General features: G+C 43.3%; 2 protein-coding genes and 1 non-coding gene across 5 annotated transcripts; 2 read left to right on the top strand and 1 right to left on the bottom strand.

Moving 5' to 3' along the window:
• The first annotated feature begins 37,772 nt into the window (after nt 1-37,772).
• NR3C1 (nuclear receptor subfamily 3 group C member 1) lies at nt 37,773-118,790 on the top strand. Its single transcript, XM_056854033.1, has 8 exons — nt 37,773-38,947; nt 75,223-75,386; nt 82,023-82,139; nt 86,274-86,552; nt 93,163-93,307; nt 115,070-115,200; nt 115,625-115,782; nt 118,395-118,790. Exons 1-8 carry the CDS (start codon nt 37,773-37,775, stop codon nt 118,545-118,547), a joined length of 2,322 nt encoding a protein of 773 aa, XP_056710011.1. The 3' UTR covers nt 118,548-118,790.
• Nucleotides 118,791-180,926: 62,136 nt separating this feature from the next.
• Nucleotides 180,927-538,079, bottom strand: ARHGAP26 (Rho GTPase activating protein 26). 3 transcript variants are annotated; one of them, XM_056851135.1, is made up of 23 exons: nt 537,917-538,079; nt 444,220-444,315; nt 440,972-441,033; nt 436,957-437,028; nt 434,386-434,487; nt 431,421-431,531; nt 421,751-421,855; nt 419,975-420,104; nt 419,638-419,738; nt 413,964-414,058; nt 394,106-394,184; nt 352,330-352,366; nt 338,632-338,697; nt 337,006-337,080; nt 315,107-315,191; nt 310,886-310,944; nt 307,611-307,716; nt 267,151-267,310; nt 260,578-260,716; nt 253,540-253,693; nt 200,556-200,666; nt 191,925-192,016; nt 180,927-181,277 (listed from the first exon to the last, which is right to left on the bottom strand). In XM_056851135.1, exons 1-23 carry the CDS (start codon nt 538,068-538,070, stop codon nt 181,189-181,191), a joined length of 2,280 nt encoding a protein of 759 aa, XP_056707113.1. In that variant the 5' UTR covers nt 538,071-538,079; the 3' UTR covers nt 180,927-181,188. The 3 variants fall into 3 exon arrangements, with proteins under 3 accessions (XP_056707113.1, XP_056707121.1, XP_056707130.1); XM_056851143.1 differs by lacking the exon at nt 200,556-200,666; XM_056851152.1 differs by lacking the exons at nt 180,927-181,277; nt 191,925-192,016; nt 200,556-200,666 and adding an exon at nt 227,569-227,690.
• LOC130493594 (5S ribosomal RNA) lies at nt 235,821-235,939 on the top strand. Its single transcript, XR_008933978.1, has one exon. It is a non-coding gene; the product is annotated as a 5S ribosomal RNA (ribosomal RNA).
• Nucleotides 538,080-576,716: the final 38,637 nt, after the last annotated feature.

Below are 576,716 nucleotides of genomic sequence, written 5' to 3'. Positions count from 1 at the left end.
ATTACAACTGATGTCCAGCCGATAGAGATCAGTTCGCCTGGAGAAAATTGCCCCTTTGGCCATTGAACTCTATGGCACTGAAGAATGATGAAGAGGGACCTGGCAACCGTAGGTTATACTCCCCTTGGAAAGCCAGGTTCACAGCTTGAGAGTGCTACTCAACACAGCAGTCACCCTAGAAAACTAGGTGGCTGTGGTAGACCAGAGTGTTTTTCGCCAGCTTCAGCTAGTGCATCAGCTGCGTCTGTTCCTGGTTCATTCAGATCTAGCCACAGTGATCCATGCCTTAGTTACTTCTAGATTGGACTACTGCAATGTGCTGTACTTGGGGCTACCCTTGAAGAGTGTTCAGAAGCTGCAGCTAGTGCAGAATGCTGCGCCTAGACTGCTGCTCAGGGCTAGCTACTGGGAGCCTGTGACCCCAATATTACAGCAACTAGACTGGCTACCAGTCTACTCCCAAGCCCCATTCAAGGTGTTGATTTTGTCCTTTAACTCCTACATGACTTGGGACCAGCATATCTGAAGGACCTTCTTTTCCCATATGTTCCTGCCTGGGAATTAAGATTACAGGGAGAGGCCCTCCTGACTGTCCCATCTATCAAAGAAGCCCATTTGGTGGGTACCGGAGAGATTAAAGAAGCATTTTCAGTGGCAGCCCCACAATTATGAAACAACCTCCCCAGGGAGGTGCGCCTGGCCCCCTCACTTTCAATTTTTAGGAGGCAGTTGAAGACAGTTTTATTTAGGGCTGCATTTGATTGCATCCACTTCCAGAAACAGATCGTGGTGATCTTATTTTTAACCGGTTGAGCATTACACAACACCAAGGTTAACATGAGTTTATATCATTGAGGTCTCCACCACCCACGTAGCTCAGCATGAGGTGGAGATTGTACAGGGAACGAACACCATCTCAGAGCCTGTCTGTGGCCTTCTGCACCCGCTGCAACCTCTGATAAGTTCCCACATAGAGTGCAGAGTAGCAATCAATGCTTGAAGCTAGGAAAGTTTGGATGAGCACAGTGAGAACTCCCTGCTCTCAAATGGGCCACAGAAAGCACAAATAATAAAAGATCCAACCACCTCTGCTACCTGCTTATCCAGGAGGAAGGTTAAAGGAGCTGCTTTCTGGCATTGACTTTAGGGCTTTTTCGCATGTCCCCCGCCCCCGGTTGCTTTGAGACCACTTTTATCCCGATGTTTTTTTGGAAGACGATTATGAGTCGGCTTTTTCCTCAAGCATAATGTTTCTGTCAGTTTTCTTTGTCCCGCCCATTCCCACCCACTTCCAGCCCACTGTTCCATGATTGGACTGTCGTGGCCTAACTGACCCCTCTCCTCCCCACACCCTGAAGACAAGTGATTTCTTTTTTTTAAAAAAGGCATATCACAGAAGCCTTGTAACAATAGGCTTAGAGGGTTCTCTGAATTCCTAGCTTTCTGTTTTTTGTTTTTTGTTTTTTAAAGTAAGTCTCTAGCATCTTCCCTCATAGAGATATAAGGCAAAAGGCATATCTCTGTAAGGAAAAGGCCTAGAGACTTACCTTTTTTTTAAAAAATGAAAGCTGGGAATTCAGAGAATCTCTTAAGCGTACTGTTACAAAGCTCCAGCGATATATTGATATTTTAATTTAATTTTCTAAAAAGGGGGTGCTGTAAAGCTACCGATGACATGCATTATGACAACAGTGCCCTCCCTTGAAAATCCTCATTATTGAACTCATGTGCAGAAGAAAATAAACTGACTCCACAACTGTGAAAATGCACAGGGAGGACAGAGGTGCTGAACAACCGTGCCCAAACCGATTCCAATGCTTGTGGATCGGCTCCCAAGAAAATCAGGAGTAACGTGAGAGTGTGGAAAGGCCCATACTCTGGTTGTGAATCAGTTTGTTGTTGTTTTCATAGTCTGGCAATGACACTAATGTTTATCAGGCAAATGCTCTTTGTGTCGCATGCTAATGCCTTAGCCAAATTGTTTTGATTAAACCTTCTGCTCTCCATACTTAACCTTGGTGACATAATCTAGAATGGAAAGCATTATCTTTTTAACTCATACGTCTTATTATTTTTAATGGCTGAGCTGCCTTTAAATCTGATTATACCTTTCCATTTCATTTAAATGTCATTTCAATGCAGGGCCAGAAAGCAGAGGGGCCAGTTCAGTAATTTGGATGATAACATTACTTTGCTGCCATAATTCAATGTGCGCATTGATTATGTTTCTGCACCGCTAACCAGTCGTTATTGTTGTTTATACTCTCACACATGGGGGTTGGCCGAAGCTCATGCCAAGTGGTTTTTAAAAGCCCCGTGGATGGTAGTGCAAGACTTTCTGCTGATTTCCCATGCCACGGAATTGGAACCTCATTTGTCTTCCTAGCTCAGCAAAATATATCATTTACTCCATCGACAAAATCCTTTTATTTTTACCATTAATGCGATGCGGTATAAGCTGCTGGCAACAGAAGAAGGCGCCACATGCTGTCATTTGTCACCTCATGTCACTCTGCTTTGCTTTACAGTAGACACTCCCCTTCACCCCATGGGTGTTATTCATTAGGTTTGTTATATTTATCTTTCACTCTTCCTCAAATGAGTTCAAGTTTCCTCCCTTTTCTTTTTTTCTCACAACAATCCTGTGAGGTAGGTTAGGGTAAGCGATAACAACTGGCTCAGAAAGCTTTGATGTTGAGTAGGAATTTTAACCTGGGTCTCCCCAATTGAACTCAACCTTCTAACCCGGCAGTTCTCAAACTTCACCAATCCAGGAACCCTCATCTTGATTTTAAAAATTCCACAGCTCTGCCATTAGACATCATAAGATGTAAGCCTTCCCCTCTCGCCTCACCTGCCGCACATCAGACAGCGACAATATCAAAGTGTACAGTAGGTATGTTTGCCAACCTCCAGGTGGCACCTGGAGATCTCTCAGAATTACAATTGATCTCCAGACTACAAAGATCAGTTCCCCTGAAGGAAATGGTTGCAACGGGCATTATACTTCACTGAAGTCCCTCCCCTCTCCAAACACCACCTTTCCCAGTCTCCACCTCCAAACCTCTAGGAAATTCCCAAGCAGGGGATGGCCACCCTAACAGTAAGACACGCACAGCTTCCCATGGAGGCCTCCATTCTCCACTGCCCTTAAAGTAATACAGTGAGAATGACACAGCTGCTACACTTGAAAAGCAAGTTTAGGGGGGAAATGTTTGCATTGTCTGTATGTGGTTTACAAGGACTGATCTCAGAATGCAATGATTCGATAAAGAAATAACTCAAAAGGCTCTGACCTGAGTTCAAATCAGTCTCCCCACTTGATTAGAATCATAGAATCATAGAGTTGGAAGGGACCACCAGGGCCATCAAGTCCAACCCCCTGCACAATGCAGGAAATTCACAACTACCTCCCCCCTCCACACCCCTAGTGACCAGAAGATGGCCAAGATGCCCTCCCTCTCATCAACTGCCTTAGGTCATAGAATCAGCATTGCTGACAGATGGCCATCTAGCCTCTGATTAAAAACCTCCCGGGAAGGAGAGCTCACCACCTCCCGAGGAAGCCTGTTCCACTGAGGAACCGCTCTGTTAGAAAATTCTTCCTAATTAGATGGGACTGTGTGAATGCTGAGAAGAGCAACAAGGCATGGCAACTCAGTGGCGGGGAGGATTCCTCTTCAGCACAGGCAGATGCAGAGTCTCTGGTCTTCTCATTCTGTCTCAGCTGTGAGGTCCTGTGACATCCTGCCATGTTCTTGCAACTGAGAGGGATCCCTGCTGCTGCCACCTGCCGTTAAAGATTGCTCCCAGGTCTTGAATAGTTGAAGACCACTCACTGGCTTAAATGGGAGGATAAACACCTGAGAATCCTCTCCCCCTTTAGGCCCTGGGACAGGCTGAAGGAAAGCAAGCAACAATGCAGTCTTCACTACCAAATGATGAGCACCAGGAAGGCCATTGTTTGTCGCTCAACACCAAAAACAATTCACCACTACCCATTTACCTCTCAAGGTGCCACTGGCATAGCTGCAAGTGTCCAAATACAACATCCTCTCCCCTAGGGTTGTTAGGTCCCTCTTCGCCACTGGAGGGAGGTATTTGGGGCAGAGCCTGAAGAGGGCTGGGTTTGGGGAGGGGAGGGACTTTAATGCCAATTGCCAAAAGGGCCATTTTTTTCAGGTGAACTGATCTCTATCTGGAGATCTGTTGTAATAGCAGGAAATCTCCAGATAGTACCTGGAGGTTGGCAACCCTACTCTCCCCTCTCACCTAGTTCCCCCTCTCCCAAAGCCACATGCAGTTTCAGGATGGAGAAGTCTGTGCAAACAGAAATTGTTTCAGGACCTACTGGATATAATGAGATGAAGTAAGCAAAACAAAACTAAAAAGAGAAGTGAAAATTAGAAAAGCGGGAACACACGCTAAGAGTCTTTCTTCTTCTTCAGCCATGTGTGTTATAGACATGAATACCATTAACACACGTGGCTTAGAAATTCAGCTCCCTGGCTATCAAAGAACATTCCTCTGTGCTCTGCAGTCCACGCCGTCATCCTGTTAGTTTCTGTTTTGTTTCCAAGTCTCATTCAAGGTCATGAGGTTAATCTATAAAGCCCTCTATAGTATAGACACAGTTACCTTAGGATACCTCTCCTGCTATGCTTCTTAGCAGGCATTAAGAGCAGGAGGAATGCTCTTGCTAAGAGTCCAAAGATTCTATCTCTGGGGAATCGACCACAGCTTGTTCTCTTTTCTCATGACAAACGCACATCATTGTCACTCCTCGTATGCCGTGTCCATCAGGCTGCTGTTCTGTTGACCTTCAAATAACAGTGCAGCTGCTATCTTGTAGGCAGGCTGTATATTAAGTTTACTTTACTGAGGGTTTTTTTTATTTTTTACTGGCCTGCTGTGTAGCCTGGCACACTAATGCTGAAGTTTCCCCCCACTCTACCCGTTTATCTTCATGGCTGTATAAGCTTCATCTGTTTAATTTCAATATGTGGGGACACATAGGAACAGGGCAGTAAAAAAAAAATGCCACCCTGCTTGTCATCTGTGTATGTCATTATGGCTTTCCTGTTCATATAACTTATTCTATTTATGGTGTTACTAGGGTTGCCAATCTCCAGGTGGCACCTGGAGATCTCCCATGATTCAATTGATCTCCAGATGACCAAGATCAATCCCCCTGGAGAAAATGGCTGCTTGGAGGGTGGACTCTATGGCATTATATCTTGCTGAGGTCCCTCCCCTCTCCTAGCCCTGCCCTCCCCAGGCCCCACCCCTAAACTCACCAGGTATTTCCCAACCCAGAATTGGCAGCCCTAGGTGTTACTGTGTTTCTATTGCGTAGCTATGGCTTGTGAGCATGAGGAATGTTTTTATAAATCTAAATTATTACTGAGGTCAGTAGATGGGTCTTTTGCCTCAAACCCGGGAAGCAAATAACCTCTGTGATGACCGCATAATAGGAGAGCTGGCTTCAGACCCAGCACTGTTCTCCTGGGGTGTTGGCTTGGCTGTTCTGCCTGTATCCGTAACAACTGGGGAGGGAAGCAAGGGCCAAACTTCAAAGCTCACCACCAGGATTCTGCTGAGAACACTCTCCCTTCAATGAGAGATTCATGCTCCAGCCCTGCCATGTAACACTCAGATCCTTGGTGAATATTTCTAGCAAGTGCAGAATGGGAGACTCTGGATGTGACATTTTACATACAGGTGGTTTAAAATGTGGTTGCCAGGTGACATCACCCATGGAGGGGGTTTGTTTTTCTGCCTCCCCCCATTCTGCTGCAGCCCAAAATGCCGGAGGCGAGAAAGTCATTCTCCACTGTTAGAAATACTCCCTTTTCACCAAGCCATTGTGTGCATAATATGGCCATAGCAGCCCTTGGAATGCTTCCTCCTAAATACTAGATTACATACAGCTGTTTATGTCTTTGTCCTCATCCATCTGATCCTCACCTCGTTATTACCCTAAACCCCTGTCTCCTGATCCCACTTGATCTCTTTGCTATAATTCTCTCCTCCCCCCCCCTTTTTTTTTTAATTGTACAAATTGTATTCTTCAGCCTCATGGCTCCTGGTCTAACACCTCCGCTTGCTTTGGTAGTCATTTGTCCCCTGAGCATGTTTTTATTTTCACTCTGGCTTTCACTGTCAGCCCAATGTGGTTCTTGATGCGGACTGTGAACAGTCACACAGTATTGCCTGGAAGTGTTCTCCTTTTCAGGGCCGCCAGAATAGAATGCCAGGACCACTGCAACTTCTTTGATGGCCCTATCCAACTTGTATAAATGTTTCTTTGTATTTCAAATTGCAAAGGTACGTTCTGGAAGATTCCTGCTTTCGACAGCTAATCGACATCTCCTTCAGTGTTTTAATTAGGAGCTAGAGGTTGAAGGAACGTTGCTCTTAGAGCTAAAGGTTTTAACGAGCAACAGTGAGTCTTTGCAAGCTATACTTAGTAAGTAGCTGGGATTATCTATTCTACCATCCCCAGGTCTCTAATTTTCTCCTTCTCCCATCTGTCTATACTACTAAAGAGCTGTCTTAAAGTGATGCCTTGGTAAGAAACTCTCAGTGAATGGCTGACTGTTTTCCTTTGCCGTTTGCCTCAAACCTCGTGCCTCATTATATGGTTACAAGGCGGGAGTGTTCTGCCTTGTCAAGGAAACATAAAATGTCCATTTGTGGCAGAACATTCAAATCCAAAATCCCCATGTTTTCTTAAGGCCTCTGCATAGAAATTAGAATTCGTGTTCTACTTCCCCCCCCCCAACTCTTCCTTTCCTTTCTGAGGAGGGAGGGGGGAGCCCACAGGAAGCTTTTAATTTTGTGTTGCTCGTTATTAATATCATTAAATCTCTCATAGGTTTAAAGACCTTGGAGCCATCTTATGAAATCTAATTAATAAAGACAAGCCAAAACCACAGTAAAAGTAGCTGTTTCCTGTTTTATTCTTTAAGGTACTAGCGCAGACTTTCCAGTGATGCTGGGATAGTCTCCATGATAGGCTGGCTAGTGCCTGTGGTAACAGCAGAGACAACAGCCTTGCCCTACAATGGCCTCCTTAGGATCAAAAGAACACTGTGGCACAGGTATGCCTTGCCTGGGCACTAGGGCTGCCAACCTCCAGGTAGTAGCTGGAGATCTCCCACTATTACAACTGAATCTCCAGCCGATAGAGATCAGTTCCCCTGGAGAAAATGGCCGCTTTGGCAATTGGACTCTATGGCATTGAAGTCCCTCCCCTCCCCAAACCCCTCCCTCCTCAGGCTCCACCCCAAAAACCTCCCACCAATTGTGAAGGGGGACCTGGCAACCCTACTTGGAATTCTATCCCTCCCAACTTAGAAGTTTATGATTTGCATGATTATGGACAGACTTAGCTGTTGGGCCATGAGATGTCCGTGAGCCCAAGAGTGTTGAGAGCCAGCTACACTTCCAGATTGGGGGGGAATCACTGCGGCTTGAAGCTGCCGGGGGGGAGGGAAACCGCCCCCCACCACCACCACCCCACCACCTGGCAAGCGGCACCCCTTGTGTAAGAGGGGATGCTGAACGGGACGCCGGTGAGCTCCCCGTCCTAGGAGCGGTCGTTGCTGCAGAAGCAGCGACGATCGCTCGGACGGGTGAGCCGAAGAGCGGGCGCCATTATTGTCTTAAGCAGCTGGGAAGAGTGGCAGGGAGACCCTGATCTTCACATAGCAAGTTTTTTTCTACATTTCATTTATAACTAAAAATTTACACGACTGAGGTGTCTGACAGTGATTTGTTTATAAAGGGAAAGCACTCTGGACTTTATCTAAAACTCACTAACAGCTCTAAATTGAAACTTGGCTTTTTGCCAGCTGTGGCACCCTTAAAATTCAGTCTTGCCAGCTCAGCCAACCATTTTAAAGAGCTCAAATAAGATTTCTGTGGTGAAGAAAAACTGGAAAATGACAGCAGACTGAAGAAACTGATGTGCTAAAGTGCTCTCTCAGGTCTGGACTATGAACTAAGTTTGATTTCCAGCTCTTTATGTGATTTTTAAACTGATGATTTAAACAACAAGTGCCACCACACACACCCCCTCTGGATTACAAACTGCAGCCAATCTAGGCTTTTTGGAATGGGAGACAAAGACAAAAAAGATACAGAAAAACATCCTAAAGGACTCCTTAAAGATACTAAGCAGCTCCAAATTCAGCAAACTTCACTACCCCAGAGAAGAGCCTCTGCATCTAATATAACTGTTCCATTAACTACTTCACCAGTCCAAACAGGGATATCTGTGGCTGTAAAGATGACACCTAAACCAAAACCTGAAGTCACCCTGAACTCTTTACATGAACTGGTGACTAAAACATTTCAGGAGGTGGAATCAGTAAAGCAGGAGGTGGAATCAGTAAAAAAAGAACTTACTCAAAATACAGTGGCTATTGGACAAAATACGGCCGCCATTTCTGCTCTGAAAGATTCCATTTCATCTTGTTCCTTTGATATTGGAACCTAAGATTTTATACAAAGATAAAGATGGGAGGATCCTGTTGATAGAAATTGTAAGTGGTTTTCAAAAGATATTGTTGGTGGGTATCTATGCACCTAATACAAACCAAAAATGTTTTATAATAATTTGGCATCGATATTAGCTGAATATGCTAAAGAAAAAAATGATTTGGATGGGAGATTTTAATGGAGTGATGGAACCCAGGTTGGACAGATCTGAAAAAAGGGTAACTATGAGGGTAAATTACCCGGTATTTTTAGCCATCTTATAGACCAGTGGGAAATGTTTGATATATGTTTGATATATGGAGATTGGTAAATGGTAATAAAAAGGGATATACATATTATTCATCTAGACATTTTACCCATTCAAGAATAGACACGTAATGGCTTTCTAAAGGAATTATAAACTTGACAGAAAATCCGGAAATTTTACCTAAGTTATTATCTGACCACAATGCTGTTTCAATTAGAATTAAGATAGGGGACAAGAGAAATAAACCATGGTCTATAAATGAATTTTTATTAAAAAAAATAAAAAAAATGTAGATAAGATAAAAATAGATATACAAAATTATTTTTCTGAGACTGAAGATAAAGGAATTTCAGATGAAGTAGTATGGGATGCCGGTAAAGCAGTAGTTAGAGGACTTTTGATACAACAAAATTCAAGATGGTTTAAAGAGAGGGAGGCACAAAAGAAGAAGATAATAGAAGAAATTAAACTGAGAGAAAGACAGCTAAGAAAATCACTAGATAAATCACTCAAACAAGAACAGATAGACAGGTTTAAAAAGTTACAATGTGCTTTTCCGCGGCTCTGGGAGGGCATGTTTGGAGGTAGAGATCCCAAAATTTCAGCGTAGCTTGAGGGGACCCTTCTTGAAAGAACCCCCAAGTTTTGTAAAGATTGGGTCAGGGGTCCCGCAACTCCGGGGGGGGGGCATTTTTGGAGGTAGTGGTCCCAAACATGCCCCCCCAGAGCCGCAGAAAGGCACGAATGTGTTTTTAATGCCTTTATTCCTATTGGCGATTTGGAGGGACCCCTTCCGGGCCCCATATCTCGAGACCCCCTGACCCAATCTTTACAAAACTTGGGGGTTCTTGCAAGAAGGGTCCCCTCAAGCTACGCTGAAATTTTGGGACCTCTACCTCCAAAAATGTCCCCCCCCCCCGGAGACGCGGAAATGGGCAAATGTGTTTTTAATGGCTTTAAACGGCCAGATTTTTTCCTGAATTTTGAATTGCATGCCGAATTCCACGGATCCGAATCGGGGGAGTTCAGACTTCGGCATTTCCCAAATCAAAACTGGCTGAATTTTGCCAGATCTGAATTTTAGAAAAAAAAAATTCAACAGCCCTAATCCACAGTGAACTCATTCAAGTCACCACTGTTGTGTTGTCTGCTATGCTAGCAGCCACAGCCTGCTGGGGTAGAGCGGGTTATAAGAATGAAAAATAAACAAAGTTGAAAGTGTGCATTGCTCAGGCATTTAGGAACAGGGCTGCTGAGAGCCATCATAGGCCTCAGAAAAGATTCCCACTCGGTCCCAGATCCAAACCAAACATCATATGAAAACAAATCTCATCATCACTTGACTGGCTCCACTGATCTCAGAGTGTTCAGGTGCCTTTCTTTTAGTCTCCCCTCTCAAGAGACCCGTTTAAAAGTGAAGCACAGCTGGACAGACTCCCCCAAACAAACTGGGTGTGTAAGATCAGCACATGAGCAACCAACTAACAAATTTCAGATCTTCTGCAACTAAGTAGTCCTGCTGTTTCTGCTGCTTCTCCTCCCCACCAAGAAAAACTGTCTGCTGCTGATTCTTTGGTGGGGGGAACCATATCTCCCAAACATCTAATTTCTTTCCCAGAATCCTCGTGGCTTGAAATAATGGGTGAAACTAGCTTAGTGCCATAGGTGCCTGGTGCCCATTTGTGACTAATGTGGTTTCTGCTAGATATGCCTTATCTTGTCCACCTGTGTGCTAAAATTCCATTCCCCTCCTCCCTTCCTCAGTCTCGTTTCCAGAATTATGGCATCCACCTGCCCTCTTTCTTTAAATCTCATCTCAATTCATTGCCACCCCCCATTATTGCTTCCCTTTCCTGCTAGCTCTCTAACTGCCACATCCATCACCCAAAGAGAAGTCAATTAACCCAATGACTTGCCCTCACCAAAACCTGGTTCATCCCTTTCTATTACTGAAACAGCCAGGCAAGTGGAAGGCGCCTCAGTCTCTCTCCCTCTCCTGCTCAGCTGTAGAATAGCTGGCAACGGATGGGAGAGGCTTGGCAGCAGTTGAAAGAGGCAGGCCAGCAGAAAATGGCCTTGCATTGTCTTCTTTTCCTTAGGCCTATTTCCATTAAAGAGTGCGACTCAATGGCTATTTTACTGACATATGGTTTCAGTGACTTCGATTCATCCCTTTTTTAAATTAACCACAGAAACACAATGAAGTAATTTTGGATCAACTGAATGAAGATTAGCATATATGCTGGGGATGCTCCTTCTCATTCCAGGATATGGGCTTTGGGACATGGCTAGCTTATTTCTGCAGATAGTCTAGCAAATATTTATGGTTTGGTTATGCTGAGAAATTGGGGTGGGTTGATGGTTAGAACCTAGTAGATACGTGCAGCTGGATTGGTGCTTTGAACAGCATTACTGTAATTGTAGCGAGGTAGGGTTGCCAGCTTGGGAAATACCTGGAGATTTTTGGGGCAGAGCCTGAGGAAGGCAGGGTTTGGGGAGGGGTATGACTTCAATGCCATAGAGTCCAATTGCCGAAGCAGCCATTTTCTACAGGTGAACAGATCTCTATCGGCTGGAGATTAGTTGTAATAGCAGGAGATCTCTAGCTAGTACCTGGAGGTTGGCAACATTCTATTGAAGGCAGGGTGTTTCTTTGCTCCCACCAGTACAAGAAAAAGCAAAATGGTATCAGCAAATATTTATTTCTCACTTTTCCTCTTTGGCTTCTTTCCTTCCCTTGGTTGAGTGGTTCATGTTGCACAGTGTCAGTGTCCATGTGTGGGCTCTGGGAATAGCTGCATCTTGATATGTATTATTACTATAGGCTTGATATGACAAGTACCTGAGTGTGCTAATTATTTTCCTTAATAAACGATCTCTAATTTCACCTTATCAAAGGTCTCAGTTCTTTTTCAAAACCTGCAGTAGAAGCTTGTCAGTTTGTCAATATTCCTTTATCACTTGTGTATGCCACTGGCCACATTCTCAGAACCAGGTGTAAAACCTAAGTTGGCAGTTCCTTTTGCCTAGGAGCGAGAAGCAGTGTAGCAAAGGTAGGCTCTTTATACTCAGGCTACTTTAGTGTAAATTCTGGGCCAAGTTGGAAAATGGGCCTTGTTCATATGGACATGTGTGTAATTATGTGTTTTCCCAATCGCACACGGTAACAACGTATACAAATGTACTTGAGAGTGTAGTGCGATTGCAGCACGGAACCAGAGTGATTTGGTGATCCAAGATATTTTTCATTTTGCCCAGCCCTCTTCATTCCATGATGGCCAATATTCACACACATACCTACATTAGGGTTGCCAGGTGGCTTGGAATGGTGGGCAATTGCCCGCCAATCCATCTGCTGGCTGACAGCAAGGATCACATAAGCTACACGATCCTGTCACTTCTGGTATACTTCGGGAAAGCTGCAGCATGGCGGGACAATTTACCTCTCAAACAGGGGGTTGAGTGCTACAGTGCTTCCGGAAGTAAGCTGGAAGTGACGAGATTGCCATTGCTCATGGCTACGCGTGAACGATCTGTGCCTCCAAAATGGAGGAGAGGGGGAAACTGGCAACCCTAACCGACCTACACCATGTTCAGAAGGATGATTTCCCCATACGCTTCCTTATCCATAGTACCTAGGAAATCCAGTCTAGCATTTGCCTGCTGAGACCTCTGTCCTCCCCATTTGCCAGTGCTTATTTAGGCAGCCCTTCATCTCCAATTGGATATTATGGCAAAGAACCCACTCATTAAGATGTCTGGGGTCACTGCAGACCAATGATATTTATGCAGAAACTGTTTACAATAATTTGGGAAAATAACAAATTTAGATATTTCTGCTGCTGCTCTAAGCCTCAGAAAACATTCCCCAATATTTCTTTTTTTTCCCATTACCTAACCTATTGTATTGTAACAGAAGAGGTGAAATGTTATTTTATGTGCACATTAACCATTCTGCTTCACACAACACATAGGGTTGCCAGGTCCCCCCTCTCTTCCGGCGGAAGGTTTTTGGGGTGGAGGTGAGGCAAAGATAGTGTGTACGTGCAGCCGCACCGATGTGATCGCATCACTTCTGGTTTACACCCAGAAGTGCCGCATCACAAGGGGCCTTTTCACTCAAACTGGTAAAAGGCTCCTTGCGATGTGGCACTTCCGGGTGTAAACCAGAAGTGACGTGCCATGGCGAGCAGGCTCGCGTACATGCATTGCCTGCTGACCCTTAGCTGGTCGGCAGGCACCCAGGTGGATTGGCGGGGGTTTGCCTGCCACCACCTGGCACTTGGCAACCCTAACAATACAGGATAAACAATGCCGCATGATTTTTATTTACTGAAAAACATCTTTTGGAGTGAGGGTGGTATGAATGGCCTAGGTACACAACCACATTGTTGCAGCTGAAAAGACCACAACTTTAATGGTTACAGATGTTACAGATTTGATGCTTCATAGGGCAGCAGATGCAGGCATCAGCCAACCCACCTGCCATCCAATGGACACACCACACCCCAGCCTGCCTGTTGCAGGATGCTGTGGGATGCCAGGAAGTGGGATTCCACATGGGCACAAGCCACTGCATGACATCCCCAGCCACATGAGTGTGAGGGTATCCTGCCAGCCCCCAAGCTAGGTGTGTCGATGCAAGCCCTCACACCAAGATCCCTTAAGGGGATCTCCAAAGTTGAAGGAAATGGGTATGCAAGCAGTGTTCCCCCAATCAATGGATTCACCAGTATGCAGTTGTGACAAAGCAAAAGGTTAATGAGATACTGTAACAGAGAAACAACAACCAAAATGAACCCTTATGCACAACAGAACTGAGGGAGGCCAGGAGGGAAGTTGAGGGCCGCTTGCGGGCTGACACAGCAAGGGCTTCCTAAAATTCCAGCCAGGAGAACCAGAGAGAAGACTCCTTTCTCCAGGTCCATCCACTGGAGCCCTGCCCCTGGCCAGACCAGGCCAGCACCTGATTGGCTGGTCCGGGAGGGGAAAAGTCGAGGGACTGCGACAAAGTTGAGGCCCTCAGGAGGCCCCCTGCCACACCACTAGCAGCATGTGGCAGCCCTCCACACCTTGCTTCCCTTCCCCATGGCACACAAATGGGCCCACAGTTAGATCTGGGGCCCCTGATTTCTCTCAAATGCTGAACACTTGAAACAACCAAAACAATTCTGTAACTAAGGCTGTATACAGATAATTTCTACTGAGGATTTTCTCCCTAACTGCTAATTGTGGCTCGAGCCCTGAACCTGGGCTACTAAGAACAGAACCACTCACAGTGATGGTATTAAGAGGACACCATTTCGAGTGCCATCCAAAGCAGTTACAGCCTTCAAAGCCTATGGATTTAGAGAGGTGTAAGTAGGATTGAGCCCTGACCTGGATGGCTCAGGCTAGGCCGTTCTCATTAGATATCAGAAGCTAACCAGGGTTGGCCCTGGTTAGTACTTGGATAGAAGACCACCAAGGAAGTCCAGAGTTGCTATGCAGAGGCAAGCAATGACAAACCACCTCTGTTAGTCTCTTGCCTTGCAAAGCCTTTGAGGTCGCCATGTCAGCTGTTACTTGACCGCACTTTCCACCACCACCAACTAGGACTGCACTGTTAACATCCCTGATTGCAACTTATTTCTCTAGTCCTACAAAGACGAATAGGAAAGGTGAAACTGTGTACACTAGATTACAACCTAGCCCATTTCACTTTTTAAAGAAATTGTATGCATCTTGGTCAAATAACAGTTTTTTAAAAGTAAGGAAATGTTCTTGAAATTGCCATATAAAATATAATATAATAAATACTATATAATGTTAGTGTTTGTAGCCTAGCACACATGCTCTTTGGACATATGACCTTCTTAAACAGAGTTCACAGTCACAACACTGGCTCAAGAAATCTAATGTGAAGAAGCTACCTTCTCCCTGCAGTTTCTCACTCTATTCTTAACTGGAGAGATACCAGTTCATATTTGGACACTGCCTGAAACGAAATGCCTTAGGAAACAGTACTCTTGGTCAAGGCTTGAATAAGGTATAGGATCCAAGTTGGAATTAATTTCATGAGGTTTATTAACGGGAGTTATACAAACTATCAATGTGGGAAAATCAACAGTTCTGGATGGCTGAGTGATTCCAAACACCAAAAGAGTGTGAGCAAGTTACCCCACTCAGACAGAAGTAAAAGGACATCACTTACCACAACTTTCAGCATGTGGATCTACATAAAATTAGAATCAGAATCTATATATATTCTAAAAGTAACTTGTGACTCACAAAAATTATCAAAAGGAACAGAGAAAACCTTATGAACCATTCTATTATACCATTTTTGGTAGTGTTCAGAAATCCCTGATAAATATTTATCCCAATATAATATATTTTGTTCAAATCTGCCAGAGAAGTGAGAGTGGGAAGGCATATATAAAGGAAAACTCTCTAGACTGAGGCTTTCCCCAAAGCTTTCTATAAAAGCTTTAAATGAAGGATGGGTAGATAAAGGATCTATATTAGACTCCTTTTTATAGTGATTTCTGTTTACATGAAAAATGTACTAATTTTCAGTTCCCATCTGTTTGATGCTTACACACTTTTTAGCAAAATGAATCATATTGGCTGGTTTTGCCATCTGAAAATGTAATTTTATTTCTCCTGGATAAATGGTGTAATGACACACTAGCTGCCTTCTCCCATATTCAAAATTCTCTACGTTTCTGTATGGCAGCATGTTTTTCTGCATTGGGATAATGTCTATTGTTTGTTTGTTTATTTAACAAAATTTACATCTCACCTTTCTACCCTTACAAGGACCACAAAGGCCAAGAAATAAGTAAAGATGTGTCATGCCTTCAGTAAGAACATACATATATCTTTTAAAGAAATAACAGATATACTCGTGACCAATTTCTGTCTCTCATACACTTTGCAAACATGGTAAATAACACCCAGAGCCCTGCTGTTCTACACACATTCAGGAAATGAAAGGGGAAAGCCCTGCTCATGCAGAAATCTTGTGGGTATCAAATCCTCTCTATGTATCAAGGCTAAAGTGTACATGATGTTGAATACTCAAGGCATGTCTGCAGAAGGGTGGTTTCTTCCTTTCCCCTAAGCTGATTACATGTATTTGATCTCTGTAATCATACCTCATGCACAGTCTCCCCACAGACCAGCACAAGGTGAGTATGCGCAGGACTGAAGCAAGTGGCTCAGCCGGCACGGGAGAAAGGCCCGCAGAATTTCAACCCTAAGACAATCTTTCCTGCACTGCTAGTTTGGCACTGAATTTGCAATACCCAAGTCTGTTTCAAATACATCTTTTTTGGCCCGATCCTGGAACCTGCTGCATAAGTTCAGTTGCTTATAAAACTGGCTCCCAGTCATGTACATAAAGGCTTCCTTTACATTCAGCAGTGCAACAGAAGAGCGTTGTGCCACTTATTGTTTTACTGTTGTGGCTGAAGTATAAGGCTAGGTTGTTTCCCGCATTGTTTTAAGATTATGTAAAACTTGTAAGTGAATTTAAAAACATACCAATTTAGCATTCCACTTTATAAACTGCTAGTTTTCTTACGTCTCTAATTTATGACACACTGCTTGTTTATTTCAAGCCCCCTCCCCTTTCGTATTTATATAAGTAGGCCTGGCATCAAAGCAACCAAAGCAAGCTAGGTTGTTATATCATAATCTTTTCTAAAGTTTTTCTTGCCTCTCAGGGTAACACATAGATCGACAATAATTCGGATTTTTATTGTGACTCAATCACAATTGCCTTTACGTTCCATTTCTCCCTTTGCAACAACGCTCTCATAAAACACTCCAAACTTTTGCCAAGAAGCAATTAAAAAGTAAAATGTAATGTCACATTTTGTGTAATGTTTTATGGCATGAATGAAGGATGTGGCAGGGATTAGAAGGTTTAAGTGAGTCAAGGGTTGAAGGAGAGGTCTCAGGAATGTGCACAAGGGACAGAGTAGTATACAAAGTCCATATCTGCAGTGCACTGACTGGACACGATCTAGTTCTGCAGATAAGGTTTGTTGTGAACCCAGGTATCTACAGAAGTATCTGGCTGAACAGAGAAATAACAGGAAGCAGCAGGTAGTAGTGTATGAACGCTACTATTAGCACATATGTCCTTGTCCCCTCAATAGCTCCTCAAAGCTCTAATCCTGAAATACAGCAGATTAAGCTTTCATGTACATGACTTCTAATTTGTACTGATGGGCTGTGTAGAAATCCAGCAAATGATCTGTGGCTTTTGTAAACCTGTAGTCAAAACTCTGACCCTGCTTTTAGCATGAAAATCCTCGGAACTCCATTTGGACACAGAGCCTGGAGAAGACAGCTTTTCCACAAAATTGGTATGACAGAGCTAGAGTTGTCCATAATGTATATGGTTTTCCCCCACCATATGTGTGTGTGTGTGTGTGTAAAGTGCCATCAAGTCGCAGCCGACTTATGGCAACCCCTTTTGGGGTTTTCATGGCAAGAGACTAACAGAGGTGGTTTGCCAGTGCCTTCCTCTGCACAGCAACCCTGGTCTTCCTTGGTGGTCTCCCATCCAAATACTAACCAGGGCTGACCCTGCTTAGCTTCTGAGATCTGACAAGATCAGGCTAGCCTAGGCCATCCAGGTCAGGGCTTTCCCCACCATACCCAATAGTTAAAACAGACTTTTGTAGTGTTTCAACAATCTGTTTGAAGAGAGATGATGATAGAACAAGAACAATGAGTTTCTCCACCATAGTCAATAGTGGCTGAATTGTACCACTCTCTCTCTCTGTGTACTGTCTTTTCCAAGAGTCATCATGTTCACTGTTTTAAATTGGTGGCGTCGCATATTGGTACTGCAGCAGAAAGGTTTTTCAGTCTCCTAAAACTGTGAACGATTAAAATAATGCCAAGAAAGAATGCAAATTCAGATCAATTTTTAAATTATTTTTTTAAAGATAGTTGCACCTGAGTGTGCTCATTAGTATAAAATGTTAATAATATAGGATCTGCAGCAAATACATAAACACAGAAAATTGTATATGCTGTATATGTGCTGTTCTCGGTGTTAATCTGCAATACCTTATGCATGGTTTGGTACATGAGTATAGTTGCCTATGCCAAAATATGATTGGGAATGGCACTGTAAGAGACAGAACTATGGGGCTTTCTCCCCTTCCACCTTCCTAAATACTCAAAGATTATGTTGATCCATACTCAGACCACTTTTTTACATAATTTTGGAGCAGACAAGGAGAATTCATGGGAACATGTCTGCCAGTTGAATAAGAACTGGGTTGAGATTTTTCTTTCCCTATTACAGGCATTTAAGCTTGGGCATGATCAGAGGTGCAAGAATCAAATGGTTCATGGCCCTTGAGGCCTTAAGTAAGCTGGCCCAATGGATCCAGGACCAGCCCAAGAATTAAAGTTGTTCCATTGATTCTTAATGTTGTACTTTGCTTGCATAGATTTTATTTCATATGATATTACTATGTTTCTTTATAAGCTGCTTTGAGTCCCCAGTGGAGAGAAAGGAGAAAAAATATATAAATAATCTAAGTTATCTTTTGCCCAACAGCATTTGTTACGGCTTACTTCAGATTTATTATTAATAAGCATAGTACAATTGCTGGATAATTTGATCATTGATCGGTGTAAATGCACTCAGATATAATTGTCTAGACCCCAGCATGGCTATTGCATGGAAATGTAACAGGATGCCCTTCAATACCCCTTCCACAAAAATCAGTACAAATCTGAGAATATGTACGGCAGAAATCCTTGAGACCTCCTCTAGGTGAGAGACCGAAGCATGATGTAGTGATTGCATTAAGACTGCCTGATCTCACCATGAGATATGTTCAGGGTTTTAGAGTTTTCGTTTCAAAGTAGGTTACCACTAGCAAAAGAGAAGGCTATTTTCTGCATAGCTTGAATGATTTTGCTCTGGTTTGCCCACATCCATCAAGCTCTGCTCTTAAGCCACCAGACACAACCAGATGCTGTCTGCCTGCTCCCAACGGTGACGCCCCTTACCACATGCTGCCCAGTTCCGCCTCCCTATCCCACTGTGCTCCCCCTCCTGAGGTCCTGACCCTCAGAGACCTAGCATTCCTCGACAGCACCCAAATGAGACTCTCTAACTATTTTTTTTTGGGGGGGGGGAGGGACAAGTAACCCAAACTGAGCCGAAACGACATGGTGCACAAACCTTTCATTAGTGTAGTCTGCACAAAAGGAACTCAACATAGCTTTATGGATCAGTTGAAAGCCCAGGCAAACATAAAATGTATCCTGGGGAAAACAGGAAAACGTGGGAAGTACATGAGTAATTATTAGGTATCAGAAAGAAATTGACCACGGTTTATCTTCAATACTATTTTATTTTCTACTCTTTCCCCCCCTCATGTTAGTGTTGTCTAATATGTTCAAAAATATATCCGATTACTTTTTTATAGAGCAAAAATAGAATAGAAACCAATATTCTGAACCAGTTGTAGCAAGTATAATCTCAGTATTACGTGTGTATATTATTGAGACAATATCGTTTATTGCAAACGGATGCAAATCTTCCCCCTTTCCCCTTCTTTCCCTTCTGTATTCCTTAAAATATAATAAAAACTTTTTTTTAAAAAGAAAGAAAGAAATGGCAACCATTTGCTTGCTTGCTTGCTTGCTTTGCTTACCCAGCACCACTCCTAAAACAAGCTTTAAGCTGTCAGTCTCAGCCAGATAACTGGAGGAGGAATTGCATAACTGCAGTGATGATGGCAGAAAAGGGTAGAGATCAGTGGAGGTACTTGTCCCTTCACTTCCAACATAGATACTCATGAGAGGCACTCTAGAAGACGTGTACGTGACTCCTGAAGCTTCCTCTCGTCTTCCCTCTCAAAAATAAACACACACCACCCATCACTACGCACTTCCCCCCCCCCCTCGTTAACTCGAAGAGCAGAAATGGCAGAGGGTATAATCTACGGTGGTTTGGGGAGGTTCATCTGTTTCCCACAGCAGAAATTACTTTCTACACATTTCCCACTGGCTGATTTTTATCTGGAATCTACTGCATTTTGTCACGCTCACACATCACGGCTTTCAATTGCCTCTCATTATGACCTGCGTCTTATGTTTGGTTTACGATTAGGTGTGTGTGTATGTTGCAGTTACACCTATGAAATTATTCACTGTGTTATCTTTGCACTGGGAATGTGCCTGAGCATCATGCTAGATTCTCCCACACTTTCTTCTCTCCAAAGAATGGGAGAAAAGTGAATGTAGTATGACCAACTCTGTAATACGGCCTCCAAGGCAAAGGCATTACGTTTTCAGGGTGTGGAGGATTGCCAGAGGATCTGGCACATTGCAAGCTCTTCTTTGTTTCTCATTCTGCCTTGCTCCATCCATCAGAGTGCAATCCTAAGTGGCATTACACCCTTCAAAACCCATGATCTGAATGGGCTTCGAAGTGTGTAACTCTGCTTAGGATTGCACTGCTAGTTCCTTGCATAAACCTATAAACTTACACAAAAGCAGGGTGCAGGACCTTGAATATGACCTTACATGAAATGAAGGGAGCATTTTCACATCAAGGATGCCTGAATGGTGCTGTTGTTTTTAAACTGCTTCATAACTAGTAAGGGTCCCCCCCCCTTTTCAATCAAATCTTGATGCACAAAAGACAAAAGTTTCTCCATTACTGCATGTTGTTGCCGGATGTTTCCACAACTCTTGCAAACATGGAAGTTATTTGTTACTTGCAAACATGACTTCATCCATAGACTAGTTCAGAAGTCTCCTCCTCTGTAATTAAACCAATTAACTCTTCTCCACTATCCTTATAAAGCATTTCTATTGTCTTCTAGTCCCAGAGTATTTCAACAATTTGTTATATAGTGCTGGCTTCTCAAAGGAGCTCTTTAATGGAGCTTAAAAGTATTGAACATAATCTCTGAGCCACTGGAGATCTCTTGAATTTTCTACAAAAGAAGAACAGAAAACTTGCAGTCTTTTGGAAATACAAATCTAGCAGTTCATTACCACTTTTGCTTCGGTGGTAATTGCCATGGCAGTCTTAACAGGCAAAACCATGCTGCACCACAGTCACTATATACCAGCATTCAAAGGTGTACGTCGACGGCTGTGAAAAGGGATACCTATATATGGATGCCACCAAAACCATCAAAACGTATCCTTCAAGTTGGAGACCAAGCCCTACAAGGAAAGGCTGAGGGACTCGGGATGTTCAGTCTGGAAAAGAAGAGGTTAAGGAGAGACATGATTGCTCTTTTTAAGTATTGGAAAGGCTAACACTTAGAGGAGGAAAAGGAGCTATTCCTGTTGGCAGCCAAGTATAGGACTCGCAATAATGGGTATAAATTATGGACAGAAAAGTACCAGCTGCATATTAGGATTGTTTTTTTTTCAGTAAGAGTAGTGGAATTAATCGCCTAGGGAGGTGGTGAGCTCCCCCTCACTAGAAGTCTTCAAGCAGCAGCTGAATGAGCATTTGTCGGGGATGCAGTAGGCTGATCTTGCATTGAGCAGGGGGTTGGACTAGATGGCCTGCATGACCCCTTCCAACTCTATCATACTATGATTTTAAGATTCTATAAGATGTGTTCTTTAAAAATCTATAAGGGCATATACGTAACAATGATGGCAACTGCTGACTAGTAATTTCTAGAAAATTGTGAACTATGTAAATTGGGCCATGCTATCAAAGAACCAACTTGTTACAGAAAAAAATATAGTAAAATATTTTATTGTTTCATTAATATATTTTAAGCTTCCTTTGTCATTTCTTGTTGTAAGCTGACACTGCACAGGCTTGATGTGGAATTTGTGGAATTTGCAGAGGTAGAAAATTAAGGCAGTTTCGACACCATAGAAGATTTATACATGTAAGTGAGGGACTTGTACGATATCTGATGTAGAGTGCAATCCTGAAGAGGCTTCCCAGCCACCACGGGGGAAAAGGTGGGGTTTTTCAAACTAAAATACTGAAAAAGGGGGAAATGCCCTATTGAATAAAGCAAGGCTGCACCACGAAAAAAGGTGGTGCAGCCCCACCACAACTCAAGGGGGTGTTCCTTGGCAAATAGGGTTAGGAAGCTACCCAAAGGCAGCTCTGCCTCTGGGAACACCCACACACATGCTGGTGCATGGCTCCAGCACCCCCCAATGCCAGTGCATGTTTGCCCCCACACTGGCATAGATGCCACCTTATTCTGTGATAAGGTGGCCCCTACGCTGGCGCAGGATCACACCAGCTCCTAAGGAGCTTTGCCCCCCCCCTTCAGGAATGGGCTGGTAGTCTTGCAGGATCTGAAAGATCTGCTACAAAAGAAGCTTCTATAGTAATTCAGTATATTGAGGCAGAGAAAGGTAAAATACTGAAAATCTGATAATTGAGCAGCTATCTTCAATGCAGGTATTCAATTGACTTATTATAAGGATTTTTATCCCTTATATTATTATTATTCTGCTTTCAGTAGGAAAACTGAAGCAGAAAATAATTAGAATATATATTTAACACATACAGTTTTACACATGACTGTTACGTTAATGGTCAGATCACTAAACAGCTGACCTAAATATTGTCGAAGGCTTTCACGGTCAGAGTTCATTGGTTCTTGTAGGTTATCTGGGCTGTGTAACCGTGGTCTTGGAATTTTCTTTCCTGACGTTTCGCCAGCAACTGTGGCAGGCATCTTCAGAGTAGTAACACTGAAGGACAGTGTCAAGAACCTACAAGAACCAGCTGACCTAAACATAACCAATATGGCTCAAACTCAACTTTCCAAAGTATTAAAAAGCCCTGCAATAAAACCTCTGTCTTATCACAAACTGACAATTGAACAGGATTGGCAACTGAAAATAGCCTGCCTCAAATAATGGTAGAGCAAACCAATGCATGGTGGGGTATGCAGATAAGGCATTGGCCATATTAATACAACTGGTGCTCAGGCATATATCAGATGTGGTCCTTTAGATTTGTTGGTTATGAAGAACTTTATAGGTAAGCACCAGAATCTTGAAAACAGCCAGTGAATATGTAAAACAGGCGCTATTAAAACAACTAGCACCTGAGCAGGGCAGATGTAGTTTGCACTAATTTATGTTTCTGTATCCTCTTCAAGGGCAGCCCCATACAGACCATGTTACAGTATCCAATCTACTGGACAGATCAAGTGAGGATAAATAAGGGGATTGCTTCTGAGCCAGATGTGACTGAAAGAAGGCACTTATTGAAACTGTGTCAATCTGCTTAGCCACCAGCAAGCTCTCCCACAGTCTTCTCATGATCAACGAGTGATAAGCTCCCCCAGCCAAGGCTGGACATGTTCCTCTCCTCCCTCCATTCTTCAGGAGCCTCCATCTTGCCTGGATTAAGTTTTAGATTGTTCCTGCACAGTCTTTTGACCTCACCTTCCAGACACTAATTCAAAAGACCTTTCAGGAGAGGGATGCTGATTGCATGAGCAATGTTCCATTTGTACACTTACTATCCCATACTTCCAACTCTTGTTTTGTTTTTTGTTTTTTAGCTAGTGTATTATTTGTATACATCCTGCATATCTTTTTTGCAGTGGATAATTAAAGTGACCGTCAGGTTTTACAGGCATGCAGAAATAACCATTGGATTTATTGAGTATAATATATACAGTAATTAAAGTAATGCCTCATATGGATTAGCTTCTGTGTAAGAGCATACAAGCTTTTGAGGTATAAAGGAAACTTATCGATTTGATCACATATTCATATAGCAATCAGATATTTGTTCATTAAGAAGAATCATTTTATGGGAAAGGTGTTTGTTCATTTCACAATTTACAGCTTTCCCGTCAACTACAAAAGGGGACCAATTAAAATGGGGGGCCCTTCCAAAAAAAACCTGAAGGGCAGAATATTATTGTGCATACTTACAAAACATGAATAATGAAATATAAAAGGAAATAGTTCAATTACTTAATGACTATTATAACATTACAAAAGTATCATATGGTATATTAAAAAAAACTTTACCAAGTTCAACTATATAATACTAATTTGTTGTAAATCAGAGTCAATGAATCATGATTGTGGTTACAGAAGAGTCAGTCTCAGCACACAACAGAGGCTAACTAAACTGTTGACACAAACAAATTACCGGTAACTCTTTAACTGTCTTGACAGAAATGGAACTCACATCGTATTCCCAACATAATTAATCCTAAATAGGATTGTCATAACTATTGTTGTCCAAAGCAATGCCCAGAACAACATGATATTAACAAGATGTCTGTCTTTTGCGGACTTTGGGATTATACATTGAAACTGGAATTACACACTGGAAAAGTTCAAAAATACAAAGGCTGCATGACTGAAGATGTTTTATCACTGAGTTGTTTCATCCTAAATTCTCCAGTCACTGTTACAGGCATTCATTCTGCTACAGGGATGCAACAACCATTTTTAACTAGCAACAAAAACAGATCACTCACAATTGTTCCAGGAATTTATTGTACTTTTTTTGCACATTCTCATTCTAAACAAAGTTATAGTTTTGTAAAATTGGGTTTGTCCAACTAACATTAAAAAACTAAGTATGAAACATGGGCCTGATTCTGACATAACTTGTAGATGGTGGGAACATTACTTCTACGTCCAGAGGACTGGAAGGTAGCAGGTTAAGAGCGGATTGATGAGGAAAGGAGTAGAAAATAAGCAAATCTAGTTTATTTTCTTTCTTCCCTGCTGCTTTTTCTCTCTTGCCACACAATGGCTGACTGGGCACTGATCATCTAGCAACTCAGTCGACCAAATGCCAATCTCACCCCAAGACAAGAAATAGTTCTGAGCATGGGTCAGAATTGCCGGATAAGTACAGAGATCACCCCATCAGATGCCATCAGTTGAGCAGCAGGGAAGAGGAGATAGGGCGGGAAAGGAACGAGAATGTGCTAATTCAGCTTAGTGCTTTCCTCCCTGCCTGTTCTCTCTTTTACTCATCAGCACTTACCTGTTTGACAGATTTCAGGTCTTTCTGTATGGATCCATCACACTCTTATCAACATACAGAAAGGCTGAACCATAGCCTATGACTCAGAGAAGATTCTTCCAGAGCACCAGCAACGTTATCATCTTGGGAAAAAAAATACTTTCTTTTACCTACTATAACTCTTAAGCATGGCAAGATCCTCTAGGGGAAATAAGGGGTAACTTAAGGAAGCTATTGTTTATTTAAGAAAGGTGTACATCGTAAGCAGATATCATTTTCTGAAGATTAAAATAACAAAACTTGAATAAATAAGGGGAAAGAATATTTACTTCATATTTATTTATCTCAAACATTTGTACCCTGCCTATTCCAAAAGGGGCCAAAAGCAGAAGACAACATCATGAATCAAACAAAAATCCACACATAATTAAAACAAAAATCCCAACCCACAAACCATCAAAACAAAATCCTCAAAAAAGGTCAATACTTTCCAATTTTCAGTAAATTCTCAATACATTGGTAAATAACAGTTACCCTCAGCATCAGCAAAACACCTTTTCAAAGGCCCTTCTAAAGGGGAACAATGGCAGACCTGCAGTGTGGCCTCAGGCAGGCTATTCCAGAGGACTGAGGGAACACAAGAAAAGGCTTTGATTTCTGGTGGAAGCCAAATGAACAGAATGTGCAGATGGAGCAAAAAAAAGCTAGCCACACAGATGAAAACATGCAGATTTGTTTCAGGAGGGGCACCTTCAGATAAGAGTCCCCTAGATCATGATGGGCTTTAATGGTAATAACCAGCATCTTGAAATTAATCTAGAAGCAAATTAGCTGTTATGTTAGCACGTGTGCTAAAGCCAGTCAGTAGCTAAATAGCCACATTCTGTACCAAATTAAGACTTCCAGTTGTTCAAGGGCCGCTTCATGTATGGTAGAGTACAGTAGTCCAGCTCTGAGGTTATAGCAGCATGGATCAGCTGAGTCTTAAAGAAAAGATACACTGTTAATCAGTGTTGGGAAAAGGCACTCCGTGCCACAGCTCAAATCTGGTTCTCAATGAGTGACAAATGGTCTATGAGTACCTGTCACATTCCAGGCACCCTAACACTAGGGGAGAAGTGGTGTAGCGGGCTTGGCACCTTCTGGGCATGCCAAAGTTGAGGATAAAAGGGAGGAGCAGATAGGAGGAATGAAAAGCAATACTAGTCCCCTATGGCTTCATCTGGGGTAAAGGTCTCCTTGGGAGAAAAGACCTAAGGAGCACAAGGAGGCAGAAACTGGTAGGGGGCAGAGGAAGGGGGAATCAAAGGCTGGAGGAAGAAGCAGCTGGCTACTGCCAGCAGGAAGCTTGGAAGGGGAATAGCCAGTCAGGCTTGGGATCTCAATGGTCTGGAGAGAACCAAGTGTCTGGGGAATTAGGTAACATTCCTGGCCAAGATGGCAGCAAATAGCACCTTCCCCCAGATCTGAGCTGGCTAGCTACCTCATGACTTAATCCTGCAGGAAGGGTGAAGCAGCCAGGGCAGGAGCTAGAAGGACATGTAGAAAGATCCCAGCTGAGAAAGCAGGCCTAGATCCTGAGAGAAGGCTGGTGAAGGCAGTGATTAGGGAACTGTCTAACTGATAGGTAACTGTTAATCATTGGGACTGACTCTTATGAGTAATCAAAGCAATTAATGTGAACTATTTCTGCATTTCTTGGTGTGAAGATGTGATATCATAGGGTCCTGACAGCACCACAACACTCTGAACTGATTAGGCAGGGAGAATCTAACCCCATCTAAAACAGGGAGAACACGTCCCTAGTACATGAGCTCTAAAAAAGTCATCGCTCTCTTGTCTGGATTCAATTTTACCCCATTCCCCTACCCTACCCCAATTCTCTTGGCTACCATGTCCAGAAAGTTATTCAGGACAGGCCTGGAGCAGTGGTTGGCAAACCGCGGCTCCCGAGCTGCATGCGGCTCTTTGGCCCCTTGAATGCGGCTCTCCCTAGGGCCTGGGTGGCCGTGGTTCCTGGCCCAGCCCAACCGCCGGCGGGAACCCGCCAGCCAGCTAGGAAGACAGCTCCCCGCCTCCCCCCCATCCGTCAGCTCAGCGCTCCTCCACATCCCCGTGCCCAGCCAGGCAGAGGCGCTGCGCTCCCGCCAGGCTCCAGTGTGCCCCAAGCGGGAGGAGCCAGCAGGCGAGTGGGAGGGGGCACCCCCCTCCCCCGGCCTCCCCTTCTCTCTCTCTCTCTCTCCCCGGTGGGGAGGGATCAGAGGCGGCGGGGAGAGGCGGCGGCCGGCCGCTCAGGCTACTGCTGCAAGGGGGAGAGAGGCAGGCTCTGCCTCGCACTGGGCTGGAGCGGGCTGCACGCCCAATGCGCTCCCGCCACAGCCGCCTCACCCAGCTGGCCCGGGAAGGAGGGGAGGGCAGCGGCAGTGGGGCACGGGAGAATCCCTCCCGGAGGCTGACTCCGTCGGCTGGGGGTGGGGGTCAGGCACGATGGACTTTGATGGACCAAGGGTTTGATTCAGTATAAGACAGCTTCATGTGAGTGCAATTGGGGGGGGGGGAATCTCTCCTCTCATTGGACCTTTCAAGCCGACTGCCTGCCAGTGCCCAGCGCCGGGAGGGCGGGGGGGGGGGCGGAGAGGAGCCCCCTTCCTGGGGGGGTGGCGGGGGGCTCCAAGGTTTGGGCAGCCAGCCTTGGTTGCCGTTTTATTTGGGGGGGGGGCTTGGGAACCGGGAGGGGGGAAGTCTGCACTTGCACCATTTGGGGCTGTGGGTCAGTGGTGGAGCATCTGCTTGGCATGCAGAAGGTCCCAGGTTCAATCCCCGGCATCTCCAGTTAAAGGGACAAGCAAGTAGGACTGTGGCTCTCAAAAGAAATCTCAATCGTTGTACTGTTGAGATTTGGCTCTGTTGACTAATGAGTTTGCCGACCATTGAGCTAGAGAAATGTTATTAATATATTTATATGCTTCTAACAATATGTAGACACAACAGTATAAAGAGAGATTTCAGCTAGGCATTGAAGTTATGAAAGTTTTGGATAATTGTCATGAGGTCACGGGTTTTCCATTTGTTTCATCGTCCCATCTGGCAATAGGATACCTCATTCTTTGAGGAAGGCTGGCTCTAGCTGCAGCCCATGAATTTTTCCCATGGAAGCATATATGAGCCACAGCAGGCAGTTCTGTAGTCTTCTGCCTATGGATATTTCCACTGGGGATTTTGCATTCCAGCATAAACATTTATATATATTATTTTTCCATTAGCAGGTCTCTGTGGAGAACAAACATTACATCAGAATTGGTCCACACTCATACATCATCATAATAATTTATTCCACAACATGTATTCCAAAGCTAAGGAAGAATATTCTCTGTAACACTGTTTCACACCAACATTGCTTTAAAAATGATAAGGAAAAACGTTATGTTGAACATTCCTTTGTCAGTTTATTGAAAATGGCCAAGAAGGAAGGATCCTGAAAAACCTCTAGAGAACCCTGTTCAGAAGCACCAGGAAAGAGGGAGTTTGGTGCTTGTGACCCCTCTGGATGTTTCTCTGCCTGCTCCCCAGCTCCCTATCATCAGAGGACCCAGCTGGCTTTGCTCCAGCTTAAAAATAATGCCACCAACAGGTACTGTCAGGCCGAAGGCCAACCCAGAAGTGAGGGGTGAGACTAGAAGGCCTGGGGCAGGGGTGGAAGATAAACCTTGCACAGAATGATGGCCCAGCATTGGTCCCCCCAGAGGAGGAGGAGGATGTTGAATGAGAGGTAGGAAGGAAAAAGTTGCTGGTGGTGAAAAAGTGGAGGCTGGCCATGCAGAACCAGGGACTTAGGCAGGCAAGATACGCTGGATGAGAAGAGGACTCACATGACAATCCAAAGGATTCAGGGTCACAACCAGGGTGGGGTGCAGTTTCAAGGGGCAGAGTCCATGTGCCCAGCAAGATAGCCAACAGAAAACATCTATGTCAGGTGCCATGCACCCTACATGATAATAAGGCCAGCACAGATAAATCTACCACAGTCCAGATTTCTGTTCTGATACAAGGGACATTTATTTATTTCCTTATATTTATAGCCTGCCCTCATTTGCAGCAAGCCCGGCTCAGACCATCAGAGGTCTCCTCGCGCGTTTTCACACATTTTGCCCGTGTTTTCTGGATTTGTGTTTAGCCAGCATCCAGAAAACGCACAGAAATTTGCAAGGAGAGTAATGCCGGAAAATGCAAGCATAATCAAAGCAAAGCCCTGAAGTAGTCGGCGGGGTGACCGCGAGGAAACAGCCATGAATCAATGGCAGTGGACAAAGCAAGAGGCATATGCCTCAAGCAGATAGGACATGGTCTGGAAAACACTTTATCCATTTTGCAAAGGGATGACACTGAGGTTGAGATGCTGTAATTCAAAAGATAATTCCACAGCAGTCAACTCAAAACACATGTAGAACAAACTTCTCTTGAAAGTGAACCATACTACAAGATAATAATTCAACCCATGGCAGACTATTCAAATCTTTACAGAGCAGTGGATTGCTCAAAAAACGAGGCGAACAGCACAGAGAACTCAAAATCCGTGTACTCATTCATGCTGATAAAATCTTTCTCCCTCCCCTTCATTCTTTAATTGACTTGATTCTGTTAGCTACTTCTGGTGGACGGCTACCCTTTTTGCAACCCACTGGGGAAGAAGAGAGGGAAAAGAGACTAGGCCAGTCAACATCTGCAGCAGCCAATCACCACTTGCTCTGAGTACACATAATAATTCTGCTCTAGCAGAAGCTAAGCAGGGTCAGACCTGGTTAGTATTTGGATGGGAGACCACCAAGGAATACCAGTTGCTGTGCAGAGGAAGGCACTGGCAAACCACCTCTGTTAGTCTCTTGCCATGAAAACCCCAAAAAAGGGGTCGCCATAAGTCAGCTGCGACTTGACGGCACTTTACACACACACACAGCTACTGCTACCTGCCAGAAGACTGAAGGGGGAGAAGGAGGAAAGATGGGGTACTGCATCCTAGTCAGCAGGCATCTGTTGAAGGAAGCCAAAGTAGGAGGCTATAGTTAATACGAAACAGTCTTTGAGAAGAGAATATAGACCACAAAACTATGCATACAACATGGTCTGGGGGAGGGCTCTGAATTAATTTTTGTCTAAGTTAGCCTCATAGCTCATACCAACCCTGCTTCCTTTTCAAACCTACTTACAAATTCTTTCCATTCCTAATCACTACAGGTGAGAGAGAGACTGAAAGGATATTCCAGTAAATACCATGTGGGAGGGAAAGGAGGAATCATCTTTAAGCAGATACTAACTGCCATCAATCAGTACTTTGCTCATGTCAAGCAGAAAGTGCTCTTGGCTGTTGCCCACCTTACAGAAAACTGAGCAATCCAAATTGGAGGAAGTGGCAAATTCTTCTATTGGTAAAAACAGTAGGAGGTGTCAGAGAGACAGTCGTGATAAAAAAGAGAGGTTTTTTTCATGTCCTCGGTATGATTGCCAGACAATTAAAAAAAATACTGGCAGTCATTTAGGGTTGTTTTTCTGAATTGCTGCCTGTGAAGTAAATAAATATGGTCAATCAGACCTTAGAGAAATTTGTCGGCGCCATAACTGGAAATAATTTTGGATACACTGTACCAAGCATAAATCCCGCACAAGCACCATTGGAACAAAAGGCTGTTGTACTGAAAATTAGCATGTTCCATCCCACAATTCCCTTATATGAAAAAATACTCAAGCAGTAAAATCCTAAACAGGCCATTGCATAGGACTACACAATTGTCAGCACAGAAAAGTGATTGATGCCATAAAAACAACCCCAAACCTCACCCTAATATGACACTGTAGAAATGTAATAAAATAAATACGTATTTTTCAGTATCGTTTTCTTAACTGGCTTTGAGCTGACCCCCCCCCCCAAATTAAAAGCAAATATTGTATTTGAAGAAAATGCCAACTGCTGCTCTCTCCTTATTGTTTGTAGCTCTCTGGATGAATTCCAGCTCTGTTATTGGCACCCCTTTCCTACTACTGTGAGAACATCCAATCCTCACTTAAAACTATCAAGGGTGAGCATATCAGAAAAGCCTAACCTACAGGCAAATAATTAGATTATTTTCATGTGTGGAGGCTTTTCACATGCTTTTTTCATTTTTGTTTTAATTATACCATATAGGCTCTGGGGATGAACTTTAAAAAAGAAAAATGGCACCAGGAGGATGAGGAGGGACTTTTTAACTTTAGCTACTCTCAGCAAGGATGAGTTGGGAAGAAAGGGTTGGAAATAAAAGGCAAGAGTGCACAGATACCGTAAGGTGTGTTGAGAGAGCCCGGAGAGAGCTACTGGGTAGAGAAGAAAGGACAGCGGGAAGGATTTACTGGGTATCTGTGAAACCAAGGTTAAAGTTAAACTTGTAACAAAATTGCTTTTCTCCTGTTACAGTGACACACCCTGTGGGTTAATTTTTTATGTGGTTCTGAGTAGGATTTGGGTTTATGTGGTTCTGAGTAGGATTTGAGTTTATCTACCCATTGAGTAGATAAACAATACTGATTTGTAGATTTAGGAAAAGGGAGTTCATTGCAGCAACCACGCTGGCCAAAAGGCAGAATGTCATATATGAGATACTGTACTGAATTTATTATTACTATTAAATCCAATTGTATCTCACTATTCCTATGGGGTCATAGAATTGGAAGGGACCACCAGGGTCATCTAGTCCAACCTCCTGCACAATGCAGGAAATTCACAACTACCTCCCCACTACACCCCAAGTGACCCCTACTCATGCCCAGTAGATCACCAACCTTTTCTTTAATGAAAGCTACTGTTGAGTAATGATAAATATCCCAAGTTACTCTCTCTTCCCCAATATGTTACCAAGTTTTATTCTGTCCTAGAAACAAAACATGGACTAGGAATAACACCAGAATGAAATATCAGCTAAGCAGCCCCCCAAAAAGCCTAGGGCAATGGTTCTTCTCCTTTCATACTTTATGTTCCACCAATCATTCGATCACAGAACCTGAATCCCACCATTACAAAAACAAAGAGCCCTCTTTTCCCAAAAAGGATATTTATAAGTTCACAGGCATTTGGTTATTATATGTCTCATGTAGGGTTCCATTTTAAGGACATTAATAATGGAAGTACAATTGTTGGGAGAAAATTAAATTGCTATGGCTTCAATAGATAATCCCTGGCAGGTAAGGTCAGCAGAAAGACTCTTGCTGGTGAGTAACAAGAATGGGGATTAGGAGAGATACCCATGTGCCCAAGGTTACTACTAGCACTCAAAAAGATTACAGGTTGATAAACCATGGCATCAGGGTTGGCAGGTGACAGCACATCACCCTTGCAGGTGGACAGAGACTGAGGGAGGGTGAATTCTTAGCTACTGTTATGAAAACCCTGCATTCCACCTAGATTATTTCTGCGTCCCTCTGGTGTCACATGTACAGTTGGTTGAGAACCACTGTTCTAGAGGATGCATCAGCTACTCTGCGGCAGCTGGCAAGCTACTGGTAGCTCATGAACCACCTGTTAGAGACTCCTGCTCTAAGGATCCCAGGGTGGGCATGTCCCCCCACCCAGTTTGTTCTTAAGTAATAACTTCTATTTTACTGTTTTTTTCTTGCTGCTTTTTCTCTAGAACTCACTGCCTCTCCCTATCAGCACCTCTTTTTCCTTATAACTGATTAAACACACTTGAAAACATAGCTCTTCTCTGGAACTTTTTGACTTCTCCTTCTATGCTTTTCCACACTCCCATTATATTTTCAGGCAGTCAGGACTTGATCTTTTTAACATATTGTTTTTGTAGAGCACCTGATTGGGAGGTTAAAAATCCCCAAGTGATAAAAAGGAATGCTTGTCGCTTTAAGGCTAAGCAATGGATTCTCTCAGTGGCTGTTGCTAGCCAACCACAGGTTGCAGACTTGGTTCAGTCAATAAAAGGCTGGGGAGGAGCCAGGGCCCTATCCAGGCGTATTTTGGCCTTTGAGAGAGGACTCATGGTGCCAGGCCTAGGCTAGGATTGCCAGTTCCAGACTGGGAAATTCCTGGAGTCTGAGGACTGGGTTTGGGGAGTAAATAAATGAAGTAAATAAGTCATAAACATAGCTGAAGTTGGGCGATAGATAAGGCTGGTGAATGGCTGAAAATGAGATAATGAAGAAAGGGAAGGGGAGAAGATATGGTGGTTGCCAGGAGGAGGGAAAGAGAAAATAGTGTGAGAAGGGGGGTTACAAGGGAAAGTGAGGTGTCATTCCACAAGTCCCTGAGGGTTCCCTACCATAGAAGTGGGCCTGGCCCAGTGGCCGGCACTACACAACAGGCCAATTTTTCCTAGGTAGAGGCTGGGAGGGGAGGGAAAGCTCAAGACTGGAGGGGCAGATGAAGGTAGATTGGCTGTTGAGTGGGAAGGAGATAGGGTTGCCAACTCCAGGGTGGCACCTGAGGAGGGTGGGGTTGGATCTCAAAGTGGTATAATGCCATAGACTCCACCTTCCAAAGCAGCCATTTCCTCTAGGGGAATTAAGGTTGCTAACCTTCAAATGGGGGCTAGAGAGTAGGGAATTATAATTTCTCTCTAAATGGAAGGTACCAGTTCCCCTGGAGAAAATGGATACTTTGAAGGGTGGACTCTACTGCATTATACCCTGCTGAGGTCGCTCCCATCCCCAAACGTCGTCCTCCCAAAGTTCCACCCCAACATCTCCAGGAATTTCCTGAGCTGGAGTAAGCAGGAAAAGGGGAGAGGCTTTGGGGGCTTTTAGCCAACAGAACGAGGAAACAGTGGTTGAGGGGAAAATAAGATGCCTCCGGGTTCCCACTTGTACTGCCTAATATCGTCACAAAATTATCATATAGTGAGCTGAAAACATTGCCGTAACCAGAACTTGGCCATTTATGCATGGGAGGTTTTGCCTAGGATTTGCCACTCTCTAGATGCACATTTTCCCCATCCGAATTCTCAAAACTCTGCATGGGGGCTTATTGTTGAGTTTGGAGAATGTGGATGGGGGGAAAGTGCATCTGGAGAGCGGCAAATCCGAGGCAAAACCTCCCGTGCATCACTCGGACTCGCGGGGAAAATGGCATTTGGCTTCCGCACCATTGTACGGCGCAGATCATTTTCTGCTTACCCCTGCAGCCTGAACCTCTTCACATGTCGGAAACAAGTTCTGCTGAACTGAGTGCAATGAACACATGAAGCTGCCTGCTACTGAATCAGACCCTTGGTCCATCAGAGTCAGTATCGTCTACTCAGACCGGCAGCAGCTCTCCATGGTCTCAGGCAGGGGTCTTTCACATCAACTACTTGCCTGGCCTCTTTAACTGGAGACGCCGGGGATTGAACCTGGGACCTTCTGCATGCCAAGCAGAGGCTCTACCACTGAGCCACAATCTCACTGCCTGGCTGCTATCCACTCAACGCACACTCACTCGGAAGTTAAACAAAAAACCCAAAACAAAAACAACCACCCTCGAACTGTCCCATTAAACACGGTTGTGATCGCCGACCGCACCCCGAACGTTTTTTCCCTCTCTTTGCCGAACGTAGTCGAAAAGGGCCAGAGTCCAGGAGCACCTTCAAGACTCACAAAAAATATATTTTCTGGCAGGGCAGGAGCTTTCGGGAGCCGCAGCTCACTTCTCCGGATACCAAACGTGAAAGAGGAGTCGAGCAAAGAAAGAAAACGACAGGAATAGGAACCACGAAGAAGAAGAAGAAGAAGGTGGAGAAGCAGGGACCCGAGAGGGAAGAAGGGTGGGCCACGCGGCGGAGAGAAGAGGCTGCGGAGGAGGAGCGGGAGGCCCCGGTTTGGGGCTGCAGTTGCCGCTCTCAGTCAACAGGTTGCACCCTTCCCCCTCGGCAGCCCAGCAATGCGCGCCCCCGCGGGCGGGCTGGCTGGCTTCCCCCGGACCGCGCGCGCTCTGCTATGCCGCGAGCGGCCAGGCGAGCGCGCCGCCGCCGCCCCCCCCCCTCCGATGCGCGTCTCTGCTATCGACTCTCTTTCCATGTCTGGTGGGGAGGGGGGAGGGGGGAGGAGGCTGCTGCTAGCCGTCCTCCATTTTGTGGCTGGGGCAAAGCCGTGGAGCAGAGCGCAGACGGAGCGGCTGGCTGTCGGGAGGAGGAGGAGGGGGGGAAGGAAGGAAGGAAGGAGGAAAAGGGGGAGGGCGGGACGCCCGGAGGGTCTGAGGGAGGGGGGTGGGGGCTAATTCGCTTTAATCGACTGGGGAGGGGGAGAGCGTGTGTTGGGGGGGCGCGCGGAGGAGGAGGAGCAGGTGAGGGGCTGGTGGCCGTTGCGTGTGGAGGAGGAGGGGGAGGGGCTCGCCTCCCTTTCTCCTCCGCAAAGGGGCGGCTGCGTCAGCCCCCACCCCACGCCCAATCCCCGTCGCCCCTCCACTCGCCTTCCTCCCCGTCCCCGTCCCCCCCTTGCCAAGTTGTTTATTCGCCCTCGCTTCAGCCATGGAAGTTGGCGGCTGAGAGGAGTCCCCAGCGCCGCCGCCCCCCCCCCACACTCGATAAGGTAAAAAAGGGGGGCTCCTTTTTTTAATGTCTGGTTGGGGGGGGGAGGGGGGCGATTTCCAGTTGTGTCGAAGGGAGGCGCGTAGCCGAGGAGGGCGGTGTGTACTTGCTCAGAGGTCACCCTCCCCAACAACCCCCCCCTCATTTCTAGTCATAAGCCTCTGCTGTCTTCCTCTCTCTCTTCTCTCCCCCCCCCTCCTACCAAAAGTCTTGAGGCCGGATAAAGGAGGGGGGGGGAATCGCGTCTCTTATTTTGTCGGGCGGTCCGATTGATAGCTCGTCGGCGTTCAATGCGGCCGTGGGAGAAGAGGCGTGTGTTGGGGGGGGGGGGGTTAACGGATGTCTTGTTTCGCGGCCGTTTTGGGTCCGGTTTAATTCCTCTAAAGTCATGTCTGACAGAGCCTGGTGTCGGAATTCCCCCCCCCCTCCCAACGGGGCCATTTAATAGCATAGAGTTCTCTCTCTCTCTCCCTCTCCTTCTGCCTCGCCCGCCCCCCCCTTCCCGTGGAGAAAACGACATCTTCGGTTTTATTTGCTTTTAATAAAATATGTGTTTGTTTCTAGACGGTCGGATTTTTTTAAAAAAAAAATTGAAAGGGAAAAAAAGAGGCCAGGTTTGCTCTTTTCTCCCTCCCTCTTTTCTTTGTCCTTCTTTCTCTCACGCCTTAATAATAATTTGGCGGGCCCGAGGGATTGGAAACAATCAAGGGAGCTCAAAACCCAGCACTTAAAGAGGAGGGGGGGGGTTGTAGCAAAGGGTTGGTGTTATTTTGCAGAAGTGGGCGTGCCAGCAGAATGCTCAACAGGTCCCGACACATTTCTTCCTTAAAAAGCACACACGCACCAAATCTAGTTTTGGTAAGAGGGGGCGCATTTCAGCTCCCAAAGATCCTGCTTAAATATCTTGGGGGGGGGGTTGAAATCTCGTGTGACAGGTTTCCCTCCCCTTGGCGTTGTCTGTCATTTAATGGAGTGTGTGAAAGTGAGACAAACTTGTCACAGGTAGGCAGATCGCGATGGGTAGCCGTGTTAGTGTGTCTGTAGCGGTAGAAAAGAGCGAGAGTCCGGTAGCTCCTTGACTAGCAACATTTCTAGCAAGGTACGAGCTTTCCGTGAGTCGCAGCTCATTTCTTCAGATGCAGGTATCTGAAGACATTTTTTTGTCAGTCTTTAAGGTGCTACTGGACTCTTTCTGTTTTCTATTGTCAAGTGTAGTAACTCCAGGTCTTTTCGGTACTTTACCTTTGTTCTTAGGAACAGGGCTTTCAATGGCGTGATGGTGCTATGGCGAAACAAAAAATTAAATTTTCACACAACTTCTAAAGAAGAAGGTGTTGCAGAATCAAATCGCTTGTTTTGGTTTTGCGTGGTGTTTTTATTGTTTGGTTTGAAGGGAGCTCTCAGAGAAGCCTAGTGTCAATTCACAAAGGACCGTTTTATATTTTGAGGAAATCTAATATGCTCGCAAAAGGAGAGGTGAACATAAAATAAACCAAATAAAAATTCAGAATGTTGGTTTACTTTTCCTTTCAACTTGTGAACTATTAAGGATTATCCTTTTTAAGGGACATCTGGTCAAATGTGTCCAATCAATTACTAATGGGGTTTGAAAATTTTCTTCAGAATAGTTCAGTAGTTTTTGGATTCATTAATATATTTGGTTTTCTCCAAACAGTGCCTTACATAATATAACTAATGTATTTTATAGCGTATGTTAAATACAAATATCTAATTTTTTTATTATTCTTTAAATGGCACTTCTGGAGATTATAAGATGTAAAATAGTAATTTTAAGTATTTTTCAGTAAGTGTGCTGAATCAGAAACCAGTTTTTAATGCTATTCCATCCTTTGAAACTTTCTTTGGACCAGAGTAAAATATGACTCATTAAGTTGGACAAGCTCAGAACCTGATATTTTTCTCCCCTCCCCCACCCCAGTGTAATAAGTAGAAGTGGAAAGGAGAGAGAAGTTTGGGAAGTTAGCATGTATAGCAGTTAACGAGGTGTTACGTTGGAGAACCTTTTTTCCTGGCGGAAGTGTCATTGGCCCCTGTTGAAAAAGCATGTGGAAGTTGTTCTTGTATTTTATTCTTTCATTGGTAGTTGATGAATCTAAAATGTGTAGAAAAAAAGTTGAAATTAAATTAAGAAATATTGCTTATCTGTGGTTTAAAATAGAGATAATGTCTATGTACGGCTTTCATTTTTTGGTCCGTAGGCGTATATGTATGTAGTTCAGTGACAAAGATGAAGTAAGATATTCCGAATGAGTAGTTTTCTTCTTGATTAATGATATGAGGCTAAATACAATTTTCTCAAATTGTAAATTGAGAAAGTGGCTTAAAAATTAGTCCGAAACCCTTGGGGTGGATTAGAGACTTTATTTTAAACAGAGTGACATTGGAAAATAATGTCTGTCTTTTAATTAAGCCATGTACTGCCTCTATTTGGCTCGTAAAGTTTTGGGCTAATGGTGAATATTTCTCTTCTTTTATAACTAGTGTTAAGACAATGGAGTCCAAAGAATCACTAAAGTCCACAGTGGAGGAAGCAGGGAAAAGTGTTCATTTCCGTGACAAAGGAGGACTTGTGATGGACTTTCCTGCATCCTTTAGGGGTGGAGCTCCTGTCAAGACTCCTGCATCTGCAGCTCCCCTGCCTGCCTCCTCTCAGTCTGACTCCAAGCAGCAACCTGCTCTGTGTGATTTGTCAAAGGGATTAGGAAGCAATGCGCCACAGCCAGATCTCTCCAAAGCAGTGTCTCTGTCAATGGGAATATATATGGGCGAGACTGATACAAAAGTGATGGGAAACGAACTTGGATTTCCGCAGCAGGGCCAAATCAGCCTCTCTTCTGGAGAGACAGATTTCAGGCTCCTTGAAGAAAGCATTGCAAGCTTGAATAAGACCGCTAGCCTGGCTGAAGGCTCAAAGGGTACGGCATCTCTCGACGTGCCCCTAGAGCCAGGGTTCCCAAGCATGGCTAGTCATGATCGCACTTTAGAGCAAGGCGCTTTAGTGCAAGGCCAAGTTGGCAGTAATGGTGGCAACTTGAAGCTCTTTTCTGAAGACCAAAGCACTTTTGATATTCTGCAGGATTTTGATTTACCACCAGTATCTCCTGGAAAAGAAACAAATGGGAGTCCTTGGAGAATGGACCCCTTGCTGGATGAAGGCAGCTTGCTTTCACCTCTGGGTGCAGATGAGGGTTTTCTCCTGGAAGAAAAGGATATTGAGGACTGCAAGCCTCCTGTTTTACCAGACACTAAGCCTACAATCAATGAGCGTGGGGATATTTTGCCCACCCACACGGTGCAGATGCCACAAGTGAAGACCGAAAAAGAAGATTTTATTGAACTGTGCACCCCTGGGGTTATAAAGCAAGAGAAAATCGGTCCGGTTTATTGCCAGGCTAGCTTCTCTGGTTCTAACATTCTTGGAAATAAAACATCTGCCATTTCTGTTCATGGCGTCAGCACTTCTGGAGGACAAATGTACCATTATGACTTGAATACGGCATCCGTCTCTCAACAGCAGGATCAGAAACCAGTTTTTAATGCCATTCCATCTCATCCTGCTAGTTCAGAAAATTGGAATAGGTGCCAAGGGTCTGGGGATGATGCTCTTGCTGCAATAGGAGTTTTGAATTTTTCTGGAAGATCTGTCTTCTCTAATGGCTATTCAAGGTAAGAGATCTTTTGGTTTACATTTATTACAAGTATAGATAGTACAATAATATACTTTTTGTTCCTTAAATTGTAATCAGGTTCTAATTAGTAAGCTGTCATTTTGGATATGTTAAGACAGTGCAAGTGGAAGAATTACAGTTGATTAAATTATTTAATATGTTGCCAAGCTTTAAAAAAATGTGAGATAAGAAAAAATAAAGTGGAACGCAAGACCTATTGCATCTCATTCAGGTTAATCTTTAACTACATTCTGATTGGTTGAACAAGTTGGCTTTTCTCAAAGTTGTGTATATTTAACACAAGGTTTGGTGGGTCATCGTAAACCTTTTGAATTATAACAGTTTTGTTTGTTTTGATGGTATGCTAGCCTGACAGTAAACACTAATAGTTTTAGTAGTAATTTTTATCTACAGTATTTTTTATCTACAGTATAAAAGACAGAGGAGCCGTATGAGCCAATCTAAATTTTGATTTTAAAGTTGCGAAGTGAATCCTAGTAAAACATTGTGCTGATCAAAGAAACGTTGATCAGCGGTGTTTATTCATGCTGACTGCTAAAAATATTTGGGTTGGAAATTCCTAAAATATTTTTTCCAATCTGGTATAACTCTCATAAGCTGTCAATAATATTCTATGAGACATGCATTTTGTGGAAATTTAACAATATGAATTAGCTTTTAGAAAATGCTAATGCTTTTCAAACAGAGGACATAGCTTTGCATGTCTAAAATTTGCTTTTGAAATGCTTAATATAAAGCTGCTAATTCCTTTTGTAACCTTGTAATTTCTTTTTGACGGTTACATTCATATTTAAGCTAAAAGTAGTTTTATTTTGGATTGTTGTAGGAAAGTAGTTGTCACACATGGTGTTTGTTTCAATCGAAGTCCATAGTCATAACACTTTTATTATGGTGTTATGGTAGGCTGGAGCCAAACAGAGACGGTAGATCATCTAGCTTAGATAAAAATCAAATGGGACTATTTTCTTGAGTTTTGTGAATTGAAATATATGTCTAAAACCTCTCAGGTTATGTATATAAATTCTGTTATTTCTTTGTACTGCGCAGAACTACTTTATTTTCAAAATACAACCGAAGATGTTTATGTTGAGAATTTTTATTGAAAACTGTGGGTGTTATTAAAACCGGTTACATATTAGTAAATTAGGGTTTTGCTAATTGTATGTGATTGGTAGAGGGGAGAAATAAATATTGAAAGCCACCAGCAGAGTTTTGATGAATACATGGCCTTCTAAATAGTGGGAAGTAAGATTAATATCTTTCTTAAGATTTCTCTACAGAGAAGTTACAGCTAGAATATAGTTTTATAAGGCTTGAATTTTTAGTTGGGTACCAACATTGCTTGATCTACAAGGACAAATTTTAGTTGGTAGGTCTGCAAGTTTATGATGATCTCTGGTGTATTACTGTAATAGGAAAACAAATATTAACTGATGTATTTCCCTTCTGACAGTTAAATTAGTGAATGTAGCTGTTTATTAAAGTGGTAGTTATCCTGTAGTTCAGCATGGTGCCTAATCTGCCACCAAACTACTGTTTGTGATGGTGGTTTTGATAACTGTAGTTAGATGTGATGTCTGAATTGTCAGATCATAGCCATACCTGTTTCCAGAACCAGCCCCATTATAGAAACAGGAGTGTTGAGTAGATAGAAAATAAAAGTAGACTAGCAGTTTTAAACCATAGTTTGCCTATATATTTTTGGAAACAAAGTATTCTGATCTGAAATAATTATTAGTGTGATCTATGGTTTGATGTGATTGTCAGAACGCAGTATTCCTGTATTGTACATTTGAACTTATTTATTTGATTTTTAGGCTGCGCTTTCCTGGCCAAAGCCAGGCTCAGAGCAACTTACAACCTGATAAAAACACTCTAAAATCAGTCCAGTTTTGTACATACAGCAATAAAATCATAAAACTCAGATGCCCACTTCATAGCAGCATATAATAATACATAATACAAGCAGCAAAAATATTGACTTAATATTTGTGGGGAGATAGCAGAGGTGGGGAGAAGAGGAGGCCAGCTAGAAGGAAAACCGACTCTGCCCTCAACCCTGTGCCTGGTGGAACAGCTCAGTTTTACAGGCCCTGAGAAACTGTTTTAAGTCCCACAGGGCTTGAACCTCACTGGGTAAAGCATTCCACCAGGCTGGGGGCAAGGCCGAAAAGGCCCTGGCCGAGGACGGGCAGATACTTTTTGGGCCAGGGATCGCCAGGAGATTTTCACCAGATGAGCAAAGTGCTCTTTGGGGGTGTATATTGGGAGAGGCAATTCTGCAGGTACGATGGTCCCAGACCATTTAGGGCTTTGAAGGTCAATACCAGAACCTTAAACCTGATCTGGTGCTCAATCTGGAGCCAGGGCAAGTGGCGGAGCACTGGTTGAATATGTGCCTTCCAAGAGGTCCTCGTAAGGACCCTTGCTACTGCATTCTGGACCAGGTAAAGTTTCCAGAGCAGTCTTAAGGGCAGCCCTGCGTAGAGCAAGTTACAGTAGTCCAATCTGGAGGTGACCATTGCGTGGATCACTGTAGCTAGGTCAGGATGGGGGAGGTAGGGCACCAGCAGTCTAATCTGGCAGAGATGGTAGAACACCTCCCTGGTGATATTGGTGACCTGTGCCTCCATGGTAAGAGAAGCATCCATAGTCACCCCCAGGCTCTTGACGGATGCAGCTGCTGTTACTTGCATCCCATCAAGAGCCGGGAGCTGGCTGCTCACACTTCCATCACTCCGGTGGAGCTACAGGATTCGATGAATTTAGCCTTAGCCAGGTTCTGTTTCAACCACCCAACCATGGCCTCGAAGGACCTGGCCAGATTTTCCAGGGCAGTATCCGGGTCGTCACCCATCAACAGATACTAATGACACTCCAGCCTGAAATTCTGGACAAGCTGGGTGAGGGGGCGCATGTAGATGTCAAAAAACATCGGAGAGTGAATCACCCACCGAGGGACCCTACATGCCAATAGGTACCATGGTGACATTGTCTCCTCTTGCGCTATCCTCTGTAACTGATCCTGGAGAAAGGAGACCAGCCACTTCAAAGCTGTCCCATGTATCCCAGTGTTGGGGAGGCAGTGCACCAGTAGGTCGTGGTCAACCACATCAAATGGTGCTGTTAGATCTAACAAAATCAGCAGTGCTGATCTGCCTTGGTGACCAGCACTCTCTCCGTCCCATGGTCAGGGTGGAAACCAGACTGGAATGGGTCCAGAACCAATGTGTCCTCCAGAAAGGCTTGTACCTGTTCCACTGCCGCTCTTTCAGCTATACCGAGGAAAGGTAGATTTGACACCGGGCAGTAGTTGGCTGGATCATTAGGATCCGGTGATGTTTTCTTTAAGAGCAGCCTTACCACTGCCTCCTTCAAGCTCTCTGGGAAAGACTATGAATTTAGGGATAAATTGATATATTCCCCAGGAGGTCCCGGATCCTAGTACCCCTGGCTTTCACCAGCCATGATGGGCATGGCTTGAGGAGACATGTGGTAGGCTTCACAGCTGTCAGGAGCCTGTCGACATCAATCTGGGAGAGTTGGCTGAAATGGTCCAATACAGGACCAGAAGATGGCCAAGTTGGCCTCCAGTTCCCAAACTGTATCAAAGTTGGCTGGGAGGTCCTGGCAGAGTGGCAGGATTTAACCTGCAAAAAAGCTCAAAAAAGCCTCGCAGCTGTTGGTTGAACCACTAGATTTTTGGGACATCAGAGAACTAATCAGCCAAAACACTTGTGCCAGGCATGAGCTAGCAGACATGATGGAGGGTGCATAAAATTCCTTTTCAGCAGACATCACCGCCATCTCATAGGATTTCATAAACATCCTATAATGTTCTTGTGGCCTTATCACGAGTTTGCCACCAAACTTGCTCTAGTTGTCTCAGCTCTCGTTGTACCATGGTGCTAGTTTGGAGCAGGGGCAAAGAGAATGTCAGAGAGCAATCTCGCTGATGGTTTCAGATAACCAGTGGTACCAGTTATCCACCAGCTTATCCAGTGAGTCACCGGGGGGCATCAGATCCCGCAGATCATTCTGAAAACCAATTGGATCCATTAGTCTCTGCGAGCAAGCATAAACCAGCTCACTGCCTATGCAGGAAGGAGGCGGGACATTAATCTGGCTTTCAGGGCAAAGTGGTCTCACCACAGCACTCTTGTCAATAGAGCCCAGGCTCACATCCACCCCTATGCCAAAAATCTGATTCACTGTGTAGTCTGCTTGATCTAGGAGCTCTTTCCATGTACCTAGAACTAATATAAGAACCTCCCCGGGGGGGGGCAGCTATACCTCGGCAGGGGACAGCACAGCACAGCAACAGCACAACTCCTAAGTGGTTTGCCGTGCCATGGCTCCAGGATGGCAGAACAAAAAGCCAGTCCACAGACTTGGGACAGTGGCGCAACAGTGCCAGCGTGGAGTGGGCAGGGTAGGGGCCCTAACAGACAGATCGGCCACCATCCATCCGGGGGTGGAGGAACAGGGGAGAAAGTGTTTCTCAGCCATTGTGGGCATGGATATTCCTTGACTGTATTTCAGGAATATTTAAGCAGTCATAGCAGATGCTGGAAAGGCTCCCACACACACACCCCTGTATTTTGAGCATGGTTGCAGTGATGGTAGTGCATGCTCAGTCGCTGTGGAAAATCGAAGGGCTTCCATGCTTTCTGAATCTATTGCGCATCAGCAAATTTGCAAATATTAAATATGGCATGTTCTAAGGTTAAAAAACTCGTTTACAGTTGGTCAAGAACCTTTGTAATAAGAGATTATTCTGTTTAAAAACCTAATTGGGCTGTATTAAACCATCCATAGGCATTGTGGAGTGGGACTGGGTAGGGGTTGTGGCATAGTAGTAGAGAATCAGCTTGGGATTCAGAATGTCCCAGTTTAGATGCTTGGCACCTGCAGTTAAAAGGACCTCTGCGTGAGACCCTGGAGAGCCCCTGCCAGTCTAAGTTGACAATGCTGACATTGATGGACCAATGGTCTGATGCAGTATAAGGCAGCTTCATTAATGTCTCATACTATGCATGGGCAAAGCCCAGTGCTGTTGCCATCTGAATGCAGGCTGAACAAAGTGCCCCAGGCATTGGCTTTAGAAGGGCTCCATGATGCCCAAATTATGAAGAGTGCGTCACAGTCCAGCCTCCCAAGCACCAGTAACTCTTTTCCCCAGGAAGCAGCTCTGCATGACCCAACCAATGGCAGCAGCATCCAGTGTGAAGCATCTGTGGGTCTAATTTGCTGAGCTCTTTCCAGCTGACCTGAGCCCTAGCTGCTGTGATTTCAGAGGAGAAATTTCTGACTACTAGCTGAGGCCTAATCATAGTGATCACTGTAGAAGCCATAGCATCTCAGCTGGCTTCAGTGGACACATGGACAGCCAAAAAGACAAACAAGTGGAGTCTACATAAATCAAGAATGAACTCTCCCAAATGTAGAAGATATTAAAAATCAAGTTTCTGTTGGATCCGAAGTACGGGTTATTAAATATTTTGCTAAGCAACATATCAAGAACATATAACAAACTATTTAAGTATATGGTGACGGCGGCAAGAGTGATATATGCGGCAAAATGGAAAGAAGAGTAATACCCAGATTTAGATGAAAGGATTACTGAATTAACAGAGTATGCAACTATGGCAAAATTGACATCTTTTATACATAATAGGTCAGTTTCAGAATTTTGAAAAAAATGAATTTTAAAAAACATAGCTAGAAATGTGGAATAGAACTTAAGTTGAGATAGGAGAAAGATTCAGTTTAAATACGTTTAATAAGAAAGTAATAAATGTGTTAACACATATGGAAGAATATTTGGAGGACAAAGAGTAATATAATTCGAAAAAGTTGGCAGTTGAATTGTTATTTTGAACAGCAAGCTTCATATGTTATATTGTGTATATGATTTATTGTGCTTGAGTTTGTGGTGTCTTGTTAAAAAAATTATTTTTTTAAGTCTGAACACTCCATAGAAGCTAAAGTGACTTAATTGGAGCTTGAAAGATGGCATGTAAAAAATTGGATTGCAAAGATTCAATTTTAGAGGAAAGTGCAGGAAACCAAATTGGAGCTCTGTAAAGTAGGTAAGATTGGATGCCTCCAGAACTTTTCAAAACATAATGTGAGTGGTGGGCTCCAATTTTACCAACCTGTTTACCGTGATAGACTCAATTGGTAAAATTCCTGGAAAATGGCGAGAAGCGTTTGTTCCGATATACAAGAAAGGTTCACCTCACTCCCTGGCCAACTATAGACCAATCAGCTTGCTATCAATACCAGGAAAGCTGTAAGCAGCCCATCTACAATTGAAACTTTGTCGTTGGAGCTACAACCTGTCAATACCAGGTCCAGAACAAATTGGCTTTAAAAAAGGTTCATCTACATTACATCATGCATACGTGCTCTCTTTTCTTGCCAATGAATATACTTCATATCCTAAGGGGAAATCGTTTACTGCTTTTATGGATCTCAAAGCGGCCTTTGATAACATAATAAATGTAAGAAGATATGAAGAAATAGGTGCAGTAAGTTTTAGAATGATGGAAAGTACAAGTAGGTACCCACAAGACACTTAAGTGTGTGTGGGGAATTCCCTTCTTCCTGTTCACTCAACAAGCCAGCCACTTACTGGCCAGCCCTCAAGCATACAGCGCTGCTGCTGCTCTCTCACCTGGCTCATGTGGTGGGAGGCACCTCCTTCTCCCCTGCCCACCCACCTGCAGAGCCAGCACCTACAATCAAGGGGGTAAGCAGCAACAGCTTCCTTCCTTGTCGTCGTCCCCCACCTGCAATGTTGCCACCTTGGCGTTGTGAGGGGCCAGCTCCTGATCTCATTCCCACACCCAGAAAGGAGTGGCAGCTGTGGTGGTGGGGCTGTTGTCAAAGGAGGATGATTCCAGAGCCTCCTGCTCCTCATTCTCCATCTGCCTACCTGCCTGTGTGGGTGAGGCAGTGGCATCAGGCCCTAGCATAAGCAATGGACTCTCTAGCAGCTCCATTCAGTTGAGTCTTCTAGCGTCTGCTCTCCCATCTCTCTGAGGGGTTATGTTTGCACAAGCAGTGTTCCTCTGATTTCTGATGGATTTAAACCCCTCTTTTCCACTAAGTGTGGAAACCTGTATTAGTATTCTGCAAACCTGGTGGGTTTCCCAGGGTTACAGAAGAATACCCCCTATCTGAACCAGGCCTCAATCTTTGGGTCTAAAAATCCACATGGAGCTGTGTAGTGCATTATATATAGGAGATTCAAAGTAGTGATCAGGCTTGTTCATCTGCTTCATTATTAGAAACATGTAAGCTAGGACCTGCAAGACTCACTGGGTGGGAAATTTCATCTGCTACTCTGCTGGCCTGCCTCTACTTTTGCTCCTTTTCTCTTCCCCCCTCCCCCACCACTTGCCCTCTTCTCTTCCCAGAGCATGTGTGGTGATTAGGGTGATAGACTAGCACCTGGGAGACAAAGGTTCAAATCCCCATGAAGGTTGGTGGGTGACCTTGACCATTCATTGTGACTAACCTACCTTTTTTGTTGTTGTGATGCTACAATTGAACAGGCATATAACAATGCACACCATTGAACTTCTTGGAGAAGAGCACGACAAAAAAAATCCTGCTTATTAATTTTATTAACATATTGGTTGAGATGTGATTCCAGTCAAAAATGTATGCCTGTCTCTTTTACTGCCCTTTAGTTTGTGACAGATTTATTTATATAGTGAATTTGGTCTAAATTGCCCTGGCTTGGGTTGAAGAGAAGATTTTCAAATCATTTGTATAAAAATATTGTGCTAGCTTTTAAAAATTACAGTAGGAAAAGTTTTATTTTTATTTTATGTTGGGTTCCCACACTAAGCCAGGTTTAAATTTTACTTAGAGCTAGGCTCATTTTAATTTTCCATTGGTGATGATCATAAAATCCTGTTTACAAGCAGTTTTTCATAAAGGCAACTGTCATATCGCAATTAAAATGTGTAAATCTTTTACATTAAAGGTGACTGCCACCATTTAACAGTCTGTGGAGAGAGACATATTTCCTCCTTTTTTACCTCTTAGAAATTATGGTGCTACTTGAAAAACGACAATAGCTGTTTTTGTACAGTTAAGAAATGCATTAGTCTCAATTTTTAATGCCATAGAATATTACAAATTTTCAGTCTTTAATCTTGTCTTGTATTACAGATACCTCTTATGTTAAAGTTCTGAGAATTTACAATATGGTAATCTGTAAAGGGCTTAATCAACATTCATTAGAAGTGTCAAAACTCTAAGCAGTGACCGTCATCCTTTGTAGATTAGGACCTACTCTGGGTCTCTTTTTTCCCTTTCTCAACTCTTTTACTTTGTTGCTTGTTTCAAGGTTGGACTTCATTAATTTTATTTTGGTTCATTAACTACTTGAGGAACATAATATTTTTGGATTTTAGTTAGTATCTTGTGTATTGAGTTGTTGAGAAGCAGTCTAACTTCTGAAAGTTATTATTTGTCATGTTATATTCAAGTTTGTCTGACTCCCTCCCCCAGTAGTTATGATACTCACCCCATCTTGGATCGTTGCAATCCAGTTGTCAAATTGTGACTCATGACTTACCAGTTGAAAATTGAAGCTCTGTGTGGATTACACAATTTTTTAAATATGTGATAATAATACGATAGATACTCCAGCATTATACATCTCATCTTAAGAAAAAGATAGCACCTCTGGTAAACTGCTGTCTTCTATCTCCTGGATGTATTATTTGTTTAAAAGGAGAGATAGAGAAATAAAAAAATTGAGGGCGGGGGCTAAAATGAGAAGAAAAAATACAAATTCCAGAAATCTGTTTGGGTATTATAAGATCTGGTGCTACTGTGCATCTTATTTATATATTAATAGAAGAGTCTCAAAGCAGTTCACCGTTGCCTCCCCCTCCCCACAACAAGAATCTTGTGAGGTAGGTGGGCTGAGAGAATTCTGAGAGAACTGTGACTAGCCCAAGGTCACCCAGCAGGCTGCATGTGGAGGTTCTCCAGGTTAGAGTCCACTGCTGTTAACCTCTACAGCACACTTGATAATAACTAGTTGTTCCTCTAAAAACTTAATAAGAAGTTGTATGGACAAATGAGAGGAAGTCAGAGCACAGCTTTCTCAATAGTTTTTCCAATATGCGGAATTTGCTTCTAATGTCTTTTCTGCTGCTTACTGGTATTGTCGGTGTGGTAAGAAATTTAGATAAGTTCATTGTGGAACAGATACATTTATTGTGGGACAGATGGTTTTTCTTGAAAATATAATCTGTTAAATCTGGGAATGTCCCTGGGTCTAGAAGATGTGCTGGCTTTCTCTGTAATTTAGATTTATTCCACTCACCATACCTCTGTGAAAAATTTAACTGTTACTAGTGTGCCAGAGAATAACTGGAAATCATATGTATTTATCAGGATTATAGAAGATATAATCTAAAACCAGATCAGTGGTCTACCTTTTTGTTGCTTTATTACATTATTGGGGTTCGCATATGTTTTGTATTTGCTTTCAGAAGGGTTAAGTCATCAGTTACTTTGAAAGGCAAAATTATAAGAGACAGTGATGCTCTTAAAGTAAATTGCAACCCTGGTTGAACAGTGAAGCAAAAGATTTTGTTTTGGAGTTGCTTGCTGTAAAGAATATTATAATAAAGCATACCTTTAATTTTGAGGGCAGTGCTTAGTAAATATTAAGCTTTAAGCAAATTAAAACTTTGAACCCAATCCTGAGGGGGGGCAAACCATGGTGGCCGGTACTGCGCAGCTGAGAAGCGTCCTCAGAGGCTTCCCTGCCGCAGCGGACAGGAAAAAAGGATTTTTCCAAAATAACAGGAAAAAAGGCTTTCCCCTCCAGCCCCGAGTGCAGGTCTTGGGTGCTGGCGGTACCTTCCGTCGGCGTTATCCTGGTGCAAATCCCTCTGTCGGCATCCCGGGAGGCATTCCAGGGGGTGGAGGTGCCTTTAGGCAGCTTCCAAACCCCTATCACCCCGGGATGCTTTCCGGGATGCCGGCGGTCCTGCGCCAGTTCAGGCTCGCTTTCCCGTTTTTATTCTGGAAAAAAGGCTTTTTCCCCTCCGTAGTGGCCTGGAAGCCTCTGAGGGGGCTTCTCAGCTGTGCCGTCCCAGCTGCCCCAGTTTGCCCGCCCCTCCAGGAATGGGCTCCCAGGCTGTCTTGGGTAGATTTCACACCAGCATGGCTCTCCCCATTAGTGTTCTCTAGTATGATGTGAGCCCAATCATACTCCTTTGTACTATTTAATTCAGTTGGGGAATATAAGCAAACTAAAGTGTACAAAACATACTTCTTATCATACTTAAATCATACTTCTTAAATTCTGTTTAATATCTACTATTTTTACAAAACAAGTACTACCTGGTTGCAAAACTTAAAACCCACTTTGTGATGGAAATCTCAAATGATTCTTCACATAGCTACTGCTATTGGTGTCCAGTGGTAGTTGTGCTATTTAAATTGCTAGAAACCTTAAAACAGAAGAAACATCCACAGCATACACATGTGGCTTTCTCATTTTCTTACCTCAAGCTATATGACTGCCATAGAAATCTTTCCTTCCACATTCTTAGGAACTTCCTACAGATCTCAAACAATTGTTTGCAAATGCCATTCCTGACTGGACTACTACTCAAAGAGAGCTAATCCCTTCCTTTTGCCAGTGGTTTGTGTTCTGCACAGCAGTTAGCATTCCTGAATAAAATTATAGTGAAGTAAACTAAGACCATGGGGAAGGCACTGGCAAATCACCCCGTAAACAAAGTTTGCCTAGTAAACATTGGGATGTGATGTCACCCCAAGGGTCAGGAATGACCTGGTGCTTGCACAGGGGACCTTTACCTTTAAATAAGGCTAAGGTATTCAATAAATGATACCAGGTATGACAGGTATAAAAGCAATGTAAGCAACTGTATGTTTACATAGTTGATGACAATTTCTTGTACCTCTTTTCAAAATATCAGAAGACAATAAATTTCTGACGTATAAGACAAGTGCTCCTACAGCACTTATTTCACATATAGTCCACTGGTATGGAGCCTTCAGGAGAGAAAAAAATAGGATTGTACTAGTAGTGTGCTGTGCAATATAAACTTTCAAAAGATTTAAAGATGTTTTTAGATAGCTGGTTTGAGGAGAGTGTGAATCCACTGCTTTAACACTAGCTTTATTCCTCTTCCACAAAGTGCGCTTTCACTTGCGCCAGTACTTAAATCCAGAGACTGGAGTGGTTAATGGGCAAGACAGATTTCCACAAAACTGTGCAATGCCCCTGGTTTGCAGAAAAATCTAAACAAAAATACATTGGGGGGGCATTTAAAACCCCCAAAAATGAAACATTGAGAGCATGTAGCTTTAAGCATCAGATTCCCTCAGTGGCTGTTGCTAGGCAACCACGGGCTCCAAGCTTGGCTGTGTTAGTAAAAGGAAGGGGGAGGGGCCCTTTCCAGGCCTATTTTGGCCTTTGAGGGACGACTAATTGGGGCCAGGCCTGGCTAGGGTTGCCAGCTCCAGGTTGGGAAATTCCTGGAGATTTTGTGGTGGAGTCTGAGGAGGGCCGGTTTGGGGAAGGGAGAGGTCTCAGCCAGATATAAAGGCCACAGAGTCTATCCTCCAAAGCAGTCATTTTCTCTATACGTGACAAATATCTGTCACCTAGAGTCTAGTAATTCTGAGAGATCTCCAGGACCCACCTGGAGTGCGGCAGGCCTAGGCCTGGAATCAACCTCTGGATGACTTGATACCATCTGACTTGCATGACTCAACTAGGCATGGCTGATTGCTACTGTTCAACATCAGCCACCCTATGAAAGCCAGTGTGGTATAAGACGTTAGAGCTTCAGAGCAGGGTCTGGGAGGCCCAGGTTCAAATCCCTATCGTGCTGTGGAAGCTCACTGGGTCATTTTGGACCAGTCACGTGCTTTCAGCCTAATCTACCTCACAGGGTGGTTATGAGGCTAAAAAGGAGAGGAGAATCAATAAGTTGCTAATAAATATAGCTGAAGATGGGAAGCAGATAAAAGGTAGGTTGGTGAGTGGCTGAGAAAGAAAGAATGAGGCAGGGAAAGGTCAGAGAATATGGGGGGTTGCCAGGAGGAAAGAAAGGAAATAGTGTAGGAGGGGATACTGAGGAAAGTGATGTGCCCTCCCACAAGTCCTTGAGGGTTCTTACCATGCAAGTGGGCCTGGCTCAGCAGCTGGCATTACACAACTGGGCCATAGTTTTCCTAGGTCGAGGCTGCTGGAAGAATTGGTTTTTATGCCTTAATTTTCACTACTTTTAACGAGGCTTAAAGCAGCTTACAATCGCCTCCCCTTCCCCTCCTCACAACAGACACCTTGTGAGGCTGAGAGAGTTTGGAGAGAACTGTGACTAGCCCAAGGTCACCCAGCAGGCTTCATGTGGAGGAGTGGGGAAACAAACCCGGTTCTCCAGATGAGAGTCCACCCCTATTAACCACTGCACCACACAGGAACTGAAGACAAGAGGGTCAGATAAAGGTAAACAGGCTGTTGGGTGGGAAGGAAAGAAGGTAGCAGGAAAAGGGGTGAGGCTGTGAGAGCTGCCAGAGAGAAAAAAAGGAAATAGTTTGTGTGTGGGGGGGGGGGTAAGATCCCACCTGCAAGTCCTTGCAGGTTCCCACTTGTATGTCTTTGATTTTTGACAAGTGCTGAAAAATATTTAACAATTCTGTCTGTTTTGAAGGGAAGTGTTTCAGATTATGACAGACTCTCTGTAAATAATTGATGGAATCCAAAGAGAGCCCCTTCATCAAGCAAAATTCCTTTGCTGTTGCAGAAAGGAGTGTGTATCTTTGATTTCCACCAAACCCTTGCTATCACAAATGCAGCACCCTAAACATTGAACACTGTTCCAGAGAGGCCCATTCAGGTGTGGCTGGGTGGGGGGGCAGTCAAATGTTTGCACCAGGAAGAAGGTGGCTGGAAAGCAAAACTCTACTTTTTGTTGCAAGCTAATGCTACTGTCATAACTAAATATGATAAGAATTGGGGTTTTTAGATATGATGTTCCATACACATATATCGAGGGTATCGTTTATTACAGATGAATTTGGTTTGGATACTTATGCATGTATACTGGTGCAAACACAGGTGTATAACCAGTGATGTAGGGGTGGAAAGTCTTTGCAGAAATTTTTCTGGTGCTAGATTTTTCTGTGGAAAACTTTCTGTCTGACATGTAATATAGTCGATATATCTATACTTATCTGGGTTTGTTCTGCAAATTGATTATGTTATGTGGGCTAAATCTAGGTTATGAAGCACTGACAAACAGCAGTGCTTGTCCATGGTCCAGGCTTATATGCGGTGTATTTGCCTTTTGTTAACATTATGTAAATTTGCTAACAGTATTTAAACTTTTAATGATGTGTTTAAATTTGAATCAAAATTATCCAAGTCAAGTTTTCTTGAAAAGCCGACATTACTGCAGTTTAAAGTGCTAATCGATTCCATCTTATGTATATGCAAGCATACTAAATACAAACTGTGCTAATGGAGGTTCAACATTATCCTATGAAGTCCAGCAAAATTTATAGTTAATCACCTTCAAATTTTTGGAATTTAAGTTTGTCCTGACTAAATCACACTCCATTACATTCAGAAGCTCTTCCTTGAAGCTATCTTTTGTGGGGATAGTGCCCCATGTTTGGGTTTTATTGAGTGTGTACTTAATTACTGCATTATGCTATCCTTAAAACTAAGGATAAGTTCATGTTATAGCAGGAGATATTTTTAAAAGGTAGCAAGTATATGTAGGTATTACATATTAGCATTGATTATTAATGCTACAAGTATAAAAAGAAATCGAGTAAAGTTTTTAAAGCTGTGTTTTGCTTGAATTATACCTGGTGTTTTAAGTAACTGTTTTGCAAATTCAAAATGGTTTCCTCAAATTTATATGAATCCCAAGTGGGAATCCCAACCTGATCCGATACTCCAGCTAGAGGCAGTGCATTTGTTTTAGCACTGGTGTTATATGATCTCACAGCAAGTACCCCATAAGGATTTTGCACCAGTTGGCGCTTCCAGATCAGTCACGAGGGCATCCCTACATAGGCCTATATGACCTCTCATCCATCTCTGTCTCATTGCAGATACCAGAGGTACACATACTTGGATATGTATTATCAATTCAAAGCACTACTTTTCAGACTGGACAACATTCCATAGGTATTTCCCAAGACCATGTTAGCCCTGATGGCTTTGTTTCACTTTTGGGGAGTACTCATCCCCATGACCTTGATGATCTACTAGTGTAAACACCATCCAAGGCATATGGGAACATAACCTCCATGTTGAAATGACTGAGGTAACACTGGTTCACAATCAGCATTTGGAAAAGCATTTGGAATCCATTTCTGTGTATCCTTTATCTAGGAGAAGTGATTGATTTAACTCGGGACAGGTTTCGCTCTGTATGGAAAAGGCTCAGAAAAGTCTGTCAAGCAGGTTGTGAGATCAAAGTAGACTACTGTAAATTTCCTTGCTAAATTTCTTTCCATTTACTTATATCCTGCTTTTCTCCAGAGATGCCCCAAGTTGCTCACAAGAACAATAATACATAAACTAGTGCACAGCAAATGGGGAAAAGTACAGCTCAGGTTGGTCCTGGGTTCCTTGGCTGGCTTGATTGAAGTCACAAGCTGGGAGCCACAGGTCTAAGAGTCAAAAGACAAGGGGCCCTTTGACTCTTGCCCTTCGGCACCCAAGGCCTCTGGCCAGGCCCAAGCTTTATACAGTACCTAAAACAGGAAGGAGAAAAGCAATTTTCAGCAGAGATGGTACATGGCTACCAAAGATGTTCCTCTTCTTACTCTTTCCCCCCTTCCTGTATTATTTCTGTACAGTGCGCATGATTCCATGCAAATCCTCTCCAACCATTTCTTCTTTCTGCATTAGTGTGATAAGAAGTAATTCAGTCTGAGGGTTAACGTCATGCATTCTCTGGTAGATCTATAAGGGATAACCAACATGAAATGACTCAAGTCCAGATAACTATAGATAGTATCTTGACCAGTTGGAGGGGGCACTTGTCAAGGGAAACTTACTTTGGACATCTGGCGGGGGGGAAGCTGAGAAACAGTTCTCTGAATTCTGAGTCCCACCTACCTCATAAGGTGCCTGTTTTTTGGAGGGGAAAGTAATGCAGTTGTAAGCCACTTTGAGCCTCCTTGAGGTAGAGAAAAGTGGGATATAAAACCCTTTTCTTCTAATGAGCAGTGCTGTAGGAATGGGATTGCAGAAATCTGAACAAAGCATAAGTATTAAACATTAGATGTTAGAGAAAGTAAATTTGATGCTCATCTTGCCTTTTTGCAGGGTGGCACATTCAGAAGGCCCTGTTCAGATGAGCAAAGTTGTCATAGTGAAGATAGGAGGAGAGGAGATCTTGCAAATATGAGGGCCCAGAGCATTGAAGGACTTTGCATGTGACGGTCAATACTGTATTTTCTGGCGTATAAGACTACTTTTTAACCCAGGAAAATCTTCTCAAAAGTCGGGGGTCGTCTTATACGCCGGGTGTCGTCTTATACGCCGGATGCTGAATTCCGAGCCAGACTGGAGAATCTGCCTGGGGAGCTGCCTCCGCTCTGTCCATGTCCGCCGGAGGAGGGAGGGGAGGCGAGCTCACTGAGGGTGCTCACTGCCCGGCTCGGAGTCGGAGCCAGGCGCGCCGGGGTGCATGGAGGGAAGTGCTCGGCTGCGCTCCAGCGGCAGCGCAAGGCAGGCAGGTGGCTGGCTGGCCGGGGTGGCCACTCTCTTCTCCCGGCACAGGGTGTTTTGGCTGCCGCCTAGCCCACCCAACATGCCCCCTTTCCTCCCCGGCCTCCGCTTCAGCTTCTGTTTTTATGGGCTTCCCTCCCCTCCAAACCCTCCTTTAGCCCCGCCCTCCGCGGGCCGTCGGCTCAGTCTTCCCCTTGCCTTTAGCCTCGCCCTTCTCGAGGGCCCTTACTCTCGCCCCCGTCCCCCTCTTCTTCCCCGCTCCCTTCTCCCCTCGCCGACTCCTCCCGAGAGCCACGTCCCGCCACTTCGGGCTCCCACCCTCCCGCCGGAGCCCGGGGCTGAGCCTTGGCTACAGCCGGCGTCTCTGGCTGCGGGGTTCCCGCTGCCCGGGGAGGCTCCCTTCCCGCCTCGCCTCCAGGATTTGCTCCGGCTGGGCCTGGTCGGCACACACTCTTCCATGCCGGGAGGTCGGCCCCCGGCCTCCTCCTGTTCCTCCCGCCAGCCCCGCCTCCCGGCACACTGCCAGCTCGTCCGACTGCCCCCGCCCCCTCTTTCTCCCGCCCCGGTAAGTGGTGTTGTTTCCCCGGGGGTTAAGCCGCCCCAGGAGGACCGGGGGTGGCCGCGGGGTTGGGGCGCAGTCCCGAGGGCCGGACCCAGGCCGCGGACTCGGGACAATCCCAAACTCTATATTTTAACTGTAAAAATGGGGGGGGTCGTCTTATACGCCCAGTCGTCTTGTACGCCGGAAAATACGGTACTTTGAATTGAACCAATGCAAGGCCTCCTTTTTATTTTATTGGGGGATTCAACCCCAAAAACTTCCGTTGATATCAGAATATAACCAATATAACCTTCCATTTAAGGTTTGTAAATATTCCCGTAGAGAGAGCAGGTGGTGGTTTTTTTGTGTAGTTTGAATGGAATTGCTATATAGAAAGCTTAAAAACCTAACCTTATGTAGTCATTGCTGTTTCGTTCAGTGAAACAGGAAGAAGAGCATGTAACCAAACAATTAGAGTTCATAATGCAAGCAGCACTTTGTCCTTTGAATTGATTTGTGATGATAATTTCATATGCTTACTTCTCCAAACTTAAATTATCTCTGTCGATTGAGAAGCTTGGTAGGAGCAAAATCTGGGCACAATATTAAAACTATAACTGCAAATGAGAGCTTTTATCTTGCATTTATGTTTGTTCAGATGAACTACGTTCTTGCTTTGTTTGGAATGTCAGTGCATTAGTGGGTATATTATTAGGAATGTGACCTACAGCACTTGGCTACATAAGACCAGCAGACAAGTGTGTTGCTAGTAGAGAAAGAAAATAGAGAGTATGGAAGAAACTGAACTGCTGCTGCAGAATTGTGCAACGATAGCTGGCTTACTACATGCCTGTTTTACACAGTGTATGTGCAAAAAGCCTTGCAGCTCCATTGCAGTTGCTTCTGTTTGCAAAACATTGGTTTAATAATAAAGTTTGACACATTATTCTTCCTTGGTTTCTTCATGGTACAATCAACAAACGTACTTGTAACTAGGAGTTTTTTGTGTGTGTTTAATTCCATCAGTTGGCAATTACAATTTTTGAAATTACAATTTGATATCAGAATTAATTACATGACTTTTAATGCTCAAACTTACACTCTCCTTTTTAATATGTTTGGACCTTGTGTTTGATAGACTCTGACAAATCATTAACCAAGAAAATGGTGTTTGGTAACTTTGACTTACCTAGATAAATTGATCTCTGAACTTTTAGAGGACTCTTATCTTAGCCTACTAGAAGTAAATACTGCACAGTCCTTTTTTTGTAGACATACTATTTTTAACAATAAAATATTGAAAGCTTTTAAAATGTGTACTGTCTCTGGATTATGGTATTGTGTTAAACTTGGGGGGCAATTCAAAGAAGACATTATAGAACCTATTCCCCCTTGTGTAGGTAGGTATGAGTGCAGGCTGTTCCACAGACCATAAAGTGCTTCTCCCCTAATTCTTTAGATTGTGCATAAATAAAGGCTGTAAGGTCACGAGGTTGGGCAGAGAGAACAGCACCAAGGGAACAGGTGCTGATTCTAGCCCTTTAAATAAGCGGGTATACTTAGTATAGAATTATGTGCAATTTTTTGGATCACTTAGTGGATACTTTTGGCATGAGAAGGGTCTCTAACCTCTGTTACCTCACCCCAAAATCAATGTAAATAATTGATTTAAATCAGATTTCCATTTTTAAATTTGTATTGCCTGCAAAAGTCATGCATTATAGCTAGTTGATATAACATATTAGTTTGCAACTAAACAAGGCATTATGAAACCTAATAAAATCTAAAAAATTTGGCTGTTTAGCCCGCAATGCCTTTTCCTCTACAGAATATAATGCAGAGGCAGCAGATGTATTTTTGTTTGTCTGTTTTTGTGTGTATGCAAGATGACATACTTGTGGTATAAACCTGCAGTTCTTTGCATTCTTATTTGGAATTCTGAGCAAAGTAGGACCTGGTTCCAAGTTGGCATGCATATGATAGGGCTCTAACAGGTGTCAGAAAATTTACAGATGGAAGAAGTGGTAGTTAGCATGTGAACTGCTATAGATGAAAAATAAATGTCTGTGTTATGAGGTTGGTAGTCATAAATACTCAGGATCATCATCTAAAGATTGGGAGTAAAGTGTCATCAGTATGCAGATGACACTTATTTTTATTTCTCCTCTGTTAATAGGCCTGCCTTTCCCCCAGAAATCTGAGCCACCCATAGCAATGAATGTCCTGAACAGGTTCTCTTGGAGTCAGCAATGGGTTAGACATGGGCTAACAAGTTAACACTTAATCCATATGAAATGGAAGAACTGTTGATAGATAGGTGATCTGTCAGACTATGAACATGAAAATCTCTCCCTTAGACCACTTTCACAGCTTGGGGTATACATCCAGCATTGTGGATGGATGCATGTAGGTCAATGCACCAGTTGTGTGTTGTCTTTAAATTTGAAAAGTGTTCAGAATTAGAAATCATTTTAATGTTGTAGTTGGTGTGTTAATTGAGATGCAATGTGGCAGTCATATTTCCCTAATGTGTAAAGATTTTATTGGCTTCCAGTTTGTTTCTGGACACAACTGAAAGTGCTGATTTTGACCTATAAAGGCAGACAAGTTCATCTGGCCTCTTTCTTACCCTAAGCTACCAGGAAATATTTGCCCTGTTTTACTTGTGCTTTCAACAACATACAATTGATTGTTGGTATTGGAAATCTGCTTCCTCACTTATGGTATTTTATGAGAGGCTGCATTTTGATTCAGCTGAGCTGAGCTGGGGACTACAGGCAGGGGTGAGTTTAAACTTTGCCTTTTTTTAAAACGCTGGGAAGCCTAATTAAACTGAGAATTTAATTGTGGTTTGCTGGGAGTGCTTGTGATTGTTGTGCCAGGGTGGTGATTAAGGTTGATTGCTGCCTGAAAGCTTGATTGTTCCCTTGTTAAGTGGGGTTATTGTGATTGGAGCTTGTGTCTGAGAGGTGGGGGCTGTGTGCATTTAAATTCCAAGGCTCCTGCTCGCCAGAGGCGCGAGCACAAGGGCTCTTGTCCTGTGGCTCTTAGCCTGTGGATCGTGACTGGGGATCTGTAGGTGAGTATAAAATCTTTTTATCTTGGCAGAGTAACTCTCTCCATCCTGTTGGAGTACCGAGCAACTTGAATATCTATGTGAATTAGCAGCAGATAGCTGCAGGGCAAGGAACTTCGGCACTCAGTTCTTATTTGGTATAGGAAGAGTGCAAGAGAGTAAAGGGCAGGGTTACAACACCAAAGAATAATATAATAATTAATTAATTAATAAAATACCAGTTATGAAGGTAGAAAGCCAGCAGAGGTCGGGGGGCTATCCAGTGTGCTGCATGGAGTGTCACATGTATGATTATCTGCCTGCTGGACAGAAGTCGTGGGTGTACGCTCGGTGCAGGGAGCTCCTGGCTCTCAGGAAGCGAGTTCACTTCCTCGAGGCCAAGGTAGCTCAACTGGAGGAGCTGAGGCAGGCAGAGAGAGAGGTGACTAAGGACTCCGGGGATGAAATAGTCACATCCCAATCCCAAGGTGACGGCAACCTGCCAGTCACGGATGATGGAGGCCTTGGGGAAGGAGGCCATCTCACTGAGGGAGGGGAATGTGGTACCTTAGAAGGGACCTCTTCCTTGGTGGATGAACAGATATCCTCTCGTACCGAGGATATGCCTCAGAGGGGAGGGGGGCTTCTTGTAGTGGGGGATTCAATCCTTAGGAATGTAGATAGCTGGGTTTCTGGTGGGTGCATGGACCGCATGGTGACTTGCCTGCCTGGTGCGAAGGTTGCGGACATTACCCGTCATATAGGTAGTCTGGTAGGTAGTGCTGGGGAGGAGCCAGTGGTTGTGGTGCATGTTGGCACCAACGTCATGGGGAAATGTAGTCCGGAGGTCTTGGAATCCAAATTTAGGTTGCTAGGCAGGAGACTAAAAGCCAGGACCTCCAAGGTAGCTTTCTCAGAAATGCCACCTGTTCCACGTGCAGGACCAGCTAGGCAGGCACAGTTGGTGAGTCTCAATGCGTGGATGAGACGGTGGTGCAGGGAAGAGGGCTTTAGATTTGTAAGGAACTGGGCAACATTTTGGGACAAGCCCGGCCTATACAAAAGGGATGGACTCCACTTGAACCAGGATGGAACCAGACTGCTGGCTCGTAATATAAAAAAGGTGGCAGAGCAGCTTTTAAACTGAACCTGGGGGGAAAGCTGACAGGAGCTGAGAAGCATCCGGTTCGGGCAAACTCAGTGCACATGGACAAAGGGAAAATTGCTTCAGATTGCCCACATGGGAATTACTTGGACATGAAAGGGAATGGGGAAAAATGATGGATAGCCACTTAAAGATGCCCAAAGGCATATGCCAGGCAAGTCGAAAGAGAGAAACAGTGTGGAGGTGTTTCTATGCTAATGCAAGAAGCCTCCAAGCAAAAATGGGGGAATTAGAGTGCATGGTTTTAAGCGAAAACATAGATATAGTGAGCATTACAGAAACCCGGTGGAGGGGAGAGAACCAGTGGAATACAGTCATCCCTGGTCACAGACTGTAAAGAAATGACAGGGAAGGGCGTATTGGCGGGGGTGTTGCTATGTATATCAAGGAAGGCATAGTGTCTGATAAGCTAGAGACCATAAAAAGGGCAGACCCGTCCACAGAATCCTTACGGGTGACGATTCCGGGCCCCAAAGGAGATTTAGTACTGGGGACGTTCTATCGGCCCCCTGACCAAATGGCTCAGGGTGATCTTGAGATGGAGAATGAAATGAGGGAAGCATGTAAAGGTAATGAAGTAGTAATAATGGGATTCAACTTCCTTCATATTGATTGGATAAATGTATGCTCCAGTCAAGCCAAAGAGATAAAATTTTTAGACATCCTAAATGACTGTGTCCTCGAACAGTTGGTCATAGACCCAACCAGAGGGGAGGCGATCCTGGATTTAATACTCTGCGGTGCTGCCAGTGATTTAGTGCGGGATGTGGATGTAGTTGAGCCAGTTGGCAAAAGTGATCACAATGGCATCAAATTTAATTTATATGTAAGTGGGAAAGTGACTGGGTAATCTCACACAATTACCTTAGACTTTAAAAGAGGGAACTTCTCTAAAATGAGAAAACTGGTAAAGAGGAAGTTGAAAGGAACAGTTAGGAGGGTTAAATCTCTTGAAAAGGCTTGGGGGTTACTCAAGTCCACATTACTAGAGGCTCAGCTAGCTTGTATACCACAGGTCAGGAAAGGTAGTAATAAGTCCCAGAGGTCACCACCATGGCTAACAGGTAAGGTGAAGGAAGCAATTAGAGAAAAAAAGTCTTCCTTCAGAGACTGGAAGGTTTGCCCAAACGAGGTGAACAGAAGCAAACACAAACTTGCACAAAGGAAATGCAAGCAGATAATTAGAGATGCAAAAAAAGATTTTGAGGGGCATATTGCTAAACACATCAAAACAATAAGAAATTCTTTAAGTATATTAGGAGTAGGAAACCAGCTAGGGAAGCGGTTGGATGACAATGGGAGTAAAGGAACTCTAAGGGAGGATAAAGCGATTGCTGAAAAACTAAATGAATTCTTCTCATCTGTCTTCACTGTTGAAGATACAGGGCAGATTCCTTCTCCTGAACAGAGATTTTGGAGAGGGGAAAATGAGGAACTGAGGCAAATAGTGGTAACAAGGCAGGAAGTCCTAGAATGTCTATAGACAAACTGCAAACTAACAAGTCACAGGGACCAGACGGTATTCATCCTCGAGTTCTTAAAGAACTCAAATGGGAAATTGTTGAACTTCTAACAAAGATATGTAATATGTCCCTTCAATCAGCCTCTGTACCAGAGGACTGGAGAATGGCCAATGTAACACCCATTTATAAAAAAAGGTTCCAGGGGGGACCCAGGAAATTACAGGCCAGTTAGCTTAACGTCTGTTCCTGGTAAATTAGTGGAAGGCATTATTAAAGATAGAATTGTCAAGCATATAGAAGGGCAAGGTCTGCTGGGCAAAACCCAACATGGCTTCTGTAAGGATAGGTCTTGTCTCACTAACCTATTAGAGTTTTTTGAAAGCGTCAATAAGCATGTGGACAGGAATGAGCCTGTGGATATTGTGTATTTGGATTTCCAAAAAGCTTTTGACAAAGTCCCCCACCAAAGACTGCTAAGCAAACTTCATAGTCATGGGATAAGAGGACAAGTCCTCTTATGGATTGAGAGCTGGCTGAAAAATAGGAAGCAGAGAGTAGGAATCAATGGTCAGTTCTCACAATAGCGGGATGTGAGCAGTGGGGTGCCTCAGGGATCTGTGTTGGGACCGGTGCTTTTCAACCTGTTCATCAACGACCTGGAGTTGGGGTTAAACAGTGAAGTAGCCAAGTTTGCAGATGACACCAAATTATTTAGGGTGGTTAAAACAAAATCGGACTGTGAAGAGCTCCAGAAGGATCTCTGCATGATGGAAGAACAGGCATTAAAATGGCAAATTAGATTCAGTGTGAGTAAGTGTAAAGTGATGCATATTGGGACAGAAAATCCCAACTTCACATATACACTGATGGGATCTGTGCTGGCAGCAACAGAACAAGAAAGGGATCTTGGGGTGGTAGTGGATAGCTCAATGAAGATGTCAACCCAGTGTGCGGCTGCTGTAAAAAAGGCAAATTCCATGCTGGCTATAATTAGACGAGGAATAGAGAATAAAACTGCTGATATCATACTGCCCTTGTACAACTCTATGGTGAGACCACACTTGGAATACTGTGTACAGTTCTGGTCACCACACCTAAAAAAGGATATTACAGAGCTTGAGAAGGTGCAGAAAAGAGCAACCAAAATGATTAGGGGACTAGAGCAACTGTCCTATGGGGAGCGGTTAAGATGCTTAGGGCTGTTTAGCTTGGAAAGAAGGCGGCTGAGGGGAGACATGATAGAGGTCTATAAAATTATGCATGTTTTGGAGAGAGTGGACAGGGAGAAGTTTTTCTCCCTCTCCCATAATACTAGAACACGGGGTCATCTGCTAAAGCTGGAGGGTGAGAGATTCAAAACAGATAAAAGGAAGTATTTTTTCACACAATGCACAGTTAAATTGTGGAACTCCCTGCCCCAGGATGTGGTGATGGCTGCCAGCTTGGAGGGCTTTAAGAGGGGAGTGGACATATTCATGGAGGAGAGGGGTATTCATGGCTGTTAGTTAGAATGGATATTAGTCATGCTGCATACCTATTCTCTCTAGTATCAGAGGAGCATGCCTATTATTTTGGGTGCGGTGGAACACAGGCAGGATGGTGCTGCTGCACTCATCTTGTTAGTGGCTTCCTAGAGGCACCTGGTTGGCCACTGTGTGAACAGACTGCTGGACTTGATGGGCCTTGGTCTGATCCAGCAGGGCCTTATGTTCCTTTTATTTTATTGTTGTAATGTTAGTATTATTTCATTTAACTTTAAATCAAATTAATAAGTCACCTTGGAAGCTTTTTTTTTTTAATCAGAAAGTCAGGGTAAAAATATTTCAGATAATTTGAGAGCTAAGCACATTGCAAAGCTCAGGTATTTGGAAGTGTACTGCAAGATCGCTCATACAGTAGTTTCAGGATGACAGTCTGATGCCTGTGACATGATAGTCCTTTGGTCCAGCTAGCTTATAATAATATATAATAGACTATAGTTATAGATGTCCTTTCTAAACTAGATTATTTTAATAAATGCTTACTGCAATTGAAATTTTGAAAATAAAAAAAGTTTTTTGTATTTTTTTTAAATCTGATTTTAATTCAGCTTAATTTTTTGGCTTCTTTAAAAGCTTGTGTTAGCACATGTTGACCTGAAGATAAATGCATCTGTCCTCAGTTATGAATGTAAGTGGTTATTTTCATCCCTGATTCAAATATTCACAGCCCATTCCTGAGCTGAAATTATCAAAGTCCTTAGGAGGCCAGGAAGGGGCTGCGCGGATGTCCGGGCCCCCTGCGCTGGCGCCCATGCCACTTACACCACCCAGGGTGGCACGGACGCTGACCAGGCATGCATGCCATCCTCCCGGCGCTGCTGTGGCAGCGCTGCCCAGGGATGCCAGCACAGCCTTGTGTCACCATCCGGGCCACCGTCCTCCCAGGGGCATTCCGATGCCTGGCCAGGGGAGGAGCTGGCTTTAGGCGGCCTCCTAAGCCCTTTCGGCCTGGGGATGCCCCCTTTGCCCTTATCTGGAGATACGCCACCTTTTCAAGTGGCATATCCCTGTGCAACCGAATGGAGCAGTTGCACCAATTTTTCAGGTAAGGGCAAGGTTTTGGGTTCAGTGGGAGAAGGGACTTCCTATGGAGGCAGCACAGCTGCGCTGCCTCCAGCCACTGGTGCAGCGCTCCCCCTCAGAAATGTGCTGTCAGTCGCCCAGTTGCCTTGCTCAAGTATAATTCATCTCTGTGCTGTGGCATTGTGAAGTCTGCTCTTGAAAATTAGCATTAATTAAATAGCAAGCGTCTTGTGGTACCTTAAATTTAACAAATTGATTGTGTAAGCTCTTGACCCATCGAACCAGAAATCACCACAGAGACAATCAGATTCCAAGCAGATGGCTTTACTGGTCAAATAGGCAATACAGTGCATTGAGGATAAGATGACAGCTATGGGTTGTCTTGCCCGTTATTTGGAAATATAAGGCAGAGAAACGGCGGGAGATTACAAAGCATAAACAGAGCATTATTTCCCAGGAGTGGCGTTCCCAGGCTTTGGTATGTGTAGCCGTCCTTGAAGTCTGGACGGTTCAGCAGAGAAACGAAAGGCATCTAAACCGAGATAACAGCCTGACATCCTGCTCCCCTTAAGGCCCCCTCCCATCCGGCAAGGGGGCTGGTCTGTCTGGGTAGGTATTGTGAAAGGCGTTGACGAGTTTGGGGGCGGAGACATCCCGTGCGCGAACCCATTCGTCATAGGCAGGGGGGAAGTGTTTCCAGCGGATCAGGTATTGCAAGGCCCCGTGGTGTATGCGGGAATCGAGGATTTTGGAGACTTCGAAATGTTCCTCCCCCCCCCACCATTATGGGCTGTTCAGGAGGCGGCTCCGGGTGCCATTGTGGGGAAGCAACATGGGGCTTTAGAAGGCTGATATGGAAAATGGGGTGTACACGCCTCAGAGTTTTGGGGAGAGGCAGTTCCACTGTGACAGGATTTATGAGGCGGATGATGGGAAATGGGCCAATGTATTTAGCATTGAGCTTATGGCACGGACGGGTGGAGCGCAAGTTCTTGGTGGAAAGGTATACCAAGTTACCCACTTGCAGGTCCCTACCGGGGGAACGATGCTTGTCGGCCTGCGCCTTGTACTTGCGCTTGGCTCGGTCTAGGTTGCTAACCAGCCAGGGCCATGTTGTACAAAGGGTGTGTGCCCAAGAGGCAATGTCGGCATCCCCCTCCCCCTCTAATCCTTCTATTGGGGTGATAGGACCGAAGTCCTGTCCATACACCGCATAAAACGGGCTGAAACCTGTGGACTGATGTACAGCATTATTGTAGGCATATTCTGCAAAAGGCAACAGTTCCACCCAGTCATCTTGGTGGTAATTGACATAACAACGCAAATAGCATTCAAGTACAGCATTGACACGTTCGGTTTGACCATCCGTTTGGGGATGGTATGCACTAGACAACCCCTGCTCCACCCCCACCAATTTGAGAAAAGCTTTCCAAAACTTAGCAACGAAACTACTTCCGCGGTCGCAGATTATCTTGCGCGGAAACGAATGTAGTCTAAAGACATGTGACACAAAGAGGCGGGCCAATTTCTGAGCGGAGGGGATCCCCGCACATGGAACCAAATGTATTTGCTTAGAAAATAAGTCAGTGATAACCCATAATACAGTTTTTCCCCCGCTGAGAGGGAGATCCGTCATAAAATCCATAGCAATCACTTCCCAGGGTTTGCTGGGTATTTCAAGTGGTTGCAGTAGTCCTGGGGGCTTGCCTTGAGATCGTTTGACTGTGGCGCAAACAGGACAGCTGCGAATAAAAGAGTCAATGTCAGAACGCATTCCCCCCCACCAAAATTGTCTGCGCAACAGGTGAAGGGTTTTTAGGAACCCAAAGTGTCCAGCTGTTTTTACTCCATGAGCCAAGTGTAAGACGTCTTTTCGGAGCTCTTTGGGCACATATAATTTCGAGTCTTTGTACCAAGAGCCTCCTTGTTCGATTACACCAGGAGGCAGGGTTTGATCAGAGCATTCCATAAGGCATTGTTCCCGAAGGGAATTTAAGAAAGATTCGGAGACGGGAACCCCACCTTGTTTACGGTGGTAGTAGGAGCAGTTATGGGGGTTGACGAGGGGGAAGCGCTTACGTGCGGTGGTGCGCAGACTGCAGGCGGCTGGGCGGCCGGTTGGGTTGGAGGAGCTGGAGCGCCGGCCATCGTGTGTTTCCGTTGTGGGGGCAGCTGGGCGGCCGGTAGGGCTGGAGGAGCTTGCGCGCCGGCTACTGTGTGCTTCCGCTGGGGCAGCGTCTGGGATCGAGTTTGTACAGCCAGTACGGGCAGGGCTTCTTATTGCGCGGGCGTAAATAAAGAGTCTGTTGGCCGATCGAGTTTCGCCGGGTATTGAGGCAACCGGGAGAGAGCATCTGCGAGAACGTTTTGTTATCCTGGGACATGCTTCAGGACAAAACGAAACTGAGCAAAGAATTCCGCCCAACGCTGTTGTTTCGCGGATAACTTATGGGTTCCTGTGAGGGCGGCTAGATTCTTGTGATCGGTCCAAACTTCGAAGGGGACTTTAGACCCTTCCAGGAATTGTCGCCATAGAGTAAGTGCATGGTGAACGGCTGAGGCTTCTTTCTCCCAAATGGGCCAGTTCAATTGGGAGTGCGCAAATTTCTTTGAGAAGTAAGCGCAGGGGTGAAGGAGACCATCTGGTCCTCTTTGGAGCAGGGCCCCTCCCATAGCTACGTCGGAGGCATCGACTTGTACAATGAACATTCGATTTGGGTCTGGGTGCCGTAGCACAGGTTCCGACGTGAAAAGGCGTTTGAGGGCTACAAAGGCGGTCTGGCATTGATCAGTCCACAGTATCTTAGCGGAGGGTAATGTAGCAGAGCTTCCTTTACCCTTGGTTTTCAGAAGGTCGGTGATGGGCAGCGCTATTTGGGCGAAGTTAGGGATAAATCCGCGGTAGAAATTAGCAAAGCCCAGAAATTGTTGTACTTGCTTGCGGTTGGAGGGAGGAGTCCAGTCGAGGACGGATTGGACCTTGGCCGGGTCCATGCTAAGGCCATAGTGGGAGATTATATATCCCAAGAAAGTTATTTTGCTCTGGTGAAAGTCGCATTTAGCCAGCTTTGCAAAGAGTTGGTGATTGCGCAGGCGGTGCAGAACTTCTCGGACCAAAGTGACGTGCTCGTCCATGGTTTTTGAATAAATAAGAATGTCATCCAAATAAACTACCACCCCGCGGTACAGTAAATCATGGAGGATTTCGTTGATGAGTTGCATGAAGACCCCCGGGGCACCTTTTAACCCGAAGGGCATCACAAGGAATTCAAACATTCCAAAACAGCTAGAGAAGGCAGTGAGGGGTTCGTCCCCCTCGCGGATACGGACGCGGTAGTAGGCTTCTACTAGGTCCAATTTGGAGAATATACGTCCCTCTTGTAGTTGTCCCAAAATATCTGAAATTAGCGGTATAGGATAGGCGTTGGCTTGAGTAACTGCATTGAGTTTTCGGAAGTCAATGCAGAGGCGTAGGTCGCCCTCCTTTTTTCGGACGAAAAACGCGGGGGCTGAGTTGGGAGCATTCGATGGGCGAATGAACCCTCTGGCAATGTTTTTGTCCAAAAAGTCCCGTAGTACAGTGCACTCGGAAGTGCTCATAGGGTAAATCTTACTCTTGGTTAATGTGCAGTCCTTTACCACCTCAATTGCACAGTCAGTGGCCCGGTGGGGGGGTAAGGCATCACATTCTTTAATGTTAAAGACATCCGCAAAGTCCTGGTATACATCAGGTAGGGACGGCAGTGATGGGACATCGGAGATTAATGCCGGAGCGGGTGGAGACAGCACCGCAACTTGCTGTCGGTGCTGGTCGCATTTGGGGTTGGCAAAGGAGATCGTGTTCGTCTCCCAGTCTGTACTGGGACTATGACCTTTAATCCAGTTAATTCCCAGGACCACTTCAAATCGGATAGGGGCTATGGTAAAGTCTATTTTCTCCCAGTGGGAGCCAATTCCCATCGCCACCCCTATAGTGCGGGAACAGCCTGACAGATTGCTGCGTAGAATCACAGCCCTATGGGCTATGTCCCACAAAAGCTAATGCCGCATATAAATGGGTTTAATGAGCTACAATACCTCTTTTGTTATTTTGACTGCAGCAGAATAACATTTTCTGTCCCTCCGAAATTATTTGAACACAGTGTTTCAAGGTTTGGAAACAAATTAGAAGAATACACTTGTATAGCATACAAGCACATGGTGCAGGCTACTAAACAAAAATGTTGTGTTCTCGCTCTGGATAGGAGGGCATCTTCATCATGAGTTATTTCCATTCACATGATCAGGGAGGCAGGAACAAAAATAGATTGACACTTCCTGTCCCTCGGGGGAAATGACCCCTCCTCCATTATTGCCATTCTGTTTCCTGCCTTGATAGAGTGAGCAGTGTTTTTTCTTGCAGCTCTCTGCTGCCTTAGATCCTTAGGAAAAATATTTATTGGAAGAACTAGTTATCTTTGTCTTGTTTAATACCTACCCTCCCCCCCTTCCTATTCATTTACCCCAGTGTTTTTTGTGGGCTCCTCGCTTCAAGCTTAGGCTAGGCGCATTTTTCCTGCCAAACAAAATGGCGGCGGTCTGAAAAGATGAGTAAATGAGGACCTAGACCCAGGCTTACTGGTCGCAACCGTCCAAAGCCAGGAAGAGCCCTCTTGCAGCCTCGGCGGCGGCAAGACGCAGAACAAGGAGTCGGGGGTTGGGGAGAGAAAAAAGACTGCGGCACCCGATTCTGACACAGGCGCCAAAAAGAAGAAGAACGCAGCTGCGAGCGGCCCCAAAGCCCCAGGGCAAAAGCGGCGCAGAGAGGCTCCTAGCCTAACACAAATACACATCGGCGTGGCTCCTAGCCACACATCCTTAGCGCCACGAGCAACGGCTTCCACAATTGTGGATCCGCTCGTCTCTTATCCCGCCACACTGAATGTCCCTGCCGCCTCAAGCGTTCCTGCCGCCTATGCAGCTGCCAATCAGCTGGGGACTACAAGCACACCGGCTCAGACCGCCGCGTTGCCCGAACAGAGAGACTTCTACCGGTACAGTACTTGCTGCGGCGGTTTCCCAGGCGGAGGGAGGAGCTCATTGAGTTGGTCAGAAGCACCTTTGCGGAGGGCCTCCAAGCAGTTCAAGTCCCTTCCCCAGCTCAATCGCTCCATAGCTATCCCAGAGCACAACAGCAGGCGCAGGAGCCTAGAGGAAAAAATAGCCTCAACCCAGACAGTGTCCAAACAGGCACTAGGCAACGATGGCCAACTAAGGCGGCACAAAAGGCCACTTTCTCCAGAGGCTGCCAGTCTAGCCCATCCCTCAGCTCCTCTGACAACGACGCGGGGGAGGGTGTTTCTAGAGAGGAAACGCAGACAAGGTTGTTTGCCTAGGAGGAATTTCAGCCCCTCCTTATTAACGCCTTAGTGGCTCTGGATCTGACAGAGGAGTCTGACCCCTCTGCAGAAATCAAATTAAAGGGGACAAAAGAATTTTTCCATAGACATTCCTCCACTCCCAAAACCACACCAGTCCCAGATTATTTTACTATGCTTACGAAGGCTGAATGGGAAAGGCCTCAGGCCACAAAACAATTCCCAGCTGTGGCCAAGAAATTCTATTCCCTGGCCAACTCCACTAGTCAGCTCCTACAGTTACCCTGGTGGAGGCTCCAGTCACAGCCCTTCACTCCAATGATCTGGTTTCCAGGGATGGTCATGGTTCTATCAGAGATCCACTTGATAGAAAGGCAGAGCTGGCTATTAAGAGGGCTCACTTTGGCACTCATGTCCCGAGCCGCCATCATTTGGACACGTAAGCTAAATCAGCTTATCCTAGAGGAAAATCGCAAAGTCTTAGAGGGAGTGTCCAGGGAGTTAAAAGCTGTCACCTTCCTGGCGGACTCCACTCTAGATGTAATGTCCTACTCGGCTAGAGTTCTGGCTACCCAAATGGCTGCCGGGAGAGCTCTATGGGTGCGTCCCTGGCAAGTCAACCCACGATCTAAGGCCGATCTTATGAGTTTCCCTTATCAAGGAGAGAAACTATTCAGAGGCCCCCTGGAGCCCATTTTAGTGGAAACCAGAGATAAAAAGAAGGCCTTGCCTAAGATTTTTCGAAAGGAGAATAGGGGATACTCAACCCCGTCCTTTCGTTCATTTCATACCGTATAACGCTTCCATAATGACCAAAAACGGGGATCCTGGTCATCAAACCGTGGGTCCTTTCATAGGGGAGGGCGCTTCTCTCATCCAAGATACAACGCAGACAGACCAGGCAATAACAACAATCCCCGCCCTTCCAAACAATGACGGTGTCACGCTTCCAGTAGGCGGGAGATTGAACCAGTTTGTCCCCCAATGGGCGGCTGCCAATGCGGACAACTAGGTGTATCAGATGATCAACCTAGGTTATCAAATCGAATTTCTCCGCCCTCCTCGAGACCACTTCATTGCAGCTTCCCGCCCTCTTCACAAAGAAAAGGTCCTCCTTCAACACCTACTGGACATTCACGCCATAGAACCAGTCAACTCATCAGAGCTTTACTTAGGCGTATACTCCATGTTTTTCACAGTCCCCAAGAGGAACGGGGATTGGCGGGCCATCCTGGATCTCAAATTCATCAACAGGTTCATTCCCCAGAAGAGGTTCAGGATGGAAACGCTTCAGTCCATCACGGAGGCCCTCAGACAGAATGCCTTCCTCATGTCGGTGGACCTCACTGAGGCCTACTTGCACGTCCCAGTTCATCCCGACCACTGCAGGTTCCTCAGGTTCATCTGCCAGGGACGTCATTTTCAGTTCCGAGTGCTGCCCTTCAGCCTCTCCTCGGCCCCCAGGGTATTCACCAAGGTACTACTGACCTTGGTGGCCTTGGCATGCAAGCAAAGCATCCAGATACATCTGTATCTGGACAACATCCTTATCTGCACCCGAGAGAAAGGAGCCTGGAGCTTACACAGCTTGTACTCCAGCTGTTGGAAAGTCGCGGCTTCATAATCAACTATGCAAAGAGCCATTTGGTTCCTTCTCAACTCCTCCTACATCTGGGAGTCCGGATAGACACATCCTCAAACTCCCTCTTCCTACCGGCAGCCAAGGTAACCTCCTTGGCCAAGCGGATTTGCGCTTCTCACAAAGCTCATCTGATAGAACTAGCCAAGCTGCAGAGTCTGATGATCTCCTGTATTCCGGCTGTTCCTTGGGCCAGGTTCCACGCCCGACCACTTCAGTGGCTACTCCGTCCCCACCAGCAGGACATCCTGGTAAGGAAGAGCAAACGAGTAGTCATCTCCAAAGACGCACTGTGGTGGTCCATACAAAGCAATCTAACAAGAGGGTTGACATACCCTGCATGACCCTCTGGTCCAGCTGTTCTCAGTCGCGAGCCTGGCGGGCTGGGGAGCAACCTTTCAGGCACAGACAGCCCAGGGTCTCTGGGGCTCCTCCGAAAAGAGGATGAACATCAACGCCCTGGAAATCAGGGCCATCTACAAGGCCCTCCTCCTCTTCGAGCCCCAATCCTGAACAGACACCTATTGATTCAGACGGACAACGTGGCAGCGAAAGCCCACATCAACAAACAGGGTGGCTCCCGTTCATCCATCCTTCACAGGAAGGCCACGTTGATACTTACCTGGGCAGAGAAAAATCTGGCCTCCATTTCAGCGGAGCACATTCAGGGGATCCTAAATGTGCAAGCAGATTGGCTGAGTCACCAACACCTAGATAAAGCGGAGTGGAAACTCGATCCAGATGTTTTCCGTCAGATGACACAGGTCCTCGGCTCCACGGAGGTGGACCTCTTTGCCTCGTCAGGAAACCAGCAAGTCAAAAGGTTCTTCTCCCATTACATTCAACACAATGCAGAGAAGACAGATGCACTCCTGGCCCCTTGGCCACCGGGATTACTATATGCCTTCCCACCTCTTCCGCTACTCCCGAGGGTGATTCAACGCATTCGGCTCCAAAAAGCCACAGTCCTGCTGATAGCTCCAGATTGGCCCAGGAGGCCATGGTACTCGGCCCTCCTTCAGATGTCTGTCCGGGACCCCTGGAAATTACCAAAAAGACAAGCTCTTCTGCTCCAGGGGCCTATTTGCCACCCGGACTGGTACAGACTAGCCATATGGTCATTGAGAGGGGAAGGCTACTAGCCTTGGGCTACTAATCAGACGTCGCTGAGGCCATCATAGCTTCACGAAGACCATCCACTCACCGCATCTATGATGCTACTTGGAGTGTCTTCCATTCTTGGTGCCACAACGATCAGCTAAACCCTCTCAAGCCACGCGTCCGGGACCTCTTGGCCTTTCTGCAGGAAGGCAGAAAGCTGGGTCTCAAGGTCTCCACCTTGCGCAGGTAGCTAGCGGCCATTGCAGCCCTCGTGCCATGAGTGTCAGGGTACCCCCTGGTCAAACACCCGCATGTCAAAGCTTTCTTGAGAGGGGTAACGGCCACCTCTCCACCTACTGTCCACAGGTTCCCTTCTTGGAAACTTCAGACGGTCCTGAAGGCACTTAGTAAATCCCCCTTTGAGCCTTTGTGGGTAGTGGACCTAAAGTGGCTCAGGATGAAGGTCCTCTTCCTGACTGCCATCGCTTCGGCGTGCAGAGTGTCTGAACTAGGCGCTCTCTCAATCTGACCGGACTTGTGTGTTTTTTACAGGGGCAAAGTTGTTCTTAGGACGGACTCTATGTTTATCCCTAAGATAAATTCTTCTTTCCATGGATAACAGGAGATCGTCCTCTCTACTTTCTCTCCCAACCCCAGCTCAGACTGGGAGTTGAGGTGGCGTACATTGGATCTCAAAAGAGCCATCCGCATCTACATAAGACGCACTCAGCCTTTGCGCTTGTCAGACTCCCTATTCATCACCCTGACAATGCCCAATAAAGGAAAACCCATGTCCAGAGCAGCGATCAGTTACATCATCAAGCGCTGCATAGCTCAGGCCTACAAATCAAGCAACTTCCCGGTCCCCCTGGGGATCACAGCCCATTCGGTCAGAAGTGCAGCCACTTCTGCTGCATGTAATCGTTGTGTGTCAGTGGAAGAAATCTGCAAGGCGACTACGTGGCCTTCCGTGTCCACTTTCGTACACCACTATAAGATTGACCTCTTTTCAGCCGCAGACACTGAATTCGGTCGCAAAGTGCTGCAGAGTGTGGAAGAGGAATAATTTAGCCCACCCAGGTATGGGACGGAGCTCTTGTAAGTCCCGTGATGAAGATGCCCTCCTATCCAGAGCGAAAACGAGCCTTAGACTACTTACCGTGAAGGCTCCTTCTGCTCTGGAATATGGAGGGCATCTTCCCTCTTCCTACGCGCTTGCAGCTTCAAATTATTCCACTCTGAATGCACCAAAACGACCTGCTCGGTCTGCAGCCGTCAATTTCCTTCAGACTGAGAAATCCTAGAGAGGCGGAGCCATGTTTTCTCCCTACAGTTGATTTGCTCCTTAGCCCTGATACTCTGTGTTTCGTTAACAAGTTATTACATGTTTAAAAGAGTTTGTGTTATTAGCTAGTTCCTAGGCTTGTTTCTTGTCGTTCTTCCAAAAGAGGCCATGCTAAAGTGGTTTTTACGTGTTGAAAGTTACAGTACTCTTCCTGTTCTTCCTAATTGATGAGCTTGGAAATCGAATGGCGATAATGGAGAAGGAGGGGTCATTTTCCCCGAGGGATAGGAAATGTCAATCTATTTTTGTTCCTGCCTCCCTGATCATGTGAACGGAAATAACCCATGATGAAGATACCCTCCGTATTCCAGAGCAGAAGGAGCCTTCACGGTAAGTAGTCCAAAGCTCGTTCCCCTTGCCAGTAATGCCACCAAGGCAGCAATGCTAGTCAGTTGCAGCACAAATAAACAGGAATGGTGCTTTAAACACCAACAGGTTTTCTATTCTAGCACAGATTTTCATGCTATAGCATACCATAATCCGCTGTTAATTTAGCATTCAGTCAAGCTAGTTGTAGAGTTCGTATTGCAGTTCTTATCAGTGATAAAGAATAGCTGTCCTTACTTGTCTTGGCACACTGGGGCAAATTATTCAAGCTCTGCAAGCAAGGAAGGGAAAGAACAAGCAATTACTTTTAGCCCTGTAAAGCTGAATGATAAGACCTAGACTGCTTTCCACCTTGGACTGCAGTTATTTCTCACTGGCACACATTGGGCCCCTACACCTTCTTGAGAGTGAATGACCAAAGAGTTCTAAATGCAACTTCGTTTGCATTGAAGGACTGCTAATGCACTCCCAAATATAAGAATAAAGAGTAAAACTTCCTTGAACACAGAACAAGCGTGGGTCAATTAACAGGTTTATTAACACACAATATTGTCCCAAAGTTTAAAAAACATTTTTAAGGATAAAAATAGCTTACATACTTTGGTTGGGATTGCCACTCCAGCTTGTTACACCTGATATTAGCCAGTTCATTTTCACTTCCTCACTTCCCCAGAATGGAGAGAAACTTGGAAGTTTTCTTCTAAATTTAATGTTTGGTACTCCAGCCGTTTTTAGTTTCTCTGTGCTATAGGATCCTCCCTGCAACAAAAATAATTCTGGGCTAGCCCCAATATTCCAATGCATTTTAAAAGTGACAGAAAAGAATAGTTCTTAACGAGTCATACTTGAAAAGCTCTCTACAGACAGAGCTTTCATTTTCTGTCAAGGAAAATTGTGCAATACACACAGATGTTGACTATTTTATTAAACAATTATACCTTTGCACACAGTACAATAGGCAAAGAGAGCATGGCTTTCCATATATTTAATAATGAAATGTATTGCTTTCATATGTGCAAGTTTACTAGGATCTAAGAAATTAGCAAGCAAATGGTGTGTTTTGATGTATGATGACAGTACTATATTTACCATTCAAAAATACAGGTGGAATTCATGGGATTGAGGGTACACTTCCAAATTAAATATCTCAATTTAAGGAATGGTGTGGTGGTCAGTTTCTAATCTTGCAGTAATCTACAAGTAATCTTGTAGTTTTATTTTAAAAACTATCTCCGATCAACTCATTGGTGAGACCTCAATTCAGTCAGCCTAAACGTCTAGTTTTACTGTGCAAGTTCATATGTTAAATGGCAATTAGCAGTGATTGCCTCTGACAATTTTATATTCTAATATCCCTCAGCAGCCAGCTCTGTTCCAGTTGCTGTTGGGCCAAGATTATGTAATGTTTCTTCTCCAAGAAAGTATTGTGGTTTTATTCCTGTGAAAGTACCATGTGTGTAAATTCAAGCATTTAAATATTCTGTTGATCTTAATAGCCTCAAGACAATACTTGTAAAAAGAGGATCTAGGCATATTTCCAATTAACTTCCTAATGCCATTTATTCAGATAAAAATAACATAAACACAGCTAAACTGCTTGTATCGCAGTATTTGTCCAATTTTTATGTTGTCTTCTAGTCAAGGAGGAAATAGCAAAACTATATTTTTAAAATATAATTGTTGTAATAGTTGCATACTTTTAAAAAATGTAGGTGCACTTTCTTCAGTGTGAATGTCCCTGAGCGCACACAATGCTGAAATTTGTATAAAATGCAATGACTGATAAGGCTTTAAAACTTGTGAAGTGCTTGGCTATCACAAAAACTCATTAGCAGAACAAAGCCCTTTGAAAGCAAGAGTAAGATTTTTTTTTTGAGTGCTTGTATTCTGTACTCTAACTGCTGTGTGCTTTGCTTACTTCCTTAGTCCTGGAATGAGATCTGATGTGAGCACTTCACCATCTACCTCCTCAACAGCTACGGGACCACCTCCCAAACTTTGCCTTGTTTGCTCAGATGAGGCTTCTGGATGTCATTATGGTGTCCTGACTTGTGGCAGCTGCAAAGTATTCTTCAAAAGAGCTGTGGAAGGTATGGCATAATCTAATTAAAACGTGGAAGATGGCTACAATGAATGTATGAACTGTATGTTTTCTTTTGAACCTCTTCTTGGAATCCAGATGCTTTCATTCTCTGAAGATTAAAGCATATTCATATTAAGGATGATTCACACTTTATTTTTAATGAAGGAACACATGCAGTTAATCTCTTTCTATCATCCACCTGTGTTTGCCTGGTGCATACTAACTTTTGGCAGCTAACACAGGTAATGGCAGCATTTGCCAATCCCTATGCTTGCCCTATGCTCTCAAACAGATCCTGAAGCATCAGCAAACAGACTTGCCTACTTTCAACAGCTTGGGACAAACAAGCAATACGGTTTCCCCATGTATCTGATCAAGGAAGAGTAATCACGGCCATATTTGCATGCATTGATACCCATAATGGGGAATCTGTTTAGGATAGTGGATTGAAGAATGCTACAGGGGAGCTGTCAAGCTACCATCTTGTGTGATGGTTATCAAAAGTAAAGTACATTGGGTAAAGTGCTCTGTTTTTCTTCCTTAGCTATGCTGATTTCTGTTTTTTGCTTGGTTGATCTTTTACATTATTGTGTTAAACTTACAGTTCTTTTGCTTTTGTATTCAGGAAACTCCACTTCCTCTTTGTGGAAGCTTTCTCAGTGACTTAGGGCTGTATGTTGAAAGTATGCAATGCAGTGACTAAGCAGAATCATTTGGAGGCTTCTGTGCATTAAGCGGTTTTCTGGACTGCTGGTTAGTTGCCAGTGTCCACATACTGTAGCTGGGCTAGTAGCCAATCATTGGGCAATATCCTACGACTGTGTGGAAGGTATAGCTATCTTACATTTCTCTTCATTGCTGTTGGCTCTTTCTGACTCATGGAGAGCCCACATGGAGGAACAGCTGCACAGTTTGCGGGGGGGGGGGGCTGAAGTGAGGAGGGACAACGTTGAAATTGCTCCTCTGTCCTGTTCCCCCTTAGCAGAGCTGCACATGCGGGGGGTGGGGGGAAATTTACATTCCCTTGTTTCTCTTTGTTCCATTCTACCAGTCCTCACATCTGTTCCCATCTATGAATTCTGCTATCTCAGAAGTGATCTTTCCAGGAGTCAGTGGAAGCTGTAGTGATGGAGGGAAATGTGGCAAAACTCAGTATGCCTTTGGTACATGAATGGTAGGATACTGCCCATTATTTTCTACTATAAACCTCAGTGTTACCTTTAACAATGAGATAATTTCTAGACTAAGCAGACCGTATTCTAAATGTGCTAATAAAAGGAAAACAGTGTCTTCATTTTTGCACTGTTGTCATTTCAGATAAATTTACTTCAACAAATACAAAACGTTTACAGGGTTAAAGTACTGTAGAACATATATGTTTTCTGGTGAAGAACATTTATGTCACAAAAATATGAAGAAATTTGGAGCAATCCATAACATCTTTGCAATGGGGGTTGTTTTTGTTGTTTGTGTGTATGTGTGTGTGTTTGCTGTCAAGTCACAACTGACTTATGGGGGCCCTGTAGGGTTTTCAAGGCAAGAGACATTCTGAGGTGTTTTGCCATTGCCTGCCTCTATCCACTTCACGACCCTGGTAGTCCTTGAAGGTTGCCTATCCAAATTCTAACCAGGGCTGACCCTGCTTGGATCTTGTCAACATTTACCACAGGGTAGGAGTTCCATCTACATAATCAATTTTACTCTTTCCCCAGTTCAGCCCAAAAATGCTGCTCCTGGGATACTCCTAAGAACAGCATTGGGGAGAAGGTAATCAGCAAAAATTGCCCCTTCTGCATATGCAGATCTGTTAAAAGGTTCTTTACAATGCTTATGTTCCTGCCCAAAAAAAGCTTATTACAGCAGTGAAGAGGAATGACAAGTTCATCAGTTTGGTAGCAAGGATTTATAGACTAGATTACAATTGTATGAATACAGTTGTTCCAGATAAGGGGAGGGCTGTAACTTACTGGTGGACTGCATGCTTTACATGCAAAAGGTTCCCAGGGTCAGACACCAGCATCTCCAGATAAATGGACCTCTGGTAATAGGACAGGGAACCATCCGTAGTTAAGATTCCTGAGAGCCTATATCACATTTTCTAGTTAAGGCTCAGCTCCGAAAACTCTTTTTTTTTTTTTTAATTTATAAACAGATACCTTTTGCAGTTTGCTTTTCAAGGGATAATGAATATGTGATCTAGGAAAAGGCTGTAATAAGCAACAATAACTGGGCAGAGGAGAAATATATGTGCAGAAAATACTATAGCAAAGTATCATGGAAAAGCAGGGGAAGGTTCTGTGGCTCAGTGGTAGAGCATCTGCTTGGCATGCAGAAGGTCCCAGGTTCAATCCCCGGCATCTCCAGGCAAGTAGGTGATGTGAAGGACCTCTGCCTGAGACCCTGGAGAGCCACTGCCAGTCTGAGTAGACTATACTGACCTTGATGGTACAAGGGTCTGATTCAGTATAAGGCAGCTTCATGTGTTCATGTGTTCAGATTACCCTATGCAATCTAATTTTTCAAAGCCACGTGCTGTATGTTCACTGTTTTGCATTGTCTGTGCACTGTCTTCCTTCTTGCCAAAAAGTCAGCAGCAGCAGTTTTTCACTCTGATAGATAAAAATCCCTGTGATTCAGATGACACTCTACTATGAGTCTAATTATGCAAATTTAAGCCAATTAATTTAAGTGATCAACACATAAGCAGTGCAAGAGCGCTGTTTTCAACCCCAGTTTTCATTTAGGTCTGGAATGACCTGCAGCAAGAGTGAGAACGTCATAAAGACATGTTAACAGCATGTGGGCTTTCTAGAGGTACCTGGTGGCCTCTGTGTGATCAGACTGCTGGACTTGATGGACCTTGGTCTGATCCAGCATGGCCTTTCTTATGTTCTTATGGAACTGGGTTGAACAGCATATGCAGGAGACACAGAGAAGGGGGCCAAAAACCCTGAATTTATGCAGGAGCAGCAGCCCTCCCTCCCTGACAACATAAATCTATATATGTTTACTCATAAGCAAGCTCCACTGAGTTCCATGGGGCTTACACTCAGATACTGAATTGTGCGTATTGACTCCAATGAAACTCAGTGGGGCTGACTTCTAGTTAAACGTACATAGGATTGCACCACAGATTTTCTGTAAGCACAGAGGTTTAGTAGCAGTGGATAATTTTCAGTTGGGCTAATACTTTGAAATTATTAATTATCATGAAGATTCACATGGAAGGGAAATTCCATTTCCCTCTCACTGCTGGCTGTAGGTCTGGTCCTCTCCACTGTCAGATTAGGTTCCCCCTCCCTCACTGACTGCTTGGCTTGCCTCCCTGACCTTACAGCTTTCTGCAGCTGACTGCCACCTGTTCATCTTCATAATCCTGACTGCTGCCAATGTTTGTATGCCATAGAAACCAAAAATGCTACCTGAACTCCAGCAATCTTTTTTGTGACATCTGCACTTGAGCAAATATCACTTTGCGAGGGGTTATTCCAGTAATTGACTTTTTTGGGGGGCTCCAGGAGCCAGCCCCAAAATTTAGTTTTGTAGTTTAATGACTGCTACCACAAACTCTAATCCTTCACACAATTTTACTACAGCTGTAACAAAAGTATTTCACCATATGAGTAAATATAGTGGTAAGCCTGGTTGTTATCACCATAGCAAAAGCCAGTGTCAAACCCTGGTGTAGTAGTTCAAATGTTTCCTCAATATCAAATAATAATTTCATTATTGCTTTCAGAAGCTCAACTTTAACTGAATGTTGGAGCCAGTATAAAAAGCAACTGCTTAAGCAGTGAATTCATCCACCAACGTGGAATGGCCTAAGGTTATGTTTCCATACAGACAAGCAATGATAAGAACTGCGTGCATGTTAATTTTTATGTCATTTTAGCATTACACCCTAATGGGAAATGATAAATAAGCCACTGAGAATTGCTGAGAGACACTTCTGAATAATTATTACTAAAAATGCTAGGTGCCACAAAGAAATTTTTAGGCATCAAGGCAACCTGGTATCAGATTTGTCAAGTCCTGGTTTACTCACTAGTTTGTGGGTACTTTTAAGCAAGTGTGTGTAGGATTGTAGGTTAAGGCTGCAGTCTTGAAGGGCCTCCCAAATTGGCTTAGGAGCCAGTATGAACCTGCACCAACATGTGCCCACTTATCCCAGGATAAGGGGCACTTCTGCTGGCACAGGGGTCATTCACACTGGAAGTAGGAGCCCGTGCTGGCATGGGGGGACTTTCCAAGGGGCGGAGCTGACGTTAGTTAACTTCATAACCCCATTTCGCCCTGGGAACACCCCCTTGAGCGGCAGCGTTACTACACCACCTTTTTTGGGTGGCGTAGCCTCACTGTCTGCTATGGGGGCATTTTCCCTTTTTTATTTTTGTAACAGCTTTTATTATCTATATAGCGGCTGGAAAGCTTCTGAGGAAGCGGCACAGCTGCACCACTCCCGGACACCGTGGATCTACCCCCCCCTTCAGGAATGGGCTGCCCATATCTAAAGTTAGATTTCACTTATTAAATGTTGATGGTATATAATTATTGCCTGGAATATTAAAATAGTAGAGTGATTGGTTCTTGTGGGTTATCCGGGCTGTGTAACCGTGGTCTTGGTATTTTTACCAAGACCACGGTTACACAGCCCGGATAACCCACAAGAACCAATGAACTCTGACCGTGAAAGCCTTCGACAATATATAGTAGAGTGACTTGCATATGTAGCTTATTTTATATTTGATTGTTTTTCAGAATAAAGGAGAAAGTGTATCATGGTAAAACTGCTATGTAATTCACCATGGAAAACTGTCTGTCTCTGAGAAGTGTAGTAGAAATTACTTTGTTTCCAAGCCCTGCTGGCACTTGGATCCCTAGTATAATAAAAATTCCAAAGGATTTAGTTTGTCCACTTCATAGCCTCCAAAAACCAAGAAATTTCCTCCCTGTTCTTTTAAAGTGGTAAAACAGCATTTTCAAAACAAAAATTTTCAGACTGGCTTTACTGGCAGCTTTCTCTGAAGTTGCTAGCTTCTTGTAACTGGAAAAATGCAGAGAATGCATAGAACTGGATCTTTCTAGGATTGTGGATCTTTCTCCCCTCTATTCTTTTCTGACACTGGGAAAGTTGATTCCTGGGGTTGTGAGACCTACATGGACTAAATGCTGTGTGGTTCAGGGGGCTGCACTGAGGAGGAAGGGAGACAGATCTTCCTTATCTTCTTTATCTGTCAGCACAGCTCTGCTGTTAGAAGAGGGAAGGAGGGCTATGTTGCCCCCTTTCACCTCTTCAGGGCAGTACCCCTATCCACATAGAGGATCCAGCAACCCAGGAATTGACTTTGGTGGGGAGAGAGACACAAGGTAAAGATGTGTGTCACCACCCAAAATGTTGTTCCAAGAAAAAATATTGCAATGAGCATGAATATGAATTATTCTGTAGTTACTTTTAATGTGTTTTCACTTTTTATTTCTCTGTTGGACAGTTGAAGGTCCAGGTATATCGATGTAAACGTCTAAATGATAATTTTCCTCCATAGCCTATTCTGATAGTTTGACTGATTTTTGTTATCAACAGACGAAAGCCATTGACAGAAATCTGTGGGGAATTAGGTGATGGGTAAATTCTCTTTTACCCCTTTTATGCCACAATAAAGGCTGTTAGGCTTTAAGGTGGCATAATCCTATTTGCGTTTGCTGGAGCAAAAGAATACGCTGCTACCATTGGGGAATTTACCACTCTAAATTACGTCTAAATTTTTCCTCATATTTAGCCTTCATAGAATCATGTGCCTGAAGTTCTAGTCCAACTTCTATACTGATGGAAACCTCTTTGCAATGTACTTGTAAGCAATAAAACATGAGTAGCAATAAGCTTTTGAATTCCTGTAAACCTTTATTTGAGTGAAGGCCACTCTAAGCCTTTGCTTGATAGCAGTTCTGGGGAAGACATTCTAGTTTATTGCCTCCTCTCTCTCATATCAAGTGGATTGGTCCATGTTGTTAAGACATAATTTTGATCCCAGATTATATCACGCAACTGAAGCTCAAGCCAGTTTGGTGTAGTAGTTCGAATGTTCGCCTAGTACTTGGGACATCTGGCTTTAAACCCCCACTTTGCCCATGAAACTAACTGGGTGACCATGACCCAGTTGCGTTTTCTCAGCCCAAGTTTCCCAAAAGGGTAGCTGTAAGACTAAAATGTTGGTTGCGGGAATTGCACCTCACCCCAAGCTTCTTGCTGAAAGAGCCAGAATAAAAATGTGATAGCATAAGATAATTCTGTCTCAACTTGTCATCACTCTACTTGCAGTTCTTCTACTTTGACTTTCTTCCTTCGTGAACTTGGAATGCTTTCACCATTTCACCAGGACTGTCCAGTGGTTAATATGCTGTTGATACTTCATTTGGCATCATAATTATGCCATTTAAGAGAGAGTATTTTATTGGCTAATATGGAAAAATTGTGTGCTTATATTTTTAGTTGGAGAGTATAGCAAACTTCATTCCCTCTTTCCCATGGAAAGGGTACTAAAATCTAAATATATTTAGCCGCTCTGAGCCCGACCTTCGAGTTGGGGAGAGCGAGGTAGAAATGTAATAAATAAATAAATTTGTTGGTTTTTGTTTTCAAATATAGGGCAGCACAATTATCTCTGTGCTGGAAGAAATGACTGTATTATTGACAAAATTCGGAGGAAGAACTGCCCAGCTTGCCGCTACCGGAAATGTCTTCAAGCTGGCATGAACCTAGAAGGTAAATTGCAGTTCTTTAGTGAATTGTTTTGTGTCTGAATGGCAGAGAAACTTCATTTTGCATTTTTATGACATAGACCGTTTACACAGTGCATCAACATATTTTGTATGGGTGTGTGTGTGTGTGTGTGTGTGTGTGTGTGTATTCACCAGTGTTTTTCTTGGCAGAAGCTGCATATTTATTCATGCAAGTTTTTCAAGTCTTTTTTTGCACTCCCATGAAAAGTGCATTTTTAACTGTAGTCTTCCTGTAAAATATTATTCTCATGCAAATCTTTTCTTTCCTTATCCCTCCCCCCTCTTTGAGCACCACATGCTTACTATTTGGGTGTAGTTTCTAGATACTCTGTTGGGGAAATGCTTAGATATTGAAGCAGTTTGAATATTGAAGCAGTTTGAATACAAATTTATTTTTATTTTATTAATTTCATTTATTAACTTTATTTAAGGCAGATTACAGATTATAAAAATAATTCAGTGTGACAGCAAAAATGAGGAATTTGAGACCAAGGCGAACAGAAAATTGTGCAAGGCATGACAAACCATAATGCAGAAAGTGGGTTACAGAGGTATGCAAACCCCATACAGCTGGGTTTACATCATCTACAACAGTTATCAGATTTGACCTGTTGTGTAGGCTCTGAGAACCAAAAAAGAGAGCAGAAAGGCTGCAGCCATTGGGAGGTAGGGTTGCCAGGTCACTCTTCTCCACCAGCGGGAGATTTTTGGTGTGGAGCCTGAGGAGGGTGGGGTTTGGGCAGGGGAGAGACTTCAATGCCATAGAGTCCAATTGCCAAAACGGCCATTTTCTCCTGGTAAACTAATCTCTATAGGCTGGAGATCAGCTGTAATAGCAGGAGATCTCCAGCTAGTACCTGGATGTTGGCACCCCTATTGGGAGGAGACAGCTGGTGGGCAGCTTTGGCAAGTGCAGGATCTACAATTGCTGTGACCTTGCTTCCCAGGGTTTGTAATGAGGCGGTGCCTTTCCCTCCACTTTTTCATTAAATGAGCTATTCATGTCACAGCATAGCCACTTCCTCCTGTAGCACAGGCATCTGCATAGACACCCAGGCAATTGCTCCCTTCTTTGACTGTTTGGTGCCTTAGCCACTCAGCCAGCCCAGTGACTAAGAATGCATGCTAGAGGAGGAGTGCATGTGTTTGCAAAGCAGGAGCTGCTCTCTTCTTGCAGGTGCCATTGCTCTGAGATGCTGCATACACTGCTCCTGGCCAGTGGGTAATAGCAGCCTACCTCCAGCTCCTTTCTCCTGTAGGATTGTTGCTGGTGGAGGAGAGCAACGATGGAGCAGTTGCTGCTGCTGCTGGAGTGAGTGAATGAGTGAGAAGGGCAGAGCTTCACCAGCTGCACGGATGAATGTGTTTAATCGCTGACTACTGTGCACTTCCTGGAGTTTCCTTGTGAACCCTTCTGAATCTGAAGAAGTGAGCTGTGTCTCACGAAAGCTCATACCTTGACAGAAATTTTTGTTGGTCTTTAAGGTGTTACCAGTCTCTTGCTCTTTTCTACTGCTACAGACGGACTAACACAGCTAGCGCACTTTTGAAATGTGAAAAGTGCTGTTATCCAGCAGGAGAATCTCTTTACCACTAAATAAAGAGGTGGAAGGAGCTGAAAATTTGCTGCAAACATTTTAGGCGATAGGCTAAATAGTTGGCTATGCGACCATTTTAGGCAATAGGCTAAATAGTTGGCTATTGAAATAGTTGGCTGCTTGTGCTGTTGTAGAGCAGTGTCAATGAGCCATATGTTTTGTGTTTGCTATTATTTGAACGCTAAAGAATTTTCTCTACTCTGTTACATTCCCCCCCCCCCCGAGCCAAACACTATAATGGTGACAGACCCCGCATAATTAGCAAATACAATCTAGCATCTCTAGCAGTCATAAAAAGGTTTTGGTTTAGTATGGTCTGATGTGTCCTGCTACTTCACAGATACTTTACTGCAATTCTATCACCGGATTTTAAAGCCCAATTTGTAACTTGATAAATGTGCTTTCTTTTTATAAACCTTTTACTGCAATTTGACCACTGTGGTTGTTAAGATCTGCTGTCTAAGGAGAAACGGGGAGCTGAGTAATGAATGAATGGGAACATTAACAATTCAGAATTTGTGTGAAAATAATTCTGAGAACCCCTGGCCCATCGATCAGATATTATGTTTATGTGAAAGTGTTTTTTTAAAGGTATACTAACAAGGAATGTTTTAAACGTTAAAATGTTTTCCTTTTATTATTTCCTATAATTAAAGAATACTCGAAATAATCTGAAGTGACCATAATTAACTATTAGAAAAGAGCAAGAGTCCAGTAGCACCTTAAAGACTAACAAAAATATTTTCTGGCAGGGTATGAGCTTTCGTGAGCCACAGCTCACTTCTTCAGATACAGCTAGAATGTGAATCCATCTGTCTTTAAGTAGTTACATAATTAACTATGTAAGTACAGTATAAAGTGCGGAGTAGAAGTGAAATGTTAGGATAATTTTAATGGCAGTGACTAGCAAAATGTCCTGCCAAAAGGTACAGTGAAATGATCTGAAGAAATGAAATAAATTAAAAATGACCAAACTGTTTTCAGTCTTCTGCAATTCCATATTCAGTGTTCTGCAAGTCCATATTCCATGCATTCCTCAACCTTAATGAGGTGAATTGCTCTGTGCTGCTTTGTGCTCCCTCGATTGTAATTCTCATAGTATTATCTGACAGGATTGAGGTCCTTTTCACCACCAATTATTTTGAATTAGAAACCTAGATTGTATTTTCTCCATGGCGGTGCTGTACTCCTTGAATTTTCTCCATGGTGGCGTTGTACTCCTAGACAGCCAAAGGGCATACTTTGTGAAATATAGATTATTTTTCTTTGCAGCTGGTGTAATGCTCAGTGAAACTCCAAGGTTTTCTATTTCTGTGACTGACTTTGGAGTCTGTTTGACCCTCACATGTATGAGTAACATACATTTTTTGTTCAAGCCAGGAAGCTTAATTGTTTTTTTAACTGTTTCCCTTATCAGTTCATTAATTGAATGCCACAAGTAAAAAGATAATGATTTAAAAGCATGAATTTTCATACTGCTTCCTCTCTTCCACCCGAACTATTAATGGTGTAGATTCACCTCTGGAGTATGTGTGATCACCAAACTCACAGTTCCTCTGAAGGATATTGTACATCTGATGTGCTTTCCGCTATGGCAGGTGCTGCCAAAGTACTAAAGCAGTTGAAATGGATGGTACCTTAATGTCATCATATCCCTCCTATTGTCGAGTATGAACTGTCACGGACAATGAAGTCCTAAACAGTTTGACCTTTCTAAGTCCATTGACTTCAGAGGACTTAGAAAGATAGAACTGTTTTTAGGATTATACTGTTAGGCAGTAAAGAGTTTTAGAAAATAATACAAATCTATTCCATTTCTTGCCACTATTATCTTGAACTGCAATTCCATAGCTAGTTTTCCTTCTTGCCCTCTTTTTATTCTAATTGCAAAGCAGAGAGTCAAATTAAAGTTTGCCTTTGTATATTGAAAGAATATTGTCAGGATATGATTCATGAAAGTTAAAAGATTTTCAGGTAACATAGTTACTGTGGAAGTATTTTTTAGAAATAATATTTAGTGAAGCAGCATTTCAAGCAGTTCATCTGGCATATGTATTCCATAGTTTAATTACAACGACAGGCAGTTGCCAAGGAAAAAATTCATCTTTGGCCCAGCTGTTCTAGTAACAAAATTTTCCTGGGTATGGTGATTCATGTTTAGAAATGCACAATGCATGCACACGTATGCACAATTCCATAGTGTATATTTTATTTTGTTGACTCATTGCCGAATAATGTTGTCTTTTGTTTCTCTTGTCATGATTTAGTACTGTGGGAAGGCAAGTTTGAAACTATTTAATTTTAGGCCCTTTACAGGGTTAAGATTTGTATTAATGCTCATATACACTGTTGTCCTTTGTTTCTCTTAGTGTTTAATCCAGAGCTTCAGCTTTTGCTCATACAAATAACACTAAGAAGTCAGTTAGAAGCCAGTAGCCAAAGTGAAGAGAGGTAGTATTTATCGTATTAACTGCATTTTTCTAGTTTTTGTTGACTGACTTTTTTAAATACTTCCCTAGCTCGAAAGACTAAGAAGAAAATAAAAGGAATTCAACAGTCCAACATTACTGCCGGGAGGGATACTGCTGAAAGTTCTGTAAACAAGGCTGTAGTTCCTGTCTCCCTACCACAACTTACTCCTACTCTGGTTTCCCTACTGGAAGTCATTGAGCCAGAAGTGATGTTTTCCGGCTATGACAGCACAATACCAGACACAACATGGCGTATAATGTCAACTCTCAATATGCTAGGAGGAAGGCAGGTGGTAGCGGCAGTGAAGTGGGCAAAGGCAATACCAGGTAATTATGTTTCTGTAATATATGTATAATGGTCACATTGTAGTTAGTATATGTTTGTTAGGCATCAACTGTATTCCTCCTCAGTATATGCTGTCATTGTAATGGAGCGGCCGTAAATTACCTGAATGTTACTAAAGAATTCACAGAGAACCATACTGTGTTGTGGTGGTATGTTCTGCCTGAAGGATTAAAAATAGGCACACAAAAAAAAGAATTATTCCTTCTTCTTAGAACTGCTACTAGATGAAAAAATGCTTATTATCTGGTTCTCTTTCATTGTTCCTGCAGTATCTTTCAATTTTGGCCAGCAGCTTTCATAGAATTTTCTTTAAAAAGTTTAAGGCTGGCTAATTATTACTTTATGAAATGTAATTTCTCAGATATAGCCATTGCAGCTGTTTGATGCAGCCTGTGAAGCTTAGCATTGGAAAAAATTATAGATGAGGAAATGAGGCAGTGAAGGGTGAAAGTTTCAACAGAAACACAAAGAAGCATAAGAAGATCTTTGCTTCCTTTCCTGAATCCTGGCTATAGCATAGTCCATGACACAGGATTTGCCCCACTACTACTAATCAGCATAATTGCTTACTTTTTTTTTCACAGTGCGTGTTGCCCTGTTAGCATCTGCTCACTTCCATGGGGTGCTCTCCTGGCTTCACCATAGCAGAGGTTTGCTGTTGCCAATTTCCACATTAATCGTTAATAAGCATAAATGGGTTGTTCTCGGCTCAGAGGGACAAAGGGCATCTTCAGAATGGGTGTTTCCTTTTCCTCTTTGCTCTGGAGGCAGGATTTAATATTTAAATTTTCCTTGACTACTGAGGGTAAACACCCCCTGAAGCCAGTTCTATTTCCTGCCTTATCGGGAGAGCAGCCTCTAAGCAGCTCTCAGCTCAAGGAGAACAAATCTTTACTCTTATTACCTTATCTATTCTTTCCTATACTTAAATTTCACATCTATACTACTTATTGCTATATCTTCTATACTATTTCTATCTTAGATAGGCCAAAAAAAAAAATCTTCCCGCCAAAACAAGATGGCGGATCGGCAAGAAGACGATTATATCGCTTCAGCCGATTTGGACCCTAGCCTACTAACAGCTATGCCGGGTCCTTCCGAACCCTCCACCAGTCAACCTGTTGACTCGGGGGTTAAAAATAAAAATAAAATCGGCTCAAGCGGCGGAGGCAGCGGCAAGCGCAAAAGGGTCGTCTCGACCAGCGGCAAGCGCGCTAAACGCCTCATAGACGCCACCCGACTCACAGGCGCTCCGAAAAGAAGCGGACGAGTTCCCGCAGTTGCTAGCGCCACGGAGACTACAGCGGCTCTTGCCGCTCCTCCGGTGCAACAACTTCGAGGGGAGAATCAGCAGGCTGGCGGCTCGCCTTTGCCTTCTAACGCTTCGTCCTATGGCGGCTCGCTTTAGTGCAAGGACGTGAAGCGGCTGCGGAGACACCGGCTACCGGTAGGATTCCTCCCCCTCTGTTTCAAGATGGCGGGCTAGCCTTCCTCAGAGCGGAGCTATCAGCTCTTATTAAAGACGCCTTCACAGAAGGCTTGAGAGCAGCCCAACCCCCTCCTCCTCCAATCTATCCCCAGCCCTCCTCAGCCATGGAAGCCCAGACATTGCAGGACTATACGTCCTTGGGTTCCCGTCCAAAACAAACAAGTGCTGACAGTACTTACCTCGGGGACAGCAAGTGGCCTACTAAGGCAGCCCTAAAAGATACTTCAGCTCAGCAGGTTATGCAAGGGGAGGAGGGAGATGACTCCATGTCTGAAAGGGAGGAGGGCGAGTTCAGTTCGGATGGGGAAGACATAATTGAACAACCAAAACAGTCTAGAGTGTTTAACGCTGAGGAATTTCCTCTGCTATTGTCTAAAACCCTGGCAGCCCTTGATCTTTCAGATGACACTGACACAGCAAACACTCAAAGAAAAAAGGGGATGAAAGAATTCTTTCACATGCATGACATTCCAGACAAGGTGATACCTGTACCTGATTATTTCCTATCCCTCATTAAGTCAGAATGGGAGAAACCAATGGCTTCAAAACAGTTCCCTGTAACATCAAAAAAGTTTTATAATGTAGATCAGGCCACCTCAGAAATGCTCAAAGTGCCCCCGGTGGAAGCACCGGTCACTACACTACATACTTCAGACACAGTCACTGAAGAGGGGCAGGCATTGATCAGAGATCCTGCTGATAGAAAGGCAGAGTTGGCATGCAAAAAATCACATGAGGCTTCCGCCCTGGCAATTAAGGCCTCGGTTACATCTGCTCTGGTGTCAAGAGCAGCAATTATCTGGGCCAGAAAATTGACTCAAATTATTCCTCAGGAGGAAAAACAGGCTTGTGAAGGTGTCTCTAGAATTCTAAGAGCTGTCTCCTTCCTGGCAGACTCTACCTTAGACACCATGGCTTACGCTGCCAGAGCCTTAGCTACCTCAGCCGCAGCTAGAAGAGCCTTATGGCTTCGCCCTTGGTCGGTGGAGCACCGGTCAAAGTCAGTCCTCATGGGCTATCCATATCAAGGAAAACGCCTATTTGGAGACAAAGTAGATACCATCCTAGTGGAGACTAAAGATAAAAAGCAAGCCTTACCCAAGTCTCTTCACAAAGATTTTAAAAGCTCCTCCAATTCTACCAATTTTCGATCTTACCATACTCTCCAAAAATTCAGGCCTGACCAACGCAGAAATCAATGGGGTCAAAACAATCAGTGGAGACAGAATCGTACTTCCTTTCGGAGGGGAGGTAGATTCAATAGGAATTCAAAATTCTCCTCCTTTCAAAGTGACAAGGGGAATAAACCTGGACAACAGTCCAAACAGTGACGCCGACCTGCTGCCTGTGGGGGGCAGGCTCAGTCACTTTCAACCACAGTGGTCGACCCCTCATGTAGACCTGTGGGTTCAAAACATAATACTTCAGGGATATCAAATAGAGTTCTCTCACATACCTGCAGACACACTACAGATATCCCCAACATCCAAGAACAAACAAAAAATACAAAGAACTTCAGAAGCGATACAACATTTAGTAGACATCAAAGCGATCGAGATAGTGCCTCCTTCGGAACGCTCATTGGGAATCTATTCAGTATTCTTCACCGTTCCCAAAACAGATGGGGGATGGCGGGCCATCCTAGATCTGAAGTTTCTGAACAGATTCATCCCACTGAGACGCTTCCGAATGGAGACACTGAGGTCAGTTTCAGAGGCATTGAGACCAATGGACTTTCTAACATCCATAGACCTCACCGAAGCGTACCTATATATCCTCATTTATCCACAACATCGACACTTTCTGAGGTTCCTCTACCAAGGAATGCACTACCAATTCAGAGCCCTCCCCTTCGGGTTAACATCTGCCCCAAGGGTATTCACCAAAGTACTGGTTACTCTGGTAGCAGAATTAAGCAAGGAGGGCATACGCATTCATCCCTACTTAGACGACATTCTGGTACGTGCAGATTCCATACAACAAAGTCTACAACACACAAAACAAGTAATAGAAAAATTGACAAGCCACGGCTTCCTAATCAATCACAAGAAGAGCAAGTTAACTCCTTCACAACGACTAAAACACTTAGGCGTTCTCATAGACACACAGCAAAACAAACTCTTCCTGACGGAGGACAAGATCATCCTCATATCCTCCCTAGCCAAAGCTGCATACAATTCCAGGGTGTCCAAACTCATGGCTCTCGCCAAATTACAAGGACACATGGTAGCTTGCATCCCCACCATACAATGGGCTCGCCTCCACTCGAGGCCTCTACAATGGTTACTCAGACCCTATCAAAGGGACATTCAAATGAAACGAGACACAAACATTCTCCTTCCCAAGGAAGTCAAACACAGTCTCCAGTGGTGGTCACAAAGAAACAACCTTTCAAAGGGCCTCTGATTCATTTACCCGATACCAGAGCAAATTTACACGAACACATGCACGACTGGGTGGGGAGCAACCTTTCACGAGCACATAGCCCAAGGCAATTGGAACCCCCAGGAACAAAAATTACACATAAACATGTTAGAAATCAGAGCGATATACAAAGCTCTACAAAGCTTCACACCACTGATCCAAGGAAAAGACATACTGATAAGAACGGACAATATGGCCGCAAAGGCACATTTGAACAAGCAGGGGGGCTCATGGTCATCAGCCCTACACAAGGAAGCACTGAAAATACTGAATTGGGCAGAAACCAACCTAACCTCACTCCAGGCGGAACACATTCAGGGAGTCACGAATGTTCAAGCAGATTGGCTGAGCAGGGAGACAATAAACGAGGCAGATGGTCCCTTCACCCGGACATATTTCAGAACATCACACAACGGTTCGGGACACCTCAAATAGATCTATTTGCCTCAAAATCGAACCACCAACTGCCCCGGTATTACTCCAGATTTGCACAACAGGGGGCGGAACAGACGGATGCACTAACGGCTCCATGGCCCAAGGGAATGCTATACGCTTTCCCTCCACTCCCTCTCATACAAAGAGTGCTGAGGAGAATAAAAACATCAAACGCACACGTCTTATTCGTAGCCCCTTACTGGCCCAGAAGGCCATGGTTTCCAAGCTTAATTCAAATGTCTCACAACAACCTCTGGAGACTTCCAGACAGACAGGACCTTCTGATACAGGGCCCAGTATGCCATCCCAATCCAGGATGGTACAAAATGACCATATGGGTATTGAACGGAGGAGACTTTGCAACTTAGGTTACAGAGAGGACATAATTAATACCATCTAGGCTGCACGCAAACCTTCAACTCAAAGAATCTACAATTCTACATGGAAGGCCTTCACTAGGTGGTGCAGACGCAAAAGCTTTAACCCACTCAAACCTAGAACACTTGGCATCTTGTCTTTCTTACAGGAAGGTCAACAGATGGGCTTAGCCACCTCTACACTACACAGACAATTAGCTTCCATAGCCACCATCGTTCCAAGAGTGGCAGGTTATAAAATATCCAAACATCCTCACGTTAAATTATTCTTTAGAGGTTTAAACATCATCAATCCTCCAACAAGACACGGGTTCCCTACTTGGAGCCTGCACACAGTCTTGACAGCCCTCACAAAAAACCCCTTCGAACCTCTTTCGAAGGTAGTGCTCAAATGGCTTAGGATGAAAGTGATATTTTTAACAGCCATAACATCGGCATGCAGAGTCTCAGAAATAGGTGCATTATCTATTCGCCCTGGTCTCATCACCTTTCACAAGGATAAGGTAGTACTCAGACACGATCACTCATTCTTGCCTAAGTGCAATACAAAATTCCACAGAGATCAGGACATAGTTCTGCCTTCATTTTGTCCCAATCCTAAGACTCCAAAGGAAAAGACATGGCATACACTAGATGTAAGGAGGGCCATTCACATTTATATGTCCAGAACAGAAAGCATCAGGACTTCAGAAGCCTTGTTCATTAACATATCACAGCCAAAGAGAGGTAAGCCCATGTCAAGAGCTTCTATCAGTCGCACCATCTCATTGTGCATTAAGACAGCTTATAAGGAAAGCAAACTACCAATACCGGGGGGCATAACTGCACATTCAGTCAGAAGTTCAGCAACTTCCACCGCCTTCGACAGGCAGGCTCCCATAGATGAAATTTGTAAGGCGGCCACGTGGTCGTTGGTGTCTACCTTTGTACGACACTATAAGATGAACCTATACTCATCTTCAGATGCAGCATTCGGCAGACGAGTGTTGCAAAGTATATTACAAGACGCCTAACCCACCCTGGGCGGGGACTGCTCTTGTATGTCCCATTCTGAAGATGCCCTTTGTCCCTCTGAGCCGAGAAAGAGCCTTGGCTACTTACCGTGAAGGCTTCTTCTGCTCAGAGGGACGAAGGGCATCTTGCCCTCCCAGACGTCTGCTTTATTTTCCTATTATTCCTTACCATGGTTCATTATTACCAGTTACCACTTAAACCTTAGTCTCGTTAAGACTACTCTTCTCCAGATTCTCAGCGTTTTTTCCTACTAATTGTTCATAGCTTACTGATGACTTAAATGTTACAAGTTTTTTCTCAGTTACCTATATAAGGCTTGGAAAGTTTTTAACTGGCTTCAGGGGGTGTTTATCCTCAGTAGTCAAGGAAAATTTAAATATTAAATCCTGCCTCCCGAGCAAAGAGGAAAAGGAAACACCCATTCTGAAGATGCCCTTCGTCCCTCTGAGCAGAAGAAGCCTTCACGGTAAGTAGCCAAGGCTCTTTCTCATTCCAGATCACCATCTTTTCCCTCCACTGGTAATGTTTTTCTGTTGCAGTTTCATTCAAGTGATTACAAAAGAAACAGTCCAAACCATAATCCCAGGTGGGCAGTTGTGTTAGTCTGTAGCAGCACAATAGTGGCAACTAATCGAATTTATTCCAGTATAAGGATCAGCCTAATGGATGTACACTTCCTACACCTGATGAACTGAGCTGTGACTCAACAAAAGCTTATGCTAGAATATATTTTGTTAATCTCTGGGGCACTGCTAGAGTTCTTTTTCATTTGAGTTTATAAACGTCAAAATACTACTGGGAACCAACGATGACAGGAAAAGTTCTAAAACCTATGCATTTATTTCTAATCAGGTTTCAGAAACTTGCACCTGGACGACCAAATGACCCTTCTGCAGTATTCGTGGATGTTTCTGATGGCTTTTGCTCTAGGATGGAGATCATACAAGCAGTCTAATGGAAGCCTGCTGTGTTTTGCACCAGATTTGATCATCAATGAGTAAGTTGCTCTGGAGTCCTTTTAACTGTATTTCTAAAGTATGATTGAATTTCTGGACATATTTGCTGGCACAATATTTTATATTCTAACAAGCTACATAGTAATATTGCAAATGCTTAACTTTTAAAATCTGTTTCCTATTTAATTTTTTTTTAATTAAACTGTACAGGACTCAATAGAATAGGATAAATATTTGCCCTTCATTTCGGTGAAGTAATACACACATTTTTAACATTTTTAACATTCATTATGTATGAACATAATTAAATCTATTGAATCTGGCAAATGTGATACCATCATAGTCTGGGGAGGGTGGGTGGGAGATGGGTCTCCTTCAGAAAAAAATCAGTTTTCCACAGTACTGGTATACAGGAAGAACGTCTAGTAGAAGGCTTTGCAGTATTAAAAATTTAGTAATATAATTGTAGCCTTGTCAATTAATACTCAGTTGAAGATCTTTTAGCCGTATCAATCATAAATTCATCTGGATACCCATGCAGTGGTGCGTGACATTTTAAACATGTAAAAACCATGTTTTCATGTAGAAGTTCTTTATATGTTTCCAATGTTTCAAGAAAAATGCTGATTAGTTGCATATCCTGCCATCTTCTTGCAATGACTGATGCTTGTATTTCTTTACTGGTGCCATTCAGTATATGTATAAATCAGTATTTTGCCCAATCTTTTGGCTAAATTCAGTAGAGGGAAGGACAAGTTCAGTGGTGTGATAGGAAGCTTTACATCATATTTGTGCCCAGAGCAGGAAAAGGATGGAATATAAAATATATGGAGGGAAACAAAATGTAGCAATAGTTTAACATATGTATCTGTATTCTCACTAGACTGCTTATTATTTGAACATGGTTAGCTATTATCAAATATTCCACTAAACCAAGTATGCTGTGGTGTTGGTGCTTTTGGCAACATGGTTTCTAACAGCAAAAAGCGGTGGTGGGAAATAAGGGCCATTTGCAGAGTGGTAAGCTGCAGTACTGCAGTCCCAAGCTCTGCTCACGACCTGAGTTCGATCCCGACGGAAGTTAGTTTTAGGTAGCCAGCTCAAGGTTGACTCAGCCTTCCATCCTTCCGAGGTCGGTGAAATGAGTACCCAGCTTGCTGGGGGTAAAGGGAAGATGACTGGGGCAAACCACTGGCAAACCACCCCGTAAACAAAGTCTGCCTATAAAACGTCGGGATGTAATGTCACCCCATGGGTCAGGAATGACCTGGTAATTGCACAAGGAACCTTTACCTTTATGTACCTTATAACATTTAGGAGCAAGTATTCCGTGCGTTGTTATCATCACTTTCTCTCAAGTGGAGAGGGAGCAGAGCAAGTAGGCTGAATAGATTGAGAGGGAGCAGAGCAGGTAGGCTGTATAGATTGTGGGGGCCTCAGATGTATGCAGGAAATCTTTTTTTGAGGATTTAAAACAACTCCTGCCCTTCTCCCCTCCACCCAAGGCTGTGTCTGTATGCTACCATGGTTGTTGGCAGTAAAGGCCAGAATGCAGGGGTGAGACGTCTGCAGTTTGTGGCTGGTAATTAACCTGAAGGAAGCCTCTCGCAGTCTGATTCCAGTCTCTGGTCCTCCTCCATAGTGTAGGCCTAAGCAGAGTTACGCTTTTCTAAGTCTGTTGATGTACCCTGGCCCCATTGTTAGGGGAGGGGCTGTGGCTCAGTGGTAGAGCATCTGCTTGGCATGCAGAAGGTCCCAGGTTCAATCCCCGGCATCTCCAATTAAAGGGACTAGGCAAGTAGGTGATGTGAAAAACCTTTGCCTGAGACCCTGGAGAGCCACTGCCGGTCTGAGTAGACGATACTGACTTTGATCCACTAGAGGTCTGATTCAGTATAGGGCAGCTTCATGTGTTCATTGTTAAGACATACTCATTTGAAAATTATTGCTTCAAGCAGAGTGAGTCCATTGAAGTCAATGGGCTGAGAAGCATATAATGCTAGCTAGGCTTTCATTGTCAATGATTTTTTAAGCGGCAACTGGAAATCTCGACACTCAGTTTAAGAGTGGAAGGGAAGAGGGGAGGTGTTCGCTTTGGTGGGTGCATTTGCCCTGAGACTGTCACCCCACCCTTAGCTGTGAATTTTTTTTGTTGCAAGTCTCTGCTTGTTACATTTGGCTTTTATAGTCACCGTATCATGTTTTATTCATTTTAATATGATGTTGTGTTGATTTAAAAATACTTGGATTATCAGGTTAAGAGGCAATAATACATGTTCAGTATCAGTCACTTTAAGTTTATATAGCATGTTTATTTATATTAACTGATATTGGTCTGGATACCCTGACCCTATTTTTTACTTCTATGAATCCTTTTGTCATAATAAGTTAAGAGGATTAAATGTCTCTGCCACTCCTGAATAAGCTGTTTCCTTCAGATGCCTTCTATATCATGCGCTCTGCATAATACGTGAAGATAACTCCTGTACTGTTGGGTAGCTAATATTGTAACACAGAATCCTAATAATATGAATAGATTTCCTGTGGCCCTTCCAAGAAAATTCATTGAAACAATCAAGTATGCCTTAAGAATATGTTACTTCTGTATTTCAATCTTGTGTGAAAGTTGTGTGCTTCCTATAAGTTTTGAACTGATGGACTTAATGCTAAAATGCAAGCCAAGTTAAATTTTAATATTTTCTACCTGCATTAAATATTTCACACAACAAAATATTATGAGGAAGGATGTGCATTGTTCTGCATTGTTCTTGTCTGTTATTGGAAAGAGTTGCTAGATCTAATCTTAAACTACAGTGCTGTCTAGCACTTGGGTACTTAGTATACATTTCATGAAGTGTATTCTAGATATAGGTGGTGTTCACCCCACCCAGTTCATGTCACATTCAAGTTTGAACAAACTAAGGGGTGGGATGAGAATAGTTTGCAGCTCTAATAAAACAAGCTTTTTGACAATCTGAGCTCTCAGGAACTGGGAACATCACTGCATTCCTGATGATGTCATCAGGAATGCTACAGATTCTAGGCATACTAATGAAGTTTCCTCTCCTAAACTGCCTTGTCAATATGGTGGCAAGATGAAGAAAAGAAGAGTTGGTTTTTATATGCCGACTTTCTCCTCTGAGGCTCCAGGCGTCTTGAGCAATGGGTTATTTTCCTTGATCCATCCGGGGAAGGCAGGACTAAAATCAAACTTCCTGTCTTCCTGGCGGGAAAATAGCCTGGAGCAGCCCAGTTTCCTCCTGCCTTCGTATGGGGAAAGTAGGTTTCTGACGCAGCTCTGTGCTCAGTCAGTGTAGCTTAGCCTTAGTTCCTTTCCTTCCTGTCCTAAAATTTCTAATTCTATCCTATCTAAGTCCCCTGTGTTTCTCTCCCCCCCCCCCAACCTTCCCCGTGTGTGTCTCTCACCTTCGGCTGTGTGTTATTCTGTTAGCTGAGGAGATCACGTTCCAAGATGGCGGATGCCATTAATCCTCAGGAGGACAATTTACTATCGGTCGAAGATTACCAGCTAGGACTGGTACAATCGACTAAAAACCTCCCTGATTCTCCCAACAGCCGCAATAGCGAGCCCTTAGGGAATGAAACAGAGGCCGCTCTGGAAAGCGGGGAGGCTGAGCCGCAGCAGTCAGCGCCAAAAAAGGCGCGAAAGACCGCTCCGGTAAGGCATGGAAACGGGAGGAAGAGGCGCGGTTCCAAGCCTGCAGGCACTTCAAAAGCAATCGGCCACAAAGTGAAAGGGGGAAAAAGCCTTATTCTTCCCCTGCAACCGCAGCTGAGAGAGCACCCGCGACTAGTCAAGCGGCTGTCTCCGTGTTTCCAGTGGACGCTTTCTCCTGGCCTGGAGTTGGTAACGTACCCCCCCTCTCTTGAAGAGGCGGGAATCCGCCATTTTACTCAGCAGGAAACTGATGATATGATAAATTATGCACTGCAAAGACAATGGTAAGCCTTCCAGGCTTACCAATACAGGATTCCCCCCCCCTTTCCATGGGCGGGTCCCCCTCTTCCCCCCCCCCATGGGCTCTCCTTCCAATTCTTTTTCTCAATGTTCTAGGGACAATTCAGGGGGAGAACCTGGCCCGAGTCAGATGAATCTGCCCAGGTTCAGACTCAGGCTTCTTCTCCAACACAATGGCCCGCCAAGGCCGCGTTAAAATCCAAGGTCACTGAAACCCATTCTAGACAATTAGAATCTTCCTTATCCGCTGAGTCAGATCCAGAACTAGAGGAGGGCGAATTTGACTCCGATGATGAGTCCTCACATTCAGATGAACAACCCAATAGGCTCTTCAATGGGGAAGACTACCAGGCCTTATTAGCCAAAGCAGTCCTGGCCTTAGAATTAAATGAAGAGGACATTTCCCCTGAGGAAAACGTTTCTAAACTAAAACAAGGGGTTAAGGAATGTTTTCCACGAAAGAAAGCCTCAAACAATCTAGTCCCCTTTTTCGACCTGTTTTCCAGAACGGTCAGGGAGGAGTGGGATAACCCTTCAGCTGCAAAACAAGTGCCTTCGGCAATTAAAAAGCTATATTCCTTGGCACCTCATGCCATGTCATTACTTAAAGTACCGCTCGTGGACGCTCCAGTAGCTGATTTACAAAATCCAGGTCTAGTACCAGAGGATGGTATGGGTACTCTTAGGTATCAGCTTGACAGAAAGTCTGACTCCCTAGCCAGAAAAGCCCATGAGGCTGCTGCCTTATCTATCCAGGCAAATGCTACCATGTCTATATTTGCGAGAGCCACCTTCCTATGGGTCAAGAAATTAATCCAATTGGTTCCAGATGACAATATCAGGGTTATTGGTGGCCTAGAGAGAGTCCTAAGCGCAGTCAGTCTAATGGCTGATGCCTCTTTAGACTCTATTTCCTTCACGGCCCGCTCCATGGCCTGAGTTACTTCTGTCAGGCGGGCCCTCTCGTTAAGAGCGTGGCCAGTGGACTTTAGGGCCAAAACCACCCTTATGGCATATCCTATTCAAGGGGAAAAGCTCTTCGGAGAAAGTTAGAAAAAATCCTAATTGAGACAAAGGATAAAAAGCACGTCATGCCCCGGCAATTACGTAAGGAACTGAGATCCGTTAGTTACCAGCCCTTTTGTTCCTTTCGCCCCTCCCACAGGGGCAGACCAGAATATAGGAGAGGATCATGGAACACTAACTTTCGATCCTTCCGCAGAGGCGGCAGGTTCCAAAGACCTCAAATCAATAACAGAGCAGACAAAGGAGACAAGTTTTCCAAAACCAACACCCAGTGACGCCCAGCTCACGGGCATAGGAGGGAGGCTTCAATTCTTCAAGAATGTGTGGTTGGCCTCCTATCCCGACAACTGGGTTTCCAGAATAATAACGGAGGGTTACCTTCTGGAACTCTCAACCAAACCACGAGACCGATTCATCTCCTCCCCAATCTCCCTCGAGGGAGAAACGAGAGAGAACTTTCAGGGCCATTCAGCACCTCCAACATATCAGGGCCATAGAGCAAGTACCCATGCAGGAGAGACATCAAGGGGTCTACTCCATATTTTTCACCGTCCCGAAGAAAAACGGGGAGTGGAGAGCCATTTTGGATCTCAAGTATGTAAAAAGAAGAATCATAAGCAAACATTTCAGAATGGAGACGCTCCGCTCTATAGTGGAATCCCTACGCCCAAACACATTTATGACAGCAGTAGATTTAACAGAAGCGTACCTGCATGTACCTATTCATCCACATCATAGGCGCTTTCTCAGGTTTGCAATTGGCCAGCTCCATTTTCAATTCAGAGCCCTCCCATTCGGTTTGGCTTCCGCCCCGAGGATCTTTACGAAGATCCTCGTCACCATCGTGGCGGCCATCAGACAGGATGGAATCCAGGTACATCCGTACCTGGACAACATCCTGATCTGTGCCCAATCCAGACCTCAGTCTCTCCAACATACATCCATTGTAATGCAATCTCTCCAACAGCATGGGTACTTGATCAATTTCAAAAAGAGCTCTCTCACACCCTCTCGCTCCCTGATTCACCTAGGGGTCCAAATAGACTCTCAGGCAAATACCTTATCCCTGCCCCCAGAGCGAATTTCCAAGATCATCACCTTGGCATCAACAATCATAAAAGCACGGTCAGCACGCCTAATGCGGCTGGTGAGACTCCTGGGGCTTATGATCTCTTGCATAGCAGTGGTCCCATGGGCACACTTTCATTCAAGACCTCTACAATGGCTACTAGGGCCCTTCCAGAAAGACATAGCCAGGAAAAGGGACAAGCTTGTCCCTCTTACCCAGAAAACAAAACAGGGATTGTTATGGTGGACACACAAGTCAAATCTACAGAGAGCCAGTCAATACATCCATGACGAGCCATTGCAGGTGTTCACAGACGCCAGTCTGGAGGGATGGGGTGCCACCCTCAACAGATGCATAGCCCAGGGGTGCAGGTCACCACACGAGACAAAACTCCACATCAGTATTCTGGAGCTGAGAGCAGTCAGATTAGCCCTAATGGAATTCTCCGATTCCCTCCGAGGTCATCATGACCTCGTGAGGACCGACAACACCACTACAAAGGCACACATCAACAAACAGGGAGGGACGAGATCGTCCTCCCTGCATATGGAAGCAGTGGCACTATTCACCTGGGCACAAATACACCTACATTTGATCAGAGCAGAACACATAAAGGGAGCCCTCAACGTCCAGGCGGACTGGCTCAGCCGCCAAACCGTAGACAAGGGGGAGTGGTCTCTAGAGCTAGATGCCTTTCAGCTCGTTACTTCCAAGTTTGGTGTTCCACAGGTAGATTTATTCGCCTCAGACGAAAACAACAGACTACCAAGATTTTTCACCCGCTACTTCCATCAGAAGGCGGAAGGGACAGACGCCCTCACCAGTCCATGGCCCGCGGGCCTGATGTATGCCTTTCCCCCTCTACCAATAATACCAAAGGTGCTGAGAAAGATACAGAAAGAAAGAGCCAATGTCATATTCATTGCCCCCTTTTGGCCCCGCAAACCGTGGTTTGCAACACTTCTACAGATGTCAGTACGGGAACCCTGGAAAATCCCAACGCAATGGGGAACACTTCGACAGGGGCCCTTAGTACACCCAGACCCCATGTGGTTTTGCTTAACCACATGGCTATTGAACGGGGACTCCTGTTAGATAAAGGTTATTCACAGGAGGTCGCAGACACTATTATGGAGGCGCGACGCCCAAGCACTCAACACATATACAATGCTTCTTGGAAAGCATATGTACGCTGGGCAAGAAGAAAAAAGATCGATCCTTTGAACCCAGGCGTACAAGGAGTCCTTGAGTTCCTCCAAGAGGGAGTGCGGCTAAATCTATCAGCCTCTACCTTGAAAAGACAAATTGCCGCAATTGCCACAGTTATCCCCACCTTAGAAGGGTTTTCCACCTCCAGACACAAGCATATAGTGGTCTTCCTGAGAGGGGTGTCACAAATCCAACCACCGGTCTTACACAGATTTCCATCATGGAGCCTTAATCTAGTTCTTAATGCACTGACATCTGCCCCGTTTGAACCTTTAGATTCAGTACCCTTAAAATATATGCGTATGAAGGTCCTATTTCTGGTAGCCATCACCTCTGCTAGAAGGGTTTCGGAAATTAGGGCCTTGTCAATCATGGAAGGTCTCTGTGTGTTTCACAGGGACAAAGTGGTCTTAAGGCCGGATCCGACCTTTCGCCCGAAAGTAAACTCTTCCTTCCACTTCTCTCAAGAAATCAATTTGCCTTCCTTTTGTCCAAAGCCCTCCTGTGCCAAAGAACGCACCTGGCATTCCCTAGATCTTAGGAGACCGCTTAAAATATTTATCCGTAGGACAGCAGAATTCAGGGAATCAGATTACTTGTTTATAGGCATTTCCAATCCCACTAGAGGCAAACGCATGTCAGCAGTGGCAATCAGCTACACACTCAGACTCTGCATCATTGAGGCCTATAAGGCCACTGGCTCTCCTGTTCCGGAGGGCATAACCGCTCACTCCCTTTGTAGCACAGCAACCACGGCCGCCTTTAACAAACAGGCTCCACTAGAAGAGATTTGTAGGGCAGCAACCTGGTCCACGGTCTCAACCTTTATTAAGCATTACAAGATAAATACATGGTCTTCCGCACAAGCATCCTTCGGCCGAAGGGTGTTACAACAGGTTGTCTAGGAAGTTTCTTATCCCACCCTTTTGGGAGCTCTTGAAGGTCCCGTTGCTCAAGACACCTGGAGCCTCAGAGGAGAACAGAGCCTTGGATACTTACCGTGAAGGCTCCTTCTCTCCTGAGGCGAAGGGCGTCTTGCCCACCCGTAGAACTAAACCAACATTAAGGGAAACTTCATTCAACATACGGTACATGCCAAAAGAATTAGCAGTAACAACTATACTAACTAGGATTGTTAGGTTTATATATTCTCTTTGCGGGATGGCGGGTCTCTTCACCTTTCTATCCCTCGTGTACTGTTGTCATCTGTACGTCCTGTTCAGGTTGATTATGTTATCAGTTTTCGGTTATAATTCCTGTCCAATGAGCTAGGTTAGTCAGGAACTGGGCTGCTCCAGGCTGTTTTCCCGCCAGGAAGACAGGAAGGTTGATTTTAGTCCTGCCTTCCCCAGATGGATCAAGGAAAATAACCCATTGCTCAAGACGCCCTTCGCCTTAGGAGAGAAGGAGCCTTCACGGTAAGTATCCAAGGCTCCGTTCTCTAACACTTAAGGAAGACTCAGACCGGCTTACAATCACCTTCCCTTCCCCTCACCACTACAGACACCCTGTGAGGTGAGTGAGGCTGAGAAAGAGTGACTTGCCCAAGGTCACCCAGCTGGCTTCATGTGTAGGAGTGGGGAAACAAATCCAGTTCATCAGTGTGCGTAGTATGTGTATGTCCTTGCAAGTTGATGTATGTCATCCCTTAACAGGAAGCCAGGGGAGAGCTGGAAGCCACTTGGTAGGTCATCTGTTTAAGTTGTCACACATTGTCAGACCTGGCTGTCGTTGGACTTCAGCCTATCTTATTCTTTTCTGGACCTGGGGATGTATCTGTCAGGCTGCTATCTCGGTTTCGTTATTGCCTCTGTCTCTGTGCTGTATTGTCTGCCCCCCAAGGTCGCATGCCTAAGCCCAAGCCTGGGAACTCAGCTCCTGGGAAACTGTATTCCTGCGTGTAATCTCCCGCCTTTCCTGCCTTATAATATCTCCCAGCTAGTGAGCCTTTCATAGCTGTCATTTTATTCGTTTGCACTGTATGCCTATTTGATCAGTAAAATCCACCTGTTTGGACTCTATACGACTTTGTGGTGATTTCTGGTTCTGTGGGCCAAGGGCTGACATTATGACAGCTATCTCCTCACATCTTCACCGTTCTCCTAGCCAGGCTGGAGCCCAGGGGGGTTCGCCTGCCACTTGGATGGGAGCTGTGCAGCTCTCCAGGTGATCTACTACCCTGGAGCCCTTCTCAGAGGACCCTACTCTGTTACAGGACTTAATTGCTGAACTTTTCCGGACGAACCGAGAGGTTTGCCGCTTGAGGGGACTGGTACACGCGCAGTGGCAATCTCTTACAGGACGTCTCTGGATGTTAACATCGGAGGATACTGATGCTCGTTTAGATCTTCAGGACTTGGATCAATTACTGGACGATGCCCGATTGGCGACTGAGGATTTACAAATATTAACTGGACTTCTAGATAATCTTATTTCTCGACAAACTCTTTCTACCATGGCGGGAGCCCCACCGGAGGGTTTTTCCCTGATCCCGGATGCGGCCAGCTGCCAGGCTGAGGCCAAGCGAGTCGCTATTAGCACCGCTCTTCTCCTTGTGGAATGTACAAAGGACACCCCGGTAGCCACCTTGGCTCAAGTTTTGACCCCGACGTTTGGAGCCGAGGCATCCGCACTGGCGGTTCGAGTACAACCTCTGCTGGGCGGGGAACCTGACCCCATACTCTTGCTCCTCGAGACAGAACTTTTGCCGCGCATTACGGCAGAGGCTGCCCTAAGACTTGAGAACGCCAAAGTTCTTGCGGATCAGCAAGCCGCCGAAGCGGCTAGGGTCGCAAGAGAGAGAGAGGCGGCGGAAGCAGCCAGGGCGGCTGCAGCAAGGAATCAGGCGAACGTGGACACGCGCCCCAAGGACTATGTACTGGGACTATCAGGTCTCACCTTTTCCCCGGCGTTTGTCCCGTCGCGTACGACCCAACGCGCACGCCGTTTGGCTGACCGACGTCGAGACTCAGATGAGTCTGAAGACGAGGATTTATATGGGGATAGCTCTCAATGGGCCACGAGCTTCCGAACCAGTAAGCCTCATCTTACTGGGGGCCCAAGTGAGGAGGTTCATCTTTTACGAGCCCAGAATCGGGAGCTCTCCGACCGTGTGGATCAACTCCAGGAAGTAATGGAACTTATGCTTCACGAGAACAGGCAATTACAACAAACCCTGATAGCTCAGAGACAGCCCGTTCCGATACCGGGTCAGGCGGTACCCGTACAACCACCCGCTAATGTGCCGGCTCCACCCTTACCTCCTGGAGCTCCTGTTGCTCCTCCGCTCCGACCACCCGTGCAACCACCTGCTAATGTGCCTGCTCCACCCTTGCCTCCTGGAGCTCCTGTTGCTCCTCCGCCCGGACCACCCGTGCAACCGGGCCAACCCGCGCCCGGCCCTTGGAAGCAACTCAAATTGAGGACTACGTATGACGGATCTCTTGAGACTTTGCCTTGTTTCTTGCATCAAGTGGACAGTTATATGCGAGAACAAGGTCAACTCTTCCCCACGGAAGATAGCCGGGTGCGGTACGTAGCTTCCCTCCTGACAGGCAAAGCGGCTGACTGGATGGTCCTCCAGTTTGACACCCGCTCTCGTGCGATTCGTTCCCTCAACAACTTCATGACTGCCCTGAGAAGGAGGTTTGAGGACCCCTTCCTGGGAGAAAGAGCCAAAACGGAACTTTTACAATTAAAACAAGGCTCTGCTACAGTTCGGGAATTTGCCGATGAATTTCAGCGACTGGCAAGTAAAATTGTAGGTTGGCCCGAGACCACCCTAATCCATCATTTCAGGGAAGCCTTGCATCCTGACATTCTGAACTGGTCTTACATGCGGGGCGATCCCGATACCCTCGAAGGCTGGATCCTATTAGCCGAGGAAGTGGAAAGCCGCCGCCGCTTTATTTCTCTCGTCCGTCAAAAGCACAAGGAGAAGGGCACCCAAAAGCCTCAACCCAAGGCACCACTGCTCGTCCCACGAAATCCCCCACGTCCGCTCCAGGAACGTGAAGTCCGATTTCAGAGGGGTGCCTGTCTTACATGCGGAGAAATGGGCCACTTTGCAGCCGTTTGCCCACGCCGCCAGGAATTATTTCGTCCCAGCACGGCAACCCGCGCCCGAGGTCGTCCACCACGCAGAGGCACCGCGGCCACCCGCAGCGCAGCTCCGGGAAGGCCCACACCCTCTGCACTCCATGCCGGGGACCCAGCCTCCCTGCCTGCTTCCAACGACCCCGCCGGGTCTCGGATTACAAGTGCCCCATTGGGGGACAGCTTTCCCTCTTCGGATGAGGAAAACCCTTGGATTTCTCCAGCCTTAAACCTGGAATCTCCCCTCGACTTGTCAAAAAACGGCTCCGGTCTGTGGTGAATGGAGCATCTCCACAGACCTCTCAGGATCTTCCTATCAAACCGAATGCTCCTACCAAAATCAAAGAAGTGGACTCCACCGTCTACGTAGATGCAGTTTTACAACAACTTAACGGAGGTCCACAAATCCCCGTCAAAGCACTAATTGACTCCGGTTGCTGTCGCACTCTCATAAGCGAAGCCACGTTTGCTGCCCTCAGAGCCGACTCAGAGGCTTTACCCGCCCCCGTCCAATTTGCTCAAATGGACGGGAGCCAATTCCAGGGGGGTCCAGTTGATCGTCGCACCATAGGGGTGGCAATGGGAATTGGTTCCCACTGGGAACAAATAGACTTCACTATAGCCCCTATCCGATTTGAAGTGGTCTTGGGAATTAACTGGATTAAAGGACATAGTCCCAGTATTGATTGGGAAACAGACACTATTTCTTTCGCTAGTCCCACCTGCGACCAGCATCGGCAAAACTTTGCTCTGCCATTTCCGCCCGTTCCAGCGTTAACCTCTACTGCCCCGGTACCACCGGCTCTACCCGCTGTATACCGGGACTTTGAAGATGTCTTCGACCTTAAGGAATGTGATGCCTTACCCCCCCACCGGGCCTCAGACTGTGCGATTGAAGTAGTAAAGGACTGCACATTAACCAAAAGTAAGATTTACCCTATGAGCGCTTCCGAGCGCACTGTCCTCCGGGACTTTTTGGACAAAAACCTCGCCAGAGGGTTCATTCGCCCTTCGAATGCCCCAAACTCGGCCCCCGCGTTTTTCGTCCGGAAAAAAGAGGGCGACCTTCGCCTGTGCATTGACTTCAGAAAGCTCAATGCGGTTACCCAGACCAACGCCTATCCTATCCCATTAATATCGGATATTTTGGGACAATTACAGGAAGGCCGTGTGTTCTCTAAATTAGACTTGGTGGAAGCCTACTACCGAGTCCGTATCCGCGAAGGAGATGAACACCTCACTGCCTTCTCTAGCTGTTTCGGAATGTATGAATTCCTTGTAATGCCGTTCGGATTAAAAGGGGCCCCGGGGGTCTTCATGCAACTCATCAATGAAATCCTACATGACCTTCTATATCGTGGGGTGGTGGTCTACTTAGATGACATTCTCATTTATTCGAAAACTATGGACGAGCATGTGACTCTGGTCAGAGAAGTTCTACAACGCCTGCGTAACCATCAACTGTTCGCTAAACTAGCTAAGTGTGAATTTCACCAAAGCAAACTCACGTTTTTGGGATACATCATCTCCCACCAAGGTCTTCGCATGGACCCCGCCAAAGTCCAAGCCGTCCTCGATTGGACTCCCCCCACCAACCGTAAGCAAGTACAGCAATTTCTGGGATTTGCAAACTTCTATCGGGGATTCATCCCTAACTTCGCCCAAGTGGCTCTACCCATTACGGACCTGCTGAAAACTAAAGGAAAAGTAAGCTCGGCTGCCTTGCCCTCCGCAAAGATCCTATGGACTGAGCAATGCCAAGCCGCCTTTCTAGCCCTCAAACGCCTCTTCACTTCGGAGCCGGTGCTACGGCACCCAGACCCAAATCAAATGTTCATTGTGCAAGTCGATGCTTCCGATGTAGCCATGGGAGGGGCTCTCCTCCAGCAAGGACCGGACGGTCTTCTTCACCCTTGCGCTTACTTTTCAAAAAAATTTGCGCACGCTCAATTAAACTGGCCCATCTGGGAGAAAGAGGCCTCTGCAGTTCATCATGCACTGATTTTATGGCGGCAATTCTTGGAAGGGTCTAAAATACCCTTTGAAGTTTGGACCGATCACAAAAATCTAGCTGCCCTCACGGGGTCCCATAAGCTATCGGCGAAACAACAACGGTGGGCGGAGTTCTTTGCTCAGTTCCGTTTCACCCTGAAGCACGTCCCTGGGAAGCAGAACGTTCTCGCGGATGCCCTCTCCCGTTTACCACAATATCCGGTAAAACTCGAAAGACCCACCAACTCTCTGTTCACCCCTATGCAACGTGGGGCCCTACCTATGCTGGCTGTGCAAACCCGATCCCAGCATCAACACACCTCGCAAGCTCCGCCAGCCCAACCGGCTGCCCAGCCGCCACCGCAACAGACCGGAGTTCCCGCCCCTCCTACCCCTCCGACCGCTCAGCCGCCTGCAGTCTGCGCGCCGCCACACGTAAGCACTAGCCCTATAACTATTTCTCAGATCTCCAGAACCGACGGGGGGGCTCCCTCCAAACTCCCCATCTCCGAATCCTTTTTAACTGTCCTTCGGGACCAGTGTCTTTTAGAACGTTCCGCTCATACCCTACCTCCTGGTGTTTTGGAACAAGGGGGGTCCTGGTACAAAGACTCAAAATTGTATGTACCCAAAGCTCTCCGGAAGGACGTTTTACATTTAGCTCATGGAGCCAAAACAGCTGGGCACTTTGGGTTTCTGAAGACCCTCCACTTATTGCGCAGACAGTTCTGGTGGGGGGGAATGCGTTCCGACATTGACTCCTTCATCCGCAGCTGTCCCGTTTGTGCCGCTGCGAAACGATCGCAGGGCAAACCCCCAGGACTGCTACAACCTCTTGAGACGCCCAGCAAACCTTGGGAAGTAATCGCTATGGACTTCATGACTGATCTCCCTCTCAGTGGGGGTAAAACGGTGTTGTGGGTTGTTACTGATTTGTTTTCTAAGCAAATACATTTGATTCCATGTGCAGGGATCCCCTCTGCTCAGAAACTGGCCCGCCTCTTCGTGACGCATATATTTCGTTTACATTCGTTTCCGCGTAAAATAATTTGTGACCGCGGAAGTGGTTTCGTTTCTAAGTTTTGGAAAGCTTTCCTCAAGTTGGTGGGGGTGGAACAGGGATTGTCTAGTGCATACCATCCTCAAACTGATGGTCAAACTGAACGTGTCAATGCTGTACTCGAATGTTATTTGCGTTGTTATGTTAACTACCACCAGGATAACTGGGTGGAACTGCTACCTTTAGCAGAATATGCCTACAATAATGCCATGCATCAATCCACAGGTTTTAGCCCGTTTTTTGCTGTGTATGGACAAGATTTCAGTCCCATCGTTCCTACAGATGATATAGAGGGGGAGGGGAACCCCGACATTGCCTCCTGGGCACACGCCCTCCGTACCACTTGGCCCTGGCTCGTTAGCAACCTCGACCGGGCCAAACGTAAATACAAAGCGCAAGCTGACAAACATCGCTCCCCCGGGGGTGATCTGCAAGTGGGTGCTTTGGTTTACCTTTCCACCAAAAACCTCCGGTCCACCCAACCGTGCCATAAACTCAGCGCCAAATTCATTGGCCCTTTCCCCATTACTCGGGTCATAAACCCTGTCACAGTGGAACTGGCTCTCCCCAAATCTTTGAGGCGTGTGCATCCTGTTTTCCACATAAGCCTCCTCAAACCCCATGTTGCTTCTCCACAATGGCATCCAGACCCACCGCCTGCGCAACCCATCATGGTGGGGGGGGAAGAACACTTCGAAGTCTCCAAGATCCTTGACTCCCGTATTCACCATGGTACTCTCCGGTATCTAGTTCGTTGGAAACATTTCCCCCCTGCCTATGACGAATGGGTGCGCGCACGGGATGTCTCCGCCCCCGACCTCATTGACGCCTTTCACATTGCTTACCCGAACAGGCCAGCCCCCTTGCGAACTGGGAGGGGGCCTTGAGGGGAGCAGAATGTCAGGCTGCTATCTCGGTTTCGTTATTGCCTCTGTCTCTGTGCTGTATTGTCTGCCCCCCAAGGTCGCATGCCTAAGCCCAAGCCTGGGAACTCAGCTCCTGGGAAACTGTATTCCTGCGTGTAATCTCCCGCCTTTCCTGCCTTATAATATCTCCCAGCTAGTGAGCCTTTCATAGCTGTCATTTTATTCGTTTGCACTGTATGCCTATTTGATCAGTAAAATCCACCTGTTTGGACTCTATACGACTTTGTGGTGATTTCTGGTTCTGTGGGCCAAGGGCTGACAGTATCCCATGAACTGATGGGCACCTGTATTTCTTTACCTGCATGTCCAAAGATTAGATCATGACCAACGTGAGGAAGTGGAAATAAGTGAGCAGTGAAGAATGGCTGTGTGGATTGCATTTCAGGCAGCAATCTGACACTGTTGCAGCTAGGTGAAGCCACAAGAACTCTGGATAGCTGCCAAACAGCAGCTGTATTTGAAGGGAGAGAGAATAGACCTCTTTAACTCATCAGTTAGCACCCTATCTGACCTCCCCCCCGCCATCCCAGTATATAAAAGCTAGAAGCCGAAAGTTAGACACCGACAGGTAGAAGTAACCTCATCCCCCAAGTAATTTACATCCTTGCCATATTTCCAAATAATTCTGATAATGGCAAGAAAACGGAAAAAATCAGAGGTTTCTTCATGGCAGAGTTACCAATTAATTATACCTTGAAAATGAAGAATTTATATTCTGTACCCCAGGTAATTAATCAGCCCATTGGTGCACAAGCTGAGATTTATCTGCCGTGTGCAGTTTTGTAGAATTCCCCTATTGAGCTTTGACTTGTATTGAAACGTTTTTTTAAAGGAAACAAGATGTAAACAGGAAATAGAAGTTGTTAGCCTACTGAGTACAACAGTTTTCACTGGTAATCAAGCACATTTATTTCATCTATTTATTTTTAATTGCAGTCCTATCAAGGGAGTTCTCTAAACAACAAATATCTGTACTATTTATTTATCTGTTTATGAAGCGAATAGGGATTTCTTAAGGAGGTATTTAAAAACTTGGTATTTAAAAACATTTTTGCTTGGTATTTAAAAACATTTTTGCCAACATAGACTGAAATTTTATACTAAGAACTGAATACAGCAGTCTTCATAAACCATGACTCTCAGATAATTGTACAGTTAAGCTAGAAGCCAGTGTGTCATGGTGAACAGAAGGCTGGGCCGGAGAAATCTGTTCTGATCCCCACTCAGTCATTACATTCACTGGGATATTTTATTCCATTCTCTGTGATTTGCTGTACTTTAAGATGTGTGTATGTTAAGATTTTATAATTTGATCCGTGTTTAGTGTATTTGTATACTTCCTCAATGATGGGTGCAAATGTTTTTTTTTAAATACAATGTAGACTGTTAGGGTATAAAAAGTACCACCATACCACTATGGGGTTTCTTTCAAAATAGAGATAGCTCTGTTTAAATAACTAGGTATTTAAAAACACAAGCTTCAGAATAGCATCAAGTGTATTCGCAGGGCATACAACACAAGGATGAAATGGGAATTGTAATTGCAGGGTAGTCGTAATGAAATTATGATGTAATTACAGTGCAGATTTGCTTTAGCTCCATATCATTATTAATCATTTGCTTTACTGCAAGGCAAGGTTGGCTGCAGGTACATTATACTTACTATTCATGTTTATTTTATAATCTCAGGTGTATAGTACACATTCTTGCCATAATTACATGTAAATCATATTATCAATCCACTTGTAAAATGAAGCTAATGGATGCTAAACATTATATTCCACTGGCTAATTCAAAAACATTAGTAAGTGAACAAGGACAAAAATCACAGTCAGAATCTACAGCTTATTGCCTCTTGGGTCAGCTTCATAACAATAAAAATGTAAAGGGAAAGGTTTTTTATGTGAAAAATAGGTAGAAGATATACGGCGTGACACTATGCAGGTTTACTTAGAAGTAAGTCTCCCTGTATTCAGTGGGGCTTGTTTCTAGCTAAGCGTACATAGGATTGCGCTGATAAACAACCACTTTGTCCATTCCATTCTATGGCAAATAACATAACAAAAAAACAGCAGTAGCAAAAACAACCAAAAGTGTTAAGGCATCATGCCAAATATACTGTAGCATAAACTTGTAAGCAAGAACACATTTCCAATGTGGTATAGAGGTGTGGGGGGGGGGGAGAGGGGGAAGAGGGAGAGAGAGAGAGGAATGAATGAATGAATGAATTCCCAAGTACAGACAAGCATTTTTAACAAACTGAGGCACAAGATCAAGCATTGTAAGTGATGGCTCAGTACTGTGCAAAGCATTCTGAATACAGCATGTGGTGAATGGATGTAGCATCCAGCTTGCAGCCACTGGCTACCCAAACACAGCATGATAAAATAGTGGCCAATCAGAAGCTTTGCCCACCTGGCCCCACTAATTTTCTAAAAACACTTGGGCCCCAGGAAGGTTATTGGCTGGTGCCATGGGCACCATGTTGGGGACCTCGGTCTAAGACTTAATAAAACCATAATGTAGAAAGTTACGTGGGAGTTTGGAGTTGGTTACACATAAAGCTAGTTAACGTTAATGCAATGCCGGTATGTGCTGGAAAAGTTGCACAAGGTTTACATGGAGATTTTAGAAGTATTGAGCATCCAGTTCTGAATATTTGATGGATGGGCCAATGAAGTTTATCTGCAAGATTTTTGCTGGTGGCTTTCTACTGGTGAATATGCATTTTTTAAACTGTAACTATTTAGAAAATAGGTTTAGATTTTTTCAGTTTATATTATTAAGAAAGTGTCCAGGTTTTGGTAGTGTTATTTCTAAAAGGACTAGTGACAAGTATGAACAATATATTGTTTAAAATAACATAAAGAAGGTGCACCTTATCTGAGTCCCACTTTTGGGTAAAGAAGTAGACTACACTGGTGTCTTCCTTGCATCTCTAGGAATGCCATTTGCTATGGCGTGGGACCACCGTCCCTCCCTCCTCAATTCCCAACCCTGTGTACAAAAGACTGAAGAACTGGCATGACTGAGTGAAGTGAGACAAATATAGATGAATTGGGAGGGGAAAATAATGTTTCAGGCTACAATTAATTAAAAAGATAAAGATGTGTGTGTCAGAATAATTTTCTGAGCATTTGGGGTACACGAATGATGGTTCAGAATTTTATTCTTCAATTAACATATACGTGCTAGGTCATCCCAGAGTTGTGACCCAGTATTCTGTTTCCAGCAATAGCTAGCCAGATGCCTCTGGAAATGCTCAAGTAGGGCTTGAAGTCGATGACCTTCCCTTTTTCTTTATCCTTAGCATCTGGTGTTCCAATGTATTAATTCCTGTATATGGAGGTTCTGTTGAGCAATCAAAACTAAAAACTGCTAAGAGGCCTATCTTGGATTTGTCTAATCTTTTTATTTTATAATCCATCTATTTTATTGCATCTTGTAACAGTGAATTCCACAAGTTGGTTGTGTGAGAAGTGTGGGTTGCATTACTTTAAGAAGGCTGCCTAAATGTTACTTTTTCTTCTTGCCTCTGAAATCATGGAAAGGTAAGAGGAGAGATGAACAATTCCAAGTATGGCCCTTTATAGAACCACCGCAAATACTTGGGTAGTGGTAGCTTTTAGAAGGTGCAATTTTTTGTGGAGTGAGAATTGGTGTTCCAAGTTCTGGTCACAACATGACCTGGCCCTCCATTTTGTAGTATTACTCAATTCAGTTGTCTTAGCTTTCCTGTCTTTTGTGAAACTGATGTTGAGTTTCTTCAGCAAAAATTGAGAGTCAGTGTGGTGTAGTGGTTAAGACCGGTGGTTAGGAGCGATGGACTCTAATCTGGAGAACCAGGTTTCATTCCCCATTCCTACACATGAACTAATCTGGTGAACATCTTCCATTACAGTTGACCTCTTCTGATCAGGAGAGGGGGTTTGCTGTGTTAAAAGCTAACTGCAGAACTTCTCACTGTGTGTCCCTTTCCCTCTACACACATATGCATTGAAGAATTTATCCATTCACATACTGCACCTGCACAAATATGGATGTCCATTTGCACTGAGGCATAGTCACCAATTTGTGCCTGTGCTGACCCAGAGCCTTCTGTCCAAGCACATGACTTGAGCATTGTTCAGTTGCTGTTCCTCCGCTTCCATTGTGCTTACTTGGATGATTTTAAGGTGATGTCTTTAAGGTGATCTGAAGGCCCAGGGGGAAATTTTTTTTTTAAAAAAATAGTGTTTTTACTGAGGACTTTTCAGCTTTCCTGACATAAAAATTACAGAATACATATATAGTATAGTAGCAGCAGTTTGCACTGAGAGTATACTTGCAATTTTTATTGTAAAAAAGATGAAGACATTTATATTTTGAATTCCATAAATATGCTAGACAGTATAATTTTACATACTAGTTGACGTTTAGGTTTGATAGGCAAGAAACTTGCACATATTTCAATCTTTTCCAAAAGTTTCCATTATTTCCAGAAAACCTGACAAAACGCAGGCTTTTTTTCCATGGCTTCAAAATGTCTGGACTTTGTACATCTCTGCTTATGAAAATGTAGACAGGTTTGCTGGAGAGGTATCCATTGAGAAAATTACTGGAATGATCCAAGGGATGATTGGTGCTTTCCTTTGAGATGGGGTTATTCCAGTCCCCTTGAAGACAATTAAAACCATTGTTTTAAAAAGTTGCAATTCGAATTGACAGTTACTGATCAACCTCAAATTTATGATGCTTTGGCAAGGTGGTTGAATATAGAATTTTGGAGCAGGTCAAAGGTTTCTGGATTTAATGGGTAGTTATGGATTTTTCTGGCCTTTAGGCATAATCAAAACCAGTGTTACTAGATGGCCTATACTGGGAGATGGGTGGGTGGTGCAACCCAGTAATCTGCTTGTCCACTTAGATTATTTTGGTGCCATGGGCCATGCTGGTTGAGATTTGGGGACACTGCTTTGCAGTCAGGGAGATCTCAGACGGTGATGCTGGGCAGTTGTTCTCCATCAGCTGCCTGGAACCAGTGATAGATTACACAAGAGTTAATAAATTGAAGCTCAGTAGAGACAAGGCATAAATACTGATTGTGGGTGGTCTAGAAGTTGATTTGTTCTGGATAGCGTTTTCCCTTCCTGTGAAATATCAGATACGCAATTGTGTGCGTTCCTTGATCTGCTTCTACTCTTGAATGCTCAGATAGCATCTGTGGGTACGATACCTTCGGCTAACTGCAGTTGATGCATCAACTGCTACCCAGCGGAGAAGTGACCAGGACACCATATTGTTTACTAGGAGGGTATCTTTTGAAGACTATATAGAAATACCAGTTATTTCAAAGTATAGCAGCCCACCTGAGGGAGCTAGGGGAGACATGAGGCAGCCATGTTTAATGAACTGCACAATCTCCTTATTAGTTTCCTTGCCCACTTCAGAGTGATGGTGTTGACCTTCAGTGCTTTAAATGACCTGGGTCAGGGCAGGGGACCCTTTCCGTGCCATGCTGCAGTGGCTGGCCTTGCTTGAGGTTGCACTGACAAGCACAGAGAGCAGGGGAATCATACTTTGTAATTCCCTCCCCTGGGAAGGTCATCAGGCTCTTTAACTTGTGCTATTGGAAGTCTGAACTGGGCTTAGCTGGTTTTACCAGTTTTATTATTGTATGTTTTTTTCATGTCCTGCTGTTTTTAAGCCGAATTTTTTGTTTTAGCTATTATTGGGAACTGCTCTGTTGGTTTGAATGGAATAGTAAATGTAAATTAAAGAAAACATGACTATTTAGGATTTATATCTCTTCCTGTAGCATAGCAGAGAACAGCATCTTTTCTGGGAACTCAGTCCCAAGCATCAAGATGTAACTAGGCATCATTTATTTGCTTAAGCTTAATAGTAGCTTGGCTACAATTCTGTGCATGCATCCTTGAGTATAAGTCTCTACTGAAATTACATTTGAGTAAGCATGCATAAGATCTGGCTGTTTCTGACTGTATGAAAATCCCTGTGTTGCTGAATACATGGGAATATGCTGCCAGATAAAATCCCTGCTCCTAAAAACCTGACATCCCTATTTCTCTTCTTGGCTCTTTTGGAATATTTGTTAGATGCTTATTTGTTTGCCACGCTGCTTTTCTCCCTTGTGGGGATCCAAAGCAGCTTACAAAAATACAATTTTAAATAAACAAGACCCAAAAAAACACCATAGTAAACCGCATCTTGGGTTGGTGCTGAATCCACTCAGCTGGCTCATCCAAGGCTTCAGAACTTGGAGCCACAAGCTGTGGGCCAAAAGGCTCTTACACCTGCAGCAGAAAGAGAAACACAAGCTCAGCTTTGATTACTGGCAGAGCTGTTCCAAATATTCCTCTCTCTGCTGGTCTTTTATTCTTGACAACTCCATGCAGAAAAGGATTGGCCTTTGTGCTAAAATTGATGAGTGTGGTCTCTCTTTTTCAGGCAGAGAATGAATTTACCCTGTATGTATGAACAATGCAAACGTTTGCTGATGGTTACTAATGAGTTAGCACGGCTTCAAGTTTCATATGAGGAATATCTCTGTATGAAAACTTTGCTACTTCTCTCTACAGGTAGGTGAATGCATAACCTACCCACCTTTGAAAATGAAAGTGGTCAACAGTTCTATGGGTTAGAAAGTTTGTTTTTCAGCTGGATTAAATCACTGGTTTAGATCCACTGGAAATTTTCACTGACAAAGAGATTTCTGTTGGTGGAGTACAGCTTTCTCCACCCATGCCCCTACAGCCCAGAATGCCTCACCCCAGTAGTGCTCCTGGTGGACAGGGAACCCTAGGAACAGGATAAGGGTGGGTCGGAGGGCCGCCTCAGGAAAGGGATTCAGTGAAAATCACCCCTCCCTTCTGTCAGTAGAAACCTTCCTCTGGATCTAACCCGTTAAGCCTCATTTGAACTTCTCAGATCCAGCCTTGCCAGTTTCCAGACCGCAGAGGTTCCTGCTGACCCTGTACCTCATCAGTGATCTTAATATTTCAGTTCCCAAGGAGGGCCTGAAGAGCCAAGCCCTGTTTGAAGAAATTCGTATGACCTACATCAAAGAGCTTGGAAAAGCCATCGTGAAGAGAGAAGGGAACTCAAGTCAGAACTGGCAGCGATTTTATCAACTGACTAAACTTTTGGACTCCATGCATGATGTAAGTTTTGTGGCATGTAGATTTCCTTTCATTAATTCAGTGCACATGACAATTGTGACTGGCAGCTGGTATCCTGTGGAAAAAAGGAAAGTCCCCTGGACTGGGAGGTGTTGACTCTTCTAAATCAAAGTGCTGTAGTAGAGATGGCGATGAAGGCAGGAGCAGCAGCAAAGCTTTCTGGTACTTTGGGTCCTGGGGTATTACAAACATAAATAGCCTCCTACTTTCATTATTTTGCAGGGATTCACACTTGATTCAACCAGAGTAGATACTTTGCATTGGGATGTACAGTCAGGGAGAAGAAAAAGGCCATGGCTATGGAGCATTCTACTATTAGATCAAATGAATCATAGAGTTGGAAGGGACCACCAGGGTCATCTAGTCCAACCCCCCCGCACAATGCAGGAAATTAACAACTACCTCCCCCCTACATCCCCAGTGACCCAAACCCTCGCCCCGCAATGCAGGATCCCACAATCAAAGCACTCCCGACAGATGGCCATCCAGCCTCTGCTTAAAGACCTCCAAAGACGGGGACTCCACCACCCTCCGAGGCAGCACATTCCACAATCAAACAGTGTGAAAGGCTCGGGGTTCCTCGCTGTCTCTCCCCGAGCCCTCCCTTCCAGTACCCTTCTCGGGGGAGGGGTCTCCTCGACCTCAGACCACTCCGTCGGGGAATCAGAGCTGTCCTCCCCTCCGGAGTCCGCCAGGATTCTGAGCTTAGCCGACAGCCCAGCACTGGCTTCCTCATTGGCCTCCACCCGTCTCCCTTTTAGGGGATTGCCTTCCCGCCAAACCCCGCCCCCGAGCCCATAAGGTTGGGGCCGCCCCGACCGCTTCCAGGATGAGCGACGATGCTGTCCCCGCCCTCCCCCCCTTCCGTGTCCAACCGACGCTCAGCTGGCCCTCGGGCGCATCCCGCCCTAGCAGCTCCCGTGTCTGTTCGCCGCCTCCCCCACGGCTGTCCGGCTCCATCCGGTGTCCGCCCTATGTGTCTCCGCCGGCCTCTCCTCCGGGCTGACGTCCTACAGAGGAGGGAGGGGGATCTGGTAAGCCTGCATCTCACTTCCCTGGCTTCCCCAAAACCCTGGCGTTGGTGTTCCTCTTGTCTACCCCCCCCCCGCTCTATCCGTGTCGTGTGGCGCTTCCCGAAGAGGGGGGGAGGGGGTCGGCGCTACGGCCTGCGATCCCAGCCAGAGGGCCCATCGCAGGACAAACAGCCCTCATCGTCAGAAAGTTCTTCCTAATATTTAGGTGGAATCGCTTTATTAGTTTAAATCCATTACTCGGTGTCCTAGTCTTTGGAGCAACAGAGAACAAGCTAGTTCCCTCATCAACATGACATCCCTACAAATATTTAAACATGCTATCACGTCTCCCCTCAACCTTCTCTTCTCCAAACTAAACAAACCCAGCTCCCTAAGTCTCTCCTCATAGGGCATGGATTCCAGACCTCTGACCATTCTGGTCGCCCTCCTCTGGACACGCTCCAACTTGTCAACACCCAACAATTGTGGAGCCCAAAACTGGACACAGTATCCCAAGTGAGGTCTGACCAATGCAGAATACAGTGGTAGTATTACTTCCCTTGATCTAGACACAATACTCCGATTGATGCAGCCCAGAATTGCATTGGCCTTCTTAGCCGCCATATCACACTGTTGACTCATGTTCAGTTTGTGGTCCACTAAGACTCCCAGATCTCTTTCACATGTACTGTTGTCAAGCCAACTCTCTCCCATCCTGTACCTGTGCCTTATGTTGTTTCTGCCTAGGTGAAGTACCTTACAATTCTCCCTATTTAAATCCATTTTATTGCTTATGGCCCAGCTGTCCAGTCTATCAAGGTCATTCTGAACTCTGACCCTACCCTCCGGGGTATTAACTACCCCTCCTAACTTGGTGTCATCTGCAAATTTGATTAGCATGCTCTCTATTCCATCATCCAAGTCATTTATAAAAATATTAAATAGTACCGGTCCCAGGACAGACCCCTGTGGTACCCCACTAGTCACTCCTCTCCAGCATGAAGAACAATGCTGTACATGCTTTTCCTATAATTGTTGGGGTAATCTTTGACACTGCGGAGAGATGACTGGCTGTGCTATATTGCATTATACATAGGTAGGGATGTAATCACTGGCCAGAATCCAAAGGTGCCTGTGGTGTATGCGCATGGGAAGGACAGCCAGAATTTCTAGCTGGGAATAGACCTTTGTTTGGAATTCTAGTTTGCTTTGACCATAGTTTGCCAGTTTGAACACAAAGGCAAATTATGTTTTACCGTAAACCTAGAAATCTTTAATTATTTAATTTTTCATGAAGGGGAGGTAGAGAAGGGACAGAACAAACCCAAAGATTCTTCCCCCGTCCCTCCTCTCCCCATAATGGCAGACAATGGCTTGCTGTTACATCTGCACCAAGCCCATGTTCTTTTTCAGTTTAATTTACATTGCCATCTGTCACTGTTCAACATTTATGTATGCTACTATAGATACAGAAATCTTGATAGTTCAGACTTGTGATTTAAACTGTTTCACAGTACAGCACCATTGTTTGTTTTTGGATATTGGAAAATTGGCTTCATCCTTCTCTCTTATAATTTGCAGGTGGTTGAGAATCTTCTAAGCTTTTGCTTCCAAACGTTTTTGGATAAATCCATGAGTGTCGAGTTTCCAGAAATGTTGGCAGAAATCATCAGCAATCAGTTACCAAAATATTCAAATGGAAATATCAAAAAACTGTTATTTCATCAGAAATGACTGCCTTAATACAGAAAGATTGCCTTAAGAAAAAAAAGTCATTATAGCTTCTTTTTATAAACTAAAAGACTTTGTTAATTTTGTCCTTGCAACTATATTGAGTGTTTTGTTTTTGTAATTATGCACTACATGTGGTTTACAGAGGGCCAAGACCTAGGTTTCAGAAGCAGCCCCTTCTAACTAAATGATTACAGGAAGAAGAAAAGGAAAGAAATATGGGTTGAGGTTTTTTTCATCCGTGTGCTACACACCATCGTATTGGCAGTATAGGATGCACCAAAACCAGCTGTGTCAAGCTCAGAATCTACATTTGTCAACATTCTGCTAGGAATTTCTGCAAGTTGGCTGGGTAAAATTTTCTAGATTTTTTTGTTTTGGTATAGATTTTTTTTGTATAGTTAAGGTAGCATTTTTTTGATTTGTGCATGTTAACATGAAGAAAGTTTACAACTGTATATCAGAAAAGGGAAGTTGTGCCTTTTATAGCTCTTATTGTCTGGTTTTAGCAATTTCCTTTAACTTTATATACAGTGAAAGCTTGCTCATTTTTTCTTACATGATTTTTGTAAAACTTCAAGATGCCTATTGTATAGCTGTTTTTTAAGGTGGGGCAGCTCATAGCTTAATGACCTCTAAATATTAATCTTTGAATATACTCATATGAATATAGGTTGACTTTTCTAACCTGATCAAGACTATCATAGCGACCCTTCTATATAAATCAATTTGGCCGATAAATTCAGCCTTCTTTAAGGGAGGGGGGTGGGAATAGGGATTGAAATGGATTCCAAATCAAATCTGAAATGCATACTTTTGATATTTGTCAAACATGTTCTGTGAGCTACTAGAAAACTAGCTCTGTCTTAAACAGATGTGTAAACTTTTTTTTAAAGAAAACAACCTAGATATTTCCATTTAATGCGATAGCCATAATTGTAAGAATCTTGGGCTAGATTGACAGTGAAAAGATCAGTCTTGACTGCCCATCAGGAAACTTTCAGGAAAATATGCATAATTTTTAAAAGGTTTACTTCTATGTGGAGAAATTAACTTTTTTCCATACTCAGTTTATTGCCATATGCGTGTGTACTTCTGTATGTATCGGTGCATATTATATATATATATATATATATATATATATATATATATATATATATATATATACATATATACATATATGTATACAGTGGCCACAATCCAGAGCAGCTATAGTTAGCAGAACAAAACCAACAGGCACAACCAATGGTGCGTCTAATGTTCTCCTTGGACACAATTTAAAAGCCGCAAAACCTGTGCTTTTTAAAAAAAAAAAAACGAGGAGATCAGTATTGGTGACCAATTGTGATTTTTCGCAAAGTTGTGCATTTACCTCTATGGGGTGCTTAGAATTGCTAGATTCTACCGAAGCAAGAGCAGAGCTCTGCTGCCACATTTTTGAGACTTCTCCCCTCTGCCTAAGGATGTGATCAGCACTGATAGATCTGATCATCTGTTTAGAAGGAAGTAAGGGATACCAGAACTGACTTAGAGCCATCAGTGGTATTTGTCTGTTGCACAACGTGTGCACAGTGCAGGAGTACCCTGGGTACTGAACATCGGGCTTACCTCTATGGCAGCTTTTGCACTCCCAGTAGAGCAGATCCACAAGTAGAAAGAATTTTCTTTCTGTTCATTGATCACTCTCACTGGATTGGGGCAGACGTGTATACTCTTGACACCATTTTAAGTTGATGGCTAAATTTCCATTGACTAACTGTCAGGAACTGTGTGTGTGTGTGTGTGTGTGTGTGTGTGTGTGTACACACACACACACCTGTATACATATATATATATATACATACACACACACACACATATAAATATCATTGACTTACAAAATAGTTGTAATTACGCCCAATATTTTAAGTTTATTGTAATAATTCTTTAAAAGATTTTGTTTCAAATAAGATATGCAGAAGATAAAAATAGACCAAACTACAGGGGGGAAAGTCCTCTTACTTGTGGAAGATTTTAAAAAATCCCAAACCTGTGTATGGTTACACACCCATTTTTTCACTTTGTTGTCATCAACTTTTTCATCATGTTTCCTGGAGAACAGGAAAATTCCGCTACTGATTTTGTGGTTAAAGTAGAACTTAAGTCTCTGTGCAGCTCTATCCCTTCTGTATCAAACTACTAGTGTGCCATAAAACAACCGTATATGTCTTGTGAAATTTTCCTTGTCATCACTGATTTATATTTTAAACAATTTGTAAGCTGTAGTAGCCCATTCTTTGAGCACCTTAGGAATTTTCTGAAAATTTTAAAATATTTTGCCACTCTAATGAAAGGGGGGGGGAGATTTTTTACTCTAAGTGGCCTGAATACTTCTGTAAGAGACGATAGTGGGGTTTAATAACCTAACAAGTGGGTTAAAAATCAAAATACTTGGACATTAAGCTATTAATATATTTTAGATATAGTTTCAAATATGTATCATTTGTTGCTATTTGAAGAAAATAATGGAAGGGCTACTACAGCTTTAAAAGCAATTTATCAAATGATTGTAAAATAGCTTGTATAGTGTATGATAAGAATGGTTTTTAGATGACAGATTGCTTTATCATGACACACAATATATTTTTTCTAGGGGGTCACAAAAGTGTTGAATTATGGTATGTCTGGAAGTATTAATCCTGGCAGCATTGTTCTGAAGTATCTGAAGAGGTACTCTGGTTTTATGTGTTTTTCCTTGTTCTTTTTCTTTTAATTCATTTAAAGGAATCTCCCAGCATTCAGTGGGGGTTCCTGGGGCTGAAACCAAAATCCATTAGATCGCTATCAGTAAAAACACAGGCTGAAAGTTGGACATGATAAGTGAGCCTGTGTGCTTGGTTACCCCTCACATTCCAGTACTAAACTTACACAAGCTGAACAGGTGTATTTGACCTCCACTGCAAAAATAAATAAATAAGTAAACTGAAATAGTGTGTTCATGCAGGCATTTGCCTATTCATGTACACAACTGGATATTTGGGGTTACTTTCACATACAGCCTCACAGAGCACAGCAAAGCAGCTTGTCAAATTTGGCAATAAAATGCATACATTTACCAGCAATATGTAAATATAGAGCATAGGTTATTCACAGTGTACTAACTACATTTCTATTATTCAACAGAAATGTCCATGGCAAAGTAGGTATTTTACCTGGACACCTCTTCTTAATCCTCTTTTTAAGTGTTAGGCTTATATAAATGAAAATCCCTAGCTGTTTATGCTCAATACATGGGAGTAAAATACCACGTTTATTAACAAAAGCACTTATTCTTTTATGGCCTCTGTGTAGTCCCACAATTGGTTGCTGTGACTACAGATAGCACCGTCAGAACCTTTTACGCCTCTAGTGAGGGAGCAAGGCACTTGTGCCCTTTCTCTGAGGCACAGAGGCAAGCCTCTCTGCACAGTCCCAAGGAGTGGGATAAGTATCTTCCTGCTGATTTCTCTTCTGACCGCTGCAAGTGCAGAATTGCTGAGAACATGTCCCTTGAGTTTCTCTCATTGCTCTTCCACAAGAATGTCAATTCCCTTACTAAAGCTTTAAAAGGTTCCCATGGAAGGTGCTCTGCACTTGGGTAAAACTCATTTGTGTGATGCACAGATGACCAGTCAGAGAAAGAAAAAAAAAAAACCAGTTGCAGGTAAGCACTCTCTCTGTCTTCTGTAATGAGCTCTTAATGGTGTGTATGTTTAACAGTTAACATAAGCTTCAGAGAGTATTTTAATAGTAGTTTGCAAACCAATTGAATGAGAGTGTTGTTCTGCCAGTTTTTAGCTAATTCTAACAATCAGGTATTGATTTCCATAAGGTTCCTGAAAAGATAGATCATGAGACCCTGTCCTTATTTCAAAGAAAAATTAGAAATGTTAAACTTGGGAAGTGACATATTAATCATTTTAGTCCCTGCTTCCTGAGTTTAAACTAGTGGTGTGCATGGACAAATGTATGTGTGGCTGTTTACCAATATAATTGAAGTATACCAGAACTATGACTACAAGTGAATAAGTACTTTAGCAGGGGAGGAAAGGCTCTGATTCTTTTGATTTCATGTGTTTGTTCAATTTATGGATTTTGATTTTTTTAATGCAAATGATTTGGAAAAGAACTTTCAAGCTAAACATGCTGTTAAGGTTTCAACTCAATCCATTTAAAGTTACATAAGCATCAACAAACATACATTGTCTCTTGTCTGGCTAGTCTCCTTTTTCTTTAGTGCTAGGAGAAAAAAAGCACTTTGAATAAAGCAGGGAAAATTCTGACTTCTGTCTCTTCAGTGCCTTGCCATATCATGCTTACATGGGAATAATTGGATAGCCCCAGATATGCATGCTGTATGTTAACTTGCACATGGGATCTAATAGGAATAACCTTCCGTAGGGTATGTTAGGGCATGCTAACGGAGAAAAGAATTTTTTTCAGCTCTTGAACCAGTAAAGCAGGGATCAGAGCCTTACCTGGCTGTAAACCTAAGCACACTTATTTTGAAGCAAATGCTTATAAAATCTGGGACTGGCTTCTAAGTAAATGTGTTTAGGATCAGTGTGCCAATCTTGCCACCCAGAGTAAACCCAAAATAACAATATCTTCTTGAAAACAGCAGCAGAAGTAAATAGTGCACACAGTTGTTGGAATAAGTGCCAAGCTATCTTTGAAAACACCGCCTCCTGGCTTTACCAAATACGTGCATATGTAGATCCCGAATTATAAGGTGGAAAGCGGACTGAGACTGTAGTCTTCTTTGTCATGCTTGCACACAAACCACTATTTGCAAAAAGTGTAAGAGCATCAGAATTATCAGAGAGCTCTTTATCATCATTTTGTCCAGCATTGCAGGAAGTTGATGGGGCTTAATTTTACATGGCCTTGTATCCTCTGCTATTGGCCATGGAAAGAGCTTAATCCTCTGACACTTGCCAAAAGCACTTAATTTACTCAGCACTTAATTTACTCAGCACTTAATTTAAATTCCACTATATCCCAATTTAATTGTAGAGTTTTTAGAAAACAATTAATTTGATTCCAATTGAATGTGAAAAAGGGAAATTAATGATAGCTGTACAGGAGAATCCAAAAGAGGGAAGGTAACTGGGATCAAATTCCAGTTGACCTGATCCCTAGTATGGCTAGAATATTTTAAGTTGGATCTGGGGAAGAATGTGACAGAAAGTGCACTTTTTCCTCTCAAGTGTTGAATCAAAGTTACCCTTCTACATGTGGAAGCTGTCTACCACTCACAGGACTATTTTCCACTTACTAGAACATTACATAGTGAAAGTGTACAAAATCCAAAGACGGTTTTTCTGCTTGCATGAGCAGTAGAATAACAGCTGTGATAGAATCCCATGTATACAAGAGAATTGCAGAAACTCTTTATGCAAGCTTTACAGAACAGCACTAGTAGTAATAATTCTATTTGTGGTTCTTTAGATCCTACTCCTCAGGGAGGGATTCTTTTATCGGGAAAAAAATGAATACCTGGCATCTTACCTGAATTGCTGTTCGATAGCAATGGTGGTTATAATTTCATTTTCAGTATTTTGAAATATGTCAACTCCCACCAATCTAATTTTAATAAACCCATAAAAATACAGAAGGGGTGGTGGTGGAGGAGGGAGGCTAAACACCACAGAAATGATAGCTCCCATTAGTTTAAGAAAACAAATGGAAAATAAAATGGCCCCACATTTTCTTTACATTTTTTAAATGTCTCTGTGGGGTCAGATATGACCTCTAAAGTGTAGGAGGATTAAGACATTCTTTAAAAAAAATGGGTGGCAAGACCTTAGTATTTGAGCCCCTTCAAGATAAAGTGTGTCCTTTACGAACTCTGTAAGGAACCATAGTCTTCACCCTTTCAGAACTGAGCCCCGTCCACCATCTGATGAATAGTAAAACTAGTGGGATCAGCTCTACAAAGGTAAACACATTTTATGCTACTGCTGTTTTGTAGGAACAATACTTTCAGGCAAGGAATAGAGCCTCATGTTGTTGGAAAACATTAAAGGACCCCTCTTGAGGCTATTGTTTTCTGGTCAAAGGATGTGTATGAAAATACCCTCCCCTCCCATTCTAAGAGCACGGATTCAGTAGTGTGTCAACATTCTACTTTGTATATTAAAAGATATATAATGGGGACAAATCCTATATTATGCTGGTGTATGGCATTATTAAAAAGCTTTTTCATTATTTTTCACAGTAATTTTAAACAGTGTAAAAATTAAAAGAAGTGACTCCTGTTTAAAAATAAAAGTTGTAGTTTTTTATTCATGCTGAATAACTGTAGTAACTGTCTTTTCACCTACTCAGTGAAATGTTGGACTGTAAAATCTTGTGTGGAACTGTTGAGCATTTATTTTTCATTTTAAATTACGCTGTTCTAGTAAATTCAAAACCACACGTCTGTACAGAAGTTGCGGTAAATGTAAGCCATTTACAGCAATGCTGAATAATGGACAGAATTAATAAAAATCTGCTTTTTCATTACATGTTCAAATACCTTTGAAGTAGTTTTTTGTCTCGTACAGAGCACTAAAGACTAACTTCATCCACTTACTTTCTTTCCACGCTATTGTCCCCATATGATAATTAACTTTTAACTACTCCTAAGCCATTACTGTCTAACAGTGAGAATAGTATAGCAGGGAACTGCAAAATTTGAGGAAAATGCATGCATTCCCCTCCCCAAATTTTCATATGAGAACTAGTGTCAGATTCTTGAAATTTCCAGTAGGGTTATGGTGAACAGGAACAGAAAAACTGTATTTGTCCCCAGAGTGGTTGAAAGCTAGCAGCATTTTCTTGATACTCTTTCCTTTCCCAGTGAATGCAACTCACTCTAGAAACTGATGAGCAATAAATTCTATTTATTCCCCAAATAGAATACAAATAAATGGCTTATTGCCTTGAAAACAGGACTTAAATATTCTTTGGAGATTAAATGATGCCATATGTGTGAACAGTTAAATCTGTAAACCTTTAACACCAAAAAGAAAAGGGGTTTCCAGAAAAAATTGATGGGAGGCGAATGAAGACAAACATTTGAGGTCAAATTAAACCGTAATGAGATAGCACACACAACTTCAGGTTAAAAAAAAAACATGCACTGAAAGGAGCTATTTTACTAGTCACAAAGAGGAGATGAAGGGAAATTTTCCCTGAAACCAGAGTTTTAACGGAAACTGTTCAGGAAACTGAAGCTGTTGCAAACCAGTGCTCCACAGAGATGACTTGATTATGATGAAATGAGTGGGAGAATACACAACCTTACAAAGCAATCAATATCTTTAACAATCAACATGGCCTCATTTCTAGATACTTAAATCTGCAAATTGGGGGGCATATTCAGAGGTGAGAGATTTTTCTCCAAACTTGCCCCCCCCCCCAGTTTGCAGAAAATCCCAAATCTTTGGGGTGGATGTTTAAATCCAAAATAGAGCATTTGTCTGCACTTGCAGATGTCTCTTAACCACTGCTGAAGGCAGATGAAGTGCTGCCCTCTCACACTACTGCCAAGGTGGGCAACAAGGAGGACACCCAGTAGAAGGTGGTAGGCTAGGAAAAAAAAAACCTTCCCATAAATTTGCTCAGGGTTCTATATGATCATAAGAACAGCTATACTGAATCAGACAAATTGTTCATCACTCTAGCATCCTGTTTCATACAGTGGGTGACCAGATGTCCCAGGAGGCCTATATGCAGGGCACAGATGCCCAAGCCTCACTCTTTCGTTGACCCCCTAGTACTGGTATTCAGAAGTTATAGCTGCTGACAACAGAGATTCCATTCAATTACTATGACTAGTAGCCACTGAGGGATTTATCTTCTAAATTTGTCTAACCCCCCCCCCTTAAAAGGCAACGCTATCATCTTGCCGGAGCAAATTCCATAAGCCAATCACTCTTTGGCCATTTATGCAGGGGAAATTCGCGCTGGGTTTGCCTCTCTGTAGATCAGGGATGGGGAACCTCAGGCCCAGAGGCTGTATGCAGCCCCCGAGGACATTTTTGTGGCCCTCGGGAGCTTTGGGGCCCTGCCATGGAGCGCAGGGCGGCGCTCCCTGAGGGTGTTCCTGGGGCTGCGGCTTACAGGGGTACTGCGGCGCCCTTTGGACCTCTTGCCGACTGTCGGCTGTTGGTCGGAGAGGGGAGGGACGCTTCCCCCAAGGCTGCCCCCTACAGCCGCGGTGTGCAGGAACGCCGCAGCACATTGTAAGCCCCTCTCGCTGCCTGTCGGCTGTTGAGCAGCAAGGGGGGGGAAGAGGCTGGCGGCTCCCGGTGGCAGAGCATGCTTGCGGGAGCCATTGGGGCTTCGGGGGGGGGCGTTTTGTGGACTGTGGGGGGGAGGGCATGGAGACGGGCCCGGAGTGAGGCCGGCGTGCACGGGTGTGTGTGTGGGGGAAGACTTTTCTCTCTTCCTCTTTTTTTGTCACTCTCCCTCTCTTTCTCTTTGTCTCCCTCCACCTTTTCTTTCTCCTCTTCCTTTTCTTTCTTTCTCCCTCTCCATTTCTTTCTCCCTTTCTCTCTCTTCCTCCCTCCCTCCCTTTTCCTCTTTCTCCGTTTTCCTTCCTCCCTTGCCGATCGACTGTGGGCAGCACCCCCCCCTAGAACCTCGTTTGCTCGGGCCCACCGCTGGCTGTTCTCCCGCCTGGGAGGGGGGAGCGGGGGTGCCCTGCAGGCCTTCTCTGTGTGGCCTCCCCTGGGGTTGCCAACCTCCAGGTGGTGGCTAGAGACCTGGCAACCCTAGCCTCTCCCCCCCACTGGGAGATCTACACATGGTATGGCCCCTGAATGATGTCATAAATGTGCAAATGGCCCTTGGCAGGAAAAAGGTTCCCCACCCCTGCTGTAGATGCAGTTTTCTGAGCCGAATTCTCAAAACTGTATGCATGAGTGCTTTTTGTCCCGAATATTTGTTTTGTTTTAAAGTGTTATTTTAGCAAAAAATGCCCCACTAAAATGGTTAATGAAAGTGAAGGGGGGGGGGGACAGCCAGCTCCATTTCCAAGATCTTTACACTTGCTGCTGAAACTGACTAGAGAGACCAGAGAGGACAGCTATGCGGCACAGGATTGGGTGGGGGGGCAACCATCTTTATTCCCCGAGAACTTTACACTGACCAAAACTGACCAAAATGGCTTCTCTGGGAGGGGTTGGATGAGCGAGGGAGAAGTGAGAACGGTGGAGGAAGAGAAACCCAAAATTAAGACTTCACAGAAATTGCCTCGATTAGCTTCGCTTTGGGTTCGAGGCAAAATTTAGAATTATGATAAAACAGGTTCCTGAAAACGCAGGATAAGCGCGTGGCAGCTGCAAAGTGACTTCTGAAGCCTGGAAAAATTATGAATAATCCAAAGGAAGACCGGAAGCAGTCCTGCGAGGATCATGAGGCTAAGTAACCAAGCATAAATGGCCTTTGAGTGAAGAAGTACTTTCTTTTGTCCATCCTGAATCTATTGTTCATCAATTTCATTGTATGCTTCTAAGTTCTAATATTATCTAAAAGTTCCCTCAATCCACTTTCACTGCCCCATGCATAATATCTTGCATCAGACTCTTGTTCAAACTAATTTAATTGATTTTTGAAGAATGCTAAACATGTATGCAGCAGTTCATAATTCTCATTCAGAATTAAGTTATGCATTTACATTTCTAAATTCTGGCAGAATCAGTAATTCTCAGTTCTGGGTGGAAGGGCATCTTGACAATCGCGGGTTTTACCATCACGTGCCCAGGGAGGCAGGACCAAATAATTTTTTCTTCCATTTCCCGTCTCCCTGGGTGGGAAAGCTAGTTTCCGTCCTGCCTCGGTTAGGGTGGCAGCTTTGTCAGAGAACTCTGCTTTTCTCTAGAGAATTTCTTTTGTGTGTTACTCTGTGCGCTTCTTCCCTCCCCGCTTCGTTCCTCTCCTCCGATTGTTTGTCTGATACCGCTACCGATCACGAACACGATCCTCCTCTTCCCTTCCGTTTCTTTGTCCGATCTCTTCAACTTCTCCGCCCCCCCCCCCACTTCGCTCTACTGGGCAAGATGGCGGACGGCAGGAGAGATTCCGACTCGGACCTATCCGAGGAGACCACGACCTAGCCCTCGTCGCTGTAAGCCCTTGGCCCAATCTGAACCAAAAACCACATCAGAGACAGTCAGGTCCAAAGAAGTTGGTTTTTACTGGTCAAATAGGTTAACAGAGCACAAAGAAAAGGTGACTTCAATGGAGCTTGCTGGCTTGCACTTGGTAATATAAAAGCATGAAAAAAAGCAAGAGATTACAAAACACAAACAGCGCTGTGGTTCTCACAGCTTCAAAAGAGTTTAGGTATGCATAACAGTCCTTGAGCTTGTCAGTGGGAAAACGAAACCAACTGAGACACAGGCCTGACATTCTGCCCCCCTTAAGGCCCCCCCATCCCGCAAGGGGGACGGCTTGTCAGGGTAGGCGGTGTGAAAGGCGTTCACTAAGTGTGGGGTGGATACATCCTGTGCACGCACCCACTCGTCGTAGGCAGGGGGGAAGTGCTTCCAGCGAATTAGGTATTGCAGGGACCCATGCCGTATACGTGAATCCAGGATCTTTGACACTTCGAAATGTTCCTTCCCCCCCACCATCACAGGTTGCTCGGGAGGCGGTTCCGGGTGCCATTCCGAGGACGCGATATGAGGCTTGAGGAGACTGACATGGAAGACTGGGTGGATACATCTTAAGATTTTAGGGAGAGCCAGTTCTACAGTGACAGGGTTAATGATCCGGGCAATGGGATATGGCCCTATGTATTTGGCACTGAGTTTGTGGCAAGGGCGAGTGGATCGCAGGTTTTTGGTGGAGAGATACACCAGGTCACCAATTTGAAAGTCCTTGCTAGGAGAGCGATGTTTATCGGCTTGAGCTTTGTATTTGCGCTTGGCCCTGTCTAGGTTTTTCACCAGCCAGGGCCATGTGGTGCAGAGAGCATGCGCCCAAGAGGCTACGTCAGGATCCCCCTCCCCCTCGGATACCTCTACAGGGGCAATAGGACCGAAGTCCTGACCATATACAGCATAGAAAGGGCTGAATCCTGTAGATTGATGTACAGCATTATTGTAAGCATATTCTGCAAAAGGCAACAATTCAACCCAATCATCTTGGTGGTAATTGACATAACAACGTAAATAACATTCCAGTACAGCATTGACACGTTCAGTTTGCCCATCCGTCTGGGGATGATAAGCACTAGATAGACCTTGCTCCACCCCCACCAACTTGAGAAAAGCTTTCCAAAATTTAGTCACGAAACTACTTCCGCGGTCGCAGATTATCTTGCGCGGGAAGGAATGCAGACGGAAAACATGTGACACGAAGAGGCGGGCCAACTTGGGGGCGGAGGGAATACCCGCACACGGAACCAAATGTACCTGTTTGGAAAATAAGTCAGTAATAACCCACAGTACAGTTTTGCCCCCACTAAATGGGAGATCCATCATAAAATCCATGGCAATCACCTCCCAGGGTCTGCTGGGAATTTCCAGCGGTTGTAGCAGTCCTGGGGGCTTGCCTTGAAACCGTTTGACTGTGGCACAAATAGGATAGCTGCGAATGAAGGAGTCTACATCAGAACGCATCCCCCCCACCAAAACTGTCTGCACAACAAGTGAAGGGTTTTCAGGAACCCAAAGCGCCCCGCAGTCTTAGCTCCATGGGCCAACTGCAGAACCTCTCTTCGAAGTATTTTAGGCACATATAATTTCGAGTCTTTGTACCAACAACCACCTTGTTCAAGCAAACCTTGGGGTAGAGTCTGGGCAGTGCGTTCGGCCAAGCATTGAGCACGAAGGGAGTCCAGGAAAGAGTTGGAGAGGATCACCCCCCTCCCCCCGCAGAAGAGGGTGGATCAGGAGCTGTTGGTGATTGAGGGAGGGGGGGAACTGGTTGCTGCGGGACACCGGGCACAGGCGGCGCAAGGGGGGCCGGCGAGGGAGCCAGCTGGATAGTGTTGGATACTCTGTCGGCCACTGTGCGGTTTCCAGGCTGGGGCCGAGTTTGGGACCGGGTCTGCACGGCTAGTACGGGTAGAGCCCCCTGTGTGCCGGGGTGAATAAAGAGTCTGTCAGTCTATCAATTTTTACTGGGTATTGAGGCAACCTGGATAGGGCATCAGCAAGCACGTTTTGCTTCCCAGGCACATGTTTGAGAACAAAATGGAATTGAGCAAAGAAGTCCGCCCAATGCTGTTGTTTTGCGGACAGTTTATGGGTCCCTGTGAGGGCAGCTAGATTTTTGTGATCGGTCCAGACTTCGAAGGGGACCCTAGACCCCTCCAGAAATTGCCTCCACAGAGTAAGGGCATGATGGACGGCTGATGCCTCCTTCTCTCAAATGGGCCAGTTCAGTTGGGCATGCGCAAACTTCTTTGAGAAGTAAGCACAGGGGTGAAGGAGACCGTCCGGTCCCCTCTGGAGAAGAGCCCCTCCCATAGCTACATCGGACGCATCGACCTGTACAATAAACATTTGGTTTGGGTCCGGATGCCGTAGTACAGGTTCAGAAGTGAAAAGCCGCTTGAGGGTTACAAAAGCAGATTGACATTGATCAGTCCAAAGTATTTTGGCAGTGGGCAACGTAGCAGAAACCCCTTTACCCTTTGTTTTTAGGAGGTCAGTGATTGGCAACGCCACTTGAGCAAAGTTGGGAATGAAACCACGGTAGAAATTAGCAAAGCCCAGGAACTGTTACACTTGTTTGCGGGTGGAGGGAGGAGTCCAGTCAAGTACCGATTGGACCTTAGCAGGGTCCATGCTAAGGCCTCGATGTGAGATTATGTATCCCAAGAAAGTCACTTTTTCCTCGTGGAATTCCCATTTAGATAGCTTGGCATAGAGCTGGTGTTTACGCAGACGTTGCAAAACCTCTCTGACCAGAGCAACATGCTCTTCCGTGGTTTTCAAATAAATGAGGATATCATCCAGATAAACTACCACACTGCGGTAAAGCAAATCATGGAGGATTTCTAAATTGGAGAAAACGCGTCCCTCTTGTAATTGTCCCAAAATGTCTGAAATCAATGGTATGGGGTAGGCGTTGGCTTGGGTAACTGCGTTAAGCTTTCGGAAGTCAATGCATAAACGTAGGTCACCCTCCTTTTTCCGGGCAAAGAACGCAGGGGCTGAGTTGGGGGCGTTCGATTGCCGAATAAACCCTCGAGCAAGATTTTTATCCAAAAAGTCACGTAACACAGCACGTTTGGAAATGCTCATAGGGTAAATCTTGCTCTTAGCTGGTGGGGGGGATGCGTTCTGATCTGAGTCCTCAGAGGTCCAAGGTTGTGCCGCGGCTAGGGATTGCCACTGGCCTCGAATAAGTTCCACTAGGCGGTTGATTTCCACATCAGTCCGTATTGCTTCCAATAACACATCCCGCAGGAGGGTAGGGTTGTCAGGGCAAGTCGACGACCCCAGCAGCAGGGCCCAGTGATCCAAGTCCTCCAGGATCCCGCTAGGCAGGTCGTAGAAATTATGAAGTGATTGCTGTCACAATGTAAGCCCTTGGCCCAATCTGAACCAAAAACCACATCAGAGACAGGTCCAAAGAAGTTGGTTTTTACTGGTCAAATAGGTTAACAGAGCACAAAGAAAAGGTGACAGCAATGGAGCTTGCTGGCTTGCACTTGGTAATATAAAAGCATGAGAAAAAGCAAGAGATTACAAAACACAAACAGCGCTGTGGTTCTCACAGCTTCAAAAGAGTTTAGGTATGCATAACAGTCCTTGAGCTTGTCAGTGGGAAAACGAAACCAACTGAGACACAGGCCTGACAGTCGCCTCGACAGGGAGGAGGCGCAGAGAGACGGCCGGCAGCCGGAACGGCGGTTCCACCGCATGCGGATTCGAGGGCCCGGCGGTTCCAAAGAAGGCGCACTCGGATGAGCTGCCTCAAAATGGCGCCAATGGTGCTGAGTTTCATGAGGGCGCCAGGAACCTCGGCGGCCTCAGGAAGCTCGTTGCTGGAAGGAACTTCGTCTTTACCAGACAGGCAACGGGGGTAATGTACTTCAGTCGGAGCACGATGCTCCTGTTACAAGGAGGGAAATGTTGGATTTATTTAATGGTGTATTAGATAGGCAAGCCCAAATGATGAATGCCCTAAAACAATCCATCGCCCCGATCATTCAGGCTAGTGACCCAGGTTCTTCCCGCACTTCTGTCGACAGCAGATCCAGGGCACTCTGGAAGGGCAGTCCTCACGATGGTGCAGTAAGGCGGCCCTGAAGGCACAATCCGGCCCACAGCCCCCTCAACCTATGGAGGATCTTGCCTCAATAATATCTGACCCAGAGAGCAAAGAGGATAGCGAAGTAGATTCTGATGAGGACAACCCTATCCTGTTAGAAGAGCAGCATGCCCGCCTCTTTCTGGCAGAGGACTTTCAGGGCCTCTTAAATGAGGCTCTGATAGCATTAGATTTCAACGACCCTGCCCCTGAGTCCAAGCCAAAATCCAGAAAGAAGGGTACTAAGGAATTTTTTCCTAGCACTAAACCTCGCATGTGGAAAATTCCCTTTCCTGCGTTCTTCGAGAGCCAGGTACAGTTCTCGGCCAATATCAAAAAACTCTACACTATGGTTCTTCAAGCCATGAATCTGTTCCAGCTTCCTATCATTGATGCTCCGGTAGCGGCTCTTCATTCCCCTGACCTCCCTTCAGAGGATGGGATGGGGAATATTAGAGATCCGTTGGACAGGAAAGCAGAGATTCTTTCCAAGAAGGTCCATGATGCCTCCACTTTGGCAATTCAAGCCTCTGCAGCCACCTCCATTATGGCTAGGGCGTCTATTGTATGGCTCAAAAATAATACAATTGTACACTGGTGACAATCACAAACTCTCAGAGGGTCTCACCAGACTTCTCAAGGCTTCGGCCTTTATGGCAGATGAGTCTCTTGATGCCATGTCATTTGCAGCCAGAGCTGTCTCATCCAACATTGCTGTTAGAAGAGCCTTGTGGGTTCGGCCTTGGCAAAATGAAATTAAGACAAACACTAACCATGTCCTATCCTTTTACGGGGGGGGGGGGAGTTTTTTGGGGACAGACTAGAAAAAATCCTAGTCGAAAATAAAGACAAGAAGAAGGTTCTCCCAAAGTCTTTCAAGAAAGACGGGAAACCTTCGTCGTCCTTTCCCAATTTCAGATCTTCTCATACCTTGGCACCATTTAAACCGGACAATTGTAGAGGTTCCTGGAGCAGCAATAACAGGAATTCCTTTCGCAGAGGGGGTGCTAGAAATTTTCGTCCCTTCCAAGGACACCAACAATTTGCCAATAACAGAGGAGACAATTTCTCCAAGAATTCTAAACAGTGACGCCAGGTCCCCGGAAGTAGGGGGCAGACTACTACATTTCCACACCAGGTGGGAAACTTCATACACGGATGCCTGGGTCTCTCAGGTATTATCCGCAGGGTACCTGATAGAATTCACAAGCCTTCCAATCGAGAAATTTGTAAATTCCCCAAGGTCCATGCAAAAAGAAAAGCATCAGAGAACCCTGGAGGCTATCTTTCACCTTCAGAGCATCCAAGCCATAGAGCCGGTTCCATCAGTGGATCAGGGCAAAGGGGTCTATTCGATTTTCTTTACAGTCCCCAAGAAAAATGGGGACTGGAGGGCTATTTTAGACCTCAAACATCTAAACAGGAGGGTCAGGTACCGGAAGTTCCGTATGGAAACGGTTCAGTCCATTCTGGAAGCCCTTCAAATAGACCACTTCATGACCTTGCTAGATCTGAAGGAGGCATATTTGCCAGAACCACAGGAAATATCTCAGGTTCTGCTATTCAAACAAACATTATCAGTTCAGGGCTCTCCCGTTCGGCCTATCTTCCGCTCCCCACATATTCACCAAGATTCTGGTGACGCTGGTGGCATTATTCCGTCTGGAGAGAATAACTCTCTTTCCTTATCTGGACGATCTACTGATTTGTTCACCTACCAGAGATCAAGCCTTGACTCACACCTCCAGGGTGATCCAGGTCCTTTCTTACCACGGCTTTCTCATAAACACAGAGAAGAGCCACCTGATTCCATCTCAAAGATTGGAACATCTGGGAGTCATATTGGACACCCACAAGAACTTAGTGATCCTTCCTTAGGACAAAGTGGTCAAGATCCGATCCATGGTCCAGACCACAATCAGCTCCAGTCATGGCAGACTCATGATCCTGGCCAAGTTATTGAGGAAAATGGTAGCCTGCCTCAACTCGGTACCATGGGCCAGGTTTCACTCCAGACCTCTTCAGAGTCTTTTACAACCACATCAAGACCTCATCATTCAAAGCAGGGACAAATCCATCCCCCTTCCCTGGTCACTCCGACAATCACTGGTGGTGCTGGAGCACAAATCTGAACAAGGGAGTACATTTCGTAGTAGAAAGTCAGATACAAATCTACACAGATGCCAGTCTAGAGGGGTGGGGAGCCACTTGCCAAAACCTCATAACTCATGTCAGGCCTGTATCTCAGTTGCTTTCGTTTCCTGCTCACTGTTCAGACTCAACAGCTCAAGGACTGTTATTCATACCAATCTGACTTTGAAGCTGTGTGAACCACAGTACTGTTTGTGTTCTGTAATCTCTTACGTGTTTTCATGCTATTATATTATCAAGTTCAAGCCAGCAAAAGCCATTGCTGTCACCTTTTCTTCATGCTCTGTAATCCTATTTAGACCAAGTAAAAACCAGCTTCTTTGGACCTGGCTGCTGCGGGGCACCGGTTTTAGATGGCGCAAGGGGGGCTGGCAAGGGAGCTTGCTGGGCAGGGTTGGTTACCTTGTCGGTTACTGCTCGGACGTCAGGTAGAGGTCGAGTTTGGGACCGGGTTTGCACGGCCAGCATGGGTAGGGCCCCTCGTTGCGCTGGGGTGAACAAAGAGTCAGATGGCCGATCAAGTTTTACTGGGTATTGTGGCAACCTGGATAGGGCATCAGCAAGTACGTTCTGTTTTCCAGGTACGTGTTTAAGAACAAAACGAAATTAAGCAAAGAAGTCCGCCCAACGCTGTTGTTTTGCGGACAGTTTATGGGTCCTCGTGAGGGCAGCTAGATTTTTGTGGTCTGTCCAGACTTTGAAGGGAACCCTGGAGCCTTCCAGGAATTGCCTCCACAGAGTAAGGGCATGGTGGACGGCTGATGCCTCCTTTTCCCAGATGGGCCAATTTAATTGGGCATGAGCAAACATTTTGGAGAAGTAGGCACAGGGGTGGAGGAGACCGTCCGGTCCTCTCTGGAGATGCCCCCCCCCATGGCTACATCGGACGCATCGACTTGTACATCGACTTGTACATCGACAATGAACATTTGGTTCGGATCTGGGTGCTGCAGGACAGGTTCCGATGTGAAAAGTCATTTGAGGGCTACAAAGGCGAATTGGCATTGATCAGTCCACTGTATTTTGGCAGAGGGCAACGTTGCAGAAACCCCTTTACCTTTCGTTTTCAGGAGATCAGTGATTGGGAGCGCCGTTTGAGCGAAGTTGGGAATGAAACCGCGGTAGAAATTAGCAAAGCCCAGGAATTGCTGTACTTGCTTGCGGGTGGAGGGTGGAGTCCAGTCAAGTACCGATTGGACTTTAGCAGGGTCCATGCTAAGGCCACGATGAGAAATTATGTACCCCAAGAAAGTTATTTTCTCTTGGTGAAATTCGCATTTAGACAGCTTGGCATAGAGCTGGTGGTTACGCAGACGTTGCAAAACTTCTCTGACCAGAGCAACATGCTCTTCCATGGTTTTGGAATAAATTAGGATATCATCCAAATAAACCACCACGCCGCGGTACAGCAAATCATGGAGGATTTTGTTAATGAGTTGCATGAAGACCCCCGGGGCCCCTTTCAATCCGAAAGGCATTACAAGAAATTCGTACATCCCAAAACAGCTAGAGAAGGCGGTGAGGGGCTCGTCCCCTTCACGGATACGAACGCGATAATAAGCTTCCACTAAGTCCAATTAATCCCTAGGACAACTTCGAATCGGATGGGGGCTATAGTAAAGTCTATTTGTTCCCAATGTGAACCGATACCCATCGCTACTCCCCGTGTGCGATGGTCGACTGGCCCCCCCTTAAAATGGCTTCCGTCCATCTGGGCTGGTAAAGCTTCGGATTTGACTTTGAGGGCTGCAAACATGGTCTCACTGATTAAAGTGCGGCCGCAACTAGAGTCAATAAGTGCCTTGACAGGTAGTTGGGGACCCCCTTTATAGTGTTGCAGCACTGCGTCCACATAAACAGTGGTTTCCACTTCACGTACCTTAACGGGAGCTTTGGGTGTGGCAGAAGGTTCTGCGGGGGTCTGTGGAGACGCTCCACTCACCACAGACCGAATTCGTTTTTTGACAGATCCAAAGGGGTTTCCAGGTTTAGAGCTGGAGCGTTCCATTGGTTGTCCTCGTCAGAAGAAGGAGAGTTATCCCCCATTGGGGCATTTGTAATCCGCGACCCAGCGGGGTCATTGGGTGAAGAGAGGTTAGTCAACTCCTCAACGTGAAGTGCAGAGGGTGTGGGTCGTCCCGGGGCTGCACTGCGGGCGGCCGCGGTGCCTCTGCGTAGCAGGGTCCATGCTAAGGCCACGATGAGAAATTATGTACCCCAAGAAAGTTATTTTCTCTTGGTGAAATTCGCATTTGGACAGCTTCGCATAGAGCTGGTGGTTACGCAGACGTTGCGAAACTTCTCTGACCAGAGCAACATGCTCATCCATGGTTCTGGAATAAATTAGGATATCATCCAAATAAACCACCACGCCGCGGTACAGCAAATCATGGAGGATTTCGTTAATTAGTTGCATGAAGACCCCCGGGGCCCCTTTTAATCCGAAAGGCATCACAAGAAATTCGTACATCCCAAAACAGCTAGAGAAGGCGGTGAGGGGCTCGTCCCCTTCACGGATACGAATGCAATAATAAGCTTCTACTAAGTCCAGTTTGGAGAAAACGCGTCCTTCCTGTAATTGCCCCAAAATATCTGAAATCAACGGTATGGGGTAGGCGTTGGCTTGGGTAACTGCATTAAGCTTTTGGAAGTCAATGCATAAACGTAGATCACCCTCCTTTTTTCGGACGAAGAACGCAGGGGCTGAATTGGGAGCGTTCGATTGCCGAATGAACCCTCGAGCAAGATTTTTATCCAGAAAGTCACGCAACACAGCGCGTTCGGAAACGCTCATGGGGTAAATCTTGCTCTTAGTTAGCGTGCAGTCCTTGACTACCTCAATTGCACAGTCAGTGGTACGGTGGGGGGGCAAGGCATCACATTCTTTAACATCAAAGACATCAGCAAAATCACTGTATGCTTCGGGCAAAGGCGGTGGCGTTGAGGCATCGGAGGTTAAAGCCAGAGCGGGTGGAGGCACCACCACGACTCCTTGTCGGTGCTGCTCGCACTTGGGATTGGCAAAGGTAATGGTGTCCGTTTCCCAGTCTATATAGGGACTATGTCCTTTCAGCCAATTAATCCCTAGGACAACCTCAAACCGGATGGGGGCTATGGTAAAGTCTATTTGTTCCCAATGAGAACCAATACCCATCGCTACTCCCCGTGTGTGATGATTGACTGGTCCCCCCTTAAAATGGCTCCCATCTGGGCATATTGGACGGGAGCTGGTAAAGCCTCGTACTTGACTTTGAGGGCTGCAAATGTGGCCTCACTGATTAAAGTGCGGCTGCAGCCAGAGTCAATAAGTATGATCCTTCTCCAACGAAGGGAGGAGGGATCTGGTCCGTGGGTGAAAGAAAGCTACACATAAATTTATTGGAACTCCGGGCAATCCGGCTCGCCCTAAAGCACTTCAAACACTTCATACATCACAAGCATGTCTTAGTCTGAACGGACAACACGTCAGCGAAGGCCTATATCAACAAGCGGGGGGGTCGAGGTCTTCCAGGCTACACCAGGAAGCGGTACACATTCTATCTTGGGCCGATTCGAACCTATTATCCCTAACAGCGGAGCATGTCTCAGGGATCCTCGACTCCCAAGCCGATTGGCTGAGCCGACAAGTCCTGGACGAGGGAGAAAGGTCCCTCAACAGGTCAGTATTCCATCAAATTGTACAGAGGTTCAGACAACCCTCAGTAGATCTATTTGCTTCAGGGAGCAATCCTCTCCTCCCAAGGTTCTTGACTCGTTACTTCCATCCAGAAGTGGAGAGCATGGACGCTCTCATCTCCCCCTGGCCCAAGGAGACTCTCTTTGCGTTTCCACCTTTTCCCATTCTCCCTAGGGTCATAGGAAAGATAAGGAGGGAAGGAACAATCGTTAGTCTCATTGCTCCCTTTTGGCCAAAGAGGCCCTGGTTCCCGAGCCTACGGGAATTGTCTATTCAAACACCATGGGAACTTCCGATCACGACGGATCTTCTGCATCAGGGTCCTCTATTTCATCCAGACCCTCAATGGCTGCGCTTAACCACGTGGAAATTGAGAGGAAATCCCTCTTAGAAGGGGGTATTCTTCAGCTGTTGTGGACACCATGATAGAGGCTAGAAAACCCTCGACCAGGAGAATCTATTATACCTCCTGAAGAGCTTTCGTATTGTGGTGTAGACGTAAGCAATTCAACCCACTTTCTCCAGGCATACCAGTCATCTTAGACTTTCTTCACGAAGGGGTATCAATGGGTCTCAAGGCCTCCACCCTTCGCAGACAGGTGGAGGCCCTGTCTACTGTTTTGTCGCCGTCTGACGATACTCCTCTTTCCAGACATCAGCATATTATAATCTTTCTGAAAGGGGTGACTCAAATTTGTCCTCCTATTGTCCATCGCTTCCCTACCTGGTGCCTCAATGTAGTACTCAACGCATTGATGCACCCTCCATTTGAACCTATCAGGGAAATTCCACTAAGAATGTTGAGAATGAAGACCATCTTTCTCATTGCGGTAACATCCGCCCGTAGGGTTTCTGAACTGAGGGCACTTTCCATGAGGGAAGGCCTCTGCATTTTTCACAGAGACAAAGCGGTCCTTAGACCGGACCCTTCTTTCATTCCCAAAGTGAATTCCCTATTCCACCGTTCTCAAGAAATTCACCTCCCCTCGTTTTGCCCAGATCCCTCCCACCCCAAAGAAAAGGAGTGGCATAATCTAGATCTGAGAAGGGTCCTGAAAGTTTATGTTAAACGTACTGCTCCCATCAGAAAGTCAGAAGTGCTTTTCATTTCTTTAGCCAATCCCTCTAAAGGGGGGAAATGTCCAGTGCCGCGATCAGCACAGTAGTCAAACAGTGCATTACGGAAGCCTACAAGGCTTGCAAGATTCCGCCTCCAGCAGGAATCACCGCGCATTCTGTGCGCAGCGCATCCACTTCTGCCGCCTTCAATAGGCAAGCATCCCTAGACGAAATTTGTAGAGCAGCCACCTGGTCGACGGCCTCTACATTCATTAAACATTACAAAATTGACTCAATCGCCTCTGCAGACACAGCCTTTGGTAGGAGGGTTCTGCAACAGGTCTTGGATGCATCTTAATCCCACCCAGCATTATAGCTCTTGGATATCCTGTGATTGTCAAGATGCCCTTCCACCCAGAACTGAGAACGGAGCCTTGTTTACTCACCATGACGGCTCCTTCTGTTCTGGGTTGAAGGGCATCTTGCCCGTCCATTTATTTCCAAGACCTAATGTTATCCATTATTCAGGTTAACTAGTCGTTTGGGGACTATTTCATGTACTGTTACAACAGATTTCTCCCTATGTCCACTATCTTGCTTAGTACACAACTACCTATGGGATCTTTGCTGTTTACGTTTCTACGTTATATGCGTGTGTGTTTTTCCTCAGGAGTTCATAGTTATATAAGTTTGTTCAAGTGCTTGGTGTTACTTGTGGATTGCATGCACTTACCTGTCTCCTTAGCTCGGCAAGTCCGAAAACTGGCTTTCCCGCCCAGGGAGACAGAAAATGGAAGAAAAAATTATTTGGTCCTGCCTCCCTGGGCACGTGATGGTAAAACCCGCGATTGTCAAGATGCCCTTCAACCCAGAACAGAAGGAGCCGTCACGGTGAGTAAACAAGGCTCCGATTACAAATGCAAGCATATGTATGAATGAAGAGGAAAAAAAGCTGGCAATTATATCCATTAGCAATTTTTAGCATAAAAATTCATCAGGAAAAAATTAAAAAAAAATACTGGCAAAGTTCAAATCTATAGTTACTTTGGTAAATATTTAAAGTTAAGATCCAGACGTATATTAACAAGTTGATACATTTTAATGGTTTATTCAAACAACTCCAGTAGGCAGATGTTAAATTCTTCCTTTTAGGTTAATGAAAGTGTTTGACAGAAATAACACTTCAGAATATTGATTTGTATTATATAGAAGTATATGTTAACGAAGAAACCCCTGAATCATGGCATTACTTAACCCAAGAGAAGATAGCATTTATATGCTGTCATCTGGTATCACTTATTAACCAAGATAACAAAATCTTTTCTGCAGTCTTGGCAAAATTTGTGAAAAGAATCATAGGTAAATACTTTGGAAAACATCAAATGGGGTTTATCCCTTCCTGGCAAATGTCTGACAATATAAGAAAAATACTATAACATAATACATAAAATGAAAAAAAAAGAATCATTATTCTGGCTCTCACTACAGAGAAAGCCTTTGATCAGCTTAAGATTTCTAAAACATCTGTTATATTTTCAAGATTGTATACGTTAGGTATTTTCACGCACTCGCCGCCAGTTCAGCTCACGTTCAGATGAGCAGGGAACAGATTTTCCACTGGGCAGTTCAACTGTCTGTGAGCAGCCTAAGCCTGTTCAGCAAGTTACTTTCCACATATTCAGACAGTGCTTCGCAATCAATGGCATTTAGTGCATGCATGTTTTCACACCCTGATGGGAGCCCTTGTTTCCCCTACACACAGATCTGTCGTTACTGCCTTTGTGCCACAGCCAGTTGTTTAAATAAAGAGTGGATAAACCAGTCAGTCACTGTGTGTGTTGAAGTCTTACTGATTGGTGTTCATCTAAGTACATATTATCAATGTGATGTTGTGCATGTGCACAGCCTTGTAGAAGTTACACACACCATTTCATTGCCTTGACTATTCATGATGCTGGGGGAGAATCAATTCAATCCACTGTGCTGATGCAAAAGCAGAAGACGCAATTCTCACCACCACCACCACAGTTACTGCTCAACTGCAAAGCTGCTCAGCAGTTGCTCAAGTTGTTTGAGAGCAAGGTGAGGAGATTCAAGGCTCAGTGATTGTGGCTGTTGAAAACAGTATGGCCACTTATGCTTGGTAATTAGCAGCACGTTCAAGGCTGAATTGCCCTGCGTATTTTTTTGAGTTTTGCACGCTGAACTGTCATTCAGCAAGTGACTGCGAAGCCGGCGCATATCTGCTTCGCATTTCTTAAAGAGTCCCTTTAATGCGACCTTTAGTGTTTGCTCCGCCCCTGCTGCAAAGAATCCTCTCAAGGAAGCATGCAAGGTAACAGCCATGCGTTAGCTATGCACACGGCAATTGCTAATGACTATGCAAACAGGAACAAAGGAGCAGGCGAGTGGGGGGTGAAGTTTCTCCTTTTGCATTGGACCATGAATAGGCATTTTAAAGGTCGCATTTAAAAAAAAGTTTTTTGAGTGAGCATCAAAATTGACCATGCATAAATGGCCTATGTTTGTCTGCTGAATATGTTCACCACAAACACCATAGCATGTCTAGCAGGTATATGTTTAAAGCTATCAGTTTGCTTTACCAAATGCCTAAAGCAAAAGCTACAAAATAAATTGCATATGTTTAAGCACCACATGATAAGGGATTTTTAAGCCATAGATAATACAAGGTATTAATAATATATCAGTTCTTTCATTAATTGAAACTAAAATTTGGGATCAATAGTAATTAAATGAACAGATAAATTAAAATATCCAGGCATTTCTCCCCACATGCTTTCCGAAAGGTCACATTATCTTTTTAAAACACCTGTGTTGAATCATGTTACTTAACATCCACTTTCTGTGGAAGTTGCATTCCCTACCATACATCTGCCCAGTTATCCTCATGTAATTCCATTCCCAAATCTTTCTCCCATTGTAAAATGTCATTTTTAAAATATGCCCAGAAACAAGTACTCAATTCTGAAACCACAATTTACCACTCCTCTAAGATTCGCAATTGACTCATGGCAATCCCATCCAGGGACGTGTTTCAGGCAAGAGACTAGCAGACATAATTTGCCATTGCCTTCCTCTGCATAGCAACCCCGTCTTTCTTGGTGGCCTCCCATCCAAGTATTGACCATGGCCAACCCTGCTTAGCTTCCAACACCCGATGTGCTTGGGCTAAAACAAGCACTAAAATCTATTGCTCAATTGCTTGTCAAGATACTTGCTTAGTCAAAGGTATATCTAAATTGTATTGCTCAATAATATAAACTAACATGTTTATATTATACCAATTCACACCTTTAGACACCTATAGACCTGGATCCCTGACCCTGTGAATCCTTTTACTCCTGATAAACTCATCTATCACCTTTGGCAAGATTTAAAATATCCAGAAATAAGAGATAACTATCCTCGGAAACAGCACATTCATTTGTGCTGTGGTCAATCTGACAAATCAGGATAACTCATTAGCCTTCAGTTTTTCCAGATTTTCTTTTGATGTCAATAAATTATTATATAAATCTATCTAATTCTCACCATGGCCGCACCTGGGCATACTTAAATCTGGAGACTGGAGCCAGGAACAGAAAAGACAGATCTTTCTACAAACCTGTAAGAAGCCTAGGTTTTCAGAAAAATCTGAAATCTAAAAGAAACAAAATGCCCCCCCAAAAAAAACAACCGTTGAGGGGTGTTAAAACAACCCAAAATAATAGAAGCACTATTCCAGCCTTCAGTCCTTCGTTTCTGTAAGTAGAAGGAGGGAGGGCTATTTTGACCTTCCAGTCCGTCCCTACTCCTTTCTCTTGGAGAGAGGACTAATCAGGGCCAGGCCTGGAAGCAACCAACAAGAATCAAGGACAATGATATAAGGGGCTTTGGGTCCCCATTGAGGGGAGAGGCAGGATATAAATGAAGTAAATAAAAAAATAAATATAATTAAGGATGGGGAACAGGCAGAAGGAAGGTAGGTAGGTGGGTGGGTGGAAAGAGAGACGGAAGCAAGGAAGGGGGAGAGGATATGTGGGTTGCCAGGAGGGAGGAAATAGTTGGGGTGGGGGATGCAGGGGAAAATGAGGTACCCCAAGTCCTTCCATGTTCCGCTCTGCGCCAGTGGATCTGTCCTAGTGGTCTGTACCATGCAACTGGGCCAGCACTGAACAACTGGGCCATAGAAATATCTGAAACATAAAAACATAAAAAAATTCCCCCTCCTGCTGCAGATCTCTGACTGGTCCCCTGTCCTTCAGATGCAGTAGGTATTTCAAAGGCACTTGAGCTGCAGGAGGAGGAAGGGAGTTGAGATCGCCCTCCACTGACAGAAATCTTTCTGTCAACAGAAATGTTGGTTAGATTCAAGCTGCTGTAGACCATTCAAATTCATCAGAGGCAAAGTAAATTTCTCAGCAAACGACTTTTACCATGCGGTGCAAGGGCAGACTGATTAATATTGCTATTATTGTCATAATGTTCTTTTTTGCAAGCATGCTGTTTGCGGGGGGTGGGGACACAATACATTCTAAGACAGCAGAAAGTTAATTGATACAGACTACCAGTACCACCTCACATATTTGATTGCAAGTTCTATACTTAGAATACAATGATGCAATAGAATTCAGAGCAATTTTGTGCTCACAACGTACACTTTGCCAGGTTGGGGGTGTGTGGAACGGAAGATCTCACTCATTCTAGGAAGAGCGACTTCTTGTTGATTTTATATTGAAAACCAGATGGAATGGCTTGGGGGAAACCTGCTGAGGCAGCATTTAACCTGAGTACTAATGGTACTGATAATATGAGAGAACAGCAGTTATGCTGTCTGCACTCAGCAGCATAACATGGTTTCGAAAAGCAAAGCTTTGTGCCTAATTAGTTGAACTTGGCATAATTAGTGACCGGCGTTTCCATTATTAGTACAATACCAAGTGCAAATAAGGTGCCTTCTGACCTTTAAAACTAAATATGTGTGCTAGAACAAGCCTGCTGAATTGGGGTATCTTTCAGGACCAGGTGTCTAAACAGCTCCTCTGTTAAACTACATCTTGTATTGTGCTGTTTGGAATCTGAAGTCTCTCTCCATCTCTCCCTTTGATATGTTTGTCCTAGAACTTCAGTGTTTTTGAAAAACCGAGGGACCCTTGTTATAGTCATTTAGAAGTGCAACTCTGCATGCTTTTACTAGCTCAGACACCCCTCTGTTCCTTATAGGGCTGTTGAATTAAAAAAAAATCGGTATAGTTCGGATTCGGCCGAATTCAGCCCGTTTAGATTCGGGATATGCCGAAGTCCGAACTCCCCCACTTCGGATCCATTCAATTCGGCGGGTATTCAAAGTTCGGAAAAAAATTCGGCCGAATAAAGCCATTAAAAACACAATCGCGCCTTTCCGCGGCTCTGGGGGGGCATTTTTGGGGTTAGAGGTCCCAAACTTTCGGCAGAGCTTCAAAGGACGTTTATTGAAAGACTCCCCAAGTTTTGTAAAGATTGGGTCAGGGGGGGCTGAGATATGGGCCCTAAAAGGGGTCCCCCCACCCTTAATGTGCATCTCTCAGCAGAGCTTGCCGCCCACGCACAAAGCTCCCAGCCCCGACAACAGCTGAGAAATTTCCAAAGCAACTGCAAAACAACTGCAAAACAACACAACCTTGTTAAACAACACCTTTGCAACACACAACTGAAACCTCCCCCCTCAAACCAGGGAGCGAGAGACTCGAGGGGGAACACACACCCCAGGCAGAACCGGCAAAAGCCCCCTTTGGCTTCCCCCCCACCCACAGAAACTGCTCCCTCCCCCCACACACACAGACTCTGCTTTCCCCACACACACACACACACATACACAGGAGAAAAATTATAGATTAAAGCCCCCAATGGGGTCTTACTGTGGCTGTCTTCTGTTCCATCAAGAGGGGCTGAAGAGGACTTGTAATCCAAGATGATTCCAATTAGGCACGGGACGTTTTGCTCTGGAGATGAACAGGATCGGCTGATCCATTCATCCCAATAGGGAAAAGGGGAAAGGGGAAAGGCCGTATCTCGGGACCCCCTGACCCAATGTTAACAAAACATGGGGGGTATCTTAAGAACACTGGTCTGAAACTCCGCTCAAAGTTTGGGATCTGCACCCCCAAAAATGCACCCCCTGCAGCCATGGAAAGAGAAAAGGGGGGGAGGCGATATTTCTGCCCCCACTGAACCCATCTTTACAAAACTTGGGTAGTATCTTAAGAATAATTGACTGAAGCTATGCTAAAAGTTTGGGGGCTATATCCCCAAAAAAGCGCCCCCTGCAGCCACATAAATAGAAAAAGGGGGGAGGGAAAAGGGGGAGAGCCCATATCTCGAGACCCCCTGACCCAATGTTTACAAAACTTGGGGGTATCTTAAGAACACTGGTCTGAAACTCCGCTCAAAGTTTGGGATCTGTACCCAAAAAAATGCACCCCCTGCAGCCATGGAAAGAGAAAAGGGGGGGAGGCGATATTTCTGCCCCCACTGAACCCATCTTTACAAAACTTGGGTAGTATCTTAAGAATAATTGACTGAAGCTATGCTAAAAGTTTGGGGGCTATATCCCCAAAAAAGCGCCCCCTGCAGCCACATAAATGGAAAAAGGGGGGAGGGAAAAGGGGGAGAGCCCATATCTCGAGACCCCCTGGCCCAATGTTTACAAAACTTGGGGGGTATCTTAAGAACACTGGTCTGAAACTCCGCTCAAAGTTTGGGATCTGTACCCCCAAAAATGCGCCCCCTGCAGCCATGGAAAGAAAAAGGGGGGAGCCCATATCTCGGGACCCCCTGACCCAATGTTTACAAAACTTGGGGGGTATCTTAAGAAGCTTCATCTGAAGCTCCAGTGAAAGTTTTGTGTCTGTACCCCAAAAAATACGCCCCCTGCAGCCACAGAAAGGAGCAAATGTGCACAAGCACCCCACACACACACACACGAGGATTTAGCTCTCTCTCTCTCTCTCCCTGGCCGGGCCGCACATCAGCTGATTCCTCCAGTACTCAATCCTGACTGATTGGCCAGAAGAAGACCCAGCTTGGCCACCGATTGGCCGGGGGAGGAGAATGCTGCTTACTGACGGTTATGCTGCTTACTGACGGCCCCGAATTTGCCGAATTTATTAGCGAACTCCTGAACTCGCTGAATTCGGGCCCCCCGGTTGCCCGCCAGTTTTGAGTTCGGTTCCTCCCGAACTAAAAACCACCGAATCAGGGGAAATTCGGCTGATTTTCAGTTCGGGCCGAACCGAATCAACAGCCCTAGTTCCTTACCTTCTGGATTAATTGCAGCAGCCATAAATCAAACTACAGCCTTCAGCAGGTACACGTACAGCTATAACCAACATTCATCCTTAAACCCACCTGTCCAACATCTAACAAGGGGTTAGCAGCACATTGCATACTGAATTCCTTTTCCTCTCACCACAGCCCCTAAGCTTGCTAGAGGTCACTTCTGAGCTTTTGAGGATCACAGGCTACTCATAGCACAGTATAGACTGTGGGGAAGGGAGACTTGGTTCCGTCCAGAAGGAGGGAGGCATAAAAAAATTCCATTATTTAATTTCACCATTTTCATGAAGATTCCAGTCTTTCCCCCATGACTAAAATGTAGAATTAAAGACATTTCATTGGAAGGGATGAAAGTCCAATTCAGGCCCTCAGTCGTTCCATCTTCACCTCTTCCATGGTCTAGCCACCTTGAGCCAAGAGAAAAGATGGGGTATAAATATTTGAATAAATAAATAAAATTACATCTAGGGCTTTGCAGGGATGTGTTATGTTATGGATCTGTTATGTTATGGATAACACTAGGATGTGTACAATAACACTCCCCCCACCCCTGTGCTTTATAGAAAATGTTTAATGTTTGAAGCAGCCCTGTTCCTTTTCTAGAAGTCTTCCAATCTATCAATCCGATCTTGAGTGTAGCAATAAATAGATGAGGCAGCAATAAATAGATGAGGCAGCTGCTTAATAGGTAAGGCAGTGGCACTATGAAGTGGCAGGCATTTTTTCTTTTCCCACCTCACATATCAGAAAAACACTACTTTCTCCTCCTCCAGCAGCCTTTGAATGGGGGAGAAATGTCACACATCTCATTATGGCCTCACTAGCAGCACGAAGGCCATAAACATTTCAGAAGAAAGCTGATCTAGTTTGAAAACAATCCCCCCAAAAGGAACTGTATGCTTCGTCTCTCAGCTTATAATAATGACTGGTGCAAAGTAAAGGCAGGCATTATGCACTGCACAGGAGGCAAAGGGCTACCGTGAACACAGCAAGCTGCCTTTTACTGACTCAGATCATTAGTCTCTCAGTTCAGTATTGTCTCCTCCAAGTGGCAGTAGCTTTCTGGGGTCTCAGGTCGAGCCTTTCACATCACCTTCTACCTGATCCTTGTAACCGGAGATGCCAAATTGAATCTGGGGCCTTCTGTATACAAAGCAAGACGCTCTACCACTGAACCACAGCTACAGCCAAGCACTGGGTGACAAAAAAAAACCTCAGTGGGTATGACAATGATTAGACTTTGGAATAAGAAATAACCATGGTCAAAGGTGTAAAGGCTATGTCTGCAGCAGCAGAAGGCTGTAGCCAGGCTGTCATTTTAGTTGACCAATTAAAAAAATGCAATTTAAAGATTTATTCCATCTTCCTGAAGTAGCTCTGTTTAAGCATGTTTCCACAAAGTCAATAGGACCAACTGCATGCTGGAAAAAATGCTGCGGTACTTTGTCAGATAAAGACAAGATCAAGTTCTTCTGCTGTAGCACTTGACCTTGAATGGCTGGAGCCAGTTGGGAGTGGCAAAGTAAATTTCTAGTACTTGTGTAACAAAGCAGGCCTCACACTCTCTTGCCTGACTGCTACCTCCCAACTTTGTCCTCAAGCAGATAAATGTTTTTTTTTTTTTTTGTTTAGCAGCTGTTCTCCCAGGATGAGGAGGATTTCAGGAGGGAGGGAAGTGGTTGTTTGCTTTTAACCTCATTTAAACTCTTTTACCTTGTTGAAGTAGTACATTGCCTTGAGGGTTTACTGCTGTTTTTATGCTGTGGCATTATTGCTCCTCTCATTGTTTTATGACAGTTTTGTTTGCAAACTGCCTCAAAAGCCTTCTGCTGGGGGAGGGGGTGGGAAAAAATGACAAAAATTAATACAGTGGACTTCTTTGAAGTGAAATCTTCCACACGCTCCAGCTACAATGGATTTCTCAGAGGGTTGTTTGTCCTGAGGGCTTAAAGGTAGGGTTGCTAACCTCCAGGTACTAGCTGGAGATCTCCTACTATTACAACTGATCTCCAGCCGATAGATATCAGTTCACTTGGAGAAAATCAGTTCACTTCAGCAATTGGATTCTATGTCATTGAAGTCCCTCTCCTCCCCAAACCCCGCACTCCTCAGGCTCCGCCCCAGAAATCTCCAGGTATTTCCCAACCTGAAGCTGGCAACCCTACTTAAAGGGTAAGCCTTTAATTAGCAAATCTATAGTATTTTATGTTAATTAAAAGGTTATCGCAAAGTACCTTGAAAGCACATATTCATATACGAAAAACAATCTTAATTGAATTAATGAAACTATCTAAGATAATGAGATCAGAGGGCTTTATTAAGTTGTAAATTCCTCTCAGGTTGGATGTATGAAACAAAAGCACCTGTTATTACAATGAAACCCAAGCCCAGAACTGAGTCAAGATAAAGAGTCAGAGGGATACAATGCCAGTAAGTATAGGGTGGCTAGATTTCTCTTTCAAGGAATGTGACTGGAGATCGCCATACACATTTTAAAACTTGATGAAAGCATTTATAAAGTAAAAAAAAAAAAGACAGTATTAGGATGGATTTTTGTGTGTGACAGATAACCCAGCATGGTGTATTGGTTAGAGCGTTAGACTGGGATCTGGAAGATCCAGGTTTGAATTACCCTCTCTGCCAGGAGAGGAGAATGATAATAGCTGCTTTGGGTACCTATCAGGGAGAAAGGTGGAGTATAAATGAAGCAAATAAATAAATAAACACAGTTCTTCTGTCAGTCAGTCAAAATTTATTTTGATACAAAACCAGCTCCAGAAGATTAACAAATAATTAAAATAAAAGTAAACTTTTACTTTATTTTATTTTAATTATTTGTTAATCTTCTGGAGCTGGTTTTGTATCGAAACACAATTCTTATCTCCACTACTTCCTCTACCACTGATCATTTCCCTCCCTAAAGACATAGCAACCGTGAATGAAAGTGGTCATCTGCGTATGTGCAAAAGCAGCAGACAACTCTTAAAATATGTAGTATAGTTGACTTTAAACGATGCACTTTGTTGACTTTAAACGATGCCTATGATGTCTCTGGATCATAAGCAAGTCAGCAAATCTTATACGTAGACCAGCAGCAGCTGCATAGTCAGCTGCCATGAAAATGCTGCCAACTGCATAGAAGAAAAACTACTCAAAATACCTCTCAATTTACACCATAAATACATCACTAAAGCGATCGTGTAAGTTGCTCAACTTGAAAGGAAACTGGCATTACAAGAAATACAAGTCTGATTTTTGAACATCTTATTTGCAAAAAAATTAATCAGCTATATCAAAAAGATGCCTTTCTAAAAGTACGAAGAGCTTTCGACTCCTTTAAAAGTATCCAAACACTACTATTCTATCTTTGGGCCGTTACACATAAACAGCCACATCCTTTGTCCTTCCTGCCATGGGAAGAAGCCAAGCGTTTCCAGGATAGTCCCACCCAAATATGGATTTTGTGGTGATGTGAAGAAAGCAGGAATCTCAGCTTCACTCTTCCTATGTAGCCTAACCAGATGGGGAATACTGGTAAGAAAGTAGCTGAAGTGGCACCTCACATTTTATGCTTTGAGCCTCCCCCTCCAAGGGAGACAGAAAGAGCAAGAATTTTAAGTTGCTTTTGCCCCCGAGACAAACAGCTTGTCAACTTAATCCTGACAAAACAGTGGTGCCGCTGGTGTGGGGAGGGTCTAACCCAGGAAACGGGTTATCCCCTATCCTGGATGGGGTTGCACTCCTTGTAAAGGAGCAGGTCCATAGCTTGGGGGTGCTCCTGGGCCCAGGCCTCCTCTTGGATAAACAGATGGCAGTGAAGGCCAGGGGTGCCTTTCACCAACCTTGGCTGGTGAGCCAGCTGTGGGCCTTCCTGGGCAGAAAGGGTCTTGCCGCTGCGGTGCATGCCCTAGTAACATCCAGATTAGATTACTGCAGTGTGCTATATGTGAGGCTGCCCTTGAAGACTGTCCAGAAGCTGCAGCTGGTACATAATACTCTGTACTGCAGCCAACATGTTAACTGGAGTGGGTTGTAGGGACCATATCACTCCAGTCTTGTTTCATCTACACTGGCTTTCAATTTGCTTCCAGGCTGAATTCATGGTGCTGGTATTGGCCTTTAAAGCCCTGAATGGCCTGGGACCAACATACCTTCTCCCATATGAATCTTCCTGTACACTCTGGTCATCTTTGGAGGCCCTACTTCAGTTGCCCCCACCATCTGAAGCTAGATGGATTATATCCTGACACAGGGCTTTCTCGGATGTGGCACGTAAATTTTGAAACTCCCTCCCCAGGAAGATTCATATAGACACTTTCTATTGGTGTCTTTCACCAGAAGGTGAAGACTTTTTTGTTTCTTCTGGCATACCCCCAATAACAGTTACTGGCCCTCCTTCTAGTGTTTATCTTTGTGTTTTTAATCAAATTATTTTATAATTTTAAATATATTTTAATTTCTCAAATGTTTTAACCTTTGTTATGTTTGCTGCCTTGTGGATCCTGAATGGGTGGAAAGGTGGCATTAAAACATTTTAAACAAATAAACATATAAATAAATATGGATGCAGCCCCAATACAGTGCTGTTTACAGCAGCAGCCATGTTGGGGCTGGTCACATGTCACATGGCCTTTAACAAAGATGACAAATTATGCCTTTAACAACATATCTTGTTGGATGGTTCAGATTAAGCATGCAAGAAATAGTTTCATTACATGGGGGACATCTAACACTGTTTTTCATTAACACAAGAAACCTTCAGATTAAATTCACTCTTGCCTTAGTTTATTTGATCCAAAAAAAGCTTTTGCCCCCATTCCTATGTTTCTCCAACTCAAATTCACAAACAACTAAGCAATAGCAATCAGATTTTTTAAAAACCCTGCAGATTCTTTTCTTCCCACTAGGGATGACAACTGCCTGGGGGAAAAAATGACCCATCTCATTAATTGATGCTTAATGGGATATCGGTTCACAAAGCTTCAGCTACCCATTTCTACACATTAAGTCTGTCTTAAAGGGAGAGGCCTTTTTTTTCCCCTCCAGACTTTCTGGAAACCCTACTTCTGACAATCCTTGCAGAGTATTATTATGTTTACCTTATCACATCTGGAACTCCAGCTTTTAAACGTTAAGGAAAGCAGCTTATAACAGTGGACAGGAATGGTCTGCCATAGTGAGCTGCTTCTGATGGATTAAGGTTTGCTTGAGCTACATTTGTTTAAATCCTTCATTGAATTATAAAGACAATGAGAGGGAAGCTTTGTGCAGGGCACATAATTGGCCAATTTACATTGCCTCCATAATCAGGGAGAACGTAGGCAGAGCAGCCCCCTGCCAAGAGTAAAGCGCTCTAAAATGGCTGATGTATTATTAAACTCTTCATACGCTTTTGCTTTAGGCACCATTGGATCATCACAACTCGGAATCATCCACTGAAATATGATTTTAATAACAGATTAGTAGATATGCTTTATAAGAGAGATGTTTTCCCCTCTAGCATACAATGCAGCCCTGAAGACCTATCCGTGCTGTATGACAGGTGGGCATTATTAGTAGTATAGGCAGGGTTTATATTAGTGGGATGGAAAAACCCTCAGTGTGAGGGAAAGAGAGGCAGTGACACAGTTCTACAAAAATACCTCACAAATCCTGATTATCTCCGGGTTGTAAATAGCTTGCAGTCATCTGAACATCTGTACCTACAGCAGCCAACAGTGCCACAGGTCATGTCCAAAGAAAACAGAAAAGGTGGAGGCACTGTTGGTAAGTGATCAATTTATACAGTACTTCTGTTCCAGATGGGATTACACAGCCCCTTAAGGATCACATGTACAGTGTTCTTAGATCCAGCTTTACCCTTGCACAAAGTATTTTTCACCAGCTTTGTCTCCTCCAAGGCAGAAATGATTTTGCCATGGTTATTCACACTCCAGTAATTATCAGGCTTGATTACTCTTATGCATTATACATTGGCTTGCCTTTGAAGATGCTTTGGGAACTTCAGTTGCTCCAGAGCAGGGCAGCCAGACTGATACCTGGGATGCCCATAAGAAACACATTTCCTGAATTGGGGAGATGGGGCTTCATGGACACTCGACCTGTTTCTGAGCAGAATTTAAAGCGCTGGATTTGATCCGTAAGATCCTGAACAATCTGGCACAGATTTATTTTAAGGAGTGCTTGCTCCCATATAAACATTTTTGTCAGTTAAAATCTTTATCAGGTGTCTCTAGATCATGCTGATTGTGAATACAGGGTGGCTATTGGAGAGGATGTTCTCTGTGGTGGCATCCCAATTATAGAAATCTCTCTTTACTCAGATTCACTTGATGCTTACACTAACCCCTACCTGGAGGTTGCAACCCTATTAACCTACCATTTTAAGACCTTTTACACTTTTACATTCATACAAATGAAAATTCTTCATTTGGTAAGGCCTGGTGGACAAATAACAGGATAAGTAGGAAATGAGGTGGCAAAGTGCAGAAGTGGTAAAATGACTTCAGACAGCAGGTGAGGGATTACATTCTTGTACATTAATAGTTTAGTGAATTCCTCAATAACCTGAGGTCCTCTCTAGCACATTTCTCCATGAGATGCTGCTTTTTAATTTGCAGGGAGATTTAATGTAGGGATGCATTAACAATATCACTATCCTCCCTGCCGATTGAAGGGCTTCAGTCTATGCTACCACTAATACTATTGTTTCCTCAGCCAAGAGAGGTTTGCTGCACAAATGCAAAGGAGCGCTGCGGTAGCGGGCTCCTTTCCGCTTGCACCAGCAAGAACACACAACAGCTACAAGGGGAGAGGGGCTACTTTTCCCATCAGTTTGTCAGAGAATAAAAACAAATGTTTCTATAAACATCAAGTATTTTCTTGTACTGTTTTCAGTGATGTTACATCTCGCTTTTGACCAAGTTTGAAAAAAAGGCCTAAAGTATCTAGTAGTGATATTTATCGTATAAACTGATATTAATCTTCCTTTAGTAATCATTGCATTCGAAATGTTTTTAAAAGGAATGCACTTCATCCTTTGTATACTCACACATAGACACAGAATAGCATATTGGTTTCTCTCTTTATATAACTCTTTACATTATTATTTTGCAATGCTTGATGGATTTAAAGACCTGAATGTTCTACAGCAACAAACCCGTTCAGAGTTCACTAATGGATGTCACTCTGCAAATACCATAGAGAGGTTCTGAGGTTTATTTTTTAAACTCAAGGCTACTAGCATAATTCAAATAGCAACTCCTTTTTCGAACAAAAGGATATGACACTTTCAAATTAGGAAGTCAATGCACAAAGGTTCCCAGGTCCCTCTTTGCAACTGGTGGGAGGTTTTTGGGGTGGAGCTTGAGGAGGGCGGGGTTTGGGGAGGGGAGAGACTTCAATGCCATAGAGTCCAATGGCCAAAGCAGCCATTTTCTCCAGTGTGGAAGACCAAATGAAAGACACAATGAGCATATGGCTATATATATGTATGCACATGTGTGTGTGCTCTGTACACACATACACACACAACTAAAAACCTGCAAAGACTTGTGAGAGGCACCTCATTTCTACCCTCCTCCACTATTTCCTCTTTTCTTTTCCTGAACGCCCCCAACTCCCCTCCCCTTTTCCTACTTCCTTCTCTCCATTTAGGATTGCCAACCTCCAGGTGGGGCCTGGAGACCTCCTGGAATCACAACAGACCTTGCAACTAAAGAGATCAGTTCCCCTTTAGGGTTGCCAGCTCCAGGTTGGGAAATTCTTGGAGATTTGGGGGTAGAACCTTGATAGGTCGAGGTTTGGGGAGGGAAACAACCTTAAGCATGGTCTAATGTCATAGCATCCACCCTCCAAAGCAAGGAGTACCTTCTCTTTCAGAAGCAACCTATATTGGCCAGAATGGAATAGTAGAAAGGTGGGCCATGGTGGCTTAGACCTTGAGGCAAAGGGAACAAACATTCCCTGCTCTTCAGGTACAAGTCTTGGAATTTTTCTGTCTCATTTTGCATCTCACCAGTAAACGCACATTTCAAATATTTTTGATAGATGCACAGAGTCCACAATTTGCAGATTAAAATTTGTGTAGTGATACATCACCAGATCACATCTGAAGCAGAAATTCTCAAGCACACAAAAATACATACCTGAATAAGGAGAGCCTGTAGTTGGCAATAACATCCCTATTCTAAACTTACAAGACTATTTAAAGGCATTTTAAATGAGAATTTTCTTTCTGGTGAAACATCCCTATTTAGAGAAATTATATTTTCAACAGATATTAAGTTTACCTTTCCAGAGATCTTCAGTACATTACAAAAAAAAAAAAAATCTAACTCACGGCCCTGAACACTGATATTTCAGGGTTTCTCAAATTTCCATTCAGCTTTAGCACTGATGAAAAATCATACACAAATCTACACTTTTCCTGTGGTTTGCCCAAAACTAGCCTTTTAACTTCTTTTTACCAGCCCACAGAGGATTCTGCGCACCAGCTCGAATTATGACTCAACAAGTAGGAGGGTTTTTCATTTAGAACCTACCAGCATTTCAAATAATTTCAAGTACTTGTTGAGACATAAAGATTTTGTCATCCAGGCCATGTTCCAATTAATGATAGTGAGGTTCCAGTATCTCACTCATGAATAGGGTTGCCAACCTCCAGGTACTAGCTAGAGATCTCCTGCTATTACAACTGATCTCCAATCACTAGAGATCAGTTCACCTGGAGAAAATGGCCGCTTTGGCAATTGGACTCTATGGCATTGAAGTCCCTCCCTTCCCCAAACCCCACCCTCCTCAGGCTTTGCCCCAAAAACCTCCCACCAGTGGCAAAGAGGGATCTGGCAACCCTACTCATGAAACAGCTGCCATAAGTGAGACCCCTTTGAAACAATAGTATGGAAGGACTGAGTCTTAAATTGTTTATTTCATGGTTTTGGGATGGATTCAGGAGTTAGGCTGCTGCAAGGAGAGGGTTTTTGCTTTCTGGAGATCAGAAAGGGGGGGCAGAATGAAAGGGCAAATGGGCAAGAGGGCAAAAGAACAGAATAGAGCTGCCTTCAGATTTCTTCTACACAGAAGTAGAATTAGATGCTCACCCCTCCCAACCACCCACCCAAAGAAAGCTTACCATTTCCCTGGGCAGTTACTTCTTCCTTTCCCTTTAAGTGGCTGAGGGTTCTTCAAGAGGAAGCAGCGGATCCCACTGGGGGGGATCCGGGTTTGCGGACCCGGGGGGAGGAGCGGGGGGAACAGGGGCTGGGTCCCATCTTACCGGCGGCCGCAGCCGATCCGGGCAGCGGTGTGCCGTTCCAGGCGGCAGGGTGACAGCACGGGTGGCCCAGGGGGCCCCAGCCAGCCCCCACGGGGGGAGGGGCCGGGTCCTACGTGAGGTGGCTGGGAGGGACAATGGTGGCTGCCAGCTCCCGTCCACCCCCGCGGCTGCCCCCGCCCCTTTTGATGGTTTTGGTGGGCTCTGCTGGGGGTCACGGGGCCCGCCCCGGTCCAATGGGGGTCTGTGCCGGCCAGCATGCCGGGGGGATAAAACGCGGCCCCGCCCTGGCCGCAGCCATTCTTTTCCCTCCACGCTGCTTGTCCAGATAATGAGTCACCTGATCGGCCCCAGATTTCCTCATCACTGCCCATTCCAGAAATGTGCTGAATGCCTCAAACGCAGCACAAGCTACGAAGCACCCCATAGGCATGGCCTTGTCCACATACCACTTCCCATCAAAACAAAACCCCAGCAGACAGAAATCCTCAGGGTGCACTGGCAGCAGCCTGAAGGCAGATTTTATATCACATTTGGCCATGAGGGCCCCTTAGCCGCATGCCCGGACCAGCTTCACTGCCTGGTCAAAGGAGGCATAGCGAACTGAACAAAACTCAGGCGGGATGGCCTTGTTAACTGAGGCCCCTCTTGGGAATGACAAATGATGTATGAGTCGGTATTCCCCGGGAGCCTTCTTTGGGACCACACCCAGTGGGGACACCCGGAGGTTGGTTAATGGAGGGCCTTCGAAGGGGCCCGCCACCCATCCCGCCAGAACCTCTTTACGAATTTTGTCCGCGACCACGCCTGGCAGTTCCTTGGCTGACTTCAGATTGCCCGAGAGCATGGTTACCCTGGGGCCTTGACACGGGATGTGGAAACCCTCAGCGAAACCTGCCCCCAGGAACTGTGCCACTTCCTTATTTGGGTACTCTGCCAACCATCGCTGCAGCGCGTCCAACTTCACTGGTGTGCTGACGAGTCCCCCCACCGTGGAGGCCTCATTTGCCCTCACCCGCAGTGCTGCCGGCCCCCCCATCCCTGCAGGCAGAGGGCCGGCCCCCCCGAAAGGGCTGGTGGCCGGTGGACCCTTTAGTGCAGCTGCTCTTAGAATGGGACCCACTACACGACTCGCAAATGTGCTCGAACTTGCACTTGGACCGGTTGCAGCGCCCATGGCTGAAGTCCCAGCACACCCACCGAAAGGGCTCCTTGCGGTTGCCCCACCTGCCGGATCTCCCAGCTTCGGGCCTGCCCTTGGCATGGGGGTTCACCAGCGTTGTCCACAGGTGACTGTCAGTGAGATCCCAGTGCCATGAGTCATTTTGACAAGCCCGCTTGCGGAACTCCTCCTCATACTCCAAGGCTGCCATATGCCCTGCCAAGGCGCGAGCCTTCAGCACGCAGCTATGGTGATTAAGCAAATGCCATGCCCGTTTGGGGTAAGAAGCGGCCACCACCCCCATGTATACATCGAAGCCCACCAGCCAGTTGTCAAAAGTGCGATCTCGAGGGTCCACCTTGAGCTTTTTTGGCTCTCACTTCCCTGCCCGTGAGCTCCTGCCTTCAGAAGCCTCCGGCTTCATGAGGGTGAATACGTCTATATAATACCCATCCAGAATCAGTTCCCGAAGGTCCCTGGGCAGGTGCATTCCAGGGGGGTTATCCCCTGACCCGCACATTGACTTGAAGGAGAACCCAGTGCCCTGCTACCAAACCCCTCTGGAGACGTCGCCCTGTTCAAGGCCACCCTTGTCGGCCCTCCTGTGGTGGACCCAACCCGGGAGGCCAGGCACGTCCTCCGCCGCCTTCCAGTGCCCCGTCCGACTCTCCCCCATCAGAAGACAGCAGGCTCACCGGGCTGCGCTAACCTTCTGAGTTCTTTACATGAGTTGGCGGAGGAACTGGGGGTCCCGCTGGCTCAGGAAAAGATGGAGGGGCCCGCTACCAGGTTAACTTACTTGGGTATCGAATTGGACTCCATGGCGGGTACATCCCGCCTCCCGTCTGACAAGGTCCTGGCATTACAGGCCTTGTTGTCGATGTTCGCGGCCCTTAAGAAATGAACTCTGAAACAGCTGCAATCCCTGGTAGGCCACCTTAACTTCGCATGTAGGGTCATAGCACCGGGCAGGGCCTTCTGTGCTCGCCTCGCCAGGGCCACCGCATACGGGTCATGTCCTCACCACCGGGTTAGGATTACCAAAGGCATGCGGGCAGACTTGAAGGTGTGGGAGTTGTTTCTGAGCACATTCAACGGGATTTCTTTCTAGCAGGAGCTTTGGGACATCGGGGATTCTTTGCAGGTGCAGTCAGATGCAGCCGGCGGGCTAGGGTTCGGCATCTATTTTGACGGGCGGTGGTGCGCTCAGCGGTGGCCACCGCAATGGGCCACACAGGGCATCACCAGGGACCTCACATTCCTCGAGTTTTTTCCAATATTGGTAGCTGTTACCCTGTGGTCAGGGTGGTTCCAGGACAAGCGGGTGGTGTTCTGGTGCGACACTGAGGCCATGGTGAGGATCATTAACAAGCAGTCCTCTCGTTCTGAAAAGGTCATGAGGTTGGTCCGCCGGTTCGTTTTGACATGCCTTGTTTCCAACATTTCCTTTACAGCTAGACATGTGTCTGGGGTGGGTAACAAATTGGCGGATGCGCTGTCTCGCTTCCAGGTCGAAAGGTTCCGCACCCTGGCCCCGAGGGTGAAGCTGGGCCCAGACAAGTTCCCGGAGGAGCTGTGGTCCCTTGGCGCAGAGCCCTAATGGAAGGGGTGTGCAACTCTGTCGCGCCATCTACCTTTCGGTCATATTCAGCAGCGGCCGACTACTTCATCGCCTTTTCTGCCAGTAATGGAGGTCCTGCAGGCTGGCCGGCCTCAGAAGAAATGGTCTTGCGATACCTAGCGGAGCTAAGGGAGCGCGGGCTGGCACCCAGGACCACGTCGGGTCACATGGCCATTTCCTTTTTTAGTAAAGTGCATCGCTGCGCTGACCCCTGTGATTCCTTCATCGCAAGGAGAGCGGTGGAAGGTTGGAGACGGCTGACCCCACGGCCGGCAGATAAGAGAAAACCTATCACTCTAGACTTGCTGTCGGGTCTGATTGCAGCTTTGCCGCAGATTTGTTGGTCTCCGTCCGAGGCCATCCTGTTTGAAGCTGCCTTTACACTGGCATTTTACGGTGCCCTTCGGGTGGGAGAGCTGGTGGTGGGGTCCACCAAGGACGCATCCGGCCGTGCACTGCAGGTTCAAAGAGTGACGGTCTGGAAACGGGAGGTGCGCATCAGGGTGGTCCATTCCAAGACTGATCAGGCGGGTAAGGGGTACGTGCTGAGGCTTGGCAGCGCTCCTCGCCAAGTGCCTTGGCCAGTTAAAACCACAAAAGCCTTCGTGTTGATCAGACCAGCCGGGGGGGGGGCCTTTTTGAGGCATGCTGACGGTTCTCCGCTCACAAGGTACCAATTCATGGGCGTTATGCGCATGGGGTTGGCCAGGTTGGGCCTCAACCCAAGGGACTTTGCCTCTCATTCCTTCAGGATCGGGGCAGCTTCCACGGTGGCAGCGAGTGGCCTTTCGGAAGATACGATTAAGGCTATTGGTCGCTGGCGTTCCTCCACTTATAAATTGTATGTCCGCCCGTTGGGGAACGCTCTCTAATGTTTCTTATTTGAGTTTCAGTGCATCCCCGGAAGCAAGTATGGATTTGCGGGCACAGAATCATGCACTTGGCTGGGTCCTATGCTACGGGTGCCAGTTGGGGAAGACAGCTGGGGCTGGAGGAGCGGTTGGAGATCTCCTGGTTTGGAGTTTGTGGCATGCGCTGGGAGTTGTTGGTGCCACTGGTGGGCGCCTCGTGTGGCACCACGGGGCGCCGGAGGTTGACCTGGAGAGACGGAGGGGCCGCGACATGCGGGCGGTGGTGGAGGCGGACCTGCGGACCCTGGCAGCTGCCTGGGATAACATTGGTGTGGTCAGACATGCTGGAGCGGAGGTGCTGGCGGGGTGCGCAGTCCCCTGCTGTCGACCGGGCCAGGCAGAAGGTCACGGTGGTGGTGGGTAAGGCCATGTCGGCCTTGGGAGGAGCTGTGATCCAGTACCCGGACCTGTCTCATTGGATGGGGGCATTGTTCTGCCTGGACGGGGTGCACCTATCAACATGGGGCATGGATATATGGCTACAGGACATACAACATTGGCTCCGCTGGTGGTTGCAGCATTAGGCGTTGGCGGGAGATGCCTGGAGATGTGGGGTAGGCATCTCCGGTCGCCTCTTGTGGCGGTTTGGGCATGGGGCCGGATCCAGTTTGGGGGAAAGATGGCCTGCGTGCCCCGCTTCCCACTCTGGGGACCCTAATAAGGGGTTTTGTGGGGAGGCCAGGAATGGTTAAGCCTGGCTTGGGGGCTGAGGTTTGGCCTCCTCCCAAGTGGCAGTGGACCACACAGTTGACCACGAAGTGGACCACACGTGGGTCCCGGCATACTGCCATCTCAGGCTGTGCCCAGCAGGTGGGTTGGGCATAGGGTGTTATCAGCTGACGGATGGGTCAGCTGTTCCCTAGATCCTGCCCTTCATGCTTGCCACTGCATAACGCTGTAATCAATAAAGTTGTGGCCTGTTTACTCCAGCTATGGTGTACTAGTCATTCTTGGGTAAGATCACGCCGGTCAGTTACCAGGGTATGAGTTTCCCCTGGGGTGGCAGTAACCCCCTTCCCCCGTTCTGTTCCCCCCCCATAGGGCTGGGGCTGCAAAGCAGAAGTAGTAAGGCAGCCAACAGGAAAGGAAATCCCTTGAGCTATCATTATGCCTGACAGCGACTAAAAGCTGTTGCTGTGCAGATCTATACATTAGTCGTTCTGCCCCTAAATTTAACATTACCCTCAGTGAGGAGTGTGAAATCAGCTGGGATGAGGAAGTAGGAATCTGCTGCAGAATGGCATTCTAAAGGGGGGGGGCGTATTTTCCCTAAACCTGTGGTGTTCCGAATTTCACTCACCTTGGATTTTTACATCCTACAAGCAGACAGGCATAAGGAATACAAACAGGTTCATAGCCATTTGTGTGTCCATCCGAAATCTATGTCGCACTCTAATGGAATTGCTAGCAGCACTGTTGTTTCTCAGTGCAGCGGAGTATTTTTTTTTTAATCCTGCCACTGGTGTTTGGTTTGTTGCCAGTTCGTACAGACAGCTAGTGGAATTTAATCATAAAGCGGGGAGGGGGGAAATCTTCCAAGGTTTAAAAATGAAGTACAATATCTGAGCAGAAATGGCCAGCATATAGTATATTGAAAAGCAAATGGCATAAAACCAAAAGGAAATAAATCAACATTTCTTTACTTTAGAATGTTTGTACTGTTTTTTACCTGATCCTCCTCAAAGATGGTTTTTATAAATTGCCTATTATTTTTACCATGCTCTTACTGAATTTTAAATGATAATGGCTTCACCGCAGCACTAATCTTGGTTCACAAGAATCAATCAAGCCAATGGGGTCGCGTTGAGGGCATTCTATACCTTATTATGCCCATGGCCAGGTTTGCTGGTTATCAATGGTACTTAGAGAGACTCAGCATGACTGGGTTTACTGGACGGTTCCCAAATTCACAGCATCTTTTGGAAAGGAATCCTCAAACAAATCAGCAGGGAGGTACTCCGCAATTCACTGGCAGATTACAATCATTTCCTGAATCTAATGATAACTCTATTTTCATTAGTAGATGATATTACAATACAAATTCAGTAAACGTGGGCAGGTGGGTGTTTGGCCTCTAGTTACAAATTCAAGCCACATTTCTTGGATGACAGAAATGATCACTAAAGTTCTAACAAGGAGGTTCTGATCGAAACAGCACAATGCTGCTTCACAGTATGGCGTGTTCTATCTCAGTGTGACATTTTTCAGGGTCGAATGGGCCATGTGAACAATATCATTAAAATGAAGTAGTATGGCGTGTTTGCTGTCTCCAGATCTTATCTAAGATATCTAACAAACATGTTGCATTAATTCATGCCCTTTGAATGTTTAGGTACTTTTTTAATTAGGTCTTTTTACACCTTGATGCTTGGAAGCAACCCACCCCCCAGACAAAACATACACACACCAATCAACAAGTAACAGCATTTAGACAGGGTTTATAAAGCCAAATGAGCATGTGGAAATTAGACACTTGTTTTGCAAAGAGGTTGAAGCCAAATTGGTGTTGACATCACATGAAATTTGCTTCCCTCAAACTTGAGGAAACGCTTTCATAGAAGCCCTCCCCATCCCTCCTAGAGTTTGTCAATATGAAATTCAGTCTTGGCAGTTTGCATAATGAGGATGAACTGCTTGCGAGTTGAACAATTTCAGTGGTTTCTATCAACTATGACAATCTGAGAAAAGTTTTGCTCTCCGAACTCCACAAAGGGCTGTAAACCTAGAACAAACTTCATTCCTACTGACTTTTCTGGATAGAGGAATATAGTCTGCTCAGCAGCACACCCATGCCCGCCCGCCCCCATCTGCTGACAGTTTACTCTTCCTTAGTGCGTCAGTGAGTTTTAGAGCCCAGGTGCTGTTTCCAATACATTTTTTCATGCGAGGTTTATAAGCCAGTATAAACTTCATTAGCTGAGGGGAGGATTTGCCACAGGCAATCACCAGGTTTTCTCCTCTGAGTGTTGTGGTAAACTACAAACTTCTTTGTCATACTTGGCATTCAGATAATCACTCCACTATCAAGGGAGTAGAACCAAGAGCACAGTTTTGGCATCAGCGTCTTAGTCATCTTCCTCTTCCTCTTCTTCTGATTTTCCTCTTAAATTCTAATTAGCACAAGCCTAAAAGCAATTCTTGCTTTAAGCTGTCATTTCATTCATTAAAAATTTACACACAAAGCACTTATCACAGCATTATGATGGGGTTTGGGGAACTATGCAAATGTGCCCCCCCCATTTTAAAAATTAAAAAAAAATTTTTAGACCATGTGGATTGGGTTTTTTGAAATGGAACCTTTTATGTACAGGTTCTGAAACTCCCCAACCACACCTTTGAAGAATAGCTGCAGAAGAAAATGTGCAAAAAAAAAACCATTACAATGCAAAATCCACAGGTAGTGAACACTGGTATAGATTATAAGCCTTCTATCCAGTTAGCAGGGAAGAACAGGCTTTCTGAAAGCCTTTCTAAGTAGCCATGGCCCCATGCTTGCGCTGGGCAAAGGTCCCCTAGAGCTTGTACAAAGGAAAGATCCTTCCTGTTCTCCAGTGGTGGGAAACAGCACAGGATCATCCATAGCCATCAGTTCTGATTCTCCAGTGTTTGGGGAGGGGGGATTGAGAGAACTCTTGTGAAGAATTATAAGGTTCTTCTTTGGCATGGGGTGAGAAAGTGGCTCAAGTCCCTGACATGGACTTGTGGCAGAGGAGGTAGATTAGGGCAAACATGTGGGCAAAATGTGTGTATGACCTTTTCATCCAGTCTGTCCCACAAGGAGGTCAGGGTGGCATGCTCAATTGCCCACTCACTGATTTTATCCTCACAACCATCCTATGACCTTGGGCAGATCATGAGAGGGAGGGCATCTTGGCCATCTTCTCGGCATGGAGTAGGGGTCACTGGGGGTGTGGGGGGGAGGTAGTTGTGAATTCCCTGTGTTGTGCAGGGGGTTGGACTAGATGACCCTGGTGGTCCCTTCCAACTCTATAATTCTATGTGAGGTATGTTAGTCTGAGGATGACTGGCCCAGGGTCACCCAACAAGGTTTATGACATAGTGGAGATTTTACTCAGGATCCCTGTACCCAATCCTAGCCCTACACTCTACACCACACTGGCTCTTACCAGTGTATGTATGTGGGGGGGGGACAGAAATGCTTGCACAGATGCCAGGCAGGGACAGAATTGGACAGCTAGGCCCCACTTAATTAACACATGAAGCTACTATAGTTGTCGGAGTGATTAAACTAGTGATTAAAAATGTGGAATTCGCTGCCAGAGGATGTAGAGGTGGCCCCAGGCATAGCCGGTTTTAAAAGGGGAATTAGACCGATCCATGGAGGAGAGGTCTATAACTGGCTACTGGTGACTAAAGGGAGACTTCATGTTCAGAGGCATTAAACTGCTGAATACCAGTGCCAGGAGACAACAACAGGGGAAGGGTTCAGCCTCTGCGCTTTCCAGAGGGACTAGTTGGCCGCTGTGTGAGACAGAATTCTGGACTAGATCGACCCACTGGTCTGATCCAGCAGGGCTCTTATGTTCTTAACCATAAGGCCCTGCTGCTCACAGGGCCGTGTGTCAAATCTCTCTCCTACTCTTTAGAAACTGGCAATCTGCCTTACATGAAGAGCATGTTTTCAAAAGGTCTTTTTCTATCCATTGCCGATCCCGTTGCAAAACACTGCAATTCCGTTCTGAATATCTGTCACAAAGTCCAAATTCTATCTGTGGTGAGCATTTCAGCTTTGTTTACAAGAATACTGCTGCAGGAGGAGGAGCCAAGCAGCTTAAACAAATGGGGGGGGGATTAAGCAGATTTATCATGCCATGATAACCCCAGTTTGCCTGCTCGACAAGGACACCCAGGCAAACGGCATGTCATCGAGGTTGCATCAGCTTACTTCATTTCATTTTTATATTTACCGACCAGCAATTTAAAGGGAGAGGATGGGGAGAGGCTGGCTAGACAGCTGGACTTTGGCATGGTTAATTTTAGTTACAGTATTATCGCTGAAAGATCAACAAGCAGGCACTCTCTCTCTTTCTCTCTGGCTGGCCGGCCAATTCCTTCTCTCAGCTGCCCTCCTCTCAAAGAATCCGAGCACTTCCTCAGCCCGGATACATCACCCCCAAAGTATTCCAATGCACTGGATATTTCTTGGCAGGGCTGCATTCTGGGTTGAGAAAACTCTTTGGAAGAAAAGGAGACCCCAACCTTGTGCAATTCCACAGTGTTACAGAAACTGGACTCCTTTGCTGACACTTCAAATGAATGTACAGCTGACCAACCCACACAAGCACCAGCAAGCACCAGTTCCACTCGGGCTGCAGAGAGAGACCACTCTCCTCTGTGATACAGCGCCGTGCAGAAAGATCCAATTCTAAGAAAATCGGCTCCAAAGCACATACAAATTCACACAGCAATTAGAGTGGATTATGCAGATCGGCATGATCTAAGCCTCTCCTGCTTTCGTCTGGGAAACAGCAGATGGCCAAAGACCTCCCTGCCCTCAGCATTTAGCTCAGCTCCCCTTAAGGTCTCCATCGACTGTCGGAAAAACCGTGGGCCTGGAAAGGTCACGGGCTCTGCGCTTTGCTTTTTTTAATGAGCAATTAATAATGCAAATCCAGTCAAAATATGACACTGGCATCCGTTTCACGAAGATTCACATGCGGCTTTTTGAAAGAGCCCCACCCAGGAATACCTACAGTGCCCTTTAGCAGAGGTGTAGAAACATGGCTAAAAGATGCACAAATGACAACTGACACAGCCTAACAAGGCTGTGGCTTATGAGAATCTCAGTGGGCTCAGTTACCCATTTCCTTGGCCTTCTGGCTCGATTCATCCCTCTAACACAAAGCCACCATTGTGGAATCCCATTTTTAATCAATGTGGTACAGAAGAATCTCCCGTTATTTCTCTCCTTGAACATGGGTTTAAGCAGGCCACAGTACCAACCATTTATTTATTGACTGTGCCGTTCAGTTCTTTTGGGGAAGATATTTCTGGAGAAGAAAAACATTATCCTTTAAGAAAAAAAATATTTCCATAGCTGAATAGCCTCTGCCGAAGACTGAAACCTGCCAGACAGAGTCTCTTGCAAGGAATTACTCTGCCAACAAGGCAACTCAGGAGCAATGAGGTCATTCCTAGCACAACACACACAGAGACACACACACTTGCCATAAATCATTCACAGACAGGGCTATGTGCACTGCATTCGCCACACAGATTCCACACAAGATTCCTATGAGAAAATGGAACGGCAGATGCAAAAGGGAAAGCAGGTTAACATGTTAGCATCTATGTATCTAGAGGCCTGCCACTACTTCCCCCCTGACTCATTAGGGTTGCCAACCTCCAGATGGTGGCTGGAGATCTCCCGCTATTACAATTGGTTTCCAGGCGACAGAGATCAGTTCCCCTGGAGAAAAAGTTCACTTTGACAATTGGACTGTATGGCATTGAAGTCCCTCTCTTCTCCAAACCTCGCCCTCCTCAGGCTCCGCCCCCAAAATCTCCAGGTATTTCCCAATCTAGAGCTAGCAAACCTAAGTCTCAAAAGTCCTGTTGTTCTTTCAGCCTTTGGTCTAGGGGTCCAACATGGATATCAACAACTTCCTTTTTCTGTAAACCTTTCAGCTCTCTCTGACCATGCCCCACAGATATAAAAGCAGCAGTTGGGAGTGACTTATAGAGCAGAGGCAGGCAGGAAAGGGATGCGTACCCCTACCCTTGCCTGCATCTGAAGCTGCATCCTTCCCTCCTCGTAAATTTCTTCCAACAGGTCTTGCAGCCCGACTAGCAGTGGAGGCTAGCCCAATAGGGCAAACGGGGCACAGTCTCCCCAATACAGGCTGCCCCCAACCACTTCCTATCTGCCTCTTTACTTTCCTTAGCACATTATTCAGGGACTGGCAGCTATGTAGTCATTCCCTGTCTTGTTTACCTCAGCAATCGACGTAAGAATCCATTGATCAGACCAACATAAGAATCCATTGATCAGACCTGGAGAGCCAGTATGCTGCAGTGGTTAAGAGTGGTGGTTTGGAATGGTGGACTCTAATCTGGAGAACAGGGCTTGATTCCCCACTCCTCCACATAAGCAGTGGACGCTACTCTGGTGAACCGGGTTGATTTCCCCACTCCTACACATGAAGCCAGCTGGGTGAGCTTGGGCTAGTCACAGCTCTCTTAGAACCTCACCTAATTCACAGGGTGTCTGTTGTGGGGAGAGGAAGGGGAGACCCTGGAGAGCTGCTGCTGGTCTGAGTAGACAATACTAACTTTGATGGACCAAGGGTCTGATTCAGTATAAAGCAGCTTCATGTGTTCACGTATGTGATTGTAAGCCGGTTTGATTTTCCCTTAAGTGGTAGAGAAAGTTGGCATATAAAAACCAACTCTTCTTCTTCCTTCCTTTCCTGGGAAGGAAGGAGAGGGAAAAACCCCCAGTTAACCAGGGCTTTCTCAGCTGGAAGAATTCAGTGGTTACCAAAGACCAATTGAACTAGTATACAGTTTCTCTAAAGCCTCTGACATTAATATTAATGGTTTTAAATTAGCAATGTTACTTAGCCAACTTCATTTTTTATGATTTCCTCACCTAAAGCTGAAAGTTAATAAAGGGAAATTTATGATTAGTCTCTCTCACACATAAAGATTTGTATTGGGGAAAACTTTAGCGAAGAACTACAAAAAACCTAACTCAACTTGCAAAAATAAATCCTCAATAACTTACTTACAACAACCAGTACTGTTGATTTTGGCACTGTATTAGCACTGATCATCAAAAATACGTCTACATGAAAAGGTGACTGAGCAAGCTTGCCATAAATATTTTGCCTTGAAAAATATTTGCTCATACAGTAATGCTCCCAGTCATCACTCTTATATTGCTGGTTCAAATTTTCACAAATGATTTGAGAATGTTTATTGTTTTAGTAATATGCTAGCTGAAAACCCATCTACTGGGACCTCAATGGAGATCTAGGAAAGATTTTATATGGAGAAAAAGGAAAGCTCTCCCATTCTTTATGGCTCCAAGACAGTATTCTTCATTGTTTATGATTGCAGCTTACCTTGGCCCAGGAGGCAGGGCCGAGTTCTTCCACTTCCTCCTTCAAGGGAAGAGGCTTTCTTCCTTTCCTTGAACATACTGGAAAAAGCAGAAACAAGGTATAGAATCAGAGAGTTGGAAGGGGCCACACAGGCCATCCAGTCCAGCCCCATGCTCAATGCAGGATCAGCCTAAAGCATCCCTGTCAAGTGTTTGTTCAGCCGCTGCTTGAAGACTGCTAGAGAGGGGGAGCTCACCACTTCCATAGGCAGCTGATTCCACCGCTGAACTTCTCTCACTGTAAAAATTTTTTCCCTAATGTCCAGCTGGTACCTTTCCACCCATAATTTATACCCGTTATTGCGAGTCCTATCCTCTGCTACCAACAGGAATAGCTCTCTGCCCTCCTCTAAGTAACATCCTTTCGAATACTTAAAGAGAGCAATCATGTTTCCCTTCAGCCTCCTCTCTTTCCAGACTGAACGTTCCCAAGTCCCTCAGCCTTTCCTCATAGGGCTTGATCTCTAGGGTCATGATCATCCTCGTCACTGTCCTCTGCACCCACTCCATTCTGTCCACATATTTTTTTGAAACAGAGCCTCCAGAACTGCACACAGTACTCCAGGTGCAGTCTGACCAATGTGGTGTACTGGGGGACTATGACATCTTGAGATTTGGATGTTATGCCCCTGTTGATACACACCAAGACTGCATTAGCCTTTTTTATTGCTGCATCACACTACTGGTCATATTCAGCTTACAGTCCACCCGTACCCCTAGATCTTGTTCACACACAGTGCTACCGAGAAGTGTATCCCCCATCCAACATGTGTGCTTCTCATTTTTGTTACCCAGATGTAGAACTCTGTACTTATCCTTGTTGAATTGCATCTTGTTCACATCCACTCACTTTCCCAGTATGCTCAGATCTTGTTGAATTCTATCTCTATCTTCCAGGGTATTCACTACTCCTCCCAATTTGGTGGCATTAGAAAATTTCCACCCCCTCATCCAGATAATTTATTAAAATATTGAATTGTATGAGGTCCAAAACTGAGCCCTGTGGCACCCCACTGGACACCACAATCCAATCAGATGAAATGCTACTGACAACTACTTTTTGGGTGCAGTTCTCCAATCAGTTCCCTATCCACCTAGAGTCCAATCTGCATGCTCCAGCTTACTTGTCAGAAGATCATGGGAAACTGAAACCAAGGTAAATAATATCGATGGCGTTCCCACAGCCAGTAAGCTCATCACATAATCAAGAAGGAAACAATGTTGGTCTGGCAGGACCTGTTAGGGACAAATGCATGCTAGCTTTCCTGGATTACCAAATTGACCTTCAGATATTTGCAGATTGACCTCTTTAAAATCTGCTCCAATATCTTCAGGTCAGATTGGCTGGCCTGTAGTTTCCTGGGTCATCCTTCCTCCCTTTTTTGAAGACTGGGATAACATTACCCTCCTTCAGTTTTGTGGCACATCTCCTGTCCTCCAAGAGGTCTTGAAGAAGATGGACAAGGGCTCTTCAAGCTCTCTAGAAAGTTCTTTAAGCACTCTTGGGTGCATACCGTCTGGTCCAGGGGATTTGTACACATCCAATGCAACCAGGTGCCTCTCAACAACCTTTCTGTTCATGTCAACCAGCAGCTCGGATGCCTTGCCTTGCCTACTACCATCTCTAGATGAGCCTGTTCTCTTCTTCAGGGAAAAAACTGAGGCATTGAGCCTTTCTGTTCTCTCTCTCTCTTCTGTCCAAGTTTCTCAATTTTCACCCAACAATGGGCCTATCACCTCTTAAATCTTGCATTTGCTCCTCACATATCTGAAGAGGCTTTTCTTGTTGTAGCAAGCCTCCCTGTCCAGCCTCAGCTCACTGTGAGCTTTGGCCTCTCTGATGGCTGACCTGCAGTGCCTAGCAACCCTCAGATACTCTTCTTTAGAGGTATGTCCTTCCCTCCATTTCATGCACATTTCCTTCTTCTTTAGATCATCATAGAGTTCTCTGATCATCCACATCGGCTCTTGGATCCCCTACCAAGTTGCTGTCTGGTTGGAATAGGGATGGCTTGACCTTGCAAGAGTTGTTGTTTTAGGAGAGCCCATCCTTCACTTGCTCCTTTCCTTTCCATAATTCTTGCCCATGGAATGACTCTCATTATGCCTCTGAGTTCATTAAAGTCTGCCCTACTAAAATCTAACATACACTTCCTTGGTCCCCCACTGCAAAAGAAATTCTAGGAGGACATGTTCACTTTCCCCTAGGGACCCCTCCACCTTCATGCCATCTACCCATTCTTGCCTGTTGGCTAATATTAAGTTGAGTATGGCCAAGCCCCTCATAGCTTCCTCCATTTCAAAAAGGAAGTTGTCGGCCAGGCAGGTCAGGAAGCTGCATGACTCTGGACGCTTAGCAGAGTTTGTCTCCTGACACACATCAGGGAAACTGAAGTCACCCATAACTACAAGGTCATGTTGCCTGGAGACTCTGTCAAGCTGCACAGAGGGCAGCATCCACCTATCAATTTACATGGTGCGGCGCGATGCCTTACACCCCAAGATTAGTGCCAAAAGTTCACAACCCAAAAGTGTGATAATTGGATCTGCACTCTGTACAGGCTCAGAGTTTTTAAAGTGCCATTTGCTGGCCTCAGGGGGGAAAGTGAAGGAGGAATGGGTGTGGCTCACCTCCCAAGCACAGAGCCATTCAGTGCCATAGAAACGTAGATGACCCTAGCCAGAAGAGAACAGAAGGCAGGTAATATCATCTTTCACCCATAGTCACACCTACGTTGTAGTCAGTTGCAGGAAACCAATGTGTAGATGGGTCCTTCAGACAGAACAAGAAAAAGAGTCTCCAAGGGGGGCAGGGCAGATAATATAAACCCCTGCGCATGTTGAAGAAACATTCGTGGCCATTTTCCACTCCAAAGTGAAGGAAGGAATCCGTCTTAATTTTATTTTATTTATTTATTTATTTTGTATTTTAGGGGTACAGAAGGGGAAAAAAGGAAGGGGAAAAAATAAATCATGAGTATATAAAAACATTATTAGAGTTTCTTTAAAAAATAAGCTCATAAAGTACAACAAATATCAAACAAACATTATACAGTTTATCTAATAAAATGGCATTTTAAAGATAAATATCTTTCATTTGTCAATATATCGTTTTGAAAGAGATATTAACTAGTCAATTGCTTATTTGGAAGACATATAAGTATAAAATAACTCCCATTTTTCATTAAATTGTTCCATGGATTCATTAATCTTTGGATTTAAAATAAAGGTCATTTTTGCCATACTGGCGTAGTCTAAAAGCTTTTCTTTCCATTCTTCAATTTCGGGAATAGACGTTTGTTTCCAAGTCCTTGCCAGAACCGTTCTTGCTGCTGTTGTGGCATATTTAAAAATATCATGAAATTTCAAAGGCAGGTTTGGTGGGACGATACTAAGTAAATAATATTTGGGATCTTGTGGTATCTTCAGGAATCCGTCTTAATTTTAGAAGAAGAAGAATAGTTGGTTTTTATATGCTGACTTTCTCTACCACTTAAGGAAGAATCAAACTGGCTTGCAATCACCTTCTCTTCTCCTCCCCACAACAGACACCTTGTGAGGTAGGCGGGGCTGAGAGTGACTGGCCCAAGGTCACCCAGCTGGCTTCATGTGGAAGAGTGGGGAAACCAACCAGTTCCCCAGATTAGCCTCCGCCGCTCATGTGGAGAAGTGGGGAATCAAACCCAGTTCTCCAGATCAGAGTCCACTGCTCCAAACCACTGCTCTTAACCACTACACCACACTGGCTCGCATGGCAGTCGTGACCACCTGGTACTAAAATCACAAAAGGGGGAACCCCAGACACTGAAACAAGCATAATAGGCAATATAACTCTCCAAGTTGCAAGAATTTAGAAATCATCTATCTCTGATTATTATCTGTAGGGATGAATGTAGAATTAGTAATTAGAGGATTATGTTTTCGTCACTTTTCCTTTGATCCTTGCTCGGTCGTTTGTGGTTGCTGATGAGGTGTGAAATTTTATTTTTTCCCTTAATAAACTTATTTTTAATGTGGCTAAAATTATATCTATGTTAAGCCCCCTGTTCAGTCAACGTATATCAGGGGTCGAGAGGGGAGGGGGTAGCAGTTAATCCTACTCCCCTAGATCACTCAATCCACCCCCTTCGGTAGGGAGTATGAGAAGAAAGGGAAATGCAACCTTGGAGCTAAGCCTTTATTAGCAAAGCAGCCGGGGTTAGGGGCTTCCGCTCAAACCCTCAGGTGAGGTGAACACTTACATTGATTTGATAATGGCAATGATTTGGGAGGGGGATTTGTGGAGGAAGAGAAGCCTTGCTGCGTATGACACCCAGGATGGACTTACTCCCACATGGGCAGAAATGAGTGCTTGTAAGCCCCATTCCCCCACACATGTTGTTGGGATTTTTTTTTTAAACAACCAGAGCAGAATCAAGGAGGAGGAGGACTGAGAGGGCAGGACAGAAGGAAAATTCCTGTGAGTCTTTGCCTCCCTCCCTCACATGTAGGGTGAGGCTCATGCTGAAGACAAACCAGTTTGACATCAAAATCAATGGCTGTCCTCCAGATTGTGCACATACATTTATTATGTAATTACCGGTTCTCCCTTGGCTCCTACAGAACATTCTACGTTATTTTGGATGTATAAAAATAGCGCTATTCCCGATAGTTATCCAAGGCAGATGAAGGAGTCTCATGGTATCAATACCTTCCGAACTATCCACTTGCCAGAGTGGCATCTTCAGATGAAAAAAGATTGATCATATAAAGATAAGGACCACATCCTAGGTTACAGCTCCGTTTGTGCCAAACTGAAGGCCTATCCTAGAAGACTATGGAGGTGGCTAACTCCTTAATAGCTTGGACTGTAATGAAGACAGGTGTTTACCTATGTTTTCATAGGCCAGAATATTACAGGACCACACCCATGACAGACTTCAATGTCTTAGTTCAGGACGATGCATGAAGAGACAAATAAGGCCTCTGATATTTTTAACTGTGGCTGTCCTACCCAAATAGAAATAGGAGGATCCTCTGCACATTTAGCTTGTGCTAGCTCTTTCTCTGCTTGTGAACCAGCTTTGGGTAAAAAGATATGGTGTCTTCCATAGAATTTACCTTGGGCATAAACATGGAGTTGGATCTAAGCCCCATCTTGCCCTCATCAAAAACACATAGCTGTACAAACTCTGAAATTCCCAGGTCAAGAGAGAGAGCTTCAAGGAAAAAAAATACTTCAAGGTTAAAAACTTTAAGGAATTCCTGGCCATGGGTTCCAAACCTAATGCAGGCAATAAAACAACGCTTTATAGGGCAATTAATAAGAGAAGTTCCTTTTAAGAATCTATAGACATGCAAAAAAGTGAAAGTGACAGAAGCCTTTGGGGAAAGGGATCATGTCATTTTGGAATTTGTGATAACAAAGGACGTGAAAACTGATCATAGTCAGACACCTACGCTGAATTTAGGAAGGCCTAAGTCATCCAATGAGAAGGGGGGGGAGATAGGATACAGCTAAAGAAGCCAGTGTGGCTCCACAAGGAACTCTCTGATGAGCTGAAATCTAAAGGGAAATGTATAGAATACAGAAGGAAGGACAATAACCAAGGATTAATACAAACAAGTAGCCCAAGCATGCATGGATGATGTCAGAAGGCTACAGCCTAGAAAGAGAGGTTCCTAAGAGATGCTAAAAAACAATAACAAACAACTTTGTCTATTTTGCCTCAGTCTTCTTCCATAAAGGGAATGGTGTTCAACCTGGGGAAAGCAAAACAATATGAGGTATGACTTGCAGCCCAAGATCGGTAAGGATACAGAAAAATCTAGCTACTGTAAACGAGTTCAGGTTTCTAAGGCCAGATGAATTGTATCACAGGACACTGAAGGAGTTTGCAGATGCTATTTCAGAACCTCTGGCTCTAATCTTTGAGAATTCTTGGGGAATAGGTGAGGGGTTGGAAGATAAGATGTTGTCTCAGGAAACTAGAGACCAGGTTAGCGTCAGTAACTAGTAAAATTCCAGAGCAGATTATTAAACGGTCAGCCCATGAGCATATAGAAAATGACACACTGATCACCATAGCTTGGATCCTATGTATGAGTTCATAGGCTCACAAACTTTGTTTGTGCAAGGTAAATGGTTTTCAATGGGCTCTTGTGCAAACAGAAGTTTTTGTGCAAGAGTAAGTGTGTTCTGCAGCATGGACTATCCAGGGCACACAAAACTCATTCATAGGATCCAAGCTTAGGAGCCCATATAGGTTTATTATGTAATTGTTCATGATTGTGTAGTTTATGTATTGTTCAAATGCTTAAATGTTTTTATGTATTATCTTGGGGACCCTGATCAGGTAGAAAGGCTGCATAAAAATGTTTTAAATAAGTAAATAAATAAAAACAAGTAAAGTGAGGCCAATCTTCTTTCTCATATTCTCTTTTTGTTTGGTAGATCATGGGGATTCCATGAATGTATGAGTCTTGGTTTCAGCAAAGAGTCTGAGAAAGTCTCTCATAATATTTTTGTGGACAAGATGGTTAAATGTATGCTGAATGATAGTACCATTAGTTGGATTCATAGTGTTTGATAGTACCAATAATTTCTGCTACTGGAAGGAGTGGGCATTTCCTCCCTCCCTCCCTCCCTCCCTCCCTCCCTCTCTCCCACTGCAGTCCTCCATTTTTTTTCCTGGAGTTCACCAGTGGGATGCAGTGGAAGGAGGAGGCAGGAAAAGTCCAATGCACATGGAAGTACTTTCCATTAGCAGGAATGATCTACAGGATCCAAGTAACTGTTGGCTGAACAATCAAACTCAATAAGTGTTCATTAATGGCTTCACACCAATCTTGAGGGAAGTCTCAAATGGACTGTAGAGGGCTCTGTCCAAGACCATGTGCTGTTCAACATTTGTATAAATAATCTGGATGAGGGCAGAGTGGGGGTGCTCATGAAATCAGTAGACCACATGAAGCTGGGAGAGATAACATGAAGCTGGGAGAGATAATCAGTAGACCACATGAAGCTGGGAGATATAAAGAAATCAGAGCCAGGATTCAAAATTATCTTGACAGTCTGGAACACTAAGCCAAGACCAACAAAATGAATTTCAACAGGAATAAAGGTAAAACCTTACATTTAGGTACCCCCCTCAAAAAAAAATCAAAGGCATAAGTATAGGATGGGGGAGACCTTGCTTGGCAGCTGTAAATGAGAAAAGGAGGTAGATGTTTTGACTGATCACAGTATTTGGACTTCAAGGGAAGTAATAGTGCCATTCTTTTTTGCAGGCCTCATTTAGAGTACTGGGTCCACTTCTGGGAATCACATTTAAAAAAATGCATTGACAAACTAGTGCACGTCTAGAGGATGGTGACCATAATAGTAAAGGACCAAATCTTATGAGGAAAGCTTGAAAGGTGGGTTAGATCTAGTGATCTGCAGAAGCAAGTAACTTTCCCAAGGAACCCCCTGAGTCAGAAGGCTGCAATGGAGAGTGGGAAGGAGGTGAAACCACAACAAGAGCTGTACAAACAGAAGAGGAAGAATAGGTGATTTCACCTGCTTCCCCTTTTTGCAGCCTTTCAGCTCATGTGGCTATTCATCCACTTGGTTCCCGTAACTCAGGGAATAAATTTACTTAGGGCCAGAACAGAGCGGTGAGGGAGGGAAAGATAAATGACTGGAAGCCCCTTCCACTGATTAATCATATTATCTACCCATTGTCAAGCAGGACTTGTTCACTAAGCAATTAATTTATTTTTCCATGGTGGCATCAATTCACTTAGATATTTTAGCCTTGGGTGGGGAGGGGATGATGAAAGCTAAACCAAATTCTAAGGAAGGCACAGAATCTATGAAGGGCCCTTACGGATAAATGGCCTTCTCTCGAGACTCAGTGCAGCTTAACCAATAGGCTGAAAGCTATGAGACTGGGGACATATTAGCAGGTGATAGATTATAGTTTACAGTTTATAGAAGCATCTGATGTAGCTGGGGAAAAGAACAGATTAAGATGCTGCCTGACTTTGGAGGTCCCTCTCCGCTTTATAGTTTTAGACTCTTTTGGAGTGGGGAACCCGACAGTGCTGTCCCAGGATGAGGCTTTCCCCTTGCTAGGAAACCCAAGGATATCATATGATCACAGCAAGATGCCTGCTGTCCATAAGACTCCTGCTACTGGAGGTCTGTGAATGGGAGTTGGAAGAAGAGGAATCTTAACCAGACGTGCTGCCAAAAGAGAGACAGGTGGAATGAGATCTGTGCCTCCTCTTACGTTTTGTGCTGAGACATGCTCCTTGAATGGCTACAGTATTTAAGGGGTTCCCCCCTTCCCCTTACAGGATGTTTTGTCAGAGCACCTGCAAAAGAATTGCCTAAATGGCACATCATCTGCTCCTGATGAAACAGCACTCCTTCACCACTACCACTATTTCATGAACTTTGTGGGGCCCAAATCCCCATCACTATGGAAATAGATATGGGGAATTCCTGGGAGTCCCTAGATCACTCATTTCTCTTTCCATTTGACTTGTGCCTTCTTCTTGTGGCAAAAGGCCATATCGGAAGTCACGTAAGAATATGCTTTCCTCTGTGATGTCTGCTGCATTGATCTGGGCCACCTTGGGTTCTTCAAGTTGTTGGGGGCAAAGGCAGGACTGTGCCTTTGTTCCTACCTGCCCTATAGGTAGGGGAGGAGGTCTAGAACACTCACTGTTCTCCACTACGAGTGTGATGGAGGCATGAGAAAAATAAGCAAGATCAGTCTCCCATCAATCTCAACAAAGAGGCCCTTCTCTTGATGAAAGAAATTTAAGTATTTGGACTAGCCTCTTGCTTCAAGGAGAGTACAACCCCAAATAATGTAGAATGCCTTCTACATTAGCCAGGAGGGAGAAATGCAGAATCCTGGTGCACAATAATTATTTTCCACAACTGCTGTGACTTGAGGGGACTTGGGACTAGTACTAATGCAATTCCATGAAATATTACAGTCTGACTACAAATCATCTCCTTCCTTTATAATCTCACAATTCTTGTCTAAAGTTCTTGTTCGTGTTAACAGACACTGTGGAGGAGCTGACCTTTAACTCACGTGCTTGATGGAGCAGCCACATAATGTTTAGCAATGTGCAAGATTCCGCTAAAGTGAGGCCTTCTATGTTGGGGAAAAGATAAGAACATGGGCAACTGTAGACTGCCCAAAATACAGCACAATACTGGAGGGGTTGTGGGGCTAATTCACTCAGAGGAGGGCTAGCAAAAGCTCTCAGGCCAGCCCCGTTGAAGTGTATCCAACGAAAATCTTCAGGACCAGTTTCCATAGTTTGTCAGATTAACACAATGAAACGTCTTCCTTGGGTGTTAAAGGGTTACAACTTGGAATCTCAGCTATGTTATCTTTGTTTTTTACAAGCTTCCTCCCAAGTCTTCTATTTTAGTCAACACATGACAGCACGGAAGAAAGGGCATAGCCTAGGGAGTGTAGCAGCTATTGCTGCATTTCCAGTTGTGAGGCTGTAGAAGCTGCCAGAGATTGAAACTGGCTCCCCAAAAAGATAACATTAATCCCGAAGGAGCTGCCATTTCAAATGCATTTTCCCCTAGGATTCATGAGCTCTTCCAGACTGGAGGGGGGAAAGGGCACAGCAGAGTTGTTGGTATGTGATATAGCTAAAAAGTCTAATTTCCCTGTACTGTATAATTCAGTCTCAGAAACAGATTTGCTTTAGGTCTCTGACAATGAAGTATAGGTTTGATTTTTAGTTTGATGGTTATAATATAATGTTAATATTTTTGTAAGGACAGGGCTCTCAGTGCCCTGGATTGTACCATTTTGGGATGTAGGTGAAGTATAATTGTTTAAATTGGAATAATTAAAAAAAAAAACCTCAGTACAAATAGAAAATATTCACATAGGGACCAGGCTAGACGAATACTTTCCTCTACAATGCGCAAAGATTGTTTTTAAATGTGAGGGAGCAATTAAAATGGCATCCCTCACCTCCAGTCTGAAGCGGTACAGTACATTTTACCACCTTGTATTCTACCACACCAGGATGCAGCAGAATGAGCTGGCTGAATTCTAAGACAGTAGGATGAACTAGAGATTGCAGATGGGGGAGTAGGTTACATTTTCGAGTCCCTCCCTATATTAAAACAGATGTCCCTGAAAGTAAACAAACTCGTGCTTTATTTTAAAGCTGGGCTAGATTCTGTCATTATGGATGTAATATTTTTCACTTGCAGTGATTTCTTTAAAACGTAAGTGAGCCGTTCAATAAAGGCATCCCCCCATTTGCAATGTGAACTGGTGCAGTCCACTTTACTACATCACAGTCATTTTTCTTGGGCTCCCTTTGTCTCAGAAATGCCAAATGTCTGAAGTGAATTATGTCCTATTCACAGTGGTTTAATATTGATGAATAACAGGAGGAGGTTACAAGGTTCAAAATGTTGTGGATGGAAGAACCTTAATAAGTAGGAAATCTTTCCATTATTTTTTAAAAAGACTTCTGTCGGCTGGTTGCTCCTCTTCTTTTTAATGATAATCCATTTTAAGGAGAGAAAACCAAGCAAAGGGAACACGTTTCCTTGTGGGATGACAACACAAAAAAATGAAAGGCCTATAGCCAACCTCCACACAATGAGGGCTGATGCAACAGAAACCACAATTACATAAACTGGTGCAGAAAGCTGGTGAGCTTTCTAGGAATGAAAAACAAAAGATCACATTTTTTTCCAAAAACTGTTTATGAAAATCCACACGTTGGTCTTGAGAAAAGAGTCCCACTGTCTTGTGGGAAGAAAAGGAAGACATTCATGAATTGGAAAAACGAACAGCATATATTTTTGCATGATTCAAAAATAGCAACACCCCCAGATCTTAAAAAAAGAGATGAATCCTGCATACAATATATGTATTCATTCAGTAAACATCAAAACTTTAAAAAGAACAATACATGATATTGGGTTGCCAGCTCCAGCTTGGGAAATTCTTAGGGATATGGAAATGGAGCTTTCAGAGGGTGCAGTTTGGGGAGGGACTTGATTCGATAGAGTCCACCCTCCAAACCTGCCATTTCTTCTATGGGAAATGATTTTTGTAGTCTGGACTATGGAGTTTAGCTGTAATTCTAGGAGAATTTCCATCCCCACCGGGAGACTGGCAACTGCAGAAAGTCATACCTGCCATTTTCCTTCAGAAGTTACTATCAGCTGCCTTACAGAAAAGAAGTCAAAATGATGAAGGGCAGAAAAGATTACGTTAGGGTGTATATTTGTGCTTGCCTTTGAATCTCCTGTCAAACAGGTTTCCCACAAACACTGCATGTCTACTTTATTACATCTCTGTTAAAAATCAGGATATATAAAAACTTTTACCTCACATTTCAAATCATCATATTTACAGCTCAATGTTCAAACAATCTATCAGTGAAACATACACCAATGCGACCACTCAAGAATTTAAGATTAAATTAAAAAGCACATTTTAAAACTGGGAAAAAAGGTCTATGAGCACTAAAATATGATAATGCTGCAGCTAGGTAAAATTGAACACTGTCCACCAGGAACTGCCCATATCTATTTCTGCAGGTAGACTAATCTATTCTCACTGGACACAGAAAATGCTACATGATATCTGGAAAGACTGGCTTTCAAATCATGCAGTTATCCTTAAATATCAGATCTACAACTTTGTGAAATAGCATACAAAACACAATGGGTGGTTGCCATCATCATCTCAAGGATGAGCCAGCTCCTCCCACCCCGAATTCACTGAAAAGGCATAAATGAAAGGCATCATTAATGGTGAAAAAAGATCACAAATCCTAATACTTTTGTGTATGTGTGTGTTTTAAAGTTTTCACTTGGCTACACAACAAATATAAGATTTGAAGGGAGCTGACTGCATTAGAACGATCACTACACACCAGACAACAGCAAGGTACAAAGCAAGCTCAGGGCACCATCTTGGAAAGCAGCCGTTATGATTGACAGAAGTAGCCCATGCACAAGAAAAGAGAACGAGATTTGCAATTAGTAGATTGTGGGTGTTTGTTTCTACAAACTTGTGCTGGTAAGTGACAACAAAATGATCCCCAGTCACTCGGATGGTGTGCTATTCTATAGAAGCTGCAATCTTGTGCGTCCTTCCACCCCTCAGAAGGAAACATTTGTTGGCAGAGACTGCAGACGTTTTACTCAGAAACCTTCTGAACTTTTTTTTTTAAATAAATAAAGTGATTATGAGTTTTGGTCCATTTTTTCCCTTCATATTGCTAATGATTGTTTGGGACTTGCCACTTCACAATTGCTACACTCACTGTGGAGACCGTTCAACTTTGGGGGCATTAAAAAGTTAAAGGCATTACTGTAATGCAACGACTGCCTTTTTTATGGTGTCGGTGGTGATGCTTTTCTCATTACAGGAATTATTTATGTGCTGAGAATGGATTGAATCCTGTCAAGGTTGGCTAGTCTCTGCAGCAGTAAGCCATTAGTGCCTTGATGTATATAAACATTACTTTCACCTGCTAAAGATAAAAGGAACAGACATGCCTTCCTCTCAGCAATTCAAATGTTTATTTTTGCCAGCCCAGAGGAAAGCTATAGGGGTGTCGCTCTTTGCTCTTTTCTCCTTGCCTGGATGCCAACTGGTATGGGATCGAAAGGCCAACCTGCAATCCTTTTGTGTGTGTTTTTTGCAAGTGGATCCAGTTAAATAGAAAGCAGCCCTGAAAGGTTTTAAGCCACGTTCATTCAGTATTCATACCATATCCTTCAAAACTGGAACAAGCCATGACTCAGAAAATTCAAAGACACCCTTCCTGGAACAGTTGAAAGATCCCCACCAAAGCCTTCTCATCCATCTGCTCCTTGCCATTTTCTGCAGTGTCTTCGCACAAACAATACGTTACATAAGAAGAAACATACAATTATTATTTACATAAACATTCTTCTGAACAGGTATAGGAGTCCTTCACCTTGCTTTTTCACAGTGGCAAACAGCAAATGATCTACAATACACTAATCAGCAGTTGTCATGGATACCATGTAAAGCTCAGCAATGTTGTGTATGAATGTGTCCATAGTTATAGAAACTCGACATAGTTCTCCGGAATCAATCCTGTCTTTCCATTCAGGGTTCCTTCCAACCAGCCAGGCTCTTGAGATGGATGAACTGGAAAGAAAAATACAAATTATTAATGCATAAATCTGAATTATAAAACCAGGAGTTTTGTTTTACCTGTACATGTCCAGTTCTTGGTGGTTGTTGTTAAGCAACTTACCCACTGGAATAGCCCCTCTTTATGGCTACAGGCTCCATTTTCTCCTCCAGTTAAGACTTCCTCTAAGAGGAGTAGCCCCTAATGTACCCAGACAATGCATGAACAATAACATGCCCATAACATACCATAACATACAAGTGCCTTTACACATACACCTCCCAACCTGGATATGGGATTTTCAAGTCTGTGTATACACAGCAGCAATCCTGAAGCAAAACTTAGAGAAATCTGAGAGAGGACATTTAATTTAACTGAATTTGATCTTTACTGAATACAGCGATAGACAGAAAGGTTAAGGAAAAGGACACAGATTATAGCAGAGGTGTTGAACTAATTTGTTATGAGGGCTGGATATGACATAAATGTCACTTGGTCAGGCTGGGCCATGTGTACCATAAAATGTAATGCCAGGTACCGAGATACAAACTTTATAGAAGACATAGGCAAAGCCGATTAATGATATTTTTTATTTTTTTACTTAAAATACAAACATGCTTAAAATAAGAACACGCGTACAATATTTTAATTTATTTAACAGCAGGATCACCAGCCCAGGTCAAGAGTTCTGTGTGTGTGGGGGAGGTGGCCGCCTTTGCTGGCTCATGGGCCGGATCAGCCTGGTGAGCTTGGTATCGTTTTGTGTTGGACTTCTTCACTCACTTGAAGTTGGCAAAATTGAGGTATATTACCTGAAAAAGCATCCCCCATGGTGGGAGGTTGGTATATTGCTATTTTGCTTGAACCTGAAAACTCTGCAATCCTTGAATCTGCTAAATAACTTGTATGAACAAGACTGTGAGGGTTTGGCTTAGGACACAAGTTTCCTTGCATCCCACTGAAAGAGACCAATTGCTGGCCAAATATCTTTCCTCAGGAGAATGTTTTGTTACACAGCCTGGTATGGGAGTCTGGATCAACGTTGCAAGGCTGCAGCCAGATGTTTCTGCTGGCAACAGCTGAAGATGCCTTGGCCTGGGCATTGGATTGGACCACATCCAGGGAGGAATCCACAACAAGAACAGCAATGAGAGATATTGTTGAGTCCACCATTCACAGACTTGCATTTAATAGCAGTAATAAATTCATTTATCCAAATGAGAACTGCCCCCAAAAAGTTAGTAACCAATTCTCTGAATGAAGTGAAGAAGGAGGAGGAGGAAGCTGCCTCTATCCTCCTCTTGAGGAGAATGTTATGGCTGTGAGAACTGAGTTGGAGGTCAGGGTTCACTAATAAAATAATGGAACCTTTAGGTCTTCCAGAATCCCCTGGAACAAAGAATACAATGCAGTTCCAGAAAGAGCACTCATAGGCCTTTATGAGTGGGCACTGACGGGACAATTAAGCTAACCCTTTGAGCCAAAGGAGACAAATAAGGTTCAAGATTCTTGGCTGCTGGGGATAACTTGTCTCCGCATAAGCAAGTGAGGATCAGAGATTCCTCCACTGATGAAGCTGGATGGGAGGTTGCAGACTTTCTACTGTGAAAAGGAAATGTGTCTCACACTGACTTCTCTTTCAGAGATCTACTTCATACTGACTCAGGAAGCCCAATGCTAGGGAAGCAGGGACCCATTCCAGCCACTGTGATGAGGTAGTTGATCAGGGTATGGCAACTGACTGCTCCACACAGGAGTCAACTGCCTGGTAGTGAGGATGATGGTACTAAAACGTCTTCTGAAATTTTGGCAGGGAAATTCTGTTATGTGATTGTGGTCAAGCCTATCTCCTTCTGCTGCAGGCAAAACATTCTTGATTAAAAGGGCAAAAATCGCTGAATCTTTCAACAAACCCTATAAAATAATACAATATGGGCCCTTTTTCTTTTGTTCCTTTAAACAGACATCTAGAGGTTCGTTTACTATGACCTCCACAAGAACCCTGCAGACTGTCTGAGAGAGAGAGAGAGAGCAGCCCAAGGGACATGGAGGGGATCTTCTGGAGGAATTCTAAGATGAAAGATAATCCTGTCAGAAAAGGGACAAGCACAGTGAGCAATATGTCCTATAGAGGTGATGGTGAACCTTTTAGAGACCGAGTGCCCAAACTGCAACCCAAAACCCACTTATTTATCGCCAAGTGCCAATACGGCAATTTAACCTGAATACTGAGGTTTTATTTTAGAAAAAACAACTCATACATTCACCTTTTTTGCGTTAAAAGAAAAACACAGTAACAGAGCTTTAAATGATACAAACAACTTTTTATTGAAAGGTAAAAGTCTGCATTTGGTATGCATCTCTCCAGGATTCGTCCTCTGCTCAGCCACCGGACATTATTGTACATAAGTAAACAATTATACTGTGCCTGAACCTTCTCAAGAAGTGCTTGAAACTGTCAACAATTCAGAGCACGAGCCATGATGTAATTCACCATTTTTGTGACATCTTTGAGGACATCGTCAAATTTTTTGAACAATTAATGTGATTTTTGCTGTTGTGTGCATGCTGATAATTCGTCTACCCTTGGCTCATACTTTGTAAGTTTGAGAGCAACACATGCAGCACTCAGGTCATCTGTTAGCCTGTTTGTGGTGTCAGATCTGATATAATTCAAAGCTGAAAACAGCTGCTCACAAGCATAAGATGATCCAAACAAAGTAAGGAAAGCAATCCCAAGTGCTTTCATTGACTTAAAATTATTTGGCAGAGAATTCCACACTTTAAGGATTTCATTTTCAGAACTAACTGTGCTGTCCTTTGGCATCCCTTCTTTCTTCTCAAGTGTTTCACGCAGGTCATAAAATTTATTTTTCCAGATAGAGCTTTCTTGAAATTCTATTAGCTCCATTTCCAGATTTTCTAAATCTAACCAGTGTAGGCAGGAAAGATCAAGTTCTTCAAATTTGGCTTTATCTGGAGAAGTAAGAAAACACAGGGTTGTCTCCATCTTAGGGAACTGTAAAAATCTGTTACTAAAATTCACCTTTGCAGCTGCTACAATGCTAGAAAATTCCTTGTAGATTTCCTGATGGCTTGTAGGATTGTTTGCAAATGTTGTAGAATTTTCTAAATGCTTTTTTAGATGGGCAGGGCCCCAGACAAACTGAAGACGGGCGCCCCCCCCCCCACAAACGAGGGTGTGTGTGGCAAGGTTGTCTCCATCTTACGGAACTGTAAAAATCTGTTACTAAAATTCACCTTTGCAGCTGCTACAATGCTAGAAAATTCCTTTAAGATTTTCTGATGGCTTGTAGGATTGTCTGCAAATGCAAAATTTTCTAAATGCTTTTTTAGACGGGCGGGGCCCCAGACAAACTGAAGACGGGCGGAGGCCCCACAGCTCAGCTGAGAGGGGGGGCATGGCAAGGTGCTTGGCCACAGCCTCCCGGTCCAAACTGAAGAGGGCGGGCCCCCAACAGCTGAGCTGCAGCTGCAGCTCAGCTGAGAGGGAGGGCGCCAGCGCAGGCTTGGGGAGCATGGGCTTGGGGAGAAGGAGCACCGCCCTCAGCGCTCACACCACGGCAACAGAGAGGGCTCGGCATGACGGCTGCGGCACGCATGCCATAGGTTCGCCAACACGGTCCTATAGCAACTCGGATGAGAAGGAAGTTTATCTTCTATACTTCTTTTTGTTTAACGCCACCAGTCTGAGTATTTACTGTGAATTAACTGTTGATTAAATCCTCTGCCTTGCAAGTAACTGCAAATGTTATTAATTCAGTTTTATGATTTCAAACATTAGTCTGAATAATCCCTATATTTTTCCCCCTCTGGGCTTAAACATATATCCCTGCCAGGGAATTAGGAGGTCCCCTCCCTGTGATCTTGACTCCCATCAACCAAAGAAGCTCTTTTGGTGGGTACACAAGGGAGGGCCTTTTCAGTGGCAGCCCCACAATGATGGAATAACCTCCTCAGGGAGGTGCACCTCCCTTTCAATCTTTAGGAGGCAGTTGAAGATGCTATTATTTAGGATCACATTTGACTAATTTACTGTATGTCCTAAACTGTGATTTTAAATTATGAAGTATTTTATGTACTATCTTTTATGTATTTTATCTATATTGTAAGCTGCCTTGATCTCCATAAGGAAGAAAGGCAGCTAATAAATATTTATAACAACAGCAATAATATTAGCAGCAACAGTAGTAATAGTTATTGTTATTACCTACTTCCACCTATGTGTATAGAGTAACATAACAAAAAAGTAAAAGATTAATCCCTGCTCCAAGTTGCTCGCAGCCTTAAATTATAATAATTGGAGAATAGTGGATATGATCAAATACAGATAGAGATATTCAGGCTTAATTTCAATATGGGGTGAGTACTCGGGGATTAAACTACCAGCTGGAGCTCTGTGATGCTCTTCCTAAAGATTTCTTTCTCATTCCGCTAATGCACACACCCGCTTTTCCCCAGTGCTGAAGTTTAAATTCTATCTGCCTTCCCAGATGGCATATTCTTTAGCCTAAAATTCCTCTCCATTCAATCCATACTACATTGTCTTTGAATCCATGTCCATGCCTCTTTTCTCCACCCTTACATTTTTTAAAGCTCTGTGTTTATATAGTTAACAGACCTTAGGAAATTATATTCCTGTTTGTGAAAACCACTGTGATGACAACAGGGTTATATAAGCCTAGTCATACATGCTGGCCCATAAGAGGAGGAGAAGGAAGGAAGGAAGGAAGGAAATATTATGAAGAAGCCATTTCTGTTTCTATGCTGATAATACAAAAAAAAACAAAACAAAAAAAAACTCTTGGGAGTGAATGGGGTTTTATAAAAAAAAATCTGGAAAGCTAACCTTCAGTAGTCAAGAAATATTCTTTTTCGGCCCTGTTCATTAAAGGGATTTCCTATGCTTTGCTTTGGAAAAAGACCTTCCCTTACTGATTCAAATTCCAAGAAGACATTTAAGCACAAGGATAGCAGGACATGACAGAGCCAGCTCCCAGCTAAAGAATAAGCTGGCGACTTGTCGACGTTTACAGTAGGGTGGAGATGAAAATGGACATTGGTGTATCTCCAGTGATGATCCTTAAAGAGAAAGCATACAATATCATTGGTAGTGAGCACTGTGACACTTGAGTTATTATTAACAGCTAACTAGGCAGGGATAGGGGAAGAACAGGGTGCTATGAGAGTGAGTTCATCTTCGTAAAGATTTGTGAATTGAACCTAGTACCTTCTTTTGACACCTTTGGGTGAAGATGGGCTGTAAAGCAAATTAAACAAATGGTAACATAAATGCGAAAATATCAGACTATTGCTAATTCTGCTCCACCCTCCATTTAGTCGGAGTAAAAAACACTATACTAGATGGACTAATAGTCTGACTAAATCTAAGGCAGCTTCATATGTACACATTTAGGAAGAGAAGTTTCCATTTGATTCCCAGTCTAAATAAGTGGTAGTGAAATGGGCAGCCCATTCCTGAGGGTGGGGGTTAGGAGGCACCCAGAGACAGTGCACCTGCGCCGCCTCCAGAACAAATTCCAGCCCCCCCACTGAAGCAAAAATCCTGCCCTTACCTGAAAGCCCCATGGAATCGCTCCATAGCGTTCCACGGGGCTATGCCTCCATTTTCGGTGGTGTAAACTCAAGTAAGGGCAGAGTGGGTGTTCCTGGTCTGAAAGGGCTTAGGAAATGGCACAGAGGTGGCTCCGTCCTGGGAACACCCCCTGGATTCTGGTGTGGGGAGTTGCACCATTAGAACTCTTCTAGGAGGCTGTGTCAGCGCCCGAGCCCTTCACTGTTGCACCGCTCCCGCAGGGCCAGCGTAAGTTGCCCTACACCGGCGTCCGTGCCAGTTTGCATGGTGCAAGTGGTATGGACGCCGGCGTAGGGGTCACACTGGTTCCTGTGCGGCTCCGCCCCCCTCTTCAGGATTGCACAGTTTATATATAAAATGAAGTATAAAATGACCTGGGTAGATCAAATTCTGCCTTTACCACTGATCCTGTCAGTACATGAGAGGACCAAAAATATTTATTTGGGAATATTTATCTAATTAGTATCCCACCCGTCTTGAATCATTATTATAAAAGAGTAGCAACCTTCTGTGTACTTACTCTCTATATTCTCCCCCCCCCCCATTTCTTATTTCATTCTAACCCACTTATTTTATGGGGACAAAGGAAAGGGGGGGGGGAAACCCTTACTCAACCAAATCAGAAATAGAAATCTTTTTCTGAATCAGAAGAAGTACACTTTCCTGTTTAAATATTAAGTGCTTTGTTTTAATATTGAACACCAAGGCCATTTTTGCATGGTCAGTTTTGATGCTCACTCACAGCTCTTTTTTAAAATACGACTTTAAAAATGCCTATTCATGGTCCTGGCGCAAAAGGAGAAATTCCCCCCTTCCACTCGCCTGCTCCTTCGTTCCTGTTTGCATAGCCATTAGCATGTGCATCGCTAACGCGCCGATGTTGTTTTGCATGGTTCCTTGAGGGGGATTCTTCGTGGCAAACACCAAAGGTCGCGTTAAATGGGCTCTTTAGTAATGCGAAGCAGGTATGCGCTGGCTTCGCAGTCACTTCTGGAATGACGGTTCAGCGTGAAAAATTCAAAAAAATATGTGGGGCAATTCAGCCTGGAACGCGCTGCTAATTACCATGCAAAAATGACCCAAATGTTCCTCTGATGATCAAACCAGCAAAACGATGAAGAGCCGTGGAACAGTTGCACTCTGGTTGGATCTGGACATTTTCTCTCTCGGATTCAGACTGTGTATTTATCCCCCCCAAAAAAAGCACTCACTTCTTAAAAAAAAAAGATTTAAAACTATCAACAAAATGGAAGTCGTGTGACACCCTCAAAGGACTTCACATGAGCAAGCCGGTACATGACATATTTCTTCAGGTTACTTAAAACCACAACCACAACAATACCCCATCACTAGACTTCCAAGTAAACCTATAAGAAAAGCTAAAGATATTAGAAATCCCCTCTTAAATTTACAGCTAGCCCAGGTCTGAACTTTCCGGTCCTGGATGTCAGGCAGATAACAAATGAATGCCAGAAGGGAAAAAAATGCATTTTTTTTATTGCATCACCATGACTCTTAATAAACTACTTCTCCCATATGGAATCTGTACAACCCTTATTAAACTGTTCAGATTTCCCCTTTTTCTTTTAATCTGTTTCCTATGCAGCACTAGCTGACTTTGCATCTGTTCCATTTCTGTTTTAATTCATACCCCACAGAGCTTATTTTTTCCCAATCCAGTTTGTCCATGGACATTTTATATTCACAGTCTAATTCTGCATTCTCAAATTTGCTTTGGTTAAATGACCTAATTTCCTTACCTTGCATTTTTTTAAAATTATCTCCGACAGATTGCAATATCCTAGGGCCCAGGAACACCCACACTTATTTGTTTTCTTTGACATGTATTTTTACGTGTAATTAAAAAACAGGCCCCGTCATCTCTCCCCTGCCTCCCCCTCATCTCAAACACTTAATGGGAAGTATGTGGTTACATTAGTTATTTTAATTTCCATAGCCATTCATTAACATTTTTAGACTAGAAGACGGGGCTCTTTATGATATGGCCACTTATCAAACCCCTATTAAGAACTCCCACGTAGAGTTTTTCATTTAAATAATTTTCAGCTTTAAAGTTTCCCACCATAATTCAGAACTAACACACTATGTTGGCTGGTTAAATACTCCTCACATGAAGAAGTAATATTTGCAGCAGTCTCTTAGATGCACAAACTTTAGCAATTCTGTCTTAGTCAAACTATTCAGTTCTCAACCTCACATAATTAGGTTTTTTTTTGTTCTGAGAGAATAATTTGAGAACAGCTGCTATGTCTCTTTTACAGTTTACTAAATTCAGATGTATTATTTGCTCCACTAGTCAAAAACCTAAGTCCTCAGGACTAAAAGCATTGATACATCACTGCCCTGTTTTTCCTATGGCTACTATATAATCATTTAAGTAACTATAAAGACCTGGGCTGCTCCTGATTTATAGATAGTGCTTACATTACAGTCCATCAATCCTTTCACTGCTGCGACTAGCAGCTACTCTCTTTCCAAAACCTCCCTGAACATATCATAGCACCTACAATTTTGAATAGGGCGGCTAAATTTTGACCCAACCCAAGTAACTAAGAGGCAACCCAATGGATAGATTTCCTTTCTTACACCTGCTCTTTAACTGTTTTGGAGGAGAACCTGTTCACAGTTTTGGGCTACCAACTGTACTCTCAAAATCACAAACTGCAGTGCCAGCAACAAAGTCTCAACATCTGCACTGAAGGACAATTATAAACAGCACAATTTTTGCCAGAAACAAAGGCTATACATAAGTTTAGCAAAAATGATCACGCATGACTAATTAAAACTTTTTTTTTTTTACAACAAGGAACGAGGGAAGTGCACAGAAGGATATTGTCAGCGGTCAGGAATTTTCTAGGACAAATACTCAAATCCACTGTGGAGAAACAGCTAACAGATGGAGTTAGTATTTTTAAGAGTCCTTAATTGCTCAGAGCTGCAGCAGAAACAGAAAGTGAAGGAGATACAGGAGGATACAGAAGTGAGTAAAATATAATTAAGTTTGTAAAATATACAGACCCCCTACAGAGTTGTGAAGATGTGGGAAGCAATTCCACAAAAAACCATGCCTTTTACTGAGATCAGAAGGCATGCTGTGGCAGGCAGGCTCAGTGACAGAGCATCTGCCTTGAGTTTGCATGCTGCAGGTCCCTGGTCCAATTCCTGGCGTATCCACTTACAAAGATGACGTATTACGTGATGTGAAAGACCTAAGACCCTCCCAAATGGCTGCCAGTCAGCACAGACAATACTGAGCTTGATATACTGAGTCAAGCCATCAGCCTAAGGCAGCTTCATGTGTTCAAACTGAGAAGGGAAGGAAGTTCTGGTTGGCTCGATCCAAGAAAGTATTAGGAAGGTTGACAAAATTTGTACTACCACCGTCTGCTTACATCAGTCTTCAAATTTTGCAAAAGGACTGTACCAACTGTCCCGATTTTATTTAGATAGATGGCATCCACAGTAAATCTTTTTTTTTTTTTTGCGCAGGATACAGAAACACAACTAGGAATTGCATAGTAATTTTAGAGTATCTAACAGTGTGGTGAAGTGGTCAGCATGTCAGACTAGGATTACGAAGACCTGTGTTCTAATTCCCCACTCACCTGTAAAGCCCACTGGGTGAAAATGGGTTAGTCACTCTATCTCAGCCTAACTACTTGGTTGTTGGGGGGAAAAATGCAAACAAACAAAACCTCTGCAAAAAGGATGATCGAAGTTCGACCCATAGTCTGATTAATGTGAAACTGACTTGTGTAGCACATTTCACTTGCTGGCTCAGTCAGTATACAGTCAGTATAGCAAGCACAGCAAAAAATATTTGAAGCCAAATCAGATGTGCTTATTGGTCATTATTTCTCTGTTAAGAACAGTTGTAAAGCATTTCTATTAATATATCACTTTTTTTTTAGCTTTTTAACTCCATAACTAAAGATTTAATATTCAAAATGCCTCCCACTGGTTGTAGTGTATTTTATTAGAGAGTGCGCCATATTCCAGGAATATTATCCCAATGGCCTCTGGGGAAGACTCATCAATTTTTGCCTAGCATCCACTGTTTCTGTTGATCAGCCTCTAGCTGTTTTGTTCTGCTTCCTTGTGTGCCCATGAGACAGGGGGAAGCATCTTAATTAATAAAGAACACAAAGGCTTCTACCAGCATCTTTCTTGCTCTACCTGACAATATTTTCTCTTGGCTGAAACAGGAAATAGGCTTTCCCCCAGTCTAGAGGTCCAGGTACTAATAAACTTCATAGTTACTTCTCACTCATCTCACTTAACCTGTACTTTTTCAAGCCCTGATAAAGTCGTTTTCACTTAAACCCCACAGTTGCAGCCAACCTTAGTTTTCGGCAACTTTCAACAAGTGTGGTCACCCAGTCAGACAGACACAATTACAGGCATGGAGAGACAAGGTCCTGTTGGCCAACCCATGTTCGACTTTGAATGTCTTTTCAGAGTTCTTGCCATCTCTGTCTGTTGATTCATTATCCACCTGATTAATCTGAGAGCCTTTCGATATATTCTGAACAATGAGTTGAGCTGCTGGGAAAGGCTTATGCTAAATCAGCGGTTCCCAAACTGTGCTCTACAGAGCACTTGGTGCTCCGCGAAACATCTCCTAGTGCTCCATGAAGACATTGGAAAGATAAATACTACTGTCATTCGGTTCAGTATATAGGTGCTAGGTGAAAATTAGTACTCCGTGACTAATTTCTCTCCTGAAAAGTGCTCCATGACTCAAAAAGTTTGGGATCTGCTGTGCTAAATATATGGGGCCAAGTGGATTTCCACACCCATTTCTCCATTTAAGATGACTCCCTGAGGCTTTCTGTCCGCCAGATTTCAAATAAGCACTTGCCCTTGCAACCCTGAAGGTGAATGCATGTGTGCACGTGACTACAGTTTTCGATTACCCTACTCAGTGGAAAGTATAAGCCTTAAGAAAATCAGCCCAATGCTTGTCCTTGCAAAATGTTTCTTCTGTATTTTGTTGGAGTCCTCACCTTTGACTACTACTCACCGTTGTCAAAGATGGTGCCTGCAGTGAAGGAAAGCTCCGAGTCATGTTCTGCTTTACAAGCATATAAAGCTCTGGCTTTGCGGGATGGTGAGCTGTGAAAATAAAAGAAAATATTCAGCTGGGGGGGGGAGTTTCTAAATGTTTGTTTCTATGTGTAGATACAAAAACTAGATTTTAAATTTATCATTCCTGCAAAGTACTTAAAAGGCTTGTCAGAGGTGCCAAATGGCAAAAAGGCAAGGTGAAGAAAAGAGCAAAGGTTGGCAGAGAGGAACGGAAGAATATCCTTTTTCCAAACCCAAAAGTTCTTTGCTGAAACCACATTTCATCATTTCAGACATTTTGCTAAGGCCATTATTACAGCATTAGAAATTCAGGCATGTCCATGCTTGCCCAATATCCTGAGTAAGACTATGTCAGAGGGTGAGGGAAGAAAAGAGAATGTAAGATAGAAAAAAGAGGATCAATTTGGCAGTCAGCTGAGAATATTTTGAGAGTTGCTGATAAGAAACATTTAGCTAGATACCTGGTTCCTGCTTGGGGTGGACATTATCAAGCTCCACTGGCGCTCTCTCACCTCAGCACAGTAAATCGTTTGGGATGGTATTTTTTGTTGAGGGATTCCCCCCCCAGCATTTTTTTTCTAGCTCTATTCCAGAACTGCATTTGTTAAAGCAGCAGAGTTCAAACCTTTACCTGCTTCAGAATTTCATTGTCTTTAGGTACATACTCTCAGTGCTCACTAGCAGTGAAACCCATTAAGCCTAGCTATTACTCTGTGTGAACTGGCAGGAGCCCTCTAGAAAGTACCCGACTCTTCTGTGAACTGCAGAACAAATAGGAATGTGGGCTACAGACACCCTGTGAGGTAGGTGGGGCTGAGAGAGCTCTAAGAGAGCTGTGACTAGCCCAAGGTCACCCAGATGGCTTCATGTGGAGGAGTGGGGAAACAAATCCAGTTCACCAGATTAGCATCTGCTGCTCATGTGGAGGAGTGGGGAATCAAACACAATTCACCAGATCAGTCTCCACCGCTGCAAACCACCCCTCTTAACCACTACACCACTATACCATGCTGGCTCCGGTAAGAAGGTCTTTTTCTCCCTTTGTAAGTACAAGGGCAGTCTACACCAATATATTTTAAAGGAGGTACTATTGGGGGGCGGGAATGGTACTCCAAGCTCTGGTAATTACCAAGCCCTAGGACCTGGGGGCTTTCTGGCGGTCTTGGCGGAGGCCTGTGTCAGCCTTATGCCCCCTGCATGAAGAGAGGCCCACACAGACTGATCTTCCATATTCTTCAAGGGGAGCACCTGCCAGTGAAAGCTGGGAAGGCATCTGTGGCCCTAATCATGAAAGCCACTTGAAACCTGTAAATCTGATATGATATATTCAAGGGCAATGAATTTTCACTGCCTGCCTGGCAGAGGAACACTTATTGTTATAGGAAACAGAAACCTATACTGTGAGAAGCGTCTGTGTAGAATTGAAAGTACATATCAAGCCCACTATTGCTCACCAGGAACAGATGAGGGGAAAATATTAGTAGTGTCAGCCTTTAAACCCCAAAGAAAGCTACATTTAATTTTTTTTTTTTTTACACAAATGGGGATCTGGGCAGAAGATGGTTATTAGTCTGAACACTGCATAGCTTTTTCCTCACGGCTTCCCAGCTCCGACACTGAACTGCCAGATGTTATGGCTACCAAGAAAACAATCTTTGAGGCTTAGAGCCTTCTCAGATGGTGCACCGAGAGGCTTCAAAGGCAGACGAGGACGCACTTGTCAAACACACTTAGATTCCATGATGGCACTTCAACAGCAGGCGGGGAGATCGATAAATTGGCACACCGTAATTCCCTGACAAGAAGGTGGAAAGGAAAAAAAATGCAGCTCCCTGGCCTCCTTACATGTCTGAAACAGTTGACACCTGCCTCCTTAGCATATGTGGGCAGAAGTCATCATCCAGGCCACCCTGATGAAAAGTAAAATGTTGGCGACAAAATTTCCCAGATGACTGCACCAAGCATAATCGGCTTCCTGTGCCTTGTTGCTATTATAGACCCAGATTGTAGACTTTCACAAAGCCGAAAGAGTGGACATCAACGTGGGGCTGCACCCAAAAGATGGCAGAGTTTGCCATTCAGCTTCCATTTGGAACAACAGCTGTGCTTGAGAATGGAGAAGAGGTCCAGTGTTACTGGAAGCTGCCAGGGATCTTTTGCCTTTTCTCCAACGTTTAGTCTGGTTGTGTCAGTTGAGCAGAGAGGTTTGGATCTAAGAGTTCCCTCCACTCCTTAATAGTGCATTCAAAGGATGCTAAGAATGAAGCAAGCTGTGCTGCAGATGAAGGCCGCCTCCCCAAGTGGTTTGGTGGGTTTAGATTTGGATGCTGGATGGTCTTCAAAGAAGAAACCTCCAGCTGAAAGGCGTCAGTGCTGTTGACAAGCATTTTTTTAAATGCTCAGCAGGGAAAAGCTTTGCCTGGAGCTGATTAAAAAGATGATCCCTCTCTTCTAATCATTTTCCTTATTTCCTGTTTGAACTTAAGAACCTATTGGTAATGTCCATTGGAATTTGGCAGTTGAGTCTGGGAAGTCTCTTCCTAAGGGTGGGGAAGTTAGTGTGTCTCTTTTCTTGGGTACTGGGCCCAATGAACTCTCCTGGGGCAAAGGTCAGGCAAGTCTTTCCCTTTGTAAAGGAGAAACGCCAGATAAATAAGCTTCATTCAATTGAATAGGGAGGTGGAAAATCTGCTTTGTGCCAGGTGATGATTGCAGAGGCGTGGCAAAGGTGAGGTGGAGTGGTAGATGCTACATTGAGCCCTGAACATATTTCTGGATCTGTTCCATGTCTCTTTCTTTACTTGTTGCAGGGGCAACAGAATACTTCTCTTCATAATTCACGTTTTTCATCCCTTGGTGCCCATTATGGCAGTTCCCTTACACTTTCTGCAAGAACTGGTGAGGCTCCTGAATGAGGGCCTATGCCTGATGGAGCTGTAGCAGCTCAGCAAGCCAGAGCCAATGACTGAGATAGAAAAGGGCTTGGCCTAGACCCCTGGAAGGTGGTGGTCACCTTAAGTCTCTGGATAATGGCTGAATGGACAATTGTCCAGGAGAAAGTGACCAGGAGGCTGCAAGAACCAGCACCATCATGTGGTGGAGGTAGAAGAAGAAGAAGAGTTGGTTTTCATATGCCGACTTTCTCTACCACTTAAGGAAGAATCAAACCGGCTTACAATCACCTTCCCTTCCCCTCTCCACTACAGAAATCCTGTGAGGTAGGTGAGGCTGAGAGTGTGACTAACCCAAGGTCACCCAGCTGGCTTCATGTGTAGGAGTGGGGAATCAAACCCGGTTCAGAGTCTGATGTTTGTTTCACAGGTGGCATGATCTTCTAAGAATACTCCCCCCCCCACAATCTCCCTTATGACAGACAATTTTACTGAACTGATATGAAGCATAGACTCTGTGGCCTTTCCTTCAAGGTGGGGAAGGGGAGAGAATCCAGCCACTCTGTACAGTGAGAGGGAAATGTCTAGAGATGCCAACTCTGGACTGGAAAATTCCGTGAGATTTTGGGGAGGAGCCTAGGGAGGCAGGCTTGGGGAGGGGCAGGACCTCGGTGGGGTTTAATGCCATAGTCCACCCTTCAAAGCAACAGTTTTCTCCGAGGAAACTGATCTCTTTACTTTGGAAATCAGCTGTAATTCCAAGAGATCTCCAGGCTCCACCTGAAGGCTGGCACCTCAAGGAACACCAGTCTTCCTGACCCTCCCATGATGACCTAATATAGAAGGAGCAAGGTGCAGAGGAAGTTGAAAGGGTAGGTGCTATAGCTTCTGCTGCTTCAAAGCTCTGCCTCTCTTGTCTGCAGTTCTCTGGTTCGCCCCCCTCCCCAGTGGCATGAAGACCTTGCCTCCCTTGCAATTGGCAGGAGGACAAACTGCTAATTGGTAGAGGGGGCTCCACCTTCCAAGAATAGGCTTTTAGAGCTGCCCTACAAATCCCTGGAAGCAGGACCAATCTCAGTATTGCATTTCATACAGATTGTGAGGGGAGAAATCGTTTTTCCCCTCACCAGGATCATTAAAAAGGGGTTAAACTATAATCTGTGATTTAAGTGAGGATTATGGTGTGGCAGTTCAGCTGCAAATAATCTAATTCATCAGAAAGCACAGAGACTGTTTTTAATTTTTAAAGGGGGTGGGTGCTTTTCCTCAGTTCCAGTTCGTAAGCAGCATTTTAATATGCACAATCACTCATCTGGATGGTTTACCTGCAAAGTAATAAATTAACGTGAATGAATGACCAGAACAAAAAAGCTGCAGCTAGAGCAATGTGCACGCCCACATACATTGGTCTTCATAAATTCTGGAAATGTGAACTGGAAGAGTGGCAAGAAACTAACCCATCAGCAATGTTCCATGTGCAGGACCAGACTCCTAAATAAGGGATGAAGTTCGGATGTCGATGTTGTTTGGAAACATCCCTATTTTGTAACAGCAAGTATTTTACTTGGATGCAACATTTCCAGACAAATCAGGCTTCTATAAAACAAATGCTGCCCTCCTATCATTCCTGCTTTAGACTGCGCATAAGAAGAAAAACCGCATTTTCACAGAACTACCTGCCTTCCCACAAAGGCACAAAGAGCACTTCTCCGCCCAATAATTAAGTTTCTTGCAGAAAATGAGATCTAGGATTTACATTTGCGGACCAGATGAACAGGAATCCAGTGATCCAAGGCACTGCTTGGAGTTCAGAAACTTGGAAATAAATTGGTAAATACAGAAACATTCCACAAGGAAATATTTCAGTTACATGGTGCTGCTGTTGCTGTGAAATTCGCTTTTCGTAATCCTTACATAAACATCCCACAGAACTTTGCCCACGAAGGATCTTCTCATCCCCTCCCCTAACATTCGTTTGTAAATCTGAATTTTTACACAACTCAGGGTTATCGGTTACATATGTCTTCTATACTACAGAAGAGAAAATGTTGGCGAACTCCACGCAGTTATCCATAATCCTGAAACCAGACCCATGTGAGAGAAGTTCAGAGAGCTTTTCATAAAAAACTGACATGATCTCAGACACGACATCACAGGGAAAGAGGCGGCGGGAAGAAACACTGTTTGACAGACAAAACAGAGTGGATGACCCCCTCCACACACAGGAAATCCTGTAACTTTACAGCTTTGTGGAAGGCAAAAGCCGGCAAATACAGTGCATTCTTCAGTGATTAATACCAACGAGCAGCTCTGCAAAAGCCTTTCCACTGTATGATGTAAATCTGGCCTCCAGTCTCCTTCTTCCTGCCCCTCGCTATATATCCACGCACGGTGCTGCAGTGCCCTTCTATTGTGCTGCAGTGCCCTTCAAAGCCCAGCCTGGATTATCAATGACATAAACGAGTCCTGGCTCTTTCTGATCAGTCTTTTAATTTTTTTTTGCCTCCGAGCATGGCACTCGGCCAGGAAAGCACTCAGTAGAGTCTCGCCCATGTGACCCTGTATGGTTTACAGACTAGCAAGAGATTTCCCTCCTCAAAATGACAGTAGACGCATGCAGCCTTGCATCAAAACCGAATCTAAAACGTGACTATGGGAACTGGAGGTTAACGATATCGGGGTTGTCACTAATTTTAATTTGAATTCGGCTGTACTCTTGGTGAATGCGTGTGCCCTTTCTATGCCCTGTTCATGACCAAATAGAATCTTATCCCATACAGATGCCCTGAGGGGAAAAAAGAATTATCGGTAAACTTGTGGTCCTGTTGAGGGAATTCCTGAAAAATGCAACTCATTGGGTTATCTACATTGCCTATCCAGGGGTGGACTGGCCATTTAATTTACAAGGAAAGTTCCTGATGGGCCACTGTTAACCAGGAGCAAGGAAAGCTTAATGGCCCTAATTCTGCCAGAGCTGCAAGGGGCCACGACGGGTGCTGGCTCACCACTGCCTCTTCCTGCACTCTCGCCAACTGACAGTGGTGCAGAAGGAGGCAATGGGTAAGATGACACTCACCACTGGTGCCACTGGCCAGGCCTGAGCCTGAGTCCTGCTTTGTAGCACTTCAGAGGCCGCTAATCCTGACTTGCTACTGGGCATATTTCAACTTCCCAGTCTGTCCCTGTGCGTAACACCCATCTTGATGAAAGAGCACATGATCCAAGGGTGCTGAGTTTCACAGCAAGGCTGCATGTTGCCTTTTTGTTGTTACATACATGTGGGTACCCTGTGGGGATGCCCCGCATTTTTAGGGTGTCTCCATGTGACACAGGGCTCCCGGGGATTTCCCCTTTAGACTGGAGCAAAGGAAAAACCTGCCTTGCTCTGATTTAAAGGGGAAATGCCAGGACAGCTGCAGGCAGCGCCTCTGTCAGGAAGCTTTGAGTGGGGCAAGTCCAGGATGGGGGTTGGAATCAGGCTCCAGAAAGGTGGAGTTCAGTTCCATTTAGGGCGGGGTTTTTTTTGGGGGGGAGGGGAAATCATAGATGAGCTATGTTGCCCCTTTAACCATGTCTCAGCAAGAGGGAAGGAGGAGTTTCTGGTAGGGGAGCGTGATAATCATCACCTTGATGCTTCTTTGCTAATACAGAACATTGCAAAGTGCAGGGTGGGGATGATGTGTGGGGTTGCCAGCTCTGGGCTGGGAAATTCCTTGAGATTTTGGGGGCGGAGTCTGAGGTGGGTGGGGTTTGGGGAGGGACTTCAGCAGGGTAAAATGCCACAGAGTCTACCTTCCAAAGCAGCCATTTTCTCCATCGGAACTGATCTCTGACCCCTGGAGGCCAATTGAAATCCCAGGTGATCTCCAGCTACCACCTGAAGGTTGGCAACCCTAAACTGATGAGGGTGGCGTGCAGGGTATAAGTGGTACAGGGACAGAGACATGCAAAAGCCATTTCTGCCCACTTCCACCTCACTGACCACTGTTACCACAGTAGGAGTCCTGTTTCATGCCTCAGTGTAGATGTCATTACACAGTCATTACGTTTGTGAGAACAGTTTCAGGCCCAAGTCTACCTGGAAGCTCTGCCCCAGATCTAAAAAGCAGATTGTGGTTATCCAGTGATGAAATGCATTATACACATTTTCAGAAGAGCAGAAACCTGAAAATAGGTTTCAGGCCAAATGTGACTTGTTCACAGCACCACAAATTATTAAGGACACGTATATTAGGCCTACATGGGCCTCAGTCTTTCAGTTTCCTTTCTTGCTGATATGTGACAAAGAATAATTTGCTGTTATATCAAAACTGGACAAACTATGGTTTACAATACAGTTTCCTAATCTGTCTGCAGGTAGCTACAGTTGCTAAACCATAGTTTCCCCACCTTGGATTTAATGGTATACTTTGCTGCAAAGCAGGAAGGGAGAGGGCACATGAATGAAAAACCACAGTCTGGTATTACATTTGAAAAGCGTCTATTAATTTAGCAAATGTCAGAGCTTGGTTGAGGCTGATTATCAGAGTGAATAAGGGAACTCAAAAACTTTGGTTTGTACAGCTGCATTACTTTGAAAGAGAGAAATTTTTCCCAATAGAATCAAATGCACAAACGTGTGGAGGCAGACATCTTCATTAGCAACCTACTGGACATGGCCATCATTAGCACTTCCTCATGTCTTTTCTGCTACCACTTTAGGTTACTTGACCCTCCCTCCCCACCCAGTGAAAAGGGTCCAAGGAAATCTATTTGCCATTTGGGCTTCTTCCACTTTGTTATTTTATACAACTGTGCATTTTCCCAGCATGGTTTCCCCATGAGTTCTGCACAACTCAAGCATTGTCCGTGACAGCAGCAGCCAGTAGAATTTTAGCAACAAAGTGAGGGGAATTACTTTTCTAGTATTACATAGCCTGTTGCTATTGAAATAAAGGCATGGCTTATAAGCCAGCTAAAAGGAGAAACCATTCCATATGAGCATTAATGCTGGCTCAGGGTGCAAACACTGCAAATGTGATGGACAAGCATGTGAAAGTAGCGAATAATGTTTTGTGCAGCTTATTCCATCGACTTGGCTTAACGGGACTGACATTTGGGCTTTGGAAGCATTCAGTTTGGCAGTCTGAACCTCTTCTCAGTCCCATATGCCATACGTGGCATGTGTTTTAGATTTTGCTGTTATTTTCACCGACTGTAGTAACAAGGAAGACTTAAAAGAAATGAACAAGCATTACCTCCTGCACTTCACACTTTGGGAACAGCGATGGAAGCTTACCTTTTGGACTGGTGAGTTTAGTGAGTCTGCAGCAAGTCCAGCAATTTAACAAAACTAACCCAACTCATCAAGTTAACCACAGCTGAAGCAAATTCTTCAAAAAGACCTTGTACTGCAGCTGGGCTGATGGGAACACTTGATAGCTAAGTCAGGCTGTGCTTAGGTAACTCGAGCCATTCCTCAGTTGGGGATCATGTAATGGTTAAAAGATTCCTCTCCTGCTGTTTGATAGCAGCTGAAGGGCTGTGAAGGCTAAAAAGTAAAACAGCAAAGCTTGACTGCAGTGAAGAAGCTGGAGCCAGGCAGGGAAAAACAGAAGTGTATCAACTTAAAATATAATAGTAGCAGCAGCAGCAACTGAGGCAAGCAAAACAAAACCCTCAAACCTGCAACAGACCTGATGGGGGATGAGTCGCTGGACGTAGAGGAGGTGGGCATAGGGCTGGATGGTGCGGAGAACATAGGCCAGGACGGTGAAAGGGGTGACGTTGGACTTGGATTCTGAGGGCTGCAAGACAGAACCAGATAACTCATCAAGACACAGGAAACCACAACACAGACACACATAACTCAAGGCAGGATCCAACAGCAACATGTGCCCTGGGGGGGACGCTGATGGCACAAGAGGAAACTCCAAAATGGTAGCGTTGGGGACTTTGGGAAATGGCTCCAGGAAAACCAAGGAACAAGCCAGGCTTTCTCTTAACCCCTGCTCTGTGATTTCTTGGCTGGCAAAAGCTGGCATCTTTATAGCCTTCAGCAACAGCATCACATTGCACAAAGCTGCTGGCGTACCCCTCCCCAGGGATCTCCTTTCTTTGCTTCTGAAGTCCCCTACTGATTTCCAACGGTTGTTGGACCACATTTTCCCAACATTTACCAACAACCAAAATTACATCTCTTCCTTTATTTGTTTGTTGCGCTAGGAGACTGCTATTCTGTGGGTCACAATCCACAGCACATGAAAACAATTTCCTGTTTATATTTAGGAGTAAATGAGCCTTGCATGCTGGAAGCTCAGAGGAATTTATTATGGAAAGGATGGCAAGGGAGGACAGCTAGAGTTGTCTCTACCACGCTGCATGGAATGCTAGTAAGCCAAGAAAGCTGCACAGTAAATCAGACTTATCAAAACTTGGGCAATGATTGAAATGAAAAACAGATTCAATGAACAAAGTGCACTTTTTATATTTCCCAATCTTGGTAATACAACAGGCTTCTCAAAAGGAATTAAAAAACCGTTTTAAACATAAGATTTTTAACATATTTTTGCTGAGGAACACAATAAGCTTTCCACTGAAGATTATTTCGGCTAGGGCAGATATACAACTCATTGATTAACTGTAACCTACCACTCCACTAAGCAAAGTCTGAACTCTTCCTCCAGCCTAAGTAGCTCTTCCTGAAATGGAAAACCCTTTTAAGCTGGAGGAAGGTTCTTGCATCCTACAGCAGGATACTATCTACTGTCCAAACGTACAATTTCTGTGTGTCAAATGTATCAATGGTCAAGTAGAAGCCTCTTGGCATTCTAATACAGACCCATCTAGTGTGGTGCTTTTACTTTCAAGCTGCTATATGTTGGGGGGGGGGCGGTCTCTTTATAATTAATGCACATTATGTTTTATGCAGGGATGCTTCTGAAACTCCCTCCCTTCCCTTCAAATTTTATCCCCGATCTCAGAATCCAGAATCGCCAGGTCATTACTGTGGAGCAGCATCAACGGTTCGGTTTTCCTCCGCTCTTTCAGCTGAATTTCTGTACTACTGCATTTGCACAGCATATTTTTGTCGCAGCTTTCTGTTTGTGCCATTTGTGTTGATTTTTCCATGCTGGTAAAAGTCATGCATGTGAATGATCGTATGCAGTAACCCTTTTTGTAGTGAATAAGCAGCTTAAATTTAAATGCCTTTGTTGATTTTAATGCGTATAACTGTTTACGTACATGGCTTACTTACAAGGAAAAAGGAGCCGCATATGTGTATATTCTGAATGGATTATAGAAATTATCAAAGAAAATAGGAAGGCAGGAGAACTGGTATAGGGGAAGCCACCAACCTACAGAAGACTATTAAAGCTAGGCTAGGGAAATCCATCCACCATGAGTTTGATGACCCCCCCACTTTACAAACAAATGTTTCACTGACTATTTTAAAATGTTTGCTGCTTCAGTTCTAAAGAAGATCTCAATATACCATGTGGAATTCTATGGATATAAATATTTTTAAGGTGGGATCAGTTTATTGCAAGTGCTGGAAGAGCAATTATGGCTTTACAGAGTAAGGAAACTAATAGGATTTTCCTTAGAAAATAGGTACATCAAATTCTGAGTGACAAACTAGACATTGTATTTTTAATGAGTGTAGGTCAAGGTGTCCCTGACCTGACCATTGTTCTCTTTAGTCAGTCAGCTGTTACTTGGAACGAAGTTCTCAAGCACCACTGGGGCCCAGTCTGGATTGGGACCATGGTGCAGGGGGAAACGGGGCTTCAGTCCCTGTTCTATTTTCCTAACCTGAAACAGCTATGAGAGGCACTGTTTGCCCCACTGGGGTGCCTGCAAGAGGGAACATTAGTCAAACTCAGTTTGACCCTGAAAGTGTTACAGGTTTGCTCTACAGCTAAGGCTGTAGCACTCACAGTGCACTCCTGACTGGAATGCCTGCGCCGGGCTTAGGAGGCCACGCAGCAGCGCTGCCTCCTAAGGCGGTTTAGGCCTCCTAAAAGGTGGCGTATCTCGGCCAGGAAAAAAGGGGGCGTTCCCAAGCCGTAACGGCTAATGAGGCCACCTAACGGCGGCCCCACCCCCCAGCCTGTGCCGTGATGCCCAGGGAACGCCCGCCAGGAAGCCCCGGGAACACCTCCCGGGATGCTGCCACGGCCTTTGATGGCATCCGGACACTGGCGGCAGGCTCCGTCAGCATTCAGGCTTGGTGCTGCCACGGCATCAGCCAGCAACTGGCGTCCGGCCCTGCACACCGGCGGTGGGGCTACAAATATTGGCGTGCACTGCCCGGATGCCGGTGCTGTGGGCCCTTGCGCCGGCGCAGGCCTTCGTCGGCCTCCAAAGGCCTTTGGTTTTGGCTGCCAGCGCATCTCAGGAATGCGCTGTCAGAGAACTACCCACAGAACTGCGCAAGTACTCAAAGAACTACTCAACACTCTCACTAGGTCAGATGGAGCCTCTTTTTTAATTAGAGGAGGGTAGTCTTCAAGAACATTGTTTAACACTTTAAACGATGCTACGGGTTTGCCACCTACTCCTACAGAAAGACAGGTAGCATAATACAGAGCAGGGGGAATTAAACTGAATTTCAAAACAAATGACTAATTGAAATTTGCAAAATTACATTCCACATGAATAGAGGACAGAAACTTCAGCCTTGTTTCTTATCAAAGCTCTAGGTCTGGCCCACATTCAAATATTTTGCTGTGTAAGCAGCATATAAATATGCACAGAAGGCTTGTCTATTCAATTCTGACTAATGTTTAACTCACCAAATTCTTATCTCAGGAAAACCAACAGTTGCTTAGAAACATATTTTGGTTAAAGGATATTATCAAGATCTTTCTTCCCCACTTTAATTTTTCTTTTTGCATAATCAATGAGTAGATAGTGTTTCACTTTCTGTATGTACAAAATATACCCAGTACATGTTTGCACTGAATACTTTATTTCTTCATGCGAAGTTAAAAATGACCAAATTAATAAGGGTGGGGGAGGGAGAGAGAAGATTCTGTTGTAAAGTAAGAAGGGCAACTTTATATTAACCATAAATTAACCTCATATCTGAAATATTAATTGATTTTTGTGGCATATATTTTGCAAGTCAGATTCTACTTGCATGAAGTGTTACATAATTGATGCTGCGAATTTCATCACAAACACATTCGACAGTCGAACTTATCATTAGGGCTGTTGAAATAATTTTTTTTGGTTATAGTTCGGATTCAGCCGGATTTGGCCCATCTGGATTTGGGATATGCCGAAGTCCGAACTCCCCCGCTTCGGGTCCTTGCAATTCGGTGGGAATTCAAAGTTCGGGAAAAAAATTTGGCCGAATAAAGCCATTAAAAACACAACCGTGCCTTTCCCCGGCTCCGGGGGGTGGGAATTTTTTGGGGTAGAGGTCCCAAACCTTCAGCGGAGCTTCAAAGGACCTTTCTTGCAAGACCCCCCCCCCAAGTTTTGTAAAGATTGGGTCGGGGGGGGCTGAGATATGGGCCCTGAAAGGGGTCCCCCCACCCTTAATGTGCATCTCTGAGCAGAGCTTGCCGCCCATGCACAAAGCTCCCAGCCCCGACAAACAGCTGAGCAGCGGGGAGCAAGGGCGGGGCAGGTGCGAAGAAGTTTGCAAAGCAACACAACTGCAACACATTTGCAACCATGCAAAGCAACACCTGACACCTGGGAGTTTGCAAACCATGGAAAGGGACAGAGGCAGCTAGCTATGCATAATGAGCAGGAGGGGGTGGAATTTCCCCTTTTGCATGGGACTCAGGACCAGGCAAATGCATTCTTTAAGTCACCATTTGAAAACCAGTTTTGAGCAAGCATCAAAACAGACCTAACCGATCTTATGAATGAGGGAAAACCTGAGGACACACAACTGAAGCCCCCTCAAACCAGGGAGAGAGAGACTCGAGGGGGCACACACACCCCAGGCAGAACGGGTGAAAGCCCCCTTTGGCTTCCCCCCCACCCACAGAAACTGCTCCCTCCCCACACACACACAGACTCTGCTTCCCCCCCCCCCACACACACACACAGGAGAAAAATTATAGATTAAAGCCCCCAAAGGGGTCTTACTGTGGCTGTCTTCTGTTCCATCAGGAGGGGCTGGGAGGACTGGGTAATCCAATACGATACTATTTAAGCACAGGAGGTTTTGCCTTGGATTTGCCGCTCTGGAGATGCATACAGGATCAGGTGATCCATTCATCCCAATAGGGAAAAGGGGAAAGCCCATATCTCGGGACCCCCTGACCCAATGTTTAAAAAACGTGGGGGGTCTCTTAAGAAGGCTCGTCTGAACCTATGCTGAATGTTTGGGGGCTGCACCCCCAAAAATGCGCCCCCTGCAGCCACGGAAAGAGAAAAGGGGGGAGCCCATATTTCTGCCCCCACTGAACCCATCTTTACAAAACTTGGGGGGTCTCTTAAGAAGGCTCGTCTGAAGCTTTGCTGAACGTTTGGGGGCTGCAACTCCAAAAAAGCGCCCCCTGCAGCCACGGAAATGGAAAAGGGGGGAGGGAAAAGGGGGGAGCCCATATCTCGGGACCCCCTGACCCAATGTTTACAAAAATTGAGGGGTCTCTTAAGAAGGCTTGTCTGAAGCTATGCTGAAAGTTTGGGGGCTGCACCCCCAAAAAAGCGCCCCTGCAGCCACAGAAAGAGAAAAGGGGGGAGCCCATATTTCTGGCCCCACTGAACCCATCTTTACAAAACTTGGGGGGTCTCTTAAGAAGGCTCGTCTGAAGCTATGCTGAAAGTTTGGGGGCTGCACCCCCAAAAAGTGCCCCTGCAGCCACGGAAATGGAAATGGGGGGGAGGGAAAAGGGGTGGAGCCCATATCTCGGGACCCCCTGACCCAATGTTTACAAAACTTGGGGGGTCTCTTAAGAAGGCTCGTCTGAAGCTCCGCTGAATGTTTGGGGTCTCTACCCCCAAAAATGTGCCCCCTGCAGCCACGGAAAGGAGCGAATGTGCACACGCACCCCCCCATGAGGATTTCTCTGTCTTTCTCTCCCCGGCCGGGCCACGCAGCAGCTGATTCCTCCAGTACTCAATCCTGACTGGCCAGAAGAAGACCCAGCTTGGCCACCGACTGGCTGGGGGAGAATGCTGCTTACTGACAGTTATGCTGCTGCGCCCCGAATTTGCCGAATTTATTCGTGAGCTCCCGAACTCGCTGAATTCTGCTCCCCTGTTTTCCCGCCATATTTGAGTTCGGTTCGTCCCAAACTAAAAACCACCGAATCAGGGGAAATTTGGCTGTTTTTCGGTTCGGGCTGAACCGAATCGACAGCCCTACTTACCATATTCAAAGGAGTTGAGCAGACACCAGTTGATCACCTGATCTGTTCAGTTCATACCCTACAGCCACATACAGCTGCTGAACTGTTTTGCATTGGGTTTTCACTAAAAAAATTACATTACGTGCATGCAGCAAAGATGCTGCCAGTTCAAACTGGCTAACGGCCATTAGTGTCATGGGGTAATGGTGGATGATCAGAAACCCACTCTAGCAGTGGGATTCTGATCCACCCCTCCCCCAATCACTGTAACTAAGCAAGGCTGATAACAACAGCAAAGTCAAAGACCAGAGGGTTCAGATCTATAATTCTGCTAGATTTCAACCTTCTCCAAACACAGCATTTGGGGGCGGGGATGGCTCGGAAACCTACCCCTAGAAAACGCAAAGCACCGGATCCATTGTGCAATGTGTGGACCTGGATGTGATACATAATCGTCCAATGTGCTTTGGGTAACCCCATGATTATTATGGTGCTGCCGACAGACCAAGATATGAGCTGTGATAGGATGGCAGTTTTGTTTCAGTGTAATCCAATGAATTCCTTGAAGATTAATTCAAAATCATCTAGCTCTGACTTTTATCCAGTCCTAGAGTGTGGGTGTCCGATTCACCCCACCCTCATAGCTTTGTCTGGGGAAGGCTGAGGCCTCTGATCTCTAATTATGTGGTTTTTCCACTTTCTCAAAACACAGTGTTGGGGGGGGGGGATTACAAGCTGGTGACCGGTGAACATGATGCAAACCCAACCAGTGAGTATTCCAGCATCCCTAGTGTTATATCCAAAGAAAATATTAACAGTGTTAGAATTCATTCACAATAAGGGTCTCTTCTTCCTTGATGGCAACCAGTGTGTGACTGGCCCCAGATCACCCAGTAAGCTTCCATGGCAGAGTGGGGATTCGAAACTGGGTCTCCCAGATCCTAGACTGACACTCTAGCCACTATATCTCTCTGGTTGCTGTACTGGCTGTCTGTTTGCGTTTGGGGCCAATTCAAAGCACTGGTTATTACCTTTAGAGTCTTAAACCGATTCAGACCAGAATACTGAAATGTCTGCTTGATCCTCTATGTGCCTGCCCAATAGTCTTCAGAAATCCTGCTTTGTGTCACTCTTTCCTAACAGGTGAGGTAGGATGTCACAAGAAGCAGGGCTTTCTTGGTTGCAGCATACTACTATGGAATACGCTTCTCCTCAGGTGTTTACCTGGCACTGAGGGCCAAACCAGATGCGATGGTGTCCCCAAGTCTGACCCGTAGACACTGCTGCCATTTTAAAGCCTAATGTGGCCATTAAAAAAAATGCTGTGAGGTCCTGATCCTGATTGGGCTTGTAGCATGAAAAGATGGTGTGCTCTTATTGTCCCCCCAGCGCCTTTCAAGTGCCAAAACGACTGATGTCTAGTTTGGACCGGAATCTATTGAGTTTTTGGTCCTCCCTGGCCTTCTGTTGATTTTATAATTTCGCGGATTCCTTCCACCTTTTGAGGCCTTTACTGCTGGATTGTTTGTATCAAACAAACAGATTGGCTGCATAAAACAAATTTATATGACCAGCCTATTTACTTGCACTGCCACCCTAAGCAGAGTTACACTTTTCTAAGCCCAGTCACTCCAGTGGACTCATAAGGATGTAACTCGGTTTAGGATAGCGCTGCTAAGGTCTTTGGTTTTTTTTTATATAATTGCTTTTAAAAAAAATCTTACTGCTGTTTGTTGAATCTGCTTTAAAGAAGATTTTAAAATGATGCAAGTTTTAAAAAAGTTTTAACGCTATTATATTGTTATCTTCTTGTAAACCACCCTTGAGGACACATTTGGCTGAAGGGCAGGGAAGGAATGTTTTCAATAAATACATACATAAACACAAACTGCCTCCATATGGCAAGCTGTTGGTATGTTACAGAGCTCGACGAAAATAATCTCTTACCATATATTGCCACCAGGTGTTTCTGGTGATGACAAGCCATGAAGTCAGAGTCAATCTACCTTTCAAGGCTGATGTATGTGAAGGGTTCACTGCCTGAAGCATCCACTACAAGGGTTTCAAGTATGGCTGATCTGGTGCAACTTACCTCATTTCATGTTGGTTTCTCATGAGAGCTGAAAAGGTCAAACTTTTGAGCACTTTTTCATACACATTTGCTTTGTTTCAATGCTGTTTTTCTCAGCAGCATTTTTCTTTGCTTTGTCATCACGGTTCTCAGACTCATATGCCCACAATGTTACTTAATCCTACTGGCTGTAGCAATCCAGGTAATTCTGATCATTACAATGATGTTGCGGATGCTCAGAATCACAAGATGTGTATCATCACAACCAATCCAATACATGGCAGTATCAGCAAATGAGCCACAGCTCCAAGTGGTCTTCTAAGGACAGCAGTATTGAAAGAACGTTTTCATAATTTGATCACACTTGGAATTAAATCAACAGAAATCAAAATAAATCAACAGAGATCACGTTCACTCAACAGATACCAAATTTCCAACAATGTCAACATGAGAGAGACTTTTAGCCATAGCTTTCAACCCAACACAATTCTTCACAAGTAGGAATTGTATTAGTTTGTTTAAACTACACATTCTGAGTAGTTTAAGTCCTTATTTTGCCGTTCACAGTAAGTAGAAACCACGGTGGTGCTGTTCTTCCGTATCTTACATCGGACTCATGTGCTGTACATGGGAGGCCAAAAACTACTCCGTAGCTTGTGTTCAAGGAGCAAGAGGCTTCAGTCCAATTTTCTGGTGGGAAAGTATCCACATTAAAGAATCGTCATCATAATTTGGCACTGAGAGAACATTCTTGACCAGATCAGGACACTTTTTAATGGAGGTCAGATTTCTGCTTTATGTCTGAGATTATCTGTGACAGGTTTTAATATCTGATCAGCGCAGATGTTAATAAAAGGCAGCTAAAAATAGTTAAAACAATGCTCATAGCTGAACATCTTAGCTGCACTTGAACCTCACTCTCCCCACCCCCACACAATACCTATTTTATGCTGGTTTGGAGAGTCTTCAGAGCTCCAATCAGCTGCTGCTACAGTGCCATTTTCTTTTTCTCATTAAAAACAAGAAAGCAGTCACACAGCCAATCGGATTTGGCTATATGATGATGTCACTGAAGGCAATTGAATATAATTCAGAGGGAGAACCATGTCCGTTCAGGAACCTGCACTCAGAACTGGCTTTGTTTGCCTGCCGCGGCAGCATCATAAGAGCTAAATCCGACTGCCTATACGATGCCTTGCTTGTTCCCACGGAAACAGAAGATCTATTTAAAAACACAGCCATGCAGCAGCAGCAGCCTATCAGGACTACGGAGATACCCACCCTACAGCAACCCCACAGTGCTACTACCTGAATACCAAACGCCAAGGAGAGGAGCCTGAACATGCCTGTGAGGGAACTGTGATTGAGAAGCTGTGCCGCAAACTCTCTCCCCTTTCCGGCCCTATCTCAAAGTATCACTGAAGGGGAGGCCTGCGTTACTGAGAGGGCAGGAAAGGACAGCTTTGACCCAGGCCTAATTAAAACGAAGAAGTGTTCATTCCTTTCTTACTTTTGGTCCTCTGGCTAATGTGTTGATACACAGATGTAACACAGTGTGTGTTTATACAAGGCCTGAGAAAAAGAAAAGGCTAACATTCCCTCCCCCCGCCAACACAGAAAGTATTGACTCCTGCCCAAAAGGGCTTTTGTTTTGTGATGTGTGTGACTAGCGGTCATAATTAACAGGGGGTTTAAGGCACACCTATAGGGAAGCTTGGCTCATGCTCCCCATTTGGCACTGAACGGCTAAGCATGGGCCAGGCTCCCCAAATCTCCTTGCCAGGTCACCAATGACAACAGCCTGTCCTGCTCTGGTCCCCCCCACGGCTTTGAAACTCCCCCCTCCCTCAAGTTCTCTGTCAATTACAGAAGATGCAAGTAGGGAAGAGATCTGTCTTCGTTCTCTATAAAAGGCAGAAGTGGGGAGTTACTTCTGGTTCTTCTGCAAAAGATGTGCATTGAACCAAACCAGCTCTCTCTGCCTATTCAGAGTACTTCGGGAAGAAGAATGGTGTTATTCTACATCAGAGCAGGCACAAATAAGCATTTTTTTCCTGCACAACAAAACAAAGCCCTGCCCCTCTCTTAAGTCTTCTGCATTAGCCAGAATGCTTAGTGTATGTGTGTCTTCTTTCAGCTTGTGCCAAGCTTTTACAGCAGTGGCACAAACCTCCTGAACAAGGGTAAAGAAATGTCCTAGCCTCCCACCTTGAAAAGCAGGGGCTTGTGCGATGTAACAGAACAAATTTCACGCAAGCACAGTTCCTGTTTGTACAGATTAAAAGGTGTCTGCTGGTGGAATGGTCACCTCAACATGCCATACAGATTGATGGGGTGGTATATAGTTTTTTTTTGTCCATGACCAAAGGCTGTTACAAGATTAGTCTAAGTAAAACATGAATTACAGAAGACAACAAATACAAACAATCAGCAACATAGGTTGCCAGCTATCAAGCAAGCTTCATCCAGCCCAAACAAGTATGAGTATAAATGTTAAAATATTCCACTCTAAAAACAAGTTGTTCCTAAACAAGTTGTTCCTTTCACACAACCTTTACGCAAATTTTCTTGGCAGCCAAAGCATATAAAGCTACTATGCATGTAACATGCAGGTCTGCGTCTGCTAGAAGGAATGTTATCTTCTCCACAACTGTACACAAAGACCGATTTGCTAATACGGTTGCAAGAAAGGCATGCCTGAGTCCCAAACATAGAGGACTGTGCAGCATATACTGAGGAAGCTCCTCAACCTGACACACCACAAATACATGTATGTTGGGTAACCTGTTTATAAGAGTATTGTTCTGCACCGTTTTACCACAAATAGCTGTGAAGGCTGATCTTAGGTTGTAAAACATGGTGTTGGACAGTTAGCAGTCCAATTAAACCATTAATACGAGGGAGAAAATCTGGAGCCCAGTATTGTATGCCTACCAATCAAGCTGATTGGAAGAAAGCAGATTCCTTTGAAATGTGGTGTTGGAGGGGAGTGTTACAGATACCGTGGACTGCCAAAAAACAAATCAGTGGGTTCTAGATCAAATCAAGCCTGAACTGACCCTAGAAGCTAAAATGACTAAAATGAGGTGGTTGTACTTTGGTCATATTATGAGAAGAGTCACTGGAAAAGACAATCATGCTTGGAAAAGTTGAAGGTGGCAGGAAAAGAGGAAGACCCAACAAGAGATGGATTGACTCTATAAAGGAAGCCATGGCCCTCAATTTGCAAGATCTGAGCAAGGCTGTTAAGGATAGGACGTTTTGGAGGACATAGATTCACAGGGTTGCCATGAGTCAGAAGCAACTTGACGGCACTTAACACACACACCAATCAAGGCATCAGAAATGTACACCCAGTTGTGGAGTTTGGGATTAACCTGGAAGACCTTCTGAAAATCAAATGGAAGGGAATATTTTATAAAGAAATGAAAGAATTAATTGCTCCTGAGCTATGCAATTTATGTAATAATATATGGAAAGGGGGAAATACCCCTGAATCTTGGAAAAGCGCAGAGATAGTCACTATATTAAAAGACTCAAAAGACCCATTAGAGTTAGGCTCTTATCGGCCAATTAGTTTAATGAATCAGGACTACAAAATATTTGCAAAAGTATTAGCGAACCGCTTGGAAAAGATTTTGCCAAATTTGATTAAAGAAGACCAATATGGATTTGTCAAAGGAAGGTATATAGGGCATCCTATTAGAAATGTAATTAATATACTGACTCATAAGGACAGGAGGAACTTTGCAATAGTAAAATTGGATATTTATAAAGCATTTGACACATTAAACCATGATTATTTAATACAGGTAATGGGAAAGATGGGATTCAGAGGTCCTTTTTTGAGAGCAATAGAAGAAATCTATAGAGGAGGGAAAGCAATAATTAGGGTAAACGAGGGGCACTCGGAAGAGATCCCTATACAAAGAGGGGTCAAACAAGGGTGTCCATTGTCACCTATGCTGTTTGCATTGGCAATGGAACCATTGGCTGATAGAATTCGTAACAGTGTAAGAATACAGGAATATAAGATAGGAAAAGAGGAGGTGAAAATTAATCTGTTCGCAGATGATATATTATTGATAATGGAACAACCATTGCCAGGTCTTAAAGAGCTAATGATTATTTTGCGAGATTTCAAGAATATTTCAGGGCTGGGAGTAAACATAAAAAAATCGGAAATTATGTGGTTCAATGGAACGAAAAAGGAAAAAGAGGAAGTCAGGAAATATACAGGAATGAAAACAGGCGTTAAAAAAATTAAATACTTGGGAGTACAGTTACCAAAGAATTTAGAAAGAATGGTAAATATTAATTATAAGGAGATATGGAAAAAGATGAGTAAGAAGATGGAGGAATGGAAGAATAAAAACTTGAGTATACTAAATAAAATTAGGGCAGCCAAAATGTTTATAATATCAAAAATGATGTACTTGTTTCAGACTCTTCCTGTGGAACTAGATTCACAGCAAGTGGGTGCGTGGGATGAAGCTATTAGGAAATGGGTATATGGAGGAAAGAAGGCAAGAGTAATGAAGAAAATTATTTATGTGCCTCAGGAGGAATTGGGATGGGGTCTCCCACAATTACAACAGTATTATGAAGCATTTCATTTAAAAGCATTGATGGAGATTGAGGGAGCTGAAAATATGAAATGGATAAGAGTAGAGAATTAATTAAATCAAGATATGGGGAAATATGTGATATTTACAGAAAATTTAAATAAAGCTTTACGATTAACCAAGGGCCAGAGACGGGCAGTATTGAGTGTTTGGAAGAAATGGAAAATGAAGTGGATGAACAAACAATCAAGATGGACCCCAATAGTCTGTGTGAAAGAAAGTGTTATAGATGGTAACTTAGGGTTAAAAATGAAAAATAAGGGTTATTATAGAGTGAAGGACATATTAGATCACCAAGGAAATTTGAAACCTTTTCAGAGAGTATTAGATGAAGTGGGCCAAAGACATTGGCTGGGACTGAGGGGACTATATGAAGCAGTAAAACAAGGAAGATGGGGAGAATGTATGAAAAGAGAGGACAATGAATTGGAAGAGTTAATAAAGAGTGAAGCATATATTAGAAAAGGATTAGCAGGGAAAATATACAGAATGATGATAAGAGATAAAGAATTTATGATTAGAATAATACAGGCAAAATGGGAAAAAGAAACCACAATATCAACACAAATGGTGAATAAAATGATGAAGGGTATTAAAATGTTGAAGATGGATAGATATAAAGAGTTGGAAAGGAAAATAATGCTGAAGTGGTACCGAACACCGGCCCAAATAGCACATATGATCAAGGGAATGAGACTGAATTGTTGGCATTGTAATGCGAAAGAGGGGTGGTTCTCACATTTGTGGTGGGAGTGCCCAAGGGTAGTAGAATTTTGGAACAAAATACTTAGTAAAATTAGAGAATTGTTTAAGATTACACTTCAAGTAACTGTAGACCTGATGTTTATGGGAATAATGGGTTGTGAGAAGGTAGAAAAGAGTGAACAAGAGATGTTTAAAGCGATGATATTAGCGGCTCACGCAGCTATAGCTTTTGGATGGAAAGATAAAACAAAGTGGACTATGGACAGGTGGAATAATTATGTGTTCGAATACGTGCAAACAGATGTATTGGGATACTTAAAACAACAGACAATGGGAGAAACAGAAGAAATGGAAATGAAGACTAAGTGGAACCCATATATTAATTGGGTGAAAAGAGGAGAAGCCAACGAAGAGACTTTAGTAAAACTAAAAAGGCTATGCTCATGGCTGAAAATATGAAAATATGATATTATGGATTGGTCCGTGGGGGGAGGGAAAGGGGGAAACTTGTATTGGAAGAAGGAAAGTGTAAATTGTAATTATAAAGGTATGGAGATGTAAAATGACTTCCAATGCAATAAAAAATATATTTTTTAAAAAAATGGAAGGGAATAGTGATTGACAGTACCATTATATCTGGCTGACCCAGGTGTTATCATTCTGGAGAAGGGTGAAAGATGAGATGAGTGTCTAGAGACTTCATCTGCTTGCAGACTGGTGGGGTAGACCAGCATGGGCCATAAACACCAGCACCACATTGCGTGAGTCATGAACACAAAAAGACATTGCCTGTACACATATACCTGTAAGAGGTTAATCAATTATGTGTTTACTGAATGGATAAGATCCTGAAATACTCAAAGATACCGAACATACAAAGAGAGGTAGTGTGGCATAGTGTTGTGGTTAGAGTTTTGGACTAACATCTGGGAGACCCATATCCAAATCTCTATTTTGCCAAGAATCTTGCTAGGTGACACTGGGCCAGTCAGTCTTTTGTAGCATTCTTTTATTTAATCCCAGAGTTGTAAGGTACCTCCAGAGTCATATAGTCCAACCCAGTCAGGTTTCACTCATCTGATATTTATATAACTGATTTTTACTACCCAAGCGCAATACTTTACACTTGTCCCTATTAAACTTCATTTCATTTGCCTGGGCCTATTCCTCCATCCTATCCAGCTGCATGCTATTTCAGTTCTCCAAGGTATTAACTACCCCATCCAGTTTAGTATCATCCACAAACCTGATGAGCATGTTCTGAAATCCCTTATGTAAGTAATTTATAAAGATGTCAAAACAGCACTGGGCCCAAAACAAAACCCTCAGGCACTCCACTTGTCACCTCCCTTCAGATTGATGGGGAACCACGAACCATCACTCTTTGGGTACGATCTACCAACCAGGCCGCAATCCACCTAACTGTAATGAGGTCTGGTCCATATCTCACCAGCTTCTCAACAAGCACATCATAGAACACCATGTCAAAAGCTTTACTGAAATCCAAATAAACGACATCCACCGCATTCCTGTGATCCACCAAACTAGTAATTCCATTGAAAAAAAAGAGGTCAGTTTGGTCTGACATGACTTATTGCTAAGAAAGCCATGCTGACATTTAACAATCACCTGTGTTTCTCCAAATGTTCACAAACAGATCCCTTAATAAGCTGTTCTAAAATATTTCCTGGAATTGATGTCAAACCAACCAGCTGATAATTTCATTTTTTCCCTTTCTTAAAAATAGGCACAATATTAGCCTTTTCCCAATCCCCTGGTACCTCCCCCATCCTCTGAAGAGAGAGGTTCTGAGATGACATCCAACAACTGCTTCAACATTCTAGGATGTAATTCAGCAGGTCCTGAAGATTTGTATGGATTTAAAGCAACCAGTTGTTTCCAGACCATATCTCTATTTATTCTAACTTAAAATCCCTATACTTGATTATCCCCCACCCTGTCCTCCCCGTTGTATACTAGTTCCTCTGCAGGAAAAAACCCCAGATAAGAATGTAAAATCTTGGCTATTTCATCACACATTTAAACTCATCCATCACTTTCCCTAAAAGGACCTAACATTTCCTTATTTTTCTTCTTACTTCTAATATAATTTTAAAAACTGTCCTAGTGTTATTTACCTCCCTCACCAACCAAAGCTCACTTTGGGCCTCAGCCCTTTGGACTCTTTCCGAACAGATCTTAGCTATCCTTATATATTCGTTCCTATTAATACGTCCCTCCTACCACTCCCTATATTTAACCCTCTTCAACCTCAGATCATTAAATCGGACCTTGGATTACTTACCATGAAGGATCCTTCTGCACTGAGGTAAGGACGGCATCTTGCAACATGGGTCCACTCGCGGCCAATGTTGCAAGATGCCCTCCTCCTCAGGGCAAGAAAGCCCCCTATGAAGCCAGTCTGGTTTCCAATGATAATGTGCCTCACAGAGTTCTTGAGAGAACAAAATGGGGAATCCAGAACCATTTACGCTGCCCTGAACACCTTGGCAGGATAAAATGCACTAGACAGACACCCAATAGTAACAGTAAGTGGATTAGCACAATCTCTGAACCTTTGTCGGGAAAAAAAAATTGGTGTACAAACCACAACTGTATTGGGAAATGAACCAACTAGCCCTTAAGAAGTACAGTGTGTAAACAGGTCCTCTGAGGAATGCGTGCCTAATTTAACTCTTAGAGACTTTTTTACACATCATCGGTCTGCTGATATTCAGGAGAGAAAGCAATGTTACTGCAGTGTCATATACTCATGAGGTACGAAGGTTTGCTGCAGCTTGGTTGGACTAAAGCATCACATTGTCTCTTCTAGGTTATTCTCTTGCTTCCGTGAGTGGAATCTTTCCTCTTGCTTTCATCCCCCATAATGAATTTGTATGGATGCATCTGTGTCTCCGTTCACCTGACTACTTCGTTAATTTTATCATATATAGATTCAGCACATTTTCTGAGGTGGAGTATGAGTACACAGGTGCAGTTCTTAAACTGCAGCATTTATTAATTTTTTTTAAAAACCACACACAGAAATGAGCAACCCTTTCCTAACATCTAATTCCAGGAGGAAGCAGCATACGTGTACAGAAACGGCACAAAGATTATGTCCGGGACAGCGAGTGACGACAATCAAATGAAATTGTATGTGACAAGGATGCTGAAGTAGACACGGGCTAAGCTTCAGTTATTGTCAGTGAAGTTTCAGATCCTGAACATGCAAAAAAGAAATTGTGGAGCGAGGTTTCTCTTGAATTCAGAAGGACAGGCTTCATTTGGTGAACGCCCATCTATTCTAGCAACCAGTTTCCAAGAGCATCTAAGCCAGGTGCTTCCAGGAAGCACATAAGCAGATCCTGATAGCCCTTCCTCATTGTGTGCCTCCACAGCAACAGATAATTCAGAAGTATAAAGCTTGTATGTTTGTAAATATTTTTATGTGTGTGCATTAGAATTGCCATGGAAATGATGTGCAAAGGTCAGGGGAATGTGCTGTAGAAATCTTTCATAAAATCCTGTCTCAACTATTTTGCTAAAAACAGCTATAATTAAAAAATAGTTGACTAGCTCTGGTTTTTCTGTTTTCTTAAAAAATAAAATCCCTTGTCGAAGGCTTTTACGGTCAGAGTTCATTGGTTATCCGGGCTGTGTAAGACCACGGTTACACAGCCCGGATAACCTACAAGAACCAATAAAATCCCTTGTCTGTACTGAGCATATTTTCATTTTAAAGTCAGAATCAATATATCTAATTCTAAATATGGCCAAATCTGTGGATACTTAAATCCAGAGACTGGAGCCATGAACAGACAAGATAGAGCTTTCTACCAATCTGAAAAACACTCCAAGTTTGCACAAAAATCTGAAATAAAAAACAAACCACCAAAACATTGTGGTGGTTAACCCCCCAATAATAGAAGTAGTGCCTACAGCTTTAAGAAACAAATACCCTTATTGGCTTATGTTAGGCAAACACACAGAATCGCCAGCCTTCAAGCCTTGGTTTCTGTCAACAAAAGCAGAGGGAGGTGGCAGGGCCCTTTTTAGGGTTATTTTGGCCTTTGAGGGAGGATTCATGACCAGACCTGGCAGCTATCTCCAGGGCACTTGCTACCATGACTTGCATGAACATCCAAGCCCAGCTGCTCTTTACAGCTCAACAGTAGCCAACCTACAAAAGCCAGTGTAGTGTAGTGGCTAGAGTTTCAGACTAGGATCTGGGAGCCCCAGGTTCAAATCACCACTCTGCTGTGAGAGCTGACTGCGTGAACTTGTGCCAATGATATAAAAAATATAATAAATCAAGCTAAAAGTGGTTGGTTGGTGGATTCGTAGGAAGAAGAGACAGAAGCAGAGAAAAGTGAGGATGGGGGGGGGGGGTTTGCCAGGAAGACGGAAAGAGGATATTGTGTGGGAAATGGTCTACAGGTGAAAAAATGAGGTGCCCCCTGCAAGCCCTTGCAGGTTCTCCACAGTGCAACTGGGCCATAGTTCTTCAAGGCAGAGGCTTCCAAGGGGAGGGAAGACAGGAAAGCTGAAGCCGGGAGAGGGAGATAAAAGTAGGTTGGCTAGTGGGTGGGAAGGAGAGAAGGGAGCAGGAAAAGGGAAGAGTCTTTGACGGCTTTTGGGGGGGAGGAAATAGTAGGAGAAGGGAAAATGAGAAACCCCCTGACCAGTCTTTGGCTGTCCCCCCACTTGTAAATAAATGAAAGGCTTCACATAATGTGCCTAAATATGAATAGTGCATAACTTTTATCCTAGCATGTCAAAATGGACCTCTCAATGGCTTCCCCGTAAGGTAGCTATGAACTAGGAAAAGAAAGCATGCACACATATTTCTTTAACATTAATATAGGCGTATATCTGCCCTCTAATGGAAATAACGTGCCACTTCCACTCAAGTACGCATTTCCTTTCTTGAACAAGTCCACAGTGACATTCCTGCTTTTATCTTATTAACTAATAGTCGATTGGAAAGCTGAGCGTCTTTGCCTTGTGTGCTTGCCTGTTCACCACACACGTGCACCTGAAGACAGAGATTCAGAAAAGAATTAATACGCATGGATCCTCACTGGGAAAACTGACATTTGGTTTTCACTGCCCCCTCCCTACATATATAGAACAAGGGGAAGAGCTCCACAAGGGCAGCAGCAGGCTGGAAGAGGAACCTTTGCAGACAGACAGGCAGATTACCTCTTGACAGCTGGGGCACATGATAAAGCAACGTGTTTTGCTGGCTCTCTAATGTCCCACAGAACCTGTTAGTTCAGGCCGGTGTTTAATATATACAATTGCCTCACAGGATATCCAAGAACAGCAGGAACTCACTCCTGAGTACAGTGTATATAACTCAGTCATGCTAAGGCCATGAGGGCTGACAGTCTTTTGAACAGTTTTACATTACTGTTTGGACCTAAGGAATTCTCAAGAGATTGCTGAAATGACGGCAAGTAAATACTCCCATTTTAATAAGCACACTGGCGGAACTAAAAGCAGTTCTTTCTCTGTCAGGGTCTAACTATGAGTAAAACAGGTCAAGAACTACAGTAATGATAATGTGCATGCCATTAATTATACAAAGTATAACGCCTTTCAGAAATGCTTCAACATACATTTTCTTCTCAGTAATTCTTATGACTGCCCTATAAAGTAGGTCAATATTATTGTTTCCACTCACTGCAAATTGTAGACAGTATCTTCATTATATCCCCTGACCTGGATGGCCCAGGCTAGCCTGATCTCGTCAGATCTCAGAAGCTAAGCAGGGTCAGCCCTGGTTAGTATTTGGATGGGAGACCACCAAGGAATACCAGCGTTGCTGTGCAGAGGAAGGCACTGGCAAACCACCTCTGCTAGTCTCTTGCCGTAAAAACCCCAAAAGGGGTCGCCATAAGCCGGCTGCGACTTGACGGCACTTCACACACACACACATCTTCATTATATACAAAAAGCTGCTTCTAACACTGCAGTAACTAAACAAGTTAACATTTGCCAGGGGAACATACATAGAGACTTGAACTGGAACCTTGGTTCTTTCTAGAGAAAGCATTCTTATTGAAGTACACAGGGAGACATTTCAGTAACCAGTAGGGTTACCAACCTCCAGGTACTAGCTGGAGATCTCCTGCTATTACAACTGATCTCCAGCCGATAGAAATCAGTTCACCTGGAGAAAATGGCTGCTTTAGCCATTGGACTCTATGGTATTGAAATCCTTCCCCTCCCCAAACCCCGGCCTCCTCAGGCTCCACCCTAAAACCTCCTGCCGGTGGCGAAGAGGGACCTGGCAACCCTAGTAACCAGCAGGTTCTTATTGTGGGACCACTGCATTCCTTTTAACATAAATGAGTGTTATATGACACATATAGTTACATTCTCTAAATGGGATTAAAGGACAGACACATTCGACATAAAAACTATTTTCTCCTGCATTTTACCAAGATCCTTGATTGTATGCAGATTACCCTTATAGATTCTCTGCACACAGATGGCAACTATGTCTACAATCTCCCGTGTCCCTTAGATTCCCAATCAGGTAAAATGTATGGTAACACTCTCTTTATCACTTGGTAGGACATTATGGACTATCGTATTACCATGTGTTTAGATCTACAGTGTAGTTAATCAAGTATTCAAACTTCTGCATGAATGTCAAGTTTGTATAATTGTTAATGCATCTCACAGTATTCTCCCTTTTCAACCTTTCCACTGCAATGCTATGTTAATGCTGTCCAAGTCTTATACTATTATGTTGAAGTAAGTAGATCTGTTAAGAGTTAGTTAAGATCAACTTGTATTCTGGGAGAAAGAAAGGAATTACCTGGACGAAAATTTCTTCCACCTACAAAAGCAACAAAGATACCAGAAGGACTTGTGTCAAAATTGCTTATATCTGGATGATATTGTGCACTTTTTATTTCATGTTCAAAAAAGGTAACTGGATTCTATTCTCCCTTGCATTATCCACTTTTGCAGGAGACACGTCCTTTGTGAAGCACAATAGGAAACCAGAAAGAAAAAGATTACTTTTGGCACAAAAATGCCAGAAGCAGGATACAAAAAAGGATGCCAAAATTAGAATTGTTGGGCTGGGATATTAACATCTTTTGAATGGCAAGCACTGGGAAGAGGGAATTCTATGAGTCAGCAGCCAAAAATATCCTACAGCTTGAGAACAGAATCATGCACACTACAGGCTATAATGCCTGAGCAAACAGACCATGAATGTTAATATAACTGACCTCTACTTGTACAAGTCAATAGCAAAGTAACACAATAAAACCAGGCCTATGGTATATTCCCAAAGAGCATACAATTAGGTAATATTTCCAAGCACATGTTAAAACATGAGATCAAAAGCCCTTATCTCTGCTTACCTCATGTGCACTAAGAATTTTTTTTTTTAGGCTAAATACCATCTTTATACTTGTATCTGTTGTGCAAATCTTTCCATTACTAGAAAACCTGGTGCTTAATTTGCAAGCATGCTGAACTAAAACATTTTAATTTTAATGATGTGCAAACAAACCTGGTAAACTGTTTGTTTAGGAAATAGTGATCCAGTAGTTACGCAGAAAGTACAGCTTTATGCAGTAATGAAACTGGAAAACCATTTTTCTATCCTCTACCTCATCTTTCCATGTCTCCCCCTGTCTTCCTGTCACTAAACTGATGCTGAAAAGTACATTTCGTAACAGTCAACAAGACCCGTTTGCAGTTAAATAATTATTCCTAACAGGACTTCAAAACAAATTCTACTCTTTTTCCTTTTGGTTTAAACAGTAATAGTCCATTGGCAAATGTTTCAAAATGGTCACAGCTCTCCACCGTGCAAGAATAAATACCACCCCTTTGAAGATTTTGGCCTAGACGTGTTATTGCTGATGACTAGAACTATTCTCTCTATAAAATTATTTGGACAGTCAAGGTCCTTCAATGGCAATCTTCTCCAGAATACTGATGAGGCTTCTGCTCAAATGATGAGTCCTTTTTTCCCCTCTAAGGGGGCTGCATATATTTCTGAACTGAAATATTTGAACTCTTTTTTTATGTCAGAGAGGAATGGTCATAAGGGAGACAAACATTGCATCTTCAAGTTTTCTTCACATCCACACCGGGCCATTTCCTTTTCAGGTAATAAAAGGGACTAAGATAGAAATTAGCATTAATTCTTGCGGTGAGAGAACACCACAGTATTTTGAGAGAACACCACGGTATTTTAAGAACAAAGTAAAGTCTAGATGAAGGTCAACTTCACACAGCGGAACATGCATTATTACTTGGGCAGGAAAACATTTAATTCAAGCACTCTATGGGCTGATTTAGTACCTTTTAGTATAAACTCCATTCTCAGAAAAGAGATTATCAACTCAACTGGGATTATTTTTTATTTATTTACTTCATTTACAACCTGCCTTTCTCCCCAATGGGACCCAAAGTAGCTTACATCATTCTCCTGGTTGACCACTGTGTGAACGGACTGCTGGACTTGATGGGCCTTAATCCAGCCTGACTTGATCCGGCCTGGCTTTTCTTATGTTCCTCTCCTCCATTTTATCCTCACAATAGCCGAGAGGTAAATTAGGCTGAGAGACTGTGACTGGACCCAGGTCACCGAGTAAACTTGCATGGCAGAGTGGGGATTTAGACCTATGTAAGATGCTGCAATCATGCAGGAAGATACTGATGGTATTTTAAATCAACTTATCTTCATCCAGGAGAAAATGAATACAGGCAAACAAGGCCTACCCAAGTCCTTCATACCAGTTCCTCTAGCCATCTTATCTCAAGACTAGGGTTGGGAAATACCTGGAGATTTTTGCGGCAGAGCCTGAGGAGGGAAGGGTTTGGGGAGGGAAGGGACTTCAATGCCATAGAGTCCAATTGCCAAAGCAGCCAATTTCTCCAGGTGAACTGATCTCCATCAGCTGGAGATCAGTTGTAATAGCCTGGAGGTTGGCAACCCTATTCAAGACATATGGAAAACCTGAACTGGAACTCCTCCAAATTCTAGTATCCTGGATCTCATGTAAAACATGAAATGGACTACTGAACATTACAACATGGGTCTCTCAGATCTTAGGACCTCCAGGTGGTGGATGAACATCCTCTGGGATTACAACTGATCTCCAGGTTGAAGAGATCAGTTTACCTGGAGAAAATGGCCACTTTGGAAAGTGGACTCTATGTCACTGTAGCCCACTGAAGTCCCTTCCCTCCCCAAACCCTTCCCTCCTCAGGCCGTATCCCAAAATCTCCGGGTATTTCTCAATCTGGAGCTGGCAACCCTACAAAATCCTAATCTGACACTCTAACCACATTAGGCCAATAGTAGGCTCCAGTAGCCCGTTTAGTCTTCAAGAAGAACACCTGAAACTTGAAGGAAAGGATAACCGCTCTACCTTTAGAAAACATTTAATAAGGGGATTTATCTGAAACACCAGTTGTTTCTGGGCTAAGAATCCACTTGAAGATAACAAAGACTCCTCTATTAAGACAATAGTTGCACAGAACCAGATTGTGGGAACTACTGAGAACCCAGTTAAGCCTCATTTGCCTCTTAGGTTGCAGAGGACCTGAGGCAGAAGTTTGAACACAGGACGATGTCTTGGGACTGAGCCAAACAATCTAGACTCTAGGATGATCTCCACATGTATTTTGTCACCACTGTTGTGGAAAACCCTGTGCTTCTTTTCTATCATCACATAACAGGAAAACAGGAGGGGCATCTTTCTTGGTGGTTTTGTCTGACTAGCTATTTCTCTGCACCCAAGTGGGAAATGAAAGCAGCAAGTGCATTTCCCAGGGCAAGGAGAGTAACACAATGAAAAGCTGGCAAAGTATTCTATTAAGAAAGGGTGCATTCAAGCTGTGCCAAGAGGGGCTACATTAGAAACTTGCCAAGGACCTAATTGCTAAAAAGCACAAAATGCTGTTCTGAAGGTTTGTGAAGAAATGTAGCCTTTGGATACTACAAATCCAAGCATGCTGTTTATTAAGCAGTTTTAAATTGGCAAGGTTTATTTTACAAACCAGCGTATTTTGGGAGGATTTTGCAATGAACTGGGAAAATTACAGTTCAATATTGAGAGGAAGAGCCTTTCATAGACTACTTCTTTCTCTATTTTGAAGCCTTCTGTATTACCCATATACCTATTACCCATATACCTATATACCTAATTAACACATACAAACACACATTGCTTACATTTTAATTAGAAACAAAGAATAGGAAAATAAAACAGTAAAAATAAGCATTCTTTCATCTGTGTTCACAAAATGCAAATGCTGCTGATTAGTTACGGGGGAATATTGTTTCTTCTATTCATGGAGGCCAAAAAAGCCAGAAGACTACTGCAGGGTCTCTTGAAACAGTGACTTAACATTTGATTTAATGAGCTATCTTCCTGCGTTTGCTGAAATACCTGAAATATAAACCAGTATTCACCCCACCCATCCTGCTCACAGGCTGTCCTTATCTTTCATCCTTCTGACTCAGGAAAGGGTCAACAGCCTTTAGGTACAGGAATGACAAATCACCACCACCACCCTTGAATACCTGTAAATTTTATAGAGCAGGGAGTTACATTAAATTATCAGTCTGGTCTCTTCCAAGTCAAGCTTTACCATTGTACATTTTGTAAAGTATATAAGACAAGCAGGAACCCGCACAGACTTGCAGGGGGGGGCGTCTCATTTCCCCCTCCTCCACTAATTCCTCTTTTCTTTCCCTGAAAGCCTCCATAGCCTCTCCCCCTTTCCTGCTTCCTTCTTGTCTTCCCACGCAACAACCAACCTATCTTTATCTGCCCCTCTGTTTTTACCTTTCCCCTCCCCCAACCTCTGTGTAGGAAACTATGGCCCAATTGTGTGGTGCTGGGCCAGGCCCACTTGCATGGTAGGAAACTCTCGAGAGCTTGTGGGGTAGCATATCACTTCCCCCTGTATCCCCCTCCCCACAGTATTTCCCTTGTCCCTACACCTGACAGCCCTCATATCCTCTCCCCTTTTCCTGCCTCATTCTTCCCTTCTCAGCCATTCACCAACCCATCTTCTATCTGCCTCGTGTCTTCAGCTATATTTATTATTATTTCCCCTTCATTTATACCCTGCCTTTCTCCACAGTGGGTATCAAACCAGCTTAAATAATTCTCCTCTCCTCTTTTTTTAATCCTCACAACAACCCTGTAAAGTAGGTTCGACTGAAAGTATGTGACTGGCACATCATAGAATCATAGAGTTGGAAGGGACCACGAGGGTCATCAAGTCCAACCTCCATCACAAGTGAGCTTCCATAGCGGACTGCCACTGAGGACTTTCATTTCTTAAAGCTACAGGTGCTTCTTTTATCATTTTGGGGTTTTTTATAACCCTTTTCTATGTATTTGTTTAGATTTCAGATTTTCCTTCAAACATGAGGCATTTTTCAGGTTTGTAGAAAGATCTGTCTTGTCCGTTCAGGTCTCCAGTCACCAGATTTAAGTATACTCAGATATGGCTGACTTGACTTTTAGAATATAGGATATAATACCTCATTGTTCTAATGTGGAATTTTATTTGCAAGCGTGTTAGACTTTAATTCTCAGTTAATGAGTTAATATAGAGAATTTCATCTGTTCTTCATTTTTATGGATTATAATTAATGTAGTCCTGTCAGGCCTGCTCGCTGTATCTGAGATGGTTTCGTTTTCTCACAGACTCTCCTTCAAGGACTGTTTATCTAACCGCTCGCATTCCTATTCCCTTTGAAGCTAGTAGGCGCCCGTGGGAGCCTTGGGGTTTCTAGACTGTTTGGAGTTATGTCCTGAAACTGTATTGCTGCTGCTTTTCTGGTTTCCCATATAATCAAATGCTTGCCATTTCCCCTCCATTCCTGCCTTTGGACTTCTAAGCTCTGCTTGCCTCTGTTACCAGTAAACCTACTCTTTTTGACTACTAAGTCTCCTGGTGTGGTTTTTGGATTTCTGTGGACCAAGTGCTTACAAGTCCACGTATCCTTTTGTCGGGTATTCCCGATGCTCAACAATACTTGGATGCTATATTGCCCTTAGTTCACTATTATCTTATTCTGAAATAGTTATCCCCAGGTATAAGTAACTTGAAAATGAACTTGAAATGCTACTCACTTTATATAAGCACAAAAGCATTTTTTCCTGAAGATGCAAAATATTATGACATACTGCAGAGCTTCTGAATTGTTTGATTGGGAAATGTTCAGAGATATACAAGTGAAGAAGAAAATGGGATACCGAAGAGGGCTTATCTCTATGTAACAAATGAAGCATCTTTCTACCAAGTCAGACCATCGGTGTGTCTAGTTCAGTCATGACTATTCTATCTTGCTGTGGCTCTCCAAGGTATTAGGGCAGAGGTCTTTCCCCACTGAAGACCCTTTAACAAGAGATGCTAGCTATTGGCATTTATATGTATGCTTGTTTCTTTTAATATAAAGTTACAAAAATAGAAAAAAGCACAGCCTGTATTCTAGGCATGCCTTTGCTGTTTTCAACACTGAAAACCATTCCTTCCACCAAATTCCCCACATCTTGCCTTTAAAATGAGAAGGGGCCTCTTCAGAACAAAGCGATCTGATGATTATAAGAGATCTACCAGCTGCTTTTGTGCCTTGGGCAGACCCCAACTTTAGGGCTTCCCAAACTATTTTATACAGACATCTAGAGAACAAGCAGCACACAATACTTTCATTGTTGCCTCTCAGGTGCACAGCAAATCTCAGCTTGTGTGCACAAAATCAGACATAGAATCATAGAGTTGGAAGGGACCACCAGGGCCATCTAGTCCAACCCCCTGCACAATGCAGGAAATTCACAACTACCTCCTCCACACACACCCAGTGACCCCCTACTCCATGCCCAGAAGATGGCCAAGGTGCCCTCCCTCTCATTATCTGCCTGTCATAGAATCAGCATTGCTGACAGATGGCCATCTAGCCTCTGCTTAAAAACCTCCAGGGAAGGAGCACTTACCACCTCCCAAGGAAGCCTGTTCCACTGAGGAACTGCTCTGTTAGAAAATTCTTCCTAATGTCTAGACGGAAGCTCTTTTGATTTAATTTCAACCCGTTGGTTCTGATCCGACCTTCTGGGGCAACAGAAAACAACTCAGCACCCTCCTTTTTATGACAGCCCTTCAAATACTTGAAGATGGTTATCATATCCCCACTCAGTCTTCTCCTCTTCAGGCTAAACATACAGAGCTCCTTCAGCTTTTCCTCATAGGATTTGGTCTCCAGACCCCTCACATTTTGGAAGGGAGAAAGACAAAAACAGTGATACCAAATAAGGCTTTTATTGCATTTTCTCTTTTTTTTGTCACTGTCAACACACCAGTTTAATATTACCTGTGCCCAATGTGTGGCTACTCGGCCAAAAACCTATGCTGCTCTGGACGTATTATCCTACTGATTAATGTTCGTATCTTCTTTCTTATGCCTGTCTCCAAAATCATAGCACACAACACTTTGGAAAAATAAGAATATTATCCTATCTTAATGTATATAGTAATTTAGTATTCAGTAATTTGCCAGGAATACCTTTAAAAGATTTACAGCGCAGTACCAAGCACATTCAGTTGACTTAGAAGGGTGTAAATGTGCTTAGGATTGCAGAAAAAATCCTTAAAACCTACTCACTGGTAGATCTTCTACCAGGAAATCACGATGTCTACAGCGGATGGATGTGTATAAAAAAAATTGCAGGGGTGGAAGCAAACAGTTACTGGTAAGAAAAAGCTACTTCACAATTTCATTTTCTTGCTTTTCCATCTTGTTTCCAACTATATATGGCATTAGCTTGCTTCATGCAGAGTCCAGTTTTAAAATTTACAATCTACAGCCTCTTTCATCTATATCAGAGGCGAAAGGAGACGGACTATAGAAAAATTTAATATATAAAGCGGGGATGTGTTATTTTGTGTATGAAGCTTGTCTGAGCTTCATGTCTCATGGAACGCCCAGGAAACAAAGTCCACTTCAAAAGTAGCAGGTGAGATCAACATCCCTTGTCAATGCCGCCACCTTCCACAGAGGGTTGATTTGAAGTAGGTGCATCTTCAGAAGCCTCAGTTGGAGCAGGGGGAGCTCTAAAATATGAGAATGGGGGAAAAAAATAGAGCATAACAAGGAAAACAACCTGCTATAATTCTTAGGCTATTGATAATTTCAAGGCTTAGCACTCCTTTGTGAACTGAGTCTGCACATTAGATTGTTCATGGCCATAATGCTCCCAAATGGAAAGGGCTCAAGGACATATTAATTGATGTTTGGGATCCATTACAATGGCAGAAAGGATCATAAAGATTATGTTACCTCCATTTGGTGGCAAAGTGGGGGTACTATGGCTACAGCTAATTTATGAAGTTAATTAAGTGCTGGGATCTCCTTTCAGAATGAGACAGGATGTCTTTATGAGTTAAAGGTTCTATTTTCTCTCTGGACCATTAGGAGAAATCTACTGCTAATGCAGAAATCTGATCCAATTGAACTGCAAAGCTGCCTGAGAAAACCAAAAAGAGGAGGTTAGGGCAGACAAATTCCCTTGATTATGGTGGGTGATTCAGGAATAACCTTTATTTATTCATAAAACTATTATGCTTGAAGGAGTGCACGTCACAAAAGTTACAGGCAATAAAGAATCCTTTTGGATTTGAGAACAAAAATCTGTAGCCATAATGTGAGATACCCAATTCTGAGTCATAGAACATTTCCCTAAAACCCAGAAGATTTGTAACTCAAATTTGGCATTTTTGTCACATCTTTAAAATATATGATGTCATCTGCTTAGAGTTTCCTTGCCCCTACAAGAAGAACCTAGTGAAGTAAGGGTGAGGAAACTGTGAATATGATAGCAGAACAGCATACATTATGTTAGATGTGACCAGGAAAAGAGAACAAAGACTTGGGACTGCTGTTTTCAGCAGAAGTCATGTGTATTGCGTAACTTTCAGGTTTACTCTTTTTTTTAATTAAAATACTGAAAATGAGTAACCTTATGGAGATCTGTGAGGAATGAGAGCAAAAATGGGCCAGAAAAACAAGATGAAGACATATTAGTTCTCAGTGATATATCTGTACAGAGTTTTAAAAAATTACATTAAAATATCCAGGTAATATCTTTGTTCCCACATCAATTTACTCATTCAGGCCCTCAAGTTGTTTTAAAATTTAGTCTCACTTCAAAGAAAAAAAATCCATGGCTTTTTCTTTAGGCCATATTCATGTGTCACGTTTCTGAAAAAGACACTGGAACACAATAATCTCCATGCTAATTTTACAAAATGAAGAAACAAATAAATTGGTGGTTGATATATTTTCACCCTCAGGCTGCCTTCTGAAACACTTCTACTTCAGTCTGGGTGAGACTGATCCATATATTGGATTATCTTGCCCCTTGGATGTTTTGTGGCCTCTCTCTTAACTGTTTGATTTTGTAATCATGAGATTGTGAATTCGGATGACGTTCTATGGTTTGAGGAAGTCTGAGACATTTTAAAACTTGAATAGTTTTATTTCTATTCAGTGCTTTGAAAAGCTGATTAAAAGTGGTATATAAAGTTTGTAAATATATAGATAATCCCTAAAATTTATTGGGAGTCCATTCTCATTTCAGGCTCCTGTGACCTCTTCCTCATGGGTGCTTCCTTCTTGACTTTGTCTTTAGGTTTCCCATTTCTCAGCTCATTGTATAGGGTTGCCAACCTCCAGGTACTAGCTGGAGATCTCCTGCTATTATAACTGATCTCCAGCCGATACATGTCGGTTCACTTGGAGAAAATGGCCACTTTGGCAATTGGACTCTATGGCGCTGAAATACCTCCCCTCCTCCGCTCTCCTCAGGCTCTGCCCCCAAAACCTACCACTGGTATCAAAAACCTGGCAACTCTAGCTCATTATCTATTTTGCAACATCCTTTTCTCTAGGCTCCCTGTCCCTCAGATGTTCTACTTCTTGAAGCCTCTTCCCAGTTCTCTGTCTGTGCCCGGAGCTGCTCATGTCCCCCATAGGAGGCTTTAATCTAGATCAATCAAGAATTTCCCAATGATACTGACAAAAAACCTCAAACATTTTTTGGGGGGAGCTTATCCCATTCACATCTGGACCTGACTAAAAAAAGAGGGTTATATCCACTCTATTGCTGCCAGCTCCCTCAATCTTCCAGATCAAACACATGCCTTTGTGAAGCTGAAGTGAATAACCAGCACTGAAACGGGCATGTGAGTACCAGAGGGAGTGTTGTTGTTTTGGCCTTCTGAATAAATCAGAAAGCCAGGAGACAGCCAGTTCCTACAGTCTATGGAAGACTGGAATTGTAATTACAAAAGGTATCAGATCTAACAAGTTCACTGCCACTGACAGCAACCTGTCTCACTTACGGAAATATAGTGTTTATTCCTTAGGAAGAGAAGGAATGTACAAGGGAGGTAGATGCATACATGTTTTCAATCATCCCTGTATAGCACTCACAAAAACTCCTTGGCTTTTTTGAAGCATTCAACAGGTACACTTGGATTCAACCCTTCTCAGTAACTGATCTGCCAACACTCTGATGGCTAGTCCCTGAGTAGATGGAAAGTTTGTAAACATTCGGTTTCAGATCAGAGCAGCCAACTGTTTCGGATTTTACTACCTCGTTTTATTTATTTAATATATTTATATACCACTTTTTTTAAAAAAAAACCACCCTTCAAAGTGGTTTCCAAACACACACACACAAACTGAGTGCTATGCAGCTCTGTGTTGTACTCAACCTACGGAAGACCCGCTGAGGGGCTGTGGCTCAGTGACAGAGCATCTGCTTGGCATGCAGAAGGTCCCAGGTTCAATCCCTGGCATCTCCAGTTAAAGGGACTAGGCAAGTAGGTGATGTGAAAGACCTCTGCCTGAGACCTTGGAGAGCCACTGCCGGTCTGAGTAGACAATACTGACTTTGATGGACCAAGGGTCTGATTCAGTATAAGGCAGCTTCATGGGTTCAAACAAAACAAAAAAGGCTCTGCTTATATTAATAAATATTTGAATACCTAAACAGCAGATTTTTTTCAAACGATGACATAACTCATTTTGAGGAGGGTGAATGCTAGGCTACTGTGTTTTGGTGTGTGGCCCACACATTTCTGATAACACTGATCCAGCTCAAGTTGAAGGCATGGAGAAAATCTATCATTTGAAAGATACATCTGTAGCTTTGAGAGAAATGTTCTATGCTCCAGAGTGTTTCAGTAAGTGCCTTAAGAATATCTTGTGATATGTTTCCAGTGTGAAGCAAATTAACTTAAAAAAATACCAGAATGTTGGGCTTCATATTGGGGTTTAACGAGGAGAGGGAATGTTGAAAGGCAAATACAAACATGAAATTAAGAACAGAAAAAGCTTTCTAAAGCCTACATGCCAAGTTAACAGGAACAGAAAAAGCCTGTGCAACAGAACAACAGATTTGCAGTTTGGGGCACAAAAAGCAGGATAACCATCAACAGTGGCCACAGTGTGTTGGCGTTGACTCTTCAGATATTGCGCTGGTGGATGGGGGATGATCCTTTTGTCCAACTGCCCTCAAACCACCTCCAATGAAGGACAATAGGTTTTGATTTTGCATCCTCATACAAGCATACCTCACCAGTAATGTGGCCCATAAGTATCTTATTTCTTATTCTGAACCTCCCTCCCCCCCCCCAGCATGTGGTAGAGGTGGAGTGAGGAGCTTGGAGAGGAAAGCACACTTCCCATTCCCAGATTCGGACCATCAGGTCAGCCCATAGTGGTCACACAGCCGGAATCCAGGGTCTGGCAGGAGATGAGAACATGGGGCTCTTCCTCCACAAGTCTTTACAAGTCCTCTGCTTGTTATTTTCTTGCAGAACCATACAACAAAAATCTCCAGGTAGCACTAAGAATATTAATGCCCAGTCTCAGAAACTGATGTCTAGAAAAGTAAAATTATTTTATCTCAATAGATATTTGCTGGCCACCTAGGTCATTTGTACATGTAGCAGCTGGAAACTATGAAGATTTAGATACAAAGGGTAACACTAATTCTGAAAATGAATATAGGATGTCACAGAAGAGGCAGCCCTAGGGGTGTGAACTGAAATGTTTTTTGGTATTTTTTGGAATCGTGTATAGTAGATCTGAAAAATTTCGATATATCTGGTAAATGCCAAATCCCCATACTGATATGGGCTTTCTCCGGCTTTTTTGAATATTAAAAAAAAAGGTATATTATGGGGAATCTTTGCAGGGCTTGGGGGGCTGTTTTTAAGGTAGAGGCACCAAGTTTACAGTGGAGCTGCTGGTGAATCTCCTTAGAAGAACCCCCAAGTTTGGTAAAGATTGGGCCAGGGGGTCCAATTTTAAAGGCCCCCAAAGAGGGTGGCCCTATCCATCCTCCATAGCTTCCAATGGTGGAAAAATGGGGCCCCATGAAATTGGCTCCTCTGACCCAAACAAAACCAGAACACTAAAATAGTTAGTTTTAGTGTTAAATGCAAGAAATAAAGCACGTATAAGAGATATATACTTCATCGGGGAAAATTAGGCTGTCACTGAAGACCTCATTAAAAGAAAAATATCAGTGCTTTCCAGCAATGCAAAGTACACTAAAGTTATTATAAATTGTATTACGTTACATAAATGTGTCTTGAGCAAGATGAAATTCATGCACACAATTCTTATAATCAGCAATTTTATAACACAGACTATTGTAAACATCCTTTCTCATTCCAGAATTTCTATAGCCAAAATGCATTGCCCTTCCTAAACGCTTCTTTCATTGCTACTGAAATACAGTATTATATTTGAACTGCACAATTTAAAAATAAAATTGAAGACATAAGACCTCACAGTACAAAAATGGTGTTTTTCTAATAGATTTCATCAAAATAGTGTCATCAGTGTTACAGATTTGCTACTCCCCCCCCCCCATTTCGGCAAGTCCAATGGACAAAAAATGTTTTTCGGCCCAGTTTGATTCATCATTGTTAGTGGAACCAGGCCAGAGTAAATCAAAAGTAAAATTCAACATTTGTGTCCAGCAGATTAACGTTGCACTTCAGTTTCATTCTTTGGTAAACAGGAAGAGAGTTTCTTTTTAAGATACTCTATTTTCTGTGGGCTTGGCTAACCGGACATCTTAAAATAAATAGCCAAGTAGAGAAAATGGAGGCACACGGTCCAAGAGAGCCTCAGTTAACCCCAGTTAACAGGGACTAGTAAATCAAATAGTAGCTCAGCTCAGAATCTGCTTAGATTAAGTGGGAGTGATTGGAAACCCGCATATGGCACATTTTACAGTTGCTCTTAATAATAGGAAGGGAGACATCTTAGGTCTCTAATGTGAATGCATAATTCAAGTCTCCATCTGTTACAATACACAGAATAATATTCTGTAGTGACACTGACATTTATACTGTGTTTATAGCACTTCATCGCCAGTACAGATGAACGTGAAAAACAATGAGACCCAAATTATAAAAGTTAACACAAAGCTTCCACCTGAGGCAGGTGTGTACTTAACAGGTTTCATCTGATTATAAAGCAGGAGTGAACAAAGTTCTAACGTTTGTAGGTTGAATAACACAAGCTTTCTATGCGAGACTGTGAAGGCAGATTGGTCACAGAAAACCCTTTATTTAGCACTGGATAAACTCTTTTGGTTCCAGTGTTTTAAGGACAACAAAATAAACTACAGTGAATTTAAAGGCTATAATAACATTATGTTGCAAAAGGTAACACAAAAAAGCCAAGAGTAAAAAACCCTCAAAAAACCAAAAGTGAAGACAAAGGCCTTCTTATTAACTAATCTTAGCAAAGCAATTCTTCGAATTCCTGAACTAGTCATTCAAAGGTTAATTCACAAAATGGTTTTCCTTAGTGTAGTCATCTGGAGTGTTGGCTGCCTGTTAATATTCTAATAAGCAGCAGTGCTATGCTAAGGACACTTTCTGGGAAGCAAACTCTATAGAACAGCGCTGATCAGGATTCTTAGTGGACTTCCTTGGGATTGCTCTGTAGGAGTCTTAACCATAGTTACAATCTGAATACAAGTTGAAGGACCAATCTAAGGTTGCCAATTCTGGGTTAGGAAATACCTGGAGATTTTGAGGGTGGAGCCTTGGGAGGGTGGGGTTGGGGAGGAAAGGGGCCTCAGCCAAGTATATAGCCATAGAGTCCACCCTCCAAAGCAATCATTTTCTCCATGGGAACTATTTCTGTTGTCTGGAGATCAGTTATAATTCTTGGAGATCTCCAGGACCCACCTGGAGGTTGGCAACCCTCAACCAATCCCACACTTTATCTGTGATTGTTGTATGCAAATTTTACTTTCAGTGATATAATACAAGATGAACTTGAATACCCAAAGCCTGTATTCATTGTCTGCATTCTAGTTCCAAGCAGTTAGTGAATACACACCCACAAGCTATGCTGACATCTGAATTACAAGAAAAAGGTGAAAGGTAAAAGCTAGGCCGTGCACACTAAATTTGTTATGTGAGTGTGTAAAGTGCAAAAATATTAGTTATTATGATTGGAGTTAAGGAGACTCCACTGAGAATCAAATCAAAACTTAACCTGTCAACTTGATTTTATGCTCCGGTTTGCCGTGTTTTCTTTTTTTTTGTCCTTTCACTTTCCAAAGACTGCAATGTGTTATGAATGATCAGATCACTAATAAAGCCCAGTGGTAACTCAGGCTTGTGCAGTGGTAACTCAGGCTTAAGATTCTGCCAAGTGCTTGTCCTGACAGTACATTAAAACCTCTGTGCCTAGACAGGTAATGGTAATATTTATATTAATTATATTTACATTATATTTTTCCTTTCTCTAAAACCATACATGTTTGCATTCCTTTTTCCCCCTGAAGCACATGAGCACTGTGGAGAAATGAAACAAGGACACATCCTGCATTATTCCATTCTGTTGTTGGTCCTTAATTCAGAGTTTTGAACCCTTGTACTTTTCCTAACTTCGCCTGTGCATTCTACAAGCATCTTCTAAAACCATCATCAAAGAAAAATGCATCCATCCCATTTACTTTGCCACTAGTTGTATTCTGCATATGCCAATTGTTCACGCTTTCTGCTTTAAAATAAAGACATTTATGCTCACTCCAAAATTAAAAATAAATTAATAAGCCATCTCCTCTGGTGTACTGAAGATGCAATTCTGTTTTTATTAGATGCAGAACTGGCTGCAATGATAAGAACATAAGAAAAGCCCTGCTGGATCAGACCAAGGCCCATCAAGTCCAGCAGTCTGTTCACACAGTGGCCAACCAGGTACCTCTAGGAAGCCACAAACAAGACGACTGCAGCAGCACCATTCTGCCTGTGTTCCACTGCACCCAATATAATAGGCATGCTCCTCTGATACTAGAGAATGATGATTGCATCATGACTGCAAGGAAATAAAATTGCTAGAAAACTGATCTGCAAAGGGGGAAAGGTTGTCGTAAAAACATCTCCCTCTAATAATATCACATGAACATAAAGGAAATTGCTGGCCTCAGGTAAAAAAGTCTCTCCTTTCACATGCATATTCATGATTAGAGCAAACAGGAACACGCTACCAAGTTTGGCTTCACTCTATAGACATCCTCCCTTCCACATAAACAAAACAAGTCTGCTATCACAGAAAGGAAAGGAAAATGAACAACATACAGTAATAAGGCAAGGCTTCTGCCCATCGTAGTACAAAGTGAAGGTGGTATATAAAGGGAAGCAAAAAAACAAAAAAAAAACAAAAAACAAATGCATGTAACACTTGCAAATTGTTTTACTGTATTTGCAACTCTCTCAGTAATAAGATAAATTTGACAGTCCCTCATCTGTGAATAGGAGCCCCGTGGCGCAGAGTGGTAAACTGCAGTACTGCAGTCAAAAGCTCTGCTCACAACCTGAGTTCAATCCCGACAGAAGTTGGTTTCAGGAAGCCGGCTCAAGGTTGACTCAGCCTTCCATCCTTCTGAGGTGGGTAAAATGAGTACCCAGCTTGCTGGGGGTAAAGGGAAGATGACTGGGGAAGGCACTGGCAAACCACCCCATAAACAAAGTCTGCCTCGTAAACGTCGGGATGTGACATTACCCCATGGGACCTTTACCTTTAAATCTGTGAATGCTAATTAATAAAACTTTCCGAAGTATCTTTACATGGGGGTTCAAGGTAGGAAACCTGAAACTGGCAGTCACCACAGAGTATGTATGAAGAAAGATCACATTCTTGCCTACGGCCATACTACCCTGAACAAGCCCGATCTCGTCTGATCTCGGAAGCTAAGCAGGGTCAGGCCTGGTTAGTACTTGGATGGGAGACCTCCTGGGAATACCGGGTGCTGTAGGCATATTTTTAGATTACCTACATGGGAAGGATTTAGAAGAATTTAAAAATACATGGTCAAAGGCCTTTGCATACTGGGACAAACGGGTGAAAATGAATTTTACTAATATAGTGAACGAGTTATAGATATAATTTAGAAATTTGAAAATATGGTTATACTGTTTAACTGTAAACTGTTGAGACACTTCTCCGGAAGTCTATCACTATGGTGAAGGGACACTTGTTATGGTGGGTGGTGGGTTTTAAAGATACTTTGAATATTTTTAATTTACTATATAATTAAGTTTCAAAACTTTGTAAGTATCCGTTTGTATTTTTCTTTTTTGTTTTATGTTATAAATAAATAAAAATTATTAAAAATTAAAAATGAAGAAAGATCACATTCTTCAACAAGTTAATCAATTATATTCAGTAGCTCGCAAGTAAACAGCAGTCCTTTGAAACAGATAATAGCACAGAACAGTTAATAAAACCAATCTGTGCTTTAACTGGTTCCTCTTAACATATTGGATTCCTTTCTGGAAGGAGGGGGATAGTAATTTCGGCAAATGCAGCCCTCAGCACGCACTGCGTGCCTATCTACACAGGTTTCCAAGACAACTACTAATTGACTTTTAAAAAATGAATTACCTGAGCAAAACAACAAATCCGTTAAATGGAGATGTTTGTATTTGCTGTGGCTGTTTATACTCTAGTGTTCAAAATGATAAACATAATTTAAGGCAGATAATTCAGGTGAAGAACTGGAAACCCTAAATCAGCAGATGAGATGAGAATGCATGTCAGTGGTAATTAATATAGTGGTGACACAGATGTCAGTTACCCTATGAAATCCCAGGCTGACCTCTGTTAGCTGTGGCTATTCCAAAAGAACAAAATGAACTGCTTCATCAGCTGTGATGGAAGGAGCTAGAACAGTATTGTGTGGCTGACTGAAAAAAAAAGTCTCTTTTTCAAAGCTGGGGGAAGCAGGTGACCTTTGATGATGTTAGAATTGGGCTGGAAACTCTTGAGTAAACTATTTGAATTCTTAAGCACAGGCATGCAGGAAAACAATGAGCAGCCACTCTTTCCCATATGAGCCCTCGCAGATAATGAGATCATCTTCAGAGACTTTTCTTCAGAGACAGTGGGGCAGCTATACAAGCTGGTGCCTTTTCTGTAGGAGCCACACCAATATGGAACTCTGCCAGGAGAAGTTTACTTTGCTCCTTCATCACAGCCTTTCTGGAGTAAGTTTAATGCTGTATTACTTCAAAGGGATTTAGGATAAATGTTGCTGACGTTACTGTCTATTTTGTGTGTAGGCTTTTTCTTATGACAGCATGTTTCTGGATTTTTTGCCCATTTGATATTATACGCTATTTAAAATGATGTTGGAAGTCACCCCTTGGTTCCCTTTTCAGACAGAGAAGCAGGATGTACACACTTTTGAATAAAGTGCATTCCCATCTGGATTTTTTTTTTAATTAACATAATGACATTATGCATTGACTCCTTTTTAAAGGGCTGGCCACATGAACATTTGTTTCTCTTGAGGATTATTCAATTTCTTTCCGAGTCAGAGAGACAGCATTAGATGGTTGAGTGTGGGTAGGTGTGATGGAAAACACTAGTCAATCAGAGGAAGTATTGTGCAAAACCAAAAAGTACATACCATAGCAAAAAATTTTTAAAGGTGACTCAAAAAGAAAGTTAATGTAGGAAATCCGCTGAAGGTGTTGTGGGGTGGGGGAGAAAAGCACCCTCCCCCAAAGTATGGGTACAAATGATAATTATGATTCAAGCTAGGAGAAAGCCCACTTACAAGAATATCTATCTAATACATTTTTATCCCACCCTTTGGACTTCAGATAAGCATACATGGTTCCTACCTCCTTCTAAAATGGGGCTGGGTGCATCATTTTCTGTAGTACCCAAGGAGTGGGAGCCAAGGTCACACATTATTTTTGCACACTAAATGCATTCATGCTGATGTAAAAAAGAAGATACGGCATAAAAATGGCTGCACAAGGATGTATTATGATCCATAATGTGAGAATCAGCTCTCAAAAATGTAATTCAAAATCAAACTCTATGGAGGGGGGGGGGAACCCACTCAGATCTACAAACATGATCCATGTATTACTAGACACCCCACCATGGCCCAAACGGAATTACCCGGTTTCACATCCTGGCTCTGAAGCGCTCATAAACCCATCATGCAAGCTTACAGTTTGTAAGGCATTCAAAATGTTTCTGTTTTCAGCATCCTCTGCTTATGCATCAGACAGATTTTGCTTCAGGTTGTGTAGGCTTGTAATGTAATGGCAAAAGCAGAGCTCAGCATCAGCATTTTGTTACCCGTCAGATTAATCTCCCCGCAATACTTGATCGGTTCAAAGGTACAGTAGAACTGATCCTCTGTTCACTGTGATGCGAATTGCATTTTTAAAGAGCTTTTGGGAAGTGACTTGACCTGCTCCAAATACAGTGCTCTCCCTACTGTACTCGGCAGGGTTTCTCAGTCTAGAATCTGTAGCTAGAATCTGTAACAGATTCTAGACTGAGAAACTCTGCCGAGTACAGTAGGGAGAGCACTGTATTTGGAGCAGGTCAAGTCACTTCCCAAAAGCTCTTTAAAAATGCAATTCGCATCACAGTGAACAGAGGATCAGTTCTACTGTACCTTTGAACCGATCAAGTATTGCAGGGAGATTAATCTGACGGGTAACAAAATGCTGATGCTGAGCTCTGCTTTTGCCATTACATTACAAGCCTACACAACCTGAGGCAAAATCTGTCTGATGCATAAGCAGAGGATGCTGAAAACAGAAACATTTTGAATGCCTTACAAACTGTAAGCTTGCATGATGGGTTTATGAGCGCTTCAGAGCCAGGATGTGAAACCGGGTAATTCCGTTTGGGCCATGGTGGGGTGTGCCTTTAGATCAAAAATAACAGAATTGTAGTGTGGAAGATCGCCTCAGAAATCTTCTGCAGAGGTGCACATATTATTGTTCTGCCTGAGAAAGAGTCCTGTTAAGCATTACAGTTTGCTCATTAATGCAAATTTATTACCTCAAAAACCTTGTTTCTCTGAGGGCCACTTGTGGTATAATATTCTGTGATCAGAAAAAAAGAGTCTATACAAGAAGACTGGATTGCCTTCCTTATGAGAAAAGGCTTCATGTTTTGGTGCTTTTAAATTCGGGGGGGGGAACCCTAAATGGGGACTTGTTTATAAAATTATGCACAGTGAGGAAAATACTGAGAGGAAGAAATAACCGTCTCTCCCTTTTCCAATTACGCTAGATTGCAAGTTCATGCAATTAAGCTGAAGCTCAGTAGACTCAGGATCATAAAAAAGATGTACTTATTTATTCAACACATAATTAAGTGAAGGAATTTACTACCACACAATGCAGTGGCGGCCACTAGCTTAGGAGGGGTTAAAAGGTGTCTAGACAGTTTCATAGAGGTTAGGTCTATTGATGGTTACATTTCCATCTTTAGAGGCAGAAAGCCTCTGAGAGCCAGCTGTGGAGGGATAACAGCTGGAGAAGGCTGATGTCTTCGTGCCTTGTTTGTACACTTCCCAGAAGTATCTGGTTGGCCACTCTGGGAAAAAGGCCAACAGATCTGGACTTGGCAGACATGTGGCCTGATCCAGCCATAATCTTCTAAGGTAAAGTTCTTAATCACACTGATGCAAGGAAAAGTTGTATCAGCAGCTGCTCAACCGCAAAGCTTTTCCAAAACTGAATCTGTAAACAGGATCCAACAGGAATCAAAGGGCCTTTTGAAATACCTAACCGGTCTGTATCCAACCACGTTTCAAAGACTGACGTTTTCTTAAGAGAGGGAAGTGATTTCTGCTGATTCTCCCCTTCAATTGCAGACCCCAATCATGCTGTTCCTGACGGCACAAAGATCCCCCAGGAACAAAATTTCAGGAGGTACAATGGAAGGGAAGTATTGGTGGAAATTGCCTCCCCCTCTTAAGGTAACATACGCGCCCTTAAGTTTTCGACTGCAAGTTTTCGACTGTCTTTGTATACCTCAAGAGCAACAGATTCCACTCCCACAGTTCAGGAAAGAAATTCTTCAAGATGTCTTAATTAAATAAAGAACAGCAGGACAACTACTCAGCCCTTAACCAGATGCCTGGAGTTGCAGTCTCCAAAAAAGGAAAACAGCTTTGTTGAGAATGTTTGTATTTTAAACCTTCAATATCATACTTTGGGATTTCAACAAAGAAAAGCAAGACACATTGTGCCATTTCTGGATCTGTCTGTTTCACTGAGAAAAATATGTATGCATGTATACACACAGACATACATGGCAGAACTGAAATTGGAAACTAAACTGACTGAAACTCAGTAAAGCATCAGCCTTATCTACAGAAGCTCTACTGATAAGTTCTATACACCACCATGCATATGTATTTTATACTTTACCAGTGCAGTCACGCATACACTGCTCTGATGTACTTCAGCTATGAACTGATAATGCCTTGACAGTAGGCCAAAGAAGACTGCTGAAGAACTGGAATCAGAACAGGAGGGACAGAACGAGATCTGTGAGGGAATCTTTAATACATTCCCTCCTCAGCCACTCCAACAGTTCTGGAGACATATTAAGGCTACCTTTCCTCCTGCTACTAGGGCGGCAAGACTGGAGAAAATACCATCTTCCACGCAATGGCTATGTCCATTGTGGGGGGAGGCTAGGATCCAGCTTTCATGGACAAATGCTGGCCTGCTCGTTAGGAGCCCTGGAGCCATACTGTATAGAATGTGTGCTTTTGGTGTCATTGGAGGAAGTGGGCAGCTTCTCCTCCCATGCCAGAACCTCTCAGTAAAGGAGGGGTGGGCTGCAGATGAGAGACTGCTTTAGGGCACACCCATGCAATAATGTTTCAGGATTAAAACATACACAGGACTGCCAAGAGAAGGGGACTGGGGAGGGGGGCAAAATTCTGGGGACCTAAGCTGAGTTTGAGGGTCTGTGAAACTGGAATTGTGCTGCAATCAGCAGTAAGCACAACTGATGTCCCAAACCTCCTGGAGCCTTTTAAAGGTGTGGAGAAAATCGGTGCCACTCTCAATGAGGCGCTCTCCTTCACCCTTGCTTTCTTTTCCTTTAGCTCCTGATTTCAGGGCCTGAAAGAGGGAAGGCAGAGGGGATGTTGGCTCAGTCCTTCTGGCCAGAGCACAGGGCTCTTCAAAGCCTGTGACTACAAGGTAGAGGTATTTACCCTATAAGCAGGCTTTCAGATCAGTGCTTAAGGACATAGCTGGGATCCCTTCACAGATCCCCCAGAAGGGCTATGCATCTTTTTAATTTCATTTCTCAATTTGGCCTCTACCTCTACCAAAGTTTGGAATAGTAGATTGGAATGTATTTCTCGAATCTGGGGGCAGAGGGAAACACTATGCAGCAAATCATACTCCTTCGAAGAGAGGATGTAATGCCAACTCCAGATGGGGAAATTCCTGGAGATCTGGGGGTGGAGCCTGGGGAGGGTGGGGTTTGCAGAAGGTAGAGACCTCAGTGGGGTAGAATCCACCCTCCAAGCAGCCATTTCCTCCAGAGGAACAGATTTCTGTTGTCTGAAGAGCAGCTGTAATCCCAGAAGATCTCCAGACCCCGTCTGAAGGCTGGCAACCTTACTCTGTGCCCATTATATCAACCATACAGAGTTTGTCTTTGCCCCGTGACTTTTGTTTTGTTATCTCTTCCAGTGTGCTCTGTTTATGTGTGCGTGAGAAAGGAAGAATGAGAGAGAAATGATGAGAGGGTGTCACGAAGGGTTGTTTGTTCCTCCAGTTACTAAGAGTTACTAAATTTATTCCCCCAGTTACTAAGAAATAAATAGTTCCACCGAGGCAGCATGCGCTCCTGGAATTAAGTCCCACTGAAGATAATACAATTTAATTTCATGGTAAGTATGCATGACATGGGGCAGTGAGTTCAATGGGGCTCATGCCCTAGTATGTGTCCCTAAGCAAGCTGTGGCCAGCCTCTTTTAGCCCAAGCCCTATTGCTTTTCTTGATTTCACTTAGATTTATTCCGAGATAAGCTGGTACACAGAATTAGAGCTTCACAAAGGAGACTGTCTGCATTTAAGTATGTTCACTAGGAAGTAAATCTGATTGAACTTAGTAGGAGTTACTGCTGCATAAGTACATGTAAAATTGGCAGCTCATCTGATTTAATTCAGAAAAACAGACATATAATGTCTTTAAGCTCTCCTGTAAGATACAGTACGAGAATGATGGTTGGAAAAGAGGACCAAAAGAGAAAGAGATTTGCCCTCATAAGAAGAGCTATAATGGACCAGACCAAAGACTCATGTAGTCCAGCATTCTGTTCACACAGTGGCCAATCAGCTGCCTCTAAGCAAAACAGCCATAAGCATTTTAACTGATCCTCATAGGGCAGTTGCTCTGGCCCCCTGATCATTTTGGCTGCTCTTTTCTGCACCCTTTCAAGCGCGACAATTTTACACAGGAGGCCTGACAACCTTTTTCAAGGCTGATGTTTATTGCACACGTCAGTGTCCCACCACCCCCTTAAAATCAGAAGCAAAGATGGTTGGGTAGGGGGTATACCATAACAGTTATAATAAATTGAAAACTAAAGAAACGAAGCTCCAGTAGTTACACAGAATGAGAGCCTAAGATCACGCACATGGGCTCAATGGACATTTCTCCTGAGATACAGGATGCCGTCTCCTAGAACTAGGGCTGGATCCCAGCTGCTGGAACGACGTAGCACTAATTCAGGTACTACAACATCAATCATGCTTGGTTTAATAAATACTAGCAGAACGACCATCACATGGAGAGGCACCTCCCCTGAATGCAGTTCACTGTCATTTTCTTAAGCAGATGAATAATATTTATTAACTGTCTTACGCACGTCTGCAATTTTCTTCCTAAAATAAAACCTGCTTCATCTTCATGACTGCACTTCTAAATAATTTTATTTGGCCTTTTAAGTCGACATTCTTGCCTATTATTTACAATCTAGATTTAAGACCGATCTAGATATATATGTATTATTTTCTTCTTTAGGAACAACCCAGTTTTGGCTTTTGTACATGAAAATAGGATTCTAAGACTCAGGGATGGATATATTTATAAATGGAATCAATCGCTTTTCATGGAATTTTAAAATACTATTCTCTTATGAATTTTATTTATTTATTTATTTATTAGTCATATCCCGCTCAGAGCAGCTAACAATCATAACAATATAATACACACTACCATTTATGAGTAATTAGCTCAACCCTGGGTTGTACTTCTTTGTCACCCTAGAACATAGTGGAAACTAGAGTTTTAATATTATGTAGATAATAAAAACATATTGTGTTGTATTACTTTATTTCAAAAGGCAGCTACTGCATTAATGGTTCTTTCATTTCAGAAGCAGGCATCCCTGAACTCTGTGTGTTTGACACAGTGTTATACATGGAAAGCCATCACAGATTTAGTTTTAAGGTATTATAAATGTAGGTGTTGCTTTAAAATGTCTCGATTGAATTCAGGTTGCATTTAAGAATGGCTTTAAAGAGAACTAATACTTAAAGATAAAGCACAATTATATAAAGAATATTTTTTTTAAAATGAGGTTTTCTGTCCAATCTGTTAACTACTATTTTATGATTTTAAATGAAGCAAATTAAAACAGACATTCATTTGAAATTGACCATGAAGTCCAGCTAGCATGCTATCAAACCTAGAAATGCCTTTAAAACTTCTTTGCCCTTCTTGAAAATAATCTCTTTTAAGTGTTTTGTAATGGGAACCATGGGGGGGGGGAAGCAACAACCCTACTTTTCTCAGGGCAGACAATGGGTCAACTTCAGTTTGCCCACAATTCCTGCTGAGCAATACTGACAAATTTCTGGCAACAGACAAATCCTGTTGAACAGCTGCTGCCCAGAGCCCTCTCTGAATAAAACAAAACCCTAAACCTAATAAATACAATGCATTCACATAATAATCCAATTGGTTGCTAGACAGGAAGTATCTTTGCCCTTTAGCAAAATAACTTCTGAGAGCTTCCTGATTTACAATTTTTTATACAGGCAAGAAAAGCAATAATCTGAAAAATTGCCTTTGTTAAAAAAGTCACAACAATAAAAAAGCAAAACCAGACATGGTACTGAATGTGGCAATGACTACTGTCTTATAATTTTACAATTCCGAATTATCAAATTTACAATTTGATAAATGGGTTTGTTAGAAGAATATGAAAACGCAGACGGCATATCTTAAAGACAGATATGTCGAACACTCATTATTTAAAGAAATTCTGTAGCTATTCTACCGGCTGCATTTATTAAACCGCTAGACATTTCTGTGACAAAAAGTGTTATCAAACATTACAATGAAAGTATCTTTTCTTTGTAATTGTGCATGCGTGTATGAATATTGTTCATGTACGATGTATTTTTATATCCTATGGACATTCTTTAGAGTGGCCAGCTCCAGGCTGGGAAATTCCTCGTGATTTGGGGGTACAGCCCAGGGAGGGTAGAGTTTGGGGTGGGGAGGAACCTCAGTGGGGCACAGTGCCAAAGAGTTCACCCTTTAAAGCAGCCATTTTCTCTAAAGAACTGATCTCTGTCATCTGGAGGTGAGTTCTAATTCTGGGACAATCTCCAGGCCCCATCTGGCAGTTGGCAACCCTAACGTTCTCCCCAAATTGCAGAGAACTCAAAAGAGGAAGAGTCTTTTGCTGTGTCATGCATGAGACCAACTCGAGTTCCTCCAAAACAACTGCCATGTGTAGGAGAGATCTGATCTGCTTTCTCCACAGCTCAGTGCAAAGTGAGTGACCAACTTTGCTCTTCTCTAGTGCACACTGCCAGAGCATTAGGGAGAGGTTGGTGGCCACTGCTTGCTACAAAGCTGAGCAAAAATTTATGGGCCTCAGTTTATAATTACAGTTTATAACTTGAAGCAGTCTTTAAGGAACAGAAAAATGGAAATTCATACTTGATGCTAAAAGAAGATCCTTTTGTTTATAACCTTCATTATTTACTCAAGTATACTGTCTAAAAGGAAATCTTCTTCCCTCTCAAATCAATGAACAAAATGCTTCTGTTCCAGTGTCTAGACCAGGGGTCGGCAAACTCATTTGTCAAAAGAGCCAAATATCAACAGTACAACGATTGAGATTTCTTTTGAGAGCCAAATTTCTTAAACTTAAACTATATAAGTAGGTACACTGTTTATTAACTTAATAAACTTTAATTAAAGTTTTAAATCTTAATTAAACTATAGGTACACTGAATAAAACTTGATATCATACTTAATAATGATCTTATTTATTGATAAAAATTAAATTGTAAGTCCCTGCCATTTCCCCCTCCCCGTCTGGAGTCCTCGTCTGGAGGCCTGGTCTACCGCCATAAAAGCCTATTGGTAGACCTGGCCTCCGGCTGAGTCCCATTGGGAGGCCAGATCTACCCATTGGCTTTCTTGGCAATAGACCTGGACTCCGGAGGCCCATAGAAGCCAATTGGTGGACCTGGCCTCTGAAGGGGGACTTTTTCCCCTCCTCGGAGTCCAGGTCTAAGAAAGCCAGTGGGTAGACATGGCCTCTGAGGAGGGAAAAAAGTAAGTAAGGTATCCATAAAATTAAATCATGACAATGACTGACAAACACTTAATGTGAACAATGTGAGCAAACTTCTAGATTACCAGATGCAGTAAACACATGAGAACATAAGAAAGGCTGTGCTGGATCAGACCAAGGCCCTTCAAGTCCAGCAGTCTGTTCCCACAGTGGCCAACCAGGTGCCTCCAGGAAGCCCACTAGCAAGACCAGTGCAGCATCATTGTCCTGCCTGCGTTCCATAGCACCTGATATAATAGGCCTGCTCCTCTGATCCTGGAGAGAATAGGCATGCATCATGACTAGTATCCATTTTGATTAGTAGCCATGGATAGCCCTCTCCTCCATGAACAGGTCCACTCCCCTCTTAAAGCCCTCCAAGTTGGCAGCCATCACCACCTCCTGGGGCAGGGAGTCCCACCATTTAACCATGTGTTATGTGAAGAAATACCGTATATACCCGCGTATAAGCCGAGGTGCCTAATTTCTCCCCAAAAATGGGGAAAAATTAGGCAGCGGCGTATAAGCCGAGGGTCGGCTTATAACCCCTCCCCCCCCGCAGGCTTACCTGACAGGGCTCCTGGCGAAGGCGGTGGTGGCGGCGGCGGGCCCCCCACAGGAGGCTTCCAGGGCGGGGGGAGGCAGGAGCGCCCGGCTGCCGGCTTCCCCTGGCCCTTCCAGGGCGGGGGGAGGCAGGAGCGCCCGGCTGCCGGCTTCCCCTGGCCCTTCCAGGGCGGAGGGAGCCAGGCGCGCTCGGCTGCTGGCTTCCCCTGGCCCTTCCAGGGCGGGGGGAGGCAGGAGCGCTCGGCTGCCGGCCTCCCCTGGCCCTTCCAGGGCGGGGGGAGGCAGGAGCGCCCGGCTGCCGGCTTCCCCTGGCCCTTCCAGGGCGGAGGGAGCCAGGCGCGCTCGGCTGCTGGCTTCCCCTGGCCCTTCCAGGGCGGGGGGAGGCAGGAGCGCTCGGCTGCCGGCCTCCCCTGGCCCTTCCAGGGCGGGGGGAGGCAGGAGCGCCCGGCTGCCGGCTTCCCCTGGCCCTTCCAGGGCGGAGGGAGCCAGGCGCGCTCGGCTGCTGGCTTCCCCTGGCCCTTCCAGGGCGGGGGGAGGCAGGAGCACCCGGCAGCCGGCTTCCCCTGGCCCTTCCAGGGCGGGGGGAGGCAGGAGCGCCCGGCTGAAAAACCCGGCTTATACGCGAGTATATACGGTACTTCCTTTTATCAGTTTTGAATCTCCCTCCCTCCAGCTTCAGCAGACGACCTCGAGTTGTAGCATTACGTGTGTCCCGGGTCGGGGGCCCCACCCCGCGCCCTGGGGCTTTCCCGCCACCCTCTACTTACCAGCGTGCCCGCTCGCCTGCTCTCTCTCTCGCTCTCTCTCTCTCTGAGGCGCACCGGCTCTGCAGCCCGGCTGCCGGCGCGAGCGGGCGCGAGAGCAGGGGCTCTGAACCAAGTTCGTAGAGCCGTACTCAAGGGGCCAATGAGCCGCATGCGGCTCTCGAGCCGCAGTTTGGTGACCCCTGGTCTAGACCAAGGGTCCCTTAACCTTTTTGAGCCTGTGGGCACCTTTGGAATTCTGACACAGGGTGGTGGAGCCAACCACAAAATGGCTGCTGTGGGATACACAGCCACACATGCATACCCAGAGGAAGCCCGTCCAGCGGAGAAGGGGGTAATTAAAAAAGTGAGAGAGAATAAAAAACTAACACAGTGGTGGCAGCTCCATTTTTAAAAATCAGCTCAACCAATTCTCCAAAAGCTTATCAGATGCCCCACTGGGCAAAAGTTCCACCTGGCCACACCCACTTTCTAAAAACACTTGGTGGGCACTGGGAAAGGCATCAGGGGGTACCATGGTCTAGATAATTGGGTTTGGGTTTGGGAATCCAGATGCAAGCCCTCATTTAGCCATGAAAGATGACTGGATGAATTTGGGCAACTATCTGACAGCCCAACCTATCTCACAGAGTTGCTCTAAGGCTTAAACCCTGCTCTTTAGAGGAAGGATGCAATATAAATGAAACAAACAGGTCTAACCAGACAACATACAGAGCTAACCGAAGTAGGATTTGTTAGAAAAATAGCTAGGCTATAGGAAGAAAAATCAAAGGTCAGAAGGAAACAGTTTAGGCAAATGCACCTTAATGACCTGGGCCATCAAGGCAATTAATTCTCTACCTTCTGCTTCAATACCCTTCATCAGTCAATCCCTCCCTTCTCTCCTGGGGAGAAACATTTTCAATCATCATGAATCTTCTCATTTAGTAACAGTTATGTAAAATTGCCACTGCCTGTAATGAGTAAGCATGACTCAGAGTACTATTTTTTATAATTGTGATCAGCATGCAAGAAGAAACAGGATGCGAAAAATAAAACAGTTCTATCATTCTTACAGAGGTGGAGATATTCTTTGGTGAATATCTGTTCTGTAAACATCATGGTGTCAAACACTGAACAACTAAGCATACATTGGCCACTACTGACAGGATTTACGCACAGCATTTTTATGAATAGGAGAGCTTCAGAACACACAACATGCCAATTGAATTTCTCTTAAATAACCACATTAAGTCCATTATAAATCCATGCTATGAATCAAAAACACTTAGCAAGGAAAAAAAAACAATTTAGTTTAGTTATAACCCTGCATTCCAGCCCACTAGGAACACCCAGTGTGGTTTACAATGAAAAAAAACTGATAAAAGTGGTTGGATCCTGATCTTCCCTGTACATCTCTCCTGCCAGCGGCCATTTTTGATGCTAGGGAACTTTATTCCTGGGGTTGGGGGACTCGAATGGAGTAACAGACAGCAGGTTGTGAGGCTGCAGCAAGGAGGGGGGATGGGGGTGAAATCAATGCTTCCTGTTTCTTCAGTCAGTGAAGGAAGCAGAGTTGATGTGCAAAGAGCAATTGGCTATCAACGCTCCAGTCATTTTTTTCTACACACCAAAATGTCAAATCATTGTCTTTATGGTTACACTTTATCAAATGATTCACAAGAAATGTTTGTACCCAACCACCCATCATCATCCTCCATACTATGATCATTCTTTCTTCAGCGATGCAGATTCACGTTTTCTCAATTGCTGTTTTAATGCATAACGATTTGAATGGATAACAGTATGGACACATCACACTAACAGCTACAACTATTTCAGTGAAGTTGCCGCCGGAAAGTCTACAAGCAGGAAATAGGGGACAGAACTTTCTTCTGTTGCTGCTCCTTGAAGTGATTGATATTCAAAGGTAAGCTTCCTCTCAACACTGATGTTTTCATTTAAATATCATGGCTAATAGCCATTGATGAACCTACCCCCATGAAGCTATACAACCCCATTTAAAACCACCCAAGCTAGTGGCTACCACTATATCTTGTGGCAGCAAGTTATGCACAGTAATTAGATACTGTGAGAAGAAGTACATTATTATGTCTGTTCTGAATGTATTGCTCAACAACTTCAGAAAAAAAATCTTCTTTCACTATACCATTTATAACTGTATATCCCTCTATCATGAACATCTTTACATATTTAAATCAATCACCAACTCAGGGCACCTTCCCTCAACCACTCAAAGAGGTGGTTATGTGTCCACTATTAGAAAAATCATCCCTACAGAAAAATGATGGAGTCAATGATTGCCCTGTCTTTAATCTGCTCTTCGTGGGCAAAGTGATCGAGAGAGCAGTAGCAGACCAACTCCAGGTCTTCTTGGATAACTTATCTGCTCTGCGCTCTTTTCAGTCTTGTTTCAGTCTGGTGCTCTTTTCAGTCTAGTTTCAGCCTGGGCTATGGGACAGAGGTGGCTCTGGTGGCTTTAGTTGATGACCTCCATCTAAATGTAGACAAAGGTCAGGCCTCCTTGTTGCTCCTACTAGATTTATTTGCTGCCTTTGATACAGTGGACCACGCCATCTTGTTGAGGCACTTGAAGGCAGAAGTATGCATCAGGGGTTGTGTGTGAGATTGGATCAAATCATTCCTGAAGCACTGGACTCAAAGAATTGCCATTGGAAACCAGTTATCATCAGTGTAGGACCTATCCAGTGGGGTCCCACAGGGCACAAGCCTATTCCTCAAATGGGCAAAATCAACAACTGCCTGTACACGTGCCTTCTCCGTTGTGGCCCCCACCTTGTGGAATGGTCTGCCTGAGGAGACCAGAAGGATCCCACCCTCCTGATTTTCCACAAAGTATGCAAAACTGAATTATTCAAGAAGCCTTTTCTACACAAAATGATTCACAAAGTTACTTGGACAAATTATTAGGGACTGGGGTCTATACCAAAGCTTCTTATACTGTGGGTTGCGACCCCATATGGGATCGCATAACTAAATGTGGGGGTCGTGAAAAATTTGACAATAGTATATGGTAAAATTATATGTATACCAAAATTATTTTAAAATAAATTTCTTTATTATCAGTAAATGTTTGATTTGTACACCTATTTTATACCGATATACCCAGGATCGCATAAAAACTTCTTGGGCGAAAAGGGGTCATGAGTGGAAAACGTTTAAGAAGCCCTGGTCTATACTACTGTGTCTAGTTTGCTGAAAGTTGGATCCTACTGTAATTTTGCATCATTTAATGTGTCATGTTAACACTTATGCTTTGCTTCAGTTGTTTTTTAGATTTCTGGTTGGTTCTACAACTCAAATCCCATTTCACTGTTTACTGAATGTCGCATCCAGCTGATTGTATTGCCTCACTTTGTGTAATTCACCTTAAGTCCCAGTGAAAAAGGAAGACTATAAATAATGCAAATAAATATTTCCTTTTAGCACACGTTGGCCCCAAAAGCTTTATCTTTTCCTTGTAGCTAAACTATTTACTTAAATAAATGTCACAGGTCAACTTTCTGGGTTAAGCAGGGTGGGGGGAGATGCAGCAAAAATCCATGCTCCTTGCAGTGATGGAGGAGGACTATTCTACTGGACAATGCTTTTAGCATTGATGCTTTAGCGATGATGCTTTATAACTTACATACTCTAATTATTCCTTGTGGTGATCAGTGATTATAAGCAAGCAGACTAAACACACAAAACTTTAAAGACATATGGCAAAAGTATTTATAATTTGAAATAGACTTGCCTGTCACATCCAAATAAAATGGCTCACTCTCACTCCAGAAATATTATTTGGGTTCTTTCACAAAGCTGTATTATCACTGTTACCAGCGTTTTCCCAGCACTCATCAATTCTGAAAGAGCCAGAATGGTATAGTAGTGGGAGAAAGAGATCTGAACCCCTCTACCATGGAAGCTCACTGGATGATAAGGGGACAGTCACTCTCCCTGAGCCTAATGTACTTCATAAAGCTTGTTGTTGTGAGAATAAAGTGGAGGAGGGGCGAACAATGTAAAACAGGTTGAGTCCCCACTGAGGAGAAAAGTAGGATATAGTAATTTATATTATAATACTAGCCACAGTCTGAGCTAGGAAAATTCTCCAGCCCAAGAAGCCAGGGTTCTAAACACATTCTGGAAGAGAGGATAAGGTATAGCCTTTACGGGTCCTCCTTGAAAATTATGGTCTGAGAATATCTTGTAAACTATAGCACTAGCCCAAACCTTTTATCAATGTTTGTGAGAACCCAACTCTCAAAAAATTCTGGGATCTCTACTTTCTTCCTAAATTGAAGGACCCCCACTGTTTCCACAGGAAATGGAGAACTCCATTTATTAATGTCTCATCTTTTAGTAAATTTCATAGAGGAAGTAAACAGATTTCCACAGTAGCCATTTACCGAGATAAATTTATATACTATCCTCTCTTGGTGCTGCTGTAAAGATCTTCTGAAAAGGTCTGGAAACAGATCTTTAAATTGAGGGGCAAAATTCTGCTTGCTTTTAAAGCTTGCATAATCTAAGTTTCTTATACTATTAAAATCACCACCTACTATATGGGTTAGTAATCTGAAAACCAGGATGCGAACAGTTAAATGAAGAAATACACAAAACTGTGTAGAGTTTGGCAACTAAGAAATTAATAAGTCATCAAGTACTTTTGTACTTTACTCATGTTTCCAACATGGAATAGGCTTGAGCGATAGCAATATCACCTTTGTCTACTCGATATCTATGAGAGTCGTATGGAAGTACATTTGGTTGCGATGTGAACACTGGACAGAAATAAAGCAGCGACTGCCTTATGAATGCCATTCAGTCCCCGTTTAGCACAAAAATAGCCACTGGCAGCATTGTTCTTCCTTGTTCTGGAGCTATTGTGCAGCACAGCATAATAAACATGGTGCTGTCCGACAAGCAACTTTTTTGTTGCTGAACCAGAATTAGACATCACAAAGTGTATGTGGCTGCTGTCCAGAGCAGAAGCCCTGCATCTCCTACTCTTTCTTCCTCTGTGGCCATTAATGAATAGTAGTTTTATCGAGATTCTCGCTCTCAAGTCTCACACTTTTCTACTCCGCTATTGAAAATCCAAATGCATGGGGAGCTTCTCCCAATGGCGGCCAAGCTCGTTTCTTCCCCCTGTCTCTGGTGCGAAGCAGTGGCGGGGCTTACCTTTAAGGCAACAGGGGAGCATCTTGTTGCAGCGGGGGACAGCTATGGGACTGACCGACAGAAAGAGGAATGAGAAGGAAGGAAGAAGGCTGGCCATGACGCAGCTGCTTCTGTCTCTCCCCTAGTCTCCCCAGGCTGGATAGAAGGGCCTGTTGAGAAGACCCCGCAGATGGTGGGGAGAGAAAACACACATTGCTGGGTTTCTGCTCTCCACTTTCACCCATGCTCAGTTGTGGCTGGGCGGGAAAGTTTCCTGACTGAGGCCGAACCCGTGCAGGTCCACATATCTCTTCAACAGAAATCCCAGTGAAGTGTTTTGTTTTTTTCTTTAGGACTGCACCATTAGGATTGCTGGGCGGCCACTGTGAGGAGCGGGAGGGGGGAGGCAGAGGAGGGCGCAGGAACAGGGCGAAACGGGAGAGAGAGAGAGAAAGTCAAACTGAGCGCTGAAACACACAGGCAAGCAATAGCAACTGCTGTTATTCTTAAATTTAAATCGGGAAAATGCAGGGATGGGATAACCTGGGGAAGCTGCGAAAGGAGGAGGGTTGATCACGCGTGCCAGAGACGAGCATTCGTGTCGACCTCAGAGATTCACAACATTTGCGAGAGAATGGCCAGACAAAACAGCCATGCGTTTTCGGCCTGTGATATCTGTGAACTCAAAATGCATAGTATGATGCCATTAGGTTGTGAGTTTAGTAATCCTTGTTCCAGGTTGAGAAAGAGTGGGAATATCTGAGGACTTCCTGATATCACATGACTTATCATTTTAGACATTATGGAATATATATGAGCAAAAGAACCAGGGCTGATGCTACCGGCAGCAGCTGCACAACCTCCGTAACATCAAATTCGAGTCCATTCTAGAGACAATTCTATCTGTGCAGAAAAGAAACTCAGGTGAGGCGGGATACATTCTGCTATAGATCACAACAGAGCCTGGGGAAAGATGGAATTTTCCTTCTCGATAGAAGCCTGCTGCTCATGTGAGAACTCAGCTGCAGGAGATTAAGAACAATTCCCAGTGGACCATTCCCCTGAGATTTAGGACTAATCGTTTCACTGGAACTTTGCCAATGCAGAAACAACAGAAAGAATGCACACATTAGCTGGCGACCAACTGTGGCAAAGCAGTTTAAGGCATTAGCTAAAGAGGAAATCCTTTCTTCTTTAATCCTGGGAGTCCATGAAACTGGGAAACACCTCTGTGCAGCCAGCATTAAATGCACAAACTAGCAAGAAGCAGTATGAAGACATAAGAGACACCCCTCGTATTCAGGAGGTAAAAAGCAGCCCAAAATACAATGAAGTTATTGCAAAGCATATAGCTTGTGACTACAGGCTGATTTAATTAAAAAAAAAACGACATTGTTGAATCAACATTCCTTGCAGGAAACATCTTTTTCTTAAGAAATAGGTCTGTGGGTTAACTGAATAGATTTTCTGAAATGCTACTAAGACTCTACTTACAGTGAGTTTGGCCTGTTGGGTTTAATCACTTCTAGATCAGGGTCACTGGAGTTCATATTAGACTGAGGAGCGCTGTTGGAGCGGAGGAAACTGTTGATGTTGGATGATATGGTTGATTCCAGGCTGGAGTTGATGATACTGTTCCTGTTTTCCTCTGGAAGAAAGAATCACCACCATGACTTTTTGTGGAACTTTGGAACTCCCTCCCAAGGGAGATTTCATCTGTCTACCCCTACTGATGTTTTGCCGGCAGGTGAATTTTTTTTTTTTTAGGGGGGTCTGGCATACCCCCAATAATGGTAACAGGCCCTCCTTCTAGTGTTTTTTATGTGTTTTAATTGAATTATTTTACAATTATAACTGTATTTTTAATTGTTTTACTGTGTTTTATGTTTGCTGCGTGGTGGACCCTGATCCAGGTAGAAAGGGAGCCTAAAAATATTTTAAATGAATAAATGCTGGGATTTATTGGCCACTGAAGCTGGGGTCACCATCACATTATATGTAAAAGAAGTTTCAAGATAAAGTCAAAATATTATTTATACCCTGTTTTTAAAAATCTTAATCCTGCCTTAAAGTAGCCCAATTGATTTCCCCCTTCTCAGTGGCACCTCAGCTACAGCTCGCGCATGCACACTAGACACTAGGATTCTTTTCTAATTATTTATTTTAAAATTTTCCTTTGACTTGCTACTCCCAGTCTCCTCTCCAAGAGGTGTTCTCTGTACTTACAAATCATTTTGCAGCAATTAATTCAAAAGTAAGACTTTGATTCTTAAAAGTTACTCTTTTAAAAAAAAATCCTAAAGAAAAAACAACAACCCACCACGGCAACTTCTTTGCTTGTTCAGAAAGTAACAGCGCAATCCAGTGAAGCAGTAGTCTGGCCCAAATTCAGAGAAGTGAACCAGTTTAGACTAGATTAACTCTGTGTAGGATTGCTCTGCAGCATGCTGTTTTCCTTTTCAGTTGTGAAGACAGTCTAACCCATAAGCCTCTTCACTCTTCATAGCTTCCACTGAGGTCTAGCATAGTCAGTCATCTGAAGACTGACTTCACTTATTAGTTTCCATTTCTAAAAAAGGTATTTCTTGCCCAAGTAACCCAGATTAACGTATCATATGATACAGATATTATTTTGCTACTCCTTATACTGGGTTCTCCTGTACATTGCAATAGGTTTTCCTACTATCACAAGCAATACCAGTTCTGAAGGAACTACAATGCAGTATTTGAATAAGGCTCTTTTTTGCGCCTATTTGATACAGTAAATTAGTATCATGTGAACAGAGAACAACTATTTGTCAGGATTCAGTCCTGATGTTCCCTAAACACTGTTAGGTAATTATTCTTCAATGTTTCTTATGAAAATGTTGTTGTCATTAAGCCTCCTCAAGAAAAAAATTCTCTTGACGTGCAGTCATAAAACACATTTTAGCTTTAGAGCCAAGGTTAAAAGAATAATATTCCCAATATGAATGCAAGTGTGGTTCTGCCTTTCAGTCACCCTCAAAAAGACCGCTGCTTTTCTGCCCGTCATAACGCTCCTTTTACTGAAAGTCACTTCTCACTTTCTAAGAGATCCTCTGAAAGAGAGCTGGGCCATCAGATCTCTTGTTCCTTGTGCTGGTAGCAATGTGTATGCATGAGGGCATGGAAGGAAAACCCTAACTAGCAGTAAGTTGCCTAAGCATCTAAAAAAATGTTTCTCAGTTTAGGACATCTGAAGCCTTGGGTACTACTGTTGCCAGCTCTGGGTTGAGCAATTCCTGGAGATTTGGAGGTGAAACTAGGAAAGGTAGGGTTTGGGGAAGGACCTCAGCGAGGTATAATGCCACTGAACCCACCCTTGAAAGCAGCCATTTTATGCATGGGAACGAATATCTATAGTCTGGAGATCAGCTGTAATTCTAGGAGATCTACAGGCCCCACCTGGAGACACACCACCCTCCTTGGTATTGACTTATTGCTGCAATGACTAGGGGGGAAAGTCCACACACTCTACTGAAACACACAGGGCAACACTACATATGGCATTGGTGATCCATGACTGGAATAACTGATATGTTACTTGGTCCTAAGAAGCAGCTAGAGGAGAACGCAGATTGCTCTTCCTTTTTTAAAATCTTATGTGGTCTAAAGCATTTCTGATTGAGGAAGGGGCACAGGAGGAGGAGAGTTACACCCCGCCCCCCAACCATGGTGCAGATCTATACCAGGGTGCCCTGCTGCATGCTATTTTTAATGTCTGCTAAATCAATCATGGATCCCCAACATTGGGCCCTTAGCCCAATAATCTATACTTTTTAAGGTTAAAATATCAACAGTCCCTCCCCTCCCCAAATTTCTCCCTCCCCAGGCTCCACCCCAAAATCCCCAGGAATCTCCCAACCCAGAGCTGGCTGTCCCATTCATATTAGGTGAAGCAGACATAACTGAACCTTTGGGAAAGGGAGGTTTAAAAGCCTAGGCAATATCTTCATCAGTACAAGGATTCCAGTTTATTGTGCTAAAACAATAAAATGGTACAGGAAAGCTGCAAGAAAATTCTCTCTCTTTTTGCAGGACTGAATATGGCAAGCAGAGGTCTGACTGAGAAGGCATGTCAAATATAAGGAGATATAATACCCTCCAATTTGACAAATCAGTACATACATACATTTTTAAAAATGTGTAGGAAGAAGTATCACAACTGTTTGTAACAAAAAGATTGTTTGCTCTTATTGAGTTTCTTTGAAGATTATATTTCCCAGTGTATACAATCCACCCAGCTAGTGCTGAGTTCAACTGGGGCAACAACTGAATCTATTTACTTAGGATTTTATATAGTCTATATTGCATATAATTTACTACGGGGATCTAAAATTGTCAATACTTACAAAAAGATTGGAAGTTCCACTTTCACTAAAGAAAAACAATAACAACCCTTTAAACTTCTTTCAAGACATAGACAATGAGCTGGAAGCTGAAATAATTTTTTTCTTACAGCAGACTATTAAACACTCAGACTGGTCAAAGAGACCAAGTTTGATCTCACTGAATTCATTAAACTGTGAACAGATGTAGATCTTTTGGATTGCAGAACCTGGAATGGGATGGGATGATTGAAACTACATTTCTGTCCTTTAAAAATTCCCACATTTCTCAAGAGGGTTTCCTCTGAGTAGTGCTAAATATCTGACACTGATTAAGCAGCAGGAATACCCTATGGGTGTGGAGGTGTTCAGATTTAGGAAGAGATTCTATTCTACATTAACCAAGAAGGAACTATTAATCTGACCTATTTTTGATAATGATTGAGGAACAAAACTGTGCATGGCAAAGTGCACAAACACAACAGAAGACACCAATCTGCACTGGATCCAAAGTGGGAGAAAAATAAAATAAAAATAGAGAAGACCCTACTCTCTCTTCTGCCTTATCCTCTAGAGTATACTGCCAAGTCAAAGCTGTGAAAAACAGTTCTTTGCACCTAACAAACCAACATGAATTCAGTGCATGTATTTTTAAAACACCAATCTTAAATTAGAATGAACAATCTTAGTGGATACTCTTAGAAAATGGAGTGTTTCATTTAAGGGTAACAAAAACCAGAGGACACACCAGAACTCTAACCAGTTTTTAATTAATTTAAAAATGTGCATTATCTAGAAGAGTTTTCATTATTACATAAAACAGACCAGTTCCTTTTCTGTTATCTATAAGCCTAATTGTCAGCTTTTCAGATGAAAAGATTGACTTTCTTCAGTTAAAGAAAATCTTTATTTTCTTCAATGAACACTACAGTTTGATTAAAAGGTGGGAAGTCTCCATACATGTCCAGAATAGGGATGCTGCTGCAGTTGACTCATTAGCTGACTCATAAAACAAGGTTGGCTCACTCTTAATGCTCAGTAGCATTTCATATTGAGCTAATTTACCTCCAAAATTCTTCTTGGGCTCAGACTGTAATTTGAGCTGGTGTGTCTTCCTCCTTGGTACCTTGAATGCTGCTTTTTCCCCAAGAAGCCAAATTCAAGCAGACATGGGACGTTTGGTTTCTAGGGCATGAGGTGTCCATACTAAAAGAAAGGTATACTTCCTCAGCAGCTGGGATTCTGCAACAGTAACATTCAAGGCATAGGTAGGGAAGACTCCAGCTAGACCTCAATATGGAGTGAAGGTAGGTTGCAGGAGGCATTTGGATCCTATTGTAGGATCCCAGTGATCCCATTGGGAGGGCAACTGGGTCCACATTTCAGAAGTAGACTTGCATGGGTTAAAATGCAAGTTATTGGGGCGGGCGGGTTAAGAGTGGTGGGCTCTAATCTGGAGAACCAGGTTTGATTCCCCACTCCTATACATGAGTGGCAGACTCTAATCTGGTGAACTGGGTTTGTTTCCCCACTCCTACACACGGAGCCATGACCTTGAGCTGCCTTGAGTTCTCTCTGAATTCTCTCAGCCTCACCTACCTCACAGGGTGTCTGTTTTGGGGATAGGAAGGGAAGGCAATTGTAAGCCAGTTTGATTCTCCTTAAAAGGTAGAGAAAGCCGGCATATAAAAACCAACTCTTCTACAAAGCAGGGGTAACACTGCAAGTTCCATGAACAGAATTTCCAGTGGTAAAGGGATAGGTTAAGTCTCCTTGGCACTAGTTTCCCTACCTGAAATTGCCTCATGGAGCAACACTAAATCTGCTCAGTGGTGCAGTGGAAAGCTGAACTCCTCCTCCCCTACCATTCCACAGTCTCAATCTGAACTCTTTTTAAAGGCGGAAAATCTCTGTCATGTCCAGTTTGGCCCTTAGAAGAAAGACTGGAGACATTCACGAAGATTTTGAAGTAGTTACATATCAGTTAGAACTTTCACTTGCTTTATGTTATCTATGTGAAGTCTGAGCATCTTTTAATTGTTTCCTAGTAGATCAAACTCAATTGACAGAAGAGAATCAGGAAAGAGAAAAATTACTTTTTAACCACGCCTTTCTCCTGTGCAAGTGGGAAGGTCAGAGTAAGAATACATAAAGTTGCTCACTACCAAACTGGGGCCCCTCCTGGGTGGTGGTGGTGGGGACACACCTAATATATCACTGCTACTGGTAGTAATCGCCCTGATTTGGATGGCCCAGGCTGGCCTGATCTCATCAGATCTCAGAAGCAAAGCAAGGTCAGCCCTTGTTAGTACTTGGAAGGGAGACCAAGGAAATCCAGGGTTGCTACACAAAGTCAGAGAATGGCAAACCACCTCTGTTTGTCTTTTGCCTTGAAAACACTAAACGCAGGACTTTTTGCCAACATTATTTCGATATTTAAATTATTTTTTTAGAAATTTTAGAATTTTTTTCAGAAAATTCCCCGTCAGATTTACCTGAAAACCCACATCACTGCTGGTAATGAGGCTCGATCTTCCTCCTCAGTAAAAGCTAGGCTCGGACATGTGAAGTTGCCCTAACCTGAGTCATTCCAGTGTTTCCCATCTTAAGAATCTCTGGTATTTCCCGGCGTCTGAGATCCTATGGTCTGAATATGAGATCCTAGGGTTTGAATCTAAGATCCTTTCTGTATGCAAAGCATTTGCACTACCACTGAGCCACAGTCTTTCCCCTTAAATCACAGTAAATCTAGGGTGACATCACTAGGAAATTAAAAAAAAAATAGCAGCGAAACAAAAGAAATTGAACCATGTGTAGGAGTGGGGAAACAAACCCAGTTCACCAGATTAGAGTCTGCCACTCATGTGTAGGCGTGGGGAATCAAACCCGGTTCTCCAGAAGTTGAAATTGAAGAAAATAAATTGAAAGTTCAAGAAATTGAACTTTCTCACAACAAGAAAGGAAGTTTCAGTTCTTCAAAGATGAACAGACTAGTCTGCAAATACAAAAATAATCTCTCTAAATGCTAAAAAGAAAAGAAAAGAAAAGAAAAGAAGGAATCTTGGAAAGGCAAAAGCTTCTAAAGGAAGCCTGGGACTCAACATTAGTATGCTTGGTAGCCATTTTAATTGGCATATGCCTTATTTCTTGCCATTTTTTAAAAAGACCCTACCAGCTCTTCTAGTCTCTATAACTTTGGGCCCAATTTTTCTGTTTTGCCAGTTTTCTAGCACAAATGAACTTATTATTATTATTGTTGTTGTTGTTGTTATTTTCATTCTTGTATTCTATCCTCCCCCCGACAAGGCTGGGCTCAGGGCGGCTTACAACAAAGTCATACAATACATCCTCTGGACATGTGTATTGACTGTGGAAGACATGGGAAGGAAGAATGACTTCTACCAGTATGCTGAAACATGCTGGGCACCACTGGATTTTTCTCTGTACAGTTATTTTCTCAATGAATGGTCTATGGGACATTAAGTTTGCAGCTTTCTGAGCTATAAATCTTTGAAAGGACAATCTGAACAAAAGATGCTATGCAGGGTAATGGTTGGAAGGCACATACTACAGAAGTCTTGTTGAAACTAAATGGATCTGGTCAGGTCCTGGACTGGACACTTGCATAGGCCACTCTGAGTTCCATAGGGGAAGAATATAAGTGAAAAACGAATGTTTGATGTCTACCTTATGCATGGCTCTCTGTTCATCTGGGTTTTTAAAGCATAAAAATGGCTACACTGACAATGTTGATTACTTTAATGTCAAGTTTTCATATCTCTAATGAAACACACATTTCATTTGGTTATTAAAATAGTTATCTTTTCAACTTTTCTAGTACTCAGGGGAGTTAAGACAGCTGAATTAGCCAGAGAATAGGTGAAATTTACTGGTACAAGGAAGTAACAAGGGTGCTAGACTACTACTAATTCACCTTGGGTGAACAGTTCATCTGTAGGGGAGATGAAGGGAAAATGGAGCACAGCTCCTTAGATCAATAGAGAGAGATTGGAACATTTTAGATTCCTCATGCTCTTCTAAATTTTTGATCCCTAACGCTCTTTTGAATTTGCATCCTTCTCAAAGCCATTCATCATGTGAGAACTGAGCCCCTGGGCCACTGTAAAATAGTGCTGTCTAATATCACAACAAAAGATACTAAATACAGGATTAAGATACTTACGCTTCTCATTAGGCTGCACTGTGTGGAAGAGTGTTAAAGGCCTCTCGCTGCATGATGGAGGCTTTGAATCCGTACTCCTCTTTCGAGACAAAAGCAGCTGTGAATTCGACTGCTGTGTGTCTGGAACTGTGTTAAATACCTTTAAAAATGAAGAAGAAGAAGAAGCGGGGCTTGAAAAACACCACACTCAGGTATGCCAAAGGGTTTAGTCACTGCAAGCTTTAAATTTCAAAAGGCCCAAATATCTTAAGCTGATGTTAGTTCATCATGCAAGAATGTGTGTTAAGTATAGTTGTCCTTAACAATGGGCTGCAGACAGCCAAAATCTTTAAAATATTCATGACAGTAAGAGGACCTCTGTTTTTAGTCAGCATAACTGAAGATACTATCCCTAATTTGGATGCAAGTCAAAGAACGCTATAAGCTCTTCAGAAGTTATTAATTTTTCTGATTACACAGACAGTTTAATGGCCTGAATGCTTGACACTTTGGCGATGCATACCAGATTGTTCCAGGAAGATTCAAGTTGCAATTTCTTTGGTAAGACCCACAGCACACGAATGCTAATCTTAAAATGCATAGAAAGAAGTTCATACTGAGGGCGCATATTGATTCATCAGGAATTTATTGGAGGCAAGCTGAAGGTTAATCAATGATTTCACTGAACTGATGTTATTCTAAACCACTCATCGTCCTTCATTAATTGTGCAGAGAGAATAATTCTTCCTAAAGCATAAACCAGAACTAGAAATTAAGCCAAATTCGTAACAATGATTCATTGCCGGAGAGCTGCTCATTCCAAAGGGGGAGGAAGGTGTAAGAAAAGTGCTTACTCTTCCTTTCCGTCCTTTGGCATCCCATTTCACATCAAAGTACTTCAAATCACTGCCGCATCTGCCCTACAACTAGCTGCCTGTCTTGGAAAGGGAGAATAGCCTGAGATTTACACATCAGTTTTACATAGCACCATGTAATCCCAGATCTGGGTCCCATAGGGAGCAATCCTAAACAGGTCTAAAGATAAGGTAGCCCCCTGTGCAAGCACCAGGTCACTCCTGACCCATGGAGTGACATCACATTACAATATTTACTAGGCAGACTATGTTTACGGAGTGGTTTGCCATTGCCTTCCCCAGTCATCTACGCTTTACCCCCAGCAAGCTGGATACTAATTTTACCAACCTCGGAAGGCTGAGTCAATCTTGAGCAGGCTACCTGAAATCGACTTCTGTGGGGATTAAACTCAGGTCGTGAGCAGAGCTTTAACTGCAGTACTGCAGCTTACCACTCTGCGCCACGGGGCTCCTAGAGCCTCTGCTTAGAGGGATTCTATATCAATCAGGATACTAACAGCCCAGGCACGTCTATACAGATATAAATCCCATTTTATTCAGTGGGGCTTACTCTCAGGAAAATGATTGTAGGATTGCAGCCTAAAGTCCATCCCACCAGCCCTTCATTCTTTACTATTCAAACCAGATAGAGCCTTGAAGCTATTGGAATACATACACCAAGAACATTATATTAAGGATGGTTCTACTAGATTCGAAGAGACTAAAGTACTAGAACATGATTAAGCAAAAATTAATGTTTAGTTTGCTAAAGCACACTCTCATTTGCAAGTCTACAGGTTTCAACAGAGAGCTTTCAATTTAGATCAAAATGAGGCGGGTTACCAATCTCATCCTAAAACAATGTGCAGTGTACAAGTAATGACAAGAGAAGGTTAATTATTGGTAAGAAAACCAAGCCAGTCCTTTCCCACAGATGTGCAGTTGATAAGTTGCCAACTGTAGAAATTTTGGCATAGTGTGACTTTAATTGTGCCATCTTCATCTCAACAGGCATAGAACAACCCAAGTGCATTTCAATTCCTTCCTTTAGCAGGAATTGGCTGTGGTACTTCACTGGGCAATTGCTTTTAGATGGACATCAATGTCCCTTGAAGGGATCTACAGAAAAGTGTCATTTCCAAACTCCGTTAGGAATTGCCCTTGTATAGGGCGAAGAGGCATCATCTCCAACCGTGAAAGAGGAAGAAAGACTTAATGCTAATAAATTACGTGGAACTCTAAGTGTTCGTTTTTGGCATTCTGACCCTGGCAGATGGAATCAGGAGAAATGTACAGAAATTCATACACAATCCCATTCTGAGCATTCCTCCGAACTAGCTAATGCAATATTGTTTACTGCCCTTTCTGCATGATCTTTTCTCTTTTGGATATCATTGGCGATCTTAGTAAAAGCAACTGAAGCCCATGTGACCTATCTGTTTATGCCTAGTCGAGCTAGAAACATTCAGTGCCATATTTCCCTTTCCCAACCAGCTCAAACAACTGCATTTTTTTTTACTGAATAGACCGCAACACAGCCAGCCTAACAGTGGAATACTAAACAGTTACACCATTTTGTATAACTCTGCTTAGGATCTCATTTTTACAGAGCAATCCTGAAAGGGGTGGGGGAGGCAAAGGTGCATAGGGAGCTGACTAGTGGCTATGCTGGCACATCTCTGAGATACACTGACATGTCTCCAAGATATGCTGGGAGAGTACCCTGGCTGGGTGCTGGTGTGGCAATGCAGTGGAGCAAAGCCAGCACAAGCTGCTGCACTGGCAGAAAAAAGTGCAAACCTGGGGTGGGGCAGGAATTAGTCAGCTCCCTAAGCTACCCCAGCCCAATAACACCCTCCAAACCTGGTGAAAAGTTACACCATCAAAAAACAGGGAGTAGCCTATAGGCACCCATACAACGGAAATGGCCAAGCTCCCCCCCCACACACACACACACAGGTACAGCTCTCTGCAAAAGGCCTGCAGAGCACAGATGCTGGCTACCGCCTGCTCAGAACTAGAGTTGCCAACCTCCAGGTGGTGGCTGGAGATCTCCCGCTATTACAACTGATCTCCAGCCGATAAGAGATCAGTTCACCTGGAGAAAATGGCCACTTTGGCAACTGGACTCTATCGCATTGAAGTTCCTCCTCTCTCTAAACCCTGCCCTCCTCAGGCTCCGCCCCCAAAACCTCCCGCCAGTGGCAAAGAGGGACCCAAAGGGGGTGACCATGCATTGACAGGTGAGCAGGAGTGGGTATCCAGCTGCCCCAGCCCGGGAGTCTGCACCTGCCCCCCCCCCCATTTCCTTTGCGTAGGCCTTGGTACCACCCTGATAATGCTAGCTCCCACACCTGAAAGAATGCATAGGGGGGCGAGCTCAGCCAGGTCCACCTGGACACCCTGCCCATGTCATGCATGGGGGGCCTATCACAAGGGAAGTGCACTCGGGAGAGCTGCCTCTGAGGGGGGGCAGGGATGCTGGCAGCCCCATACTGGGCTGTTAGTATATTCTTTTGCCAGGGCACCCCTCCCTCCAGGGCATGGGTCAGGGCACAGATGTGGGTTGGGATGCTTGGAGGCTGGTGGATCAGTGGGACTTACTGCCTCGCACGATAATAGCCCTATGCAGTAGCAGCAGTAGATGGAGTAAATGCAGAGCACTTCTTCATGGGATCAGCGTAATTTGGATGGCTACATTTTACATCTTGGGGGGTTCCCTGGTAGTGGAATTGCAAGCCCTTTAGGGCCCCACATGCATGGCTGCAGTGGGCACGGTGTCAGTGTTGTTTACCATGTCTGCAGCCATGCTTGTGGGGCCCCTTTAGGGCTGCTCCTTCACACATCCAAGAACATGGGCTCTGACTCAGGGATGGCCTTGTTGGGATCAATACTGCCGGTCTTTCTGGTGCCACTGGATTTCTTTCTTCAGCTGCAACATATGGCAAAGGTCCTGTGGCACCATAATAGCTCCACACTTGGTCCTCCCTTCCCCCTCCACACACACATTCTACTGGCTGGCGTGTGCAGCTCGCACTGGGAACGGCCAGATGTGTGGTCTAAAGGTGTGTGTGGCTGATCTAGCATGAAGGGGGGGGGGGAACTGGCATCCCTGGCAAAATGATAGATCTCCAGGAAAGCCTGTGAGCTGTGCAGTCCTGTTCTCCCTTTTGTGGTTTGCAGGGGTGGACCATCAGATCCAAGGCTCTTGCCTGTCTCTCACCTCTTCCCATGTGGGGATCGAACCAAAAGGCTTGGCCATGCTATCCCAGTGCCTTCCCACTGAACCATGTCATGGTCTCTGGCTGGCACCATCTGGCTGGTGGTGACCTCAAGGCTGCAGTGGAGCACCTCATAAGAACATAAGAGAGGCCATGCTGGATCAGACCAAGGTCCATCAAGTCCAGCAATCTGTTCACACAGTGGCCAACCAGGTGTCTCTAGGAAGCCCACAAACAAGACGACTGCAGCAGCATTCTCCAGCCTGTATTCCAAAGCACCTAATATAATAGGCATGCTCCTCTGATTCTGGAGAGAATAGGTAGGCATCATGACTAGTATCCATTTTTACTAGTAGCCATGAATAGCCCTTCCTCCATTAACATGTCCACTCCCCTCTTAAAGCCTTCCAAGTTGGCAGCCATCACCACATCCTGGGGCAGGGAGTTCCACAATTTAACTTCTGCCTGTTAGTATGCCTCCTTTAGACCTACCCTCTTGGGCCACTGTTTAGGTGGCTAGTTTTGAATGTGGGGACTGTGGGTTGGGCCTGGCCTCTCTTTTTTTGTCTTTCTTTTTTAGTTTTTCCTGGGAGAGATGTGTGTGGCTCCTCTCCACCATATGGATACCCCTCCCCTGTGGGCTGGGGGGGGGGGCTTGGGCCATATGCTTTTGTTGGGGTTGGGCTGTTGCTGGGTCTTTCCTTCCTGTCTGCTGGTTCTCCATGGGGTGGTGGTGATAGTAATATGGCCCTGAGAGGCAGCGAGCTGGATTGGCGAGCAGTGACTGGTTGCACCTGTCTGTGCCACGCACAGGTGCATCATTGGCTGCAGTTTTCCGATTAGTGGGTGTTGCCGGGGCTGCTACGGACTCCAGTGCACTCACTATGCCATCTGTGCCTTGTGGAAGGGTGTGTATAGTTATTTATCTCTGCCACGCGGTGCTACTTTTGTGCTGGATCACCACCACAGTAGCAGCCCTCAGGATAGTGCTGTTAGTCACCGACACAGAACTTCCAAAAACAACTGAGAAAGGTGTAGGTGAATCTAGTGTATTTCATGCCTATGTTTATTTATTAACTTGAACTGGTTCAAATTAAGGCATGCTATAAAAACAGAGGCAAAAAACATTATTTAGGTCTGCCGGTGACTTTCAAGCAGATTGTCTACCACTTTTACTACTTCCATCCTTCACGTTTGTCAAAAGTGAATCTGTGTCAAGATACCAACCCACAGTTGTTTAGTTTAGTATGTTCGCATCTTGCAGAATTGGCGCTGTTCTTTAAAATGCCTGATCCATATCTTGCACTTCAGAAAAATACATCACCCTAAAACCATCACAGGCCATTTTTGAGATTAGTTGCCAATAATTACCCCTTAGAAAGAGCAACAGCTTTTAACAAAATGAAATCCTTGTAGGTTATCCGGGCTGTGTAACCGTGGTCTTGGAATTTTCTTTCCTGACTTTTCGCCAGCAGCTGTGGCAGGCATCTTCAGAGTAATAACACTGAAGGACAGTGTTACTACTCTGAAGATGCCTGCCACAGCTGCTGGTGAAATGTCAGGAAAGAAAATTCCAAGACCACGGTTACACAGCCCGGATAACCTACAAGAACCAATGAACTCTGACCGTGAAAGCCTTCGACAATAAAATGAAATCCGTGAAAGAAAAACAAGTACCCACATAACACAGCACATGGTATGCTAAAGGCTGAAAATGAAGATGGGTGCATGACAGATGTAGTACATGAGGCATCCAATTATTGATCCAATTATTGATTCTTTATAAATAAAACAGAAACATTATCCAGCCATGAAAGATATCACAAGTCACTACTTTTTGCAGCAGAATGGCTCTTATGATTACTTTTAAATATTTGTATAGGTGGGCTTCTTCTTTTTCCACCTCATATCACAGTTACAGCACCCACCAGTTATTTTTCAGTCATTTCCTAAAAGCTCTGTATGAAATGCCAACTTCCTAATTATTCTTTTTTAACTGGATTCTTAGGCCATGAGTAGAACGTGACCAATGGGACAAGAGGCAGATGCTTTCTGAACATCTGGAATGATGCAGAGATCAAAACTGAAAGCAAAAATCCTCAAAGCTGTTTTTCAAATGGAAAAGACAACTGGAAAATTGTACCATAAAGGTAAATTGATTCAGATTTTTTTAAAAAGATACAGATCAGGACAATTGTGTGGCAAACGACAATTTTGTGCAATGACAAGAATAATTTCTTCAGAACTGAGAATAGCTTACATTTTTAGGTACATATTTTTTTCATTGACAAACTGTCAAGGTACACAGTCTGAAATATTTAATATTGCAACATAAATTTAAGATGGACACAAGATTTCAGGAGGATAAGCGCCAGTTCCTCTGCACTGACTTTTCCCTTTCTTTTCTTCAGCAAGTCTATGAAGAAAGCCAATTGGACAACATGCACTGGACTCTGAAGCATTTGTAAACGGCAAGTTATGAAAAAGGGAGAGAATCGCCACGCTCATGGAAAAGTTACCTTTTCATGGTTTTCTATTAAGATCTCAATCACAATGTTTTGGAACTTGATGTCCATAATTGCAGCAACTGTCTCTTCTTGTGGCCGCATTAACGTTGGTCCAAAAACAACACCCAGATTTGCGACAGTCATTAGATTTTGTTTGTGGTTCTTAGCAACACTGTAAGGAAGCAAATGAAAGGCTTCAACAGGCAACAGGCAACAAATGCTTAGTCGGTAGCTTTTATTTTTCCTTGGTGAAAATGTGTGTGTTTTTGGACTCCTGCAAAGCTCAACAGTGTAGAACAGGGGGTTAACCAGAACATCAGCTAAGTAAGTTTCTCAAGGACCCAAACAATAAAAAGCCAACCTTATCCATACTTTTTTATATATATTGAAAACTAATAATCAAACACACTTAAGGAGAAGTTGCTATGCCCCCCCCTTCCCTTTTTATGCATGTTCTGATCTACCTGCATTCTGGTTTAAGTTGGAGAATTTCTAATATTAATTTCAGAACTGGTGAATTAGCAAGTTGCTGTAGTTTTCAGTCCTGTCGCTTTTGTTCCCCTAAAATTTGCTGATGTTCCCAGACACATATGCATATTGATTAAAAAACCTAGCAAAAAGAAACTTCAGCGCAATCACTTGAGGTTTCCTTCTTTTGAACTGCAGTTTAATCAATATGCATGCATGCTCACATCCATCAGTAACAGATAAAGAAAAAAATGAGATGCACTAAAAATTGTGGCAGACTTCATATGAACAGAAATCTGATCAAAGTCTGGCAATCCGAAAGAAAAAGGAAGACTGAGACATTGGTAACTCATTGGTATAGCTCTGTAAACATAATGAGGTAATTTAAAATCATAATATCTGCGCACACACAAAAATTAGGTGGTTGCATTTTCACAAACATCACTACATACAAACTCCATCTTTTAAAAAAGGTTCACTACATGTAAATCTTCCTGCTCTGACCATGAGGGACCTCTCCCCACTAGTTTTATTTTTCCCATTGTTGCCACATACCTATTGAATGAATCCTACTCTGCATAGATATTTATCAGGGAGACACTACTGATATTAGTTCTCCAAACATCCTTCAATTGAACAAGTTTCGGTTTCTACAATGAAACCATTTTTGTTGGGTAGGTTTATAAATGGGAGAATATAAATTAGCATTAGAACATAATCCTATTATTAGGCAGTATTAATGAATGGCACTAATGTCGTTTCTACTGAAACATTTTATTAACTAAACAGAACATTTTGTACAGCCTTCAAACACTGTATAAATTCAAGAGAATTTCTTTGGTACACCATGAGATGGGAGACTGCCTAAAAATGCTATGCATACCACCTCAAAATTCCTGGAAGAAAAATGGGATGTACAAGTAATAAATAAACAAACAGTCAAACTGTATGAAGCAATGATGCAAAATTCAGTTGTTTTGACATCTAAAAGGCATGAACAACTGCTTTCCTTCTCTTCACCATACACTATTGTACATCACTTACTTCTCAAATTCAGCCCATAATTATCTTCACGGGGATTCAATTAGGGAATGTTTTGGTGCCCTTATTCTCTCTCTCTCACACACACACAAAGGCCAACATACCAAAAAGCAGCTTATGCAGAATTCCAGTCTTTTTTGGGAAAACTACTAAGCCAGCTTTCATGAATCCAGCCTTGTGTACCAGATGCATGAAGTACTGTTTTCTCTGTCTTTCTCTCTCTCACACACACACACAAACACACACACGCAGAGAAATGTAAACTGCGTGGCCAAAAAGCTATGAAGTACAAGAAGCAGCAGTCACCCTATGTAATTCCCAGGCAGAGATGAAATATATATAAGATCAATCACACAGGAGTTATGCTAAAAGAAGGGCTGAGGAAGCATAAGTTATTTGCCTGCAGTAAGTCATTTGCCTACAGAATCTTTGCTGTGCCTCCGGGAATCTTTAGATCTGAGTCCAGTAGCACCTTAGAGACCAATAAGAGTTTCATGGTAAAAGCTCTCGAAAGCTTATACCATGAAACTCTTGTTGATCTCTAAGGTGCTACTTGACTCAAATCTAACTGTTCTATTGCAGACCAACATGGCTACCCTCTGAGTCTATCTTCTGGGAAACTTGTTTGCCATTAAAAAACAAACAACCTTGTATTTTGCCACTTTCCATCTAGGTTTTGATTTCTCCTCCACCAGATTTGTGGATTCTTTGCAGCATAATCTACAAATAAACCATACTGATTTATTTCATATAGTCACAAGTGCCCGCTGCTCTAGTGAAAGGGCACCTGTGAAAGTCACAATATATATCTGAATACACGGAACAAAGTCCTGTGTTATTCAGGTCTGTCGGCTGGCATCAGTATCATTTAGTGTGCCCTGACATGATTCTACTGAGACACAATGTTAATTTAACGCACATCTCTGACTCACGGAGGACAGTTGTGAGACAATTTCCTTTTAAGCTTACCAACAACCTGCCTCACATATAGTATGTGTATTTCTGTGTGTGTGTGTGGGGGGGAATGTCCCAAAGGGAAGGAGCGACAGTGCCTGGTAGCAAAGCTGAACAGGGAGAGGCACAGCAAGGATTGAGGCTTGAAGGCTACATGCACAGGTGGTTCTGCGTACAAATCTTACTAACAGGAAGGAGAAACATACATAGGAATGGGCAGCAAAATGCTGGTAAAGCCACTCGGCCCAGAAGGGGCTTGTCATTTCCAATCCTGATCATGCTACACCTCAGTGCAGGAGGAAAGTGGGGAGAAGATAATACAGGTAGAGTATCCCTTGTCCGGACATCCCATATCTGGACTGATCCAAAAACTGGACCCTTCGAGCTGGCATGCAGGCAGATCCATGCTGCCTGCTTTCAACGTTTCCTCTCACCTGAAAAGATAAAATACAGCGTACACTGCATCGTAGGTGGAGACTGAAAGCCCGCCATTGTTTGTTAGTTTGTTATTGCTCTTGTTTAACAGCTGATATAGGTATTCTGGTGAGAGAGTTACACGCTTGCTTTCTGATGGTTCAATGTACACAAAATTATTAAAAATATTGTTTAAAATTACATTCAGGTTATGTGCATAAAGTGTACATAAAACATAAATGAATTTGGGTCCCATCCCCAAGATATCTCATTATCCTTTCCTTTCCTTTATCCCTTAGGAGCTCCTTGATCCATTGATCTCATTATGTATATGCAAAAATGCCAAAATATTTCAATATACGGAAAGATCCGAAATACGGACCACTTCTGGTCCCAAGAAGTCTAGATAAAGGATATTCAACCTGTACTATCTTTCAAAGGTGTTGTGAGCCACTTACAGTCACAAGCAGGAAACAAATCAAACAAAAAATAAAGGAGCTACGGAATATCCCAGAGCACTTTTGAGCCTTTTCTCTAAGGGGACTTTTAGCAGTTTTGTTTTTACCGTGTTGAAAACTGAGCCTTTGGAATAGGCTCAATATTGAGAGGAAGGGAAAGGCTGTGTCGCAGTAAAAGTCTTCATGGTTAGATGAATTGCTGAAGGCTCACTTTCTTTATATATGACTAGCAGAATCCTGCCAGGATTCCCGTGTAGCTCTTATTAACTCTGATGTATTCATTGATTGAGATGAACCTACTGTTTCAGGAACAGAAAAATGGTACAGTTCTGAATAAGACCCTATGATTTTATTTGAATTTAAAGCTACAGAAATACATCCATTAACCGGGCTCCAAGCAGACATGAAGGCTGATTATGGGAATCTGATTGTAATCATTCTAGTTAGTCATAAGAAATCAGGCTCAGAATCTGAATGCCAACTGTAGCTCAGAAACACAGAATGGACTGAAACCACAGTTGTCAAGAGGCTGAAGAGAGAGAAGAAATTTTAAAATATGACTGAGAATATTTTGTTGGAGTTGTCAGTAACATATGCTCACCCTATCTTGCCTGTTAATTGCATAGAGCTGTCAGAGACTACCCATGCCCTTCAGCAGAAGCCATTTCCCAAGAGCTGAATTATGTGTCCTGAAATACCTCATGGATCCTAGTTTAGAATGCAGGCAGAACAATGCATACTTGAACGTTCTGCCACATTAAAAAAAAAACACCTTGTATACAAGGAACAAGCACACCTAAGTAAAATAGGCAAGAACCTTCTAAAGATAAATTTCTACAAACAATGCCTTTACTTTAATATTGGGGAATATTCAACCATACAGTTCCTGCATCTAAAATTTGAAGTGATGGTCACATACAACAGCAATATCAAACTATATTGTTGAACATGTCGAGTAGCCCCAAGTCTTCCTTCCTTATGTCATAGTATGTGTCATCTGGAGTATGAACATCACGTTCCTACAGGTATATTCAGGCCTCTTAGGCCCCAGCTTTCATATTTACATTCAAGTTTCTATTCCTTATAGTAAGAAAATTCAGAACACCACAAACAAAAATCGAAGGGTTATTAATCTGCTCTGGCATGCCCTATATTATATCCACAGCTTTCTGCTATTTCAGAGAAGTCGCCCCCGTTAAGCAAACACAAACCTTTTCCTATTTATTTATATCCTTTCCTATTTATTTATATCCTATCCATTTATCAGCAGAAAAATTAAATGACGCTATTGAAAGAAATATAAAATTGAAATAGTCAAAGCAGACCAGTTGAGATTACTCCATCTCTACTCCAGAGGGGAAGGACTGATTGTCAGCTGACCCAGGAAGCCCAATGGAAAAGGCCTTCAATCTTCTCCTGTTAAGTGGCTGGCTGTTGATGTAAAGGGAAACAGCCCACCATAAAACACTCCACTGTATGATACTATAATCAGATTCATCTGATCTAAGCATCTCCCTTAAGAGCCACGAGTTGTATTATTCTATTTTATTTACTTAAGTGAGGTCTCTTTTTCCTCCTGGCTGAGCCTGGCTTCAGGAGGATCCATTCATTCCCAGAGGGGAGAAAAAGGTTGAATATCATTTCAAGGAGAAGTGCTTGCCAAGTCTGAAATGAATATTCAGCTTCACTGTAGTCTAAATACCCTACATACTGTGTGCGGATGCTGGACGAAATGTCTGCAGCTTCATTCACATATGGTACTATGATTTCCTCGTTTGCTTTATAATTTAAATATAAAACAGGATGGCACCTGACTTAAGGGGGGCACATTGCTGAGGGTTCACAAGCCATGTCCAGTCATACCAAGGTAAAAAGGTAAAGCTATTTTTCTATTCTAAAAATACATGTCTCTATTTGGTTAGCACATACAGTTTTGTAGGTTCTGCTTAAAAAGGTAAAGGTCCCTTGTGCAAGCACCGGGTCATTCCTGACCCATGGGGTGACATCACATTCCGACGTTTCCAAGGCAGACTTTCTTTGTGGGGTGGTTTGCCAGTGCCTTCCCCAGTCATCTTCCCTTTACCCCCAGCAAGCTGGGTACTCATTTCACCGACCTTGGAAGGATGGAAGGCTGAGTCAACCTCGAGCCGGCTACCTGAAACCGACTTCCGTCGGGATTGAACTCAGGTCGTGAGCAGAGCTTTTGACTGCAGTACTGCAGCTTAACACTCTGCGCCACGGGGCTCCTAGAGGCTCTGCTTAGAGGGATTCTATATCAATCAGGATACCTAAAGCAATAGAAGGCTGCACTGAATACCCCAGTCCTAATCAGAGGATGTGTTGGACTGGTGTAAAATAATACTCCAAAAGGTAATATTTTCCATTTTCATCAGTGAAGCCAGACAATACATTATCTTAAGCCTTAAAAAGCTAAGATAAATTTGTTTCATGAGAGTATGATATTGAATGACCCTGAAGCGAGAGTATGGCCATTTCCACAAAGTTTACTTGCCTCATTTTTGATGTTGTTGAGAAGCTGGGTCTTTTCCTGCTTCCTCACAGACATGTGGTACATTTGGGCACTTCCTGGGGTTTCTCCAAAATTTTCTCCAATTTTTCATAAATCTGCTTTGCTGCAAAGTTTGGGGAAAGACTGCAGACAAGCCTGGATCACAGTCATGTGGCAGAAAAGTTCAGATTGTCTAGTCCCATACATATAACAGCCATTTCCCCTGCCCCCATCCCTGAGGTGGCAATCTACCCCCTCCAAACACTGGGGTGCTTTTTATTGAAAACTGAATATAATTATTATATTATAACAATCTCTGTATCATGGTTCTCTGAATTCCTATCTTTTTTTTATGAAAAGAAAACTAGTCTCTTGCCTCTTTGATTGTGGAAATATAAGGGGAAAGACATTTATGTGCAATGAAAGGGGTTAGAGGTTTACTTTTAAAAAACAAAGCTGGAAATTCAGAGAACCTGGTACATGGATTGTGATAACAATATTCAATTGTGGCATGAGGGAGGGGGCAGCTTCTCTCAGGGGACTGGGGCAGAGGAACTCTGGGGAAACTTGCCACATGGAAGCTCCATCGCCCGCACATTGCATTAGAAGCTGCAACAGAAACGGGGAAACTATACATGTCTGTCCCCATGCAGAAAATGCCTATGGCTTACAGCCCAATCAAGAAGGCTGTATGGCTTGATATCCGTTCACAAAGCGAATGATCAATGTAATGAAGTAGTTAGCATACTGGCCTAGGAATTTATGTGTGCGTGTAAAGTGCGGTCAAGTCACAGCTGACTTATGGCGACCCAGTAGGGTTTTAATATCCAGGTTCAAATCCCCATCTAGCCATGAAGCTCACTGAATACCCATCATATTCTCTCAGCTTCGTCTACCCTCACAGGGCTTGTTGTGAGGATAAAAGAGGGGAGGGAAGAGCCATATACTCCACCCTGAGCTTCTTGGAGGAAAGGTGGAACAAAGAAAGGTGATATACAGTGACAGGCTTAAATGGACCTTCCACAGTCTGAAGCTTCCACAGGAATATTTGCACGGGGGCATAGCATTTGGCTGCCTTATTATCTGAAAGAGCTGATCTGCTGATTACAACTCCCACATGGAGTGCTGTGACACGTCACACAGATTTTCTGCATTGTATGGAGAGTTTCCAAGAAGGTGAGATGCTGGTGTTTAGACTTTTCATGTCATAATTAGCAGTGTATGTTATGGCAGCATGCCAAGAGAAGCCACAATGCAGAGGATGCTGGCAGAGGCTGTAAGACTTGCAGTGAGCAGATTTGTTTTTACCATTTTGTGAAGAATTTTGACAGCATGAAGCTGGCCGTGGAAACTCAATCTGAAAAAGCTGCCTTTTAGTGCACTGTGTGAATGGTTTGACGTCTAGGGGGAAAAAAACTTACACTTTTTACAATTCACCTGCTACTACACTGGCAAGCAGAACTTAATCAGCATAGGAAAACTTTTTTTTCAAGTTCCCCTGGTCTAGGACATCCATCCTACTAATCAAGATTTAGCTATCATGGGGGTTAGGGCTGGAAAAGCACATGAAATAAAAAAACATCTCTTGTCCTCTACCTCCTTAAAGGACCGCTCTCTTAAGATCAATCACAGACATTTATGTGGGGGACATAATTGCTTTGAGTCACCATCACATCCTTGGCCCAGGAAAAGGGCACTTGTATAAGAGGAGCAGATGTCTTTCAGTATACACTTTCTGAGAAAACAGATGAGAACATGACATGCACAGGTAGAGCACAAAACAAATACTGGCATCTATTTTCATCCGTACTTCAATACAGAACAGTACAGTATTTGGTGTGCATGTCATGTTCTCATCCGTTTTCCTTCTAAATTATTTTCTCCCTTTCCCACCTCCAGGGAAAGCAGAGTATCTCATAAAACAAATACAGGCATATATTTTCATCCATACTTCAATACAGATCAGGACACTATTTTGTGTGAGATACTCTGTTTTTTCCTGGAGGTGGGAAAGGAAGAAAATAATTTAGATGGAATTGTTCTCCAGACAGCCACAGAGGTAATTAGAGTCACTCTTACAAAATCCTATCTTAATTATGAAATTTTAGATTATAAATGGCAATACCCAAGAAACACAGATGTGGAAAATGCTAGGATACGGAAGTATGTCATGCATAGGTATTTTAATATGATATTTCTTTAAAAGATAGTTCCAGAGGGTAGCCATGTTGGTCTGCAGTAGAACTAGGGTTGCCAAGTGTCAGGTGGTAGTGGGCAAACCCCCGCCAATCCACCTGGCTGCCTGCTGACCAGCTGAGGGTCGGCGGGCAACGTATGCACTGTAACAATATGCGCTGCCTGACCTCCCGCCCTGATCATGGCAACCACATCAGAGACTCTCTGTTCTGTCTAAAGCACCATCAGCCCACCGACCTGGGCTAGTGCTCCACTGCAGCACCAGGCTGTCCAGGACAAGAGACCTGGTCGCCCCTGCAGAACCAGCAAAAGGGAAGCCAAGATCCTGAATGTCTTTTGATCCAAAGGGAAGCCATTATGCTGAAGCGACAGCATCACGTCACCTTCTCCTGCCCCCCCCCCCCAGTATCCCGTGGGAAAACATCTGCCACAATCTGCATCAACAACTAGGAAAGATTTACAGCTTCCTGACATGAGAAGACTGAGTAGAGCAATCTCGGAGATGTATAAATCACTGGTGCCAGCTTAGTAAACAAATTGCCACTTTGCCCTATCTCTGGACCTGAAGTCTTTGATCCCTTTTGTTTTGGGAAAGGAGCCATATGGGGAATTTCATTCTCCCCCACCCCCAGAAAAGGTATATTTACCCTCCCTGACAGGTATTCTGCGCAATTTTCCTGCCCTACCTCTCTATCCCTTCAGCGCATGTTGAGTTCTGCGGATCTCCACACACACACCCTCTCTCCGGTGTCTTGGCTGGCTCAAGGCTCTGGCATATCTCTCTCCCATCCCCTGCTGTACCTTGTTTTATATCTATAAGCCAAGGGTTTTGGACATCTCCATACTTCTAGATCGGTAACATATTACCTAATCAACAACATCCTAAATGTCTCTAATCCTACCTCCTTTTATTCTTAGTCTCTTGTATGTATGTATTTGCAAAACTGAATGAATACATAAACACCCTTTTAATCTGGAAATCTTTGATCTGTCTTTATTTGGGAGTCACTGAAAACAACCCTGGTATACACTGGGTGATTCCGCTTTATAAATATTGGTGTCGCTGCTCACACTAATTTACCAAATCAAAGAGCAGTTTTGGTAACAAATTACAGTTTTGGTAACAGCACGTGCACCTGCCCTCTGCGCCTTGTCACTTTCGGTTTACACCTGGAAGCGCCACATCACAACGGGCCTTTTACCACTCAAACTCCCAGTAAAAGGCCCCTTGGGATGAGGCACTTCCGGGTGTAAACTGGAAGTGACGTGATTGCGTCAGCCCGGCCACGTGAGCGGTCTTTGCCTCACCTCTGCCCCAAGAACCTCCCACTGGAGGAGTGCAAGGACCTGGCAACCCTAAGTAGAACACCTAGATTCGAGTTCAGTAGCACCTTAAAGACCAACAAGATTTTCGGGGTATAAGCTTTCGAGAGTCAAAGCTCCAGGAATCTTGTTGGTTTCTAAGGTGCTAATGGACTCAAAGCTAGCTTTAAAACATAATATTCTTTGTACAGACCCACCTAAAAGTTGTTCCCTTTACAGATTTTACTACATGCTACACAGACTCCAACATTATCGTAGAAACAGAGGCAAGTACAAAAGCTGTTACCATAGCAGCAGCTCCCCTCCCCTTTGCAGAGACTGGAGTCAGGACAAAAAAAGGGGGGGGAAGCTTTTTCTGTCATACGGCAGTATTCCCCTCCCTCACACCCATCACCTTTCTTGACAACCTACTACAGGAATTCTTTGTGTTTCAATTGTGGTTTTAAAGAATCTCTTTCACACAGAGAGAGAGGGGGGGGCTGTAAAAGCGAGTCCGTGTAAAAGGGCATTTCCTAACCATTTATGCTTGTTTCATCTCATTCATTTCAAGGGACTAACCCAGTTTGTTGGAAAGCCCAGCAGTTCAGCAGATTTGTGGATTATATTGCAAAGGACCCACAAAACTGGTGGAGGAGAAATCAAACCCTACCTGGAAAGTGGTTAAATATAGGTTTTGTTTATGGCTAACAAGATTCCCGGAGGCACAGCAAAGATTCTTCCGGCAAACTATCTATGGTGTGCTGTTTCTGCAGCTCTCCTCATAACAAGAACACCTACACCTGAAGGAGGCATTTTGCGTTATCTTTTCCATGAAAATGCCTAAAGGTCCATAATAACAAGAGAGACTCTGGTGGCACATATACCATTCTTGCATTACCTGGAGTCTTACCTTGAAGCAGCTACACTCAATCTTAACTACTTGTTTTCCATCATTTAGGAACCATATGAGCATATAAGAATGAACAACAACTCAGGCCAATAAAAATTACAGTTTACTCTCAACGCGTCTCCTCTTTTAAAACAATTAAAAAGTGAAATGTCTAGGTATGCGAATGACCTATTCAAGTATACTCACAGCCCCATCTTAGGCCTCAGCTGGAACAGGTTTAGGATGATGACTAAACATCTGATGAAGGAAGCTTTGACTCTAAAGCTTATACCCCCCAAACCATGCGGCCGAGGCACATACCTCAGGCCGCTGATTGTGACTGGGGGGCTGCGGTTCTTAGGAAATGAGGGCTGCCGCTTGGTCCGCATGTTCCCAGCTGCTCCCCCATTGACGGCATGGCCGAGCATTTCTTGCCCGCCCCATAGGCTTTAAAAAGCCTCCTCGCCCAGCCATTCGGCCTTGCTGCTTCTCAGCAGCGGACCCACCGGGAGGGAGGGAGGGAGGGAGGGAGAGAGAGAGAGAGAGAGAGAGAGAGAGAAAGAGAGAAAGAGAGAAAGAGAGAAAGAGAGAAAGAAAGAAAGAAAGAAAGAAAGAAAGAAAGAAAGAAAGAAAGAAAGAAAGAAAGAAAGAAAGAAAGAAAGAAAGAAAGAGTGGGGGGAAGAGGAAGAAGCCAGCCGCGTGCGTGCGAGGCAGGAAGCCTTCAGCCCTGCTGACGTGCCGACACACGCACGGTGTGTGTGTGGGGGGAGAAAGGTGCTGTGTTGGCACTCTTCCCTGCCGCCCCCCTGCAGAAAAAAAGTTACAACCTGCCCTTCGTAGTGCTTAATCAGGGAGCGCTCGGCGAGGGGGGCTGGGGGGAGGGGGCTGGCAACTTTTTCACGACCCCAAGATTCAATTACGCGACCCCATTTGGGGTCACGACCTACACTTTGAGAAGCTCTGATGTAGAGCACTGAGTTTTGCACTTGGGAACGCCATACAAACAGCCAAACACTACAGAGGGGTCACTTACAACAGCACTACAGAGGGGGCACTTACAACAAACAGCCAATGAGAGAACAAGCACTGTTGCATTTGCCCTTTTGCCCATGGGGCCACAAGCACTGTTGCATTTGCCCAACACAGTTCTGTTCAGAATCCTTAAATGCACTTCAGGGTGAAAACACTGAAAGGAAGATCCTGCTCCCCCAACAAAGACACTGCTCCCCACATAAGTGAGCAAGGGAAGGGGATTCCCAGCCCTCATCTGGGACTGCTGAAACCATCTCTCCTTGTTCCCCTGTCCCTACTCTGTGTATTTTCTCAACTATCTGACTCCCACAACAGCTGATAGTATTAAGGGTGTACAGTGCTGAAGGGGGTGGGAGAGATACAGGCATTCTAATACCTTGCTGTCAGCCCAATACCTTGGTTTTATCCCCTCATCCCCTACAAGTGGGGGACACAGGATGCACAACTGCAATCTGGGGTAACCGCTGTATCTCCCCCTATTCAGACCTGTGCTACTGTTGGTCAAGCACCCATGATGCCTATTGCCTTACAGGATCAGAGCCCCAAGGAGCAGCCCTGGCAAACAAAATGGGCACAGTTCCACTGCATCTCCATGAGGAATGGGTATGTGTTGACTCAGGGGGTACACTATGTACCCCAGCAGGAACAGCCTACCACATCGAAGCATTCACACTGCATTATGACATTATCACATAGCGTGTTTCCCCACCTCTACCAGCCCATGATGTAGAGCTAGGACAGGGAAAATCCAATCCAATCCAATCACCACACAAGGTAAACTGTCTATATGTTTTAGCTTGCATACCTATGTCACATTTAATATGTAATTCCACTCTTAAGAGACAGACTCCAATTCAGAAGTATAATCTGCAATCCATATATATTTATAGCCTATTTGTTTCAATAACAATCATGCACTGATAGACGTCATACTTTTCTGAAAGAGGAACAAAGCTGTGACTGGACTGCTACAATTTGCTTTTGTTAAGGCTTGTCATTTTTCTTACTGAGAACTGTATTTATTAACTTTTTTCTGACTATAACAGACCATTATATCGGTTTTCTTTTCAACATAAATCACTACAAGAACAAGCTGTGCATGAAGATTTTCTAAAAGTCAGCTCATTTCCAGTAGCTTCCAGGAACGATAGATTTTTAACGGTGGAATAGTAATTGCAGAAACAAGTACACTTGCTTCAAAGATGCCGCTTCTAAATATGGTGCAAAAACATTAAGCCTGAATTTCTGAACTTCTACTATAAAAGCATTGCATTCTTTCAGGTCTAAAATACGCACTGCTAACAATCTGGAATGCAGTTAGAATCCCTAGGGTCAGGCACCTATAGGTAGGGGTTGCATTTGTTTTTCTCACAAAAGCTTATTCCAAAGTAAAGTATATATATATTATTCTCTATATCAGATGTCAGCCTGGGGTGGGGGAAAGGGATTGGAATAGACAGAAGACAGTGGGTCACTAGCGAACAATCATTCTTGATTACTAAGGCACAGGACCGCACTGTTTCTGTGAGACAGCCCTGTAAGAAGGGCTAGGTTGTAATAGGGTTGCCAACTTCCAGGTGGTGGCTGGAGAGCTTCTGCTATTACAACTGATCTCCAGGCGACAGAGATCAGTTCACCTGGAGAAAATGGCCACTTTGAAAGGTGGACTCTATGGCATTATACCCAATTGAAGTCCCTCCCCTCCCTAAACCCTGCCCTCCTTAGGCTACACCCCCCGCCCCAAATCTCCAGGTATTTGCCAACCCAGAGCTGGCAACTCTAGGTTGTAAAAAAATGAAACCAAAAGGTTGGTTCTTGTAGGTTATCCGGGCTGTGTAACCGTGGTCTTGGAATTTTCTTTCCTGACGTTTCGCCAGCAACTGTGGCAGGCATCTTCAGAGTAGTAACACTGAAGGACGTCAGGAAAGAAAATTCCAAGACCACGGTTACACAGCCCGGATAACCTACAAGAACCAATGAACTCTGACCGTGAAAGCCTTCGACAATATTTTGAAACCAAAAGGTATTTACGATTTTTGCAGTGTCTTTTTTCACAGTGTCCATTCTAGTTTATGAGAACTCCATTCAATTTCTTAAAATACTTCACCCCTCCCACACACTTCTTCTTTCTTGGCTGGAATCCTTGGTGCACAAACAATGGCCTTTTGAATGTTGATTAGCGCTTGCCTGTTTCATAATACAGGTCAATCTGAGGAGTACACAAAACATGGACCAGTTCACTAAGTATTTCAAATGCTGTCATTTGCATCCTCAAAGGGGGAAGGGGAAGGAGACACAAGAATTCATTAGATAAATTGATGGCAATTTGTAGCTTGTTTTACTACCATCAACAGTGCTGTTTGGGACTGCACTGCAAAACAGACTTGAAAACAATGGATCACAAAGCACAGCATGAGTGCATCGCTTAAAAAAAAACACATGCAATCCTTTCTTGTGAATTGCATAATCAACCAAAAGGGAGACTGCAACCAAGAAATCAGAAGGAAACTGAGACTGGGAAGGCAGCCAAGAAGGAGCTAGAACAGATTCTTAAGTGTAAGGATTTGTTGTTGGCAACCAAGATGAAGATAATTCATACTATACTTTTCCCCATTACTGTGGATGCGTGTGAAAGTTAGAACATGAAGAAAGTAAAGGCCAAAGGTTTATTCAATCTGAATAGAAAGTTGAAAAAAAGAAAGTTGAATCGTTTGAAATGTGGTGTTGGTGCAATTTTATGGATACTGTGGACCGCCAAAAAGACAAATAAGCAGGTTCTAGATCAAATCAAGCCTGAACTGTCCCTAGAAGCTATAACGACTGAACTAAGGCTATCGTACTTTCTTTACATTATGAGAAGACAAGACTCACTGGAAAAGACAATCATGCTAAGAGAAGTTGAAGGCAGCAGGAAAAGAGGTAGACCCAACATGAGATGGATTGACTCAATAAAGGAAGCCAGGAGCCTCAGTTTGCAAGACCTGAGCAAAGCTGTTAACAATAGGACATTTTGAAGGTCGCTTAACTTAACATGCCCACTCAAAATAACCAGCGTGCTTTAGCCATAAAAATATCCTAATGCATTAGTATTTTGCCAAGCATAGAAATGTTTCAGTAATGTGATCTGGATAGTTCAAACCGCCCACTGAAACCCTAGTTTAGTGTAGTATCCAAAACTACCTTCAAGCGTACTTTCTATCCACCTGAAGACCTCCCGTTTCCTTATTTAGAAATATTAGCTCCCCCCTCCACCCCTTCCAGCCAATTCAGTGATATACCCCGAATGCCAACTTATCCTGTCCCACTTTTCCAACTCTGAAAAAAAAATCCTTGTTTTAAACCAAGCTTCTTGCCCTATGATTGTAGTCAAAAGCTGTTTCCCTTACTCCGTTCAGTCCTACAATGCTTAGCTTGTTGATTCACTCTTACTGTACTTCTGGCTGACTCCAAACCACCCCAGTTTGTGTAACTACAAAAGTACTCATTTTGGAAATACATGATAAGTCCATGCTGATCTTTATTTTTGCTTTACTGACTACCCAGATACCTGAACCATTCCTTGAGAACTGGAGCACTGGCAGATTTCCATGGTTAGGTAGCTATACCCCCCTGATTTATCCTACCAGCATACCTCTTTGGCCTCTTGCCTCCTGTTTTGAACATGTTGCATTTGGCTCTTAACATGGGCTTTCTAGGTACAATGCCTAATATTATTTTGACTATTTGAATTTGCTTGTTCTCTAGCCCAATTGCTTGCCATATACTTTTCAATAAACTTTCTTCTGATTACTTAATATCTGGATTCTCAGTTTTCCTTCCAAGCTTCGTGTAGTGGTTAAAAGTGGTGGACTCTAATCTGGAGAATCGGGTTTGATTCCCCACTCCTGCACATGAAGTCAGCTGGGTGACCTTGGGCTAGTCCCAGCTCTCTTAGATAATCTACTTCTCTCAGCCCCATCTACCTCACAGGGTGTCTGTTGTGGGGAGGGGAAAGGAAGGTGATTGTAAGCTGGTTTGATTCTCCCTTAAGTGGTAGAGAAAGTCGGCATATAAAAACCAACTCTTCTTCTTCTTGGTGGAGAACCCTGTCAACCCTATCAAAATGCCTAATAGTAATTTTTATGCCCAGGCTGAGTGCATTTTTTTACGTGGATGCAGAACCTAAGGCCTTTTAGGCATGGCTGTTTCCCTTGTGGTCACCCCTCTGAAGACTGAGGATCTTTGTTTTGATTATGAACACCTTTTTCAACTGCCAAAGGTCGCCTCGCTCTCCCCCTACATTCCCCCATGTTTTGTCCATGTTTTCAAATTTAAGATAAAACAGGTCCCTGAAAACGTGGGCAAAATGCGCAGAAACGCAGGGGGAGAGTGAGACGACCTCTGACGGTCATAAACGGCATGCATAACCAAAGCTAAGGCCCGAAGTGGTTGGAAGGGTGACTGCGAGGGAAACACCCATCCATAAAAGGTCGAAGTCAGCCTTTTACCTTAAGAACAAGAGATGGTAGAGTGGTTTCTTTGATATCCTTTGGCCAGTGTGGTATAGTAGTTAGAGTACTGGACTAGGATCTGTGAGACAGGCTCAAATTCCCACTCTTCTATGGAAGATTGCAGGGTGACACCTGGGCCGCTCACTCTCTCTGTCTCAGCCTAATCTACTTCACAGGGCCATTGTGAGAACAAAATCAAGGATAGGAGAATTTTGTTATAAGCCATTTTGGGTCCCTGTTTGGGAGGAATGTGGGACATAAATATCTAAATACATGAATACATACTTTAGATGGGTTGAATTAGTGGACCACATTCATACTACCTCCTATAGGCTACATACATCCACCTAGCCTCTAGCACTAACAATGACAGATGGTTTGAAAGAGACTGAGAAACCCAAGTTTGTGCTTTCTGTCATTTTCCTGGCAAATTCATCAGTTAATGTAACCATAGCCATTCTAAATCCAGTCAAATGCAGGTGCTTTCCAAGAAAGTCTAGAGCTGTACAATCACTAGCCATTCAAGCATCTTGCCCAAGAAAGCTACATTTATAGGTTGGGTTTTAGGGAAGGATTCTGCAGGAGCTCATGACAACCTCTTTCAAGATAGTCAAAATTACTCCCCCTCTGAAGAAACATTGACTAATTGCTAGATCCAATTGGTCACTCCCTCAGAGAGGGCCTGCCCAGTCTGCTGGCGACTTCCACCTGCCTGCTGGGACCAACAGAGCCAGCCAAGTTGGAAACAGGCAGTGCCCACATCCCTCTCAGTGATGCCAGACCAGCCTCCCGGGGAGGTCAGCCCAGAGAGGGAGATTAAAGGGAAAGAATGTGAGAGAGAAGGGAAGAGCTTGTCACAGCTCACTGAGGAGGAGCTGGTCCTTAATGGGTCAGTAAGACAGGGATGAGCCAGAGGGAGATACAGAGAAGGGTTCTTGGAAAAGGGGGAACATCTGGGGAAGCTGGGTGAAGGGAAACTGGTAGAATAGGAGGGGGCGGGCTAAAAAGGGACGGAGCCAACCCTTTAAATGGCACGACTCTTAGATGGACAGGGAAGAAGAAGACAGTCCCGCAGAGGCAGGACCGAGCAGCTGGGGATAGGAAGCTGAGCCTGAGCAGCTACCGGAGCCATTGGGGTTGCCAACTGTTGGGACCTCCACCATGGCGGAACAAGAGACCAGCCAGGAGAGAGAGAAGGAAGTGTGTCACAGTAGTAAACTACAGTGGACAACAGTTAAGCTGAGAAGTGGTAGGTCAAGCCTGTCCAAGCAACTTGTCCAATTTCTCAAGTCACAACAACTGAAATTCTTCCAAACTGTTAGGACCAAGTTGCTTTCTGAGAACATTCTGGGGCTGCCCTGAAGAAACAGTGGAGCCTAAATGAGAACTAATGCAATTTTGTCTGCAAAATGTCTTGCAAACAAGTCACAGCACGCCTCTGAATGATTTAAATTATCCTCTTCAGAGTTCAGAAGGAGAAGATCTGGTATCACAGAAAAGCTCCGCTGGACAACTTTTTGCCGATGGGATGGTGGCTAAAAAAAAATATTCAAGCTTTGCTGTCATCATCATCCCAAAGCAGGCATTATGATGTGCTCTAACTCTGAAACAACTGCTTCGGTTGCAAAACTTTTGGTAACGTTATTGAGATGGGGATCCATGAAGCCCGTCTAATATTTTAAGTTGCTGTTGTGATTGTGGTTTATCTAGTGAATGGTCAATGATTATGACTATTATTGTTTATTGTATTATATCACAGTCTGGCTGGATAGGCAGATTATTTTAACCTTTTACTTAATTTCAATAATGTGGTATATTTTATATATTTCATATTTATTTGTATTTTATATATTCTGTGTATTTCTGAGCCTGATAGGGGGCTGGTTTGTTCCTCTTGGGTTGGTATGATTTGATTTTGATCGTGAGAATTTGTACGAGATGTCTTTTGAACTATGCCTATTAAAGGTTTATGAATGAATGTGCTCTAACTTGTTTCTGGATGGGTCCACTCTGAATTTCTTCCCCTTGTGTTTTTCTTTCACCTGCACTATGTCAAAGCAGCTTGTAAGGAACACACTTAACAAATCTTAGCTGCCCAAACAAGCCATCACTTGAAAGGGGTATGGTAGTTACTATGTCAGACCTAAAAAGCTTTACATTTGAGATATCCAGTATCTTCATAAAATAGGCTCAGAAGATTTAACTGACACATCATTCCCCAGTGTCATACAAGCAGAGGCATAAGTTGAAACTACATGTCACATTTTCTTCATGAGAATTCCAAAACACATTAGCTTCCCTTTTCCAAATTCAGCTGCTAGGATTGCAAGGGGGGGGGGAAGCATGGGTGGGGGGTGGGGAAAGAGCTCTTTAACCTTTTCAGCCACTGCCTTATTTTCTTAGTGAAATGTAACCCCCCCCCAAAAAAAAAATTGGTACAAAGAAACAGCTGCAGGAGGGGGGGAAGGATACTCGTCATTTTTCTACAGTGGAGTTAAAAGCAATTTGTGTGTGTAAAGTGCCGTCAAGTCACAGCTGATTTAGGGAAACTCAATAGGGTTTTCAAGGCAGGAAACTTACAAATGCGGTTTTTCATTGCCTTCCTCTGCATAGCGACCCTGGTATTCCTTGGTGGTCTCCCATCCAAGCACTAACCAGGAGCCGAGCCTGGTTAGGTTCTGATCAGGCTAACCAGGCCATCCAGGCCAGGGCAAAAGCAATTTAGGAATGGTTTTTTTGAGTAACAATTCCAGAGGAGAAAAGGATTAAAGAGCCCCTCTCCCCCTTGGAAAAGCAGCCTGGTGTATTTTTTTAAAAACTGAAAAACGATGGTAGAAGAAAATGTCAATTGTATGGGCTGAGCCATAAAAAAAAAACTAGTGCAAACTCGGCATTGTGCTGAGTCACACAGCAAGATATAAGGAAGTCACCTGATTGATGCTAAATTTTGATTAAAAGACAATCAAGGTAAAGAAGAATGTGCTCGATGCTTCTCAACAGCAGTTTTAACTATAATTGGAGATGGAATTTTTCTTTTTATAAGGCAAGTTGCCATAGTCTGCAGCTAATGAATTTTGAAGAGCAAGAACCTCACTGCTGAAATCTAAAATGGAAGGATATGGTCACTGGTCTGTATGCCAAACAAACTGCATCAGTTTTTCCATGGCCTCTAAATCAATTCAACACAGGGTTGTTTGTTTTTGTTTTTGGCTCAGTCAGAAGAGATGCTCCTTGTGTGTTATTTCATTTATGCATAATTGGCGCGTTACAGCGATACTGTTAGGAATAGCACAACAGAACCAGGTTGGGAGGGGATGAGAGGAAGATGGGGGTTGGAAGGGGTGAAAGTAATAGGTAACAATGCCACAAAATTCAAAGCAGCTTATGCATACAAGTTTGCAAGAACATAGGAAAAGCTTTGCTGGATCAGACCAAGATCCTACCTAATCCAACAACCCGTTTCCCCTTTCCTTTCTTGCTTTTTTTAAAAAAAGTCCCTAAATACTGTTTTTTTTCATAAGGAAGGTGCTCCATAGCCCTGAATAATTTTGGTTGCCCTTTTCTCACCTCTACAATATCCAAATGCAGCTACACCACATGCAAGGACATTACAACATTTCAACATCTACGCAAGGACATTAAAACATTAGCTATTTTATTTTTAATTCCTGTTCTAACATACCCAGTCATTTGTCCTTTTCCCTGCAGCCCTACACTGAGTTCACAATTTCATGGAGCTTTCCCCCCATATTCCCGAGATCATTTGCTTGTAACGTCACTGCCAGTTCAGACTCCATCATAGGAAATGTATGCCTATGTATATTACTTTATACCCACACCTACTCATGCTGTGTTGTTAGTCACTCACCCAATTTGAATAGATCTCCTTGGGAAGTTTCACAATATGTTTTGTGTTCTACCATCCTGAAAGAGCTACTTCCCTGCTCACCCACAATTCCAAATAATTTATGAACAAGTTAAATAGCACCGGGCTCAGTTCAGCTCCCTGGCACTAGCAACCACTCCATATCTTTTACAGTGTTTTTTTTTTTCATATATAAATTTTTATTGGTTTTTTAAAACTATAAATTCTTCATAATTTTAACAACAATGTAAAAATAATATCACAATCACAATTACATTAATTGTTGTCTTGATTACCATTAAACATAAAAAATAAATTGACTTCCCCATCACCTCCATCTACCTCTTAATAAAGTGTTATTATCCTTCGTTAACATATTCTGATCCTAGTATTAATCTCATTCTAAAGTTTCATGTTATATAAAATTTTACATTCTGGATCAGAGTAAAAAGTAACCTTCCATTTTTCCTAGATCTTATACATTATCACAATGATTCCTTCAATTCTCCCCTTTTCCCTAGTTTCTCCAACTCCACCAGTTCTAACATTTAAATGATTTAATCCCTTTATTCTGAAACCTTTGTCCCTTTCCATTTGGCTGCATAAAATTGCAGCCAGTATAACATAAATTTAATCATATTAAACAACATCCTCTCCAATATTTTAGGGATATTTCCTGTTTAATCGATCTTATTTCAGTGTAAATCATATCCCAGATCCATATCACAAGTCCGCCCCTTATAAAAAAAAAGGAGAAAAAACCAATATCCTTAGTACATTCCAACATTTTCCTTAAAGTAATAATCACATATTCCAGTATACTTTTATATCAATTGATAGTCTATAAAAGGAGGACTTGTTTACATAATCCCAAAATGATGTCTAAATCTTAATTCCACTACATCGTTAATAGCCATGCCACCCATCCACACTGTCAAAGCCTTCCAATCCAGCAATCATATTTAAATCAGTCCTTTAACCATGGTCTAATACTTCCTTCTGCAACTGAAATAAGTCAGTCAGGTATGGGAACAGGATTTCTTTATGCTCTCTCATTTCCTCAGACAGGGTATGTATCCAAAAATAATTCTTTCTGGGCTTCATTTCCATCATGGCTTCAATCTGTGTTCCTTGACCTGCTCTCTCCTTCCTTATATCCACACGTTCTTCCATGACTTTTTTAGATAAAAAGTCCATTTCTTGTATGTCTGATCTCTTTGTCACCAACTGGTTACCTTCTTGGACTTCTGTCTTCTTCTTTGTATCCTTGTATTCTTCCATGACTTTTTGGACAGAAGAATCCATTACTTGTATGTCTGTATTTGTGGCCATCATTTGAATTTTCATGACTTTTATATCTTCTGTAACCAGGTCCAACTTCTGATTACATACCTGTGATGATTGGTCAAGAGTCATCATCATTGAAATCAGTTGAGCCATCTGTGTTGATATCTGTTTTACTTGTTTAATTGTCGCCTCAGAATGTTTAGCAAGCATGTCCTGTACTTTTTTTTCCATGGTTAAATTCTGTAAAGTTTCCTTTAATTTCATAAGCCAGATCAGGGAGAGGTTCCAGACATTTACATATGTAACTTAGTTAAAAAATTGATGGTCATCTAGCAGGAGTCCATTACATGTAGTTGATAGAGAATATTTCATTGACCAGCTTAATATCTTTTTCGGGTTGAAGAAGTGAGTATTTAAGCTTAAAATAACTTTTTAAAGTTGAAAATACCAACGAGTTTTACCAGACGCTCTAGATCGGCAGAACCAGGAAGTATTCCAGGAGTTGCCTCATCGCGGACCTTCTATCGTCTCTTCTCTATGGTTGTTACCTTCAGGAATGGTTTTGGTGTAACACGAGTAAGACGAATTTCCGGTCCTACGACCTTCTTCCTGTTGATTTGCTTGTAGAACAATAGAGAGGGATATTGAAGGAAGCACAGAGTCTTCCGGTCAAGGAATCCTCTTTGTTGTAAAACGTGGCTGGAGGACCTTTTTTACCCCAAGCAAATTCTCAGAGGTTCCTCCCTCCCCTTCCTTTAAGAACGCGTCGGATTGGCAAATCTTACGTCAATCAATCAAGCTCGTTGTTTTAGTTTAAGTTGATCAGTTTGATAAGGCTCCTGCTGCTTTGTCTGATGGATCTCATGCAGCAAAATCATCCAGTTCAATTAAGGGAGAGAAACGGTTACCAGGAATGTTTTCTTCAACCCCCTGTTATTCGATAACGCCAGTGAAAAGCGAAGGATTGTTATCTACTCACTTGGGCGTCTGGAGGTGAGGTTTTAATCTTGATGTAGTCCTTATGATGTTTATAAGGTGCTGGAGGGTAGATTCTAAAGCCGAAGTTGCGTGCTGGCGATTTCAATCCCTTCGTGCCCACGGGATCAAACGTCTGAAACTCCGGGGGACTTAATAAAGCTTCCTCGGAGTATTCAGGAGATCAAACCGCATATATGGCTGCAGGGAATTCCTGCTTCTCAGCCCACTTGCACACCCCAAATTACACGCAAACTTGGATTCTCCCCAGGAGCCCCTGGGAGGACGTAGCAATCAGCCCAGCGTCAGCACCGGAAGCCTACAGTGTTTGTTTTAATGCTCTCTGCTTGATTGCTAACTTTCAGTTGTGTTGCCAGACCTTGTGCACTTTCTTTATTTAATTTTTTTTTAAAAAAATTCAATACAACATATAACAAAATACTCAACATACATACTTCATACAAAGCTAAGACAAGACATTAATCAGCCATTATTTGGAGCAAGTCTATAACCACCCTGCCTTCTATTGCTCTAAAAAACTGTTTATACATATAAGGTATAAAATATAGGCAAACCATAAGGGGAGGGAGGGGGAAAACAAGATGCACACTTGAGCTTGCAAATTACGATTGCCCGGATAACCTACAAGATTGCCTGGATAACCTACAAGAACTACGATTGCATTGCCTGTTATGGTATAACACCGCGTATATATAATGAACCTTATACTAAAAAACCTTACAAAACCTGATTATATTTATACTGTAAATTTAATATTATACTTAATCTATTCCAATATTGTCGTTATAACAAAGTATCTTAAAATACATGTATATTGTAATACTAGATAATTGTTATTAAACTACTATTCTATATCCATGTCTACTGTAACAATTCAACATATCATATAGCTATATACCTCTTCTTGCTTAGACAAGGCTTCTACTTCCTAAAGGAAGCCTTCTAGGTCTTGCTTGACTTTGCCCATAAAGCATGCCTGCATCCTCTTCGTTTTGTCAACCAACGTGTTGTGGTCAGAATGCCAAACAGAATGCCAGAACCTGGGAGACCCAGGTTTGAATCCCCACTCTACCACGGAAGCTTGCTGGGTGCCCTTGGGCCAGTCCCTCTCTTTCAGCCAACCTCCTTTGCTGTTGTGAAGATAAAATGGAGCAGTGAAGAACAATGTTGTAAGCTACTTCAGGTTCCCCACTGGAGAGAAAAGTACACCAGACTATGAAATGGCAAGAAGGAAAAATACGTGGTTTATTAAAATTAATGAAACTGTGCAGCATGCTCAAGAAGACCTAAAGCAGAATCCTTGTCCCCCTGGAAACTTGTGTGTTAGAATTTAAAAAAAGCAGACGCTTAACAGAATAATAGCAGTTTGAACAGTTCACAGCCAGGAGCATGGTATGAAATGCCTGCTTTTCCAACAACAGCTACAGGCAGCGTTCTGTTAAAATCAAACTAGACTAGCAGCTTGGTTATACAAACATTTGGAGATAATTGAACTATGATCTTTCAACCACTGCCCTAGCTTAACTCTGAAATAAACCAAAACCCACAGAAGCCCATGGCAACTTAGAAAAACACTCCAAAAATGCAGTGCCTCACACACTAAACCAGAAAGAAAAGGATGCTTTCATTTGAGGGGAAAACTTTCACTTACAAAATGGGCTTTGTGGTTGTCTAGCGAAGAGTATATAAAATCTCCTCCAGCTTCTACTTCACCAGCGTCTTGTTTTCTTCAATGCCATGTTATCCGCACAGAGACACATTCACACCCTGCCACCATCACAGCTCATCTATTTAACTCTTTCAACCACTGTTTAGCAGGGAAATTTATTTTATTTACTTCCTTTATACCCCCACCTTTCTCCCCAGTGGGAACCCAAAGTGGCTTACATGGTTCTGTCCAGTTTTATCCTCACAACAACCCTGTAAGGTTGGTTAGGCTAAGTGTGTGTGTCTGGCACAAGGCACCCAAAAAGCTTCCATGGCAGAGTGGAGATTCAAACCTGGGTCTCCCAGATCCTAGTCCGACTAAACTCAAGATACCTTTGTGACTCAAGGTGACTATACCTGTATCACAGGCAACTCAAAAGGCCCAAGTGGGCAGCTGAAGTGCACAATAAAAAGTAGGGGACTCTGCAAACTCCGTTATTGTTCAGAAAAGAAGGAGGGTGTTATAGACCTTTAGCTTGTGCCAGTTTATTTCAAACTCTGGAATAGGGAGTTGACTACTGGAATTAATGTTGAGCCTGTTCTTCTTAATACTAATAAAAAACACCACTACAACAGCATGGTGTGGTGGTTAGGAGCAGTGGACTCTAATCTGGAGAACTGGATTTGATTCTCCACTCCTCCACATGAGCGGCGGACTCTAATCTGATGAAACAGGTTGGTTTCCTCACTCCCTACACGTGAAGCCAGCTGGGTGACCTTTGGGGCTAGTCACAGTTCTCTCAGAGCTCTCTCAGCCTCACCTACCTCACAAGGTGTCTGTTGTGGGGAGAGGAAGGGAAGGAGATTGTAAGCCAGTTTGTTTCTCCTTAAAAGGTAGAGAAAATCGGCATATAAAAACCAGCTCTTCTTCTTCACAGAGTAGGTGCTTAATTCAGATACCCCTCTGGCTGAGTCAGGAAGACTGTTATAACAGTCATATATTAAGGGGGTAGGGAGCCAAGGGCTCAAAGAGGGTCTGTGGTACATCTAATATAAGTACACTAAGCTTAAATGGGATCAGGCTGTTTTTGTAAAACTGAGTCCCTTGTACAATGTAAATGCTTAAGACTGTCAATGAGTAATAAAGGTTGATGATATAACTACACTGAGCTTCCACATAAGGAACCTATGAACTTGTAAGAGGATTAATCAACTGTCATCCCAAGAAACCATTTTAACATGAGAAAGTAGGGTCATTTGGCACCTTAAGAGTGTTGGAGGCAAGACCCTTGTCAAGAATGTCTAAGAACTCTAGGAAACATTTTATCTTGATCCTTTTAAGTTCAAGCCCCATTTCCCTGCGCTATGACAAGGATGTGTGGCGAGTAGCATTGTATACCCTGTTAGCAGAAGATGTATGAGATGATAAAGATGGTGCTGTTACTTTGCAGAGTATCCAAGGTCCTGGACCATGCTGTTATCCATTTATCAAACTGTTAATGGAAAAAGGTTTGGCTCTAGGTGAAGGATTAAACCTTGGGATATAAGATCCAAGCAATGTGGGGCGACCACCTGGGAATGTTAGGATTCGTGGCCAATAAAGAGCTATAAGGATGACATCTGTCATCTTCTCCAATATTCTGTGGAACACCTCAGGTAGGGGGAAATGTACCCATCAATCTCCTGGGGCATTTGCTTGTCAGGGTGTCATTTCATTTGCTGGAAGACATCAAAATCAGATAAATTTACTTGGTCAATTGCCAACTTTCTGGTCCTGTGTGAAGTGGAGTTCTATCAAAGTCACAGAGTCTTTGAGGTCAAAAGCTGCTAAAAGGGACCATCTTCATCTGGAAGTGTTTCTCTTTTTTTTTATTCTGAGGCTGAACTTCTTGAAATTTGGCACATTCATCCTCTCTCCCCACTTCTGAAACTATAAAAAATGAGTAGAACCTGAATCAAAGTTGGTCCTCTGCAACCAGCTCAATTGCTCCTATTTCAAACAGGTGATAAATGGCTCAAAGGATCATTCTGCATCTGATAGAGGCACTCTGGGACCTCTAGGAGTCTATACGAACTTGCTGAAAGGGCTTGTTTTGATCTTCAAGGTGTAAATCTGAGAAACTGTATTCAGTGGTCAGACGTTGTGTGCACCCTAGAGAAAAGGAGGATTTGCAGTGCCTAATATAGAAATTTATGATTGTGTTACAAGACTGACACATATTCAGTGGTTGGGGAAAGAGAACGCACTGATAATTTGGGAACCTGAACAAACGAGATATTGATATCTCATGATCCATTTGGATTTAGAGAGACAAACATTAGTGTTCTGATCCAGTGAGGAATATGATATGGGCAGCTCTAAATCTGATATGGGATAAACACGTTCAAGCGAGGGCTGTAATCTTCCTTATGCTTGGCCATGATGCACAATATAGAGTTTCAGGAAGCAAACAATCTCAACCCCTGGCCATTGATAACTGCAGGCTTTTCAAGACTGCTGGATTTCATTAAAAAACCAAAAAGAAGGAAAACAAACAAGCAGAGTTTGCCCTATTTTTATTCACCAATATCTACAAATTGAGAGCTTAATTCAAAGCATCACCAGAGTAATATCTTTTGCCCTTTAAGTAATTTGAACGTATAATAATGAGAACAGGGAACCAGAAAAGGCTGGTTTTGGGAATATATGCAGTATTAGCTGAAATGACAAAAAGAGCAGATGTTCACAAAAACAGATGGCAAAAGGATGTATGAAAAGAATTATCGGATAACATATGGGACCCATTACAAAGACCTAATTAAATATTGGCATGGGGGATAATGTCTTGAAGGTGGTTTGTTTTTCCACATTTGGTAGTAATGCTCAGAGTTAAGGAATTTTGGTGAGACGTCCTTAAAGTTATAGAGGCGAGAGTAAGAGAGAGCAGCCCATGTTATCCCGGAATAAATCTCTTAGGTTCCTTCACAAAAGTGGTAAAATCTATGTAACTTATAAAGAATTTACTCATAATAGCACAATATCAGAAACAAGAAATATTACCCAGTAAAGAGATTTTGTTATGCAAGATATGGTTCATAATATATATATGGGGGGACTGTACACAAACTAATGCAAGAAAGGAAATAGCTTGAGATGATTTTCCTGGAAACATTACTTGTACTGGAACAAATTAAACCAGAAGGAAAATGCAAGAATGGAAATTTTACACTATAGATAATACAAGTGGGAACCTGCAAAGACTTGGTGGGGACAGCTTCCCCCCCCCCCACACACACATATACTCTATTTCTTCTTTCCCTTCCCTGCAAGCCCCCAGATCCCCCCTTTTCCGGCCTCCTCTTCTCCTTCCCACATACCAGCCAACCTATCTTTATCTGATCTCTTCTTTAGTTTTCCCTCCTTTCCTACACCTCTGGCAGCCCCTACTTGGGAAAACTATGGCACAGTTGAGAGGTACCAGTTGAGAGGTGCTGTACAGTGGGGAACCTTCAAGGGGTTGTGAAGGTACCTCATTTCCCACTGTATCACGTTTCCTACACTATTTCCTCTTTCCCTCCTCCTGGCAACCTCCATATCCTCAGCCTTCGCTGCTTCCTTCCTTCCCTCCTTCCCACCCACCAACTAACCTAACTTTTATCTGCCCCCCCATTTTAAGTCACATTTATTATTTATTTTCTTCATATACATACCACCTTTCTCCACAGTGGGGAGCAAAGCAGTTTACATCATTCTCCTCTCCTCTATTTTATCATCACAAAAACCCTGTGAGCAGGGGCAGACTGGGAGTAAAAAATGGCCTGGAAAAGGGAGGAAGAGGCAGCCTGCCTAACCAATTGGCCAGGTGCTGCTCAGGTGGACTGGGCATCACTTCCCGTGCCTTGAGTGGGTCAGGAGGTGCCTTTCCTCGCCTCATACAGGGGTTGGGCAGGCTAAGCAGGCTGCCGCCTCCCCTGCCTTACCTGGTGAGGACCAGAGCAGGCCAGATACCGCCATCTTGTTCGGGGCCAGGCAGACTGAGCTCAGCCCTTTTGAGCTGAGCTGGGTTGGCCTGGGTGACGCAATAGCCCACTAGGAGCCATCCCAGTGGTCTTAATGACCAATCCACCCCTGCCTGCGAGGTAAGTTAGGCTGATTCAAGGTCACCCAGTGTGTTTTCACAGCACAATGGGGATTCAAGGATCTTGCCTGAAACTCTGTCCACTACACCACACTGGCTTTTGTGGGGTGGCTGCTGTTGAACAGTAGCAACCAGCCAGAAATAGGTGAGTCATGCAAGTTTGGGGAGGGTGGTTGCAGGTCGCCTGGTGGTTGCTGCTGGGCCTGGCTCCAAGGAGTCCTTCCTCAAAGGCCAAAACAACCCTAGAAAATGTGCTGCTCCCTCCCCCTGCCTTTTACTAGCAGAAACTAAGCCTTGAATTCTGGCAAAACTGTTGTGATTGTATAATCAAGTTCTTAAAACTACAGGTGCTTATTTTATCATTTTGGGGGTTTTAAACCCCCCTGCAGTAAATTCATGGTGTGGTAACGGCCACTGTTCCAGTCTCCAGATTTAAGTATCCTCAGATTTGGCCAGTTTGAGAATTAGATATACTGATGATATTTTGCAATATATTTAATGAGATATTTGGACTTCTTGGAATAAGTAACTATAATGTTTTTGTTTCATAAGAACAAAAAGGTTATGTGCTCCCACCAGACTGTGGTGAAGTGCTGAAAATACTGTCTTATCTTTGTTGGGCAGCAAGCATTCCAGACATCATGCCTGGCAGGATTCTTTCATTCCAGTCAAACTGTAGGGCTGCTGGTTGGTGGACGGCTGGGTCCTTCTGTAAGGCTTAGATGGCTGCCATTTCTTTTTGTAGCATCTGAAATCTTTAGAACTGCAGTTCTTTTGAAGTCACAAAAGACTTGCATCTTGCTGAAATCATACACATCTCTTCTGATGATGGGCAGAGCTTCCTTTTATTTCATGTTTTTCCAAGATGGCATCCAATGAGTCTCCAAATAGCTTGGCACCAGATAAAGGAACATTTACCAGTGAAACTAGAAACCTGGATGATGCTCCCAGCAGTGAAACCAGATGTTCTGCAGGCTGCTACATAGGACATCGCGGCTCTGAATGAGAACTGCGCTGTCTGAGTCCACCGAAGAATCTGCCAGGAAAGTTGCGGAAAGAGATACTTTCTGAAGATTCTATTTACCTCCCTGGGAAGGTAGGCTTTGGATGTGGTTAGACTGCTAGTTTAAAGGTAAATGGCTGTGGGTGCTGCAAGACTTGCAAACGATGCTTCAAAACTCTTCCTTAGAGCTACCGCAGTAACATGTATCCCTTCAGATAGCCCATCAGAGTCAGTTGCAATTAATGAGTAGGAAAGAATACAGCCACCTGGCATTAACAAGAGGCATTCTGAAATTGCCCTTTACTGTTGGAGGGAAGATATACACTTGGCAGACAGTGTTATGTCCAGACTTAATACATGCAGAGGCTGCCCATTCTGTATGAATGAACTGGACTCAGCAGATTTCAATAAGTATCAACAAGTCTCAAATGCTCTATTCCTGAGCAAGGTGATTGAACAGGAAGCGGCTGAACAACGTCAGACATTCCTGGATGAAGTGGATTGTTCAGATCCTTTCCAATTCTGGTTTCAGGCCAGGTGAAACAGCCTTGACCACCCTGGTGGATGACCTGCAGAGGGAAATGGACAGAGAGAGTGCAACTCTATTGATTCTCAATCTCTTAGTGGCTTTTGATACCATCAATCATGCTATCCTTCAGCTGTTTCAGGCTGAGACTGGGAGGCACCATTTGTCGTGCTGATGGTCAGACCTGGAGGGTAGGTATCAGAATATGGTGCTGGGGAGCTGATGCTCAGCACCTTGGCCTCTGGCCTGTGGGGTCTTGCAAGGCACTATATTGTCCCTATGCTTTTCAACATCTACCTGAAACTGCTGGGGGAGATCTTCCAGAGATTCGGGCTAGGCTGTTACTAATATGCAGATAACACCCAGCTCTAACTCATGCTTTTGGTTGATCACAGGGAGGCTGCAGAAACCCTGAACCAGTGCCTGGAGACAGTTTTTGAGTTAATGTAGGCTAATAGACCAAAGCTTAAACCCAAAAAGATGGAAGTGCTACTGGGGATTAAGTCCTGACCCAGGATTAAAAGTATCACCCATTCTTGGTGGGGTTGCACTGTCCTTAAAGGAACAGGTCTGTAGTTTGGGGGTGCTCTCACACAGCAGCTGTGGCCAGGAGTGCTTTTTACCAGCTTCAACTGGTTAGCCAGCTACAGCCTTTCCTGAGCAAAAACAATCTGGTCACTGGTGCACGTCCTGGTTATTTCTAGATTAGATTTCTGCAACGCACTCTACATAGGTCTAGCCTTGAGAAGCATCTACTGGTGCAGAATGGTGTAGCCAGGATGTTGGCTGTAGGAGGCTGTAGGGACTATATCACTCCAGTCTTGGCCCATCTATACTGACCCTCAATCTGTTGCTGGGCACAGTTCAGGCTGCTGGTGTTGACCTTTAGAAGAAGAGTTGGTTTTTATATGTTGACTTTCTCTACCACTTAAGGAAGAATGAAACCGGCTTACAATCACCTTCCCTTCCCCTCCCCACAACAGACACCCTGTGAGGTAGGTGGGGCTGAAAGAGTGTGACTAGCCCAAGGTCACCCAGCTGGCTTCATGTGTAGGAGTGAGAGTAGGCTATCTTCTGCAGAGGAGCGGGCTCTGCTACTGGCTTACTTCAACTCCTCCAAAATGGCAGCTTCTGCATTCTGAGTGCCTCTGTGCATGGTAAACAGACTCCTTGCCATGAAGGAACCCAAGAAAGGGAAACAGAGGCAAAGAAGAAACATGACCCTGGAGACTCAGGGTCACAAGCTTCTTGGCTCTCTCCAACTCTAGTGGGAAAGGGGGGGGCAGAAAATAATTTTCAAAATAAAAAAGGTATCTAAAATCTCCAGTAGAACTCTCCTAGATGCCTGCTGTCTATTAACCAGCCCAGGAAGTCCCTTTTGAATACACAAAATCAAACAAATAGAAACAGCAACCACAAAAACTGTAAGGCCAAGTATCAATTCTACACAGAGAAATGCATTTTCTAACTGGTGCAGACCAGGTGTAAGCAGTGCTTTGCAGGATTTGATGGCAAGAGAGTTGCTCCCTATCCTAAAATTTGGGGATGTCAGCTACTCCATTCCTAGCGGCACTCCACCCTTGATCAGTCCTATTACTTGATGTGCATTTCAGAACTGAGGAGGAGACTTTGTGTTGATTGCCCCATACACAGGTGCCTTTGGTGAAGCTTTTTCATTGGCTGAAAAAGGAACATGCAGAAAAGAAACATTTGTCGTGTCAGGACATCACGACCCCTTAAAAGCAGAGTCATGCAATATATGGAGAGGGAGGGGGGAAGCAGGTTTTCTTTTCCAAACCAAGACAAGGACAATGCCACAAAAGAGAAGTACATTCTTATGATAAACTGACACTGAGGACTGCGCGACCCTTATTCTGGACTGTAAATAGCTAGCTATTATGTTCTAGAAACAGTGGGAACCATTTGATCAAGAAGAAAGCAGTCTATAAATAGATAATTAATACAGTGCTCTTTATAATTTATGTAGTGATATGGTATTAGCAAAGTACACGACCCTTTATAAAGTAAAATAATCTGAGTAATTTATAACCTGAATTTTGACCATTGGAAAGTCAACAAAATGAGAGGAAAGAAGGGAGAAGCAGGGCAAACAGATATTTATTTATTGCATTTTTATGCTGCCCTTCCTTTAAGGTAGATTGACAAATGTGGTTGTTCCCTTCTCTTTTTTATCTTCATAACCATCCTGTGAAGGTAGGGTAGGTTAGTCTGAAACAGTGTGATTGGCCCAAGCTCAAACAGTGAACTCAAGTCTTCCCAATCCTAGCCCAACTTTATAACCACTACACAGCACTGGCTCTCAAACAGTCATTGCTGTATTATGTAGTTTTGCATTATATTCTGCCTTTCTTCCCTCAAGGGACATGCATGAGGTCTCCCATCTAAGCACTAACTAGACACAGATCTGATTCACTTCAGCAAGATGGCTGTAATGTGTGCCCTTGCATGCTTAATTTATTCCTTCCAGAAAATTAGGAACGGATAAAAAACAAGGAATCTCTTTTTTCCCCCAGCTGGGTCAACTTCTGTTGGTGTTAAGTGCAAACAAGGTTTTGAGTTACACAGTATTTTGCCAGAAGAGTTTAACATAGTTCTGAACAGAGTACGATTGGCCCAGTATCTTTTGGGAAATGTTGCACCCTACTTTGAATCATAGGTGGTTTTCCACCTGGGGACAGGCTTGGGTGATTTCCCTGTTTACTGGTGCAGCTGCTGATAAAGCTTCCGCATGACAGGTTTCACACAGTTTCCCTGGTCCAGCCCTCCAGCAGTGGCCACCCCCCACTCAGACCACCAGGGCTTTTGCATTTTTTTTAAAAAAAATCAGTACTAGAATATCATTATATCGACACAACGTTATAACAATATGTGAAACCCATTGTATTGTGGATATACATCTTTCCCCTTATATCTCTGCAAAGAAAGATGCTAGAGACTTACTTTTAAAAAAACAATAAAAGCTGAGAATTCAGAGAACCTATTATACATATTGCTACAACTGTGTATCACTATGATGATGTTCTGGTACCTATTTTTATAAATATATATATATATATTTATAAATATAAAAATTCCCCTTGGGGGAGGGAGAGAGAGGAAATGGTGGCCATATGAGTGGGAAAATATGAATGTTCTACTACATTGCAACCATCCGGGATTTACTAAGATCTTCCCCAAAACTTCATAGCAAAGTAGGTTTGAGGAAAAACTGGAGAAAAACCGAGGAAACCCTGAGAGATTCACAAACTCATCATGATGCTGTGGGGAAGGCAAGAAACCCCCTCGCTTCCCAACAGCAACAGCATTGAAAACCTGGGACAGATAACCTGAATAAAAATAATCACCAAGAGCTTTTCTAGAATAGCTCCGTACCTACAACAGGTACATTAAAATATATGGCTGTAAGTGTTTTTAATCAGTTGGATCAAACAGGTAACATACTGTATCACCAACAAAGGGAATTTCCCCCCTAATATATTACACAGGTTAATGCTGTTTAAAAAAATGAATGCCATGTACTACATACGCGTATGTGCATGTGATTGCATGTGTTTCTGACATTCAATTTTTTCCATTACTTTGGCTTCACCAGACAATGATAGTTGGGTGAATTATCAGTTAATAAATGAGAGCCCTACAAGTCTCTAGGTTGCTTCTACAAGAAGCAACGTGAGGGCATAATGACCCTAAACTATTCTGGATGTGATCTAGAACCTCTGGTGGACAGCAACTGTACAAACTGTTTATTCACAAACAAGTGAAACAAAATTTAAACTGTAGCCATCCTTTCAGAAATGCCAAACCTAACTAAAAACTAAAAAAAGGCCATTTTGGCAGATACCCTCAAACAGTAACTCTGAAGCTCTTTGACATAATGAGTAATATTGCCCTGTACAGCTCAAAGAAAACTGTTATATACTTGTATGTTTATTACTTTTTCACTCTGCTACAATTATTCATTCAGCAAATATTCATTAATTATTATTCATTAAAAATATTCAGCAATTATTCATTCAGCAAATATTCATTCAGCAAACAAAATTGCTGGCTTTATGTACAGGAGCCACAGAATAAAAGTATCTGTAAAATTATACTGACAAATTTTAACAAGCAAATTGAGGGAGATGCACAGACCAATCTAATTGCATGAAAAATGAACATCTTTACATTTTATAAGCTTTGAGAAAACTGTGTTATTAGCACAAGAAAATGTGTTCGACAATATTGATTTACATAATGTTTATCCTTCTGCAGCTACTATATACAGCACAATTTATTTTGTGGAATCAATTATTATTCATTTAGTGCTACAATTAGTTTCTCATCCTGTGTGCCACAGATTCCCAAGACAAGAAATTAACCTGGGCAACAACTGGCTGATAAAGGTGGGAACAGTCATCAAGAAATTTGAACTAGCAACGGGTAGCAATACGTTAACTTCCAGCTTTACTGGGAAAAATAAATCCCATGACTTGCTGATAATAAATGCTTGTGTTAATCGTGAACATAAACACTCAAATAATTTATGCAAACAAATTTTTAAAGCTTCGTTGTTTAGCCAGGCTGATTTCTTCTGCTGCATTACAGTATCTCTAACTCTTTTAAAAGGGAGTAATAACAATCCATTTCATGAATCTCATGTCTTGCCAAAATCATCATTACCCCCTACTCACACACACACACACACACACACACACACCATGCTGGTCATGAGACATTCCAGAATTCCTACTAGAAGCACCAAAGGCTCAGCTCTTGGCATCAGTCCAACAACACAGCAATCTATTATGCAGGGTAGAAAGGCTTCTATTCAACTAGAAAACAAAGATTTCTGGCCTTCGAAAAAACAAAGTGGACCGATGCACCAAATTACTATACTGAGGAAAAGGTGAGTGGGCTGAACATACATTCACACTGCAAGCTGTTCGCACTCACCCTGTAACAAGCATTGAATCTGTAGGTGAGGATACCTTTGTCTGCGAAGAACAGGTTCAAGGTATGGCCCATTTAATCAATGAAGAATTACATGAACACAAAAATGGCAAAAGAAAAAACATGAAAAGGAGTCAACCTTTTTCCTGATTTTGGAACATTTTATTCACCAAACTGCTTTGACTCTGATTAACATAATTATCTCCACAAAAATTATTCTTTCATAGAGGGACTGAAAGAGGAACAGCAGATACTTTGACTAAGCAAAGTATTTAATGTGAGAACTGTTCAGAACATTTGGGGCTCATATTTATGCCAACTTCTTGTGCCTGGTCTCCTTGGGGTGTCACATCTAGCATCACTACCCAACAATGGTCGATTGTATTAAATGTGTGTGTGTGTGTGTGTGTGTGTGTGTGTGTGTGTGTGTGTGTGTGTGTGTGTGTAAAGTGCAGTCAAGTCGCAGCCGACTTATGGCGACCCCTTTTGGGGTTTTCATGGCAAGAGACTAACAGAAGTGGTTTGCCAGTGCCTTCCTCTGCACAGCAACCCTGGTATTCCTTGGTGGTCTCATTAAATATGTACATTATATTAAATATATACAAATCAAACTGCACTCTCTCCTTTTCTCGCTAACACAGACATAGTCAGGCAGTCATGCACACACACAGGCAGGCATCCCTCCCTCATCTTGGTAATTCTGTCTTCCTGCCTTATTATTTATCTAAAACATTTATTTATGCTGCCTTTCCATCAACTCAGGGGTCCCCCATGGCAGCAAGCAATGAAGACCATTAAAGCATACTTTATACCAGCACCCTGAATTGGGCCTGAAAGCTGATTGGAAGCAAGTGTAGGAACAAGACTGGAATGATATTGTCCCAATGACCCACTCCAGTCAGCATTCTGTACTAGCTGTAGCTTCTGAACACTCTTCAAGGGTAGATCCACATATAGCACATTGCAGCAGTCTAATGTAGATGTTTCCAGTTATCAGTATTTTGAAACTTCCCCAGATCTAGGAGTATGCATGCAGATCTTTGTTGTGGGATATGAAAACTACCACGGTGTTCTGCTATAATTTCAAAGAGGTCCTTGAAAAGAGATGGATGGGGAAAATCCTCAGAGAGGCAGCTCTAGATAATTAGTACAGCCAGAGTTATCTTCAGTTGACTGAATATATGTACCTTTCTTAAGAACATAAGACAGGCCCTGCTGGATCAGACCAAGGCCCATCAAGTCCAGCAGTCTGTTCACACAGTGGCCAGCCGGGTGCCTCTAGGAAGCCCCCAAACAAGACAACTGCAGCAGCATTGTCCTGCCTGTGTTCCAAAGCACCTAATATAATATGGCTCACCACCATATTAAGTGCTCACCATGAAATGCAAATGTGTTAAATGTTTCCTGCATGTGCTACTTAGATGACCGAATCTAAAGAGCAAAGTCCACTGAAATTGTTATAGGAACCCAATATATGGGAAATTATAATATTTAATTGTCCTATTTAATTATAATGTTCTAATGTCTTAACAAATTAATTCCTTTCAAAAAGAAGTTCACAGATGTTTGGAAACAGTATGGAAATTCTCCATGCAGTTTGGGTGGGGGCAGTCCACAGACCAGGCTGTTTTATACATGTTGCTTTGCTCAGTCACCATGCAGAGTTTGGATCAAGTAGGTACCCAGTTTTATGCAAAAGGGTCACTATGAAGCATCAACACAAGAAAGCACTGATCATCCCATAACACTCATATGTCTCCTATTACGGGCAACATATTTTTATCATGCTTCCTTATAAAAATCAAACAAGACAGAACCTATGCTTTTCATTTGACACATGGGGACCAAAAGCAGAGAGTGATCAGCCAACACAGACCAGTGGATTCAAAGGTGAAATTCTAACTTAAGAGGAAGGCAGGCTCCCAACATATGATATGAGGCCACCATAATCCCTAAGTATTTCTATGGTTTTCTGCTAAATCAGATTCCCAAACAATAAAAAAATAGGTAAAATGGGCCTCTCCAGGCCCATCCTGAATCCCATCTCTGAAGGTCTAGTTAAATATTACACTGTTTCTGGGTATGTAAAACCAGATACGTGTTGGGAGTATGTTTGGTGCTCCCAGCTATTCCTAAAAGTAAATTCTCAGGTGCATGGAGGTTCAATTCACACTGTACTCAGGGCCGTAACGGGGAAGGGAGGGGATGTGGAGGGCAGCAGTCACCCCTGTGGCATGGAGAGCAGCAGCAGAACTACCTGGCAAAGAGGCATCCGCTCCTCCTGTAGAAGAGGCAGTTCTGCCACCTTCTTTGCATGCCACGGGGCAGCAGTTGCCTTTCTCATCCCCCCCCCTCCAGTTATGACCCTGATTGGACTACAGTGCCAGGGAGATGCACAAAAAGTGTATTATGTAGTTATGTAGTTCTGTTAAGTCAGAAGGGAGTTGAATACAACTGTGCTGGAAAAACCTCAGGCCCAGAAGGGTCCCAAGGAAGCTTCAAACTTCCCAGTGATAAAGAGGAATCTACTTTACAGTATAAAATTGGTATAAAGATGGTGCTGCCATAAAGTGCCCTGACCTGGATGGCCCAGGCTAGACTGATTTTGTTGGATCTTGGAAGCTAAGCAGAGTCAGCCTGGGTTAGCACTTGGATCGAAGATTACCAAGGAAGCCCAGGGTTGCTGTTCAGTGGCAGACAATGGCAAACCACTTCTGTTAATCTCTTAATTTGAAAACCTTGCGGGGTGGTTGCCACAAGTCCGCTGCAACTTGACAGCACTTTCTACCACCAGCCAAAAAGTTCAAACTTGCCTGATCTTAAAAGATCATGGTGGAATATATAGGAGACAATGGACTAGAAGGTATACAGGACGTTATAAGCCACAAACAATGTCTTCGGCTGCATCTAGAAGATAACAGGGAGCTTCTGAAGTTACATGATGAGTTATGGGGAGGAGGATGGGGAAATGCATCCACTGGAAAACAAGCATGGCAGGTGGATAACTTTTAGATGACTGACACCCAACTGATTGACAGCTATGGTCTATCTGTATTGCATTATATTCAGTGGGAAGCACATTCCTCTGCACATTCTGCCCCAACTAGTCTTGTATCAGTGGACCTGGACTGGAGCAAGTTTTATACGCTGTGCTCGCAAATCAACAAAACTACTAACACAATGCTAGAAGCATCAGCGGAACAGCTTGGGCAACTGGAATGGATGTATCCTCTCCAGCCCCCTAAATTGAGGGCAAAAGGGAGGGTTCTGTTTGCCTTAAATGACATCACCACAAAGATATATGACTGGCTATGAGGGTCACGATGCTGTCATATTCATTATGTAATCCCAGATGGGCTAGGTTTATGCAAGAAATCACCTTTACAAGTTAATACACAAGGAGACACGCTAATTATAACGACTTAAAATCACAACATTTACAATAGTAGTTAATATTTATTTATTTGTTGCATTTTTATGCAGCTCATTCCTGACCAGGCCAGGCTCAGAGCGGCTCATAAAAATGCAATTAAAATAACCATAAATCCACAATAAAAACTAATTATATCAATTAAAACCCAGGTTCCCCTCAACCCATCAGCAGCATACAAAAAACAATGGACAATGACGAGAAACCGTGCAGAGGGAAGGAGGGAATAACATAAATCCAACAAAATAAATAAGCAAAAAAATCAACCATACTAAAAAGGGACCGAGGGAAGGGAAGGGAAGGGAGGGCAGCAGGACCAAGACCGTCACTGTCCACCATATGCCTGGTAGAACAGCTCAGTTTTATAGGCCCTGCTGAACTGTTTAAACATCAGAAACATTCACAACTGGTAATTCAGGCACTTGTCTGTCATAATTCAAGACAGTCAGTCAGAGGGAAGAGGGGCACTGTGGAGAAACTCAGCAGATATGTAGGTGGTAGGGATGTTTATTAATCAGCAGAGTTGCACACACCTTGCCACTGAAGACTGCACAGGTAGATCCGTTTTCCACAAGATGTTTACACCAATAACGCCGTTGTCTCACTGGCTTGAAAAGAGCTTTGATTTGAGCTTACAGATGTGCAACTGCTCCTGTCTGCTTCCTGTTCTGCTCCGTTAAAGTCATATACGTGCACACACACTGATCTATATATACATTCATATACACCGATCTACATACTCACCTCCATTCCTGTAGTTAACAAAAACTCCACCTCTCCTTTGGAAAATGAATCCAAAGACAATGAATCCCAGAAAGAAGCTTGGCTGCTAGAAATATCTGGAAGTCCACATGCTTTTAAGCACAAGCTTTTAAGTATCCAAGCTTTCTTTCTTAAATTAAAAAAAACCCTGAAATCTAAACCAGCTTTCTGGTTTAGAAGCCATATTCTGAATTGTGCAGAAGACACACAAATGCAAGTTAAAACAGAGCATCTGGAAACTCTCTTTAATACCACATTTCAAATTTTATTTGTTGTCCCCTTTCATATTGTTATCTGTATTCTGTTCCACAGTCACATTTATAGTCTAACTCATTCCAGTATTTTCCAAAGTCCTCTATTATTCCTGTATACACAATCCTCTGATATGGAGAGGAGGATGGCGAGTCACAGCCTAGTAATGCCTGGAACTGACACATTAAAGCTGCTTAGTCATCCCAGATGTTTCCCCCCCCCCCCCAGCTTTAAATGCTAAGCAAAGAAGTGTTTTGGCAGTTAAAGCGGGGTGGGGGGGAGAAATAATTTCCATGACTCACGCAGATCTGTTTTGCCACTTATAACCCACATGTCTGCCATCCTCATGGCACAGACAACTGTTTTTGAATATAAAAACAATGATAAATCTTCCTGCACAGCGGGATTAAAATAGGGGGGATTTTAGAGCAGCACCATGCCACGGACAGCCCTGTAACCTAAACACTATAAAGAACTGTAATCAATTTAATCCCACTACTACCGACGCTCCCCGGGCAGCTGTTTGTGCCCATCACTTTATTGCTGAAGTCAGCTTTATTCCCAACAGATGCATCACATCCAGTTGTTGTGAAAATTCTGGTGCAAAAGTGAAACAGTAAGATATTGCCACGAAACTTCGAGAACACGTCTCAGTTGAGTCTGGATTCCTCAAAACAAGGCCCTTGGAATATGCCAGAATTTTAAAGTCATTTATAAATTTGCTAAAGCATACACGTGAGAGAATGAGAGCTATCCTCTTCCAAAAAGTTTCTCTTCATTTTTGCTAGTGACCAGGACAAATTGTCACATATTTCTGTAGAAAGTAAAATATGTTGGGCTTCTTGCAACTTGGCTACAACTGTGGTAGAGCAGCTATATCTTAAGTTTCCCACACTGTACCTCAGTGTATAAATCCCCTGCCTGTTCTTTCTCAACAATTAATCCTGTTCCTTTTTATCCTGGAACTTACTGTCTTGCCGGAGCAGTACGTTCCAAAAGCAGGAACAGATCCTTGACCTGGTCATTCCCACTCACGAAACAGCACTCCAGCACCACAAGCATGTTGTGTGGAAACTCCGAAAAGCCTTGACAGCTGATGGGGTTTGGCCAGTTTGATATTTTGAGACGCATTTAATTCTGCATTCTGCTGCTTAATAGTACCAAGATTTCACATCATCCATCGCACGTGTTCATTACATATTCAACTAAAGAGTGATGAAATAGGGAAGTGTGAGATCTCTCTATTTCTCAAACCTTCTTCTGTTTGCTATGAGTGAAACTGTTGTTAAAGCTGCTAACATACCTTAACATTTTGTAAAACTGCTAGTTAGGGTTGCCAACATCCAGGTGGTAGCTGGAGATCTCCTGCTATAACTGATCTCCAGGCAATAGAAATCAGTTCCCTTGGAGAAAACGGCCGCTTCGGCAACTGGACTCTATGGCATTGAAGTCCTTCCCCTTTTCAAACCCCATCCTCCTCAGACTCCATCCCCAAAATGTCCAGGTATTTCCCAACCTGGAGCTGGAAATCCTACTGCTAGTTGGTCATCCCTGGTTTAGATTCAGGACAGGAAAAAGGCCAACTTACCTTCAAACGTATAGGGCCACAGGTCAGTAGGCGAGCACTCATTTTACAAGTAGAAGGTTTCATGTTCAATCCCTAGCATTTCATGTTAAAACCCAGATTTAAGGTACAACCCTTGGAAAGACCTCTAGCTGAATTACCAAGAACTACTGAAAAACGAAGTACACAATACTGATTGATGGGCCGACGGGTTGACTTTGCATACAGCAGCTTCACAAACTCTTAGATGTTGTTGCTCCTTTTCCATTTTGAGGGAGGTGGACAAATGGGCTGTTAATCAAAGAAACATACTTACTTTGCCAAGTGATTCATGAGCAAATGGAGCATGTGTCTGTTTTTCTCAGGGAGTCTGTGTACTAAGCTGTGGATTTCTGAAATTCTGGATTCTTGATTCTCCAGTTCTGCAAGATGACAAGATACACTTTTCAGGACACAAAGCACAATCCCAAATCACTGGATTTCTCCTCACTCAATAACTGTAATATGCACCAGATACAAGCACAAATAAATATTAATATTGTAAAAAATAGTAAACACGGCCAATGAAATTTTTATGCAACACCTTGAAAAGCTTTAATTCTTCCAAATCATCATATGGTAGCAATTCTGGAGAACCAAGGGAGTATTTTTTTAAAGCATGTGCTGATTTATCGATAAAACGGAAACACATTTTAAAGATACAGCTTTACAGCCTTACATACAAAGTCATTTACGACTACATCAGAAGACAATAAACAACAGCATACTCTAGTCTAAGGGAATAATGTAATGAAAATGCAGTGTAAAAATCAATAACTTCTATTTGGATCCCTTGTCCTGCGACGGCTGCAAACCGCGGCGTCGCGAGTCCTCTTCCCCCAGCAGCACTTACCGGTCTGGGGGACCGTCCACACTGGGGAGCCGCCCAACGAGGTTTTCCCCCACCGTCGCAGGAGGGAGAAGGGGGGATGAACCGCGCTGAGGCCAGCTATTCCCCGCCCACACTGCTGACTCGGGAGGACGGGGAAGGAGGGAGCTGCTCGGGAGCTGGGAGGAGCAGGCGGCCGGTTGGCGTCTTACCGCTGCATCTTCTCTTGCCTGCAGTCAACCCGCCCGGAAGAGGAACTTGGCGAGGGACCTCCCCGCAGCCCCCAGGAGGGCTGTAGACAAGCCTGGAAGGGGCCGACGGGGGGGGGGGGCAAGGGCCGCCGCCTCCCCAGCGTCCCACTGACCAGCTGAGCAGCGGGGGAGCCAGGCAGGGAAGGGGGTGGGGCAGGTGTAGGCGGGCGTGGTTGCCGGAAGCCCCAGCCCAGCCTTTATAGGATTGGAGGGAGGGGTTTAGGGGGAGGCCCCCTGTAAAAGGAGTGTGGGAGTGGAGCCGAGGAGGATAGGCAAGGGAGGGCAAGCTCCGTATAGCCCACAACCCTGGCTGACTCGGACGGAGAGGACAGTTCAGGCTCTCAGAACAAGTGGTCTGAGGCCGAGGAGACACCGCAGGAGCAAATGTACGTAGAGAAGTCGCCCCTAGGGGGCGCTACAGGGTGCCCTGGGCCCTACATCCCGAGTGGAGGAAATCTTTACTAGCTCAGCTCATCCATTCCAAGCATAGGGTAGCAATCCTGGCAATCTAAATGAGTCTAACATATACACTAATTCACTCACATTTTCCTGATACAATGAAATAGAGTTAATTCAATGCATCACCACATCACAAGAACACCAACATGGGACATCAAAGTTGGAAAACACTTGGCCCTTATAATCCAGAACTACTTGGATGCAACTACACTTTCATCCAGCAAAGTAGCAAATCAGGTGAGAGATAAAGTGAGAGATAAAGTGAGAGATAAAGACGTAACTTGCATGTCTTCAGGGATGTTTTAGCCGTTATTTATACAGAGCTGGTACAGCATAGTGGCAAAAAGACTGAGCTATGAATCATGGAACTCCCCAGCTTCAATAGTGTGTACATGCCATAAAGTCACAGCTGACTTATGGTGACCCTGTAGGGTTCTCAAGGCAAGAGACGTTCAGAGGTGGTTTTGCCATTGCCTGCCTCTGTGTGGGCTGAGAGAGTCCTGAAAGAACTGTGACTGCCTCAAGGTCACCCAGCAGGCTTCATGTGGAAGAGTGGGGAATTGAACCCGGTTCTCCAGATTAGAGTTTGCTGCTCTTAACCACCACACCATGCTGGTTTCATTAGGTGACCTCAGACAAATAATTCTCCTTCCACCTCAACTCCCCCTCCCCCAATCTTGAATACAGGGATGATAATACTGGCTTGCGTATCTGTCCCTACATTTGGAGGTCATACTACAAAACATCTTTACCCTATAAGTGTATGTCGAATTCCGAGAAATACTAAAATAGAACTCTTCTGAGGGATTACTTGACACCTCTGAATTTCTTGTTGCTTCAAATTGGCCTCAACATATAATAAAAATAATAATAATAATAATAATAATAATAATAATAATATCTGGTTGACCACTGTGGGTAAAAGGATTTTGTTATAGATGACCTGGGGAAGGCTGTTTTCTTACTTGTTTCATCCTCTTCCTCACAACTACTTGGATTACTACTTTTGTAACTTCAATGCAGCTTCCTGACCTATTCGACATTCCCCTTCTACCTCCAATTCTCATAAAAACAGACATGTCTGCAAGGATATGAAAGCAAACTTCAGTGTTAAAACAGCATGAATGGCTTAGCATTGATTTCTCAAGTCAGATACCACAGTGAAATGGAGACACACCTACCACCAACACAACAAGAGGGAGGAACCTCTTTTTAGGAATGCTTGAACACTCGTGAGTTCAGCTGATGTTCTGATTGTCAATCATGATTAAAGAACAGATTTATCATCAAGCTGCTCAGCCATTCACACCTGTTTGGTTTGAACAGGAAGAAATTTGCATAAGGTGATCAGTGGCTGAGAGTTGGCTTTTGCTTCCCCACACCCACACTTTGCAGCATCTCCGCCCTACAAAGCTGTGATGCAGCAAAGTTTCCCAAGCTGGAGGTCAGAAGCCATGTCTCAACTGATCCTCCTGACTACCCTACCCCTTGGTGAAGTTTCCTGTGAGTAGGATCAGAAGTGATTCCCTGATCAGCTGAGACTTGGCTTCTGATCTCCCACCCTGGGAAGCAAAACCCACAACCTGCTGAGCAGCTGCTTGAGTTGTGCAGAGATTAAATGAAGGGATCTGGGGCTCGGCTGACCTCCGACTGTGGCATTCAGAAGAGGCATGTTTGGATGGCAAATGTGATTGCATAGAAGTTCTGAGCATGCCTACCTCTGTTTCCAATCATACAATCACACTTTAGTCATAAAACATTGTTTGCTGACAGCAAGTATCCAAACAAGAGCAACTGCTCCTGTAAGTTTGGCAAGCAAACTCTTCCATAACATCTTGGCACCCTTTTACTGTAGGAAGCACACAGCTAACATGTCCTCTTGCAATTACAATTCCATTCCTGCTCGCAGAAGTTCCTTAAAAAGCTAATCCGTGCCAATGAATTGCAATGGGCTAGGAAGTTACATTCAGCCATTCCACCATCTCCTCCAAGAGGTTGTGACGAAGTACTTACTTGCTGCTTTGATGAAGCTTCTTTGAAACTGATACATCATGAGTGGCCCTGGGAGCATTCTGGGATACAGAGAGCAAAGGGGAGACAAATCAGAGCAATAAAGAGATGACAGAACGGCTGAAATGCAGTTGGGAGCCTGCCATTATCATAAATCCTTCTTAATCATATAGGGCACAGCTAAACACTGCCAACTCAGCTAGCTTGCTGCTCTCAACAAAAAGATGACAATATCAGAGAGAAAGAAAGACTTAATTCCCCATTTCCGTTTAATTAAAATCAAGCAACATCTCAAAAGTAGCAAAATAAACACTCTTACATAATTTACATATATATATATATATATATATATATATATATATATATATATATATATATATATATATATATATATATATATAAAAACACATCCAGGGAATACTCCAAAATGGAGTAAAAAAAATCACCCTGCAAATAAGATGACAATTATCCCTATAAAGACTTATTCCAATTTTGTTTGGTCAAGAAAAGGTAATTCTAGTAAAGGACAGGTCAGGCAGTATCAGATTTTTACCGGTAAAATTTCCCAAACTGCTGATAATCATCCTTAACCCCCAGCTTAATTATTATTTTATTATTATTTTTTACAAAATTTATACCCCATCTTTCTGCCTTCTCAAGGGCCACCAAGGAAGCTAACAATTTAAAACATACATGATAAAATCACATTTTAAAATCATTAAAACCAACCCCTGCCAAAACATATCATCAAAACGATTAAAAACAGTTTCAATACATACAAAGACATAAAAACATCCTCAGTCAGCTTATTATTATCCCTTCACTGTTCATTCGTCTGGAGAAAATGCCAAATAAACAAAACAGTATTGTGGTTTTGTGACATTTTATGTCAAGAGAATAAAAATCTTAGCAAAGAGGCATATACTTCGCATGTAGCGAAAACACGGGACCTCATTAAAGGGAAGAAAGTATCTCTTGTTTTCTTTATCTGAGTTTGGCAGCGGTTGCCTAGTTGGGGTGCGTTTGCACATTTACTCTTCCTAGTTGTTCACATATAAGAGAGGACTAGGATGACCAACGGCAGAATTCTCAGTTCGCATTAATGTTTCAGTCTTTCTACTGAGGGCACAGTGTTCATAAATCTGATTAGCAGTCACATATAAAGTCCGCTGCTTAAAGTTGGGTCATGGCAACTAGATTATTTTTAAAATTTTCTTTTAATATTTAGTGAATTTTAGTTTCTTAAATATTAAAGGTAAAGGTCCCCTGTACAAGCACCTGGTCATTCCTGACCCATGGGGTGATGTCACATCCTGACATTTCCAAGGCAGACTTTGTTTGCGGGGTGGTTTGCCAGTGCCTTCTCCAGTCGTCTTCCCTTTACCCCCAGCAAGCTGGGTCCTCATTTGACCAACCTCGGAAGGATGGAAGGCTGAGTCAACCTTGAGCCGGCTACCTGAAACCAACTTCCGTCGGGATCGAACTCAGGCCGTGAGCAGAGCTTTTGACTGCAGTACTGCAGCTTAACACTCTGTGCCACGGGGCTCCTATTAAATATTAAATATTAGTCAAGAATTTTAACCAGGTATTGTCTTTTTTAAATCTATGTAATCTTTTATCTCATGTATAGATGATACAAATGTTTTACTGGCATATGCCGTACTAATAAATCTGATTCTGATACTGAGGGCACAGAAATGACGGCAGGGACACAGCAGAAGAGGAGGCCAGCTGAAAAGGATGAGCCATGCCTCAATGGGAACACCAGTTCACCCCCAACCCCTCTGAAACAATTCCCTGACGTTTGTTGCTCATGAAACACTAGCAATTTACTAAGTTATTTGCCTAAAGACTACATAGTTTCAAAGATGCTCGGAAGCTGTTAATTATTAAGACAGAATCCCAGTACAGATGACTGTCCCAAGCGTTCACTGAACATGTGTGGAGTGAGAGTGGGCATGGGCCCGCTGTCCCTGCCTTCCACCTCCATGCAATTACCTGATCATCTGCAGGGATAGTAACAACATGCATTTTTGGGGGGTAGTTTGGTTTCACCCAGCAGGCTTCATGAGGAGGAGTGGGGAATCGAACCTGGCTCTCCAGATTAGAGTCCGCTGCTCTTAAGCAACACACCCACGCTGGCTCTCGTCTGGTTGCTATTGTCTTTGAAAAGCATCCACTCCCGAGTGAACCATGGTAAGGGTTAATAAATATGATCATGCTAGCAATGAATTAACTGATAATACCCCTGTTTGGGTCAAGATTGCCTCCCACACCTCTCTGGATAGGTAACATCATCCTTCGTAATGCTTGCCAAAGCTGAGAGGGGAGCAGAATAAAAAAATGGAACTCCCTGTTGTGGAAATTGTGGAACTCCCTGCCTCAGGATGTGGTGATGGCTGCCAACTTGGAAGGCTTTAAGAGGGGAGTGGACATGTTCATGGAGGAGAGGGCTATCCATGGCTACTAGTCAGTATTCTACAGTATGAGGAGCCTGCCTATTATACTAGGTGCTGTGGAACACAGGGCAGGATAATGCTGCTGTAGTCGTCTTGTTTGTGGGCTTCCTAGAGGCACCTGGTTGGCCACTGTGTGAACACACTGATGGACTTGATGGCCCTTTGTCTGATCTAGCAGGGCTTTTCTTATGTTTTTATGTTCTTATGGATGGAGACTGGTGCTGGGATTGGGTCTCCATCGTCATGTTTGTGGTTTTTAACCTGCTGCCAAATAAATCTTCCCTTTATCTTTATTGCTGCATGATTAATAGTAACAAATTTCACTGTGTTGAGAAAGTGCCAAAGGAAATAGTTTGCTTCTGGCACTCCATAGTCCAAGGCACTTTCCTGGATTGGAACCCCACCAAATGACATTCGCCATTCTTGCTTTGTTGCAAGCGAACCCAAATATTTACAGCAATCGTGTTCCTACACTTTAAAATGCAGCCACACAAGAGCTCATGGCTGAAATGTCAAGTCAGGAAAGTAGTGGAGGGGAGGCTGGGAACCGCTGTCTCACTGTAAGACATCAAAATGTGCTAAGGAGTAGAATGCTGGAACGCAGAGTGCCTTCGGTGACAGGATAAAGCTTAAATCATAGTCGAGCTGGTCATAAATTACTAAAATATACTGCAGGGAGTTTCTGCAAGATTAGGCCTGTACTGTAGTAGAGGCTTGGTAGCAATGAGTAAGGGTGGAACTACATGTTATACTAGCAAGCACGTGTTTCTCAAACATACACTTGCTGAGTAATCCCAAAGCAGGGGCAGGGTGCAGTTGAACATTTGGAGCTATTTAACCCTTTCTGTGCCTGTTGATTCTCACCTGCAAGGGTGCTCCCACGGCACCTAGCATTTCTTGTCCTTGGAACACCTTTTCTATGAGGAAAGGCTAAAGAGCCTGGGGTTTTCCATTTATATATAAGTGTACTGTGGGAGGACTTGATGAGGACTTAAAAAATTATACATGAGGCGGAAAAAGTGGATATAGAGAGTTTTTTCCTCGCATAATACTACAACTCCGGGGCACCCAGTGAAGCTAATGGGGAATAGATTCAAGAGGGACAAAAGGAAAAAAAACTTTTTTTTACATAGCAAGTCACTAAATTGTGAAATTCACTGCCAGTGGATGTAGGTGGCAAGGATGGCATTAAAAGGAGATTAATGAGATTTGTGGATAGGTCCATCAGTGGCTACCAGGCATGATGAATAAGGAGAACTTACACATCCACAGGCAGTAAATCTTTGAATACCAGTACTAGGAGGCAACATAATGGGGAGGCCTTGTTTATCGTCCTGTTCGTTGACCGCCCAGAACAACTGGTTGGCCATTGTGTGAAACAGGATGCTGGACTAAATGCACCGCTGGTCTGATCTGGCAGGACACCTCTTATGTTCTTACAGATTTGGAGCTCAGGTCACGGAGAGAGAAAAATCAGTAAAGAGACATTTGCAAGGGAGAATCAGTGGACCCAAGAAAAATCCTGTGCCCTACCACAATTAGCATCACCAGGGATGTAGAAGTTGGGAGTTTTACATCTCTTTTGTTAAACATAGTTCCTCCCTGAGTCCTAAACTCATGGCACAAGTAGGAACAGAGACAGCCAACAAAGTAAAGTTTATGCAGGGAAACTTAAGGGCACATCTATACATTTTACTACCCTGGAGATGCCAGGAATGAAAAAAGAAAAAGGGGGGACAGATCACTGGGTACCTTCTAAACTTACCTCAAGTATGTTTTCAGTGCACTAGTGATTGTTTTTATCTCCCACTCTGCACAGATGTCATCTTCTGTTTCAGCTGTTTTAGGATCTAAGGAAATAGAAATAAGTGAACCGACAAGGCAACAAATTAATCTGCAGGACTGACACCAAAATTAACCTGTCTCCAAGTTATAATGCACTACCTATACATTCTCCTTGCTGCATTTCCACTGTTGGTCAGTACTGCTTCTGTGGGCGCAGGTACAAGTGAAAAAACCCTGTGTTTTGTTGACCAGCAGTGGGTTTTGTTGACTGGATAATCTATTCTGCCACTGTTTGTTCTCCTCACTTCCCTGGACCAGAGAAGATGAGTATTCAGGTGAAGAGGAACTGGAAATCTCTTTCTAAAGAGGTTGATATAGTCCCAAGAAAAGAACACCATTAGCCCCATCTGGCTAAGAAGATGAGAAAAGGGGCATCTGGTTAGATACCGGTAATAGGTGGCAGCAGAGGTCAGGACACTTTCCACCAACATCGGCTGGTGAGCCAGCTGCAGCCTTTTCTGAGCTCCTATTACATTACATGACCTGATAACATCTATATTAGAACACTGCAAATGCATTATAGATGGGGGCTGCCTTTGAAGAGTGCCCAGAAACTACAACTGGTAAAGAATGCTTCAGTGAGAATGCTGTCTGGAGTAGGCCATAGGAACCATATCACTCCAGTCTTGTTTCATCTGAACTGGCTTCCAGACTCAAATTCAAGGTTCGGGTATTAACCTTTAAAGCCCTATATGGCCTGGGTCTTGTATACTTTAAGGACCACCTACTGCCATACCTACATGACAATGATCTTCAAGGGGCCACTTCAGGTGCCCTATCACTTCATGTTAGAAGGGTGGCAACCTAAGAAATTGCCTTCTTGGTTGTGGCACCAAATTTATGGAATTCCCTCCTCTGTGAGAGTAACCTGTCCCTCTCATTGTCTTCCACCAGCAAGTGAAGTCTTTTCTGTTTCATTTGGTATACCTTTACTGACAACCCTTCTTGTTTGTTTTTTAATTGCTGGTTATATATATGCAGCAATATATATATAGATGACTGGGGAAGGCACTGGCAAACCACCCCGTAAACAGTCTGCCTAGTAAATGTCGGGATGTGATGTCACCCCACGGGTCAGGAATGACCCAGTGTTTTCACAGGGGCCTTTACCTTTATATATATGCATATATACCTATGTATGAGTGAATGTGTGTGCGAGTGTATTTATATATGTTTGCGTATACACATATATATACATATACACACACATTAGACAGAGGTTTAGAAGTAGATTTTTAATGTCTTTTTAATAGTTCACTGCCTCAAAGGCCTTAAAAGTAGATTATAAATATTTTCAATAAGTAAATGAAAATAGGTAATGGGGGTATTGGTTTCAGGTAGCTGGCTCAAGGTTTACTCAGCCTTCCATCCTTCCAAGGTCAGTAAAATGAGTACCCAGCTTGCTGGGAGTAAAGGGAAGATGACTGGGGAAGGCACTGGCAAACCACCCCGTAAACAAAGTCTGCCTAGTAAACATTGGGATGCGACGTCACCCCATGGGTCAGGAATGACCAGTGCTTGCACAGGGGACAACCTTTACCTTTTTAATGTGGGCATCACAGAGTGCATGACAAAAGCAGCTTGAGACAGTCAACTGTTAGCCTGTGCAAACTAACCAAACGTTATACACGCCCAACATTCAAAGGCATTTAAATTATCATTCTGATAATCACAAAAAGAATGTCTAGCATGGCCAACGGCAATGTTTAACTACATCAATCCGAGTCAGAGGGATATTTTAAAAATCAGAAGCTGGATTATAAGCAGTCTTAATAGTCCATCTGTTAACAGTTCATCCATAACACATTGACTATATTTTTTATCCCATCTTTACTCCAAGGGAGCTCTGACCTATATATATATAGTTCTCCACTCCCCATTTTATGAGTTAAAGATGGATTTTCATCTGATACAGATAGAGAGCATCCCTAAATACCACTCCCTACACACCCAGTGATCACAGCACTAGTCAGTATATATGTGTGCTGAAGGACTTGTCAAAAAGAAACTGAAAAACAGCCCATCTCCAGTCACATACAGGACCTATGAGGCTAAAAAAACAAAAGCCCAGGAAACCCAAAAGAGTCGCCCAAATAAGTCCTTTCCTTAAACATATCAAGCTTGTATAAAACAATTACTGTCCTTTTTTCTCAATGTTTCTTTCACTCTATAAGATGACGATGCATCGTACCAAATTACTTGGTGTTTATGGATTATTGCGATGTACAGGTCAAGAAAGTGAGCAATAAAAAAGTGTCTTAGAGCCTAAGAATAGATTTACACTACGAAAATAAACTACTCAAAATACTAATGTGGGCACCAATAAATGGAAAAACGGTTAAATGGTGTGTGTGTGGGGGAATGCTTACATGCAAAGTAGAAAAGACCCAATGGACCTAGAAGGGTGTAACTCTGTTTAGAATAGCACTGTTGGACATGGATGCAAATCTTGGTGGCAAAGATGCCTGCTCAGCTGTCAGCAATACAGCTGCATTCAACCTAAAACTGAGCTCCTCAGGGTGAATCAAGAAAAGCAATCACAGATGCGCACACACACAGTGCCATTTCCCATTACACCCTGAGATGTACTACAAAAGGAAAAAAAGGAACCTGCCATGAGGCCATGCGGGGCTGGGGCTCTCCGCTTCACGAAGGCTCCCACATAGGGTGTGGTTAACAAGCTATATAATCTGTTGCAGAGTTGAAAGGGGCAAGCACTAGGAGCAGGGGCAGTTTTAACACTCACCCAGTATGTTCTTTACCCTATACAGCTAGGGTTGCTAGGTCCCTCTTCACCATGGCGGGAGATTTTTAGGGTGAAGTCTGAGGAAAGTGGGGTTTAAGGAAGAGAGGAGCTTCAATGCCATAGAGTCCAATTGCCATAGCACCCAGTTTCTCCAGGGGAACTGATCTCTATCGGCTGGAGATCAGTTGTAATAACAGGAGATCTCCAGCTAGTACCTGGATGTTGGCAACCCTATATACAGCTGCTATAAAGGGATAAAGAACTATATCCATTACAATTTAACCCCCCACCCTTTCTCAAAACAAGTATGAAGCAGGCTAGTCTGGCAGTGGTTGGACAACAGTCATGAGTTCCATGGCAGTGGGGAATCTGAACCACTAACCACTAGAACACACTGCCTATCATTGCATTGCATTTAGGGGCCACACTGGTATAAGAAGCAAAGCTTGCTCACTAATCCTTACACAATGTGGCCCAGCCTTTAACGGCAGGGAGGGCGTACATTTCAATACAACTCTGCATACACCCTGCCAGTCACCACGATGGGCGATAATTTTTGCTAACAATAAATTATAATAATTAGTAGCATGACTGCACTATCTGAAATTATGCACAACAGTTTATGGGTGTCTCATTCCTGGCAGAGTTGCATATGCATCTGTATTCTTCCCCAGAGCAGACTCCATGCTAGACTCTGCCTTCCTTTACAAGGAAAAAAAAAGTGTGTGTGTACACAAGTCAGGAGCACACAAACGCACACACTATAGCCACTGCATCCAGCAGTTACATTGTGTTTGGATTACAGCAGAGAAAACGAGGTTCTCACACAATGCTGTATAATGGGACTCTGGCACGGCCGGGTGTCAGCAAATCATCCGCTGAGCGTCTTGACCCAGCAGACCTTAAGCTCACAACTCCAGAAACCTTTCGCCAGATGAGCACTCTTGCCAGACTGACGTTCGCTGCTAGAAGACAAGGAAACTCTGCTCAAGCGGTTCCCACTGGCTTGCAAACCACAAACATCTGCAGAGAGCCTCGGGAGGCCTGTTAAGTAGAGTTCAAGCACAAGGAAGACTGAGGCCAACTAACTTTATCTTTGCCAGTCATTATAACATATATATACCGGGAAGGAAAGAGGGAGGGGAGATTTTTTTTTTTTTTTTAAAGAGGTGAATGGGTTTGGAAGGTTAGCACACGAGCAAATACAAAGAAATAAAACCGTACACAAATAGACTTTGGTAGCCTGTTTTTAAATGTTGCACAAGGCACTCTGAAAAGCTGGAATGGGTTGGGCAGCTGCTGGCCTCTAGATGCCTAATTCCAGCTTGTTTTTCTGGCTCTGGTTTCTTAGTGCTCCTGCGCATCTTGGCATTTTCATGCTATCAGTAAAACCTCGGGGTCTGCCTTCATCGTCTTTATATTTAAAAGCCCTTCCCGTTCCCTAATCATCATTTCTAGCCACCAGCCCATGCAATCTCCAGCAAAAATGTTCTACCTCACTAAAAATATCCAGATTTCAGGGGAAAGTCATGTATTATATCCCTGGCCAGTTCAAGGCAGCATTATGTGGCACAGGAGCCAAAAACTGGGAAATCTGTAAGGTGTGCTAGACATTCCCTGAACCACATACTTGCAAAGCCTGCCTATTTTGCCTTTGCATGTATCAGCCTTTCAAACACACCAACAGCTATATAAAATTACAGAGAAATTACTCAAATAACAGCTGGACTACAAAACTATTTATGGCTTTGCATTTTAAACCCATCCATTTTAATAGACTCGTTTTTCCATCCCAGTCTCTAGGAGTCTCCCAAACAATCTGTTTTCAGCAAAAATCTGCCAGTCACCACACCTCAAAATGGATCTTCCCAACAGGCTGAGCACTTGGCTATTCTTATTCTCAGAGCACTTCTGGAAACAAAATAAACCTGCCTGAAGTCATTGGGGTGGGTGGAGTGTGCTTGAGTTTGCTTTAGTAAGAGTTTCCTTACCCATGCAAGCTTATATGGCCAACACAAACACATCCTGCCATCACCACAACACATTGATTAAAGAAACCTGGTGGAAATCTCTCCTTTGAATGCAAGGGGAAGTGTTAAGAAATTAGAACTAGCTTTGTTTATGCAGCATTTCACAGCAGCAGAACAAACACCCAATTCAAGATCAGAGTTCCCTGGCTTTAATTATAGATTATACACAGAGGGAGGAAAAACAATGGAACAACATGCGCAGATTGAACGATTCATTTCACTTTTTTTGTAATGTCACGCTTAAGAAAGCCAGGCCTTCAAAACAAAGTCAGTCGACACACCAGAGAAACGATAGCAAAAGATCCTAAGCAAAAAATCTCAGGATCCTGAAAGATCTTAAGATCCTACATAACAAGAATCAGAAGGCCTACATAGTTTTGCCTCTACCCTCCCCATTCGTTCAAGTCTTGAACTGAAATAGCTCTTGACTAACTGACTGGCCACTTGCTCTCCCCCCCCCCCCCGCTTATGTCCCAAGATCCTTTCGTTAAATACTTCAGAGCACACTAGTTTTACCAATTTCTTGCCTTACCAGGCTCCTTTGGTCCCACTATTTGCTGGGGAAAGTAGGTGACAAACGTAAATCTATGCTAAGTTTCCAATGCATACAGGAACTGGAGTATTCTACAACTATATTAAATAAATATTAAATTTCTAGATCTGCTCAAATGTTGAAAAAAACTTCTGAAAAAAAATCCCTTTTTTGACCTTACAGCTTACAACTAAAGCCATGGAAGGAAAGCTGTAAAATCACAAAGAAATACACTTAACAAACTCAACAGCAAAATCATTAATTTGTCATGCTATCAAATGTCACTATCAGTAATTGAAGTAAGCATCCAGTGACAAGACAAGGGGAGATGTTCCATGGGGTGCCACCTTGGAAAATCTCTCATAGCTAAGCCCTAATCCCAGAAGATGGGATCCCCCAAACTCTAATTAAGATCTTAACACTTCACAAGGTTCAGATAGAAGTAGGATGTCTTCCAGGTACCCCCAAAATCTGGGCTGTTTTATCTGCAAAATCTGCACTTTTACTTGCATCTTGAAACACTAACAATTAGTGATGAGTTAGCAACCTTGCTACTAATATTCTGGCTCAGCTGAATTTCAAGATAGTCTTCATAGGCAACCCAACATGTAGTTCATTGCACTAATCAACTGTTCCTTTGCCAAGTAGTGGAATAAGCTTCTTCCAGAAAGAGTGGTAGATGAAAGCACATACTTCATGGCACAGACAACACTTGGACTTGATCTAATAGCACCTAATAGCACTCAATTGAATAACTTATATTTTATATCTATAGCATTCTTCCATTAATGGCTAAGAGTTGGTCTTGGATGTGTGAGACACAGATCAAACTCTCTGCTGCAAATAGAATTCCCTTCTCTCCTACACCCCTTCACCTAAACACGCACTTCTTCTTCTTGGATTCTTTTTTTTAAAGTTAGGAAAATTTCCCTTGTAATGTATTTTCTAGCCAAGTTCTTCTCCTTCGGGATAAGTGCCTTATCTCTGGTTTCTATTTTATTTCCCCCCATGTTTCTTGACTGATTTAGATTATATCCCTATAGGCACAGATTCTCTATGACATAACTACCTTTGTACCTAGTTTTCAGTACTTGATAAATATTAAAATGTTCATGTGCTAACTATCATAAAAGCACTGACAGGGGGACATGCCTTGTTAACCAGCTTCTATTCCCTCTGCTCTCATTACTATCCAATTATGATTTCTTCATTGGAACACAACTTCTATTTAAAACTTTTCATGAACACAATGTAAAGGAAAGGAAGTGTGACACAAGTGTTTATGCGTTTATTTAAAACATTTATATCCCACAAATTTGGGGTTGCTAAAGCTAAAACAGACATTCTCTACAATTCAAAATGAATTACATAAAAAATATCACCCCATAATCACAAAACTAAGGCATTAAAAACACTCACATCTAGAAGTATTGGCCTGGAAAGCCAACCTTTGGGTGGGGCCTGGTTTTCCTGGAATTACAACTGATCTCCAGGCTACAGAAATCCATTTCCCTTGAGGAAATGGCAGCTTTCATAGGATGAACTCTATGGAATTACACCCCTTCTGAGCTCTTTCCCTTCCACAGACTCCACCCTCCCCAGATACAGCCCCCAAATAGTCAGGAATTTCCAAAGCCAGAGTTGGCAACCTTAAGTAGCAGATTCATAGCCTCATCTGTTTCACACCAAGAGAAGCACATCTGTACCTTCTCCCAGTTAGCTCCCAAACTATATAGGTGGCTTTTCTCCCTGGTCAAATTGAACAGGTTTCTTTCCAGGACTCTTGTGCCACACTCAGAGCAGGCAAACCAATTCCCCAGTTTCTGCCTACCAGGTAGGGATGATCCAGAGGATGGTCTGATGCTGCCTTGATCTCCTATAGCCAGGGAAAGTCGAAGTGGGCTGATAACCGGGGGTGTGCCAGGGACACCCATGCGCAAGGCAGGCCAGAGGAACCAGCTGCAGTCAGCTCCCTCCTTGCATGAGGTGGGCAGCTACAAGCCAGCAGCCCTCATCATGCGTGAAATCAGCAGCCTGCTCTTTGTCCCTCTGTCCTTCCTCTGTTGGGGGAGGGAGGGGATCTTTTCCTGGGCTGTGTTTGCCTCACAGCCCGTCCCTGCTCACACCGGTACAACGTCTACACAACCAAGAAATGTTAATCTCAGAATCCAGTAAGCATGGGTCACCACAGAGAGATCGGCTGAGTCTAGAAGGGCTAACAATCCTTTAAGTACTCAAAGTTAACTTCTGCCAATAATAAAACGGGAAGGTTCATCCTTTTAACAATATCAACTCTACTGAGCAGAATTACTTGTGTCATGTCTGGCTTGAATTTTAGCCTGTTCTCTCCCAATCACTTGACCACTGCTTCAAAGCACACTGGTTTAGAACAGACACATCTAGGGGCTTTGTTAATGAAATAGAGCTTGGTAACATCAGTATATTGACAAGATACTGTTATACAATGGTGGCAGACAGCAAATCTTTCTTCACCACCCCCTGCAAATGTGCTTTATAGCGCACTCTGACTAAGCACAAGTCTTCCACCAATGATGTGCTAGAGACTCTAGTCTAGAGCATCACTGGTGGAAGACTTGTGCTGAGTCAGATAGAGTGTGCTATACTCCACTCTAGTCAGATTCTAACTCTCTTGAAGGCTCCCAACTCCCTTGTAGTCACTGGCTAGAGATCTCAGGGAGAGGATGAAAGTACCAACTTTGACTTATAATTCTATCTAGGCATGTGCATATGAAAAAAAAATTGGTATTTTTTGGATTTGGATTTCGGGAAAGACATAAGCGCTGGCATTTCAGGTTATTTGGGTCCCAAATTCCGGTTTGATATTTTTGTTTGTTTGTTTTGGAATTCCCTATTTGGATCCAGTATTCCTAATGGGAAACCTTTTCAGACGACTGGAGTGGCTGTTTTTTTGAGCAAATGACACCAAAATTGCTGTGAACTTAGAGCTACATGCCCACAAAAGTTTCAAGTGAATTGGAGCAAGGGGTCCAATTCTATGGGCTCCTGATCACAGTCTTCCCAGCCATCCTCCATTGTTTCCTATGGGGGGGGGGGGTTGCATGCTTTCTCCAGGGCAAAGAATAGCCAAACACACAAGGGCAAGCAACTACTGACCAAAAGTCTCCCAATGCAAACAGAACCAATAAGCCCAACAAAACCAATGTCAAACCAGAGAATCCCAGAAGAACCACAGGCCAATGTGGCAAGACTACCATATATTAGGCAAAAAGGTTTTTTTTAAAGTTTGGAACTTTAAAATTCTTGTCCTGGATATTCCTGGATATTTCCATCAGAATACCGGCATTACTGAGGTTTCTGAATATTAATCCAGATACCAAATGTATCTGAAAAATACCAATGAGGTATTTTAAAAATACCAATAAGGTATTTTTCAGGTATATATTTGGACCATATATATCCAAACACATGGTCCTACTCCTATCAGTCTGCTCTTCCAAGATTTAATCAAAGATTCCACAAAGCAAGTAATTAGACTCCCCAGATCTCTCAGAGTATCTTGGAATGATTTGTATCAATAAGGAGGGGGGGTTGCCTACAGCAGGATGAGAAGAGCCTCAACTCTATCTACTCTCTTAATCAGATCACCAAAGAACTTTAGTGCAGAAAAATAAATCTAATAAATACTGCCTGGGATAGTCCTACAATAGCCATGGGGGTCATGAAGTCCTGAGCACAGTCAGACAGGAAGCTTTGGCTTGGATGTTGAAGTCATCATGAGAATATTCAACATGAAATCTGGAGAGTGGTTTCTGTGAAAGCAGCTGATTAATTTCTTCCATGACCAATTCAATTTTTGAGGGTTGCCATTCCGACAAATGGCTTTTTTTCCTCTTCTTTTTTTGACATCTGATGTTGGGTTGCAGGAGGTTTTTCAATTCTGTTGCTATTATGTAACGATTATTGGTTTTGCATTGTTTGCTTCTTTTTAAGCCTTCTTAAAAGTTTTAATTCTTGTTTCTCGCTGTCTTTCCTAGGAGACTATTTATCTGTGAATGTGGCAGGCAGGAGAAGGACAGTGATTCAAGAAGGCAGCATGCCTTGGCAGATTTCAACAGTCTCAGGCAGAGGGTGGAATGGCAGTCCAAACCAAATGGGCCAGGTAAAGAGACAAGATACAAAATAGCGGTGTGCTTGTTTTCCTTCTGATCTATTTCCTAGACAGGCGGACTCATGGGTATCAGCAAACCATTTGGTCATAGGTTTCAGCTGCAGATCACCAGGTCAGTAAACAGAAAGTCAACTATAATCCAGGATTTAACTCAATCCCCTTACCTAGGTGCCCTGTTCTATAATCAAACTTTGAAAGTCCATACCTGGTACTGGGAGATCTCAAGATTTATTGTTTGTACACCCTGCATGGGGTGTACAGAGAGACTCAAAATTGGGAAAAGTGCAATTATGTACAGCTGTAATGGGCATTAGCTGAAGGGGGGGGAGGTTTCCAATGGATAACAAAAGCTCTTTTAAATGCACAGCTAATTTCAGATGGACTGTTTTATAGATACTCAAATCCCCAAAGAAACAAAAAGAAAAGAATGGCCTCGCTAATTTATTTTTAAGCTCCTCTACCCAGAAACTATTCCTAGTTCCCTGCTGTGTATAAGAGCTGGAAGCAACTCAGCCATCATTGCAAGCAGCTTAGAAGATAAAGGAGACAAGAACGACATTATGTAGAGAATTAGATGTTATCCGAATGAGCGATGCTCCCATCAGAATTTGAACCACAGGGCGCACTTTGTATAAAGCATGTAGTTTAGGCAATTTTTTAATCAAGCCACTCTCAATGAGAGGTTTTACCTGGGGTGGTTGAAAATTGCCCCATATCATGTGAACACAAGCAGCTAACGGCCCACACGGTATGAGCTCCCAGCAGCAACCACGCCACAGGATAAAATCAGAGTCCAGTCTAATTGGTTACATTCACAGGACAACCATTCCACCAGCAAGGCACGATGACCCTGTGGCTACAGAATGGCATTCGGGGCTTAGCATAGAAGCTGTTACCCCACTCACTTAACAGAAAACTGTTTTTGAAATTAACAGGAAACAGCTTTTACACATTTTCCCATGGCTGAAACATGGCGCAATTAGTATTACAGGGTTTCCATGGTATCCAGCTGCAGGGAGCCCTGTTTCACCCCAATGCAACATTAGAACAGGTCTACAGAAAGCGGCAAGGATGCAGAAGAAATTCAGTGCACTTTTAAACCTTTTTGAAGACTGCTACTTATCTCGAGCCTGGGAGAAGCAACAGCACAGTGGATCCAAGCTCATTTTCAAGATTACCTTGCAACTGAAGGTTTTTGCCCTTTATCTAACCAATCCATATGAAATTCTGGGGGGAGTATCTTTTTCCCCACTACACAGCCATCCCTTTTTCTTTAAACTTTCCAACAGAGTTCTTATACTAAAGATGACCAAGCAGAGTCCAGAGAAGCAAAAGAAAATGTACTTATCGTTTGGGGTCTATAGTCTTCTTTCACTAACGCTCTGTAGTTCATTTGCCATCCACTAATTGGACTTAAAGTACTAACATTCTGCTCCTCCCAGTAAAAAATATGCAACTTCTACAAAAACGCATAGGCCAGAAACATGTTTTTTTCCCTGCTCTAAAATTCCAACTGGGTACCAAAGAGTTTATACTTCTAGAATTCTAATGCCTTGCTTCCTTTGATCAGACCTCCAGATTTTTCTTTAAAAAAGGCATCACTGATTCATCTTTCCTTTTTGTAAATTAGGTGGGAACATTGGCAAATAAATGCTAGTAGTATTATGAACCAAGCAAACACAGCACATATACATAAACATAGTTAATTGTTCTAACCTGCTTCTATTTCAAATTAAGAAGGTGTTTCTGTGTGGGGCACTTGTGCTAAATTGTTTCAAAATTCTGAGAATGACGGAGCGCAAAAGATAAAGGTTGACAACTTTCAAACCAGTGCTTAGAGTTGCTTTCAATACAGTTTACTGCAACAACAGGATTTGCAAAAAGCATTCACTTACTGTAGACCTTCCAACAGCAGAGACCTTTAAATATAAGCACTGACTTAGACAGAGGGGGAGCACAACAAGAGGCAAGAGGGGAAACAACAGAAGCATTCAACAGGTCCTGAACAGCAGAGAGAATATGCTACAGCTCCCCCTAGAGTCCAAAAGGACTAAATATATCCTGTGTTAATATTTACATTAATGAAACCACTCACATGCTGTCGCCTCTCCAATACACTTAGCTACCCTCAATGTCATGGTGTCTCAAAGAACCTAATTAAAATGTTCAGTCCTGATTAGGCTGGCAGGGGTTTCTACATTTTTCTTCTTAATTTAATATCTTTCGGCGTACCTTGGGAATGCTCTGAGTACACAGAAACCACTGCCTTGCCTGTGGGTGGCCCTGCTTCATCACTGTGCTGACAGGAATTGAACCATTAACTTTGTTATAAGACAACAACAATTCTTTGGGAAAATGACAATATACATTAAATGTGCAAACTTCCCTAATAATGTTATGAGTAAATAAGCCAACTTGAAATCTGCCAACATTTGCTCAGGAACAAAACTTGAATAATACAAGATAGTGTTAAATACAGTTGGCTCAAACGAACTATGACCGAAATTTAAGAAAATGGGTACAAGCCATGCCAAAAATATCTGAGATCTGAGACTCTGAACCGATTCCAACGAAACACAATGGAAGCTTTTCAACTGATTTAAAAAGAAAGTAGAAGTAAAATGAGCCTTTATTAAAGAATATGGAATTACAAGAAGTACCGTGAAACAGCATATGGTCCACATATTGGCCAGCCACCTTCCCCTCCCCTCCCCACAAGAACATGCAAATTTAGTTATACTGGAACCATGTTCTTTTCTCTCTCAAGTGGATTCAAGCCCAATGGCTCGTTTTTCAAAGCAGTCTCATACTATTGAACTGAGAATTGGTAAACAAGAAGCTATGAAATGTATATATTGAAAATTAGCAGGAATACAACACACGTTATCAATTTACTCCCGGAGAAAATGAATACATACTCGCTTTATATAACTGAGCGAAAACCTGAGAATATTACATATACATCAGGCAAGTATTATGCAGTCCTTTCGCTGGTGCTATATATATATTCCAGGCGTATCACTGCCTTATAGGGCAAGGCTTGCATCTGAACCCTCTCTTCCGTTTCCCCAGCATGTGCTCTTCTTCAGAACACATTCTTCCAGAGATACATGCCTTCTGTGCAGCATCTTGCATTGAGCAGAAGAGCCTAGTGCTGAAGGAATGTGTTTGCAACTGAGCACCGCTTCCCGCAATGGAGGACATGTTGCAGCAATGGAAGAAATGGTTAGGATCCAAGTCATCGCCTTCATAATTGAAGTGAAGTCTGGATGATGCGAATAAGCATATCTTAATTTTGTCTGCTGCAGAATCTGACAGATTTGCAAAGCCATGCCTTGCTCTATTTCTCTCCGTCGGACATCTCTATTCTTTCTCTGGCTCGCTACATTAAATCCCCTGTTATATTCCCATTTTGCTGCCTCCTCAATCCTTGTTTCTCGTACATATGTAACAAACCTACAAATCCTCTTAAAACTTCCCATTTTGCATTTTAAAGATTACTAGCCAATCTAACTTAACAGCTCCTCTGCCATAATTCTGGTTTACAGACTCTGGTTTGGCTTAACTTGATAAAAAATGTTTAATACTGGAGGAAAATACACAATAACATGTCTCCTGTGTGTTCTATAATAAAATAGACCTGACACTTTTTGGCAGTGCAGGACAGTCATTTATGTCCATGAAGATGTTAGATTACTGTGTCTTGCACAGAGATAAACAACTAAAGTATGTACATCATAAATCAAAATATGGGATGTAATAATACACTATGTGGATCTCCCTGTATGATAATGTGGCTAAAAGTAGGAAGCTTTGAGCTAACAGAAACCCACAGGAGAGTTTTCGTTGTGCAGCTTCACCCTATTCCTAATTCATAAGAACATGAGAAAAGCCATGCTGGATCAGACCAAGGCCCATCAAGGTGTACCAAGGCCCTGATACACCCCCCAGAGTGTTGTCAGCTAACGATCGGCTGGTGGTCCCTGGCCCAAAGAATGTCCAGCTGTCCTCAACCACGGCCAGGGCTTTTTCTGCCCTAGCCCCCTGCCTGGTGGAATAGCCTTCAAATGAGATTAGAACCCTGAAGGACTTAAAGGAGTTCTACCCGGCCTGTAAAATGGATGGAGTGTAAAAAAGTGCAATAAGTGCCAATGACATCATTCTAGCAGAGATTTACGAAGCTTCATAGAGACAGCAGAAAATATGGCAACCTGAGTTGTAACCTGAGGGTTCTCGCCGCTTAACAGTCTCGCGACCCTATCTACTGAATCCCAGCCTGAGAATCTTACCAACAGCGGAGAGATCATTTCAACACGAGCTTTTTCTTTAGCTAGTCGATTACTAGATTGGGGGGGGGGGGACTTCTGCCATTGACTTGCCCTTCTTGTTGGCTTTGCACACTGGAGACACTGCTGAGTTGAGCCATTTAGGTACTTATGTACCAGCATATTCTGATTGTAGTAATATTCATATATATGGAGCTTTTATTATTATACAAAAAGTTTCAATTATATTTACTGAATTTAATGTGTATAATTTTGTTGTCAGCCGCTCTGATCCCGGCTCTGTCAGGGAGAGCGGCATAGAAGAACGAATACTAAATAAATAAATAAATAAAGTCCAGCAGTCTGTTCACACAGTGGCAAACCAGGTGCCTCTAGAAAGCCCATGAACAAGACAACTGCAGCAGCGTTATCCTGCCTGTGTTTCACAGCACCTAATATAATAGGAATGTTCCTCTGATCCTGGAGAGAATAGGTATGCATCATGACTAGTATTCATTTTGATTAGTAGCCATGGATAGCCCTGTCCTCCATGAACATGTCCACTCTCTTCTCAAAGCCCTCCAAGTTGGCAGCAATCACCACATCCTGGGGCAGGGAGTTTCACAATTTAACTATTCCAAAGGAACAGTGGGGAAAGTGACAGGTTCTTATTAGAATGACAAGATTAGGACTCTGTATGCTCACTCAAACTTCAACACTGCTCCACTCTATAGCTGTGAAGCAAGTTTCTGCATTACTGTCCCCCCCCTCCTGCTACCCAGTGTGTGACAGTCATAAAGGGCCACCTTTGAAAATGTCAGTTGAGCTGAATGAGCCATATTTGATTCTCTCATTTACATCCCTTTTCATATTACAATCCTGACACTGCACAAGGAATTGAAGGGGACAATTATTCCCTCCTTTTGCTGTGGGAAAAGCTAGGGGCTCTAAGGCCCTGGCTCATCAAGATCACGCCGGATGTCTGCGGCGAGCCCTCTCACAGCTGCTGCTCATGCAATACTTAGTCCGTTGAGGGCTCCAAGTTCAGGCCACATCAGCAATAAAGTGCTTCCTGTTTAACATACAAACGTCACTCCACAAGCTCCCAATTGCACCGTCACTTTCAAGGCCAGATGTGTTTCCCTGAAACCTGATCCATTTGCCATTTAAACTCATGTTAAGCTAGAACGTTAACCGAGTTCATTTCTAAATATAGGCCTGAAGTAGGGAGTAAAATCTGCTCAGGTCCCGTGTGGAATAACTGCCACATAAGACAGGAGGCTGCAGCGGGGAGGGGAAAGGGGCTGCCATTGCTCCCTCTTCCCATAAGTGAAGCTCCACAGATAAAAGGAAGGAACTGAATTTACTAGCTAGCCCGCCCCCAATGCAGTCACCTGACCTGTGAGCTATTAATGCATGTGGATCTCGTACCTCCAAGGATCAACTTTCCCGGGGTGGGAACTACTGGGTGGAAGGGAAAGTTGGGACAGTTGGTGATCTTGTGCTAGATCCAACCAAGTATTAACAAGAACAATGTTACCAAAAAGAAGAAGAAGAAATAGTTCTGAAACAGCAGCCAGAAGGAAGAAATTTTTGATACGTAATTGCAGGGTTTGAAAGCTTTGAAAATGTTCACATGTAAGTAATCGGATCAGTTGTACCCAAATGACAGGCAAAATGGTCAACATTCAGTGCCTTGGATCTTTTCAGGTGTACAAAAGTTATGAGAAGAAACTTTGTCTTAAATGACAAGCCATGAAAAATGACTTGAGTATGTTGTTACTGGCTTAAGCTTACGCATCAGAAACAGGAATCTTTCTACAACCCTTTAGGTTTACACTCTGAATTTAGTCAGCATGAATCAGGACTACCAACTTTTATTCACTAGAAGGTGAAACCTCCATAACATTAATGTGAGATCATCACATAGTGTCAGTATGCACATACAACAGCATTTCTGCCCTAAATAGGCCAAAACAATTTTAAAAATGGGGCCACGGGATGAAGGTTTTTGTTTCATAAAACATGAATTTAGGACATGGTAATATGCCTTCTGGTTTCAGCAAAAAAAAAAGAGAGAGAGAGAGAGGTGGGGGGGAGTGGCTATAAAATTCCCAACAAATATTTCCTTATTAGTGAAATCACTGGCAATAAAGAAGGATGACGGGAACTATTTATATAGTAGTCCTCTTGGTTCAAGGCAGATTACAATAATAATTTAAAATATCCCCAGCCAAAACCAAAGATAAAATAACAAGCCCCAAATCCCTCCCCACCCCTTAAAGGATGCCTGCTGTTTAAACCCCCTCCAATGCCCTGGCAAACCAGCAAGCACTGCAGTGCCTGCCTTCTGAAGATCTCCAAGGAGGGCACCTTACCTCTTCAGTGAGCCCATTCCACAGAGCTGGAGCCATGATGGGAAAGGCCTGGGCTCTGGTTGATGCCAGACAGGTCACCCTAAATAGTGGGACAGCCAATTGATGACCATAATTGGCACACAGGGATATATGAAAGGAGACAGGCCTTCAAATATGTGGGTCCTAAGTCATGAAGAACTTTCAAGGTCACCTTGAATTCAATTTGGGAACAGGATGGCAGCCAACAAAGCTGTTTCAAAATGGGCAACATATGTTTCGGGTGGCTAGCCCCGACAACAGTTGGGCTGCCACATTCTGCGCCAATTGTCGTTTCCAGGTTGTCTTCAAGGGCAACCCCAAGTAGAGTGTGTTGCAGTAATCCAACCATGAAGTTAGAGAAGCATAGATCACAGTGGCCAGAGCAGCTGAGTCCAGGTAACGAGAAAGCTGGTGAATCAGATGCAACTGATAGAAGGTGCTCCTGGCCACCATGCCAACCTGTGTTTCAAACGGCCATGAGCAACCCCAAGATCCTATAACCTGCTCTGAAAAAGCCAACTCCGCTCCATCTAGGACAATTGGATTCAGTCCTTTATTTGTGTGTATGGGTCATACTAAAAACAAGCCTTTTTTTAAAACAGAATTTTAATGAATTAGACTGAACAACTAACAGAAGGAGATTTTGGTGTACTGAATTCTATTTTAGACAGGCTTATGATATAAAACCCTAATTCACTGCCTAAAGCTTTCCTTTGTTATTAGAACAGTCTTAACTATACAGATCATTACATCCAAATGTTACAGATTATACTTTTTCTCCTATTCCCAAATTCATATTAAACACATGTAATGGCTGTAAAATCGTCACAACAAAATGGTTCTATTCTGTGCTGAGCTTAAATGGGATCAGGCTGTTTTCGCAAAACTGTTTCCCTTGTACAATGTAATGCTTAAGACTCTGTCAATGAGCAATAAAGGTTGATTATGATGATATTCATATTAAAAGTTAGACTTTTCCTTGTCTTGCCTTTAAGATTGTCCAAAAATTAAAGGAGTCAAGATTAGCTGGCCAACCTAAATAGAATTACACTCTTCTAAATACACTAAGGTCAAAGGCTTTATCAGGAAGTAACTCTGCTTTGAATGGTACAATAAGTCTCAGACACATGCATAACATTCTCCTATTGTTAATTCTTGATAGATTGTAGGTTACTCTACTACTCAGTGGAGAATAGGCAAGTGGTTGCTACAAAAAGCAGAATTGCAATTGGAAGTGAATACATGTATTGAAAAAAAAATTCAATTTAATGTTTTTTGCAAAAATTAATTGGCTTATCGTTTAAAAAGGATAGCCTTAATTCAAGACTCACATAAGAGGAGTTTTAAAAAATATATATTTACTTGTAAGAAAAAAATCCAATTAAAACATTTAATTAATCATATTAATTCCCAAGAAAATGAGCATAAAGTAACTTTGAATCCTCAAAAGTTAGAACTGAATTACTGAAAGTTACATATCTGAATTAAATCAATATTATAGAGTTGGAAAAGGTTTACTACATAGGATTGCCACCTGCCCGCCAGAGGAAGGAGAAAAGAGAAAAAGAACTGAAATTTTGATAATTTTATTTGTTCTTATGGTTGGGTACAACCGTTTGCATTAAAATGAATCTTTTCCCATGACCTCTCTTTCTGTTTACTTTTATCTCTTCAGTAGTTTTTCCAGTTATACTGAACAAGTGGCAAAACATTAATAATGAATATTACTTGGTCAAAGAAACCAGCAAGAGTAGTATAAAATGTTCTTGTGTGACCTCTTGGGAGGTTTAGGAGATTCTGACCAAACTTTATATTATAAAGCAGAAAGAACAGTGGAATTGAAGCACTGGCATTTGGCCAAAGATACTGATTAAAAAAAAACCTTTCAGCTCTGGAAACCTCATTGAATCATGTTTTTTTTTTTACTTGAGGATTATATTTGTTGTCAAGGATTATATTAGGCAGGAGGTTCGGGGCAGGGACATGGGGGCCCATGACATCCTGTGTGCCACTATATCACCTCCAGGCAAAACCCAGAAATGATGTAAGGTAGCTCTAGGAATCGCCAGAAAATGATATAGTGGCTCACAGGATGCCAAAATTTCTTTGTTCTTTCACCACTGCTACAAGTGGCTGCCAACATGGACGGCTGCTGACAAGAGGCCTAGTTATAAAAGAGGTTCAACCGTGGATAATCCTGATTGCTTCAGGTTTAGATATCTGGTACAAAGTATACAAGGCATTTGAGCCCTGAGCTGTCAAAGTATTTTGTGGAGAAAATATAAACCGGATTCAACTGAAATGTTACTTGAAAATATCAGTCTCTTTCTTTACCAGATACAGTTGAGAAAATAAGAGGGTGAAGCGCCATTATTTTTTCAGTACTTTCAGATAAGAAACATTTTAAACAAGCTGTTGGAGAAATACAGTAACCTCAACGTGAAGATATCTAAGACAATTACTTGTATTGCATGCATAATAAAGAATTATCATATGTAGACAAGTGCAACAAAGGGTTTGGATCTACCAGAGCATTTCTGCTGATAGAAGATTTTGTCTACTGATCCCACAGGATCCTTGAAAGTTTAAGTCCTACCACCTGCTTGTATGATCCTTGCCCTTCCTGGTTACTTAAATCTTCGGGGGGGGGGGCTGACTGGGTTAGAGAGATAATTAGTGCTTCCTTAAGAGAGGGGGTGGTTGCCTCAGCCTTGAAAAAGAAATGTACTGCATCCACTTCTAAAGAAGCTTACCCTGGACCCAGGAGATTTCAATAATCATCTATCAGTCTCAAATGTTCTATTCTTGAGCAAGGTGATTGAATGGGTGGTGGATGGACAACTCCAAGCTTTAGCGGATGAGGCAAATTGTTTAGATCTCTCCCAAACTGAGTTTAGGCCTGGTTATGGGACTGAAACAGCCTTGATACCCCTGGTGGATAACTTGCACTGAGAGATGGACAGAGGGATTGCAACTGTTCATTCTCCTGTACCCCTCAATGGCTTTCAATACCATCGATCACACTATCCTTCTGGACTACCTATCTCGGTTGGGATTCTTTGGTGGTTCTGGTCCTACCGAGAAGATGGTGCTGGAGAACTTCTGCTCAGCCACTTGGCCTGTGGCCTATGGGGTTTGGCAAGGTTACGCCTTGTCCCCTATATATACAAAACAGCTGGGTGAACTCACTAATATGCAGATGACACTCAGCTCTACCATGCACTTCCAGCTAATCCCGGGGAATCTGTAGAAACCCTGAAGTGGTGCCTAGAGGCAGTTTTGGAGTGAATGTGGGCTAATAAACTGAAGCTTAATCCTGGCATGATGGAAGTGCTACTGGTGGGCAGAAGGTCTGACTCTTGATTTAAGGCAGGGGTGGGGAACCTCCGGCCCGCGGGCCTCATTGGCTGCGGCCCGCGAGGCTTTCCCGCGGAAGTCGCCGCCATTGCTGCCGCAGGGTCAAGAGAATGTGTCAGGAGAAAAGCCGTGGAGGCTCCTTCCCGTTCACGCCCGGCTGCTCCTGCAGCCGGGTGCATCCTCGTTTATGAGCGGGGGTGGGGCGTGGAGGAAGCCACGGAGGCTCCTGCCCGCTCGCGCCCGGCTGTTCCTGCAGCCAGGTGCATCCTTGTGTATGGGGGGGGGGCATGGAGGAAGCAGCGGAGGCTCCTTCCCGCTTATGCCCAGCTGCTCCTGCAGCCGGGTGCATCCTTGTGTATGGGGGGGGGCGTGGAGGAAGCAGCGGAGGCTTCTACCCATTATGCTTGGTGTGTGTGAGTGTGTGTGTGAGTGTGTAGGAGAAGCTGGGGAGGTTTGAGTGGGGGGGAGCCAGGAACTCCTCCCTTTCTCTCTCTCTCTCTCTCTCTCTCTCTCATTTCCCTCTTTCTTTCCTTCCTTCTTTCCCTCCCTCCCTTCTCTGGATAGTTTCTCCTAGGGTTGCCAACCTCCAGGTGGTGGCTGGAGACCTGGCAACCCTAGCCTCTCCCTTCTCACCCCCTGCTGGGAGATCTATGCCTGGTATGGCCCCCTGAATGATGTTACAAATATTCAAATGGCCCTTGGCAGGAAAAAGGTTTCCCACCCCTGATTTAAGGGCACCATTATTGTTTGCCACTATTTAAGGTTTTAATTATTCATCTGGCATTTCCAGCTTTAGTCAGGAAGGGCAGGAATAATAATAATAATTATAATTATTATTATTATTATTATTATAACAACAACAACAACAATGTGTCACCCGTTCTGGATGGGGTTGCAATCTCCTTGAAGGAACAAGCTCTTGGACCTAGTCCTTCCACTCAATAAGAGGGGGCAGCTGTGGTCGGGAGTACATTTTACCACCTTCAACTGGACAGCCAGCTGCAGCCTTTCTAGGGCAGAAAAGATCTGGTCACTGGGATGCATGCCCTGGTTACATCCAGATTAGATTGTTGCAATGATCTCTACATTGGAATGCCCTTAAGAAGTGTTCAGAAACTTCAGTTCCTTTCCTTTCCTCTAATGGTATGGCTTTATTGGCCAAAGTTGGTACAGACTGGAGTGGGTCATAGGGACTATATCACCCCAATCTTGGCCCATCTATACTGGCTCCCAATTTGTTTCCAGGTACAATTCATGGTGCTGGTCTTGACCTTCAAAGCCCTATATGATTTGGGACCAGCATATCTGAACAACCACCTATTCCCTTTATACACCTACCTGACCATTATGATCATCTTTGAAGGCCCTGGTTCAGGTGCCCCTACCTTCTGAGATTAGGCCGATGGCAACCCAAAAGAGGACCTTCTTGGTCATAGGACCAAAGATCTGGAGCTCTCTCCCCAGGGTGATTTGTCTGTCCCCTTCTGTTGCCACCATCAACCAGTGGGTGAAGACTTTTTTTGTTTTGTTTGGCATTTCCTTCCTGACCAATGTTTTAATTGCTATTTTTGGTCGCTGTAAATATTTTAACTCTGCTTTCAATTTGTTTAATGATGTGTGTTGGGGGTTGATTTTATTGTTATCAAAATGTGATTTTTTTTCATGTGTTTTAAAATGTTAGCCATCTTGGAGGCACGTGTGAGGGCAAAAGGCAGGATACACATTTTGTAAATAGATAAATAAATGACACACCCTTTTTGCTGCTCTCTTCAGCCGTATCCAAAATCCCACATACACACCAATGCATTCCAGTACAAAACTTCTTCATTGCAGACCCCAAGTTCACTCCACAGGCTTCTTGCTGAGGAGCTGTCCCACCGCCCCCCACCCCAGAAGCAAGAGGGCAAGAGCTCAGTGGGGACGAGAAGAGATGATAGTAGCTTCCATCAGCAAAAAAACAATAATTGTTTTAATTATGTACACTAAGCAGGGTCAGCCCTGGTTAGTATTTGGATGGGAGACCACCAAGGAATAAAAGGGTTGCTGTGCAGAGGAAGGCACTGGCAAACCACCTCTGTTAGTATCTTGCCATGAAAACCCCAAAAGAGGTTGCCATAAGTCGGCTGCGACTTGACAGCACTTTATACACACACAAGCGTTCTAGCCCAATGAAGCTTCAGTACAACATCCTTACCCCATGAGGACTTTATGCTGCAAATAAATTTTCTCCAAACAGAATTCATATCAACAGGCTCCAGATCTTTGGCAAATGCATCTATCACTGCAACTGGCAACATAACCAAAATAAAACATTAAGTGTTTTTTTCTTAAAAGATTACTTACCCATTAAGATACACAATAGCTTTTGTACTCTGGAGTTGACACCAACTATTCTGTAGAGACCCTGTTCATTGATACCTAGGAAGGAAAAATAGATTTTTATTAATTTAGAGACATGGTTGAAAAGGCATCTTTTTTCCATGTTGAAGGTGACATATCTTAGAGCTAAACCAGTTAAATATTTGTTATTTCTCCAAAAGGACTTTCAAAACAGAATGACTTCATGTTTTGATGCCTAGGACCTCAGGTATACATTACAGACCGTAACAGAAACTTGGTAAAGTCACTCCTCATATCAGCAGTATCAAAGAAAATGTAAAGAATGAGTTAGATGCAACTCCATTAGAGAGATTTAATATATTTTATTCTTTTAAACAGTAAAGAAAATATTTCAGCACAGCTACATGGTGAATTAAAATAGCAGCAAACACAAAATAGGGCTATCTTGTATACTTTTAATCCACAATAACAGACCCATGGAAGTACTGAAGTTGTCATAGCTGTAATTGCATAGGTAAGAAATACTCTTTGCAAGGGGCAAATGCAGAAATGTGATGCCTCCGTCTACAGCAGGGGTGTCAAACATAAGGCCCACAGGCCAGATCCGTCCCTTTGAGATCTCTTATTTGGCCCGTGAGCCAGTTGAGGCAGCCCCCCCTCTCAATCTGGGCTGTTGAGGCCTGGCCTGGCCTGCCCAAATGGCATTTATGTCATATCCGGCCCTCGTAACAGGCTCCAGATCTTTGGCAAATGCATCTACCACTGCAACTGGCAACATAACCAAAATAAAACATCCCTGGTCTACAGTCTGACATCCCTGGTCTACAGTCTTTTCTATGCAGTCCTAAACAGAGTTATACCTTTCCATTGAAGTTAGGCTTGGAGGGGTGTGCAACTGCTTAGGACTGCACGGTTTGTCCCTCCCATCTCTTATTTATTCATATAGGCATTGTTTAAAATATATTTGCATGTGTAGAAGGGATTGTAACTCCGCTTAGGACTGCACTGTGTGTAACTCTGCTTAGGACTGCACTGATGGTGTCTCCCATCTTGTATTTATTCATACAGGCGTTATTTAAAATATATTGTGTGTGTACAGTTTTATACAAGAATATAAATATACCCATGAATTACCGAATTGCCAGGCTTTTGGTTCAAACGGGGGGGGGGGGGGGATTTATCAGATTGTACATTGAAACCAATGCTTTTAAAACTCTGATTGCAACATTCATTGTCTACTGACTGAGTGGCAAATATGCATGACAATTTGTAGTGAAGCGTCTACAGATGCTTTTTCTTTAAAAAGCATAAATATGAGCCATGTGAATATGTGGTCTGAAAAACACCTAAATATTTCTGCATGCAAATACTCTCTGGATATGAGCAATAAATCACAAAATAAACAAACAAGTGATTGACGAAACAGATTTAAGCTTAACATTATTTTATTAAAGATTTGCCTTCTGTTCTACCCACAACACAATTGAATTTCAGACTATGCCCTGGGTGCCAATGTGATGGTTTTAAAAGTGTCAAGATGGTAACATCTGTCTTATAAGACAAATTAAAATTGGTGATAACAGATAAATTTCAGCCTAAAAATAGGAATATGTGGGTAAGCCACTCTACCTCTTGTTTCAACAGCATGTATGCATTTCTTGACAATGCTGAAGCCCATGTTATCCAGCTGGGCAGCTGAAAAGGAAGAACAACAAATTTGAACATATCAACTCATACAAAGCACATAATCCTAAATGCAGCATTTGGGGGGGTTACACAAGTATTTTATAAGCACACTATTCTGAAGAAGGTTGGTGTATAAATGGGGAACATTTTGAGAAGGGACAGAGATTAATCATCATACAATTCCTCTGAAGGATTTTTTATTACAACTTTTTATTTTATACTACATTAACATGGAAAAAGACTTCCCTCCACAATCCAAAGTACTGTACCATTTGATATGAAATCCATGTCTTCCTGAATTCTCTGTATGGTGAACTAAACAAAATTGATAACATATCTTTTGTATTAATTAGTCTTGAAATGCCCTAACTCAGGGGTCCCAACCTTTTAAAGCCTGCGGGCACCTTTGGAATTCTGACACAGTGTGGTGAGCGCAATAAAAAAATGGCTACCATAACTTACCTTCAGTCACACAGTGAAGATCCTTGTGTTGTGGTGATAGCCGCTGCCAAAGCAGCGTTTATAAAAATCTGCATATCCAATCAAATATCCAATGGCCAGTCAAAAACCTTACTGGACAAAAACCCCACCTGGCCCCTCCTACTTTCTATAAACACTTGGGGGGCACTAGTAATGGTGTCCACGGGCCAACTGATGCACACCCCCTGACCTAATTGATGGACTCCCAGGTAGACCATTCAACTTGCAACTAATCACATGTGCTTCAGCCTGCTGGTAAATTATTTTCATCCTTCTAGTTTATCTGTGCGATCCTGAAGGGAGTTGTCAGAGGTGCACAGGAACCGGTGTGACCCCTACGTCAGCGTGCGTGCCACTTGCTTCATGCAAACTGCCATGGACAGGGCAACTTACACTGGCCCTGGGGTGCCACGCAGCAGTGTGAGCCTCCTGTGCCAGCATTGCCTTCCCGGTGGCGTGTGTTCAGTGCAAGTGATCATGTGAGCGTCCTGGGGGGCATTCCCTGGGGGCATTCCTAACCCCTTTCAGGCTGGAAAGGATCCATTTTGCAGGCATCGAGATATGCCTGCAAAATCGTGGAACAGCCCCGTGGAACTCTATGGGGAGTTCCATGGGGTTTTTCTCCAAAAATACTTTTTCCTTTATTTTTTGCCTCCGCCCACCACCTATTTGTCTGCCCCTTCAGGAATGGGCTGCCCATTAACTACCTGAAGGAGTTAAAACTGTGCTAATGTAAGTGTATGCAATTTCTTTGTTTGGTTTTCTTTTTAAAATGTTAATAAAATATCTTTTAAAAAAAGGAATGGGCTGCCCGTGTTCTTCCGCTTTCTTGTCCCCTCACTATCTCCAAAAATCCTCTCTAGTCATAAATTAGTAAATGAGCTTGGTTTCTTGACAGAGCTTCATGCTCCATCCTAGCTAGGGTTGCCAGCTGATGGCTGGAACCAGTATTTGTCAGCATCCACCAGCATTCATCAGTATCCACAAAATATAGCATGTTGCTTGCTAATCTGCAGCTTTGCTTATACAAGCATAATATACCCACATGCACCACAGAGATATGTTTTATTCATGGGCAGGTTTGTGCATGCATAAAAAAACTGCAACCTCCCCCCAATGATTTGTTGTCCAACATCTCTACCTTTTGCCATTCAAAAAAAAAAAAGTTTTAATAGTACACATCCCCTAGAACTGCCATCAAATTGTATCACCTTCTTGAAGGTATGTGAATGAACATTGCCAAAGTGACCTTTAGATCTATGCAGTTTCTTTTAATATATTTATTAATTTAAATAATTGATATTCCACCTTTCCTCATGGCTAAAGGCAGCTTTCAAGTCAAAGCTAAAACACAGCATCTGAATTAATGCTAGAAGTCAAACCAGCCACGTGTGTATGACCCTAAAGTGGAGTGATGTGGGATAAAGACCAGTTAAACATCACCAGTAAGAAGAACATCAGAAAATGGAGTGACCACTATTTAATATAATGATAAAAAACTATAGGCTAAGTAGTCTGGCAGCAAAAAGGCCTTTTGACAAAATATTTTTAAATATCCATAAAGTAGATTTTTTCCATTGCACAACTGTTTTTTCCCCCCAGTGGCAGTTGTGAGATTTCCCCTACCAAAGCAATAATGAGGTAACAACTAAAAAGGCTCTTCTCCTAATGGGTGCCAGTTTTACATCCAACAAATGACAGTACTCCAAGCAGGGAATGATTTTACAGTTCCTTTCAATCAGCTTGCTTTGCAAAATATCCATACTGCATTATCACAATGAATTAAATCTTTATTCCACATAAATTAGGATGTCCTGAAGGCATCTGGCTTAGCTGTGGAGTAAGAATTAAAACATTCGCGCTAAGGTAATAAGAAGACTCAATTAACTCCTATTGGCACCCTTCTTCAAACTGAATTTAGATGCTTTAGTCATACACATCTCTGCTTAAGATCTTGATCCCCAAGGGAATAACATACAACTTGGTTAGGTTTAGAACAAAATACGGAACCTATTATTTGCAGTCAATTGTTTGCCAAGGAAAACCTACTTCACCTATTTCCTAATAATTTAAAAAGGAAGCAAGCTTTTTGAAAATAAAGGAAGTTTTTAAAGGGGTTTAAATTAAATTCTTACAGGAAAAAAACCCCGATTCTGGTGCAGAGATGACATGAATTGAGTTCTCAGAGATACGGGAAAATGGAATTTATTATGGACTTTAACCATATATTTTCCTTTCCTTTTATCCCTTAGAAGCTCCTTGATCCATTGATCTTGAGCAGCATATATCTAGTGTTTGAGGGATATAAGGACTGAAACAAATCTTGTCACTGACAATGTAGCCTTGGGATCCCTATTGCTTAGTAGAAAAGGCATTATGTCAGACACAGAGGCATTAGATTTGTATGTTAAAAGGGGGGAGATATAGTGTGATGAAGTTCCTCGTAAAAGCGGCATTCCAAAAGGGCATGAGCTAGTGAATCGATAGAGCCAGAAGAGCAAGGACAGGTCCTTGCTGAATATGGTATATTCAGAATTCTGCCTTGCATAACCATAGAGGGGTTAGCATTCAATCTAGCTAAACAAAAGGCTCTAGAAAGACGAGGAGTTGTCAAATAACATGTATAAGCAGGCAAACCATGTGGTGGTGGTATTCCGAAGAGATGGGATGAACAAACGTGGCGAGCACAAAAAATAGTGCATTATAATCAAGCTCTTTAATACGCTTTTTAATTTTGGTGAAAGCTTCAGTTTTTTAACCATATATTTTAGGATCAGTCCCTGCACGGCTTACTGTACTCTGGTATGAATTCCCAGGTACAAAGCATGTAAGTGGCATGCGGGCTGTGAACCTACTATACCTGCATATATTATTTTCTCTGTTCCTTCTTACAACATACATGAATGGAAATTAGGCCCCTGTGAACTTGTTTCTAGAGGAGAGATGGCAGTAATGATATATGAAGGCACAAATCAGATTTGACACACTGTTCACATATTGACTCCAGAAATAGCTCAAATGGAAACCTAGTAACCATGTTTTGTAAAGGGTCAATGGGCAAGGTTATATGTAAAAAACAATGATTACAGAGGCTCCACACACACTATAGAGGTTGGATTCTGGAAGGAATTTCCATGTAACTAATACTGTGCTTTTTTTTTTTTTAGGTTGAAACCAACCAATTATTGACAAAGTGAATTCACAGAAAGGATATCTGCCACTTTCCCTTCTCACCACAGTCTGTGAAAGCTTCTGAAAAGCTGTACCTCAGACCCTCAGGAACAGCACTGGAGGTAGTGGGGAGAGGTGATGCTGCAGCAGGAAGGGGGAAATTGGCAGAACCTTCCCCTCCAGTACGCTTGCATGAGCTTTTGCTTTTTGCAGAACAGCTTGCTGAAGACTGAGGGGAGATTTCTGACAACTCCTTCTTCCCCCCCAAAAGAGAGGCATGTACGGGGTGGGTGGGGGGGAGGACTACTATACTTTGTTTCCAGCCGACCGGAAAAACGTCCGGAGGAGTTTATCTGAGTGAACATTCTTGCTAAGAGAGGGCCCCACCAATCTGGAAACTGCTTAAAAAGCTCGGGGGGAGGGGGGGAAATATCCTCTTAAGGGGCCTTGCCAGATGAAAGAGAGGCAATGAGGTCCCTTAGTTCAGATACTGAGACCACAGGTACATCGGAAAGGCAGTATGGAAAAGTAGATTGAACGCCTGTACTGGCTTTGAAGTGAGAGTCTCCAAAGACCTGAAGAAAGTGATACTGCTAGTCTTTAGCATTTGCATCTGTAGATGCCATAATTCTTTTTTAAAAAAATTAGAAATAGGCAAAGTAATTTGTCAACCCATATCCATGAATCCATTGTTGGAGATTCCAGGAATGTTTTTCCATAAGCCCTTGATACTTTTTATTCAAGCATTTGTTTATTTAGGTATCTTTAATTATAATTTTTAGTGTGAATAGTGAATATTTATGCACAATATTTAAATTAGGTATCTGAAAAAAATAAATAAAAGGGATTATTTTACTTACAAGCAAGAAAACTGCATGCCCAGTTAGAGCTCCTACTGTTGGCAAGGAAAGCGAATTTTGAAATTTTAGCTGGCCTAAAAAGAAGCCCCAGCTGGAGCTGTGGATTCTTGATGCACACGGGAAAGGATTCTTTGGTTTCCTATCCCTTCTGAGCAGATAATGCACAATGCGTCTTAAAGATTAACCTGTGAACTGTACAGATGCTTTAGAAGTCTACAAGTTCTTAATGCACAGGTATAATCTGAGTTAACTGCACAGCAGTTTCAAGTAGCCAAATAATGTAGTACGTTCAAGGAGCTACTGTTTACAATACAGGCAGCATATGCACTCCTACCCTATCCCCCCCCCCAAAAAAATCAGAAAACTATGGATGGGTGCAGAGCACACACATGGTTTGGGTAAGTGTGGGGGAGAGAGAGACCAGGTTCTATGGGTCCACACCTTCAGATTAAAACAGGATCCAAACCCCATCCCCTTCTCCAGAGTTCAGGCTGATCCGAAACAGTCTGTTTCAAACCATGCCACAGGCTTCTTTGGAGACTTCTTCACCACTTTTCCAAATTTATCTTGGTGAGCAAGAGCAGAAGACTGAGAGCCAGTGACCACCAAGAGCTCAGCAGAAAGTAGTTCTCATAGTTCCCAGAATTTCTATATGATACTGTGCAGGCATGCTCAGAGAAACATCTAGAACTCAAGATAGGTCCTACCCTGGTACCTGCCACAAGTCTTCCCTATTGTTATATCCTAATATATAAGGAGGCAACAGGGACAGTTCTTACTGGAGTAACGTGATAGGGGTCCAATGGAACTGAACCCAACCTGGAGCTTAGACCCCCCCCCCCCACAACATCTGAATGAAGATTTTACTATTTATTATTTATGGTATGGATTGGGTGGTGGGAAGTCTACCATCACTAGTGAAAACCAAGGTTGAAAAAAAGTTAAGAAAGTTGTGATTAGCTGAAGATTAGTTGTGATTAGCTGAAGAACATGGATATTAGTGCAGACAAAGAGCTATAACAAATTAGGGTTTGAACACTACAATATAGTTAGGTATTTATATCCTTTAAACATTCTGCCCCCCTACTTCCTTACATTTTTCTAAGACAACCCCAGCTAAAAGTATATTTTATATATAGCAAATGTCCAGGGACCTTGCTTAAAAAGGTATTTGAAGAATGTTATATAGTCAAGGGAACCACAACAAAATTTTAGTCCATGGAGGCATATACTCCAAAATTGCCAGGGTGGACCAGTTTGCAGAAGCTCAGTTTTTTTTTTTCTAAATCCCACTTGACATCTCTGTAATACATCTGGAACAAATCCAGAACTAACAGCCAGTGACTAACAAGACTGCTCGGGATGACATGTTTTTGAGAAGGTCAATATGTTTTAATAATTCTGTGCCAGATTACCAACAAACGAATGCTGATCCAAGATTCCATAGTAATATGTAATTGCCTCAAACAATAAGCTTTTCAGATTTCTTATTTTCAACAGGTCCTCTTGCACCAAGACTCAGGAAATTCCTAAAGATTCCTTTGCCCACATGGTCAACATACTTAAGAATAACTGCCAGGCAACGTTCTTTAGTTTTCAAGTTCTGAAAATAGCTCTCCGAGTCGAGTGAGCTGGATTCCCATGAGGAAGAACCTTTCTCACTGCCCTGTGGGCATCCATTACAGCCTTCTTTCCCAGTGAAGACTGTTTAAAGGACACCACAAAGGTTTCTTTCTCCCTAACGTGAGACATCCATATCAATGAACACCGTGAAGCCCTTCTTGCATCTAACTCTGGCTTAGCAAGGGAGAGGAACTATTGGGGACATGTCTGCCAGTTGCCTATGATCTGGGCTGAGCTTCCGTTTTCCTTCCTATGCATGTCTGCTTGGGCAAAGACAGAGGAATTAATCTTTTGGCAAGAGCCAAAGAACCCTTGACCCTTGGTTCATAGCTTGTGGCCTTGAGTGAGCTGGCTCATTGGATCCTGAGCCAGCCCAGAACATTGTTTACTGTACTCCTTGTTTTTCTCTGTTTATTTAAATTGTATTTTGTAAGTTACTTTGGCTCTCAACAGTGGATAAAAGTAGGGTAAAGATAACTAAGTAGATATCCCATTCTCTGGGATGCCTAAGGAGGACAAAAAAAATTGGCAGAAGCAATTCCTGGGACGTATGAAAAATAGAATTACACTCAGCATGATTGCTGGGTGAGGCCACAATAGCATCTAAGCCTTAGGAAAAAATACACAGTTCCTTATTGAATTAATAGTGCCATAAATTCAGCCATGCTGAGCAGATAGCATTCTGTGCTGGGCAACTGACGACCAAAGGAATCAACTCACAATCTGTTAAGGAAGGCAAACGGGTAATAAGATCAGAAGAACATTCCTACTTCTCTCCACTGCAAAGTGTGGGATTTAAACATGGGCCTGGAAAATGCAGATGAGGATTGAATAAATGATCTTTCTTTCAAAGATGCTGACCGTTTTGCACCAATGTTTTCTTCTTAGGCAGTACATCACAACTGAAAGAACTCAAACTGTGAATACCCTCAAGCTTAATATCTGGGCCAGGCTATCAACCTATTGTTAGAGTTTAGGCTTAGACCATAGCAATATCTGACACGCTCACAGGAGTGCCACTAAAGAACTATTTTCAGTGCTCTAAGGAAGACCAATAAGTGTTGTGGGGATCCAGCTCAGATTCCACATTGAAAATCTGTGAACAATGGGGAAGAGCATTGAGTGTGTCAGCAGCCTTCAAAAACTTACAAATATAAGGCTGTTCTAAGGGAGTATTGTTTTGTGTCAGAAAGGATGGAAGTTTTTCCTCCTCGGGGTTTTACAGTGTTTCACTTTCCTCTTTATCCTAAATCTGCACCTTCTGGGATGTCACCCCACACAGGTATGGCCTTACAGAGGTGTGAGGAGAAGTCCACCAATGGCTGGCCTTGGTGACTGAAGGAAGCCTCTATATACAGAGGTAGCAAACCTCTGAATACCAGTGCTGGGAGGCAGCAGAAGGAAACGACATCAGCCTCTATGTCCTATATGTTTGACTCTCCAGACAACTGGTTGGCTGCTGCGTGAAAGAGTAACCTGGGCCAGAAGGACCACTTGTCTGATCCAGCAGACTCTTAGCCTCATGCAATGCCCACAGTCCTCAATTACAAAAGAGGAATTAATTATAGCATTAGAGATGCTTTATTTATACTACACATTTAAACAACTAACATGAACAATTCATCTGTTGTGTGTGTGTGTGTGTGTGTAAAGTGCCTTCAAGTCGCAGCCGACTTACGGTGACCCCTTTTGGGGTTTTCATGGCAAGAGACTAACAGAGGTGGTTTGCCAGTGCCTTCCTCTGCACAGCAACCCTGGTATTCCTTGGTGGTCTCCCATCCAAATACTAACCAGGGCTGACCCTGCTTAGCTTCTGAGATCTGACGAGATCAGGCTAGCCTGGGCCATCCAGGTCAGGGCATTCATCTGTTACAATGAACAAATCAAAAATATAAAATGAACTTCAACACCCCAAAACCACTTCTGGCTATATAACAACACGAGCTATCAGCTGAACCTCTGAAAGTTCCTTTCAGTCAAGCATCTTTACTAGGTACTCTCGTTTTCTTGCTGATGTCTTTTGCATTTGCTTTCTTTTCTTTTTTTCTTCTCCCTTTCCAATGGTCACCTACTGACTTTTTCTCCCCGTGTCTTATGTCAGTCTCTTCACTTGATATTATCTTCTTTGCTGTCTAGGTGACTAGAAGGTCACCACCTGTTGTTCCCTTCTGTACATTATACATTATATGAGGTCTCCTCAATTAGATGAGGCCTCCAGGCCAAAGTTACCATGGTTCCCTGTTCCTCCCCATGTGACTGCTTGGGTGTGAATAGGGCTCTTTCGTTACTCTTACAGAGGGATAGTTTTTGTATGGTTGCAGCTCCTTCTTTTTCCTATCCTTTAAACCAGAAACATACTTCTGGCTCCCAGGTGCAAGAGGGAAGAGGGCCCATGTGATCTAGTATGAGTCATTTGATTGGCTGGAGAAGTAGTGAGATGAAATAAAGCAGGCCCCTGAGAACCTCAAGTGCTTTACTCACTGGCTCCTGTGCTGTCTCTACTCAAAAGGAAAGTCAGACAAATTGCAAAAAAAAAAAAAAAAGGGAAGAGCCTTCAAGTCTTTTTCTTTAGAGCCCCTACCTTTTTTGTGTACATTCCCCAAACTAGAAGAAAGTAAAATTAAAAGGGGGGGGGGGAATCTGCTGAACCTCTATGAAAAAAACCCAAGCCCAACAACTTGTTTCCTGCCAGTCTGGGAGCTCCTCCCTCTGACAAACTTAAAAGACTCTGTCTTCCAAGTCAGAAGATGGCACTATCTCAGATATAAAGTGTGCCTTTTGGGAAAACGGAGAAAGCATCACCTATGTTGACGTTTTAGAAACAGCTTTTTAGCTGTATTTTGCAACCTACGTTACAGATAGGCTAGATATAAACTGAACAAATAAATCAATAATGAGCATACTGCATACATTTAAAAACTTGTGGATACCAGCTGACATGCCAAGCTGAAATTTCCACATTCTTTATAGCTTTGCTCCAAGCCTGCAAATAGACAGACCAGTTTATTTCACAACTGCAATTACAGAACTTGATGCCAGGCACAGAATTGAAAGTGTACTTTGGTGGGGGGGGGGGGAGAACGACATGCTGAATTGGCTCAGAATAGATGGGAAAGATGATGAAGTCACAGTGGAAAACTCACCAAAGACTCTGATTCAGTGTGTTGCAGCAGCAAAACAGGCAAAATCTGTGTTAGAAATGATTACACACAGAAATAAAAATAAAATAGCAACCATAATTTCGGGTGGGGCCCTATCTGGCATATTATGCCAGTTTTAAATTGTACCATGTCAGAAAGGATATTCTTGACATGGAAAGGAGTCTAGAAAATACCATCTAAAGTGCTGCGGGAGCTGGAGAAACTGTTCTAAAAAGAAAGGATACAGCACTTAGAGTCTTTTAAGTTAAATAAGCATGCGTATTTTTAAATGCAATTACATTACATTTCAGTTTTTAAGATATGTTTATCCTTTATTTACTAATACTTGTAGTAAAGTACTATTTATGTTATTAGATAACTTTTCACTATAGGAGATAACTATTAATTTTATTGGATAACAATAAATAATAATTTTCTGTATTTCTGATAGTGTCATCTTACGTGTTACGCAATTATTTTGCATTCAAGAATAAAAAGAAAAGAACAAAAGAAAAGAAAAAAGACTATTGACAGTACAGTCCTAAACAGAGTTACAGCCTTCTAACTATACTGAAGTCAATGGGCTTAGCAAGGGGTTAACTCTGTTTAGGATGACATTGCTAGTCTGCAAGGGGTGGTGAAAAAGGGGATAGTGATGGAACTCCCAGTGAAGCTGATGGGAATAGGTTCAGGTCAGGCAAATAGAAATCCTTCTTAACAAGTCCTTAAATTGTGGAATTCGCTGCCAGAGGACATAGTGATGGCCATAAGCATAGATGGCTTAAAAGGCAGTTAGGTTCATGGAGGATAACTCCATTAATGGCTACTAGTGGAAATGAGTAAAGCAAGCCTCCATATACAAAGGAAGCAAACCTTTGAATAACTGTGCTAGCAGGCAGCATCGTGGGAAGGCCTTGGCATTAGGGTTACCGAGTCCCTCTTCGCCACCGGTGGAAGGTTTTTGGGGCAGAGCCTGAGGAGGGTGGGATTTGGTGAGGGGAGGGACTTCAATGCCACAGTGTCCAATTGCCGAAGCGGCCCTTTTCTTCGGGTGAACTGATCTCTATTGGCTGGAGATCAGTTGTAATAGCAGGAGATCTCCAGCTAGTACCTGGAGGTTGGCCACCCTATTTGAAACCCTATGTTGGACTAAAGGGACCCCTGGTCTGATCGGGCAGGCTCTTCTTATGTTCTTACTCTACATGACTGAGTTTTTTAAAAAATATGACCAGTGCAGAGAAAAAGTTTGGCCCCGCCCATAATAATTTAGTAATAATATCAGAATGGTTATCCAATGGATTTGTTTGGCAGCACATTCACGACAAACGGACGTTCATACAACAGAGTTATTAATATATGGACTTTGCTACCACAAGATGAGGTGACGGCCATTACACCAGGGCAAAGGCAGACACACAATCTGTACATGCTCACACACTTACAGTACTTCACACAGGCAAATTACAACAAGCTGGTTTACCATTAACGATTAAAAAAACCAGGTTGAGTAAAAGGAAGCATTAATTTTTCTGCTCTTCCTCCCTCCCTCCCATTGCCCCACCTATTCCTGAGGCAAATTTTCCACTGCAAACAGAAAAGACAAACCCCAAAGTAGTATAAATCAGTCTAAACGTTCTCAGGAGATCCTGAATGGTGGCAGTTAGTTACTAGGGCACTTTCCAGGAAACCCTTGGTCTGGGGGAGTTTCACACCAAGGAAAGGCACCGTTTTCCCCTTCCTACCATTACACGGTCATGCAGTATTTGCACTGCCGGGGCCGGAATAACAGCAGAGAGAAGAATATCTGCCTATTTTAAGAGCACTACTTGACAGAGAGAGTGCACAAGAATTTGCTGAGCAAACAGACCCATATAAAGAATGTGTTGGCTGCAATTCAAACATCTGTATATGTTGGAAATTACAGAAGGGAGAACGAAAAAGAGAACATTTTCTTAGTCAGTTTAATCCAGAAGGTCGTTAAGCAGTTATGGAAGATCTCCAGCTTTCTCCTAAAGATTTGTAATTATTATTATTATTTTTTACAAAAAACAGTCCACCCACAACTGGAGCCATAGAAAGGATCATAAGCATATCAGCAGCAAAGAGCATGCCCATACTCACAGCCATATGTAGGGTTGCCAACCTCCAGGTGGTGGCTGGAGATCTCCTGCTATTACAACTGATCTCCAGCCGACAGAGATCAGTTCCCCTGGAGAAAATGGCCGTTTTGGCAATTGGACCCTATGGCATTGAAGTTCCTCCCCTCCCCAAACCCCGCCCTCCTCAGGCTCCGCCCCAAAAACCTCCCGCCGGTGGTGAAGGACTTGGCAACCCTAGCCATACGGCAACACCAAATGCAGGGTAGAGCTGCCAAACAGAACCCACTAGGCAGTCCTTCCTTTCTGGACCCAGACACGGTTCTGCTTTCAGGTGGAATTAGCACCAAGTGCGGTACTTTGAATGCGTTTATGCAGAGAATTAAAAATGAGGCAACCACGGCATGTCTTTACAACTTTTAACAGTTCCATATCTCTGCACAGCAGCTGAAGAAATCAAAATGCTTCCGCCCACTAGCTGGAGAATCAGTTGCTAGCATGCCTCGTATCAAATCGCTCTATCACGTCTAGTTCAACATTTTTAAATAACGTAAGCAGCAGCGAACACTCTGCAGACACAACGGGAAGATTACGTTGACAGAACTGTACAGCCTATTGAGGCATAATTGCCTCTAATTGTACCATCTTGTATCTCTCACTGGTTCTATTAAAGAAGTGACAGGTATGTAAATCCTGAACTGAAGGAGGAGAGAGCAGATCCGAGAGAGGAAAGTATGGGTTTAAAATCAAACGCCTTTTATCAGTAGCTGATAGGAAGAGAAGCTGATCTACTGTATAGTGTTCGGTCAGCCAGACTGCCCTAACAGCTGAAGGATTTGTGCCTGGCTTTAATGCCTGTGCTACTTCTCAGATTTACTGGGGTCAACATTCTATTTATAAATACATGCCACCAGACGGAATCCCTTAGCAAGAAAAGGGATGATGATCTCACAAACTAGGTACTGTCTGTCTTTAAAAGCACATACGCACACAGAAGGACTCCCCTTCTCAACTATCGTTCACTCTCTTCCAAATATTTCTGAACTGGCATGTTTCAAAGAGGGGGCCAGTATTCAATGTTCTCAAAATGAATGCGCGCATATACAGAAAATAAAACCCACAACAACTCTGTACTCCCACAGCCAGGATAAACTAGAGCGTTGCTGCTGTGTCAGTGTATGGCACAAGGGGAAAAACTAAAGCAGGCAGATATTTGCAGCTGGCTGATTGCTTAGCAAAGTGGAGAAGAATTCTGTATTATTTTGGATTGCCCACTGAACACCTCACAGGCATTTTGTTTTGCCCAAGTTAAATAAGAAGTTAAATAAGTTAAATAAGAAAGTTAAATAAGAAAATATTTAAATAGCTAAATTTTTTAAAATTAAAAAAGAATATTTTAATTCCAATAGGAATAGCTTAGCAAAGGTCCAGGAACAACTTCAAAGCTTTGACGAGGGGGCTTGGGGAGCAGGGACATGGGGGGGGGGGGATGCCAGTTGCACATGTGCCATGACTTCATTTCCTGGGAAAACTGGAAGTGGTATCACGTTGCTCTAGAAATTGCAGGAAACTAAAGTAAAACCATAGAGTTGCCATCAGTTCCTAAAGTGATGTGATATTACTTCTGGGTTTTCCATGCAAGTGACATCACACAATGCCAATGTGTTTTTTTTTCCTTCTCCCAATGCCATTCGGAGCAGCAGCGGGCAACATCTTAGCTGGAGGCTAAGCCTAGGTTTTACAAATACTTTTAGTAGAACAAAACTCTTCAGATCTACCGATCAGAGTTTAAGGAAGGTAAAACAAGAAAAACAGAAGACCCTTAGTTTTTCTTGATTTACTTCTGCAAACTTCTATGCCTGGATAGTATAAAAACTGAAACAGGCAGTTAAGTAACTTACCAAAAGAAATAATTTGTGATACACCCCACTCCAGAACTCTGTACCAACTGGACTGTATCCAGCTGCCATAATTGTAATATCTTACAACATAATGCTCTTTTATGTAATATGTATGCATCACATTATATTATGGGCTTCAAAATAATTATCGGCCTGTTTTGAATATTTTAGTCACTGAAAATTGCTCAACTCTCAAATCTTTACAACATTGATATGAATAATGATATCCATAAATTCAGTGGCTCAGCACGACATAATCATGGGAGGAAATGCTACTTGCAATGCCACCTACTGGCTTATGAGAGACAACCATACAGTCCTACAAAACATTTTCGACACAGAGACTCATTTGAAAAAGTAAGTTACTTACTGCCTTCACTTTGGTTGTCTTTGTTTGAGTTATAGACCTGAAAAATAAAGAGGAAAACATTTTGGTTTTTTAGTAATATTTTTATTATGGCACTAGTTTAATATTATGAAGATACTGAGCTATCAAAAAAAAAAAGAAATAAAAGATCACCAGAGGAAAGAATATTTCTAGTAATATTATTATTATACAAAAAAAATGATACTGAAGACATCAACACAAACAACTAACACATTTTATTCACACAAAAATTAAAGTTAAACTGGCTTGATGAATGAGTTGTGTGTAGGGTGAGTTATGGTGGCTGGGAAGAACCCAGGGACTTTTTCAGTTTCTTTTACACATTTCATAATTGGTGTGATACATGAGGGAAGAGGAGAGACAGTCTTTATCTCTCCACTCTTTCTCTTGACTATTTTGGTGCCAATCTCAGGCATACCGTATGTTAAGACTACAGGAACGCTTAATTTAAACATAACCTTGGTAGGTAAGATCTGCCTTATGCTATCTTCAATGTACCCCAACATTTTGCTTAAACCAGGTTCTCAGTTGCTTCACTAGGAATTTTAGCATGCTGGAGATCCAAAGCCTGGTAGACACTGAATCAGCATGTTAATGCTGAGCCTGCAGCAGCATTACATGCATAGCAAGGTAGTTTAAACAACACCGGGCATATGTAGATCACATGATTAAAATCTTCTAATTGACATTGCTTCTTATTTCACATGTTAGAGCTTATTTCTTCATGCTTAAATGGGGCTGAAATGGCTGGGAACAAGGGGAAAGGGGATTAGAAGGCATCTGTATCCATACAGAATAAGGATGATTCCTTTGAGCCCCAGAAGTTGCCCGCAAGGATACCAGACTTAGTATGCCAGCACAAACAACATTTTTGAAGTGTTTGCAGTGGTGTGTTAAACTAGGGCATGGGCATGAGGTGGAACATTCCAATGAATACTTCAGTTCTTACTGAATATAGATGAGAAAAACACACACACACACACACACACACACACACCAAGAGTTGAACATAAGCCCAAGCAGTAGTTATGTGTGCTAGCCATTAATGAAGGATATCTGATAGGCTGTCGTTATAAATAAAGTGATGAAAGATGTAAGTCTATACTCTATTTTTTCATGTGAAAGTTAGTATCAACCAGGCTCTTTTTTCTCCCAAAACCACAACACTGCTCAGAATTCTGTGACATAAGGGAAGCTTAATTCCTTTTTAGTTTTAAGAACACAATTCAAATAATACTTTCAGGTGTTTCCAGTCTCAGAAAAATAGATTCTTTCAGTGGCATCATTCCCATTATCCCACTGCACATGGTGAGTGCCACAATTAGACCAAATTCAGCACCATTAAAGCTACCTTTTCCATGTAAAAAAGTCTGATGTGGCTATTTCCACCACAATCACATTTTATGGCTCAGAACACTGAAGAAACCACCAAGTCTATAAAAAGTTCAGCCGCCTTTCAAAATGAAGAGTAGTGTTTTTCAAGCTGCAAAATTTCTCCAAAACACATGTACTTTTGGCAAAGGAAGAATGCCACCACAATCATTTCTTGCCTTTCTCTTCACCAACACAGTTATTTTTGCTAGTCTTATTGTCTTTAGGGGCTTCCTGATACCTCGGCACCACTAAACTGAGAGGAAACTGCAAATATAGTTCAAAGAGTAGGTGGTGATATACATGGTTATTGGATCTGTATTCTACCCAGCCCTCTAATGCAATTACCAAAACTGTTACAGTGCAATCTTATGCAAAATCATTCATTCTAGAATGAAGTAACTCTACGTGTGTGTGTGTGTGTGTGTTAAGTGCCGTCAAGTCGCTACCGACTCATGGTGACCCTATGAATCAGTGTCCTCCAAAATGTCCTGTCTTTGACAGGCTTGCTCAGATCTTGCAAATTGAGGGCTGTGGCTTCCTTTATTGAGTCAATCATCTCTTGTTGGGTCTTCCTCTTCCTGCTGCCCTCAACTTTCCTAGCATGACTATTTTTCTAGTGACTCTGAATAGGATTGCACAATTAGTTACATATCCAATCACCATTCTCACCATGAGCATGAGACCCAGTGAGACCCATTGTTATATAAAAGTTAGTACATTGTATTAGAAATTTAGGTCAAAAATTCCTGCTCAGCCATGAAGCTGGCTGATTGACTTTCAGCCAGTCACAGTCTCTCAATCTAATGTACCTCACAGGTTGACATGAGGATAAAATGGGGAAACTGACAACCATCTGCATCTCCCTGAGCTCCTTGGAGGAAGAATGGGATAAAAAAGTACTAGACAAAAAGGTATGTGCAAACACATGAATTCACACAGAGCACTTTTTCCTCCAGTTCTACATTATTTATTTAAATAACTTATATCCTTCCTTTCTACTCAATGGAGCACTCAAGGTGGCATACAATGAAAATAAAAGCAATAAGAAAAATACATACTAAAAGCAGCAGGTTGAAATACTGCATTAAAACTGCACAGACTACAACAGTCTAACAGTCCTCTAAGCACCACAGCAACAATCTGACTAGCCTCTAAATACCAACTACATTCAGGTAAAGGTAAAAGTCCCCTGTGCAAGCACCGGGTCATTCCTGACCCATGGGGTGACATCACATCCCGACAGTTTCTAGGCAGACTTTGTTTATGGGGTGGTTTGCCAGTGCCTTCCCTAAACTACATTCAACAGCCCTCCAAAAACTCAAGTTGCTAAGTTACCCTTGGAAGTCCAAGAGAGAGGGGACACTTCAAGGAAAAGGGGGGAGGTTACGCTTGAAAGGACTCAGAGCTCTACGACTAAGGACCACACCTGAGAAAGCCATCGCCCAAGTACCAACCAGCCTCTTCTGCAACAACACAGGGCTTTGCACTAAGTCAAGCAAAAACATAATTGAAACATTCTCCACCTCCCTGTCCCTAAAATAGAGAAAATTAAATAGTGATTAACTATTATTCCCCCCGCCTCCTTCACCAGTTACTGTTAAAAATAAAAGCTTCCATTATGGTATACTGACATGTCTGCACTCATTTTCTAACTGACGTGTGATAGGTTTTAGCTGCCCTGAGCCCAACCTTGGTTGGGAAAGGGCGGGATAAAAAATCTAATAAAATAAAACAATAAATTGTGTAGCTATTCCATTAAAAAAAAAACCAACCACCTGAGATTCACTGATCTATGCTGAAGCCTTTACATGATACACCACAGTGTCCAGTTAAATGTCAAGTGTCTCTCCAGCAGTAATAAACAATTACTTCTTATATTGTATTGTGCTTTTCCAAAGTCATCCGCAAACAGCAAGGCCATTTATAGCTAACAGGAATATCTCACAAAAACCCAGTTTCATTGATCGCACTTAAAAATTTACAGGGTTTTTGTACTTATATTTTTCTTCTTTCTGTATGTATGATATATAAAAAAATATTCCGAACATTAAAAAAAGACCAGATATTTGATGAACTCCCTCTTTTGGTAACTTTATAAAAGCACCTGAGGGGTCACAGAGAGGTTTGACAATGTTTTAAAATTTCAGTGCCATTTTTACTAAGCGTACTACGGCTTTTTTCAAATGATAAATAAATAATGAAACAAAGTCCCTATTTACCTTCCACTCGCTCTTTTTGTTGCACGCCAGCCTGCTGAGGGCCACTGGGAAGAAATTTTTTAATGCTCCTCCCCCACTGGTTACCATTTATTGGCAGGCAACCCTAGAAATAAAGGTCTGAAACCTGCATAGTACAAATGCAAGGATGCTCTTATGAGTTCTTTACTTCCCGCCCCTTCCACTTGTGGCCCCATAAGACATCCAAACACTGATGCTGGAGATTGCAGGACACATGTGGGTTAAAAACTAAACAGCTAGGGCATTGCAGTGAGGAGGAGGAAGGAGGCAAAACTAGTCTCCCTTTCCACCTCCAATCGTAATGATTACACTGGCGCAATAAATTCCACAGATACAACAGATGTGCCTCCCCTATTCCCACTCCTCATTGCAGTCCCTTTTTTGCCTTTTGTCCTTGCAGGTTCCTACAAAATCCAGCATCAACTTATTGGTGGTTTCAGAAGGAATGGAAGGGGAAAAACAACATGTCCACATGTGCCTTTGTCGTCTCGATTTGTAGGATCCAAGTCATAGTCTGTGACTAAAATTTCTATTTTTTCCTTTCCAAGAAGTGACCCCAAATATTTACATTCCAAAAGCTTTAATGTGACAATAAATTATTTTTCAAAAGCAGAAGCAAAGTGTGTGTTAAACTTTGGGAAGCTGGAAGAGTTATACAGTAGGAAACAGGAAATGAGGCCCCTCTCATTGAGAAGCAGCTGGAACACAGAAGAACTGGGCTAATTCTTAACCTTGTCATATGTATTCAGCTAAAACTGCCTTGTGAGAAATTAGCTGAGAGGTGGCATATAAATGTTAAAAAATAAATGAATGCTTAGAAGCCCACAGCTTCTAGCCCAAATAAATTCCACCTCCCAGTTCAAAATGCAACAATACAATTTATGTTTCTCTGAACAGCTGAAGAGTGCTACCTTCCAAAGAACAGAGATTTTCATCCACTTGTTTTCATTCAGGAAACCTCTATTAATAATAATCAACCCTAATGATCAGCAAGCATAAAGGAAAGATCACCAAGCAACAGTAACAATACAAAGAAAACAAAGTGTGTGACAAGTAGCAGAAACACACACAGAAATAATCAAAAGCCAGGTTCAGAACTAGGATCCTGCCTTGCAATACTGTATGTGATAATCCTAATAATAAATAGAATGGCAATGACTGCGGCTCCTGTGAAAATAAAAAAATTCACAGTGGGGGGGGGGGGCACCCATGACTGTGGTAAAGGTTTCTCCAAATCTCAAGTCCAGGTTTGCAAGAAAATATATAAAAAATTACAAAGGGAGGGGGGCAACCCCCCAAACTAACTTATAATATCTGTTTATGTGCAGACATTCAGGCAGAAAAACCATACAAAAACAGAATGGGGGTAATGTAGGGAATGGCCAAGGTGAGGGAAACTGGCTGAATGGGTGGATTGAGAAGAGGAAAATGTGGTCCTTGTGGGTCCTCCTTCTTGTCTTCATTCTCATGACAAACATAGGACTATTCTTCAAAGCAGGAGAGAAAATATGGTGGCCAAAACATAGGGCTGGCACGAAACTAATGCTTGGATAAGTGTGGGGAGGCAGCTAAGTCTTTAACTGCAGTTATGGGAATTCCCTCCCAACATCTGAGGAGAAGGTGAGAAAGTGCTGCATACTCTTAATATCTTAACCATGCTGGGGGGAGGAGAAAACGGGAAAGTTTTCAGATTTTTTTTAGGTATACCCAAAGCTCTACAAAAACAGCCAGAAATAAACACTGTGTACATCACCTACTATAAGAACAACAAAAATGCTCTGACATATCTGAAAGCCTCTTTCCCGAGCCTATAATTCTCCTAGGCTTAGAGAAATATTGGCATTTCATTATTTTCATATTGTTTCACGAGTAACATAACTACGGGCTTTTCTACATGCTCAACTTACCCTGATTTTCTTGGCAATCAATCCACAAGCGATAGAATCAACTTGAGCATGGTTTTTCCACAAGTCTGCCCTCCTTCTGCGTTTTCACATTTGTGGGGTCAGTTTATTTTCCTCTGCATATGCCTCAAACAAGCAGGATTTTCAAGGGAGGGTGCTGTCACAATCAGTAGCATCATAGGTGGCTTCCTAGCACTCACACTTTTTATTTTTTGCACATGCTTATATCAATATATTGATATCATTGCTGCATTAAAAGGGCACTAAAATATTGTTATGTTGATATAGGTTTATGTTGTTATGTTGTATGGGTTTAGCAGGTTCTCTGAATTCCCAGCTTTCTTTCTTTTTTTTTTAAGTCTCTACCCCCTTCCCTTGCAGAGATATGAGGAAAAGGGTATAACTCCACCAGGAAAGGGACTAGACGTCCTTTTAAAAAAAATTAAAGCTGGGAATTCAGAGAACCTGCTAAACTTACCATTGCAACAGTATTTCAATATAACGGTTGTATTAAAAAAAACCCACTTATCTTCAGGGTAGTGGGAGAAGAGGAAGTAGTCTGATGATGATGCTCACATCATCAAAAAGTGGGTTGGAGGTGGGTGGGTGGGGGCAGGACAAAGAAAACCAACAGAAACATCATGCACGAGGAAAAAGGTGACTCAAAATTGGCTTCCAGAAAAAGACTGGGGTAAAAGTGGTCTCAAAAGAGCTGGGGGGGGGGGGGGAAGAAGAAGCAAAACTAAAGGCACAGTAAATGTGTGAGGTCATCAGAGGATAAACCAAAGCGGTATGGGCCAGAACCAATGAAAAACTCCATGCAGAAAAGCCCTATCACAAATTCAAACTGCACCAGCACTGTTTACCGGTAGTTAGTAGAAATACCATAATTGGTTCACTCAATTTTTAACAGAGAATCCAGATTCCTTTGTTGGCAGACTGCTGCAGTCTAGAGTCTACCCAGTTGTTCTATCATTTCCAAGCCCTAATTTGTGATGATGGTTTTAAAATTGTAATACAATTGCTGTGTCAGGCTGTCTAGTATAGACAAAGTGCTATTGAGGTTTCTCGGGGTTACTGTCCCTTTATATTTTACTTCTGCATTCTTCTTTATTCAATTACTTTGTATTCTTTTGCAGCCACTCATGGCCTTCCTGAAGAATCATTTCTTGTTTTGTGGGTAGGGGAGATTATTTTTGTATGTATTTATTTATTAGATTTATATCCCACCCTTTCCTGAGTACAGTCAGGCTCAAGGCAGCTAACAACCAAAATAAAACAATCAATTTAAAATACATACTATACAGTTTAAACACCTTATTAATGTTAACATTCCAATTGACACCCTTAACAATAAATCCCGCAAAGGCATTCTTCATTGTTGTATGTATTTATTATCGTAATTTTATAATTGCACTATTTTTTTTTTTAAAAAAAGAGAAGTAGTTTTGGCTACAAAGTTAAAAGCAGAATTTAATTTGCCTCAAACCTACAAACAAGAGCTAATACTTAACTATTGATTCATTAATGCTGTAGCTGTGAGAACTAATTAATTAGGCTGTAAAGCAAAGAAACAAAAGAGAACATGTAGCAAGAAGCAGAACTTTTTCTAAGCACACCTTACTTTCAAATAAACATAATAGAGCTTGCGTGTAGGGATGATCATTACTGGCTGTTTGTGGGAAATATACAGGGCAGTATTTAGTCCCTTAGGTAAAGGTAGGCCCCTGTGAAAGCACCGGGTCATTCCTGACCCATGGGGTGACGTCACATCCCGACATTTACTAGGAAGACTATTACGGGGTGGTTTGCCGTTGCCTTCCCCAGTCATCTACACTTTACCCCCAGCAAGCTGGGTACTCATTTCACCGACCTCGGAAGGATGGAAGGCTAAGTCAACCATGAGCTGGCTACCTGAAACCGACTTCCATCGGAATCGAACTCCGGTAGTGAGCAGAGCTTTTGACTGCAGTACTGCAGCTTACCACTTCCAGCTGATAGTAGAAAAAGAATGATTCTGCACTGCAAACGTGTTCTAGTGTGGAAACAACCTTAGTAGGGTTTTTTTTTTAAACAAAAAGCTTGTCTACTGAAAACCAGAATCTCCTCTCAAGTCCTGCAAGCTTAAATATTTAAAAGAGGCTCTCTCTCTCTCTCTTTAGTTGTTTTCTAGGTCTATAAAATTCTGACAAGAGACTCTGTAAAAGATCCAAAAGAAGGCTTGTGTTAAAGAGCTTTGAGCCTCAGGGATTGTATCCAACTGACCTCCAGCAGAAGGGACTAGCAGTGCAGGTTTTCCCCTTCAGTTCACAGGACCTACGTGAACAAAAAACTATGTGGGTCCAGAGACTGCAGTGAGGAGGGGCTATCAAACATAATTGTACCCTCCCTCTTCTGCAAACAAGAAGAAAGAGTGCTGAACAAATGGGAACACGGGGGGGGGGGGGAATTGCACACCACATTGTCTTGGTGCTTGGTAGGAAACCACCCAGTATAATCACCTCCTCATCAGACAAGCAGGTTTTTACATCGAAAACACTGCTGCCATTTGGCAACACAATTAGACCAACTGGGATGCTATATTGCATTACTTATGATGTTAAAATCAAAGCAGAAATAACTGGGAGAAATTTGATGGGGCGGGGGAAGGAAGAATGGGGGGGCTGTGCAAGTAAAGTGATGCTCAGGGAGTAATCAATGCCTACTTCCTCCCCAATCCTGCGGCCGCCTACATACACTTTAACAGCAAGATGATGGCCAGAACCATCTTCCTAGAATAGGGCTTCTTATACCAGCCTACCAAGTACCCTCTTGCTTTCCAGAGTTGCAGCCTTGGGTTGGTTGAGGAACTCACCCACTACAGACTGAATACTGAGCATTCACCTTGTGCTCAGCAGCCATTTCCAGGCACAGAAGATTTCAACCAACACATACCACTAGCCCTTTCAGATTCCCGCAGCAAGCAGTGGCAACTGAGGCATAAGACTTGTTAACATATCACTTCCCAGTGCCTTACAGCCCATTCTTGATGGGGAGGGCTGTGCCAGTGACTGGAAGCAGTGTAGCCACTCTGCCTCCAAAGGAGGTTTCGCCCCCACACACTGAAGCCGAAACCTTGCCCTTACTTGCAAGCCCCGTAGAACCGCTCCATAGGGTTCCACGGGGCTATGCCACCTCAAAGGTGGCATAAGTGCAAGTAAGGGCAAAGGGGGCATTCCCGGGCCAAAAGGGCTTAGGAGGCCACCTAAACACGGCTCCTCCCCTGGACCAGACAGGGAATGCTCCCGGGAGGATGGCACATGGAGGTGCGCCGTCCGGATGCCAGCACGAGGCGCTGCTGCAGCAGCACTGGGAGGATAGCATGTGCGCACCCCCGCCAGCGTCCATGCCACCCTGGGCAGCATAAGTGGCACAGGTGCCAGCACAGGGGGCCCAGAAGCCGGTGCAGCCCCTTCCTGGTCTCCTAAGGACTTTTGTCCTTTCGGCTCAGGAATGGGCTGTGAGTATACTGCTGCAGCCTTGACTCAGATGAGTACCCTGTCTCCTACAGTCTGTGGACACCAGGCACTAGGCTCATGCTCAGAAGCTGTTAGTAAGGGTAGAGTATCTCCCTGAGATGCACTACCCATGGCAGGTCACAATTCAGCAAGGGGGCTGCCACTTTAGGGAGCAGCAGGAGAACAGTCCTCCTTTTATTAAAAGAGCCATAGAAACAAATTAAGTAAACAAATTAAAAGTGAAAAAGGAAAATAGATGAAGTGGAAAACAGGAGCTCATTATAACATCACCAACTGTTCCTTATTTGAAGAAACCTCCTTGATTTCAGAAATGCCATTTCACAATTCACCAGCCGCTCAAAACAACTGTACAAGTGAGATGTTTCCATCCGTCTCTAAGTTAATGAGGCAAAAAGCAAGATGAATTATCTAATTCCAGCAATGAATCGCAAACTCCTTCTGAACTTCCAAGCTGACCCTTTTTTTGATGTTTGCTACAATTACATGTGCCTGAAAGAGAAGATGGTTGTCTATATATAGAACAACCTTTCCTCAATATGCAAAACAGACAGCTTTATAGTCTAGATACTTTTCAAAGGGTCGGGGGCTCTTGGGCAACTGAGATAACGCCTTATTTTTCACAAGTCCGCAGGCCCTTACAGATTTTAAGAGCATACCATGTGGTAAAAAAGTCTGCTTTCTCCCTTTTCGATTGATCTGCCAGAGCCTATACGATATGGAAGTGAGCAATGCTAGATGAGCCAGATCTTACATATCCTCAGGATTCTGAAAGGTCCCCCACCCTTGATTTGGAATTGGTCATTGAGAACCTAAGGAGTATTACATGTTTTACAGCAGGATAGCAAAAACACAGGCCTGGTGAATCATCATCTTTGCCCTCCAGTAGGGTTGCCAGGTCCCTCTTCACCACCGGCGGGAGGTTTTGGGGGCGGAGCCTGAGGAGGGCAAGGTTTGGGGAGAGGAGGGACTTCATTGCTATAGAGTCCAATTGCCAAAGCAGCCATTTTCTCCAGGTGAACTGATCTCTATCGGCTGGAGATCAGTTGTAATAGCAGGAGATCTCCAGCTAGTACCTGGAGGTTGGGGGAGAAAATAGACACCACTGTACTATTATCAACCGATGAGGAAACTAGTACAGGGGCGAACCAGTGTAATGAGGTGCAAAAAAATATATATTTATGAGCTACTGTGTCTAACAATTACGCACAAACAATTACACATACATATTAACAAGAAATCTTATACATCAACTGTACATCCCATCTCATGGACGGTAAGACAAGGAATATATCTGAACAAGAGTGCAATGTCTCTCACTGTATGTACATCAGTCTTCTGTATAGGTATCATACAGGTAAATGAGTAGTTCTGACAATAGTAATAGATTCAAGGAGGATTTGCTTCAAGGAAGATACAGCCGTTTCAAATTCTTTGGATTCTTCTTCAGTCTTTCAAGCATATTCCTCTGTTATTGCACATCCTTAGTAATCAATTTTCAAAGTGCTGCATGCATAACATTTGCTAAGGTTACCCTTTGTGGGATCTGTTATGCATGCAGCACTTTGAAAATTGATTACTAAGGATGTGCAATAACAGAGGAATATGCTTGAAAGACTGAAGAAGAATCCAAAGAATTTGAAACGGCCGTATCTTCCTTGAAGCAAATCCTCCTTGAATCTATTACTATTGTCAGAACTACTCATTTACCTGTATGATACCTATACAGAAGACTGATGTACATACAGTGAGAGACATTGCACTCTTGTTCAGATATATTCCTTGTCTTACCGTCCATGAGATGGGATGTACAGTTGATGTATAAGATTTCTTGTTAATATGTATGTGTAATTGTTTGTGCATAATTGTTAGACACAGTAGCTCATAAATATATATTTTTTTGCACCTCAGTACCTGGAGGTTGGCAACCATACCCTCTAGGTACCATTCTACTTGCTCCTTTTATACTTTGCCCAACATCTTTCATTGCAGGCTTTGTATCATGCTTGACCACAACCAGCAGCTGTGGTATCACCTGCCAATTATGAAGTGCCGAAAAGAAACAGAAGCAGCTAATGATGATGTGACAATGGGAAATGCAAGATACCTCATAGATATTCGTATGGAAAAGTGGAGTATAAATACTTGTAAATAAATTTAAAAAATCATTGCCTTGAGAAGGGATGTTGTCACTGAACAAATAGTAGAAGGAAGAAATAATCCAGAGGCATCAATATGCCACTTTGCATGTGGAGTTCTCACAGGTCATCCTACTGCGAATGGCTGCCTCTTCCAATTTTGAACCATCCCTCAATTGACATACTCTGCCCAATTACAGGCTGGGAGCTTAGGCTTCCACCTGTGGATACAAAAAGCAACTGCCAGTTTACTCCTGTCAGGTTGGACTGCAACCTTACAGGATCCAACTTGTCCAGCTCAGTGGCCATTATCACTAGCATCTGACAGGAAAAGGAAGTCCATAGTCACACTCAGGGTGGACCTCTTTAGAAATGTGGAATGACAGCACTACAAGTAAAAATAAAGCTACCTGCCTCAGCCAAGGAAAACAAAGCTACCTGCCTCAGCCAAAGAAGGGAAGATTAGCTAAACAAAAGAAGATAAAAATCTATTAAAATGCTAGCCATTTTCTATTGAACCTCAACAGACCCTGCTCCTGACATCGTTTTGCTATGTGTAAATGGGGCATAGGACGTATTAAGAATACGCTTGGCCTGCAAAGTGTTCATTCTTCCATAACTAACGGGAAATGCATATCTTTCAGAAGACACTTTACAGGAAATAGTTGCTTATTCTTTTTTTCCAGCTGAGCTAAACCCTGAAAGTGTTCTCTGGTGGCTCTCAAAAGAACAGAACGGAAAGGATAAAAGTCACGTTACAGCAGCAGCTAAAAAACTCTGTACACCGAAAGGATTTTAAGAGAGTAAGATTCTGCATGAATTATTTAGTGGATTCTCTTAGACAGTGTCTGCATACTGCCTTGGTTTCCAGAGATACCCCCCAAAGCTTTTTTTAGGAATGTTGCAGATTTAGCATGCTCTCACTTTGTCAGTGGCAGTAGATAACACTCTTCGTTCACTCCAACTTTATGCTTCACTGTAAATATTGCTTATGTGGTCCAAACTGAGAAAAGATTGTGGGTTTTGTTGTTATTATTGGCAACAAATCCTACCATTCAGTTTTCATTTTCCAGGATCTAAACCTAAGATATGAATCACAACTTTAACTTCCCACATGTCTTATTTCAAATAAATTCTCAAATAGGTCAGGCTGGGCAAGATGTTTTATACACAGAGATCATTAAGTAGCATAGACACACTATTCCTCAAAAAGTGTGTTAAGCTGGGTCGAATACAAGCACATTTTACACCAGCACTGATATTTTTGAAGTGGTTACTTCATTATTTTTTAAATAGACCAAAACAGATTCAACTATCAAAGGCAACCCTCTGTCTATCAGCACATAAATCAAACAGTTGCTCTAGGGCACCAGTCCCAAACTTTTCAAGTCATGGAGCACTTTTCAGGAGAGAAATTCGTCACAGAGCACTAATTTTCACCTAGCACCTATATACTAAACCAAATGACGGCAGTATTTTTCTTTCCAATCTCATCACGGAGCACTGGGAGATGTTCCGTGGAGCACCAAGTGCTCAGTGGAGCACAGTTTGGGAACCGCTGCTCTAGGGAAACAAATTATTTGGCCACTTGCGATTATATTAGGAGTTCAGTTGCTAGCATATTTTAGCATTCTTTTAAGAGCCGTGGCTCTATGGAGAGAAAGAATGTAAATGTTTTGATCCAACGGAGAAGGAAGAACACTTTCTAGTTTGCCTATGGCAGCAAAAACAAAACAAAACAATAACACAGGAATGCTTGTCAACCCTTAAGCCAGTCTCCACGATCTCCACTGTCAGAGGACTGCACTTTACACCTGACACCCAGGCAGACTTGGCACAATGTCATCAAAAACCAGCCAACCTTGGAGAGCAGCCCAGCAGCACGATGCCGACACAAGACAGAGAAGGGAAGGTGCGAGTCCAAAATAGCAACTCTCCTTGCAAGAATGCAAGGCCCCTGGCAACCCTGGTGAAACTAGCCCTAAACTCCTGGCTCCCTTTTTATCAACTCTGTTCTCATCCTGTCTGAGGGCCAAATCTGATATTAGCAGGCATGCTTTTTCAAGGTCAGGCTCTGCTTTTTTGTTGGTTGAAGGCATAAAAATAAGTTGTTACAGTTTTCTAAGCCAGAAGCATATTTACAGGAAGGAAAAGTTAATCTTTCCCACCCCAATTTCACTCCCCCAGAACAACCACCACAAAAGAACTCTGATTTGAATATGCGGAAGCACTCCTAGGCAGGCAATCTTTTCTGTTTTCATTTAGATTTACTAATCAATGTCTAGGGTTGCCAACTTCCAGGTGCTAGCTGGAGATCTCTTGCTATTACAACTGACCTCCAGCCGATAGAGTTCACCTAGAGAAAATGGCCACTTTGGCAATTGGACTCTAGGGCATTGAAGCCCCACCCCTCCCCAAACCCCACCTCCTCAGGCTCTACCCCAAAAACCTCCCGCCGGTGACAAAGAGGGACCTGGAAACCCTATCAATGTCACTCAAAATTTTAATCTTCTGTAAAAATCCAAATAAGAATGCAGGTGGACACTTCCATATTTTATTCAGTATTTTGCACTCGACTGAACAATCCAAGGTTGCAAATCCTGTATGTATGAGCTAGCATTTCAAGAATCGGGAGATAAACTCAATGGAAGTTCTAATTAAAAAATGAGCCTTTTTTTAAAAAGAGCTAGTTCAAGCCTTTCCAAGTGTTTCCAGCAGCTGAGGGCTCAGCGCCAACCATCAACAGTGCTTAGCTCAGCACTTGTTATATAATCCCATAATGTTTTCGACCTTTGTTCTAAACGGAAGGGTGGAATCCGCTTGGGTCAAACAGTCAGCTCCGTGGCACAGTACAGAAAGCAAAGTGCACAAACCACACCAGGACACCAAGATTCCTGCATACAAAACTAAATTGTCGACTGATAACGGAAAATAACCCTTCAATTCATGTATGTTGCCAGAGAACAATATTTTAATGTTGATAGGGAAATAACATACAACAAAATCAATTAATTCAAGAAGTGGAAGGGGGTGAACCCCCCCCCCCAGTTTGAGGCATATTAGTTGTAAAGAATACCCACCTCTTTCAAACTTCCACATATGCTCCACATTCCGTGTGAGGCTGCAGGCTTGGCCATACAGTGTCTTTCTTTTCCCATCAGATCTTTTGTACATAGTCTCCCTTCCAAACTAATACACCTCCCATCTAACAGGCAGGATGGCACAGCAGTCAGGGGTGCAGCCTGCTGCTGCATGCAAGGATCTGTAGATTGGGGATCCATAGATTCTCAGCACTGTGATCAGAAAATGAATAGAACTGGACATCTCCACACAGAGAAACAGCTCTCCCAAACTCCCTTTCTCCCACATCAGATGATGTGGCAAGGGGCCAAAACTCTCTGACACACAAAGTCACACAAAGTGTGGCTCAAGGCCAAACTGGACGTGATTTTTTTTTCAAAGCGCCGGTTCCAGTTCCCCAGACCCGACTCTGTCTCCCCACTGTCATGCTGCAGTTGCGTGGAAATCAGTTTAAAGCTGAAGAAGAGCCCAATGGGGCTAAGAATGTCATCGCAGGGGAGGAGAGGCTCCTGCCTCCCCCAATTTTCCATGTTTCCACACTGGGGGGGGGAGAGTTGTTTCCCCATTTCCCCTGCTCCACATATTTGGGGAGCATTTGGGAAGGGGCTGTGGCTCAGTGGTAAAGCTTCTGCTTGGCATGCAGAAGGTCCCACATTCAATCCCCGACATCTCCAATTAAAGGGACTAGGCAAGTAGGTGATGTAAAAGACCTCTACCTGAGACCCTGGAGAGCTGCTGCTGGTCATAGTAGACAATACTGACTTTGATGGACTGAGGGTCTGATTCAATATAAGGCAGCTTCATGTGTTCATGCACATGCAGAAGCAAAAAGGGGGAATAATTCCCCCAGTGCTGTTTCAGCATGGAAAACAGAGTTTTCTATATTATAAAGTTTTAACTTGATATCCAAATATCTTGGTAGAACTCTTGTGGCTGCATAAGACTGTTCCAGTCCAACAAAATGTACGCTTTCGATTTTCAATTTTTTATTTTCCCTTAGATCGTGAAAATTAAGATACATGAGCTAAAGGCAGCAGTTTGCAGGTCTCTCAAGTATTCAATATATTTGCCATTTTGCATGCACAACTAATAAGGTATTTATACTTTAAATCCCATAAATATACCAAATAGTATAATTTCATATGCTAACTAAGTTACAAATGGTGCATTGTATGTTATTAAAGCAATAAAATAAGTTTAGGTTTGACAGGAAAGTAAGTGTTGCATATATTTCAATGCTTCATAGAAATTCAGTAACTGCCCTCCCCTCCAATAATAATAAAACCCTGGGAAAACCTGCTTTTCAGAATTTCTGGAACATCTCTACCCTAACAGTTGTCATTAAAAAGGAACAAGCAAACTACTAAAAGGGGGGGGGGAGTTACTGCTGAAGACAGGCTTTTTTTTAATTTAAAAAAAAGTGACGTATCAACAGCCATTCCAGTGTTGTTTGAAGTTAAGGACAGTCTACTCTCACGTGAACCTATGACCACTACAGTCATCCTCAAGGACTGTGCTTCAGGTGCCCATGTCATCTGAGGTTAGCTGGGTCACATCCTGAGAAAGGGCCTTTTCGGTCTTAGCACCAAAACTATGGAATTTCATTCCTCGGCTTTCCCCCCAATAATGATCTTCTGCCATTGTCCTGCTTTGATTGGCATTCCATCATTCTCCTTCTGCGTGTTTAAAGATTTTGTTTAATTGTTACTTTGAACTGTGTCCACTTTTAAAGCTGCTTTTTATATTTTTGATTGTTCACTGCTTTGGGGAGCCTAAGTTGGATGGAAAGGCAGCCTAAAATATTTTCAATAAAGAAAAATAGAATAAAGTTTGTGTGTGCTCAAAATCCAAGTGTTATGACAACTTGTCAGAACCTGACAGATCTAAAATGGAAAAATTCTATACAGACCATTTCCTCCCAACGGAAATGCAGTAGCAGATGGGCATCTGTAATGGTAGAGAGCATTATTTACTCAGTTGACCCAGTTCTAATGAACAGTACATAGGACAAGACTTATTTTGCGCTTCTCAATCTGAAACAAAATAGTATTTGATTTTTTAATACCCTATTTAGGAATGTTCATCACTATACCATTTTCGCTGTATATGCATAGTAGAAAACGTTCCTGCCCCTTCAAAGATAAGTGTTGCAATAAGATCACTAAGGGATGGCCTTACATTTTACATCCCCAAAATACTATGTATTAAGACAACAAAAACTGAGCTCATCTTATGGCAACACAGACTGCATACTCTTTAGACCAGTGGTTCTCAATCTTTTTTGCTCCATTCTGCCCTTTCACCATTGTTCAGAATATAATTCCCCCCTTCCCAAGGTAGTTATAAACTTTATTGAATGTTGCAGATTTTACAGATTGTACATAATCTACAGGACATCACACTTGGTTGAATAGTGGTCCCAATTCCCCCCTGGAACCCTAAAATCCCCCCCCAATCCCCCCTTGTGGAGAACCCATGCTTTAGACCAGGGGTGGGGAACCTTTTTCCTGCCAAGGGCCATTTGCACATTTATAACATCATTCAGGGGCCATACCAGGTGTAAATCTCCTGGTGGGGCGGGGGGGAGAGGCTAGGGTTCCCAGGTGTCCAGCCACCACTTGGAGGTTGGCAACCCCAGGGGAGGCCACACAGAGAAGGCCTGCAGGGCGCCACTGCTACCCCCTCCAGGCGGGAGGGCAGCCAGCGGTGGGCCCGAGCAAACGAGCCACCAGGGGGGCGCAGACCAGTCGATTGGCAAGGGAGGAAGGAAAACAGAAAAAAAGGAAAAGGGAGGGAGAAAGAGAGAGAAAGGGAGAAAGAAATGGAGGGGGAGAAAGAAAGAAAAGGATGGAGGGAAAGAAAGAAAAGGATGGAGGGAGACAAGGAGACAGAAAAAGAGGAAGAAAAGAGAAAAGCCTTCCCCCCCCCACACACACACACACACACCTGCGCAGCCGACCCCGCACCACTGGGCCCCAGTCTCCCCACTTCCCCCGTCCACACACACACACCCGGCGGCGCACGGAGCCCCACGCGACCAGACCCCAGTCTCCATGCCCTCCCCCCACAGAGTCCACAAAAGCCCCCCTCCCGAAGCCCGATCGGCTCCCACATGCATGCTCTGCCGCTGGGAGTCGCCGGCCTCTTTCCCCCCTCCCTCTCGCTGCTCAACAGCCGACAGGCAGTGAGAGGGGCTTACAATGTGCCGCGGCGTTCCTGCACGCCGTGGCTGTAGGGGGCAGCCTTGGGGGAAGCATCCCTCCCCTGTCGCCGACCAACAGCCAACAGCTGGCGAGAGGAGGTCCAAAGGGTGCCGAAGCGCCCCTGTAAGCCGCGGCCCCAGGAACACCCTCGGGGAGGGCCGCCCTGTGCCCCGCCTCCACAGCAGGGCCCCAGAGCTCCCGAGGACCACAAACAATGTCCTCGGGGGCCGCATACGGCCCCCGGGCCTGAGGTTCCCCATCCTTGCTTTAGACCTTTGCATGTCAACTTGGACTAATCTGAACCCACCTCTCAATGCAGACTGGTTCAGCCCAAGAGCAACACTGGTGTGGGCTGATTCTAGCCAATCCCAATACCAGAGTGGCAGCCAAGGACAGTTAAGGAAGAAGCAACACAATGGGTTTAGCTAGTGGGAGATTACCTTCTGTTACTTCTAGCCGCTTTGATCATATTTCAAATGGATTTTACAAAACAATAGAAGAAGAAGAGTTGGTTTTCATATGCCGACTTTCTCTACCTTTTAAAGAGAATCAAGTCAGTTTACAATCTCCTTCCCTTCCTTTCCCCACAACAGACACCTTGTGAGGTAAGTGGGGCTGAGAGAGTTCAGAGAGAATTGTGACTAGCCCAGGGTCCCCCAGCTGGAGTTGGGAAACCAACCTGGTTCACCAGATTAGACTCAACTCCACCACTTATGTGGAGGAATAGGGAATCAAAACCAGTTCTCCAGATTAGAGTCCACCGCTCTTAACCACTATACCATGCTCTTACAAACTCTTACTTCATGAGAACAGGTGGTGACTTGGGAAGTCCCTAGTTCAAATCTTCCCTTGCCATTAACTGACTAGATGCTCCCACTCCTTCTGCCTTACCTGCTCCAATCCAACTGTAATATAGAGGTAATAAATAATAAATGGTCCAGTGTTGTTTATTGTAAGGATTACCACAAGGCATGTGAAGATTATCAAACATGCAATGTGTGATGTTAACTATTATTACTGGATTTGGATGGGCCAGAAATACATACATCATTTGGGAGTCTGTCATTCTATGACAGTGGACTGTAATTACAAGAAACAATTTCACAAAGGAAGAGAAAAAAACAATGTAATTACAAGAAACAATGTCACACAGGAAGAGAAAAACAAACAGGAGTTAACAGTAGACGATAATCACATGACTGAGCCACATTTTTCTGCATGCATAAGGAGGGGGACTTCTGCACACACACAAACACGATGTTTCTAGAACAACATGGGATCACTCTACAGGTTAGTTTTACACTACTGATGACTCATTGATGCCATAGTAATCCTGCTCAGTACAAGAGGACAGCAGGCACAGACATTTCATGTTCCTGAGGTCATGCCCTGAGAAGCAGGCCCAATTAAGGTTGCATTCAGACATCACAGGTTGGATCTAATCACCTGTATCAGTTCAAAACAGTTTTATCTTGGCTTATTTCTTGCCCACAAACTGGCATCTTAAATTCACTTTCTTAAAGCAATGAATTTTAAATCGTAGCAAATAGTTGTGGGCGCGAAGGATTCCTAAACCAGAAATCTTCTATTTTCTATGCATAAGGGGAGCAGAAAAGAGTGCAAGCCTATTTTGCTCAGATCATAAATAAATTGTGGTTTGTTTATAATGGCTGAATAGAGCCTAAGATGAGTCAGTGCAAACTGACACAAGACTGGGATATTTTAAGAATTTGGGAGAAATCTGGCAAACCTAATTAGTAAGTACATGCATGTGTAAACTCAACTTGCCATTTTCCCATTGAGGCAGGATATTTCCCATCCAGCTCCCATTGTCCATAAGTGCTCTGGAAGCCAGCAGAAGGGGAAGGGGGAAACCTACAGTTGGCATGATGGTATTATATCACCTTCAGGGTGAAACCCAGAGAGCTTCTGGTGATTTCTAGAGCAGCATGACATCACTTCCAGGTTCCCCCCACCAAAGTGACATAACACAATTACCCAATGGAGCCCCTCCAGACTCCCACCGGTTGCCAGTCACTGAGAGAGTTCAGAGAGAACTGTTACTTGCTCAAGGTCACCCAGCTGGCTTCATGTGTAAGAACCCCCCTAGGGTTGCCAACCTCCAGGTAATAGCTGGAGATGTCCTGCTACTACAACTGATCTCCAGCCAATAGAGATCAGTTCACCTGGAGAAAATGGCAGCTTTGGCAACTGGAATGTATGGCACTGAAGTCCCTTCCCTTCCCTCCCCAAACCCCACCCTCCTTAGGCTCCACCCCAAAAACCTCCCACTGGTGGCAAAGAGGGACCTGGCCACCCTGTTCCTTACACTAATGGTTTTGATCATTAGCAATCCTCTGATTGGTAGCTGTAATATGGCAGCTGCTTGTAGTCCTTCTCAGCCTGGGATATAACTGTAGACTCCAGTATAGAGCACAATGTGTTGTGTGCCAACTTAATACTCGTAAAGGAATCTTAAGTATGCCCCTCTTAACTGCTAAAATTGTATGCCTGTATTCATATATTAGAGCAACTTTTCCCACCTGTCACTCCACCACCTTATCCCAAATATACAGTACAATACAATATCAAAATTGAACATCTAGGAAAGGCAAAGCAAATTTCCAGGACAACATAGCCAAAAAAGTATTGTATATAACAAATATTTAACATACATAACAAAACTGCATAAAACTGATATTTTTGGAGAAAGAGAGCAAAATTTATATTTGAGAATATAAACTGGAGCCTTGACAGGAAAAAAAAATCAAGGACAACAGGTCTCTTGTATTCCTATTTTACTCATCTCCTTTGTAGCTGGATACAGGCCAGAATTAAGACACACACTGCATTGTCAACACACTAGATAATGCACACAATGCTTTGTTTTGCTTATGAGTCATCTCATAAGAACTCAAAAGTTATGCTGTAGTCCTCATCAAAGTCTGATTCTATCCCTTCCTTTAGAAAATGAGACAACTTTCACTAAATTGTGGATTAAAATCCACAACTGAAAGTCTTTAGCTAAAAGGGCACCACTGCTGCCCAGTGTTCAGGAAATCATCTTAAGATGCGCATGAATTCATCTTGGCTGCAATGTGAACTAGACAGACAGGCATTTCAATAGATATAGCACACAAAAATATACTAAATAGATAATACAAACAGAGAATGTAAACCACTTCAGATAATAAAGTTGCATGCTGCTTTCTCCTAATCTTCAAGACATTGAACATCCTGGACTGCTGTTCCAGAAGCACAGACCATTATTAGTTCCCCCTACACTGGAGGAAATAGTCAAATGCAGAGTTTTCCATGTGCACACAAAATGGGAATTTTAAGTGACCATGCACACAAGTAAAGTGATCCATGTGAATGGATGGGCACAGCCAATGCAATTTTATGCACGGTACTAAGGGATCCCTTTGCAGAAAAGATGTAAGTACATGTCTCACTGAATGTGTTGATAGAGCTCAGAATCCAATTCATAAAGTTTGAACCACTGCATACAATTGTTTCCTCTTATGGTACTGGTTGCATACAAGCATGTCTGAGTTCATTGCCAGGGGCATTGGTTTCTCCTGGTCATAGATTACTATTCCAGCTTCCCTGAAATTGCTACACTGGAGAGCTTGAGTACCAGCATGGTGATCCTCCACTGTAAGTCAATTTTTGAAGACATGGATTTCCCAAGCTAGTCCAGAGTGACAATGGTCTTCAGTTTGTCTTTTAAGACATCAGAATTCCAGACATTTACAAGGGGCTATAGATTTCAATACGAAACATCCAATCCCCAGTTTCTCCAGAGAAATGGCTTCTTTGAGGAAGCTATCAACATAGCAAAGATGCAGTTGAAGAATGCAGATCCACAGAGAGGGCTGATGGAATACAGAGCTACCCCTCTCGCTGCAGAGTTGCTCATGCACTGTTGTATCAGGACAATTCTGCAAATAGCCTCAAATCAGATCCTCCCCCAGAAAATAGAAGAACTGATTAAGTGTGAAAGCCATGGGAGAGAAAGACAAAAGAGGAATTATCACACAAATCATGGGGCTCAAGTGCAAGAAAACTTCAAGCCTGATGTGGTTGTTGGGTTTGTGATAAACAAACATCTGTTAGAAGGCACACACACCACACTTTTATTGGGCAGTCATTCCAAAGGAGAAATTTAGGTGAAACATTTTCCATCTGACTCAAGCTTACTGGAAAGAAACCTCCAAGACAATAATTATGAGGAGATACAACGGCCATTTATGCAGGGTCAGTTTTGAAGCTCGCTCAAAGCTCTTTTTTAAAAATGCGACCTTTAAAATGACTATTCACGGTCCTGACACAAAAGGAGAAATTCCACCACCACCCCGCCACTCGCCTGCTCCTTTGTTCCTTCCATTAGCCAACCGCCGTTTGCATAGCTAATGTCCGGCTGTCGTTTTGCATGGTTCCTTCAGGAGATTCTTCGGTGTGGGGCCGGAGCAAATACAAAAGGTTGTGTTAAAGGGGCTCTTAAGTAATGTGAAGCAGGTATGCGCTGGCTTCGCAGTCACTTCCTGAACGACAGTTCACCATGAAAAACTAAAAAAAATATATGTGGGGCAATTCAGCCTGGAACACGCTGCTCATTACCAAGCATAAATGGCCAACGAGTGACAGGTAGGCGACTGAGGAAGGATAAACCCCCTGACTCAATATAGATTTAGCAGCAGGTGAAAAAACTTCATCCATCCAGAGAAAAAGAATCTTCCCCAGTGTACTTTTTTTAAGATTGCAGATATTTCTGCAAACCTGGGTGTTGGTTTTTTTCAGGTTTGTAGAATGATCTGTCTTGTCTGTCCATGGGACCAGTCTCTTTATTTAAGTATCCACCTATGGGGTAATGTTAAGAGTTATATTGATACTAATCAGCTCAACTAAAAACACACTTTTGTGGACACCAGTAAAGGGGGGGGGGCAGATTAACGATCGTAAGAAGCAGTGAAGAGTCACTAAGAGAAAGTTAACCTTTAGAAAGTTAGCAAGAACTTTTTTATGCCGGCTTCGGGGCAAATTTTTTGTTTTTGTTTTATATGAGGCTGTATTGCTGCTTTTAAGCGCTTAATCTTGATGCTAAATGTTACTGTATTTTATGTTGTACTGCAAGTCACACAGAAGTTCCAGGAGACTGTGAAGACAGACAGAAATCCCCAGAGTAATAAAAAATAGGCTTTGGTTCTTCCACAAATATGAACCCTATCTGTCTGGATGCATTAGAGATTGTCAGTTTCTCCTCAATGAGCCCAGCATTTGGCTGGGGAGGGTGGGGCAGAAATGTAATAAAATACATACATACATACATACATACATACATACATACATAAATGTCACATGAAATTGTATCAGGCTGTATCAGAAAAATAAATAATGAAATATTGTATCTTTATACAACAGGCCCACATTTGAAATACTGAATTACATACTGCATTTTTTAAAAAAAAAAACCTGCATTTTCTATACTATTGGACTTCAGTACAGCCTGAATTATGGGAGGCAATTAAATTACTGTTTAAAAAAAAAAAAATCAGCTGGTGGAGCCAGATGTTGTTTACTAATTTATGAGGCACAGACTGAGGTACCCATCATATTGCCCTCCTTTAAGCAGAGCCATCAAAATGCAAACCCAACACACAATGCTGTTTACACTTGCACTGTCAGCAACAGGCATGCCAGATCTAATCAGGCTGTAAGCAAGCACCACAGGGGCTGAATCTGGGGGTTCAAACTAAGTTCAGTAGGTTGCCTGAACCAGACTAGCTAACAAACGCAAAGAGAAGAACAACCAAAACAATGAAGAGGGGCAAAAACAGAGATTTAAAGTGCTGGAGTGAGATGAGTGTGGGAACTGAATTTTTGAAAAGAAGAAAGAAGGCAAAAAGACAAAAGTAGAGAAGAGAGGGGGGAAGAGAGAGAGCATGGGTACACAGGTGCGAAGAAGAAGGGTTGGTTTTTATATGCTGACTTTCTCTACCACAAGGCAGAATCAAACCGGCTTACAATCATCTTCCCTTCCCCACAACAGACACCCTGTGAGGTAGGTGGAGCTGAGAGAGCGTGACTAGCCCAAGGTCACCCTGCTGGCTTCGTTTGTAGGAGTGGGGAAACCAACCCAGTTCACCAGATTAGCGTCCACCACACATGTGGAGGAGTGGGGGATCAAACCCGGTTCTCCAGATCAGACTCCACCACTCCAAACCACTGCTCTTAACCACTACACCACGAAGGCAGTTGCATTTCAACAAGAACAAGCCTACATATGTGATTAGATCAAATCTGACAAAGGGAACTTTGACTCTAGAAAGTTTATACTGTGGAAATCTTGTTGGTCTTTAAGGTGCTACTAGACTCAAATCTTACTCTTCTACTGAACTCTATGGCATTGAAGTCCCTCCCTTCTCCAAAACCCGCCCTCCTCAGGCTCCCCCCCCAAAAAAATATATATCTCCAGGTATTTCCCAATCAGGAGCTGGCAACCCTAGCTGCAGACTAAATATAATTCCTAAAACCTTCTACCCCGTCCTCCTCAACAATCACACAATAATGTTTGGAAGAGAGAAAATTATATATAAACAATTATATATAACAAAGAGTGGGGACTGAGGGGGCTCTTGGTCTTGCTTGCACACACACAAGGAACAAGTGCAACATAAGAACATAAGACATTAACACCTAGCTTAAAAAATTAGCGATGTAGGCCCAACAGACATTAGAAGAACCATCAGATACTAGAAGAGCTTTAAAATGCTAATAGGAACTGCTCAGGCCCCTGATTCAGATTATGGCTACATGGGGGTCAGGGTAATTCCCCCCAATACAGTTCTGATGATTGTTTGATTTCTCTAGTGTTGCCAACCTCCAGGGGGTTAAATCTAAAGAAATTGGCACGTATGCTGAACAAACACTAGTTGAAGAAAACTGCAGCACCCAGGCTCCACTATTAACCCAAATTTCTAAATATTCTTAAACAAGAAAGTAAATACAAAATACAAATAACAGCAGTGCAGACAACCAAGGTATACTTTCTTTATATATATTCTTTACTTTACAGGAATTCAAAGCAAACTGCAAAATTAATCAGCTGAGGAGTTCCACATTCCAACTCAAAGTCCCAAATCAAGGTCCAAATACACGGTTACATCACCTGCCAGCATGGCTCACTCAGTCCATAAACATCCAGTACTTAAAGAAAACTAGCTAGTTCAAATTCACTATTGAGACCTGCAGTGGTCAGTGTTTTAAAGAGATACACGAATTTCATTTCTTGTCTACGTAAGATTTTGGCCACGTCCTCATGGTGATATTGACGAGGTTTATATTACCATAGTGCAAAAAACAATAGGTCAGTATCAGAATGTCCTTTTTGCAGGTATTCTCGCTCTGTGTTTGCCAATGCACAATTTTAATTGGCGGGATGTCGAGCCTATGTACATTAAAAAACACGGACAGATAATGGCAAAAATAACATTTTTAGATGAACAGTTGGTGAATTGCTGTAGCGTATACTTAAAATTGGAGCTGGAAGAGCTCACTTCCTTGATAGGCAGACTAAAAGGACAAACCGCGCATGCGCCACATTTATGGTGCCCTCGAATGTTAACTCCTTCATTACTGGGTGTCTTGTCTGTTTTGACCAAAAAATTCCAAAATGATTTAGTTTTCCTGAGGCCAAACACCGGTGGTTCAGAGCAGCCAGGCACATTGTACAAGACATGCCAGTGACGGCGAATAATTCTCTGTATTTCATGCGTGAGGTGATTAAATTCCAAAGAGGCATGTATTCTGGGAAGTCTATCCCCCGATTTAGTTTGGGGGCGGAGTAGCGTCTCCCGATCCTTCATGGCCACTCTAATCATAGCGTTAGTAATAATGGAATCCTTATAACCTCTCTTAGTAAGTTTCCTATTCAAATCATTTGCTGCCAAAATAAAGTCTTAAAGGCGGTGGCTGCAGATCTCCTGCTATAACAGTTGATCTCCAGGCGACAAAGATCAGTTCACCTGGAGAAAATAGCTGCTTTGGAAGGTGGATTCTGTGGCATTATATCCCATTGAAGTCCCTCCCCTCCCCAAACCCTGCCCTCTTCAGGCTCCACCCCCCAAAATCTCCAGGTATTTCCCAATTCAGAGCTGGCAACCCTAGATTTCTCAAAAGAAACCAGTGGCCACACTATCTTTTGCTTACATTTTTCCTCTGAGGAATAATAATAATAATAATAATAATCTTTAAAAAAACAAACAAAAAACAATCTGTCACTTTAGCTAGTGACCTGCTTGCAGGTGATCATCAGGCTGGTCTGATGTACTCAAAAAGCTTCAATATGTCCAATTGTGTGGGAAAACCAATCACATATCAGCAATTAATACTAATTGGTTATAGCCGCATTCAATTTTGTTTTTGTTAAAGGAAAAGGAAAATGTATCATTCAGAGATAGGGTTGCCAGCTCTGGGTTGGGAAATACCTGGAGATTTTTGGGGTGGAGCCTGAGGAGGGTGGGGTTTGGGGAGAGCCTTCAATGCCATAGAGTCCAACTGCCACCGCAGCCATTTTCTCCAGGTGAACTGATCTCTATCTGCTGGAGATCAGTTGTAATAGCAAGAGATCTCCAGCTACTACCAGGAGGTTGGCAACCCTATTTTGAGATGAGACTTACAACTCTGGTGCCTCATTGTACCTTATAGCTATCACCCTCAGTGCCTGTCCTTGACTTTCATACTTGCCAAATCTGTACCAGTTTGTGCATGCATGTTAGAGTTGCCACCCTGCAGGTGGTATCTGGAGATCTCCTGCTATTACAACTGATCTCCGGGCAACAGAAATCAGTTCACCTGGAGAAAATGGCCGCTTTGGAATGTGGACTCTATGAGATTACACCCCACTGAAGCCCCTCCCTTCCCCAACTCCCTCCCTCCCCAGGCTCCAGCCCCAATATCTGCAGGTATGTCTCAACCCAGAGCTGGTAACCCTAATGCATGTTCTTGCGCAGCCTTATGGAAATTCTAGTCTCTCCCCAGTCCCCACATGCACAAAAAATGTATAAAATCTTCTAGACGGCTAAAAGCCATGTACACTTGTGCTTGTCAAAACAAACTAGTCCTGGCACGTATAGAGATGTAGAGGCCAGTGGGGGAGGGGGGGGAGAGAGACACAACAGAAAAATTCAAGGGGAATTCTTTTTCCCCTGAGGACTTTCTTCATTTTTCTGAGGGAAAATTTGGAAATTCTGGGGAAGTACTGAAAATAAACTCCTATGAAAATTTTTCTTATTTTGAATGAGTGAAACAGTTTTAAAAACAAGGTGGGCTTTCTGCAGACAAATTCAGCTCTTAAATCCAAGGTGAATTTTTGCGCCTAGAAGGATATCTAATCTTCATGACAGGAGTATGCAGAGCTTTCCTTACTTCAGCTGTTAACATGCCTTCTGTTGACCTTTTCACCTCTCCCTCAAACCAGTGTGATGGATACACCCACAGATTGGGTAACACAGTCTGTTGCTCTACTTTGCTGGAGGAGGGAAAAGATCAAAAGAATTGGAGAAAAAACTGGACTCAGAAGAAAAATTCTGAAAGTTTCATTGAGAACTGAGCTCTCCCTAACCAGAGAGCAAAAAGTAAGCTATATGTGCTAAGATAGTGTAGGGTGCATTAGCTTACAGTTTTCTCTCAAGTATTTAGAGAGCCAGCGTGGTGTAGTGGCTAAGAGCGGTGGACTCTAATATATAATCTGGAGAACCAGGTTTGATATCCCACTCCTCCATATGAGCAGCAGACTCTAATCTGGTGAACTGAGTTGGTTTCCCCACTCCTACACATGAAGCCTGTTGGGTGACCTGGGGACAGTCGCAGTTCTCTCAGAACTCTCTCAGCTCCACCTACCTCACAAGCGTTATTCCATGCTGGCTTTCATAGGGTGGTTTCTGTTGAGCAGTAGCAGGCAGCCTGGCCTAGCTGAGTCGTGTAAGTCAGGTAGATAACAAGTCACTGAGTGACTTAGAACTACAGAGTAGGGTCTTGAAGACCCAGTTTCACATCCCCATCATGCTGTGGAAGCTCACTGGGTGATTTTGGACCAGTCGCATACTTCCAACCTAACCTACCTCAAAGGTAGACTAAAAAGGAGGCGAGGAGAATAATGGAAGTTGCTTTGGTCCCCACTGCAGAGAAAGGTGGGGTACAAATGAAGTAAATAAATAATACATATAGCTGAAGATGGCAGGCAAACAGATGGTAGGTTGGAGAATGGCTGAGAAGGAGAGAATGAGGCAGGGAAAGGGAAGAGGATATAGGGGTTGCCAGGTGGAGGGGGAAAGTAAATAGTGGGGGGAGGGGGATACAGGGGAAAGAGAGGTGCCATCCCACAAGTAGGAAAAAAAATCGGTAAAATTCAGATCCGGCAAAATTCGGCCCGTTTTTATTCGGGAAATGTCGAAGTCCGAGCTCCCCCAATTCGGATCCGTGGAATTCAGTACACAATTTGGAGTTCGCAAATAAATGCACCCATTTACAGCCATTAAAAACACATTCGCGCCTTTCCGCGGCTCCGGGAGGCATGTTTGGAGGTAGAGGCCCCAAACTTTCAGTGTAGCTTGAGGGGACCCTTCTTGCAAGAACCCCCAAGTTTTGTAAAGATTGGGTCAGGGGGTCCCGAGATATGGGGCCCGGAAGGGGTCCCCCCCAAAATCGCCTATTGGAATAAAGACATTAAAAACACATTCGCGCCTTTCCACGGCTCCGGGGGGGGGCATTTTTGGAGGTAGAGGTCCCAAACTTTCAGTGTAGCTTGAGGGGGCCCTTCTTGCACGAACCCCCAAGTTTTGTAAAGATTGGGTCAGGGGGTCCCGAGATATGGGGCCTGGAATGGGTCCCCCCAAAAATTGCCCATTGGAATAAAGCCATTAAAAATACATTCGCGGCTTTTCACAGCTCCAGGGGGGGCATTTTTGGAGGTAGAGGTCCCAAACCTTCCGTGTAGCTTGAGGGGACCCTTCTTGCAAGAACCCCCAAGTTTTTTAAAGATTGGTTCAGGGGGTCCCGAGATATGCGGTGTCCCCCCCATCTGCCTATTGGAATGAATGGGGGCAGGCGATCCATAATGTGCATCTAGAGAGCGGCAAATCCAAGGCAAAACCTCCCATTGTTTCTGGGGCAGCCAGAGAGAGACTTACCACCAACCCACACTGACCTCCAGGCGAAGGTGGCAACCAGTGAAAACAGCAACAATCACACTTGCAAAGAGATCAAGCCCCCCCACCAGGACAGGTCACCCCCCCTTTGCCCCCCCCCACACAGTAGAAGCCAGTCTGTGGCTTCTAAGAGCTGATGTAACTACGCCAAAAGTGCATCCCGCTCAAAGCGTAAGTAAGCAGCGTGAGTATCATGAGTAATGTACGTATCTTTTCATTTCAACACAGCCAAAATGCATCTTATAATGCTACTTGCGTAAGTGTGACCTGCGCATATTGCATATCTTCAATACTGATCGATTTCATGCTGCTGGATTCAAATCTTCCACAGCAACAATCACACTCGCAAAGAGATCAAGCCCCCCCCCGGACAGGTAACCCCTCCAAATCACACTCCACAGAGGCAATTAAGCCCCCCCCCCCAGCAGAACAGCCCCCCCGAACCAGAAGACGCAAATTCCAAACGAAGGAGAAGAACGGGCCAGACAGAGAGAGACTCAGTGACATGGGATGTACTAAAACGAATGACAGGCTAGCCCATTATAAACAACAGGAGCGGCTGCACAGCCCACTGGAAACAATAGGAGCCAGCCAGAGAGAGACTCTGTTAACCCACAGTTAACTCCAGACGAAGTTGGCAACCGGTGAAAACAGCAGAAAGCAGAGTCTCACACAGAGGCAATCAAGCTCACCACCCAGCAGAACAGGTAAACCCCCTCCTGGCTTCCCCCCCCCTCTCTCTCACACACACACACACACACACACACACAGAATCTCCCCCCCCCCACATACACACAAACAGGAAAAAAGTTATAGAGAAAAGCCCCAAAATGGGTCCCCTCAAGCTACACTGAAAGTTTGGGACCTCTACCTCCAAAAATGCCCTCCAGAGCCGTGGAAAGCCGTGAATGTGCACAAGCACCACCCCCCACCCACGGGGATCTCTCTCACACACAAACAGACACTCCCAGTCTCTTTCTCTCCCCGGGCCACGCAGCAGCTGGGGTCACGCATCCATGACCGATTGGCCAGAGGAAGACCCAGCTTGGCCACTGATTGGCCGTGGGAGAATGCTGCTTTGGGGGTGCTGAACTTGTATGAATTTATTCAGAGTCCGCCCGAACTCACTGAGTTCGGTTCGTCGTTTTCCTCTTTTTTGGCTTCGGTTCTATCCGAAGTATAAACCGCTGAATCAGGGAAAATTCGGCTGTTTTTCTTGTCGGATGGAACCGAATCGACAGCCCTACCCACAAGACCTTGACAGTTCCCTACCACGCAAGTCTGCTTGGTCCAGTGGCCGGCACGACACAACTGGGCCACAGTTTTCCTGGGCAGAGGCTGCTGGGGTGTGTGGGTTTGTAATCTTAAGATGGAGGGGCAAGTAATGGTAGGTTGGCTGTTGGGTTGGAGGGAGAGAAGGAAGCAGGAAAAGGGGCTATGGGGAGGGGGAAATGAGATGCCTCCTGCACATTCTTGCAGGTTCTTGCTTGAATAAACCAAGTATGAAATAACAACTTAAATTATCATTGGTATCTTTACTGGCATTTTGATGTTCCATGTTATGACATTTTATCCTCAGTTTGGAGCAATATCCTCAGTTTGTAACACTGCTCTTGGCCATTCAGAGGACTCTGCACATGCAATCTCAGAAAGATAGCTGAAGTCAAACAAAGGAATCAAAGAAAAGGACAGTACTTTGTTATATGTAGTGTTCACCCTATAAAGGATAGGAAGTCTGGTCGACTGAATGAAGCCATCCAGTTCGTCATATTTTGACAATATCCCAGTGGAAACACTTCAAGTTCATGTATCTTTCAGATTGAACTACTGAAGTTATTTCAAATGTGCACCACTGAAATTCTGCCAAACATTCAATAGGAAACCATGAGTTATTGGCTCATAAGCTACCTACTGCCCTCTCGCATACTAATATGCTCCCCTTTTACTTGGTTTTCTCTAATAATAGTTTGCTATGACTTCTAAATAGGGCAGATTATGGCTAGTTCTAACAGAACTGCCTCAACACCATGATTTGACAACATGGTTTCAAGTGGGTTTGCAAATAATGCACAGTTCTTAGTTAGCACTATCCACATCTTAGCCTGACTTGCAATGCAATGGCTAACTGTGGTTAGGTGAAACCAAGAAGCATGAGAAAGGAGAAGGAGCATATAAGTATCTGAAATGTAACCTTGGAAAAAGTGATTAAGTCTTCCCTTAACCATTGCCTTCATCCATTAAACAGGCAGGGGCTTACAGTGAATGCTTTCAGAAGACTTAACAATAAATACAGCAAATGTTCTTTTATTGCAAAGCCACAATTAATATAACAGTAAAATTGCATGTAGCATGACTACATTGCTTTGACCTGGATGGCCCAGACTAGCCCAATCTCGTCAGATCTTGGAAGCTAAGCAGGGTTGGCCCTAGTTAGAACTTTGATGGGAGATCATCAAGGAAGCCCAGGGTTGCTATGCAAAGGAGGGCAATGGCAAACCTCCTCTGCTTGTCTCTTCCCTTAAAAACTTTATGGGGGTTGTCATAAGTCAGCTGCAACCTGACAGTGCTTTCCACCACCATGGCAATGCCTTAATGCTCTGGTACATCCAAGAATTTGTCTATGTAAAGTGAGTCCCTCTAGACAGGGAACTGGCTCTAGGTTCTGCCTAGCAGAATAATGGCATGAAATTAAAAGTTAAATAGAAGTAGTTGTATAATATTAATCTTTTAGTTATGATAGAAAAAGTTAGTTTCCCAATCTGACATTTAACCCAGCTTGAAAATAAAACATAATTAAAGACTGTTTTTCCACCTGAATGGCTTTTGAAAATCATTTCAAGTAGCCTATGTCACCCTGTCCTGTCAGCTAACCACAGAAAAGAAATCTAGTGAGCTCTCCAGGGTAACAGTCCTCCCCAGCCCTCCTCCCCCATCTACATTTTCCCTCTTTCCACTTCTGAAGCGAATGATTGTGGAGCATTAAACTTGCTCTGGTGTTTTAACTAATCATGGTTAGCTTCACACCATGGCTAGAAATGATTTTGTAACTATTTTGTAACTATGAACTGAGTTACAGGAATGTGGGACAGGGAGATCTGAATGCAAGAGGGAAGAAGAGACAGGAAATGGGTGTTCAGACCTAGAAAGAGAAGGGGAAGGGGTGTCTGGAGGGTGTTCTTGAATGGTTAGTGCTTTATAATATATTTTTTAAACTAGTTTACAAAGCTGTAAAGAGGCATGTTAGGGGAAGGAAAACAATTAGTTCAACGTACATATTCTTTTTTAAAAAGCGGAGGAAGAGGAGAATAAATGCATCTTCAGAAACCTATTTCTAAAACCCTCAATGTCCCTGTAAATTGTTCCCAAAGCTTGTAATCTACACCCAGACTCAGCCACTGCATTTCTAATCCACTTTGAAGGCTAAATCCCACATGACACACTGAGCTTACGCCACAGGAGTCTGGGAATTATGAATTACTATCCTGTACAGATCGATCTAATGTCAACTCTCATTTATTTAATTGATCCTGAAGCATTCTTTGCCCCCGCCCCACAAGGCAAGTTAGGGCCATGCTGAAGAGGCATACCTATTGCGATCAGAGGAAAATCAAAACAAAAGACAGTTCAGCTACACCAAAAGCCACAGAAGCGTCAGAGAGGAGTTGGAAGTCATTAGTATGGCGACAACAGATCGCCATGGAAACGTGCAAGCCCAGCAGCTACTGCATCCTGAGAGGTGGCGGCCGCTCTCTGAAACAAGGGAGGAGTGATTCCATGGAAAAGGAAAATAAGCAGCAGCATCTGAAACCAACTAAACTAGATGTTGCCAACATTTCGAGGTATCCAGATAAAAACAAGGCTACGCTGAATAGAAGAACGGGGAGGGGCATGGTGGATTGGAAGAAAAATGAGGAAGAGGCTGGAAAGAGAGGGGAGGGGAGAAAGCAGCCTACCCTTCAAAATGAGAAGACGGGGAAGAAGAATATTCAGTGAGATAACAGTGTAGGGTTCTTATTCCATGTTCAGTAAGTAGAATTTTTCCCCCCAGCGTATTAAATGGTAAGACGTAGGAGAGAAAAGGATTTCCTTCCTCTTTCTGCGGCAGGCTTGGTGTAACTTTTTCTTGGCTTATGTGTATTTTGTTTGTGCTGCAGACGGGACACAAACTGCTGCCAGTGAGCAGGCAAAACCAAGAAAGTTAAGAAGCAAGAGGAGACAATCTAAATTCCAGTACCAACAGTGAGGTTTTTAAAAGTTGGAGAGGTCTGGCTTGTAACAGAGAAAACGCGTCATGCCGAGATGGGCTGGCAGCTGTGCACGCAAGTAGTCTGCTCCCATCCATCACTCTTCTGTCATTACTCACAGAGAGAGCGTTGTGAGTGGTGCATAGGTGCACATGTCTCCGTAAAAGCTCCCAGGGCGATGCGCACACCACCATGTCCTACCGGGTTCATAAAGCAAAATTCGCTTGTTGCTGAGTGAACACGGCTCATGAAGGAGGGTGGGGGGAAATTGAGCTTGAGCGATACGTGGCACCCTGTTGAAAACCGGGGCTCCTAATCCACATGAAGAATTTAAAAACAATCAGGTGGGCTCTCAATATAAATTATGTTTTCCCCCACCCCCCATCCTCTATTTAAAACTAATACACCACACACAAAAATTAGGGGAACAACAAATCTTTTAAAATACTTATATTAAAGCTGCTGAATTCTGTCTGAAATTAGAGCTCTCCCGTGGTTCAGACGGCATCGACGCAAGGAGACAGCAAGTCTCGCTTTACCATCTAGTGGACAAAACCCTATATGACAACTGCTGCAAGAAAGTCTTTGCCTCCATTTTGCGCCTGACTCACAAGACTTGCCTCCTCCATGTTTGGGAACAGCTTCTTTCCTGCCCTTCAAAAAGGCCCACAAGCTTTCGAGCATTTGTAGTTGTCTGGATTCAAAGAACGCATAGAATTATTATTTTTACTGGGTTACTGCTGCTTCATACATTACATATGATGTAGGGAATATGGGATAGGCTGCAGCTCCCTGTGGTACGAGTCCATAACACTCATTCTCCTAAGAGTGTGTAAAGTAGTTCTTACAAACAGATTTAATCTGAATTTTATATAGCCCAATCACAGCCGCTGTTCAAGCAATAGATTCTGAACAAACCAAAGAAAATATTTGGATGAGCCTAAAAAGTATATTGAACTGATTCAGTAACCATTTTGTCCTGGTTTTTCACTCTTTTTGTGTCACCTGTCCTGTGTGCCGTACCAAAATTTAATAAGTAACAGAAATGCAGTATTCTATTTCAGAAGTACAAAGTTAGATAGGAAGGGAAAGTTATAAGTAGGGAGATTATTAATAGAGAGGGGAACGCTGTTGGTGTGATGGGGTTGCATCATTTTTGGGGGAAACCTGGAACAGATGTCCTGCGTCTTTAGAATATCAGAAACTCTTTTACCATATTTTCCTCCTGCTGTGGCCAAACAAAATCCAGTCTCTCTCATCTCCTTCTGGACTCATGAACATGCTCATGTGTTCTTATAGAAAAGGGAACCCCCCCTCTGTGAGTGCTTGTATGCGATTTTACCGTATTTTTCGCTCTATAAGACACACCTGACCAAGAGACGCACCTAGTTTTTAGAGGAGGAAAAAGAAGAAAATATATATTTTTTAAACGACCCGGCGGGGGTCTTTAAACTCCTCTGCGCTGCCTGGGATGGCAGCGTGGAGAACTTTCAAGACCCGGCTTCCAGGGACTCCCTGGAAGCCGGGTGGGGAGGGGGGGTCTTGAAAGTGCTCTGTGCTGCCTGGGATGGCAGCGCGGAGGAGTTTAAAGACCCCCGCCGGGTTTTTAAAAATATATATATACCGTATATACTCGCGTATAAGCCGAGTTTTTCAGCCCCAAAAATGGGCTGAAAAAGCCGGCCTCGGCTTATACGCGGGTCAATACGGGGGGAGGGAGGGAGGAGGGAGGAGGGAGGGGGAAAACTTACCGCTGTCGCCGCTGCCGGGCCCGTGCCGCTTCCTGCCGCCGGGAGCGGCCTGGGGCAGTCTCCTTCCTCCTTCTCCGCAGGAAGGCTGCCCCGCCCCCCCGGCCCCCGCCGCCATTTTTCCTGGCCGGGAGGGGCCATGGGCAGCCTCCTGCAGCCGCAGGAAGGCTGCCCCGGCCCCCCCCGCCCCCGCCGCCATTTTTCCCGGGCGGGAGGGGCCATGGGAAGCCTCCTGCAGCCGCAGGATGGCTGCCCAAGACCCCCCCCGACCCCCGCCGCCATTTTTCCCGGGCGGGAGGGGCCATGGGAAGCCTCCTGCAGCCGCAGGATGGCTGCCCAAGGCCCCCCCGCCCCCCTCCGCCATTTTTTTCGGGCGGGAGGGGCCTTGGGCAGCCTCCTGCAGCCGCAGGAAGGCTGCCCCGGCCCCCCCCGCCCCCGCCGCCATTTTTCCCGGGCGGGAGGGGCCATGGGAAGCCTCCTGCAGCCGCAGGATGGCTGCCCAAGACCCCCCCCGACCCCCGCCGCCATTTTTCCCGGGCGGGAGGGGCCATGGGAAGCCTCCTGCAGCCGCAGGATGGCTGCCCAAGGCCCCCCCGCCCCCCTCCGCCATTTTTTTCGGGCGGGAGGGGCCTTGGGCAGCCTCCTGCAGCCGCAGGAAGGCTGCCCCGGCCCTTCCCGCCCCCCCCCCCGCCATTTTTCTTGGGCGGGAGGGGCCATGGGAAGCCTCCTGCAGCCGCAGGATGGCTGCCCAAGGCCCCCCCGCCCCCCGCCGCCATTTTTTTCGGGCGGGAGGGGCCTTGGGCAGCCTCTTGCAGCCGCAGGAAGGCTGCCCCGGCCCTTCCCGCCCCCGCCATTTTTCCCGGGCAGGAGGGGCCTTGGGCAGCCTCCTGCAGCTGCAGAAAGGCTGCTCCGGGTCCCCCTGGGCCTCGCCGCCGCTTCCTCCCGCCGGGTGCGGCCTGGGGCAGACTCCTGCAGCCGCAGGAAGGCTGCCCAGGCCCCCCCGGGCCGTGCCTCCGCTGGACCCTCGCCGCTGGAGAGCCCTGTCAGGTAAGCCTGCGGGGGGGGAGGGGTTATAAGCCGACCCTCGGCTTATACGCGGGTGCCTAATTTTTCCCCATTTTTGGGGAGAAATTAGGCACCTCGGCTTATACGCGGGTCGGCTTATACATGGGTATATACGGTATATTCTTCTATTTCCTCCTTTTTCCTTCTCTTTCCCCACCGCCCCCCTTCCCGGGACTTCCGGGAAGGGGGGGCGGTGGTGGTTTAAACTGCTCTGCGCTGCCTGGGCAGGCAACCCAGAGCAGTTTAACCTCCGCATCCCACCCCACCCCGCTTCCCGGTCCCGAGGCTCAGCTGTTGGGTCCCCGCCCAACAGCTGAGCCTCAGGCCCGGGAAGCACGGGGCGAAGTTAAACTGCTCTGCGCTGCCTGGGCAGGCAACCCAGAGCAATTTAAAGACCCACCGCCCCCCTTCCTGGGAGCGGCATCCCCCTTCCCCCTTCTGGCGGCATCCCAGCTGGCTCCCGGGACGGCCCAGCTCCACGCCCGCTGCCGCTGCATTCACTCCATAAGACGCACTGACATTTCCCCTCACTTTTGAGGAGGAAAAAAGTGCGTCTTATAGAGCGAAAAATACGGTAGATACAAATTCTCTTATCTGAGCTCAGGAAGATCAATATTAAACCAATTCAAGAGTCTTGAAAAGAGCTGACAGAAACTATAGCAGATAAAATTGGTACCATTGCTTTGAACTGAAAGAAAAGCAGAAAGCCAGTGTGTGGCGCAGTGGTTAGAGTGTCACACTAGATGCTGGGAGACCCAGGCTCAAATCCCCACTCTGCCAGGGAAGCTCACTGGGTGTCCTTGGCTGGTAGCACACTCTCTGCCTAACCTGCCTCACAGTGTTGTTGTGAGGATAAAACAGAAGAAAAGAGAATGTTATAAAGTGCTTTAGGTGGATATAGGGCTCCCCGGAGGAGAGGGGGGGGGGAGTAGCATGGGGATGGGGATACAAGTGGAAATCAATTGATTCCTGCAACTCCTTGTGGGTTCCTCTGTTGTATATAATTGCAGCTGACAGAGGGAAAACTGAGCTCAATCATTAACAATTATATACTGCCCCTCTCAATTGCTCAAGGGGGCTCACAATATATGACTTAGAATCCATATAAAATCCATCTTGAAGACACAGGTACAATGATCACAGGGGGGGGGGAGATCATCTAAAATGCACAAATCCCAGTTTGTTATTGTACCTGTTCATTTCAACTCATCCTTATTCATGTTTTCTTATCATTTAAAGCCCCCACAAACACGTACTCAAATAACAACAACAACAAAAATAAAGGTAAAATCCTTTTCTCATACCGAGACTACAAATATCGCAAAGCCCTTTGAAAGGATGGTGGAAGAGGCAGTTTCTGTGAACAGGAACTTCCTGGAAGGGGGCTTTAGAAAAGGATTTTCCTCTGCAGCTATGTACATAGCGCACCGTTTTCATGTTCCTAATCTGCAGAGCTACACATAGCATTCTCAAGGCCATCTACATTCCTGTTCAAAAAGCCCTGCCTTTTAAAAAAATTACTCGCAAAGTCACAGTGACCACAATGAAAAGAGAACAGTATGGGTCAAAACTATTATGCTTCTTGGAATAGTGACGAAGGTTCTACTAAAAAAATCTTATATAGGAAGTGTGTTGTAAGTATAATTAGCCTAGGAAATAATTCCACAGAAGAATTTCTGTAGAAGAAAGGCTACGCTATAAACTGAAGGGACGTGGATCCAACAATGCTTCTGATTGGGGTTTTTTAAAAATCAGAACCCAGCAAGTGTCCCTAAAAGCTGACCCATTTAATTCATGTAGGTCTATATTAGCCACAACATTGACAGTAACACACTTACAAAAAGTTGCAAACTAACAACTCTTGGCTGCAGCTTAAAGCTGCATGTAATCATTCTGTTTCAATATTGTCTTGCATGTACTGTGCCCATTTTGGGGACAAACACATTTTAAATTTTCATTATCTGCATTGTTACTGTGTAACTCTAGGTTCTGGATTTTTGACTGCTGATAAATCCAGGTGCTCCTCATGGTTTGGAGGTGTGTGTGGGGGGTGTTTGTAATTCTTAGAACTGTTTTATTTTGGTGAAGGACTCATTTGTGACAAAGAGCAGTTGCCCTTTTCCCACATAGTGAGATCCAATTGGCACCATGGGACTGAGTTGTTTCCTCCAAGTTACAGGCAGCATTGATCATTTCCTGATCTCATTTCTTCTTTGTAATCCCACTATTTGCTCGTCAGTATTTTTTAAATTGTAGGTTGCACTCTTTCTTTCTTGTCCCCCCAATGATTATGCTGCATCAGGAAATGGTTTTTCTTTTAAATTCACTACGAAGCAAAGGGAAAATGATGAGTTCATGCTTCCCTCCCACTGTTAAGTGTAACTGGCATCAAATTAATAACTTCCTGATTTCATTTCCTCTTTGCAATCTTGGACTGTTTAAAAACAACAGGAGAAGAAGGAATTTTTCTAAGGAAAGCTCTTCCCAATCATATCCCCAGCACAACCATGCCTCTCTCCTGATGAATCAACTGTGCATTGCCATTCCACGCTAACTGAGCTAGCGCTGTGCGACAGGCGAAGACATGGGCAAAGGGGTAGCAACAGCACAAGAGTTAAGCCCATAGGGCAGGTTTGGCCCAAAGAGCCAAAAGAAATAAAAGGGCCGCACTAGCAACAGGAAATAAAAACAAGGCCAAGGCCAACAGAGCAAAATAGGCAAAAAGGTTTTTTTTATTACTCAGAATAAAAATTCCCTACACATTTCGCCTAAGGGGCTTCTGCAGGGGAATCTATAGTTATTGCAGTAGTCCCTATGAGCATATGAGATTCCCCTGAAGAAGCCCCTTGGATGAAATGCATAGGGAATTTTTATTCTGAGTAATAAAAAATCATTTTACCTATTTTGCACCATTGGCCTTGGCCTTATTTTTATTTCCCTGGCCCAGTAGCCATCACATCAGCTGCAGCTGGCCGACAGAAGCGGCCACAGCCCTGAGAGGGGAGGGCAGTGCCAGACAGGGAGAGAAGGACACCTCCCCTGGTATCCTGGCCAACCCCAACTGCTGGGGCAAGATTTAAAGGCAGTTATGCACAGGAGCTGGGAGATGCAGGGCAAGGCAGATATGGTGTACGTGGTGCAGTGAGAGAGTCCCAGGAAGCCAGTGGAAGGAGTGGAGTGACTCCCCTGATTGGGAGATGTCTGGAAGAGCAATCAACAAAGCCTTGCTGATTGTTCCTGGAACCTCATGCCTTGTTTGGGGGGTTAGGGAGAACCACGTCCTTCCTACATTTCTACAAGTGCCCACGCTCCCTCCTCCCCACTCCAGGCTGGAGATGGGCCCAGAGACTACACACTAAAATTACATTCAAAGCCAGAAAATATTGCCACAAGCCAAGTCTGAAAAACAGTGGGAGATTAACATGGGAAACTACAGGGGTTTGATAATGCTGTCTTCTGAATTTTTTTCATAATATTGTCGAAGGCTTTCACGGTCAGAGTTCATTGGTTCTTGTAGGTTATCCGGGCTGTGTAACCGTGGTCTTGGAATTTTCTTTCCTGACGTTTCGCCAGCAACTGTGGCAGGCATCTTCAGAGTAGTAACACTGAAGGACAGTGTCTCTCAGTGTCAAGGGTGTAGAAAGAGTAATATATAGTCAGAAAGGGGTTGGGTTTGAGCTGAGTATTGTCCTGCAAAAGTATTGTCCTGTAAGTATCAAGATAATGTGCTAATGAGGGTATGGTATGTTAATATGGAACCATTGTATCCTGAAGTGATCTGTTAATGTGTGTAATCCAAAACTAATCTGTATGGCTATTGTTGAATGTTGTCTTTGTCTGGAGGTTTTTCAGGGCAGGAAGCCAAGCCTTATTCATTCTTAAACTCTCCTCTTTTTCGTTAAAGTTGTGCTGATGTTTGTGAATTTCAATGGCTTCTCTGTGCAATCTGACAAAATAGTTGGTAGAATTGTCCAGTCTTTCAGTGTCTTGGAATAAGACCCTGTGTCCTGTTTGTGTCAGTCCATGTTCAGCCACTGCTGATTTCTCAGGTTGGCCAAGTCTGCAGTATCTTTCATGTTCTTTTATCCTTGTTTGTATGCTGCGTTTTGTGGTCCCGATGTAAACTTCTCCACAGCTGCAAGGTATACGATATACTCCTGCAGAGGTGAGGGGGTCTCTTTTTTCATAATAATTCGTGGAGGAATTATGGCAGTTCTAGACAAAACACTTAATGCAGCGAGAGCCTTAGTACACAGGACGTACTTGTGATTTTTCTGCCGAACAGATAATAACATGGGAGGCATTCAGATTGGGGAACTCATGCACTCGGGGCTGGTGCTACCATTAGGTGAACTAGGCGGTCGCCTAGGGCGCAGACCTCAGAGGGGCGCAGAACTGGCCTGAGGGGCACCGTTTTAAACAGATTAGTTTCCTGAAAAAAATGCAACTGACAATTTATATATTTTTTATTTTAAGATAAGTACCACAACAGTGCTATGGAATATAATTAATTATAACTTCTTATAAAAAGTTTTGTGCTTTTATTTTTTCTACATGACATCTGTTTTTGAAAATTGGTTAGCAATGGGGGGGGCACACAAGTAGTTAGCCTTGCCTAGGGCGCAAAAATGACTGGCACCGGCCCTGCATGCACTGGCAACCCTCCCATGTCATGGCTCTGATCAAACCAGAGCGCACTACTGCCATCTAGACAGAAAGAAAGAAACCAAATCAACAACCTCTCAGGTCACATCTGTTTGGTCCTAACAGTACATTGTTTTATATGTGCAATATGTGCAATGGCATAACACCACAGTACAGGCCTGCAGTCATGCACTTTAACACTGATTTTCTATAGTGCTAACCTATGAGAAGTGTAATAGAAGACAAAATATATAATTGTAGGAATATGTAATGAAAGATAAAATCTCTAAATGAAGGAAATTATTTATACACTTCCAGTTTTATACACAGTTTTATAGAATAACTTAGCCCAAAAGAAGGATACTCTACCTCCTAAATTTTCACAAAGAGGGAGACCATCAAGAGAGGAGGGAAAGGTCAGCTCTGTGCATGCAGACTTAATGAAAAAAAGTTTTATTTTCTTTCTTATTTAAAAAAAAGGAGAGTGATACGAAGGAAGTAAAAAAAAGGTAAGTGTACAGCAAAACAAAGAAAACACAGCAATGTTACAAAAAAGATCCACTTATTGCCTAATGACAGCTTTTGTGCTAGAGTCCTTATATCCCTCCTACTCAAGGGCACAATTGATACTTAAGTCCTTCCATCCGATCTGATGAGCTGCAGATCCCTCCAGCAAGCCCAGCTCCTAGGGCTGAGCTGCGAGATCACTTCCCCAAGGTGATATCAGGGTGCAATATTCAATTCTCGTTTGCAGTCTTTAATAGCTACCAACACAGCAGATTGCTGAAAGCTCTGAAAACATCATACTATGTTTGCCTTTTTTCTTCATCTTTTTTTTTAATACAGCACATTAAGGTGACATCTGAACAACTCCAGACAACGGCTGTTACCGTACTTGTATTCCCAGCGATGTATTAAGAGTTTGAAAATGTTATAAAAAATACTGTTCGCACTTTCGATGTATTCCCACCAATGTATTAAGAGTTTGAAAACGTTATAAAAAATACTGTTCGCACTTTGTTTGGCCCCTTTAGCTGTGAAGACGTCTTCCAACCATTTATAAGCCGTAGTATCCAAAAACCCTTTTAAAGCGATGTTTTTTACAACATTTTCAAACTCTTAATACATCGCTGGGAATGCAAAGTGTGGAAACCCCCATGGTTCTGCATTTCCTTAGCAGAATTAAGAACAAGAGTTTTCTTACTGTGCTAGCAGAAGAAACAGAGTATTACCTTAAGTTTTTAACCGAAAAAAAGGATTATTTTGCCAGAGCCACAGAGCTATCCTGGCACACTTGGTGAGACGCACAGCTTCACAGCAAACAATCTGTCCCGGGCCATGAAAAGAGCCTTTTGATCCCCCCCTAAGACCTATTCATAAACATCCTTTGCTTACTGGTTCCCGGCCATCCATTGCCTCCATCCACAGCCTTCGATCTTCTTCAGAAAGTGCTTGCATTGTAATTACTCCTGGCCTGCAGAGATTAAAAGAACAATGCAGTGAATAACACACACAGAAAGATCAACAGCCAAAGGAGTCAAATTCAGCACAAATTACTGCAGTGCACCTTTCCATGGTCCAAATTCAAGTTTGGGAATAACTGTCAGAGACACAATGTAACAGAGCCAAGTTAGGGCTTTGTTAGAACATATCCTTCTCTGGTTTGCTTGCAGGTGTGCATGTGGCAATAGTCAAGCTAAAGCAAGCATTCTGAGCAAAGTTGAGCGTTTTGCAAAGTACATCCTAAGTAAGATTGCTTATGGATTGGCAAAACAATTGCACTTAAGGGCATAAGTTAAATCTTGCCAATGCACAACCAGTAGAAAACTCCCATGGATGGAAATAGATGGATGTGGTGGTGGTAGTAGTTCTAGAATAGTTTGTTCAGACCCACAGCAGGGATGCTTCACTCAAAACATTTTGCTCTACAGGTGAGCAGTCCATGTGTCAAATATGAACCATTTTGATTATCCCCAGGTATGCATTCATACAAACAAATATAATGAGCAAACTAAGCAATTATGGATACAACAAGGAGTTCTTATGCCAGGAGAAGGAAATCTAGTGGCCTGTATCCTACCATTCCCACTCAGAAAAGTTATGAGTATCTGAGAATGCTAGGATGGCAGATGTCTTGTATGAACTACTTTTATAAATTCACTTCAAAATTCCCACTGACTCAAATTGAGCAAGACTACTTTATAAGTTTCTCATTAACTGCACATCTAGGTTTTCCAATAGTTACTAAAATCCCATTGGATATTGTTATTTCTAGCACAACTTTTAACACTGAAACCCATATAAAGGGGGTTGTTTAGATCTCACAGTGTATATGCAGAGATTATTTGGGGGGGGGGTCAAAAACTATTTGAAGAGTCTGACTTTGAAAGCAGCTAGAGGTAAAGCAACAAAAAGAAAAATGAACTAATGCTGGTAACTGGACCTGGTCCTTATTTCCTTCAGATATTCTCAGAAATTCTAAAACAAATTCTTTTGCTGCAGTAAGGCCTTACTCAAGGTTGATTCATAATATTCTCTTTTGCTTCTGAAATTACATATACGCAACATTATTTTCTATTTCCACATCCACATGTTTCTATGATTAGAATTATGCAAAGAACAGCACAGAAAAAACACCACCACAGATGGTGCTGTCAGTTACAGCAACTCCTAGATTTTCAAGCGATAGCTAAGAATTGTAAAGTCATCGACCTGAAGTTACAGATCTATGATTATCATCTTTGCACAATTACTATGGTGGTTTGTCGCCACCATATGAGTCATATGATTCATAGTTGAGGCAGTATGAACTACTTAAAACTTGGCACACAGACTAGCCTTTATAACAACAACAATTAACTAGTCATAAAGACCCCAAGTTATAAAATGACAAATCAAGTTGTAGCAACCTTATCAGGTAACTTTATGTTAAAGAGAAATAATGTTTGTATTTAAGAACTTTCTACACAGAGCATTTTCTTTTTAAATTATCTATTTCCACTTCAGGGCCCATAGCCACATCAATTTCACTGTTACAGAGAACACAGGTTATTCTCACATTCCTTTCCATAAATGCACTTAAGAATATGTGTAGAAAAGTTAGCCAACGTACATGACTTTGTAAACGCTAATGTCATACACCCTGCATGTGCTTCAGCTAGCAATAAAGTCCATGAATACTTCAAAGAGTTCATCAACGGACCAGCTCTACATACCAGTAACAATCTACTAAAAGCCATTCACCACAACCACAGTGACTATCACCAAGAGCATGAGGCCAGATTGTTCAACATTGATGGTTCAGATCAAGTATCCTCATTTCAATTTTGGTTCTCTGTTTTGAGACACTAACCTGCGAGTCTCAAGAACTTCCCGTAGAGACGCTGATCCAGCGCCATGTCCCCCGAGTCCGCTCGGAGAAACCAAGAGGCGTTTTGAATCGGGACTCCATCAAAAAGCCCCGTCTCCGATCCTAATTAGTGGATCGGAATGCAGGCAACCCCCTGCTGCCATAGAAGAGCGGTTTCACTCCCAACCCCCTCCCGTGAGAGCTCTCGCCAAGGAGGAGGGTTGGTCGAAGTCCCGCCGGCTGAGGAGGACATCCATCGCCGTCAACGCCTCGAGGATAGAAGCTGTGATCTCCTCTACCTTACATCAAATATCGAACAAGTAAATAACAGAGAACCCCGTCTTCCAATCTCCATGTAAGTTACTTGAACTCCCTTTGCTTATTGAATCTGATTTAGGACGACTGGAACTTTTTAAAACACGATTAAAAAGATTGTTCAATTAGTAAAAATTGAATTAGCAGGCAAATAAAAACAACCTGAAAGACTTGAATGGCATCGATAGCTTCCAATCGGCGGCCGCAGTGTGAAGGGGAGGAGGAGTATTCCTTAGCTTTCGATTTCCCCGTTTGGCTATCTTGGAAGAGTCCTCCAGGCACGTACTCAGGAAGTGACCTTTCTAGGACTTGGAAATCAAAGAGGAGGGTCGAGCCGGATGTGCCTCACTCAGCGCAGCAACAAAATAGATCCTACCTTCTTCAATTAGAGAGTCACGAAAGGCTCACAACCTCGTATCTTCCTGTTCTGCCTAGCAACAGCACCAAAGCCAATAGACTCTCTTCATAACTCAGTAGCTTTCTAATATTGGATTGCCTGCTTACATTTATTTTTAGTCAGGGAAAAGGAGAAAAAGCCACAGAAAATCATGGAAATAAATTATCAGAAGATACAGGAAATGTTGGCTAAGCAAAATGAATTAATAAATGAATTAGTAAAGAAGAAGTTTGAACAGGTCTCCAAGCAACAAGATCAATCAGTTACACAAATGACTTTAATTATTACTCAGAAGTTTGCTGACATTATAAATGAGATCAAGGAAATAAAAGACCAAGTTATACAAATGAAAGATGGCATGGACAAGATGGAACTTTCAATTAAAAATAACACGGAAGATTTGAAAGGACTTTAAAAAGACATGAAATCCCAAGCACAACAAATTGAAGCAATACAACTCCAGGAACCACAAATGAAAGATCAATTAGCCATTTTGGATTTACAACAAAGAGAACGTAATTTACGCATACGCAATTTACTGGAAAGACTTGGGGGTACCAGAGAAGATATTATCAGATCACTGGCTGAAATATTTCATTTAAATGTACAAGAATTGAATGATGCAACAAACAAGATATATAGAATTCCTTTATCAACACGGGTACAGAAAACAAAAGCCAGAGAGATCTTGATCTCCTTCTTTGATATCAGGATGAAAAATATTATCATAAAATTCCAACTGGAGAATCAACTGAGTGTTGATGACACACCACTGATAATTCTCAAAGAATTCCACGTCACCTGATTGAAAAGAGAGCTATATATAAAGACTTTGTTGAATTGCTAAGAAATAAAGGAATAAAATACAGCTGGTTGCAACCACAAGGCCTTACCTTTACTTTCAAACAAATTAAACATGCTATCAATTCACTGGAAGATGTTGAAATTTTTTTGACAAGAAATAGTGAGCTGTCAACTCAAACTGTTGGAATACAAGAAGATTCAACAGCCCACGGAGCTCAGGGTATTGACTGTACCAGACAGGAGACCACTTCAAGAAAGCAAGCGAATGGTGATAGAAATTCCCGACAGAAGAAAAAGTATAAGAAGAAAGGCTGAGAAAGTTGGAAGAACACTAATTTGACTTTTAATACGGGAAAGGTGGGGGTGGAGGAAAAATATTATCAATATGATTTTTTATTTGGGATATATAAGGTTTTTCTTTTAATTCTTTTTAAGATTTATACAAATTATTTTGAGATGAACAACTGGAGGGAACAACTGGAGGGAATTATGTTAAATGAGATTTGTATCTCATTGTTTTTTAAATGTTTTTATTTTTCTTTCCTTCTTATTATTAACATTATATGACTATTGTTTAATGAAAGATACCAGATAAGGGGAAAGTTTAATATGAATATGATGAGTTATAATGAATTAGAATGTAAGAATGCAAAGGAGATTTTATATATTTTAGAGAGGGAGGAAGACGGAGGGGAAGTCAATTATTCTTAATCGTATACAAATATTGAAGACATATACCTAACATTTTTTTAAACTCTTTATTATTTCTTTATTGATACAGAGGATGTATGGTCAAATGATATGTAAGTTATTATTGAAAAATAATAAATATATATATATATTTAAAAAAACTAACCTGCGAGTCTTAACTCTACACCATTTTGATTCCTCGTGTCCAATTTCCCCAATAAAGTGTAAACATTTTTCAGTGTTATTTGTGCATCAGTTGTGTAGAAATAGTGTAAAAAAGACACACATTAAAACGGTGCAAAAAACAAAAGCAGGCTTAGAATGACAACATACAAAAGCAAAAAGAAATGAAAATGGCCATATTAATTCACTCCTAAACTGGCAGTCAAGGAAGACAATTTAAGAGGAAGGAAAAGTTGTGAAAAGTAATCTCCCAGTTGTTCTCCTGCCTTGGTTCACCTAAGGTTCTTTTAACAAAGGCAGCAAGCTATGTAATGACCCAGTGATCACTATTCAGGCCTGGTTATGGACAGAGACAGCCTTAGTCACCCTTGCTGACAACCTACAATGAGAGAAGATGACTGGGGAAGGCACTGGCAAACCACCCCGTAAACAAAGGTCTGCCTAGAAAACATCGGTATGTGACATCACCCCTGTCAGGAGCGGGCCTGTTCGGCTCCTCGGCTCCTCTGAGGTGTTATGACTTTCTCGCGGCTTCTCGCAGCTGCCTCGCTTTGTTGTTCTAACGGACACTTTTATCTCGTGCATTCCTCTCCCGTGGGAGACTGAGTTACTATGCCAACCTGCCATATCAGCTAGGCTAATATATATTACTGAATTGCGCCAGCCAGCCATTCTTGGATTAGTTAGTTTGCAAGTACTGTTAACCCGCTTGTTTTTTCTAATAAAGTCAACTTGCCTTAGGACTACCTGTCTGGGTTGTTGCTTTTGGGGATTCTTCGGGCCAAGGGCTTACAACCCCATGGGTGACACCCCAATGAGAAACAACCTACAATGAGAGGGAAGTTTTTCTTCCTCTCCCATAATACTAGAACGTGAGGTCATCTGTTGAAGCTGAAGGGTGACAGATTCAAAACAGATAAAAGGAAGTATTTTTTCACACAACACATAGTTAAATTGTGGAACTCCTTGCCCAAGGATGTGGTGATAGCTGCCAACTTGGAAGGTTTTAAGAGAGCAGTGGACATATTCATGGAGGAAAAGGGTATTCATGGCTATTAGTTAAAATGGATACTAGTCATGCTGCATACCTATTCTCTCTAGTATCCAGAGGAGCATGCCTATTATATTAGGAGCTGTGGAATACAGGCAGGATGGTTCTGCTCCAGTCGTCCTGATTGTGGGCTTCCTAGAGGCACCTGATTGACCACTGTGTGAACAGACTGCTAGACTTGATGGGCCTTGGTCTGATCCAGCAGGGCCTTTCTTATGTTCTTATGAGAAACATAAGATGGGGTGCAATGGTTAGAGTAGTGGATCTGAGATACACATGTCCAAGTCCCCACTCTGCCATAAATATTGCCAGGTGACCTGGGCAAGTTGAGTGTCTGTCTTTCTCATCACAACCTACTTCACAGGGCGCTTCCGGTGCTGGCGCTGGGCTGAGTGCCACGTCCTCCCAGGGGCTCCTGGGGAGAATCCAAGTTTGCGTGTAATTTGGGGTGTTTTACCGCACCCCAATCCAGCCCTTGCAAGTGGGCTGAGAAGCAGGAATTCCCTGCAGCCATATATGCGGTTTGATCTCCTGAATACTCCGAGGGAGCTTTATTAAGTCCCCCGGAGTTTCAGACGTTTGATCCCGTGGGCACGAAGGGATTGAAATCGCCAGTGCGCAACTTCGGCTTTAGACTCTACCCTCCAGCACCTTATAAACATCATAAGGACTACATCAAGATTAAAACCTCACCTCCAGACGCCCAAGTGAGTAGATAAGAATCCTTCGCTTTTCACTGGCGTTATCGAATAACAGGGGGTTGAAGAAAACATTCCTGGTAACCGTTTTGCTCCCTTAATTGAACTGGATGATTTTGCTGCATGAGATCCATCAGATAAAGCAGCAGGAGCCTTATCAAACTGATCAACTTAAACTAAAACAATGAGCTTGATTGATTGACGTAAGATCTGCCAATCCGACGCGTTCTTAAAGGAAGGGGAGGGAGAAACCTTTGAGAATTTGCTTGGGGTAAAAAAGGTCCTCCAGCCACGTTTTACAACAAAGAGGATTTCTTTACCGGAAGACTCTGTGCTTCCTTCAATATCCCTCTCTATTGTTCTACAAGCAAATCAACAGGAAGAAGGTCGTAGGACCGGAAATTCGTCTTACTCGTGTTACACCAAAACCATTCCTGAAGGTAATAACCATAGAGAAGAGACGATAGAAGGTCCGCGATGAGGCAACTCCTGGAATACTTCCTGGTTCTGCCGATCTAGAGCGTCTGGTAAAACTCGTTGGTATTTTCAACTTTAAAAAGTTATTTTAAGCTTAAATACTCACTTTTTCAACCCGAAAAAGATATTAAGCTGGTCAATGAAATATTCTCTATCAACTACATGTAATGGACTCCTGCTAGATGACCATCAATTTCTTAACTAAGTTACATATGTAAATGTCTGGAACCTCTCCCTGATCTGGCTAAATTCATAGCCCTGCCTTTATGAAATTAAAGGAAACTTTACAGAATTTAACCATTGGAAAAAAAGTGCAGGACATGCTTGCTAAACATTCTGAGGTGACAATTAAACAATTAAAACAGATATCAACACAGATGGCTCAACTGATTTCAATGATGATGACTCTTGACCAATCATCACAGGTATGTAATAAGAAGTTGGATCTGGTTACAGAAGACATAAAAGTCACGAAAACTCAAATGATGGCCACAAATACAAACATACAAGTAATGGATTCTTCTGTCCAAAAAGTCATGGAAGAATACAAGGATACAAAGAAGAAGACAGAAGTCCAAGAAGGTAACCAGCTGGTGACAAAGAGATCAGACATACAAGAAATGGACTTTTCATCTAAAAAAGTCATGGAAGGATGTGTGGATATAAGGAAGAAGAGAGCAGGTCAAGGAACACAGATTGAAGCCATGATGGAGATGAAGCCCAGAAAGAATTATTTTTGGATACGCACCCTGTCTGAGGAAATGAGAGAGAATAAAGAAATCCTGTTCCCATACCTGACTGACTTATTTCAGTTGCAGAAGGAAGTATTAGACCATGATTAAAGGACTGATTTAAATATGATTGCTGGATTGGAAGGCTTTGATAGTGTGGATGGGTGGCATGGCTATTAACGATGTAGTGGAATTAAGATTTAGACATCATTTTGGGATTATGTAAACAAGTCCTCCTTATATAGACTATCAATTGATATAAAGGTATACTGGAATATGTATTATTACTTTAAGGAAAATGTTGGAATGTACTAAGGATATTGGTTTTTTTCTCCTTTTTTATAAGGGGTGGACTTGTGATATGGATTTGGGATATGATTTACACTGAAATAAGATCGATTAAACAGGAAATATCCCTAAAATATTGGAGAGGATGTTGTTTAGTATGATTAAATTTATGTTATACTGGCTGCAATTTTATGCAGCCAAATGGAAAGGGACAAAGGTTTCAGAATAAAGGGATTAAATCATTTAGAACTGGTGGAGTTGGAGAAACTAGGGAAAAGGGGAGAATTGAAGGAATCATTGTGATAATATATAAGATCTGGGGAAAATGGAAGGTTACTTTTTACTCTGATCCAGAATGTAAAATTTTATATAACATGAAACTTTAGAATGAGATTAATACTAGGATCAGAATATGTTAACGAAGGATAATAACAATTCATTAAGAGGTAGATGGAGGTGATGGGGAAGTCGATTTATTTTTTATGTTTAATGGTAATCAAGACAACAATTAATGTAATTGTGATTGTGATATTATTTTTACATTGTTGTTAAAATTATGAAGAATTTATAGTTTTAAAAAACCAATAAAAATTTATATTAAAAAAAAACAACCTACTTCACAGGGCTATTTGTGAGGACACACACCACTGTGGGCTACTTTCTGGAAAAGCAGCTTTCAATACTATTGACCATGGCATCTTTCTTCACTGCCCTTCTGGGTTAGAGACACCACATTATGGTGGCTCTGCTAGTAACTGGATGATAGGTTCCAGAAGGTGGTACTGGGAAATTTTGGTCCACTCCAGAATTTGTATTATGGTGTGTTTACAGGAACCCGTCTTACCTGCTATTTGTTTAACAGCTACAAGAAACTGCTGGGACACGGTCACCAGGGCACACTGGGTTCAGTACAAAATGATATCCACATTGTCTTTCCCTTTCTTCTACCAAAGGTAAGCCTATCAAATCTGAGGCAATGTGTAAATTGGTTGAGGATGGCAAACTAAAATTTAATCCAAACACGATGGAGGTGGTGGGAAGTCCTTCTGAACTAAGGATAAGGGTACATCCTAGTTGAGATTGCTTCCATACCCCACTGCACAATATATCTGGTCCACAATTTGAACCTGGTTCTGATCCTTCAAGCAATATAAACGGCTCTCGGTGGGTTCCTAGACTCTATCTGAGGTGGTGGTTTTAGCCTTTATAACCATAAATGGTTTGGGAACAGACACCTGGAAGGCAGCCTTCTCCTATATAAACCTACCCAATTATTTAGACTATCACACAAGGCCAACTGCATGTTCTTTCATACCTTTAAAAAAAGGTAAAGGTCCCCTGTACAAGCACCAGATCATTCCTGACCCATGGGGGTGACGTCACATCCCGACGTTTTCTAGGCAGACTTTTGTTTATGGGGTGGTTTGCCAGTGCCTTCCCCAGTCATCTTCCCTTTACCCCCAGCAAGCTGGGTACTCATTTGACCGACCTCGGAAGGATGGAAGGCTGAGTCAACCTTGAGCCGGCTACCTAAAACCAACATCTGTCGACATCAAACTCAGGTCGTGAGCAGAGCTCGGACTGCAGTACTGCAGCTTACCACTCTGCGCCATGGGGCTCCCTTTCATACCCTACAGGGGCTATAATGATGGTATTTTATCTGAAGCTTCTAAGGCATGGATCTCTCTTTCCAAGGAGCTCCATACAGCACTTTCCCTCCTCATCAGAAAATGGGTAGCAGGTGAGTGGAGGCTGAGTATGGTATACTATTGTAATTTGTTCTTATTTGGTTATTGTGTTTGTATGTTTCAAGCATGATATAGTAGTTAATGTGTCATACACGATCTAGAAGACACAGATTCAAACCCCTATTCTGACATGAAACTTCCTGGATGATCTTGGGCCAGCCACAGTCTTTCAGCTTAATCTGCCTCAGGATTGGTATGAGGATAAAATACAGAATAGGAAAACAATGTTTGCTACCCTTTGGTTCTTGGGGAAAGGGTGAGATAAAAATGTACTAAATAAGTAACTAATTTTTCTTTGTTTTAAATTGGATTCATTTGTTTGGACTCTTTCTGCATTTTTAAGGTTTTATGGATTGGCAGTTACCAAGGGTGTTAGGGTTAGGGTCCCCATCAACTAGCAGATTCCGCAAAAAAAAAAAAAAAAAGACCGTCACTCTGCATGACAGAAAGCTGTAGTCATCATAAAATAAAACTGAGACTTCATTTTCTTTCAATATATTAAATTTCAAACATGTATTGACAAAGGACTAGAAAATGTCTTTGAAAACAATTTGACAAATTTAAGTAATCTACAGCTGTTGGAAACATAAATTCATTTAGGTCATCAAAACTGACTGGCATCTTGGGTTTTTTTTTTTTCAGACTGAAAGAGAGGGAGGGAGGGAGGGAGAAAATACAGCATTAACTACCCAGTCTAAACAGTTCATGGTTATGTAGACTTTTTTCTGATCAGCACATTATGTGCCTCTCTTTTCCCAACAAAAACCTGTGCTGTCAGCAGTGCTTTTAGCAAAAACACCTGAACTTAAAACAAATGAAAGCCGCAGGGAAGCCAGCTCTGAAGACTATTGACACAAGTAATGTCTCTGGTTGTCAAGAGAAATTTAACATCTATCCTAGAGAAGCAGAGAGCTGGCCATTGGCCTCTGCCCCTGGCTGGAAATAACAAAGAAGAAAAAGAGAAGGGGTTTAAGAATTCCAAACTCTAATCCTGTGACATTAGCAAAAGGCCATTCAGATGGAAAGGGACTCATAATTATATACACAAAGCAGCTCCCACAGTTTACCCAGCAAAGGACACAAGCTGTTACAACTTGCACCAGATCTAGATCTAAACAATCCAGACATTTTGCATGTTATTTCTGTTAATCTCTGTGTATAGAAAGTCACTTGACACTTATGGGATTAGCATTCTAGAAAAATAATCCTAGAGAAAACCACTTAACCTTTAACCTATTTGGAACACTGTGCAAAAATTAAACTGCTCCACTGAGCATTTTCTAGTTGCAGTAGCCCTCCCTAGAAAGACCACGTTCCCTTTCAGTTGATGAGCTCACACCACACATGCTCTTTGTAAACAGAAAGTGAGGTTAAGACAAACCTCTGCCTAACAAGCCAATGAAAGCAACTGGGTTTGGCCTGACGAATGTGGAAACAGAGGCTACAATAACGGAATTGCTAGTCTCACAATAAACATCGAGGAAGTGGTGGCATTTTAATTGGAACAATATAACCAGTTCTCATTTTTATCTTCCAAGCAATGTGTACTTCTCAATAGCACTACCTATAAACTGCAGCTACAAAGGAATGTTGTTAATGCAACTTTTTTACAAGACTGAATGCTAAATGTGAACAGGAGGGTTTCCAAGACCAGGAGAGCCAAGAGATAAAGGTTTTATGATCGGGTACGAAAGCTTGCCAAGCTCTATGATTTTTATCAGAATCCATAACTGGGTTCTCAGAAATGCTCACAAAGACTGCAGGGAGTACTACTACTCTTTCCTACTCTTTTGAACAGCAAAGGAGCCTTACTAATAAAGCTCTGCTTCCTCAGAGTGGATTTCAAAGCAATTTTCGAAATGAGCAGGCCAAAAGAAATTCTCGTTAGGCTACCAGTTCAGTTTTTTAAACGGAAGAAACCCATGATGCATACGCCGAGATGAGCATAAACTCTACCCGCTCCAAATCTCCAGGAATTTCCTACCCCAGAGCTGGCAACCCTATCAACTAGAAATAGCTTTCTGAAGTCTTCCAGAGAATTCTCAAAAATTCCACAAAGGAGCAGACATTCAAATTCTTCCCTGACAGCTGTTTGCTTTTCGCAGCAAGTGGTTGCTTTCCCCTTTACCATCTTTCTTTCCCTAGGGAGGGAGGGAAGTCAGTTGCCAGGGTCTCTCTGTTCCATTAACCCTTTTGTACTCACCACCCATCCCTCTTCCAAGGCTTGGAAGCCTCTGCGCTTCCAGTTGCCTTGTGACCTCTGCATCATTTCCCTTTCCCTATAATTTACTTGCAATTGGGGGGGGGGAGCTGCGCCTCGGGCATCTGTTAGACCCCAAAGCATCAGTAAGTTGTAGTATGTTTTTCTATCATTTGCTTCAGTAGCCAAATAATTAATAACCAGCTATTCATATTCCATAGTAAGGTAAAGGTCCCCTGTGCAAGCACCAGGTCATTCCTGACCCATGGGGTGACGTCACATCCCGACGTTTACAAGGCACTTTGTTTACAGGGTGGTTTGCCAGTGCCTTCCCCAGTCATCTTCCCTTTACCCCCAGCAAGCCGGGTACTCATTTTACCGACCTCAGAAGGATGGAAGGCTGAGTCAACCTTGAGCCGGCTACCTGAAACCAACTTCTGTTGGAATCGAACTCAGGTCGTGAGCAGAGCTTGGACTGCAGTACTGCAGCTTACCACTCTGAGCCACAGGGCTCTTTTCCCATAGCAGAAAAAGGCAGAGTAGAAGATATAGTAGAAAAACACAAAGTACAGTAGAAAAGACAAAGTATAGACATGCCTCCTAAAAAGCAATGAATAAAGCTTTCTATTTCTCTGTGTTAAGGCAGACTTCCCCAGGCACTGACCTTCCCCAGTAGACACCTCTGAGTGCTGAAAAGACTGCTGGGGTTTGAAGGAACCCATGTGTGTAAAAAGTCACACATCATTGGTGGCTGCAGTGAGGCGGCAGCAGTCAAAATCGCTGCTTTCCTTTATCAGCAAAGTCTCTTGCACCAGATGAAGCCTTCTTGTAAGGGTGCACTGGATTAACAGCACTGTCACTTATAGATCCTAGACATCTCCCAATATATTTTACAGTTGTATTTTTAGTTCCAGAGTCCATTACATTTCCCTATGAATCTTTCACACTGCATTTCATTTAGCGCCTACTGCTCTTACTTATGACAACTCATCTATAAACTTCCTACTCCCTACCGACAAGGAATGACCCACCACTTGGGAATTATCACTTGTGCATCTCTACAACCGGTACACAAGCGGAGGAAAACAGAGGGAGCAAAAAAGGGAGAATGAGTCCTAAGTTTACAGGGCATTAGCCACAACATGATAATTTCAAGATTTCATTCATCTATAAAGGTCACTGGAAATGTGACACAGCAAAAGAACAAGTACAGGTTGTCTTGCATTTGACCTGCACAAAACACATCCAACAGCAATGAAAAATGAATAAATAACAAAGCTGAAGAGCTGCAGATAGGATGGGAAGAAAAACACATATGGAGCAATCCTAAGCAGGTCTACTCAGAATCCTACTCAGGTGTATCCATTGGGACTTACCCCAGGAACATGTCCTCAGGATGGCCCTGTTATGTTTAGTCAACAGAAATCAATTTGCGTAGCCAGTTCAGAAGTCTAAGAAAGTGTTTTTGTACAATTCCTTTTTTTTTAACATTCCACTCAAATTGTACATTTTGACCAGCTCTATAGCGCTATCTTCTATGCAAGTTTCACACTACTGAACTCAAGTGATGCAACTTCAATTTGGGACAAAACTCATATGCAACAAGCTAGGTCAGTATCTCAAAATTAGTGCAATAGCTGGAACAAATCTCATAATGTATCACCAAAAGAAACTGGTTCCTTCCAGAACATGGGTATTCTTTGCTACAGTTACAGGTTTAGTTACAGATATGAATGGGACATACAGCTTTAGCAGGACAAAGGCCCTTTGTAGGGGAGTTCAGGCAGAATAATTTATCCCTTGACCCATTCCCAATCTCTTAACCTTGACTATCATGAAGTTGCATTTATCTTGAAAGCCCAGTAAGTACCAACTACAAAAGCTGAAGATCATGAAAAAGATACTGAGTACTCATGAAGCAAACACCCTTTCAATGTGATCATAAATGGAGAGCATCAGTCCTGAACATGCAAAAAAATTGGTTGCTTTTTTCGTATCCTCAAAACTTTCATGGTAATGGCACATGCACTTTTTTGCACCTTTCCACACTTGACCATGGCCTTTCTAACAATTCACCCCATCTAAAAGAAAAAAATAACCATTTTCAAAAGATGTACTTCAAAAGAAGAGTTGGTTTTTAAACTCCACTTTTCTCTACCATAGGGAGTCTCAAAGCTGCTTACAATCGCAATCCCTTCCTCTCCCCACAACAGGCACTTGTCAGACAGGTGGGGCATTTCCTCAAGTTTGAGGGGTTGTGGCTGCATTGCCTGTAGTTCTAGTACTTCAGCCTTGCCCATTTTGCCTGAAAGACTGACAAAATCTGAACATATTCCTGTTAATCCAGTATTGTTTGGGGCATTCTTGCACTTCCACTGGAGAACTGTAGTTCGCTCCAGTAAAGTCTGTGCAAACATCAACCTGATAAATAACATTGACTGTGCAGATGCCAAAGAGCACTTTGTATATTCCAGTGCTGTGAGCTGGGAGCTGTAGTTTTATCCAATAACTTCTGGACATTTTCCAGTATGATGAATACCACTGACTAATGCCATAGAGTGTATCATTACAGAAGTAGCAAATATTACTGAAATGTACCTGATTTTAAGTGATTCATAACCTGGTCAAGATGACCCAGAGGCGTATGTAATCCAGCAAGCTGACAAATGGTAAGAATGTACCACAAGCGGCTACCTAGCTATTCACCATGCTGGATATAAAACTACATTACTTGTGGTTATTTTCAAACAAGTCATCAATTCAATGGTGTGAATTACTTAAGAGGGGTGTGCATTCAGGTATTTCCAATCCAAAATGGTACCCAAAAAATCCGCTGTTCAGTTTCAGATCTAAAATACCTGCTCTGACACTAAACAGGACATTTCAGCCACCGTCTGGACAGCAAATATCCAAATACCTAGTCCTATTATTTGGCTTAAGAAAAAAATGATATTGTGAACAATGGTAAACTCAGTTTTTGACCACCTTATTTGCAAAAGATGAATCATTTTCAATACTAGCTGGGGTATGTGTAGCTTGGGTATTCATGTATCTGGAGATACAATTGTTAAATTAGGCAGCCAGAGAAAAGTGAAAAGATGGGCCCAGCTGCAGCCCAGCAAAGGGCAGGGCGGCCTGCGTAGAAGGAGTGTGTGCAGGCTCACACGCCCCTCCCAGGTTGCCTGCTCTCAGCCGGGTTGAGGGACCTCTGTCCCTACTGGGTGCACACCACTGGCACCAAGCTGACAAGACCAGTCTCCTCCCGGCTGGAGATCTCCTGCTATTACAACCGATCTCCATCTGATAGAGATCAGTTCACCTGGAGAAAATGGCCTCCTCAGGCTCCACACTAAAAATCTCCCGCTGGTGGCAAAGAGGGACCTGGCAACCCTAAGAGCTCAAATTTATTTCCTAAAGAATATGAACATTTTCACGCTCCTTGCACATGAGCTGCCTGAGTACATTGATTCAGATTTACTCAGAATGCTTAAATGGACCAAATATCACTTGGTATGAAAAATATAACAAAAGCGATTCACATTAATTAGGAAAGAAGGAAAGGGACCACCACACACACCTCCTGCTTGCCTAGATCACTGGCATCGCTAAGTTCCACTTTAGCTCAACACAGGTTCCCTAAGTGTAACATCTGTGGCACTGTTTATTTTCTAGGCCAACTTAATCAGATACTGCATACACGGCCGCCACCTACAGGCTGAACCATTACCCCTCAAATGTTGATTTCTGATTTAATTTATAAATAATTTCACTGTCTAATTCCCTGCTTAAATAGAAGTGGCAAGCCTTGTTAACGTTTTCTCAGCAAGGTTGTAAGGGGGTCTGTTGCAACAGAGACAACATTGGGTTTGCAGAAAGGCTTTCATGCGAAGAAAAATGCCACGTGCCACAAGGCAGAGAAATGAATAATGCCTAGATTTATGAAGATGACATGATTGGCGAGCTGTTCACATTCTTCTGCCACAAGCACATATTGGTGCTTCAGTTTGGTATTCCCTAAGTATGCAAACCGATAAAACAGAATGGACTCTGCTGATCCCACTATTCCATTTTACTACCAACTGATTTATCTTCCCTGAACCCCCTTATGCCCCACAACTCACTTTACTGACAAATAACCAAACAACAGAAGCAAAAACAACAACAACAACAAAATTCCTTGCACACTCTGCAGATAGTAGTCTTAGCTGTGTTATGATTTTGTGGTTCTAAGGGCAAGGGAAGGAGCAGAGAGGGGGAAAGGGGAAACAGATGCCCACAGACACCCAAGTGGAGTAAAAAAGGCCACAGCATTATTGATTGCAGCAGGAGCACTGGAGTGGCATAGGGCAAAGATCCAGTAAACCCACCTGCCAACTGATGAAACCCATCCTGCTCACTGGGGGTAAACCTGGAATGGCAATTCCGGTGGACCCACATGGATGAAAGCCTCTGAGTGGTCCCCTTGCTACCTGAGCCGAGAGGCCGTGGCTCAGTGGTAGAGCATCTGCTTGGCATGAAGAAGGTCCCAGGTTCAATCCCCGGCATCTCCAGTTAAAGGAACTAGGCAACTAGGTGATGTGAAAGACCCCCTGCCTGAGACCATGGAGAGTCGCTGCTGGTCTGAGTAGACAACACTGACCTTGATGGACCATGGGTCTGATACAATATAAGGCAGCTTCATGTGTTCATGTGAGCGTGGAGTCAGGAAACAGCTCTCAAGCTGGGCACTTGGCCGGAGGGCCCTACCCCCAAGATCCCTTAAAAGGGTCCCCACCTGGGGGAGGCAGGCACACAAGCATGGACTCCCCTCCCCCACAATGAATCTGGCCCACTGCCTGAATCCACCCTATTTAGGCATACTGATTGGAGAAGAAATGAAAATGGAAAACACTAAAAAATTGATTTTGTTTGACTGTCATATTCACTTGCTTTCCAAAAGATATGTAATGCAAACTTTAAAAAAAAGGAGTGAAAAGGCAGATAGTAATCAACTAAAATGACCTGTTTAATCAGTACAGTCAACCCCGTCCCCCCGTCCCCTTTTGAAATCTTTATTATATTCCTGACAAGTTCCCCCAAGGGCCTAAAAACTTTTAACAAAATGCAAAAAGGATATTAATGCTTCCAATATTATCATCATTTTACAAGGACAGCTATTTAAAAACTTGTGCCAAAGTACTGGCAGGAACAAAAATCCGAAGAGTTAAAATAAATTCTAAATAACAAAGCACTAATAAAGAACGAAATAAATGCAAAGTAGGATGAAGCAAAATGTAAGAGGACTTCAATTTGGTCCCATTAATTATTTATTTTGAAGGAAACATCATTGCTCTGCCACTGGAAAGAGGAACAGGTAAGAGATATAACATAAAATCAAGCATCGAGCTGTCCGAAAGGGGCATTTATGAGCACCTGTACACTTTCACACTGTTGCTCATTAACTGCATACATTTCAAACCCCATGTGTGAGAGGATTTTATGGTACCAATGCTGACAGGCAGCAAGGAATCACTGAAGCCATCTGTCTATTTCCCCCCTGGAGTGTTAATCCTACTGGTCACACAGAACACAAAACAGGGCAACTAAATCAAGATCAGCTATGTCCTGGTCTGGCACCATCTCTCCCCACTTCTCCTACTCTTATTTTACTCCAGGTGCCAGCTCATTTCATCCTTTCTCTCAGTTTGACTACATCAGTACAAATTCTGTTAGGCGTCACCCAGCAAGTGAAATGACTGAAAAAGCATGCCAACTTCTGTTACCAAATGAACGACAGATTCTACTGCTAGAGTAAAAATTCTTTACCAGGGACCTCTACTGGCGCTCCAGCCACACAACCACTAATCCGAATACTGTGCTCTCACTGTTCTTGAATGACAGATTGGATAAGTTCAATATAAGACTGCCATTATTTCTCCATCAGGTTCAAGTTTCCTTACTAAAGAACATTTGAAAGATATGGAAATTCTTATTAAATAATTCAAGCTATGATAAATAGGGTTTACTTAAAATGAGGTACCTACAGGGTCTGAATGAAAAGTTTGAGATTTTTAAAATTAAAACTAAAAGCTTAATTAAATGCTTGGTTTTGTTTGAGATTTAAATCAGAGGAAAGTAACTCTTTCCCCCAAGTCAATATCATTAGTAGGGCTGTCAACCTCCAGGAAGGGGTTGGAGATCTCCTGGGATCTTCAGACAACAGTGTAAGGACCCTGTCCTCTCCTCAGTTGAGAAACCCCAATTTGATCCCCAATCTCCTATTAGTTGTTTCAAAGGGCACTCCCTTCGAAGTCTAAGTGCAATGGGGACCCCGGGGATAACTTTCAGGGCCTTCTATATCCAGAGCACATTCCATCATGGAGGCACAATGTCACTGATATGCATAAAGCATTTATATATCCCCAGCTCCAAGGCATGAATAATACAATTATATCCCTGCATGCATAATACACAATTGTTATCCCCAGTGGGATGGCGTGGTGGAGGAGCGCAGAGCCACGCCGCTGCCTCCACCTGCTGCTGGACCCCGCACCTCTCTCTCTCCCCGGCGGATCACCTTAACGGTCCATGTGTTCAGTTTTTTGAACACGCTAACAAAAGGCACACTATAGGGGAGGGACAAACAATTTCAGAAATACCCATGCGTTAATGGCCGTGAAGAGCCTTCGATACATCTTTCTCTAGATTTGATGCACCTGTTTGGGGTAAGGGTTTAGCAACTAGACACCTGTATTGTGAGAAGGGAGCAACAGAAAACCACTTATCACCCCACCCTATTAAGAAAAAAATGTGTCTTAGGCTGCATTCAGACATCATAACAAGCCCTAATTGCATCACGATTTGTGCATGATCACAGCTTCTTGACATGCTTGCTTAAATCTGCCTCACTTCATCCCTTTTCTTCATGTGAGAGCCTGACTTGAAACAGTCTGATTCCCTATAATGTGACATCTGAACACGTTAGTGTGTTTCAATGATATAATAAAGAAAAGTCCCCAAACTATTGCTTTTTTAAAAGTAGCCTTATTTGCAGAAAGAAAGCCACTAGTATTCAGCCCTTAAATAATCTGCCAAAGACTTATGATATTATGAATATACATTCAAACTAACAGATGATCAAAATATGCCTTTTAGATTTCCTGTTAATGCTGCTATTCTCAGTCATGCAAACAATCTGTGAACAGACAGATATTAAAGTACAAAATCTAAGAGAACAATACAGAAGTTTAAGGAACTTCAAAATGATTTCCTACACACTGGATTAAATTTCTGGGACTGAAATTTGATAGAGAAATTTTGCCTGAAATAGTGGGTCTAGATATTATTATCACAATTCACTCCACTCACATTAATTATACAAGACAAGCTTCTATCATATATTGTCTATTACAGAATAATAGATTAATTCTATCTGTGCACTTAGTTCAGGCAATTTTTTTTAACCAGCCAACCACTTTAAAGCAAAATCTTTCCACTTAATTCTCCAACATGCTCATACTAATAGCTAAACTACATGTAACAATTGTCTCCAGATTAAGATCAGGACCATGGCATGTAGAGAAAGGGGACTTCAGTCCCCCCTCCCCCCACGAAGATGTTTGCCTGATTTCTAACAGTCTTGGAGAGCTGTTATAACCCTCTTGGCAAATGTAGCCCATTGGTGCATGTGCAGCCCCCAGTGAAGCACAGAGAAGTTTCCCAGGGCTATCCGCAAGAAAACTGTGCGGATAGAAATTTTAAGCTCTCTCTCCCTATTACTATTAACTGGAACCAAATATTGGAACATACTTCGCCAGTACTTAAAGATTTCCTCTGGGTACCAGTTTGTTTCTATTTGTCCCATAAACCAAGATATTTTCCTGAGATCCTACTATGACTGCCTCTGCCTTCAGAAGTGGGATGGGTAGTTATGAGAGACAGCATCTTCCCTGGCAGTCCCCAAACTCTGGAATGCTTGCTATGCATATTTATCAGGAGCTACATAGTTATATTTGGACACCAATAAGAAATAATACTTAAGTAGCATCTAGTTGATGCTAATTTCTGTTTTATTTATTTCATATTTATGTATTGGCTAGATATGCTTCTTTTATTTATTACACTCTTTCTTGAAATGGATCATTTTTAATCATTTGTTGTTAGTTTAATTAGAGATGTATGTGGTGAACAGGTGGGATACAAGTAATTGTTTAATTTGTTAAGTAGTAGGTGACATTTTTTGTGTTTTAATTGGTTTTAAGTGAATGTGTGTAATTCAAGGAACAGAAATTTGTTCTCCTTGGATTTATTGAGGTAAAGTCAAGAAAGATACGCATAACTCACCTATCCACTGCTTCTACATCAAAACAAAACCTCTTCTCTATGGAATCAGTTTTCCGACGTGTGCAAGATTTGAGGAGAATGGCTTCATCTTCTCCCTGGCAGAAAAGCAACAATCAGGACATTGGGGAAAAAAATCACACAGGAGTAACAGCCTTGTTCTAAATCCCAGTTCAGTTAATTGTATCAATCAATAACTTTAATACAGTCCAAGACCAGCAAATAAAAAATATACATAATAAAAGGCTAACGACTATATACACCAATAAATACTTGTCAAAAATAGTCATTCACTCATAGGAGAGCCGTTAAGAACATGATTTTAAAATGAGGTACATAATTACAGTCAATATGAATACAGAATTGCTCATCCATTAAGTTCAACCAATGCTCGCCTAGTCTTCATAGCTCGCCATCCAAATTTGGCCACTTTAAAGGTTAGCTCCCTATCCTTATCTGAGAGCATGTTAAAAAGACGGGTTGCTCTAGATCTCCCTGGGTAACCAGCTATTATAGAGGAAATGGCTTCTCGTATCTTGCTATAATTTTTACAGTCAAACATAACATGATCAAGGGTCTCTATACTCTCATCAGAACAAAGGCATAAACGTTCACCATAGGGTAGCTTTTTATATCTCCCTTCCGATATAGCTGAAGGAAGAGCATTACAGCGCATCAATGTAAAGGCCCTCCTATGTTAATTGTATAAGTAATGAAGGTACCGAATAACGAAATAAAGGTTTCACTAAAACCAGCAAACTATCCTTTATAAAATTACAAATTTTTATCGTGAATATCTCTCAACCTTAAAACTGATGAAGTAGACTTTTGCCTATGGCAGCTAATACCACAGTAAATGTGTTAGTCTTAAAGGGTTCTGAATTTATATTTATTACATCACTTATACTCCATTTTTCCTCATGGTTCAATTAGCACGGTTTCTATTTGGAGACTGGGTTTTGCAAGTTTGCCATAAATCTTTTACAAAGAATTTTGTGTGGCACACGCAATAGCCTGCAGCTGCAAACCACAGACATTTAAAGCCATTATAAGCCACACTGCCTTTATTCAGGGAACAGAAACCTCCTCATAAGGATTCTACTGGAAGAGAGGGACTGGGGCCTTGGGCTTCTTCCATACAGTGAAAAGGTGCAGAGGTCTTTAGCCTTACAGGGCAAAGGACGTCTCCTTCCTTTCTTATTCACTCTGCTCCTTCGTCTCTCAATGACAGCAGTGGGGAAAGAGACACGGATTGAGAAACACAAGCCCAAGGGATTGTTAATTCCCTTGCTAGAATTCTAGGAGTAAATTATTGTCTTAGCAGGACTCCAAATATCAACTATTTTCTTAACTCATTTATCCTATCATTCGTTTGTAAGCAATGGATCTGGGACCTTGCCCTTCAATCCAACAGGACCTGGTTGCAGCGGTACCCTACTTCAATGCACCATACAAAGATTTTTTTGTCAGCAGGCTATCTCATTGCCTTAGAGATTCCTAAGTACCGGAGAATCTTCACTTTGGCACATTTCAATGTTTTGTCCCCAGCTTTTCTGGAAGGCAGATATCTTCACATTCCTTATTCCCAAACGGTTTGCCCTTGTCAAACGGGAAAGGTTGAGACAGTCACATATTATTACACTGTCCCTACTATAATCATATACATTCCCAATATATTATGCCAATTTTAATAAATTCCCCAGAAAGAGCAGAGCCATGTTACACTTTCCTCCTCCTTAAGACTCTTCTAAAGAAATTACTTGTAATGTAATAAAATTTTATGAAAGCAGATGGTTGAGTCCTCAAACAACTAACCCCCCTCTATTGTGAAATGTATGTGAAAATGATGGATTATAATGGCACATAGAAGTCTTTTCTGTTGATCTTGCTTTTGTACATGTAATTTTATTGTTTTTATTCATTGCTTTTGAGTTTATTTTGTATCAAAATAAACTGAACCATTATTTGTTTTATCCCTGCTATCTTATGAGCAGTAAAATAAAAGGTAGAACAAATGTAGAATCTTTAGTTTTATACATTTACATTTATGTTACATTATTGTGACCGTGCTTCACATTTTGCATGAAAGCTGATACTGATTCATTTACTCTACCTTAGAATCATAGAGTTGGAAGGGATCTCCAGGGTCATCTAGTCCAACCCTCTGCACAGTGCAGGAAATTCACAACTACCTCTCCCTCACACACCCCAGTGACCCCTACTTCATGCCCAGAAGATGGCAAAAAACAAAAGAGGGCAAAAAAAGAGAGGAAAATTGCTTCCCGACTCCAAAGTGGTGATCGGCACTACCCTGGGCATGCAAGAAAGGGCCACGAGAGCCAAACATTGACGCAACCCTTCCTGCCCTCCCTCTCATGATCTGCCTAAGTTCATAGAATCAGCACTGCTGTCACATGGCCATCTAGCCTCCGCTTAAAAACCTCTGAAGAAGGAGAGCCCACCACCTCCTGAAGAAGGTGGTTCCAATAATGTGCTCATTTTCAGGACACAGACCTAACTATTATTCACTGTAGATCATCACTGGAGGGGGGGAGTTTCTTAGCTTTTGTAGTACAATAAATGAATGAAAAGCTTTGGTACAAATGGAGATTAACACTTGATTGCTTAAACATGTCAGGGCTTTTTCAGCTCCTTTTTTTGACTGGATCACTGTTTGCCTTTGGTGACCTAATCATGTGAGGATTATATCATGAAAGATTTTATAAAGCACCCTGTGGCAGGATCAGACATGTTTTGAACTTGCAGCGGAACCTTGACACAACCATGCCATAATGTCAGAAATGTTCCATGCTGAAAACAAACCAAAAGAAACAAAAAGTATATATAAGCACAATACCATGTGAGGATCAGCCCATGACAAATATGGAAAATTCTCCAAACCCTAATTCTCATACATGGACAATCACCATATATCCTATATAGCTGCCATGAGCCAAGAGAAAAAGCAGGGTATAAATATTTTAATATAATAAATCCGGCAACATGTTCTGCAGCCCTCAAATTCTTTATAGCAACAGTTCGGGAAACCAACGCAACTACTGGAAAGAGTCAGTGAAGCCCAAGCCCCTGAACCACCGGCTGGTTCAAGCATTCCTTGACCCCAAATTATACTGCAGGCAGAAAGGCAAAAATCAGGCCTATTCCACTGAAGAAGCAAAATTTATGAAGAGCGCTAGATGCATGAAAAGCAGTAATTTAGAGTTGAGGAATGATTTGACCCAGAAAGAGGAGTAGGAAGAACACTATTTTAAACAGCAGAGCTGCAGATCCTTATAGGCGTAGGAGGATTGCCAACTCAAATGTAAATAAGCAAAATGCTGCAGGGCAAGACAGAGTGAATATAATGATTCACCCTTAACCAGTGAGCTCCGAGAGCACCTGCTACTACTGCTGAGGGCCCCTCCCGTGTTGCATGGATTAAAAGCAATGCAATCACCCTGGCTGCAGAAGAGACAACTTTACTTAAATTTCTATTTTAATTGCTTGTGAGGCTTTCATGAACGCCTTCTTTTGAAAAAATGCTCTCCATGTTAACCCTTTTCTCAGGATAAGATATCTCTTATACAACTGTGCATGTCTTCAGATAAAGGAACCAAGTAAGGATTCAGTTCCCAGCTCATGGACCTGGATTAAAAAAAAAATACACACAATGGATACGATATAGAACAGGTGAAAGTCTTCAAATACTTAGACATAGTGTTTCAATCGACAGGTTCATGGAGGGCTCAGATGACCCAGGTTACCAAGAGTGCCCAAAAACTGGCATCAACTACTCGAAAGGAGACTCACATATTCCCTATGTAATTAAAGTCTTCTGAGGTAAAGTGACGCCTCAACACCTGTACAGTCCACAAATCTGTTTATACAAAGACTTCTGTCCCTTGGAAGCAGTTCAATCTAAATTCCTTAGATGCATATTTAGTGTTCCTCGTCGTGCACCGAATGCAATACTTAGAATAGAATAGAATCAGGACAGGTGTCACTTGAAGCTTGTAGATGGTATTAAGCTATATGTTTTTGGCTCAGGGTAAACCTTATCCCATCTGAAGTAACCCTCATAATTCTTTTGGATAGCTACTGCTCAGGTTGGGTTGATGTGGTTGAGAATAAAATACAACTTCTTGGCTTCTCCCCCTTAACAATATGCCATCTTGTGTTCTCAGGAGCTAAAGAAATACTTAAACAATGGTTCTGGGATACAGTTCTTCAGGCTGACCAAGCCCGGGCACACATCTATCCAGTGGTAGGCAATCATAGCCAAAACTTTGTCCTGGTTTTGTTCTAAATCTTTATGCTTTAGAATTCCTCGAATACCGCAAAGCTTTCACCCGAGCCTGTTTTAACTGCCTGCCCTCAGAGCAAGTAAAAGGGAGATACTTGCGTATCCCCTATTCTCAACATTGGTGTTCCTGCCAACTGAATGCAGTCGAAGCAGTGGAACATGTGTTATTATACTGTCCATTTTATAAGGACATCTGTTCCACGTATCTCACCCCTACTCTTATCTAAGTTCCTAGGGAGATCTGGAAAATCCTACAAGTATCTCCTTCTTGCAGACCACTCCAATAAGATCACCTCTAAAGTAGCCAAATTCTGTGCTGATACCCTGTCCATAAGAAAACAGATATCCCAAATGTTTTAATAACTGTTATGTATAATTAATTACAGCACAATAAGGTTATGAATTTTAATCTCTGTATATTAATTTTATATCTGTATGTAAATTGTGCTGTTAAACTGATGTTGACTGATCTTTTAATCACAATAAATGTTGATTGATTGTTAAATACACACATACAAAAAAAATCAGAAAGTAACAGAAATGGGCTACACTTCAGTATTATGTATGTGTAAGTGCCATCAAGTCATTCCCAACTCATGGCGACCCTAGGAATTAATAACCTCCAAAACATATCATTAACAGCCTTGCTTACGATCATAGAAGTATCTTAAAGAGAATCATAATGCACGGTTACAGTTAGTAAAGACTTTGCCCAGTTAACTTAAATTCAAATATGCACTCTATATTCTGGCCTTTGCCGTTTATTCATTCAATACGCACTCTAAAGAATTTTCCCATTGGCAATCTGGAGATTATGTTCATTAATTACACAAAAATGACATGAAATTCTTTACAGAGACCCTGAATTAAGGAAAATTAATTCTGAAGCAATGGGGTCTTTGGAAGAAAAGCAATTATATTCTTTTATGGAAAGGGTTTTAGATCTGAACCAAGAACGACATAATTGGTTTACCACGATGCTCTACAGCCTTGCACTTCTTTCTAATCCAGCAGTCTACCCCTTTATTTCAATAATACAGAAAACATACTTTTGCCAGGGAAAAGAGTACTGCAACCATTAGAGGGAAATGCAGCTACCCTTCTAATTTTTTAAGGGCCAGAGCTATTTACTCAAGGCACCACAGTAGCCAGTTGTACCCCCTATCAGCTAAGAAGGTTATTTTTTCTTTTAATTGTACTTCAATGGGAAGAATAAGAATAAGGAGTTGGGATGTGTTATCCCTAAAGATTTAGCTTTAAGAAATGATGGTAACTAGTTTTGACCCTACTAAACAGACTTTTTACAATCCCACATGAGTCCTATGAATATTAGAATGATCCTACAACTATCCATATATACCAGTTTCCACTTACCCCCTTTCCACCAGACTTCTGATCAAATGGCACCATAGTTATACGCTTAGAGTCACTCTGATAGGTACAGTAATGCTTCACCCACGATGTTCCAAAGTGACCTACAACATAATTGAAATGGTAAGATGTACACAAAAGCCCCTTAGTATCCACTGATGACAAAGCAAATCTGTTTTTTAAAGAAAGAATTATGCAAAAGTTCTATTTGCCTAACTTCACAAAGGCAAAATAAGGAATCCCCCTTCCCCCAGTTTACTGAGAAACTATCACTAGAAGCTTATCAACTTGCTTAAGAGTCTACTGTGGAGCTCCATGGTCTTAGAATAAAAGCACTTACGCTTTTCTTGGACATATAGGTAACCCTCCATTGTGTATGGACTGATGTTTTTGTGTTCATGGGGATTCTCCTTCATCTTCTTCATCAAGGACTCGACCTCTGATCGTGTGCCTTCAAAACGGTTTCTTGTCTGCATTTAAAGGAGAGTGCAGAAAGGATGTTAGGTAGCCTCCGCCAACCCTTAAACTCCCAGGACTTTAAGAAGAATCTACTCTCTGCACAAAAAAATAACAGCAGCTAACCATGTTCTTCTCTATTAACTAATTCACTGGAAACCCTCAAAGCCAACTCTCATGGTAGGCTACAGCCATCCTGTGAAACAGTGCAGGTGAATGCTCAGGTTCATGTAACAGTTCTACAGTATGAACAGGCAGTACATGAATACAATGCCACACAGGATTTCTAACAAATACCTTTTCTTGGTTACAACAACTGCATGAACCAGTTCATACCATCTGTGGTTCACATATATACACAAACTGGGACTGGTAATGAGAAACAGAAGTAGCACATGTAGGATTTTTTAAGGAAGAAAAAGATTAATGAATTCAATTATAAATATGTGACAGAGGAAGGAAACTAAGAACTATAGCTGCCTATAGCTGCCTAAGCAGGGTTGTGGCTTAATCCTATAAGAATGGCCTGCCTGATGAGGTCTGGAAACCATTTATTTAAATGGGAATAGGGACATGGTTAAACAAAATTGAGCAAGAGGGCACTATTCAAAGGGAGTAGGGTTGTATTACACTTCCTACGAAAATTTTAGGTAGTTTTCTTGTATCCTCCCACTTCATACTGCATTGACCCAGTTTTACTGCACTGTTTGTTGTGTGTTGTATACTGGTCTTTACTGCATTGTTTTTACAATTCTGCAATCCACCTCCAGTCAAAACAAGAAAGCCAGACAATAAATGATGTAAATAAATAAAAATTTAGCAATATGTAAATTGATTTTTTTTAAAGCGCTTCTCTCTCTAAAGGACAACATTCTTACAATTAGCACCAAAGTTCTCCCTGGGTGTGACTCAACCTGAGTACAGCCCACTCAGGGAATTAGCTGTAAGGGTTTTTCTACCTCTTTTTTGACCCAACATGCCCATAAAACATTTAAGAACAAAAAAAGAGAACAATAATAATTTAGCTGAAACACAACCTAAAAACAAAAGCTGACAAAGCCAACAGAAGAGAAAATAGTGCAGAACTAGTAGTTAAAAATATCATAACCCCACAATTCAGTTTGGCCCAAATGTCCTCTGAAAAAGGATTGTCCTAGCCAGATACCTAGAAACCAGGCAGTATAGGACAGCAGGCATCTCTTGGGAGACAGTTCAATAATCTTAACCTGGTGGAATGCTCTATCTGAAGAGACTCGTGCCCTGCGGGACCTGTTTAGGTTCATCAGGGCCTGTAAAATGGAATTATTCCTCCAGACATTCCATTAAAGCAATCGTACTGGGCCTACTGTCCACTTCTTTGATCATCGTGCCAGAGTGGTACATTTTATAGAATATTTGTGTCATAAATCCCACGATTCAATTTGGCCCAAATGTCCTCTGAAAAAGAGTTGTCCTGGACAGATATCTGGAAACCAGGCAGTATAGGGCACAGCGGGCATCTCTTGGGAGAGTGTTCAATAATCTTGAACACTTCCCTGTCCCATGAAGCCACCCGCAGTAGCTCCAACAGATTGGCAGCTCAGCTGCATTTTGAAAAGCCAATAAACCCACTGCTATCAGGGTACTCTGTCTCCGGTAAATGTTTCCACACAAGACTTACGTTTTGTATGCTGATTGTCAGCTCGGTCTTGAAATCACTGAAATCCTTTGCAAGTTCATAGCCGTGATGGTAGAATGTGAACAGCCCTTGCAGAAAAGCCAGCAACTGCAATAGAAGAGGGAGGAAACCCCCCACAAATGGCAGTCAGGAGAGGCACACACGCGGGTTTTATGGATCTTAAGAGAGCTTTTGATACCATCCCAAGAGAGAGGCTATGGTTGAAACTATCAAATTCTACTATGGATAGGAGGTTACTATGGCTCATTCAACAATTTCATACTGACCTCAAAGTTCAGGTTCGCTGTGGTGACCAAGGAGAACTAACTGAGCCCTTTGAACTGGACAAGGGAGTTAGACAAGGGTCTAAAATGCACGGTCACTTACTCCGGTTTCTGCCCAGTCTCCTCCCTGTTTATTCCCTGTTTCACCCAGGATCAAATCCTCGCAAACAAATGGCACCTCAGTGCTGCTGGCTGAGCGCTGTCTCGACCCAAAACGAACCCAGTTTTGCAATTGAGGACCCAAACCGTTACCCCTGGCTCGTTTCAGATTAACACGAGCCAAGTCTTCCGGCGTCACGACGTCCCGCCCGCCTCCAAACCCCTCCCCTCGCAACCTCACCGCCTTTTTTGCATATTGTCCCCCGATATACCGGAAGCGGGGCGTGGACACCAGAGCCGTTACTCTCCTGCCCGCCAAATTTTCCCACTCTCACCCTCCTGCCCGTTATTCGGCATTCCTGCGTGCTCCCAGTCCTAGCCAAGCAAATGTCTGTCTCAAGCCGCCCAGTTGGGGTGAGGGGAGTTTAAGGAATGAGCTCCCATGCTCTCATTCATCTCCATAGGGGGAAGCTCCCTCCCCAACATGCACTCACCACAATCCTATTTTGCCGCTCTCTAGGTACACATTTTCCCCATCTGAATTCTCAAAGCTCTGCATGGAGGGCTTATTTTTGAGTTTTTGAGAATTCGGATGGGGAAAATGTGCATCTTCAGAGTGGCAAATCTAAGGCGAAACCTCCCAGGCATCAATGGCCCACATCGATTTCAAGGAGCTTTTAATAAGACGCGGAAGAACTCTTCATAGGATCTGGCCCCCACTATACTGGAGGAAACTGTGCACAGGAGGTTTTGCTTTGGGTTTGTCGTTTTCTAGGTGCACATTTCCCCCATCCCAATTCTCAAAACTCAACAATAAGCCCCCCAGGCAGAGTTTTGAGAACTGGGACAGGGGAAATGTGCATCTGGAGAAAGGCACAGGCAAAACCTCCCGTGCATAAATGGCCTGGGTCCACTTCTATCCATAACCCTACCCACCACGTTAGGGGTTCCCACAAGCCCCGTCTCCGGCGTGGGGCTTGCGGGACGCCCCCTCCCCCTGGAGCCACCGGACCCCCCCTTCCACCCCCCAAGCGAGGGGGCCTTCTGGGGCTTTCTGCCCCGGCCCGATCCTGCGCGCAAGGCTATCATTGGTCAGTTTGAGTCGACCAATCACCAGGGGGAGGGGGCGTTGCTGAACGGCCAGGAAGTAAGTGTCTCCCGCATTTTCTGTTTTGATGGACGGATCAGCACGCTGTTTCGCCACGGATCAACAAAGGTAATGCACACAGATTTCCCCCCCGCCCGGGTTCATTTAATCCTGGCTGGAACGGGGAGGAGACTGGGCAGAAACCGGAGTAAGTGACCGTGTGTTTTAGACCAAGGTTGCCTCCTTGCTCCTCTCTTGTTTAATCTATACCTGAATGATATGGCAACCAATTTTTCAGAGTCTTGTCACCCCACAAAGCTTGCAAGTCATACCACCCCAATTCTACTCTATGCTGATGATGCAGTTCTCCTGTCTCGTACAAGAATTGGTTTGAAAAGATCTTTACAAACCTCCTCTGAGTACTACTCTAGGGAAGATCTTAAAATAAACCATCATAAATCTAAGATTATGATCTTCACTAAGAGGAGAAAAATGCCTCTTTTTCGCTGGGTATTAGACGGCTTTGAGGTTGACCAAGTCAAGGAGTTTGTTTATTCTTTTTTCCCATAACCTAAATTGGAATGCCCATCAAAAAGCAGTGTCCAACAAAATTAAACCTGGGGTTGGTGCTATTGTCAACTTTTTCCACACCAAAGGTGGCAAATATATTCCAGGGGCTATTCAGGTTTTTAATCTAAAAATTACCCCAATTATTCTCTTTGGTGTTGCCATCTGGATAACAGTTGTCAATGAATCTATAGATCGACCATTGCTTCAGTTCTTACGAAAACTCCTAAATGCCCCTCGATTTGTTGCTGGTGTTACTCTTCGTTCCGAGTTTGGCCAAATGTCACTCGAAGCTAGGGCATGGTTGGCCGCCTTTAAACTGCATCTTAAACTGTGCTTTAGCACTGAGGGGTTCCTAGCTTCTCTGAAGCATGACCCTTTTAAATCCTCATGGCAAAAAATCTTAGATGAGAAACTGTCATTGTTGGGCTTCTCACAGGAAATGTTATTAGATCTTGGGAAAACTGAAGCTTTCACCAAAATTAAACAGCGCATTAAAGAGCCTGATTATAACAGCACTACTTTTCGTGCTCACCGTGATTGTTCATCCCAGTTCTTTGGAAAACCACCACCACGTGGTTTGCCTGCTTATACATATTATTTGACAACTCCTCGTCTTTCTAGACCTTTTGTTTGGCTAGATTGAATGCTAACCCCTCTTTGGTTATGCAGGGTAGAATTTTGAATATACCATATTCAGACAGGACCTGTCCTTGCTCTTCTGGCTCTATCGATTCACTAGCTCATGCCCTTTTGGAATGCCGCTTTTACGAGGAACTTCGATCACATTATATTTCCCCCCTTTTAACTTACAAATCTAATGCCTCTGTGTCTGACATAATGCCTTTTCTACTAAGCGATAGGGATCCCAAGGCTACAGTGGCAAGATTTGTTTCAGTCCTTATATCCCTCAAACACTAGTTATATGCTGCTCAAGATCAATGGATCAAGGAGCTTCTAAGGGATAAAGGGAAAGGACAGGATTCTGTTTAACCTAGTAAAGTTACGCAAGTCTAAGCCCAAGAAAAGCAATGGCCTTAGACTGGAATAATTTTGCATAGGATTGCAAAATTAAAACTGTAAAACTGTATCCTATGTACACTTACTTGGAAATGTTCCACTGCATTCAATGGAACTTATTTTCTTTTTTAAAAAATCACATAGGAAAAAGCGGCACAGCCCATAAATATCACATTAGGCGCAAGATCTTAAGGACTGCCTCTCCCATTACAACCCTCGTGGTACTTGTGTTCCACTTCACACAGACTTCTAGTGGTGTCTGACCCTCGGTAGCTCGTTCCACCAGAACAAGGGCTTTTTCAATCATGGCCCCAACCTGGTGGAATGCTCTGTCTGAAGAGACTCGTGCCCTGTAGGACCTGTTTAGGTTCAGCAGGGCCTATAAGATGGAATTGTTCCTCCAGGCATTCCATTAAAGCAATCGTACTGGGCCTCCTGTCAGCTTTTTTGACATGCCGGAGTGGTGAATTTTATAGAATATTTGTATTTTTATTTATGTTTTTATTTATGTCAATTGTCAGGGAAGAGGAGGGATAAAAATAGAAATAAATAAATATGATCCACAGTATGATATTATACAGCCTTCTGGGCTTCAGATTCTCTCTTCAGACACAAGCTCTTATGTTCAACAGCTGTGGACAATGTATTTTGGTTGGCACACATCTCTGGATTTCAGCTGCAAACATCCAGAAAACACCTAAAGCAGCAGCATATTAAACACCAATTGTGTAGCCAAATGTGCCTCACAATGTCTTGCTCATGAGAACTGTCACGGTACCTCTAAGAACTGCACATGCTCATAAAATCTTTTTTTTAAAAAAGAAAAGAAAAAGCACACACAACCCCCTTCTACCACACATGTCCAATGGACAATGTATAATGAGCAAGTTTTCTACCTCAACCAGTTTAGGAATATAATGCAACCAACAAGGATCATTGACAAAGTATGCCATGAATGCAGATGCTTTTTGAACACCACCTTTTCTTGCTTATGGTCTCTTGCCCCATTTAAACAATTGTCTGTCCCTCCTTTACAAAGGTTTGCTAAGCTACACATACAGATGCACACACAGTGTGTGAGAGAGTGTACTTTATAGACAGTACATTCCATAAACCAATGGCGTCACTTATATTTAAACAACACTCACATTGCTGGTGCCATCTGCAAGTACAAAACAGAAGCAACATAAAATTGTAAGATTCTTATCCTTGCTACTCAGCTCCTGAAGAGCTGAGGATTTTACTCCTCCAAAGCTCCAGGAAGGAACAAAAGTATTCTCCACCCCCAGCATGTCATTTCAAGTAAGAGGAAACAAAGCACAAATACATTGCTGTCTTAAGGCCTTGAAGTCACTCAAGTCACTTCTGTCCAGAACAACAAAGGAACCAGCCTCCTTATGGTTTTTTTTTTTAAAAAGCCTTCAAAGACACATTTTCACACACTAAAGGTCATGCCTACTCATAGGATCTCTAGCAAATGAAATGAACAACAGGAATGGCCTTCAACTTCCGAAGAGAGTTGGTACAGCATAGCAGCTAAGAACTTGTACGACTGCAAAACAAGTCATAAACAAGGGTTTTCCAGCAATCTGCCCGTTTTTTTAAAGCTGTGTTTTGCTTCGCTGTAAATTCCGCCTATGTCCTTTGCTTTTCCAGTGCATTCGCCAGAGCACACACTCTTAGCCATCAAATAAGCCCATTCATCTCTGTAGTGCCCAGGCAGAATTACACGTGGCCAGGGTCAACATCAGGCAACACCAACTGGGGCTGAGGCCATGACTGCTGTTGACTTTTTACTTATTATTTCATTAAACAAATGAAGCTGCTATCAATAAACACAATAAGATGTTTTCAAACCCCGCAAAAAAGGATGAAACGAGTGCAGCACCAGAGGGTGCAACAGCCCACCATTTTTGTTTAATTCCAGAGCAGCCTCAAGCAGGTATATAGATGACATTAAAAAACTCTGAAAAAGCAAATTCTGCATTTGACATTTTCATAGCATTCTGCTCAATGCATCTTTTTTTCTGCTTCCCCGTTTACTTTTCAGTGGAGGTTCACAGCGACTGGATTCCAGAGACTATGAATACTCTTTTTACTTTCCCCCATAGAAGGAACGAATCTAGGAAAGATTATTGAGTCTGGTTGGGGAAAACCCATGAGATCAGTAATTACTGAAGTATTCACACATACTTCACACATACTTCCCAGTGAGAGAGGCCTGCACCAGAATGGAAGCTGCTCTCACACTTCTATTCAGATGTCAAAAACAGTGGCTAGTTTGTGGCAGGAACGATACCGAGTTGGCTAGCGCACATATTATCTTCTGTCCTCCCATACCATGGTGTGGCATGAGAAAAAATAAACTCTTCCAAGTTTGTAATAAATTCCTAGTCGCCATGATGTCTAAATGCAGGGGTCTGGATTAACTGGAGCCTGATTCTTTCCCACACAACAGGATTCTAACCACAGTTCAATTCCAAGCGACAATCCTGGCCTATGGGGGGAAAACACACTCCTGTTTGCCCTGACACCCACATTTGGTCATCACATTAAGCTGGAGATTGAACACTTCTGAAAGCAGGAAGCCTTGAATCACCTTCTGCATATGAGGGGAGGAGGGAGGGGACGCACACGTGTGGCAACAAGCTGAGCTTCTGCCTGTCACAAACACCATTTATTCATGGAAGGTTTTGCACTGGGTTTGCCACTCTTTAGATGCACTTTTCCCCCATCCATATTCTCAAAACTCAACAATAAGCCTCCATGCAGAGTTTTGAGAATTCAGATGGGGAAAATGTGCATCTATAGAGTGACAAATCCAATGCAAAACCTTCCATGAATAAATGGCCTGCAGCCTTTTGTGAAGGAAACCTCACCATTCTGCTCATCATTCTCACAAAGAAAACATATTGAGAATGTGCAAGAAGTCACAGGAGAACTATGAGACTAGTGGTCCTTATCATTTCACCCACGACAGCCCCCAAAGTACACATTGTTTTGATAAAATGCCCCCAGTTTATTTATTAAAATGTTCATATACTAGCTTTCCAACCAACCATGATTGTTCAAGATGCTCCCCCCACCCAAAAAAAAACAAAAACCCATGAGCCTCAGGTAACAATTAAAATAATTGATTCCTGTTTGCCGCTTGCCATTTTTCAAGGGTCTGAGAGAGATTATCTAATATCTGAGATTTCATTCTCAGTGCAGGGAAAGCAGTATATAACAATTGTCTTTCACTTCCTGTCAGAAGCCAGTGCAAGGTAGGGTTGCCAGCCTCCAGGTACTTTTTGGTAACTACTTTTGAGAAAACGGTTTTGCGTGATGACTCTGCCTATGTAATTTATTATGTATTATGTGAATGTTCAAAGGGATATATTGGGCAAACGACATGCCCAGTTAAATTGCGGATCATGGAACACCTGTCTCGCGTTAGAAGGAAGGAACTGTCAGCTCCTTTAACAAAACATTGTTTGGACAATAATCATGATTGCAACAAAATTAGGTTTTGTGTTTTGGATTCAGTAGATAGGTGTTCTACACAAATTTCTGCTGAAAAGGCATTATCCAGAATGGAATCCAAATATATTTTCAAATATAACACTCTTGAGCCAGTGGGATTAAACAGTGCATTGGGCTTGTCAGCTTTTCTTTAAGTATTGAAAGGATCTGTCCCCTTTTTGAAAAAGTTTAAAAGTTGAATGCATTAAGATGAACAAAAGTATAGGGACCTCCTGTTAGGTCCGGCACTTTTCAATTGTGACCGGCAGGGGAAGGCTGTTGCCTCAAATTCAGTAAGTATGGTAAAGGTAAAAGGAATTAATTTATGGTGTTTGTATTTGATTATAAATGTTTTCATTATTATTTTTTAGGTTGATGCCTCCATAAAGATTATTGAAACGTTACCCAATCCCAGGAAATAAAGTGGGCATGGCATGGCATACGGCACAGCATAGATTGTAAGGGCAAGTAATGCTCATAGAAAAATTGGCAATTACACCAGATTTGGAAAATTGCAAGGGCATATTATGCCTGTGTATTCAGATGTGTAAATCTGTATGTATGTGTATGAGATAAGTCATATTACTGTACGCTTGTATGAAGTATATACAACATCCAGTAAAAGCAAACAAGGTTTAGTTGTAAACTGTGTTCATTAATTTGGTATTTTTCCATACGGAACACAGCAATAGCCTCCAGGTACTAGCTGGAGATTTCCTGCCATTACAATTGATCTCCAGCCGATAGAGATCAGTTCACCTGGAGAAAATGGCCACTTTGGCAATTGGACTCTATGGCATTGAAGTCCCTCCCCTTCCTAAACCCCACCCTCCTCAGGCTCCACCCCAAACACCTCCCAACAGTGGTGAAGAGGGACCTGGCAATCCTAGTGCAAGGGGACAGAAGGGGTCTGGGTAGTGTTCCATCCCCCTTCCTTACCGAATCAAGACACCAACTCGAGGTTCAAACACAACAACAATAACTTTATTCTCCAGGCAGCTCGCTGGTTACCTCAGTGCAGGGCTCCCTGAACCACAGTTGCTTCATTCCTACCTTCCTACACCTCTGACCCAGCCATTTCTTCACACTGGGTCGGGCAGCTGCCAAGTCCCTCAATCCCATGCTGCCTGCCAACATTTCTGACCTACAAGCCCAAGTTCGTTCCCCAATAATGGCCCCACCCCTCTGCCGCAGGAGCTCAGTCTACTGTCCTGGTTCCTCTTAACCTCAGAGGTTCTCCCATAAAGGCTGCCACATGAATCGGCCAGTCTTTTCCTACCACTGGCATTCCCGGTCAAATCCAGCCAACAGGGCAGCAGCCCACCTCTTCACCAGGTGAATTTCCATCTGCCCCTTTTCCCCACACCAACTCCCGGCTTCCTGGCCTGCCACAGACCCCTATGTCCCCCAAGATTTGGAGATTGCCCCATTAGGAATTAGTGTTTTCAAATGATCAACTTGAACACTAGGACTTAACATACTGCAGGAAATCATAAACTAAAGATAAAAGGATGGATGATTTTGTAGAAAGTGTGTTATACAAGGCATTTCTATCAAACTCAGCTGCTTTGAAGACATGGGGAGAAAATATACTCTCAAGTTATCAGCATATTTAGAAACCCCAAGTATTTTATTAGGATTTGCTTGTAGCTTCACAAACTCCTTACAGCTTTATACTGAAGTAAATGGGTATTTTATCAAATTAACAGATGCTATCTATCAATATTTGAAAGAACAGCATATCAGAAAGGGGAACTAGCAAATATTAAATCTTCCACTCTAGGTGCAACTCAGCTGTAAGTCCTACATAGAATATACTGGGGCACAGTTGAATGCTCTAAACAGAGGAATACTATTGATGGTTGCTAGACATGTGGGAAACATGTAGCCATTTTAGTGCACACATATTGTAAAAGTCCATGAGTCAAATTCAGAGCAAAGGAGGGTGAATAGGTTAATCCCATCCTAGAAACATATAAGATGATGAGAGGGAGGGCATCTTGGCCATCTTCTGGTCACTAGGGGTGTGGAGGCGGGAGGTAGTTGTGAATTTCCTGCATTGTGCAGGGAGTTGGACTTGATGGCCCTGGTGGTCCCTTCCAACTCTATGATTCTATGATTCTAAGAAATGGTCTTTCAAAGGTAAAGGTAATCCCCTGTGTAAGCACCAGGTCATTACTGACCCATGGGGTGACTACACATCCCGACGTTTTCTAGGCAGACTTTGTTTACGGGGTGGTTTGCCAGTGCTTTCCCCAGTCATCTACACTTTACCCCCAGCAAGCTGGGTACTCATTTTACCGACCTTGGAAGGACGGAAGGCTGAGTCAACCTTGAGCCGGCCATCTGAAACCGACTTCCGTTTGGATCAAACTCAGGTTGTGAGTAGTGCTTTAACTTACAGTATTAATACTGGGAAAAATTTCAGCTACTTGCAATGTAAAGAAGGAATAAAGGCATGGATCAAAAGAACTGCATCGTTGTTAAAAGACAGGTACTGCATAAATGGAAAGTGAAAACTCAGATGATGCAAATACCTGGCCATTAGAATCAGCCAAGAAAAAAGCAGCACATGAAATCAAGATATAGAAGATATATGGGCAAATGTATGCATTGTAATAACAGAGACAATTTCTCCCTTTCATCTTTCCTTGTTCGATTCTGTTTTTCAAGCCCTCCTGCTAATTTGGCTGTGGGTATGAAAGTATGACTACTGGTTGAAGACATAAAAGGCTTATTCAAAACAACTTTAATTGTGAAGAACTTATGCCAAAGATTTGAAATTGCAAGAGTTGTGTTGAAGGGAAAACTAAGGAAAGAGACAGAGGACTGAAAAGTATGGATTGGCGTACATATGATAATTAGTTGAAATTATTTATACAACACATGTAACAAATAACATGCAATTAATAAACAATTTCAAAATTGTTTGTCTGGAAACTGACTGACTAGGACAAAACTGACTACTAGGCATGAGACAATTAGTAGGGCAATGTTTTAAGTCTGAAATGCAAACCAACAACAAAAGATATCTTCTCAGCTCTACCTTCTAAATTACACAACAGATCACAAAACAGTAACAATGCTTTATAAGCTGTGAATGTTTACTTACAGGTTCCACAAATTCAAACATCTTCCTCTCCTGAACTTCCTGTACTTTGAAAACATACTCCAGAGAGACTTCATAGAAATGCTGCCGAACCAGGTCCACCTGGCTGTCCGCCTGTCATTTACCATGGGAATTAAAGATACAGATTAGCAATTAAAGTATAGACATTTGGCTTCATTTGGCTATTGGTTTTTACAACAATAACAAATGCTGGTAACGTTTCAGGTTCTTAAAAATCATTGCCCATTTCCTGAGTTGTGCAGGGGGTTGGACTAGATGACCCTGGTGGTCCCTTCCAGCTCTATGATTCTATGATTCTATCCACTCATCTAAAATTATCACAAACAGAAAACCATTCCACATGCATCTAATACTCTATTGGCATCCTTCCCCTTCTGAAATATTAGCTGAAACTGCAGATATTTCATGCCTGATAACAATCAGGTTCTTGCTCCTATGTGGAGGGCACAAGATATAGATGCCCTGTTCCAGATTTCAGCAGCTAACCAAAGTGACAGGCATCCAAAGGTGTTGCAAAGGTTTTGCAGCAGAATTGCATATGTCTGTCCTCCCAAAAAAGTGAAAACGCGTGAAAAGTGGTCAGCAGCACCTTTGGAGACAGATATGCTTAACAACCAAATACCAGACTGACGGTCTGTGTCAAGAAACATGAACTTTTTTAATACATCAAAATAACAGTTCTGTGCCAGGATTGTAAATGTCAATATTTTGTATTTGACAAAACAAACTGACAAAATAAAAATATCTCGAAGCAAAGTTAAATAAGAAAGATGTCCACAAGGTGGCGCCAGATGTCCTACTGCAAAAGAATTGGCAAGTTAGGCCAAATCAATTTGAGAAACTCAACACTGCCTCTTTGCCCCCTTACTACCCTCTTAAGATTACCAAATAGAACTGCTGAGGTGATGGCAGAATTAACAGCTGGCAAAATTCCAAGAGGCATGGGAGATAGTTGAAATCTAGATCTAGAGTTCTCCATTCTACAATCCAATGCTTTTCCTCACACCCTTCTGCCTCTTTCATCTTTCTTTCCCTTATCCTTCAGCTACCCCGCCTCTAGCTTTCTGTTCCTTAGCTTCCATACCTTCTGTGTCTTTAACCTAGCTACTTTTCAAATTCTTAGCCTGCCCTACAGCGTTCTTCTTTCCCAAGATCCCCTGAAGAGATTTTCATTCCAGCAAAATGACCATTATTCCTTCCCATTAAAGATGGGATGTGAACATTTTGCTGAGCAGTTTGAATCTTGCCTATCCCTTAACTTCACACCAGTCAATCAATCTATGCTAGGGTTTTCCCTTCCATAAGAGCAACACAAGCTAAATTGTGGTCCTTGTCATAATGTCACTATAGGTTTGATGCTGTAATTGTAATGCCTTTAGGCCCGTTATCTGATATGGGTTGAAAAGTTTAGGAAAGCCTCTTTTCCACTAGCACAACAGCATTTTCTGTAATGTCCTCCCATTTCAACATTCTATGAGACGAAACAGAGGATTCGTTAAGCAGGTCAGGCTGCAGATGGCTTTTCTCACAGACAGGCTGCTTGAAACAGGCTCTGTGTGTCATTACATTCTCTAACACCTTTGCCAACTGGAGACCATTCTGTTTCTCCATATTTTGTCCTAATATTAGCCTCTTGTCCAGTGTATAGGTTGCACATCAAAACAATCAGATACTGTGACACATCCATTTCTTTTAAAACCAACCATAGCTTTTCATGATCCTCACAATCAAAAGCTTTGCTGTAATCTATAAATAGGCTTGTGTGTATTGGTAAACTCGAGCAGAAAATAAAGCTGAAAATTGCCATTTCGGCTTATTTTTGGCTCGGGTTTACCAGAGGGGAAAAACGTGGGAATCAGCTGAGCCAAATAAGCGATTCCAAGAAAAGCCGAATAATTATTCAGCTTTTCTGGTTCAGCTGGGGGGGGCATTTTTGGAGGTAGAGCCCCCAATTTGCAGCGTAGCTTGAAGGGACTCTCCTTGCACAACCCCAGAAGTTTGGTGAAGATTGGGTAAGAGGATCCAATTTTATGGGGGTCGCCCATAAAATGAGAACTTGGCATTGTTTCTTTAGGGAGGGGGGTGACCCCTTCCAGACCCCATAAAATCAGACCCCCTTACCCAATCTTCACCAAACTTCAGGGTTCGTGCAATAAGAGTCCCTTCAAGCTATGTGGTGACTTTTGGGGATCTACCTCGAAAAAGCCCCCCAGGAGCTTCCAAAAAAATCCCCATAAATGGGCCCGAATTTTTCCGGTAAACCTGGAAATAAGCCGAATACCCATATTTACCGTTATGGGTATATGGCTTATTTCGAGTTTACCCAAAAAAGGTCGAGCCCAATAAACCCGAACCCGAAATTTACCAAAAATATTTTGCACAACTCTATCTATGAAAGACTGGTTTTCTTCTGAAATTCTCTCGTATGCTAATTTGCTAGATGCTCTCTATTGCCTCTTCCTTTTCTGAATCCAGCTTGAACATCTGACACTTCTTGTTCCATATATGGACCATGTATACAAACATGTTAATAAACCTTATTTCAACCACTAATTTGTCTACGATCGAATGCTTGTGTCTCCTTGGGGTATGATATATTTTCTTTCTCAATACCATGAATATTCAGGCTAAAAAACATTTCCTTAGAACTGCTCTGGAGATTTGAAAGGACTTGCACACATCACACTGAAGACTTGCCTTGGAATGCATAAACAAATTTATTTATTTGTTTTACGTGTTTTACTTATATTCCACCCTCCCCAACAAAACCAGGCTCAGGGAGGCTTACACAGTGCACATTTTACAATAAAACACAGTAAAATCGATAAAACATGATTAAAATCTGCCCCCAAAATCAGTAAATAGAAAACCCATGAAAACTGTGAAAGGACTGTGAAAACTGACACAGGATAGTGTGATTTAAAAAAGAACAAGAAACAACTCTCACCTCCTGAAGTTGGGATTCTTTTTTCTTAGAAGACAGGTTTAAGTGTTTTTCTAACACACCACAATATTTCTCTGTCTCTTTGTCATACTTCTTCTTAGCTTCCTGACCGAAAGAATGAAAGAAAGAAAACACATATATACAAGTTTTCATGAATGACTGCACTGCAGCAGTTCTTCAGAGTTCTCCTTCACCCTCTATGACTGCAGAAGTCAGCTGTGCCAACTTTGTGTCAGGGCAAAGTCAAATATTACACATTACTATATGGGTAACCAGCCTCCAAGTAAGACAAAGAATGTACCATATATCATTTGAAGTACACAACAAAAGTTCTCGTCACCATGGGTAGTATAAGCAAGCAGATGCTGTCTGAATTCCTCACCACATATGTGGAGGGGTAAAACTTTTAGCAGCTTATGAATTGGATAACTAGAAAGTTTGCCACAGCTATAGCAAAAGAAGCTGATCTGATAAGAAGAAGAGTTGCTTTTTATATGCCGACTTTCTCTACCTTTTAAGGAGACTCAAACTGGCATACAATCTCCTTCCTTCTCTCTCCCCACAACAGACACCTTGTGAGGTAGGTGGGGCTGAGAGAGTTCGGAAAGTTGTGACTAGCCCAAGGTCACCCAGATGGCTTTGTGTGTAGGAGTGGGGAAACCAACCCAGTTCACCAGATTAGAGTCCACCGCTCTTAAACACTATACCATGCTGGCTTTCAAGAGAAATCAACTTCTTTACTGACACATCAGCACTTACTTGAAATCATAATAGCCACTGATCCAAGATTTGGAATGTGCACATTCACTACTCTCCCTCCTTCCTCCCATCCTGTCCTACAATTCTGTTCTTGACTTCCTAGTACAGGAAAACTGTAGCTTTTCATTGTGCCCAAATTGATAACCTGCGATTGACATTTGCCCTCCTGACCAGAACTGAAAACTCAGTTCAAATGATCGGCTTGGATCCAGTACAATGTTTCCATGAGCAGAAGGATGACATGCGTTCTTTTGCCTCCCCTTTCCCACTGCAGCTCAAAAAGTTCCCCAATTTATTTATTTTCTTGATTACACCCTGCCTTTCTCCCCAATTTGGACCCAAAGCAGCTTACATTGTTCCCTTCTCCTCCATTTTATCCTCACAGCAACCCTGAGAGAGAGTGACTGGCCGAAGGTCACCCAGTTATGGCAAAGTGGGGATCCTGGGTCTCCCAGATCCTTGCCTGACACGCTAATCATTATAACCAAAATGCTGTTCCAGAAGGCCAGAACCAGAATTTTGTGAGACACTTTAGGCTACCAGAGGGGAGGGGAGAGAGAAAAGTGTACTCTTTCCATCCATGGAAATATTGCCCACTGCATCTAAGCTTCTGGTGTCCAATTCTGGTTCAGACAGCAAGTCCAACTATAGTTTTGTCAGTGTGGACATAATTACACTGTGTGGTTTGCTGTAACCAGGAAGTCGGGGATGTGACTGGAGTGCATGAGTCAAGGCAGAGGAAGGGCAGCACATTCCTAACTTCCAAACTATGGATTAAAGGGGCCAGAAACATTACGTTCGCACTGAGACACTGTGTCTAGTCATCCAAGTATTGCACATGCCGCTCTTTGACATCTATTCAAGGCTTAATAAGCCACCCAGCTGTGTGTGTTGAGGGGAACTTTTTTTTGTGCTTGTACCAGCTAATTGTTCTGTGATACCATTGTGAGGAGCAAATAAATGATATACAATCTATCAAACATGTTCTAGCTGTGGCCCTCACGGTAACAATAGATTAAAGCCATTGCCCTGTGCAATTAAAATTCAGCCTGGAGTCAGTTTTAGGTGCTATTTTAATTCAAACACCAAGATCAGAAGCTCAGCAATAAAGAACTTACAAGAATCCTCTCCTATATAAAAAGAAAGTCGGGAGGGGGGGAGTTGGCAAGAATCCCTATTTCTTACCAGCAGCCACTAGTTGTTATAGTAACAAAGCAAGAAAGGAGAAAGGTACAATGCCTCAGAACAGCTGAGAAAAAGTTAACGCTGCCCTGGAGTTTTACTCTCAAAAATGTCAACACAAAAGAGAAGGCTTTTAAGGAGTGGGAAAGCCCATGGGGGAAAATATTTTTGCTGTTCTTTGCGGTAATTTACAGCTCTTTTCCCACCTCAGCTGCTGCACCAGTGCCCTTTCCCAGACAATCATGCAAGCAGGGCATCATGGCACTGTTTCCCATCAGATGTGGCTTATGTGACCACACAGAGAGCAAATAAAGACAACATCTGATTGTCACTTTCAATTGGCGCAGGGAGAGGAGGGAATTGTTGCTTGTGGCAAAGCAACCACCTCAGCCAGGCTGCCTTGGCAAAACAGACATATTCCCTCCCCAGCAAACACTTTCATGCCCTTTTGAGGCCCTCCCCAAATTGGAGAAAGAGGGTAAAAATGGTCACAGAGAGTTTAAGGAAGCACCAAAAGACCCAACTGACCCAATGTTTTCAAACATCCAACTCAATGTGTCAAATGTGACTTTCTAACATTCCTGGTATAGAAGAAAGAGTTGAAAATGGACATTCTAACATTCTGCCACCTACCTTAGCAGCGCCAATTTGCTCTTTCCGAAATTTCTCCAGAGGTGTGATCAAGACCTCACCAGCATTCTCAATCTGACAGAAGAAAAAACAAAGAATATCCACCTATCCAGTACTAAGCTTCTTCTCTCACACACCAATACCTTGTTCAGTTACTAGTATAATTTTGTCTGAATAGTGCAGACCTTTTTCCAGGAAACAGGTATGGCCATAGTTTCACAGACTATATTATTAAGGAGTCCTATACTCAATTATACAAAAATGACATACATTGTAGTACAAATACTTCAAGCAGGAACAATTCCAAAGTAGTACAAATGTGCCTTAGCCTCACAGTTCTCTTGTAGGACAGATGAGGAAGTTGTGGCTACGATATTAAATAATAGGTAGCTATTTCACAGTATTGTTGCTCTATCCTCTTTTCCCTGCTAAAAATGTATTGAAAAAGCCAAAACAAAAAAGATACCATGACACAGCCATAGACAATTAAAATAAATCTTAGGTCAACTAGTTGAGACACTGGAGATTTAGCATGGGATCTCCCAACACCTTTGAACTTTCTTTACATGCAATTGTAGGAGCAGGGATGACTTGGAAGAGGGCCACAACAGAGGGTAGCGGGGGTGGGGGGTTGGCTCTTTCTCCACCACCTTTTCCCAGATAGAAATCCCTTTCCCCAGAGTGATCATTAGCCCCAACAGAGGGGGAAACAGGACACCAGCACTTGGAACCATTGGGAGCAGATTTCTATCAGGAAAAAATTACAAGAAGGAAGGGTTAACCACCTTGCAGTTCCAGCTCTGATCCAGATTCTCGTCTGGCCGATTTTAAAGGAAATTAAATACGCACGGGGATCAAGCCTCTCTCTCGGTTTTCATCTAGCTGAGCCCTTAGAAAGGAGGACAAGTAGAGCTTTTGTAGGCTGCCTTCACACTTCGCTGGATAATGCACTCTCACATGAAAATCCAGTTGCAAACATTTGCTATAGTGCATTGAGAGTGCATTATCCAACCTGTGTGAAAGCCAACAGTAATTTCATTCCCTATAGTCTGAAATAATGTGCCCATATAGTTTTACATTTCCAAAATGGCTGCTGTTAACGAGTAATAACTTAGTCAACGTTGTGGCTGCTTTAAATTTGCTATCTCTAATGCCTCTGTGTCTGACATAATACCCTTTTTACTAAGTGACAGGGATCCCAAGGCTACATTGTCAGTGGCAAGATTTGTTTCAGTCCTTATATCCCTCAAACATTAGATGTATGCTGCTCAAGATCAATGGATCAAGGAGCTTCTAAGGGATAAAGGAAAGGAAAGGTAAAGGAAAGGAATTTGCTCTCTCTCTCCCAACAGCTTTCGACTTCTCATGCAGGCTCTGTTAGCCTATGACTGTAGGATTCGAAAGGTGGTTCCACCAGACAGTAAGAGCAAGCATAAAGTGGTCCTTTCAAAGCTTCTAAGCTCTGTGTGGGAAGGGGAGGTGCTGTGTGAGAAGCATTCTGCCATGATGCTGAAGGCATCTGTCTTAGAACACAAACCATTTGTTAGTTTTTAGGGGGGGGGGGAACCTTGTATCACCACTTACAGGGCTGAAATCATAGTGTTTATGTGCAGGTGCAACCATCATGTAGAGAGGCAATAGCCCAGTGCAGGAGTGAAATAAATATTACACATGCACAGACACACAGGCTGGATTCACAAGGCACCCATGTAACTATTCAGGTGCCCAATATTTTTCAGCTCTGCAAACAGATTTATTATCACTTCTAGATACTGAAAAATGGACACTTCTTGAGGGTTTTAAAAACCCACTCCATTTCCCAATTGTGAAGGCTTCATGTATGAATCCTATATGTTAACATTACACCCACACCCAAAGCTGTTGACACACAACCCTTATTTTTCTGGCAAGTAACAAGTCCCTATAACAGATAACATGTTTGCTCTTCCAAAAGAGAAGGAGTATCATTGCAGCAGAGGACCTACTTTTGGGAAAAAGTGTTTTGGAAAAAAGAAACTTGAAGATGCAGTGACCATATACCAGTCTTTGGGTACATGGGACTGCTACCCAGGAGCACAGACAATTCTAGTGCCGGCTTAAAAGGTAAAGGTCCCCTGTGCAAGCACCGGGTCATTCCTGACCCATGGGGTGACGTCACATCCCGACATTTACTAGGCAGACTTTGTTTATGGGGTGGTTTGCCAGTGCCTTCCCCAGTTGTCTTCCCTTTACCCCCAGCAAGCTGAGTACTCATTTTACCAATCTTGGAAGGATGGAAGGCTGAGTCAACCTTGAGTCGGCTACATGAAACCAACTTCCGTCAGGATCGAACTCAGGTCGTGAGCAGAGCTTGGACTGCAGTACTGCAGCTTACCACTCTGCACCACGGGGCTCCGTAAACTGGTTTAAGGAATCCTCAAATGAATATTGAACAATTCACACTTTACTATTCTTTTTGCGCCAACAACTATAAGGCTAATGATCTCAGCTTTAAAATTAATCTACTTAAATCAAACCCTACATTACACATCAGTAGTAAATTTGCAAAGGCGAGACAGGCAGAGGTAGTCTGCTCAAAAGCAACACAGATCGCGACCTGCACGAGCGTGATCTAACCATGTGATGGCCGTATTGTCCCTACCCATAGGCCTCACTGTTTCTGCTGAGCTGAGAAGCGATATCAACCTTTGCTCTACTAGGTTGATAAGTGCACACATTGTATATGAGAGACATATACAAACCAGTATTACTAGAACCAATCTGACCAGATGTTTGAGTAATTGGTAGTAGATTTTACAACCTATACAAATGCCTGGTTTGATTTAAACTGTTTGTATATGTATTTATTTCTGTAAATGTGTGCAGGCTTAACATGGGTTTTAACTGACCACTGATGGCCCAATAGGCCGAATGGCATCTGGTATGTGGTTACAGATATCAACCCTAGGAAATGCCATTGTGCTATTTTAATGTTTTTAAATATTTTTAACCTTTACACAGCACTTCGAATAAATTATATTTTCAGTATATATGTGTGTGTGTGTGTGTGTATCTACACACACACACACAAGGGTAATTCTATATATATATATTTTTTCTTTCCACCCAACCTATATATAATATATAGGAATATATATATAAATTCTTTCCACCCAACCTTGGGTACCCAGCTTCTGTTTTTAGGCTGGGTTTTATTCCCCTTTTTTCTTCCTTGGCTGAGCCGAGCCACAACATCCAAAGCTACAAGGAGGGAGAAAATGGGTTTTGGCTTTAGGAGGGGTGTGTGAGTAAATAAGAGAGAAAGTCATCCTACATGAGACAGCTGTTTGTGCCCGGGGAGGTGGCAATAGCATCTGTCTACCGCTGAGTTACTATAAGTCTCCACAGAGCTGGAAAATGGGAACACAATCAGCACATTTGACCCAACTCTATAACAACTTCTACATTTGATGCTATCAGGGAAACTGTATTCCAACGGAGAGCAAAAATGTACAAACAAGCTGTAGCGCATAATTGGGCCTTTGTTCTCAGAGTGTGAGACCAACTGGATTCAGTGGCAGGCAGTTCATCGTGGTTTGCTGCCCCCTGTTTGTGCTGCCAAGACTCCCAGAGGATGAATATTGCTATTCTCTGAGGCACAAAAAGCCGACAATTCTAGCTGTTGAACCAGACCAAGGCTATTGGCCAAAGAAGACAAGAAAAGGCAGAGAAATTCTTCGCAATCTTCTTCTCATAGCCAGCATATATCAAAGTCTCCACCATCACACAATGTAGGCAAAATACAGCCCTCAATTTCTGCACATAGCTCAGTACTGATCCAAAAATTGCCTAGGCCAAGGAGAGGCTGCCCAAAATAAGAGTTTAAACTAACAGCTGTTTTCACCTAGAAAACCTCTGCAGAATGGTCAGCTTTTCCAAAGATTGTCCCTGTCCCATTCCTGAACTGCTCTAACCTCGTGGCGACTCGTCACCAGTTCCTTTTTCATTCCTTCTGAAGAAATCATACTTTAATCCTTACCATGCGCATGCGCTCATCTTCCAGATTTCTAAGAACAGCAGCAAACTCTTGCAGGGATTTTGCTGGAAAAGACAGAAAGTCACAAGGTTGATTACCCCAAGAACGTTATTCTTTCTTTTGATGTAATTAAAATGTATTGAAGAATGTTATTTTCAGAGGTGAACCATTATTACTTTCTCCCCAAGATGAGCAAGCAAATTTGCTACCTTAGCAGAGCAAACCAAAGCAGAATTACACCGTTTTAAGTTCATTGGAGTCAATGGGCTTAGAAGAGTGTAACTACACTTAGGCTTGCACTGATGGTTACATCCATTTAAAAAGAAAAATGATATGCACATGGTAGAGGGGAAATATAATTAATGTAATTTTGTGTTTGCTTTTGTTTAATATTGGCACTTGTTAGGGAGGAGAACGGTTGATTTAAGTCTCCTTCCTGCGGCCAGCTGATAAGAATTTTCAAGCAAACTTCTCAAGAGTCTCGTGCAACATGTGCGAGACTTTCAGATATGGAAAGCCAAGATGTTTTCTTCTGAAATGTTTGCACTGTTTCCATTTATCAGTTGTCTGGAGGAGCTTGTCTAAAGGCAAGCAAAAACAAACTCAAAGAGGTGGATGATACAATCACAGAACTTTACAAAACAAATATAAACAATAGGGCTGTCGATTCGGTTCATCCGAACCGAAAAAACAGCCGAATTTTCCGCAATTCAGGGGTTTTCAGTTTGGATGGAACCGAACTGAAAAAAGGCAGGAAAACGATGCCCCAAATTTAGCGAATTCGGGGCAATTGCCGAATAAATTCAGGGCAATTGCCGAATAAATTCAGCAGGTTCGGCGTTCCCGAACCTGCCTTTTCCCGCCTTTAAAGACCCTCTGCCCACTTTCCCGGGACTCCTGGGAAACCGGGTGGGGGGTCTTTAAACTCCCCACTTAGGCTCCAGGGACTCTTGCCTTCCAGCAAGGCGCTTTAAACAGATCTGCGCCTTCCAGCTGGGAGGCGCAGATCTGTTTAAAGACCCCCCGGCGCACCTTCATGGAAGCCCTGTGAAGGCCTGCGGGGGGGCTCTTTAAAGACCCCCGCCCTCTTCCCGACTCTCAGTTTGAAGTGGTGGGCGCCTCCTGGGCCGAATTTTCCCCCAAACTCCGGATCTCGTGCCGAATTTCACGGATCCGAAGTGGGGAAGTTCGGACTTCGGCACGTCCCGAATTAAAAAGGGTCGAATTTTGCCAAAGCTGAACTTTACCGAATTTTTTTTCAACAGCCCTAATAAACACTAAAACCACATTAGCAATGAAACCATCAGAACATAAGAACATAAGAAAGGCCATGCTGGAGCAGACCAAGGTCCATCACGTCCAGCAGTCTGTTCACACAGTGGTCAACCAGGTGCCTCTAGGAAGCCCACAAACAAGACGACTGTAGAATTATCCTGCCTATGTTCCACAGCATTTAATATAATAGGCATGCTCCTCTGATCCTGGAGAGAATAGGTATTCATCATGACTAGTATCCCTTTTTACTAGTAGCCATGAATAGCCCTCTCCTCCATGAACATGTCCACTCCCCTCTTAAAGCCTTCTAAGTTGGCAGCCATCACCACATCCTGGGGCAGGGAGTTCCACAATTTAATTATGCATTGTGTGACGAACCAGCAGTTCAACTTACCTGTGTTTAGCTTGACAATGCTGGCTCCCACAATACAGACTATTCAAGCAGGGCCAACCCAGTAGTATGGCCCATGTCACGTGATGGGGCATACCTCCCAGAAAAGTGTACCCAAGAAAGCTGCCTATGATGGGAAGATGTGCACTGACAACCTTGTACTGGGCTGTTAGCAAACTATCTTGCCAGGACATCCCCTCTTCCCAAGAAGAGACAGGGCATAACCATGGTTAGGGATGCCTGACAGTTGCCCCACTGTGCTCCATGGATCAGTTGAACAAGCACCTTGTTTCTGAGCAGATGAGACTTGCTCCACACCCTCCCTGTGCCCTACCTCCCCCACATCTATGACATCCCCTTTGAACTTCCTGGGATGATTTCCCTTTTACACATCTGAGGGGATGGGATCTGATACAGAGAGACTCTTGCTGGTGCCACTGGACCTCTTTTGTTCAGTTGCATAAAATAACAGAGGTCCAGTGGCACCTTGTTCAGCTGCATAAGATAACAGAGGTCCAGTGGCACCTTGAAGACTGACCACACTATTGGTCCCCACCCCCTTCCCAAACACACCTGCTGCGGGCTGCAGTGTGTGGCTTGCAAGGGGAATGGGCTGGTGGGTGGTCCAAGGGTGTGTGTGGCTGCCCTAATATGGGGGCACAGTCTCTGGGTCCCACACTCCCCCACAACACTGCTGGTGCTTTAAAAAAATATCTTGGGGGGGAAAAAACAGTGCTGGCACTTGATAAGCCATGCAGCTTGGCAGTGCAGATGTGCAAGGGACTCTGGATATACAGGGAACAAGGGAACTGCTACCACGCATGCATCAGGCAGGGGTTCCAAAGGGGTGTAATCGGCCAAAACGATGAATCTACAGTCTGTCAGCAGGGCCATCCTGTTTCCCCTTTTGCGGTTTGCAGGGAGAAAACATCAGCTCTGAGGCTTTTGCCTGCCTCTGGCCTCTCCCCATATGGAGACTGAACCAGGATCCCTGGCCATGATATGCCATTGCCTGTCCACTTAGCCATGCCTATCTCTGCCTGGCCCCATCAGGACTGCTGTGGAGTGCCTTCTGCCATATGCCTCCTTTGCATCTGCCTTCATGGCCCAGCTAGTCTTGGACGAAGGGGCTTTTGGGTTTGAGCCTGGCCTCTGTCTTTTGTTGTTGTTGTTTTAGCTTTTCCAAGGGAAGGGGGTATGTGGCTTTGAGGAATGGTTGTGTATGGGCAGCACTTCCACTACCAGTCAGACCCTTGTGGGGGAAGGGTGAGCATCCTGTTGAACATACGAGTGCCTTTCCCCTATGGGTTTTTGGGGGCAATGCTCGGGCCACATGCTTCTATGGTGGTTGTACTGCCACTGGGCCCTTCCTGCCTGTCAGCTTGTAAAAGTTAACAGTGCCTGTCTTCACCCATAGACAATCTGCTTGGAAAGAGTAAATGCTTCTGAGAACCTTCTGAAGAAGCTAATAGTACTCCTCTGTTCACAAAATGGACAACGCATTTTTCATGATTCCACTTCAGTTTCAATAACTCAGTCAGCTGTTTGAAACAAACCCAGCTTGCCCTGAGGAACCTGAACTTACCTATACATATTTCATCATCTGTTTCTGCATCACCTATACATCGAAATTTGAAATCATTCAAGGAATCTGCAAACTTCCGCTTTGCTGATGACAGATCTGCCAAAAAATGGGGGAAAAATTGAGAAAAATTGTATTAGACTATAAGCCACAGACTTCTAGAATGGTACTTCTTGCTAACTTTAAAGCTGTTTCCTTCATGTCAGGCATGCTTCTTTTGAAAGTACAAAGGCCATTTCTCAAACTTAAAGAAAGTCACGAAGACCATGCTGAAGAGTTACAAACAGCTGCAAGAACACTTTTGGAGAAGAAGAAAAATTTAAGAAGATCTGTTCCACCACAGGGAAACACACAAATATACTGTTCCAAGAAAAGTTGCAGCACCAGAAGTTCAATGTCAGAGGATCTGTGAAGTGTTTCACATAAATGGAAGAAACTTCCATAAACGTACATATAATTTCACAGGACATAAGGGTTGCAAGAGTTTGAGTTTGTCTTAGAGAATAGACAATTGTATCTTTCAACTTGAGCTTTTATTACAGAAGGTACAAAACCTTATTTTGGGGGGCCAGAGAGTGAAATTATTCTAAAAGGGGCAGCACAGTGATTACTTGTGGCACAGATATATGATTTAAGCAAAAGGCATAATGCATCAGTCTGCCTTCCCCATCTAAGGATTTTTCTTGTACAGCTATAGTTCTGTTTTGTTTTTCTAACAGGGAAAGTAAAAAAAGTTAATATGTCCTACATAACACCTGTCCAATAAGAACAAGAATGCTCCTTTGTTATCAGTATCTAAATGTCATGCAGTTCTCAGAAAGGCTTCTTGGAAAGAAGGATTTCCACTACTTGGGAGAGGCCAAGAGAGAAACACACCCTGATTTCCTCAAGAAGATGCCTCAAGGAGACCACCAATGTGCTGCTCAAAATGTAAACAGGCCTCAAAGCCCTTTAGCCTATAGCTCTAGAAGTTAACCACTGCCTGCAGTTTACTCTGCAACCTGGGCATCAACAGCACAAACTGCTGACTTTCCCATCTGAAAAACACTAGTCAGGGCCTATCACTACAATCAACCACGAGTGTTTCCAGATTTCCCTACTGAGGGTCCTGCACTTTACCCTCCTGCTCAATTTCTTTTGCTCCACATTTTCTCCTTCTACTTACTCTGCTTCTTTCAATGCTTTTGGCTTATTTACTCATCACAATGCTAGCAGGGGACCCCTATCTGTTCTGGGATGTGATATTACATAAGGGCTACGCACCCTTGGGCTTGCAAACTTGGAGGATCAATGGTGATCTCAAAATCTGAATAATAATGCCATGAAAAACTACATGGAAGTAAGCCATCTTGCATGAGGAGACTTACAATATGCACCAGTGGCTTGGATCTAGACCAATGGTTCCCCAAGTGGACAGTACCACCCCCTGGGGGCGGTGGGATTACCTAGGGGGGCACTAAGGGGCAAGGTGGCAGCAGGGGGCGCTAGAGATGGGCCCCTTCAACTGTGTTGTTGGATAGACTAGGGGACGCTGGGGTTGAGTTTGTGGAACTGAGGGGGTGGTAGCCCGCAAGGTTTAGGGAACCACTGATCTAGACTAATGTTTCTGGGGGTGTAAGGATTTCCGCCCACAGAATGCGATTTTCCTGCATTCATTTCAAACTACTGTAGTGTGGGGGAGATCACGTTTCATGGGTAGAAATCCTTGCACCTCAGAATCATTCGTCTGGATCCAAGCCACTGGTACATATTGTAAGTCTCCTCATGCAAGATGGCTTACTTCCATGTAGTTTGTTCATAGCTTTATTACTCAGATTTTGAGAACACCATTGACCCTCAAAGTCTGCTAGTCTAAGGGTGTGCAGCCCTTATGTAATAAGTCTGGGCCCAAAGCAAAACTTATAAAGATATCACATTGCACAAACACTTCCAGTTCATTCCATTCAGTGACACATTCAGAAATGCTGTATGGCAATCCTTGAGAAGGAAGAACATAGGACCAATGATAATACAGGAGAAAAAAGAAGAGGGGAATGAAACCCTACCTAAAAAAGATTTATACAATTGGCTTATAATAGATGGAGACTAACCTGTTATTATTCTGTTTCTTTCTGTTTTTAGACAACTTACATACATGCCTGGTCTGATATACAACTGTCTGTATATGTTTATATATCTATAAATATGTATGTATGTTTTACATGGGTTTCAACTGACCACTGAGTAAGGTCAAATAGGCCGAAATGTGTCTGGCATGTGGTTATAGTATATCAACCTTAGGAAATGCCATTGTGCTGTTTTAACTATTTTTTAAAATAATTTTTATTTTGACATAGTGCCTTAAATAAATTATATTTTCACTATCAATTTATTTTATTTATCCCACCCAACCTTGGTTACCCAGCCAGTGATAATACTGGACAGGGTCAGAGGAACCTGCATTAGGGCTGTCGATTCGGTTCCATCCGACATGAAAAACAGTCGAATTTTCCCTGATTTAGCGGTTTCTACTTCTGATAGAACCAAAGTCAAAAAAGGCGGGAAAACGAGCCAAACTCAGCGAGTTCGGGCAGACACCGGATAAATTTGTACAAGTTCGGAGCCCCCAAGCAGCATTCTCCCGCGGCCAATCGGTGGCCAAGCTGTGTCTTCTTCTAGCAAATCAGTCGCAGTTGAGTGAGTGAGCCCAGCCGCTGCGCAGCCCGGGGAGAGAAAGAGAAAGCATCTGTTTGTGTGAGAGAGAGATCCCCGTGGGGTGTGTGTGTGCACATTCACGCATTTCCGCAGCTCTGGGGGGGCATGTTTCAAGGTAGATGTCCCAAACTTTCAGTGTAGCTTCAGTGTAACCCCCAAGTTTTGTGAAGATTGGGCCAGGGGGTCCAAAATGATGGGGCCCGGAAGGGGTCCCCCATCTGCCCATTGGAATAAAGCCATTAAAAACACATTCGCGGCTTTCCGCGGCTCCGGGGGGGGCTTTTTTGGAGGTTCAGGTCCCAAACTTTCAGTCTAGCTTGAAGGGACCCTTCTTGCAAGAACCCCCATGTTTTGTGAAGAATGGGTCAGGGGGTCCCGAGTTATGGGATCCCCCCCATCCACCCATTGGAATGAATGGGAGCAGGCAATTCTTAATGTGCATCTAGAGAGCGGCAAATCCAAGGCAAAACCTCCCGTGCATATATGGCCAGAGAGTCTGTGCATGTGAGTCTACTAGAATCGTATTGGATTACTCCTGAGTCCTGACTCCCAATCCCTGCTCCTGATGGAAGAGAAGACATCCACAGTTTGACCCATTTTGGGGCTTTTCTCTATAACTTTTTTCCTGCGTATGTGGGGGGGGGGAGAGATTCTGTGTGTGTGTGTGAGAGAGAGGGGGGAAGCCAAAGGGGGGTGGGTTTACCTGTTCTGCTGGGGGGTGGGCTTGATTGCCTCTGTGTGGGACTGTGCTTTCTGCTGTTTTCACCAGTTGCCAACTTCGTCTGGAGTTAACTGTGGGTCAGTGAGTCTCTCTCTGGCTGGCTCCTATTGTTTCCAATGGGCTGTGCAGCCGCTCCTGTTGTTTCTGATGGGCTAGCCTGCCATTCGTACATCCCATGTCAGTGAGTCTTTCTCTGTCTGGCCCATTCTTCTCCTTCGTTAGGAATTTGCGTCTTCTGGTTGGGGGGGGGCTGTTCTGCTAGGGGGGCTTGATTACCTCTGTGGAGTGTGATTTGGGGGGGTTACCTGTCCTGGGGGGGGACTGATTGCCTCTTTGCGAGTGTGATTGTTGCTGTGGAAGATTTGAATCCAGCAGCATGAGTATCAATCCTGAAGATACGGAATTTGAGCAGGTCGCACTTATGCTAGTAGCCTTGTGAGATGCACTTTGGCTGTGTTGAAATGAAAAGATATGTTACCCATGCTAGTTATGCTGTTTACTTACGCTTTGAGCGTTGTTGGATGCACTTTCGGTGTAGTTACATCGGATGGGGGGACCCCATAACTCGGGACCTCCTGACCCAATCGTCACAAAACTTGGGGGTTCTTGCAAGTAGGGTCCCGCCAAGCTACGCTGAAGGTTTGGGACCTCTACCTCCAAAAATGCCCCCCCAGAGCCGCGGAAAGCCGCGAATGTGTTTTTAATGGTTTCATTCCAATGGGCAGATGGGGGGACCCCTTCCAGGCCCCATAACTCTGGACCCCCTGACCCAATCTTCACAAAACTTGAGGGTTCTTGCAAGAAGGGTCCCTTCAAGCTACACTGAAAGGTTGGGACCTCTACCTCCAAAAATGCCCCCCCCCCGGAGCCGCAGAAAGGCGCAAATGTGTTTAATGGCTTTATTCCAATGGGCAGATGGGGGGACCCCTTCCGGGCCCCATAACTCCAGACCCCTGACCTAATCTTCACAAAACCTGGGGGTTCTTGCAAGAAGGGTCCCTTCAAGCTACACTGAAAGTTTGGGACCTCTACCTCCAAACATGCCCCCCCGGAGCCACGGAAAGGCGAGAATGTGTTTTTAATGGCTTTAAATGGCCGCATTTATTCGCAAACTCTGAATTTCATGCCGAATTCCACAGATCCGAATCGGGGGAGTTTGGACTTTGGCATTTCCCGAATAAAAACGGGCCAAATTTTGCCGGTTCCAAATTTTACCAAATTTATTTTTTTCAACAGCCCTAACCTGCATTAACACCCCCCCAGCACATTTAACATTACTGGGGGGGGGGAAACCACTGACTCTTCTGTTCTCACCAGACGTTATCCCACAAACCTGATTTAAGTAGAACAAGACAATCCATTTAATAAAACATGTCAGATATTCCTAAACCCTTCCAAAGGTCTTGTTTGGAAAGCAGGGCCAACTTCCATATTGCGTGTACAGAGGAACTAAAATGTTTTCAGGAATGGAAGGGGCTCAAGAGGATTCAGTGCTTAACCTCACTACTCAGAAGCAATGCCAGCTTTCTGTCATTCCATTCATAATAAGGAAGCTAAATGTTAATTACATAAGGAGCCACTTCCTTTTCTCTAAGCTGCATGCTGACCTCATGCCATGGAGGTTGTTTATAGAGGGTTCTGCTATACTTTACCCTTCCACTAAGCATCAGCTTAGCAATGGGCCTGGGCTGGCTTATTTGCTGTGGATTCCTAGTCAAAATGGATTTACTACAACATCATTCAGTCCTGCAGTGTTTGGGAGGGATCCAAACCCCCCATTCTGCCAAAGAGTGGAAGAATGGAAAAGAGAAGAGTGTAAGGCCTGGAAAGATGCCAGACTCAAAGCACAGCAGAAGAAGCCCCTTGGCAGAGCTTCAGCTTAAAAACCATGGGCAGACAGCAAGCCAGGCTCAGTGGTAGTTTTTAATTTGAACAGCCTCTACTAAGAGGGAAAATAAATGCCGTGCTATAGGCTGAATCCACACATAAATACGTGCATGGTTCTGAAATAATTCACGGGTGTGTTTTCACGCACTGTACTGCATTCAATCTTTTTTTGAGCTGTGCTCATCTAATGCCTCACTTGTGAGATGCCTTCAGCTGCCACCAATGGAAGGAAAGGCAGGATATAAACATTGTGATAAACAAAAGCAAACCATGGCTTGACCAAACACTGCACTAATATGTTTAGCTTGGAGAGGAGATGACTGAGAGGGGACACGATAACCATCTTCAAGTACTTCAAGGGCTGTCATTTAGAGGATGGTGCCGAGTTGTTTTCTGTTGCCCCAGAAGGTTGGATCAGAACCAAGGGGTTGAAAGTAAATCAAAAGAGTTTTCGGCTAAACTCCAGGAAGAACTTTCTGGCAATTAGAGTGCTTCCTCAGTGTAATAGGCTTCCTCAGGAGGTGGTGGGCTCTCCTTCTTTGGAGGTTTTTAAGCAGAGGCTAGATGGTCATCTGTCAGCAGTGCTGATTCTATGCCTTAGGCAGATCATGAGAGGGAGGGCAGGAAGGGTTGCATCAGTGTTTGGCTCATGTGACCTTTTCTTACATGCCCAGGGTAATGTCAATCACCACTTTGGGGTCAGGAAGCAATTTTCCTCCAGGCCAGATTGGCCAGAGATTCTGGAGGGTTTTTTCCCCTCATCTTCTGGGCATGGAGTAGGGGTCAGTGGGGGTGTCGGGGATGGTAGTTGTGAATTTTTTACATTGTGCAGGGGGTTGGACTAGATGACCCTGGTAGTTCTTTCCAACTCTATGATTCCTCTGTCTGGTCACTGTGCAGTCCAATTCCGTCCTCGCTTGCTCGGTCACAAAAGCCATCATTTTTTTGCCCGTCAGCCCCATGGAGAAGTGGGTTTCCCTTTCTGTTTTGCACAAACTATATTGATTTCAGAGCCCGGGAGCAGTGGCAATCTGACAGGTTTGCACAAACACAGAAGTAAAATGGAGCATGCAAGAGAAGGAGGGAATAGCAAGTCTAAGGTCAGGCCTGAAGGGCCAAACCACAGTTTTCCTAAGATGAGATCTGAACTGGCAGTTTACCTTTGCCACAGCGCTGCAGTTGACAAATACAAGGCAGCACACTGCAACCAAATCCCAGCATTTACTCACAATAAACAAAACACAGATAAACTAGGTGAGCAGAAAAATAAATTAATCACCACCAGTCAAGAAGGAAACAAAGCCCTCAGTGTAAATGTTGTAAAGGCCTCAAGCTTACCGCTTTAGTTTGGGAACAAAATAGATCAAAGTGTTGCTTCAGCCCAAAATGGCTTAATAAGCACCATAATAACAGTGCCAGATAATCTGCATCTCAGTAGATCAAAAATTACACCCAACTTTTCATGCAGGTGCAATGATTCATCCCATCTACCATGATTACCACGCAAATTCTCCTTCCACCACTAGATGGCGATCTCCTACATAATTCTATGAAATGGATTAATAACTCCAGAAATAGATTTCCTAGGACATAAGCACTGAGGAAAGAATTTGTTTTTCCACACACTTGACCAAAAAGAAGTGAGGCTATCAACTGAGAACTGCAGTTCTCTGCAATTTCCAGACATGTCTAATTATCTGATGTTAATTTACTGCTTTAACGTCAGATCTGCTTGATTGAAAAATAAGCCCAAAGGTAATTAGACATTTATAAAGTTTGCATGTGGGAAAAATGCACATTCAGTATCACTGTATCCCATGATTGAGATGAGAAGGGGGTATATTTCCTGAAAGCTTTCAGTGAAAATGTTAGCAATGACAAGGGGAGAATGTTAGCCCCTTCAGTGAGGACATGAAACATCACCCTGGCTCTGAATTGGCTTTATGACATCATCATAAATTGACTTTGAAGTTGATACCATAACACCACCCTCGTAACAGGATTCTTAGTTAGCTGCCATCACTGTGCCCAGGAAAAGGACAAAGCAGTTTTGACATTCTATTCGAAGTAGAGTTGTCAGGGAATGAAAAGGCATCCTTTGAAAAGATGAGGGAGGGAGATTTCTGCAGTTCATTAATCAAAACATCACATCACAACATAGTAGAAACTATGGACTGAACAGAAAACTATGGTTTCTTACTCTGGTTTGCAGAGCAATCACAAGTAATAGTCTGCCAATTCAGATATTACACCAAACAATAGTTTCTGTAACCATGCCTTGGTGTGATGACTGAATTATGTATCTGCTTGTAGAAGAGGCTCAGTAGAAGAAAAGAATTGGAAATTGGCAGACAAGCCAGATAAGAGCAAAAAAAAAAAAAGATTCTAAGAAAATAGTGCTATTTTGGGCTTGAGAGAGATTCCACAAGAAAAACATTTCCACATTAATCTCTTCCATTATTCATCTGTTGTGCATGAGAAGAGGGCAGTCTAAAGCAAAACCACCTTGCTGCTTAGAGGGTGGAATAGTACAAGCAATTAAAAATATCTGTGAGAATGCTAACTGGAATTGTGAAGGGAATTTCCAGACTTAAATATGAACCAAGATTGCTTCCTATACACCAAACATCTCAATTTGCATACCACAGTACAAAAAAATTGAACCAGCTGAATCAAATGAGAGACATAGTTAGATCAGCCATGCAAACAGGCTGTAAAATTCAGTTTATTCACTAGTTTATTCACAAACATAAAATAAACCCAGTAACCCTTGGCAGCTACCATCTTATGCCATAATAGGCCAAACCTTCCCACCAATCATTGCTTCCTAATACAGGTAGATCTTTCAGCACAGGAATGATACAATCCATGTATCCCTCTCTACCCTGCCCTCAGCCAATAGCCCAGCTAATGCACCTTGAATCAAACTGAATTATCCAGACAGTTTTCAAAGGCAGCCTCCACATTAAGCACACTACAATAATCTAGTCTGGATGTAATCAGAACTCTGACCACCATATCCAGATCACATTTTTCTGAGGAACAGGTGTGGCTGGTGAATACAATACAAGTACAAGTACAATACAAAGACAATAAAAGATGCAGTGTCCCACAGAGCAGCCCTAAGACCGCCCCCATCTCACCTTCAAAGAAGTGACGGGGCCGATTTTGGCTGCCAGTAGTGGGAACAGAGAGCCCAGTCTCCATTCATCCTCAGGCCTGATGTATGAAGAGGGGTGGGCCCAAGGAAAAGGGGGCTTATAGGGTCTGGGTCGGGTAGTTGCTCCATCTTTGGAAGCAAACAGATAACTATATGCCAGGATCCAGCAGCACTCCCAAACCTATAAGCCAGCTCATTCTAAGGGAGTGCATCCCCTCTAGAACATGCTGAGTTCTCAGTCCTTGAGTGGTTCTGCATTTGACTAATGCTTTCACAAAACACTGAATAATGAACTTCCAATCTACTTTCAATGCATTTTCAATGCGATCGTTTGCGAGTGGATCTCGCTGTTTCACATAGTACAATCCAGTTGCAAAGCGTACTGAAACTGGATTGAAAGGGCGGTATTTAGTGAATGTCAAAGTGCCCCTTAGTCTATTACATCCACTGGAACAATTGTAGTGACCATTGTTCACAAGCGTAAAGAAGTAACATTCATGAACTATTTCTTTCACAGAATGGATGACTATTATAAAATAAGTATCATGTATGGCTAGGGGTTGCCAATGCTGGGTTGGGAAATTCCTGGAGATTTGGAGGTGGAGACTGGAGAGGGTTGGGTAGCACCTTAGCAGCTGCTTTCTCCAGTGAAACTGATCTCTGAGATGCTGACTCTAATGTAGAACAAGGTGTAGAAGTAACACAAAGTTAACAGCTCAAAAAACACAGTCTGTTTGACTCAAAATCCAGGTTTTAAAAAGGGATGCCAAGCATAAGAGGTTTCATTAATGTGTTGGAAAATATGTACAGTAATTCTGTCTTTTAAGCTCCAGATTCTCCTTTCCGGTGGTGTTTACAGTAAACTAGAAAAAGGACTTCTCCATTTTCTGCTTCCAGAAGGTTTCCACATACGTCGCTATGTTTCTGCTCCTACAGTTGTGACACACACCAGTATTCCAAGGCCCGTAAGAAATTCTTATAGAAACAACTGCCTTAGAGATGGCTCCCAGGGAAACAGCAAGAGAACAAGATGGGCCTTGTGAATAGATGAGTTAGGTCCACGTTTATGGGCCTCAGCCATCACATAGTATATGTAATATACATTCCAACAGAAAACATTTCGTTAAAAACTTGCCAACTGTGAAATCTTTCTGTGTTTTCACTAAAGAATGTAGGGCTGATGTGAGTCTAAACTGGGGAACTGGGAACCATGCACATTATCCTGTACCGCTTGGAAGAAGAGCAGAATAAAAACGTACTAAATAAAGAGCCTTATAAAGGCTATCTAGAGCATTAAAAACAGATTGCATTCATTATTTTTCAAACAGCCTTGCAAGATAGGCCAGATCACTGTTTTGCATACAAGACAGAGAAGAGTCGTTTATGCATAGGTACTTTCACTCACGTCCCCGTCCCCCCCACCCCGGTCTGTCTCGGTTGTTCCTTGGAGTTATGCATGAGTTTTCCATCCATTAGAGATGACCTCGCTGCCAGCCCTCACAAATCCCGGGACTTCTTGTTCCTCAATTAACCCAATTCTTCCATCTCCACTGAGCTCAGTCCAGGTGAAATCCACATGCATAAGGCAAAGCACGGGGCACGGGACACGGAAGCTTGGTTTCTCTCACAGAAAGAACTACAGCCAATTACAAGTAGTAGTAGTTTATTACATAAGATCATAGGCCATTACAATCTAAAACAATAAAACAACAATTTTAAGCTATTACTCCAGAGTAGACCATAGAGAGCTAAGGCTGCTGGGTCTTCCCTCTTGTTTGCTCCTCCCTCGCTCCCACCTAGTTCTTTCCTTGGCTCTGACACTGAGCTGCCGCCTTCCTTAGGGCTGTGCCCCAGCTCCACCTTTCTCCCCCAGGGCGGTGACACCATGAAACATCCAAGGCTGTCTCTTCCTAACTGCCTACCACCACTCTGTAGGATTGCCAGCTCCAGGTTGGGAAATACCTGGAGATTTTGCGGGTGGAGCCTGTGGAGGGCAGGGTTTGGAGAGGGAAGGGACTTCAATGCCATGGAATCCAATTCCCAAAGCGGCCATTTTCTCCAGGGGAACTGATCTCTGTCACCTGGGGATCAGTTGTAATAGCGGGTGATCTCCTGGAGGTTGGCAACCCTACCACCCTGCCTGTTATCCTTTAATGTGTTTCCCCTTTACAGCCATCTTGTGGTTTCTCTACACCACCACTTCAGCCTCCCTACTAGCCCTGATCAATTGTGGGCTGGTATTACTATCACTGTGTATTACTGTCATTCAACGTCAGCAAGAGGGCAATGCCTATGTCCCACTGATTTGGAAAATTGTGGAACTTTTCAACAAACACTTTATTTTCCTGCATACCGCAGGAGTCCCTCTGATGTTTGGAAAACCCCTCCTGGCCTACCTCTCCCCCCAGCTTTCCTACGAAGTGAGCCCATGTGCAGGACATCCTGTCTGAAAATAGGGGGAAATGATGGTGTGGTTCTACCATATCAATTGCAACAAAAAAATTCTAATAAGATAAACAATTAGGTAGTTACTCCGGCTGAAGTGCTTTAAGAATTGCCCTTCTCCCAACACAACTCACTTATAATTGGATTTTTAACCATGGCCACAGGTCATAACAATTGCAGGAAATAGCCATAAAGCGCTGCTGTTGGGCAGGAAAAGTCACATAAAAATTCTTGTGGAGAAAGGGAGTATACATTAAGGCAGCAGTACTATTAATACTAATTACAGTAGTTTAAAATCAATAAAATCAAACTGCCCAGGGACATACATGTAGAGCAAGAGAATTTTCCTTTTAAAACGAGAGACGAGAGATTGTAAGGAGCAAAATTGCTGTTCTAAAAAGAGCGCTGCTCAATGGGCCCGTTCCCATTTAAACAATGATGTCTCCTCCTCAATAGATACTAACAGCAAAGGTAGTTTCTCACCTACTCCACTCCAGAAAAAGCGGCCTCATCCTTGAAATACCATCACAAATTAAGGGCCAAACTATACACAGTGCTGGTACTGAATTACTAGAGTTCTAGTTAGGTAATCTGGCATTGAAAGACGGCTCCAAAGGGCAGTGGCAAAGGGCAGTTTTAACTCTTTCCCTCAATCCTGCTTCATGATGGAAAATGCCCTCGTCCTCAACCTATTTTAAGCTATGGCCATGAAAAGTATATTTTGTGTCCTTTTTCTCCCAGTAGCAAGGCTTAAAAAGCTGAGGAAGGTCGTTTCCAACTAGGGAAACTGCACAGGAGGAAGAGCTAAACCCCACCACACAGCTATGTGACTAGATCAGTGGGCTTGCACATACACAGCTGCTTTTTATAGCCTGAGGGTCAGCGGGCAATGTGTGCATGCACACCTGCCCATGGCACCGCGTCACTTCCAGTTTATGTGGTAAAAGGCCCCTTGCGATGCAGCACTTCCAGGTGTAAATGCAGTCAGATTGGCATATCTCTTCTTCCTGTTCAAAGGGAAGAGATATTCTCTACTATTTGGTCATATAAACTCTGTATTCCAGTGCGGATCGGAAGAACAGTTTCCTCCTTCTCATCTAAGCCTAAACCTCAATAGCCACTGCTATAGGGAAATTGCTCTACAGCAGTGATCATCAAACTTTGGCGACACCAATACCTCCATTGTGATTTACATTTTTTTCAGACCCCCCCCCGCCGTGTCAAGCCTTGTCCCCTTCTTTTGCCAACACCAAGACAGCCCCCTTTAAAGTACATGGCAAGCCAAGCATACCCCACAGAGGTCTCCATGTTCACAACAATACAGCAGGGACAATATCAACTATACTTTAAGAGGACGTTTAAGGTCAATCTTTTGTACAGTATGGCCTGCAAAATCAAGACACACAGCTTAGTTGACTCTATAGGGCCATGATTCAAAGAGCCCTGACCCAAGTTCTAGTCAATTTCCCTTGACAAGAAGGGACTCTGTGCCAGAGACAGCAAAAAGTATACCTTATTGGCTAATAACTTCCAGCCAAAGGCCAGCTGAACAAGTGAGGGGAGCAGCTGAGCAGGCAGGAGTTCCGGAAAACTCCCAGAACTACTCATGCAAACAGAAAGCCCAGCATCTCATAAAACGTGAACTTCAACTGAAAAACTACCATTGCATGTTTATGGAAGCAGAGAGGAGGTCTACATGTATACTGAAATCCTTTGTATCAGAAAGTAGAATGAAAAACATTTCATACTAGGAGTTAACTCTAATGACTGAGTTAGGACTATAGATCTTAACAGTGAATAGTTCCATGGATGGGGGACATATCCCCCCTACCCATGGAAGGGGGACATTCTAAGTCACATATCCCCTCATCCCACACACATATTGTTTCATCTATTTTGCAAATACTTTTCTGTTCAGCTGCCACAAACATGAAGACTCAAGAATAGACAAGAAAACTACATTTCACAGTATTCTGGACCAGGGGTGTCCAACATAAGGCCCGAGGGCCGGATCCGGCCCCTTGAGAGCTCTTATCCGGCCCGCAAGCCAGCTGAGGAAGCCACCCATTCCAGTCCTGATCTGGGCTGGCGAGGTATGGCCTGGCCTGACCAAGTGACATTTATGTCAGATCCGGCCCTCGTAACAAATGAATTCGACACTCCTGTTCTAGACATTTTGGAGCCCGGACTTGCTCCAAAAATTAGAGCAAGCCTATTGATGTTACTTATTGTCTGATGAGCCGAGAGGTCTGTAGGAGACAAATGTCAGAGGAACACAATAAATAAATTATATTTATTCTTGGTGACTCAATAAATGGGTTTCAAGACCAAACTGAGGGACAAACTACACAATATCAACAAATGTCAATGTCAGGTCATGGGGGAACTGTAGGACTCGAAACCGAATTTGGGGGAATTCACCATAAAAAATACATGATTGCTCAGCACTGCTAGAGGAAAAAAGGGGCTTCTGGCTTCCCTCCCAACCCGCTTTCAACAGTGGCAAGGGCAGAAGAGGGGCTTTTTGCCCCTTTTCTCTGGCTTCACGTGTCCTTTCTAGCCCCACTCCACCACAGCCCTTTCTATTGGAAAAATCAGGATGGAAGTGAAAACAAAGCAGCTGCTTCTCCCTCACAGCACTGAGAAAATGAAAACTTTTACAAGTTGAGCTCCCCCAATGCCAATCTGACTGCAAGTCTGGCCGCACACCTGTGACCGGACACATGTCGGGTATGTTGTGTAGTTGTACCCTAAGTGATGTTTCAGAAAGCTGGCCATTAAAATTACAAAGTACTTGAATTTATCCCATTAACACTTGCCCCTCCGCCTACAAACTGACTGGAAAACGAATTGCAAGCAAAGCGTACTGTCAGGAATAGTGGACATCGGAGCTGAGAGGCAACGTACGCTACATTTTTACTCTAACAGAATCGTTTCTGTACTCTTTTGATCTCCCGAAGCCTGCAGTAACCAAACATCAAAGACCACATACAGTGGGGGAGGCTCTCTAAGTATTTTCTGCAGAAACCAAACAAAGAAAAGAGCTTCCAATAAGTGTGACTACTGGAGTGGACAAGTGGGGCTATTTTTAGAAATAGGTCAGGGAAGATGTGAGCATTGCTTCTGCGTATGGAATGGGGGGATAGAAGCTGCAACATCAAAGAAAGAGCAGTTTAAGCCTTTCATAAGAAGCTGCTTTAAACTGTAAGACCTTTGGTCTCTCCAGTCCTCTGACTGGCAATTGTTCTTACAAAGGCTCAGGCAAAGGTGTTTCCCAACCCAAGATCATTTTAAGTGGAGATGCCGGAAACTGAACCTAAGAATAAAAGGGTGTAAATCCTGTGCTCTACAACTGCGCTATAACCCTTTGAATAGTTTGTGCCTAGACAAGCCTGCCATCACTCCAATCAATTCTACTGGGTAAGCCTAGTGAGGGTAACTATGAACCTAACAGTGCTAGCATAGAAGAAGAAGAAGAGTTGGTTTTTATATGCCAACTTTCTCTACCACTTAAGGAAGAATCAAACCAGCTTACAATCACCTTCCCTTCCCCTCCCCACAACAGACACCTTGTGAGGTAGGTGGGGCTGAGAGAGTGTGACTAACCCAAGGTCATCTAGTTGGCTTCATGTGGAAGAGTGGGGAAACAAATCCAGTTCACCAGATTAGCTTCTGCCGCTCATGTAGAGGAGTGGGGAATCAAATATGGTTCTCGAGGTCAGAGTCCACCACTCCAAAACACTGCTGTTAACCACTACACCACGCTGGCATAGATCTCTTTGCCTTTTTGCCCAGAAATCAAATTTTCTATCATTTGAGTTTTAACTAGAGGCATTTATTTCATACAAATGTTAAAAACACTGCATGCAAATTTTGTCATTTCAAAAATTAAGGGTGATTCCCCCTGGGGCAGAGTTTAAACACAGGAGAGTCTTTGCACACTTTATGAGCAGCAGGTAATATTGTCTTTGGTATGGTGCGAAGGCAGTCAAATAAATGTGTTTTGCCTTGAGAACCTCCAGAATTAGTGCCCAGTGTTTTCCTTTGTGGGGGGTACCATTCTCTTTGTCCGACTAGTCACACTGGGCACAATATCCAGGACATCTGGTTCAAGGCACCAGCAATTCATTACACTGACTTGATGAGAAAACAAAACTAACTCCCTTGGAGACATGGCCATATGAGATGCCATTATTATCCCTTTGTGCCCCTACTCCAAGCAAAAGAAAAATTACTGCAGACAGTTCAAGACAGATAAAAAATTCCTCAAAGCTGTCTTTTAGTATTGCATTTAAAGAGAAGAAGCAAAAGTTTTTTTCCCCACTACCATTGAACAGGATAGCTTATAAATCTTCAACGAGCAATGGCAGGCATGTACTAGTTGGTGTCAGAAAACACTTGGGTTGCCACTACTACTGCCAAGGTTAAGAAAAATTGCTGCTGGGATTTTAGAAGGGCACAACCAATGGAAGAATGACCCATAAAATTGTACACCAGTATTTCCACAAAGGCAACAAATTAATAATGGCAACAGTAAACTGGCAAGACCAAACAAATGTTGGAACATTAAGTACGCTTACTCCAAAAGGAACAAGGATCTGTAATGTACACAGATGTTATTTCTGCACTTCCTTTCCACAAATGTTGCAGTGTGTTGCTTAACTGCCTATATTTGAAAACAGGAAATATAGGCCTCCCAAAGCTTATGCCTTCCTTACTTCAAAGTCAAAAGGAAGAAGAGTATTAAAAGAGTGTGGCTGCAAGGAAAGCTATAATCTCCTTTCAGGATGACCAACATTAAGGATCCACTGAGAACGTTTCTGACCTATTAGAAACAGGATTGCCTTTTTCTCGTCTTCCAACAACAGAGCTATGTGGAAGGCTGAAACAGAGTAAAGTCTCCCTAACCATCAGCCCCATTATACTGAAAAGGAGGCTGCTGCCACAGTGTGAAAATCAGTCCCACATTTCTTAAGTCTTCTGCCAGCTACTCCAGCTAGCACTCATCAGCTCCATTCTTTTTTCTTTTCTTTTTTGCATTAATTTATTTATATCCCACTTTTCTCCCCGCAGTTGGGGCTCAACGAGGCTTACAACATTGTTCTCCCCTCCTCCATCCTCTCACAACAACCCTGTGATGTAGGCCAGGCGGAGAGTTTGTGACAGGCCCGAAGTCACCCAAGCAAGCTTCCGTTGTGGAAATGGGGATTCAAACCCAGGTCTCCAGGATCCTAGTCCTGACTCTATCCGCTACACAATGACTTGTCCTGACTCTATCTGCTACACCACAATGACTCTAAAAATAAGTTAAGTCTCCCGCATTTGGGGAAATCACATGAATGGAAGTGTATGTATATGTTTGTTTGCTATCTTTTCTTTTGAAAATGTTAATAAAATATCTTTTTAAAAAAGATAAGAAATAATTTGGTTTCTTCCACCAAGCCATCTGCAACCAACCATTGCTAATCTGGACACATTTGGACTTAGAGAAAAGTGTAGTAATGACAACCATCAAGGTTCCTTCCCAGTGGACCCATGATCCCAATTTTTAACCACTTCACATCAATGTTTCCATATGAGTACAAGTAATAATAGTTTCATAATATTTTGCCTGGAAACCAACTACAAGGTGCAAAATTGTGAATAAAGGTGTGATGACCCCCCCCCAAAAAACCACTGAAATTTAGGGAGAGGGACATAGGGGAATTAGAGGAATTTCCAGCTACTGGAAAGTTCAATGTTTTCATTGTATAACTCAATATCCAGATATGCTGCTAGCCCGATGACTGCAGGAGCCTGTTTCTGTCCAAATTACCCACTTCCACTTGTTTCCTGCAACTTTGGTTTTCAGCTCTCCCCGACCCACCCCTCAGATTAAGAAGTTTTTTAACCAGTTTTATTTCCGGGGGGGGGGGGGAAGACTTGTGTGTCTTTGTCGTCTCCTTAAACCTTGTAGATGTTTTGTCTTATGATCCAGCTAGGAAATCAGTCTGCAGAGCTTGCACCTCCCAAGACTGTCTTTTATGGATCCTGGAATGAGCTTGGATTTGCATGGGCTCAAAGCAGATGCCTGCAGAGTTCCAAGGGGCAGATACACCAAGCAAGCAGCTGGAACCAGCAGGGAACAATATCCTGAGACTCCCTGCCCATTAAGCACTTATTGGACATTAACTTTGCAGTAGAGGCAAAGGAGATTTGGTGGACCTTTTAAATGCTTTCATTTGTCTAGTTTTGCAACTATTATCTGCAAGTTTCTAGGCAAGAGATTCTTGCAAGATGAACATTAGATATTTGCATGCCGAACGATGTAATCTTTAGTGTGTTATGTGTACTCTAGTTGTTTCTTTTATTGTTTCCTGTTTGTATGGTGCAGCCCAGCCGTGGGCAAAGGTAATGCCTTTGCGTGAGAAAGGGGGTGATGTGAAAATGTTTTACACCTAGGGTTGCCAACCTCCAGGTGGGGGCTGGAGGTCACCTGCTATTACATCTGAACTCCAGGCGACAGAGATCAGTTCACCTGGAGAAAATGGCCGCTTTGGAAGGTAGACTCGATGGCATTATACCCGATTGAAGTCCCTCTCGTTCCAAACCCCACCCTGCTCAGACTCTACCTGCAAAATCTCCAGGTACTTCCCAAATCTCAGCTGGCTATCCTATCTACACCCGAGAATTTCATGTTAGGATTTCAGTGATTGGGTCTGCACACTTGACATGTCCCAAGACACCTTTCTACTGGTTTCTGCTAGCTATCAAGGAGAAAGCAGCTCAGGTTTGACTCATCTTACAGGCCCACAGAGCAATTTGGTGTCATACCAATGCAAATGACACAATCTGGGGAGAACAGAGGAATACCAGCTCACACCACAGCTACAGAGTCCCAGTTAGGAACACAGAGTTTAAATGACTGAATGTTAGAGGGTATCTCTTCGAATAGGAAAAGAAGGATGGCCCACAAGTGGATGGACTAGGGTTGCCAGCTCTGGCTTGGGAAATACCTGCAGATTTTGGGGGTGCAGCCTGGGGAGGGGAGGGTGTCGAGAGGGGACGGACCTCAGCGGGGTATAATGCCATACAGTCCACCTTCCAAAGCAGCCATTTTCTCCCAGGGAACTGATCTTGGTTGTCTGGAGATCAACTGAAATAGAGGGAGATCTCCAGGTGCCACCTAAAGGCTGGCAACCCTAGAATGGACAGAGAGATTATATATCCCGACCATGAGGGGGTTAGTTGCTCTTAGCCATTTTGTCTCAAGCCATAAAGGACAAAGACTTTACCTAGGGACTCCAACTTGGCCACATGTCGAGGAACCATGGGAGAAGTACCAACTCTGAGAATTAAGGGAATGAAATTTTTCTGTGGTCCTGTACATCCAAGGAGAAAGTGTGTGTCCTTATTTTAACATCTATTAGGGACAAGTTTAGAACAGTATTAGAAGGATTGCTTTTATTCACTTTTCTTTGCTCAGTTCTGCAGCTCAGAGAACTGTGCGTGCTTTATTGTTTCATGAAATCTTTATCATTTGAATACTGGAAGTCTGATTTCCGTACTCATACCATGCCTGACTGAGTCACACCTATCAAAGGAGAAGTACGGGGAATGGGCAGGTCAATCCTTCCATCCCTGAGTATGCAAAAGAGGTTGCCAACCCTCCATTGACACAAAGATTCTTACAGTTGGGTTTGTGGTGGCAGAAATACCAAGCAAATAAATGTTGCAAGGGAGTAAGGGAGGGGGCATCACCAGCTGGTGACTTGGGACAGCTGCAGAGCTTCTGAATGCCTGATGTGGACAGAAACAGGGCCTCGAGAGGACATTTCTCCACAGTGGGAATGAAGGAAAACTGTAGGAAAATGTATTATTGATGGCACTTGACACCAGTTAGATTGGCTAAAATCTCTGGTGAATCCAAACGGCTGGAGGTGTGGCAAGAAAAAGAGGACCAGTTCATTTATGTTGGGTATGTTGGGCATGCGTACTGGTACAGAAATTTTGGAACATAGCTCCTAAGGAAATATTATGGGCTATTTTTTAATACCCCCAATGATTTATTTATTGGGCAAGGCCCCAGGTGCAATTAAAAAACATAATAGAATATTGAAGAGCACTTAATTATTGCAACCAGGATAGCTCAAGTATGGATGCAGTCAACAACTACAGTGTTGAGACAATGTTTGAATAAGATTTGGTTTACAATGGTTATGAATAAAATTGTGTGTGTGTAAAGTGCCGTCAAGTCGCAGCCGACTTATGGCGACCCCTTTTGGGGTTTTCGTGGCAAGAGACTAATAGAGGTGGTTTGCCAGTGCCTTCCTCTGCACAGCAACCCTGGTATTCCTTGGTGGTCTCCCATCCAAATACTAACCAGGGCCAACCCTGCTTAGCTTCTGAGATCTGACGAGATCAGGCTAGCCTGGGCCATCCAAGTTAGGGCTGAATAAAATTAGGCAAAAGATAAAGGTGGTCCCCTGTGCAAGCACCAGGTCATTCCTGACCCACAGGGTGACGTCACATCCCGACATTTACTAGGCAGACTATGTTTACGGGGTGGTTTGCCAGTGCCTTCCCCAGTTATCTTCCCTTTACCCCCAGCAAGCTGGGTACTCATTTTACCAACCTTGGAAGGATAGAAGGCTGAGTCAACCTTGAGCCGGCTACCTGAAACCAACTTCTGTCGGGATCAAACTAAGGTCATGAGTAGAGCTTGGACTGCAGTACTGCAGCTTACTACTCTGCGCCATGGGGCTCCTATGAATAAAATTCCAACTTATACATTTATGTGGATACCGAAATCCCCGTCCGGTCACAAATTTACAGAAATTTGTTCTCTTTTTCTAAATGATTGGAATCAATATAATCCATCCTGTGGTATAAAGCAACAATTGCTGGAATGTATTTAGGACAATCTTCTGGCTCTTTCCATCCCCTACAAATGTGCTAACGACATCTGTCTGAAATGGCGTTGTGTTACTTCTTTCTTATATCTGTGTTAGTCAACGACAAGAGAATGCTACACTATTGCTATGTTTTAAAAGTATGTTTATTCCACAAAATGGAATGAAAAACCACATCAGGGATCTCAAAGTTCAATTCTGCCCAGCCTTGGCACTATGGTGCCGAAGTAAGCAAGTGTGAGGAGACAGGGTCATCCTAAAATTCACTACCACTCTTTGCACTGCAAGAGTGTAGATGTAGACAAGCTGGAACGGGTCCAGAGGAGGGCAACAAAGATGGTGAGGGGTCTGGAGACCAAGTCCTATGAGGAAAGGCTGAAGGAGCTGGGTATGTTTCGCCTGGAGAGGAGAAGACTAAGAGGGGATATGATAACCATCTTCAAGTATTTGAAGGGCTGTCATACAGAGGAGGGTGCCGAGTTGTTTTCTGTTGCCCCAGAAGGTCGGACCAGAACCAATGGGTTAAAATTAAATCAGAAGAGTTTCCATCTAGACATTAGGAAGAATTTTCTAACAAAACGGTTCCTCAGTGGAACAGGCTTCCTCGGGAGGTGGTAATCTCTCCTTCCCTGGAGGTTTTTAAGCAGAGGCTAGATGGCCATCTGTCAATAGTGCTGATTCTATGACCTTAGGCAGTTTATGAGAGGGAGGGCATCTTGGCCATCTTCTGGGCATGGAGTATGGGTCACTCGGGTGTGTGTGGGGGAAGTAGTTGGGTAGGGGGTTGGGCTAGATGACCCTGGTGGTCCTTTCCAACTCTATGATTCTATGATATTGACTGGGGCAAGTGTTCATTGCTGTAATTTCAAAGGTTGTATTTTTCTCTTATGAAGAAGGAGCTGAAATAAGAGACTAGAGGAAGAAATATTGCTGTAAACCAATGAAAGAGGTATGGGAAAGGAAGAATTTATTCCACTATGGTTGGTTTTTTTTTTTTTTTGACATTTCCAATATATATTAGTGCTGTTTGCAAAGTGACAGGAATACATATTGCTGACTCTGTCAGGGTTATTTATCTGGCTGAGAGAAGCCCCCTGAAGATTTGAATGGAGCCATGATTCACTACCCGAACTCTGACTAAAGATCCCCCACTCAGCTGTCCCCTGTACAATCGAGAAGATTTGCTCTGCAATCTAAATAACATTTATACAGAGCAGCTGTTAAATATAATGGGAAAGCCAGCAGTGAACTTGGAACATCTCAGTAGTAACAGCCTTGGCAAGCAACAAAGAGATCACCAACAGACTGTAATCACACACGTGCAAGAAGTGAGTCATATTTATGTCAGCTGTCCAAAGACCATTCCACTACTAGCACTCCCGATAATTGGGCTCTAGCCACTAAAGTAAAGAGGGGGGGGTATAATTCTGGCTCAAACTGTCCAAACAGAAAAACCCTCACCTGGAAATACTTCAGCTTCCTTAGCAATACAAGACATTAGAGAATGCAGATAAGAGGAGGGGCAGACTTAAGATTGGAGTGTGATTTGATACCCTCCAAGGTGCTTTCCCCACCTCAAGCTGCCTTTTCCAAGGCCCCTTTACACTTCTAGTTGCTGATGACGCAGGCGGTCACTCTCTGGCAACGGCCACATTCTTTAGCTACCATTTCCCCTTCTATCAGCCCATGTTACACATTTTGAAACATGCTCTGTTGTTTGCAACAAGTAAACAAAAGTGCTCTGTGCTTCTCTCTTCAGTTTACACTGTTCCTCAGGAAAGTGAACTATTGTGCCGAATGAGGTCCCCGAGGAGTCAATTAGACTTCTTGCACAAGTCTTCTAAAAACACCCCGAACACAAAAACCCAGTAAATTACCATACTGAGGCCATTAGCCCACAGTTTTCACAGACAGAAGTGATAAAGAAGAGAAAGATCTTTCCCAAGCCATTCTATGAGAGATCATTTACTGGAGATGCAAGGGACTGATCTACCACAGCTCTTAACACCTGGAACTCTTTCCTGACATATCACACTGACAAATGCACACAATTCAAAAGGCTTTACAGGCTTATGAGAAAGGAGGCCTTTCCCTTACTGTAAATTTCAGAGTTTGGACACATATAGAGGAGACCTTGCCATAAAAATAGTTCTGGAGAATCTGTGATGTAAATACTGATTGGACACTAAGAAGTAAAAAAAAAAAGTAATCCAAAGTAAGTCCAAAGAATCACAGTAGTAAAACATGCCTGGCAATCTGACCATTAAGCTTATCAGTGGTTCTCAAGCTGTGCTCTGAGGGACTGTAGATCAAAAATAGCAGACAAGCGTCCCTGAAATACGGTTTGCTACTTCTGATCTCGCTCTGCAACGTGCAATAACAGAGTATTGTGTGTGTTTGGGACACACTCAGTTCATAAGATGACATCAGGACCCAAAAATTTTGGCCAGAACTCTGAATGGTTTCCTCTAGATGAGTGGTCTTCATCCCATGGGTCATAACCCCACAGATGGTCTGCAATGCCCTATAGAACCGCATTTTTGTCTTGCAGCTCTTTGGAAGGACCTGCAATTAGTATGCTTGCACAGAGAGCAAGAGGGCATGCCTTCTGCCTCTACTGCACGCTGTAAGTAGCAAAAAGACAGCTAGTAGATATTTCTTTTCAGCTCAGGCAAATTCAGAGGGTCTTGTCCCTCACAAAAGATTCACTTGGCTTCTTACTCTTTACCTAGGGTTGCCAACCTCCAGGTACTAGCTGGAGATCTGCTATTACAACTGATAGAGATCAGTTCACCTGGAGAAAATGGCCACTTTGGTAACTGGACACTATGGCATTGAAGTCCCCGCCTCCCCAAACCCCGCCTTCCTCAGGCTCTGTCCCAAAAACCTCCCACTGGTGGTGAAGAGGGACCTGGCAACCCTATTCACTGGCTGCCCATCAGTTACCAAGCTCAATTTAAGATGTTAGCTATCACAAAAGAAGCCATTCATGGCCTTATCTTTACCCCATATAGTACAGCCTAGCTTGACAACCCCACCACCAGTCAGTCCATCCATGTTCTATGCATGTGTTTGTAAAACAGAGCCGCAGTTCCTGAGAATGCTGGGGGAGAGCTGTATGGGGATAGGGGTGGGCCTCCCACAGGCAGAGAGAACTGGATGTCTAGTGGGGAGATCAGATGGGGTGTGCCAGGTGAGGAAAGAAATAAGGCAAGGGAGAGCTTCTGCAGGGAGAAAGGAGGTTACTGAACCTGCCTGTGCTGGCTTATTCCCTACTATGGTATACCTCTCCTTGGTGCTCAACTTGCACTTCCTGTCTCCTGCTTTCTTGGTCTGCTACCCATGAGCCTGCCTCTAACACACACAACACACAATTCTGGCTCATCCTCTTCCTGTCAGATGACTGTGATGTCATTTGACTTCGTGCCGAGTGCAAGCTCAATGGGTCCCCATGCTGCTTCCAAGGGAGGAGATTCCAAGTCTGGAAAGGTTAAATATTACTCTTCTAGACCAGTCGCAAGAATACTGACGAAGGTGCACCCAGGTTCCTCTGTGGAAAGGATCTGCTGACGGCAGAAAGGCTGAAAAACAAACATTTCTTAAGCCATTAAAAATGTTTACTTGCTTGCTCACAACCACCTAACAGTCATTGGTGGCCCAAAATAAACAAAAAGAAAAGAAAATTTTATAAAGCTTCCTGCTAGAATTGCACAGTGGTGATTTTAACCTGCACTGACAGCCATTAAGACTGCCTATTTACAAACTCGCTCTGCTAAGTGAAGAATTTATGAATAAGAGCTTTTACCACAGAGGACCATTTCCCCCCCATTAGGGACGATATTGAAAGCTGTTCACATATACTAAATGTAAAAAATCTGAACCAGATGTAAATTAAATAAAGGCATCTCTGCCTCCAAAAGAAGGTGCGGGAAAGAAACAGAACAAATGATAGCCAATGCTGTTTGAGAACTGTGACACTAATTGCACCAATGTGCTACTGACAGGAGTCTACTGGCAGGAAAAAGTAGAGGAGACCATCTCATCCCCAAACTACCAGCTACAGCATTGCATCGTCTTCATCCTTCTCTCACCTTCTTCAGCTACCCATCGCTATTATAACAAGGCAGACTGGCTTGTTGCCTAGCAACTTCGAGGTGACGAAGACATCAGCCAAGAATAAGACAGACTTACAACATCTTGGTATGTTTTGGCTTTATTTCACCCAATTTACTTCTGCCATTTAGGTTACCAGCTTCAAAACAAAGGAAATTTAAGTAAGGCATTTTATTGAGGGTGTTATCCCATAACTTTTGGGGCCTATAGATAGAGGAAAGAGCACTATGTTCCATTCAAATATGCCAGAATCTAATTAATATATTTGCTTTCTAGCATAGCAAACAAGCACAGCTTAGAATTGCTGTCAAAATGGGGATTGTTAACAAACATGTAATTTCAGAGCAAAATAAGATGCTATTTAAAGCTGTGGAAATATCATGATTAGTTTCAATCTGACTAAACAGAGCCAATGTAAGGGTTCAATAAAGAAAATATTTTCCGTAAACTGTTCTTCGAAATCAGGTCCTCAATTTACAGCCCATTCGTGAGCCAAAAGAACGAAAGTGCTTAGGAGGTTGGGATGGGGCTGCGCCAGCGCCCGTGCTACTTACGCCACCCAGGGTGACACGGTCACCGTGGGGGGGGGTGCGCACACCATCTTCCCTGTGCTGCCACGGTAGCGCCACTCAGGGATGCCGGCACATCATCGCGCCAGTGTCCAGAGAGTGCATCTCTGTGCGCCATCCTCCCAGGGGCGTTGAGGGGGCATTCCCCAGCTGGTCCAGGGGAGAAGCCACACTTAGACGGCCTCCTAAGCCCTTTTGGCCCGGGAACGCCCCCTGTGCCCTTACTTGCACCTTTTGAGATGGCGTCACCCTGTGGAACCCTATGGGGCGTTTCCACGGGGCTTGCAAGCAAGGGCAAAGTTTCGGCTTCAGTGGGGGGGCCCTCCTTTGGAGGCAGTGCGGCTGTGCTGCCTCCAGTCACCGGCGCAGCCCTCTCCGTCAGGAATGGGCTGCTCCAGTGTAAAATGTGGGACATGTATCCATGCTAAAACCACTGTTGTCAGGAAGGGTGTCTAAAGAACTGAGTGAAATTGAGGTGACAAGACATGAAGCTCTAAGATGACTATACAAACTAAAAAACAGTAAGTCTGCTGGTCCAGATGACCCCAGGGTTCTTAAAGAACTCAAACATGAAATTGTAGATCTACTAACAAGTATATGTAATGTTACTAAAATCTACCTCTGTGCCACAGGACTGGAAAGTCAAAACTGCCACACCAATTTTTAAAAAGGGGTCCAGGGGAGATCCAGGAATATACAGGCCAGCTAGCTCAATATCTGTTTCAGGCAAATTAGTAGGACTTGTTATCAAAGATAAAATCATTTAAGCACATCAAGGAATAAAGATGGGATGAAGGAAATTCCTGATTTTAAATATAAACTGATGCAGTCTGAACTGGCCGAGATCTTGGGGCTGTAAGTGGACAACTTCATGAAAATGTTGATTCCATGTGAAAAAGGCAAACTCCATGCTGGGGATTATTAGGAAAGGGACTGAGAATAAGACAATATTGTAGTACCCTTGCATAGAGCTATGGTGCAGACTCTTCAGATTACTGTGCACAGTTCTGGTTGCCATATCTCAACAAGAATATTGGGAGACCTGGAGAGGACAACCAAAGTGATCTAGGGGTTGAAGCGCCTTTCTTATGAGGAAAGACTGAAGAATCTAGGAAATATTAGCTTAGAAAAAAATCTATAGGGGACATGAGAGAGGTTTATAAAATTATGTGTGGGGTGGAGAATGTGGAGAACCTTTTCTCCTTGTTCCATAATACTAGAACTTGGGGGCAATAGGTTCAGGACTGACAAAAGGAAATACTGGCACTGTTAAATTATAAGGACATACTTCAAACTGCAGCTGGGTTAAACAAGGCTCTGTGGAGTTTTTCTTTATCATTATTTTTAAAGAAATTTAAAAGCAACACCAATATTTGATGTTCTCTGTCACTGATTGTAGTGAATACCTTCATAAGAGATCAGAACTATACTTTTGTTATTTGTATACAGAGTGAGATAGCTACAAAACAGGTCTAAATCTGGATTCCTGTCATTTGTTATTCCTTATTCATTTTTATCTGTGTATCAGATTAGAATGTGTATGTTACTTCCCAGTCATTGCAATTTTTGAATTATATTTATTCTTTGTTAGTGCATATTCTTTTGCAAGTAATGTAACAGTCACGTTCAATACATTCACAGTTTTTGCTGTAGCATTTCATTTTTTCTGCCTATCAAGTAAGAAGAGCATCTCCAGAACCCCGCTCCATGTCTCACCATGGAGACAAGGTGGGCAGTTACTAAGAATAGGGCCTTTTCTGTATATTGTCAACACAACTCCAGAACACCTTCCCCACAGCAGTTCACCTGGTACATAGCCTATCTAATTTTAAGCACCAAGTAAAATCTCTCCGTTCGCCCACAATTTCATTCTACATGGTTCATATTTCTTCATGCTTGTTGGCTTTTAGTAAGTAATGTGTGATTTTAATGTTTCTGTTGCTAGCTATAGTGATCATTATTATTGGGCTTTATACACTAGACTAGTTTATTTTGTGATGTGCCCAAAAATCTTACTGCAGAAGCAGCAAAACTGGCATTCCCAGATCTAATAAGAAAGAACATATCATGTAATAGTATAAATTAAAAGCATAAATTACACTAAATTATTTCATAATATTATTACTTGACCAGTAATTCTCTGATATTCTAATGTTTTATAGTTTTAAGGGGTATTTTAGTGAGGTAGAGAAGGCAGTTCAACGAAATCCAACTGCTTATTGCATAAATCTCTCTTTCTTTCCCTCCCTCTACCAGCGTGAGAGCCAGCGTGGTACTGTGGTAAGAGTGGTGGACTCTAATCTGGTGAACCGGGTTGGCTTCCCCACTCCTACACGTGAAGCCAGCTGGGTGACCTTGGGCTAGTCACAGTTCTCTTTGAACTCTCTCAGCCTCATGTATTTCACAAGGTATCTGTTGTGGGGAGAGGAAGGAGATTGCAAACCGGTTTGATGCTCCTTAAAAGGTAGAGAAAATCAGAATATAAAAACCAGCTCTTCTCTTCTTCTTCATATATGTACTAACCTTGTTTAATCAATCTTTGAAATTGGGCTGCCAGGTCCCCCCTGGCCACTGATGGGGGATGGAGGGCATAGAGTGGCCAGATCCAGGTTGGGAAACTCCTAGAGATTTCGGGGTGGAGCCTGGGGAGGACAGGGACCTCAGTGGGGTACAATACCATGGAGTCCACCCTCCAAAGTATCCATTTTCTCCAGGGGAATTTACCTCTGTAGTCTGGAAATGAGCTATAATTCCGAGGGATCCCCAGTCCCCACCTGGAGGCCGGCATCCCTACTTTGAAAAGGAGAGGGGAACAGCAAACAGCTGGTGGGCCTTTGACTTTTTATTTTAAACTGTATCTAATGGCCCTGTTGCTTGCTAGGAAAAGGGTACAGGAAGAATCTCAAACACCCAAAAAGTAGGTTGGCAAGAACAACAGACACAAATAAGAGTATTACTAGTGAGATTCACCCTCCCCCATGCTTAATTATTGTTTTGTAAAGACCTGAAACTTTCCAAGCAGTGTTTCCTGTGCTCAGTTCAGAGATGGAAATTCTGATGGCATCTTTTTTGTTTTCCTTTAACCAGCAAATTTAAGAGTAAGGCTGAGATTCTGAATTGTTTCCCTACATTCTTCAAATCCCTCTCCTGAAGGCTGAAAGAATGGTAAAAGTTAAAAAGAAGAGTAAATCACCACTCGTTAACAAAATCAAGGTTTCGTTTTGCAAACAAACACAAAATCAAGGTTAAGGCAAAAATGTTACCTGAAGTCATCTCTCTCACCCAACATTGCCTCGGCCACCTAACACTATTACTCCATACGATTTATTCCTCATTGTCTATCCTGTTATTTAGCACTCACAAGCAACCTTCCCATTCTCTTGCAGCTACCAAGGTACACTACTAATACTATAGCTGGGTAAAATCTGTAAAAGTAAGCACAAAAAAGCCAGAGCGCACCAAACACCACAAAAAGCTATGGCCCAAATCAAAATTTGACTTACACTGGAGGCCTCACTTCACAGCTATTTACCACATCCCATGGAACTCACAATGGCATATATAGCTATCCCTTTTACCCTCACAACCACAACAGCCATGAGAAACTCATCTAAAGTTGATGCACTCTACAACTGGCTCAAGAACCCACCCACTATTTCTATAACCCACTCTGCCAGCCTTACAATTCTATATATACCCTGAGTCAAATCAGGTATGTCCTTTTCCATAATTATTTTCCACATAATTATCAGTTCAGATTGGGACTGCAACATGACCGTGCCCAATACTGTTTCCTGACCTGAAACCATCCCAAGGATACTGCTATTTGACCCACTGGGGAAACTTAAGTGTACTGAAAATGCCATAAATGAATGAAGGCTTAACACACACAAACACATACACGTACCAGAGTCCCAATACGAATCAGGCCCCACAGACCAGATAATTATGTTTTACAAGTTATTTTAGTCAGCCTTACTGAAGTTTATACAAGCACATGTGCCAAAAAATCTGAACATAACTGCAAACTGTGGCAGCATCCATGACCTCTATTTATTCCTTGCCCACTCCTGCCATTTCTCCCATGCTCTTAACACCTTACTATATTACTATCACAGTATACATTCATTTCCTTCTTGGCTGATTTGTGTCCACAGCACCTGAACAGACTAGATCAAAAAGGATCTGATAATTTTCCACTAAAAAGGGATAAATTCAATTCCTTCTGGTCATCCTGGTTATTGGTTGTCTTCCCTGGTACCTTATACTGTTGGATAACTAAGTGCACATATTGTATCAGTCACCCTTAAAAGATATGGTTTCTACTATAGATTCCTACACAGGAGGCTAGAATGCATTCCCTTGTTGCATATGTATTAATCCATTCACAACATTTGGCTATCTTCAGTACCATTGTTCCATACTTCAAAACAATTAACCCAAAACATACAATGAAGCAGCAGCTCAGCTGCCATTAACAAGAGGGATTCATATTTTGAAACACACCAGAGGTAAGCAAAGAATGCATTCACAAAACCTATGACAGGAGACCTCTTTGATTTACAGTGCACAAGAGGAACACATTTAAAATGAACACTGCATACAGAGCAAATATACAAAAAAGCCGAAGAAATTATTCTTGAAAATAGGGGTATAACTAGAAAATATGACCATCTAGTTCAGGTAAATAGAGTTTCTTAACCAGAAAGAGGTGCCGTGTAAACAAACAACATTCATAATTCTGTAGTGATCTTTTAACAGTAAACTGCTCAAGGATTTTGTGAACGGAAGATAGCAACACTGTTCTTTCTATTAATTCACTCAAGACACGGATGTCCCAGAGTTGTTATTGGCAGAGTTGTTCATGGAGTAAAAATCCTTTCTAGTAAACAAGTAAAAATCCTGTCTAGAATATAAACCTACAGCAATCTCTAAGAAGATGATTAGTAAACTGTTAATCTTTGTATAAAGAAGTAACAAAAGAGTTAGGGGTATAACTCCTTTTTCAAGATGAATCTATACAACTGGTCCTAATTTATTTATTTATTTATTCATTCATTCATTCACATTTTTAGCCCACCCGCATTCCCAGTCCGACCGGGCTCAGGGAGGGGTTACAACCTTTAAAATCAACAGAACCATAAAACATTAAAATCAATTATTAAAACACAGCAAACTTAACCAATTTAAACCCAATGGTATTAAAATAGTAACAGCTGTGGTAGACCGGACAGCTGAATCTCCCCCACAGATGACAAGTGGAGGGAAAAGGGATGAGGAGGTTAGTACGATGGATAGCTTAGAATAGCTAGCGGCTGCCCTCGTAGGCCGGGTGGAATAGCTCAGTTTTTCAGGCCCTGCGGAACTCATTCAAGTCCCGCAGGGTCCTGATGCTACTGGGGAGACTATTCCACCAGGCCGGAGCCGAAAAAGAGGTGTGGAAAAGAGAATGTAGCTGGCAATTAAAATTTCTCCTTTTGGCTAGGGATGAGAAGAACCATCTGATACCACTCCCAAGGGTTTAGCTCAAGAATGGAGCAATTTGATGTCACTCTGAAAAAGACTGGGAACCCATAGTGGGTTGTCCTTGAGTCCACCCAGAAAAATCCAGCAAAAGATGAGGACAGTGTCTTCTCTCCTTCCCAGCATCAGGAATTACTAAGTATACAAGCTAGGGGGGTTATTTTTGATCTTGTGCATATATGTTTGTGAGGAACAGCCAGTGAGTGTTCACTTTACGAATGAAACTGGTGACCAGTACCTTGATAAATGTGGAGTCTCCATCACGTTCAGCAGTGCAGATGAGAATTACTCAACACGCATACAAAGAAAACTCAGGTGTGCATTCCGCATTAATTGCATGTGCATTCTTTGTAACCTGTGAACAAGGCTGTTTCCTGCTGTTTGGTCCGCCTGGTTTGTTTGTTTTTGTTTTTTACAAATTAGCCTTCTTCCTCATTCACAGTGACATGGTCCTGAGCATTAAACCAGGAGAGAAGATAAGGACAGTGATTCAACAGGGATAGATACTGGAAAATACGACCTGATCCTGGTAGATAGGAACATATACAAAATATGAAAAAGTTTCAAGATTAATTTTTTTTCTGGGTGACTAGCACCACCTGGGTCTTTTATTTATAGTGAAGCGGCATGTAGTTCTCAAACTTTTAACTTGTAATTTTTACGTTTTTCTGATCATACACATTTTATATCAACTATAGAATTCTGAGAAGCCCGAACAGCCCAGCTTAGTCAGTACTTGGATAGGAGACCACCAAGGAAGACTGGGGTTGCTATGTGAAGAAAGGCTACGGCAAGCCAGCTCTGCTTATCTCTTGCCTGGAATGCTTCATGGGATGGGGTTGCCTGCCATGAGTTAGTTGAGACTTGACAGCGCTGTTTCTCTCTTTTAAAAACAACAACACAGAACTTTTAAAAACAGGGTAGACATATTTTGGCGAAGAAAACTCCATTTCTTTCAGAGACCCAGTGTGGCGTGGTAGTTAGTGTTGAACTCAGATCTGGGAGACCCAAGTTTGAATACTTACTCAATTGTGGAAACTTACTTGGTAACCGTGGGCCAGGCACACACTCTCAGCCTAACCTACCTCACATGGTTGTTTTGAGGATAAAATGAAATAGAGGAGAACTATGTTAGCTGCTCTGCATCCCTATTTGGGGGGGGGGGGGAAGTGGCGTATGAATGAAGTAAATAAATTCAAATAACACTTCAGTGGATATAAGATTCTGAATAGTCTTGTAAACTTTGAAGTGAAATGGAGAAACATCTGCTTTTAGCAGGAGTACAGACTTTCAAAATTCACCCTCATTTGCCCAACGCTCAGGATTTTTCTCAGGCATTGTGCTGGGGTGATTTGGGCCCTGGTCATCCACTCCTGTTTGTTTCATTTTACAGCATTTCTAATCTACCTTTCTCCACCGGATTTATACTGCTGCATTTTATAAAGATCTCTTAAATACCCTTAATAGAATACTAGAAAATATTACTTTTTTGTGTGCTTCAAATTTTCTCCGTGTTCCAGTTCTGTAAAGCTGGGCTTGATCAAACAAATTCTTGAGTTTAGTGACTGGAACTAAATCCATGCAACTTAAGTGCTTCATTTTGGGTAAACAGTGCCCAATCTATAAAGCACCAAGTGATACACAGAACTGCTGGTGGGAAAGTGCTATTTTGCCACTCCTGTACACAGTACCAAGTGTTGTATACATCGTATTTAGGTAAGAAAACTAGCAGCACTTCTACGTTACCAACAAGCAACACTGCATGCAAGCAAGAATAAGCTATTTTCAGGATATGCAAACAAGACTGCAGTCGATAGCCATAGACCCATCAAAGGATCTCACCATGAAAAGATGTCTGTTTATCTCCTCTCCTCCAAGATGTTCTTACTAGGAAATCACATTATCCAAGGAAGGACATTAAAATGCCTCTTGACAATATGATTACCATACATCGCCAATGATTTTACGAAGAGATCCCTTAGTTACAGTAGTAATGTGTCAAGAAGCTGCTCAAATAAGAAGGTGGGGGTTCAAGTTGAAGAGCTGCAAGTACTTAAAGCCTTTATTTTTTAAGTGCGTTGTTCCTTTGCCCCCTGTAGCAGTCAATCCATCAATCACTTGCAAAGGTAGCACACATACATATTCTGGTCCCAAGACAGTGAACAATGACAACTCCAAATGCCACAAGATGAATAACCAGTTATTAGTGGCTGGGCAGAACCATTAAAAGAAGTTGGCCGCTACTGATTGCCCTCCTTTATATACAATCTTCTACAAGCAAAACAAATGTTCTACTTTGAAAGTCTGTATTTGATTCTCTTCGGCTTTCAAACAACATTGCTAATGAGCAATTTTCCTACTGGACATCCCAACTTTAGAAGCAGTCACATCACAAGATACTGTTTCTCACCAACTGAACAGCACACTTGGCAGATGCCTGACATGGGGCCAGGGAGAAGCAACATTAGGACAAAAATTCCAGAGAGATAGCCGTATTAGCCTGTTGCAGCAAACCCATCCACCCACCCCAAAAAACCCCAGGAGTCTTGCGGCACAAGAAAGACTAAAATTCTAGCATACGCTTTAGTGGACTCAAGTCTTTGAATTTGAACAGGTGAATCTGATCAGTGATTGCATCTGAAGAAGTAGAAGAACAAGAGTGGGTTTTTATATGTCAACTTTCTCTACTGCTTTAGGCAGAATCAAACTGGCTTACAATCACCTTCCCTTCCCCTCCCACAACAGACACCCTGTGAGATAGGTGGGGCTGAAAGAGCTCTTAATAGAACTGTGACTAGCCCAAGGTCACCCAGCTGGCTTCATGTGTAGGAGTGGGGAAACCAACCCGGTTCACCAGATTAGCGTCCGCCGCTCATGTGGAGGAGTGGTGAATCAAACCCGGTTCTTCAGATCAGAGTCCACTACTCCAAACCATTGCTCTTAACCACTACACCATGCTGGCTCTAGTGTACATTAAAGCTCATGCTGAGATAAAGTTTTATCAGTCCATAAGGTTCCTGTACGTTTTAATACTGGAACGGTATCTGTGCCAGCTGACCACCACTGAAGTACCTTATTTTTAAAATGCTTGGTCATTGCCACTATAACATTTTACAGATGTTATTTGTACATTACTCATGACAAAGCTTCCAAGGCCGATACAAGGCAAGTTAGTTCCCCACTGTACACACAGCAGACAAATTACCAACACTAATTATTAGTGGTAGCAATGGAATGTGCACTGTCTTGCTCTCACATGCACACATGCTCCTGTGTCAGAGATAACAGCAAAGGTGTTACAGTACAGGTGGAAACTGATTGTTTTAGATGGTGTTACTCCCTCCCAGCGGTACAAGGGGACCCTTTACTACAGGAAAACTCTCACAGTTGCGATACCTTAGAATAACTGATGTGCAAATGGCTGTTTGCACAAATTCCCTACATGAGTTAACAAACATTATTGGTAAAGTCATCATTCCTGCAAAATATATATCTGTGTATGATGATGTGCTGACCTGACCTGGATAGCCCAGGCTAGCCTGATCTTGTCAGATCTCAAAAGACAAGCAGGGTCAACCCTGGTAAGTATTTGGATGGGAGACCTCCAAGAAATATCAGGGTCGTGACATGGAGGCAGGTGATGGCAAACCATCTCTGAATGTCTCTTGCCTTGAAAACCCCACCGGGGTTGCCATAAGTCAAATGTGAAGAGACAAAAAAACAAATGATGATGTGCTAAAAAGGGCAGAGATCAGAAGGTGCCAATATGGCCCAATAAAAACCCAGAAAGGTGCACAAAATGTCAACGTCTTAAAAAGATCTTCCACCTTTTTACCAAAATATAACATCTAAGTGTAGAAGAATGGAAGTCAGGGAATCTGAGTAAATGTTGTTTTATAAAAACACTGCCAGTATCTCCCTGGATTTCCAAACTGTCCTTTGCTGTAACCCCTAAAGCACGTTCTTCTGTTCTTTGGTGCTATGGTTCATTTCACACACACACACACACACACACACACACACACACACACACAGGAAGCAGCTTCATAGCATAAAATGACTGCTTGTCAAATTGAAAGCGAGAACAAGAACACAGCAAGTTGAATAGTCAACAGATTTGGATGACAAAAAAGGACACATGACTAATACTGTACCATTCAGCGAAATAAAATCCTATTCTTGCAACAAAAAAAGCAGCAGCCTAATCATTTTTTAAAGGATGAATGCTTTGTTCCAACAAGACCAGGAATCTGGCTTTATTCCAGGCTGTCTCTTCAAAGCAGATACGTAAGCAGCATTCAGATGAGGAGGGGCCATGGCTCAGTGGCAGAGCATGCAGAAGGTCCCGGGTTCAATCCCCAGCATTTCCAGTTAAAAGGACCAGGCAGTAGGTGATGTGAGAGACCTTTGCCTGAGACCCTGGACAGCTGCTGCCAGTATGAGTAGACAATGCTGAACTTGATGGACCATGGGTCTGATTCAGTATTAGGCAGCTTCATGTGTCCATGGATGGTCTACTGGCTGCTGCGGCTTGCTAACGAAGTACCGCCATCACATACAGGAAGTGAGTCTCATTCATATACAGGGACAGACAGACTATTTTGAGACTCTGCAGTTGTATGACAGTCAGGGATTGAATGTATATTCAATCCGTTTGCAAGGCACAATTTCCTATTGATCTCAACATGGCTCAATTGTGTGTATGAGCACATAGGAAAAGTGGTCGTGCTGATCCATTTTAAATGGCAGAACCCACAAAAAGTTCAGGCATATTTCACAATATCAGGTAATATGTTTCAAGACTGATAATAGGGATATGAGGAAAGAGCTAAGCAGGAAAACAGGTACAGAAAAGTTAGAGAAATGCATCTTCCACTCCTTAGATGGGAGAGCCACTACAAAATTTCCAATTCTGCTGAGCCAACTGAGTCCGTATTAGCACACTTATGTCACTGAGAGCTGCTGAACTAGAAGCTGTAATACCATCCTCTGTCCATGTCCAGTGGTGGTATCTAAGGGCAGAAGAAAATAAGTCAACCGCTCCTTCCTCTAGAAACTATAAGTTTGCCATTAGGTCCCTGTTGACAGCACATTGAGAACAATATCACTACATGAAAGGGAAAGTGAGAGAGAACACAAATTAGAATCTGCAGAAATACTTTGTTTTCACAATATCCCAAAGCAAGAGAGACTTCAGCATTTAACCAGATCAGCCACAAACACAGGCTTTCACACAACAACAATCCCAGGTTCAATGCCCAAAATAAGGAACTCCAGCAGCACCAGTGGGAAAGGACGAACCACATCCAGTACAAATAAAAGTTTATTGTACAGACAAAGGAGCCTGTCCCAGGAACACTGAAGAACTGCAACTACCAAATATCGATAAAAGTTTGGTCAACAAATATGAACACACCATACACTGAAGAGGCATAAAAATGCATATTTATGAGAGTCCATTTCAAAACTGACAAGGGCCAAATGAAACAGACACCTTCTGCCTTTCTCAGTCACACACACACACACCCATTCTCAACTCCAGGATGTCTTGCTTATATTTCCCACCATTTGTTTCCATTCTTCAAAGAGCTGGCAGCAATTTCATAAGGAAAAAGGAATATAAAGATTACTTTTTCTGCCTTCTTCACACAAGAAAAAAAAACACTCTATCCAAAGCATTCTCACAGTATACAGGAATCACCTGCTTGCTACCAAACCCGCAGCATTTAATCACATGAAGCAAACCTAGCAACTCAATATCTGCAGAAGCACAATTCTACATTTTAGGGACTTCAATCGGATTTGTTCCACTCTCCCATATGCAACATTTTGTTATTTTCTTCTTATGCTCCTCCAGAGTTTCTCTTATTTATTTACAAAATTTATACCCTCACCTTTATGCCCTCATCAGGGCCACTAAGGCAGCTAAGATATTAAAATACATTATAAAACAGATCTTAAAAACCATTAAAACAAAAAAAAAACACATTACAACAATTAAAACCAAAGCTAAAATATACATACAAAAACATAAACACAACAATTATAACATTGGGCAGAACGGAGGGACCAAAAGGAGGGCTCACTGAGGGAACACCAAGCTAAGCAAGAAAGTCTTCACCCACTGGCAGAAGACGGTAATAGAAGAGGACAGATGATTCTCCTTGGGAAGAGAGTTCCAGAGTTTTGGTGCCACAACTGAGAAGGCCCTCTCCTAGGTTGCCACCCATTTAATCTCAAAAGATGGGGGCCTCAGAAGATGACTACAGTCGTTGGGTAGATAAGGCAGTAAGTCGTCCTTCAGTTATGCTAGTCCCAAACCATATAGGGTTTTCTTGTATGTTCCACAACACAGCAGATGATGCCATCAGAGGTGAACTTTGTGGATCAAGTCCAAGGCCCCAACGCAGCAGGAGAGACCCCGAACAGGTTGAAACATCTCATTTGAAGAAGGCATTGCCATTTAAGGGAGCCCCATGAGACCATAAAGTCTAGAATCCAAAATTACCTAACTGCATCACTGTTATGACAGCAAAGAGATGCAATGACTTCCCCTAGAACAATTAATATCTCATCTCCAAAGACTCAAAGATCAAGCATGCTGAATTCTTCAGATCTCTTCATGCATGATTGAAGAGGAGAAAGAAGCAAGGTTATCCCATTCTACTACCTCTCTTGCATTTCAGAATTTAACACATACTGTTTACACATTTACTACCCCTACAATTTTTATTTGCTTTATACTGAAAAGTTATGGCAGGAGGAAATGCGTTGACAATAATCTGCAAATATCACACCAACATATGGCACTTTAGATATTTAGAAACAGAAGACTTTATAAATAAACCATATACAAATATTTTAACTGTGCATTCAAGTTACACCCTTGTATAATCTGAGTCACATTTTGTTTGCATTCATGCCATGCATGCCCCACCTCTTATTGTCAAATGTTACATTGCGATCTCCTTGAGACAGGGACCTGTCTTTTTTGTATGTGTTACTCTGTCAAGACCACATCACATACGTTTATAGCATCATGTGAACTAAATACAAATATGAAACATTCTTACACTCACAGTTCTAAGCAGATTTTCTTCTGGTCAATTCTTGGTGTAGATGGATGCTATAAGAACATAAGAAAGGCCCTGCTGGATCAGACCAAGGCCCATCAAGTCCAGCAGTCTGTTCACGCAGTGGCCAACCAGGTGCCTCTAGGAAGCCACTAACAAGATGAGTGCAGCAGCACCATCCTGCCTGTGTTCCACCGCACCCAAAATAATAGGCATGCTCCTCTGATACTAGAGAGAATAGGTATGCAGCATGACTAGTATCCATTCTAACTAACAGCCATGAATACCCCTATATATTTTAAGGGTCTCTATATATTAATGCTATATATATTAAGGGTCAGATACCAAGTACATGAGAAGAGCAGAAATTGTGCAATGTGTCATCCTGACTTCCCCTTCCTGCTGCAGTTCACAGATTCTGCCCCTCAATTCCACTCTTAAAACCTTCAAGAACATCCTAGGGGCAAAATGAAGGCCTGCAGTGGGAGGCAGAAAATCAGCAAAAAAAAATCACAACCCCTCGTCTCTCCTTCAATGTAAGTGCCAATATACCAATGAGACAGTACCTTTGGCTCCAACCCAAAAAAATTTAACGTAAGCTAAAAGCAAGTTTCAAATCCTTCTAATATATCACACAGCTTTGTTATTTGGTGTAATACTAAAACCATCTAGTTTACAATACTGGTTATTCAGGGGCGTGGGAGGTATGACGGTGGGAACAGGTATTATAAGGGAAGGAGACGGAGATATGGATACACTCGGTCTCCTTCCAATCCGTGTCCCTTCCCAAGATACAATGGTGGTGAGGTTAGGAATTTGAATCCACCTCCAACACTGATGCTGTGTAATGCCAGGTCCATCAATAATAAGACCGCCAAGTTGCAAAAGCTATTTTGCAGCGCAGGATGTGGACCTGCCATGTGCGACTGAGACCTAGGAGAGGGAGGGGCGAGACAGTTGCCTTGAAAGAACTGCCTCCCTCCCCAGGTTTTTCGGTCCTCCATCAGTCCCAGACAGTGGGCCGGGGGGGGAGTGATGCTCATCCAGGAGCATTTCTCCTTCAGGGCACACCCCCACCCCAAACATCTCTGGCTTGGATTGCATTGGTCTGGTGTGGGACACTGAGGAGAATTTGGCTATCTGCCCCTGATGGACATAGTCAATCTGTCGCACAGTACAGAGATTTTTCTGGGGAAACTTAAAGAGGCAGTGGTGAAACCACTCTTTAAAAAACCATCTTTGGATCCTAGTGATCCAGCCAACTACCTGCTGGTGTCTAATCTGGCATTTCTGGATAAGGTAGTTGAGAGAACGGTAGCAGATCAGCTCTAAGCTTTCCTGGAGGACACATCAGCCCTGGATCCATTCCAATCCAGTTTCCGGCCTGGCCATGGGACAGAGTTAGCTCTGGCCCCCCCTCATGGAGGATCTCTGGAGGCAGGTGGATCAGGGCAGGTCAGCGCTGCTGTTGCTTTTAGAACTGGCAGCAGTATTTGACATGGTTGACCATGATCTGTTGACCCACAGCCTCACCGATGTTGGGATACACAGGATGGCCCTTCAGTGGCTGCTCTCGTTCCTCCAAGATCAGGGATAGAGGATGGTACTCAGGGAGAGAGTATGACCACAACACCCTTTGGGGTGTGGGGGCAATCCCAGGGGGCAATTTTCTCACCAATGTTTTTTAACATTTATATGCACCCCCTTGCCCAGCTGGTGCAAAATTTCAGACTGGACTGTCATCAGTGCACTGATGACATCCAGCTATAGCTGCTCATGGACGGCCGACCAGATACCATCAAGCCCTATCTGTCGCAACATGACCTAGCCACAGTTATCCATGCAACAGTAATCTCCAGGCTAGACAACTGTAACTTGTTCTACGCAGGACTGTCCTTAGGCCTGCTCCAGAAACTTCAACTGGTCCAGAATGCAGCAGGAAGGGTCCTTACAGGGACCCCTTGGAAAGCCCATATCCAACCAGTGATCCACTAGCTGTACTGGCTCCAGATTGAACACCGGATCAAGTTTAAGGTTTCAGTACTGACCTTTAAGGCTCTAAACAGTCTGGGACCATCGTACCTACAGGACAGCCTCTCCAGATACACCCCTCAGAGAGCACTATGCTCATCTAATAATAACTTGCTGGTGGTACCTGGCCTGAGAAGTATCCGGCTGACCACAACCAGGGCCAGGGCCTTTTCAGCTCTGGCAGTCCGGCCTGGTGGAACTCTGTCAAATGAGACCAGAGCCCTGCGGGACTTAGCTCAGTTCTGCAGGGCCTGCAAGACAGAGATGTGGTTGAGGACAGCAACTATTTACATTGAAACTGGCCTCCCTTTTCCTGCTTTTTGTGTAGTTAAACCTGGTTCCATCTCGCCTACCCACCTTGCTTCTCGTGACTGAGGGTTTATAAATTATTTGACGCCTCTGGATTTGATAGTAACTGTGGATTTTTATTGGAGATTTTAATGGGAATTTATATATATTGTTGTGATTATTTTAAACTGACTTTATATATGGTTGTTGTTATATTGGATTTGAACCTCCCCCCCCCAAGCCCAACCTTGGTTGGGGTGGGGCAGAATAGAAAATAAATAAATAAATAAATAAACTTCTGTGCCTTTTGGGGATTGAGGATACACTGAAAAAAGATGCCATACAAAGAAATATAGACTGCTATAAAGTAAGCTGTATTTTTATATCAACCTGTACAGCACTCTGAAACATAAATATTAATTTAATTCTATCCAAAACAGACTGGAGAACAACCTTCTTATTTCTGCTGATTTTCATTTGGGGGCTGCATCATATTTTGACAGGAAGGGGTGTATTATTCTCTCTTCCTTGACACTGCTAAGGAAAAGTGTTCCAGGAAAAGGGAAGGAAGGTAGAAGCTTTAGTCTTTCCCTTTCCCCCACCCCATCTATAAATAATCAGGATTTGTAACAAAAGATTCTAGCCCACGCAAAAGGGAACAAGATTCTCTTTCAACAAAGAGTACATTGTAGAGAAAACGAGCTACAACTGGGAGGAAATCTGAGCATCAGTGCTGGGGACGAGCAGTAATGACTTAAAAGTCACAATGAGATTTTTAAAAATTGAATCATTTTAACAACTTAAGAGTCTATGTATATGCAGAGAACAGAACATGCGCTAAGAAGAGAGTCACTACACAGTGCTCAGACCCTGAGATGCAAAAAACACTTTCTGCAAAACGTAGGAGCCAGTTTGGAAGGAGATAAAGAGACTGAGACATGATTGTACAGAGAGATCCTTATCCCTGGGAGATCCTGATATTCTGTGGTTGATCGCTCCCCTTTCCTTCAAGCAGAGGATTCGAGCCTACCTGGAAATCACAGCCTCTGACTGGGCAGTGAGCAGCTGCTGGTTGTGATAAGGAATAAGGAAGTGGCTAAAAGTGGCAGCCAAGTCCAACATAAAGCAGTATACGTGGGAGAAAGAGAAACCAGATTCCTGCCTTCTTCTGTAATCTAAATAGTAGCCACCAGTAGTGCTTGGGCTTCTGCACCTCTCCTCAGAATGAAGTATTTCACAAACATAATGCAAATTCTGAACATCCCATTTCTAGCGATGTGTTCCACTCGTGTAGTCTAAGCCTTCAATCAAGTGGAACAGAGAGTCAACATAGGTGGCCAAGCTATACCTGGCTAACCTCTCTCACCTCAGAGTAGGTTGGTTGCCTGTATCATCCTGCCATGATGTGCAGACACATGGTAAAGCAGTTACCTATATCTATCCAGAGACCCAAGACATTGCAGAAGTCACTGGACAACTAAAGTTGTGTTGCCTAGGATCAAAAAGAAATATTTGTTTGCAACCATTTAACTTTGCGCCCAGGTGAAATTATTTATTTTTCACATTTTTAAAAGAAGGACATTATTAAACTTTGAGCCCCCTTTGCTGGATGGAAAGGCATGTATACACACACATCATCTTCCTTCTTAATGGCATCTTTTCCTCACCTTTTGATTTCTTTGGATAATCTTAGTACCTCCCCAATAATTGGTGTCACCTGCTCCAGCATGATTACATCCCCACAGTCTTATTAAAACTTTTTATGTACTAGGGAAGAACTTTGCTCCCTGAAAATATCTTGAATAAAAGTGCACATTCAGGAGATCAAAGATACGTAATTGTTGAAGAGACTATTATCCCCAAGTCAAGCCTTGTTTGGCACCCAGAGAGAAGAGGGGTTCCGGTAGCTTTGGCTCATCAGCACAATTCACTGTATAACCCTTCATCTTTCCTGTTCTGCTTTTATTAAGCATCTGAATATGCCTTTTCTCTGAGGGGGGAAACACAGTGAAAATATCAAAGCCAGAGAAAAGGGAACAGATTGTATCAAACAACCAGCAGGCCTTGTATTAGAACACTGGCTTTCTACAAATATCTTCCTACAAATTGCCTTCTAAAAGTAGACAGGAGTAAATTATAAAACCATACCCATCTCAAGCTTGCACGCACAAGTCCAAACCATAAGTGTGGCCATTTTAAAATTTTATTCCTGAACTATCTAGCTGTTTGCTTGTTTTCTTTAAAGAGGTAATATGGAAACTATATTGTCTCAATGCTTCGGTACCTAGATCCATACACTCACAATTTTATAATTTTAAATCTTCCAGTCTAGTCTTACGAATCCAGAACCATCAACATGCTCACTTCTAAGGCCAGAAATACATTTTACAAGTTACTATGAACTTCATAGTAACTAGATTCCCATGAACTGGACCAAGCCAGCAGCACTGGGCAACCGTCCCCAAGTGATTTTCTCCCCCTTCCCACCTGAAGCGGCTACAAGCCTTCTTATGTTAACATATTTCCCTGTGCCCCTAAGAGATGAAGAGGAAAAAGGAACAGGGTGCAAGGTACAGCAGTTGATTAGATCTTCTAGATCAACTGCTGCACCTTGCAGTTTGTTCCTTTTTTCTCCTACCTACCGGCGTGGCCTTATCTTCTTCCTCCAAGAGATTAATCAGTCTCCCACATATATTTTGGCCACCACATCTAAAAAATTCCAGCAGGTACAGAATAGACACAACAGCCATTTGTGATCTGCAGAACGAATGGAAACTGGTTTTGTCTGCTTAAGCTGCAACTGTGGCTTCTGACTGGATAAGTGGGGGACAAATGTAGATTTACGGCCCCCTGGATGCCTCAGCCTAAATGCGTTAGGCTATCCTGAATTGCAGAGTTGCAATAGCAGGGTGAGCTTGCCCCACAGTCAACTGTGCATAAAGGTTGATGCAACAGCTGTTTCACAAATGTCAGCTCAAAAGAGGAACAGACCTACTTCTGAGAAGAATGCATAGTTAAAAAAAAAAAAAAAAAAGACCATTCCTTCATTACTAACTTTGTTTCCTGGCATATAACACTGCTTTCTGTGCTGACCACATAGTCCACCTCAGGCAACACAGAACCCTAAGAGGACAATCTGACCACCGGACATAATAGGAGCAGAGAACTGAAGCATGAATATTATTAAAGCCAGAGAAGGTAAAATAACTCCACTACAATAAAAAATATGTGATTTAGGTATGTTCACTTTTGAACACATGAAACTGCCTTATACTCAATCATACCCTTGGTCCATCAAAGTCAGAATTGTCTATTCAGACTGGCAGCAGCTCTCTAGGGTCTCAGGCAGGGGTCTTTCACTTCACCTCCTACCTGGTCCTTTTAGTTAGAGTTCAGTTAGAGATGTTGGGGATTGAACTTGGGACACATTCTGCATGCCAAGCAGATACTCTCCCACTGAGTATAGCCCCTCCCCGCAGAAGGGGCCCTTCCAGCATATGTAAATATTTAAATGTATAAGCTTACCAACATTATAAAAAAGTTACAACAGTTTATACAGAATTTTAAAACTAGGATTGCAGTTTAGTAAACACATTGTCTAGCACCAAAACCTGTTGCCAGGAATAATTATTGAAGTGCAAAGGCTAGGAAAGAAGGTTTGCTACAGAGCTAACCACAAATGCGGCTTCTCCCTCTAAGCCAGGAAGAGAACTGGATATCAGAGGGCGGTCCTAGCACATGTGACAGGAAGCAAAGGTTTTTTGGATCCTGCCTCCCTGGAACGACAAAACCTGCTGATGAAGATGTACTCCGAACTCAGTGGGAGAACACATTGTCTTGCACTGAAACCTGTTGCCAGTTATCTATATCTAGGGTTGTCAGGTCCCTCTTCACCACCGGTAGCAGGTTTTTGGGGCAGAGCCTGAGGAGGGTGGGGTTTGGGGAGTGGAGGGACTTCAATGCCATAGAGTCCAATTGCCAGAGCGGCTACTTTCTCCAGGTGAACTGATCTCTATCGGCTGGAGATCAGTTATAATAGCAGGAGATCTCCAGCTAGTACCTGGAGGTTGGCAACCCTGTCTATCTCCTATGGGATCATAAAGTTGTAGTAAGGCACAGAGTCACACTAGGCAACCTGTGTTTTTTTTTAAGCAAGTGTGACAAAAAGGTGGTTTGGGTGCCAATACCACACTTTAAAGAAAAAGAAAAACACGGAGGACTCAGTGAAAAGGATTGGTATGGAAGTTAGAGGAGAGTGGTTATTGTTTTTCTTGCCTGTGACAGGGTGGCTTGGTAAACTACAAGCGAGATTGGTGGAAAGGATAAAAATTCCAGGGCCATTTAGACAGTTACAGACAGGATGGTTGTTTTTACAGTTGAAGAAAGACCTGAAAAAGCCTGATGAAGGAAGCAGCCAAGGAAAATGCACCTGGTTTGGATGCAAAATATACATCCCCAGGCACCAACTGTTGTCTTCTGTTCATAGGGTTGTCAACCTCCAGGTACTAGCTGGAGATCTCCTGCTATTACAACTGATCTCCAGCCGATCAAGATCAGTTCACCTGGAGAAAATGGCTGCTTTGGCAATTGGACTCTCTCGCATTGAAGTCCCTCCCCTCCCCAAACCCCGTCCTCCTCAGGCTCTGCCCAAAAAACCGCCCGCCAGTTGTGAAGAGGGACCTGGCAACCCTATCTGTTTGCCACCATCTGACTGTCCCTCCACTTAAGACTGCCCACCAGGCATCTGCCAGACCCGTTCTTTTTCTGTAGTGGCTTCCACTTCGTGGAACAGACTCTGTGAGGAGACAAGGGTCACCATTTCTAAAGGTTTTTAGGAGGATGTTTTATTAGTGAGGGATTTTAGTTGGGTTTAAGCTGCCGGCATTTTCTTGGGGCTCAGTGTTAATGGGTGTCAGAGTATTTTGCATGGGGGGGGGGGGGTTGTAAACCACAAAGACAATAGATAATAATAGTTACTAAAGTATTGATACATGATTTCTCACAGCAGGGTATATCCTTAAGGATAGCATTTATAGAGTCAGGTTTAAAAAATGTTTTCCTTGCTTAGTTTGCTTTATCATTTGAAATCTGCAAGATTGCTTAACTAATAAAGAACTACTCTTCTTCTTCTTCTTAATTACTGTTTTCATGACAAAAGTCATAATCAGCGAGCCATCACACAATAAAAAGGAAGCCTAAAGTTTATTACCTGAATTACAACAAGATTTTACTACAGAGCCCAAAATTGTGCCACACGCAAAAAAGAACTACTCTGAATCAATCCCTATGCCCAATCATCAGTGTTACTGAATTAACATAAAATAACTTCTAAAGTATACTTGCGGGTACTTTGGGCAAATGAAATAAAAAGCCTGAATTGGTGGGCAGGTCCCACTGACAATTTGTCGCTTCAAGCATGCATACTTGTTCACCTGCAGGAAATATTTCCTTTAATATCCTGTAATTTGAATGCTTCTTTATAAAATTTTGACTTTCTAACCTACCATTTTGCCAATATATCTAAAACATCTGAAAACTAAAAATGTATTGCTTTAGTAGGTGGATGTTAAGAGATTATACATCTGCAAGCAAATAACTACATACAGAACCTGTTTCTAGGTGTTACAGAATATTACCCAAAAACCCTGGCAATCTACACATATTTATGAGAAGAATAATCACACCTGTTTATCTACCATAATACCAGTGTACACAAGCACAGAAAAGATTCAGCTTTGGGAGCCCTACAACAAATTCCTTTCAAATGAATGTACCCATATGTACCTACAATGTTAGTCCAACATAACAGGAAAATCAAGTCCTACCCAATACTAAATATGTGTACCTAATTCTCATCTATGGAGGGGAAGGCAATGGCAAACCACCTATTAGTCTCTTGCCTTGAAAACCCTACTGGGTTGCCGTAAGTTGGCTGCGACCTATGTTGTTTTGCGCTTACAGAGAATTTATAACCTGGAGAAACTTTGAAAAATGCAATTCCTCTCCGGCAGTTTGAAGTGGAAGAGTCATGTTCTATCATCTCAGCACTCTGCCACCATTTTTTTACGTGTGTAGACCAAGCCTTTATCATGTTTTGTTTGGTTTCTAAAAGGCTGGACAGGCAAGAAAAAGGAAGGTGCTCAGTAGAACCAGCTCACAAGCAAGGTTCATCTGGATCCAAGACTATTAACTTGTGTTTCTTTTCTGCGCAATAATTAATAAATTGTTATTTTTTAAATACGAACACATGAAACTGCTTTATACTGAATCAGACCCTTGGTCCATCAAAGTCAGTATTGTCTACTCAGACCGGCAGCAGCTCTCCAGGGTCTCAGGCAGGGGTCTTTCACATCACTTACTTGCCTGGTCCCTTTAACTGGAGATGCCAGGGATTGAACCTGGGACCTTCTGCATGCCAAGCAGATGCTCTACAAACTGAGCCACAGCCCCTCCCGTAATGTGACAGATTAGAAAAGTGGTGCAGATATTATCATCTTTAGGTACTATGGCAAGGATTACCAGCTAACCACAGACCATTACTCCCACTATCCTGAAATAGGTCTGAGACTGCTTTATCACATGTTTGAAGTAACTTTTTTGCAAGGCACGGCAAACAACAAGCATTCAACTGACTGGACCCAAATTCCCAAAAACTGGCAAGGACTAAGACTTTCAACATGCCACAAAAAGTCCAAAATATCCCCAACAACCTCCAGGTACTAGCTGGAAAACTCCTGCTATTACAACTGATCTCCAGCCGATAGAGATCAGTTCACCCGGAGAAAATGGCCGCTTTGGCAATGGGACTCTATGGCATTGAAGTCCCTCCCCTCTCCAAGCGCCGCCCTCCTCAGGCTCCTCCCTCAAAATCACCAGGTATTTCCCAACCCGGAGCTGGCAACCCTAACAACAAAATGATATTGTAGAAAACGGGGTCAGGATTGTCAAAGGCTGCTTTTTAAAAAGCCACATATTGTCGGTTAGTTCTATGTCCAGCAATGCTCAGAGACTAACCAAACAATATGAACAGGTCTCTATAAAGTTATGCTTCATTTAGTACTACTTTTCCTAGTTAGGACAGCAGCAAGCTAATTGATTGAAGTGAGAGGTGTTGGGAAAGTAAGCTATTCCTTTAAGAAAGAGTTGGTGTTTATACACAAAACTGGTTCCAGCCACTCCCAGCCAGCAAAGAGAAAATTCCCTTGCTGGTGTCACCGGGTGAGTAATGGGAAGTGTCACCAGTCTCCATTGCACTGGCTCACTGATGCATTTCACTACAGCACAAGAATGACCAAAGGATACTAGGTATTGTAATATGCATTTAAGATATAAATCTTAGGCTTAAAAAAAAGGAAGGAAGAGTAGATCTTGTGCTAAAAACTACATGCACCTATAAAAAGGTAGCTCTATGACCTGGCCAGCTAACAGTACTTGGCTTTTTTCCCTGTGTTTATTTTTGTTCCAATTCTCCTATCATTTTGTAAGCTTTTTAAATCAACCCCGCCCCTCAAGGTCAGGATTTTCTAGTCTCGTCAATAAACTCAGCGCTTGCAGGAAATCTGTTTTAGCATGGGGAAGGACTACGCTTTGAGGAAATGAGGTAACATAGCTGAACCTTTTACAAAAAGACAGTGACAGAAATTTAAAAGTGGAGCTAATTTGAGTCTTACCAGTGTGCTATTGTTGTATCCAATTGATTAAACATGACAATCACTCAAAAGCAATAATGGATGGCACTCACACCCATACATTCACCCACTTGCATGCAATCCATTCCCATATTTACTTCCTTGAATTGGGAATAGCAACAGCACAGGATGTAAGCATAAGCATAAGGAGGAAAGGCTTACAGTGTTCAGTTGCTTCCTACCAGTTGCATTAATCATCCAAGCTAACCTTCTGCTTCTTTTTCCTTTGAAGCACAATATGACAGCAAGTATACTGCACATGAACACAGCATCTCTTGGAAGAATTGGGGGGGGAGTCTACAAAATAGACAGCTCCTTATTCACAATGTGATTTGCATTCAATACATATAATCTGGCCTATGTGCCTCTTCCACAGAAACTAAATAAAGCCTCTACCCACCAAGCTCCTAATCTTTCCACAGTCAGTGGTCGTCTTAGTGATCCTGTGGCCCTTGGCAAAGTCCAGGATGGGGCCCCACAATTACCGCTACTCTCCCCTGCTGGGGAAGGTTCAAGCAAGGGGCCGCCCTCCCCTCGCGCAAGTACGTTCTGGGCTTCCTGAACCCAGAAAGGGTGTGCGCATGCAACGAACTAAAACAGAAGTCCAGCAGCAGCTTGAGCCAGCTGCTGCATGAACCCACCCTGTGTGTGTGTGGGGGGGGGGGGGTAAGCGCATGTTGCAACCACTGAGCCAGCTGCCACCGGAGCCCCAGGGAGGAAGGAGTGTGCTGCCACCTCTGAGCCAACAACCTGAGAGGCCGAATGGGTGGGCGTCAGTGGCACTAGAAGCCTGCTTGGTCTTCCTCTTCTTTCCCTCTCCAGGGGGCAAGGTCAAGGGAGGCCGGTGCTCCCACATTTCAGAGCCTCTGCGCAGGATGTCTCATGGCTAAGACTGCCCCTGCTCACCGAGACATTTTCCTCTCCCCTATAAATCTTGCCAGGTACCTTAAAAGCTTTCTGTTCTAGAAGGTTCTAGGCATGAGTGGCATTTAAAGTCCCTAGCCATCCCAAAATTGATGCGGTTTAGAAGGTAAGTCCCTGAGCAGACACAGTGCTGGCTTCCCCGCACACAGTTATTTGCAATTCCCCGGGAGCATGCTTTGTCTCCACTCCCACTTTCCTCTGTCTGCTTTAAACAGAGTTTAGCATTACATCTGCACTGATGTCTACTACGGCTGATGCTAACCAGATTCCACCAGATGTGTGTGTGTTAAGTGCCATCAAGTCACTTCTGACTCATGGCAACCCTATAAATCAATGTCCTCCAAAATGTCCTATCCTTAACAGCCTTGCTCAGGTCTTGCAAATTGAGGGCTGTGGCTTCCTTTATAGAGCCAATTCATCTCTGGTTGGGTCTTCCTCTTTTCCTGCTGCCCTCAACTTTTCCTAGCATGATTTTCCAGTGACTCTTGTTTCCTCATAATGTGACCAAAGTACGATTTTTATCCGGCTTTCTCAGGAATGGCAAATTCAACCTCCCCGATTTTGTGGAGTCAGTAAACTTGAACCCAAATTTTACAGAATTTGCATTTTCCTGTATTTTTTCGGTTCGGTTTTTACCGAATCCACAGCCCTAATAGCAAGTAAATGTAGACGTGTGGGTCACAATACCAATGAGGTTGGGGACCAATGATTTAAACTTTCCCATGACTGTTTTGCAGTTAGGTCTTTTTTGTATTTTATATCATATGAGTGCTGGAGACAGCTTCTGCCAACATAGCCCATATTAAAACAGAGAGCAGCCTAAATCAAAGGACTGAGAACAGCAACAGAACAAGATATACCAAACTCTGCTTGACAGTACAAGCTAACTCCTATAAAATCACCACTTCTACAGTGGGCTGTAATTACAACAGACACTGCAGTCCCACTCAGCAAAAAAGCAGAGAGTGTTAATCCCCAGGAAACAAATGGAGTTTTGGACAACTGTGATGTTAAAAATAAGGATTCCCCCTCCATGTGCACATTTAAGGTCTTAGCAAAAAGGACTTCTAAGCTCTCAATGCTTATTTACACTTCACAGCTTTCATTTCAGGACTGGATTCTAGAATTATATTCTTAAGAGGTTTGACGGCAGAGGCAGCAGCGAATAAAGCACTTGTAGCCACAGTAATTATGTTTGCTGCCCTGGCATAAAAACACTTTTTTAAAAAAGCATAGGGGAGGCTGTTGGCTGTTAGTAAATTATTATCAGCAGGATAATCTGAAACAGTTCAATAAAATGTAAATACTGTAAAAAGAACATCAAATTGTAATTGTTGCTGGTCATTTGCATAATGAATGCTGTATGATTCTTGCCTCCTTGTTTGCTACTGTTCTATGATGCTAAAATAGCCACCATGTATAGCGAGAAAGAGAGAGACAACATCAGAACATAAAAGTTAATGAAACCAATTAGCTAACAGTTGTGCCAGAAGAGAAATGTACAGATCCCTAGATAATCCTCGGAAATAATTTTGCATAATATAAGGAAGCCAGAAGCAATAATGTCCACAAAACTGGTCATAATGGTGATGCTCTAAATTAATTCTTAAGTAACATAAAACATTTGCTTATCGATAAGAATAAAGTCATAGCCTCTAACCAACATATAACAACTAACCAAAGCCAGTAGACATTTCAACTCAATTTCAGTTCAAATTTTAAGGCTCACAATAGCTGGATTAAAAAACTCCATAACTGTGAGACAGGAAAAAAAATTGATTCTATAATGTAGAGATTATCGTCAGATTTTAGAAATTTAGCCTTTCTGAAATATTTGAAAGGGAGTGTAACACACTGCAAGTTCCAAGCAGATCTGTAGCTACAAAGGGAGCATCTGGGGGCTATACTCTTCCCCCCACCACCTCAAAATACGTCTTTCTCCCTCACCTCTGAATTCCCTGCATTATTTTTTTTATTGTCTCTAGTCCTTTGCACTGCAGAACCAGAAAAAATGAATGCCCACTTTCACTTATTCCACTATCTGATTGTAATAATTAACTGCAAACCCCCCTGTTGCAACTTGCCTGTGTAAAGGAATGTGGGTCTCTCTGGGCACTAGCAGAATGCCTTTTTTCCCACCAATGAATAACCATTCCCAGGCTTCTGCCTTCACCCACTGAATGTTCAGACAAGTTTAAACTCTAGTCTAGAACCTTTCACTACAGAAAATGAAATACTTTAACATGGATGGCCAAAGGCTGAGGTAACATAATATCCAAGAAGACTTAAGCTCCACCACCCCTCACTACAGAAAAAAAAAGGGAGGATCGGAATAATTCTATGCAAAGAATGATTAACTCGCTGAATGCTGAGAAGGCAAAACACCTGGCACACATGCAGAGTGTTTCCCCCTCATTGCACTCATCAACCTACATGGTATTAAGGGGAAATTTCTACATTGGAGGAAGTAATTTCCAGGAACACGTCACTCAGGACTCTCCCATTTAATAATTAAGGCAACTTCCATTCATCTCCCCCCTCACACACAAACACAGCTTTCAGTGCTAATGGCCCTGAACGTTTCTTGAGAGAAGAACGTAGGTAAATAAATCAACAAAGGACACATGTTGCAATCATAAGCAAGTCGCTTTTCCTAGGGTAGTTGATGGTGCACCATACTGCAGACATATGGTTTCTTCTAAGTTTTATGCATGCCTGCTAGAGATAACTACTTCATGTGTAAATTGGAGATGGGAGGCAACAATTGGCACTAAAAGTTCAACTACATTTTATATTTAGCGCTTAGTTTCCATGCTATGTTTATTTTTTAGTCTCATTAATAGTCTCTCTCTTCAAAGCCATGTCATTGTGACTATGCACTACATACCTAGTGGTATGTGGAAGTACTACTGTGAATACTGTAATGTTTTCCTGCCTTATTGTATTAATATTCAATCACAATAAAACAGTTGGAAGCTGAAGATTCAAAAGCAGATTGTTTTATTGGCCAATATACAAGTGCTGGTGAAAATTGCCTAAAGCGCAGAGCAATTTCCACACACATCAAAGGATTGCAAGCATGGATATAGACTTTGATGATGGGTGGTTACAGAAGCGAAATACACACGTCAGACTGACCTGTCCAATAAACCTTTTGGACGTATAAGCAATTATTTGCATATCCAATAGAAAATGCTCTTCAAGGCGTTGCCTAATGGTTAATGAGGAGGCACAGCTTCACATTCCAGAATGACATGTCTTGTCTTAAATCAAAGCTCCAGGCTTAATTAAGGAACCTGCCTATACCAAGAGGGAATGACCTCACCTAGTCAGCTGCCTGCAAACTGCTTGCTGGGTCACTGTGACCCAGGCTTCTCAGCAATGAATATAGCTTGACCAAAGTACATGTTACCCATAATGCAAAGTGATTCTAGACTTGTACATAAGAATATATACATATGTGTGTGTGTTATGCTATGTGAATATGCATATATGTGACAGCATATATGTTTTCTCTATAAACTAAGTTAATTAGGGCACTACAATACCATTCAATGTGACGTCACCAGGCCCCACACCATGACATCACTGGGCCCCCATCTACAATATCATCAGGTCCCATTCAATGAATCTCAGGGTTTGGGGTGATAACTGAGCCAAGCAACCCTAGAAGATGCACACACATGGGTACTCATAATCCCTCACTATAAAATTTCTGGCTATTGGCCTGGTTCCAAGCAAAATTGTGCTCTCCGTATAAATCCTAAAATGGCATTTCAACAACTTCGTATTGGCATCCTATATAAAACTCTTACATTACATTTGCACCAATCTATTTTAGTATCTGACAGGAAACAGAATCTACCATTAATTTTCCCCAGAAACTAAAGACAATGACACTGAGGCACAATACAACCACTGGCTCTCCAATTTCAAATGCCACAAACACATTCGGCCTCAAAGAGATAGGTGACTTTACGGCTCACTTTACCATACATTTATTCTCATTTCTGCCTCTCTTTGTTCCAGTATGTATCTGTTGAGGAGATTATAAAATGGTAACATCTTTTGATTAATAAGAACATAAGAAAGGCCCTGCTGGATCAGACCAAGGCCCATCAAGTCCAGCAGTCTGTTAACACAGTGGCCAACCAGGTGCCTCTAGGAAGCCACAAACAAGACAACTGCAACAGCACCATAAGTGTTAGCTGAGAGTCTTCTCTTCCAGTTTAGAATGTTCTTCTGTCCCCATGTTAATAATTTGTACCTCACTCCCTCTATTAGAACTTTGAAAAATGGACCATGTATCCAGATAGCATTCACCACTGCACAGTGCCTTTCTACCATGACCAGAAAAAAGAAATTTATTCACTTTTCTGCTTATTCCAGTTGTGAACATGATACAAGATCAAAAGAAAAACAAAGGTAGTTATCTAATTTTACCTTGCCCTCCTTATTTACCAGCAATTTAGCAAGCCAAAGTCTGCACAAAAGAGGCACACAAAGTAGGCACGAGTTTGTGCTATGAAGTTACAATATACCTTGACCTGTTGAATGGAGTCATCACTCCTGGCTTGGGCACCAGTATAATACAAATGTTGCCTTTGATAGTCTGGCCAGTTCTTTTGAGAATTATTTTATGGTTAGTTAATTCGGGCGTGTCAAAGAAATTGTACACAAAGTCACAAGGATATACTCTAATAACAACAAACAATGGGGCTATTCTCCTTCGCCTGAAGGCAATATCTCTTGCCCAAACAGTTGATGATAACCAAACACACTTTGAGACGTTTAACTTAGTGCCACCTTTGATATTATGCTACGTACTTTCAGTTTCCGGTGCTAGCCTGAGGGTCGCTATCAGTTTGTGCTCCGTGAAGGAGCTTTATTTACTTTTCTTTCTTATAGAATCATAAAATCATAGAGGTGGAAGGGACCAATAAGTTCATCTAGTCCAACCCCCTGCACAATGCAGAAAATTCACAACTACCTCCCCCACATAACCCCAGTGAACTCTGCTCCATGCTTTTTTAGCTTTTATCTCATTTTATCTCATTTTAATTTGTTTTGTTTAACTCTGCCTGCTTGGATATTATGCTACATAGCCATTAAAACTAAAGTTACAGAAATCCCTGTTTCCATATCAGCCATGGTTAGCAACAGATTTCTTGTTGGTTCCATTTCACACGCTAAGCTTTTATTACAACCCAAAAAATCTTGAGAAGTTTATAAACCAGCTTTGTTTGTGTTAATTAAAAAACTGAAGGTTTTACTGTTATTTGATTTGGGAAGAAAGATCGTCTTCAGAAAGAACCCTCGTTACCCCACAGGTCAGAACAACTGCAGTTTTTGACACTACTGTAAAATGAAATGAGACCCACTACACAGCAAATTCCAGGTGTGTATCCATGGTACTCCATTACAGGTGCCAAGTCAGTGGCACTTTGAACACCATGAAATTTAATGTGGCATAATCTTTCCTGGTCAAACTTTCCTTCATCATATCCCCACTTAACATGACCACTTCACACATTTGAAAAAGTAAGTTCTGGCTTACCACAATGCCACAATAAGGCTACCACAAGATCTCTCCTCGTCCCCCAAGAACAGATTGATGCAACCATGTCTCTGGAATGTGTTTAGTACGGAGCCCTGTGGTACAACTTTCTATGAAAAAGCCCATTACAAAAGCTTCCAGTCAGTCATTTTGATCAGGAAAACGGACACTCCAAGACTTCCAGGGAAAAAATGTGTACACTAACTACTTTTAAGAGGCCTCTAGCTGCACTCAAAGTAGCAACAGACAATTGCTGAAGCCCTACGGGGTAAGTATCAAAGCACAAGGCCGAGCTCACCACATTCAGAAATCAAGAATGACCAGAACGGTTTACCTAAGGCCATGACCTCACAACCATTTATTGCAAACAGCTGCCTTATGCAAACCAAATGCTCTGTAACCTGCAGCAAGCCATCCATCTTCACATTTCATCTAAAGTATAATTAAAATGTAGGTGTGAATCAAACAAAAGTTTAGACTCAAGCAAAATACTGGCATCTCCATTCACCGCAAGATCTGTGAAACAGAAGGAAATCATCAGAGACAAAAATCTAAGTCATAGCACTCCACTAAAAAACCTTCCCTTGACAATCTTCATGTCAGTCAACGAGTGTTCACTGTGTATTAACAGCTGGATGTTCAAGGAAGGAAAACACAGTTCTGACCTGGGAGAGCAAATCATTTGAAACCAGCAGCTATGCCATCCACCCCTAGATGTGAAAGCTGCACTTTCAAAGGAGTTTCATGGAGGCATGAAAGGAGCACAGGAAGAGGAGAGAGCACTATAGAGAAGCAACATTCTTTGTAGGGGACCTATGTGGAAGATGTTAGAGATACATTTATATTTGAATCACTGGACTGAGAAAGGGTACCTGATCAGCTATGTCAAACAGAGAAAACAAAGCAGGACATTTTTGGAACTCACTAAAAAATTGCCAGTTAGTAAGTCATGGGCCATTAACGCATAGCCAGGTTTTTCTTTTTCTTTTTTTTTTGTCTCTGTGCCATCCCATGCCTTTCAATCCCACGTACCAAAAACTGAACGCATGGGGACAGGACAGGGACAAAAAATAGACCACTTGAAGCCACTGCCCAGCACCAGTGGTGGCAAGAGCAGTAGCAGCAGCAGCAGCACTCCCCCCCGGGCGCCTCTCTCTCCCCCCACTCCCATTCCTGCACCCTCCTCTGCCTCCCCCCAGCACCAGCAGAGTTTTTTAGCTCATCTTCCAGAAGCCCACAGCTTGCAGCCCGGAGCCCCACCATCAGAGGTGGAGGTGTGGTGGCGGCTCCTTCCAGTGTGGTCCGGGAGCCCCCAGGCCGACAGACAAGGCCTCTCCAAGCTGGCTGTTCTCGCCCAGGTGATGGGTGGAGGCAGTGGCTGGAGGTGTGCAGCATTGACACCAGAAGGAGCGACCGCCGCACCTCCGCCTCTGACTGTGGAGCTATGGGCTTCTGGAAGGTTGGCTAAAACCACCAGCTGGTGCTGGGGGGAGGTGAAGGAGGGTGCAGGAGTGGGGGGGAGAGAGGCGTGGGGTCGGGGGGAAAGGTGCCAATGCTGATGCAAGGTTGACTAAAACCACCAGCTGGTGCTGGGGGGAGGCGGAGGAGGGCGCAGGAGTGGGGGGGGAGGCGTGGGGTCGGGGGGGGAGATGCCAATGCTGCTGCCGCTGGGGCGGGGAAGTCTCCTCGTGGGGAGTCAACCCAGGGGATTAAACACAGCAAGCAGTAGAAAATGGCGCGCTCCTTCACTATAAATCAGAACAACCCAGGACTTGGAAGACCTGGAGAAGTTCCGATCACGCATGTGGGAGATGACCATGCGTATAGCCTGCCAAGATTCACTACATCCTCAGGCAAAACGCTGGACAAAACAGCCATGCATTTTCGGCCATGGTATTTGGCCAACATTCACCCAACAGTTCTTAAACAGTTCAAATGCAAAACTGTTGGTCTTAAGTATGCAGAGGTGGCTGATTTTATAAGAGGGTAAATATCCTGAAACCCATTTATAAAAAGGGATATAAGTGGGACCCCGAGGGCTATTTGCCCAAAAATACTAGGAAGAAAGCACCGTTAACGCTATATCCATTGCATAGAGGAACAAGCCTTGCTGAAGATTAATCCCCATGGCTTCAGCAAAGGTAAGACCTACATGATCAGCCTTTTAAACTTCAAGCATGTCAACAACCATGTACATAAGCCAGCAAGTTTCCACAGCAGAGTGGGGATTCAAACCTGTTTTTTCCAGGTCCTAGTCCAATACCTTAACCACTACACCATGCTGGCTCTTGCCTCTATGGTGTTACCCGATTGGAATTTAGCTGTACTGTTTCATATAGAGCTCTACCACTAGGATTGGGAAGGCACCAAAAAAATGGCAAACTTGGAGGCGGGTTGTGTTCCATAGAACTTTTATCCTATTTTTTCCAGTGGAAATTTGAGGGGGGGAATCTCCTATGAAATGCTTTTGGAAAATGATATCTGAACTGAACCAACGTGAAAAGACAAGTTAGCATTACGAACTAGCATCCTAATTCTAGCAAACATTATGTGTCCCTACTTGATTAAGAACATCCACATATCTATTAAGTTCGACCCAAGGACTGGCCCAAGGTCACCCAGTGAGCTTCTGTGGCAGAGTAAAGATTCAAACTTTTCAAGGCCATATACCAGACACTGGAAACAAACAGTGGGGAAAGGCTGTCACCTTCATGCCTGACTTGTGGGCTTCCCAGAGACATCCTGCTGTTCAAAACAGGATGCTGAACTAAACAACTGGTTGATGTGATCTAGCAGGTCTGTTATCTACATGACTATCAAAGCAACATCTTAAACTGTGCTGGGCACTCTATAATAAAGGAAATTACTGTTCACTGGCTATCGTAATTATTGTTGTATAATTAGTTGTTATTATTTAACCGCACTCGTTTATTTTAATTTAATTGCTTTTATTTTCACATAAGCCATGAAACTACAAATATTGTAGCAATTGCTCTGCTCTTGGAAGTAACAGGTATGCGGTGCAGCTCAACCACGGCTAAGAGTACAGTCTTAAACAAGAGTTAAACCCTTCTAAGCTCACTGACTTCAATGGGGTTAGAAGGGGTATCACTCAGCTGAGCATTGCCCTATAAGTACTGTCACATTTTCGCCAAGTCAGAAGCCTAAAAAGAGAAAAGAACGGAATGTGCTTTTGAGCAGGCTGTTCAAATTGATCAATATAACTGTCTGCAGATGCTAAGGGCAAAGAGAACATATGTCTGGAGCCCAAGGATAGGAATACTAAAATGGGACATCCTAACTTCACATTCCAAATCTGTGACTGTCCATTCAGGGTGAGCTACATGCAACAAAGAATCCCAATGCAGGGTCCTCTGGGTAGAAGAAAGTGTTTTAAAAAGCAGAAGGGGGAATAGATGAGCAGGAGAAAGTATTGAAAACTTTCCCTGCTTACCAGCCAGCTCTCTTTTTTATTCCATGTTTCCATTTTTTATTCCACGTTATTAGACAAAGGAAAGGATAAAAATAAACCATGCAATAAATAATAGTGTTTGACAAAACAGATACCAAACAGTCAAAAGAGAAACAAAAACAAGGATCATTACAAAGAGAAACAAAAACAAGGATCATTACAAACTAATCTTTTTCTCACTATTTTCTCACTCTTTTTCTCTTTATTGCCTTCCGAAATAACTCAATTTGCTTTGCATCAACTTCCTTCTCGACAGCTGTTACCTTAATCATTATAAACATTTCCTTGAAACCCCCCCCCCCGCCTTGATCCATTACTGGAGCTTTGGAAATGACCCTTGTTTCCAAAACCTAGCAAATAGTTAGGGTTGCTAGTTAGGTACTAGCTGGAGACCTCCTGCTATTACAACTGATCTCCAGCCGATAGAGATCAGTTCATCTGGTGAATGGCCGCTTTGGCAATTGGACTCTATGGCATTGAAGGCCCTCCCCTCTCCAAACCCCGCCCTCCTCAGGCTCCACCCCAATAACCTTCCGCCGCTGGCGAAGAGGGACCTGGCAACCCTACAAACTGTAGTCTAGCAGCTGTTATCAAATTTAATACAACAACCTGGTATCTTTTAGATACCACTGGAACATAACTGATTAATAATGTTTCTGGTCTCAGTGGACATTTCAGTACCTAGACTCTGCTTTAATTTATCTACTACTATTTTCCAGAATTATTTTTTTGCTTGTTCATGTGGCCACCACATATGACCAATCATGTCCCTTTTTACTGTATTTCTTCCAGCCAGACTATAGAGATCAGAAAGGTCCAGTCGGATGCACATTTGTTGGTATATAGGTCCAAATGTTGTGAAGATATTGCTTCAGTGCTCTGAACTCAACAGGAAATATTTGTTTGTACATTTTGTAACAAACCCCAATTAACCGACCTACAAAGTACCTTCCAAAATGAATGCTAGTCCCAAGTGAATTGTCTCCAGGCTGTGTGTAGCCGTGAGGGGGAAAGGATGCTTGCTCATACATTTGGTGTAATTTGTGGCTAGCTGGAAGGCTGGACCACTTATGCTTAACACTACAAATCCAGAATGCTGGTATACAGCATCTCTCGTCATTGAAATGTACACAATTTTGAAATCTAGCATGGTAGAGTGGCTTCAGTGTCAGGCTAGGACCTCACTCTGCCATGGAAGCCAGCTGGCTGACCTTGGCCCAGTCACTCTTGTCCTAATCTGGCCTTCCACAAACTATGCAAAACAACTATTCAAGAGGGCTTTTCTGCACAAGTAATAGGGTTGCACTGTAGAAAACGGTTCCCAAATTTACTTGGATAAATTATGGTGACTGCGTTCTATACTGCTGCGTGTAGCTTCTTGTAACTAGGATCCTATTACGTAATTTCTGTACCGCTTAATGGGTCATCTTAATACTTATGCTCACTTCAGTTCTTTCTGGTGGTTCCAGACTTCTAATATCCTAATGCATTGGTTACTGAATGTCCCGTTTTGTTGACTGTACTGACTCACTATGTGTAATCCGTCTTGAGTCCCTGAAAGGTGGACTATGAATAATGTAAATAAATAAATAACCTAACTTAAGAGAAATCTGGATGTTCTTAGTAGGGTTGCCAACCTCCAGGTGGTGGTAGGAGATCTGCTATTACAACTGATCTCCAGCCAATTGAGATCCGTTCACCAGGAGAAAATGGCTGCTTTGGCAATTGGACTCTATGGCATTGAAGTCCCTCCGTCTCCAAATCCTGCCTTCCTCAGGCTCTGCCCCAAAAACCTCCCGCTGGTGGTGAATAGGGACCTGGCAACCCTAGTTCTTAGCCAAGAAGAATCATATAATGCTTGCTAGAATTATGATGCTGCTGGACTCAGTTATTACAAACCAGTAAAGAGAAAAGAGAACACTGACAGAAAAACATAGTTCTAAAGTTAAGTTGCTTGTCCTCTAAACAGATTGGAAAATGACATCCCAATTGAATGAACAGATAAAGGTCAAGTTAGAGTACTAATTAGTGTCAGATTTATGGTGAAACGTATCATGTAATTAGCACCTTTTCAGTACTCTAGAACCAAATTTATAGTGGCTCTGCTTTAACCAAATTTTGAAACCAACTGTACCTTTTGGCACTACCTGGATGGTACAGAAGCAACCCCAATAAGTGTAACAAGAAAACACTAAGCGGGATAGTTTTGATCGATGCCCTCAAGATTACAAAATACAGGAACTGGCTAAATACATTTCAGGCCAGAAGCCTTGAGTGGAACACAGGAAGGTTACCCTTCCTTCCTCTTTTTTCTGAAGAAAAGGACAAAATTTCTTTATTTCCTGTAGTCTGCAGCTGAGCAGCAAAAAATTTCTACACTCAGCCATATGGTTGAGGGGGAAGGCAAGGAAATTATGCAACTGAACCGTATCAATATGATCATCCTCATCAAGGACACTGGGAAAAAATAACTTTCCAGGTAGTCTAGTGGGACTTTCTTCCACTGTAGCCATAGGAAAAACTAACAAGACAACGGCTTACTTAGAAACAAGAAATGGGAAGTTCTAAAATTAAAAAATGTCCTTCTTGCCTCACAAACAGAGGAGGGAGTAACGTTTAAATGACAACATGCAGACAAACTAAGGACAGTCTCCTGAAAGCACTCTATAGTTCAACCTCTGAAAAGAAAAAAGAAAAAGATAGGCATTGGCCACAGTAAGATTCCTAGCCATACCCCTAGTTAATTGAGCAAAATGCATAGAAGTTCAAGGTTATTATTTATATAGTACTATCAGTGATACGGGATGTGTCACGATCAAGTATAGCCCCATCACATCAGATCTTAGAAGCTAAGTAGGGTTGTTACTTGGATGGGGAACTACCAAGGAAAACTCAGCAGAGGAAAGCAATGGTAAACCACCTCTGCTTGCCACGTGCTTTGAAATTCCCTTGACAGGGTCGCCGTAAGTTGGCTGCAACTTGACAGTATATACATACCTATCAGTGACATAGGGTCGCCATGAGTCGGAAGCGACTAGACGGCACTTAACACACACACACATCAGTGACATAGCATGCAATACATCACCAAAATCTAAAGTCTATTCCCCAAGGAGTTTATGACCTAAATGTTGGAAAATCATGCAAGGATAAGAACCAGGATACCCAAGGATGACTGTACAGTTAATGTACACAGGCTTTGTTTCAATGAGAGAGACGTAAGGTTCAAAGCAAAGATCATGTAACATAGAGTGTGCTGTTCATTTAGCAACAGACACTGCCCGACAACCTGACTACTGGCTTTCTTGGAAGACACTGTCTGGTAGGAACGGAGCCTTGTTTACTTACGTGAGGGCTCCTTCTGTTCTGGGATCGAAGGCATCTTGCAGACTGTGGGTTTTACCATCACGTGCCCAGGGAGGCAGGACTAAAAATTTCCCTTCCTGTCTTCCTGGATGGGAAAACCTCCCAATCTCAGTTTTCGGACTCGCCAAGCTAAAGGAGACAGGTAAGTGCAAGGACCAACAACACTATAGGTAGAAACAGGTATTAATAACAGAAGCTGAAAAAACATAAGGAACGATAAGAACCGTTATAAAAAACATTAAGGAGAAAGAACTCCTTCTGTGGTACGAGATGGCGGACGAAGAAGCTGAAGCTGCATATCTGTTAGTGTAACTGAATCAGAAAAAATGATTTATCAAACACTGCTAACGTCTGGAGGTAAACTACTCTTGGGCGGGCAAGATGCCTTCGATCCCAGAACAGAAGGAGCCCTCACATAAGTAAACAAGGCTCCGTTCTCGTTCTGGGCTCTACAGGCATCTGGCAGACTGGGGGCTCTCCAAGAGCTGATTAGTTTGGGTGGGCTTAGTTATTCTCCACGACGTGTTGCAGAACCCTTCTGCCGAAGGCTGCTTCAGAAGAGGCCATGGAGTCTATTTTATAGTGTCTGGTAAAGGTGGACACTGATGCCCAGGTGGCCGCCCGACAAATTTCCTCCACAGAGGCCTGCCTATCAAAGGCCGCCGAAGTGGCTGCACTCCTTACAGAATGGGCAGTAATGCCAGCTGGCACCTGAATCTTACTGGCCTTGTAGGCTTCAGCGATGCACTGTCTGATGGCGTAACTAATGGCCGACCTAGACATTTTGAGGCCACAGTTTGGGTTGTTTATGGAGACAAATAGGGACTCTGAACGCCTAATGGGGGAGGTACGCCTAATGTAAACTTTTAGTGTTTTACGGAGATCCAGTTTGTGCCATTCCCTTTCTTTGGGGTGACTGGGATTAGGGCAAAAGGATGGGAGCTGAATCTCCTGTTTTCGATGGAATATGGAGTTCACTTTGGGAATGAATGTCGGGTCAGGCCAGAGAACAACTTTGTCCCTATGAAAAACACAGAAACCCTTTTGAATGGATAATGCGCCCAATTCGGAAACCCTCCTGGCGGAGGTAACTGCCGTCAGAAAAATCGCCTTCATCCTTAGCATTTTTAGAGGTATTTCCCTAGTGGGCTCGAAAGGTAACCTAGTCAAAGCTGTCAGCACTACATTTAGTCTCCAGGTAGGGAAACGGTGAATGGGAGGTGGTCTAGTCTGAATTATGCCTTTTAGGAAGGTTTGAATGTGAGGGTGTCTGGAAGGTATGATACCGTCCACTGAGGTGATAACTGTGGAAATAGCCGCCACCTGCCTGCGCAACGTGGCCGCCCTGAGACCCTCCTCTGCGCCCTCATGAAGAAATTCTAAAATTCTGGAGACATCTGGGATCAAAGGATCAGCCTTCTTACGTCTGCACCAGAGAACAAAGGCCTTCCATAAAAGGTCATAAATTCTCCTAGTAGATGGCTTTCTGGATTCAATCATGGTATTAACAATCCCGATACCATAACCTTGGCCTAGGAGGTTATTCCGCTCAATTTCCAGGCGGTTAAGTGAAGCCATTGTGGCTCTGGATGAAAGAGCGGTCCCTGGATCAACAGGTCTGGGACTGGCGGCAGTTCCCACGGTTCCTGAATGGACATCTCCTTGAGACTGGGAAACCATGGTCTCCTTGCCTAGCAGGGGTCTATTAAGATGATCGTAGCTCTCTCTTGTCTGATCTTCCTCATTACCTTCGGTATAATGGGGAATGGTGGGAAGGCATAAAAAAGACCCTCGGGCCATGGAGACATCAGGGCATCCATTCCCTCTGCTTTGGGATGGTAGTACCTCATGAAGAAGCGAGGAAGAAGGTGATTCTGCTCGGAGGCGAACAGGTCCACCGATGGCTGGCCGAACCTCTTTGCTACCTGCTGGAAAATGGATCTGTTGAGGGACCATTCCCCCTCGTCTAAGGTCTGACGGCTCAGCCAGTTGGCTTGGAGATTGTGTACTCCCCTGATGTGCTCCGCTGCGATGGAAACCATGTTGTTTTCTGCCCAGGAAAAAAATAAGGTTGCTTCCCTGTGAAGCTTTGATGATTTGGAACCCCCCTGCTTGTTTAGATGTGCCTTGGCAGACACATTGTCCGTTCGAACAAGAACATGACAACGTGCAAGCTGGTTCTGAAAATGAATCAGGGCTAGGTGTACGGCTCTGAGTTCGAGTACGTTGATGTGTATTCGTTTCTTCGTCTTTGACCAGATGCCTTGAGCTATGTGGGATTGGCACGTCGCTCCCCCATCTTCCAGGCTGGCATCTGTGAACAGTTGGATTTGATTCTCTGTTAAGAAGAAGAGACCCTTGCTGAGGTTCTTCGAGCTGCACCACCATGAGAGGCTGTTCCGGAAGTCTTTATCCCAGGTTATAGACTTGTCTATCTTTCTAGCAATCAGGTGCTGATGAGGTCGTAAGAGGCTCTGTAGCGGTCTCGAGTGGAACCTGGCCCAGGGAACACAACTTAGACAAGACACCATTAAGCCCATGAGTTTGGCCAGGAACATAATTCTCCCTTTGTTGACTCTGATTAGTGACTGCGCTATGGATCTGATTTTGGAAATCTTGTCCGGAGGCAGAAAGACCAGGTTCTGGCTGGTGTCTAGAATAGCACCTAGGTGTTGTAGTCTTTGTGTTGGGTATAGTTGGCTCTTTTCTGAATTTATTAAGAAGCCACACTCTGTCAGCAATTGAACTACCCTGTGTGTGTGAGTTATTGATTCCCGTCTGGATCTGGAGCATATTAGAATGTTGTCCAGATAGGGAAAGATTCTGACTCCCTCCTGTCTGAGACGGACCACGATGGTTACTAGAATCTTCGTGAAGACTCGAGGGGCTGACCCCAGGCCGAAGGGGAGGGCCCTGAATTGGAAATGTTGTCCGGCATAACAAAACCTGAGGAACTTTCTGTGAAGAGGGTGAATGGGAACATGCAGATAAGCCTCCTTTAGATCTAATGAGGTCATAAAATCCCCTATTTGGAGGGCATCTAGGATGGACTTCAGCATCTCCATCCTGAATTTTCTGTATTTTACCAACCTGTTTAGATGTTTCAGGTCCAGGATGGCCCTCCAATCCCCGTTTCGTTTTGGGACTGTAAAGAAAGTTGAGTATGTCCCTTTTCCCAATTCTAGATGAGGGACTGGTTCTATTGCCTGTATGGAAACCAGATGACTTATGGCTGCCAGGGTTCTGGAATGTTTTTCTTGCTTCCCTGCTCTCGGGGAAATCAGGAATCTGTCCCTTGGAGTGTTTAAGAATTCTATTAGGTAACCTGAGGACACGACTTGGGCTACCCACGCATCTGTGTGGGGTGGAGACCACTTGGGACTGAAGTTGAGTAGCCTCCCCCCAACTATCAATGAGTTGGCGTCATTGTTTTGTGTTTTTGGAGAACTTATCTCCCTTGGCATTGAACTGTGTCTGTTGTTCCTGTTGGGGACGAAAAAATCTGCCCCCGCCCCTTCGAAAGGATCCCCTGTTGTTATTCCAGCTACCTCTTCGCTGCTCTGGTTTTAAGCGGTTGAGGGTATGAAAGGATCTGTAGCTGGGAGAGGAGGAAGGATTTCTTCCATCTTTCCTGTAGGATTTTGGTAAGACTTTCTTTTTGTCTTTGTCCTCGACAAGAATCTTTTCCAGCCTTTCCCCAAACAGTTTTCCCCCTTGAAAAAGGTAGGAAAGAGTAAGGGATTTGGTCTTAAATTCATTCTGCCAGGGTCTTAACCATAGGGCCCTACGGACCGCTATGTTGGAGGATAGACCTCTAGCTGCGAAAGTCATAGAGTCAAGGGAAGCGTCTGCCATAAAGGCTGCCGCCTTTAGAAATTTTTGAGCCCATCAGTGATCCTGCGGTTGTCGTCAGAATATAGCTGGGCTATTTTCCTAATCCACACAATGGAGGCTCTAGCCATGATGGATGTGGCTGCTGAGGCCTGAATGGCTAGTGCTGAGAAGTCATGGAATTTTTTAATCAAAACCTCAGCTTTCCTATCAGTTGGGTCTCTTATATTTCCCATCCCATCCTCCGCAGGGAGGTTGGGAGAATGCACTGCAGCGACTGGAGCATCAATAATGGGATTTTTAAGGAGATCCATGGCTTGAGGGACCATAGCATACATCTTTTTGATATTGGCTGGGAATTGTCTGTTGGCTAGGGGTTTGTCTAGTTCGGCTCTGACCTGGTTTTCAAAGAATTCCGGAAAGGGAATGGTATGGATCTGAGAAGTAGATCTAGGGAAAAACTCTTTTGCTCCCTTCTTCCTAGATTTCTTGGACTCTGGGGCAGGCTCAGGATCCTCATCCAGGTCAAGAGCCACCAGAGCCTTGCTTAAAAGGTTCTGGAAATCCTCAGCCCCGAAAAGGCGAGGCTGTTGTTCTTCTAGTATGACTGGGGAATCTTCCTCAGATTCATACTCCCTGTCCTCTCTACTTTCGTTTTCAGAATCAGCCATATTGAAGGAATCATCCTCCTGTGTAGGTCTAAATGGGTTTTGAACAGAGGCCTTTCTGGCTGCCTTGGTTGGCCAAAGGCCTCTAGAGGGTTCCCCTTTACCGTGCTTCTGCTGATCTAAATGGCTCTGGGAGAGAGGATTACTCCTTGGATCAAGTCCAAGATTTTTAAGGAAAGGAGAAATAGATTCGCTGAAAGCTTGAAGCATTTGCGACTGTCTATCTAGAACCCTATTAAACAAATTGAAGGCTTCCCTGCGGGACAAAGGGAAATCCGGGTCGCTTAAGCTTACGTTACTTCCAAACTCCGATACTGGACTCCGTGCGAGAGATCTATCCGCTCCTTGTAAAGGCTCTCCCGCCTCATTGTGGCACACGCCCCTTTTGGCGCCATTTCCAGGCGGGCCGGAGGCGCGCGCCTTTTTGGGAGCGCTGGGACCGTCCGCGCCGAGCTCTGCGGAACCGCAAGAGCGGCCGTCGGAACTATCTTTACGACTCTGCCCTGTCGAGGTGACGAGGGCTCGGTCGTTGTCTCCCTCGGAGAGGAGCTCCTCTTCCAAAACCTCTCGTTCGGCCGCCATCTTGCTCTTCAGAGCGAAGAAGAAACAAAAAAGGGGGGAGGAGCGGGAGGGAGAAAAATCTTTTTTTTTTGTGAAGCGGGGTGGGTGATAGATAAGAAGACATAGGTAGAAGAAAGAAGAAGAGAAAAAATCCTCCAAAAGGTCGTCCTTTGACGGAGCCGAATGGCGAAGCTGCCTCCCTTTACAAAGGCAGGACAGAAACTGGGATTGGGAGGTTTTCCTGCCCAGGAAGACAGGAAGTGAAATTTTTAGTCCTGCCTCCCTGGGCATGTGACGGTAAAACCCAGAGTCTGCAAGATGCCTGTAGAGCCCAGAACGAGAACAACAAAGGAAGTACTCTGCCTTCCATACTGTTTAAATAGTAAGCACGCCCAGATCACTGTGTAGACGGTCCTTAAAATATAAGCATGTGTTGGTGCTCATTATGAAAATGGCATCAGGCTGGAAAAAATAGCAATGAATCAAGTATGCTAACACATAAGTTGGCTTTCTTACAACTGCATCATGGAACACATGAAGGCACAGAGCAAGACAGAACTCCGCAACTCAGATATCCCCTGGTTGCCAATCGCCTGGAGAAAATGTGTTCTGTCCCTTTAACAGAGGCTTAATGGGGTGTTATTCACCAGACAATTTGTAATTTATCTCCATGCCATGAAGAACTTCAGCAACACATTTCCATATACTAAACCTCTATAAAATGAACAGGATAGTTTTCTCCAGGTCTGTGGGAAACCCCATCCTCATCCAATCTTTACAGGTATGACTGGATGAGTGAAGCACTTATTTGGGGACTCTTTAAAAAGCATTTATCATAAAGTTACTTTAACGGCAGAATTCAGAACAGTTTTCAGAAAACTGAGTCTTAAACATGCATTTGAGATTCTCCCACAGCTATGCCATACATAACATCCTACATGAACTCAGGCATATATTTTTGATTGTCACATGGCGTTTGTGTGGGCAGCTGACAGCACTATAAGCTAGGTGCAATGACTCAGTTCTCATGTAACAGCAAACTACTATTTGGATGTACATGCCCAAACCTCATGCTCATATGCGCTCTCCTCCCTCTTTTTGTTCAAACAATTGTTTACTATTTTGTTCAAAGTGGATGATGGGTAGCATAAAGATTAAACTCCTGTTTTTTCAATGCAATTTCACATCTCAAACAGCCTTTATTTTTCAATTCTTTATGATCAACATACATTATACAGCTTTTCAGGCAAAACTCTCCCTATCTCGAAATCCTTTACTGATCAGACAAAAAGAAAGAAAAAGAAATTGTCATAGTGTTTGGGGTTTCTGCTCTGGCCACTGTCATGTCTTTTGCCATTTTTGCCCCATTTGGAGTAATGTAACATTTTGCAATATAGGAACTAATAAAACTCAAGAGTTTACGTGAATAAAGCATATCAACTTCCACTCGTTTATAGTCAAAGAAAGCAGTGTCAGGCTATGCGTCATGAACCAAGATTTTGATCTTTTCTCCCTTTCTCAGAGCCTTAAATATTTGGACTCAGGGGACTAGAATTTGTAAGCACCATCAATATCTCCATCCACTTGTGTAGAGATAGCAACCCAATACTGGGTAAGCTCATAGTTGTGTGTGTAAAGTGCCTTCAAGTCGCAGCCAACTTATGGCGACCCCTTTTGGGGTTTTCATAGCAAGAGACTAACAGAGGTGGTTTGCCAGTGCCTTCCTCTGCACAGCAACCCTGGTATTCCTTGGTGGTCTCCCATCCAAATACTAACCAGGGCTGACCCTGCTTAGCTTCTATTAGGCCTGCATTAAATACAGCTGTCTGGAATCTTATCCTGGAAAGGGCTAGGTTCCTGTCTGCTGCCATAAAGACTTCGGCTCACAAACACATTTTAGGAAGCTAATCATCATGGCCTGGCCAATTTATTCACACTGGCAAGAGAGGTTATTCAGTAAAAAACAGGTTGGATCTAACAACTCCCTTCTGTTAAGCAAGGGTGCCTATTCCATACGAGAAACATTTCTCAGTGAGCAGAAGGTAGTCATTGGATTCAACCCATTATCTTTGATTATACTGTCAGCTAGCTATTTTACAATCTCTATAGTACACAACCCAGAATTACAAGCTACTGTGAATACTTTTAAAGCCAACTATTATGGGGAGGAGACAAGACAGACAAAAATATTTCTACACTGAACAGAAACAAAGGGCCGGGATTTTTCTGCAAGTATAAAATGATTAAAATGGGCAGATATGCTGCATCGAAGGGCTTATGCCATAACCGATTAAAACAATAACATCTGTCAGATGAAGGACATGCGTCTTAAATTGTGACTAACGAAAGTAGGTCTGTTGCTCTTCCTCCTCCTCTGCCTTTATCACTCCTCTATCCCCTGCCCACGTTACATATGTAAATAATTTTAACCATCCGCTCAGCATATAGGAAATACACAGGCTGCTGGTTTGCCTGGTTCACAAACAAGAAGGAACACCTAACTTTGTGTTAAGATGGAAAGCTTTCCACCTCTTATAGAAAGGGAGAGAGGAAGATGTTGCTTTCCCACCCACCACAAGACTTCCTAAAGATGAAGAAGTGGTGGGAGCCCCCCATGAATGATCAACTAATCACCAAATTAACAAGAAATCTGATCTGATCCAGAAGAGCAGATAATTCAAAGCCATTCTTTCTTCCCAGGAAACAGGTGTTGAGGTCTTTGGGATTACATTCTAATCATTTGTCACACAGAAGGAACAGGACACCGCCCCCCCCCCCCAAAAAGCAAGAAAGCCAGCAGATTCAGTTTTGCTGGTAACAGCTTTCATTGCGACAGCTTGCTCAGACGTGGCGGATAAAGAGACAGATGATTCATTAGAAGAAGTGCTGAAGTGAACAAGCTGTGCAGATTCTGGTATTGCTTCTTCCCTCCCAGTCTCTTTTTACCCGCCCACAATAGGTCACATAAACTTATTCATCGCTCAGCGTAAATAATTGTTTTCTTGGAACTATGCAACTCACAGGCACAAAAAGTAGCAAAAAGGAATCCAAGGATGCCACCATGCATATCAGCTGTTCCAGCATGATCAGGCAAAAAGGTGATCACGGTACCTGGATCAGGTTGGGTATTACGTCTCATAATAGAGGCCTGGTCCTTGCTCATCAAGCCCACAAGTATCAAGAGATTGGGGTTTTCACGATATTAAGAACCAGAGCAACTTTGAGATCCAAAGTTGATTATCTCCCCCCACAGAAAAAAAAAAAATAATGTTGTTTCAGTTGCATAAGAAACTGCCAGCAGCGGTTCCTGAACAAAGTACACATTACACACCTTTAGTCAAAGTGATGGGGGGAACTGATATTGGAAACCCCAAGAATTAGAAATTTTTAATCTGCTTTTTAAAAAGGTTTATATATCGCCCTGAATATCGGATGCTATTAGGTATCAAGCTTGACACAGGGCAGTAATGTCCTGGGATACAGAAAGACTCACTGGATAGTAAGATACAGGAGATAGATAGATAGACAGACAGACAGACGGACAAGGAGGCCAGTTAAGATGGAAACCATCACTGTCCTCAACCATAGGCCTGGTGTAACATCTCAAAGCCTGAGGGGGGGGCTGAAAGTGTAGTGGAGGCGGCGTGACCCCACTGCCAGTGTAAGTGCCCTCTTATCACAGAATTCCCAGCTGAGCATAATGCTCTTGGGGGGGGGGGTATCAGGAGAAACGGTCCCGCAGGTACAATGGTCACAGACCGTTTAGGGTTTTAAAGGTCAATACCAGAACCTGAACCTGATCCAGGACTCAACCTGGAGCCAGTGCAGCTGGCGGAGCACTGGTTGTATAAGTGCTCTCCATGGGGACCCTCGCCGAACCATTCTGTACTAGCTGTACTTAAGTATAGCCCTGCATAGAGTGAGTTACAGTAGTCTACTCTTGAGGTGACTGTTGCATGAATCACTGTGGCTATGTCGGGCCTAGCCTGGTGAAGATGGAAAAATGCCAGTCTGGCTACATTGGTGACCTGTGCCTCCATTGAAAGGGAGGCATCCAGAATCACACCCAGGCTCTTAATGGTTGATGCTGGTGTTAATCACAGAGTGTCAGGAATTCGGAGCTCTTATCCCACCAACCCTAGGTCTTCCCGGCCCAGCCACAGAACCTCCAATTCGATGGATTCAATTTCAGCCAACTCTGTTTCAACAACTCCAGACACTTGGTCAATATATCTGGGGTGGTATCCAGCCGGCTTCCCATCAACAGATACAGCTGGGTGCCATCTGCATACTGATGACAACCCAGACCAAAACTCCAGACTAGCTGGGCAAACAGGTCTTACAGATGTTAAATAACACTGGAGAGATTATTGCCCCCTGAGGGCCTCCACATACCAATCCATCTCATGTTGGGCCTTCCTCTTTTCCTGCTGCCTTCAACTTTTCCTGGCATTATTGTCTTTTCCAGTGACTCTTGTCTTCTCATAATGTGTCCAAAGTACAATAATCTCAATTTGGTCATTTTAGCTTCTAGGGAGAGTTCAGGCTTGAAGTGATCACGAACCCACTTATTTGTCTTTTTGGCAGTCCATGGTATCGGTCATACTCTCCTCCAACACCACATTTCAAATGACTTGGACAGTTTAACTATCTCAAAATCTGGATTGCCATTCTTGTTAAAAGCATAAGTAGTTAAAAGCAACCATGCTGGAGCAGGCCAACAACCTATCTAGTTCCAGCATCCTGTTTCATACAGTGGCCAACCTGATGCCTCCAAGTGGGGCACAAGGCTTCCCCCTCCAGAGAGGTATTACCTCTGAACATGGATGATGTTCAGAGGTAATACTCCTTGTGGCTAATAGCCATTGATGGACACAACCAACAGTGATTTACCCTATGCCTTCTTTAAAACCAAACAAATTAGTGGCCACTAATACGACCTGGCCCTGACCTGGATGGCCCAGGCTAGCCTGATTCCGTCAGATCTCAGAAGCTAAGCAGGGTCAGCCCTGGGTAGTATTTGGATGGGAGACCACCAAGGAAGACCAGCGTTGCTGTGCAGAGGAAGGCACTGGCAAACCACCTCTGATAGTCTCTTGCCATGAAAACCCCAAAAAGGGGTCGCCATAAGTCGACTGCGACTTGAAGGCACTTTACACACACAGACAATATGACCTGTGGCAACAAATTCCAAAAGTTTATTATTCTCTGAATGCCTTTTTTCTGTCCTCAGTCTATCAATTTCATTGGGTGCCCATTTCAGTGTTAGAGCAGAGAAAGAAAAAATCTATCCATCCACTTCCTCCACCAATTTAACCAGAACAGCCATTAAGATGACTGGCCTGTAATTTCCTGCATCTCCTTTTCAAATGCTGCCGTTTACTACCTTCCATTCCTCTGGAAGGGAAGTCAATTTTAGTGCGTTTCTTTGTTATGCATATAACAAAAATGCGTATTTCTGTAATGGTATCAACAATTCCCCTTTTGAATTCCCTATGGTATATGTCACCTCAACCTGGTGACTTGTTAGCCTTTAATTCACCTTTAGAACTTCTTCATGTCACCACTTTTGATTCGGGTCTTCCAGCCCCCCTCCTGAAAGCAGCAGCTCCGCTCCAAATTTTCCACAGTGAAAATTGCTATGAAGAATTCTGTTTCTTTGTATTCTCCTAGCCTTCTCTATTGGATAAACAAGGTTTCTCCCCCCACTATTAGGAAGTCCTAATTTACATACGTGTTCCCTCCCTAGGAAAAAAGCGGGAGACATTTGATAAGAACATGCCAAACACAATTAGACAGACACATCCTAGAGGTTCCAATTAGTTCAACTGCCTTGGCGAAGGCAAACGTATAACAGTACAAAACTTCAAAAGGCAAAGAGATGTCTGGCTATTTCTCACAAAAGTATCTTTGTGCAGCCTTACAGAAAATATCAGAGTCCTAAAACTAACTTGGAACTCTGTGAAAGCATATATTTAAGCTGAGGGGACAGTAAGCATTCTGTATTAGAGTTACTCACAACCCTACAGATGGTAGGGTCACCCCACCGGCTCCTTGGGGCACTGAAGAGTATTAAAATGACAGTTGCTCCTCTGAAGGGAACTGTAGCATCAAATAGTTGTTTTCCATACTTGAGTGAGGAGACAAAGCCACCACCTGTGGAATTATGACAGAAAGACTCTAAATTAGTTGCCCCCTCCCCCTAACTGCAGCAATGGTTATTGGAGTGATAATCCTTCTTGGTATGAGAGAAACCGCATGTTCAAACAAGTATTTTTACACCCCGTCAAGAAGCCAAAGAGCATTCTGGAAGACACTGCGCTATTCCTACAAACCAGATGCTTTGCTTTTCCCCAGCCTAAGGTACGCCAAAGACTTGTGAATCTCCCCCAGCTACGATCCTGTTCCAATCACTTCACAGCATTGCACTTGTTAGCAAGAGCATATAAAATGAATCACTGCACTCTGTGGGAGAAGAAGCTGCATTCAATTGCTTGAAAAACAATCTTAGTGTCCTCAAGCCTGGTTAATTTTAGTGATCTTTCCCTCTTCCCAAGGCAGTGAGAAGACACCATGCAGCTTCTCAACCAGATCCAAAGGTCTGTGGAATACTGACAACACACCATTATGAATCATGTTCTCCTGTTCCATGGACCCCCTAATTATCTGATACACCCCCTGAAACTCGGCAGCCCATTCTATCCATTCTACATTATGAATACATGAAAGTTAAGTCTGAAAGTAGTGGTTCCAACATTTAAGGGTATGTAGACATTAACATGCTCTTTAAATTACATCCAGATGAAAAAGTTACACCAGCTCATCAAATAAACTTGTAAGAATTAAAAAAAAAACCAGTGCCAAAACTGTACCGGAACTTATGTCCATAGAAAATATACAGTGCAGAAAGAAACTTTTGTAGAGATCTATGAAAGTACCAAGGGGAAAGGAGCCAAAGTATGCATGTTTTTAATGTCTGTCACTCTCCATCTCTAGACACAGCCAGGGAAATCAGGATTTCCCTGCCAGCTTATTGAGTGCCTTCTGCTATGTGCGTTTCCCCTCTCCCTCCCAAAGTCATCTCAATCATTTCAGAATCATAAAATTAGTTGGGAAGTTTTTTGAGCTGCAGCCTAATACAATAACCTGAATCATTCATAAGAAAGTTTACTGTCACGATGATTACTAGTTCCTGAATAAAGTTCCTTAATTCATAAGGATCAATTCAGCAAGGATCAAAGCAGAAGTTACTTTCAATCTTCCTATAAAAATGTTTTAAATTGGTATTTCCAAAAAAGTTGATATTGATCTGTGTTTATACCTGAATGCCTCTAGTCTTGGTCCTTCTCTACACATTTGAAGTACTCAAAGTGCCATAAAAATATTAAAATGGAGGAGAAAGTTATGGATTAAAACCACACCCCTCCAATTTAGTCAGAAGAGGGCATTACTCAAGAATACTGGTCCTTATAGAACTAGAACAGGTAATCAATATGTCAATGCCAAATATTCATGGAGTTGAGGCAACTTATTCCAAGGACTCAGGAGAGAAACATGATTCATTCCTATCTGGTGTCCATGGACCAGGACTAACATTTCTGACAAATTACAGCTGACAAAGAGGGTTTTATTTTTTTAAGTCCATTACAGATGATGCATTGTTAATTCTGAAGAACGCTAGGGGTTACTATGACCATATCTTTTTCTTAGAGCAAAAGATGTAACATCAATCCTAGTAGTCTAAAATTGCAACCTGTGGCAAATACCTTAAAAGATGTATGCTTTCGTATACAAAAAAGCCTTCACACAGACACGCAGCTGCTCTCCAGGATCTCATGTAGAGGTCTTTCACATCACCTATTTACCTGGTCCCTTTAACTGGAGATGCCGGGGATTGAATCTGGGACCTTCTGCATGCCAAGCAGATGCTCTAACACTGAGCCACAGCCCCTCCTGAAAGTATATGACTTCTTTCATATACTTTCTAACTTTCACCATTTAATATAAAAAGCTCAACAATTAATGCAGCACAAGCCCAGAAGTAGTAAAGAATCTACCAGTTCTATGTTAAATGCTTTGATTTTTAAGGAATTGGAATAAAGAGAAACTAGGGGTTTCAAACAGGCCATCTGACTCAATTCCATCTTGTTCACAGCCAGGAATCTTCCTCCCACAGCTTCCTGTGCTTCATTCGGAAAGGCAGTTCCAATTGTACACTTTCTGGACCTCGCCCACAGATAAAGCAGAAGGGCAAGCATAGGAGGAGATCACTGCTTCACTTCAGGATACAGAGTCCAGTATTTTGTTCTTGGCAATACAGTTATCTCCTACAGCCTCAGAACTAGCATAACCCACCTCATCCAGCATCGGAACACCAAGACTTACACCTTCTCCTATCACCTCGGAGAACTACAACCCTCAGGCACCTCAAGATCCACCACACACTTATCACAGGCAAACCCAAATTTGTTCCCACGCATATAAAACTTTCAACAGAAGGTTGAAGCCAATCACCATTCCCTGACACCAGTAAGCTATAAATATCACAACTGCATAAGATAGATCGGCACTAAAAATGAGATCTGCAAAGTGGCCCTAAGAGTGTTACATTCTACCTAGGAAGGCGTAATCAACTCATCCTACCAGCCACCTTGCTCTCAGTTGACCTGAAATTAAGGCAGCCCTGGGGCTCCATCTTTTGGGAAAGGATTTATACAAGTTCATTCTTCCATCATGGGCACAAATGCATGCTTACACACAGAGCAACGGAGCACTATAAGCCCTGTAGATCACAGCCTTAATTAAAATGGTAAGAATCTTGTAACGTTTTACAATACATCCACCTTTTATTCCCTTGCATTATATCTGTCACCACTGAATTTCCCTCACCACTGCCTTTTCATTTTTTATGACCTTGTACTGCTAAAAGTTGCCAAAATATGAGGTAATTCTTCCCCTCTAATAAACCCTTTTTTCCTAAGAGTCTACAGCTCACTATTTCACCTTAAATTAAGGCACTAGAAAGGATGCAGAGTCCCAATTACAGGCTGTTAACAGGATGATTACAGGCTTTTTTGATTAGTTAATAACCACTCCCAGTTGAAGGATACATTTACATCGACAGTTCCTTATATGACCTAACACTAAACTGCCCTACCACAGGAGGGTTTAAATATACCCCACATTATATGTGTATTTAACTACTGTGTAAAAAATCTATAGGAGTTACAAAGCATCTGAAGGTAGTTTAAAACCTCTTTTTAAAACGGACATACAGACTCCAACAGGAAGAAAGTGCTGCTGTTCTTGATTATAAGAACCTTTGTACTGTCTCAGGCCAAACCTATGTCACAAAGATTTTAGAAAGCTGGAAAACACCTGAAAAAAAAAGTTTCTCAGCAGCTGCTGGGAGATGCTTGTGAACTCTTTTAGAAGTATTTTTTTTAAGCTAGAGAAGTGTAGACATTTGTTAAAATGAATTCACTCACTCGAGAAAAAGATTTTTGAGCTTCACAATCTGTGTGGGAAAGGTCCAACTTCCAACACCATGGAATGGTAAGAGATTGAAAAAGATTTTGAATAGTCACTTCAGAAGTAGGGGCTTTGAGGAACCAAGTCAGCCTCAGATCCAGAAAGGTCCCATCAGACACAAAGTGCCACTGCAAAGATTTGGCCAAAAAACCCAACAGCCCAAGAAATCATTCAGTCACAAACGACTCTGACAGCCACTAAGACCACTGCAGTGCCCTGATTGAAAAGGGCACTGCCCAGGAAGGCTTTCCACCAGCAAAGGACGTTACCAGCAATCTGCCCTACAGCAGGAGGAAGAGGCCCAACACCAAGGGCCAGAGGGCAGAAGAATAAGTTCCCTTAATGTGGCAGTGAGCATTACATTAGTTAAGTTGTGGAATTCCCTGCCCCAGGATGTGGTGATGGCTGCCAACTTGGAAGGCTTTAAGAGGGGAGTGGGCATGTTTCATGGAGGAGAGGGCTATTCATGGCTACTAGTCAAAATGGATACTAGTCTTGATGCATACCTATTCTCTCCAGGATCAGAGGAGCATGCCGAATATATTAGGTGCTGTGCAACACAGGCAGGATGCTGCTGCTGCAGTCGTCTTGTTTGTGGGCTTCCTCGAGGCACCTGGTTGGGCCACTGTGTGAACAGACTGCTGGACTTGATGGGCCTTGGTCTGCTCCAGCATGGCCTTTCTCACGTTCTTATTATCCCTGCCTTACTTCTCTTATGTTGAAATGCTTCACCCTAAATTTCTTTAAGGGTTCTGTCTCAAGTCACACATTGTCACATGCAATCATGAAGACTGGATCCAGGTTCTTTGAGAAAGGACATGGAGCTGGAAAGGAGTATTGGTAACAGCTTTGCAATACAAGAATCCAACTGCTGGATGTTGCCATGACTGGAATGCCTTCATTTTGTGCATCACTCTCTACCATTTTGGTTAGCCAGAATTTATGGAAATAGATCAGCAAGAGTGGAGGTGGATGGTGAAAGCTATGTGAGGCTGAGACTTTCCACTGGGAATGAATGAATCCGGGTCTCCTGAGACAATGGCTGTAGTAGCATGAAAAGAGCTAAATTGTGAAGGAAGCACTTTCAGAAAAGTTTTGGAAAGCAGCCCAAGGCATCATGGCTATTATATTGCGTATTTTGATCCATCTGAGTGATCAGAGCTATAGTCTAGGCAACAGTTGCCTTCATTCTCTTCATACCAAAGATTTACAGACAGTTCTTGCTCAATCAACCCTCTTGCCAGGCTTTAATCCCTCCTCAGCTTCCCTAGTTGGAGGAGTGGCAAGCTTTTGTTCTACTTCGCACTTCCTCAAAGCCATACCTACATGCCTCTCTGAGAACCAATGGAACTAAACCAGCCAGACAATTCATAAACAGAAAAGGATAAGTGATATTCCCTGGTACTACTGGATTGGCACCAGAATCAAGTGATACTGATGGACTGTGGTATTTTGTGCAGAAACATATTGAGGTATTGTCGAAGGCTTTCATGGTCAGAGTTCATCGGTTCTTGTAGGTTATCCGGGTTGTGTGACCACGGTCTTGGTATTTTCTTTCCTGACGTTTCACCCACAGCTGTGGCAGGCATCTTCAGAGGAGTAACACGTGTTACTCCTCTGAAGATGCCTGCCACAGCTGTGGGCAAAACGTCAGGAAAGAAAATACCAAGACCATGGTCACACAACCCGGATAACCTACAAGAACCGATATTGAGGTATTGCTTGCCTGCAATTTTGATTCTTTGTTTAACCACGAAAGAGTAGATTTAACTCTGTTTTCAACAGGTCCCATGAGCCAATCGTACCAGTTTTCTGCCAGAAAATGTGCCCTGTGGGGTACTCTTTTAATCCTCTTTATATTACATACAGCTTTGTGATTAGGTGACATCAATATGCACATGACACCCAACTAGATTGCATTATCCAAGCATCTAGATGCTTCCGCCTAGGTTCTGATCTGGTGTTTGGAAGAAAGAGTCAGGTGGCTAAAGCAGAACAAGCTGAAGAGAATCCAGCCAAGACAGAGGTAATGCTAATCCAGAAGGCTGATGCTCTAGGACTGGACCCACTTCTCCTGGGTGGAGTTGGCTTTTGCAGAGCAGGTTAAGAGCTTGGGGGTGTTCATGCTGTTTGAGAAGCAGGATGGCACAGCAGCCAAGAGCTCCTCCAATCAGCTGCATCTGGTTCACCAACTCTCTCCTTTCTTAGACTCAGTTGATCTGGCCATACTGAATCGTGCTCTTGTATCCTCATGGTGTAGTGGTTAAGAGCAGCGGACTCTAATCTGGAGAACCGGGTTTGATTCCCCACTCCTCCACATGAGCAGTTGATGCTAATCTGGTGAACTGGATTTGTTTCCCCACTCCTACACACGAAGCCAGCTGGGTGACCTTGGGCAAGTCACACTCCCTCAGCCCCACCTACCTCACAGGGTGTCTGTTATGGGGAGGGGAAAGGAAAGTGATTATAAGCAGGTTTGATTCTCCCTTAAGCGGTAGAGAAAGTCAGCATATAAAAACCAACTCTTCTTCTTCTTCTTACTGTAACACACTCTATGCTGGGCTGCCCTTGAAGACTATCCAGAAACCACAATATGGTCCAGAATGCAGCCCAATTATTGTTAAGGAACATACTTTACCCATTTTGAAACAGCTACATTGGCTGCTAGTTTGCTTCCGAGTTCAATTCAAGGTGCTGGTTAAGACCTTTAAAGCTCTTCACGGCCCAGGGCCTACATATCTGAAGGATATGTTCCCATGCAAAAACTGAAGTCTTCAGACTGCTGCCTGCTGGTTGTTCCCCCACTTAGGATGGGACACATAGCATTCACCAGAGCACAGGTTTTTTCCACTGAGGCTCCCACTCTGTTGAATGGACTCCCTGAAGAGGTGAGGAGATCCCCCTCACCAGAGGTCTCCAGGATATACTGCAAGACTTGCCTGTTTGCCAGGGCTTTTGATAGGATACGAACAATATGCATGTTTCAGGTGGGGGAGGGAGGCATTCATAGTCATTTATTCTACTGTTTCAATTTGACTAATGTTATCAACACTATATGCTATAATGTGTATAGTAATACCATAAAACACATTTTCTTTACTTTACTACAAGACTTGTTTTCCCCCTTTTTAACTTTTATTTTTTCTCTATCTTTCAACTTGCAAAAACTAAATGCATGTGATAAGATAGTTCAGGGTGCAGCAATTCACAGCACACACGATCGATCTGAGTCTCTGTATGTACAATTTTGCTTCTTGAAAATTTAAGACCTTTCTACATTTAATATGACAAACAGTAAAATTTTATTGGTTGTTATAATGTATTCGTTTTATGATGAAAAAGCAATAAAATAAACTTAAGCCTTATAAGAAATTATTTCACATATTTCAATTTTCTTCAATTTTTTAACTTAAAAAAGGAAAAACAGTTCCCACCCAGATTTAAACTTTCCAGAAATTTTATACTTCTAACAGTACCACAATATTTTGGGGGTTGCTGCAACAGGTTAATATGTCTATTCCTCTGGAATTGGTCATTATTGGACAGCAGACAGAAGCTGTCAGAGACCTACAGGAGCAATAATACATTAATGGAAAAATTGAGCAGCTAGGATTAAATTGGGCAGAAAATATCCTGATTATTCAGTCTTCCAGTACTCCATTATCTACAAGTGCACACCAACCCTACTGATGTACAAAGCATCCCTTTTAAATCTCCCCCTGAGTGAGTAACCATCTTTTACTGGGACTTTTTTCATAATCTAATGAAAGAGGAGCCCCGTGGGGCAGAGTGGTAAGCTGCAGTACTGCAGTCCAAGCTCTGCTCACGACCTGAGTTCGATCCCAACGGAAGTTGGTTTCAGGAGGCCGGCTCAAGGTTGACTCAGCCTTCCATCCTTCTGAGGTCGGTAAAAGGAGTACCCAGCTTGCTAGGGGTAAAGGGAAGATGGCTGGGGAAGGCACTGGCAAGCCACCCCGTAAACAAAAGTCTGCCTAGGAAACGTCGGGATGTGACGTCACCCCATGGGTCAGGAATGACCGGGTGCTTGCACAGGGGACCTTTATCTTTACTGAAAGAAGGAGAGTAGTCTTTATTGACTAGCTTGGGCCTTCATGATAGATTGAGGGAAGTCCATCTCTTTTGTAAATCTAACAATACCTTTTAACCTTGTGTATGAGAGAAGGACCAGCCAGGGCTTTTGGAATCCTCAGACAGAAATGGGGTGGTGGTGGGAGGAATTGGAGGAGTAAAAAGGACTGGTTTGACTCCCAGTCTTCAGATAGGGTTTGGAAGTCTAACAGCTGGCTACAGACAGCTGTGTTAGACTGGTTTATTGTAATTGCCAGGAGGGGCACACCTGGTGGTTAAGCTCTCAGGAAGTGAGCTCTGACTCATGAAAGCTCATGCTGAAAGAAATGTTGCTAGTCTGCAGGGTGCCAATGGACTTTTGTTCAGCTCTAGATCTTAGTTTGTAGCCGTTGTAAGCTCAGAGGAAGACTGAGATTCGAGTATTATTAGCTCCAGTAAACGAAAATATATTTACTCTCTCCTTCCCACCTCCCAAAAAAACAATGTATTCTAAAATGAAACTGTATCTCCAGTATAAGTCCCACAAACTGCTTCATCCGTATAGATTTTAATCTTTAACACCAAAACCATTGGTCTCCTTCTGGGCTCTCACAAGTGGGCAATGTTATTCCATCAATTATCAAGGAAAGGGAGAAGCAAAGTGTACCTCTAGAGTACACTTGAGGAAGGTGGGAGTATGCCTGAAAACATTAGTATAATTTACCTCACTAGTATAATCGGCCTGCAGAAAGTTACTAAGAATTTTTAGGCCAGTTCCTAAACAATTATCCGGCCACACATTTCAGTTTACTGTGTGACAAGGGCGTGTGGTGGAGAATTAATCCTCAAATTTCCAAAAATAAACAACTGCAAACAAAACATGGGGTTTTATTAAGTGCCTATTCTCCCAAAACAAAACTCTGCTTATGGGAGTTTTAGCAGAAAAAATTCAGAAACAGAGATCTCTCTCATGGTGGGAAGTTGCCACCGTTAAATCTTTGGAACAGGGTATTGTTTTGTTTTTTAACAGAAGGAGAGATAAAGAATTCAGTTCCTGGCAAAGCGTTAGATGGCACAACCCCAAGATTCAAAGAAAAATGCAGCATTGTGTTTCTGTTATTCCACGCAGATTAGCTTATGAGGAAGTTCCACCAGAAAAAAAATATGAGGCAATTTATAAAGGAAGAGGAGGAGACAAGGACACATAAACCACCAGCTGACTCTGTTTTACAGCTTACATTCTCATTGTTACTACTTAGTGTGGGAAATGGAAGGGAAAGCCTACAGTTCTCCTGTTCTTCATGGCTACATACTGCTGATTGTACAGAACACCAGTAGTAGTATATGAAAAAAGTAAAGGTTCACTGTAGATATAAAATTGTAAATAAATGTCTAGGAAATTAATTATTCACTCTGCTCCACTTGATTTGCATATCCCACATGAACCAATACTTCCAGTTCTTTTCCTTACTCTATTCATGTTCCCAGAAGATAGAGACAACCTGTCTACCACAAGACACCATACTTTACCTTCTTTAGATATCTTTATAAAATATTGTTTTTCGTATAACATGTTAATACCCATCGAAATCAGAAGTACACAATATTATGTCATATGCATTCATAGGTGTCTGAACATCTGAGACTCCAAGCCACAAGGTTCGTGAGCGCACCCCTTCCTGGCAACCATCACATACTTCAACTGCTCTCCCCTCTGAATTTTATCTCTTCAAGTACTGGGTACCTGAATACCAGCTTTGGGAAGCACATCTTTGCCAACAACCTACATGGAGAGGTAGCTATCATCAGTTCCTCTCAACCCTGCTCACTATGCTCCTTCGGTCTCATACTTCCCCTTTTTGAGAGGAATACATTGCACGGTACGTATGAATGCATGAATATTCAGAACATAACAAACATTCTAGTGTTGGGTACTGTTGCTGAACATTTGATATGACTGCTTAAATCTGCTAGTTCTGCAGCTGTTTGCATTATTTCTCTCAACAAATTTTTCTTATTCCCCTTTATCTGGATTCTCAGTATACCTTTCCAAACTTGGAGACATCTCACCGCTTTGTCAACAGATCTCTTTATAGCCATTTGTGTGGGTCATTGCCCAGACTGAGAGCTTTCCTTACAACAGGGCATAGAACCTAAGCCAGAGGCTCCTTCAGCACAGTAGTGAGAGTCAATGGAAAGATTTCTTCCTTACATTGTAGACTGAATTTGGGCCAAATTCACTAACATCGGTGCATGTTTCCCATCACATAGTTGAAGTTCTATATCATAAAACAGGATGAGAAGTTTCCACACTTTTTAAAAAAAAAAGTTCCCAAGCAACTCAGAGCATCCGTTTTTATTAACTGCTAGAAATCCTTTATTATCTGTGATTTACTTTTATGGCTTGAACACCATAAGGCCCACAGAGACAACATGGACTCTTCCTCAGTTTGCAACCCATAAGAGTCATGCCTCGGTTAAGTGGATAATACACTGAAAACTAAGGAACACTGCAGCACATCACAGACAATACAGCCAACCCACAGAATTCCCTGCTTGGGGATGGCATGAGAGTTAAAAGCAGATATGGCAGCCAGATGTAGAAGATAGCTGCAAAAACTAAAACTATAACATGTGTAGTGATGGCAACAGAAACAGATCAACATCTAATAAATACCGTTGTTTAACCAGCAGTAGGCAGCTGTGTATTACTGAACTCCTTCATCTGAAGCCATCAATACTCAAGATAACAGAGCAGACAAGGTAGCCAATATGGTATACTGTACATTTTTACATGGCTTGATTGAAAAGTACAATAAGAAAATGGGTGTGTGGGCATCAAACAAGTAGAACATTCACCAAGTGGTGGAAATATGTCTAAATAGCTTACTTGTCAGTCTAACCTACTTCATAGGGTTGCTGGCCTATTTCCCCCCTTTGATCCTCACTTCTTACACCACCGTGAGCTCCTTTGGAGGAGGACCATAAAGAAGTGTACAAGATTTTTCCCCCTAGCACCCTCCCAAGAGGTGTTTAATCGATGATAGTAAATCCCTTTTCAACATCAGTGTTGTTGGATAAGTAACCCTATATTTCTACAGATATAGCCTTAGTTCACACAAGATTTGGAAACATTCAACTGAACTTCACCTTTGTGCTTGGGAGTCTGACAACACTGGGAGCTGAAATCAGTTGACTGGTGTCACATTAGGCATGTGAATGGTCGATTGACTGACAGTGTCAACAACAGCACTGCAACCTGAATGCACAAATAGCTTTCCCATGGGAGGTATGGACATCCACGGTATTTCCAAGGTGGTCGGTTACAGCACGGCCTATTATTTTCCTCTTCTTCCGAGCATTACAGTGGCACCTCTCTATCTCACACAAGAAAAGCAATACAGGAGAAGGCTGACAAATTTATACTCACAGGCACAACCAGCTGTGAAACATTAGTGACATGCAGTGAAAGATCAGAATGTGCATGAGAAAAAATGGTCACTGTGAGTAGGCAAGGGCCAACCTTTATTTTACAGTCCTTGCTTCAAGCTGGTCTTACATCACAGCTTAATAGTCCAAATGTTCTTTATTTGACCTTCTACTTCAGAAAACCATACTCAAATGCCTCTTTCCTCAGCACATATGAATACTCCCTGTCGATTGATAGGCCAATTTTATATTCAGAAACACTGGAAAACCTAATAAGGTTTTGTCCATTAGTACTTGTAGACAGAATGATACAAATAATTATAAACAAAAGAAAGAAAAGGCATTGGTTTACTGGCTGGCAGAGTGGTAAACTGCAGTACTGAGGTCAAAAGCTATGCTCACGACCTGAGTTCAATCCCGACGGAAGTCGGTTTCAGGTAGCCGGCTCAAGGTTGACTCAGCCTTCCATCTTTCTGAGGTCAGTAAAATGACCTTGGTAAAGTGTAGATGACTGGAAAAGGAAATGGCAAACTACCCCATAAACAGTCTGCCTAGTAAACATCAGGATGAGACATCACCCCATGGGTCAGTAATAACCCAGTGCTTGCACAGGGGACTATCTTTACCTTTTTAATGTCATGAAGACATGAACCCCACTCTGAAAAGCTAGCTATTCAGCAGCCTTCTCATCTCTAGTTTCTCAGGGGGGTTGTGGGTAGAAAGGAGCTGGGCTTCTCAGGGATGCCAGCTTACTGGTGGACCAAACCCAACCAGGCAATGTCTTCTCCCTTTCAGGTTTCCAATTACACCTTTCCTGCCTAGACAAGTCAATTTCCTCAGCCATTGTTCTGGTGCCTAGCAAATCACCAGTTCAAAAAGGCATAACAGCAACTCTTAACTACCAAAGATAAGATAGGTCTATTGTGCTTATGATAGAAAATTAAGTAGCAACACCAGTCCTGCAATGGTTGACTGTATAATCTGGCAAGTCTCTTAAAGCGCAATCGATAGTCATTATGTGTCACTTATGCCTGTGGGATGCGGATTACAACCTACTGTTGTGTGATTCAGGCACAGCTTTGATATCACAGCTTTCCTTAACATAATTTGTACTTGCAAATGCACATTTGTATTTGTTAGTGAGTTAATCATAAGGGTATACAGTTTTCCAGTCACTCATAGATACTGCTATTGGTATATCACATGTAAGCTTTCCATTGTGAATAGAGACATACAAAACCCTGTCACTTATAACTGCACTTACAGTCAACACAAACATTACACAGTATGTCATAGGCTGGAATCTTGCTAGATTTCTGGCAGTGAAATAAATTCCACAATTGGAATATGACATAGAAGGGGGGGAGTAATTTAGGATGATCAGAGTATAAAACACATCCTTTAATCTACAATCAAACCCCTCTGGGCTGATCCTTGACTACCCTACCTAAAACCATACTCTCAGAAGAGTCAGGAAGTTGTTTTTTTCTACAATGAAACAGAACAAAAGTTATAACATGTAAAAACCAGTGAGTTGTCATGGTTAAGATTGTAGGACTAGTACCTGGGAGACGCAGGTTTGACTCCCCACCTGTGCCAAGGAAGCCCACTGGGTGACCTTGGACCAATCACGCTTTCTCAGCCTAACCTACCTCACAGGATTGTTGTAAAGCTAAAATGGAGGAGAGGAAAATTATGTAAGCTGCCTTGGGTTTCCATTGGGGGAAAAGGTGGGGTATAAATGAATAAAATAAAAAGGTTCATCTGTGAGATAGGGAGAGATGTTAGCCTTTATCCTCTCCTTTCCAACCAAAGATCTAACCCTTTGTCGGGGGTAATAGCATCACAGTGGACTTGTTTGCTTCACAGGAGTACATTGGATGATGGAGTGGGTAGGTAAGGGCACACTGGGCAGTAGTTACTTGAGAATCAGTATAAGAAGAGGAAGAGTTGGTTTTTATATACCGACTTTCTCTACCACTTAAGGGAGACTCAGACTGGCTTACAATCACCTTCCCTTCCCCTCCCCGCAACATACACCCTGAGAGTGTGTGACTAGCCCAAGGTCACCCAGCTGGCTTCGTGTGGAGGAGTGGGGGAACAAATCCAGTTCACCAGAGTAGTCTCCACCGCTCATGTGGAGGAGTGGGGAATCAAACTTGGTTTTCCAGATCAGAGTCCACCGCTCTTAACCACTACACCAAACTGGCTCTCTATAGCCTAACAATCATTAAGACCATGTAGTTGCCCAGGGAAACATGGAACTATCAAAGTTCTGGCTGTCACCACCAGATCTTCTACAGCCTGAGTTCAGACTGCCAGAGGAAAAGGATGCTCTTGTCTTGCTGGGTCGGATTTGTGACGAAATGGTAGACAGCTCTGTTCGTGAACTGCATCTAAGATACAATAGACTAATTTTTTTTCCTTCGGGCATCTAATTTCTTTCTATTACTACTATGCCAGATCTCAGAAATATGTACCTACAACTACTGTACATGCTCAGGAGGACATGCGCATGCATCTGTGTCACTGAGGCCTGCTTCCCACTTTGGTCCAAATTCAGAATGTGAAAGTCAAGCATAAGAGAGAAATCTCTCTTCCAACACCTCCCACGACTGTTTTAAAGGAACTGAAGGCTTAGACCTTAGCATGTTGTGTAAGAGGAATGATGCACACATATGTTAAGGGGCCTTTACATCAAGGCACGAAGGTCTGAAGCAGGTGCGCAAGTTAAATGAAGGCAGGAACTTAGCAGAATTATCAGAAACAGTCTATGAGCCAGAATCGGGGTATAAACATGTAATTAAAATATGGTACAAAAGACTAAAATGCCCACAGTATCAGCACACTGTCCCAACACCCACACAAAGCCTTTGGTTAACGTGTATTTCAAAGGATGGAAAGAGAGAGAAGGCAAAAAGGGACAGCAAGGAAAGCACAGAGCGATACCCCTGAGAGCTAGCATGGTGTAGTGGGTAAAAGTGGCAGTCTCTAATCTGAAGAACCGGGTTTGATTTCCCACTCCCCACATGAAGCCTGCTGGGTGACCTTGGGCCAGTCACAGTTCTCTCTGAACTCTCTCAGCCCCACCTACCTCACAAGGTTCCAGCTGTGGAGAGAGGAAGGGAATGTAAACTGCTCTGAGACTCCTTAATGAAGAGAAAAGTGGGGTATAAAAACCAACTCTTTTTCTTTTTCTGCATGTGAATGCAATACAGGGTGGCTCATCAACATTCATGTATCCTTATCTAACTGGACCTTGGACCTAATAAACCCAGAGATTTCGAGTTCCATGTGGGGTCACTTAACAACTTGTCGAAGTGGGAACCCAGGCAGTATTCCAACATTAATCCGAAGAGATCCAGAAAGGAAAGCCGGCGGAGCAACGCTGGATTTGGCAGGCAAGTTACAATGCAGGGTACAGCTGATGATGGTATGATGGAAGAGTTCCTGTTATGGGGGCCAAATAATACAAGGAAAAAAGGTTTGATTTCCCAAGGCTTGGAGCAAGGCAAGGAAAGCCAGACACAAACTTTCCAATTGGTCTAGGGAATGGCCTGAGGTAGGAAGCAGGTGTGACTAGCAGAGGAGCTTACAGTGAAAAGCTTTCCAAATAACAGAGGTGAGCCAGGTGCCAACTTTGGGATAGAAATAGTTACTCCACAGGCAGAAATCATCCGAATTCTTTTGTTAGGAAAGACCTTAGCACTGTGCTCAACAGTAACTTGACTAGCTTGAACGAAGGATAGTTGCAAAGCCAGCCATGCCTGATTCATCATTTTTTTTCCTGAGCTTTTCACTGACTCAGATTTTGTCTTCTCTGGGCATGTCAGCGGACCATTATTCCTTTATGGCTAGAACTAGATCATGGAAAACAGCCTGCTCCTGCTTTTTCTTCTGTGCTACTCACCTCTTTTGTCCTGCAAATGTCACCCTTCCCCCCCCCCAAAAAAAAACAGCTTCTAGACAAGGGTTGGCCTAAATGTTCTAAGTCTGGCAGAATACATGGGCTGGTAACAGGCCTAGAGACCGATGCCAACAAAACAGAGCCTGAAAGGTCATGGCAACAACACACACCATATGGTGGCTTCTCCTCCCTATGCGGGGAAGATACACTGGGTACTCGGCTACCCAAGCTTGTTCTTGAAGGCTACTGCTGCTCCTTTAACAACAAGATGTATGCCAATAGTGTATAACAGGCCCACCTTCTCCCTTCCCACAGATCTATCTACCCATCTCCTCTTTATTATTAAAGTTACAGGAACTAATTTCAGAACAGGAGTTGAGCATTTTGATTTAATGGAGCAAGTTTTAAAATATAAAAACCAAGAGGGCTAGAAGGAAGTATTTGACTCTTCATTTCTAAGCAACAACAATTTGCTGAATTATTTCGTGGCAGCTTTGAAGCCTTAATGCAGGCTCTAAGTAGTTGCACAAGAACAGAGGACACTTTTATACGACAATTTTAAACAGCAATCATCCTTCAGACAGAATGAAAAGAAGCGGGGGGGGGGGAAGGGAGACTGACCCTGCAAAATATTTTTGTAGCTCCAGTCTGCTCTGCCTATAGAAATTTACTACGGAACATTAATTCATACCAAAGCCTTAGTTCTCTCCACAGAGCTAACAGTGTGGAAAATATGGATTTAAAAATTAAAGATAATGTAAATAAATTTGCACACTAGACACCTGAAATCAGTATAATAGACTGAAAACCTCCATTACATGCCACATGTACAAACATTTCTAGCACTCCGTAAACGCTTTGGGACTGAGACAAGCGTGAGCTCTGCCAAGGCTTAAACAAATGCATGTTGAGTTCAAGTATCTGTTCTGCCCCCCCAAAAATAATTCTAAGTTCATGGTTTCCAAATGTCTGCTAGCAGATGCACATTTTTCCCCCAATTTAAAATTTCAGGAACATTTCTTAAAGTCAAACCAAACCAAACCCACCACATGCCATTGGCCGAGTCTAAATGCCCCCATCCCTAACTGCCCCCCAAGGTAACAAGTCACTTTTCTAATATCTAAGTTTCCCCCTCCCCCCCACTGGAGCTAATAGCAGGGAAAGGAACTTACACTGGTCAGATTGCATACAGAGCAACAGATTGACACCTCCTCCCCCTCTGAGGAACAGTCTCCTGTATCTCTGCAAAGCTGAGGAAAAGTGGTAAAACATGCGCGCACCAGCTAAAAATCGATTCATGAAGATGAGCTGTAGAACCCAGCATTTCCTTGATGCTGATGAGGCTAGCCATATCCCTTTTTTGGAGACTGTTCCCTGCCATTTGCTGTTATTACCCATAAATCTTCTACACCCATTATTCACATTTCATTTTTATGTGTCACTCGAAGTTTACCATTTGCTAAAGTTTTAGAATAATTTGCACATGCCATAATGAACAAAAAAGATAAACAGAGAGGGAAATGCGTTAACAAATTAATACCGAGTGATAAACGGAGACAGAAAGAAAGCAAATTGCAACTGATCTTCCTTCACCCCACCCAAAAGAATGCCATCAACCAAGAGAAGCCATATTGCAGCTTGCCAGAAGTCCTTGTACCCAAAAATGCTGCTCATCTGTAACACAACAGCTCATCAGAACATACAAATATAATCCAGACAGCACATTCTAAACCACACTTTTAAACAAGTCTCTTACCAGTCAGTCCTAAATACAACAACATCAGTTGTTAGACCATTAGATTAGGGAGGGAAATGTCAATTCAAATCCTTGCTCAGTGCAAAACTTACTGGGTGACCCTGGGCCAGTCATTCTCTCACTGCCTGATTTACCTTACAGGGTTGGTGTCAGGGCACAATGGAAGAGAAGAAAAAACTCTGTGCAATGCCTTGCATGCCTTTGAAGAAAAGTAAGATAAAAAAATATTATATAAAGTTGGTAGTCATGTTTGCAGAGGGAAGTACCTGGGAGGTTGGGGGGGGGAATGGAATTTCCCAGTAAAACAGCCATCATTTTCTCACTCCAGCCCACATCAAGTAAAGTGGCTACAGTTTTTGACAAATAATTTGGTAAGTTACCCTCATGAACATGCTCGTGTACAAGACAAGCCATCTACAGATAATGCTTGGGAGTATTAACAGGTGTAAGATCCCACTTGTTTTTTTTTCCTCGCCCTGCTTATTTTAAGAAACACGAACAAACCACATTCTGAAAGAGTTCATACCAAAGCTATTCCTTCATACTTTAATCTTGCCACTACTATGGGAAGTATCTGCAGCCAAGCCATCTACTGCTGGATCACAGAAATCATTTCTGCTTTATGCAAAACTCTGATGGTGAACCGACTACAGCAGTAATAGCCACACACGCACACACACACGGTTGTACAGAATTTTATAAATGGTTGTTTGAATGGCAATTTTCGCCATCCAGCATGATTTCAGGAACTCACTAGTACTACAGTCTGACCAACCAGTACATTTCCAATAAAGCCATTTTCCATTGTCCTATCAAAAAGAATTGTTTGTGGGCTTCCCAGAGGCACCTGGTTGGCCACTATGTGAACAGACTGCTGGACTTTATGGGCCTTGGTCTGATCTTAATTCTGCGGCATTGCAGATGGCTTACTCCACGATGAAGAGTTAATTTCTAGCCCAGGCAGCAATCTCTCACATATGCAAAAATGTACATGCTGCTATTATACTAATGGTGACGAGTTGGAAAAAATATGAGTATTTATTCTTTAACAATCATGCAATGTGTAAAAGGGCGAGATCAAAAGGAAAATTCTGAATAGATCACAGCAACTCACAAAGCATCACAAATCTAGCCATAATCTGATCCCAAAGTAGAAAGGTTCATAAATGAACCTCCACATCTATAGCTGAGAAGCCTCACAACTGCAATCCTGATATACACAGGCCCTGAATAGTCATGCCAGCTGCCCTCATTTTCGATAAGCAACACAGTGTATGCTAGTAGAGCCAAAAATAAGTCAAGGCATGCAAAACTTCCAAGCTGCTGTGTCAAGTAGGAAAGCACCATCATGTCATGTGGTAGCATGTTGATACCAGTAAACACAAGGTTTTGTCCCAAAGGAACCCCTATAAAGCAAAAGGGGGGAGTGTACATTATTAGGAGGCCTCCCCTTCAAAAAGGTGAAATGCAATTATAGACCCTTTAACACTGTGGTATCAAGTAAGCATAGAAATAACAGCAGAAAGGACATCTGAGCTGCAAAGCTCTCTCAGCAAGAGTACTGTAACTACGGAATTACTCCACATGCTCACCCCTCAGGGGTAGCCATGTTACAGCATAAACAGACTAACAAAAATTATGTTCAAGCATAAACTTTCATGGACCAGAGTCCACTCCTTCAGAGTCAATGAGTAAATCCCCACTGCACTATAATTTTATGGAGGAAGTATGAACACACACACCCCGCCAACACACACACACACAAGACAGCAGGGTCAAAGGGCCATAAAATACACAAAGTACAGGATGAAGTGTGCAATTCAAGTCTAATCAAGAAACAGCCTCCTAACATAAAACAGCTTTTACCAACAATAGGCCACCTAACAGAGACACAAATCCAGGTATCAAATCCTTTCAGTCCTTTGACCCTATTTTTTTAAAAAATACCTACTACCTGAATTGATAACATAGCAAAGATCCATTAATTGCGTAAGAAGTGGGCTCTAGCCCATAAATGTTTATGCTGGAATAAAGAGTTTTAGTCTTTAAGATGTCACAAGGCTTCTGTTTGTTTTTACGCACAATTGCCAGTATCTTCTAGGATCAAGAATGGCCCTGAAGATACCTAGTAAGTACTGAGGGGAAAGCCCTGCTGAATTCTGGGATTACACTGATAACACAACATACAGCGAGTCAAAATATGCAGAATCATTTGACCTTTTATGCCAATAAAGGTCTGATTTGATTTGAGTTATTTGACCAACCAGTCATTCTTACTGCATTTCTTTCATTACCTGCTGTAAAGGTAGTCCCCTGTGCAAGTACCAAGTCATTCCTGAGCCATGGGATGGCATCACATTCCAACGTTTACTAGGCAGACTGGTAAAGGTAAAGGTCCCCTGTGCAAGCACCTGGTCATTCCTGACCCATGGGGTGACGTCACATCCCGACATTTCCTAGGCAGACTTTTGTTTACGGGCTGGTTTGCCAGTGCCTTCCCCAGTCATCTTCCCTTTACCCCCAGCAAGCTGGGTACTCATTTTACTGACCTCGGAAGGATGGAAGGCTTGAGTCAACCTTGAGCCGGCTACCTGAAACCGACTTCCGTTGGGATCGAACTCAGGTCGTGAGCAGAGCTTGGACTGCAGTACTAAAGCTTACCACTCTGTGCCACGGGGTTCCTACTAGGTAGACTATACCCATGGAAAAACATCAGCATTACAATGACCACACAGACACACACACACACACAAGATTAATGAGAGATCACAGAAAGATCACAGAAAGCGAGCTGTAGATGTTCATACATTACCAGTGAGAGCCTGGCTCGGGGGCTGCGATTTGGCCTCCTCCCAAGTGGCAGTGGACCACACGGTTGGCTGCCGCCCACGTGGGTCCCAGCATACTGCCATCTCAGGCTGCGCCCAGCAGGCGGGTTGGGCGCAGGGTGTGATCAGCTGGCAGACGGGTCAGCTGATCCCTGGATCCCGCCCTCCATGCTTGCCAATGCCTAACGCTGTAATCAATAACATTGTGGCCTGTTTTCTCCAGCTAACGAGTACTAGTCTTACTTGGTAAGATCACGCCTTTCCGTCACCAGGGAGGGGCAGTCCCTGGGGATGGCCGTGCCCCCCTTCCCCCTCCATTCCGTTCCCCCCCCCCCAATAGGGCTGGGGCCGCAAAACACTGATCAGCTGAATATAAGAGCAAGAGCCCAGTAGCACCTTAAAGACTAATAAAATTTCTGGCAGGGTATGAGCTGAATATAGGCAGAGTCAACATACAAACACAAAGCAAAAAAGCTACAGTCAGCCTGGAGGAAACAAGAGCTATTACTTGGCACCTATACCTTTTTTGGGGGGGAGAATAACAGTTGCAACCCCTGCAACTTGTTTCCAGACAAACCAAGAAAAAGGTTATAAGAAGCAGTAGATACTATCCGTTAGTGTTGACAAAACTAGGCACCCACTGGTGGGACATGTGTATAGTTCGTGGTGGGAGAAAAGCAAGAGTCACATATTAATGAAACTCCAGCCCTGTATGCTGGTCACAAAGTATGCAGTCATATGTGAGGCAGAACTAGGCAAAAATTAGGCAGGGCATAAGAGGACTATGTACAGTAATGCCCCATGTGTGTTGTCATCCCACCCCATTAACAGTACCATTTGGTACCTTGATATGAACGGTCGTGTGCGCCTCTCTGTTTCTCTCTCCATGAAAATGTGTAGGATCAAACCTGAGCTACACCTTAATGACACCATAAAAAGCCAGATTCAAAACAAATTAACACAAAAGGGAGAGAGACTAGACCAGAGGTTCTGTTGCCCAGTATAGTTTGCTATCACCAAACTTACTTGAGGACCATGCTTCTCACCCAAATTCATATTTGTCAAGTGTAACAGGTTGAGATTCTGTTGGCTGTAATAGGCCAAAACTGTGCAGAGTTAAGGGTGCCCACTTAAGGGCAGAAGATCCGGATGTAAGATTAGGTTTATGCCTGCAAGGCTTCTGTTTCATCACTTTCAGCACATTCCTGAGATACGCTGGTGGCCTGCACCAAAGGCCTTTGGAGGCCGGTGAAGGCCTACGCCGGCGCAAGGGCCCACAGCGCAGGTGTCCAGGAGGCGTACGCTGGCATTTGCAGCCCCAGCACCGGCGTTCAGGGCCAGACGCTGGTCGCCGGCCACTGCCACGGCAGCCAACGTTGTCCCAGGAGGTGTTCCCGGGGCATCCCAGCGTCCTGGGAGGCAGTCCCAGGGTGTCACAGTGGCGGGCGAGGTTTCGTTGCCTCCTAAACCCGGTGCAGGCATTCCGGTCAGGAATGCGCTGTTAGCCTTCCGATCAAGTGTTCCAGGCAGGCATGCTTTTTCTCTGCCTTGTCAGATTCATGTCTTTCCCAAAATTATTTTGTAATATTGTTTATTTCAACAGGGCCAAGACCCTCCAAGCATCTTTTAAGACAATTAACCTTTTCAAATCAGTCATTCTTCCATGGATTTGAGGAAAAAAAGAAAAGGAAACCAAGACTGCAAACATTTGCACACTGGTCAACCTTACTCTGAACTACTGTACACAATTTGTGTTTCAAGAACATGAGCTGAAATTCTGCTGGAATTCTGAAGAGAAGGAGCAAGAGCTACATGGAGCATTAATAGTATCTGGGACCATGGCTGGGTAGTGCATTAAAGAGCATCTCTCTGGGGTTCTTTTAAACAGTTACTGAGGGCATCAGACAGCATTCAACACAACAGGTTCCCCAAGTACCCACTGAGAGAGCCAAACTTAGTAAAATAAAAGAAGTATAATTCTTCTGCTAAGATGACTACCTTAACAAGCAGGCGAAGGCAGAAACAGGAAATCTTCAACCCTGATTGCAATGGAACTTTTAGGTATGTACATAAAATGCCTGTTATCACAGTAGCCATAACACAACCATAACCTACAGCAAAATAATTGCAAACGGGGAATTCAACTCTGGCAAGGGCTAAAGATCAGTGAGAAACACAACTCCTTGAATCAAACAACCTAACCAGGAAACCCTCAGCACTCTTTGAGATGTATTCTACACACAAAGGCCTTTCATTTTCACACACAAAAGGTTGCTGGGTCAGACCAGGAAGAGAAAGCAATGACTTAGGTATGTTTGAACCACACACCCAAAACTGTGCATCGACGACTACTGCTAGTTGGCACAGTGTCGCCGCCCCTGCAATGCCATTCCTTATCTTCCCTCAACACTTTGCACTCAGTACATTCCCCGATCCACTCACATCTTTGCTGCCACAGGAAACAGAGGCACCAACTACGGAGCAAACTCCATCGCTCCACTCGTGCATAAGACCAATACACTGCCACATTGTCGACTGGCCTGTCCCTCTTCTCCTTGCTACATACACCCCAGCAGGTGAGGTGCGAGAACTCTCCTCCTACTGTCTGACAGGGGTCTTTCCTCTCGGTTTAAGTCACCCCAAGAGCCACCTCCCTTGTCCTCATGGCCCCTCGTGTGCAGAGTTCTGACAGGTCCTGGCAGCCCCCCCTGCCACTCACTTTTAAGCGCCGCGATGAGCGACTTGCCATCTTTGATGAGCTCCTTGATGAACTTGTTGGTCTTGTCCAGTTCGGCTTCATGGGATTTCAACCTCTCTCGGAACTGGGGACTGTCCAGACAGCAATCGCTAAACTCCAGGGCAGGTAGTCCCATGGTTTCCACGAGCCCCTCCAAAGCAAAGCCTTAGCACAAATAATAATAATAATAATAATAATCAGCTGGAACAGAAAGAGTCACAAATGGAACGTCCTCCCCCGAAAAAGACTTGTTTATAAAAATGCTATTAAAATCGAAAAGATGTTCAACAAAATGAAAAGATGCACCCACCGCGCCAGAAGCCTCCAGCGTCTCAAGGCTCCTAGAGGCAGGAAAGCGAAACAATTAATTACCAAAAAAAAAAAAAAAGCAGGTCAACGGAGTTAATGAGGCGCAGGACTTGCACTGGGAGCTGCTTCAGATGCCGGAGGGAGAGAACGGGAGCCGCTTGGAGGAGGGGGGCGGTGCTGCTGCTGTAGTAGCAAATGCCGCTGCCTGAGGACTGCTCATGGCGAGAGCGGCCAAGCACGCTGCAAAACTCAAGAACTGCCGTCGTTGCCGGAACCCTTTTCACCCCTGAGCCTGGTGAATGCTGCAACCGCTGCAACCGCTGCCTTTAAGGGGGGGGGGGATTAAGATTTAAAAAAAAAAAACAACCCTCCAGTCAAGGCAGCCGGCGAGGTCTCCCGCGGCCTCGCTCAGCACAGGCGCCACGCCGATCGGTTCAGCGCAGCCATCGCCGACGGCATCCGGGATCAATGGGGACACTCCGCTTCCCCATTGGAACGCTGGATATCATTTTCCGACCGCGCTGCCCATTGGAACGTCGTAAGGGAGTGTGCGTGTGTGTGTGTTTTTCCTCCCCCGAACGCAACCCCGCCCCTTGCGCCAGCCGGAGCCAATCAGCGGGCGGCCTGCTGGCGGGCCGAGGAGGAGGGAAGAGAGAAAGATGCCCTGAGATGACAGACCGGGGACGGCGGAGGGCGTGGCGAGAGTTATGTCAAACCGCATGGAGCGTCCCTCCCCCCTCGCTTGCCCGCCTTCTTAAAGGGACAGCCGCCGTCTCGGGAATGGCGGGGAGACGGCCGGGGCGAGGGTTGCTCGAGGGCATGCCTCGGAAGCCTGTTGACCCCCGCCTGAATGAAGGCGCCGAATCGTTGCTCCAGAGGGAAGGAACGGGGCCCGTGCGGCACGTTTGTGCCAGGGTTGCTTGCTTCGAGCGTGTCTTTAAAAAAAAGAAGGGGATTGATTCTGGCCACTGAACGCCACCCCCACCCCCCTTGTCTCACCCTGCGAGAATTCTCCCGAATGGGAATCAGCTTGCTGAAGAATTGCAGCCTGCACGTGGCGGTGTTTATTTTTGCAAGAAGGCAGACGTTGAACAGGGGAAGCGTCTCCCTTGCTGGGATGGGCATTGCTTTCTCTCCCCCCCCTCCCCCCGCCACGAAATGTTGCTTGTCACGCCTGAGAAGAGCAGGGTGTAAAAGTCAGCCCGTGTGAATGCTCGAGATCCTTTTTGCACTTCGTTTCCATTTCTGTAAAACCTGTTGTCTCCGATCTTCATTCTTTTGCACGGGGCGCTTGATGCGAAGTTATTACTATTTATTTTGGCTTGACAGGTGCCAGAAGGTCGTGCCCAGTCTAAAATAGCCTCTTGGCTAAACAAGAGCAGCCCAGGATGTGTGTGTGTGTGTTTTTAGGTTAGGCTGGCTAAAAACAACCAGATGGCTACTGTATTTCCATGGCTTTTATTAGGATTAGTGTATCTGAAGGGGTTACAGAGGGTTAATTTTATTATATTTTATTCAGCTGGAAGAGACTGGAACTCTGTGTACATTAGAACTACACCAGCCTTCACTATTGCCACATCTTAAGGGGAAACATAGGTAATAAATTTCTAATAACAATTCTACAAGGTTGTTGTTGTGTGTTTTTTATACTCTCTTTATACTCCCAACTGTGTTCAGGATTATCTCTTTCAAATTAAATAAATACTATGAAATGAAGGAATTAGTCTTTTCACCCTTTGAATTAGGCAAGAGAAGTCAGCATTCCTTCAAAACAAATTCAGTTAATACCTTCAAACTTTCAGTTACATGCTACCAAAGGTCTTAGGTATTTTAGGTACAGGTATTTTAATTTGGGAACTTATTTTCAATTGTCTGTGATCTGTTTTTATGCTCTGCTGGGAGATTATTGCTTGATTGTAATTAATACCTTTTAATGTTTTGTTTTTATTATTTTTAATTATGTACGCTGCCTCAGACAGGTTCCTGGAGAGGGGGCATACAATTTTTGAAATAAATAAAGGTTTTGACCAAGTAGCATGTTGTAAAGTATGTCACAGTAACATCTCATTTTCTCTCCTGGTTTTAAGACCGTATGAATATCTCTTGATCCCAATCTTACAACTAGATCTGATCCTCTGGCCAGAGTTATGTTTGAACAAAGAGAACGGGTTTTATGCAAGGGTCCTTATTCTTTTGTACCAATATGTCTAGAGATGTAACATAATGAATAAGTTAAAGAAATGTGATCCACACGGCTACAGCAATCCAGCTATTTCATTCAAGGTTTTATGCGGCTTACAAGGGCCAGAAAAAGAGCATTGGGGGTGGGGAATGACAACTGTAGCTGTTATTTATTGTTTAGGAAATGTATATGATGCCTCTCCAGAGTCCTGCTGAACCCCATAAACTCAAAATCAGAACTACCCCTTACAGCAGTGCAACACTGCGCACAGAAAACATGAGCAAGAACTTAAAGCGTAACAGTACAGTCAGTGGCCTGAGTGCCCCATAACAAAAAATTGTAACAAAGAATAAGTACAGAAGATGTCCTGCAGATAGGGCTGCCAATCTCCAGGTGGTGGCTGGAGATCTCCCACTATTACAACTGCTCTCCAGCCAATAGAGATCAGATCACCTGGAGAAAATGGCTGCTTTGGCAATTGGACTCTATGGTATTTTTTAAAAAAAAATTATTGAGTTTTTTTTAACAAACAAATACAATATAAAAAGCAATATAAAAAACAAAAAAACACATAAACAAAAAAGAAATACATTACTGAAAAAAGAGAAGTATAAAAGGGTATTTATACCACATCAATATTCAGTACAATTATCAATCAAAATATTCAAAAATGGCATTGAAGTCCCTCACCTCTCCAAACCTGGCCCTCCTCAGGCTCCACCCCAAAAATCTCCAGATATTTCCCAACCCACAGCTGGCGGCCCTACCCACAGACTACCCTTATGCATAAACTTGACTTTTAAATAGGATATCATTGGGTACCATCAAATAACACTGCTGGAGTCAGTATTACTGCACTGAGAATACACAAAAAACAAGTCCCACTTTAGCACAAGTAGGCCAGTGAGTGTGAGACAGAATTTATGCAGTAACAGGATTGTAATCATTATCATCAACCCCTGCAAGGACATAAGTCCATAGTAACCAAAAAGGTTGTGACATATGAGAATAGTACCATGGTTAACAGAGCACACACATTGAGATTCGTGGCATGAGACCATGGCTTGTTCAGCTCCCAGCTATATACCTAGCAGGAAATAAGAGTAAAGTAATACAGATGTCATAGCTCAGGACACCAATGCAGCCATCTCTACAGTTGCAGCAGTAGACAAAAAAGCAGCCCACATGCATAAGGAAGGGGCCAACAATGTGCAAAGCATGTGCCCTACCCCTGCACTGAGCAGTATGGCCAAAAACTTAGGCTGAGCCAGCCCAGGGGAGTTTGATGCCCTGGAGTGAATGATGACGGTGGAGCCATCCCATTCAACAGAGAAAAATGAAGTCTAGCAATATATTTTTTAAGAAATAGAGAAAAGAAATTCACTTCTATGTAATTTGGCACCCCTTGAAGCCTGGTACCCTAGGTTGCTGCCTAGTTTGCCTATATGGTCAGGCTGGCCCTGTTTTAAGGAATGTCTAAAAATATAAAGACTGAGAAAGGTAGCATCTCTTATGTCAGTATTATTGGAATTCAAAGGCAAAACTGGAATAAAAATTCTGGCTGCCATGGCTGCTCGTGGTCACTGCTTACAGAGTATATCGGTTGGCAGTCTAATTAGGAGTTGCCTGGATTCTCTCAGAGGCAAATTACTTCTTGTGTGAAGAAAAGCAACTTCAGGAACAGCCCAAATCTGTTTTTCTGCTTAATTTGCAGACAGGGTTCCAGGCATATATTCACTTGCATTTTGATTGGAGAGGAGGAAGCAGACAAAGAATAATCAGAAGAACAATAGCAGTTGGTGGAAAGAGTAAAGCACTCCCACCTCTCCCAGCTTTTTCACTCAAGACAGGCCCCCTTCCAAAGCTGCTTTTTTTTTCAGAATAAGTGACAATCTAATGTGCAGTTTACCCTTATTAATGTAATGTTTAAAAATATCACACATGCATTTAACTTTGAACTGCATGATGCAAATCGGCTGAAAGCAAGCTTGGCACTTAGAGAGAAAAGTGGAGCTGTTTACCAGAGTAGAATTTGACCCGATGTCTTCCACTTTGCATTGCAGTACTACAAACCACTGGCCCCCCAACATGAGGATTGACAGCACAGAACAGATAGGTATACCCAGTTCTTAAAGACCTTGTTGTTCACTGGCTGAGCAAGGGTGTGTATAATGGTACATTAGCTAGAAAATCATAAAGTGTTGCCTTTTAATAGTGGATCCCAATCAAATAGTTGTGGATAAATTCAGCTATCCCACTGCTGTTATCACTTATAATAAAACTTAGGTTTGCAGCACATAAGAAAAAAGAGCTCTAGAAAATACAGACAATGCAATCAAAATATATGGAGAGAGATAAATTGCAGCTTTACAGATTTTTTACAGAAGGCACCTAACTTAGCTATGTTGTTATTAGATCCAGCAACACCAGCCGCTAAGGTTGCCAGGTCCCTCTTCACCACCGGCAGGAAGTTTCTGGGGTGGGGACTGAGGAGGGCGGGGTTTGGGGAGGGGAGGGGCTTCAATGCCATAGAGTCCAATTGTCAAAGCGGCCATTTTCTCCAGTGAACTGATCTCTATCAGCTGGAGATCAGTTGTATTTGCAGGAGATCTCCAGCTAGTACCTGGAGGTTGGCAATCCTATCAGCCAAACTACCACAGACCCTTTTACTAACGTACAGATGTCAGTACTTGCTAGCAATTCCTTCTGCTGCTTTTATATCAACCCAAAGTGGGCAGTGTCTGCATAAGAAAGTGAATGAACAAAATCATAAACAATGAAATATGCAGAAATCCATTTGTCACAAAAGAACCTTAACCTTCATCAGCGGCCATCTTAAATTGGTCAGGCAAATTCATTTTGTCTAAAGGCCAAAGCCTTTCCTCTTCTCTGAAAACCTGCTTGCTGACATGTGAAATGTGGAATTTCCTGTGTCTGATACTCTTGGCAGTCCTTTTTGTTAAGTGTTAAGGCTACTGGAAGAATCTTCCTGCTTTTGATAAGTATAAATAACCTTACTCCATCAACTGGATAGCCTAGCTGTACGAGGTGCTGGTTTGGAATTGTCTTCCTGCACCTTACTCATATTGAATGGCTGTCTTAATTCTCTCTTTTCACTAGCTAGAACACTGGTTCCCAACCAGGGGTCCATGGACCCCCAGGGGTCCGCGAGAACTAAATTAAGGTCCGCGAAACAAAGTTATAAACCCTTAATAAATTAATATTTTCAATTAAAAGTTCTCTATTATAAAAATATATATTCAAATATTATTCTAAGCTTAATGTTTAACTAACAGTTATGATTAAAGTTTATTTTCAAATTCTCAGAATTTTTATTTTGAACCTTGGGGTCCTTGCACTGAACAAAAAAGTCCTTGTGGTCCCTGGTCAAAAAAAGGTTGGGAACCACTGAGCTAGAAGGACACACTTGCCAACAAGTCCCGACTGTAACACTGCAATCCCCTGAGCTCTTTAAATTGGGCTATCTTGTTCATTAGGGAGGTTGAGTGTTGAGTAGATATATCTGGAGATTTTTAGGTAACACAGCTGATCCTGGTAACATAGCTGATCTTCCTGCTTTGTTTGGAGGAGGCTGTGCAGCCTGAAGTTATCTTGGACATTATTTCTGCAACTCATGTCAGCTACAGAACCTTGCTTGAGTTGACATCAGTCAGAGTCAGGATGTTGCTCCCCATTTTGTCAACTGTCTTGTAGGAGTAGGATTGCCAACCTCCTGGTAATACACTATAAAACCAACAGTGAAGTAGCTAACAAATTACAAAATACAACACCCAGCAGAGCAATACAATAAACAGTCTATTACAACGTGTGACATGTAAGGCAATATAATCCAAGGTATAGAAACAAATACAGAAAACCCAGAATAAGGTTCTAACAACAATACTTATACAAACCGCTGGAAAGGAGTCCAAATGTATCCAAGTCAGGGCAGACTTCAGTGGCAGTTGCGAGCATGCGCAGCCAATCCAAATGCCGCTCAATGGAATAGTCCAACTCATGAGCCAGGGGGAGCAAGGATAGGCTGGCTCGACCAGGTTACCAGACTCCTGCCGGTAAATGTAACCTCCTGATAATAGCTGAAGATCTGCTATTACAACTGATCTCCTGCCAATAGAAATCACCTGGAGAAAATGGCCACTTTGGCAATTGGACTCTATGGCATTGAAGTCTCTCCCCTCCCCAAACCCCGCCCTCCTCAGGCTCTGCCCCAAAAACCTCCCACCGGTGGAGAAGAGGGACCCGGCAACCCTATGTAGAAGCCTTTTTGTTTAGTTAATGTTTGTTCTTCAGTGACCTTAAGGGCAGCAATTGGATGTCCAGTAACAATGAAATCCATTTGTCACAAAGAGAACCTCAACCTTCATCGGTGGCCATGACAGATAACAACAGCATGGCAGATAACAGGTCTCCAGCCTCCGGGTGCATGAAAAGCATTTTTCAGCTTGATCACCTGCAGTTCTCAATAGGCTACCATCCCTTGCCTCCAAATCATAAAAAAGAAACTCATACTCTATCACCAGCTGGTTCTTCTAAGACAACCAACATATTAAAATATTCCTGTAAGATCCCCCAGAATTAACAGGGAACAGACTAGGGTTGCCAACCTCCAGGTGGTGGGTGGGGTTCTCCCACTATAACAACTGATCTCCAGGCGACCAAGATCAGTTCCCTTGGAGGAAACGGCCACTTTGGCAGTTGAACTCTATGGCATTGAAGCCCTTCCCTTCTCCAAACCCCAACCTCCTCAGGCTCCACCCCCAAAATCTCCAGGTATTTCCCAACCTGGAGCTGGCAACCTTAACTAGAATGTGCCTAATTCTCTCTCGCATCCACTTACTGCAAGGGAAGATCTGTGGGGATGGGCAAGCAGTCTTTCATAGATGTTTGTCTGCCATTACGGATCTTCTGACTAACTACAGGACTAAAATTTGTCTGCTATTATAGATCTAACTAACTAAACCTTCAATCCTGTCAGAGTTTTCCTGACTGCAAGTGTGGAAACCACTGTAATAAATGACAGAACTCATTTCCCTTCTTAGCAAAGTGCTGGTGTCTGTTTCAGCCATGAGGGAAGGAATATTTGGTGACAACAAGTAGGCAGGCATGGGAACAAGAGGCAGAAAAGGGGGCAAGTGGCCCCAGTTTTAGGCTGGTTAGAAAGAAAGAGAAGCCATTCAGGATGCAGGTAAATAACGGATAGGGTATCCTGTTGTGGGATGGGATGCAGGCTCTGTTGAAATTTTCCAAACCGTAATGCCCACCAGACTCAATGAGGAGACTTCATAAGATAATTGATTTTTTTTTTAAATCAGCCTTAGGTACTTTTAATATCAAAATACCTAAAGCCAAAGTTTCTTAGCTGCCCCTCCCATATATGTTTGTTTACAGCAACATTTTGGTTGGAAATGATTGATGCGAAATCTATATATCAAAGCATCTTAAACTGTGGGTTGCGACCCCATATGGGGTCGGGTAACTAAATGTGGGGGGGGGGGTCGTGAAAAATTAGGCAACAGTATGCAAATTACTATGCAAATTTGCTTTAGTCTTTAATAAATGGTAAACTTATATGTATAACAAAGAATTGTTTTAAAATAAATTTCTTTTTTATTATCAGTAAATGTTTGATTTGTATACCTATTTTATATACCTATATACCCAGGGTCACGTAAACATTTCTTGGGTGAAAAGGGGTTGTGAGTGGCAAATATTTTAAAAGCCCTGCTATATATTGGGGAGAGTAGAGGGAGCAAACCTTAACTCTCTAGAGACCCCTTCTGTCTGGTCCAGGAATGACACTAACGGGCTGCAGAATCCATGGATACTGCTTGGCTTTAAATTATTTTTAAAAGCCATTTTACCATTAGTGGTGGAAATTATAGAAAACTTAATCCTAAAGTATATATTGGACAGTTTGCAAACCTATCTATTGTTCCCTGTTGAGTGTATACTTGGCAGCAAACCTGGGTTTACTGTAGTGTGGTGAGTGAAATAGCCATAGCCAGATCGCCCTCGCTTCTCGGCCTTTTGGCTAAGATCAAGTGTAGAAATAGCCATAGAAAAAGCCCTTCCTGTCTGTGAAGGGGTCATGGATTCTGTGTTTCATGGTGGGAGCAATTGCTCTTGAAGAGCCTCAGTTGCACAGTCTCCAATGGGCGTTACAACCACAACTATTTATTAACTGTTGAGCAATAATAATAGGTCTCATGAAATGTCTACCATACTGGAGGCCAAACCACATGTTATGTTGGAGGTTTATGAACAGAACTCTTCTTACTTGACCCTGGGGATGAAGTGGTTAACTCTTCCCCCACGTGGAATTCACTGTTTCTCAGAGCTTTTTGTGTATAAAAAGGTGCCAGTATTCATATATAAGATTGTGCCTATTTCTGCCAATTTCCCACTCAGGACTTGTGAGAACCCCTCCAAAAGGTGCTGTCCGGGATGCCAGCTGATACAAGGGCCAGAGGCAGGTAGCATAATCTGAAAGCCAGTTCAAGGTCAGGCACCATTGTATTCCAATCCAATTCCTAAGCGTCAATATCCGAGAGGCAATCCAAATTCAGGGTCAGGTCCAGTTCCGAGGTCAGGGTAACGGCAGTCCAGAGAAGTTTAGGGGACCAAGAAGCACACAATGCAGTTGTGACTAGCTGCTTCCACACAAAGTTTTTTTTTTTGCTTCCTGCTTAAATCTTGTTCAGGTAGGAGGCCTGCTGTTGCTCATTAAGCAAGCCCGGTGGAGCACACCAATCTTCATTATCACCGATGGCTAGTGTTCTATGCTGGCTCACTAACCTCTTGCTTCGCCTTTGGTCTTGCATTGCTACTCTGAGCCTTGCCGCCTGCATTCCAGAGGCTTTGGTGACCCGTTTGATCTGCCCGGTGAGGCACTGGCTGTGCCTGGGCCACAGGCATAGCTGAATCTCCTGAGCCAAAAGGCTGAGAACACAGTGGGGTCTCTTCGGCCTGCAGCTGCTCTCCTGCTTCTTGCTGCTCTGCAGCCCACTACTGCTCCTCCCTTCCCAGCCTGCATTCTGCCTCCATCTCTTCCTCATCTGAGGACGTCTCTGCAGGCTGACCTATGACAGGTGCCGGTACTCAATACAGATGACTACCACAACAAAAAAGCCCCTACTATTTCCCTTGTCAAAAGTACCCCCCACGGTACTTTAAAGTACAATCTGAGTATCTGCCTCTTTTTTTTTTTTTTTTTTTTTTTGCATTATTGGAACTTAAATCAGTTAGGGGGGCATATTTAGCTAGGGATATGGCATTGTAGGATAAAGATTTTTTATATATATATAATTTTTTTATTGCTTTTTTATAATAAATCCAAAAAAAAGAAAAGAAAAAGATATACATATAAAAGAAAAAGAAAACATATACATACATAGAGCGTATGTTATCTGTTAATACATTAATACATTGTTATACATATAAGAATATATAATACGCCCTACATCAAAATGCCACCCCCCACCACGGTGCCCTTCACCAATGGACTTCCGATGGAGTGTTGTGACATTATTTTAAAAAATCACATTGTTATAAGTTCGATAGAATCACATTGTACTATAATTCATTAACTATATTTTTAAAATCCGTTTTTGCCGATTTATCCCAGTATGCAGCGGCCTTTGACCATGTTGTTTTAAATTCCTCCATATCTTTCCCATGTAGAGATACTGTAATTTTGGCCATCCGCATATAGATCCATAATTTTTCTCGCCACTCTTTAATTGAAGGTTTATTTGTTTGCTTCCATTTTTTAGCAATTGTAATCCTTGCTGCTGCAAAACTAAACATAAACTGCCAATTAACATTATCAAAAGCTTTTTCAGCGTCCAAAAATATCAAGGCTATTGGTGTCGTATCTTGTTCCACATATTCTAGAAGATCTATTACTACCCTTACATTCTGACTAATCAATCTTCCTGGTAAAAATCCAGCCTGATCATCATGAATTACTTGATTCAATACTCTTTTTAATCTATTAGCTAAAATTGCTACAAATAATTTATAATCAATATTTAATAATGAAATCGGTCTGTAATTTTTAACTTCCAATGTGTCAGAATTTACCTTTGGTATTAATGCTATATTTGCTTGCTTCCAAGTTTGAGGGATAATACCTTTTATCATCCCTAAATTCATCACTTCCAAAAGATAAGGGGTTAATTGCTCTTTAAATATTTTATAATAATATGCTGTAAAACCGTCTGGTCCGGGAGATTTATTCAGTTTACTTTTATTTATTACTTGTTCCAGTTCATCCTTGGAGAATCTAAAACTTCTTTATTTTCCTGTGTAATTTTTCCCCAGTCCCAGTTAGTAAGATACCCTTCCATTTCTGCCTCTGAGACTGGTTTTTTTTTTTGTATAAATCTGTATAAAATCTCACAAATGTATCTACTATCTCCTCTTTAACTCTTGTTATCTTACCCTTCCTTCTGATTTGAGTTATTGGTATTTTTTTTTATCATTTGATTTAAGTTGCCAAGCTAGCATTTTACCTGTTTTATTAGCATGTTCAAAGATAAAGAGTTAAACCCATGCCCAAGTGCCTTGGCACAGATGAAGCTTCCCCGCACCTGCTTTTATGAGCCATTTTATGGGCCAAACAACTTATCCAGTCATAGGACTCCAGTATCTGGTATAGTTTGGCCCTGTATTTTCTGAATAACCTAGCACAGTTCTACATTAGGGTTGTGCAATATATATATATATATATCTCGGGTTTATTGGGCCTGGTTTTCTTTTCTTTTTTGTAAGCCTGGAAAAAGTCGAATACCCATACTGATAAATATGGGTATTCGGCTTATTTCCAGGTTTACCGAAAAAATTCGGGTCCATTATAGTCTATAATGGGGATTTTTTTCGAAGCTCCTGCGGGGGCATTTTTGGAGATAGAGTCACCAAAGGGACTCTACTTAGATGGTCACTGAAGTTTAGTGGGGGGGGGGAGGAGGAGGAGGAGGAGGAGAAGAAGAAGAAGAAGAAGAAGAAGAAGAAGAAGAAGAAGAAGAAGAGGAGGAGGAGGAGGAGGAGGAGGAGGAGGAGGAGGAGGAGGAGCTGGTTTTTATATGCTGACTTTCTTTGCCACTTAAGGGAGACTCAAACCAGTTTACAATCACCTTCCCTTCCCTTCCCTTCTCCTCCCAACAGACACCTGTGAGGTGGGTGAGGCTGAGTGTGTGTGACTTGCCCAAGTCACCCAGCTGGCTTCATGCGTAGGAGTGGGGAAACCAACCTGGTTTACCAGATTAGCCTCCGCCGCTCATGTGGAGGAGTGGGGAATCAAACCCAGTTGTCCAGATCAGACTCCACCGCTCCAAACCACCGCTCTTAACCACTACACCACGCTGGCTCTCCAAAGGGGTCACTTCCATCCTCCACGCATTTGTGAGCAGAGCTGTCTATCAGTTTTCAGGTTCAGAAGTTCAGCGTTGCCGAGGCCTGGCAGAAAGAGCCGATTGGCAGGCTGGCACCTCAAAGTCTGGGGCTCCCTTCGTATCTGGGGTGCATAGCATCATGTCCATGCAGATTAGCTTCCAAACTGAGGGGAAAGGCTTAAATGCAAGAAAAATAAGACACGGTACCATTTAGTCAGTTCTATAGTTTTCTCTTGATTACTCTCAAGTATTCATTTATCCTCTGCCACAATCTTTTGTTTCCTGAAAAGACCCAATTATATGCTATGGGACAAAAACAGTATCACTAACCTGGCTTTAGAACCAGTGAGGTGTCTCTGATCCTGGATACCAGCTGAACTGCAACAGACTCCCAACACACACTGGATCCTTCCTTCTTTTATCTGATTTCATCGCAGAATAGGACAGGCAATCTTTGCTCTCCCCCTGATCGATCCTCCCCCATTTTCCAAACCACTATTCCCTATTTTCCACACTTTTAGGTCAAAGATTAACTCCTGCTCCAAATTGGAGTAGCCCTGCTCAATATTTGTAAGTTGTTGCTATATTAATTGGGATAAGGAATGTGTCTGTGCTTTGGTTTAGCACTGCAAGTATTTATTTAGGATAAGCCCCATTGTACCAGATCCCTCAATAAACTCTATATTCCTTTTGAATGAGGTCTCTGTCATTGTTTTCCTACTGGAGACTTGCTACTCACAGCCACCTCTTTAGGTAAAAGATCTCAGTTTGCTGGGCCCTGCACAAACACACAAGCTAATTCCCCATGTTAATCTGAATGTGTGTTCACATGTTCGTGGGGGCGCATGTAACACAGCCTCCTGTCTGAGCTCAGTTAATGACCTTCAGTTTGCCTTGTGCATATTGGTTACAACATGACCCTGCTCTCCGTTCTCAGAACTTAGATAAAGGAATATTCTTTTTTTAGTTTTCTCTTGTTTGGTCGTCCCGTCCCCCCCACCCTGCACCTCCCTTCCACACACGCACAGTGTGCTTCCAGTGCAGAAATTCTAATCCTTTGGCTTGGCTCCACCTGACTCAAATGTACATCTGCAACAATTTAGTTCTAATAGAGTTGATTTGCTAACCTAGTTGTGGCTGACTGCAGCTGGGCTTCAAGTGTCTGACTGTGCTGGGACATAATATAGAACAGTTCCATTTCAACCAGATCACCATGGAGTAGAGCAAGCCGTTTCCCAGAATTAGTTAGAACTCAAACACTGTTCAAAGATGAAAAAGTGTATGGACTAAGGTTGCCATCTTTAGTCTGACAAGACAGATGTTGGATAAGTAATTGTCTGACAGGTGAAACTTTTCCAAGGATGGAAAAACAGTGAAAAAGGGCAACACCTGTTGATTTAAAAAAAAAAAAAACCCCAGAAATGCAGCTGTTAAAAACACAACAACTCTGCCAGCAAAGTGAGACAACTCAATTTTGGGAAGTTAGGGAAAACCCAAACAAAATAAAATGTTGGCCTACTATGGGAGCTGCTGCGGCCACTTTCAGCATTATTAATTTTGAAAGTACATGAAAAATGAGAGAAAATCAGTGAACATACACACACATAAAGCTGCCTTATACTAAATCAGACCCTTGGTCCCACTGGAGCAGTATTGTCTACTCAGACTGGTAGAAGGTCTCCCACATTTCAGGCAGAGGCCTTTCACATAATTTACAATCTGATCCCTAGCTGGAAATGTTGGGGATCGAACTAGGGACCTTCTGCATGCTAAGCAGATGCTCTACTACTGAGCCACAGCCCCCCTCCCACAATGTTATGTGTTAGCATGAGATGAAAGGCTCTTTAAATGATGTGCCTCATATTAATTTCTGATCCTTCTAGCATTACAAAAGCAGAACTCAACGTACACTGGATGTGGCATCTCACCCTTCCACTGAAAAAGTGTTCTCATCCAGCAAGCCAACCATATCTATAGAGAGAGCAAAGAGAGATACCTGTGCTGAAACCCCTCCGCTTGACTTCTGTGTCAGGGAATGTCTTCTAGCCGCAACTAGGGATGCTGTGAATTTCACATCGACCATGTTCGACAGGCAAACATATTATGTTTGAAGGTGTTGGTGAGACATGAGCCAGTCACCTGGTCTGTTTGGGCAGAATGGCTGTGAACACTTTTCAACAGGGGCAGAAAGGTCCTATCAGGGTTGCTAGCTACAACCAAATGGTTCATCGCTATTCTTTACCAGCTAGTTCTCAGGGTATAACCCCAGACGGATCTAAACTCTATGCCTGGGTTTACAACCTTGATGCTACGTTTGACAGGTATGCCATATCCAGCTCCAAATTTTCCCCAGTGCTTGGGTTGATCAAAAAGGATTACAGCAGAGCCTCTTATCTTTCTATTGCCAGCTTTCATAAACTTAGAGTATCTTTCACAGACATCTGCTTCCAAACTGTGCCAACAGCCTTACGTACGAAAACCTGTTGCCCAGCCCTTCACCCCTGTGGAGCCTTCTGGGAGCCTAGATTTCTCGTAGCCAGCCTCGGTCCAGGTCTAGCAGCAGAGAAATCATTTTTCTTCTAGCTGATGAAGACCCACAGGTCACTCACATGGATTCATTGTTTGCATTGGCTGCTATGAAAATTCAAGCTGAAGTTGTGCTAATTTGTCACTGATTTGTGTTTTTGCTCCTTATTAATTTTTATTTAATCTGTTTTATAATTGTTCTCTCATTAATTTTTAACTAAGATTGAAGTGGCCTCTAGCCATATGCAACAAATTTTACTACTGCTACTATTACCTGGCTAATAGGTTTGCTTCGGGGGTTTCTCCCCAAAACTGAGCATACACAAATAGGCTGCCAGTCCAAACAGATTGGCAGCCATTACAATTGCTAAGGACCGCATGGATTAACTCTGAACGGTATAATTTTTAAAAAACACAACATATATTTTATTACTAATTTATATAATTGGTGGCTGAATTAACTGTCTCTGGCTGCCAACATTTTCTCTTCTGTGCCTTCAGAGAGCTTTTTAAAAAAATAGTAATTGCTATTGCAAACATATTCTATCGATCTATTCCCATGATTTCTGAGTTCCCAGCTTTCATTTTATGTAAGTCTCTAGTCCTTTTCTTTGCAGACTTATAAGAGAAATTGTGTACCCTACTTTTCAACTAATAACTCTGCAAAGAAAAGGGCTAGAGGCCTATTTCTTTAAAAAAACAAACTGAAAGCTGGATCATCACAATAGACCAATAGAAGGATTAGTGCACATCTTTGCAAACGCAATCACTGATTTAAAAAAAATACTCATAAACACCTTTGGTGGCACAGCAGGGAAAATAGCAGCCACGGCTACAGAAAAACACTATTATTCTGAACAGCACTGTTAGAAGGAATACAGTGAAACCACAAACGGGCTGAAAAACATTTGAACCAATCATCTGAAAATCAGCTCCCTGTTTCCAGCCAGCAAACAAGACATGAGCCAAACTGGTGGGTGTTCAAGTATCCCAAGTTGCTACCATTAGCAATAGAATTGGCTGGTATCTGAGAACATGGTGGAAGCTGAGTTTTTCTAAGCCAGATGTCAGTATCCTTTTCTAACCACAAGAGAATAAGGCAATAAATTGCCAGTCAATTTAAAGGCGTTAATAAGGTGCTAATGAATGATAGCTAATGAATTACCAGTGGAATCAAGTAGAATTTTTAAACAGATTATCAGACAAATAGATGTTGATTGGCATTATTATTGATATATGAAATGGATTACAAAGTGTTTGATAATAAACCCACGTAGGACATTCTGAACTAGTAAGAGCCAATAGTGCTGATATTGATAAAGTTAAATTAATTAACTATGATACATACTGAATAGTACGAGAATGAGTAATAGACAATGTTTTATTTAATATGTCTCAACTATTCGTTAAGTAATTTCTGGGCTTTCAAACGGTATAACATACTTTCAATGTGTAACAGGTAGATAGTCTGAATGATTTTCATATTTTTACAATTACATTTTTAGATAAACTATACAGTATTTGATCGATACTCAGGCTTGTTATATGATATTGTACTCGACTAAGCTTATTTTTCTATTGGATCTGCTATATTGTTTTTGTATATCAAACGGTTTTTACCCTTCCCTTTTTTTTCCTTTTTGTATCCCCTTAATTATAAAAATAAACTTTATAAAAAAAATTAATCAACTAGATTAAATTCAGTCTCTCCAACACATATTCCTGTCTTCCCTTTTTCTTGCATGTTATTGAACTAATATGAACTAAAGCAGGGGTCCCAATGTGATACCTTTCCTAACAACATAAGAAAAGCCCTGCTAGATCAGACCAAGGCCCATCAAGTCCAGCAGTCTGTTCACACAGTGGCCAACCGGGTGCCTCTAGGAAGCCCACAAACAAGACGACTGCAGCAGCAGCATCCTGCCTGTGTTTCACAGCTCCTCATATAATAGGAATGCTCCTCTGATACTAGTGCCTGGCACCTGCCAAGTGTTTTTAGAAAGTGGATGAGGCCAGGTGGGGCTTTTGTCCAACAGAGCTTCTGATTGGTTGTTGGAGATCTGATTGACAGTGCAGATATTGAAAAAGTTGCTTCAGCAGTAGCTGCCTGCACACCACAAGGATATTACTGTGTGACTGAAGGTAAACTGTACATATGCAATAATTTTAAAAAACCCAATGTGTTCATTATAAAAAGCATCCTGTTGGAGCTTCTGCCTGAAATATTGATGTGACTGTTAGACTTAAGCATGATATCACTCCCTGACATTTTGTGGATGGCTCCGCCTCTTGTGGCAGTCATTTCAAGGTCAAGTTCAACATTTGATTTCTAAGATACTGTGCAAGCTGCTGTTAAAGACAAACCCCGTCGTTGGCAATCTAACTTTATCTTCCTCCTCAGTAAAGCTGGAGCAAGAAAAGTGTCTGAAAAGATTAACAGTGCAGAAATGAAGGAAGAGTAAACTGTTGGGGCTTGACTGTAATAACTATTTTCAGCTTAATAGACCATTCTGGGTCTGCTCAGAGAGAGGTCATAAAACCTCATCGGTGAAACAAAACGGTTATTCTACAGTGTGGCATGTTTTATCCCAATATATCAAGTTAATTACCATGAATTAAAGAGTACAAGCCAGTGCTTGGCCCAAGGACAATAACCCTTTCTATCCTCACTTCAAAACCACCATTTAACTTGTATCATTGTACATATATGTGTATCAGAGACCACAAGCATGACATTATTGTCTAGAGAAGCCTTGAATGACTTGGCTAGTATTACAGGACAAATGACTGCTAAAGGACGAATGACCACTACAACTACCCAAACACAAAGGTGCAACTATTGCTTTATTTCCAGAATTTTGCTTAATAGAACTTGTTTTGCTTCTTGTAAAAGAACTACAGTTAGGGTTGCCAGGTCCCTCCCTGCCCACAAGTGGTGGGTGGTGGGTAGGGTTGCCAGATCCAGGTTGGGAAACTCCTGGAGATTTGGGGGTGGAGCCCGGGGAGGAGAGGGACCTCAGTGGGCTGCAATGCCATAGAGTCTGCCCTCCAAAGTGTCTATTTTCTCCAGGGGAATTGTTCTCTGTAGTCTGGAAATCAGCTGTAATTCCAAGATATCCCCAGGTCCCACCTGGAGGCTGGCATCCCTAACTAGAATCCTAAAGCTGGTTCTCACATTCCTTTTTCCTTACATGTTAGCAGCTATGGTCAATCCTCATGCAAGTGTAAGGAATGGGGCAACATCAGCATGCCATTTCAGTAACAGACGAGGATTAAGATTTTCTACAAGATTGAGAGTGCCTACACTTGGATACTTGCATTAAATGCCACTAAGCAATGATTTTTACTGCTATTTTTAAACCTCATAATAATGAGGTATAACAGCACACTATTATCAGTTCAAAAGCAAAGTGGTTCTGTCTTTGACATACATAAGCAGAACATGAGACCATTTAATTGCTTGTATTAATAGCCGTGCAGTATTTAAAACCAATGATGAGGTCAGACACATTGGTGCTCCTGAGAAATAATCTTACATGGTCTAAAATCTTGGGTAAGGTTGCAAATATCCAGGTGGGGCCTGGGGTTTCCCTGGAAATATGACTGATCTCTAGAGCACTGAGATAAATTCCCCTAGAGAAAACGGCAGCTTTGGAGGATGGACTCTGTGGCTTCACATGCCTGCTGAGTTCCCTCCCCTCCCCAACTCTGCCCTCCCCAGTCTCCAAATCTTCAGGAACCCTAGGAGCTGCCTCCTATTCCCTCCTTAAATGAGAAATATTAGTGTGATCAATTCCCACACAGTGATCAATTCCCCTGGAGGAAATGGTAAATTCAAAAAGTGACCTTTATTGTATCACATCCACACTAAGCTCCCACACCTCCCCAAGCTTCACCCTCCCCAGGCACCACCCCTATTCTTCAGTAATTTCCCAAGCCAGAGTTGCCAATCCTAAAACTAGGGAGACTACATTCCAGGGGAGTCCGTCTCAACCTGGAGACTCATATAGGGTTGCTATGTGTTTATTAGGCAACGTCGCTGCTTCCGTAAGCCTTGCCTGTAAATAGTCCAGTGGCTAGCAGGAGAAAGGTTTTTTTAATCTCCATTGGTGGTGGCATGACATCACTTCTGGGGAAAACCAGAATTGACATCATGCCTCTTTAGAAATTGCCAAAAACTCTAAGGTAAACTGCAGAGTTTCTGGTGCTTATTAGGGGAGGACTGGTGTCATTTCCAGGGGGACCCAAAGTGATGACAGTCCTCTCTAGGAATTGCAAAAAAAAAACCTCTATCACTTCAGCATAGAATTTCCAGCGATTCCTAGAAAGGCATGGTGCATGCAGTCCCAATTCCTAGGGCTATCAATATGTAAACCTCTGTGTCCACTCTAATTCCACCTGCCTTTCTTGGGATGCAAAATATATCTTCATGTCTGCTCAGCCATATTATAGATCTTCCTTGAGGGATCAAATTTCCTTCTCTCGCCCATCTATAACTGTCTTCTTCCTTGATGTGTGACATGCTGGGTGCTATTCCCTCCATGTAAATTTGTAGAAATACAGTGAAGTCCTGCCTGTCAGAAAATATGTCTTCCCATGTTTCCATTGACAGGCAGAAAGCAAGCTTCTGGAATAATTGTTAAATGTGGCTAGCCATGTGATACAGCCTAAATTATGGCCTGGAAAGTCAGACATGTGCTGAATGACTCATTTAGAATGGGTATTATATGAAATGTATAAAGTAATCTGATGTCCCAGTTTTTGCTGATTTGTGTATAATTTTCACAGATTTAATGACTGGAAAGAGAAATATTCTCTGAGTATGCAGTGCAGCCCTTAAACTGCGGAAAATCCATTTCATTTTTTCTACTATCTTTATTTTGGAGATTTTTTACATGCAAAGCTTGGGTATTCATCCAAAACCTGTAATGAATTCACATTTGTAATAATTACCCCAATGAAACAGGAACATCGCTCACAGTTATGTAAAATTAGATTATTCTTGGAGTGGGTTAATGTGTTCATGAAGGCTGAGGGAGTTTGGAAAAGGCTGAGGGGATTGGGAAAAGGCTGAGGGAGTTGGGAATGTTTAGTCTGGAGAAGAGGAGTTTGAGGGGGAACATGATTGCCCTCTTTAAGTATTTGAAGGGCTGTCACTTAGAGGAGGGTAGGGAGCTGTTCCTGTTGGCAGCAGAGGATAGGACACACAATAATGGGTTTAAATTGTGGGAGGAAAGGTACCGACTGTATATTAGGATTTATTTATTTTTACAATAGGAGTTGTTCGACAGTGGAATCAGCTACCTAGGGAGGTGGTGAGCTCCCCCTCACTGGCAGTCTTTAAGCAGAGGCTGGACAAGCACTTGTCAGGGATGCTCTAGGCTGATCCTGCATTAAGCAGGGGGTAGGACTAGATGGCCTGCATGGCCCCTTCCAACTCTATGATTCTATGATTCTATTCTATGCTAAATGGGTTTGAGGGCGGGGTGTGGACCTTGGAGTATATCATGTCTGAATGGATCCGTTTGGGGAACGTATTTAATGATATAGTGACATGACAAAAGCAGCTTTCAGGTGGGGTGATAGCTTGTTAACGTTTGTGCCTTTGCTGTGCATTTGCAAAGTCTTGGGTCACAATCTGCTGGGAAGTTGTTCCATATAAACCACTCTGAAATGAAAAGGGGTCTGTATGCGAGCACTGTTGTACGAGCAAAAGCATTCAGAAATTTCCCATTGATTTGTGTACTACATACATCCAAGTGGAAAATCATCATTGGCATTTAGTGTATAAGTGGAAAGAAAGCAGTGAGATTATCCGGGCTGTGTGACCGTGGTCTTGGTATTTTCTTTCCTGACGTTTCGCCAGCAGCTGTGGCAGGCATCTTCAGAGGATGGTGCAAGTGGGCTCTGCCAAGCAGTGACAAATTTGTGTGGGAGGGGATGTGAGGGGAGCCCTGTTGTACAGTAGCAGCCAGGGAGAGGGGGAGGGCCAGTGAACAAGGTCAGGCCCTTCATGGGCAGAACAGCCTATTAACTGGTCGCTTCCCTGCTCTGACTGAAACACTGAGAATTACGAAGAATAAAACGTGAAGTGTCTGACTAGATATTTCAATAACATTCTGTTGCAGCAACTGACACAGTAAGGGAAGATCTGGGATAAAAAGGTCAGACTATATACCTGGCAAGCAAAGAGCAATTTCCTACTAGCTGTGAGCAGAAGACCTATATTCATGACAACGGAACAAAAAAGACAATGGAGGCCAAAGAGAAACTGATACACCATTACATTTTTGTTTTGTTTTGAATAATGGAACTACTATTCCCAGGGTATCTAGTCATCTCAGACAAGAATTCAAAGGCATTTGGTTTCTGCCTCTAACAACACAGAACAAACAGGGGTACTAGTACAGCGTCTATTTGGTGTACCGACCAAAAGCGCAACAGACTGTTGTTGCAAGCTACCCGGCATGTCCTCAGCTATCTTTCTACCTATGTGAAACAATGCAACCATGTGTATAGCTTTCATGGGTAGCGAAAACTTCTCAGAGATCAAACATCTTATCTTTTTTATATATATTGCATCACCTATGGAAACTAGGGAATGGGACAGGGCGTTTCACAGCTGTATGAGGTTTTCTCTATGAGGTTTTCTCATAGTGCAGCAAGATGCACACGGAGAAAAAGAGAAACAGGGACACAGCGAGAATCTGTCATCTATCTATTTTTATGTGCATTTTCTTTGTCCTATATAAAGTTGCCCTATGCATTAACATACGTTAATGAAAGTTTTCACCGGGGATTTGGAATAATTAGCAATACTAAGTAAGTCAAGATTTTTAAAATTAATATTCAAATAGTGAGCTCCCATTATGTCAAGAACATTCAGTGTGCAATTGGTGAAAGAGAGACAGTTCAAGTATGTAAAAGGGCCTTAGCTTATGCTGGTTTAGAGACTAAGAAAGAAGTGATTTGAAATATGAAGCTGCCTTATAGTGAACTAAACCATTGGTCCATCTAGCTTAGTACTTCATACAATTTATTAAAAACCTTTATTAGCTGCCTTTCTACCTTGCAGAACTCTAGCTTCTTACCACGTAAATATAACAATGATTATAAAAAACACAAAAACCCACAATTTAAAATCTTGATTAGGACTGTCAATAAATAAAAACGAAATTAGTCAAATGCAGTCCTAAATAAAACTGTTTTCAGCTGCCTCCTGAAGATCTAAAATCCTGACGATCTAAAATCCCTAGAAGAGGCACACCTCTCTAGGGAAGCTTTCCATAACTGTGGGTCTGCCACCAAAAAGGCCCTCTCCTGTGCTCACCAGATGAGCTTCTTTGATTGGTGGGAAAGTCAGGAGGACCCTCTCCCTGTGATTGTAAATCCTAGGCAGGAATGTATGGGAGAGGGGTAGGGTTACCAACCTCCAGGTGGTGGCTGGAAATCTCCCGCTATTACAACTGATCTCCAGGAGACAGAGATCAGTTCATCTGGAGAAAATGGCTGCTTTGGAAGATAAACTCAATGGCAATACACCCCCACTGAAGTCCCTCCCCTCCCCAAACCCTGCCCTCCTCAATCTCCACCCCCAAAATATCCAGGTATTTCCCAACCCAGAAAAGAGGGTCCTCCAGATACCCCGGTCCCAAGCCTTGTAGAACTTTAAAGGACAAAACCTTGAATTGGGCTCAGGAGTGGATCAGAAGCCAGTGTGATTGGTGTAGTATTGGGGTCAGATGCTCCTGGTAACTGGGCCCAACCATCAGTCTAGCCACAGCATCCTGCACTAGCTGCAGCTTCCGAACACTCTTCAAGGGTAGCCCCAAGTAGTGCGAATTGCAATAGTCCAGTCTAGATGTAACTACAGCGTGGACCACTGTAGCTAGATTTGTCTGAACCAGGAACAGGTACAGCAGAAGCGCCAGCCAAAGCTGGGCAAAAGCATTCCAAGCCACCACCGCCACCTGGTCTTCTAAGGTGACTGATGTGTAAAGCAGCAGCACTTCAGAGTTGTGAACCTGGCATTTCAGGGGGACTATATAAGGACTGGTAGCAGCTCTTCAGGACCTCAGTCAGAGAAAGGTCTTTTCCCTATGCCACCTGAGATCCTTTAAATCACTGGTTCCCAACCAGGGGTCCGTGGACCCCCAGGGGTCCGCGAGAGCTAACTTAAGGTCCACGAAACAAAGTTATAAACCCATAATAAATTAATATTTTCAATTAAAAGTTCTCTATTATAAAAATATATATTCAAATATTATTCTAAGCTTAATGTTTAACTAACAGTTATGATAAAAGTTTATTTTTAAATTCTCGGAATTTTTATTTTGAACCTTGGGTCCCTGCACTGAACAAAAAAGTCCTTGTGGTCCCTGGTCAAAAAAAGGTTGGGAACCACTGCTTTAAATGGAGATGCCAAGGACTGAACCTGGTATCTTTTGAACGCAAAGAAATAATTTCATCAAGTGCAGTTTCTCTAATCCCTGCATCACAAACTCCACCAGCCCAAATTATCTTGTAAGGGCAGAAGAGCCCTGTCATCCTTTGTATCCATTCACCCACACTTCAGTCTAAATGTTAGACAGCAGACAAGAACAACTTCAAGTTGACTCCTGTTATCTTGGCTACGGTTGCAACCCTGAGGCAATGCCTGGGGAGTGCACAGCTTGGGGAGGGAGCTCTGTAGGGACATAATGCCATAGAGTCTACCCTGTTACCATGTTCTCCAGGGGAACTCATCTCTGTAGTCTAGAGATCAGTTGTAATTCTGAGTGAACTCCAGGCCCCACCTGAAGGGGTTAGCAACCCTATGGAATCATGTGAAGTGGTTCACATCGTGGATCAGATGCTTTTCTTCACATCTGCAAAAACCATTTTTTTCCAAACTGTTCAAGATATTGTTTGAGATGCATCCTACTCGTGTGATGACCCACTCCACACAAATGTCTAGCCCCATGCTAACAGCTACCTAATGAAGAAATTTCAAGTAGCTTCCATTTTAGGGCTAGTCCATGCATAATAGACACATCTGAAACTCTTGAATTTCACTCACTCAGTAGCAGCTGCCAGAGCATTTGAAAAAGGAAGATCTTGGTAGTGAGGATTGAAAGACTCCTGTCTTCTATTACACTTGGTATCCAAATGCATTTCAATAGTGCCAACCGATCTTTTTCTTTGTTCTGACAAAGCACCATTGCCAAGGATTTTTTCTTAAAAAATCAGAACTGATTTCTCCACAAAAGCAATTGTTCTGGATTAAAAGGGTTCCAGTTCATGTACCCCAAATGATGCATGCAAAAAATCTATTGAGACAAACTTGGCAGCCCAGTTTCGTATACATTAAATTTCTGAGATAATTTTTGTTTGGAAATCTTTCCTCTGTAATATTTACTGTATATCTGAAAAATCATTATTAATCGATCTCATTGCAGTATAAGCCCCATGCTCATCATATGGCTTGTTATATCAAATCAAGTCAAAATGTGTTGAATTTGCCAAAGGCCATCAAGCTATGTTACTTGAGTATGGTTTTTATGCTTTCCTTTTGTTTCACAGTTCATTTGTTGTTCGGGTCGTTGTTCTGGAGTTTTACTACAATGGACCTTTATACAAAGCACAACAGTAAAACAAGAGGTGTCTAGAATAAGCCAAACTTTTTTTCCAAAATGGTTTCATTATTCAAAATGATTTCCTTTATGCATCCTCCTGTAATTTAAATTTGTGATCAACTTGAAAGCATGGGAAACTCTGTGCTTGGGAATAACCAGGATTGCAGTTCACTTTCCTAATTCAGCAGTTGTTTACAGTAGACAAACTATAGCAAGAAGTGGTGCTTCAGGCATAAAGAAAAAGCAGATGTTGCAACCATCCCAGGCATGTACTACTTCAGTCTGAAGGTGGAAGAGTCCATATTTGAAATTTACATGTTACAGAAATCCTATTGCAACTTTATTATTCAAGACCCAACCAAACTATTCCCATCTGTGAATGCTATAAATGTTCCAAATGTAAATAGAATTCTTTCCAACATTTGGGAGAAACCTTCTGATCTCTCTGACTGGTTTCATTTTCCCAAACTCTGGGAGATGAAGTGAGGGAAGAAACTCCACAGTTTTGTACCTGACCAGCTAAGAGTTCTGTTTGGGCAATGTCCCTATCTTCCTGCCAATTAAGTACATACCACTGTTTCTGGGCATAGCATTACAGTTTTCCATCATTCCACATTTCCCCACTATCTCAGGATTCAGAAGGGCTTCTGCATGGGACCTGTATTTGTGTGAACTATTTCATTCTCTAGAACTGTGCCTGCTAGGCAGGGCAAACTGTCGCTTGTACTCACTGGCAGGCACACAGGGCAGACGGGGGGACATATACTATGGCTTACTTTTTCACAGTAAGCAGCTGTCCTGCATAATGTGGAGGGTAGAGGGGAAGGCTAAGGCTCCCCCCCCCCCAATGATACTTGGCTGGCCAACTTGTTTTGCTTATACATGCTAATAGTCTGTGCAAGATGTTTAGAGGATGTGAGGCAAATTTCAGCATGGAAAGTGGGTGTTGCATCAGAAACAATCTGAGACATTATGGTTAGAGCCTGGTGGGCTCAAGGTTAGCACCTGTAGCAAAAAAAAAAAAAAATGCAAACATTTTAGTTCTATTTTGAATTTTGTGTGCATGTGTGTTTTCATTACCCAATATTGGTTGAGTGCTAGGATATTTGTAGGACCAGTAAAATAAAGTGTGGTTGGCGACATCCGGTAGAGCGCTGGCCCAAGCACCATGTCTCTTGGGGATCTCCCCAAGGGAATCCACGAAACGTTCAAACTGGGGTGCAATAAGGCACTCCACCCCAGTCCTAAATAGCGGACTGGGAAGCAGGATCACCCCTGCATGCTGCGAAGAGCGGTTTGACTCCCATATTCTCTGAGAGAGTTTCAAGCCTCTTGGAGTAGTGGATGCTGTCCCGCCGGCAACTGAGGGGATTTCCATCGCCATGAACGTCTGTTTGGCTTCAAGCTTCGACCTCCTCTATCTATCAACACTTAAATAATATTTTTTTTGGAATGGAAACCGCATCTTCCGAAATCTGAGTAAGTTACAAGAACTCTCTTGTTTTTACCTTGAATTTGAAGTTTTGAAAGACCGGGAAAATCACCTATGCAATCTGCGCTTCTCCGCCCAAAAAATAAGTGACTTTGGAATTAAAAAGATACTAGATAAACTGGAAGGAGCTCTATCTATTTGATCTGTACTTAGACACAACAAACAGGACTTTTGAAAGACATTACAACTACCAATCAGATCCCGAGACGTCGAAAGGGGTGGGAGTAAACAAGAAAAATACCTTTGGGTCTTTCCGGCTTGAGAAGGTCCTCCAGCCACGTTTTCACTGGAATTATCTATCTTGGGTCACCGGAAGACTGCAAGGAAATATACTCGCTGCTTTTCAACGTACCCTATAACTAAGACCCAGTACCACTGAGATCGGAGAGGACAGACTAAATCATTGGACCGGAAGTGCGTTTCCCTCGTGCAACTAAAAAATATCTCCTATAACCCAGGATCCTAGAGAGGAAATGATGGAAGGTCTGTGAACCAACAACATCCTGTCTACTTCCTACTCCACTGCCGAGCTAGAGCGTCACTAAAACTTGATGGTTTGTTGAAACTTTGTTACATTTTCATTATAACTGGAAAAATTTAAATGGATTAAAGTTGGCAGAAATACAAAGTAAACAGAACTAGGCCCTGCCATTTCATTTGAAAGACAAACGTTAAGGATATAAGTTTTGATTTTGTTAAAGATTGGATTTTTAAGATTCACTTCTCTTGTAACATCAAAATTTCTGGAACCCTTTTTAAAAAACAAATATGGATGAGATGGAAAAAATACAGGGAATGCTAGCAAAACAACAGGATCTGATAAGTAAACAACAAGAAAAAAATTCACATGCTAACCATGTTAACCAACTCCAACCAATCTATTAACCAAAAACTGGACATTCTGACAAGTGACATGAAAAACATAAAATCACAAGTGACTATAATGAAAACGGATATGGGACAAATGGATTTATCAATAAAAAGGACAGTTGAAGAACAGAAAGAAATAAAGAAAAAACTGGAAACTCAAGATCAACAAATTAAAGCTATGCATTCCCAAGAACAGATCATTAAAGACCAACTGGCTATTATGGAGATGAAAGTAAGAGAATCTAATATTCACCTTCGCAATTTGCCAGAAGAACTAGGTGATACCAGAGAATCAATTATAAAATCATTGGCTGGTCTAACTCAGATAAGTGAACAAGAGTTGAACTACGCAATAAATAGAATATACAGAATCTCTTTATCATCCAGATTGGAAAAATCGAAGACCAGAGCTGTTAAGATCTCCTTCTGTGACAATAGGATGAAAGACATGATCATGGAAATCTTTTATGACAATCCTTTGTCAATGAAAGGAAACCCATTGATAATACTCAAGGATATCCCTCAAGAGTTCACTGTGATACTGAAGAGGAATGGAATAAGATTTTCCTGGATATTTCCACAGGGACTTATTCTTACCTACAAAGGGGTCAGAATTACCATCATTTCACTGGAAGACACTGAAAAATTCCTGAAATGTTATGAACAAGATCTAATCAACACTATTCCAGAGCAGAAGCAAGAACAAGAAGAAGGGAAAGAAGCTCCATCTTTGAAACTTGGACAAAAAGGAACAGACATAAGAAACTCTAGAAGTGGTGGAAAAACTAAAATTCATGGCAAGAACAAATCCAAAAGACATCGTACAACCTATGGGTGAAAGAGAGACTCGGAGAGCTTACTATGGAATTTAATAATAACCAACAAACTTTAGTTATTATTGATCTAATCCTTTTACTTTAATGATAATTTTCGAAAATAACCTTTCTACTATTATTTTAAGTTAAAAGATAATATGTAACTGTTATATCTATTATAGTGATAGAAAACAGAATTGAAATTACAGTTTGGAATATCCTAGTACGATTAGAATTTTAAATACAAAAGTGTGTATAAATTTATAGCAAGACGAAGGAAGATGAAGGGGAAGTCTTTTTATTACATTATATTTTCTTAATGATGAAAGAGCTTTTCAACAATATTGTTAAATTTCTCCTTACGCTACCTATTCATAAAATGTATATGTTGTTGAAAAGTATTCCTTTACAGTATATTTTGAAAAATAAAAAATATATAAAAAATAATAATAATAAATAAAGTGTGGTTGGCAACTGGAGTGCAAATGTCTCATGCTTGTACTTCTGTTGTAGGGATACTAACTTTGCTCTGTACTGGATATTTTATGGGTTGGATCCAGTCAAAATTCCCAGTGAAGGAAGGGGAAGGGGGAAATTTTCACTGATTTCCTTCTTCCTGTTCCAGGACCATTGACTTCTTTCTCATGCTGTTCGTGGACTTCACTGCATTTCTGGGGACATTTTTGGCGGCAGGAAGAGGGAGAGCTGAAGAAGGTCCCCTCTGCTGTTAGAACTCCTTCCATCAGTGGATAATGTACAAGCCATTGCTTTTGCTATTGCCATTGCAATGTGGAATGCAGGGGCTCAAACGTTATGGGTCTCCACTAAATATCTCCTTCTCCTCAATAGCACTTGTTAATGTTTAACACAGGGGTTTCAAACATAAGGCCTGGGGGCTGGATCCGGTCCCTTGAGAGCTCTTATCTAGCCCGCGAGCCAGCCGAGGCAGCCATCACCACCCCAGTCCCTAACTGTCAATGATCAAAGTCTGTTAAATAAAACACTTTAAGAGTTTTATTGAGTTAAGCATGTTTGTATTTTAAGTAAAAAAATTAAGTAAAAATACTATCATTAATTGGCTTTGCCTGTGTCTTCTATAAAGTTTGTATCTCAGGTGTGTGTGTGTGTGTGTTAAGTGCCGTCAAGTCGCTTCCGACTCATGGCGACCCTATGAATGAAAGTCCTCCAAAATGTCCTGTCTTTGATAGCCTTGCTCAGATCTTGCAAATTGAAGGCTGTGGCTTCCTTTATTGAGTCAATCCATCTCTTGTTGGTTCTTCCTCTTTTCCTGCTGCCCTCAGCTTTTCCTAGCATGACTGTCTTTTCCAGTGACTCTTAATGTCTCATGACGTGACCAAAATACTATAGCCTCAGTTTAGTCAGTTTATCTCAGGTACCTGGCATTATATTTTATGGTTCACATGGCCCAGCCCGACAAAGTGACATTTATGTCATATCTGGCCTTCATAACCATTGAGTTCGACACCCCTGGTTTAACATGTTATTTTAATGCCTTTTTTTGTAGTGCTTTAAAGACTGAGGGAGCTATCCTAAGTAGGTGTATTCAGAAAATAGTTCCATATTATTCATTGGGGCTACTCCAAGGAAAGTGTCCTTAGGATAGCAGTTTGAATATTCCCCTGCTACACCACTCCAATGTTGTACCGTATCCCAGCTGTGACACTCCAGTAAAACATCAACTTATCCAGTTGGACAACATCAGTAGAACTATCCCCCTTCCTCCACCCAGAGCAATGGCCATGGAAGCATTCTGGGAAGAACAGGATCTCTTGGTTGTTTTCTCCTCCTAGAAGGATGGCTGGGCTTTTCAGGAGTGGCTGAATTCTTCTACATCTCCTCCTGGGTCATGGATTACCTCATTCCAGCTGCTCTCTCTGAGAAAATCTCTATAAGAAAATCTCAGGCAAAGTTGCCTCTTCTGGAATTTTGTATTCCTCCTGGACTAAAATACAGGTAGGGGCATTATTGGCTAGACAATCCCACTTATTAGGCAGCTTCATTTTTAGGATGTTGTAGACTGCTGTCTTCTACATTTTAACTTTGCTGGGGGGTGGGAGGCCCCTACTCGCCACTGCCCAGCGCCGCGGGAGCCCGGCGCAGAGCCCACGTGCCCCAGGAGCCAGCTGGGACTCCGCCAGCCAGCTGGTGGGTGGGAGGCCCCTCCCCGCCACCGCCCACAGGCCCCCAGCACTCCTTCACTATTTTAGGAGCCGGGCCCTTGCCTTACTTCCAGTTTCCAGTAGGAAGCCGTTCTCTCCGGCACCTCTGTGATGCACCCCCAGTCTATTCCTTGCTGTGGTTGTCGAGCACGAGGAGGGTTCCCGTGTCTTTTCCACCACTAGATTTGTGGAGGTCCGTTTTCAGTTGGGAGAAAAAAGCCTGGAGTGACAAGGCGAGCGAGGTAGGAAGATGCCTCAACGAGGAAAGATGCTCCGAGGGCAGGAAGGCGGCGAAGGGAAGAATGTGGGAGGCAGGAGCCGAGGGTGGGTTGCTGGCAGCTGGGCCACGGGCAAGGGGACAAGGGGCGTAAGCTGGGAGTGGATCTTCCTGCCTGTGTGCAGATGCACTCTTCTGGCTATGGAGGAGGCTACACCCAGTGGGGGGAGCAGGGGCACATGGGTGTGCTACTCCAATAGTTTGTTACCCTCCCCATTGGCTAAGAAAATGCTGAGCTTGTTTGGCTCAACATATTTGTGTGAGAAGACATTCTTTGCTATGAACTTTAACAAGAACCGCGTGAAGACAAGACTAAGTGACTCTCATCTGCGTGACATTTTGCGAATCAAAACCACTGCCTTTGAACCAGACCTAGTCTATGTGCTGCAGTCCAGATCTCAGTTTCACCCTTCACATTAGTGCAGGCAAGTTTTTTTTTTCAATTGAGGTGAATACATATATTTCAGCTTCCTGGATTTTTTTTTCCATCTCACCTTCAGATATGAAAGGCTGAGTGATTTAACACCTGTTTAGATTTGTCATCCATGTGACGAAATGAAAAGTATGCCGTTTGCAATAAACTTTGCATAAAATAGTTAATTTGCATTTAATTTTAATGGTTCAAAGAATGTCAGGCAAAATGGTCGGCCCTCACGCATGTTCACTTCATCAAATCGGGCCCTCCTTGAAAAAAGTTTGGACACCCCTGAGTTAGAGAGACATGTGCCAACTATGATCTTAGAGTTTGGAGAGCAATCTTCTTTATTGTTGTTAGTGATACTTCAGCCAGTTGATTATTTCCTGTGATTTGGAGTCATTTTAAACCTTGGCAGATTCCAATGCAAAGCATAATTAAGGCTTGCCTAAGTTTTCAGCAGTGAGTGAGTCTCATATGTCGAATTTAACCTATACAGCAATAAGTTAGTGACATGCCTTGGAACAATGGTGACTAACTCTTGATGGCTTGAACTTTTCATAACTGCATTAAGACTATTTTCCATGTGTGTAGGTAAAGACTTCCTTATTCCTCTCTTTGATGGCTGCCAGTGCCAGGATGTTGCTAATTAAAGGTCCCAAACATGAGGGCAGATGCTCATCCTCTATTCCAATCAAAGTAACAACAGAAGGCTAACACATCCCCTACTGGACTTCCAGAATTGCCTTTCCTCTTAGCCACGACTGTGCTTTGACCTTCAGTAGCAGCGAACACCCCCGGCTAATAGGGACCGTACATCAGTGGAGGTCTGGACACTGACTGCAGTATTGCACAGATAATGAAATTCTGCTGACACACACAAGAGGCTTGCAGAACTCAACAAAGGCACATTCAAAAATGCCATGGACAAAAGCAAGCTAGATTTTCTGAGTTGAATGCCTGGATGCCAGTGGAAAAGGAGAGAGAGACTTTTCTTTGTTTGGGCTCCCCATGCTCTGTTCCAGGGGAATGACATGAAACCAGGCAGGCATTGTGTGAACAAGCCTGTCTGATACCATTTGTGCTAGTCATTGGACTGAGAGAAGACAAAATAAGGAATTCTTCAAGATTCTAGGCAATGAAGTATCAGCAGGAATGACTGGACATAAACGCCTATGATTTTGTTTCCTCTCAGAGAAATGCTGAGCAACAGCTATTGCCTGAGAAGGTGTTTAAACACTGCACCGACGGATGGTAACAAATAAGATATCCTAGATGCTGATCCTTCTAAGACCCTGACTTTTCTTAATCATTTTCTGGCTCACCAATTAAAAGCAAAGGGGGCAGAGAATGAAGGGGAACCTAAAACATCCATTTCACTGCCAACACATAAATGAATAATAGAATCATAGAGTTGAAAGGGACCACCAGGGTCATCTAGTCCAACCCCCTGCACAATGCAGGAATTTCACAACTACCTCCCCCACCCACACCCAGTGACCCCTACTCCATGCCCAGAAGATGGCCAAGCTGCCCTCCCTCTCATTAACTGCCTTAGGTCGTAGAATCAGCATTGCTGACAGAGTATGAGGTAAACAAAGAAGATAGCAGAAAGAACAGAGGAACTGGTTTTGGAAGGACTTACCAAGTGAGGGAAATTCTCTAGAAGCATCATGCAAAATGTCACGTTTAAGAACTGGTGGCAAATCTCACCACAGGAATTGAAAGTGTCCTCTTCTGTAATGTCTCCTGCTGTGGAACAACATCTGAGAAGACTGGATGGGCCTGCAAAGGTTTGTGCCAATATCTTGTTGCATATGAACGTATGAACCTGCTTTATACCAAGTCAGACCATTGGTGCATCCAGCCCAACAGTGTCCACTTTCCAGTGCCTAAAGTGGAGAAAGGTCATCCCCCAACACCAACTACCTGAGATATTTTAGATGGAGATGCTGGGGACTGAATCTGGGACCTTCCCCATCCAAAGCATGCCATCCATCATTGAGCCACTCCCTCCCTCCAGTTCTTAACATGTCTGTCTGATGCACACCTATCCTCTCTAGTATCAGAGGAGCATGCCTATTATCTTAGGTGCTGTGGAACACAGGCAGGATGCTGCTGCTGCAGTCGTCTTGTTTGTGGGCTTCCTAGAGGCACCTGGCTGGCCACTGTGTGAACAGACTGCTGGACTTGATGAGCGTTGGTCTGATGCAGCAGGGCTTTTCATGTGCTTATGACCTTTATTGTCCCTTGTGTCTCAGTGCTCTTTCTTCCTGCATTTCTATACTTCTGTGCTTCCCCTTTCTGAGACAGTGACTGCTCCTTGAAAAATTGTATCTTATCTTTGTAATGTGCTCAAAAATCATTGTGCACCCCCCCCCCATGCATCACATTGAAGTAGGGAAAATGGAATAAGGTATTTCTGAAGGTAGTAGCCATTGTACGACTCCCACCTATCTAACAGGAAGAAACCTTATGCCTGTTGATAAGAATTGTTCCCTAGATCAATGTGTAACATCATTCTGTACATAATTATTAAGCTATGATAATGGAGAAAGAACATCAAGAACAATGGGTGGGGTGTAGGTCATTTTGAGATATTTGCCCAGGATAATGTAAAAGCTATTGAACAGAACAGAAACATTTATTGCGGAATTGCACCAATAAAAATTAAGATAAAGGCTATTTCATTACATTAGTGTGGTGCTATCATCAAAGAAACCTAAAAGCCATGCTTTAATGAGCCCAGGGTTGAGGCATAGACTCTACCTATTATTCATTCTGAGTATCACATATATAACATTTGCTGCAGATGTTGCCTATATGTCTTCTTAGGGACAGGAAGGTACATAGAACAAATTCACAAACCATATACGTCAGAGTGGCATAGTGGTTAAGAGCAGCAGACTCTAATCGATTCCCCACTCCTCCACATGCAGCCTGCTGGGTGACCTTGGGCTAGTCACAGTTCTCTCAGAACTCTCTCAGCCCCACTTACCTCACAAGGTATCTTTTGTGGGAAGGGGAAGGGTAGGTGACTGTAAGCCACTTTGAGACTCTTTAAAGGTAGAGAAAAGCAGTGTATAAAAACCAGCTCTTCTTCTTCTTCTTCTTTTTTTAAAATGGAAGTGAGCTGCTGGCCATGTATATTTTGGCATGACACTGTCATGGTGTATTTTTTTATTTAATTATCATTGTAAATTTTAACTTTTTTGCATGTCATTAAAACTGTTCTTTAATCATCTCTAGTTGTGACATGAAGGCAGATAATGTGAACTCAATTATTTAAAAACTCAAGGGAAATCTTAAAATAAATCATCTTTGTTTGTTTGACATTATCTGTTAAAATTATATAGAAACAACAAAGGATGGAAAGTGCAGCATTTTCAGTGGAAAGGAAAGACATTTTTATTGTCAGTCAGTCACTGATAAGAGTAGGAAAATTCAGAACAGTTTTTTTTAATGCCATGGACAGCCTAAAGCTTTCTTGCTAGGCTGTCACTTGACTCCCTTTTGAAGAATCAGTCGAGAAAAGTGCAGCTGTACAGAGAGTCACCTATTTGGGAGGGTCTGTAAAATTGAACTCCTTTGCTCAATCTGCTTGAAAATTAGGGGGCCTTTAGATTACAGGGAGGCTGTGTGCTGCTCAAATTTAGTGGCATCATCTTTATAAATAGCTGTCGCAGACCCTCCTATACATTCCCCATTGAAAATAATAGTCCCAAACTCCAGACCCACACAGATTTGAATCCTGAACCAGAAATGTCCTACCCAAAAATAACCAATCATGGTAACCCACTCCCAAAGCTTGGATCTGGAATTATATTACTTTTTTTTCTCAGCGCACACCCTTAATGCTCATTTTAGAACTCTGAAGCAAAATCTCATGAATGTTGGGAATTCTGACATATGTGCCTCTGTCATCACCTGCTGTTTTCCAGCATCTATCCAACTCCTCTTCCCAGTTTCACCTAGCGTAGTGCAAAGTACCAGTGATTTTAGATATAAGGGAAATTTAATATTTGAGCACTTTGGTGACTATGCAGTTCTTCACAGGGGTTCAAGTCAGCTTCCTTTGTATACCAAACTTTCTGTTCCACCAGTTGCTCTCCTAGAATTATTGTGTACAACTAGTCTATTGGTTGCCTTGAATCTGAACCAGAAACAAAATCACAGATTTTAGGCTGAAGTTTAATTCAAGTTCACAAGGGGGGAAAACCTTCGTGGTCTTTTATCTAATGCAGTGAAAGAACCTCATGTTTATGCAATATTAAACAATACATGTGTGGATACTAACCCAGTGGCTTACTAGACATCTCTCTGGGCACTTCTAGATTCTTGTGGGTATTATATATGAATTTGCAAAGAATTCTGATTCTCATCCATAGCATCTGTGTGATTCTCTTAACTGAAGTGATGACAAGCAATCTTTTAAGATGACAAAATTCTTTCAACAGTGTAAATTCAAGCAGAAAAATAACTTTGTCCAATGTTGATTTTAAAGGGAGATGATCAGTTCCAGTTGTTTCTGGAACTGGACCAGTTGGCTCACAAGCTGCAGATGTGGAGAGAGCTCCCCCTTATGGCTATTGTTATGTGTATTGTAACCAACATGCTTTAAAATAAACAAGTGTCTAATTTGCATTGTAAAGAATAAAATGGGGCTTTATTTCAGCATAAGCTTTGGTGGACTACTACTCACTTCATTGTGCATCTGATGAAGTGCACTCTAGCTCACAAAAGCTTACGCCGAAATAAAACCTTGTTCATCTTTAAGATGCCACTGTGTGTGTAAAGTGCCGTAAAGTTGCAGCCGACTTATGGCGACCCCTTTTGGGGTTTTGCGCCACTAGACTTCTGTTTATTTTTGCTGTAACAGATGAACATGGTTACTCCTATGGAAATAATAGAGTAGAGACATCCATCTTCCAAGTAGCCTTTTTCCAACCTAGGAGCCTTTCTCAAATCTATGTGGCTTTTCCTCCAGTGGAAGAACCACTTATATTGGAAGAAGTCTCCTTAGATTGAAAAAAAAGCTTCAAACATCAGTCAAAAAGAAAGGTGGGGTATAAGTGTTTTAATAAATAAGTAAATAAATAAACTTTGCTCAGTAGTGTGGTAGTCTAGGAGTAGTATCCACCCTATTAATGTGACTCTACAAAAAATTCCTTACTGGCTCAAACTAAGGCCCATTGTGTTCATCATTTGGTTTCCAGCATTGGCCCATCAGATTCTTCTAGACGATGACCATCAAAGCATGATGGTGATGTCTGTCTCCTGATTTGTGTTCATCTAGTATTGAGAAAGACCTATAGGCATGAAAGTTCCATAGAGCTGCCATAGCTAAATGTCCTTGGCAGACCTAGTCTCCATGAATTGATCTAATGCCTCCTAAAAAGTACTGTATATTAGTGTCCATCACCATATCTTGTGAATACTCTAAGTTAATTTCAGTTGGGTCTTCCAAAGTCAGTTGTATACAAGTTTGGAACAAAAAATTAGAAAAATTAATTCATTATTTCTGTCTTGTAAGTACAAAATAGTTTACCCCAGACACTGAGATTGTTCAGTTGTTTTTCTTAAATTGAAGAGCTTAGACTGGTGCAGTGGTTAGGAGCTGTGGACTCTAATCTGGGTTTGATTCCCCACTCCTCCACATGAACGGCAGATAGTGCTGTGCAATGTTTTCCTGGTATTTTTCGGGTTCGAGTTTAATAAGCCCAGAAAATGTCAAAAAATCTGAGAAGCTGAACATAATAGATTTGGCTTTTTCAAATAATTCAAAAAATGTTGGGTTTATTAAACCCACACCCCAAAAATATGCAGTACAGAGCTCATTTCTGCACTGCTGGGGGATTCAGATCCCCACTGCTTGCCAGCTTCGACCTCCTCATGGAGTTCAGAGCTGGCAGGCAGCATGGATCTGATCGCTTGGGTGGTTCAGATGCCCGCTGCTTGCTGGCTCCGACCTCCAAACACAGCCAGAGGTCAAAATACAGATATTCACAAGTCCAAGCATCATACCAGAGGGGCAAACCCAAAGAGCACAAGCCAGGTCACAATACAAAAGGTCAAACACCCTGAGGTCTAGAGCAAGGTGCATGATGCCACCAGCAGGAACACAAGGGTTGTGGACAAGTTGCTTCCACGCTGGTTCACACTTTCCTGGCTGCTTTTATCAGGGAAACCCTGATCAGCAACAGGTGCAACTCCTCTGCCTGCTGAGTCACGCAAGGAAAGGGGCAATCCATGATGTCTGAGCAGCCTATGTGACTGTCAGCCCTGATCCGGTGGTGACTCAATCTCACAGGCTGAGGTTGAACAGTGCTGGGCTGCCAACCGTGTGCTATGGCGCTGGTTTTGCACCTCCCTCTGGGCCCGCCTTCTCCAGTATTCCAAGGGCTCTGGTGACAGTAGGGTTGAGGGTGGTGGCCGCAGCTCTTCTACTTCAGCTTTAGCTCCCAGGCTGTGAGACAGAGGGCGTAGCATGCTGACCTCAGCCTGAGACTCCCCCTCTGCACCTGATGGAGCCTCTGTTTTGTCCAGTAGATCTTCCTGAGGCATCCAAGGGCTGGGGCCAGCTTCCTCTGTCTCTTTCTCATCCGAGGAGGCATCAGCAGGCAGACCCATGAAACAACCCTAGATTCAAAGCAGTCTTGCCAGGTTCAGGTCATGGATTTAGCTAATCCCAGCAGAACTGGGGACAGGAGTTTCAGGATATGCCAAGAGAAGTTTCAAAGACTCCAAATATCAGACTCCAAGAGCTATCCACCCATGAAGTCAGAGGTCAGTGCCAGTGCTGTTGAATCTGGTGGGAATCATCTGGGAATCTTGTGGAGCTCATCTGTTTATTTTCCCTTTTCCTGTATCCCAGATGGAATAAACTCTGTTTGCATTCCTAGGGGTAGGGGGGCGACCGAGGACCAAAGAGGAACAAACACATGGTCCGGACAGCATGACTGAAGAAAAACAAGTCACAGTTTTTATTGAACACAAACTCAGGAGCATTGGTGCATCATAGGACATGGATCCAGCATCAGGTAACCCACCTATTGGACGATGGCACCAACCATCTAGCAAGGGGAGCAACAGGAGATGGTAAGTCCTAGGGAGCCAGGTGGGTACAAGCTACTGTGTGGTTCCTTTGCCATCGGAGGGAGAGAGCCGACCAAGCTGGGCATATCACTGAGTAGAACCACCCCAAAGACCCTTTATGGGGGTCCACAGACCAGGGAAGGCAGCCATGCAGGCTTAGCCTCCCCCTAAAATTGGATCTGGCCCAATTCCCAAACTGCAATCAAAGCTATTACAAGAACATGCAAACAAAACCAATTAACCCATCACCACAAAGCGCAGAGACACAAGGGACAATAGGTGGAGAAACTGGAGCCAACTGTGCAGGGCCCTGGCCACAGAGCTGGCCATATTTGAGAGGAATGGACCAGAGTGGAGACCCCAACTTCCACGTCCTCCTGGAAGCTCTTCCCTCCTGAGTTGACCCAGGCGCCTGATTGGCTGGCCTGGGCTGCAGCCAGGACCAACCCGTGCAGCTCCTTCTCAGGTTGTGCATTTGTTGTATTAGGCTTGCCACATTGTCCTGCACTTCTGCGATTCCCTGGTACTGCAGTGGTTCTTTGGGCTTGTTGGTTCTGTCTGCTTGGAGAGGCTCTTGGCCAGTGGTTACTTTTCTTGATCTTGTGTCTATGGTTATTATTTGCCCTGTAGAAAGTATGGATTTTTCCACCATAGGAAAAAACGTAGGATGGGTTGAGGCACCTTGTTCAGCCCCCCCCCCCCGAATTGGATCTCTTGGTCCAATTCACTTGGACTTGGAGGTTATTTCACATGAGCTGGGGGGTTATTTTCATGCAGCAGCTCTGCTGCAACTTTGGTACCATTTGCTCAAAAAAACAACCCCTCCAGCCCTCCAGAAATATTCCCAATAAAGAATAATGGAGCCTAATAATATCGGAACCCACCCACCCACCCCCAAAAAAAACCAGATCTGAATTCCAAAGCAGTATTTGGAACCTGGATAACTGGGAATACCAATAAATTTCAGCTCCCTGGTATCCGGTTCCAAAAAAAATGCCATTTTTTAGGTGCACATCCCTAGGTGTGAGTCCCCATTGGGAGAAAGGTGAGGTATAAATGAAGCAACTAAATAAATAAGGCAGCTGTTTCTACAGATAGAAGGATGATATTTCCCAGATTTTTCTGAACCATTTCTTGCTACAATGAGATGGAGAAAGCCATGATTGGCTATTTCCTTTGGGAAACAGATGGTTTGTGAAAAACCCAAATGCACCAGAGGAAACCCACCAGTGGGTGCCACATTGAGGATCACTGCATTATAGTTTTTAAACCTCCCTGCTCTGCATCTACAAAAGTTAAAAAAAGAACACTTTGCTAAGAGGTTCTGTGAATCAGTGGGCTCAGAATGACCTAACCCTTTTCCTCTCTCCCATGCAGAGTGGTTGAAAGCCAATATTAAAGCAGAATCAGAGGGTAAAGTCATGCTTCCTGTCAGACTGCAGGTGCCAGTGTTTGACAAGTTTTTGACTCCTTGTGGGCATTCATAACTTTGCATTTCCCAGGTATTTTGTGTTTAGTTTTTCTCACATGGACTTGAATAGTCAAAAACACTAACATGTATAATAGCAGGTGGATTCTGGCTAGCTACATACTT

This window comes from Euleptes europaea, chromosome 1, assembly GCF_029931775.1.
Source record: "Euleptes europaea isolate rEulEur1 chromosome 1, rEulEur1.hap1, whole genome shotgun sequence".
NCBI classification, from domain to species: domain Eukaryota; kingdom Metazoa; phylum Chordata; class Lepidosauria; order Squamata; family Sphaerodactylidae; genus Euleptes; species Euleptes europaea.
This window is presented reverse-complemented; position numbering and strand designations above follow the sequence as displayed.

Excerpts from the sequence above, each read along its gene's own strand:
- NR3C1 (XM_056854033.1), top strand. The coding sequence starts at position 37,773 with ATGGAGTCCAAAGAATCACTAAAGTCCACAGTGGAGGAAGCAGGGAAA. Across the intron at positions 38,948-75,222 it reads TTCTCTAATGGCTATTCAAG|TCCTGGAATGAGATCTGATG; the intron begins GTAAGAGATCTT and ends TTACTTCCTTAG. Across the intron at positions 86,553-93,162 it reads GTGGGCAAAGGCAATACCAG|GTTTCAGAAACTTGCACCTG; the intron begins GTAATTATGTTT and ends ATTTCTAATCAG.
- ARHGAP26 (XM_056851135.1), bottom strand. The coding sequence starts at position 538,070 with ATGGGACTACCTGCCCTGGAGTTTAGCGATTGCTGTCTGGACAGTCCC. Across the intron at positions 437,029-440,971 it reads AAGATGAGCGCATGCGCATG|ATTGAGAATGCTGGTGAGGT; the intron begins GTAAGGATTAAA and ends TTCTTCTGTCAG. Across the intron at positions 434,488-436,956 it reads AGCAAATTGGCGCTGCTAAG|GAAGCTAAGAAGAAGTATGA; the intron begins GTAGGTGGCAGA and ends TCTTTCGGTCAG.